General features: G+C 40.7%; 1 protein-coding gene and 1 pseudogene across 15 annotated transcripts; one reads left to right on the top strand and one right to left on the bottom strand.

The window, feature by feature from the left end:
- The first annotated feature begins 33446 nt into the window (after positions 1-33446).
- On the top strand, positions 33447-379464 carry LOC140467167 (ankyrin repeat and SAM domain-containing protein 1A-like). 15 transcript variants are annotated; one of them, XR_011955354.1, is made up of 27 exons: positions 33447-33690; positions 125232-125312; positions 127579-127735; positions 135591-135653; positions 148945-149241; positions 151550-151625; positions 153437-153538; positions 156210-156308; positions 157962-158119; positions 182752-182878; positions 216416-216489; positions 219104-219227; positions 233244-233818; positions 266228-266281; positions 266626-266698; positions 274829-274938; positions 313372-313470; positions 323296-323448; positions 334833-334940; positions 353544-353669; positions 354752-354823; positions 354912-354998; positions 356723-356860; positions 361510-361686; positions 363586-363687; positions 369372-369755; positions 376757-379464. XR_011955354.1 is itself a non-coding variant. In XM_072563308.1 (27 exons), exons 1-27 carry the CDS (start codon positions 33551-33553, stop codon positions 376758-376760), a joined length of 3468 nt encoding a protein of 1155 aa, XP_072419409.1. In that variant the 5' UTR covers positions 33447-33550; the 3' UTR covers positions 376761-379464. The 15 variants fall into 15 exon arrangements, 14 of the variants coding, with proteins under 14 accessions (XP_072419409.1, XP_072419406.1, XP_072419408.1 ...); XM_072563308.1 differs by having other exon boundaries at positions 369372-369463; XM_072563305.1 differs by having other exon boundaries at positions 266231-266281; positions 369372-379464.
- Positions 191959-201267, bottom strand: LOC140467054 (CWF19-like protein 1; annotated as a pseudogene).
- Positions 379465-452522: the final 73058 nt, after the last annotated feature.

The raw sequence follows: 452522 nt of genomic DNA, 5'->3' as shown, positions 1-452522 counted from the left end.
GACTGTATCTTCACGATTTTTTTCAAAAAGGAACTCTTTGCGGGTAGTAAAACATAGAACTACGCTCAAAGCTGTGGCGCTTATTTTGTTTAATTACTTTTTATGTACGATAAAGTTTTGTGTTTGTGGCTCTTTCAGTGATATGGTGTGTGCTCGGATTTCTTCTGAGAAATGTTCAGTCCCTGTTGGAATCGTGAAGCAAGAGTAAAAGCAACTCTTACAAATATATTCCTGAAAACAAAATGTAACATTGTGATCAGGGTTGAAAACAGAGATCGCTTCTAGAGGAGAGGAGGAAAAAGAGAGGTTGACCCAGGGCTGGTAGCTGGATGATGAATGTGACTGAAACAATCCAAACAAGCCATTGTGGCTGTCACAAGACAGATAAGTGTGACAGAGCACGACAGCAGATCTCCTGATAGCAGTAGCTCCAACAGAAAGCAAGGCACTATAATTATAAACAGGTTTGATAACCACTTTAACATGAAAATTGTGTCATTTTAAAAATTCAGATTCAGGAATTAATTTGAACTTTAGGAGGGGTGGATCGGAAAACTTTGCTGTTCAAGAGAAGAAGGAAACATGGATCACAGGTTACAAAGCCCAAATAGTCTACACGAACGCCTCACCCGCCCTTTCACGATGAATCTTTGTTATATTTTAGCCGCGCGGTTGTTTCGAGGTTGGCGATTTGCAGAGAGCATACAATCATTTTGTTGAAGAATTTCATCTGTGAGGCACAGGTCCGAAGGCAGAGATATTTAGATTTTTGTGAGGAAATGGAGTCAAAGATTTTCAGGGCTAGGTGGGAATGTGGATCAGCCACCATTTTATTGAATGGCGGAGCAGGTTCAAGGGGCCGAATGGCTGACCTACCCTCCGACTTTGTGTGACAGAAACAATGGTGGGCACCACTTTCGCTTGCATTTTGAGAGCCAGCATTAAAAGGTAAATTTCATACGCAAGCAGCAGCCACATGGGATTCATGCAATCATAGGGTGCAAGCAGGTAAGATGTGCCCAAACTCACCATCAGGTGAATAATTTGAAGCTCTAGGCTGTGTGTGAAAGAACCCCCTGGAAAAGCAGGCGGTCTCTGCTGGGAGTAAGAGAAAGTGAGGACTGCGGATGAGTGGTGCTGGAAAAGCACAGCGGGCCAGGCAGCATCCGAGGAGCAGGAGAGTCAACGTTTTGAGCATAAGTCCTTCATCAGGAGTGGGGAGAAGGGAGCTGAGAGATAAATAGGTAGGGTGGGGCTGGGACAAAGGTAGCTGGGAAAGAAATAGCATGCAGGTGGGAGGTAATTGTAATAGGTCAGTGGGGAGGATGGCGCAAATGGGTGTGAAGGAAGATGGACAGGTAGGACAGGTCAAAAAGGTGAAAAAATGAGGACTGCAGATGCTCGAGATCAGAGTCAAGATTAGAGTGGTGCTGGAAATGCACAGCAGGTCAGGCAGCATCCGAGGAGCAGGAAAACGACATTTCAGGTAAAAGCCCTTCATCAGGAATGATGATTCTCATTGCTGTTGAAGGGCTTTTGCCCGAAATGTCGATTTTCTTGCTCCTCTGATGCTGCCTGAACTGCTGTGCATTTCCAGCATCACTCTAATCAGGACAGGTCAAAAGGCCGGTGCCGAGTTGGAGGGTTGGATCTGGGATGAGGTGGGGAAGGGGAGATTTGGAAACTAATTAAGTTGACATTGATGCCATGGGGGCAAGTTGACGTAGGTCAAGTATAAGCTTAAAGCATGGCAGGATAGCTCAGCTAAATGGAATACGTGAACTGTGTGACATGGAGAGTTGTGGACCCTTCTCATGACCTGGACAAGTCTATCTACAGGAAATATCACAGGCTGCACAAGCTTGACTTTGGCTTTCACAGTTCCAAACAGGAGATCGGGACACTCTGGTGCATCGGCTACATGAGGCAGAAAAATTGATAGATAGAATATTCAGAAGGGTGCTCACACCACAAGTTAGGCTAACAGATAGAAAATAGATGGCTGTCGTGAAGGGCAAAACTGGATTGCCAATGCTTGTCCGAGTACACAGCAGTCTTTCAAAGATGGCATGGGCACAAGGGGTGTCAGAATATTTATTGAGTGGCAAGTGGCAATGGCACATGATGAGATGGGGTTGAATTAGATGGGAGAGATGCCAGTAGAGTGGGGTAAATCATTAATGCAACAAGTTTGGCAAGATACAGTGAGAAAACACACCAGGCCTCGCACTGGAAATCCCTCCAAAAAACACAACTTGAACTTCGCCAAAAGAATGTAAAATTCAGCCCACAATCTGTGCTCCTTAGTCAATAGGGGAAGTTACTGCTATGTATAGGTATGCTATAAAAAATTCAGTATGGGCCGTGAAATATATTTTTTATCATACTTGCCCTCCTATACATACCCTGTTGCCTTAAAATCTGCCAATGCAGGGCCATCTCAGATTAGTCCTTGTTCAGACAACCGCGTATCTTGTCTTTGTTTATTTTATCTTTCAATGTTACTGTCTATTGACTCAATCGTGCCTAGGTTTCTGGCTGTTCTGACATGTACTTCAAATATTTTTAAACTGTTGCAATATTACTATTTTGCTGCATGTAATGTGAAGGTGGTTTACTGAAGTCTTCCACCATGTTATTTCATGTATTTATTCATTCCTTCTGAGTTATGTGACTTATTGTGTGATTCAAAATTGTACAATTTTTTAAAATGATCTGCTTTTGTAGCTGCCACCAGTATACCTCAAGTGAGGCAGCATGAGGAAGTCGATGTTTTCGTCTCCAGTCCTGATGCTGCCTGATTTGCTGTGTTCTCCCAGCCTCCTGCTTGTCTACCTTGGATTCCAGCATCTGCATTTTTTTTGTCTCTAACCTGTACACTTCTCCAAACAATCCTGCATTGTTCCAGACCACTCTGCTGCAAACCCGGAAGACAGCAGAGAAAAAAAAATAAATAATTGATTTTTTTTCAGTTAAGCAAAAATATTTTTAATTTTCAATGGAAAAAATGCATTTGTATAGTGCCTTTCATAACCGCAGGATGTCTTGAAATACTTCACATCTCGTTAAGTAAATTTAGGAAGGATAGCAGACAACTTGCAGGCAGTGGAATCACACAAACAGCAATAAAAGTATTAATAATAAAATTATTTTTGTAATATTGCTTGAAAGGTTATTGCTAGCCAAAACAGGAGAAGAATTATCCAGCTCATTAATTGATGTTGAGGAATCTTTTATAGAATCAATTACTATAGAACGGTTACACCACAGGAGGAGGCCACTTGACATGATGTCCATGCCAACTCCCTGCAAAGCAGCTCAGTTTAATGCTCTACCTTTACACCACAGCCCTGATATTTTTTCTTCAAATACTTATCCCAATTCCTTTTTGAAAGCCACAGTTAAACCTGCTCCACTCTCTCATGTGTCGCAATCCAAATCCTAACCATTCATTGTGTAAAAAAAGGTTTTGGTTCTCAACCCTACTGCCAACAAGAGCGACAGCAATTCCCTGTCTATTCTGCCAGTCTCCTGCTGGATTTGAACAGCTTCTCTAAGACAAAGATTTCCAAACCTTGTGGTGAGGTTCTATTTGGGATCATGGAAAGAGCATGTGGCGTCAGGAACATCCGCTCCTCTGAGTCTACCCCCATCAAGCCCTGCCCATGCCCTATTCATTTCTTGTCACAGGACATTCTTTCTTCTCACCACTTCTCACCTTCAAAACAACTACCAAACTTTAAACAGACCATTGTTCACAGCAAACTACCAAACCTTCAGGACAACATCGACCACAATGCCATATAACCATGCCATGGTTACTTCTGCAAGACATGCCAAATCATAGACATGGATACTACCATTACATGTGGGAACACCACCCAGCATGTACGTGACAGATACTCATGTGACTCAACCAATATTGTCTACCTCAAACGCTGCAGGCAAGGATGTCCCGAGGCATGGTATATGGGCGAATCCATGCAGATGCTACAAAGACGGATGACTGGACACCACGCAATAATTGCCAGACAAGAGGTTTCTCTCCCACTTGAGGAACACTTCAGTAGTCAAGGACATTCAGCCTCCGTTCTTTGGGTAAGCATCCTCCAAGACAGTCTTTGAGGTACAAAGCAATGCAGAATTGCCAAGGAGAAACTGATAGCCAAGTTCCATACCTATGAAGATGGCCTCGACCATGATCTTGGGTTCATGTCATGCTATATGTGAACCTGTACAATATTCCTTATTGTCCTGATTTGACAGCATCACCTTGATAAATTGTTTTAAATTTTAAATTTAAAAAATATAAACCATAAGTACTGAGTTAGCCTGGAGCACTTTTTTATAAGAGCAAAAAGATGGTGCTGTTTTCTGGGTCTGTAGATTGTGAAGGAGCAAAGATGGCCTTTAGTAGAGTGATATGCTCTTCTTGGCGGATATGGGAGTTTAGGGAGAGTTTCCATGTTACTGAAGATTATTTCTACAGGAAGTGTCTTTGGTTATGAATCCTATCAGATCGAATGGATTGATTGGAGCGACAATTAGAGGCAATGAGGAATTTACCAGAGCCAGGGTGATGTGATAGATGGCAGTTATTGAAAGGGAGGAAAACCAAAGATACAGCCAGGTAGATGGGTCAAGTCCAAGAAAGATAGGAGAGGTAGGCAAGTAGTGCAGGAGTCTTCTACGGCTAGCCCCATTTCAAACAAGTATGCTGTTTTGGAAAATGTAGGGATTGATGGACTCTCAGGGGAATGTAGTATGAACAGCCAAGTTCCTGGTATTGAGGCTGGCTCTAATGCTATGAGGGGTATGTTGGGTTCCTAGTGATCAATTGTGAAAAGCAGTCAGAAGCACAGACAGACATTTCTGTGGCCAGTAGCAAAAAATCAAAATGGGTGTGTTGCCTTTCTGGTGCCAGGATCAAGGATGTCTCAGAGAGGGTGCCAAGTGTTCTCAAAGGGGAGAGAGACCAGTAGGCGGTCATTTTACACATTGGAACCAATAAAATAGGAAGGAAAAAGGATGAGATTCTGAAGGGAAAATATGGAAAGTTAGGCAGGAATTTAAAAAGGAGGTCCTCGAGGGTAGTAATATCTGGATTACTCCCAGTGCTACGAACTAGTGAGGGGAGGAATAGCAGGATAGAGCAGATGAATGCATGGTGGCTGAGGAGCTGGGATAAAGGTTCACATTTTTGGATCATTGGAATCTCTTCTAGGGTAGAAGTTACCTGTTCAAGAAGGATGGATTGCACCTGAATCGGAAGGGGACTAATATACTGGCAGGGAGATTTGCTAGAGCTGCTTGGGAGGATTTAAACTATTAAGGTGGTGGTGGTGGTGGTGGAGGGGGCAGGGAGATAGTGAGGAAAGAGATAAATCTGACAAAAACTTGGGAAATTGAGCAAGTCAAACAGTCAGAGCAGGCAGAGAACAAGGAAGGACTGATAAATTAAACTGCATTTACTTCGATGCAAGAGGCCTAACAGGGGAGGCTGATGAACTCAGGGCATGGTTAGGGACATGGGACTGGGATATCATAACAATTACAGAAACGTGGCTCAGGGATGGGCCAAGTGCCGGCAAATGGGACTAGATTAAGCTAGGATATTTGATCGGCATAGACGAGTTGGACTGAAGGGTCTGTTTCTGTGCTGTACATCACTAAGACTCTATATACTCAATCTCACACACACACTCTCTCTCAAGCGTGCGCGTACACATACACACACACATATACAGAATCTATGGGTGAATCATTTCATCCGAGATGTGGATTTTTTTTGCAGATACATTCTACTTTATTCAAAAAACACACAATTTGTCGTCACAGTCAGTCAATGTGGCATTTTATAAATTCCTGCTTTCGGAACAAGACCAGTGTGATTTAAAAAGCAAAACAGACTCTGATTACCTCACACCTACAATTCCGTCTATGACCTGACATGTCACGTTTTGTATCTCTGCCTGATTGAAGTTTGAAAAGTTAGGCAGACACTGATAAAACCTTTAGTTATCTCAGGGCAGTGACTTGTAACAGATTCTGAATTTGCATCTTAATCCATTGAAATATGCATTTCCTTTCTAACAGAGTTCTCCCTCAGCCATTTTAGGTTTGTTCACTACACTTACACCAATTGTCTGATCCTTTGATCTCTCTGCTTATAAAGTCTGTATATTTGTGCCCTCTTTCACTTCACTGATGAAGGAGAGTTCCTCAGAAAGCTTCTGTGATTTCAAATAAGAACAGTTGGACTGTAACCCGGTGTCGTGTGATTTTTGACCTTTTCTTCTCAAAAGCGTTTAACAATAGCTGCAGAATGGCAATGGTTTGGCTGGGGCTTTGAGTGTCAAACATTGTGTTCGGGTGGGCATGGGTGCTGATCACACTGTATGTGGGGGACAGAGAGGTTGATTATAGTTTGTATCTGGGGACGAGGAAGAAGGGCTGAATCCTGTCTGTGGAGGAAGGAGAAGCAGGAATGGGGTTTTAGTGAGTCAGTCTCTAGAGAATACAAACAGCTTGGTTGAAACTTCAGTGACAACTAATCATTGGACATCATGCTCACCAGCAGTTCAGAAACCCTCCAGTATCCTTATAAACCCAGCTCCAGATTGGGAGAAATATGACTCCACATTTAGTTAACTACTTGTGTTATGAATTTAATCTTTTTTTTTAGAAAGATTGAATTGTATGTAACAGAATCCACAGTAAAACTGTAACCTCTGGGACTATTAGAGTCATAGAGATGCACAGCATGGGAACTTGTTCATGCCGACCAGATATCCCAACCCCATCTAGTCCCATCTGCCAGCACCTGGTCCATATCCCTCCAAACCCTTCTTATTCATATACCCATCTGATGTCTTTTAAATGTTGCAATTGTACCAGCCTCCACCACTTCCTCTGGCAGCTCATTCCATACACATACCACCCTCTGCATGAAAAAGTTGTCCCTTAGGTCTCTTTTATATCATTCCCCTCTCACCCTAAACCTATGCCCTCTAATCTTGGACTCACCCCGTCCCAGAGAAAAGACTTTGTCTATTTATCCTATCCATGCCCCTCATGATTTTATAAGCCTCTATAAGGTCACTCCTCAGGCTCCGATGCTCCAGGGAAAACGCCCTAGCCTATTCAATCTATTCAAGCTCAAATCCTCCAACCCTGGCAACATCCTTGTAAATATTTTCTGAACCCTTTTAAGATTCAGAACATCATTCCGATAGGAAGGAAACTAGAATTGCACACAATATTCCAACAGTGGCCGAATCAATGTCCTGTATAGCCGCAACATGACCTCCCAACTCCTGTATTCAATACTCTGACCATTAAAGGAAAGCATATCAAACTCCTTCTTCACTATCCTATCTACCTGCAACTCTACTTTCAAGGAGCTATGAACCTGCACTCCAAGGTCTCTTTGTTCAGCAACACTCTCTAGGGCCTTACCATTAACTCCTGTTAAGATTTGCTTTCCCAAGATGCAGTACCTCGCATTTATCTAAATTAAACTCCATCTGCCACTTCTCAGCCCATTGGCCCATTTGATCAATATTCTGTTGTAATCTGAGGTAACCTTCTTCGCTGTCCACTAAGCCTCCAATTTTGGTGTCATCTGTAAACTTAATAACTAGACCTCTTGTGCTCACATCCAAATCATTTATATAAATGATGAAAAGTAGTGGACCCAGCTCCGATCCTTGTGGCACTCCAATGGTCACAGGCCTCCAGTCTGAAAAGCAACTCTCCACCACCACCCTCTGTCTTCTATGTTTGAGCCAGTTCTGTATCCAAATGGCTAGTTCTCCCTGTATTCCATAAGATCTAACCTTGCTCACCAGTCTCCCATGGGGAACTTTGTCGACTGCCTTACTGAAGTCTATATAGATCATATCCACTGCTCTGTCTTCATCAATCCTCTTTGTTACTTCTTCAAAAAAACCCAATCAAATTTGTGAGACATGGTTTCCCACACACAAAGACATGTTGACTATCCCAAATCAGTTCTTTTCTTTTTGTCTCAGAAAATTAAACGTATGTTGACTTTACTTATTGATATTAGTTTAGGGAATATTGCTATCATGTTGCTGTTGATCAGTAATGCTGAATGTAAATGTAACTGCCCATGTCATTAGTATCAGCTGCCTCTTGACTGAAGTCCATGAGCTGGAATAGTTCAGATGAACTAATGAACTGGTAAGTACGTATAATAATAACACTTTTACAAAGTAGTTTGTAAACACAGATTTTATATCATATAATATCACTATATGTGATCGACTATATACTCACTTTAATAATTATAGACTGAATATTATTAAGCTGCTTTATTTATGTTTTGTTATGATTGCTGTTTGTGATCATGTTAGTTTTCCTGTATTAAAATGGGGTCACATTAGAAAGTAGTTTGGCAAACACTGCTCTGGGGACAACAATTTGGGCCTTTGGAACCTACACACATAACTGAAGTTCCTAGTTCTCAAAAGTTCTCTAAAATCTTTTCTGCATCCCCTCTTAGCTCTTAGGGAAGATGCTAGTGCATGATGTTATTTTCTAACCTGGGGCCATCATTGCACATTGATTACCATGTGATCTCAGTACAGTGGGTTTTGGTCCAATATTAAGGGGACTATTTGTGAGACTTTAGGATGGTCTAAGCATTACTGTGTGTGCAAGTACATATGTAATCAGTGGGCAGGAAGAGACTGAAGTTGAAAGACCAGTCAAACCAGTAACCAGACACATGTTTAACAGGAAACTGAAATCATTCATTTGTTGTTAGGAGGAAGTAGAATTCCCCAAGATAAGGAAGGCAGAGCATCTGAATAATATTTTAATATCCTTTCTAACGGGTGGTGAACAGAATTAGATGTAATATTTCAATTGAGGCTGAACCCCCACTCCTATTGCCTTATCAAGGTTCATCACAATTTCCAAAATTCCAAATGAGACTGAACCTATGTCTTATCAAGATTCACCATGACTTCCTTGCTCTTACATTCTGCCTCTATTTATAAAGCTGAGGATCCTATATCCTTGTTAACCGCTCACTCAAATAGCATTGTTAACAACTTGTTTACATGCTGGGCCTGTGATCCTGCAGCCTTTAGAATTGTATCCTTTACTTAATATTACCTTTCTTCTTTCATCCAACCAAAATGTCTCACTTCATACTTTTAGATTAGATTAGATTACTTAGATTAGATTAGATTAGATTACTTACAGTGTGGAAACAGGTCCTTTGGCCCAACAAGTCCACACCGCCCCGCCGAAGCGTAACCCACCCATACCCCTACATCTATATCTACCCCTTACCTAACACTACGGGCAATTTAGCATGGCCAATTCACCTGACCTGCAGGTATTTGGACTGTGGGAGGAAACCGGAGCACCCGGAGGAAACCCACGCATACACGGGGAGAACGTGCAAACTCCACACAGTCAGTCGCCTGAGGCGGGAATTGAACCCGGGTCTCCGGCGCTGTGAGGCAGCAGTGCTAACCACTGTGCCACCGTGCCGCCCACACCACTGTGCCACCGTGCCGCCCACATCATCTGCCACTCATCCACATTCATTCCACCAGCCTATTTATGTCTTCCAGTTATCTATTCTCCTTATAGTTCACAATAGGCAACAGTCTTCGGGAAATAGGGGAAAAGATTCAATTTACAGATTGAAAACTAAAGATCAATGGTGCAGTGATTGTAATGAGGTCGGCCAGATGGGCTTCATAGAATATCAGTTCCCTGATTGGGGTTGTTAATCTGGTCAAATCAGGGAGCTCTATCTAACAGATAAGAACAGAAGTGTCAGACATCCTGTTCACTCTGAGAGTTGGCTCTGGAACAGTGTCATAATCCAAAATGGAGGATGGGAAAAAATTGTGGCTGTAAGCGCTGCTCCTTTTTTGAGGTATTTTAAATGTTGGAGGTGATTTCCTCGAATTCCAGGAGCAGCAATTACTGTTTTATATGCTGTTGCATTGTTTTGGAACTTTAGGGGAAACAAGATCAAAACAATGGCACTTTAAAAAGGAGGAAAACAGACGAAGCCAGTGACCACATGGTCAGAGAAAGAATCCTGTACTGCTGTCTGACACAGCAGTGAATCTGCACAATTACTGCCTTTGCTGTTTGACTTCAAATATCTGGACAACAGAGTGTATCTAGGAAAAATCAACAAACAGTGAAATTCATAGCTGACCTTGGAGAAATATGTATAGGAAAGCTCACAGCACAGGAAAAGATAAGTACATAGTTTCTAAATGAAACCTTGCTGTAAATCTACAGTACTGAGTGGGTTCTTTCTTGATAAGATGTTTAATTGAAATCTGTCTCTTGTTTTCAGACACAACCACCTGATGAAGGAGCAGCACTCTGAAAACTAGTGCTTCCAAATAAACCTGTTGGACTATAACCCGGTGTTGTGTGATTTTTAACTTTGTCTCTTGATTAAATTTGAAAAATATAAGACACAAGTATGAAGTTAGCCTGGAGCAGTGTTTTTTTAGAGCAATAAGATGGTGCTATTTTCTGGGTCTGTAGATTGTGAAGGAGCAAAGAGGGCCTTTACTAGAGTGATGTGCTCTTCTTGTCGGATATGGGAGTTTCTGGAGAGTTTCCATGTTACTGAGGATTATGTCTGCAGGAAGTGTCTTTGGTTGCAAATCCTATCACATTCCATGGATCGGTTGGAGCAGCAGTTAGAGGCAATAAGGAATTTACAGAAGCAACGGGGTGTGATGGATGGCAGTTATAGGAAGGGAGAAAAGCTGCAGATACAGTCAAATAGATAGGTTAACTCCAGGAAAGGTAGGAGGGGCAGGCAGGCAGTGCAGGAGATAGGGGGTGATGGACTCTCAGGGGGATGTATCAGGAACAGCCAAATTTCTGGCACCGAGAATAGCTCTAAAGTAATGAGAGCTATGTTGGGTTCCAAGCGATCGATTGTGATCGGACTCTCTCTAGTCAGAGGCACAGACAGACATTTCTGTGGCCAGCAGCAAAACATCAGAATGGTGTGTTGCCTCCTGGTGCCAGGATCAAGAGTATCTGGGAGAAGGTGCAGAATGTTCTCAAGGAGGAGAGGGAGCAGCAGGAGGTTGTTGTACACATTGGAACCAATGACATAGGAAGGGAAAAGGATGAGTTTCTGAAAGGAGAATATAGAAAGTTAGGCAGGAATTTAAAAAGGAGAACCTCGAGGGTAGTAATATCTGGATTACTCCCGGTGCCACGAGTTAGTGAGAGTAGGAATAGGAAGATAGAGCAGATGAATATGTGGCTGAGGAGTTGGTGCAGGGGAGAAGGGTTCACATTTTTGGATCATTGGAATCTTTTCTGTGGTAAAAGTGACCTATGCAAGAAGGACAGATTACACCTGAATTGGAAGGTGCGATATCAGAATTATAGACTGGAATACACTGGCAGGGATATTTGCGAGAGCAGCTTAAGAGGATTTCAACTAGTACGGTGGGAGGGGGTGGGACACAGGGAAATAATGAGGAAAGAGATCAATCCGAGACTGGGAAAGTTGGGAAAAGGAGCGAGTCACAGTGAGGGCAGGCAGGAACAAAGCAGAGAACAAGGTAGGACTAATGAAGTAAGTTGCATTTGTTTCAATGAAGAGGCCTAATAGGGAAGGCTGATTAACTCAAGGCATGGTTCGGAACATGGGACTGGTATATCATAGCAATTACAGAAACATGGCTCAGGGATGGACAGGACTGACAGTTTAATGTTCCAGGATATGAATCCTCTAGGAAGGACAGAAAGGGGGGCAAGAGAGGAGGGACAGTAATGTTTTTGATAAGGGATAGCATTACAACTGTACTGAGGGAGGATATTCATGGGAATACATCCAGGGAAGTTATTTGGGTGGAACTGAGAAATAAGAAAGGGATGATCACCTTATTGGGTCCGCAATGGTCAGTGGGAAATTGAGAAACAAATTTGTAAGGAAATCTGTTATCCGTAAGAATAATAGGGTGGTTATGGTAAGGGATTTTAACTTTCCAAACATAGACTGGGACTGCCAGTGTTAAGGGTTTAAATGGAGAGCAATTTGTTCAGTGTGTACAAGAAAGTTTTCTGATTCAGTATGTGGATGTACCTACTAGAGACGCTGCAAAATTTGACCTACTCTTGGGAAATAAGGCAGAGCAGGTGACTGAGATGTCAGTGGGGGTGCACTTTGGGGGCCAGCGACCATAATTCTATTAATTTTAAAATAGTGATGAAAAAGGATAGACTGGATCTAAAAGTTAAAGTTTTGACATTATTAGGCAAGAACTTTCAAAAGTTGATTTGGTGGCAGATGTTTGCAGGTAAAAGGACGGGTGGAAAATGGGAAGCCTTCAGAAATGAGATAATGTGAGTCCAGAAACAGTATATTCCTGTTAGGGTGAAAGGAAAGGCTGGTAGGTATAGGGAATGCTGGATGACTAGAGAAATTGAGGATTAATCTCGCCTGTTAGGTTAAAAACTAGAGGGCGAAAATTCCCAACATGAAAATCAGAGCAGGCACCTAGCACTTGGCATTTGTTCCTCCAAACTTTAGTCTTGGACAGTAGACATCAACATCTTAGGGCATGTATCATGGTCAGTGACCATCCACAACTCCCATCTCTATTGGCCTCTCCACATCATGACACATCTCTGACCCACTCACAATACTGCATAGTATTCCACTTGAATGCACATTTTGGAGTGCATCAGCACCTTTCATTGTAATGCTGCTGCCAGAACACTTTGTGCATAAGGAAACGATCCCATCTCATGGTTTGGACCAGGATGCATCTTAGTGCTCACTCACTTTGCCTTTAGTTGGATTCTCACAGGCTTTTCATGCTATGCTGCCTCATTCACACTTTAAAGGCTAACACTACTTCTGCCCTGCCTTGCTTTTTCATGCATCCACAGAACCAGGCAGCTTGTTGTAGTAAGTTTTCCTCCTCTCTCTACAAGAATCTCAGGGAGTCCCTCTTCCACTGCAACTCCCAGGTCATTTCCTCTGCTCTGAAGCTCTTCAACCATGTTGTGAAACAAACTCGGTACCACAGCCACATTTGCTTCCTCAGTGCATGCCTCCGTAACCAACTCATCCCACACGGACTCCAGACCACCTTTAAACCAGCAGAGTTCGGACCCGAACAGGACAAACAGTACAGACTACAGATTCAAAAACACCAGCAACAGTTCTCCTTCAGGATCCTCCACTCCACGCTTGCAGCAATGCGCCGTCACCTAACCTCTCTCCAGTCATCCCTGCCTCAGCTGAGGGCCACACTCTCTCAGAATTGCAAAGGACCCACTCTGTACTACATCCTCAGGAGAATTCATATTCTCAACAAACAGTATTTCAATTCCATCTCAAACATCAAAAACTGTAAGTACAACAAACTTTTTTCCACCCACCTCCATAACCAGCGCTCCTCAAACATTCCAGAAGATTCCCCTGGCCTCGGAAACGCCATTAGCCATGCGGCTGACGCAGCTACCACCCCCACGCTGAGTGATGATGTCACTTCCGCCCACATCATGGCCACTCCCACAGCCACTTCCAGCCCTCACATCATCGCTGATGCCACATGCTCAGTGACCTCCACCACCCCTACTGCCATGATCACCACCACTTCCACCCCCACCAGTGCCACTCACCTGCATTCTGCTGACACGCCCCCCACAGACCCCCCTGTCACTATACCCACACCCCAGAACCCCGAGGGCAACATTACCCCTGCTCATGCCTCCACCCCCATTCCCCCCACCATCACACCCACTCCAGGTACTGGCTCCAACCCCACTCCCAGCTCCACACCCACACCAGATCCCAGCTCCCGGCCCTGCCGAGTTTTCACCATCCCTCCAGACCTCCCACTCACTGAGGACGAATGATCAGTCCTCAGCAAAGGACTCACCTTCATCCCCCTCCGTCCACGCATCAATGAATTTAATACACGACGTGACATCGAACAATTCTTCCGTCGCCTCCGCCTCCGAGCTTACTTTCACAATCAGGACTCCCGCCCACCTTCCGAGGACCCCTTCGCCCACCTCCAACACACTGCATTCACCTGGACACCCCGCGCTGGCCTATTACCTGCCCTCGACCTCTTCATTTCCAACTGCCGCCGGGACATTAACCGCCTCAACCTGTCGTCCCCCCTCCCCCACTCCAACCTCTCACCCTCACAACGCGCAGCCCTCCAATCCCTCTGCTCCAATCCCAACCTCACCATCAAGCCAGCGGATAAAGGGGGCGCAGTGGTAGTCTGGCGCACTGACCTCTACACCGCTGAAGCCAAACGCCAACTCGAGGACACCTCTTCCTACTGCTCCCTCGACCATGACCCCACCCCCCATCACCAAACCATCATCTCCCAGACCATACAGAACCTCATCACCTCAGGAGATCTCCCACCCACAGCTTCCAACCTCATAGTCCGGGAACCCCGCACTGCCCGGTTCTACCTCCTTCCCAAGATCCACAAGCCTGACCACCCTGGCCGACCCATTGTCTCAGCATGCTCCTGCCCCACTGAACTCATCTCTACCTACCTTAACACTGTCCTATCCCCCCTAGTCCAGGAACTCCCCACATACGTTCGAGACACCACCCACGCCCTCCACCTCCTCCAAGACTTCCGTTTCCCTGGCCCCCAACGCCTTATCTTCACCATGGATATCCAATCCCTCTACACCTCCATTCGCTATGACCAGGGCCTCCAAGCCCTCCGTTTTTTCCTCTCCAGACGTCCCCAACAGTACCCTGACACTCTCATTCGTTTGGCCGAACTGGTCCTCACCCTTAACAATTTCTCCTTTGAATCCTCCCACTTCCTCCAGACCAAAGGTGTAGCCATGGGCACACGTATGGGCCCCAGCTATGCCTGTCTCTTTGTTGGCTATGTAGAACAGTTGATCTTCCGTAATTACACCGGCACCACTCCCCACCTCTTCCTCCGCTACATTGATGACTGCATTGGTGCCACCTCGTGCTCCCGTGAGGAGGTTGAGCAATTCATCAACTTCACCAACACATTCCACCCTGACCTGGACTATCTCTGACACCTCGCTCCCCTTCCTGGACCTCTCCATCTCCATTAGTGACGACCGACTTGACATGACATTTTTTACAAACCCACTGACTCCCATAGCTACCTGGATTACACCTCTTCCCACTCTATCTCTTGCAAAAATGCCATCCCGTATTCCCAATTTCTCCGCCTCCGCCGTATCTGCTCCCAGGAGGACAAGTTCCACCATAGGACACACCAGATGGCCTCCTTCTTTAGAGACCGCAATTTCCCTTCCCACGTGGTTAAAGATGCCCTCCAACGCATCTCGTCCACATCCCGCACCTCCGCCCTCAGACCCCACCCCTCCAACCGTAACAAGGACAGAACGCCCCTGGTGCTCACCTTCCACCCTACAAACCTTCGCATCAACCAAATCATCCGCCGACATTTCCGCCACCTCCAAAAAGACCCCACCACCAGGGATATATTTCCCTCCCCACCCCTTTCCGCCTTCCGCAAAGACCGTTCCCTCCGTGACTACCTGGTCAGGTCCACACCCCCCTAAGACCCACCCTCCCATTCTGGCACTTTTCCCTGCCACCGCAGGAACTGTAAAACCTGTGCCCACACCTCCTCCCTCACCTCTATCCAAGGCCCACCAATATCATTTATTGTATCCGTTGCTCCCGATGTGGTCTCCTCTACATTGGGGAGACTGGGCGCCTCCTAGCAGAGTGCTTTAGGGAACATCTCCGAGACACCCGCACCAATCAACCAAACCGCCCCGTGGTCCAACATTTCAACTCCCCCTCCCACTCTGCCGAGGACATGGAGGTCCTGGGCCTCCTTCACCGCCGCTCCCTCACCACCCGACGCCTGGAGGAAGAACGCCTCATCTTCCGCCTCGGAACACTTCAACCCCAGGGCATCAATGTGGACTTCAACAGCTTCCTCATTTCCCCTTCCCCCACCTCATCCTAGTTTCAAACTTCCAGCTCAGTTACTGTCTCCTTGACTTGTCCGACCTGCCTATCTTCTTTTCCACCTATTCACTCCACCCTCTCCTCCTTGACCTATCACCTTCATCTCCTCCCCAACTCACCCATTGTACTCTATGCTACTCTCTCCCCACCCCCACCCTCCTCTAGCTTATCTCTCCATACTTCAGGCTCACTGCCTTTATTCCTGATGAAGGGCTTTTGCCCGAAACATTGATTTCGCTGCTCGTTGGATGCTGCCTGAACTGCTGTGCTCTTCCAGCACCACTAATCCAGCTTGTTGTAGTTGTCAGCAGTAATCAGTCAAGTGGATGGACATGCTGCTAAACAGCAAGGTGCTATGTCATATACACCTACACCACGTGACAGCAGTTTATGTGGCAAATGCACTGCATGTGCTTCAACCAAATGGCCATTCTTCAATGGTTAAGAGGAGTTGTCCTCTGTAAAGGTCAAAGGTGTTAGCCTTCAGTTTGGGAGTTTCTCTGCAGTAATTCAAGGATCTTGTCGAATATCGGTGAAGGGAGTTGAACGTGGTCAGTCAGCTTGAAGCATCCAGAGTCACAGGCTCCGTACATCATAAGCCCAGGGAGTGGTTCATGGTCAGCCCTGCAGGCCCAGTTCAACAGGTCTGGAGATTCGCAATTGGAGAGTTTGGGATATCGATTAGGGTCTGTTCATTCACCAAGCAGAGCTGTCTCTCAAAGTCATTGAGAGGTTTTGGCCATGGTAGTCTGAGGGGTTTGCCCATCTCAAAGTTAAGGGGAGTTTTCGGGCTACCGTGGTAGGGTTTATTTGAAATACAGCCTTTTCACTTGGGTATAAACTGGTTTTATATTGTGTTTAATGTCTCTTTAAACATCCTCCAGTATTCTTCAATTGTTTTACCTATTAGCAGGTTTTCCCATTTCACTGTCAACATTCTCTGTTTTATTTTGTTAAAGTTAGCCTTACCTCAATTTAAACTCTCTTAGCTGATTCATGCCTTTTGTTTTCAACTGCTATATTGAAATAGATGATGTTATGATCACTATTCGATAAATGTTTACACACAATTAGGTTACTAATTAAATCCAGATCATTAGTCATTACTAAACCCAATGCTGCTTGCCCCTTGTTGCATCCTGGACATATTACTGTTGGAAACTATTCTGGATACACTCCAGAAATCAACTACCTTTCTGACAGGTACTTGTCTGCCTCTCCCAACCTATGTTTTACTTAAAATCCCCCATTAATACGACACTGGCTTTGCAACACACTTGCCTAATTTCTGCATTTACACAATTCAGCAGTTCAGAGCTGCTACCAAAGGATCTATAGGCAAAAGTGAGGACTGCAGGTGCTGGAAATCAGAGTCTAGATTAGAGTGGTGCTGGAAAAACACAGCAGGTCAGGCATTATCTGAGGAGCAGGAAAATCAACTTTTCGGGCAAAGCCCTTCATCGTTCCTGATGAAGGGCTTTTGCCCGAAATGTTGATTTTCCTGCTCCTTGGATGCTGCCTGACTTGCTTGCTTTTCCAGCACCACTCTAATCTAGACCAAGAGATTTATATACAACATTTAATACAGATTTAGATCCTTTACTGTTCCTTAGTTCTACCGATCTGGTCTCCACTGAATGCTTTGCCCTTATTATATCCTCTCTCATAGAGTCATAGAGTCACACAGCACGGAAACGGACCCTTCGGTCCAAATAGTCCATGTCAAACATAATCCCAAAGTAAACTATTCCCACCTGCCTGCTCCTGGACCACATCCCTTAAAACCTTTCCTATTGATGTATCTACCCAAATGTCTTTTAAGCATTGTAATTGTACCCACATCCACCACTTCCTCAGGAAGTTCATTCCACATGCGAACCACCCTCTGTATAAAACACTTGCATTATATCTCTCCTATCACCTTAAAAATTTGCCCTCTAGTCTTGAAATTTGCCATCTCAGGGAAAAGCCAACTACGATCAACTCTATCTATATGTCTCATTATTTTACCAATCTTCTATCAGGTGGCCTCTCAACTTCCTATGCTCCAGTGAAAAATGTCCCACCCTGTCCAGCCTTTCCTTATAACGCAAACCTTCCATACCAGGCAACATCCTGGTAAATCTCTTCTGAACTCTCTCCAGCTTGATAACATTTGTCCGATAACTGGGCGACCAGAATTTGACAGTATTCCAGAACAGGACTCACCAATGTCCTGTACAACCTCAACATAACGTCTCAACTCCCACACTCAAAGGACTGAGCAATGAAGGCAAGCATGCCAAATGTCTTTTTAAGCTGTCAATATGTGATTCCAACTTTAAAAAATTATGTATCTGCACCCCTAGGTCCCTCTGCATTGGAGTAATTTTGTTTCTACCCCATCTCCTCTGCCACTTCCCTGTTTGTTCTGTCAACCTTGGGAAATAACCTGGTGTATTTATTTCCCAATCCTGACCATCCTGCAGCTATGCCTGAATAATGGCCATTACATCATAACCTTCAATTTTAATTTGTGCTTGCCGCTCATCTGTTTTATTCCTTGCAAATGCATTCATATATAGAACTCTTATCTGGGTTATATACTGTAACCTGGCCCTCAGCTCTGATACTTTAATCATCTGTTTATTATTTCTCTCTTCCAGTTTATTCAATAGACTTTGTATTGTTTTATCATTATTTGCCATTCCTGAAGTAGGATTCCTGACTGTTGCCTTACTCTTGGTCATGTTACTTGATTTTGAAATTGTATTAACTTGTCCTGCATGCTCCACTCCCCCCACTCCGCCTCCACATTTGTAGTCCTTGTGACCACCCTATTTACACTAGGACACTGGTTCTAGATCGATTTTAGGTGGAGCCCATCCCAATGGTACAGGTCCTTTCTGTTCCAATATTGAAGCCAGGACCCCACAAAATGGCACCCCTTTTTCCCACACCAATCCTTGAGCCTGTTTGTTATTGAGGATATTCAAAACAGGAATCGATAGGTTTTTTTACTCTTAAGAGAATCAAAAGATATAGGAATCAGTTGAGAAGGCAAAGTTGAGGCTGGAGTTCCTGTAAGGGGCTGTAAATGATGATGTTGCATGGTATTCCTGCTTATCTTTTTTTATGCTCTAACCCAGGCCCATGACACCAAGGATCAATAATCAGAGTATCCTGCCTCACAAGAATAGATCATCTTATCATTCTCACATTGTTATGGAACGAGTCATTAACTCGTTTCTCACATTAAAATAACAACTACACTTCAGTAGTGCTTAATTAGCCGTGAAGCACTGCAGGACATCCTAAGATCATATGAGAAGAGTTGTATATATGCAAGATTTTTCTACATTAGCATTGTGGCCGTTTTCTGTTCTGTATCTAGCACTTCATGGCCTCCTTATTGCCTGACAATGAGAACCTGATACAGTCCTTAAAATGTGGTCTGACCACAGCAGCGTACAATTTGATCACAATTTTCTCTGACTTATGAATCCACTATTTTAGCTTTGAGGTTCAACAAGTTAATTGGTTATAATTTCACTTTGGTATTGTTAAAAATAGAATTTACTAAAACCTGAGATCACTTTTGACTTCAACCATAGCCGTTTCAAATAATTGAGTATGCATGTTTCCTATTTTGCCTTCTGTCGTGCAACACTACCACTTGTTTGCACTAAATTTCATCAACAATTTATATAATTTTCACAAATTTTGTCTAGCTAATATTATACAATAGTTTATACGCAGTCCGCTTCAAATTAACTGCCTTAGTTCAGTATTGCCCATAATAGAGTGGCATGTTGGCACAGTGATTAGCACTGCTGTCTCACAGCAGGGACCTAGGATTGATTTCACCCTCAGGTGACAGTCTGTGTGCAGTTTACACGTTCTCCCTGTGTCTGTGTGGGTTTTCTCCAGGTGCTCTGGTTTCCTCCCACAGTCCAAAGATGTAGGTTAGGTGGATTGGCCATGGTAAATATGGGGTTACAGAGATACCCTGTGGGGAGGGGGTGGTCTGGGAGGGATGCTCTTTGGTGGGTTACTGCACATTCAATGGCCAAATGGCTTTTGTCTGCACTGTTGGAATTCTAGGATTCTGCAGTTTAACCAAATATACTCTATTTACTTTAGTTCAAAGTGGCAGTTCGAACTTAAAGTGATGGCAGATGAATTGTAACAGCATTTTGTATTTGTCTTCACTACAGAAGATACAAGCAGCATCCCAGAAATATAAACGCAAGAGAGGTGGTACGAAGTAAGGTGTGGGCTGACAAGTCTTCATTTTTGATGGTTTTCATTATGAACAGACATGGCAAATGAGATAGTTGATACGTTGACTTAAATTTTCCAAAATTCCCTAGATTAATGAAAGTTCCATTAGAATCAGTCAATTTTGAATTGGCTGAAGACTGGTATCTGTGATATTGGAGATTTCTGGAGGAGGTTAAAATGAGCACTTGTGGCTGAAGTTTATTGCAAATGTCCAGCCAATGTGCTCTCCCATCATTAAGGATGGGAATATTTGTGGAGTCTTCTCTTGTAGTTTAATTGTCCACCACCATTGATGACAGGATGTGGTAGGATTCCAAAGCTCAGATCAATTTGTTGGCTGTGGGATTGCTTAACTCTATCTACCACTTGCTGCTTATGGTATTTGACATGCAAGTAGTCTTGTTTTGTAGCTTCACTAGATTGTCATTTCATTTTTAGGTATGCCTGGTATTCCTCCTGGCATATCCTTCTGCACTGTCCATTGAAGCAAGGTTGATCCCCTTGTTTAATGTTAGTAGTAGAGTGGCGGATATACTGGACCAAGAGGTTACAGATTGTGATGCAGTACAGTTCTGCTGCTGATGGCCCTCAGTGCCTCATGGGTGCCTTGAATTGTTCTAAATTCAAATTTAAGTCTGAGTTTTAAATTCCTGATCCACTATGAACATCTCGGCCTGTGGAACCACATAGCAACCTCATCCAAAAGCTATTGCTGGGCAACAAGCAGCACAGATCCATTTTAAGTAACTAAGGGTCATAAAAATCACATCTTTCTGAAAAGCTCCACTGGACTTCTTCCAAAATTTTACTTCCTTTCTCATTAATCAGCAAATAATCTTCAGTCCTCTTGGACATTGTGACTTTTTATTTTCAAGAAATCACATGATAGACATTTTTTAACACAGAAATGTCTGAACAGTTCCACATTCCAGTATCACAATGTTCATAAACATATATGTAGTCTGTAATTAAGTAGATTAAATGTCCTGTTTAAATGAAATGTAATGTCCTTACTTCCATATTCAAATCGCCTTACAATAAACAAAAACACCTGTTAATTTTCCCAATTACTTGCTGTACCTGCATTCTAACTCTTTATGCTTCACCCAATAGAACACTTAGATCTCACTGAAGCTCAGAGCTTTGCAATCTCTCACCATTTTGAAAACGTACTTCTTTTGGTTTATCCTACCAAAATGGAAAATTTTACATTTACTACATTGACCTGATCTTTGCCCTCTCAAATTAATTAATTTATATTCCCTTGTATCCCTTTGAGTCGTGACCAAATTTAGCAACTGTACCTTCTGTCCATTCAAACAATTCATTCATACAAATTGTAAGAAGTTCCAGGTCCAGAACTGATCCCTGAGGCACACCACTCGTCACCTCTAGACAACCAAACAATTGACCCATTTGTGCCTACTCTCTGTTTCCTGTTAGCTAGCCAGTATTCTAATAGATGTCAACATGTTACCCCTACACTAATAGCTTCCCTTTTCTGCAGTAACACTTGATGGAGCAGCTTGTCAGATATGTTCTGGAAATTTAAGTACCTTAGGTTCCCCTTTATCTACAGCATGTTACTTCCTCAAAGAACTCCAATGACGTGATAAATATGATTTTCCTTTTACAAAAGGAAATGAGGGAGACAGAAAGCATGATACTTCATGCGAGTTAGGTTAACATCTGTTATAAGAGAACTGTTAGAACCTGTTACTAGAGATGTTACAATAGGCACAACAGAAAAGTTCAAATTAATCAGGTAGAGTCAATATTTCTAAGTGCCTGCTGTAACATCTCTAGTAACAGGTTCCAGAGGTGACGAGTGGTGTGCCTCAGGGATCAGTTCTGGACCTGGAACTTCTTACAATTTGTATGAATGAATTGTTTGAATGGACAGAAGGTACAGTTGCTAAATTTGGTCACGACTCAAAGGGATACAAGGGAATATAAATTAATTAATTTGAGAGGGCAAAGATCCGGTCAATGGAGTAAATGTAAAATTTTCCATTTTGGTAGGATAAACCAAAAGAAGTACGTTTTCAAAATGGTGAGAGATTGCAAAGCTCTGAGCTTCAGTGAGATCTGAGTGTTCTATTGGGTGAAGCATAAAGAGTTAGAATGCAGGTACAGCAAGTAATTGGGAAAATTAACAGGTGTTTTTGTTTATTGTAAGGCGATTTGAATATGGAAGTAAGGACATTACATTTCATTTAAACAGGACATTTAATCTACTTAATTACAGACTACATATATGTTTATGAACATTGTGATACTGGAATGTGGAACTGTTCAGACATTTCTGTGTTAAAAAATGTCTATCATGTGATTTCTTGAAAATAAAAAGTCACAATGTCCAAGAGGACTGAAGATTATTTGCTGATTAATGAGAAAGGAAGTAAAATTTTGGAAGAAGTCCAGTGGAGCTTTTCAGAAAGATGTGATTTTTATGACCCTTAGTTACTTAAAATGGATCTGTGCTGCTTGTTGCCCAGCAATAGCTTTTGGATGAGGTTGCTATGTGGTTCCACAGGCCGAGATGTTCATAGTGGATCAGGAATTTAAAACTCAGACTTAAATTTGAATTTAGAACAATTCAAGGCACCCATGAGGCACTGAGGGCCATCAGCAGCAGAACTGTACTGCATCACAATCTGTAACCTCTTGGTCCAGTATATCCGCCACTCTACTACTAACAACAAACAAGGGATCAACCTTGCTTCAATGGACAGTGCAGAAGGATATGCCAGGAGGAATACCAGGCATACCTAAAAATGAAATGACAATCTAGTGAAGCTACAAAACAAGACTACTTGCATGTCAAATACCATAAGCAGCAAGTGGTAGATAGAGCTAAGCAATCCCACAGCCAACAAATTGATCTGAGCTTTGGAGTCCTACCACATCCTGTCATCAATGGTGGTGGACAATTAAACTACAAGAGAAGACTCCACAAATATTCCCATCCTTAATGATGGGAGAGCACATTGGCTGGACATTTGCAATAAACTTCAGCCACAAGTGCTCAGTGGATGATTCATTTTGACCTTCTCCAGAGATCCCCAGTATCACAGATGCCATTCGTCAACCAATTGAATTCACTCTACGTGATATCAAAAAAAATGACTGGAAGCACTGGATACTGCAAAGGCTATGAGTCCTCACAACACTCTGGCAACAGTCCTGAACACTTATGCTCCAGAATTTGCTATGCCTCTTATGAAATTGTCTAGTACAACTAGAACATGGGCATCTAACCAACAATGTGGAGAATTGCCGAAAATATCCTGCACTCAAAAAGCATGACAATCAGTACCCTATCAGTCTATTAGTAAAGTGATGGAAGATGTCATCAACACTGTCTTGTGAAGAAAATGTAAAACATTTTCATGATGATTTGGACAGGCTGAGCGATTGGACGTTCATGGTCCATGATCACTTGCATCTCAAAGGACAGTGGCAACATATAGATGGGAACACCAACCTATGCAAGCCACTAACCATCCTGACTTGGAAATACATTGCTGATACTTCACTGTCACTGGCTCCAAATCATGGACTTTAACAGCATTGTGTTTCTAACTATATTACATGGTCTGCAGCAGTTCAAGAATGCAACTCATTACTACCTTCTCAAGGACAAGTAGGAATGGGTAATAAATGAAAAACTGAAAAACTGTGGATGCTGGAAATTAGAAACAAATATCAAAACAGAAATTGCTGGAAAAGCTCAGCAAGTGTGGCAGCATCTCTGGACAAAAATCAGAGTTAATGTTTTGGGTCCAGTGACCCTTTTTCAGTTCTGTTCAAACGTGTTGTTGAAGTGTTCAATCAGCCATGATTATATTAAATAATGGAGGCAGGCTTGAATGGCTAAATGGCCTACTTCTCTTCCTATGTTCCTTTGTGCTTTCAAGTGGCATTTGCTCAACAATCTGTTGTTCACTGACACTCAGCTGGGGTTCCACCAGGGCAGCTCAGTTCATGACCTCATTACAGCCTTAATTTAAATATGGACAAATGAACTGAAATCTAGAGTGAGGTATAAGTAACTGCCCTTGACAACAAGGTCAAATTTGACTAAGTGTGATGTCAACAGCCCTCGCAAAACTACAACTGGTATGATTTAGGGGAAACCTCTCTTTGAGTCATTCCTGGCATTAAAGGAAAGTGGTTCAGGTGATGGAGGCCAATCACCTCAGCTCTAGGACATCTCTGCGGGAGGTTTTCAGGTTGTGTCCCAGGCCCAACCATCTTCAGCTGTTTTATCAGTGATCTTCCCACCATCAGGTTGAGTTGTGCACTGATGATTGCACAGTGTTCAGCATGATTTGTGACTCTTCAGTTAATGAAACATGTCCAAATGCGGCAAGATCTGGACAATATTCAGGTTTGGGCTGACAAGTGGCAAGTAACATTCGCATCACACAAATGCCTGGCAATGATCATTTATTTAACAAGACAAAATTTAACCATTGTCCCTGTGACATTCAATGGCATTGCCATCACTGAATCGCTGATTATCAACAGCCTGATGGTTATTATTATGGCTTCAAGTGCAGGTCAAAGCTTACGAATCCTGTAATGAGTAACTCACTTTCTGATTTTCAAACGTTTGACCATCTACAGGCGAAATCAAGATGTGGTTAAATACTCCCCATCAGCATTCCGCCTAATTTTTTTTCAAGTTGCCTCTGAGATTCCTGCGTGGTAGTGACATTCAGAATTGGAAGTGTGTTGATCCTAATTGCCATATGCAAAATATTGGAACGGCCACTCACAGCTAGGCAACTTATAGGAAACATTGTTCCACATTTGCCCGGATGAGTCCAGCTCCAGAAACACTCAGGAAGCTTGACACCATTCAGGACAAATACCACATTTGACTGACACCACATCCACAAATATTCAATCACTTCACCATTGACGTGTAGTAGAAACAGTGTGTACCACCTATGAGATGCAGTACAGGAATTCACAAAGTTCCTTATACAGCATCTTCACACCACTACCCTGTAGAAGGACAAGGGCAACAGATACATGGGAACACCACTACCTTCAAGTTCCCCACAAGCCACCCACCATCCCAAAATGGAAATAAACTGCCGTTCCTTCAGTGTAACTAGGTCAAGATCTTGGAATGCCCTCTCTAATTAAATAGTTGGTCTACCTCCATCAGTTGGCCTGCAGTGGTTCAAGAAGGCAGCTTTCCACCACGGTCATAAGGACAATTTACAATAGCAATAAATGCTGGCCTAGTCAGTGATGCCCACAACCCATGAATCATGTTAAAAAATTTTCTCAAGATCTTTAGGTGATTGTACACATAATTTACTTTGATCTCCATTTCTCACTGGATGTGAAACATGAAAGAATGCACCATTCACCTGTTTGTAGATATTTTCTGATCAATCTATTCAGGGATATTATGACAATACCCTCTGGAACAAATAGGATTTGAACCCAGGCTCCCTGACTAAGAGGCAGGAGCACTTCCACTGCACCACAAGAGTCTCTATTCCCCTGCTATGTTTATATGTTACGAACTTAAAAAACCTGTTGCCCAGTTAATTATGTACCTCCTGTTAATAAAATCATTAGAAGATTGAACAGCTTTTCTAAATCCTGACAATTTAGTGCAACCATAGCCAAATATAATGACTGTTTTGCAGTTTGATGAGCAACTGCTGATGACACAAAATTAAGTGGCATTATAGACAACGTAAATAACCAAGAGAGATTGACAGACTATGTGAATGCACAAAACTATGGCATATGGATTTCAATCTAAGCAAGTGTCAGGTTATCTATTTTTGACTGAAAAGGGATAGATCAGGGTACTTTCTAGATGTTATGAAATTAAACACAGTGGATACCCAATTGGGGTTACATTGCACAGATCTTTGAAATGACATGAACAGGTAGAGGAAATAATTAAGAAGGCTAACGGAATTCTGGCCTTTACATCTAGAAGACTGGAGTATAAGGATGTGGAAGTTATGCTGCAGTTATACAAAACCCTACTTTGATCTCATTTGGAGTGCAGATAGTTCTGCTATAACACTGTAATTGCATACCATCAAAACCTCATTTAATAGAAAATCGATTAATATAAATAATAGGGCCTTTGAGAAAAGTGGTGTTAGGGACAGATCTGCAAAAAATATCACTCACAATCGCTTAAAGATCACCCAAACGTCTAACACAAAGTGTAGCACAGCCTAAATGAAGGTATAAGTCATATTTATCTGTAAAACAAAAGTAAATTTAACACAGAAAATTTTGAAAATATTGTTCATGCAGGGACAGAAGGTCATCATGGTTCGTAAGGTAGACTCCCTCATTCCTGTTAAGCGAGCTATATCACATAGTCTCTCCTTATGCTCAAAATGCTTTCTCTTCTAGTGTTATAGCCTTTCTATTGCATTCACCACCCAAACTTTTATCAACAGGATGCTTCTTACTAACGTTCTTATCAATATGCCCCTCCATTTTTTTCAAGACAAGGGATAATCTAGGAGTAGTACATTTCACGGGAAGCTGCTCAATGTGTCTCTCTCAGAAAGCTGCTCTGTCAGCAGCTGGCATCAGCACATGCACAGAATGGCACGAAGACTGATGCTGACATCAGAGCATGCGCAGAATGGTGCAGAGACTTCAGTGTGGATTATGGCACATATGCAGACCGAAGCGTGCAAAACAATCACTGCTGGAATCGCGCCATTGCGAACAGAGGTAATCATTCTTGAAAATACCGTTTCTGAATTCCTCAGCAACGTTACAAGCAAACCGTGCTGCCGCAATGCACGTTATCTGAGAATTACCTGTACTATGAACAGATCTGGGCACCACTTTTTTGGAAGGATATATTGGCCCTGGAAGGAGTACAATATAGGTTTACAAGAATGATACCTGGACTTCAGTGCTCGAGAATTTGGAAGATTAAGGGGTGACCTGATGAAGTCGTCAAGATATTAATAGGAAATGACAGGGTAGATAGAGATAAATTATTTCCACTGATTGGAGATTCTAGAACTAGGGGGCATAGTTGTAAAGATTAGGGCCAGACCACTCAGAAGAGATGTTAGGAGGCAATTCCACACACAAAGGGTCGCAGTGGTTTGGAAATCTTTTCAACAAATGACAGGTATCTAGAGTTGGGCCATGGATTAGCAATATCTTATTGAAATGCAGAACATGCTTTCAGGGCTAAATTGCCTATCCCTGTTCCGATATGTTAACTAGAAAGCCATAATTCAATCTCACTCATTTTGCACTATTGCATGTCTGCCTGCTTTAATCTGCAACAGTTATTTTGCTTTGAAAACCTAACAGTATTTTGAAATGTTGCATTTGTCTTCCTTTGGGATTTTGACAACCATCCTCCACACTTGTTTTTATTTTTCCTTCATATTTTTGAAGGTAGTGCATTTAAATAAGGTATCTGGTTCCTGCTTTTGGGTACGATTTAGTACCAGACCATGCCATACTGTACTCACTTTCTCCGAAAGGAACATTTCCTGCAGGTTGGTTGGCTCAGTTACGGATATCAGTTCAAGATAAGCACTGTGACACAAGCTTTCTCTATGCACTGAGTCACCTCACAGTAAATCAACATTTACTGATTGAGAACATGAACCAGTTGCATTTTTCGCTGTTAAAATTAGTTGATCTTGTCACTCATTAACATAACATTCCTGTTCTCTCACTCTCTTCCTATGTTTTCATATCAAGTTATTCCATGTTGACCTGGTCCTTTATAGCAATTCTTTAATTACAATTTGGATTAATCACATTCAAATTTCCGACAAAATTAATTTTTCCTGTGGTTTCCCTCTCTCTTGATTGTTTTAATAGTTTCCAGTTCTCCATGACAGATATAATTCTTTCCACCGTTTCTATACTTGCTGAATACTCCATGTTCTTGGATTAAATTAATTTCTATCCTCTGTATTGCCATAATTCTGCTAATCCCAGCACATAAAGCTCTACTATCACAGCCACCCCAGTTCTATCAACAATTTTTCATAAGGCTGAAAGTGAAAGCTACCATTGTCCCTGAGGATCCAAAGGAAGACCAAAAAAGAGACAACTGGTGGTGAGCAAACTTGAGTCATCACTTCTCAGGCAATGGTGACCAAATGCTCATAGAATGCCTGCTTTATCATAATTCTGCATAGCAAACTGTCCATTTAGCAAACTGAACTAACCAACCCCATTCCAATGTGTCTAGAATCTTTTGGAGACATTCTAATGTAGATTTCATATTTTTATGCAACGAATCCTAAGTCATTTAAACATAATGAACTCTGGCAATTAGCCAAATACGGTCTAATACAGAGAAGCAATGTAAGTAGAAAGTGAGACAGCAGAATATTGACTTGAGAATCCCTTCTCTGCATTTAGGAAACTCTTCTTCGCTCTGCTGAAAGACTTCAGGATTAACATTTTGAGTCACCTGACAACACAAAATCCTGATCGCTCATTTTAGGGATTGATGATGACAAATGTCAGACAGTGCAATGGAGTGTATCCTCAGAATGAGGATGGGATGTTTTCACAAGTGTAAGTCATAGAGTCAGGTTGTCACTCTTACCAAAACAGTCATGGACAGATGCACCTGTGGCAGATAGATTGATGAGGATGAAGTCAAGTGGATTTTTTTCTGCTGTTTCTCACCTCAAACCACATGTCTGCTCCGACAGATAAATCCTTAAGTCAGAAGTTGTGTTAACGAGTCACTCTTGGTGATGATCATTGGAGTTCTCAGTCAGAGTAATTCTGCAGTTCAAGAAAGTGGCTCAGGAGCACTTTTCAAGGACAATTTGTAGTGTTCTATATAAATGCTATTCTTGTCAGTGATATCCATAGCCCATAAATGTACAAAAAGAAATTACTTTATGATGCCATCCATCAGAAAGCTTAGACACACATGAATGCTAAGGATTGAAACATGCATACATTTATTACTAAGTTTATCATAGCTTACCAGCAGCTATTGATAAAGTCTTGCTGCCTACCACTTTAAATCCATGCTGTTCAGGATTGTCCTCTGAAGAAGCCCATTCACTTCATCTAATCTGATTTATTGCATCCATTGTTCCCGATGTGGTCTCCTCTACATCAGAGAGACTGAACGCATACCCGGGAACCATTTCAAAGAACATGTGTGGTCCATATGCTCCAATCAACCCCATATTCCAGATGCCATTCATTTCAACTACCCCTCCCACTCCCCTGACATGTCCATCCTTGGCCTCATCCACTGTCAACACAAGGCAACGTGTAAACTGGAGGAAGAACACTTCATCTTCTCCCTTGCGAGCTTACATCCATAGAAACCTTAATATAGAATTCACCAGCTTCCAAATCTCTGCATCTGCCCCACCTCATCCCACGCCCAGTCCTTCCTTTCTAACCTGTCCCTTAACCTGTCTATCTTCCTTTCCACCTATCTGTTCCACCCACTGACCAATCACAACCTACCTTCCGTTCTTCCTTCCTTCCTTCCTAATGTAAGATTCTGACCTGAAATGTTGACTCCCCTGATGCTGCTTTACCAATTGTTCTTTATCCACTCTGACCCATGAGCATCTGGATTTCTCACTATCTCTTAAACTAAAATAAAGCCAATTCTGAAGATGTTTTCGACTTGAAATGTTAACTCTGCTTTCTCTTCACAGATGCTGCCAGATCACAGTCCAAAGATGTGCAGGTCAGGTGAATTAGCCATGCTAAATTGCCCTTAGTGTTAGGTGCATTAGTCAGAGGGGAATGGGTCTGGGTGAGTTACTCTTCAGAGGGTCAGTGTGGACTGGTTGGGCCGAAGGGCCTGTTTCCACACTGTGGGGAATCTAATCTAATCTGCTAAATTTCCCCAGCAATTTGTTTTTTTTTTCATATTAACTTTGTTTTTCTCCATGGATGCTGCGAGACCTGCTCCCTCATTTTCTTTTTTATTTGCTCAACACGCTTCTCAGGTTATTTGCAACTGAGTAGGACTTATTTCAAACTGAATGTCAGCAGTACTGCTCCAGAATTCTATCATCTAGCCATGGAGGGTTTAATTCAGTTCCAACCTTAAATTTCCAAGTATGTATGTGAGTATCAAAAACAGAAGAATACTGAGGAAGGCTCACAGGACCCGAAACATTAACTTTGATTTCTCTGCACAGATGCTGCCAGACCTATTAAGCTTTTCCAGCAACTTCAGTTTTTGTTCCTGATTTCCAGAATCCACGATTCTTTCAGTTTTTATTACATATGTTGTCAAGTCTGTGCTAGATCTTATTCTAGGGAATGAAGCTGATGAAATGGTTGAAGTTTCAGTGGGTGAGCATTTTGAGGATAATGAACATTACTATGTAAATTTCAAAGCCATTATGAAAACAGATAAGGATAGTAAGGAGATTGATTTAAGAAATTAAGCAAAATTGAGGGAAGACAATTTCAATATTATTAGGCAGGACCTGGTAAACATAGACTGGAATCAGCTACTTGCAGGTAAGACTATGGTGGATAAGTGGGGGTCTCTTAAAAGTAGTATAGAGAGAATTCAAGGCCAGCTTGTTCAAGAGTGAAGGGCAAGGGCTGCAAATCCAGGAAACGCTGGATATCAAGGGATACAAAGAGTTTGTTAAAGAAAAAGAGGTAAGCATATGTCAGGTATAATGCATTAAAAAGAGAAAACCTTTAAAAAATGTAGTGTGTAGGGGATTTCTTAAAAAAGAAATTGAGGGTAAAGAGAGGCCATGAAATATCTACTGCATATGGGAACAAAGAAAACCACAAGTACATTAAGAGTAAGAGGATTACCAAGGAAAGAATGGGACCTATTGGAAATTTGTGCATGGAGCCAGAGGACGTGGATGTAGCCTTAAATGAATACTTCTCATCTCTATTCATTGAGAAGAAAGCATTGTACCCATGGATTTCATTTGGAATGGAGAGATTCTAGAACATGTTAAGATTAGTAAGGTGGAGTTAATTGATATTTTACCAGGCACACAGGTGCATGAATCCCAGGTCTTGATTAGATGGATGCAAGGGAGAAGGTTGGTGGGGTCCTGGCAGAGATATTTAATACTTCACTGGCCACAGGTGAAGTGCCAGATGATTGGAGGGTAGCTAATGTGGTTCCTTTGTTCAAGAAGGGCAGCAAGGATAGGCCAGATAATGACATACCAGTTAGTCTGACCTTAGTGGTTGGGAAATTATTGGAACAAATTCTGAATGACAGGATTAATCAATATTTGGAAAGGCAGGGATTGATCAGGGATAGTAAACACAGGTTTGTTAGAGGAAAATGCTGTCTGACTAATTTGATTGAATATGTTTGAAAAGGTGGTTGAATAGATTGATGAAGGTGGTGCAGTTGATATGATTTACTGGACTTCAATTTGGCCTTTGACAAGGTCCCACATGGAAAGCTGGTCCAAAAGACCCCATGTGATCCAAGGCAAGTTGGCAAATGAATCCAAAATTGGCTTACAAATATGAGGGCACGATTGATGGTGAAGGGTTGTTTTGTAAATCGGAAGCCTGTGCCCAGCAGTGTACCACAGGGATGAGTGTTAGGACCTTGTTGTTTGATATACACATTAACAATTTGGGTGTGAATGTAGAAGATATAATTAGTATGTTTGTAGAAGATGCAAAAATTGGTGTTATCATTGATAATGAGGAAGATGGTGTCAGGCTAGAGACTGATGTTAATCAGTTGGTAAATTGGACAGAACAACATAGATGGAATTTAATCCTGCTAAGTGTGAGGCAATGCATTTTAGGAGGATAATAAGGGAAGGATATACACAATGAATTGTAGGTCCCTACGGAGTATTGAGGAACGGAGGATCCTTGATATTGAAGTCCATAGATTTTTGAAGGTGGGGGAGGTACAGAAGCTGAACACACACACCAAACAGTTCTACCCTACTTTGTTAGAATACTGAATGGACTCACAAACTCTTAACATTCGCCTGTGTTTTTGTTTTTGCCGCTGTTTACCTATTATTTACTTATCTATGCTACTTAATTATGTGATCTGCCTGTATTGCTTGCAAGACAAAGCTTTTCACTGTGCCTCAGTACACGTGACAATAAATTCAATTCAATTCATTCAGGCTATGCTACGCTTTGTGTTTGACTTTTGTGTGATATTTGATCATGAGTGAGTGAGATATGTTTTGCTAGTCTGCCCCAACCCCACTTTTCCTATAGGCCCCATAATATATATTAAGCAAATTTCTATTAAATGAGGTTTAGCTGGAATGCAACTAAGGCATTATAGGAGAACTACCTGTATACAAAATTATGAGAGGCATAAACGGAGTATATTGTGAGAATCTCTGCCCCTTCAACCAGAGCGCATTACTTTGAGTAAATGGTTTAGGGAAGGAGGATTTTTTTCCACCTCGAAGCTGGAAGATAGATGAAGAAGTGCTGCCTGAGAGGGTGGTGGAAGCAGGTCCTCTTGCAACATTTAACATGCATCTGGATAAATATTTAAAATGCTACGGCATAGCAAACTATGGAGGAGTGCAGGTAAGTGCGATTAGAGTTTTGTTTTTTGTTGGTTCGCACATGCACAGTGAGCTCAAGGGGCTATTTCTACGCTCTATGACATCTTTACACCAAATTAACATCTGCTTCTCTGGCCGCCAGCTGGAGAGTGGTTTGTTGATTAAGAATATTAAGTGCAGCCATTTGTACATGACGGTAAAAAGTTGCTGACTATAATTCGTTAGTTGTTGACCACCAAAAGGGTCATGAGCCGCGTTATATTAATTATATTCAAAAATATGTAATCTGTGACCTTAAACATTGTTTTCGATGTTGGTAGGCTTGGTAAGGATGAAGGAAGCTTTGCCAGTTTCTGTGATGAGTAAAGAATGAGGTTGGGTCCGGGAAGTCCTCGCTCGAGCGAACACCTCCCCAACGCTCACCTTGGTACCTGGTGACGTCATGAGGACAGAATGCCCTCACGCCGGAGGGAGGTTGCCTTTGGCTCGCGAGTGCGCATGTGCCCGGTTCCGTCTACCGTAATCGGCGAGGTTCCGGACAGTGCGCCTGCGCTTTCATCTGGAGGGCGAGCCGGGAAAGGGCCGACCACTGCGCATGCGCCTTACATTTTTTCTGGGGTGGGAGTGGGCAGTAAAGGGGAGAGGCAAGTCGTGCGCCTGCGCTGCATGCTCGCGGCGGGGAGAGCGGACCGGTTTGGTTCCTTTGGTGAATCTGAGGCGACCCCCGGGGGAGGGAGGGTGGCTACGAGCCATGGGTAAGGAGCAGGAGCTGCTCGAAGCGGCGAGGACTGGCAATGTAGCCGTGGTGGAGAAGCTGCTGAGCGGCAGGCATCGGCTGTCGGCAGGCAGCGGCGGAACGGTGTCTCTGCCCCAGCTTTCCAACCTTCTCAGGTGGGTCAGGCAGCAACTTGGGAATCGAGTAAGGATGAGGAGGGGGTACTTGGGCCCGGGGCTGGGATATCTGGGACAGGGTCGGCTGTGTGTTGGTGCTTCAGTGTCTTAGAGACACGTCCTGTGCTTAGTGACTGTGCGGCCAGTGTTGTGGCTGTTAGCACTTTAATTTTAGACACTTCTCAGTGGACCCATCGGCAGAGGGGAAAGGCTTTCAGCTTAATTACCGAGCTGCTGCTGTTGCAGAAGTGACTTATTTTTGAAGCCGTTTTATGTTTGAGGTTGATTCCTTGCGTTCTGAGTGTTGTGCAATCTACCGTGAGTAATAAATGTTGAAGGTCTTGTTAAAGGACTGAGGAAATGGTTTAAATCGTTGTGTTGCGTTTTGGTTGAAGAGTTTAACGTGCGTGCATGTTATATACGTTACAGTGGCCTAATAGGATGTTTGCTTTTTAACGATATCAAGATGCTTTCTTTATAGAGAACACTAGCAAGAATCGTTGGTTTTTAATTATGTAGTTCGCGACTTTTTGTTTACAATAGTTTTTTTGTGTATAAACAAAAACTAAGAACTGCGGGTGCTGTAAATCAGAAACCAAAAACAAATTGCTGGAAAAACTCAGTGGGCCTGGCAGCATCTGTGAAGACAAATCAAATTTGATGTTTCGGGTCCGCTGACCCTTGCTCAGAACTGTTAGGAAAATTTCAGATAACCTGTATTTGCAAAAGATGGGGTGGATGAGGGGGTAAGGAGTAAACACTAGGTAAAGGTCGAGCCTATAGCGAGAGAATAAACAGTTAACTTTGATAGTTTGCACAAACTTGGAGTGTGACGATTCAGATACATGAGACCGTAAAGCATAAGAGCAAAAGTAGGCCATTAGGGCCATCGAGTCTGCTGTGCAATTCATGACTGATTTGATAATCTTCAACTACTTTCCTGCTTTTTTTCCCCAAATTCTTCATTGGGGGGGGGGGGGGGGGGGAGTTCTGTCTCCCTCTTGGATATTCTTAATGACCCAATGACTTAATTGTGCTCCTGAAGTAAAAGATTCTATGTTCTGAGAAGAAAGAATTCCTTTGCATCTGTTCTAACTGGGTGACCCTCAAACAACCCTTAATGTGAGTTACTGATTAATGTACAGTTCTGCACATTGCCAGTTTGGGTGATTCCTCTAAATCAGCTACCTTATGTCACCAGTAATCTTTGTTAGAACAGAAATATATTTGAATTAATAAATGTGGTTATTTTCATTCTCAAACTTGAAGTGAAGCATTCAAGCAAACATAAGAATCATTAATTATTAGCATCCTAGAGTCATAGAGATGTACCATATGGAAACAGACACTTCAATCCAGCTCATCCATGCTGACCAGATGTCCTAACCTAATCTAGTGCCATTTGCTAACACTTGGCCCTTAACCCCCTCAACCCTTCTATTCATATACCAATCCAGATGTTTTTTTAAAAAATGTTGTTGTAATTGTATCAGCTGCCTCCACTTCCTCTGGCAGCTCATTCTGTACACTCACCACCCTCTGTGGAAAAAGTTGCCCCTTTAGAACCCTTTTAAATCTCTTTCTCTTCCCCTCTTCTCTTTCTTCCCCCCCCCCCCCCCCCCCCCCCATGCCCTCTAAGGTCTGGGCTTCCCACCCCAGGGGAAATACCTTGTCTACTTTTCCTGTATGTACCCCTCTCCGGAGAGAACAAGTCTTTCAGGCTGATCCTTAATTCAGAACTTCTGAGAAGAGCCCAGTCTGAAATGCAACTTTTGTCCATTTATGCTATGTTGCTCCCAATGATTTGACTTCATTATTAATGTTAGTGTTATAATGTGATTGTCAACTTGTATTTGCCAAAAGATTTCTCGTTTGCCAGCATGTTGAGAGAGACTTCATTATTTCCTTGTCCTTGTCATCCTTGATCCTAGAGACCATTGGTCCTATAACTCACTTTTCTGCCTCTTGTAATCTGCAATTTTACTTATGACTCAATTGAGCTCTCATCATTGAAGTGAAAGGACAACATCATAATACCTATTGTTCATTGGTATCATTTATTCCTTTTTTTCTTGAGAAATCAGGCTGAATGGAGCCTAGAGCTTTGACAATGTGGATGCTAGGTTCATATAATAAGTAGTGTTATGAGAAGATTTGTAGCTCAGATTGAGGTTTTGGATGTAGGTTTGCTCGCTGAGCAAACTCATACATATTCATAGAAAGCAGGAATTTTCAGCAGTGCTTTACCTGAGGCCCACTGAAGATGTTACATAGTAGGGTAATGAAATGTCTGGAAATGAACCTTGCAGCTCAGTGAGCAAACCTCCATCCATAATAAGTAGTTATGATTTGTTTGCTTTAATGGAAACTGTTAAGCAATTTGGTGTAAAGTTCTTGGCAAGAGGTGTGAAAAGGTAGTTTTGTACTCAAAAGATTTACTTGATGTAATGTTCTTTTTTTTGTGTATGGCCTGATACTGTATTTGATTTGTCTAGATAGCTAATAGTACTGTTCATCAGTCTTTGTTTTCTATTTATGCAAAACACTGTCACTTAATTTAGGATAATGCGATTACAACATGAGTCTTACTTTGCATCAAAGTGTCAATGTTTAAACAATTCTGTATTCTCCAATTATGGGCATTTAACAACCATTTCTGGTTACCAGTCAGTGGATGTCTTGAGTTTGTTTTTCCTTTCACAGCAAATGATACATGATCCAATGAATTAGTATCGTGTATACCTTATTTATTTTGCTGGCATCTGCATAATAATGACTTCCGAAAAGTATGTTGAGACTCCTTAAAGTGTGGCAATTGAAAGTGCATCACTCTTAATTGGGGATGCTGGAGTCTAGAATTTGAGCCTGGATATCTAGAAGGGTTAGGTGATTGGAGATAGGATGTGAAGCTACAGAAGGATTTGGAAACATGATGAAAATTTCAAAATGACGGTGTTGTTTGGCTGGGAGTCTTCGTAATTCAGCAAGCATGGAAGGTGATGTGAGCAGAATTAGTCAAAGTAATGGCAGTAGGGTTTTGGATGACCTCAAAATTTAGGAACAGCAGAATGTGGTAGACTATCCAGAGATATTTTGGAATAGTCAACTAGATTTAAGCAAGGAACATTGTGCCATTCTGGTCTCCCTCCTATCAGAAGGATATTTTGAAACTTGAAAGGGTTCAGAAAAGATTTAAGGATGATGGAGGGTTTGAGCTATAGGTAGAGCCTGAATAGGCTGAGGCTGCTTTCCCTGCAGTGTCAGAGGCTGAGGAGTGAGTATAGAGGTTTCTGAAATCGTGAGAGGCATGGATAGGAGAAGTAGACAGTCTTTTCCCTGGTTTGGGGGAGCCCAGAACTAGAGGGCATAGATTTAGGGTAAGAGGGGAAAGATACAAAAGGGACCTGAGAGGCAACCTTTTCACGCAGAGGGTGGTGCATGTACAGAATGGTAAGGTCCTAGGGAGTGTTGTTGAACAAAGAGACCTTGGAGTGCAGGTTCATAGCTCCTTGAAAGTGGAGTTGCAGGTAGATAGGATAGTGAAGGAGGTGTTTGGTATGCTTTCCTTTATTGGTCAGAGCATTGAGTACAGGAGTTGGGAGGTCATGTTGCGGGTGTACAGGACATTGGTTAGGCCACTGTTGGAATATTGCACACAATTCTGGTCGTCTTCCTATCGGAAAGATGTTATGAAACTTGAAAGGGTTCAGAAAAGATTTACAAGGATGTTGCCAGGGTTGGAGGATTTGAGCTATAGGGAGAGGCTGAACAGGCTGGGGATGCTTTCCCTGGAGACTGAGGGGTGACTGTAGAGGTTTCTGAAATCATGAGGCTTAGGATAAGTAGACAAAGTCTTTTCCTTGGTTTGGGGGAGCCCACCTCACAGTTATCTGAATTAAACACCATCTGCCACTTCTCTGCCCGTTGGTCCATCTGGTCAAGATCCTGTTGTAATCTGAGGTAACCCTCTTCGCTGTCCACTACACCTCCAATTTTGGTGTCATCTGCAAACTTACTAACTGTACCTCTTATGCTTGCATCCCAATCGTTTATGTAAATGACAAAAACTAGAGTTCTCGGCACCAATCCTTGTGGCACTCCACTGGTCACAGGCCTGCAGTCTGAAAAACAACCCTCCCACCACCACCCTCTGTCTTCTACTTTTGAGCCAGTTCTGTATCCAAATGGCTAGTTCTCCCTGTATTCTGTGAGATCTAACCTGAAGACAGGAAGTTGCAATATTATCACAGTAGAAATGGAAACTTTTTTTATTAATTCAGAGGCTCTGCATATTGTAGGTTAGGCCAGCATTTGTTGCCCACTCCTAGTTAACTTTGGAAAGTTAGTGAGCCGCTCTTTCTTCACTGTTATCCACTGTGTGTACACACCAATACTATTATAAAAGGAATTGCAGGGTTTTGACCCAGTAACAATGAATGAATAACCATGTAGCTGCAGGTCATGATGCTCACGTAGGAAACCTTGCCATTTGGTGGTGCTGCCATGTTTCTACTACCTTTGTGGTTCTCTGTTTTATATTGCAAGTTTGGAAGGTACTGTCGAGGAGCCTTGGGTTGTTGCAGTGCATGGAGTAGATGGTGCACATTGCCACTGTGGCATAGTGGAGCGAGTTTTGTCCTGGATGTTGTGCATGCAGTTACAGATTACTTGCCTGTGTTTTGACTTAATGCTGAGTGATTTTATGGGCTCCAGAGTCAATGCTGACGCCTTGTAGGGCAACTTTCTCTCCACTATATCACTGTGCAATCACCTCTCGTGAGTTTGTCATGTAACTATGATAGGAATAACCAGGGATGATGGTGCCTGGGATGTTGTTAGTAAAGTATAATTCCATGAGAAATACTGTCCATATTAGACTGATAGTTGACTGACCTGTGGGCAAATCCACAAATCTAATAAGGACTTTGCAGGATCTCTAATAATTTCTGATGTCTTGATCACGTTTCTGTTGTTCCATCTGATTATATTCCTTTTAATCGTGGTAATTAGCCAGAACTGAAGGGCTTGCAAAGTCATTTCAATAGGCATTTGTGAGAAATCCACATTGCTGTGGATCTCAAGTTATGTGTAAGCCAGACCTGCTGAGGAAGACAGATTTTTCTTTCCCTAAAGGATATTGTGAAACTTACAGGTACTAGCGAGTCAAGTGTTTGGCTTTTCCTGATTTTATTGGAGGAAGTCTTTGCTTATCCAGTACTCTATGTTGTACAAACAGTTAAAATAGCAAGGAAAAGTGGTACGAAGGTATACAAGGCTATCTAGTGTTTACCTTTGAATGGTTGGATATAAAAAAAGGCAAGTGGAGAAACACTGGCATGGTGGTTCGAGTACAGGAGAAGCAATTGTAATTGAGGGCCTGGATAGTAGATTCTGCAGATACTTGTGGAAAAGTCAATCTCGTAAAAATTCTTGATTTCTAGATTGAAACTCGATACAAAAAGAATCAACTGTCTGTGTTCAAAGCCTGAACGTTCAGAACTCCAGTATTACCTTGGATATGTTTGTAATTTGATTGCATTGTTAATGTACAAAATTTAATTTTTTTAACCAGTTAATAAATACTTGTGTTTACTGTTTCTCTTATTCAAATTAATGATCAGATCACAAATGAATTTTTTTGTGCTTTTGGTCTCTGGTCTGTCTTTGAATTTCACTTTTCTCTAATCAAGTTTGTGTTCACCCCTCAAACATTAACCATGTGAAAAAAACAAAACATCGCAGATGCTGGAAATCAGAAGCAAAGACAAATGGCTAGAAAAACTCAGCAAGTCTGGCATCATCTGTGGAGAGGAAGTGGAATTGATGTTTCAGATCCAGAAGATGATCACTGGACTCAAACATTAACTCTGCTTTCTTTCCACAGATGTTGCCAGACCTTCTGAGATTAACCATGGTAAAGTCAATCCTATGGCTTTTGCCATGAAAACCTAATTTTTTGACTTCTACATTCCTATACACAGTCAGAGTGAAACCAGGCAAGAGGAATCTGCCACAGTTGAATGACAGCGGGAAAAAGCCATGATGCTGTGTTCAACTGTCCTAAAGGCTACAGACCGATCAAGAGGATTTCCCTTTGTGATAGTCAGGGGATGTCATTTGTGACTGTGATTAGTGCCATCTGGTACTACATCAAAAGTGAAAACCTGATTAGAATTATGTTTGAAAACCTACCGTGACGATGGGTACAAATTTTGTGAACAACAAATTCAAGCACTTTGGAGTGGAAAGGGTGATGGGGAGATATTTGTTTTATTTATTGTCATTTGTACCAAAATACAGTGAAAAGCTTTGTTTATTAGCAGTATAGGCAGATCATAGTAAGCAAGAATGTAAAGAATAAAAGATTTAGACCAGCTTTCAGGCAACATTAGTGTGCAAGAGAGAGATCAATGTTAGCAAGATCAGCATCTTTTGAAGTTAAGAGTCCATTCATCAGTCTCATGACAGCTGGATAGAAGCTGTCCCTGAATCTGCTGGTGCGTGTGGTTCAGATTTCTGTATCTTCTACCTGATGGAAGTAGTTGTAGGAGTTCATGACTGGGATATCAAGGGTCTTTGGCAGCCTTTCTGCAGCAGTGGCCCATGTAAATGGAGCCCCTGGATGGAAGATTGGCTGCCATGATGGTCAGGGCTGGGAAAGGATGATTGCATACACAATGTTTTTTAAGAGCTGGGTGTTGGCACACTTAATGGAGAGAGGGGCAAGTTGGAGAGAAAACAACTAACAATGTTGATTTTATATGTAAAATCACCAGATTGGTAATTAGCATACTTTTTTTTTGCTTTTGTGTAAATAAATATTTAAGAAACCATTAAGAATATTTAACAGAAGGAGTGCATCTAAAATTAGTCAGGCTATTGAGAAAACAAACAAAGGAGAGATGGCAAAATGGACAGCCTGTCAGAATTGTTGTCAGTTGGTGAACAGATTGCTGCTTTTTACGGGAAATATTGCTGCCTTCTGTCATCATAGCTCCGTTATTGGGCTGATTTTTGAAATAGGAAATAAAGATAAAGGAGTATGAGGAATTTATAGCTTTATCTTGGAAACAGTTGCTTACCAGAGGAAGGGTTAGGTTCCAGAAGAGGTGTCAGGGACGTCTTTAATGTGTCAGAGGTTGAGAAGGCGATCTCGTAGACAGTGATCTTGTCCAGTGACAATATATTTACTGTCTGTGATGACAAGGAGATGAATTGCAGCGACGACAGTCACCATGCAGCTCAAGATACTGTAGCTCAGAAGGCTGTCTGGAGTTACAAGTTTAAGAACTGAAGAGAAATGTTGTAGTCCTAAGGAGCCTTTAGTTAGAGTGATAGTGTGTTGTCTGTATCAACAAACAGGAGTTCTAAATGATGTGCTACTGATCTTGAGGCAGCTGAGGAAGAAATCTGGCTGTAGACTGTCTGAATGCCCTAAGTAAGATTAGGGAAGCAATCATCTTAGGTGAGTTTCAGGAGTGAGGAATTAAATTAAAAGGCTGGAAGTACAGTCTGATCCCTGGATTGTCATTCGAGTAATAAATAAGGGAGGCAGATGAATTAACATGGTTAAAGGACTCTTGTGGATAAGAGGACTTCCTTTTCGTAGGAAGGTGGCTGTACAACTGGGATAGGAATAAGTTTTTTTGATATGATGGGCTTTGCTTCAACTAGATTGTATTCAGTGTCCAAGTGAATAGGGGGAACAAGGCAGTGGTGAAGGCTTTAATTACCTTTTTTTTTTACTAGTTAGGTGAAATAACAGCACTGGTGCATAATGTCCTTCTAAGACCAATAGCTGCCCTTGGCCTGGCTGACATGTGACTTTAGGCCCACGTAGTGTAGTTAACACTCATCTACCCTCTTGAAATAACTTAGCAAATCAGATAAAATTAATTACAAAAGGAGTCAAACAAGATTAACTACATGACATGATGCTGACCTAGGCACCCTGCAGACCTTGCAAAATCTACTTGCTGACCTCTGGGAGCTAGTGCCGAATGTGGGAGTGCTGCCTCAGAAGTCAAACAGTCTAATGTAGACACATTTGCTGAATCATACCTTACACACTATGACCTAGATGACACCAACACCACACCGGAGTATTCCCTGTCTCACTGGCCGAGAACCGTTAGCAGAGATTGTGGCATAGTGGTATCTAGTTGGAAATACCTCTGGGTCCTCGACATTGACTGTGGACCCAAAGAAGTCTCGTGACATCAGGTTTAAAATAGCCAAGAAAACCTGATTTACTGCCTCCTGCCTGTCTTCAACTGATACTTCGGTATCTTTTTTTTAATATACTGGAATAGCACTCTGAAAAAGCACTGACAAGGGCGAAAAAGGGACTGTAGGTAGGGATGTTTATGTCCATCACTAAGAGTAATAGTGAGCCAGCAGCACCATTAATGTCCAAGCCGTTTAAATCTGAAAGGACAGAGTTGCTAAACTAGGTCTGTGCCATATGGTGAAGGAACCAATGGGGTACAGGGAGAGTAGACTTAACCTCATCCTCACCGATTCACTTGCTGCAAATGCGTTTCACCATGATAGTACTGCTAAAAATGACCACGAAACAGTCTTTGAGAAATTCTTGTGGAATCCAATTTTCATGTTGAGGATATCATTGATAGTGTTGCGCAGCACAATGATTTGTGTTGCGCAACACTAAATGGGATAGACTGAACAGTTCTAGCAATTCCAGACTGGGCATCCATGAGGTGCTGTGGGCCATCAATAGCAGAATGTTCTTGAACATAATTTGCAAGCTGCTGTATCTCCCACTGTCCCATTGCCACCAAGCTAGGGTCTCAACTCTGGTACAAATGAAGAGTGCAGTAGGATGTGCCAGGTGCAGCAGCACCACTAAAAGTGAAGTTTAAACCTGATCACGCTACAGACCAGGGCTACTTGGTGGTTATGCTGTGTGATTTGTAAGTGATTATACAACCAGATTAAATCAAAGCTCTGCAGCCTTGCAGCATCCAACCGTGAATAGTGGTAGGAAATGAGAATCACTTGCTGGAGGAGCATACTCCACTTTCCAAGTGATGGGGAAACCTAGCATATCCTTACAAAAAGTAAGGCTGGAGCATTTGAAATGAACTTCATCCAGAAGTACCAAGTGGATTATCCATCTTGGCCTGTTCAAGAGTACCCAGCATCACAGATGTCTGTCGTCAGCCAATTTGATTCACTTCACACAATATCAAAAAATGGCTGGAGGCATCAAATACTGCCAAGGGTCTGGACACTGACAACATTCCAGCAACAATATCAAGATATATGTTACAGACCTTGCAGTGCTCCCAGTCTAGCTATTCTAATACAGGTACAACAAGACACCTATCCAACAATATAGAAATTTGCCCAGGTATGTTGTGTATAGCAGGATAAATCCAACCTGGTTATTTATTGCATAAAGTGTAAACTTGACCATAAGCAAAGTGGTGACCACCTTCACATGACACACCATTATGATATTTTCCAAGTGGATCAATTGCAACTTAAGCCATGCAGGCTGAGAAAGTTGCCAATTTATGATTGGCCTCTGCCTAGTCAGGGAAACTTTTGCCACAATTACTGCTCCTCTTGGCTTTCTTAGTGACCTCTATTTTGAAACTGAGTTTGAAAGCTGTCTTGCTTGAGTAATGATTCAAATTGCTTTGCTGTGGAATGAAAGTCAGACATTCTTTACAAGCAATCATTTCTCAATGAGGATAGATGATTAAAGTGGTGATAAAGAACAGTGATAATTTAGTAATGAATGTGAAAGCGCCAAAGGGTTTCACCAAACTCTTTAGACAGCACCTTCCAAATCAAAAACCACAAACATCTAGAAAGATGAAGGCAGGTATACATGGAAACCCAACCTGAGGTTCCTTTCCTAACCAGTCGCCATCTTGACTTGGTATTATTCTCACTGTTCTTTTCATTGCTGGGTAAACATCCTGTAACTCTCCTCTAACAGCATTATAAGTATATCTAGAGCAAATGGACTACAGCAATTCAAGAAAGCAGCTTGCCACTATGTTACCAAGGGCGATTAAGGATGGGTAATAAATTCTGGCCCAGCTAACAAAACTTCTACCCATAAATTTTAAAGAAAAGAGATTGCTTGCACTTTTTACAACTATATGTGGTAGTGTGTGGTAAAACTCCCAGACACTAATGTCCCAAGGTGTTTCACAAGAGCATAAGCTGACAAAAATGACACTTGTTGCGAAAGAGCATTTGAGGTGGTTGACCAAAAGCCTGGTGGAAGCTGATTTTGAACAGACATGAGAGGAAAGTGGAGAGGGTTTTGGGAAGAAATTCCAGCTGTTGAGTCCGAGGCACTGAAGACTTATTAAGCTGGAGAGTGTTCAGAAGAGGCTTTCCAGGATGTTGCTGGAACTGGAAGGTTTTGAGTTATTAGGAAAGGGTAGATAGGTTGGGACTCTTTCACTGGAGTGTAGGAAGTTAAGTGACCTTAGAGGTTTAGTAAGTAATTAAGGTGAATGGCAGGTGTGTTTCCCCAGGGTAGGGGATTTTAAGACTAGTGGGCATATTTTAAAGATAAGAGGAGAAAGATTTTATGGAAAAATTTTAAGTGGTTCGTGTGTGAAATGGGTTTCCAGAGGAAATGCTGGAAATGGGTATGGTTACAACATTTCAAAGACATTTGGATAAGTACATGAATAAGAAATGTTTGGAGGGATGTGGCCCTTGTGCAGGTAGTGGGACTAAATTTGTTTGTGATTATGGTCAGCATGGACTGGTTGGATGAAGGATCTGTTTTTGTGCTGAGACTCCAAGAAGCCGTGTTGGCAATAGTGTCATGAAAGGCAATTGCAAATTTGGAGGTTGAATTAAAGAAACTGTGTCATTTTTATCAACTTAAAATCCTAAGATTTGGCAAAGAGACTACCAAGTTACTTTTGAAAAGAAGTATGAGAATTTTTAAACTTGACTTTGTTGGACTAGGATTCCAAGTAGGTCAGAAGTAACAGATGATTTAGCATTTTGATGTAAGTTAGGGAATAGGCAGTCGTGTTTCAGCCATTAGTGTTCTTGTTCACCTGACTTTGTTTTTAAATTCTCCCATTTGCCATTTTCGACTATCTTGATGGGCTAGTTTGGTAGAATTTGAGATCAACAAACTGTCATGACCATTCAAATTATTCCAAATATTTGTGACCAGTGCAAACATTTTCAAGGCAGGCATGCTGTATGTCAACTGACAAATCAAACATGACTTCTGTGGAATTGTTTCACATGACCACTATGTTCCTCAATGTCGAAGAAGTTTACTTGTGTAACTACGCCAATTTTTGGCAGGTGGATAAAAGGCAAGGGCTTTTATTTCCCTCATTATGAAATCATTGTAAATACTAATGTAGAAACATGCATACTGGTATTTGTGTCCCTCCTGAGCATCCTCCAAATTTTCGTCTAACCTGGACAACCTATTCTTCTATCCCTTTCTCTCTCGTATTTATTTATCTTTCCTTTCAATGCATCTGTTGTTTGCTTTAACTACTCCAGTTGGTGCTGAGTTTCACATTCAAACTTCCTCTGAATTCTGTATTTTTTTTCTTCTTAATGATGCTAATAGCAAGTGCCTTTGGTGTCACCTGCAGGTGGTTACATCTCTCAACCCTGTGAAACTCATTTCATAAAGACCGGGCCTCCCATCTCAAACTTTGCTCTTTTCTCTGGAAAAAAAACAGTTTGATCTCTTCCAATCGTATGTCCATTCTAAATCATGTGGGTATGTGGCAATTTAAGTTATCAAACAGTGCAATAAACTGTGTGCAGAACCAAAAAAGAAACTGGAGATTATTGGTTATAACTTCTAAGTTCTGATATTTTACCAAATGTCCTTTTAACCTGCTCTCGTGCACCCCTTTTCCCATTTTATTATGAGAAGAAAATAATGCTTGTTGAACAGCTACACAAATGATGCATGGTACATAACTGCAATCCAACATACATTGTTTTGAGCTTCTTAGTTTAAGAAGGTGTTTAGCACACTACAGTTATTGCTCAAACCCTTGAATGTAGAGGTTGTTGGTGAGACCTCTTCTAGGAAACTGTCCAATTCTGGTCTCCCTGTTGAAGGAAGGATATTATTAAGCTGAAGAGATTTCCCAGGATGTTGACAGTTACAGGGAGAGGTTGGATAGGCTTGGGATTTTTTACACTGGAATGTAGGAGGTTGAGGGGTGACCTTTTTAAATAGATTTGTAAATCTTGAGGGTTGTAGATAGGGAAAAGACATCTGCCATTTGCCTTCTGGTGGGAGATTTCAAGACCAGGGGCATATTTTTAAAAGTGAGATTTTTCAAAAAAGTGACTGTTTAACAAAAGTCAGTGGTTTGTGTGTGCAATGAATAATTACGTGAATAAGAAATGTTTGGAGGGATGTGGGACAAGTTTGGGATTATGGTTCAAATGGACTGAGTGGACTGAAGGTCTGTTTCTGTATTGTATGACTCTATAACACCCTCTGCAAAGCTCATGGAAACATGAGTTCTAGCTACTATCCTTATTAGAGCAACTTCGACAAATACATTGTTTTTGTGAATTGAGCAGTTGTCTCACTGAAAGGATTCTCTTTTTTTGCTAAAGATGAGTTTTGATTCAATACTAGCTTCTCATTTGGGATTAACTCCCCATACATCTACAGCCTAACCAGATAATGGCCCAACTTTTTCAGTCTGTTGAAACCTGTTTTTAACTACCAGACAGAGAGCCAACTTGGGGAGAGGGAGGCAATGACCTTGTGGTATTATCATTAGCCTATTTAATCCAGAGACCCAGGTAATGTTTTAGGGAAGCTAGGTTTAAATCCCACTGTGGCAGATGTGGAATTTTGAATTCAATAAAAATTTGCAATTAAGAGTCCAGTGAAGACCATGGGAAAAATCCAACTGGTTCATCAATGTCCTTTAGGGAAGGAAATTGCTATCCTTGCTTGGTCTGGTTTATATGTGACTCTGGACCCACAACAATTAGGGATGGGCAATAAATGTTGACTCAGCCAACAATATCCACATCCTGGGGTGGGGTGATGGAAATTAAAAACATCTAACCTGCTTGTAGTTTCTGTCCAAATGTTTGGTGGCGGATCATGAATCACACCTCTGCAAGAAACTTTGAGAGCAGTGAGAAAATCTGTGCTGAAGCTACACCCCATTTTGACTGTACTAACTGTCCTATTCTGTGAAGTGCTCAAAAGTCCCAAACTTCTGAGAATCATAGAATCCCTATGGTGTGGAAACAGGCCCTTCGGCCCAGCAAGTCTACACCGACTTTCCAAAGAGTCACCCACCCCAGACCCATTCCCTTATTACTCTGCATTGCCCCACACTAATGCACCTAACCTACACATCCCTGAACACTATAGGAAATTTAGCATGGCCAGTTCACCTAACCTGCACATCTTTGGATTATGGGAGGAAACCGAAGCATCTGGAGGTAAACGTGGGGAGAATGTGCAAACTTCACAGTTGCCAGAAGCAGGAGTTTGAACCCAGGACCCTGTTGCTACGAGGCAGCAGTGCTAACCGCTGAACCACCGTGTCACCTGATGATGTGTAAGTTAATGGCTGTGACAAGAGGGTAGAATAAGTGAAACAAGAGACTGGAGTAGTGATAGCTAGTAATTAGTTTGGGTGGAGAGTCATAAGTGATTGCTCACAAAAAAAATTGTGAAGACTAGAGATTTTCATGTTCACAGTGCCAAATATGCAAATAATGTGTTATATTGTTGGTATAGTTATAAACACCAAAAGACAAGGTCATCATGGTTCCAGAGGACCATTGGGGTGCTCTCCATTAGAAAGAAATGATTGGTGGTGGTTGTCATCTCAGCTTGGGCAAGGGACAAGATCAAGAAAGTGGGACCTTCATGGTGACCTCAACCATGATGGGAATTGGAGCTGCTCTGCTGAGGTCACTCAGTTACAAACTAGTTGAAAAGCCAGCTGAGTTAACCAACCCCAAAGACAGTATGTAGGCTTTGAAGTCAATGCTACATTATAGTATTGCTAAAGTATTTTAGAGTAAAAATTGCTTTAAGAAGCTTGTAAAATTAATATAAATGCAATCCTTTTGCAACACAGGAAAAAACTCATTCAGCAAGTGACTGAGAAGCAATTTAAGTTTGCCAGTTTTTGCCAAACTGAAATTTGAATGACAGATTGCAGTATTTAATTGATGAATCTGAGATAAGCTTGTCTCTGTGCATCTGATCAGATTATTCACATGCAGTCTGTAGGGGCCCTATGGACTTAGATTTGAAGCCATCACAGTTTTGAACTTATGTGCTCTGACATTTTAACTTTCAATTTTTATTTCTTTTACTACATTGTTTCTGTAGCGAAGTGGAGGCTCATCTTGAAAAATTGTTTCATTTACTGTGCTATTTTTGTAAACAGATTAAATATTCAAGCTCAAACAATGCTTTCACTTCTGAAAAGAATAATAGATCTGACAGTAAACACAAATAATGAAGAAGTAATTTTGTCTTGCAGAAAATATCAGCCATTTCACATTGCATGGCTTTTTAAACTCCGGTTATGTTTCCTGTCCATCAGCACTGAGTAATATTTTGAGAAATAAAGAATACCTTTAATTCCATGACTGTTTAACTACCTGACAATCCTGACCTAAGTTTTGTCTTATGGTATGTGGGAGAAATTAATATTTTAATCTTGGATTTCTTTGCATAACGGAGTGCACCTTTTGGGGTGGTGAGTATAATGTCCTAGGATGATTTTAATAAGGATTAAATGAACTACTTAAAATATCATCTATCTTCCTTGTAACCATTTACCTCAATTACTGACCTAAAGCATGAGAAAGCGTTTGCAACAGGAAAGACTGCTAATGCTGTTTGAAGTCTGAAATTAATGTGTTCTGTTACTTTTAATAGGCAGTGAAAACATTTACTCTGGATAAATATTGAGGTATCATAGTGGTGAAATAAACATTTAGTATCTTGTTGTAATTGCCTTATCAGTGGTTTTGTGACTTGAATGGGGGGCTATTTTAAGTGAAACATTAGTGTATCACTGTTCAGCTGAAGGAATCAAACACTCCATTGGTTATTCAGTGTGAAGTTTCTGAAAATTGGCTTTCTTTTGTCATTAATTGCAGAATATGAAATTTCTGATGGTTGAAAGTATCTTCCTAATTATATTGTTTTTGTTCAGAATTAAATAGTTAAACTGTTGATTTTGCCTTAGTGAAAATAGGCTGTGGTTGATAAGTTTGAACCTTCAGCTGTTTAAGCTTTGAATTAGTGACTGTACCAAATGGGGTGTCTTGATCAGCAATTGGCCTTGAAGGGAACAAAGAAGTGGTTTTTTTTTGCTGAATACGAATTAGAGAGAAGAGTATAATTCACATCAAGTTGCTTAATACGTTAAAGTTTGGTTTGGATGACTGAAGTAAATTGTAACGGGGAGGGGGGAGGGGGAGATGGTGGAGAAATCACTTCAACCATGCCTTAATAAAGCTCCCTTGCACAATTTACCTGCTTAAGCATATATTGCTCAGATGATATGCACTGGAAGCAAAGTACTCAACACTTTTTTTTTTGCACTCTTAGCTCACTTTTCTCATGCGATTATCTGTGAATTATGTGCATGAATATTAATCACTGGCAGAATGAGGAGAATCAGGCTTTGAATTCAACAGTAGGCCCAAAAGATCTAGTACAAATATGCACAATGCTGGAGAAACTCAGCAAGTCTAGTGGCATCTATGGAGAGAAACAGCGTTAATGTTTCAAGTTTAATATGATTTCAGAGTGCTCTTTGAGAGCTGTTTATTAGCAAGGTGTTAACTTTGTTCATCTTTCTGCAGATGCTGCCAACCCCACTGAATTTCTCTAGCATTTTGTTTCCTTCTACAGATCAAGTATTTGTTTATTTCATAACTTTTTCTGTGGTCCTGAGCCAAGATAATTTAATGATTAAATACTCCAATAAAAATTGGATAATTGATTTATGACTGTAGTAAATTATAGAATGGTGTATACTCACCTGTTCTACATTTGTGTCAAAAATCAAAATATATTTTTTTCAGTCCAATTAGAAATTGACCAGCCTTTGTGTAAATTGAAATATGTAACCTAGATGACACAGTGGCCTTTAAATCAACATGAGATACTCTTAAACACTTGAGCTTGTGGAAGTCTTAAAAGGCTGAGTAACCTCTGCAGATAAGACAAGAATCCAAATGAGAGATGACAACCAAGGTTATACAAGTCTCAGGTGGCCTTTTTTTTAAGGTTCAGCACTGGAATTTTTTTAGGTGATTCAATGCACGAGTGGTTCATTTATCACAACAGGCAAAACTAATGTAGTGTGAATTATCTTTTTTAAAAAAAATTACATTTAGACAAATGATTTGTCAACAATATAACTGCTCAGTTCTCAAATTTCAGTTAGGTACCTTTGAAACCTGATAATGGGTTTCTTGCTTTTTTTAAAAATGCAAATAAAACTGTGAATTTAATGCAAAAAGTTAACCTATGTTGTTTGTGCATGGAAAAGGCTTAATAATTTACCTACTTAAGAGTTAATTTTGTCACGGGAAAGATACATGTTTTAAAACATGTAGATTCCTAAAGTGAATGAAGCAAAAGTCCATAAAATTCATTCATTTCATGGTTAATGTCATGCCCATCACCAAAGGAAAGCAGTTGTTGTAGGAACCCAATCACGTTGGTCCAAGGATCTTGTTACAGGAGTGTCTCTTGAGTAACATCTGAAGCCCAACCATCTTCAAGTACTTCAGTGACCTTTCTTCTACCATGTGGTTGAAAGTGGGGATACTTGTTTATGATTCAACAATGTTCAGCATCATTTGTCACTCCTCAGATGCTGAAGCAGTCTCTGCCTGTATGCAAGCACAACTTGGACACCATTCAGGCTTGAACTGATGGAGTGGCATCTCACACTTGTGCCAAAGTGGAAAAAAGGCAATGATCAACCATGAGAGAAGCTAATTATTTCCCCATGATGTTCGATGGTAGTATCATCACTGGGTCCCCAGCATCAATATCCTGGGGATTACCATTGATCAGAGATTGAACTAGACCACTGTACCAAATTTAGGCCACAGAGCAGATTCAGATACTTGGAATTTTATGCTATGTGACTCAGCTCTTGATACAGCACAGAAACATACCCTTTGGTCCAATCAGTCCACACTGCCCATAATCCCAAATTTAAACTAGTCCCACCTGTTTGCACTTGGTGGAAATGTATATTAGCAGTGGAGTAGACCCAAAGGACTGATTGGTCTAATTTTACACCTATCTTGTTTTAGAATCTCTTTCTGGCAGAGGAAAGTCATTTGGACAGATTTGTGGTTTCTTAAGTTTTTAAAAACATGAAATGCCCTGAAGCTCGGTATCAACAGTTCCTCTCTGCAGAACTGTTATTTAAAACTAATGGTTTTAACTTTTCTCCCTTTTCTAATGCAGGAAAGTTGAGGCAAGTAGTAGTGCCCCAGATAGTCTTTTGATGGGCTATGGAATGGACACCTGTTCTATGGTTCACCCTCACATTGCCAACAGGTAGTGACAGAGGTAAACATTACTCCAACCTTGCCACCTTTTGCCCAACTCCAACGCTTCTTCATCACTTACAACTATTTTAGAACCTACGAAAAGCGTGCTTACGCTTCTTGCAGTTTTTCTCCCTGTTTTTGATAATGGGTGCTATTGCTTCAATCAAAACATGGTCTAGTTCTCTTCTAAAGGCTTGGACCATTAATTAGAAAACAAAATAACTAATGTGCCCATTCCTGTTTAGAGATTCAAAATATCCCATCCATTTCTGGAAGCAAACCAAGGGGACCTTGGAGTCTCAAAAACCTGATAGCACAGGGTAGGAGACTTTTGAATCAATTTTACGTGCTTCAGATGGCCTCCAATTCATGATCTAAGAATGACAATTCACTGGGGTGCGACAGGTGTCAAAATGTTTTTTTTTTGAAAGGTAATTTTAGCTGTCCATGTACATAGATCCCTGAAAGTTGCCACTCTGGTTGATTAGTGTTGTTAAGAAGGCATATGATGTGTTAATTTTTATTGATTAGAGGGATTGAGTTTTGGAACCATGAGGTAATGTTGCATCTTTACAAAACTCTGGTGTGGCTGCACTTGGAGTATTGCGTACGGTTCTGGTCACCGCATTATAGGAAGGATGTGGAAGGTTTAGAAAGAGTTAAGAGGAGATTTATTAGGATGTTGCCTGGTATGGAGAGAAGGCCTGACAAGGAAAGGCTGAGGGATTTGAGGCTGTTTTCATTAGAGAAGATTGAAAGGTGACTTAATTGAGACATCAAATAATGGTTAAATAGGGTGAACAGTGAGATCCTTTTTCTTTGGATGGTGATGGTTAGCACAAGGGAACATAACTTTAAATTGAGGAGTGATCGATACAGGACAGATGTCAGAAGTAGTTTCTTTATTCCGTAGTACGGGTGTGGAACGCTCTGCCTGCAACAGTCGTAGACTCTCCAACTTTAAGGGCATTTAAATGGTCATTCCATAAACATGTGGATCAAAATGGGATAGTTTAGGATATTTGGGCTCCAGGTCGGTGCAACATTAGAGGGCCTAAGAGCTCGTGTTGCGCTGTAATGTTCTATGTTCTAATCCATCAACAGCTGATGAAGCTGTTGGGGTCACTAGCTAAAGGTTAGAGATTTCCAACTCTGGGGCAAAAGTGACTATATGGTCTCTTTTTTTTTTAGAAACGTGCAGCCTTCTTTTAAGAAGGTATGACCTAACTGACTAATCCTTGAAGTTTATTTGCTCTCTTGCAAAGTTCATTGGGTTTTTTAGAAACTTTACATTAGAATCACCTCACTGTCATATTTGTCTCACCCAAAGATTTTTACTGTTTTTGTTCCTAATGGTGTTTTGTTTTTCTTTTGAACCTCAAACAGAGGAGGCTGAGAGATGACATTATAGAGGTTTATAAAACCATGAGGGGCATGGACAGGGTGAATAGTCAGGTCTTTTCCCCAGGGTAGGGCACTTCAAAACTAGAGGGCGTAGGTTTAAGGTGAGAGGGGAAAGATGTAAAAGGGACCTTTTTTTTGGGGGGGACACCTTTTTTTGGAGGGTGGTGCATGTATGGAATAAGCTGCCACAGGAAAGGTATCAGGATAAGTACATGAACTGGAAGGGATATTGAATACAAGACTAGATTTAAATAGGACATCTGGTTGGTATGGATGTGTTTGACCAAAGGGTCTGTTTCTGTACTGTACCTGTCTGCAACACGTCTATGAATAGTGTATAACCCTTGCTGCTTTATACCAGGGCTTTACAAAGTGCAGTTGTGTTCCTAAATGGGTCCTGCCCACTCTGTTTTCATATCTACTACTTTCTCAGGTCTACCCTATCACCTTTTAATGCTCTTTCAGTTCACATTCGGCGTTAAGACAAATTTGGAGCTTTGAAATTAGGTCCTGGTGGGAAAATGTTTTGGGAATCCCTGCTGTATAGCATGTCTGCAGTTTTGGATTCAGATGAGAACTGCCCCTTTTGATTATAATTTTCCCTTGATACAGAAACCAGAACTGCAGTAATTCTGTGTTATGTCTCATAGTTACAATGAAAATACATGTTCGTGATGTTATTACTAGATCAGGGTATGTGACCAGAGGGTGTAAAGGTCTCAGACACTGTCTTAACACGTGGCATGCTGATCCAAGTGTACTACTATTTGTAAACAAGTATTCATGCAGATGTTGGCTATGTGCAATCAATGTAGATACCAGGAACTGTCACAAATGTCTGTTGAATCTCTAAATATTACTTTAGCCATATCTTGTTCATATGTTAGGGGACCTAATAGGAGCTTTGGTGCATCAGGTATGAATGTCCTGGAAGCAAAGTCTACACCATGCTGGTAGTTCAGGTTTTTAATTTCTTTGATTTAGCTCACTCGCCTGACTGTTGGAAGAAATATTGAGCTGTCATTATTCATCACTTGTATGAAATTATTCATTAACCAAGCTTGTCTTATTTTCTCTCTCGCTTGTTATCTCCCAGCAACATTCATTCACTGTGATTTAAATGGTGCTATTCACCCTCTGATATCTTCACTGAACAGTTAATATTTTGGGGAAGTTTTGCAAGCTGTTGGGTCACGTTGGCCTTCACGACCATCAACAGAAGGAGAATTGACTGGTTCATGATCAGGTCCTAATGTGGCTGTTTTCCCTTCTGTCTCTTATCTCTGGATTAGAAGCTGTAGTGGTCCTTCTATTTTAGTTGATCAGGGAGACCCAAATCAAACTTAGAACCTTCTGACTTATTATGGCTGCGATGCTTACTGGATTAACTTCTAGTTCAATTTGTCAAATGCCTTCTGGCAGTAATTTCATTCTGGTTGCATCTATTTCTGAACTTAGCTTTGTGAGCATCGAAGCTTGGTTAGATGTGGCAGTTGGGGTGGATAATACACAAAATGTTGTGGCTCAGAGCAATAAGGTCCTTGATTCAATCTTGTTTTTTTTGTTGAATTTGCTGGAATGCAGTATATCAGTTGGTTATAGAACCCTTGGGTTAAAGAGGGGAGTGTTGAAAGATTTTGGAGATTGAGCTTTGTGCAGAGAACAACAAATGCAGACAGCATCAAGATGAGTTGGACTAAAGAACTCCAATATTGGAAAGCCTTGCAGTTCTACTAGTAAAAATTAACAAAAATAATGCTGATGGTGACTGCTATCATCTATCCCAGTTGGTAAATCATTCATCCAGGGAAGGGATGTAGGAAAATTTGGAGGATTAATTCATATTAATGAGCTGACTTGGTAGGATATGCAATTGATGTGACAAGTGATCATTGTGACCCTAGGTTTCAGAATTGCATTGATTCTGTCCAATTCTAACCAGTCCTGATGCTAACGTAGTTTTTGGTGGATAGCAAAGGGCAGTTATCAAAGTTATGATGCACTCTTTTCTAAAATTAGAGCAGATTGCTTGAAATTCTGAGTACCATATTTACCGTTTTTGTATTGATTGCATTATTTGTGTTAGATATTGGATTAATTTTAAGTACAAAAGAACACTGATTTCAATTAACAAACCCATTAATTTACTGTATCAGTTTTTGTTTGGGAGCAAACCTCAGGAGCACAGTGACTTCTGCATTTAATAATTTGGGCAATTGCTTTTCCTTTTACTTTTAAAACTTGGCAGATAATAGAATTCAATCTGCCGTATGGATCTACAAACTTGACAATTTAATTCTTTTGAGTGTTTTTAACTACCAGAAGTATTTGACTAAAGCAAACATTTTAAGTAATGAAAAATGCTTAATCCTATTGCAATATACAAATGTCATGATGTATGTTATTTATGAACATATTGTAAAATTATCTGAATACACTGAAATATCATTTATGATTGGTAGAAATTTTAATTTTTTCAAAGCAGACCTGTATCTACATCAGTGTTTCTGACTTGGTGTTCTCACCTGGTTCTGCTTCTGTTGCAGAAGCTTTATCTTTATTAATGTTGGCAGACATGATGCATACCAGAAACTTGGAGTCTTCACTGTTGAATTTTCTGTTCTTGGTTTATTGTTTCCCTTTGGAGAGCTTGGAGACCTGACGGGAACTGCTTCTTCAAGCAGTTCAGCCTGTTATTAGCCTGTATAGGCCAACCGTAAGGGCTTGTTGGTTTTTTACCTTTGGTAACTATTTCCTGTCATGAGAGAAGTTGTTGTGGACTATAACAACCAATTGTGTATGATGTAATCATCCTGTGAAAGTGTGTAGAATTTAAATTGTGCATGAATGATTTGGATGTGAACATAGGCGGTATAGTTAGTAAATTTGCAGATGACACCAAAATTGGAGGTGTAGTGGCGAGCCAAGAAGGTTACCTCCGATAATAACAGGATCTTGATCAGATGGGCTAATGGGCTGAGGAGTGGCAGATGGAGTTTAATTTAGATAAATGCGAGGTGCTGCATTTTGGGAAAGCAAATCTTAGCAGGACTTATACACTTAATGGTAAGGTCCTAGGGAGTGTTGCTGAACAAAGAGACCTTGGAGTGCAGGTTCATAGTTCCTTGAAAGTGGAGTCGCATGTAGATAGGATAGTGAAGGTGGTGTTTGGTATGCTTTCCTTTATTGGTCAGTGCATTGAGTCTAGGAGTTGGGAGGTAGTGTTGCATCTGTACAGGACATTGGTTAGACCACTTCTGGAATATTGCATGCAATTCTGGTTTCCCTCCAAACGGAATGATGTTGTGAATCTTGAAAGGGTTCAGAAAAGATTTGCAAGGATTGTGCCAGAGTTGGAGAGTTTGAATAAGCTGTTTTCTCTGGTGTGTTAGAGCCTGAGGGGTGACCTCATATAGGTTTATAAAATTGAGGGGCATGGATGGGATAAATAGGCAAAGTCTTTTCCCTCTGGTGGGGGGAGTCCAGAACTAGAGGGCATAAGTTTGGGGTGAGAGGGGAAAGATATAAAAGAGGCCAAGGGGCAATGTTTTCACGCAGAGGGTGGCACGTGTATGGAATGAGCTGCCAGGGGAAGTGGTGGAGGCTAATAAAACTGCAACATTTAAAAAGCATCTGGATGGGTATATGAATAGGAAGGGTTTGGTGGGATATGGGCCAGGTGCTGGCAGATGGGACTAGATTGGGTTGGGACATCTGGTCGGCATGGATGAGTTGGACTGAAGGGTCTGTTTCCGTGCTGTACATCTGACTCTAGACTGCTTTTTTTTTCAGTTCTGGAAAAGCAGAATTTTTTTTTTCCCCCTAGTCCCAAAAAAAATTAGGTGCAAGGCCAGTGTGATTAATTTTGTACCTACTGATAAGCATGACTCAAATGATGGATAACTTGTATTTCATTTTTCCTAATTGATGTGGTTCCTGGACTGTTGCGTAAACTTGGCCATATTTAGCTTTGAACCAGATTAGCAGTTAAAGTCTAAAGAGGACACAATCTGTATACCTTTTGTAGCTACCTTAAGAGAGTGGAGTAAAATGTGGCGAATGAACTAAAATGTATGTAAAAAATTGATTTCTTGGACTGCTTAGTTCGATGCAATTGGCACATCATGGCTTCCTTTGGCTGTTTCACCACTGGCTTTAGGGGTTTAGAGTTGAAATACAAAGAAGTTGTACAGGGTATTGCTGAGGCTGCATATGCAATACTGTGTCCAATGCTAGTCGTCTTAATTGAGAAAGGTTGTCCTGGCATTGGATTTCAAGAGGTTCATGGAACATAGGACATGGAACATTACAGTGCAGTACAGGCCCTTTGGCCCTCTATGTTGCACTGACCTGTCATTACCAATCTGAAGCCCATCTAACCTACACTATTCCATGTGCTTGTCCAATGACGACTTAAATGTACTTAAAGTTGGCGAATCTACTACCGTTGCAGGCAAAGCATTCCATACCCTTACTTCTGAGTAAAGAAACTACCTCTGAAATCTGCCCTATATCCATCACCCCTGAATTTAAAGCTATGCCCCCTCGTGCTCGCCGTCGCCATTCTTGGAAAAAGGCTCTCCCTGTCCACCCGATCTAACCCTCTGGTTATCTTAGATGTCTCTATTAAGTCACCTCTCAACCTTCTCTCTAACAAAAACAACCTCCAGTCCGTCAGCCTTTCCTCGTAAGAACTTCCCTCCATACCAGGCAACATCCTAGTAAATCTCCTCTGCACCTTTTCCAAAGCTTCCACATTCTTCTTATAATGCGGTGACCAAAACTGTACACAATACTCCAAGTGTGGCCGCACTAGAGTTTTGTACAGCTGTAGCATAACCTTATGGTTCCGGAACTCGATCCCTCTATTAAGAAAAGCTAAACACTGTATGCCTTCTCGACAACCCTGTCAACCTGGGTGGCAACTTTCAAGGATCTGTGTACCTGGACACCGAGATCTCTCTGCTCATTTACACTACCAAAAATCTTACCATTAGCCCAGTACTTTGCATTCCGGTTACTCCGACCAAAGTGAATCACCTCACATTTGTCTGCATTAAACTCCATCTTCCACCTCTCGGCCCAGCTCTGCAGCTTATCAATGTCTCTCTGTAACCTACCACATCCTTCGTCACTATCCACAACTCCACCGACCTTAGTGTCGTCTGCAAATTTACTAATCCACCTTTCTATGCCCTCATCCAGGTGGTTTATAAAAATGACGAACAGCAGCGGACCCAACACCGACCCTTGCGGTACACCACTGGTAACTGGACTCCAGGATGAACATTTCCCATCAACCAGCACCCTCTGTCATCCTTCAGCAAGCCAATTACTGATCCAAACTGCTATATTTCCCACAATCCCATTCCTCTGCATTTTGTACAGTAACCAACTGTGGGGAACCTTATCGAACGCCTTGCTGAAATCCATATACACATCAACTGGTTTACTCTCTCCTACCTGTTTAGTCACCTTCTCAAAGAACTCAATAAGGTTTGAGGCACGACCTACCCTTCACAAAACTGTGCTGAGTATTCCTAATCAAATTATTCTTTTCTAGATAATTATAAATCCTCTCTCTTATAACCTTTTCCAACACTTTACCAACTGGACTGATTCCTGGGATGCAGGAGTTGACTTATCAAGAAGGGTTAAACAGAAAACGTTGTCTTTTGTCAGAGTTCAGAAGGATGAAGGGTGGTTTACTTGAGACATACATGTTTCTAGGGTGTTAGTTAGGTAGATGTTGATGTTTCCAAAAGTGGAGGAGTCTCCAGTTAGGGGATAAAGCTACAAAATAAGAGGACACTTCCTTAAAAAGGAAAGCAAAGTAGTCATGTCTCCTTCATCACTATCTGATGATTGCAGTAGAAAGGTATGAATGGAATGTGAGGGTATGATCTGGCTTGGCTGTGATTTACCTTATTGACCTTTAACCCAAAAGTGCTGAGAATATGGAACTTGCTACCACGAGGAGGAGTTAGTGCAAATTGTATACACTCATTTAAAGGGAAGCTAAATAAGTATAGCTTATTTAGCTTCCCTATAAGTATAAATAAATCAAGGAAAAGGAAATTGAGGGTTAGAGAAGATGGAAGGGGATCTGTATGGACTTCAGTAAGGTATTCAACAAGGTTGCTCATGATAGACTGGTTAGCAAGGTTAGCTTAGATGTAATACAGGGAGGACCCGCTATTTGGATACAGAACTGGCTCGAAGATAGACCAGGATGTGTTGGTGGGTTGCTTTTCAGACTAGAGGCCTATGACCAGTGGTGTGCCACAAGGATCCGTGCAGGGTCCACTGCTTTTCGTTTATACAAAACTATTTGGATGTGAACATACTTACAGATGGTAAGTTCGCAGATTATACCAATGGGCCTCAGTGGCAGACTGAGTTAAATTTTAGGTAAATGGGAGGTACTGCATTTTGAGAAGGCAGATCTTAGCAGGACCTATATACCTAATGGTAAGGTCTTGAGTGTTGTTTTTCTAAGAGACGTTGGAGTGCAAGTTCATACTCCTTGAAAATGGAGTTGCAGGCAGGTAGGATAGTGAAGGAGGTGTTTATGCTTTTACTTTGGTAAGAGCACTGAGTCACGTTGTGGCTGCACAAGACATTGGTTAGGTGCCTTGTGGAATATTGTGTGCAGTTCTGGTCTCCTTTTCTATAGGAAGGATGTTTTGAAATCTGAAAAGGTTCAAAAGATTTACAAGGACGTTGTCAGGATTGGAGGGTTAGAGCTATTGGGGGAGGCTGAATAGGCTGTGGCTGTTTTTCTGTGGAGCATCAGAAACTGAGGGGTGACCTTACAGAGAGAGAGAAAATCATGAGGGGCATTAATAGGGTAAATAGGCAAGTCTTTTCCCTGGGATTGGGGACACCCGGGGTGGGGGGGGAAGAAGGGGGAGAAGAGTGAGTCCAGCACCAGAGGGCATAGGTTTAGGGCAGGAGGAGAAAAGATATAAAAGGGATCTAAGGGGCAACGGTTTGACACAGAGGGTGGTGCGTGAATGGAATGAACTGCCAGAGGAAGTGGTGGAGGCTGGTACAAATGCAACAGTTAAGAGGCATTTGGATGGGTATATGAATAGGAAGGGTTTGGAAGGATATGGGCCAGTGCTGACAAATGCAACTCGATTAGGTTGGGCTATCTGATTGGTATGGGTGACTTGGACCCAAAAGATCTGTTTTTGTGCTGTACCTCTCTAGACTGAGCCTTGAGGGGAACAAGCTGGCATGTATCAGTTGTGCTGAAATAGCCTGAATCTGTTTTGTCAGTGGCAACTGATTTGTGAGCTCCCATAAAATAGAGGGTTATTTGGTTCCTGTATGAGAGGGTAGCTGGTAAAGTAAGAGAATGTATAGGGGCTTGGTTATGTGCTCGTGCAGTTTTTAAGTTACTCTGAAGTCATAAATGTTCTTGTACTCTTGGTTGATCCTATCCCTGGGATGGGTGTGTCATACTAAATATCATCTGAGATGTTGCATTCTCCCCAGTCCTGTATTCTCAATACTGTGTTTGGAAATCTTTAAAGGGGAAAAGATGACAAATATGAATTACCTGCTATTTTACAAAATTAGTAAGCCATAAATGTTGTCAGATTTCAAAGCAGATGTGTCCATATGCAGCAAAACATGGACATGCCCAGGTGTGACAAGAGCATTCACCTGTGCAAGTGCCAGGCAGTTACCATTTCCAACAAGATCCATCCATGACCCTTAACATTCAGTGGATTACTGTTGTTAAATCCTCCACAATTAACATACTGGTGATACCATTGAAGAGAAATTGAACAGGATGGGCAATGGCTACCAGAGCACCCAAATTCTCCAGTGAATAACTTGTCTTCTCCAAGGCTGTCAACCATCTGCAAAGCACAAGTTAGGAGTGTGATGGAATATTCTTCATACGCCTGGATGGTGCAGCTGCAGCACCCAAGCAACTTGACATCTTCCAGGACAAAACCCTTCCATCTGAATAATTCACTCACCTCTTTGTCACTGCACAGTGGTAGTCATTTGTGCCATTTACAAGATACACTGCAGTGAATCACCAATTTGCCTTCATCTTTCAAATCCTGCAACTTCTACCAGCCCTGAAGACTAAGGGCAGCAGATGTCTCAGGGTGCCACCATGTGTAAGTTCCCTTCTAAGCTATCAGACATGGACCTACATTGCTGTTCCTTCACAAAGGCACAGTGGTCTTTGTATAGTCCCAAGATTGGAGCAGTTCAAGAGGCACCTCGCCACCTTCTCCAGGCCACCTCCTGATGAGCAATAAATGCTGGTCAAGCCGGTGCATCCTTCATTACCTTGAAAGAATTTCTTTTAAAAAAACTGGATATGTGTGTTCAGTCTGGACAGACTTGTAAATGAACATGCTTATTAAAAGCAGTCTGATTATTGCAATTCTTTGTTTATGAAATACTCCTGCCCAGGCTTTAAGAATTTTTGATAGTGCAATGACAATAAGTGCAGAAGTGTATTCTTCAGTACGGTTTATTTTGGACTTGAATATTCCTCTTCAGATTTTATTACAAACTGCAGATCTTGAAAGAACACCACAGAGGCTTCTATCCTGAAACCAAGTCACCCTTATTTATACATGAACAGCAGGCTGACCTTGTTACAACACTATAGAGCTGAGTTTTTATTATAGCTTGTTAAAATGTGATCGGGTTCTGATAAAATTTGGTATTTTTGCTGAGATGAACTAAAACAGTTTTATACTTCTAAATATCTTGGGAAAACTAGAACACAGCTGTTAACTGTGGGAAGAATTGGAACATGCCAGATATCTGGAGAAATTGGCCTTTTGAACTGCAAAGGAAACAACTTGTATCACGTACAGGAGAGAGCATCACATTGTGCTGGGTTGATTTGGTGAGAAACTGTTCTAGAATCTCTTGCACATCCAGTCTCCGCACTTAATTCTTGAGGTCACTTGCCAGTTAGTTCCATGGTGGTTATTTGTGTACTTCATTTTACACATGACCAAATTGAACAGAGGTAAACTAACTTTTTAAAAAATGGGTGTTTTGCAATATATGAAAATAGCTTACTCCTATACTCATTGAAATTCTTTCCATTAGAAAGTAGTGTGATTTTTAAAATTCTTTTGTAAATCTTAAATTGCATTTCATAGAAAATTTCAATTTTTCATACTGCTTTTGCTTGGACATTCCTCTGTCAACAAGAATTAAATTCTGAAAGAGCACTGATTGAAATAATGCAGTGCTTAAATCTTTAAACGGCTATTTTTCAAAATTTTATGTCAGGACAATAGGATGTTGATCAGGTGGGCTGATTGAGCAAGGAAATGCAGATGGAGTTTAATTTAGCTTAAATGTGACATGTTGCACTTGGGTAATACAAATTCAGGCAGGACCTGTACACTTAATGGAAGGGTCTTGGAGTGTTGCCAAAGACCGACCTTTGGGTGCAGGTGCATAGTTCCTTAAATGGAGTTGTGAGTAAACAGGGTAGTGAAGATGGCATACTTAGTCAGTGCATTGCATATAGGAGTTGGGAGATCATGTTGTGCATGTACAGGACATTGGTTAGGCCACTTTTGAAATACTGTGTGCAATTCTGGTCTCCCTGTTGCAGGAAAAATGTTGTGAAACTTGTAAGGATTCAACGTTTTGAGAAGATTTGTAGCTCGGGTGCTCATTATAAACCACTATAAATGCCGGAGGAAAGATCACAGAGGCGCTTCACAGGAGGCTCCCAAGCACTGAGGATGTCACCTAGACGGGACGAAACGTCTGCAACACCAATTCCCAGCTCGGTGAACAGAACCACGACAACTTGTAATTTTTTGAACCCTTACAAGGATGTTGCTGGGTTGGAGGGTTTGAGCAAGAGGTTGAATAGGTTGGGGGCCACGTTCCCTAGAGGCTGAGCTGACCTTGTAAAAGTGTATAAAATCCTGAGGTGGATAGATCAGGTGAATAGCTGTGTTTTTTTTTTTGCCCATGATGGGGGAGTCCAAAACCAGCGGACATAAGGTGAGGGGGAAAAAGATCTAAGGGGCAACTTTTTCATGCAGAGCATAGTGAGTGTATGGAATGAGCCTAGTCCAATTACAGCATTTAAAAAGCATCTGGATGGGTATATAAATTGGGAATGGTATAGAGGGATATAGGCCAAATGCTGGCAAATGGGACCAGATATATTTAGGATATCTGGTCAGCATGGACAATTTGGACCAAAGGGTCTGATTCCATGCTGTATGACTCTCTAAAAGGTTTATAGTTTTAAGCAACATTTCAAATAAAAGTACAGGTAGTTTTTTCCACAATGCGATGGTTGTGTTATTATACAACCCCACATTATAGAAAAATCATGCTTTTAGAAAAGTACCTAGTGTTGGCTGTACAGCCAACACACGTTTTGAAAGTTTGTGCTTTAGAAACTGTGAGATTCTAATTTGGCAATCACATTACAGTGAATTTGTGTGAATGAAATGTGCATTATAGCAAAATGATCTGTACTTCATTGCCCTGTGTCATGCTTTGATCTGCATGATCCAATAATGTACAGTAACCATTTTTTCTATGTTCTTTTGTCATGGTGTTTCTCAAATTTTTCTGTGAATGTGGACTTGCCTGTCATTTGCTTGATTATGTTCTCAATTCAGTTTATATTATGGCCTATAATATATATTGATTGACAGTTAATATTTCAAAAAGGCCTGACCACAGACTTTTAATCCTGCTTGGATAATGGCATTATGCCAGTAGAATATAAAATTACTGATGTCACATTTGTTCAAAAACAAAAGGAGCAATGCATCTAATGACTACAGGCCAATAAGACCAACTTCAGTGATAGGGAAACTATTAGAGATGATTGTGAGGATTATAATTGCCCTCCTGAGCCATATTGAAGCCAACAATGTAGCTAGAATCAGGAGGGATGAGGTGTGTTTTGGGAGAATGTCACAGCTAAACATGCAAGCTATCGACCTATCGATCGCCACTGGTACTGAGAAGGAGGAATTGAGGCCTACTATTTGAGCACCTTCCACTTGGTACAGAGCATAACAAAATACGTATTCAAGACTAAAGTGATATTAGGTAAAAATATCAGAACTGCAGAGTTGAAGGCATTATTTGTGCATTGTCACTGGAAACAACAAGTGAATTAATGGTGATGACCTAGATGGTTGTGGAGTTAGTCATCAAGTTGTCCAGCATGGAAACAGACCCTTTGATCCAACTTGTCCATGCTAATCAGATATGCTAAATTTAATCTACTCCTATTTGCCAGCGTTTGACCCCAAACCCTCTTAAAACCTTCATTTTAAGTCTTGTAATTGTACCAGCCTTCACACTTCCTCTGGCAGCTCATTCTATACATGCAATGTCCTCTGCATGAAAAAATTGCCCGTCTGATCCCTTTTAATCTTTCCCCTCTCAGCTTAAACATAGGTAGCATGCTGGCTCAGTGGTTAGCACAGCTGCCTCCATGCCAGGGACCTGGGTTCCATTCCAGACTCTGTGCAAACTCTACACAGACATTCTCCCCATATCTGCGTAGGTTTTGTCTGGATGCACCAGTTCACTCCTGCAATCCAAAGATGTGCAGGTTAGATGAATTGGCCATGCTCAATTGTCCATGGTGTGCGGGGGAGTGTGACAGCTAGGTGCATTAGCCAGGGGTAAATATAGGGCAATAGAAGAATGGGTCTGGGTCGGATACTGTTCGGAGGGTCAATCTGGACTTGTGCCAAATCCCCCCCACTTCCGGAAATTAGATTTTGGCTATTCACCCTGTCTAGGACTGTCACGACCCTTATAAATGTCACCAAGGTCATCCCTCAACCTCAATGCTCCAGGGAAAATGGCCTCAGCCAATTCGGCCTCTCCCTATAGCTCAAACCCTCCAACCCGGCAACATCCTTGTAAATCTTTCCTGAACCCTTTTTAAGTTTAATGGCATCTTTCTAATTAGCAAGGAGACTAGAATTGCACACAGTATTCCAAAAGTGGCCTAACCGGTGTCCTGTGCAGCCATAAAATAAAATCAAGATCTATGTAACCAATTTGTGTAGACAAAAATTATCAAAGGGTGGAAAAACTTGCGGGAATAATTTATAGGCTCTCTGTCATTAGTTGTGGTGTCAAGCAGAATGTAAGTCGCAAGTCCGTAGTTCATGCTCTCTGAGCAGAGGGCTTTGAGATGGTGAGAGTCCATAGCCAGCTATTGTGGTATTGGTTTTAAAGGGCTTTCGGATATCACTGAATTTAACTTTTAAAAGGTCAGTGTACAGGAATTTGAATGAGTAGATAGTTTGGGGAACTTTAAGCAGAGAAACAAAAATGCTGGCTCTGTAAAATCAATTGCAGTTGAAATCCATAGGAATGTTGTCTCTAATCTGACTGAAATTTGTTTAGTTTGGCTAAAGGAAACAATCTCAAATTTTTCCTTGTTCATGAAACTTGATATTAGGATTAGAAATTACCATTAGCAAAGGAAAAGTGGCAAAGAAATCCTGCTGGAGCGAAGATTTACTTTTATGAAAGAAGTTCACTTAAACAGTGTAAACTACAACTTTTTGTTATTCTTACAAGTTAGGTAAGGCAACTCTCTGGTTTGAGAATGTCTATAATGTCATTAATGAGCTTTCAGGTTTTTTAAACAGCAAGTATTTAACGTGAAATCCAGGCATATGATTCTAGTCACTAGAAATTTGAATATATTTCTTTAAGTCATTAGTCTCCATGGGGAAATTAATATTGTAAATACAGAGAAACCTCTATTATCCAAACGAGGTAGGTAGGTGGGCACTGTTTTATTTGGATGATTCGATTATTCGGTTAATTGATTTCAGTGCCTTTCCTCTGGGACTCCGTTTTCTGTAAAGTCTGCTCCCTGTTCAGGAGATAAGACAGCATCATGGTGTGTGTGAGGCGCCCCCCTGCCCTGCCCCCTCTCTGGGGCAGCCAGACTTGACACCAACAACAATGCTGCAGCTGCTGCTGCTACTACATTTTTGGGGATGAGTCTCCAAATAGCATGTGCACAATATTTACTCCAACGTTTTGACAGGTTCCACCTTTGCCCTGTACAGGACAATGTTGGCGAGATTATCGGGGGGGGGGGGTTAGGCTACATGTCTGTGTAGCACTCCAGGGACAGTGTGGGAAGAGAGGGAAGGTGGAAGATCAGTCATTTAGAGATGGTGCCTGCACTCCCATCAGTCCAGGACTGTTCTCGACAACCGTTTTAGTCACTATAAACAAAAGACACGATCAGTGTTGGACGCATGTCTTTGTGATGTTTCTGTTGGGGCCTCTATCTCCTTTTTGGATAATCCGATTTTCGGATAATTAGTGTTTGGTTAATCGAGGTTCCTCTGTATATGGGACCCATGAGTTGTCATTGTATTGGAAAGCTGTCTTATGGACGTTGCGGTCCTTGCTGTTAGAGGCAGCTTTTTGCGGTAGTTGTCTGTGCTGTGGGTATGTCCTGATGAGGATGGCCCATTTCTTTGACCAATCTTTTTTGCCATTTTCCTAACAATAGTTCTATGTGACTGTCTCTCAATTTGGTTTGGAGTACCTCTTGGGATGTTAAAGGAGAGGGCAAAAAAATGTATTTGAACTGTGCTTTTCATTACCACTCAACCTTTTCAAGTACTTTATAACCAGTTTACGTACTTTGAGGTGTAGTCACTGTTGTAATATAGGAATTGGGACAGTGAAGTTTTACATCAAACTTCCACAAGGAATGTGATAATGACCAGATTATCTGTTTTGCAATCTTGTTTATTCATTCAGGGAAATGAGCTTTGTAGGCTGGCCCAACATCTCATTCTCAAGATAGTGGTGAGTTGCTTTCTTGCTACAGTTTAGGTAACAAGCATAGTTAAGGAGGGAATTCCAGGATGTTGAGTCAGTCACAATGAAAGGAAAACCATATTAATGGGTAAATAATAAATATTAATCAATATTATCCTGGATTTCCTCATGTTCTTTTGAGATTAGTAGCATGGAATCTTGTTTTAACATCTCAATCGAAAGGTATTATCTGTACCTCCCATAGAATGCTCCCTCAGCACTGCACTTGTGTTAACCTAGAGATTTGTCCTGAAACTCTGAAGTGGTATTTGAACCCAGAATTCTTTTGAGGTATTAGTGCTACCAGTTGAGCCATGGCTGAAACATTTTAGATGCTATGTAAATATAACTTGTTAATCTAACCGGTGACTTATTAGAATTGGCATCATGATATGTAGTCCAGAAAGTTGAACAAAAACTTGGCTACTTTTCATGAAAATTATTTTGCTAAGTAATTTTTCCAAATAGGCAGCTTGCCAAAATAGTGTATTTGGATGAAAACCTAGCCACTGGCAATAGATAAATGAAATAAGTCATAAAAATCTTTGGTAGAAACACTGCTAGAACTTTTACATATTTAAAATTCTACCCCCTCATGGTGGTTGCTCCCCTCTTGTCAGGACCTGCAGTATCCAAAGTATTTGGAATGGAAGCTACATGTCACTGCTTGCACATCAGAATCCCAATGCTACTGTTTCTTCTTGCTTACAGTTGCAGGTTGAATAGGCCAAAGATAATAAAGGGTGAAAGTTTATTTCCCTCCACGTGGTGAGAGAAATTCTGGCAAATTCCAGACAAGTGATGGCAGTAAAACAACTTGTTGCATTGTTACTGAATGTGTCATTTGTCATGACTTTTGAGTTCTATTTTGTTTTTGATTTTTATTAGGGCTGGTTCAGGATTTCGACAACGTTTAGAGCCTAGTATATTGTCTGGAATTGGGAGTGTAAGAATAAGAGACCATGGAATAGACCAAATGCTGCATCCACAAAAGACTTTGTTCAACATGGCAGCAGCTTGATTTCTTTAATTCCAATTATTTGTCTTTCTCCACATTTTTTTGATAAAGATTGACCTGAAGTCACACTAGCTTTAAACTGTTTGCTGATAAATCAACCAATCCTCTTGCTCTTAAGCGTGATTTGGGAAAGCTGCTAAGGAATATTCAGTGTTGAAGGTGAGGAAAGCTGCCTGTTCCATTTAACGTTTTATGATCAATTTTAATTGAATTGGATGGCAGATTCTTTTTTAACTCGTTGCTGATGTCCTTGGAACAGTACTTTATTAGCTTTTAGAAATTTTTTATTTCATGATAAAACTTCAAAAAAATTACTAGTCATATCTCAACTGGGCTTGGGTGCGCAATTCTGGGCCCTACAATTTAGGAAGGATGTAAAGGCCTTTTGAGAGTTGATTAATATGTGCAAAATATGGGGTTAAGGACTTCAGTTTTGTGTAGAAACTGAAAGCATGAACTGGGTGGGGGGGGGCAGGGGCGGAGAAAGGGTAGAAGAAAATGTAATATAATTGTACAAAATTGGGATGATATGGAGGGAGTTCATGCCATCTTTTGCCGGATAATCTAGTCTTTGCTTGGTCAAACCTGTCTAAAGCTGCCATGATCTTCCACAGTATTATCAAATCTCCTCTCATTTATTGAAGGAGAATAATCATAGTTTCTCCAGCTTGACTTTGTAACTAAAATTTCTAGCTCTGGAACCAGTAAGTCTCTTCTGCATCCTTCCTTGGGTATGGTGACCGGAACTGCATACTGTACTTTTGTTAGTTTTCTCACAAGTGTTTGTAACAGTTCAGAATGCTTTCCTGCTTTTGTTCTGTAACTATTTATGAACACGAAAATCTTATATGCTTAGCAAACTAGTCTTTCAGTGTGTCTGAATATCTTCGCATGTAACCTTCATTTTCAAGCCACTGCGCGCACTGTAAGTTGGTGTATTAAGTTTTAAAAGGATAAATGAGCGAAAACTGCCATTGGCAGGAAGGCTTATATTCAAGCTGCACGGTTTAAGATGGAGCTAGAAATTAAATTTTTATTCAAACTCCAAGTTGTGATCTGGTGTACGTTGCCAGAAAGGATAGTCAAAGTACATCATTAATTTTGAAAAGGAACTTTGCAATGTAATTTGAAAAGGAAATGTTTGTGTTGTTGAAGTGTTCCCAAGTATAGGATCAGTTGTACAATTTTTAGAATGATCTGGCACAGATTTGAGCTAAGTGGTGACTTTCTATACTTCAAGGTTTTGATTTTTCTTACCCGTGAGGGATGTGCCACATGATGTATGTTAATTACTAATCACAATAGTCTCTTGTTTCCTTGTGTTCAAACCAGAAAATCTGTGATCCACATTTTGCATGTGTGGATGACTGGTGAATTACTGACTCAGCTGCCTCACCATCACCCACAGCAAATCACTGTACCACTGACATCCTGAAAATTGTTGGCAAACTAGCAACAGAAATGAGTTGTTTGCAATGTTCTAGTTTCTAGCTGAAATAGCTTTGAAGACAACACTGTGCTAGTTTGTATCACTAGAATCAGCTTTATTTAAGAACAACTTGTGTGGATGCTTGTACTCTCTGGCAAAATACTTTAATTCCAGTCTTTTGAGCTTTGTCAACCATTGTGCAAATGATAGGACATAATTGTGGTCACAGATTGTAATTTAATTACATGTGGTTTTATTGTGGAGCAGGATTTAAAGCTACTTGATATGAATGGGTAGAATCTACGGCTGTAGAAGCTACAGCTGGTGTTGTGGGACCACTTCAGGAAGCAATTCGACAATGTGAATGTTTCCTTAGCTGGGGCATTAGATTAGACTGAATTTACACTGCCTTTCCTCTAGTCTTTGACCAGAATTGACCTTTAGTTTTCAGAGCGACTAGCTTGGTTGTGTTGAGTGAAGCTGTTCTAAGCTGAATCCTTGCTATTTATCTGGCTGTACAAGCCTGTGGTAGGTTTGATTCAACTGTTTGCGTTCTGGGTGGAGTCTGTTTGGTCTATTGTAATGAAAGAAAACCACTTTGTCTTCTAATGAGAGGAAGCCCACATCTTAAGGAAGATGTGGATTTTACATGCTAACAACAAGGTCCATGTTACAGGTAATTCTGGGATAATGTGCTTTTTGGTAGTGCAATTTGGCTATAACTTCACTGAAGAATTGGGGAATAGTGTTTTGGAGAATGCTTACCTCTGGCAATAGTGCAAGTCCAGCTCGGACCAGTTCACTTGCTTTGTTCCGCGCATGTGCCACTGAAATATCTGTGCTGTTTTGCACATGCACTGATGTTCTTACTGTTCTGCGCATGGCCTAGTGTCCACACATGCACGATGCTGGTGCCAGTTTCCGTGCTGTTCTGAGCATGCTCCATAGTCTCCCCACGGTTCTGCGCATACATAATGTCCACCATGAAGTCTGTGCTGCTGAAGTGAGATGTCAACTACCGACAGAGCAGCTTTGAGAGATACTATACAGGGAAGCTTTCTTGCATTTCTTAATGTACTGTTAAATTTACTTTGTTTCATTAATGATGGTTGAAATCATATTTATTAATGCTATCCTGTACTTTGCGTTAGACTTTTGAGAATTTTTGAGCGATTGTGTTTTTTTCTCCTTTTGCTGGTCTGCCCCTAATCTCTCTTCCTATAGGCCTCATAAGCAATTTTCTGTCAGTGATGTTTTGCTGTAACGCGTGGCATTATAGGAGAACTACCTGTATGTAATATGAAATTTGACATCTCAGAAACTAGGGAAATCCTAAATAATACAGTTTTGTATTACTGTCCTAGTTCACTTCCCACTTCATTCCTTTGGAAAACTGATTAAAAGTATTAAAATTCATTCTTGTCAGTTTTTAAAGTTCCACATTCCAGTCCTCTGTCCAGTTCACACTCTGTTGGTATCATAGTTTCTGGCATGTTAAATTCCTAGCAATTTTGTTGCATTTTATATCTTTGCTGCTGTACCTAATCTTTTTTAAGCTAGTGTCTTGAGATTCTGCACAGCTTAAAATATTTGACTGCAGGACTAATTTCCAGCTAGTCAACTTCATTCTCAGCCATTTGTTCAATTGTTATGTTTTTTTCCTTTTGATGTTCCTTAGGAATTCTCTCTACTTTTATTTTTATTGACACAAGTGGAACAAGTTAAGAATAGAAGAACATAACCTCATTGGATCTTAAGTAGACAGTAGAACTCTTAAACGTTTCCAGCACAGAAAGAGGCCATTTGGTCGATTGTGTCTGTGCCAGTGATCTAAGGTCTGGCTGCACTAAGAGAAAGTGAGGACTGCAGATGCTAGAGATGGGAGGTGAAAAACGTGTTGCTGGAAAAGCACAGCAGGTCTGGCAGCAAAGGAGCAGGAGAATCGACGTTTCGGGCATAAGCCCTTCTTCAGGAAAGGGTCCTGAAGAAGGGCTTATGCCCGAAACGTCGATTCTCCTGCTCCTTTGCTGCCAGACCTGTTGCGCTTTTCCAGCAACACATTTTTTTGGCTGCACTAACCCCATTTTCCAGCTTTTGGCCCATTGTCCTGGAGACCAAGTCAAGCGTTGGACAGAGTGAGGGCTATTCCATCAGCATGTGGCTGATAACGTGTGCAGCATATCCACAGTTTCATGGAGGAATAGCACAATGCACCCAACACTTTGACCAAAACAATCAAGTCGATCATTGGGCTGTTGAAAGATGCACTCTTGCTGCTTGACTTGTGCACGGGATCATTACAGTACACTTCACTCATTTGCAGTACAGAAGGAATCCCAATTTTCAGTTTTGATTTATAGTCTTGGAGGCTATGGCAAGTGAATTTCTAAATAATACTTGCATGTTACCAGAATTTCTGATTGAAGCACACTTTTTCAGCTGGTGAGTTCTGATTCCCACTATCATTTTCCCTTCAAATCTCCTCTTAGCCTTCTATAATTAACTGAAGTTTACGCCCCCTTGTATTGGAAAATATTGCTCTAATATTGGAAAATACCTTCTATCCACCCCGTCTATGGTCCTCATTATCTTAGACACTTCAAGTTAGGTGCCCTCTCAACTGAGGAAATTCTAAGGGCATCAGTCACAGCCTAACCAATCTTAGCTCAGATTCTTCAGCACAGGTGACATTCTAACAAGCTTACTCTGCACCCTTTTTAGTGCAGTCACACCCTCTCCATGTTGTGGGGATCTGAATTGCATACAGTATTTCTGTTTTGACCTAACCAGCCTTTCATATAGTTCCATCATAAATTTCGTGCCCTTGTATTCTGTGTATTTACTTAAAAAAAGCAGGTATCCCCAATGCCTGCTTACTCACCTTTATTTTCATGCCCTTTTCTATTAAGGGATCTGTGGATATGCACACTAATGTCCCTCCAATTTTCTGTACTTTGCAGTGTTTGACTTGGGCAAAGCAGGATGCATATTGTATAAAGTTTAAAGATCACACAACACCAGGTTATAGTCCAACAGGTTTAATTGGAAGCACACTAGCTTTCGGAGCATCGCTCCTTCATCAGGTAGTAGTGGACACTAGGTGGCACTACCACCTGCTAGAGTGACGCTCCGAAGGCTAGTGTGCTTCTAATTAAGCCTGTTGGACTATAACCTGGTGTTGTGATTTTTAACTTTGTCCACCCCAATCCAACACCAGCATCTCCAAATCATGCATATTGTATAAGTAGATAGAGAAATGAAATGCTGCTTTTGGGAGTAATTCAATCTTGCATTTGTAAATTCAGCAGTTCTGCAAACTGGCTATGTTGGCCAGCTTAGTGTGATCATGAAGCCATTGGGAGGGAAGATCTTCTGTATTGCTTCCATTCAAGTTGGCCATTGAATTTCCTTCCTATGTCACCTGTTTGATTCATGTCGCTAGATAAAAGTTCAGCAGTGATCAAAATGTCTCTAGTTGCATTCCATTTCCAGAAAATGTGTGCATAATGTCCATGATTTTATTCCTCCTAAGTTGTTTTTGTTTGCCATTATAGTTGTCATTTAAGTTACACTAGTTATGTGCACATCGCTATGCATGTCTACAGAAAACTCTTAAAAGAAAAAGCCTCCTTCAACTGAGTAATTGCATTCTTCCTTCTTGTGCTGTCGTCTTTTGTTCCATCTTACTTCCATATGTTGTGCTTTTAGTTGTCACTCCCCCCTTCCTAATCCTGAGGTGTAGTTTGTAACTGTATTATTTGTCCCTTTTTTTTCCCTTGTTATTATTAGCTGTCATTGGCACACCTTGTAAAGCCCTGTCTGCTCATTGTGAGCTGAAGGTAAAAGTTTTTTTTTGTAAATTGTCTTTTATTTCTCTGAAAGCCCATTTATAATTTGAACTCTGCAATGACCCATATTGTACAACTAGGAAAAGCAGATATGAAATGGTCAGAGGGAACAAATCCTATTGATGGTGCATATGAAGCCAACAAAATATTGCAGGGACAACAAATCTGTTTCAGCTAGACTGATTTGTATTGTGTGAAGAAGTTCATTACAAATCCTAGAAGGATGATTTGTGTGCTGGGTTAAGGATAAATTTTGTGTCATTGTGATAAAACCCAAGTGCATTTGGACAGTTTGTCTGCATTCATCCACTGTTTTCCAAAACAAAGCAGGGAAGCAATAATTTATCAATGTGCTTCACTCCTTTGCTCCTTGGTTGCAAATGGTGTTTTCGACCATTTTGACGAGCAAGGTTGCGAGTGCACCACATTTAGTAATGAACCTGCCATAGTAAGCTTGAAGTATTTTCCATGTTGTCTTGCAATTGGAACCAAGTACTGAGCTCTGAGGACCATTAGACACCTTAGTGAGCAATTGCATAATGGTCTGTTAAGTGGTATCTTTTATGTTTCTCGGATCAAGTAATATCCACCTCTTTACTGTAAAGCCTTTGTATTGAAGTCTCAATGTGCTCATTAACTTGAATTTCTTCACCTGTTAGAACTTGTATAGTTGAGGAACAAAACTAGGCTGAGTTTAAATTCAGATCCAGATCCCCCCCAATATTTAAATTGATTGATCTAATATTACTTTTCAAACATATGGAACAATTGACCTCAACATCACTTTCAGTTGCCAAGGTATATTAATGCAGGTTGCTGAAACTGAAAGGTTTCCTACTTTCTAGCTCATCTATTCTGACATGATGACAGGCAGTTTCCTACACTTTTCATCACACCTGTTATGTTTTGTTTCATGTCTGTTATTTTCACAAGTTTATGCTGATCACTGATCTTTCTACTCTGCACAGATGTGGGTATCTTGTTGAGATTGGGTTTTATTAATCTTCGCTGATTCAGTTTAGATTTGACATTGGCTAGCAGGGAGAAAGTGAGGACTGCAGATGCTGGAGATGAGAGTGGGATGCTGGAAAAGCACAGCATGTCGAGTAGTATCTGAGGAGTAGGAGAGTTGACATTTTGGGCAAAAGTCCTTTGTCAGGGATAGCAGAGCACTGACTAGCAGTGCAACAGCATCATGTTGAAAAGAGTACCATTATTTGTAGATTTTAAAAGCCATATAATCTCCTTCATAAGGGGCCTTTAGCATCTCCTGTCTAAATTACAGGTCAAATGTTTTGAGTATTCCCAAATCAAAAGGTTTACCTCTACAACTAACATGGCTTTCGGTACGCTCACAGCACTTAATAAATTTGTTAGAAAAAAAATTTTTGAGATGAACTAACCGTTCAGTGTTTTTTCAATCAACAGTAGTCTCCCCTTTTGGTTTGGGGGAGGTGGTGTGGTTGGGTTGGGAATCTCCATGCAAAGCTGATTAGTTGTTTTCAGACTGTTTTATAACTTTGTTACTCAGCTGCTTGGTTTCTCATGGATGATGCATCTTTGATCAGAAGCACACTAGATCCAGACCTATGAAAATGTTTTCATCAGAATCTGCTTTTTTAAACTGTTCTAATGTGGAGTTATCCTTGTCTGACATCTTTCCAATTTGTGCCCCTTGGGGTCAACTGGTAAAGTGGCAGAATAACACGTGCTCAAGTTCACCAATCAGCTCTAAAATGTAAACAAGTGTGAAAATCATTGGGTGCCTTACATGTTACGTTGGAGCAAATGTGACTTTTTGCGGGCTTTGATTGCATCCTAATATTGATACTACTGACTTTTCAGTATCAAACCTGTCTTAATGTGGTTGCTTTGTACAGCTACAAAATCTGTAGCACTTTTTGACCTAAAAATGAGCTAAATTGTAATAAAAATGCATGATTCATTTTGTTTTCCTTCCCCACTAAATACTTGTGTAATAACTCTTAATGCTGAGATCAAATAATTAAGGACGCCTATTAAAATATTTTGAGAAAATGAAGCATTTTTTTAAGTTATAGATGTGAAAATGTTAGATACTTAACCATGAATGTGTACTTCCAATATGCCATGAAGTTGTTGTTCACCAAAGTTACCATTTTTACCAGTTGATCACAACTGGATCGGTAAGATTTTCTAATCACCTTGTTCAGATGTTATGCAAATCTGCAGCAGATAGGACTTGAACCTGTGTCATGTGGTTCAGAGATAGGGACACTACCACCACACCAGAAGAGCGCTTAATTGGATCAGTAAGAGCTAATTTCCAGTACAATTGGTTCTGCTATAATACTTGTTTTCTCAGTGCGAATTGGCTTTAACACAATTGAAGAACTTAGTTATTTGTAGAACGTGAACTGTTCTTACCTGTATTAATGTTAGCATGATTTCGGCCCAGTTAGTTTACATGGAGTGGCTATTGCACTATTTTCTAGTAATACAAGGTCGTATGAGAATGAAACTATCTATTTAGTTATTATCAGAACTAACTGTATTTAATATCTGCTTATCCACAAATTGCAATTAATACCTTTTTGACTATTTGAATTGTTTTACTACTTTGACACCATTTGAAGTTCTCAGTTTGTCCTGTCCCCAACTCCGTGTGACAGACCTGAAGAGCATTATATCTTACATATCACTTTCCTAAAACTCTTCACAGGTGTATCATAAAACAGATTGTGATGTTGAGCAGAATGAGGTATTAAAACTGGTGACCAAAAGCTCAAGTTAGATTCTGAGGGGAAAGTGAGGCTCACACCTCTAGCATGGACTTCCCAACTTAAGGTTTGGGAAACCAAAGTTGTGGCCACCAAAGAGGAGCCATTGTACTCAGGAAACATCCTGCACACATTGAATAAAAACTGATCCACGTCAAGCACTTGAATGATAGTACTCCTTGTCGATATTTGGAAAGTTAAATTTCCCCCATGACAACTGCCCTGTCACTCTCGCTCCTATCAAGGATCACCTTTGTTTTGCTATCCTATCCTCTACATTTCTGGAACTATTTGGAGGCCTATAGAAAACTCCCAACAGGGTAACCTCTCCTTTTCTGGTTTCTAATCTGTCCATTCTACATCAGTAGGTGAGTCCTCAAACATCCTTTTTGCAACCATAATACTGTCCTTGACTAACAGTGCCGTGCCACACCACCTTCTCTCTTCTTACTGAAACATCTAAATCCTGGAACCTACAATAATCATTCCTGTCTCTGCTCTATCCAGGTCTCTGAAATGGCCACAACACTAAAATCCCAGGTACCAACCCATGCTGCAAGTTCACCCATCTTATTCCAGATGCTCCTGGTGTTGAAGCAGACACATTTCAAACCAACTACTTACTTGCTGGTGTCTTCTTGTGATCTTTAATGTTGGTTCTGATTTCACTACTCTCCAACTTCCCATATACTTTAACTACCATTTTTTGGTTCCCATCCTCCTGCTGAATTAGTTTAAACCCACCCAAGAGTATTCACAAGTTTCCCCACCAGGATGTTGGTACCCCTGTGGTTCAGGTGAAGACCGTCCTGTTTGTAGAAGTCCCAATTATCCAGGAATCCAAAACCATCCATCCTGCACCATCCCAAAACAGATGCAACAAGATTTCAGTGTCTCTGTAGAAAAGTGAGTTTTCCCTTCTTTTTTGTTGCTTCAAGGTCTTTTGCCAATTACCTTCAATCTCTGTACCTGGCTGCTCACCTTTTCTTAATACATATGTTTTAATCATTACCTTACTGAAATCCATATGCACCATATCAACTGCTTTACCCTCATCCACCTGTTTGGTCACCTTCTTAAAGGTTTGTGAGGCATGAACTACCCTTCACAAAACCTTAAAGATGAGATGTGATGGCTCAGATAGGATTTTTGAGAGTTACAAGTTAGCCAGGAGAGACTAAGAGAGCTAGGAAGGGCCATGAGAAGTTGGTGGATAGGATCAAGGGAAACCCTAAGGCTTTCTATAGGTACATCCATCATAAAAGAATGACTAGAGTAACGTTAGGGCCAATCAAGTATAGTAGTGGGACATTGTGGGTGGCATCAGTGGAGATAGGGGAAGTGCTAAATTAATACTTTTCATTAGGATTCACACTAGAAAAAGACAATGGTCAAGGAGAATAGTGAGATGCAGGCTACTAGATTTAAATGGGATTGAGGTGCATAAGGAGGAGGTGTTAGCAATTCTGGAAAGTACAAAAATAGAAGTCCCTGGGCCAGGTGGGATTTATCCTGGGCTTCTCTTGAAGCCATGGAGGAGATTGCTAAGCCTTTGGCTTTGATTTTTGTCGTCATTGGTCTATAGGAAAAGTGTCAGAAGACTGGAAGAGAGGAAATGTTCCCTCCAAGAGGGGGAGTAGAGACAACTCTGGAAATTATAGACCTATGAGCCATACTTTTGGTTGTAGGTAAAGAATTGGAATGGGTTATAAGAGATGGATTTATAACCATTTCAATAGGAATAAGTTGATTAGGAGTAGTCAACAGTTTTGTGAAGGGTAGGTCATGCCTCACAAACCTTTAGTGAGTTCTTTTGAGAAGGTGACCAAACAGTTGGATGAGGGTAAAGCAGTTGATGTGGTGCATATGGACTTCAGTAAGGCATTTGATAAGGTTCCCCATGGGTAGGCCATTGCACAAAATGCAGAGGTATGGGATTAAGGGTGATTTAGCGGTTTGGATGAGAAATTCTCTATCTGAAAGAAGAGGGTGGTGGTTGATGGGAAATATTCATTCTGGAGTCCAGTTACTCGTGGTGTACCACACATGTTTTGGGGCCACTCTGTCGTCATCCAGGTCATTTATAAAAATGACATGAACGGATGAGTTCGTAAATTTGCAGATAACACTAACATCGGTAGAGATGTGGATAGTGACGAAGGATGTTGTAGATTTACAGAGAAACATAGATAAGCTGAAGAGCTGGGCTGAGAGGTGGCAAATGGAGTTTAATGCAGAAAAGTGAGAGGTGTTTCACTTTGGAAGAAGCAATAGGAATGCAGAGTACTGGGCTAATAGTAAGATTCTTGGTGGTGTAGATGAGCAGAGAGACAGACCTCTGTGTCCAGGGTACGTAAATCCTTGAAACTTGCCAAACAGGTTGAAAGGGTTGTTAAGGCAGCATATGGTGCGTTAACTTTTTTTTGGTAGAGGGATTGAGTTTTGAAGCCACGAGGTCATGCTGCAGTTGTACAAAACTCTGGTGTGGCCACACTTAGAGTATTGTGGACAGTTTCTGGTCACCACATTTATAGAAGGATGTGGAAGCTTTAGAAAGGGTTCAGAGGCAATTTACTAGGATGTTGCCTGGTATGGAGGGAAGGTCTTGCGAAGAAAGATTGAGGGATTTGAGGCCGTTTTTCATCCGAGAGAAGGTGGTTGCGAGGTGACTTAATTGAGATGCGATCAGGAGGTTAGATAGGGTGGACAGTGAGAGCCTTTTCCTCTGGTGATGGCGAATAAGAGGGAATATAGCTTTAAATTGAGGGGTGATAGATATAGGTCAGAGGTGGTTTATTTACTCAGGGGTGTGGAATGCGCTGCCTGCAATGGTAGACTCGCCAATTTTAAGGGCATTTAAATGGTCGTTGGATAAATATATGGATGAGAATGGAGGTGGAGGTTAAATGGACTTAAGATTGTTGTGATGACCTGTGGAACCGTTCCATGTTCTACGTTCTACTCTGATATGCAGAGGTACAGAATTGAGTGGAAATAACTTGGAGGATTGTGGTGCTGAAACAGATCAGAAGTGGGGAAAGGTGAGCCACAGTGATTTGAAAACAAGGTGAGAAAGTTTAAAAACAACACAGTTCTGAAGGGTCACTGGACCCAAAACATGAATTTGGACTTTTCTCCATAGATGCTGCCGAACCTGATATTTTTTATTTTTTATTTGATTTCCAGCATCTGCGGTTTGTCTTTTTCGCGAACATTTAAATTCACACTTGCTTGGCTTGGTGAAAGCAGTGGTTGTGCAAGTGAAAATGGAGGCAGTGGCTATTTGTATGACTCCCAGATAAGAGGATAGACTTTGTGAAACCAGGCAGGAGTGCATTGAAATAGGCAAAATCCAGATGTGGTGAATGAGGGTTTCAGCAGCAGATGCATGCAATATACAGAATTATCAACAGTATAAAACGTTCAAACTGTATAAACGTTTGGAAGTCATTGCAAGGAATATGCCTGTTTTGAAATAGGTCTTAAGTGATACAGTGAATAGAACTGCTTTTATCCACAATTGTTGTTTTTCTTTGAAAACTCATTAAGCTTTCAATGTGGAGATTTTATCTGGGACTCATTCAAATATTTTGAATTTGGTGCCTATTTACGCATATTTTCCAGACTGACCAGTAGATTGTAAATTTATGAATTAAAAACTTTGGTTCCTAGGTTACAAATTTTCTAATTTCCATTCTGTACGTAAGATATGGAATTCTAACATTCAGAGATTAAATCTGTCCTTTTAATGCCTGAGCAACCTATATCATCAATTTCTAATCAATTTGCAATAAACAATTTTGATTTGTATCTATTCCTTTCCTGTCCTGTGGTACAAGAATTTTGGTAGCATTCTCTTATTGCTGTAGTTTTGTCGTTAAAATTATTGATGGTAGTGGTAAGATAATCAAATTTATTTTTGTTAGTGTGAGCTTTTTCAAACTTCAGGGCTGAGAATTTAAGACTTGGATTGAAATTTAGATTCCTGACTTAATTTTACATTTTAATGGGCATGCGCCAAGTAGTGTGAACAATCAAGTCTTCAAAGGATACAGAAATTAACCTGGCCTTTAACAGTCATTTGAATTTTGATATTTATTCTTTTTCCCCTCCAAATACTCTTGTAAAAGCCCTTTAAGATAAAGACTTTAAATAATTATGGACTCATGAAAATGAAACAATGCTTCAGCTTCTAAAGGTAATGATATCAAGATCATACTTTTTTTTGCAATTCACGTAGACTTTGGTTAGTGTCTAGCTGCAGTCAGTATTCATGTTAAGTCAGAATTTGTGGTGACGTTACTGGTGCTCACTAATTATTGATGCAACAATGTAAGGTAAAAGAGGACTAATTGAACACTCATTCAGGTGAGGCAGATGCCAGTGCCATGCTCAGTGACGCAAAGCACAGCAAAATCAATTGGCCACAGGTGATACATTCTGCTTTGGGACTTAATCATCTGTGGCATTTCCTGTGTTGAAATGAGACACCTTTTCCATTCCATAGTTTTGCTGGATTTCCCAAAGTTTAGGGGCTTACTGATGCTGACCATATACCTGTAATTATCCGATTATTGTCAAAAGGAAAGCATGAAACCTAATGGAATGAGGGAACAGATGGTCTATTTATTGGGTTAATTGGGTTTAACATATTTGTATAAATATGGGAAACTAGTACTCAGTGGAGTGAGTTTTTTGGAATGTGACTAACTGAAATAAAGCTTATCAATGTGGATTTGATTATTTGCAATTATGAACATTATTGCAGGTCACTGGGTAATTGCTCTTAGTACCTTCATCTTTGGGACTCTGATTTGCATATTTCCTTCCATAGCAAAATTCTGGATGGAATCTTGGGTGACTGGGCCTATCCACTAAAGGCTTGGCATCTGACTAAAAGACTGTTAATACAGTAAGGATATAACTGTGGATAGGTGCATGCACCAAGTAGTGTAGAAGACAACAGGAGTGTAAAAACAATTCTTCTGATATGTGTTTGGTGATATTACTTAATTATTTTAGTTATTAATGAAAATGGCAATAAGCTTCCTTCCCTCTGTCTCCCTAGGAAACCACAGAGGGATGTCAAAAACTGAAATACAACAAAGTTTTACCAGGCTGGTTGAGGGGATGCTGAAATTGACACAAGTGTGACTAGATAAGATAGTTTTCACTGGAGTTCAGATGAATGGGGGGGGGGGGGTGGAATCTCACGGAGATTCTTAATTCTAACAGGACTAGACAGGGTAGATGCAGGGAGAATATTTCTGATGGGTGTGTCCAGAGCCACGGGTCACAGCCTGAGGTTTTGGGGTAGACTGTTTAAGACTGAGATGAGGAAACATTCTTCACCCAAAATGTGGTGAGCCTGTAAGACCATAAGACCATAAGACATAGGAGTGGAAGTAAGGCCATTCGGCCCATCGAGTCCACTCCGCCATTCAATCATGGCTGATGCGCATTTCAGCTCCACTTGCCAGCGTTCTCCCCGTAGCCCTTAATTCCTCTAGACAACAAGAACCTATCAATCTCGGCCTTGAAGACATTTAGCGTCCCGGCTTCCACTGCACTCCGTGGCAATGAATTCCACAGGCCCACCACTCTCTGGCTGAAGAAATGTCTCCGCATTTCCGTTCTGAAATGACCCCCTCTAATTCTAAGGCTGTGTCCACGGGTCCTAGTCTCCTCGCCTAACAGAAACAATTTTCTAGCATCCACCTTTTCAAAGCCATGTATTATTTTGTACGTCTCTATTAGATCTCCCCTTAATCTTCTAAACTCCAACGAATACAACCCCAGTATCCTCAGCCGTTCCTCATATGCTAGACCTGTCATTCCAGGGATCATCCGTGTGAATCTCCGCTGGACACGTTCCAGTGCCAGTATGTCCTTCCTGAGGTGTGGGGACCAAAACTGGACACAGTACTCCAAATGGGGCCTAACCAGAGCTTTATAAAGTCTTAGTAGTACATCTCTGCTTTTATATTCCAACCCTCTTGAGATAAGAGACAACATTGCATTCGCTTTCTTAATCACAGACTCAACCTGCATGTTTACCTTTAGAGAATCCTCGACTAGCACTCCCAGATCCCTTTGTGCTTTGGCTTTATTAAGTTTCTCACCATTTAGAAAGTAGTCCATTCCTATATTCTTTTTGCCAAAGTGCAAGACCTCGCACTTGCTCACGTTAAATTCCATCAGCCATTTCCTGGACCACACTCCCAACCTGTCTAGATCCTTCTGTAGTCTCCCCACTTCCTCAGTACTACCTGCCTGTCTACCTAACTTTGTATCATCGGCAAACTTCGCTAGAATGCCCCCGGTTCCCTCATCCAAATCATTAATATATAATGCGAACAGCTGTGGCCCCAGCACCGAACCCTGCGGGACACCGCTCGTCACCGGCTGCCATTCTGAAAAAGAACCTTTTATCCCAACTCTCTGCCTTCTGTTAGATAGCCAATCCTCAATCCATCCCAGCAGCTCACCTCGAACACCATGGGCCCTCACCTTGCTCAGCAGTCTCCCGTGTGGCACCTTATCAAAGGCCTTTTGAAAGTCCAGATAGACCACATCCACTGGGTTCCCCTGGTCTAACCTACTTGTTACCTCTTCAAAAAATTCCAACAGGTTTGTCAGGCATGACCTCCCTTTACTAAATTGATTACCACAAAAAGTAGTTGATGCCAAAATGTTAATTGTATTCAAGTTGTAGATAGATATAGCACTTGGGGCGAATGGGATCAAAGGTTTTGGAGACAAAGGTTATTGAGTTAGATGATCAGCCATGATCGTGATGAATGGTGGAGCAGGCTCAAAGGGCTGAATGTCTGTCTCCTGCTCCTATTTTGTATGTTTCTATGAATGTTTATTTGCAGCAATATAGATATTTTGATGTTTAGTGGCAAACTTTAAACATTCAAGTAGTTAGCACTGAAGTTTAAATGGTTAAGGTACTTAGTCTTTTTCTGCTTTGGGAGCCATTTGGGCTATTGGCATCATGATTATAAATACATTTTAGAATTTCAAATAATCTCTGACTTCATTATTTAAGAGTAACCGATCATAATACATTCACAAACAACAAGACCAATCCAATGTGTCAAATCACTACTCCATCATTCTACTGCATCAGTCTATTCTCAATCACCAAGAATTTATGGAAGGTATTATCTCATAAGGCATCATCAAGCATCATTTATTTGCCAATAATCTATTTACAGATGTGTAGCTTAAGTTCTGCCAGAGCTACATGACTCCAGGCATTATTACCACAGAGGAGCTGAATTCCAGAGGTGAGGGGGACTGTCCTTGATCAGTCAGCATTTGGCCACCAATGATATTAAGGAGCTCTAGTGAAAATTTTAAGTCAACGGAAATTGAAGTAGAAACTTTACATTGGTTGAAATCATACAACACACAAAGGAAGATAACTAAAACAAATTTGTTGGAAAAACTGAGCAGGTCTGGCAGTATGTGGAGAGAAATCCAAGTTAACGTTTTGGGTCCAGTGATCCTTCCTCAGAGCTCTGTTAATGGATCCAAAATGTTAACTTTGATTTCTCTCTACCGATTCTGCCAGACCTGCTCAGCTTTTCCATCAGTTTATGGTTTTTCTTTGATATCCAGCATCCACAGTTCAGTTTTTACAAAGGAAGGTAACTGTAATTGTTGAAAACCTATCCACTTAGCTACAAGGTATTGTTGCGAGTGTTCTTCAGGGCAGTGCGTTTTGAGCTGCTTAATCAATAACCTTTATGTCATGAGGTCAGAAGCAGAGAGGGAAGGAGATTATTTCACTGTGTTCAGTTTATACCCAACTCTGCAGGTATTGGATGCAAAAACTCTTGGACAACATGCAAGTCTGCATTTGAGCTGCTCCTATTTCTTGGCTTGTCACTTGGACGATCTCCAAGAGTAAATCGATCCACCTCCCCTTGAGATTCACTCGCGTTATCATTGCCAAATCTACTGTCGTTGTCATTGTCATATTGAGGGTTATCATTGATTAATCTTAACTGAATTAGCCATGTGAATATTGTTCATAGACTGGTCAGAGGCTTGGAATTCTGCAATGAATAACTCTCCTTCAAAGGCTGACCATCTACAGAACTTGACTCAAGTCTTAGTATCAAGGCAGTAAGAGTATACTTGAAAGAAATCAGGAGGGTATAGAGGGAACATGAGATAGCTTTGGCACATAGAGTTAAGGAGAATCCGAAGGGCTTTTACAAATACAGGGGAACCTCGATTATCCAAATGTGATGGGCATGCACTATTTCATTCGGATAATCGATTTTATTCGGCTAATTGATTTTTAAATGCCTCTCCTCTGGGGCTCAGTTTTTAAAGTCTGCTCCCACTGCAGCAGCGCACAGCATGTGAGACCCTGCCTCCACCGCGCCTTCGTCTGCTCCCGACTGACACAGTGCGCCCTGCGTCCCCCCCGTGCAACATCTCCCCTCGCCCCCGACACCACCCCTCTGCCCCTGACCCCGTTCAGCATTGCCCTCGTCCCGACACTGCCCCTCTGCAACTTCTCTTATACTAATTTTGAAGGTTAAAGCTGAATCAATTAATTTTACTCCTCTTGGCATCGCATCAATGGGCATATCCTCAATGTTTAATGGAATTGGGTCAGATGCTCTGCAGGAGGCCCATAATAAGAAATGAAAAGTAGAAATAGGAGCAAGAACACTAAATGAACTTCTTGACCTTACTCCTCCACTCAAAATGGTCATGGCTCAAATCCATTTTCCTATCTGCTGTCCATATGTCTTAGATTCTTCTGATCTCAGAGAACCCATGTATCTCCGCTTGAAGTAAGTCAACAATTTGTGAAGGGTAGGTCTTGCCTTACAAGTCTTTATTGAATTCTTCGAGGAGGTGACCAAGCATGTGGATGAGGGTAGAGCAGTGGATGTAGTGTACATGGATTTTAGTAAGGCATTTGATAAGGTTCCCCATGGTAGGCTTATGCGGAAAGTCAGGAGGCATGGGATAGAGGGAAATTTGGCCAATTGGATAGAAAACTGGCTAACCGGTCGAAGGCAGAGAGTGGTGGTAGATGGTAAATATTCAGCCTGGAGCCCAGTTACAAGTGGAGTTCCGCAGGGATCAGTTCTGGGTCCTCTGCTGTTTGTAATTTTTATTAATGACTTAGATGAGGGAGTCGAAGGGCGGGTCAGTAAATTTGCAGATGATACGAAGATAGGTGGAGTTGTGGACAGTGAGGAGGGCTGTTGTCGGCTGCAGAGGGACTTAGATATGATGCAGAGCTGGGCTGAGGAGTGGCAGATGGAGTTCAACCCTGCCAAGTGTGAGGTTGTCCATTTTGGAAGAACAAATAAGAATGCGGAATACAGGGTTAATGGTAGGGTTCTTGGTCAGGTGGAGGAACAGAGGGATCTTGGGGTCTATGTACATAGATCTTTGAAGGTTGCCACTCAGGTGGATAGAGTTTGTAAGAAGGTCTATGGAGTATTATCGTTCATTCGCAGAGGGATTGAATTCAAGAGTCGTGAAGTGATGTTGCAGCTGTACAGGACTTTGGTTAGGCCACAGTTGGAGTACTGTGTGCAGTTCTGGTCGCCTCACTTTAGGAAAGATGTGGAAGCTTTGGAGAGGGTGCAGAGAAGATTTACCAGGATGTTGCCTGGAATGGAGAGTAGGTCGTACGAGGATAGGTTGAGAGTTCTCGGCCTTTTCTCGTTGGAACGGCGAAGGATGAGGGGTAACTTGATAGAGGTTTATAAGATGATCAGAGGAATAGATAGAGTAGACAGTCAGAAACTTTTTCCCCGGGTACAACAGAGTGTTACAAGGGGACATAAATTTAAGGTGAAGGGTGGAAGGTATAGGGGAGATGTCAGGGGTGGGTTCTTTACCCAGAGAGTGGTGGGGGCATGGAATGCGCTGCCCGTGGGAGTGGTAGAGTCAGAATCATTGGCGACCTTTAAGCAGCATTTGGATAGGTACATGGATGGGTGCTTAATCTAGGATAGAAGTTCGGCACAACATGTGGGCCGAAGGGCCTGTTCTGTGCTGTATTGTTCTATGTTCTAATAAAGCATCCACAGCTCTTTGCGGTATAGAATTCCAAAGCCTTTGAGTGAAGACACTTCCCTGTGACTTGCTCCTAAATCATCAATCATTTTATCCTGAGACACTATCCCTGTGTTCTCGGTCCCTCAGTTGAGGAAACAACTGTTGCCTGCACTGTTTAATTCCCTCAAGAATCCTGTATGCTTTGATAAGATGGTGCCTCATTTTTCTACATGCCAGGCATTTAGACCAAACTTCTCATCAGAACTGCTCTGTTTCTCCAGGAACTAATTTATGATCTTTCATTGTATCCCACTGTCGATGTATACTTTCCTTCAAATAGACAGAACAAAGCTGCACAATATACCACAAACCATGATGTCTTGGAAGTACAGTACTATTCCTTCAATGTCACTGGGTCAAAATCCTGGATCTCATTCACAGCACTGAATGTGGCCCTACACCCAAGCACTGTCGTGGTTCAAGAAGAAAGCTTGTCAATCTTTTATTCATTTTGTGGGATGTGGGCGTTGCTGTGCGCAGCATTTATTGACCACCTCTAGGTTAACCCACAATGTCATTAGGGAGGGAATGACAGGATTTTGACCCAACGACAGTGAAGGAATGGCTATCAATTTTCAAGTCCGGATGGTGAGTGACTTGAAACAGAACTGAAGATGGTTGTGTTTCCATATATCTGCTGCCCTTGTCCTTCTAGGTGGAAGTGGTCATGGGTTTTGTTGCTCTGAGGATCTTGGGTGGATTTCTGCAGTGTATCTTGTAGAGAGTAATGGCAGCAGTGTGGCCTGAGCATTGGTGATGGGAGGGAGTGGATGCTTGTGGATGTGGAACCAATCAAGCAGGCTTCTTTGTCCTGGATGGTGTCAAGCTTCTTGAGTGTTGGGACTATGCCCATTCACATGGTGGACAGGCTTTCGGGAGTCAGGAGGAGTGTTACTTGCCTGCAATATTCCTAGCCTCTGATCTGTTTTTGTAGCCACTGTTTATGTGGTGAGTCCAGCTGAGTTTCTAATAACTCCCAGCATGATAGTGAGGGATTCAGTGACAGTCATGCCATTGAATGTCAAGGGATGGTGGTTACATTCTCTTATTGGTGATGGCCATAGTCTAGCATTTGTGTGGCATGAATGTTACTTACCACTTACCAGCCCAGCCTGGATATTGTTCAGATCTTATTGCATTTGGGCATGGCCTGCATCAATGTCTAAGTTGCTACTAATGGTGCTTAACATTGTGCAGTGATAATGAACATCTCCCCTTCTGACCTTATGATTGAGGAGGGTTGAGGGGTGGAAGAAGGTCATTGAAGCATCTGAAGATGATTGAGCATAGGACACTACCCTGAAGAACTTGTGCAGAGCTGTCCTGGAGCTGAGATGACTGACCTTCAACCATGACCACCTTCCCATATGTCAGTGATGCCCTTGATACCCATTGATGCCAGTTTTGCTAAGCTGCTTTGCTGTACTCTATTGAATGCAGCCCTGAGGTCAAAGGCTGTAATGAGATTAGGAGCTGAGTGGCTCTGGTGGAACCCAAACTGAAAGCACTATTGATGACACCTTCCATCACTTTACTGATGATCGACAGTAGACTGGGGCAGTAATTGGCTGGGTTGGATTTGTCCTGCTTTTCATGTACAGGGCAATTTTCTACATTGGGAGAAAGTGAGGTCTGCAGATGCTGTGGATCAGAGCTCAGAAATATGTTGCTGGAAAAGCTCAGCAGGTCAGGCAGCATCAAAGGAGAAGGAGAATCGATGTTCCGGGCATATGCCCATCAGGAATGAGGAGGGTGTGCCAAGTAGGCTAAGATAAAAGGTAGGGGGGAGGGGCATGTGTAAGGAGGTTAAAGTGAGGGTGATAGGCTGGGGGGGGGGGGGGGGGGGGGGGCAGAGACGTCGGGAAGAAGGCGGTGCTGAGTCTGAGGGTTGGGTCTGAGAAAAGGTGGGGGTAGGGGAAATGAGGAAGCTGGAGAAATCTGTATTGTGGTTGGAGGGTTCCTAGGCGGGAGATGAGGCGCTCTTCCTCCAGGCGTCGTGTTGCCATGTTCTGGCGATGGAGGCGGCCAAGGACCTGCATGTCCTTTGGCGGAGTGGGAGGGGGAATTAGTGTTCAGCCACAGGGCGGTTGGGTTGGTTGGTGCGGGTGTCCCATAGGTGTTCTGTGAAACGTTCCGCAAGTAGGCGGCCTGTCTCCCCAATGTATAGGAGGCCACATCTGGTGCAGCGGATGCAGTAAATGTGTGTGGAGGTGCAGGTGAATTTCTGATGGATATTGAAGGATACCTTGGGGCCTTGGAGGGAGGTGTGGGCGCAAGTTTTGCATTTTTTGCGGTTGCAGGGGAAGGTGCCGGGACTGGAGGTTGGGTTGGTGGGGGGGTGCGGATCTGACGAAGGAGTGGTCTTTCGGGAACGCTGATAGGGGTGGGGTCCGTTTGGAGGTGGTGGAAATGACGAAGGATGATCTGACGTATCTGGAGGTTGGTGGGGTGGTAGGTGAGGACGAGTGGGGTTCTGTCCTGGTGGCAATTGGAGGGGCGGGGTTCAAGGGCAGAGGAGTGGGAAGTGGAGGAGATGCAGTGGAGAGCATCGTCAATCACGTCTGAGGGGAAATTGCAGTCTTTGAAGAAGGAGGCCATCTGGGTTGTTTGGTATTGGAATTGGTCCTCCTGGGAGTGGATGTTGCGAAGGAATTGGGAATATGGGATGGTGTTTTTACAGGGGTCAGGATGGGAAGAGGTGTAATCTAGGTAGCTGTGGGAGTCGGTCAGTTTATTGTATACGTCCCTGTTGAGTCGGTCGTCCGAGAGAGAGCGATGGAGAGGTCTGGGAAGGGGAGGGAGGAGTCTGAGACAGTCCAGGTAAATTTGAGGTCGGGGTGGAAGATGTTAGTAAAGTGGATGAACTGTTCAACCTCCTCGTGGGAGCACGAAGTAGCACCAATACAGTCATCGATGTAGCAGAGGAAAAGGTGGGGGATGGTGCCAGTGTAGCTGCGGAAGATGGACTGTTCCACATATCCTACAAAGAGGCAGGCATAGCTGGGGCCCATGCAGGTGCCCATGGCTACTCCTTTGGTTTGGAGGAAGTGGGAGGATTGGAAAGAGAAGTTGTTCAGGGTGAGGACCAGTTCAGTCAGTCGAAGGAGGGCGTCAGTGGAAGGGTACTGGTTGGTACGGCGGGAAAGGAAGAAGCGGAGGGCTTTGAGGCCTTCGTGATGGGGGATGGAGGTGTATAGGGACTGGATGTCCATGGTGAAGATAAGGCGTTGGGGGCCAGGGAAGTGAAAATCATGGAGGAGGTGGAGGGCGTGGGTGGTGTCCCGAAGGTAGGTGGGGAGTTCTTGGACTAAGGGCGACAGGACCGTGTCAAGGTATGCAGAAATGAGTTTGATGGGGCAGGAGCAGGCTGAGACAATGGGTCGGCCGGGGCAGTCAGATTTGTGGATTTTGGGCAGGAGGTAGAAACGGGCGGTACGGGGTTGTGGGACTGAGGTTGGAGGTGGTGGATGGGAGATCCCCTGAGGTGGTGAGGTTATGGATGGTCTGGGAGATGATGGTTTGGTGGTGGAAGGTGGGGTCATGGTCAAGGGGGCAATAGGAGGAGGTGCCTGCGAGCTGGCGTTTAGCTTCAGCAATATAAAGATTGGTGTGCCAAACTACCACCACGCCTCCCTTGTCTGCCGGTTTGATGGTGAGGTTGGGGTTGGAGTGGAGGGAGTGGAAGGCTGCATGTTCTGAGGTGGAGAGGTAGAAGCTGGTTTTGTGACTGTACTGGAACAGCTTGGCGAGTGGCAAGTTCTACAGTATAAGTCTTCAGTACGATTGCCAGAATGTTGTCAGGGCCCATAGCCTTTGCAGTATCCAGTGTCTCCAACCATTTCTTGATATCACATGGAGTGAATTGAATTGATTTGACTGAAGACTGGTATCTGTAATGCTGGAGATTACTGGAGGAGGCAGAGATGGATCATCCACCTGGCACATCAGGCTGAAGATTATTGTGAAAGCTTCAACCTTTTGTATTAATGTACCGAGTTCATCTGTCATTGTAGAGCTGCTGCCTCCAGTGAGTTGTCTAATCATCCTCCACCATTCATGTCTAGGTATGGCATGACTGTGGGGCTTAAATCTAAACTGTTGGTTGTGGGGTCACTTTCTGATTATGCTGTTTGGCATGCAAGTAGTCCTGTTTGACACCACATTTTCAAGAATGCCTTGTTACTCCTGGCCTGCCCTCCTACACACTTCATTGAACCAAGGTTAACCACCTGATGAAGGAGCGGTGCTCCTAAAACTAGTGCTTCCAATTAAACCTGTTGGACTATAACCTGGTGTTGTGATTTTTTTAAAACTCTGGTAATGGTTGAGCCACGATATGCCAGGCCATGAGGCTACAGATTGTGTGCTGGAGTATAATTCTGCTGCTGTTGGCCTACAGCATCTCCTGAATGCCCAGTCTTCATTTGCTAGATCTGTTTTGAAGTCTGTCCCATTTAGCATGGTGATAACTTCCATCACGTGTGGCACTATTTTCAACATGAAGGTGCGACTTCACCTCAAGGACTGTCGTGGTCGCTCTTAGTGATTCTCTTATGGAGAGATGCATTTGCAGTTGTCACATTGGTAAGGATGAGGTCAAATAATTTGTCCTCATGCTGATTCCCTCACCACCTGCTGTAGACCCAGTCTAACTGTTGCCCTTTCGGATCCAACCTGCTTGATCAGTCGTGCTGCTGCCGAGCCACTCTTGGACGTGGAAATCCCTCACCCAGAGTACATTTTGTGCCCCTGCCACTTTTCAGTGCTCCCTCTGTGTTCAACATGGAGTACTCATTCATCAGCTGAGGGAGGATGTTATGTGGTAATCAGCAGGAGGTTTCTTTGCCCTTATTTAGCCTGAAGCCATGAGACTTCATGGGGTCCGGAGTCAATGTAGAGGGCTCTCAGAGCAACGCTCTCCCAATTGTGTATCATTGTAATGGCACACCTGGGTTTTGTCCTGGTGAGGCAGGACATATCTAGGGATGGTGATGGTGGTATCTTGGACATTGTCTGTAAGGTATGATTCTGTGATTATGACCTATGTTTGACGAGTCTGCTTGACAGCTCTCCTGCTTTTGGCAGTAGTCTCTAGATTTTGGTGAGGAGGACTTTGCAGGGTTGACAGGGCTGTTTCTGCCATCTTTTCTAATGCCTAGGTAGGCGTCAGATGATCCGTCTGGTTTCGTTTCTTTGAGGCTTTGTAGTGATTGATAGAACTGAATGGCTTGCGAGGTCATTTCAGAGGGCAAGTGAGAGTCAAATCACATTGCGAAGGGTCTGGAGTCACATAGGGCAGACCAGGTGAGGATGGCAGATTCCTTTACCTGATGGTCATTAGTGAATCAAATGGGTGTTTCTGACAATCGAGGCTTGATTATCAGCACATTTGTCTGATCACAGTGGTAACAGTACTCTTTAAAAGCACTGTTGAGACATCTAATAGATGTTCCAAAGTTATGAAAGTATTTCAAAATTGGGTATAGCTTTGACAAAATAAATACTGAAAGATGTTTTCTTTAGTTCAGTTGATAAGTAGATATAATTCAGGGTTACGACCTAAAAATACGTTGTATTGGCCAACTCACCATTGTTCCTTTGAGCCAGTTTCTGAAGGATCCATATTGCACGTTTTAAGTGAATCTTTTACAAGACTTATGATCAAAAACATCCACAAGATAAATTGGTTCTTCTGAGACAAAAGGGCAATTTAAAAATTATAAATTTGTTAATTGCTCTGATATATTGGTTTTACTGCTTTCATCAACCCCCTAGAACAGAAGTACCTGGTCTAAACTCCAAGCTGAGAATGGCTATACTAGTCATGACATATCTAAATGATGCAGGAACTCGGGCTTAAGTTTTGGTTGAATTTTCACTCCATGTTAGCCCAGTCATGCAAATCCTGTACTTTGTTTCAGCTCCCCACACAAACATTTTTCTTGCAACTGTACTGATTTTTAAAATTTAAAACAACCTATTGAGAATATAGTATGTTTGGTGATTTGTGTGCATGAGACCAAGTCTAGATCAACTCATGATCCCTGGAAGCAGTTAAAACGTCATTATTTGGCAAGAATGTTTCAACCAATGTCAAATCATTTTTAATAAAACATTTGTTTTAATTTTGTACATTTTAGTGTCCAGGGGTTCTGCTGAGCCTTTGGTTGAGATGTGATTCCATCCAGTCTCCTTTTGAACCTGGGAAATCCGTATTGGAAAGCCATTTTATCAGGAGGTGTCACAACCAACAGATCCTGCCCTGGCTTGATGGGCGCTTTTGCACGCTTTGAACTTGTCATTTGAGTTGCAATGATGAGGATGTTTTGGTTTTTAAAAAAAATACCAGGAACTTGCAATTCTAATACCCCCTAATACAGTTTGAATTAGTCCAGTTAACTCTCTCTTTAGTCTGAGGTTAATTGTGTGTGCAAATAATGACAGCATGAAGATCATTCAGTTTAATCATTTTCAAAACTCATTTTAAAGATATAATTGAGTATCTGGGCAGTAGTGTGGGAACCTGTCAGGACCTACACTGTGCTGATTATACAGCCATGGTATTAGTGAGGACTTTTTTTTTTGAAGAGAGCAGTTGCTCAGACACAAATTAATTTCCTGTGTGTAATCAAAAAGAAAACTTGTGGCTTATACAAGTAATTGAAATGGGTATTGAGTTTTGAGAGATTCCTAGCATCAGTAAGACATCCACTCCAAGATGAACAGGTTGGACTGAGATAAATGCAAGCTTAACCGGGCTGACTTTGTACAAATGACCAGGCAGACAGAACACTGTCAGGTTTTCCTATTGATTTGTACACTGACATATCTCCAAAGGTATATAAAGGGTCTCTTAATCATATGAAATTGGAACAGGGATGCCTTGAAATGCATGAATACCAATGTTTTCATCCATAATTCAAACATTTTTCTATTTTGTCAGGCATTGTAAACTTCGCTTTGGCAGCTGTTTTCAGTTTGAGCCTCAAGACCCAGGCATGGGCCCTCCCTTTTAAACAAAGTTATGAATAAGAAACCGCAAAGGGAAGAAATCAATTGTGAGAATAGTGTAAAGGCCTCCTAAGTAAAAGCACTAAAGTGAGAGTACATAGGAAGAAATAATGCCTAATTATGAGAAAGCTAAGGTGGTACTCCATGGAGCAGCAGATTCTAGAGACATTTGGAAAATACGTGAATCAGCTGGAGTGTGTGATGCCTGAGTGCAATAGGGACATGTGCCCAATTCTCCCCTTCCTTCTGCAAAACCCTATTCACAAAATAGCCTAACGGAAGAATTTTGCCAAGGCTAGCTTGGAGTATCTGTAATTGGAGGTTAAACCCAAGTCCTTGGCTCGGACCTGGACCCCACCCCCATTTTTTCCCGTGGTGGCTAGGATTTGGGGCTTAATCTGTCTCTCTGTAACCGTGCTTTTTAAAGTAAAAAACTCACACAGCAGAATGCTTTGAACTGCTTATCTGAAGTTCACACTTACTGTTATGCTAACCATTTTATTTCTGAAACGCTCTCAGTTAACAGGAAATTGAAGTGTGCTCCCTAATATGAAGAGGTTGGACAACAATATACTAGAAAGCATTACTAAGAGCTTAGAAGAACACTTTTAAAAAAAAAATAATGCAGTTGTTAGTCAGTATGATTTTGTGAAAGGGAATTCTTGTTTGACTAATTTCAGATTTTGAGCAAGTAATAATTAACCTGAATGAACTGAGCCTGTAGACATGGGATACCTGTGTTTGCAAAAGATGGTTAAGGAGACTACACAATATTAGAGCCTTTTAGAAGCCATTCAGAAAATGTTCCCTTGCCTAATGTTTGGGTAGGAACCTAATAGTTTGTGAGGAAAGGTTGGACTTGTACCCATTGGAGTTTAGAGGAATGACTGTTAACCTTTTTGAAAAATCTAAAATCCCATGGAGACTTGACAGGATGGATGCTGACAAGATGGGGAATAATTCAAGTACTGCAGATGCTGGAAATCTGAAATAAAACCAGAAAGTTCTGGAGGAACTCAGCACACCTGTTAGCATCTGAGGGGAGAAATTGGAGTTAATTTGAGTTCACTGCGAGTCTCTTCCCTTAACATCTAGAAGTAAAGGATGTAGTGTGAAAGGAAGATGCCTCCCATTTGAGAATCAGTGGACTGAGGATTATTTTCCCTGAGAGCCCTGCAGGAATCAAAACAGTAAACCATTCAGCTGATGAACCTGTTTCTTCATTTAGTTGATCATGGCCGATCATCTGTCTCAGTGCAAGAAAAATGGTACTTTCTCCATAATCTCTTGATGCTGTTCTTCGGAAAACTCTTGATTTTGTCTTATAGTTTAATCATTGAGCAATTCCACAGGATAGAAAAATCCAAAAATACACCGCCCTTTTTCTTTTGAGTGAAGCATTTCTTGTTCATGTCAGTATTAATCAGCCTTCCCTATATTTTGAGATTTTCCCTTGGTTTTAGACTCACCAACTATTGGAAATATCAAATCTACATCAACCCTCTCATGCCCAGTAAGGTTTTAGTAAGATTACTCTCATCCTTCAAATCTCTGGGGAGTACAGACCCAGCCTCCCTGCAGGATAAGTCATTTAGGACTGAGAAGTAGAAATTTCACCCAACGAGTGGCAAGCCTGGAATTTTCTGCCATACAAAGCAGTTAGGGCCAACTATGAATGTTTTCAAGAAGAGTAAAATATATTTCATAGGATGAAAGAGATCCAAGAGTACCAGACAAAACATGCATAGGGAATTGCATAGGATGATTAGCAATAATCATATTGAATGATGGAACAGGCTTAAAGGGCTGAATGGTTTACTTATGTTTCCATTTCCTGTTAGTCAAAACCAGGTCTGGTATAGTCTGCTATCTGGTGCTATAACATGCTGACTTAAGAAATTGTCATGAAAATATTCCATGAATTCCTTGTCTAGAGACTACTTTCTCATCTTTTCCTCCCAGTATATATGGAGGTAAAAATCTCCCACAAGAATTGCTGTACCAATTTGACAAACTCACATTATTTTCTGTTACCTGACCTGTGTTTATGTTAGGGCGCCTGTTCACAACTCCCTGAAGTGACTTGACTTTACCATTCCTCATCTCTACCCAGACCAATTTCTGTGTCATGGTTTTCTAAATGGAGGTCATTCCCCTCCTCTGTGCTGATATCATCTTGATCAGAGCTACTTTCCTAAATTTGACATACTCTTCAATATTCAGATCCCAATCCAGGTCACCCTGCAGCCACCTTTGTTTCACATGCTACGTGCATTCAAATTCCGTGCCTTAAGGTTTTTTATTTCTGTCCTTTTTTAAATTAATTTTGTAACTTCCAGTTTGGGAGATGATTTGCTCTCCAATCTGTATTCTCTAACACTTCCTGTAATTGCATGCTTATTGTTTCCTTCATTAATTCCTTCCTCTTGCATTTTCTCCACTCTTTGCACCACGCATTCCCAAATTTTAACCCTTGCCCCCACTCTACTTCCTTAGTTAAGTAGTTCATAAGAACACTTTACTCTCGTGTGGTTCAGGAGTAGACCATCCCGATGGTAAGATCCCACTTTCTGCAGTATTGGTGCCAGTGCCCATCAAACTGGAACCCACCTCACTAGTCTTTTCAGCCACACACTTATTTCTCTAACTCTATTTTACTCTATGCCAATTTGCATGTGGCTCAGGTGATAATTCAGATTATTGGTGTCTCAACAAATTGGGAAATAATTGCCATTGATCAACATATCCAATTCATTTAGATGATGAACAGCTGTGGGCTTAGCACTGATCCTTGTAGTACACCATTAATAATAGCCTGCTTTCCTGAAAATGATCCATTTATTCCAGCTTCGTCTATTAACCAGTTTTCAATCTGAACTCCTATTTCCACCAATCCCATATGGTCTAATTTTATTTATTGGCTTTCTTTGGATCTTATCAAACACTTGCCATAAATTCAAATATGCCACATCCATTTGTTCTCCTGCATCAGTGCTATAGTAATATCCTGAAGAAACTAAATTTGTTAAATATGGTTTCCCTTTCATAAATTCATGCTGAATACCTAATTTTACTATTCTTTTCTAAATGTTCAGTTATATCCTTTTGTAATTAATGCAATCATGTTCTCTATTACTGAAGGTAAAGTAGCAGGTTTGTACATCTTTAATTTCTCTCCTCCTCACTAAGTAGTGATATTTGCTTTGTGATTCTGTGGTTTGCATGAACCTTTCAAGACACAAGTTTTAAAAAAATACCCACCAATTCCTCTCATTGGCAATAACTCACCACTGAATATGATTCTCCACTTAAATTCTGTCACTGGTCATGGGTTCAGAGGACTCTTGATTAGCTGAAGAGCCTGATCCTAGAGCTAATCATGAAACACATGTTTGATAGGTGTGTCCGAAAGGTGAAATTTGTCCTTTGCCTTGAAATTACTGATATTCCTTTCTCTGATTACTTTTCCATATTTCCTCTTGCTGACAGGTGTTCTTGTAGAATTGTGTCCCTTCATAAGGGAGTTCTCTCCAAGTCAATTTCTTCTGAATGAGGGTCTTCCAACTATTGACATCCATTTTGCATTTCTTGAGCTAAGTCTTCAGGGAGAAAGAAGGGCAAACAGTGTTTCTAAGACTCCCAAAAGATAATTCCTCTAGAACTCTAGCCATTTCCTTCCACACTGGGATGTAGCCTGTTACCAAACTTACTTCAGTTAAGTGCTGCTGCTAATTTACTAATACTCATTCAGTTTTCTGCGTTCCTTTGTAACCTCGTGTCTGGGAGATGCAGGTAGATCTGAAGTAACGGTTTAGTTTCTTCACCATTTCTGTTTGCCCCAAGAAATTTCCTGTCCCTGTCTGGAATGGTCCACAATTGTCTTGTTTTATGGACCAGACCAAACACGCTCAAAATTTATTAAAAGGTACCTAAGTCTTCCCTCTTCCCTCTTTTGTTCTGTTCTTAGTGTAGGTGTTGCATTCGGGGTGCAATTTGATTGGTTAATCTACTCAATGTTATGTAAAATACAATTTATCCATACACTATCATTTAAAATACAATAGAAAGAAAGAGTTTGCTTATTGTAACTATTGGAAAACCTAACAAAATAAGACATTACCAATTAACTTCCAATAAACACCTAGTAACACCCCATAAACATGACCTTGGCACAAAAGCCATAAAATTGTCTCATGTGCAATTCTAGCAGCTCAGAGGGAAAAACATTAGGGTAAAACTGAGTATGGCAGGGATAAATGTACAGCAGCAACAGCTGCTGCTGAAGTAGTAAAATGAAAAATCCTGGTTCTGAGAGAGCTTGGTCACACCCATTTTAGGCTGCTTCTATTGTTCCAACGTTGTCTTAAAATGAACCAAGGTCTCACGAGGTGTTTGAGTTTTCAGTAGACCTCTGAAAACCTTTTTTTTAAAAAAAGGATAAAATTGACCTCTTAAAGCCACAGTATTGTCACACTTGGCTTATCTTTTTTTCTTTCCATAGCACCAAAGGAGCTTTTGTGGCACATTTCTATGTTTCTTGCTAGTTTGTATTCATATTCCAACTTCCCTTTCTTCAGTTTTTTGTTACTCTGCAGACTTCCAAATTGCTAACCATCCTCAGATATTGTACTCTTTCTTCATAACTGTTTCCTTTGATGTAATGTTTTCGAACTTTCTGATATCTAATACAACCTAACTTCCTTTTGTTAATCGCAGTTGAGTTAGTCTTCACCTTTGGGTGATTGTGTCTTTGTTTTTCTGTAGACTGCATAATACCTTTTCAATACTGTCTACCATCAAATCTTATTATCTTCCCATTTCACCATAACTTGCTCCCCATAAACTTCAATTTCCTTTTTGCATATTTAAGATCTTGGTTTCAGAATTAGGTGATCACATTCAAACTTTTAACATTATGTTGAATGTCCAAACAGTTCCTTCACAGCAAGGTTACTGATTAGCTCCATCTCATTACACAGCATTGAATCTAAAATAGTTAGGTCACTTCTTAGTTCCTCATTGCACTACTTCAGAAAACTTATGCACAATCCATCCAGGAAATCATCCTCTGGAGCATTAGTACTGACTTTGTTAACCCAATCTATATAAATTAAAATCTGTATTACTGTTTTATGTATATTATATGCAGTTCTTGTTTCCTGATTTATACCATGCCCAATGTTGTCGCTATGGTTTGGTGGCCTTTAAATAACTCCCAATGTTTCCTGTCCTTTCTTGTTTCTTAGCTCCACCCTATCTGATTTTACATCTTGATCCTTCGAGCTAAGAACGAGGACCTGCATCAATCCCTTTTTTCCTTTTTGCCTCTTCCTTCCAAATGCCGAAAGCCATTGTACAATCCTTCAAGGACTGAGATGGGTTTATTCTTAAAACAGTTGACAATTGTTTCGAGGTCTTTGTTACTGAGCTCGTAAGCTTTCAAAGTGCTGCCCCTTTGTCAGGTGAAGTGAAGAGAAGCAGTTAGGAACAGAATTTATAATCTGAGAGATCAAAAGATCATTCATTTTGTTTGAGTGAAGTATCGACAGGGTGAATAATAGATCTCTGCAAGTGATCAAGAGTATCAGATAGTGAGAGTCGATAGCTGAATAACAGGTGAAAAGTTCACCTTTTAATTTGATTAATTGAGGTAGAGAGATAATTACAATTAAAATAAGCTAGTGCTGGAGCCAACCAGATGACTGGTAAGGGCAGCGCTCCAAAGCTTATGATTTCAAATAAACCTGTTGGACTTCTGGTGTCATGTGACTTCTGACATTGTCCACCCCAGTCCAACACCAGAACCTCCACATCATTGTTACTGAGACTAATTTTCAATTCCAAACTTAATTAGGTAAATTTAAATTCTACCAACTCCCTTGGATTTGAACCCAGATGATTTGCATGCACCTTTTGGTTTAGTCCCGTTACATTGCCACAATATTGTTTCTACTGAAGCCTTATGACTCAGGTGGTGATGAGAGGCAATTAACCTTGTGAATCTGCTTTCTAGTTTAATGTTTTTAGCACTGGTTATGGTCCTCTGCAGAAGAGCCTTTTTTTTTTAAATTTTACCCATGTTATTGGTATATATGTAGATAATCTCAACTGGATCTTTTCTCTCCCACTCCAAGTTCCACTCCAGTCCTCATGGGATCACCTTCACCTTGGCATCAGCCAGGTGAGTGTTCAAAGCCTAGCAACTCTGCAGCAGAGAACAGAATCTATTCCTTAAATATACTGCCCTCTAACCACGAGTAGATTCCTTTTTCTTCTATTTCTCGCCCCCCCCCCCCCCCCCCCCCCCCACCGCCTCCATTAAATGCCCACCTCTACCACAGTGCTATGGTCAATTTACTGATCTTCTTAGCATTTCTTGCTCTTGTTTAGAAATGTTACAACAGTGTCCTACTTGTTGGACAGGTGAAAGATCTGAGACTCTCTTTTATATGCCCTTTCGGATTTCCATATGCTTGTTGTTGTCACATTCTCCTGTCCTGTAATGAACCTCCGAGTCCTTCCTGGATCAGAATTTCCAGGTAAGTTTGTCCTTTCCTGTTGCGTTTGTGTCTAAAGCTCAAACTTCACATCAATTCTGAGTTGTAGTTCCATGATCTGTTCACATTTATTACAGATATGATTGTTGAAGATCACAATAGTGTCCACCAACTCCCACGTCACCTGATTTTTAAAAAAAAAATCGTCGTTTTCATTTTCAAAGTATCACTTAATTGTCAACTTAGTTTCTCATCTGGATAACAACATTTATTAAATTTAGTCAAGTTCCAGGCCTTTCCTTATTAGTAATTTAGGGTTTAATTGGAACTGTAGTTTCTGTTCTTTCCTATCTCAATTAGAACCTCTTTTTCCTTCATATCCCCGAATTCCCACGTTTCAGGTCTCTTTTACTGTGGTGAAATCTGCACAGTTGTTCTGTTAATAATCGGAAAATGTTAAAGTGACTTCATATTAAATTAAGTATTCTTTGATCAGCTCAGTTGGCTGGAATGAAGAGTAATGCCAACAGCAAGGGTTCCTTTCCTGCCTTTTCACTGCCCCCCCCAGTCCGCTCCCAACCTCCTTCCTGAAGCACGGGAACCCTCAGGTTAAAGTTGTTACCAGTTGTCTCCTTCAAATGAGAAACAGCTATAGCTTGTTCACATATCATTGTTCACCTTCACTATTTAAAATAGGTTAATAAATTAGTGCTTTTTTTAAATAAAAAGTGGAATGAACAGCATCTTGGAGTGTGGGTACAAGCTGTGATCATAATTTCATTACCCTTTTTTTTTAAATTAACCAGATCATAAGTATTTGAATGTGCCTCTAAACAGATGGGAGTTGACCCCAGACCTCCTAGCTTAGTGGTATAATAGTGATTGCACCACAAACACCCCTCTTTCCTATCTTATGCTGAATCATCTTGGTTTTTTTTTTGCATCTCTGACCAACTTATTACACACATTTTTAGTACTCAAGATGAGAATCTGCATTTACCCCTCTTCTTGTCTTTCTACACCTTTCACCTTCTCCAATTTGAATTTGGAACTGGGAAACACATTGCATTCCATCTGCCACTTCTTTGCTCAATATCTGAACTTGTAGAAGTTCATGTGCAGTCTTCTCACTGCCTTAACACCACCTGCACCTCCACTTGTCTTGCATCCGCAGACTTAGCAACATTGCCTTCTGCTCTTTCATCCAAATGTTTCATGTACAACATCAATACTGACCTCTGTGGAACTGACCACTACCATAAACTTTGCTTTCCCCCCCACGGTTGCTATCAGATGAGAATTTTTTCCAGCAATTTCTGATTTTGTTTTCAATTTCCAGCAGTTCTTCAGTTTTTCCTTTTATCCCTAATGTGCCTTCTGTCAGTCAGCTAATCCCCTCTATCCATGGACAGCACGGTAGCACAGTGGTTAGCACTGCTGCCTCACAGTGCCAGAGACCTGGGTTCAATTCCTGCCTTGGGCAACTGTCTGTGTGGAGTTTGCACATTCTCCCCGTGTCCCGTGTCTGCGTGGGTTTCCTCTGGGTGCTCCGGTTTCCTCCCACAGTCCAAAAATGTACAGGTTAGGTGAATTGGCCATGCTAAATTGCCCTTAGTTAGGTGAAGGGGTAAATGTACGGGAATGGGTCTGGGTGGGTTGCTCTTCGGAGGGCCGAAGGGCCTGTTTCCACACTAAGTAATATAATCTAATACCATGCCCATAACAATGTGGGCTCTTATTTAGCAGCATCCTGTATGACACCTTGTCAAAAGCCTGTGGACATCCAAATAGAGTAAGTCTACTGGCTCTCCTTTGTCTAGCTTGCACATTACTTCCTCAATTCTATCACACAAGTCAGGTGTGATCTTGCCTTGACAAAGCTGTGCTGACTCAGCAATCTCATCCTTAATAATGGTCTCTCAAATCTTATCAGCTACTCAGGTCAGGCTAACTGGTCTTTAGTTTCCTGTCTTCTGCCTCCTTCCCTCCTTAAACAAGGGTGTTAAATTAGCTGTTGTTCAGTCCTTTGTAACCCCCCCCCCCCCCCTTAACTGCAATGTTTCCTGAAATATTACCACTGCCTCCACAATTTTACAGCCATCTCCATCAGAACCCTGGGGTGTAGTCCATCCACTCTGGGTGATTTATCTATCTTCAGACATTTGTTTCCCTAGCATTTTTGCCATCGTGACTGCCATTACGTTCCTCCCTGCCTCCTAACTGTCTTGAAATTCTGGTATGCGTCTAACTGGGAAGATTGATGCAAAGTACCTATTCTGTTTGCCATTTCTTTGTTCCTTTATTATAACTTCTCCAGTCTCCATTTTCAGCAGTTCGATGTTCAGTCTTGCCTCTGTCTTTAGATATCTTAACTTTTTTGCAATCTTTTTATATTACGAGCCGACGTACCCTCATCTCCTAATCTCCTCTCTTCTCTTCCCCCACCCCCTCCTTTAGTTTTACGATTATCTTCTGTTTTTTAAAGGTTTCCCATTGATCTTCACCACATTGTATGCTTTTTTTTTTGCTTTAGTGCATTCCTTGAACTTGTCAGCTGTGGTTGCCTTGTTCTCCCCTTCGTCTCCTCTTGAGATGAATTTGTGTTGCGCCTCACAAATTACCTACAGAAATTCCTGCTATTGCTGCTCCACAGCCTTCCCTGCTAGGCTCCCCTCCAGTTAACTGGCCAGCTCCTTGCTCAGTCTTTGTAGTTACCTTTTATTCAATTGTAATACTGTTACATCTGATTCAAACTTTTCTCTTCAAACTGCAAGGTGAATTCCATCATATTATGGTCATTGCCCTACAGGAGGTTCCTTTACCTTAAGCCTTGATGTGGAGGTGCTGGTGTTAGACTGGGGTGGACAAAGTTTAAAAATCACAACATTGTGTTGTGATTTTTAACTTAAGCCTAATTAACTTCACCCCAATTAAGTCTGCCTTTTTTTCATCAAATCCAAAATTGCCTGTTCCTCTAGCTGCTCTTTTTAAAAAAAACTGTGGACTTTCCACAATTTTTTTTCTTGGAATCTGCTACCAACTTGCTTTTCCCAGTCCACCTGCAAATTGAAGCCTTTTTTCCGTGCCTTTTGTATCACCTGATTTATTTTGTACCTCTCCTCATGACTAATGCCAGGAGGCCTGTACTCAACTCCCATCAGGGTCTTTTTGTTTTTCCTTAATCTCCCTTCACTGCTACTCAACTCGACCCACACAGGTTCTACCTTCTCCTTTTACCTTTTTGATTTTACAATTTTCCATGGAACTCCCACAAAGGGGTTCACCAGCTCCCATATTATTAAAGTACAATGCGTTCTCTGGTCCTACACCTTTGTATTTACTTGGTTCTTAATTTTGTGTTTTAAATTTCCTATTGATCTTTTAATTTTGTAATCTGCAAATATTTTTTGCATTTACCTTCAATCTGTCAAACTAGCAGCTACGATCAAACCAATGAATTTGAGGTTTTCCTGTGACTATGTTCAGCACTGATCCTAGACTTCAACACTGATCCTGGTTTTGTAAAAAAAAAACTTTACAAAATTTCAATAACATAAAACCATAGGAACAGAAATTAGGCCTTTCAGCCCATTGAGTCTGCTTTGCCATTCAATCATGGATGAGAAGTTTCTCAATCCCAATCTACTGCTTTTGCCCTGTAATTCTTAGATGCTATGTTTCATCAGCATTTTGCCTTTATTTCAGATTTCCAACATTTGCAGTATTTTGCTTTCATTTGGTTATGGATGATCCCTGACTGTTTTTAGATGACCACAGTTCCTTTCACAATTTTTCTCTCTTCACTTTCATCGCTTTCTTTCTGGCTCTTGTACTATTGTAACTGATGAGCCTTTAATCGGTTCTTAACCATGTCATCTGGAAACAGACCCAGTTTGTTTTCACTGGTACTGATTTCAATCTTCCCACAGTCTTGACAACTCCACCATCTTTGAAATAATTGCATGCTGACATCCTATTAATCAGTAGTAATTTCCTGAAACTAAACATTAAAAGATTGAAGCGATTTATCTTTGATCTCTGCTAACCACAGTCTGTATTAATAAAATAAAACAGAGGTTGATGCTGTAGATCTGAAACCAAACAAATTTCTGGAGGAACTCAGTGGGTCTGGCAGCATTTGTGGAAAGCAAACAGTTCACGTTTTGACTCCTGTACCTCTGCCAGACTGAGTTTCTCCAGCAATGTCTTATTTGTCTGACAACAGCATGAAACTAAAAAGTTTGCGGTCTTGAGGTGTGTTTCATAGTGAGATGAACATCAGGCCATGTACATATGGCATTACTGAGATGACTGAACCTTTCCATCTCTAACTTGGGCTTAGTGCTGTTGCATTAGCTAATTTGCTGAAATCTGTTGCCACCTTAATCATTCCAGTGCATTCCTGGCTTGTCTTCTGTCTTCAAGCTTGAGAACATCCAAAAGTCTGTTGCACAAAGAAATGTACATCCATCATGCATGTTTCAGGTAGATAGGATAGTGAAGAAAGCATTTAGTATGCTTTCCTTTGTTGGTTAGAGCATTGAGTTTAGGAATTGGGAGGTCATGTTGTGGCTATACAGGACGTTGGTTAGGCCACTTTTGGAATATTGTGTGAAATTCTGGTCTCCCTCCTTTCGGAAGGATGTTGTGAAATTTGAAAGGGTTCAGGAAAGATTTACTAGGATGTTACCAGGGTTTGAGCTGTAGGGAGAGACTATTTAGGCTGGGGTTGTTTTCCCTGGAGTGTCAGAGCTGAGGGGTGACCTTTTGAGGTTTATAAAATTGAGGGGCATGGATAGGATAAATAGACTCCCCTGGGGTGGGGGAATCCGGAACTAGAGGCGTAGGCTTAGAGTGAGAGGGGAAAGATATAAAAGAGACCGAAGGGGCAATATTTTAATGCAGATGGTGGTGTGTGTATGGAATGAGCTTCCAGAGGGAATGGTGGAGGCTGGTACAACTACAAATTTTTAAAAGGCATATGGATGGGTATGTGAATAGGAAGTGTTTAGAGATAGGGACCAAGTGCTAAGAAATGAGACTAGATTAATTTAGGATATCTGGTTGGCATGAATGAGTTGGACCGAAGGGTCTGATACCATGCTGAACACCTCCATGACTGTGCTTGATCACACTGTCTCCCAGTTAAACAGTGCTTTGACTTGAATACTGTTCTACTTGTTTTGAAATCCTTTCATGATTTTCCTCCACCTCTTTACAAATACTTTCAGTCCTACAAACCACTGATATATGACTACCTGCTAATTATAAATTCTAATCATTTCACCACTGGTGGTTGAATCTTCAGCTACCAAGATGTAGCAAACTTGGTTTGAACAGGCACTTAAATGGGCAAACATTATACTCAAATCTTGAATATTTACTGTATCATCGTGATCTCCATAATATCGGAGTAGTCAGTGGAGGGTGCGAGTGAGAAGTTTCTCTGCTGCTAAGTCTTTATTTATGAAGAAGTACCAGTATTACACCAGAGCCCCAACACCAACCAGGACAGAATAGTCTGTGATCGGCACTCCATCCATCATCTTGCACATTCAAACATCACGTCTGAGTGAAAGCAGTAAAGCAAGGTGCACTGCAACAACTTCCTGTAGCTCCTTCAATGACACCTCTTAAAGCAAAGTTGCTTTATTATTCGTGATTTATGCTGTAATTACAATATAATGTGCATACTCCCTGCATTACATTTCTATTAGTGTGTTTTTTACATTGACTATGTGGACACTGTGATTAACAAGGATATTTGAACTGATACACTCCCAATCCTACAGGTGCTGGTTAATAAAATGTTAGCTGCACAAAGTTGTGAAATTTCTTTCTTAAGTATTCCTCTTCCCTTTTTTTTAAAGTATATGTGGTTATAGTGGTGAGTGTTATTGGAAACTTGAGTTTTCTTCTCTTCCTTTTTTATATTGGGCTAAAAGTATCTTTGAAGTTTTCAATAGAAATATTTCAGAAACATACCTCCAGTCTTCAGAAAATAAGCAGATTATACCCACTGTTTAATTTTTTTTTGCTTTTGTTAGGACTAATCAATTTAAATTCTGATCTCTCACCATATTGTAGTTGAAAATGCATCATTCTTTTCTGCAATTGGAATCAAATTCTTTTCTGTTTTTCTTGGAAATCAGTATTGCAAGTGTGCATCGGTCAATTTGTACCTCATTTTTCTTTTAAAAAGGTGATGGGACAGTTACATTCTTGCAGTTTGGAGTAGACCTATAAAGAACTGTTTTTCATCCCTCTGGGAATTAATTCCAGATAAAAATTGACTTTTTATTCGTTCATAAAATAAAGGTGATGACAGCTTTTCTTGTTCCTAAGTTGGTACTGAGCTGCTTTTGAGCCTCTGCCGTTGGGCTAGTTATACTCCGTGCTATTAGGAAAGGAAATCAGTGAATTTGACCCTGTGATAGAGAAGAATCAGCAATATTCTGAAATCGTGGTGTGTGGTGTGAAGGTGAACTTGCATGGGAGTGCCATCACCTGCATTTGTTCACCTCTCACTTCTAAGTGGTAGAGCTCATTGGTTTGAGATGCTGTTGAAGGCACTGTGGGAAGTTGTTGCATGCACCTTGCTTTACTTCCATTCAGTTGAGGTGCATGTGAATGGGCAAGGTGGTAGATGGGGTACCAATCACACAGGCTGTTCAGTCCTGATTGGTGGTGAGCTTCTAGTGCAATGTTGAACTTCATTCTTTCAGTCACATGGTGACATTTCATCAAATTCTTGACTCTTCATTTGTGTATGGTGGTCAGGCATTGGGGTTAAGAGGTGAGTTACTTAGAAACTTATAAAATAGGAACAGTAGTCAGTCTTTTGCCCTTTCAAGCCTGCTACTATTCAGTATGATCATGGCTGATCAGTACTCTATGTTCCTGCTTTTCCGTCATACACTTTATCCCTTTACCCCTAAGAACTATGTCTGAATCCTTGCTGCAGAATTGCTTGCCTTTTGGTTTTTATAGTAGCCACAGTATGTATATAGCTGGACCTGTTCACTTTGTGGTTAATGGTGACCTATGATGTTCATAATGGAGTTTAGTGATGGTTACGTCATTGAATGTCAAGGACCAATGTTTAGATACACACTCTCTCTCGTTTGAATTGGCCATTGCCAGGCCATTTCTGTGGTGCCAATGTTATTTGGATGTTGTCCAGCACTTACTGAATATGGATACAGACTGCTCCTGTGTTTGAAGAGTCACAAAGGATGCTGACTGTTGGGAAATCATTGGTGACCATCCCCACCTTAGAATGGAGGGAAATTCCTTGAAGCATCTGAAGATGATAGAGCCTAGGGCACTTACCCTGAGGAATTCTCTGATATCCTCGAGCCAAGCTGACTGGCTTTCAGCAACCAAAATCCTCTTCCCTTGTGCGAGGCATAATTCCAATCAGTGGAGAGTCTCTTCCTGATTCCCATTGTTATGGACCAGACCAAGCCCCTTCAAACTACATTAAGAAGGTAGCTCAGACCCCAACCTTATTTTTAAAGAAAGTTGTAAGGTAATATGTTCCAGATGCAATTCGATTAGTCAAACTATGAAGCTTGAAGCAAAACATACTTTATTTTTGCACAGTATAGTTAAAATACAAACTAGAAGAATTAGTATAACTTCAACTTTATAGAATAACAGATTATTTAATAAAGTTTTCTAACTGCTAAACAGCAGCTGTTTCAATATGATAGTATCCCATAGGCATACCCTTGTCAAAGGCTGATTTAGTAAAATAGATTCTCTTATGCATTTCTCCAGTCCAGGAGGAAAGAACATCAAGAGAAAAGAGAACTCCAGCATCTTGCTGTAGAAGGGAAAGATGTACAGCAACTCCCAAGCCCCAAAAACAGCTACTGAAGTTAAATGAAAATCCTGGTTCTGTGGGAGCTTGACCCAACCCCTTCATACTGTTCCTATTGTTCCAACTGAAAAAAACAAGCCCTCTAAAGCAGTTTGCTTTGTATGCTTGGAACATATATTTGTCTCCACTTCTCTTCATAATGAAAACAAAGGACAAAAACACTTAAAGCCATGGTATCCTCGCACTATTGACTCCGGTTTTGTCAAATGCTGCCTTGTCATAAAGTGCAATCAATTGCCAGACCTCTGGCCTTCTGCTTCTTTTGTCCTTCTTTGCACTAAGGCTATAGTGAGAACAGGAGCTGAGTGGTCAAACCGAACCCAGTCTGAGGGTCAGATCACTGTTGACCAAGTACTTCCTGATTGTTGATGACTGCTTCCGTGATGCTGTTGATTTGAAAGTTTGCAGATCAGGGTGAGGGTGGGGTCATTAATTAGGTTGGATTTATCTATCTGTGGATTAGACATGACTATGGAAGTATTCTATATTGTCAGATGCCAGTGTTGTAGCATGGATAGAGATATGGCTTGCTCTGGAGCATAGGTTTCCGATACCTTTTGCTAACGTGTTGTCAGGGCCCATAACTTGGAATGTCCAGAATCTTTTGCTATTTCTAAACATCACTGATTTTGAAATGTTGAAGACCAGCATTTGTGGGATTGCTTAACTCTAGAACTTTGCATGCACTAGATACTTTTGTAGTTTCACCAGGCTGCCGACTCATTTTTTAGGTATACCAGGTTAGACCATCAAAGGACATATTCGAAATTATTTTAGAAATTGCATGTTAATTTCCATCAATAGTGACCCAAAAATAGGAAAGCACAGTCACCTGCGTGCCCCGTGATGTATGGAAAATTTGTGTCCAACAGGAAATTAAGCAAGCAAATTACCATAGTGCGCTCCAACTTTGCAACAATCTCTAGTCATCCTGTTCCATAACAGATATTTAAGGTTTTACCTAATAATTTATATCTGTTAATACTTTTTTGGCTTCAGAGTTTAAAATCTGGTTTATTTAACAAATAACATAACTATTGTTTTACTTTATAACTATTTAATCAAGAACGATGCATAGCTGATTAACACACAAGGTGGCTCAGTGGTTAGCACTGCTGCCTCTCGGCACCAGGGTCCCAGGTTTGATTCCAGCCTCTGGTGACTGTCTGTGTGGAGTTTGCACATTCTCCCTGTGTCTGTGTGGGTTCCTCCAGGTACTCCAGTTTCCTCCCACAATCGAAAGATGTGCAGGTTAGGTGAATTGGCCATGCTAAATTGCCCATAGTGTTAGGTGCATTAGTCAGGGAAATAGGTCTGGATGGGTTACTCTTCGGAGGGTTGGTGTGCACTGGTTGTGCCAAAGGGCCTGTTTCCACACTGTGGGGCATCTAATCTAATTTGAAATATGAAAGCATAACTCTATGCCCATCTAAATAATCCAACATATGCACTCTTAAAGGAAAACTTAAGCCTTCTCTGCAGAAATGAACTTTGAAGTTGAACCTTTGCCAAATAATTCACTAATTTTGGCTGAGAACAATACAAGATATCAAATGTTCTAAACTGGTTGCAGCCTTGATGTCCTTGCGCATGCACACTAGACACACTTGTAATGGGATCTTGAAAAGAGCAGTACATTTAAGAGATGTGATTAGAAGATGTGAAGAGGCAGTCTTCTAGAAGTCTTGGTGAGAATATTTGTTTTGTCAACTCGTGGGGATCCTTGAGGCTTTCCCCGAAAGGTGGCAAAGGCTGAGTTTGTAGGTCTTAGCCCTTTGTTATGAAGATGTGATTGTACTGTACCTTTTCAGAGTTAAAAGCTAGCAAAAACTAGCTGACAAGCACCAAGTGTTTTGAAAAAAGATACAATGTAACATGTGCTCCAGCTTCTGGGGTAGCTGGTTGACTGGAAAAGACAAAACATACTCTAATTAGGCCAATCAATTTAGATTATACCCCGAAAAGATCAAACTCCAATCTAGTTTGAATTTAGTATATTGACCATTTTAAAAGCCAGTGACACAATTCAATGCTTTGGGGGCTTTGGTCTGGGATTTGAACTGGTTTAACAGATTTGAATAAATTTAGGGGTAAAAAATTCCCAGCAGATTTGAACGCTTGTAGGTTAGTGTCCAAGATCTTTTAGTAAAACATGTGAGACAATTTGTTTACTTTCGGTGACTTGCAATTGAGTAAATTAAAAGTGAGAGAAATGGCTCTTTAAAATTCCAAAAGAACTTCTGGGATTTGAAGATGATTCTCAAATTTGCCAAAAGGTTTAGAAGGAAAGAGTCCAGCCATACTTTCAGAATTAGTAAATAAGAATTAGTAAATAAGAATTCACATGGAGGAACAAAGTTCAGGAAGTGACCAGGGCAGCCATAAGACCAGCTTCTGGCCAGAATTTTGTCCTATGAGAGAGAGAAGTTGGGAGAAGGGGAGATCCTACAGTATGAAACAGTGGAGAGCACTGGTAATTTACCACAGGATAAAAAAGAAGCCCAAGAGGGTGGAACGGAGGTGAAAGGCCTCTGGTGTTTCCACTGTAGTAAAGTGGGACACGTAAAGTCACTGCTGGTTGTTAAAGAACGGCGATGTGGTAAAAGAAGCTAAACCCAGTGGCGTTAGTGAAGGTAGTAAAGGAAACCCCAAGAATAGCAAAGGAGCGGCAGGAGACTGCACCGCCTAGGCAGGGGCTGGGTATGGAGTTAGTACCTGATCTCTACAAAGAATTCTCCTTTTGTGGGTAAAGTTTACTCAGAAGACAGTGAGAAGGACAAGTTAAAATTTTGAGATACAGCATCTAACCAGTCACTGATTAGTAAGAGATAAATGAATATGCACTCTTTCTGATCTGTTACCTGAGTGTGGTAATTTGTAGGATAGATGGACAGAGATTTAGCGTTTTTTTTCCCCCATGTAAGATCAGTTTGGAGTGTCAACTCCAAACAGAAAAGTAAGTGGGAGTGATTGGAGTGTCAGTTCCAGAAATTCAGTTTGTTTTGGGGAATAATTTTGGAAGGGCCCAAGGTGGGAGTGATACCCCTTGTGGTGGAGTAGCCCAAGGAAAGCCAAGAAACTGAAGCGTTAAAACAGAAATATCCCAGTATTTTCCCATTCTGTTTTGTAACCAGATCCCACTTTCATAAGTCACAGCACAAAGCAAACGATAAAGAGAAAGATGGAGGAGTTGAGGTTCAGTTAATGGATACCCTGTTTGATGTAATGGTGCAGAAAGTCTGAACAGGCAGAGGGTCAGACAGAAGTCCTGAAAGGCTAAGTAACTTGCAACAGCAAGACAAGATAATAAAAGATACGTGGATGCGCATCTCTAAGGAGGTGGAGAATATTCCGAAGGATTCTATCTTTCAGAACAATACTAAGACGGAAATGAAGACCACAGCAGGTTAGTGCAGAGGAGAAATGGGCTGAGGTGCACCAGGTTGTGTTGCTGGTGGCATACAGACAGGAGATATTACGGGTAGCACATGAACTACCTGTAGGAGGTCACCTAGGGTTACAAAAGACTCAGATTAAGGTACAAAAACACTTTTATTGGCCTGGAATGCACAAGGATGTGGTTAACTTTTGCTGAACATGTCATAGATGCTAAATGGTAGGTAAGCCACAAGTGGTAATAAAACCAGCACCTTTGCCAATTCCTGCATTTTGAAGGACCTTCCATGTGGATTATAATTGATTTTAAGTCCCTTCCAGAGAACTAAAAGTGGGAATCTGTACTTGTTAAAAATAATGGATGTGTCTACCAGATTTCTGGAGGCAGTTCAATTACGGAGTATCAAGGCAAAAAGGGTAGTAGAGGAATTAGTAACTTTCTTCACACAGTATGGGCTACTCCAATTCAGTCAGACCAAAGGTCACATTTACTGCGAGGCTGTTTTAAGGAGGTTATGGTAGCTTAAGTGTACAGCACTTTAAACGCAGTGCGTATCATCCTGAATCCCATGGAGCTTTAGAAAGGTGGCATCAGACTTTGAAGACCATGTCAAGAGCATACTGTCAGGATTACCTGAATGATTGCAATAAAGGTATTCCATTTGTATTGTTTATCATTAGAGATGCCCCAAATGAATCTACTCCGCTCACTCCCTTTTGAGTTAATTTGAGCATGAAGTGAGACACCCTTGAAGTTAAAGAAACATTTGACAGGACCAAAGTCTGAGATCTCACATTCTGATTATGTATCAGAGGTGAGGGAGATATTAAATAAAGTAGATGAGTTAGCTAAACTGCACCTAAAGAGAGCACAGTGTAGAAGGAAGTAGGTGGCACATAAAAGCTGAGATTTGGATGTTTTCCTGAGGGGATGATGTGTTAGTACTGTCACCACTGATAGGGACCACTAAACCTGGCTTTGAAAGGATCTCCTATCAAATTGAGAAAAAGTGGTGTCAGGTGAAATATTCGGTAAAGATGCCAGATAAGAGAAAAGGTATCATGTATGTCTCGTGAACATGTTGAAACTATTATACTAGAGAGAGAATTGGACAACAGGTGTTGGTTACTGCCTGCAAAATCAAATCCAGATGTAGATTTTGAGGTGCCTTAATCTGTTTTATTAAAAAATTTGTCCTTGAGTGAGAGGTTAGAAAGCTATCTGTCTCGGGAGCATAAAACGCAGTTGAGATTTGTTACTGCAATGTAAGGACATATGTAAGAACCAGATGGGGAGGGCTAATGGATTTCTACATTAAGTAGATGTTGGGAATACTGCTCTGATAGGGGCGTTGTTTTATCGGCTCAATCCTTTCAAAGCCAGACAGGTCCAGATGGAGGTAGAGGCCAGGCTCGACAAGGAAATCATCTAACCAAGTCAGAACGAGTGGAGTTTGCCAATTTTGTCTTTGTTCTCAAACCGGACCGGAGTCTATGATTCTGCATGGATTATCAGAAGATCAATTCCATTACAAAATCTGACTCTTATCCAGTTCCTAGATTGGAGGACTGTATTGTGAAAATCAGACAAACTGGTAACATCAAGTTGGACTTAATGCGTTGTTAATGGCAGGTACCTTTTTTTTCTTTTCTTTGAGCAGAGAAAGCAAAAGAGATTTCTGCACTTGTAACCTCAAATACGCTATATCAGCTTAAAGTGATGCACTTTGGAATGAAGAACACACCTGCCACATTCTAAAGAGTCATTAACAGAGTTGTGGTTGTGTTAACCAACTCTACAGTCTAAGTCCTGGAAAGATCACGTGATCCTGTTGGCAGAGCTCTTTGTATGACTACAAGAAGCAAAGCTGGTAAACTTTAAACAAAACTGAATTTGTCAATTCAGAGATAACATTCTTGAAACTTCATCAGCTACGGAAGGTTGACCCCATGGAATGCAAAGACTAAAACCGTTGAAGAATTTCTGTGGCCAACCTTTAAGAAAGAGGTACTTGGAATCTGCTGAGTCTTGAGAATCGATCAGAAGTTTGTTCCAAAACGCAGCAGTGTCGTGGTACCTTTTAACTAATTTTTGCTGAAGAACACAGTTTTGGTGGACAGAACAATGGCAGGAGGCATTCAACCATTTGACAAAATTATTAGCAGCCAAACCAGTTTTAGCTACACCAAAGTTTTCAAAATCTTTTAAAGTTGCCATTGATGCTAGTGACATAGGAGTACAGCTCCAACTCCTATAGGGAGATGAGGATGGGATTAAACTGCCATTTGGTTACTTTTCGAAGATCAGCATCTACCAGAAGAAATACTCCAATTTTCAAAAAGGAACTATTGAGTTTGGTACTGGCCTTACAACAATGTGTCTGAGATGGTTGCGTACAGAGATCACAATCTGCTTACATTCTTAGAATGCTTTAAAGACAAGAATATGAAACTATTTCATTGGAGTCTTATGTTACAGACTTTAAATTTAAAAATCATACCTGTTGTGGGACGTAATGCATCTGTGATTACATTATCATGGATTTAACTGAGTTTAAATTATATTTATATTTATTGAATGTTAAGATGAACTTTAAAGTTATCTGTATGTTAGAGTAATGATCTTTTTTGAAAAAAATAAAGCCATCTTTTCATTTGTTCACTTTTTTTTCTGTGGGGGTGTGGGGCGAGGTGTTATGAAGATGTGTGTTCTGAAAAAATGATATAATGTGACATGGGCTCCAGCTACTGGGGTAGCAAGGGTAGCTGGTTGCCTGGAAATGAAAAAACAGATGTGAATTAGGTCAGTCAGTTTATACCTCAAAAAATACCAAACTCCAATCCAGTTTGAATTTAGTATATTGACAATCTTAAAAGCCAATGCCACAATCTGATGCTTTGGAGGTATAAGACTGGGGAAAATTGAACAGTTGGGAGGAGAACTGTCAAGCCACCAGCATGTAAAACAACTGCCTGAAGAATAGCTTCTTTAAAGGTACATTTATCGATCAGTAAGCTATGAAGCAGATATCCCTAAGAAGAAGAAAAGATGATTTGACATTTGGCTGGTTTTTGAAAAGTTGAATTTTGGTAAATCTTAATGGGAGGGGGGTTAATTGGACTAGTATTATAGAAGGGAAAGTGATGTAAATAGTTAGTTAAATATTGTTATACTTTTTTAAAAAAAATTGTTACTTTTACTTTAACTAGTTCTTGGCCTATCAGATTTTCACACATTACTCTGTGGGATAAATTTGTGATGCTGTTTTAAATTAAGCAGGGGCATTTACCCCATGTCTTAACACCTCAGACTACATCCACATGAACTCTTTCAAAATCAAAATAGCTACAACTCCTGAAAGCCTGGTTCTTTGAACAAGTTTGAACAGCTAGCTTAGGGTGGGAGTCTTCCAGTAAGTGTCTTTGAAAAGAGTGTGTCCCACGGTGTCCTTTATTGAATTTTAAAAAAACGGTGCAGTTATTGCCTGAATACTTCAAATGAACCAATTTTCACAGCCCTCTTTTAATATGAATTGTCAACAAAATAGTGGAAGTACCTTTGTAATCCCATGGAAAAGAATATTTGGCTAAGAGCACAAGAAACAAGGATGGAGTTGAAGTCCACCAGTACCTCCTTAGAACAAATCAGCATTGTTTCTAAATGTGACTTTGCCAGCTTCTCCATGTCCCCAGATGAATGGGGTGTAGTAGTATCATAGTATCAAAGCAGGCTTTTCAGCCCACTATGTCTATGGTGATTAATAAACACCAAGCTATAAATTCACCACCACACCAGAAGGATGTGGGTGGTACCAGCATGTTGTCTGGTTGGAGGGTATTAACTATGAGGGAGATGGGACAGACCTGGTTTGTTTTCAATTGAACATTGAAGGATGAGGAATGTGTTGATCGAAGTTTACAAAATTGAGGCATGGGTAGAGTGGATAGTTAGTCTTGCTCCCAGGATAGTAATGTCAATTACTAGGGAGTGTAGGTTTAAGGCAAAAGGGGGAAGGTTTTAAAGGAGATGTGAAAAGCAGAGTTTAATTAAAGGGTGGTGTCTGGAATGCACTGCCAGAGGAGATAGAAGTAGTAGATTCATTGGAATGTTTAAAAGGCAATTTGATAGATACATAGAGGCAGGGAATAGAGAGATATGGAGGAAAAGGGTTTTTAGTTTAGAAAGACAATGTGTTGGTGCAGGCTTGGTGGGCCAAAGGGCCTTGATCCTATATTGTACTGATCTTTGTTCTACACTAATTCCATTTATCTGCACTTGGTCCATAGCCCAGTACACCTGGCGTTTTAAGTGGTCATCCAGATGCTTCTTAAATGTTATGAGAGTACTTGCTTCCACCACCCTGTCAGGCAGCACAGTTTATATTCTTACCACTCTCTGGGTGAAAAATAAATTTCTCTTTAATCCCCTGTAAACCACTTGCTCCTCACTTTAAGCTCATACTCTCTGGTTTTGGACATGTCTGCCATGGGGAAGAACCTCTCACAATCTACCCTGTCGATGTCTCTCATAATTCTGTATATTAGATTCCCCACAGTGTGGAAACAGGCCCTTCACCCCAACAAGTCCATACCGATCTTCGGAAGAGTAATCCATCCAGACTCCTTTCCCTTTGACTAACACACCTAAACTATGGGCATTTTAGCATGGCCAATTCAACTGGTCTGCACATTTTGGACTGTGGGAGGAAACCCACGCAGACACTGGGAGACTGTGCAAACTCCACACAGACAGTCGCCTGAGACTGGAATCGAACCTGGGACTCTGGTGCTTTGAGGCAGCAGTGCTAACCACAGATTTACCCCATCAATCTCCTCTTCTCCATGGAAAACTTACTGAATGTGTGCAAGCTCTCCTCATAACAAAATGGACTTTTCATCCCAGACAACCTCCTGGTGAATCCTCACCTTCTAAACTACCTTCCTTTCAACCACCCTCCTATTTTTCTCTCAGCCCCTATGGCCTCCACATTCCTGATAAAGGGTTTATGCCCAAAACGTCAACTCTCCTGATCCTTGGATGCTGCCTGACCTGCTATGCTTTTCCTGTGCCACACTTTGATCCTCGTGAATCTCCTCTGCATCCTCTCCAGTGTAATCATTTTTCCAACAGTTTGGCGATGAGAACTGTGCACAGTATTCCTTCTGTGGCATGACCAATATTGTGTAAAGTTATGGAACATCAGAGCACAGTACAGGTCTTTTGGCCCTGTGTTGCATCAATCTGTGGAACCAATCTGAAGCCCATCTGATCTATACTATTCCGTCTTCCAATGACCATTTAAATGCCTTAAAGTTGGTGAGTCTACAAATGTTGTTGGCAGGGCATTCCATGCCCCTACTACTCAGGCTTGGAGGGCCGAAGGGCCTGTTCCTGGGATGTAAATTTTCTTTGTACTGAGAAAAGAAACTACTTCTGACATCTGTGCTATATCTATTGCCCATCAATTTAAAGCTATGTTCCCTCATGCTAGCCAATACCATCTGAGAATAAAGGCTCTCGCTGTCACCCTATATAATCTTCTGATTATATGTCTCAATTAAGTCACCTCTCAACCACCTTACAAAAACAGTCTCAAGTGCCTCAGTCTTTCCTTGGAAGACCTTCCCACCATATCAGCCAACATCTGAGTAAATCTCCTCTGCACCTTTTTCAAAGCTTCCACATCCTTCCTATAATGTGGTCACTAGAACTATATGCAATACTCCAAGTGCGGCCACACCAAAGTTTTGTACAGCTGCAAACATGACCTCATGGCTCTGAAATTCAATCCCTCTATCAATAAAAGCTAACACTATGCCTTCTTAATAACCCTATCAACCTGGGTGGCAACTTTCGGGGATCTATGTACGTGGATACGGATCTCTCTGCTCAACCACACTACCAAGAATCTCCCCATTAGACCATACTCTCTTTACTCCTGTTACTTCTTCCACAGTGAATCATCTCACTTTTCCATTTGCCACCTCTCAGCCCAGATCTGCAGCTTATCTATGTCACTGTATAACCTGCAACATTCTTCAGCATTATCCACAACTCCTCTCTCTTTAGTGTAGTCTGCAAATTTACTAACCCACCCTTCTACGCCTATATCTAGGTCATTTTAAAAAATGACAAACACCAGTGGCCCCAAAACACATCCTTGCGGTACACCACTAGTAACTGAACTCCAGGATGAACATTTCCCATCAACTACCACCCTCTGCCTTCTTTCAGTGAGCCAATTTCTGATCCAAACCGCTAAATCACCCTCAATCCCATACGTATCTATTTTGTGCAATAGCTTATCGTGGGGAACCTTATCCAACGGTTTACTGAAATCCATGTACACCACATCAACCAATTTATCCTCCCCACCCCCCCGCCCCCCTCCTGTTTGGTCACTTTTTCAAAGTACTCTGTAAGGTTTGAGAGGCACGACCTACCCTACACAAAAACCGTGTTGAATCAACTTATTCCTTTCTCGATGATTATAAATCCTGTTTCTTATAACCTTTTCTAACACTCTACCTACAACCGAAGTAATGTTCACTGGTGTGTAATTACCAGGGTTGTCTCTACTCCCCTTCTTGAACAAGATGTCCTTGTTCCTAATTTCTACACCATAGCTAATGAAGGCAAGCATCCTGTATCCCTCATACACCACCTTGTCTACCTCTGCTGACACCATCAGGGATCAGGAGAATGTGGGGGCTGGCGATCAGCCGAAAAAGCAATAAACTTGTCCAACTCCTGTTTGTTCCTCTATACTCCCTAGAAGCCTATCATTCATTTTGTATATCCTTCCCTTATTCGATCTCTCAAAATGCATCACCTTGCACTTAGCAGGGTTAAATTCCATTGGGCCATTATTCTGCCCAATTTACCAGTTGATTTAGTATCAGAATGTAGCTGGAGACCATTGTCCTCCCTGTCAACAATTTTCATGTTCTCTGCAAATTTATATTGTCTACGTTTGATTCCAGTTTGTTCATGTACATAATTAACAGCAAGGATGCCAGCACCAATCCCTGTGCTACACTGCTGGTCACAGGCTTATAGTTGCAAAGACATTCCTCCACCATCACTCTTAGCTTCATATTTTTAGGCCAGTTTTAGATTCAGTTTGCTAACTTGCCTTTGATTCCATAGACTTCTCCCTTTTGGACCAGCCTTCCATGTGGTACCTTCCCATGTAAACCATGTCAACTGCACTACCCTCAACAATATATTTAATTGCTTTTTTTAAATAAAGATAACTAAGTTAATCAGTCAAATCTGTGCTGCTTATCCTGGCTAAATCCCTGGCTGTCCAAGTGTTGATGAGCTCTATCGTTGAGTTTATTCTAATAATTTCCCTACCACTCAGTCAGACTAAATCCTATGTAAATACCTGGCCTGTGTGAAACTTGAAAGGGTTCAGAAAAGATTTACAAGGATGTTGCCAGGGTTGGAGAATTTGAGCTACAGGGAGAGGTTGAATAGGCCAAGGCTGTTTTCCCTGGAGTGTCGGAGGCTGAGCAGTGACCTTATAGAGGTTTACAAAGTTATGAGAGGCATGGATAGGATAAATAGACCAACTATTTTCTCTGGGGTGGGAGAGCCCAGAACAAGAGGGCATAGGTTTAGAGTGTGAGGGGAAAGATATAAAAGAGACCTGAGGGGCAATTTTTTCATGCAGATGGTGGTACGTGTTTGGAATGAGCTGCCAGAGAAAGTGGTGGAGGCTGGTACAATTGCAACATTTGAAAGGCATCTGGATGGGTATATGAATAGGAAAGGTTTGGAGGGATATGGGCCAAGTGCTGGCAGGTAGAACTAGAACGAGTTGGATATCTGGTTGGCATGGACCGAAGGGTCTGTTTCCCTGCTGTATATCTCTATGACTCTATGAAGGAGCAGTGCTACGACAGCTTGTACTACTAAATAAACCTGTTGGATTATAACTTGGTGTTGTGTGATTTTAAATTTGTCCACTCCAGTCCAACACCAGCACCTCCGCATCCTAGGTTGCTGAGAGAGGTCAGGGAGCAAATTGTTGAGCCATTGACAGACGCTTTGCAGGCCTGTCTGGAGACAGGATTAGTCCTAGGTGACTGGAGGATTGCAAGTATGACACTGTTATTTAAGAAAGGGGCAAAGGATAACTCCAGATAATGCAAACCTGTCATTTTTAAAATTTATTTATTTTGTGAGATAGGGGTGTCGCTGGCTTGCCAGGATTTATTGTCCATCCCTAGTCCTTGAGAAAGCGGTGGTGAGCTGCCTCTTTGAACTGCTGCACTCCACCTGCTGTGGGTTGACCCACGATGCTGTTAGGGAGGGAATGTGTACACTTCTGGGTTGCCACATTACAAAAAGGATGTGGACGCTTGGAGAGGGTGCAGAGAAAGTTTACAAGGATTTTGCCTGGTATGGAAGGTGCTAGCTATGAAGAGAGGTTGAGTAGGTTAGGATTGTTTTCATTAGAAAAAAGGAGATTGAAGGGGGACCTGATTGAGGTCTACAAAATCATGAAGGGTATAGATGGGGTGGATAGAGATGTGCTTTTTCCTAGGGTGAGGGATTCAGTAACGAGAGGTCACAAATTCAAGGTGAGAGGTGAAAAGTGTATGGGGGATAGATGTGGCAAGTACTTTACACAGAGGGTGGTAGGTGCCTGGAACGCATTGCAAGCAGAGGTAGTAGAGGCAGGCATGGTAGATTCATTTAAGGTGCATGTGGATAGATGCACGAGTAGGTGGGGAGTAGAGATACAGATGCTTAGGATCGATCGGCACAGGCTTGAAGGGCTGAAGGGCCTGTTCTTGGGCTGTAAATTTTGTTTGTTCTTCTAATTTTCAGAATTTTGACCCAGTGACAGTGAAGGAATGGCAATCTATTTCCAAATCAGTGTGGTGGCTGGCTTGGAGGGGAAGTTGCAAATGGTTTTCCCATATATCTGCTGCTCTTGTCCTTCTAGATGGAAATGGTTGTGAGTTTTTTTAGAAGGTGTTGTCTGAGGAACTTTGATGAATGTCTGCAGTGTGTCTTGTAGATAGTACACTCTGCTGCTACTGAGTGTCAGTGGTGGAGGGAGTGGATGCTTGTCGATGCGGTGCCAATCGAGCAGGCTGCTTTGTCCTAGATAGAGTCCTGCTTCTTGAGTGGTTTTGGGACTGCACTCATCTAGGCAAGTTGGTGTGTAATCCATTGCACTCCTGACTTGTGCCTTGTGGATGGTGGGCAGGCTTTTGGGAATCAGGAGGTGAGTTACTCACCGCAATGTTCCGAGCCTCTGAACTGCTGTTGTAGCCACTATGTTTATGTGGTAAGTCCAGTTGATTTTCTGATCAATGATAACTCCCATTATATTGATAGTGGGTGATTCAGTGATGGTAACTCTATTGAATGTCCAGGGGCAATAATTAGTTTGTCTCCTGTTGGTGATGATCATAGTCTGGTATTTGTGTAGCGCAAATGTTAGCCAGGCCTGGGTGTTGTCTAGATTTTGTTGCATTTGGATACAGACTGCTTTAATATCTGAGCAATTGTGAATAGTGCTGAACATTGTGCAGTCATCAAGGAACATCCCCGCTTCTGATCTTATGATGGAGGGAATGCCAATGATGAAACAGCTGAAGATGGTTTGGCTGAGGACGCTACCCTGAGGAACTCCAGAGATGTCCTGGAGCTGAAATGATTGACCGTCAACAGCCACAACCATTTTCCTATGTGTTAGGTCTGCCTCTAACCACCAGTGAGGGTGGCCCCTGCTACCCAGTTTTGCTAGGACTCTTTGCCACACTTGTTCGAATACAGCCTTGATGTCAAGGGCTGTCACTCTCACCTCACCTCTGGATTTCAGCTCTTTTGCCTGTATTTGAACAAAGGCGGTATGAGATCAGGAACCGAGTGGCCCTGGCGGAACCCAAACTGGGCATCACTGAGCAGGTTACTGCCGAGCAAGGGCTGTTTAATAGCACTGTTGATGACACCTTCCATCATGGTAAAAGTTGACTCAGGGATATGCCAGGCCATGAGGTTACAGATTGTGCTTGAGTATAATGCTGCTGTTGATGGCCCGCAGCATCTCGTGGATGCCAGTCTTATGTTGCTAGATCTGTTTGAAGTCCATCCCATTTAGCGTGGTGATAGTGCCTATGGAGGCTATTTTCAATGTGAAGGTGGTGGTTGCCTCCACAAGGACTGTGCAGTGGTTGCTTTTACCAACGTGTCTGACCTTGACAGTTTTTGCAGCTGGCAGATTGGTAAGGATGAGGTAAAGTATGTTTTTCCCTCGTGTTGGTTCCCTCACCACCTACCATAGGCCCAGTTTAGCAGTTGTATCCTTTAGGTCCCAACCAGCTCGATCAGTAGTACTACTGCTGAGCCATTCTTGGTTGTGCACATTGAAATCCCCCACCCAGAGTATATTTTGTGCCCATGCCATCCTCAGTGCATCCTCTAAGTGTTGTTCAACATGGAGGAGTACTGATTTCATCAACTGAGGGAGGACAGTACATGATAATCAGCAAGAGGTTTCCTTGCCTATGTTTAACCTGAAACCATAAGACTTCATGGGGTCCTGAGTCAATATAGAGGAGTCCCATGGGAACTTCCTCCCAACTGTGTACCACTGTGCCGGCACTTCTGCTGGATCTGTCCTGTCAGTGAGACAGGACATATCCAAGGATGGTGATGCTGGGACATTGTTATACTCATGGAATCATTCCTTACAATGTCAGGCTGTTGCTTAACTAGTCTGTTTGACAGCTCTCCCCATTTTGGCACTAGCCCCCAAATGTTAATGAAGATGACTTTGCAGGATTGTTAGGGCTGTTTTTGCCATTGTCTTTTCCGGGGCCTAGGTCGATGGCAGGTGATTGATCTGGTCTCATTTCTTTGAGACTTTGTCGCAATTGGTACAATTGAATGGCTTGCTAGACCATTTCAGAGGGGAATTGAAAGCCAACCACATTGCTCTGAGTCTGGAGTCACATGTAGGCCAGACCAGGTGAGGATGGCAGATTTCTGACCATTGACAATGATTTCATGGTCATCTGTAGCTTGACGTCAGTGGTCAGAAACCTGATGAAAGCCATAATACAGGATGTACACTTAAAGAAAAGTAAATGAATATTTGACAGCCAACATGGCTATGTCAGGACAGGTTGTTCTGTCTAATTTGATTGAGTTCTTTTGAGGTGACACAAGCAGTGAATGAGGATTGTGCTGTGGATGTAGTGTATTTGGACTTGCAGAATTTATTTCATATGGAGCCACATAACAGGTTGGTTGGAAATTTCAAAATTGGAAGTAATGGGTCCTTGGCAGCATGGATGAGAATTTGGCTGAAAGATAGGAAACAGAGAGTCGGTTTCGATGGGCATTTCTCAGATTGGAGACTAGTTGAAAGTAGTATTCCATGGGATCAGTGTTGGGACCCTTGCTGCTTCTGATTTATATAAACAATTTGGAGATGAGTTCAGAGGGCAAAATCTCGAAATTTACAGACAATAATGAATTCTGAGGATGGTGCTGAGTGACCAGAGAGACATTAACAAGTTGACTAAATGGGCAGGTTTCTGGCAGATGAATTTCAATGGAGAGAAATGTGAGGTCATGCATTTTTGGTAGAAGAAAAATGGAGAGACAATACAGGCTGAATGCTCCTGTACTCCCCTGAAAGTTGTACCAAAGGCACCATAGCATTCAGGCGCATAATTTTCTGAAGGTGACCAGTCAAGGTGAAATCGTTGTTATGAGGGCTTGTGGGGTCGTTGAGTTTATAAATAGAGGCATAGAATATAAAAGCAAGAAACTGATGCTACACACCTACAAATCATTGGTCAGACCATATTTGGAGTACTGTGTTCAGTTCTGGGTACCTTATTTCAGGAATGATGTTAAAGCCCTGGCGAGAGTGCAAAGGAATTTTACTGGAATGATACCAGGAATAAGGGATTTTAGATACAAGGCAAGATTAGAGTAATTGAGCTTATTTTCTTGGGAGCACACTTATTGAGGTGTTCAATATGCTGAATAATTTTGACAGTTTAAAGAAGGATATTTTGATTCCAATAGTTGGTATGTCATAACTTGGACTCTCAATTTCAGGATAGTTTGCAAGAGAGCTAGGAGTGAGAGGAGGAGAAACTGCTTTACTTAGAATTGTTAAGATTTGGAATGCACTGCCTCAGAGAGTGGTGGAGACTAACTTCATACAAGGTTTCAAAAGAGAGCTGGATATATATTTAATAGCAGGGAAAATGCTAGAATCTATACTGAAGGATGGTATAAATAGACACCTGGTTGATAATGCTCTGATTGGGCAAAGTCAGCATGGATTTATGAATGGGAAATCATGTTTGAAAAACTTGGGAGGCTTTTTTTCGAAGATGTTACTAACAAAATTGAAAAGGATAGCCAATGGCATTGTGCAAATGCTTAGATTTTAGACGGCTTTTGATGAAGTCCCCCACAGGAAGCTGTTTAGAAAAATCAAGCTAAAAGTATATCGGATAGCAGTTGAAAATGTGTTGCTGGAAAAGCGCAGCAGGTCAGGCAGCATCCAAGGAACAGGAGAATCGACGTTTCAGGCATAAGCCCTTCTTCAGGAATGAGGAAAGTGTGTCCAGCAGGCTAAGATAAAAGGTAGGGAGGAGGGACTTGGGGGAGGGGCGTTGGAAATGCGATAGGTTGAAGGAGGTCAAGGTGAGGGTGATAGGCCGGAGTGGGGTGGGGGCGGAGAGGTCAGGAAGAAGATTGCAGGTTAGGAAGGTGGTGCTGAGTTCGAGGGATTTGACTGAGACAAGGTGGGGGGGAGGGGAAATGAGGATAGCAGGCAATGTATGAGCATGGATTAATGATTGGAGAACTGGCAGAAAACAGTAGGAGTAAATGAGTCACTCTCCTTTTGGCAGGCTATAATTAATGGGATATCACAAGAATCAGGACTGGAGCCCCAGCTGTGCTTAATATACATCAATAATTTAAAGTTGGTGTCAACTGCAATACAGTGAACATTTTATTAACCAGCACCTATGGGACCACGAGTGTACAGGTTGACCAATGTCAAGAGGTCCACATATTTAATGTGTGTTTTTACATTGATTAATAGAAACGAAATGCAGGAGGTATACATACAGCTGTTATGCTTTATTAACAGTATAAATCACTTTAGTTTTACTTCATAAATGCTGGTTAAAGCTAAATTGGCTGTATTTCCAAATTGCAGATGATGCAAAGTCAAGTGGGAATGTGTGCCGTGAGGAATATGTAAAGTTGGTTCAGGAAGATTTTGATGGGTTTAGTGAATGGACAACAGAGCAGATGGAAAATGTGAAAAATGAGAAGTTATCCATGTTAGTAAGAGAAGCGGGTGTGCAAATTAATTTTTAAATACTAAGAAATTGAAAGGTTAGATAGAAATATAGAATCATTGATTTTTACAGTAGAGAAAGGCCATTTGACCCATTGTGTCTGTACTGGCCACTGAAAGAGTTACCCAGCTAGTCCCATTCTCAAGCCTCATCTACACAGCCCTCCAAATTCATCGCTTTCAAATATATATCCAGCTCTCTTTTGAAACCTTGTATGAAGTTAGTCTCCACCACTATCCGAGGCAGAGCATTCCAAATCTTAACAATTCTAAGTAAAGCAGTTTCTCCTCATCTCACTCCTAGCTCTCTTGCAAACTATCCTGAAATTGAGAGTCCAAGTTATGACATACCAACTATTGGAATCAAAATATCCTTCTTTAAACTGTCAAAATTGTTCAGCATATTGAACACCTCAATAAGTGTGCTCCCAAGAAAATAAGCTCAATTACTCTAATCTTGCCTTGTATCTAAAATCCCTTATTCCTGGTATCATTCCAGTAAAATTCCTTTGCACTCTCGCCAGGGCTTTAACATCATTCCTGAAATAAAGTACCCAGAACTGAACACAGTACTCCAAATATGGTCTGACCAATAATTTGTAGGTGTGTAGCATCAGTTTCTTGCTTTTATATTCTATGCCTCTATTTATAAACTCAAAGACCCCACAAGCCCTCATAACAACGATTTCACCATGACTGGTCACCTTCAGAAAATTATGCGCCTGAATGCTATGGTGCCTTTGCTCCTGTACTCCCCTGAAGGTTGTACCATTCAGCCTGTATTGTCTCTCCATTTTTCTGTCCAAACAAAGGAAGAGAACAATACCTGACTCCCCTTCTTGGACGTCATAGTAGAATGAAAAGCTAATGCAGAACTGCAGACCAGCATTTACAGGAAAGTCACGCATACTGACCAGATACTCAACTATAGAAGCAACCCTCCCAATACCCACAAACTGAGCTGCATCAGCAAACTTTTAAATGAGCCACACATACGCTGCAGCAGCCCAAAACTAAGAGAAGCTGAGGAGAAATACCTATACAACGTATTCAGGAACAATGGTTACCCAATAAGTGCAGTCCATCGATTTCAGCACAATGGGCATAAATAAGAAGACACAACATGCCCAGAGACTCTAGTCACTCTACCATAATCAAAGACATTTCAGAGATGACCACCAGATAACTCTGGCCCTAAGGCATCATGGTAGCCCACAAACCTACTACCATACTAAAACAACTCCTGATGAATTTAAAGGACCCTGTACCCACAGCCAGCAAAATAAACGTAGTATACAAAATACCCTGCAAGGACTGAGGATTGAGGATTATTTTAATTTTTGGAACGGGATAGAATCAGAATAATACTTGTGAGAAAATATTAATTGCTTTTATATTTTTCAGCATTTGGAGAGGACCAAATGTCAACTGTGTCGACACCTCAGGTTATACTCCACTGCACCACGCTGCTCTTAATGGACAAAAGTGAGTGAGATGCTTCATTTCATTGGGAGTGGCAACCTGCTGTCTTAGGCCAGACTTGTGTTTGCATTTTCTTTGAGATTATTATCCTTAGGAACTGAGATTCTTAACAGTAAAGGATATGAGAAATTTAGATGCGAGTTTGTATTTCACTGAAAACATGCAAAAATAATGACTAATATAATTTTGTCCTTTATCTCAAGAGCGCTGGAATGCATTTGCATCTAGTCTTGATCAGGTCCCATCTGGAAGTCTGCATTTCATTTTGGACAAAAGAAACAAAAATATTAAAATATGAAGTATTGTTAACATTTAGATAGACAGCATCTGTTGAGAGAGAAGTTATTTTAGGTTGTTGATCTTCCAACAAAACTGAGTGGAATACCAGGAATGATATGTTGACCTTGAAGGAAAAATGTGCAGATTCACTCAAATGATTTTGAGATTTAAAATGGTTAAATTACGAGAGCAGGTTGTGTAATTTTTGATTTGTACTCCCAGGCATAAAGGAGTTTTGGGTATAATGAATTTCGAGGGATGACATAATTGAGTTCTTTAAAATTAAAGAAACATTCAAGAGATTACATAAGATAAACTATTTTCTTCTTGAATAAGGGGGCAAGATATAGTATACTGTCAGTTTTGAATGCTCAGATAAATTATAGTAACAAGGAAGGACAAGATCAGGAACCCAGCACAACATGAAATTAGTAATGGTTATGGGAGCATCTTAAGAAGATAGAGAGAAATGAGTGAAATAGTATCATCATCTCTGGGAGGAGAAAGAAAATGTAGTGAAGTTAATGATAAAGGTGGCACTTCCATGAAATACGAGCATAGGTGGATCAAAGACCAGATGTCAAGATGTGGTTTCAAAGACTGGATTGAAAGAGAAATGTATGACTGACCAAAGAATGTGGAGAAGGATGGTCAACCAAGGTTTTGGCAATCATAGGCATAAAGGGTAAGCTGAAAGAAGAACTGCAATGAGGAAGATTTAGAACTAACATGAGGAAGATTGCTTTTCTCACAAATGGTAATGGAAATGTGGAATTTATTTGTTCATGAAGCCAGGGATACTGGATCAATTGGAATTATTCAGAGTGAGGATGCTTGCAGGAAAGTGGAACTGAAATACAGATTAGCTGTGTTTCTGGGTGGGTTACTGTTCGGAGGGTTAGTGTGGACTTATTGGTCTGAAGGGCCTGTTTCCACACTGTAGGGAATCTAATCTAATCAAATGGTAGGATAGGCTTGATGGGTTACTTTGTCTACTTCTGCCAAGTTGGATAAATTAATTATTACAAATGTTTCAGGCCCAGGAGATTGTGTTGCAGATTACAGAATGTTTACAGTATAGATGGAGATCATTTGACCTGTCATGTCTGCACTGGTCCTATGAAGGATTAGTTAAGTTAGTGCCATTAGCTGGCCTTCTTCCTCTTGCCCTTCTTATGTCATTTTTAGATAATAATCCAATTTTTTCATAAATGTCTTGAGTGAACCTGCTTCCACCACACACACTTGTCTACTTTCCAGATCCTTAAGTAGCCTGTACAGACCCCTCATGATTTTTGTGTACCTTTTTATCCTGTCTTCATCTAATCTATGTAACTGAAGTTTCTGAATGCTGGTACCATTGCTACTTAGTCCTCCTTCCACCCTCTTTAAGGCTTTCACATCTTTCCTAAAGAGTGGCATTCGGAACTGGTGGTGAACCAATGTTCCATGCAAGTTTAAGACAACCTAATTTCATTTAGAATCTATACGCCTATTAAGAAAGCTCAGGATGCTATGTTATTAACTGCTGTGTTAACCTATCTGGCCATTAGTCACTTCTACAAAAATGCACCCAGGATCCTCTGGTCATGTACTTCCTTAAGAGTTATACTGTTTATATTATCTATCCATGTTCTTCCCACCAAAATGAATCCTGTCTCAGTTCTGATAGATAAACTTTAACAGGTCTTACTCTAGGATTTTTTTTGTTTTACCTCCTGTGGATAATCTAGTCATGGTTAATGATTTCACCCACCTTCTTGCCAGTGGATAATGCACACTGATTTCAATAAAAGTAAATTATTTGAAGCTTGACATATATTTAACAGAAATTACTATGGATGTGCAGTAAACATTTAAATTATGGTGATTTAAGAATGTTTGTTTGTAAATCCGGCACTCTGTAATGATTTAGACTATTTCAACAGTTGCTAGAGGATTTTATATTTTTACTTAAGACTTGTTTTTATGTATCTATTTTTGTTCATAGGGAAGTTGTTGAAATGCTACTGAAGAATGAAGCTTCCACTAACATTGCAGATAACAAGGGGTGTTATCCACTTCATCTTGCTGCTTGGAAAGGGGACTCACATATAGTCAGGCTTCTTATTCATCAAGGACCATCCCATGCAAAAGTCAACGAACAGGTCTGAAGTCTAAGAAGGATTAGTGAAAAGCAGTTTTGGAGGATATATATCTAATATCTCTTAATGATGGAATACATCTTGATTTCACACTTCCTTTTGTTGCTATTCAGGCACTATCAAAAATTCTAGAAAGGGATGGGGACCCGAAAAGTAGATCTTTTCTTTAGGGATTTATTTTTGTGTGGTCCAAATTCATCTGTTCACAGTTTGCCAGAGGCTATATGATGCTAGGTTTATGTTAATTTCATGCAGGGAGGTTTTACAGTAATTGCAGTATCAGTAATCAAACTCTAAATGTCTCCCAATTCCCTTTGTGCTTCAGTGCTATTTACAGTAGGCTTCTCATGTTTCTTGGATTGAATAATAACTTTCGTATGCTTTTTAGTAATCTCTTGGATTAAGCATATCCTGAGCAATATTCAACCTACAATCTCAGTTGATAGTAAGATTTGCTCATAAACATGGAAATTTTAATAAGTACCATCAGAGGCCATTGTTCGCTGGCAGCTAATGTTTTCCCAACAATCCTCATGCTGCAGCAGTCTGATCTAACATCAGTCATCTGAACCTGGTACGAATAAGAATGTGAAGTTGCCACTGAAGGTTTTATCAGGAGAAATCAACCATTTTGTGACATGTTTTTAACACTCAGCAATTTAGAGCAACAAAACATGACTATTTTCAGTTTGTGGACAGTGAATGACTTAACAATTGTTTTTTCCTTCGGAGTTGGATGAAACACAAGGACCTTGACATCTTCAACTTTTTCAATGAAATCTTTCCAAATTCGCCCAATTTCAAGAAATGCTTGTGCATTTTGCAATAGCATAAGACGGATGTTTTCCTCTATACCAGTTTAACCTTTTATATTACCTGGTACATAGCTGAAAAGTGGCGTACTGAATTTTCCCATAATAAACAAAAAATGCTCTCAATACTTGGCAGGTCAGGTAGTATCTATGGAGAGAGAAACTGACAGCCTGAAGTATCATCTACTGAAAATACTGAAGTCTCACTGTTTGGGGGCCATGAATAATAATTCCTATTGGGTTTCCTTACAAGGTTTTAAACTTTGTGGTGACTCATGGCACTGCTGTTTTGATTTAAGTATTGAGTGCATCAAAACTATTTGTCCCAAAATAGAGTCATAGAGATGTACAGCATGGAAATAGACCCTTTGGTCCAATCCGTCCATGCCGACCAGATATCCCAACCTAATCTAGCCCCACCTGCCAGCACCCAGCCCATATCCCTCCAAAACCTTCCTATTCATATACCCATCCAAACGTCTTTTAAATGTTGCAATTGTACCAGCCTCTACCACTTCCTCTGGTAGCTCATTCCATACATGTACCTCCCACTGTGTGAAAAAGTTGCCCCTTAGGACTCTTTTATATCTTTCCCATCTCACCCTAAACCTATGCCCTATAGTTCTGGACTTCCCCACCTCAGGGAAAAGACTGCCTATTTATCCTATCCATGCTCCTCATAATTTTGTAAACCTCTATGAGGTCACCCCTCAGCCTCCGACACTCCAGGGAAAATAGCCCCAGCCTGTTCAGCTTCTCCTATAGCTCAAATCCTCCAACCCTGGCAACATCCTTGTAAATTTTTCTGAACCTTTTCAAGTTTCACAACATCTTTCCGATAGGAAGGAGACCAAATTGCACACAATGTTCCAACAGTGGCTTGACCAATGTCCTGTATAGCCGCAACATGACCTCCCAACTCCTGTACTCAATATTCTGACTGATAAAGGAAAGCATACCAAACACCGCCTTCACTTTCCTATCTACCTGCAACTCCACTCTCAAGGAGCTATGATCCTGTACTCCAAGGTCTCTTTGTTCAGCAACACTCCCTAGGACCTTACCATTAAGTGTATAAATCCGGCTAAGATTTGCTTTCCCAAAATGCAGCATCTCACATTTATCTGAATTAAACTCCATCTGTCACTTCTCCGCCCAATGGCCCATCTGATCAAGATCCTGTTGTAATCTGAGGTTACCTTCTTCGCTGTCCACTACATCTCCAATTTTGGTGTCATCTGCAAACTTACTAACTATACCCTCTTATGCTCACATCCAAACCGTTTATATAAATGACGAAAAGCAGAGGACCCAGCATTGTGGCACTCCACTGGTCACAGGCCTCTGAAAAACAACCCTCCACCACCACCCTCTGTCTTCTACCTTTGAGCCAGTTTTGCATTCAAATGGCTAGTTCTCCCTGTATTCTGTGAGATCGAACCTTGCTAACTAGTCTCCCATGTGGAATCTTGTTGAGCGCCTTACTGAAGTCCATATAGATCACATCTACTGCTCTGCCGTCATCAATCATCTTTGTTACTTCTTCAAAAAAACTAAATCAAGTTTGCGAGACATGATTTCCCACACACAAAGCCATGTTGACTATCCCTAATCAGTCTTTACCTTTCCAAATACATGTACAGCCTGTCCTTCAGGATTCCCTCCAACAACTTGCCCACCACCAATGTCAGTCTCACTGGTCTAGAGTTCCCTGGCTTGTCCTTATCACCCTTCTTAAACAGTGGCACCACGTTAGCCAACCTCCAGTCTTCCAGCACCTCACCTGTGACTATCGATGATACAAATATCTCGGCAAGAGGCCCAGCAATCACTTCCCTAACTTCCCACAGAGTCCACAGTACATGTGATTAGGTCCTGGGGATTTATCCACCTTTATGCATTTCAAGGCATCCAACACTTCCTCCTCTGTAATATGGACATTTTTCAAGATGTCACCATCTATTTCCCTATATTCTATATCTTCCATGTTCTTTTCCACAGTAAATACTGATGCAAAATACTCGTTTAGTATCTCCCCCATTTTCTGCGGCTCCACACAAAGTCCCCTAACACAATTGATCTCTTGGAACCCGACATACTCTTGATTGCATTAGAGCCAGTCTCAATACCAGAAACTTGGCTGCTCATGCTAGGTTCCCCTATGAATTGATCACACCCTACATTTTCCAAAACCGCATACTTGTTTGAAATGGGGATAGCCACAGAAGACTCCTGCACTAGCTGCCTACCTCTCTTACCTTTCCTGGAGTTAACCCATCAATGTGACTGTATCTGAGACTTCCACCTTCCTATAACTGCCATCCTTCACATACCATTGATGTTGCAAATTCCTCATTGCTTCTAACCGTTTCTCCAAATTATCCATTCGATCCAATAGGATTCACAACCAACAGCACTTATTGCAGATATAATTCGCAATAACCCTCAAACTCTCTTTAAATTCCCACATCTGACAAGAAGCGCATAACACTCTACTAAAGGCCATGTTTGCTCCTTCACAATCTACAGACCCAGAAAATAATAGTCTTATTCCTCTATAAAACACTGCCCCAGGTTAAATTAGTAGTTATGGCTTCTGTTTTAAGTTTGGAGATATGTCTCTTCATTAAAATGTATAATCAAGAGAGAACCCACCCTTCTCACTATTGCAGACTTTCTGTAGGCCACACTTAAAAGCAATTCACTGATCTATTGTTGTGGTTCTGTTTACTGAGCTGGGAATATGTGTTGCAGACAGATTCAAATCAATAAGCACATCGACCTGGACCCAATATACCGACCACTGCAGCAGACAGCTGGAACTGACAACCGGAAGCGGCAGATTCAAACCACTACAAATGCCAGAAGAAAGATCACAGAAGCGCTTCACCAGGAGGCTCCCAAGCACTGAGGATGTCACCTAGACAGGGGACGAAACATCTGCAACACAAATTCCCAGCTCGGCGAACAGAACCACAACCATGAACACCCAAGCTACAAATCTTCTCACAAACTTTGAATTCACTTATCTGTTTCTCTGCTGTAACTTCACCCAGTCAATTCCTCCAAGATCAGTTGTGAATTTCACTGTTTGTTAATTTTCCTAGATGCACTCTGATGTCCAGCGATACATGAGTTCAAACAGCAAAGGCAGTGTCAGTTTCTTTTTCTCTCCCTCTCCCTCACCCTCCATGTTGGATTACCCAGAATCCTAATGGTTTGAATGACTTCATTTTTCTTTTGTTTGAAATTTACAAGCTCGAAATTAGACATTAAGAGTTTACTTGTAATCAAAGTGATCTGTCCGTTTTTTTTTCTGGGAGAGTGGACTTTAATTGAATTTCTGTAGGTGAAAATCATTGGTTCCATTGTGTTAATATGTCCATGTACAGGGCACTCTTGATTATCCAAATGACCTGGGTGGGGAGTATTTTGTTCGGATAATCAAATGTTCGGATAATTGAATTTTTGGATAACACAGTTCACCCATGCATTAGGACCTTGGGATCTTGTTTAGATAATCCAAAATTTGAATGTTCAAAGTTCAGGTAATTGAGGTTGTACTGTACTGGTTTTAAAATCACAATAATAAAACAAAGAATTGCAGATGCTGGAGATCTGTAACAAAAACAGAAATCGCCGGAGAAACTTAAGAGTCCGGTGATTCTTCATCAGAGCTCATGACTCTTCTGATGAAGAGTCACCGGGCTTGAAACAGTAATTCTGTTTTCTTCCCACAGATCCTGCCAGACTTGCTGACTTTCTCAGCAATTTCTATTTTTGTTTTATATCACTATACATCAGTATGTAGACTAAAAAATATCGACTTGTAGTTTGCTTTGATACAAACATTGCAGAGTGACACATGTGTGCACAACAGCACTTGGGATTCTCAGCACATTTAACATCAGTCCTGTGTAATATCTTTAGAAGTTAATTGCTTAGTTTTCTTTTTGCACATTGTGGAGTGCTGCATCTGGGAATGTGGAATATGTTTTGCACAATGTCTACCCTCTGATTACATGAAGATTCCTGTCAGATGTAATAACCTTCCTTGTGTCTATCCCATCTGTGGACCTGAATCCTTAACACTGTTGGATACACCTTAAAACCTAAGAATTCTTCTTTGTTGTTTAACAGGGGCATATTAGAATCATGAAACTTTGCATCAATTTCTATTTTTAGATGGGTTTCATTTAAAAAAAAAATGAAATTTGCATGGATTTTGGGGTTCATCAGAGTTTAACATTAAAATGAAGTTGAAATTGTACATACTGAATCATAAGGCTTGAAATTGAAGAACACTGACCCCAGACATTTGACGATGTTCATTTTGAACCTAGCAGCACCCCGCCCCCAAAACAAAACAGACACTCATGCGTGGTAGCAGCTGAAGTATTAATTTCCATTTGAATTACTTTTGATGTATTGTGTGTAAGATGCACAATTAGGTAGTGTGTTGTTCCCATGAGATGAGGTAAATATACTTACAAAGTTAATCGCCACTGAATAGTTTTATAACCAAGCATAGGATTTTCTTAAGTTAAAAAATATGTTGATATTTTATTAGCAAAAAGGAAATATTTCTAAATCGATAAGGATGAAATTTAATCTTTTTCTCGTTGCTTACTGAAAGAATTGACAAAAATTAATTCTGCAGTTACATTTTGCTATTAAACAAGTTTTATTGAAGCATGGATTATGTAGAGGTTTGGCCATAAGTACTTGATAATATTGATTATAAAGTAATTTTAAATTATTTTTGTTGATGAGGAAAACAGGAATCCTTCGATTTCCCATTAGTACCAAAATTGCACTATCCATTGTTGCCATTTACTCTATCTTCAATTGTCCACGTATTCTGGATATTGTCTCAGCATTAAGAGTTTGACCAAACTTGATATTGCTCTGACAGGAATCATCCAGTTCCAGTCTTCCATAGATTTTCTTTGATACTGCCATTTGTTAGTGCTACTTCACCTGGCAATGAATCTGCTGTGTTTCTTAACTGCAGTACATTAAATTTTACAAAAAGGGTTAACAGATTATTTGTGCAATTAAAAAAAAGTAATAACTATGTCAAGTTTCAGAAAATTTAAAAAATATCAAAAGCTTGCTGTGAAAATATCTTTGATGGGAAATTTGTAATCGCTGAGTAAAAGCCTCTTTTAAATTGAATTCGCTTACTTTTCAATTGATTTTGAGTTTAACAGCTGATTGAAGAAGTGATTTTTACTGTGGAAAAAGCAAGTCAATATAGAAAAAAAAAGTTGTTCCAAAGCTAGAGTTCAAGGGTGTTTGCATTGCTTAATCATAACTGCAATCTTGTCTAAAACCTAAAATTTGTAATAAATTATGCCTAAATTGTTTGATGTTGGATAACCATTTCTATAGACTGCTTTCATCCCCTGAAATGCACCCTCCAATTTCATTTTTACAATGGTGTGCGCCAGCCTGTTCTCAAAATTGCCATCTTAATAACTTTTGGATCAATTTGACAGCTTAATTATCAATGAGACCTTTTGTTTAAAAAAAAAGTCATACTAGTCATCAAATAATGGTTCATTTGATGCATTTCTAAAGATGAGCGACATGCTTTAAAAGCCGATTATTTTGTGAAAATCGGAAAAATGTAGGCCATTGTAAGAGTAAAAAGTAGAGAAACTATTGTGCAGGCAAAACAGTGGAAATGCCTCCTCTTTCAAATACTCACTGATCTGCTTACATCTTTATCAGGTATAATAAAAACCATTTAAACAAAACCACAGTGCTCAACTGGAATTTTATGCAACAGTGCAGCATGCTGATGACTTTGCCACACCAAGTGCTGTATGTGCTGTGCATGCATGTAGTTTCCTTTGTTTGTTGCTTTGTTGTCTTTATAAACATGCTTTGCTACTTTGCAAATCAGGGAATTAGGATGGGAAGAAATCAGATGAATCCAATATTTTTCAGGTCAAGTTTGAACCTCAGTTGGGATTTTTACCTTAATCTGTTTAGCCAATCCAATTAGAAAAGCTGATGGAGTGTAAATTGATTTTGTTTAGTTCCAGAAGTGTACTATATTTTAAAAAAATCTATGTAGCAGTTTTGCAATTCTTTTAGGTATGGTAAACTAGTAAGCTTGCAAGATAATCTTCTTTCACTTGGGAAGTTGATCTTCCCTCAGTGTTTTGATGTTGGTGGTTGAGAAAAATGAGAAAAGTAAGCTGTATTTTTTATCTCAGGGATGTGAATTAGAGGCCGCAGCAGCTCATTTAAGTGTAGATGCTTCATTTTGGGCGGCACAGTGGCACAGTGGTTAGGACTGCTGCCTCACAGCGCCAGAGATCCGGGTTCAATTCCAGCCTCGGGCGACTAACTGTGTGGAGTTTGCACGTTCTCCCCGTGTCTGCGTGGGTTTCCTCCGGGTGCTCCGGTTTCCTCCCACAGTCCAAAGATGTGCAGGTCAGGTGAATTGGCCATGCTAAATTGCCTGTAGTGTTAGGTAAGGGGTAGATGTAGATGTAGGGGTATGGGTGGGTTGCGCTTCGGTGGGTCGGTGTGGACTTGTTGGGCCGAAGGGCCTGTTTCCACACTGTAATGTAATATAATCTAATCTAATTTTTTTTAAAAAGCCTGTGTTAATGCAAAAAAAATCACTATCCTGATGCAGAAGCAGTTTCTTTCATTATTTTGTTTACTTAACGGAACAGTGGCCTTACTCCTAAGCATTGTAACTGAAATGCTCTTGTTAATGTGGGAACTGGAATAGTTCTGATTACTTAGAGTTCTGGGACCAATCTATGGGGAAAATATTTTGTGATGTACTGTTCTCATTTTGATAACTTGTATGTATTCCTGGTTTTGTATTTTATTTTTGTTCCAACTATTTTTCACATTTTTAATAGAAGCATTTTAAATTGAGTTTGCTTTAAGTACTATTTAAATACTGATTATCTGCAACCTTTTAACTTGTCATTACATTTTATCATAGTGCATTCATCTTTATTTTCTCAGAATATAATCTTATTTCATCATTTGCATTTTCTTTCCTTCCCTCATAGAATGCTATTGAGAGCAAAGACCTCAAAAAGTATGGCCCTTTTGACCCTTATATCAATGCCAAGGTGTGTAGACTGATGTTGCTGTTTCACATCTCCTTATTTTAGTAACCCCACGTTCAGTTGAATTTTCCTGTCATCTGTGTTACTGTCTCTTAATCTGTGCCTAGTATTTTTTTGGTCATGTTCATGTCCTATTTGTTGTCAGCTTGAGTTTGAAACAATTCTAGGATTTTTTTGTTTAAGATTACAAATGTGTGTTCACAGAGACCACTGATCGCCAACAGTGCAAATTCAGATTCCTTTAAATGATTGTGGACTTATTTCAGTTTGAATGCAAACACCACTGTTTATTCTACAAATAACAGATTAATGTCACAGCAGCTGTGGAGATGAGCCAGCATATACTAACTGACTAACATAATGTGCTATGTCAACAGTAACAGCAAGTCAAATTATATAGGTTGATTCATAACTGTGTTCTTCAGCTGATTTTAAAGTTTGGTTAATTGTTAGTTTGTAATGAAGTCGATAACCAATATTGAATGACATTAATAATTTTTGGCAGTGAACATACAATCCAAGCTACAATTTGTCTTTCTCAAAATGTTTTTCCTCCACATTTTGCACTAAAAAGTTGAATGGCTGGTTGAGAAACTTCCCACATGGCTTCCATTGTGGGAAAGGAGAAGAGGCTTAAGATATTGTAAGATGATCTTACCTATTACATCACTCCCTTTGAAGGATTTCCTCAATTATTGGATTTTCTGTTCTGATCCTCTTCCTGCAACTCGAAATAATTCTTTTAAAATCTCCTTCACTTATGAATGCAATCAAATATATTTAATGTCATAATGTGGGTAATCTCTAATAATTTCAAAATCTTGGTTCTGTGCTCTCCTTCTGTTCATGCAAAGGTTGACAGTATAACCTGCTCAGATATGTTATGACACAACGCAGAAGCAAGTGAGACTTGAACATGGACTTTCTGGATCAGAAGTAGGGGCACTACGACTGCACACACAATCACCCTGACTCTAGGAGTGCATTATTACTGAAGACCCTGTCCAATTATTGCTCGTTTTAAAGCAGAATGTTGCTACATGTCATCCATCATCATTGCTACTGTGATGCTGGAGATCATCGACAGCTTCACATATCGAGGTTCCACAAACATCATTTTGCGGCATGAAGTCAGCACACTTTGTAAAAATTGCAACTGTTACATCCAAGCTGACTAAACATGTGAAGCAACAGCGTCATAATTGAGATCATCAAATTGAGTCTACGAAACCTGCATCCTCAATGCGTTGCTGTACAGTCCTCAAATCTGGACAATATATGCCACTCAAGAGAACAAGCTTAAGGTTTCTACCTTCACTATCGCAGGCATATCCTTACAATCTCAAAAGCGAAATACTACAGATGCTGGATATCTGTTAGAAGCATCAAATGTTGAAGAAACTCAGCAGGTCAACAACTGATTCTGAAGTACTGTCATACCAGATTCGAACGTCCATTCTGTTTATACATCCACAGATACTGTCGGATGTGCTTATATTCTCCAGCATTCTGTGTTTCTGACAGATATCCCTCCATCTCATGCCAGAGCAAGTTCTTGAAGAATGCTAATTCCATCAACATTCCTCATTGTTAAGCCAATGACACCTGAACTGGCAAGCATCATCCATCCAAAGACTTGCTGAATGGTGATTTGGCCAATGGAGATTAACCCTCATGACCCACTTTAGTTATACCTATAAGACAGTATGATGTAGGAGCAAAAGTAGGTCATTCAGCCCATCAAGTCTGCTCTGACATTCGATGAGATCATGGTCTGATCTGATAACCTGGTAACTATTTATTTGGTAATCTACAACTCCACTTGGCTGCCTTAACCCCATAACCCTTGATTCGCTAATTGATGAGAAATCTGTCTATCCCAGCCTTGACTATGCTTACTCCAACTGTGAACCTGTATATGGAATATAAGGCAGATATTGAAAGTGAAAACTGGGAGACGTTTTCTAGTTTCTATGAAGTGTTGAGTCTGACTTTTTTGAAGGGTGTTGGAAGATAGAAAAATACAGCACAGCCCTCTAAACCTGTGCCAATGCATCTCTTCTATCCAAATTTGCCACCTGTTTTCTAAGGATCTGTATCCCTTTGCTCCCTGCCCATTCATGTATCTGTCTAAATACATCTTAAATTACATTATCGTTCCCGCCCCTACCACCTCTGCTGGCAGTGCATTCCAGGCACCCATCACCCTCTGCATTGAAGAATCGTTCCATGTATGTCTCCCTTAAACTTTTCCTCTTTCATTTTGAACTCATGACCCCTAGTAAATGAGTCTTCCACCCTGTCTACACTTCTTGTGATTTTGTAGGCCTCAATCAAGTCCCCCCTTAACCTCATTCTTTCCAATGAAAATAATCCTAATCTATTTAGCCTCTTCTCACAGCTAGCACCCTCCATACCAGGCAACATCCTGGTGAAACTCCTCTGCAAAAGCATCCACATCCTTTTGGTAAAATGGCAACCTGAACTGTACGCAGTATTCCAAATGTGGCCAAACCAAAGACTTATGATCTGCCAACTCTTGTATTCAATACCCCGTCCGACCACTCTATTGACCTGTGTTCCCATCTTCAGGGAATAATGGATTGGAACACTCAGATCTCTCTGTACCTCAATTTTCCCCAGGACTTTTCTATTTACTGTATAGTTTGCTCTGGAATTGCATCTTCCAAAATGCATTACCTCACATTTGTCGGGATTGAGCTCTTTCTGGCATTTCCCTACCCAGCTCTCCAATCAATCTATATTGTGCTGTATTCTCTGACAGTGCCCTTCACTATCTGCTACTCCACCAATCTTAGGTGTAAGCAAAAATGAAATGTTCAGCTAGCTAAGGAGGCCCAGAGTAAGCAGTGATTTGTGGATTATGCACTTTCTCAGTGTCCTGTCGTTGTCTTCAGCATATGTAACACAGCATATCATATTGATTTGGAGCTTCTGAACTGCAGTTGATACAGCTTATTAAGAATATAGCACCATGGTGCAAACCAAGCCATAGGAAATGGAAGGTTTCCTCAAATACGCACAAATCCTAGAGTCTGTTGTTTCCCTGCCCCACCCCTCCCCCTATCCTGCCATGAAATGTACAATTTTATTTGAAAAATAGTCCCAGCTGTGTTATATTTGGTATTGAATGGATTTGATTTGATTTTTGACTCAGCATATTGGTGCTATTTGCTAATTTTTGGCGGCCACACCATGGATAAAATGTTCCATGTAAATAAGCATTAGCTCCAAGTTTAGCCAATTGTAGTAATTCTTGCCATTGCTGTGTATGAGAGCCTTTTATTAAAAAAAAAACTGGCTGGTTTTCGTATTATCAAGAATTTTTAATTGGCTTGTATCCCTATTGTGATGAGTTTCCCAGTATGCTGCCTTGTATCTTTGAGTGAAATTATTATTTTAGCATTTAATCTACAATACCTAATATCCTCCACTCGGCCATTACAGTGTGCCTTCATAACAAGGGAATTTGAGTGTAGGACTAAAGATGTCTTGCTACATCTGAATAAAATCTTAGTTGGTCCTCAATAAAAACAAATTGCTGGTGAAACTCAGCAGGTCTGGCACCATCTGTGCAGAGAGAAATGGTGTGAATGTTTCAAATTGAGGAGGACTGAGTTGCCAAACCTGTTGAGTTTCACCAGTACTTCTATTTTTATTTTCGATTGCCAACATCCACAGTCTCTAGCTTTTGCTTGGTGAAACTTCGCATGGAATATTGTGTACAGTTCTAGTCCCCTTAGCTAAGGAGGACTATATATGCTTGAGAAGAAGTGCAATAGACATCAGATTAATAACTGTAACATTGGATCCGTCTTATAAGGAGAGGTTGAGGAAATTAGGTTTGTATTTCCAGAGTTGCGAAAAGTGAAGGGTGATCTCATTGAAACTTAGAACAGTGTGTGATCGGGTGGCAACGGACAGCATGATTCTAGTGAGTCTAAAAACTGGAAATAAAATGCTTAGGTAAGAGTAGACCATTTAAGATTGAAATAAGGTAGAACATCTTTGATCAGTGCGGTGAATCTTTAGAATCCTCTACTTTAAAGGACTATAAAAGCTCCGTCATGGAACATGATTGTTACCGAACTTGGAAGATTTTTGGGGACTAATGACATCAAGGGATTTGTAGACAGTATGCGGAATTGATGTTGAGGAAGGTGATCGGTGATCTGATTGAATGGCATGTACGTTTGATCGGCTATTTAGCAGCTTCCTGTACCTCGATCATTATAAGCAGACTTTTAGAACAGCTGTATAAATTTTGTGAAGCTGACTGATCCATTCAGCTTATCTTTGCCAATACAAATAATGAAAATTATACTTTTGCACGTCATTGAATTACCTTGTTAGATGAGGTAATTGCTAACTATTGAACTGCATGCTAAATAAATTTGCACGTTTTGACTATGCTTAAAATCCCAGCATTCAAATATGACTTTATCCTAAAATTCATTTTGTGGAATTCTGTTCAAAAAGTCCTGTGATTATCATATTTAGATCTAGGAACACATTTTCTGCCTTTTTTCTTTGATGCAGAATCAGTCTTTGTGCCATGAAGGTCCTTGAGGCTTTCTAATAAAACAACAATTGTATATTTGTTGTCCGATATATCACACTCCTGCTGTAATTGACAGGCATAGGATACCATAAGATAACTTGCCTACAGCTGACTAGCACTTACACAAATGTATTCAATTTCTTTGGCTAAAATAATCCCTTTTGGAATATATAGAAAATGTGCCTTTTCTTAAAGTAGTAGTATTAATAAAAATAATAAATTCATGACTTCAAAAGGTGAGTTCCAAAAAGCCAGGTCATGTTCACTTTTAGCCTCAGAGCAATTGAACTTTGACCTTATCTGTACAGTTCTAATATCTTATGACTTGCAAAATTGAGTAAACAATGTAAACAACATGGAAAAGTGTGATTCTGATTTTCTGGCCAGTGGTAAAGCATTTGCCATTGCATCAGAATAAATGTTGGAGACATGAAGTGATTTGTCTGCCAGGAATTTCATCTCACTCACCGCCCCCTCCCCGCTCCCCCCCACCTCCACCTCCCCCTCCCCAGTGCTGTGATCTTTAATCTTGTGCAGTAACCTTTGGTACCACGCTTTATCAGTGCCATTCGGGAACTAAATGCACTGCATGTCCTGGTCTCCTTTATCTATCTTGCTTATTATATCTTCAAAGAACTCTAACAGACATGTCAAACTCGGACAATGGGATTCAGTGCAGCATAATAATTGAAGCGGTGTGAAGGTCGAGATAGATTTTGAAGCAAGTATTTGTGATGGTGATTTTGAAGGAAGGATAAATGCTGGGTGCTGGAAGGGTGTTCAATTAACAAAAATCTCTAGGGCAAGGTTGTGTAACAGAGTGGTTGGGATCAGAGATCAATAGTTTACCGCATACTTGGAATAGCTGAATTAGCAATAAAAATACAAAAAAAAACTTTACATAGAACATAGAAAAATACAGCGCAGTACAGGCCCTTCGGCCCTCGATGTTGCGCCGACCGAAGCCTACCTAACCTACACTAGCCCAATAACCTCCATATGCTTGTCCAATGCCCGCTTAAATGACCATAAAGAGGGAGAGTCCACCACTGCTACTGGCAGGGCATTCCATGAACTCACAACCCGCTGAGTAAATAATCTACCCCTAACATCTGTCCTATACCTACCACCCTTTAATTTAAAGTTGTGTTCCCTAGTAACGGCTGACTTCATTAGCGGAAAAAGGTTCTCACCGTCAACCCTATCTAAACCTCTAATCATCTTGTACACCTCTATCAAATCTCCCCTAAACCTTCTTTTCTCCAATGAGAAAAGCCCCAAGTGCCTCGGCCTTTCCTTATACGATCTTCCTACCATGCCAGGCAACATCCTGATAAACCTCCTCTGCACTTGTTCCAATGCCTCCACATCCTTCCTACAGTATGGCGACCAAAACTGCACACAATACTCCAGATGAGGCCGCACCAGAGTCTTATACAACTGCAACATGACCTCAGGACTCCGGAACCCAATTCCTCTACCAATAAAGCCCAGTACACCATATGCCGCCTTCACAGCACTATTTACCTGGGTGGCAACTTTCAAAGATCTGTGTACATGGACACCAAGATCCCTCTGCTCATCCACACTACCAAGTAGTCTACCATTAGCCCAGTAATCCATCTTCTTGTTACTCCTACCAAAGTGAATGACTTCACACTTAGCTACATTGAATTCCATTTGCCACCTTACTGCCCAGCTCTGCAACTTATCTATATCGCACTGTAACCTGCCACATCCTTCTTCGCTGTCCACAACTCCACCGACTTTGGTGTCATCCGCAAACTTGCTCACCCAGCCTTCAAGCCCCTCCTCCAGGTCATTTATAAAAATGACAAACAGCAATGGTCCCAAAACAGATCCTTGTGGAACACCGCTAGTAACTGCGCTCCAAGATGAACCTATACCATCAACTACTACCCTCTGTCTCCTTCCAGCCAGCCAATTCCTAATCCAAACCTCTAATGCACCCTCAATGCCATACCTCCGTAGTTTTTGCATTAGCCTGCCATGCGGTACCTTATCGAACACCTTGCTAAAATCCATATACACCACATCTACTGCTTTACCCTCGTCCACTTCCTTGGTCACCTTCTCAAAAATTCAATAAGGTTTGTGAGGCACGACCTGCCCTTCACAAAACCATGCTGACTATCCTTGATCACATTATTCCTATCCAGATGTTCATAAATCCTATCCCTTACAATTCTCTCTAAGACTTTGCCCACAACAGAAGTGAGACTCACTGGCCTATAGTTACTCGGGCTATCCCTGCTCCCCTTCTTGAACAAGAGGACCACATTCACTATCCTCCAGTCTTCTGGCACTATTCCCGTAGACAACGACGACATAAAAATCGAGGCCAATGGCTCCGCTATCTCTTCCCTAGCTTCCCAGAGGATCCTAGGATAAATGCCATCAGGCCCAGGGGACTTATCTATTTTCATTCTTTCCAGAATTTCCAACACCTCTTCCCTACATACCTCAAAGCCATCCATTCTAATTAATTGTGACTCAGTATTCACATCGGCAACAATGTCCTGTTCCTGAGTGAATACTGACGAAAAGTATTGACTTAGTGTCTCACCGATCTCCTCCGCCTCCACACACAACTTCCCACTACTATCCTTGACTGGACCGATACCTACCCTCATCATCCTTTTCTTCCTGACATACCTATAGAAAGCCTTTGGGTTTTCCCTAATCCTACCAACTAAGGACTTTTCATGTCCCCTTCTCGCTCCTCTTAGCTCTCTCTTTAGATCCTTCCTGGCTACCTTATAACTCTCAATCGCCCCAACTGAACCTTCACGCCTCATCTTTACATAGGCTGCCCTCTTCCCTTTCACAAGGGATTCCAATTCCTTGTTAAACCACGGCTCCCTCACAAGACCCTTTACTCCCTGCCTGACTGGTACATACTTATCAAGGACACCCATTAGCTGTTCCTTGAACAATCTCCACATATCATTTGTGTTCTTCCCTTGAAGCCTATTTTTCCAATCCACGCATCCTAAGTCATTCCTCACCACATCATAATTTCCCTGCCCCCAGCTATAACTGTTGCCCTGCAATGCACACTTATCCCTCTCCATCACAAGAGTAAAAGTCATCGAGTTGTGGTCACTGCCCCCGAAGTGCTCACCTACCTCCAAGTCTAACACCTGGCCTGGTTCATTACCTAGAACCAAATCCAGTATGGCCTCACCTCTTGTTGGCCTGTCTACATATTGTGTCAGGAAACCCTCCTGCACACATTGGACAAACACCGACCCATCTAATGAACTCGAGCTATAGCTTTCCCAGTCAATATCTGGGAAGTTAAAGTCCCCCATAACAACCACCCTGCTACTTTCACTCTTCTCCTGAATCATCCTCGCAATACTTTCCTCTACTTCTCTCGGACTATTAGGAGGCCTGTAGAAAACTCCTAACAGGGTGACCTCACCTTTCCTATTTTTAACCTCCGCCCAAAATACCTCAGATGGCAAGTCTTCCTCCATCACCCTTTCTACTGCTGTAATACTATCCTTGACAAGCAATGCCATACCTCCCCTTCTTTTACTCCCACCTCTGACCCTACTAAAACATTTAAACCCTGGAACCTGCAACAGCCATTCCTGTCCCTGTTCTACCCACGTCTCTGTAATGGCCACAACATTGAAGTCCCAGGTACCAACCCATGCTGCAAGCTCACCTATCTTATTTCTTACACTTCTGGCATTGAAGTATACACACTTCAAGCCACCTTCCTGTTTACAGGCACCCTCCTTCGAGATCGATGCCATGTTCTTAACCTCCCTACACTCAAGGTCCTGTACCCTAAAGCTACACTCCAGGTTCCCATGCCCCTGCAGAGTTAGTTTAAACCCTCCAAAAGAGTACTAGCCAACCTCCCCCCAAGGATACTGGTGCCCCTCAGGTTCAGGTGTAGACCATCCTGTTTATAGAGGTCCCACCTTCCCCAGAAAGAACCCCAGTTATCCAAATACCGGAATCCCTCCCTCCTGCACCACCCCTGTAGCCACGCATTTAACTCCTCTCTCTCCCTATTCCTCGACTCTCTATCACGTGGCACGGGTAACAAACCAGAGACAACAACTCTGTTCGTTCTAGCTCTGAGCTTCCAACCTAGCTCCCTGAAAGCCTGTCTAACATCCTCACCCCTCTTCCTACCTATGTCGTTGGTGCCAACGTAAACCACGATCTGGGGCTGCTCCCCCTCCCCCTTAAGGACCCGGAAAACACGATCAGAGACATCACGTACCCTTGCACCTGGGAGGCAACACACCAAACGTGAGTCTCTGTCGCCCACGCAAAACCGCTTATCTGTGCCCCATACTATTGAGTCCCCAATAACTATCGCTCTACCTTTCACCATCCTTCCCTTCTGAGCAACGGGGACAGGCTCCGTGCCAGAGGCCTGAACCTCGTTTACGTACAAGATATGATTTAGTAAGCCTTGTTTAGGACATGTACAAGCGTATAAAACTTCTGGCCAAGGATGTCCGTTTGAACAATTTCAAATTTTCATTTGTTGACACTTGGCACTGCAATTGACTTTTAACAGTCTGAGGGATTTTTTTTCCCTAGAAGTGGTTCAAGATAAATTTAGCAAAGCTGTGTTTTAACTTTTGTATTTTGGTGATGACTAAATGTTAATAAGTGGGTTTGTTTTTTTGCAAAGCATGCCTGAGGTAACTGTGGCTGCATTTATTTATTACTTCATGCCTACTGGGAGATTTTCACATTATGATTATTTGAATATAGAAAGAGGAAAGTTGTATGAAGTGAACTTTAACTGCCTTTTGCACGTAAAGAATTATCCACTAAAGTCCATATTAACAACTTGCAATAAAATAATTAAATGTCTGTTTAAATAGAATACAAAATGAGGTCTAACTCATTCATTATATTCCCTAAATGTCAAAGACACAGAAAATTGGTCAGTCTGTAGTTTTCTGTTCTATGATCTTCACCCTGTTTCATGAATAAACACACTAATAATTGCACATTCATGGTGACTCAGAATTACAAAGCAGCTTCTAATGTGTTAATTCAAAACTAAAGAAGTTACTTTTTTTGAAATGGTCCCAGGAATGAAAAGCATAACATATGAGGAACATTTGAGGACTTTGGGTCTATACTCGATGGCGTTTGTGGGGGAGGGGATCGGTGAGGATCTACTTGAATACTGAATGGCTTGAACAGACTATATGTTGGGAAAATGTTTCCATTGGTAGGAGTGACGAGAACCTGAGTCACAGCCTTAGAGTAAAGGGAAGACCTTTCAGAATGGAGCGAAGGAGAAAATTATTCGGCCAGAGAGTAGTGAATCTATTCTATTCATTTCCACAGAAGGCTGTGGAAGCCAGATCATTGAGTATATTTAGGACTGAGTTAGATAGGTTCTTGACTATCAAGGGGATCAAGGGTTATGGGGAGAAAGTAGGAGAATGGGGTTGAGAAACTTATCAGCCATGATAATGGAATGGCAGCAGAGACTCAATGGGCTGAATGGCCTAATTTCTGCTCCTGTCTTATGGTCTTATAGAAATACACATTCTGAATTTGGTTAGCTCGTGTTATAGAAAATGACATGTCGTCTTGCATTCTGAGACCAAAAAACAATGTATACTGATTTTTTTACCACCATAGAATACATCAAACTCCTATTAATGTCAATACATGTGAAAAATTGCCTTTGACTCCCAGTTTATTGAATGGTAATGTTACAGAACTGTTGTACATTAGTTGTACTTTGGATCAATTACTTGGTTCAATTCTTTGCTATCTAATAATTGCCATTTATCACTGGAACTACCTTCTATTCTGGCTTCCACACTCTTATCTATCCTATGTGGTACACCTTGGTAAAATCATTTGAAAACACACATTTAGCTTTCACATGTAAGCTAAGGACAGCCAGCTCTATTGCATTACTGTTCTGCCTTTGTTACTTTACTGTTGGTTTAACTATCAGATTGTTTCTCCAACATCTAGTACAAGATGAACACTATGTTTTTCCCCAACTAATATTTGGAAGACAAACAACCATGGACTTTGGACCATGCCAGAAACTCTGTTCCCTTCCTACCAACTCCATGCCTCCTCTTAGCTGACGCTGAGTCAGAGTGCTCACAATTTTGATGTTATGTGATAGTGAGATGAACTTCTAACCACCTATTCATGCCATTACTGGCTCGTTCCCAGCTTTAATTCATTGCTGTTGAAACCCTCATCCATGTCTTCACTCGTTCTGGTGTTGATTATTCCACCCAGGTCTTGCCTGACCTTTCATATACTACACTTTCTAAGCTTGAGGACATCCAAAATCCTGCCCATGTTCTTTTGCGCTAAGCCACACTTTCTCTTTGTCACTGTACTTACTGATCTACTTCTGCTCTTTGTTAAACAGCACCTTGATTTAAAAATTTCCATCCTAATTTTCAAGTTCTCCCATGTTCTGCCCTTATACTCTATACCTATGGCTTCCTTGATATTAGCTTTCATCTGATTTTGTTGTCTTGCGAATTCTTGATTTTAATTCCTGCAACATTGGTGGCCCTCCATTTCGCTGTCTTAAAGCATTGTAATTCTATTTCTGAACCCCTCCATCTTTATCTTTGTTTGACTTCATTTACACCACTACTTAGGACCTAATTCTTTTGACTAAATTTTATGTTGTCAGTTGGCCTTATGTGGTTAGTGTGTGCTTTATAATCCTCCTGTGAAGCACCTGAGAACATTTTATGGTGGCATAACTTCAATATGACTATTAGTTGCTTTAGATGTTTAAAGTGCTTTCATAGGGAGGCCAGGATTCTTGGATTGAGGAAAGCATTGCATGGTGAAGTTAGAGGTTGATCAGTGCATTTTATGTTAGAATTTTTTTGACCTTAACAGTTAAACTACAAGATACATTGAAGAAAATGATAATATAAATGAATTAAATTACTGATTTAATTCATTGATTTGTATTTTATTAATTTATTTTGCTTTGTAATTTATTACAGCAATTTTTGTTTTAATATGCATTGATAGTATAATAATTTTATGCCAAGTTTTCTGTTCTTTTTGTGTTAATGTTAAATGTCTGTGTTAGTGTGCATAATTTTTATTTACATTTGTTTATGTGACTATACCTTCCTTTATGTATGGCTGTTTTAAAGGTTACTTCATGCCTTACTTATTCTTAAATTTTATAAATCTTTTGAGATCAGTATTCATGCAAAGCATTATGATGCCATTGTTTGAAAAAAAACTTTAAAGTGCAAATTGAGTTTTGTATCTTGGATAACTAATTTGTCAGTTAAACAGTCTTCAAGCAATTGTTGGGTTTTCTTGGATACCACAAAAAATGTAAACTGATATTCAGCTTGAGTTTATCCAAAACCTTGCTGGCTGGTTCCTAATTTGCATCAAGTCTCTTTCAGCTGTCTTCTTTCTCCGTTTGGGCCTACACTGGCTTGCTATCCAAATCTAAAATTCCCATCCTTGCTTTCAAATACCTTCATGGCTTCACCAACTGTGCACACAGATGCAAACCAAACTCTGGCCTCTGTAATTGTATCTTACAATTGTATCTTACCTGGTAAGATGTTTTGCCACTTTTGGCCCCTTGCGCATCCACAATTTCAATCGGTTCATCATTGGAGGCTGTGTCTTCAAATGCTCAGTCTATATATAAATGCAAGTTGGGTTGTTTCTGTGTTCAAGATAATTTAACCAGAAAACACAAAATTTAATAACCTGAATGCTTCTTTAAATCAAGATCTAAATTGTATCATTACCCTGAGCTTTTTCAGTTTTGGTCCATCCTTTGCATGCAGAAGGAAACAGCACAAACTAAAATACTTAGGATTATGGAAACATTAGTTTTTATCAATTCGCTTAAGTCCTGCGCTCTAACCTGATTTGATGCTCACTTTTAACACTTGGTACAATTTTCCACATTGCTGCCTTCACTGTTCAACTGTAAATTTCAATTCACTTGGTACTTTTGAATGTGGAAATGAGAATTTTACACCTTTTATAAAATTATACAATACTACTTTCACCGACTTCTCTTGTACTAAATTTCTAAATCTTGATTCCTTGGAAAAGCTTGATGTAGATGGGATATTTTATAACTTCGATCATCATAGTTTGTGCAAGTACAGTGTATTTGAATTTTTGTTTGGTTTCTTTCTGTCTGTGGAGATTTTACAGAATCAATGCTGGCTTCTGCTCTGGAGCTTGCTACTAAACCTGAATAGAAATTTATCCTTTTGCTTTTAATTTGTTTGAAGGAAAATTATTTTAATCACTTTTAAATATTAAAATCTTGAAGACTTGTAAGCACACCACTTTTAAACTTGTGCTTTCCTCATAACAATTCAAACTTGATCAACTCAAAGTCAAGTATTTACCTTTTTTTTGGAAGAAATTGGAATCCAGATAACAATGTCATTTGATGAGCTGAATCTGAGACAATAACCTCATTATTAAAGTCATAATTTTATAGCTAAGCACTGAAGTAACTGGAAAGCTTGAATACCTTTTGGTTATAGATTATAATTATATAAATAGAATAATTTGTTGCAAATTGTCATAGGCTAATTTGAAGGACATAACGGGAACGTAGGTACAAAACATATAATTGACTTAATCTAATTAATCTTTTGAGCTTCTTAATCATTTTTGTGCACTTTGTTCATTCCTTTGTAACAGAACAATGACAATGAGACAGCCTTGCACTGTGCAGCACAGTATGGTCACTCAGATGTTGTAAAAGTTCTTCTTGAGGAGCTCACTGATCCTACAATGAGAAACAATAAATTTGAAACACCGTTGGACTTGGCTGCATTATATGGGAGGCTTGAGGTGGTGAAAATGCTGTTAAATGCCCACCCAAACCTATTAAGCTGTAACACCAAGAAGCACACACCACTTCACTTGGCAGCAAGAAATGGGCAAAAGGCAGTAGTAGAAGTCCTTTTGGAAGCAGGCATGGATATCAACTATCAGGTAATGGCTAGATGTTTTGTATTGTGGGGTATGTAATACCAGCGGTCTCTTAACTTTCCCTTCACAGTGGTACCTTGCAGAAATCAATAATTTATTAACCTGAAGTGGAAAATGCATATTAATGAATGTCTAGGCTATGGGTGCAATTAAAAGTTAAAGTTAATCGTGCTCTTGCTTGATGGCTGCAATACACTGTAACAGGATTCATTTGTGCTAATGAGAAGATGCACTTCTTGCCAACTTTGTTTTCGTATTTGATCATCAAGGAATGTTGTGAAAACAATCTGGTAACTACATACCCCCAGGCAGTATCTTCAGATGCTTTCTGCTTAGCTTTATCAGGTAGGAATTCATCATAATTGGACATTGACTCTCTCTCCTCTTGTTTTGTGCATCTTCAAACTTCTTTAATGCACAGTGTAGTGTGTAATATGATGTTTTGCTGACTTTTGATATTTGAGCTTGCTATGGTGAAATAGTAGATATTAGTGTGAAGTCTGGTAAGCGGAAGAAGCTGTGTGCTACATCAGTTGTGTTTTAAATGTGACTTCACTGAACAATGTGTTTCTTTCGAATGAGCAGAAAAGTGAACAGAGGCAGAAAAGAACATGAAAGCGAGTGGATTGAGTCTTTCATGCTTGTGAAGAGAATATGATGGCTGTAAGTTTTAGGTATTTAAGGCTGCGGATGAGTGGAAGAAAAAATTTAGCAACTAAGCTTGGATCATTTAATACACAAAATATGGTGGAGACCGGCAAAATTATGTTAAGCTAAGGAGCAAAACAAACTCAAGGAATGTGGAGATGGTGGACAAAATTTAAATCTGACTATCTGATATATCTGAATGTTAATTCTGATTTTGATTGAGACCATTTTGCATTTTAAGAAGGGTAATAAAATATTAACAATGGGGTAGACTATTTGTTATTTAAAACAAGGGAAACGGTTAGGGGTAGCACATCTAGGTGAATGGCAATGAAGACTGGAGAGGTCTTAAAAAATGGAAGACCTGGTGGGTGCACAGAAACAAAATAGATGGGAGAAGGCAAGAAGAAGTTAGTAAGCAATATTGAACGAAAGCTGCAAGATATGTTTTGGGAAAGCAAGGGAAGGTTGCGGCACCAGCTTGGGAGGGTAGGAGAAAAGGTAATTGAAGTTGGGAGGGACAGATAGTGTGGGGACAGTTCAGAACAAGAGTAATGCAGGAGAGTTGACAGATTTCCCATAGAGAGCAGCAGGAATCCAGAAGTGTTTAGGAACAGAGCTAGGATACACTTAATTGTTAAGTATATAATCAAAAGAATTCTAAATGTCAATATAAAACTTATCTGTGGAGAAGGCAATATCAGATAGAAAAAATTGGATGATTTTTATCAGGAAGTTTTGCAAATGCTATGGAGCAAAAAGTATGACAATAATTTTAACCAGATTTTATTGCGTTATAAATAAAATATCAAAAGTCAGCAAAACACAATATTAATACTGTATTGTACAGTAGAGAAGGTTGAAGATGCATAAAACAAGAGGTTCAGTGCCTAATTACATCATAATGTCAAAAGTGCAGCTTTTTATATTAATCTAAAAACTTTAACATTCTCTTTGAATGTGTTGAAAGATGATTGTTAGCTATGATTACATATGCTCAAAATTAGTGTGATCAAGCATATGCACTTTTCATAACATGGAGTAGCAATTAAAATATAATAACAGTATAAAGATAGACTAGTAGAAAAATGAGTACACCAAAGACTCTGATTATGCTTTCTTTTTTGATGGGGAGCAACTTCTGGTATTGTCAGTGTCCCAATGGGTAATGGAAATAATTCTCAGCAACACAATCCAGCGTGATCCTAATTTTAATCTCTCTTCAGATGTCACTTGAGACATTGTATGGTTTTACAGATTGTCATCTCTGGTTGTTGGGGAAATAAAAATTGTGACCAGTTTTTCCCTCAAAAGCTATTAAATAACGCAGTTGATATTTGTGTCGATGTTGGGTGAGGATTAGATTGTATTTGGTTGAATTAGACATCTGTTGGGAATGCGCTGACCATTCTGTATTCCCATGTGAAGAATGACCACTTAAGCAAATTGAGAATGAATCTGAAATATTTCTGACTAGTACAAAAGAAGTTTGTCCACAATCATTGCATCTATAGTGGACCCTGAAGAGGAACAATAACAGTAATTGTAAATGCAGGCTCACTTGAGCTTCCAACTTAAACTTTCTAAAAAGTACAGGTTGTGAGCAGCAATTAGTATCTGAGTTACATTTCTTTCTCTCTTTCCCTTTTTCCTCAATTTCTAGACAGAGAAAGGCAGTGCACTTCATGAGGCTGCCTTGTTTGGGAAGACTGATGTGGTCCAGATACTCTTGGCATCTGGTAAGTTGTTTGATATCTGGTTGCTTAAGCCCAAGGTATCAACCATAAATGTTCTAGCCTATTATGTCTAATGTTTTGCATGCACCTAAATAGTGTTAGACCTTCATGTCAGTGATTTTAAACACATACATTCTGAACTTTTTTACTTTTTATTTTGCTCTATTTATTTATTTATGCACACCATAGGTACTTGATTCTCAGATGGTTACAACATAGCCTGAGGAAAAGAACTTTTGGTTCTTTTTAATTTCCATCTTCCTCCGGGGAAAGCTGTACTTTCTAATCAGTCATGACTCTAGATATTTTTAAAATAAATGTAATGTTCCTCCTTCTACCATTTTCTTGCAATATTTCAGCTTTGTACGGAAAGGTTTTGTAATATCTGCAGTAAGGAAGTAGCAAGCCATTGCAGCTGTCTTGATTTTTCTTGCCAGTACATTTTTAGCAAGTTTTCTTCTGCCATTATACATTGTTGTAATTATCCATATAATGGCCAGTTTCTCACTTAAAATGTGACATATGCTATCTGCAAGCATGTGAGTCAAAAATCTCATGTTTAGTTCTTGTTCTTCATCAGTCTAAGATTGCTTTCTTCTGCAAATATTTGAAATATAATTAGATAATTCTCTGATCTGCCAGCATGTACCTTGGTTAACCAAATTCAAGTCCAAACTGTGCGACTACACTTCAACCAGACACAAGCAAGTCACTTGGCAATAATGGTGCCTACCCACAGCCGAGGGATTTGCATGCTACAGTTTTTTTATCTTTGCCTTAAGCACTCCCGCCACCACCACCACACTTGAGGGACACATTCATTATCCAAAATTGAAGTCATAGTTTGGATGTCATTGTTAGCCAAAATATGTGACTACACATACATATTAAACATTTATTTAATCTTCATTCATGTGTGACTCAGTTCCTACAGTCAGCAACATAAATATAGCAATCAAAACACTATGTTACATTGCTGCTATTGCATAACTGTACCAATGAAGTATAGTGATTATCTTTATTTTGAGAGCTACATTGACTTTGGTCTGTCTTTTCTGGAGTACTTTTAGTTTTATGTCTCGATCTTTGCTGCCTTTTATGTTCTCACTGCTGTATAGTAACCCTTTTCAACCTTGGTTTGTTTCCAATTTTTGTTATGAAGTTTACCACATTAGTCTGAACCTTTGCAATTGTTACTGCTAAATATCAATTATCATTGATCCAGCAGTAATATTCCCTTTCTAACGGCTGTTGACTTTTAGAAACCACTTTATTTATGTACATTTCTCAGCATTTTCCAATGAATATTTCAAAACTATCTTATTATGTTCCTACAGATTACTTGCTTATATAATGTTGAGCTATTTCAAAATGTTATGGTCTAGAGCTATACTGCTGTGTACAATTTCTGCACAGCACTGTTGCTAAGTTTCATTTGTGGTGAGCTGTTGGTTAATGTTGTTCGTTTCCCAGTTTAGAAGGATTACAGACTTCCTGCAGTTTGTAACTATTTCAAAAAGTTGTTTTTTGTGCAAGGATGTACCTTGCATTGTAATTAGCATGTTGCTAGGTTTGTTTGACAGACAAAAAAAAGGTTCGTAATTCACAGATGTGAGACTCAGTAAACAGAGTTGTCTATATATTTTGCCCCGCTAATAAAGCAGTTCCCCCAGCATGATGATAATTATACTTTCTATTAGTTGACATTTATTTTAATGCTTGGCTGTTTAGATAGCTGACACTGACTTATCATTAAGATATTAAGCATTCCTGACGAGATTAATATATGTCATCGCAACTTTTTTTTTTGACAGAAATTGATGTTAACATTAAAGATATCCAAGGAAAGTCTGCACTAGAAATTGTACGAGAGCATCCAGCTCAGAAAAGCAAAGAGATAGCAACTCTTATTCAAGGTACAAAACCTTTGCTCTTGATAGCATCTTAAACATTTTTCATTTAATTGAAGGAAGATCTTTTTGACTTCATCTCAAGAAACTCACCTTTTCCTTGTGGGAGGGCTAACTGAGGGATGTGAGTTGGGTGGCAGCAGCTGATCTCTACTTCAGCACCTGTTGTCCATCCTTTTTGGTGCTAGGTGGTGACAGAGATTGGGTCAAGGTTGTCATGTTCTCCTTAAATTTTTTATTGTTTTGTGGAAAAATCTCTAAATCAATTCAGCCCATTAGTGGCATGATTGATCTCAAAGAATTTTCTTTTGACAATTTTAACATGACAAATTAGTGTGCATTCCTATTAACTTGTCTACAAGCTTACAGCTATAATGTCTCTTCATGGTGTTGAAAGAACACTTTACAGCTCTGACATAAACATTAAAGTTCATTTCTATTCAAGTGATTTTGCACATTTAAAAAAAACCTGTATGAAAGTTTGTGTGCTTCCTCTGACTTTTAATTGCTGCACCATCAGTGGTCATATGTTTATTTGCTTAGGCATGAAGCTCTGGAATTTTCTCCTGAAACCCTTCTGACTTTAAGATGTTGCTTTTGGCCTCTTTTGTCACACTTCAGGTTTCTGCCTTTGTTTGTCGTTGTGTGATTTGGCTTTCTTATTTACAGTGTAGATTTGTTGCCAGTGTAAATACTGAAGTTGGCAGCAATTCTGCACCATATATTTGCAGTGTATTGAGAACTGAAGGCAATAACTCACCCGAGGGAGTTTGCAAGGTCGGTGCTGCCTGTTTCTGAGGAGCACCAGTTGACAAACTGCATTGCAAGTAGAATATGAGATTGAGAGAAGTAAAAGACACATCCAAAGGAACCTTGATTATCCAAATGACACAGGCGGGGAGTATTTTGTTTGGATAATTGAATGCCAGATAACACAGCTTAGCCAAGCTTTGGGACCTTGTGATCTTGTTCAGAGAATGTGAAATTTGGATAATCAAGGTTCCTCTGTACTCTAGTCAGCTACAACTTCCCTTCTGTTTCCATTTGAACAACATGTGGATTGTTGCTCAGCTGTTTTTCGTGAGCCAGTATCTGTGGTTACTGCTATTTTGCATGAAAAGATGTAGATAACTGTTGCAGATGGCAAGGGAAACAAAAATGACTTCATTTTATGTGTAAAATTTGTGAGGGGAAAGTCTGATATCAAGTGTAACAACAAGGAAAATCTTTTGGTAGCTATTCAGCATTATTGGTAATGTCCAATGTTATGGTAGTTAAGTTGTTGGGTTTGCTTTTGTCAGAGCTGAAAAGCTGTCCAGATTTATTTATTTGACCATATACCATATTGGGGCATTTAGCACAAAAGTTTCATAATCTAACATGATTTTTTTTTTAGGATTCAGAACTCCCAAGTTGTTTTAGGTGTGCTGCATTTTTGAAATATTCCTGCCAAAATAGCATAAGAACTCAGAGCAATTTAAAAACCAACTTGCTGTAAAACCTTCAAAGTAAACCGTTAAAAATAAATTCGGAGTAAAAGGTGGCCATTCAGCCCTTAAAGGTTGCTCTGGTATTCAGTACAATCATAGCTCATCTGTTTGTGTTCCAAATTCCATGTACCCATCTACCCACGATCACCTGAGATTCACTTGACCAACAAGTAATGAGACTGAATATTAAATGACCCACCTCCACTGTAGAAGGCAGAGTAAGCACGGTTAGTGAATGTTTTTAAGACAGAAATAGATCCTTGTTTAGCAAGGGAATCCAAAGGTATCGGGGATAGATGGGAATGTGGAACACCAAGTCTCACAAACTTCTGAGAAAATATTTCACTTATTTCTGTTAATAAGAGGGCAGCTTCTAATTTTAAACACTGTCTCTTAGTTTTAAGCTTTTAAGTTTCCAACAAAGCACCCCTTGTTCCTATGAACTTCATTAAAAACAAGCTCGGGCTCTCCAAGCTGTCCAGGTGTCAATCTGGTAAACCTTGTCTGAATTCCCATCAATGTATTTACAGTCTTCCTTTAATAAAATGACCAATACTGCACACAGCATTTGAGATGTGCTCGTTAATACCATGTTTTGCTAAAGCATGTATCTCTTGTGTTTTATTTCTCTCACTTTAAGGCTGGCATCCCATTGGTCACCTTGATTATGTGCTGTGCCTGCATGCTAACCTTTTGTGACTTGTGCTAGAACACTAAGATTCCTCTGCACTTAGAAATATGCAATTGATATCCATTTAAATAATACCCTGCTTTTTCTTTTATCCTGTCTAAGTGAGCAACTTCATCTACACATTTTTACCCACTCACAATATTGGTCTGAATTTTTTGTAATGTCATAAAAATGACTTTTCTGTCATCCACAAATTTACTCGTCGTGCATTCAATCCTCTCATCTCATCGTCGATATAAATTGTAAAACGTTAAGGACCCAAAACAGGTTCCTGCAGGATCCCTGTTGTTACATGTTGCCAATCTGCATGCTTTGCTTTCCACCATACAATCACTGTTCTATCCTTGATAGTATGTCACCCCTATACCATCACCAAGGAAAAATGAGGTTGATCTCATAAAATGGAATAGCTCGAGGTGTGTTATGATTAACAGAGTTTTAATGAAAGCCTACTCATTGTTTCCTTTAATTCTCCTGTTCATCATTCTCTGTGCAGATCATATGGCAGGAAAAGACATCCTGAAGAATACAAGTCCAGTTGCAGTGTCCAAACTACCACAAATTTCTATTGCTGAGTGTAATCAAAAATCTAAGGGTAAGGACAAAGGTTTTTATTGAAACTTTGTAACCAATTCTCCTTTCGCCTTTGATGGAATTACATTTAGTGCATAGCTTTACTTTGTTAAATTTATATATTTGATATCGCTGAAGGCCACTTACCATCCCTGTTTTTATTTTATTCGTGACAGAAACAACTCAAAGAAGCAAATCTTTACTGTTTTGACTTTATTAGGCAATTATAATGAAAGAAAAAAATGAACTAGAATGAAGTTGAACATTAGTGATATAGTATAATTATTTTTTCAAGAATGCTGTATACTTTTGACTATTTCAATAGCTATTGATATTGTATGGCTCAGGCCATGAAGAACCTGGATGACACTAGTGTCAATATTAGTTCTGTGTTGAGATGGATGAAGTGGCAGTGTCAAAGTACAATTTACCTCTGTGTATTTGAGCTTGAAATTCTCCTTATCGTTTTACAAACCATTCTTCAAAAGGGCATTGGCAATGGTGAACTTGGTATATGATTATCCTTGCTAAAACACTGCAGTGACTTCTTTCTGCCTTTTGCAGAATAGCTGTCAAGGAAACTGTCCCACTGTTATCTGCTTTTGGGTGTATTGAAAGCATTTGCAGACTAATATCCAGCCTGTTCACTCTTGTTAAGAATGCACCTTCCCTGGCCATCAAGTCCTGAAGTGTTACTTGAACCTAACATTTCTGGCCCAAAGGTAGAGATGCTGCCACTGTGCCAGAAAGCTACCTGAAATAGAAATTTAGGGAAAGAAATCAGATTACTTTTGTGAAATCAGGTCATCTAAGTGCATGATGGATGTTGAGCTTGTTTGTAATTTAACCCTCCAGACTCTCAAACATCTGGTGGTGATCACTGTTTCATTCATATGCAAAGATTAAGCACTTGGACAAATAACCAGAAGGGCACATGATGCAAAAGAATTGTTCAAGAAAATTGGGTGTTGGGGGTGGCTGCTGGGAATAACTATTGCAAATGCGCTTAATATTTATATATTTTTAAAATGTACGGTAGTAAAATCAAGGGAAAGAAACCATAATTATGCCTGGGTAAGTTTTACTTTATTTTAGCAGAGGTACAAGGAGATATAAGCCTCTTGTGAAGCTAGTTCCACCAGATGTTGTACATAGTTCAATGACGATTTGATTGAATGTTTGAAAGACTAGTATAACTATCAACTTTGCAAGAATCTGCTTGTTAATTCAGAAGATAAAAACACATTCTGTTCATGATACCATGTTACTTTTAAACTAGAACACAGTGGATGTGCATTGTTTTTGCCAATGATAATAGTTAGGTGCTGATGCATGATCATTAATTGATAATTGTTTGAGAATTTTTCTCATCTGTATTACCTTCCATTACAGATTTAAATTAAATCTGTAAAATATTACATTGGTTGAAGCTAACAATATTCAAGATGAATAAAACTATTAATAGTAAGACTCGTGTTGACTGTATAATATCTCTGGTGTCACTTTGTCCTTTCGATGCAAGTGATGAAAAGTAAAGTTATTTACTGTGTGTGATAACCATGTTCATTGGGGCAAGTTCTTAGCTTTCATATCTTTAGTGGAAATTTAGATCGTCTGGATAAATTTGACTGCAATTCCAACTTATCATGTTTCTGTTACTTCCCCCAATTTAAAGGTGAAGAACAAATGGAATTAACAAAACTTATTACAGAATTTGAAAGCCAGCCAGCTGACGAATGTCCATACGAAGCTTTGTGCAATGCAACTTCACGCTCTATAGAAAGTTTGAAAGCATCTGACAAAGAAACAAGTTCAAGTCAAGAACTAGTCAAGGTGAGTGTTAAAGGAATTTGCAATTCGAAGTTGAATTGCAGCTAAGTATCTAATATAAAATCAAATACTGCAGATGTGAAGTAAAAACACACAATACTGGAAAAAAATTAGTCTGGCAGCATCTGTGGAGAGAGGAGTAGAGTTCATGTTTTGAGTCCAAGATGAATTTTCTTTTGATCTTGAACTTGATGTTAACTTTCTTTGAGTTTTTGGTCTCTTGCAAAACTAATTTGTTTTGAAATAGTTTCTAACTTTAAGCTCTGAGATGAGTGGATAGGAACTGGTTGGATAACACATTTTGAATTTTGTGTTGGCGGGATGAATGTCAAGCAGAATTAACATTTCAATATCTGTATAAAGCTTAATTGATTGTCATAGTGCTGGCAGTGATTAAGCATTATTAAAGGGTTATTATAATGAAAGTCTGCTGTCATCTTAGTAATGATCAAAACATTTTAAAATGTGACAATAAAGGATGTTCTATTCTATCGCTTAGAAGCCAGTCACAGTTTTAAGTATTGTGGCAATTGCTAAAACAAACCTAGGGAATTACTGTGCCAATGCCATATTGTCAGTTTTGATTAGAAATATAGACTGATCATTTTGCATCATAGCTGTTTGGCCCGTCATGCCTGCATTGGCTCTATTATTATTATTATTAGTATTATTCATATGCTTGTCGAGCTTCACCTTAAATGCATCCAAACTATCTGGTTCATCCACTCCATGTGAGAAAGCACCATGTGCTTGCCACTCTGAGTAAAGAAGCTTTATCTTAATTCTCTATTGGATTTAGACTCATAGAGATGTACAGCATGGAAACAGACCCTTCGGTCCAACCCGTCCATGCCGACCAGATATCCCAACCCAATCTAGTCCCACCTGCCAGCACGCGGCCTAAATTATTCTCCTATTAATGGCATCTAATGATTACTTTTCCCACAAACTGCATAATATCTGGGTGGGATGCTGTTTGGAGGCTCGGTGCAGACTCAATGGGCTGAATCCCCACACAATACTAGGGATTCTTTGAGCAGTTCAGCAGAATAACAGGAAAGCTTTGAAAGGAATAGCTCAGCATTATCTTCACTCAAATCAAAAAGTGGACATCCTGAGATGATGTCAGGATTCAACATTGATAAATGGCAAGTGGAAGCTATTGATTGGATTAGTACAGATGGTGAGTATTTATACTACAATTATTACTTCTAGTAAGTTTTCCTTCCCTAAAGGACATTAGTGAACCAGATGAGTTTTTCTGGCAATCAATAATGGACTCATAGTCATCATTTAGCTTCCTAATTCCAGATTTCTTTTGAAATTGAATTCAAATTTCACCATCTGTCTTGGGGGGAGTTTGAACCCGGTTCTCCAGAACATTTCCTTGATCACTGGCTTAACAGTCCACCGATAATAGAAGTTGGCAATTGCCTCTCGGCCTCCCAGCCTGAAGAACACAGGGACTAGGAGTCCTAGTTCAGGTTAACCTACAGTTAGGAAGGCAAATGCAACATGAGTTTTCATTTCGAGAGGGCTAGAATACAAGAGCAGAGATATAATGCTGAGGCTGTATGAGGCTCTGGTTAGACTACATTTAGAATATTGTGCACTGGTTTGGGGCCCATATCTCAAGAAGGATGTGGTGGCCTAGTAGCAGTTCCAGAAAAGGTTTACAGAAATGATCAAAACTTGCAGAATACTGAGAAGCTTGTGTTGAGTGGATGTGGAGAAGATGTTTCCACGAGTAGGAGAAGCTTGAACTCAAGGGCACAGCCTCAGCATGAAGGGATGATCTTTTAGAATTGAGATGAGAAGGAATTTCTTCAACGAGAAGTGATTAATCTGTAGAATTTTGTCGCAGAAAGCTGTGAAGGCCAAGCTATTGAGTGCATTTCAGACAGAAATAGGTTATTGATTATTAAGGGGATCAAAGGCTATCAGGTGAAGGCAAGGAAATGGGATTGAGAAACATGTCAGCCATGATCGAATGGTGGAGCAGACTCGATGGGCCAAATGGCCTAAATCTGTTCCTACATCTTATGGTTTTATGATACTTTGTGACCTGATCAATATTCCAGGGGAATTAAAAAAATTGAGAATGCCATGGTTATAAATTTGAACATATTAAGAGACATACAGGCGACTTGGGGAATTTGCATGGCCATGGGATGGGAGTCCACCTCTGGCTGGAGGCACTGTCTGATCACATGCCCATGCCCCAAGTCAAAGGCAGCATTTGGATCCTAATTCTCTATGAAGTTCTGACTAAAATTCAGCCGAGTGTCACTGATGCACATATGAGTGAGATACAAACCAGGTCCAGACATGTAGAGTCATATGTTGTTTCTCTGGTGACAACTATTTTGAAAGACGATCTCAGACAGTTTCAGTTGACTGACATGGATATCAGTAGACTCCCATCAACTCAGTGCTAGCTGATGGTCATAGAGTTATATGACACGGAAACAGACCCTTCAGTTCAGCTCATCTGTGATATCCAAAACGGATCTAGTCCCATTTGCCAGCATTTGGCCCATTATCCCTCTATCCTTTCTATTCATGTACCCATCCAGATGCCTTTTAAATGTCATAAATGTACCTGCCCCCACCACTTTTTCTGGCAGCTCATTCCATGCACGCAGCATCCTCTGTGCAAAAAGGTGCCACTCAGTTTCCTTTTAAATCTTTCCCCTCTCACCTTAAATCAATGCCCTCTGGTTTCAGTCTCCCCCATCCTAGGCAAAAGACTTTGGCTATCCATGCCCCTCATGATTTTATAAACCTCTATAAGGTTGCCCCTCGGCCACCAAGGCTCCAGGGGAAAAAGCCTCAATTTATTCACTCCTCCCTATAGCTTAAACCTTCCAATCCTGGCAACATCCTTGTAAATCTTGTCTGAGCCCATACAAATTTAATAACCTCTTTCCTATAGCAGGGAGAATAGAATTGAACACATTATTCTAAAAGTGTCCGACACATCTCCTATACGTGACGCCCCAACTCCTATATGCAGTGCACTGACCAATAAAGGCTAGCGTGCCAAATGCCTGTTTACCTGTGACTGCACTTTCAATGAACAATGCACTTGTAGCCCTTGGTCTCTTTATTTGGCAACACTCCCCAGGACCCTACCACTAACCACATGAGTCTTACCTTGGTTTGCCTTACCAAAATGCAACATGTCACATTTGTCTAAGTTAAACTCCATCTACCTCTCCTCGATCCATTGGTCCATCTGACCAAGGTCTCATTGTATCCTGAGATAAGTTTCTTCACTGTTCACCATACCGCCAGTTTGTTGTCATCTGCGGACTTACTAAGCATAGCTACATTCCTATCCAAATCATTTATATAAATAATGAAAAACAGTGCAATAATGAAAATCAATAATGAGAAATCCTTGTAGCACACCACTGGTCACAGTCCTCCAGTCTGAAAAACAGCCCTCTACCATTACCCTCTGTCTCCTACCTTCAAGTCAATTTTGTATTCAGTTGGCTAGCTCCCCGGATTCCATGTGATCCAACCTTGCTAACCAGTCTACCATGCAGAACCTTGTTGAAATGTAGACATCTGCTGTTCTGCCTTTTATCAATCGTTTTTGTCACTTCAAAAAAAAATTCCAAGTCAATGAGACAATTTTTGAAGGTTTCACAATTTCCAACCATCCCTTTTATCTCTGAAAGCCTCTCCAAATCAACTTTTGAAAGTTCCTGCCTAATCCCATTAAAATTGGCCTTTCTCCAATTTAGAACTTTAACTTTTAGAACTTTAACTATTTTAAAACAAATAGAACTATGGTCACTAGCCCCAGAATGCTCCCCACTGACACCTCAGTTTCTTGCCCTGCCTTTCTTTCCAATCGGAGGTCAGGTTTTGCACCTTCTCTAGTAGGCACTTCCATAGATTGAGTGAGAACATTTTCTTGTACACATTTAACTTCCTCTCCATATAAGCTGTTAATACAATGACAGCCCCAGCCTATGTCTGGAAAGTTAAAATCCCCTTCCATTACAACCCTACTATTAGAGATTTCTGAGATCGCCTTATATATTTGCTTCTCAATTTTCCGCTGACTATTGGGGGCCTATAGTACAATTCTAATAAGGTAATCATCCCTTTCTTATTTCTCAGTTCCACACATCTATCTTCACTGGACTATCCCAGGAATATCCTCCCCAAATACAGCTGTAATGCTATCCTTAACAAGAAAAGTCACTCCCCATCTCTCTTGAATCCCTTTCTATCCTTTGTATAGCATCCATACCCTCAAACATTAAGCTGCCAGTCCTACCTTCCCTGAGCCACATTTCTGTAATAACTATGATATCCCAGTCCCATATTCACAATCATGCCCTGAGTTCATCTGGCTTACCTGTCAGGCCTCTTGCATTGAAATAAGTGCAGTTTAATTTATCAGTCTCACCTTGTTCTCTGCCTTGTGTCTGTCTTGACACTTTACCTTGCTCCTCTTCTCTAGCGTAACAGCCTCAGACTTGTCTTTTCTCTCTCTCCCTCTCTCTTTGGGTCTCCCCACCCCCAACCACCAACACTAGTTTAAAGTAGCACTAATCTCTCTGCAAGGATATTGGTCGTCTTCCAGTTCCGTTACAGGTCACTTTTACCCCAGAAGAGATCTCACTGATCCAAAAGTGTGAATCCCTGCCCCCTACTGCAGTTCCTCAGCCATGCATTCATCTGCCCTATCCTCCTCTCACTAGTACTCAGCACCAGGAGTAATCCAGATATTACTACACTTTACCTACTTTTAGATCTCCTGGCTAATTTCCTTTGTTTTCTGTATAGGGCATCTTATGTCATTGGTGCCAGCATGTACGAACTTCTACTGGTCATTCTCCCCTTTGAGAATATTCTGCTCTCTCTAGGAGGCATCCTTGACCCTGCTACCAGGGAGGCAACACAGCATTCTGATGTCTCGCTGTTGGCTGCAGAGATGTCTCTCTGTGCCCCTGACTAGAGATTACTTGGAACCTAACATGCCCCGCTAACAGAGCCAGTCCTGGTATCAGAAACCTGGCTGCCAGTGCTGTATTCTCCCGAGAGGCCATCACCCCCTAAATATCCAAAACAACATTCTTGTCTGAGATGGGGATAGCCACAGGAGACTCCTGCACTTTCTACCTATCTTTCAAGTTTCTTAGTGGTAACCCTTCCACCTTCCTGAAATTGCCATCCATCACATTCTCAGTTCCTGTAAATTCCTTTTTGCCTCTTACTTCTGCTCCAGCTGATCGGTGCAATCAGATAGGATTCGCATTTAAGCACACTTCCTGCAGACATAATTTCCAAGAATGTTGAAATTCTCCCTGATATCCCACATCTGACAGGACGAGCACATCACTCTACTAAAAGCCAACTCTGCCCCTTAAACAATCTACAGACCCAGAATTTACCCCGAAAAACAGTTTTACTACACAAAAGCACTGCTCTAGGATAACATAATGTCTTTCTTCTATATTAAAAATATATTCAAGGGACAGATCTCAGTAAAACGTTTAAAAAATTACCTATCGTACTCACCATTATAGGTTTACAGAAAAAAATAACAGATTGATGAGGGACTCCAAAGTAGCATGAAAACTGGTGAGGTGCGAGAAAAGAATCAGCAAGAAGGATGGAGTCACCATCGGCTATTAAATGAAGCAACTCATCCTTTCTGATGGCCTCACTCAAATGATGATAGCCTCTCCAAATCAACTTTTGAAAGTTCCTGCCTAATCCTATTAAAATTAGCCTTCCTCCAATTTAGAACTTTAACTACTTTAAAACAAATAGAATTATGGTCGTTAGCCCCAAACTGCTCCTCACTGACACCTCAGACACTTGCCCTGCCTTTCTTTCCAAGCATAGATCAGGCACCTTCTCTAGTAGGTACATCCACAGATTGAATAACAGATTGATGAGGGAGTCCAAAGTAGCATGGAAACTAGTGAAGTGCAAGAAGAGAATCAGCAAGAAGGATGGAGCCTTTGTTGTGGAAACATCACTCCATGTTCTTTAAAAAAAAAATCACCAGGAGATGCAGAAAATCCTTCACAAAATTAAACTTTAATCTTGCAAAATCAAAGCTGTGGGAGCCAGCAAAATGGCTTTCTGGCTCCCCTCAATTTCTTTGTTCTCCTCCAGTTTATACACTTTGTAGGTCCTGCGCTTATCGGACAACATTAACATAGCCAGTCACGCTGGCTTGCTTTCTCTTTCTAAACTAAGCATCGTCTGCCATACTGGTTCCTTCCATCACACTTAATCTATAACATTACAACACCAACATCTTCAGCATTAGCTCATCTCCCAGTGATTTAACTAACCTAACACAATGTACTACCATTATCTGTTACTGGAGCCCTGTAACATGATCCCAGGCATACATTCCAATACTAAGTTAACTACATTACTGCCGTAATAACTTCCATGAGAAAGCGAGGACTGCAGATGCTGGAGATCAGAGCTGAAAATGTGTTGCTGGAAAAGCGCAGCAGGTCAGGCAGCATCCAAGGAGCAGGAGAATCGACGTTTCAGGCATGAGCCCTTCTTCAGGAATGAGGAAAGTGTGCCAAGCAGGCTAATATAAAAGGTAGGGAGGAGGGACTTGGGGGAGGGGCATTGGAAATGCGATAGGTGGAAGGAGGTTAAGGTGAGGGTGATGGGCCGGAGTGGGGTGGGGGCGGAGAGATCAGGAAGAAGATTGCAGGTTAGGAAAGTGGTGCTGAGTTCGAGGGTTGGAACTGAGACAAGGTGGGAGGAGGGGAAATGAGGAAACTGGAGAAATCGGAGTTCATCCCTTGTGGTTGGAGGGTTCCTAGGCGGAAGATGAGGCGCTCTTCCTCCAACCGTCGTGTTGCCATGGTCTGGCGATGGAGGAGTCCAAGGAGCTGCATGTCCTTGGTGGAGTGGGAGAGGGAGTTGAAGTGTTGAGCCACGGGGTGGTTGGGTTGGCTGGTCCGGGTGTCCCAGAGGTGTTCTCTGAAACGTTCCGCAAGTAGGCGGCCTGTCTCCCCAATATAGAGGAGGCCACATTGGGTGCAGCGGATGCAGTAAAAGATGTGTGGGGAGGTGCAGGTGAATTTATGGCGGATATGGAAAGATTCCTTGGGGCCTTGGAGGGAAGTAAGGAGGGGGAGGTGTGGGCGTAAGTTTTGCATTTTTTGCGGTAGCAGGGGAAGGTGCCGGCAGTGGAGGTTGGGTTGGTGGGGGGTGTGGACCTGACGAGGGAGTCACGGACAGAGTGGTCTTTTCGGAACGCTGATAGGGGAGGGGAGGGAAATATATCCCTGGTGGTGGGGTCCATTTGGAGGTGGCGGAAATGACAAAGGATGATACGCTGGACATGGAGGTTGGTGAGTAATAACTTCCATACCTTGTGTAGTTGCTTGGACAGCAAATTTCAATTGAAGATGTGTGTAATGTTTCCTCCAGCAGCAAGTGGTGAGTACCATGGAGGGCACAGCAATTTTCTAGAACCACTTCAAGATATTCTAGATTTATTTAATGAATTTAAATTCCACCAGCTGTGATGGTGAATTTGAATGCTCGTTCACAGTTCATGATTGAACAGAACACTCGGTGATGGAAAAGTAGACTGCCCTGATCAGAGAGCGATGTTACCAGCCTGAAATGGCTACTGATGTTGCTGACTACTGTTGTAAATGGGAGATGTATTTTGGCTGAATCAGGGAAGTGATGCACAACCGCATGTGATCTCTTGTCACTAAGTGACGTCTAGAGGTACCTGCAATCAATTTTCCAGCCCATGACCCCTGTAAAAACAGGACAGAGCACATTCTCGTACTGGCGGTTGTCTGTACCAAGTTCACGCAGGCTGTTCCCACCTTCAACAGTGGCCAAACTGTTAGTGCGGCTTTGGTCTGTTCCATGTCAGATTCACATTAATCAGGGTTGCATTTCTATGGTACTGTGAACGGTGCGAATGAGTCACTTCCATTACCATTTCCATATATTTACTCCAGAGAGTGAACAAAAGTAGCATGAGTATTTTCTGGAACTGCTTTACACTTCTAATAGCACCTCACATCTATCCAAGAGTCATTCTCTGTGCTTTTGCTTTTTTGGCTGAGACATCATTCTTCCTGTGGACTATTTCTTTGGGCCCACCACATCATCTGATGAGATTGGCCAGGTCAATTAGGGGATAGCCAAACATCACACAAAGCTAAGCCATCCATTTGATATGGCATTCAGGAGTACAGTGAGAGAAGCGCTAAGAAGAGAAACATTGGCCAATTGCGAAGCTGACAGAATAAAAGCAAATTACTGCGGATGGTGGAATCTGAAACCAAAAGAAAAAATGCTGGAAAATCTCAGCAGGTCTGGCAGCATCTGTAAGGAGAGAAAAGAGCTGACGTTTCGAGTCTAACTGACCCTATGTCAAAGCTAAAAAAATGCGAGAAATAGGGAGGTATTTATCCTAGGCTCCAGACCTGCTGAGATTTTCCAACGTTTTCTCTTTTGGTTGCGAAGCTGACAGGGCTGACCTTGTAATCTGTGCAAAGGTATTCCTTCAAAGCCAGAATATCATGGGTAGGAATAAGACTCAGGATGTGAGAGTCCTGGAGTGACCTATGTTGTGAATCCAGGAGGTATATTCAGTTTAGAGGCCTCCTCTGGCCAAGAAAATGACACATGGAGGAAATGCTGGGAGGCAGAAACTGAAGCAAAAGGTGCCACTGATCATACAACTTCGGGAGCTACATTGACTGAAAGTAGAATGTGGGTGAACCAAACACGGAGCATTTAATTTCTCTTGAAGGTACCAGTACAGATAAGAAGCTGAGAAGGACTTCTTGAGCAAATGCTTCATGTCACCGTAATGCTTACCATTTGTCTTTATTAGTGGTTCAAGAAGAGAGTGCTCCTGTTCATGTGGCCTCAACCATTTTAGCTATCATGATTACAACTCTTCAGCATATGGCCACTGTGCGCTATGTGTAGTTGCTTAGACAGCAAATTTCAGTTGAGGATGTGTGTAATGTTTCCTCCAGCAGCAGGTGGCGAAAACCATGGAGGGTGTTGAGCAAGGGTTTTGAGTAATTCTGTAGAACCACTCCAGGATATTCCAGATTTATTTAATGAATTTAAATTCCACCAGCTGTGGTGGTGAATTTGAATGCTTATTCCCAGTCCCTTTTGATTACTAGTCTCGTGACATTACCAGTACTCCTTTGCACCCAAACAGTTAATTTGTTCAGAAGTCACATGACACCAGGTTATAGTCGAACAGGTCAATTTGAATTCACAATCATTTGGAGGCTGCTCCTTCGTCAGATGAAGTGAAGAAAAGTACATCTGTAATTTCTTGCAAAAATATTTGCTCACGATTACTTATACAATCTTAAAAGGATTAAGCCTTTAAATTATACATTTATGCAGTGTTGATCACTGCGAAATTTGGCAGAGGCTCAACATTGACAGAAATCACAAGATAGATGATTTAAATGTTTAACAAATTTTATCACATACAAAAGTATTATATCAACTGAATATTACTTAAAAGTAACTTTGCATTTCACAACGAAAACTCATTAAACTTTGTAGAATTCAGAAATGAGTTAGTTCATATTAATTTGTTTAATCTGCACATCAGTTTTTTCTGTTGCCTTATATAATATAGTAAACTTAAAGGTCCAGCAGAGGGTGCAGTAACCTTAAATACAATTCAGACACAGGCAATCCAGTATAGGGATAGATTTTGGTAATGTTAAGGAATACTATAAAATTTGTTCTTCCTACCAAAGTGGTTCACCTCAGTTTTTCTGTGTTACATTCCATGTGCCATGTTTTTGCCCGCTCACCAAGTCTGTCCAAATTCTTTTGAAGCAACTTTACATCATCATCACAGCACACTTTCCCTCTTTGTTTTGTGCCCTCCATGAACTTGGAAATATTATATGTAGTCCCCACATCTGTGGCATGGTGGCTTAGTGGTTAGCACTGCTGCCTCACAGCACTAGGGACCTGGGTTCAATTCCAACCTCTGGTGACTGTCTGTGTGAAGTTTGCACATGTCTGCGTGGGTTTCCTCCCACAATCCAAAGATGTGTAGGTTAGGTGAATTGGCCATGCTAAATTATCCATACTGTTCATGGATGTTTAGGCTAGGTGCATTAGTCAGGGGTAAATATAGGACAATAGGGTCGGAGAATGGTCTGGGTGGGTTACTCTTCGGAGGTTTGGTGTGGACTTGTTGGGTCGAAGGGCCTTTTTCCACAATGTAGGGATTCTATGATTCTATGAATGACCTTGGTGACAACTTCACTAGAACTCTTTTATTGTCTTGTGGGATGTGACTGAAACTGACTGGCCAGCATTTATTGCTGTTACCTAGCTGCCCTTGAGAAGGTGGTGTGGACCTGCCTTCTTGAACCACTGCTGTCCATATGTTGTGGGTAGACTGAAAATGCCCTTAAAGGGAATTCCAGGATTTTGACCCATTGAGAGTGAAGGAATGGCAATATATATTTCAAAATCGGTATAGTCAGATCTATGCCATTGCGTGATAGAGCTAAGAATCATCTTAGAGCAGGGGCCTAAAGATGAAGAATGACAATAAGAATAAGAAATGAGTTAATGACAAGTGGAAATGTAGAGGCATGTCTGAAGATGATACCTTAAATTGGGTACCTGAGGGTTCTGTAACAAAAATCTTTATAATAAAGTAAGATATAAATTCTTAACACTCTTTGCAGAGGTTACTAATAGGGCATGTTAACCATGTCATTTGTGAAAATAAACTTGTTGCCAGCTGTCCTTGAGTACTTGGAAGTGTCAATGATGTGGAACCGTTTTTATATTTGTTCCTGTCATGGGTTAGGCCAACACTTAGCCCATACTTAATTGCCCATGAGAAGGTGCAGTACAAAGGAAGTGGTGTTGCTGAAGGACTGTAATTCATTTTCCATGAAGTGAAACTTTATTTTAGTTTTGTTATTTGTTAAATTCAAGGAGTTCTTGAACAAATAAAATTTAACACAGCTGTACACAAAAATTATCATGGTTATTGGGTTCTGTCATTGAACTGCGTTATTGCAATTTGGTGACAAAAGGTGTATAATTTATATTAAAAGAAAATGGAATTTCAATTTCAGAATGGAAATGAAAGGGTGCTAGTTACTTCTGTAAAAGGTTTTTTAAGTTTTAAAAAAGGCAGTCATAGAGATGTGCAACTTGAAAAAGGATCCTTCAGTCCAACTTGTCCGTGCTGATCAGGTATCCTAAATTAATCTAGCCCCATTTGCAAGCATATGGCCCACATTCCTCTAAACCCTTCCTATTCATATACCCATCCCAGACACTTTGCTGCAAATGTTGTAATTATACCAGCCTCCTCCACTTCCTCTGACAGCATATTCCACGCACAAACCACCCTCTGTGAAAAAGTTGCCCCTTAGGTCCCTTTTGTATCTTAAACCTATGCCTGCTAGTTTTTCTCCCCCACCCCAGAGAAAAGACCTTAGTTATCTAGCCTGTCCATGCCCCTCCATCATTTTACAAACCTCTACAGTCACCTGTCGGCCTCCAATGCTCCAGGGAAAATAGCCTCAGCCTATTGTGCCTATCCCTAAAGCTCAAACCCTCCAGCCCTGGCAACATCCTTGTAAATCTTTTCTGAACCCTTTCAAGTTTCACGACATCCTCTTCGTAGCAGGGAGACCAGAATTGCATGCAGTATAGTCAGTTCTGATATAATGTGATAGTTCCGTACCCGTGTGATCTCCTGTTATAAGAAAATCGTGCAATAGATGCTCCATTTAGACTGATGGGGCTGGAACACGTTATAGCCAATATAGGTCAGCAAAGTTTGCATTCTAAAATAAATCTGAATTCTTCAACCGCATTAAAGCCAATTGGCATTGAATAACATGCATTATAGCAGAACAGACTGTATTCCAAAAGTGGCCTAACGAATACCCTGGACAGGTGCAACATGACCTCCGAACTCCTATACTCAATGCACTGACCAATAAAGGCAAGCATGTCAGACATTGCCTTCACTATCCTATCTACCTGCGACTCCACTTTCAAGGCACTATGAACCTGCTCTCCAAGGTCCCTTTGTTCAGCAACATGCCCCAGGACCTTACCATTAAGTGTATAACTCCTGCCCTGATTTGCCTTTCCAAAATGCAGCACCTTGCATTTATCTAAATTAAACTTCAGCTGCCACTTCTCAGCCCATTGGCCCATCTGATCAAGCTCCCATTGTAATGTAAGGTAACCTTCTTCATTGTCCACAACACATCCAATTTTGGTGTCATCTGCAAACTTATTCACCACACCTCCTATGTTTACATCCAAATCATTTCTATAAATGATGAAAATCAGTGGAGTATAAAAGTAGGGAGTTCATAATGTGTCGGTGCTGGAGTTCTATGAGCAGTGTTGATCCCTTACCTAAGGAAAGATACCATTTAATTGAAGGCAGCTCAGAGAATGTTCCCTGAGATGATCCACATTATGGACAAACTGTCTTATGAACAAACAAGTTGAGATTCTTCTCATTGGAAGTTAGGAGAATAAGAAGTGATCTCATTGAAATATAAAGAATTGTTAACAGGCTTCACAGGATAAATGTTGGGAGGATGTATTCCCTCATCGGAGAGTCTAGGACCAGAGGGCATCGTCTCCTGGGAGATCTGGAGGAATTTCTCCTCTGAGATTTGGGAGTTTTTGGAATTTCTTGCTACAGGGAGCTATGGGACAGAGTTTTTGTATATATTTAAGCCTGAGAGAGAAGGCTCAGGAGGGGAATCAAGGGCTATGGGGAAAACGCAGGAAAGTGGATATTAGGAATGTTGGATCAGCCATGATCCTACTAAATGGCAAAGTAAGTTTGATAGGCTGAATATCATTCTCCTGTTCCTCATCGTATGGTTTTATGGCTGTGGAATCTTGTAGTGTTAATGGAAACATGGAATACTGTTGTCTGACCTATACTGTTGGGAATTTGACAGGGAGGTAATACATATAAGAGCATGAGCTGCCTTTTTAGCTTGAAAGATAAATATGTTTTTGTTTCAGTTCACAAGACACCAGGGTTGAGAAGGGGAGCAAGGGAAGTTGGGGGGGACAAGGTACCACAAGAGAAGGCATTAATCAATTAAATTTCCAAACCAGGAAACTTTGGTTAGAAATCTTAAGTTATCAGAATGAAGAAAATTTCGGTGCTCAGATTTGTCAAAAGGTTCAAATTAGTAGATTTAGGAAATTGCCAAATTTGTCAAATCGTCAAATTGTCTCCACAGTCCACGGCAAAGACAGTGTTAGGAGTCAGTTAAATGGAATCCTCCAGTCGTGAGCCTGGGATTAATTTCTCAGGACTTTGTAATGGACAGTGTTGTGAAACAAGTTGAGAATTTATTTTGCTACGTGTTTTAAGATCAATATATTTGAATAGCTTTTTGAAACTTTTTTATGTAATAAAATTCTGTTTAGTTGTTAAAGAATGTCTGCAGCCTTGTATGAATATATTTGTGATTAACCACCCACTTTAAACAAAAGAAAAACTATTAGGCCAGTAATTGCCATAAAGCAGGAACTGCAGACTCCTATGCTGTTAAGGGAAAGATATTTTCGTGTATGATTTATATCAGGGAGGATAAACATGAAAGATGATTAGTTTTGTTTTTATTTCAGAAGAATATTGGATGAGCAAAGTTTTTTGTTTGTTTTGTATTCTGTTCAGAAGACATCAAACCTGAGTTTAGAAGCAAGTTTCATTCTGGGATCTGACTTCTCCAGCAGGGCCATTAACTGGGATCAAACCCATTGGAAACCATTTTTATGTGGATAGGAGGATTGATTCTATTAATGATTTCATATAGATTATTGCAAGATTATATTTGATAATTTGGATTTTCTACTACATCGGAAACTTTAGTTCTTGAAATCCATATTTGAGATGTTTAGTATACAAGCAATTGTTTGGTATTTTGATTACGTTAGTAACAAGAGAGATAATATTAGGTTTATTTCTCTTCAATAAAGTTTTTGCAAATAAATGGCGTAACTGAAAATAATACAACTGGGATGCAAGCTACAAATAGCAAAAGTGAAGGAAAGCCATTGAGATTTTGTGAACACATGACCAATCTGCCCAGATTGGGTCCAGAGAACATTAGTTGAGAAGTAAATCTGGAATGTGAGGGCAACTAAATAGCTGGAATTTGCATTGAATGACTTTCATTTTGAATATGTACGCATCTTGAAACTAAATGAGATCTGTTCACTTGAGCATAATTAGAACATATATATCCAACGGAATTCACTATTCTTTCATGAAATTGTACACATTTAGCCTGAGAGACCCAGAAGAATATCATAACAAGAGGTGTTTGTGTGTCTCCTAGTTCTAAAGATCAGATTTAGCTTTTGCCACTCTAGATGTAGAAGAATATTGATGCCAAGAACTCATTCTCCCAGAAGCATTTGGGTTGGAAGGTTGCGGGACCAGGAATCATGTTTTGGATGCGTTGAACTTTGTTGTCGGTAAGGGACAAGAGACCAGCCAGAAGAATGTTGGAAAAGCAGAATCTGGACATCACAAATATGGTTGGGGATGTCAGTAGTGGGAGGGCTAAGGCACACTTTTTAAAGAATTCTGTTATGTGATATGGGCATCATGAGCAATGCCAGGATTGTTGTCACTGATTTCCATTGGGAATTAGGTAGCTGGTAATAGTGAACCACTTCAAACTGCTTCAGTCCAATTGGCGCACCTACAGTACTGAAGGGATGGGAGTTCCAGCAGTTTGATTCTATGACAGTGTTTGACTGGCAATATAGTTCTAAGTCAGGTTAGTTTTTGGCTTGGAGGGGAACTTGCACGTGGTGGTTTTGCCATGCATCTGTGTCCTGGTCCTCCTAGGTAATTGAGACCGTGGATGTGGAAGATGCTTTTGAAAGAACCTTGGTCAGTTACTGTATTGCATCAAGCATATGAGACACAATGCAGCTATTCTGCATTGGTGGCAGAAGGAGTGAATGTTACATTTGGTGGATGGTGGACTGATTTAGCAGGATGGATGGTGTTGAACTTCCTGTGTGTTACCATCTTAATCAAGACCCAGTACCTTTTTTGAAAACAAATACGCTATTATTTACTGAAAAAGTGAAGTCACAAAATTCCACTATTTCAAATAGATTCTACATAAGTCAAACAAAATAAACACTAAATCCCATCTGAATTAATAAGGATATTGTGATTAATTATAAACTATAAATTGCACATTAAATGGCATATATAACTAAGTCAAATCTTACCTAATTGGCTCATCCATTTGACATATCATCAATCTCAATCATAGCATCCTTCAGAACTGTATTCCTCTCAGAATTTCAGTTCAACCTTTTCTAGGGTTTAACTGATATCCAGCTGACAGCAGAGTACAACCACTGAGTTCAGTGGGCATTGTCTTCAACAAAAATGGTAAAAATCTCCATCACCCGCTTAATTCCATCTGGTAATGTAAATTCACAAGTGTTCATTTCAATTAACAAACAATTGCAGCATCTATATTTATCTTATTCTTAGCTTTTGGGTGTTGATGTTGTCTTCCTCAGCCGACCTGTGCTGCACCATTGGACTCCACATTTCTGAGCTCCTTTTATGATTTCAGCCAGGTTCAGCCTTCCTATAGGTTTTGGTGTCCGATGTTATTGTAAACCTTAATCATTGTATAAACTGGTAGGGGTGGTTTCTTTCTCCTATTAACATCTGTCTGAAAAATGCAAGCTTTGAAGATGTTATAAATTCGATCTCAAATGTTGTTGGAGCTTCACTCAAGCCAGGCAATTGGGGAGTGTTCCATTGCTACCCTGACTTGTGCCTTGGAGATGGTGGGCAGGATTTGGACAGTCAGGAAATAGTTCCTTGCCTCAGAATTGCTCACCTCTGACCTCTTGTAGCCACAGCATTAAAATGGCTGGTTTAGTTCAGTTTCTGGTCATTGGTAACCTGCAGGATGTAGACAGTGGGGATTCAATAATAGTAATGCCATTGAATGTCAAGAGGCAGTGGTTAAATTGCCTTTTGTTGGAGATAGTCATGACTGGGACTTGTGCAGCTCAAATATTCATTCCTCTCATAAGGCCAAGCTGAGGTATAGTCCAATTATTGCTGCATTTTAGCAGACTACTGTAGTTCTGAGAAGTTATCAATGGGACCAAAGATTTTGCAGTCATCAGTGAGCATTCCTACTTTCAGCCTTATGATGGAAGGAAAGTTACTGCTGAAGGTAGCTGAGCTCCAGACCCTAGTCTGAGGAGTTCCTAAAGCAATGACCTAGAACCGAGTAGTTGGTATCTAACAACCACAATTTGCTTTGTGTTAGATATTACTCCATTTAGTAATAACTATATTTCCCCTTGTTTCTGTATTCGCATTGAAGCTGAAATGAGGTGTATAGGTGTAACTCAGTTTTAGTGAGCCAACTATTGTTGATCAGGCATCACCGATGGAGTTGTTGATGGTACCTTCTATCACTGCTGATAATTTCAAATAAGAGAAAGTGGGGACTGCAGACGCTGAAGAGTCAGTTGAAAAGTGGTGCTGGAAAAGCACAGTAGGTGAGATAGCATCTGAGGAGTAGGAGGGTCAATGTTACGGGCATAAGCCCTTCATCAGGAATCCCTGATGGAATGTCCGAAATGTGGACTGCCCTGCTCCTCGGATACTGCCTGACCTGTTGTGCTTTCCCAGCATCACACTTTTCGACTCATAATTTTGAATGTACTGATACAGTACATATTGGTCAAATTGGATTTATCCTTTTTTTGTGATCAGGACAAATCTGGGAAATTTTCCATATTGGTTGAATACCAGTGTTACAGATGTGCTGAAACAGCTTGAGTGAGATTATGGCTAGCTGGAGCATATGCATTCAGTACTTAAGGCGGCATGGTGGCTCAGTTATTAGCACTGCTCCCTCACAGCACCAGGGACCTGGGTTCAATTCCAGCTTCAGTTTGCACATTCTCCCCGTGTCTGTGTGGGTTTCCTCCCACAATCCAAAGATGAGCAGGTTAGGTGAATTGACCATGCTATATTGCCCATAATGTTCATAGTGTGGTTCAGAGTAATTTCCCATAATGTAGGTTAGGTGCATTAGTCAGGGGTAAATATAGAATGGCAGGGAAATGGGTCTGGGTGGGTTGTTCTTCAGAGGGTCGGTATGGACTTGTTGGGCCGAAGGGCCTGCTTCCACACTGTAGGGATTCTATGCTTCTACTAACAGTAAAGGTGTTCTCATGGCTCACAGTTGATGCTATATCCGTAACTTACCATGTTATAAATTGCATCCAAAATGACTGACAAAGAAAAACTTTCTCTCCTTTTCCTGTCAGCAGCATTTGACATACTTCATCAGACTACTCCACTCCCAAAACCGCAATACTACTAAATAAAAATTGAAAACACTGCAGATTCTATAAATCAAACAAAAATAGTTTGAAAAGTTCAGGTTTGTCAGCATCTGTGGAGAGAAATCAGAGTTCATGTTTTAAGTCTGGTGACCCATCCTCAAAGTCCCCCATTCTGAGGAAGGGTCACCGGACCCGAAATGTTAACTCTGATTTCTCTTCACAGATGGAACCAGACCTGCTAAGCTTTCCCAGCAATTTCTGTTTTTGTACTTCAACACTGCTTTCAGCTTAGTCATTCTTAAATTAACTAAACAAAGCCAGAAATCACTTGCAGTTTATTTCACTTTCTACTCCCGAATCATTACCTCTTGTGTTCCCGGCAGATCCAACTTTGGCCCCTTTCTAATTAACATGCTTCCCTGTGGCGATATAGTCCAAAAACACAGCATTAGTGTTCATGTGCGTGCTGACAAGACCCTGCTTTACGCTGCCACGCCTAGCCTTTAATGGAGATGTATAGTTCAATCTTCTCATGTTAATAGTAGCTATATAACAAAGTAACTATTGGTACTAAAATAATTATTGTTTGAAACATGGAAGCCTCAATACAATAAAGACATAGCTTGCAACCGACAGAAATTTAGTAACATGGACCAGGTAACATGTAATTAAAAGTTAAAAGAGTGTCACAAGCCACCCCGCAGAACAATGGAAGTAAAATACTGGAAACATTGCACCTTTTACATAATCAAAAATTTTCTCCATTAAGCAGAATAAGACCATAAGACATAGGAATGGAAGTAAGGCCATTCGGCCCAAGAGTCCACTCTGCCATTTAATCATTTCATCTCCACTTACCTGCACTCTCCACGTAGTCCTTAAATTCTTGCAAGATCAAGAAATTATCAATCTAAATAATAAGAATAATGTATATTGACATCAGCTACATTAGTAAAGTGGAAGAAGTCAGCCATCAACAGACAATGTCGTTTCCTGAAAGAATTATTCACAGGTCTAGAAAAACCTGAGGCAGAATACAGCATCATATTGAGGTAAAGTCAAAACCTATATGTCTTTTTATGCTGAGAAAAATAATATGCCCACTCGTAAAAAATGTCTCATTTCAACTTGAAGGGATGACTAGGATGGAAGTAATTTCTCCAGTCTTGAAGCCAATGGAATAGTTATTGGGAATTATCCTAGTTCCTAACATTGCAATTTGGATTTGTACAAGATTGAATTCAACTCAATAAAACTGTAGCAAGAGAAATATATCTGATCTCCTCAATAGATAAAGGTTTCACAATGTTGTCCAAAGAAAACATGTTCACAAAACTGAATGCAAACCTTGATTTTTGGTAGGTCCCACTGAATGAGAAGTCAAGTTATTGACAACTTGCATTACAAATTTGGAAGATTTTGTTTAATTGATAACCATTTGGTATAGCATCAGCTGCAGAAAGTTTCCTGAAAAAATGACCAGCGTTCTGCAAACTCTTCATGGAGTAGTGTGCCATATGGAGACATCTTAATACACAATGAAACATTTGATCAAAAGATTCAAGAGTGTTGAATCACTTACAGCAAGAAAGTCTGATGCTTAATGAGATGTATGACGTTTCAAAAATCTCTACTTCTTAATTATGTCACGTTGTATGTAGCAAAAACATACTGGCAGATCCACAAACAGCAAGCCATTCATGAATATCTAACTCCTACCTTGGTCCAACTGTTCAATGTTTTCTTGAAACAGTCAATCAACTAGCAAAGTTCTTAACCTATTTTGATGCAAGTTACCAAGCTCCTAAAAGCCAGCTTTGAAGGAAGCGGAAACGTGGTGTTTGAACATGTACCAAGAATAGGAATCTGTACCAGGAACAGGCATTTAAAAAGATCAAGAAAGTGCAATCTTTGCCAACCACTGTGGCAATATATGATCCCGCTTTACCAACCATAATTTCAGCAGTTTCATTTTTATGAAAGGATGTGGGCTTTGCTGGTCAGTGAACCATTTATTGCTAATTTCAAATTGTCCCAGAGATGGCGGTGGTGAACTGCTTCTTTGAAGAGCTCAAGACCCAGATTCTTGTGTGCTGTGGAGGAGTGCTAGTCCTCTAAAACACATTCCTCCAAAAGCCTGTTTGAGGCAGGGTCAATTGAAAATATCAAAGTTGAAATTTATTGACTAACTTTGTTAGTTGTAGGTATTTGGGTGTATGTAACTGGTTACAGCAAAAGAGCTTCCACCACCTAATTGAATCATGGCTTGGTATCGCTCCTGGCACCGGAAAGATTTTTACTGTTTGGGATACCTGCTGGGTCTCCCTTTCTGGAGCATCACAGCAGCCAGTCCGACCAGGCTGTTCAACTGTTACAGTGAAACATTAGAGTGGAATAAAAGAAACATCTTTAACTCTCCAACTGAGCTGATTTCAGTGGAGCAGAATCTCTGAAAGACTTAAAATAAGTCATTTTGGTTAAACAGAGAGAGCCCAGACATGGTCTTCCCCAACAGCCGAAGATGGCCCGAAGGAAAACTGACTAGTTTAATGAGAGACTGATTATCATAGGAACTATGAAATGAATTTAAGCTGATGTGACTTGGATGCAAGCATGAGTATTATGTCCTTAGGGCACAGAAGACTGTATGGTGAATTGTTTAGTTTATTCAGAGGACTTTTGAACAGCATAGCATTTGTATGCAGAGGAACATTCAGTTGCAATAGAGGAAATGCTACATTGTTGCACATAATTTTGTAAATGTGCTTGGAAAACAACAGATGGCAGTTTTCAACCAGTTCAATTCATTGCATGTGATATCAAGAAATAACTAATGACACTGAATGCTGCAAAGACAATATACCTGACAGAACTTCAGTGTGATATTTTAAAGTTCATAACTTAGTGGATTGAAAGACTCAGCAATCACTCTTTATGGAATATTCTTTCTTGAGATGAAAGGGATGAGGAGAAACTGTTATAGAGGAATTAACAGTGACATGCTGATTTAACCATCCCTGGAAAGAAGTGACATAAACAAGCTGTTTCCTGGGAGAGGAGAGAGAGAAGATAAGCCTGCCTGATAATCTGCTGCCTCATGACAAACAGGCAATTAAGTCTGCCTGCAGAAGGAATGTTTTGATATAAAGGGGGTTAATTGCAGTAAAAGCCGTGTTTTAAACAAATAGCTAACTCTGAATGTCACAAGGAACAGAGGAGCTACTTCTGAGAAGGCAAACTACAGATTTGAAGTCTCCAAAGACTATCCATGTTGGGAATGAAGAATCTATTGAATTATTCATAATGTTACACCATAAACTTAAAACAGAGGAAATTGTATAAGAATCCAATATCAGAACAATTCCGTCGCAAAACCTCGAAGAAGAACACTGCAGAAGGATTGAACCCTGGACACTTGCAGAGGCAGAAACTGTTGGTCAAAATTTAGCTAAATTCCACCATTAGCCGAATAATAGATTGAGTTGTGAGATATACTTAGAGTCTTATTTTGATTGCTAGATACATAAATCAGTGTTTCAGTATTTCATTGTGAAATTTCTTAATAAGCTGACAAGTTAAAAGTAACTGGTGGTGATTTACCCACAACACCAACAATAGTTATTATCCTCCAGAAGTAACTGTGTTCCGTGGCCAACCTGTTCCAGTGCAGCTACAATAGGTTATGTCCTATGCACAAGAAGAAAGACAGACATAACCCTGCCAATTACCACCCTATCAATTGACCTTCGATCACCAGTCAAGGGATAGAATGGAAAGTCAATGGTGCTGTCAAGGCAGTAATAGAGAGCAATAACCTGCTCATTGGTGTTCAATTTGGGATACACAGTGTGACCTTGTTCCTGACTTCATTGAAGTCATGGTTTAAACTTGGACAAAAGGGCTGAACTCCAGAGGTGAGAGTGACTAGCTTTGACATCAGGGCTGCATTTGACAAGAGTATAATGAGTTTAATGAGCCCAAGCAAATCTTGAGTCATTGGGAATTGAAAATTCTCCATTGCTTGGAGTCACCTCTAGCACAAAAGAAGATAGAACCAGTTGCTTTAGATCAATTAGTTCGTCCCCAGGACATCACTGCACAAATTCTTTAGGGTTGTGAACTCGCCCAACCAACCTTCAACTGCTTCATTAATGACCTTACGCTCATCATAAGGTTGGAAGTGGGAATGTTTGCTGATGATTACCCAATGTTCCAACACCATTCACACTGCCTCAGACACTGAAGTAGCCATGTGCAGTGAGAACTTGATAACGTCCATTCAATAAATGTTGGCCCAGCAAAACCATATCAACATGCCATGTATGAATAAAAAAGTTCTTGAAAATGTTTACAATGGAGCAATTGCGTCAAGATCAAGTGCATGTAGTTCAATTCTGTATTCCTACAAACCAATCTATTGTGTACCATTTCTCTATTATTTTTCTGTTTAATTCAGTTACAAAATCCATGGTAAATGTAGCTTTGAATCTCAGCCAGCAGTGATGTGTCAATACCGTGTCTAATGTGAGTTTATAATTTTCTTACTCCTCTGTACATCCAGGATTGAGATGACAAATGGCAAATAACATTTGCATTACACAAGTGCCAGATCACCAGCAAGAGAGAATCTCATTGTTTACCTGAATCCCCTATGTAACATCCAAGGAGCTATTATTGACCAATCAACTGAACTGGACCAGCTGTATAAATATTGCGGTTACAAGGACAGATCAGAGGCTAGAAAATCTGGTATAAATGTCTTATCTCTTGACTCCCCAGTGCCTGTCCATCATCTTCAAATACTCTCCAGTTCACCTCCAAGAACACTTAGGAAGCTCATTACAATTCAAGACAAAGCAGGCTGATTATTGGCACTCCATCCATCCTCCTCAACGTTCAGTCCCTTCACCACAGATGCACAAATGTGTACAATCTACAAGATGAACTGCAGTAACCAACCAAAGATTGATTCAGTGATAGCACTTTCCAAGTGTCTAGATTAGAGTGGTGCTGGAAAAGCACAGCATCCAACTTTCCAAGTACATGACCATAACTACATAGGGCAAAGGTAGTAGATATGTGGAAACAGCACCACCTGCAAGCATATCAGACCGTCTTGAACCTAATACTACATTCTCCACTCTTGCTTTGTAAAAATGCGGCAGATTGCTTCCTAACAACACTGCAGGTGTACCTAAACTTGAAGGACTGCAATCATTCAAGAAAGCTGCTCACCATCACCTCAAGGGCATTTGGGGATGAACAATAAATGTGAACCTAGCAAGCATCATCAAATGAATGCATATAAGATGAATGCATATAAGATGCTTAAACAGATTTACAAAGCAGCAACTGTATCAAGGTCAAGTACACATAGTTCATTTTTGAAATCTTAACTGTTGTGTTCCACTTTTCCATTCCCTTTGTTTAATTCAATTACATAACCCATGGCAAATATTGGCTCAGACTCAGCCAGCAGTGTGGCATGTCAATGACTGTCTATTGTGAGTTTATAGTTTTTAATTCATTTTTTACAAATGATGTGATCCAGTAGAAGAGAAGCTGGGAGTTTGACCTGCCTAGGATTGTTAACGTTATTAGTGGTTTGTTGAAAGTGACCTCCTGTGAACTGATTTTATGCATCTGGAATTCAGTAGAACTGTTCTGGCTGAAATTCAAAAGCTTCTGTGAATGAAGAATCTATGAAGTTGGTAAATAAATCCAAGACTCTACAAGTCTTCAAATGTATAAACATCTGATGACCTTTGTTAAAGAATAGTGATCAAATTAACAGTTATTTCTAGAGGTGTGAAATGTGGACAAATCACCTTATCCTTGCTGCTTTCACAGCTGTTATTCTACACACTGCTTCATTAATGTTCATTTTTTCGGAGCATTTGGTCGATTGAGAGTACGATTATGACATTTAGATGAAATGACATGTAAACCAATCCCGTTTGTATTCCTGTTATACAAATGAATATCATTGGAATTCTTAGTTTTATGAAATAGCCAAGGGCATTTTACTTTTGATTTGAGTTGACTGCCAAAAGCAGCTAATAGCAAAACAGTGGCATTATTCTTCCAAGCAGTACTAATATTGTAACTTCCTGCTCGGTGGGGAGGGAGAAATGCATTTGACTTTGCATTTACAGTCATTTTCATATTCATGTTTACCTGCCTTGCCTGTTTATTCAATTTTTTTTCTGAAAATCATCGTTTTCACAGTAGGAGCCATGTAATAGATCTTTTCCAAAGAAGTGATCCATAATTTTGACACTGTGTCCCTCCAAGCTTGCAAATGCCTTGTGATGTTTCTCACTTTTCTCCTTTCACAATTGGAACAGTTCTAGCTCATCTATTTAATGACACTGAATTATTTATCATGCTCGTAACAAAAGATCCCTCTTTTATCTTAAGCTGTAACTAAGTCTTCATATTTTATTTTGCTGTCTTTCCTCCTAAAGTTTCACAGTCTTGAAATCAAAGCATTTCTGATTCCAAGTCACTATTTCTCAGGACTTTACGAATAAGGGATACATCACCTTACATAGTTCCTCTTTTCCTGTAGTAGTCAGCCTCTTTGGAAGGTACTATTTACTTCAATTGGTTTGATTATTTTCTCCACATCTTTCTAGCCCTGATAGCTTGTTTGCAAGTAATCGTTATGGATTTCTTTTAGTTGCAGCTATATCATATTTGCTTAAAACTGCTAAATGCAATTTAAAGTAATGTTAGTCAGGTTAAGAAATATAAGATGCCCAGAGTTTAAAAATCGCACAACACCACGTTATAGTCCATCAGGGTTATTTGGAAGCACTAGCTTTCGGAGTGCTGCTCCTTCATCAGGTGGACAACCACCTGAGGAAAGAGCAGTGCTCCGAAAGCTAGTGCTTCCGAATAAACCTGTTGGACTATAACCTGGTGTTGTGTGATTTTTAACTTTGTCCACCCCAGTCCAACACCAGCACCTCCAAGTCAAGATGCCCAGACTAATTGAACCCTTAGATTGGGAAGTGAGGAAAGCGGTTAACTAAAATCATAACTTTGCATGCATCCCATTTTGCTTACAGTTGATCTGCAGTTGAACATTCATTTATTGGTGTATTTCAGAATTAAGTGTTTTGTGGCAATAACCATGTGTGAAACACATTTTGACCTCCTTTTATGTTGGCTTGACCCTTGCTGCTGTTTTTGGTCTTGAGCTTGATATGAGAATAATTGATTCTTCTCAGGATTCTGATGTGAAGCAGACTCCAGAAAAGTTTGAGGAAGATGAGAATCCCTATGAGCTTCTCCTGACTGCAGAAACAAAGAAGTTAACAACTTTGGATGTATCCCAACATGAAGCAGAAAGTACAGGTATGGCATTGGTATTAAACAGTAGTTAAAGCAAAAAAAAAGTACTTCATAGCCTTTAAGTGTCATTTCTGAAATGAACTAGGGCATTCAGTGTGTTTAGTTTTCTGAAGGTTGCTTTGAACTTTGATAGGCAGAGCTGAGGATATCTTCACAGAAACTCTGGCTCCTGTTTGTTTTTGCTTTCTGAATTTTTAAAACCTTAATGGGTATTAGGATAGACACCATGTTCTCTTCATTTCTGTAGATGATTAATTTCCATCCTCCTTCTATTTATGAGGAAAATTTCCTGAATATTCCAGGAATTACCAAAAGTTTGGAAAATATGTTCGGATTATGCCAACTCCCAATAGAATGCTGATTATCAATGTGCACACGATGTATATTTGTACTGAGTTTTGTTTTTAATCTGGAGATTAATTTACTTTTATAAATGACAGTAGGTAAATCAGTTAGTAAGTTTGCAGATGACACCAAAATTGGAGGTGTAGTGGACAGTGAAGAGGGTTACCTCAGATTACAACAGGATCTGGACCAGATGGGCCAATGGGTTGAGAAGTGGCAGATGGAATTTAATTCAGATAAATGCAAGGTGCTGCATTTTGGGAAAGAAAATCTTAACAGGACTTATGCACTTAATGGTAAGGTCCTAGGGAGTGTTGCTGAACAAAGAGACCTTGGAGTGCAGGTTCATAGCTCCTTGAAAGTGGAGTCGCAGGTAGATAGGATAGTGAAGAAGGCATTTGATATGCTTTCCTTTATTGGTCAGAGTATCGAGTACAGGAGTTGGGAGGTCATGTTGCAGCTGTACAGGATATTGGTTAGGCCACTGTTAGAATATTGCGTGCAATTCTCGTCGTCTTCCTATCGGAAAGATGTTGTGAAACTTGAAAGGGTTCAGAAAAGATTTACAAGGATGTTGCCAGGGTTGGAGGATCTGAGCTACAGGGAGAGGCTGAACAGGCTGGGGCTGTTTTCCCTGGAGCGTCAGGGGCTGAGGGGTTTACCTTATAGACGTTTGCAAAATTATGAGGGGCATGGATAGGATAAATAGACAAAGTCTTTTCCCTGGGGTCAGGGAGTCCAGAACTAGAGGGCATAGGTTTAGGGTGAGAGGGCAACCTTTTCATGCAGAGGGTGGTACATGTATGGAATGAGCTGCCAGAGGATGTGGTGGAGGCTGGTACAATTGCAACATTTAAGAAGCATTTGGATGGATATATGAATAAGAAGCGTTTGGAGGGATATGGGCCGGGTGCTGGTAGGTGGGACTAGAGTGGGTTGGGATATCTGGTCGGCGTGGACGGGTTGGACCGAAGGATCTGTTTCCGTGCTGTACATGTCTATGACTCTATGATCAATGTTTGATGATAGTTATAGAAATAAAATATGTTTTCCATTTAAAAGCAAAATATCGTAATGCTGGAAGTAATAACAGAAAAAAACTGGATTAACCCAGTAGTCAGCCAGCATCTGAGAGAGAGGAAGGGTTAACATTTCAGATAGATAAACTTCCATCAGAACTGAAAAAGTTAAGTGAAGAGAACAAAGGGAACAGTCTGTGAATAGGCAGTAGTCAAGGCAGATGACTTAAATATAAGGTTACAAATGTGATATGATGGAATAAAATTTTGTTCCAGTGTTTGATGATGTGTTTCAGTAGAGATTAACTGGCAAATGGATGTAAATTAAACTATTCTGTTAGAGATGTGGATAAATTCTGTTCGTCATGTAATCTAGCACCAGCATTAATTTGCATACTAAATTAAGTAGATCACTGACCCGTAACTGGCTGATGTCTTGTTGTTTAACATAATGATGTATTGTGTTGTCAGCTTTTCTTCTCCTCATACCAGATGTTGCCTTTTCCTCTAGTCACCACAAATGTGTGGCTTTGCATTTAGTCAGTATTTAGATAAAAATTACATCTGCCATCATGAATTTCAACATATAATTTTGCTTCAAAATGTGAGAAATTAAGTGAATTGTTGAATGTTAAGATACAGCATTCAGCTGCATTAGCATAACATCACAGTGACACGAAATTGTAAATCTGTTATAAAATTGCTTTAAGTATGTGTTTCACAGAAAAGGTCAACTCTTCATTCTTTGTAACATTTTAACATTAGGTATTTGTTTCTGTAGATTTGTGACAAACGTCTTGTGCGCAGCACACTCCTCACATTATAACAGCAAACAAAAGTGAAGTTGCACTTTCGGTTGGATCAGTAACTTAGACATTCTCCTTTGCTCATAAGTTTCTTAAAGGTGCAGTAAAATAGCTCGTTTGAAGAAGGGATATTGTAATGATACAGCAAGTTCTGCATCCTACCCTATCACATTTTCTCCACCTCAGTCAACTCATGGTGCAACACGTGAAATTCGAAGAGAGATAAATTCCCTCTAACTACACAGTCATGCAGAGATTCTGCACATTCTGATCAGCATAATCACTGCATCAAAGCATTAACTGCTAGTTTTGAAAGTTGCTAACATACACTCCTTGACCAAGAAGAAAAAGAGTTGGAAGGAATATTGAAAGTGGGAGAGATGTTTCCCTTGGATGGGGAGTCTGGAACCAAGGTTCAAAGTCTCAGGATATGGAGTAGGCCTTTTAGGACTGAGATGAGGAAACCTTTCTTCATGGAGGGTGATGTAACCAACAGACAAAAAACATAAGAAGAATTCAAGCATGTTTTTGCATAATACAAAAGCAGGATAAACTCTTAAAAAGGCAGAACTCTACTTGTACAGTTAAACAACTGTGGTCAACTAAGAAAAAAAATGTTTAAACAAATATAAAGAAAGTAGAGCCCATAATGACCTCAGCCACATTCAATCACCCATTGCCATGATTTATTTTTGCAAAAACCTCATGGGACCTCAGGTGAGAGTGTGTCAATGAAGAGGTTGCATGCTCAAAAAGGGGAATTATGTTCTGCCCTTTTTAATCATGCACCCAAATTATCAGCTGAGATTTCCAGCCAAGGCTTGGAATAGAACCCTTCAAACCCCAAATGAGAGAGAGATATTCTTATCATTTATAGGATATCATACTGTCCCAGCACATGCTTTCTAAAATCTGCCAGTCAACAATAGTGCATACACCTACCACAGTCGGTTTACATAAATCAGAATCTTTCAGAAACCTGTCACCCGAGTGGATCCATCAACTTTAAAAGTAAACCTATCCTTGAGGTTACATAGTAGTGTTCTTGATGTAGCGTATGCATGAAGACTAGCATTGTCTAGTGCTGGCTTTCATTAATTCAGCAAAAGAATTTTTAAAAACTGAAATCTTTCACTGTACCTTCACCTCTTCTAATCTATCTGGTAAAGGTGCAGGCAGAGCTGAGGATATCTTCTTCACAGAAACTCTGGCTTCTGTTTGTTCTGCAGCTGTTTGTGAAGACATAAACATTGCCATAATTTGTCAAGTTCGCCTGTCTTTCATCTGCGCGAGAGTGAAATGGAGTGGGATTGGATTTCCCCAGTGAAATACAACAAGTGGAGGCTTCTTTTGTTCTATTCACACCTCTCCTCCATTTTCCCAGTTCCAATTCTTTGCTGAATTTACTAGTGTCCTACCTCCATATCAAGGTACTGTCTATCAATAAGGCTCTCAAACAGCTGAAACATTTTTCTTTGTTGGTTTCCTGATTTCAAAATGTTTTTACAGAAACCAAGAACAGGAAGTAGGTTGATAGGGTCTTTTGAGCCGCCTCTGCATTTCAACATGAGCACAGCCCATCGTCCTTCTCAACACCATAGCCATGTTTTATCTCCATGCCCCTTGATACCTTTACTATCTAATAACTTATCATGATTTGGAGTTCGAGCAAGATGACTTCTCTATGCAGGACCTCCAACCAACACTACACAGCAGGTGTAGGTGAAGGCATTTTCTTCCTCTGGACTCATGACGAGGAGTCACTGAAAAGACTACACAGTGATATCAACAAGTTTCATCCCACCATCAAACTCAACATGGACTACTCTCATTCTTAGACACATGTATCTCCATCAAGGATGGGCACCTCAGCACCTCACTGTACCGTGAATCCACGGATAACCTCATGATGCTACACTCCTCTAGCTTCCACCCGAAACATATTAAATCAGCCATCCCCTATGGACAAGCCCTATGCATACACAGGATCTGCTCAGATGAGGAGGAACATGACGAGCACCTGGAAGTATTCAAGGATGTCCTCATAAGAATGGGGTATGATGCTCAACTCATTAGCCGCCAGTTCCAACGGTGCCACAGCGAGGAACTGTATTGACCTCAGGAGACAGACACGCGCTGCAGCCGATAGGGTACCCTTCATTGTCCAGTACTTCCTAGGAGCTGAAAAACTACGCCATGTTCTTCGCAGCCTGCAACACGTTATCAATGAGGATGAGCATCTTGCCAAGATCTTCCCCACACCTCCACTTCTCGCCTTTAAAAAAACCACCAAACTTCAAACAGATCATTGTTCGTAGCAAACTGCCCAGCTTTCACAACAATACCATACAGCCTTGTCACAGTAGGCACTGCAAGACGTGTCATAATGTCAACATAGATACCACCATTGTGTGGGAACACCTCCTACCATGTACATGGCAGGTACTCATGTGACTCAGCCAATGTTGTCTACCTTATACGCAGCAGGCAAGGGTGCCCCAAGGCATGATACATTGACGAGAGCAAGCAGAGACTACGGCAACAGATGAATGGACACTGCACAACAATCAACAGGCAGGAGTGTTCCTTCCCAATCTCAGAACACTTCAGCGTTTCGGGACATTTGACTTCGGACCTTTGAGTCCTCCAAGGTGGACTTTGGGACAGGCAACAACGAAAAGTGGCTGAGCAGAGGCTGATAGCCACATTCGGTACCCATGGGGATGGCATCAACCGGGACCTTGGGTTCATGTCACACTACAGGTGACCCATTGCACAATACACACAGACAGTCGGATGTGCACAGGCACATGCGCACACACACAGACACTCCTACGCACGTGCACATGCACACTCTCCTACAGACCCATACACTCACGCAGCCCCTCTCTCATATGCTGGCACATACACTCCTACACTCTCACACACTTGTACCCCTTTTAGACTCTCACTCACACACACATACACACACACTCACAGACACTCATAACCACCCCTTCCCAACACACACCCACATGCGCGCACACACACACACATACATATAAGTCTGTGGGGTGAAGTTGTGCTTGCAGAATTACATTTTACTTTGCTCAAAAACTGGATGAATCCAGTATTCTGTAAATCCGTTTTTTTGGATTAGAATCAGTCTGACCATTGCGACACAGACAGTCTCACACTGGGCAGCTCACCCCTTCAGTGCATTAACATGACACCAATTGTTCAAGTTCACTTGAGAATGTAACTTTTAAGAAAGTTTTGCGATTTACATATGAAAGAACTGAAACCAACATGGTCATTCTAAAAAAATGACAGACTTAACAAATAATCCAGGTCGTTTTCAATATATAATTTCAGTTACATCACACTGTGAACTTTTGCTATAAATTCCGTGTCTTACAATATTATACTCCACAACCACCTGATAAAGGAGTAGCGATCCGAAAGCTAGTGCTTCCAAATAAATCTGTTGGACTTCTCCCTGGTATTGTGTGATTTTTAACTTAATAACTTACCAATCTCTTTCTTGGGTATACTCAGTGACCCCATTTTCACAGACTTTTGTGGCAGTGAATACCACAGATTGATCACCCTCTGTGAAGAAAGATTTCCTCATCTCAGTCCTAAAAGGCCTATTCTCATATCCTGAGAGTTTGATCCTTGGTTCCAGACTCCCCATCCAAGGGAAACATCTTTCCCGCTTTCAATATTACTTCCAACTCTTTTTTTCTTCTTGGTCAAGGAGTGTATGTTAGCAACTTCCAAAGCTAGCAGTTAATGCTTTGATGCAGTGATTATGCTGATCAGAATGTGCAGATTCTCTGCATGACTGTGTAGTTAGAGGGAGTATGGCGTGCATTTAGCTCTGTTAGATGTTTGTGTTGCAGTCACACCCTGAATTGATTGAGGTGGAGAAAATGGGATAGGGTAGGATGCAGAACTTGCTGTATCATTACAATTACCATTCTTCAAACGAATTGTTTTACTGCGTCTTTAAGAAATTTATGAGCAAATGAGAATGTCTAAGTTACTTAGCCAACTGAAAATGCGACTTTACTTTTGTTTACTGTTGTAATGTGCAGAGTGTGCTGTGGTTTGGTCCAGTTAACTGCAGTTAAATTTTACCCATGCCTCTCATGCTTGCCTTAAACCAATTTTAAAGCTTGATTTAGATTAGATTCCCTACAATGTGGAAACAGGCCCTTCTGCCCAACCAATCCACATCAACCCTCCGAAGAGTAACCCACCCAGACCCATTTCCCTCTGACCAATGCACCCAACACTATGGACAATTTAATATGGCCAATTCACCTGACCTGCACATGTTTGGACTGTGGGAGGAAACCGGAGCACCCAGAGGAAACCCACGCAGACACGAGGAGAATGTGCAAACTCCACACAGACAGTCACCCAAGGCTGGAATCTAACCTGGGACCCTGGCACTGTGAGGTAGTAGTGCTAACCACTGTGCCACCGTGCTGCCCATTTTTTTTTTTAACATTCAGTAAAGCTTTAATTCATTATCAGGAACAGAAAAGTAAATGAGTCTTAAGTGGTTGTTTCTGACCATTACAGTTACATATATCCCATGAAATATACTAAAATAGATCTTACAAACAAAGACTTTGCACTGAACCGTGTAACAAAATACCTAAAATGGATTGTTTCATTAAAATCACAATACTTATGAACTGGGAAAATGTATCAGACTGCACACCATTTTCCTAAAAACACAAATCCATACAATTTAATTTAAATTGTAGTAAAAAAACATGGAAACAGACCCTTCGGTCCAACCCATCCATGCCGACCAGATATCCCAACCCAATCTAGTCCCACCTGCCAGCGCCCAGCCCATATCTCTCCAAACCCTTCCTATTCATCTACCCATCCAAATACCTCTTAAATGTTGCAATTGTACCAGCCTCCACCACATCCTCTGGCAGCTCATTCCAAACATGTACCACCCTCTGCGTGAAAAGGTTGTCCCTTAGGTCTCTTTTATATCTTTCCCCTCTCACCCTAAACCTATGCCCTCTAGTTCTGGACTCCCTGACCCCAGGGAAAAGACTTTGTCTATTTATCCTATCCATGCCCCTCATAATTTTATAAACCTCTATAAGGTCACTCCTCAGCCTCTGACGCTCCAGGGAAAACAGCCCCAGCCTGTTCAGCCTCTCCCTGTAGCTCAGATCCTCCAACCCTGGCAACATCCTTGTAAATCTTTTCTGAACCCTTTCAAGTTTCACAACATCTTTCCGATAGGAAGGAGACCAGAATTCCACCAATATTCCAACAGTGGCCTAACCAATGTCCTGTACAGCCACAACATGACCTCCCACCTCCTGTACTCAATACTCTGACCAATAAAGGACAGCATACCAAACGCCTTCTTCACTATCCTATCTAGTTGCGACTCTACTTTCAAGGAGCTATGAACCTGCACTCCAAGGTCTCTTTGTTCAGCAACACTCCCTTGGACCTTACCATTAAGTGTATAAGTCCTGCTAAGATTTGCTTTCCCAAAATGCAGCACCTCACATTTATCTGAATTAAATTCCATTGGCCCATCTGGTCCAGATCGTGTTGTAATCTGAGGTAACCCTCTTCGCTGTCCACTACACCTCCAATTTTGGTGTCATCTGCAAACTTACTAACTGTACCTCTTATGCTCGCATCCAAATCATTTTAGAAAGTAGAGGGCCCAGAACCGATCCTTGTGGCACTCCACTGGTCACAGGCCTCCAGTCTGAAAAGCAACCCTCCACCACCACCATCTGTCTTCTACCTTTGAGCCAGTTCTGTATCCAAATGGCTAGTTCTTCCTGTATTCCATGAGGTCTAATCTTGATAATCAGTCTCCCATGTGGAACCTTGTCGAACGCCTTACTGAAGTCCAAAGAGATCACATCTACCTGCTCTGCCCTCATCAATCTTCTTTGTTACTTCTTCAAAAAACTCAATCAAGTTTGTCAGACGTGATTTCCCATGCACAAAGCCATGTTGACTATCCCAAATCAGTCCTTGCCTTTCCAAATACATGTACATCCTGTCCCTCAGGATTCCCTCCAACAACTTGCCTACCACCGAGGTCAGGCTCACCAGTCTATAGTTCCATGGCTTGTCTTTACTGCCCTTTTTAAACAGTGGCACCACATTTGCCAACCTCCAGTCTTCCGGCACTTCACCTGTGACTATCGATGATACAAATATCTCAGCAAGAGGCCTAGCAATCACTTCTCTGGCTTCCCACAGAGTTCTCGGGTACATCTGATCAGGTCCTGGGGATTTATCCACCTTTAACCGTTTCAAGACATCTAGCACTTCCTACTCTGTAATTTGGACATTTTGCAAGATGTCACCATCTATTTCCCTACAGTCTATATCTTCCATATCCTTTTCCTCAGTAATTACTGATGCAAAATATTCATTTAGTATCTCCCCATTTTCTGTGGCTCCACACAAAGATCGCCTTGCTGATCTTTGAGGGGCCCTATTCTCCCTAGTTAACCTTTTGTCCTTAATATATTTGTAAAATCCCTTTGGATTCTCCTTAATTCTATTTGCCAAAGCTGTCTCATGTCCCCGTTTGGCCCTCCTGATTTCCCTCTTAAGTATGCTCCTACTTTCTTTATACTCTTCTATCTCACTCCAATAAGTAAACATTGCAATTTCCAGAATTACTTTGAGCCACCACATTCCAATAGCAACTTTTTAAAAAATGTTCTCATTGAGTCAATATATTTACATTTGTGGAAGGAGAGGAACTAAATTTTAAAATATCAGATTAATTTTGCTGTGTGAGTTTAATTAGAAAACAATTATATATGTTATTTTCTAATGTCCAGTGAATGTTCACAACTGCAATTCTGTTGATGAAAATAGATATCTGTATCAAAGTAAGCACCTAAAACAATTCTGAGATTACATCAACCTGTGCTATTGAAAGCATTCAAAATAATTTAAATGCAGTATAGTCTTAAGTTAGTCAAGTAATGAAAAATCATATGGTTGAAAACCATTCCTGAAAACCTTAGCAAATTCTTCTTTTTCTCGGCTGTATTTACATTCCTTCCAGTTGGCTTTATGTGGCATTTTTAGGACAGCCTCACTTGCCAAAGCCCCTCTTCCAAATTGTAAAGGAAAGTGTCTCTTGATTCGGTGCAACAATTTTTCTCCACTGTCCAGCTCAACATAGAAATATGCTGATCCAGGCTGAATTATTTGTTTGAGATCCTAATGTTCAGGGATCTCCATTAGCCCCATCTGCTGTTCCTCTGCTTGTACAATAAAAACTTCTTTAATGTCCTCAGTTGTACAACACTGAATAGGTGCAGGAACCACCTGCAATTGTGGGTGCAGACTCCTGTAGTTTCTTTCAAACATTACAAATCTTTTCCCAATGCTCTTTTAAAACTTTTTCAAAGCCAGTTTATACTTCTTCTATGGCTTCTGAAAGAAGCTCTACCACTGACTTATGGTGCCCAATAGGCAAAATGAGTTTATGATTAGGGATTAAGCTACCTTTTGCAAGGACAATATAACAATGTGTACCACTACTGACAAGTACTTTTCTACTTCGGAACTAGCAAGGCAGAACCAGCAAGGACCTGAGGGCTGAGGTGTTTGATTGATGAGGTGAAGGTCTTCCTCATTCAGACAATCTCTTTCCTTTTTTACTTAAGTCAAAGAAGAACTCATTCTCTCCTGTTGCAGTTTCCTCTGTTTTTTGTTTTTTGAAATTCCTTCATCATTTTCCTATATGGACTTTCGGTTACGTCCAGTGACTGTTTTGCAAGTTCAGTTGGATCCATAGCACAAAGGGGAATTATGATAAATGTGTACAAGTACTTTTTCTTACTAGAATTGCTGAGGTTTGACAGTGCTATGAACTGTTGACGTGCTGTGCACTTTCCTGTAGTATCATATGGTTTCTGTAAGGTAACCTTTTGTAATTGGCACCTTCTAATGCAGCAAAATGATATCGTGGCTTTAGGGCAAAAGAAAGGTGAGAGACAGAGATGGAACCATATGATTTTGTATCAATACCTTCCAGATTAATCCCATATTGCCACACTCCTTTTGGCTGCTGTGATGTCAGCAGAATGTCCACACCCTTGAATTGGGAATTGGCGGTTAGTGCGCTCTTGAGTGCAATTTGTGACTCTTGTTTCTCTCTCTCAAACCTAATATCAAATAATGATATTTTGCATTTCCCATTAGCAGAACAGTCCCTCAAGCAGTAAGTACTGCAGTACAAACACGTTGTTTAATAGTCCCTAACTCGCCCTTGCACCTTGAAGTAGGGGCCACATTTCTGTCTGAACCTACAGGGTAAGCTGTTCAGCTGTTGACAATTGTGTATGCATCAGAAATCCTCGGTGGAATTGAGAAAACGTCTGACCACCATGAACAGCTTTCATAGCTACCTCCTGAGCAGTGTAACATTTCATATTCATCACAGGCTTACAGACATTAATCTTACATTCCCCTAACACTCCATTGAAGTTGTTGCAGAGACCTAGAGACATATCCTTTCTGCTTGATGAATTCATTAGGTATTACTGCTAATGGTACATTCTATGGACATTACACCAAAACATTCCAGCCTGCTACCGCAAAGTGGTATAAGGGAAAGGCACTCTCGTCCTCCTCTCCCTTTGAACTCATATTTTTCCAGATGATCGTTTCTGGTACCTTGTTGTATTTGCCAACTTTGTTAGTATGTGGTACAGGCCAAGGGTTGTTCATGGTGACCAATCATCCTTTGTTTTTGCATTAAATTGTACCTAGCTGGGTATTAGTGATTGATTTACACCATCATAGCATATTGCAGCAGGGTACTGATCTTGGGTAACAAGGTTTATTGCTTGAAATAAGAAAATAAGAAGTACAAATAAATTTGGTCAAATTTCTAGGACCTTACAGAGCTGCTACAGATTCATCTGCTCCCTTTGAAGCTTGAGTAAAACTCCTTGTTTTCTCACACAATATGTGATTGAGTGGTGCTATTGTGACATTAGCATTAATTCCTGCAAAAACATCCACTTCAGAACATAAGAAATAGGGGTTAAAATGCCTTCTCAAGTCTGACCCACCATTTATTAAGATGTAGCTACTCTGTGTCAGATCTCGACTCTTCTTTCATTTCAGTTCCTCATAGTCCTCAACTCCACAATATTTCAAAATATTTCCTCAACCTCCTCTTTGAAAACTTTCAATCATCTAGCCTCCGTAATTGTATGGGGGTAGAGATTTCAGTTACTTACCATGTCTGGGAAAAAAAATTCCCTTACAGCTCAGTTTAAAATGAGTATGCCGTTATTCTGTAACTATGGCCTTAGTTTGAGTGTCTCCCTGCCGCCGCGCCCCCCCCCCCCCCCCACAAATGAATGTAAATGCCACCTCTACTCTGTCAAGCCTTCTAAGAATCTTGTATGCTTCAGTAACATCCTCCCTCATTGTTCTAAAATCTACTAAATGAAGGCCTAACCTGTTTTCTGGAGAAGTCAGTCGCTTCATCCCAGAAAGCAGTATAAATAAAGCTCTCTTGAATAGTCTCCAATGCCAGTCCTTCGTTTCTTCAATATGGGGACCGAAACTGTGCATAATATTCCAGGTGGGTCCTCACCAACACTAACAATTGTAACAAGACTAGCCTGTTTTTTAAATTCGAACTCCAAACAATAAAGACCAAAATTTCAGTTGCCTTCTTAATTATTTGTTACACCCATTTTGCTAACATTTTGTGCTTCGTGCACAACAGCATTCAGACCACTCTGTGCTGCACTTTTTTTGGAGTTTCTCTTTATCTAAACAGAAGTCTACATGCTGATTCTTCCTACCAAAGTGTATGTCCTCAAACTTTCGGATGTTAACTCCAATTGCCAAGGTTTTGACTCTCTATCTGCATCCCTTTAAAGATATGTTATGACCTTGTTACAACATGCTCTCCCATGGATTTGTGCATCATCAGCAAATCAAATGACACTCTGCCCCCACTGTCCCGGCTCCAAATTATTAATGTCGATAACAAATAGTTGAGGCCCTAAGATTGATCCTTGTGGCACTTCAATAATTACGTCTTTCCAACCTGAAAAAGATCTTTTCATCCTGACTTGGCCTGCTGTGTGAATCCTCTATCCACATTAATACATTATTTTAATGCCATGAACTCAAATCATGTGGAATAACCTTTTTTTTTAGATTAGATTAGATTACTTACAGTGTGGAAACAGGCCCTCCTTGATGTGTTACCTTTATTGAATGCTTTCTAGAAATCCAAATACACCACAGCTCCTTGTTCCCCTTATCAACTTTGCTTGTTTTTTCAAGGAACTCCAGAAGATTCATCAAGCATGATTTCCCTTTCATAAAACCATGTTGCCTCTGGTTCCGTTATTTTTCTAAATGTCCTGCTAATTCTTTCTTAATAGTGGACTTTTTCCAGCAAATGAAGTTCGGGTAACCGGCCTGAAGTATACTGCTTTCAGTCTCCCTTCTTTAATGATTGGAGGTGTGTCATTTGTGGTTTCCAACATGCTTGAACCTTCCAGAATCCAGAGAGTTCTGGAATATTTTGACCAGTGTCTCCACTATTTCTAATGAAGTCCTTTAATCCTTCAATGCAGGCTGTCAGATCCTGGCGGCTTGTTTGCCTTCAGTCCCATTAGCTTTTCAAAACTTTGTCCCTCGTGATAAACACTGTTACACGATCATTCCTCACATTAGGATCTTGCGTATTTGTTATTTTTGTGATATTCATTGTGTCCTTCATTGTGAATACTACAAAATATCAGTTTAAATTATCTGCCATTTTCTGTTTCCCATTATTAATTCCCCAGTTGCATCTTCTAAGAATCACACATTTACGTTAGCTACTCTTTTACATGTCAGTGGAATCTTTTCTGTTAGTATATTTTTTGCTAGATTATTTTCATAATCAAGTGTCTCCCTCATTTGCATTTTAGTCATCCGCTGTTGGTTACTAAAGAAAATTGGCAATCTTTTGGCCTATCACTGATTTTTTTCCCACTTTGCCATAGTTTTTGATTAGATATGATCCTTGACCTTTTTTAACTAAACTTGTTAAGTTTGTCAGCCTCCTGTAGGACCTTACTGAAGGAGATCAGGAGAGCGAAAGAGGGAACGAGATAACCTTGGATGAGAAGATTACGGTGAATCTAAAGAGATTCTTTAAGTATATTAAAGGATAAAGAATAACTAGAGAGAGAATAGGGCCTGTTGATGACCAAAGTTGACATGTATGTGTACAACCACAGGAGATGGGCAAGGTTCTCAATGAATATTCCTCCTCTGTGTTTACCATGGAGAAAGACATGGAGACGACTTGGAAACTTGGGGAAGTTAGTGGTGATATCTTGGGGATAGTCCATATCACAGTAGAGGATGTGTTGGATGTATAAAATGTATGAAGGTGGATAAATCTCCTGGTCCTGAGAAATATCCAAGAACACTGCAAGAGGCTAGAGAATAAATTGTAGGGGTCCTGGCTGATATTTTTAAATCATTGTTGGCCACAGGTGAGGTCCCACAAGACTGGAGGGTAGCAAATGTTGTGATATTATTCAAGAAGGGCTGCAAAGAAAAGCCAGGAACTGTAGACCAGTAAGCTTAATATCTGTGGTGGTTAAGTTACTTGATAAGGTTCTGAGAGATAAGATACACATGAATTGGAAAGACAAAGTTTGATCATCATGGCTTTGTGAGTGGGAGATCATCCCTCTCGAATTTGTTAGAGTTCTTTGAAGTGACCAGGAAAGTTGATGAGGGGAGGGCGATAGTTGTAATTTATATGGATTTCGGTAAGGCCTTTGATAAGGTTCCACATGGTAGGCTGCTCTGGAAGGTTAGATTGCATGGAATCCAGGGTGAGCTGGCAAATTGGATACAAAATTAGCTTGATGGTAGGAAGCAGAGGGTCATCGTGAAAGGATACTTGTTGGACCAGAAGCCTGTGACTAGTGGAGTGCCTTAGGGGTTGGTACTGGGCCCATTACTATTTATTATCTTTATCAATGATTTGGATGAGAGCATACAAAACATGTTTAGTAAGTTTGCAGAGGACACTAAAATAGGCTGTATTGCACACAGTGGTGCAGTGAAAAATTGTTGCAGGACCTTGATCAGCTGGGCCAAGAATTGCCATATGGCGTTTAATATCAATAACTGGTGAAGTGTTGTATTTTGGAAAGTCAAGTCAAGGTAGGAGTTTCATGATGAATGGTAGTGCCTTAAGGTGTGTAGTGGAACAGGAGGATCTTGGGGTTCAGGTTCACAGTTCTCTGAAAGTGGAGTTGCAGGTAGATAGGACAGTGAAGAAGGCTTTTGGCACATTGACTTTCATCAGTCAGGGTATTGAGTATAAAAGTTGGGAAGTTATGTTGCAGTTATACAGGATGTTGGTGAGGCTGAACTAGGAATATTGTGTTCCTAGTTCCAGTAATTCCATTTTGAATTTGAGTTTCTGATTCTTTCTCTGGTGATCCTGTATGATGAGATTACTAGATAACTCCATTTCATTACTAAAGACTAGATGTAAAATACAGCTTTCCTGGTTGGATCCACTGCATATTGTTCTGGGAAACTTTCTCAAATCCATTCCAGACTGCTTCTGCCTATTTGATATAACTAGGTTTTTTAAAAATTATTCGCCATAGTTATCGCATCACCTTTGTATAAACCCATCTTTCTTCTTGATTAGTGCCGTATTCAACTGGATAATTACTGTCCCAACTGTTTTCTGATGCTTGCTATTCCTAATCTCCACCCATGCTAATCCTAATTTCTGCTCTCCTAAACCAAGATCTTTCCTACCACTGGTACTCGCATCATCTTGCGCTATCAAGGCTATCCCCATCCCTTCAACCAAGACACTCGCCCACCCTCTGACGACCCCTTCTCCCGCCTCCAACACACCCCATCCACCTGGACACCCCGTGCTGGCCTCTTACCCGCCCTCGATCTCTTCATAGCCAACTGCCGCCACGACATTAACCGCCTCAACCTCTCCACCCCTCTCACCCACTCCAACCTCTCACCCTGGGAATGTGCAGCCCTCCACTCCCTCCGTTCTAACCCCAACCTCACTATCAAACCAGCAGACAAGGGAGGCGCGGTAGTAGTTTGGCGCACCGACCTTTACACTGCTGAGGCTAAACGCCAGCTCGCGGACACCTCCTCCTACTGCCCCCTTGACCATGACCCCACCTCCCACCACCAAACCATCATCTCCCAGACCATCCATAACCTCATCACCTCAGGGGATCTCCCATCCACCGCCTCCACCCTCATAGTCCCACAACCCCGCACCGCCCATTTCTACCTCCTGCCCAAAATCCACAAACCTGACTGCCCCGGCCGACCCATTGTCTCAGCCTGCTCCTGCCCCACCGAACTTATCTCTGCATACCTCGACACGGTCCTGTCCCCCTTAGTCCAAGAACTCCCCACCTACATTCAGGACACCGCCCACGCTCTCCACCTCCTCCATGATTTTCACTTCCCCAGTCCCCAACGCCTTATCTTCACCATGGACATCCAGTCCCTGTACACCTCCATCCCCCATCATGAAGGACTCAAAGCCCTCCGCTTCTTCCTTTCCCGCCGTACCAACCAGTACCCTTCCACTGACACCCTCCTTCGACTGACTGAACTAGTCCTCACCCTGAACAACTTCTCTTTCCAATCCTCCCACTTCCTCCAAACCAAAGGAGTAGCCATGGGCACCCGCATGGGCCCCAGCGATGCCTGCCTCTTCGTGGGATATGTAGAACAATCCATCTTCTGCAGCTACACTGGCACCACCCCCCACCTTTTCCTCCGCTACATCGATTAGATTAGATTACTTACAGTGTGGAAACAGGCCCTTCAGCCCAACAAGTCCACACCGTCCCGCCGAAGCGCAACCCACCCCTACCCCTACGTCTACCCCTTACCTACGCTACGGACAATTTAGGATGGCCAATTCACCCGACCTGCACATTTTTGGACTGTGGGAGGAAACCGGAGCACCCGGAGGAAACCCACGCAGACACGGGGAGAACGTGCAAACTCCACACAGTCAGTTGCCTGAGGCGGGAATTGAACCCAGGTCTCTGGCGCTGTGAGGCAGCAGTGCTAACCACTGTGCCACCGTGCCGCACCGTATCGGCGCTGCCTCGTGCTCCCACAAGGAGATTGAACAGTTCATCCACTTTACCATCACCTTCCACCTCGACCTCAAATTCACCTGGACCATCTCAGACTCCTCCCTCCCCTTCCTAGACCTTTCCATTTCTATCTCGGGCGACCGAATCAACACCGACATTTACTATAAACCGGCCGACTCTCACAGCTACCTAGACTACACCTCCTCCCAACCTGCCCCCTGTAAAAACGCCATCCCATATTCCCAATTCCTTCATCTCCGCCGCATCTGCTCCCAGGAGGACCAGTTCCAAAACCGTACAACCCAGATGGCCTCCTTCTTCAAGGACCGCAATTTCCCCCCAGACGTGGTCGACGATGCCCTCCACCGCATCTCTTCCACTTCCTGCTCCTCAGCCCTTGAGCCCCACCCCTCCAACCACCACCAGGACAGAACCCCACTGGTCCTCACCTACCACCCCACCAACCTCCATGTACAGCGTATCATCCACCGTCATTTCCGCCACCTCCAAACAGACCCCACCATCAGGGATATATTTCCCTTCCCTCCCCTATCAGCGTTCCGAAAAGACCACTCCCTCCGTGACTCCCTCGTCAGGTCCACACCCCCCACCAACCCAACCTCCACTCCCGACACCTTCCCCCTGCAACCGCAAGAAATGCAAAACTTGCGCCCACACCTCCCCCCTTACTTCCCTCCAAGACCCCAAGGGATACTTCCATATCCGCCACAAATTTACCTGCACCTCCACACACATCATCTATTGCATCCGCTGCACCCGATGTGGCCTCCTCTATATTGGGGAGACAGGCCGCCTACTTGCGGAACGTTTCAGAGAACACCTCTGGGACACCCGGACCAACCAATCCAACCACTCCGTAGCTCAACACTTCAACTTCCCCTCCCACTCCACCAAGGACATGCAGGTCCTTGGACTCCTCCATCGCCAGACCATAGCAACATGACGGTTGGAGGAAGAGCGCCTCATCTTCCGCCTAGGAACCCTCCAACCACAAGGGATGAACTCAGATTTCTCCAGTTTCCTCATTTCCCCTCCCCCAACCTTGTCTCAGTCAAATCCCTCGAACTCAGCACCGCCTTCCTAACCTGCAATCTTCTTCCTGACCTCTCCGCCCCCACCCCACTCCGGCCTATCACCCTCACCTTGACCTCCTTCCACCTCTCGCATTTCAAATGCCCCTCCCCCAAGTCCCTCCTCCCTACCTTTTATCTTAGCCTGCTGGACACACTTTCCTCATTCCTGAGGAAGGGCTTATGCCTGAAACATCGATTCTCCTGTTCCTTGGATGCTGCCTGACCTGCGCTTTTCCAGCAACACATTTTCAGCTCTGATCTCCAGCATCTGCAGTCCTCACTTTCTCCTCCTTTTATCCCCACCCCTTTTCAATTTTTTTTGAATCAAGTACCTTAGAATATTTCACTTCCAGTTTTGGTCACCACAAAATCGTGTCTTAATGGTCATTAGATAAAACCCAATTATCTCTATCTGGATACTTCCTGTATTTCAAAAAAAGGTTTATTTTTATTTTTATTTTAACTTTTTGACAAATTTCCCCAGTTGACCGTAACCAGACATGGTAGTACCATTAAATATTGTATCTTTCCTGTCACATAGTCTCTTTATCTTTGCCTAGATTGCTACACTGTTCTGTGACCTTGACTTTTCTCTTTAGATTCATAAGCTTCCTCTTGAATTATCTCTTTCCCTTTGACTTCCCCCTTTTTAGATGAACATTGTAACTGCAATCCTCATTACACAATTTACAAGGCCAATTATCCAACCCAATTTAGATGCAACCTGTCCCAGTGGAACAACTCCTTCTTAGCCAAGTACAAATGTTAGTGTCCAATGAGTTGAATATCCTGTTTTTCACACCACTTTTTCAGCCATCCATTTACCTCTCTGAACTGTTCAATCCTATGCCAATTTACATGTTACTCTGGTATAATCCCGAATTTATTACCTTTACAATTCTGCTTAGTTTGCAGTTTCATTTCGTTCTCAAACACCCTCAACAGTTCTTTATTCCTCATTTTACCTTTGTAATTGGTTCTTTCATGGAGGTCGGGTAACCATCTGATTATCATAGCTCAAATTATTCTCAGCTGCACAAGACAATATCTATCCCATAACTATGGTACTACATTCCTATGGTATTTCTTTTCACTCTCCAAACTTGAATGGCCTCTTGTACCATGATGCCACGGCCAGTTTCTCTTAAATTGTGAATAATTTGCTCTCACCTAGAGAGGCAGTTTTGTTATGAACAGAGGCAGAGGCTCCTCCAGAACTGCATTTGGGTTGCCCTTAACCTACCTGAGTTGCAGTTACACCCTTCAGGTCATAACCACGAAACAGACCACTCTCCAACCTGGGGGTGTGACTGGCCTCCTGGATTAAAATGTTCAGGTAACTTTCCCCATGCCTGATGCCTATGTTGTTTATGTTTTTGAGTTGCACTTCAATAATTCGGAGGTGACGCTGTTTGAGATGCAGGCATTTACTGTAAATGTAATTGTCCAGAATTGCAGTGCTGTATGTAGCCTTTCCTATGGCTGCAGTTGTGGCATGTCAACTTCTTATGGCATGTGAATGTATGTATACAATATTGTCTCATTCCATTTTAATTATAGTGTATATATTTAACTTGAAATAAATATTCACTGTGATTCGGACAACCACAAGTACTGAAAGCAAAAAAGCAGCACCTTCTTCCCCATTTGCACCCAATTCCTACTTAAACCAAATTTCACTACTTTACAACTACTGAGATAACCATTTGCCAAGACTTTTCAGGAAGGGGTAAAAAGGGGTTTTTCAATTAGCAACTCTGGTTATGGATTTGTGAAGGTTGCATGTAAAATAAAATTAATTTATAATTCTTTGGAATGATCAAGTAAATATCATAATTTTTACATAATTGACACATGACTCAAACAGAGAGAATCACCAGATTGTGATGAAGTACATCATATAAGTTAGTATGATTTGGAAGAATGGGTTCCAAAATGGACAGAACTATATGTAGCTTTAAGTTTAATTTGTATTGTGTATTAAGAAGGGAAGAATTGGTTTTAGTTTAATATTTTAGTTCTATAAGAGGTGTGTAGGATTATGTGAAAAGCTGCTTATGTGCATTTGAATGAGGCTTTTAAAAAAAAACTTGATGAGTCGAAACACGGAGAAACAAATTGGTTATTGCCAAGGTGTCCCTTGACTGCAGAACTGACAGTCCCAATGCCAGCAATAATTCAGAGTTAATGCAACTGCACAATGCATGTCTGACTCAGACTCTGCCTGCTTCACAATACTTTTCTCAGTATCATTGGGTCATTCAGCACTGAAAACCCTATGGAATTGCTGGTGTAACCCTATAAGCCAGTTATTGTTAAATCATAACATTGTAAAACATTCCAGAGTACTTTGCAAGAATGTTATAAGACAACATTTGGTACAGAAGAAAATACTAAGATAGGTGTCGAAAAGATTTGCTCTCGTAACTACAATAATTATGTGGCTGGACCAGTTCAAGTTGTGGTCAGGACCTTGGTAGTGCAGGATTCAATAACACTCGTGCCTGTGAAAGTCAGTGGAATGGCTCAGATTCTCACTTATTTGACATGCTCACTTCCAATCACTCCTGTGAATTCCACATTGCACTAACTACTTATTAGACCAAATCTGTATGTAAACCAGGTCTCATTGCATGAGGATTGCTTCAGTATTTTAAGAGTTGTGAATGAAACAGACCCACTTTGCGTAATCACCACTGTACATCATCCCCGTGCTAACCTTACGCTGGAAGAAATTTTGTTGAAACAGCTGAACACTGTTGGTCTTAAAACACTGCCCTCAATAACTCAAGCAAGTGTCCTCATGCTAAGTTGATTGGTGTACAGCAGCCATCACCATTTTCATTTGATGAAGGTATGGGTTGAAACAGTGCAGACTTTTCTCTCCTGATTCACAATGATTCAATTTTATTGGGAGGACTTGGATTAAATATTGCCTTGTAAAGACTGGTTTTATTTTTCTGTATTTTTATTGTCGACTGAAATAGGAAAAGACAGGTTTTAAAGCTACAAATTGCTGAAGGGAATATTTCATGTTTTAGAAAGTAAGTAACTTGGTGCTCATTTTAAGTACTGTTCCCACAGCTGCTGATTCAAGTAGTAGTAAAAAGAAAAGGTACAGGTGTATATCCACATACAGATTCAGCCAGCTGTCACAAAGCTGGTCGTCTTTTCTGAAAGCTGTTCCTTTTCTCAAGGATAGTGTGTCCTTGATTTTCTTCAGAGGGTTCATAAATACGCCGGGCTTCAATTAGACTAGTTTGGAACAGAGATTAAAAGGTATCGAGAGGCCGTTTTGTTTATATGTAAACAGATGAGACTTCAGGCCAAAGTGGTCATGTTTTAGAAGTGACCTGTATTTCAGTCCAGAGCAAGTTAGGAGTTCAACAGTGAGCTGTGTGGAATCTCTCTCTCTCTCTCTCTCTCTCTCTCTCTCTCTCTCTCTCTCTCTCTCTCTCTCTCTCTCTCTACCCTTTTATAAGTATGAACTTTTACCTCCTGCAAACCAATGAAAGCATCTGGCGAATGAAGACTGAGAAGCAATGTTCTGATCAGCATAAGAACCATCCCAACAAGTCCTATGAATGAGAAATACAGAAATGAAATCAAAGATTGCTGGAAAAGCTCACAGGTTTAACAGCATCTGTTGAGAGAAAACAGTAACATTTCAGGTCCAGTGACGACTCTTTAGAACATGCACTTAGCCTTTCTCGTTAAAGGTTGTTGCAAATGCTTCAACCTTGTCTTTGCACTCATGAGAGGACTCCTCCATCATTGAAGATTGGAATGTTTGTGGACTTGTCTTTTGTTAGTTAGTCAATTGCCCACCACCATTTTGATTTAGATACAGCAGTGCTGCAGAGTGTTGCTGTGATCTGTTGGTTGTTGGATTGCTTTGTTATATTTATGATTTTCTACTTCTGTTTATCATTTCTATGGTCCTGTGCTGTGATTCACCAGATTGATGCCTCATTTTCAAGTATGCCTGGTGTAGCTCTTGCTATATTTGTTATTGAACCAATGGCTTAATGTTAATGATAGTGGATATGTAAGATTGTGAGGTGATAAGTTGTGGTGGAATACAATTCACTTTTACTGAAGGCCTCATGGGTGCTTTGTTTGCATTGCTAGATCTGTTCTGAATCAATCCATTTAGCATGATGATAACTAGCTGTTACAATCAACCCCTACTGTGAAGATTAGACTTTGTTTTGAGAACGATTAGCATTTGTCATTTTACCAACCATGTCATAGACACATGCATTCATGAAAGGTTGTTTTAGTGAAGATGAGGTCAAGTAGGTTTTCATCTCAATTTGGTTTCCACCTGTGACAACGCTGTGTGTCAGCTGTATTCTTCTGTCCTCAACCTGCTGAGTTCTACCAAATCACTTTTGGCAACCGATATTGAGATTGCACGGCCAGAGAACATTCTATGACCAGCAACACTCAGTGCTTCTTCAAAGTGGTGTTTGGCATGGATCTTGACTGAGGGAAGGTGGTAGATGATAATCATTTGGACATTTTCTTGCCCATGTGGACCTAATGCCTTTATGTGGTTCTGGTGTTGTTAATGCTTCAGGTTTGTCAGAAACATCTGTCCTAGTTGTGTTATGACCTCTTCACCAGCTCTGTTGAGTCCATCCTGCCAATACCTATGTAACGATAAGGTTAGGGCTCCATCAGCTGGATGGCTGGTATGTGATGTAGAGAGACAGCTGCTGTGTGGGTTGTATCCCTGCACTGCCTGAGGATCAATCCTGCCCTGGGCAGGGAATAACCTGGAATGGTGGTGGAGAAGTCTGGGACATCAGGAGTTGATTCTTGGAATTTAAGAATGTAAATCTCTTGTTTTACTAGCCTGTGGGAGGAAAACTTGTTCAATTTTGGCAGTGATCTCCATGAGTAGGAATTGCAGGGTGAACTAGGCTAAGTGTGCATTTGTTGTGCCTAAGTTGGTTTTTGGAACAGTTTAGATACAACTGAATTGCTGGCTAGAGCATTTCAGAGAGCAGTGGGAAAATCAACATTGTTCTGAATTTCTTGAGTCGTCACTGGACTTGAAACATTACTGTTTTCTTTCCACAGACACTGTCAAACCTGCTGAGTTTTTCCAGCAATTTTTGATTTTGTTTTGCCCAAAACATCCATTCTTCTGCTCCTCAGATGCTGTCTGACCTGCTGTGCTTTTCCAGCACCAATCTAATCTTGACTGTGATCTCTAGCACCTGCAGTCCTCATTTCGCCCATTTCGGAGAGCAGTTAAGTCAACAATATTACAATAGGCCTGGAGTAACACACAGCATAGACTTGAAAAGATGACCAGAATTGCTCATCTAAAGGGCATTAGGAACTCACTGAATTTTTTTATGGAACTCTGGTAGTTTTGTGGTGAACATTATCGAAGACTAGCTTTTTAACTCAGATTTATTTCTTTAAATGAATTTCAATTCCCGGTTGACATGGTGGGATTTGAACTGATATTGATTTTTTTGTCATTTAAATCCCCTTTACAATGCAAACTAAGCTGTGTTTTCTGCCATTCCTTATAGAAAACTAATTACATATACAGGTACTTATCATTGTTTGCTGAAATGACCTGACTGAATGAGCTTGTTTCTTGTACAGTAATTGATCATCATACAGATAGGTTTCTTAAAATAGTTAAGTCCTTGGGGCTATTTTGGCAGCAAAACAGATTATATTCCTGCCCTTCCATATTTTTTAAATTAAACAAATTTACCTTGGAGGTGATCATAAAATTCTAGAGTGTAATAGCACTGAAGGTAGCTGTTCTGTCCATTGTACCTCTTTTAAAAGAAGTATCCAATTAGTCCAACACTCTGGCTTTGACTCCAGACAACTGCAATTTTTCACTTTTTATTTGCTCCTTTTGGAAAGTTGCAACTAAATTGGCTTCCACTACCTTTTGAGTAGTGCATTCCTGATGATAACCATTGGAATTTTAAAATAAAAAGCCTATGAGGTTTTGCTAGTCATAGAGACGTACAGCATGGAAACAGACCCTTCGGTCCAACCTGTCCATGCCGACCAGATATCCCATCCCAAATGTAGTCCCACCTGCCAGCATCCGGCCCATATCCCTCCAAACCCTTCCTATTCATATACCCATCCAAATACCTCTCAAATGTTGCAATTGTACCAGCCTCCACCACTTTCTCTGGCAACTCATTCGATATGCATACCACCCTCTGTGTGAAAAGGTTGCACCTTAGGCCTCTTTTATATCTTTCCCCTCTCACCCTAAACCTATGCCCTCTAGTTCTGGACTCCCCAACCCCAGGCAAAAGACTTTGTGTATTTACCCTATCCTTGCCCCTCATATTTTGTAAACCTCTTGGTCACCCCTTGGCCTCTGACGCTCCATAGAAAACAGCCCCGGCCTGTTCAGCCTCTCCCTTTAGCTCAAATCCTCCAACCCTGGCATCATCCTTGTAAATCTTTTCTGAACCCTTTCAAGATTCACAACATCTTTCCGATAGGAAGGAGACCAGAATTGCACGCAATATTCCAACAGTGGTTTAACCAATGTCCTGTACAGCCACAACATGACCTCCCAGCTCCTGCACTCAATACTTTGACCTATAAATGAAAGCATACCAAACGCCAGCTTCACTATCCTATCTATCTGCGACTCCACTTTCAAGGAGCTATGAACCTGCACTCCAAGGTCTCTTTGTTCAACAACACTCCCTAGGACCTTGCCATTAAGTGTATAAGTCCTGCTAAGATTTGCTTTCCCAAAATGCAGCACCTCACATTTATCTGAATTAAACTCCATCTGCCACTTCTCAGCCCATTGGCCCATCTGGTCAATGTCCTGTTGTAATCTGAGGTAACCCTCTTTGCTGTCCACTACACCTCCAATTTTGGTGTCATCTGCAAACTTACGAACTGTACCTCTTATGCTCGTGTCCAAATCATTTATGTAAATGACAAAAAGTAGATCCTTGTGGCACTCCACTGGTCACAGGCCTCCAGTCTGAAAAACTATCCTCCACCACCTCCCTCTGTCTTCTACCTTTGAGCCAGTTCAGTATTCAAATGGCTAGTTTCCCTGTATTCTGTGAGATCTAACCTTGCTAATCAATCCCCCATGGGGAAACGTGTCGAACACCTTTCTGAAATCCATAAAGATCACATCTGCCGCTCTACCCTCATCAATCCTCTTTATTACTTCCTCAAAAAACTCAATCAAGTTTGTGAGACATGATTTCCCATGCACAATCCCTAATCAGTCCTTGTCTTTCCAAATACCCTAATCAGTCTAGTTGCTTTGATTTGATTTATGTTGACTGGCCCTTTTGCCTTTGGAAACAATGTAACTTCATTTATTCGCTCAAAATAATTCACTATTTTGAACACCTCTGTCTCCTCTTAACCATCTCTGCTCTGGGATCAACTACACCAAATTCCTCAATCACCTTACATAACTGAAGTTCCCCATATTTCTGGTGCCATTCTGATAAATTTCTTGTGCAGTTTTTCCAAGGCCTCACTATTTTTTTCTAAAGTTTGCTGCCCATAACTCAACACTTCAGCTAAGGCCTAACCAATGGTATGAAGTTTTAGAGAATATCCATGGTTTGTACTCTAATATTAAAGGCCATAAACATTTTTAACGACCTCAATATGTTGCTATGAAAGATTTGAATGCATACATCCCCAGGTCATACTATTTTCTCATCACCTTGAAATTTGTACTGTTGACTTTGTATCCTCCTCCTTTATATGAAAACGAACCATCTCACACTTCTCTGCGTGATAAATTAAAATCAACACGTTGATCTGTTTAATTATGTCTGTTCATCTCCTTATGAGATCTTGTCACTATTCTCCTCATTGTTTACTACATTTCAGCATTTTATGAACTTTGAAATGATGTCCTGTCTGCTTAATTCAAACTGCAGGGTCACAAATCTGTACTTCCCTACTATTGTTAGAATACTGAATGGACTCTCAAACTCTTAATATTCGCCTTTGTTTTTGCCACTGTTATTATTACTATTATTTACTATCTATAAAGTAGTTGTAAATTTGCATCTGTGAAGCCCCATTCCAGCCATGAAAATTTAAAGTTTACAGAGAGCTCAACAGAGATGACAGTATTCCTACAGTGGTGATCAGATCCTTTTCTGCGTTGAGATGGAGGACAGAGCATTCGAGAGTTAATGGCTGACACATTAAAAATTAATCATCTCAGCTCAAAAGAATGAGCTGCCAGAGGGTGTGGTGGAGGCTGGTACAATTGCAACATTTAAGAGGCATTTGGATGGGTATATGAATAGGAAGGGTTTGGAGGGATATGGGCTGGGTGCTGGCAGGTGGGACTAGATTGGGTTGGGATATCTGGTCAGCATGGACAGGTTGGTCCAAAGGGTCTGTTCCCATGCTGTACATCTCTGACTCTATAAATGTTGCTAATGGGACATTATTAGATTAGATTAGATTAGATTACTTACAGTGTGGAAACAGGCCCTTCGGCCCAACAAGTCCACACCGCCCCGCCGAAGCGTAACCCACCCATACCCCTACATCTACATCTACATCTACCCCTTACCTAACACTACGGGCAATTTAGCATGGCCAATTCACCTGACCTGCACATCTTTGGACTGTGGGAGGAAACCGGAGCACCCGGAGGAAACCCACGCAGACACGGGGAGAACGTGCAAACTCCACACAGTAAGTCGCCTGAGGCGGGAATTGAACCCGGGTCTCTGGCGCTGTGAGGCAGCAGTGCTAACCACTGTGCCACCTGTGCCACTGTGTCAGACGTGAGCTGGTTGACTATCTTTTAGAATATGCAACCAATGTTATACAAAGATAGTGGCTGGATTGATGAGCACCTGTGACCGGTTCAAAGTAGCCTCAGGAGCCAAGGTAAGAATAGACGATGTTCTTTGGGAACTGGATTGACCAATCCTTTATCCCTTCACAGTTAGGTCAGACTATTTGAAGATGCTACGTATGTGGTTCGGAGGGACTGGGGCATGTGCCAAAATTCAGGATGAATGTATTACCAAGGTGAGATGGAATCTGGGCAGATGAGAGCACCGTGCCCTCTGCATTGCAGATAAAAATCTAGTCATCAGGTGTGAGTAACTCTCATTGCTGCTGTGTGTGGCACAGGTCTAGCCTATTCCCTAAGCCTGCGCCACTGCGGTGACCTGAGCCATCTTCCACTTCATCTGGAGATCAAAGATGGACTGTGTCAGAAGGGATACCATGATAATGGAGGAGGAAATGAACGTGCCCAACACAGCCCTCATTTGGATGGCCACCTTTCTCTGTCCTTGCATCAAGCTGTGCGTAGACTCTCCATGTGCAAACTGAGTGTCTCTGCATACTGAATTTCTATCTGTCCTTACAAAGAATGGGCCTGGCCAAATAGCAGCAAAATGGTCTTAGTAGTGTATCATCTGTGCCTCATGGAAAAATTTGTAAAGAAAATCACCTTTGACCACAAGTCCAACAGGCAATGTCAGTGTGTAGCATCCTCAAACCCCTCCAGGAAAAGGAGAGAGTTGATCCCTTCCCAGAGTCATTTGTCAGAATGCCTCATTGTAGTGCTTTCCAACAAGTACCACGATGTTGCTTGGCTGGTGGTGAGAAGGGCACTACCTGTGAGATCTTTCATGTACACCGAGACTGTCTCCATCCTGACATGCTGCCCTCGAAGCAACTGCAGGCATGAAGAGACTGGCACACATCTCCTTCTGGAATGTGTATTTGCAAAGAAAGTCTGGAGAGGGATGCAGTGGTTTGTCAATGTCCATCTATGATACATGACTCTGTGCTCTACTGTCTGCTCCCCTGAAGGACCATCAATTCAGTGAAAGACACTTTGGTCTGTTCAAAACTTGTTAGTCTTTCAGAGTAAGGAGTTGACTTCCACTGAGTGTTGCGACTGGCACATTCCAGGCCCAGGACTACGTGCTGCGGTTGAGGCAGCTGCTGTGAAGGCTGAATGAGGAAAGACCACTGATTCTCTGCTCAAGTACGATCGGAATCTGTTCAGTTATCAGACACACCCCCCTCCCCCCCCCCCCCCCCCACCGGTTTCCTAACTGTATTTAAATGCTGTCCTGCATAAGTAAGAAATGCCTTGGGATCTTTTGCAAATACAGGGAATTCCAAATTCCAATGTTTGTTTATTTTGTGTGCAAAGACTTTACAGCACTGCCTTAGTAACTATGTATGTACAAAAAGATTTTTCATGAATAAATTATATATTTGCAATAAAAGAAACGTGACTGGTCCAGCCTCTCCTATATGCTGTTGTCTCAGACCTCCATGATAGAGGACAGGAATAACTTGCTGTATGACTGCGGGCTTCATGTCATACAGCCTGGCATAAAAGGATTTACTAATCCTCAGGATGTCAGGTTAAGGTGACTTTACTGAGCCATCTACTCCTTCAGGCTTCAGGTCACACAGCTCTCACTATGCACCTTTTGAAAGAAGAAACTAGAGCACGTCTCAGTCCAGCTCTAGGCTATTGACCCTGGACCAGAAGATTATCTTGGAGGCCTCTGAGGCAAAGAGCGAGACTTGTTGGCTGTTCACTTCCTGGAGATCCTCCTTAACGTCAATCTAGTACCTGCAGCAGGAGTAGGTTCTGCAATCTTTCTGGACTTTGGACAACTCTCTCTGTCTGTCTGTCTGTCTCTCTCTCTCTCTCTCCCTCTCTCTCTCTCTCTCTCTCTCTCTCTCTCTCTCTCTCTCTTTCTCTGTCTGTCTGTCTGTCCATCTGTCTCTGTCACACTCTCACTCTCTCACTTCCTTGACTGTTCCCCACCAGACCCAGACTTTCATTCTCCCTTTTGAACTCCTCCAACTGTTCTGGGCTTACCAGTTTCACATTCAGATTCCATGTCCCCTTGCCAGTTTGTTAGGCATCCTGTAGGTGACAATCAGCCAGCAGGAGGTCACAGAGATGAGCACTGTCTTGACGTTCGTGGATCTGACCGAGAATGCTTGGAACACACTGGAAACTTATCCTTGAGTGGAAACACCATCGCTAGGTATATCTACACAGTGCCCAGTCTGCAGGAGTTCTGATAACTTCATAAGTTTGACATTGTTAACCATTTCAGTTGGGAATCTGGAAGTGATTTCCAGTTTGCTGTTCAGCGTCTCCAGATTGTCAAGATGCAGTTGAAGTCAGAAGCTCTGGGACTACGTGGTGACAGACTTAGTAAAGAGTGGGCTGAGACTACTATCTTAAAAGTCTTCCTGTCAAAATACAGAACCTCTTTTTGCCTCAATGGATGTAAATCGTGTTCTGCATGAGTAGGAAGTAAACCTTTTTTCATAACTGTAAGGCATGCCAGTTCCTGATCTTTGTATGTTCTTAAAATGCAGAGACTGTACAGAATTGCTTTAGTTTCTATGTATGTACAATAAGTTTTTTCTGAGTAAAGAATATTTTTGCACTTCAAATAAGAAGTGTGAAAGACTACTGTCTAAGATATTTCTGCTAAAGTACAAGAGGGTCTATTCAGTTTTCAGACCCACTGTTTTCCTCAAATGTATGTAAATACTGCCCTCCTTGAAGAGAATTCCTTTGGTTTTGCAACTGCAGGGAATGGCAAATTGATTTTTTTTCTTAATATGCAAAGACTGAACAGAACAGCTTTAGTACCTTCTTATGTACATCTCTGATTTTATGAATAAAATATGTCTTTGCAAGAAAAGTGAAAAAGGAATAAAGCTGATGTAATACATGACTAGGTAATGTGATTCAATGATATGTGGAAAGGTTTGATTTTCGATCTGGGCAGAGAACATGCAAGCTTGTTGGAATGGACATCTTTCTATATGACACCACCTAAACTTTTACTTTGTTTTGATGAGAATGAAAAGAACGCATTCTTGGAGCAGACAATCTGAGAAGCGATGCTTTCCAAGAAGCTGACATGCTAGCCTCCACTTCAGCTGAAGAAAGGGGGCTTGCAGATATGAGTGGATCCTTATTGAGTTCTTTTAAAAAAAAATCTGCATTTCTGATCTAGACAAGTTATCTGATACTCTTAAAAACTTGTGGTTTTCTGTAATGTTGAGTGTGTGACTGTTAGTGAGAAGGAGGACACATTTGTATGTGTTAGCAATTTGTAATATTTTCCCACCTGAGTGGGTTTTATCAATAAAACTTACTCTTAACATATTTAATAATGAAAGTTCTCTGGCTTAATTCTAGCCAACTATCTAATGAATTGGCAATATAGCATCCTATTGTTAAATTCAAAACCTTTTGCTGTCAAACAAGGAGTGTGAAAACGGAAAATTTAGCTCCCCTCTTCTCACTGGTTATAATGTTAAACTTTTTTAGACTGGGGAATCTTGAGGGTAATCTACGCTGTGCCAGTCATTTTGGTTAGAAAGGAAAAAGAAGCAAGTCATTGGGAGTTAAGAATGGTGGTTTCTCAAGAACTAAGTGCCCACTTAAAGGACCAAATAACGTATAATTGTTTAGGGTATTTTTGTACAGCTCTGATTAAGAGTCGTACTGAACTTGCAATGTTATCTCTGTTTCTGTCTCTCCCATGCTACCAAACTGACTGAGTTTTTCCAGCATTCTGTGTTTGTTTTGTATTTCCAGCAGCTGTAGTATTTTGCTTTTAATATTCTAGGGGATTTTCCTTCTGATTTAAAACACAGTTGATGTTTTCTGTAGTTTAGAATATAATGTTTCAAGACCTATACTATAATAAGCAAACTAAAAGCAACATTGTCTAAGCATTATTCAATCTTTCTAAGAGGAGTGATTTTGGATTCGAACTGTTAACTCTACCTTTTTCTTCACAGATGCTGCAAGACCTGCTGAATTTCTCCATCACTTTTTGTTTTTATTTCAGAATAGTATTTTGATAATTAAAAGCAAAGAACTGTGGGTGCTAGAGATCTCAAAAACAAAAAGTGATGGAGAAATTCAGCAGGTCTTGCAGCATCTGTGAAGAGAAAGGTAGAGTTAACAGTTCGAGTCCAAAATTACTGCTGTTAGAAAGATTGAATAACGTTTAGACAATGTTGCTTTTAGTTTGTTTATTATAGTCTAGGACTTGAAATTTAAATCTGTGATTCTTTCTGTCAGCTTGCATGTTCTCTGCCCAGATCCAAAACCAGGAACATGAATATGTTTTGCAAACTTTTGGGTCTCTGTGGGGGTCATAATACACTGTGATTAGCCACGTTCCATTCCCCATGTTTCACATGCTGCCACGATTTTGAGTCTTGTGCCTATGAAGTAAAGTCACAAGCTTGAGGTAAGGATCCTATTGAGTTGGCAAACAAGCCCACAAGTACAGGATTTGAAATTACCGTTCACCATCTGAGCTCTGCTATGTGACATCCTCATTTTTCCTGCACTCAGTCAGTAACTGCTTTACACTTCCCTTGCTTCTGTCTACAGTAGGTCAGTGCACAGATATCCAGGCCTTAAATGGCACTTCAGCTTGAAGTGCTCCATATTGTTAAGGAGGCTTTGGGTTCACTGTGCATCCCTTTATTTTGCTTGGCATCAATCCAGTCTGCTCCACCAGTCTCATCTTCATAGTTACTATTGGTGCCATAGAGCAGAAGAAATCTGCTACTCCATCAAGCACCACTACAACAGACTTTGGGAACCCCTATTTTAGTATATTTTTCTTATGGTAATGGGTCTGGTCTGTCCCCACATTATCCTTTCTTTGCTCAATTTCTGTTTTACCTGCCCATTTTTTGATGTAAATTAACCACATCAGTTTGAATTCACTGAAATTAGCTTTCCTCCATGTAAATACTTAGAGCCTCAATTGTTCCTTATTTCATTGTACGGCTATTCTAAATCTTTTAATGTAATTACTGTTTCCAAAATGACCCCCAAGTGAAGCATCCTCAGTTTGTCCCACTTCTTTCCCCCCATAACATTGTAGCATTGCTGCACACATACAAAATGTATACAAATGGTTACTTGCTTGTGCTGTCAAGTTTATGGGTTAGTACCTGGTTGTCCTTTGCAATTTTCAGTTTCTTTGGAAGACCAAGATATCAGGGCATCAATATAGGATTACCACCCAGAACTCTGAAATCAGTGGAGACTTCTTTATGCATGAAGTGACAATTTGGGCGAGGGGCTTAAAACAACAAAAAGAACATGCTCAAGGGTACTTCCTGACGGAAAGAAAATCTTCTGCAAAATAACAGAAAATGTTGAAAAATGCAGCAGTGGGCCAAAGAATGGCAGATGGTGTTTAATTTAAATAAAAGTGAGGTGCTGCACCTTGGAAAGGCAAATCAGGGCAGGATTTATACATACATGGTAAGGTACTAGGGGTGTTACTGAGCAAAGATCTTGGAGTGCAGGTTCATAACTCCTTGAAAGTGGAGTCACAGGTAGATAGAATAGTGAAAAAGGCATTTGATATGCTTTCCTTTATTGGTCAGAGCATTGAGTATCAGAGATGGGAGGTCATGCTGTGGCTGTAGAGGACATTGGTTAGGCCACTTTTGGGATATTATGTGCACTTCTGGTCTCCCTCCTATAGAAAGGATATTGTGAAATTCGAAAGGGTTCAGAATATATTTGCAAGGATCTGGATGTAAGTTTGCTTGCTGAGCTGGAAGGTTTGTTTTCAGATGTTTCGTCACCATACTAGGCAACATCTTCAGTGAGTCTCCAAATGAAACACTGGTGGTGTAGCCCGATTTCTATTCATATGTTTGAGTTTCCTAGAGTTGGTGATGTCATTTCCTGTTCTTTTTCTCAGGAGGTGGTATATGGGGTTCAAGTTAATGTGTTTGTTGATAGAGTTCCGGTTGGAATGCCATGCTTCTAGGAATTCTCGTGCATATTTGTGTTTGGCTTGTCCTAGGATGGATGTGTTGTCCCAGTCAAAGTGATGTCCTTCCTCATCCGTACGTAAGGATACTAGTGAGACTGGGTCATGTTGATTTGTGGCTAGTTGATGTTAATGTATGCTGCCTGTTCTGCCTGGCAGAAAACTAGCCACCAGGATACATGAACATCAACTAGCCACAAAATGACATGACCCACTCTCACTCGTATCCTTACATACGGATGCAGAAGGACACCACTTTGACTGGGACAACACATCCATCCTAGGACAGGCCAAACAAAGACATACACTAGAATTCCTAGAAGCATGGCATCCCAACCGGAACTCTATCAACAAACACATTGACTTAGATCCCATTTACCACCCCCTGAAAAAAAACAGAAAGTGACATTACCATTGGAAATAGCATCACCACAGGAAATGACATCACCAACCCAAGGAAACTCAAACATATAAATAGAAAGTGGGCTACACCACCAGTGTTTCATTCGGAGGCTCATTGAAGATGTTGCCTAGCATGGTGACGAAACATCTGAAAACAAACCTTCCAGCTCACCAAGCAAACCTACATCCAGAACCTCAACCTGAGCTACACATCTTCTCAAAACTCTCTAATTTGTAAGGTTGTTGCCAGAGTTGGAGCATTTCAGCCAAAGGGATAGGCTGGGGCTGTTTTCCCTGGAGCATTGGAGGTTTATAAAAGCATGAGTGGCATGAGTAAGGAAGTTGGACAAGGTCTTTTCCCTGGGGTGTGGGAGTCCAGAACTAGAGGGCCCAGGTTTAGGGTGAGAAGAGAAAGATATAAAAGGGACCTCAGGGCCAACCTTTCACACAGTGGGTAGTGTGTGTATGGAATAAGCTGCCAGAGGAAGTGGTAGAGGCTGGTACAATTATAGCATTTAAAAGGCATCTGGATGGGTATAAAAATAGGAAGGGTTTGGAAAGATATGGCCAAATGCTAGCAAACAGGACTAGATTAATTTAGGATATCTGGTTGGCATTGACGTGCTGGACTGAAGGGTCTGTTTCCGTGCTGTAAATCTCTCAGACTCTCTGGCAAGCAGCATCTGTTTTTAAAAAACAGAAATAGCCTTAGTGTTTCAAAATGTTACTGCTGTTTCTCTCTCCACAGATGCTGCCTGTCCACTGAGAATTTTTAGTGTTTTCTGTTTTATTCCAGACTTCGAACTTTCATGTTATTTTGCCTTTTGAAAAGAAAATCTTTTTATCTGATTTGGTCCTTATAGGTGAGAAGGCTGGTCCTGATTCTATATCCTCTGAAGTGGTAACCAAACCTGTTCGGAACTTCACCTCATCTCAGGTTAGTGAAAAGGAATAGGGCGGTGCAAAGAGTTACTGTGACACATTAAAATTAGAATCACTTTACAAGGCAAACCTTTGTAATTCCTTTGGGAAGTATACACTGCACCATGAATTTAATGCAATACAATAAGCAGAATATTTTTATTTGTTCTCTAATTACCTGTGAGATTAGTTAAGAGTTGACCATGTTGTGGGAAGTCCATGTGACCCAGACCAGGCAAGGACAACAAATTTCCATTCCTGTAGGCCATCGTTCTGAGAATACTTTTCACTTCCATTTTTAAAAAAATTAGCTGTCATGATGGGATATGATCCTGCGCCCACCCCGCCCCGAGAATTTAACCCTTGACATTACTCGTCCAGTGACATTACTGTCATCCCTTATTCACTCTGTTAAGCTATGGGTTTCAAATAGATTAAGCAATTGAATTTTCATTTGTAAAACTTGATCTCCTTAGGAGTAAAATGTTGGTAGTTTTGTTTACTACAAAACCATATTCTTTGTTGACAGGTTGCCTTGAAGTCTGAAAACATCCTGAATATCTGTTTTGCTGACTTGCTATTTTTGGGACCATTCTTTTACTGACTACTTTCCTGGACATCCTTGATCTCTGAATAAATAATCCATTCATGGAGTTATACAGTATGGAAACAGACCCTTCAGGCCAACTCACCATGTCGAGCAAGTTTCCTTAACTAAGCTACACAACTGAGCTGAAAACTACACAACACCAGGTTATAATCCCACCAGTTTATTTGCAAGTGTTAGCTTCCAGAGCACTGCTCCTTCATCAGGTGGTACCTTCCTTCACCAGGAAGGAGCAGCGCTCCGAAATCTAGTGCTTCCAAATAAACCTGTTGCACAATAACCTGGTGTTGTCTGATTTTTAACTTTGTCCACCCCAGTCCTACACACAGCTCCTGCACATCATAAAATAAACTAATCCTACTTGATTGCATTTGCCGCATATCCCTTTAAACATTTCTTATTCATGTACCTATCCAAATGACTTTTAAGTATTATAATTTTATTTGCATCTGCCACTTCATCTGGCAGTTCATTCCACACATGAACCACCCTCTGTAAGATATAGTTGCTTCTCAGGTCCATTTTAAATCTTTCTCCTCTCGCCTTAATATGCCCCCTAGATTTGAACATACTCCCCTGGAGAAAAAAAACCTTTGCTATGCACCTTATCTATGCCCCTCAGGATTTTATAAACCTCTATAGGATCACCCCGCAAAAAAGAACTGGCTTATCCAGCCTATCCTTATAACTGAAACCACCTAGTCCCAGCGACAATCTTTTCCCAGCAAATCTTTTCTGAACCCTCTCCAATTTAATAATATCCTTCATAAAGCAGGACAACCAGAACTGTTCACAGTACTCCAAAAGCAGCCTCACCAATATCGTCTACAACCCCAACATGATGTCCCAACTCCTATACTCAAAGATCTGAGCAATGAAGGCAAGCGTGTGCAACACCTTAGCTATTCTGTCTACTTGTGATGCAAACTTCAAAGAACTATGTACACAAACCCCTAGGTCTCTCTGTTCGACAACACTACCCAGAGAGAAAGTGAGGACTGCATATGCTGGAGAACAGTCGAAGAGTGTGGTGCTGGAAAAGCACAGCTGCTCAGGCCGCATCCGAGGAGTAGGAGAGCTCGAAACATTGACTCTCCTGCTTCTCTGATGCTGCCTGAGTGCGTATGCTTTTCCAGTACCACACTTTCCAATACTACACAAGACTACTATTATTGGTGTAAGCCCTGCCCTTGTTTGTTTTATCAAATACCTTGCATTTATTCAAATTAAACTCCATCTGACACTCATCAACCCATTGGACCAATTGATCAAGATCTCTTTGTAATCTTAGATAACCTTCTTTACTGTCGACCGCACCACCAATTTTGGTGTCATTCGCAAATTTACTAACCATGCCTCCTAAATTCTCATCCAAATGGTTTATATAATTGACATACAAAAGTGAATCCAGCGCTGATCCCTGCAGAACACCACTGGTGACAGGCCTCCAGTTTCAAAAACAGCCCTCCATCACTACCCCTGTCTTCTTCCATCAAGCCAATTGGTAAGCTGTCCTTGAATCCCACGTGATCTAACTAATTAGTCTACTTTGTCAGGTAGAGATGCGGAACCTTGTCAAAGGCTTTACTAAAGTCCATATAGGCAATGTTCACTGCTCTGCCCTCGTCAATCTTTTTGAATTTATCCTCAAAAAATGCAATTTCCCACGCACAAAGCCATGCTTTAGGTTACGAACAAATCTATATTAAGTCATGATTTTTATGTCTTTATAAAGATAATTTCTCCTTTGTTGGTCCATCCGGGCCATGCACCTTTTCTGGTTGAGAAGGAACGTCAAGCACCTTATTTCACATCCACATTCAACTAGCAAGTATGCTTAGACTGGTCATGTCACATCCTAACTTCTGTGGTACCTTGCTTTTTTAGCTTGCTTTGTACCCAGGTTCAGAACTATGGCAAAACTTTCTCTGTGTTCTCCTGTGCTATGCACATCATGTTAACTTAAATATGGAGCTATTCATTTGAGAATTAGAGAAAGAAAACTTTCTTTTTTCTATTGCAGATTCCGGATTTACTTGCACCTGGCAACATTCACTCAGATAGAAGTCAAGAGGCCAACTTGTCATGTAGCAATAAACCAAACCTTGCACTCAACCTTAAGTCGCCATCTATTATTGTTACCCAAGGTATGTTGATGCTTCGTACTTCTGAAAGATGAGGCAATTTGATAATGTTAAGAGCAGGGTTGTTATGAAAGCTTAATGGTGGGTCTGTGAAATTTCCATCTTGCATCTGCTTGAATTGTGAAAAATCTCAAATACACTTCCAGATTTGTCTTTTCAACCTTGAATTAAGTCTTTTAAAACTATGTATGATAGTTTTAACGGTCAGACTTCATCAGGAGCAGTAATTGTAATGGAATCTTGAGGTGATTACTTCAAAAGGATTGCACAAGAGTATTGCCACAATGAAGAAGTGTTGGTTTTTGCAGGACCTTTAGCTACAGTGTGCACATAAACAAAATGAAAATGATTCTGTTGTATATGGCTGTGTCTGTGCCCAAAGTAAAAAAAAACATGACAGCTTTATGACCAGTGCGATAACTATCATTAACCATGTGGTATAGAAATATACAAAGTCCAGCAACATTCCAATGTACCTGTAAAATTGAATATCATTTGATATCATTAAGGTGCATTTTCCACTTGCCGCAAAGGCTGATACTACTGCTTTTCCTCATTGCTTAGTAACTTTGTCAAAAGAATGGTAGAATCTCTTAAATCAAGACCTCAAGGTGGAGTTCTCAACATTCTCTTTAATGGCAAGCATCCACAGGAATTGGAATTGGAATCAGAATCAGAATCAGGAACAGAGAGATGCCAAAACTCTGGGAGGGGTGATGGTGGATTTACGGGTGTAAGACAGAGAGTGCAATACAAACTGCTGCAGGAAGCGGACAACACATTCTTTAAAAAGTTTGTTCATGGGCTGTAAGCAGGCTGCCTTCTTGAACTGTTGCAGTTCCTGTTAGGTGTGCCATGTGAGCAGTGCTATTATGACCTAATGACAATGAAGGAACATAATACAATTCCAGGTCAGATTGGTGTGTGGCATGGTTGGAGAGGGAGGGAACTTGTAGGAAGTGGTGGTCCCGTGCATCTGCTGTCTTTGTCCTTTTAGGTTGTATAGGTCATGGACTTGGAAGCTGCTTCGAAAGAGCTTTGGTACATTAGTGCAGTGCGTCCTGTGGATGATATGCACTGCTGCTACTGTGTCAATAGTGATGGAGGTGGATGTTGAATTTGGTGAATGAGGATGGATGATGTAAAGTTTTGAGTGTTTTTGGAGCTGCAGTCATCCAGGCAAGCAGGGTATACTCCATCACACACCTGACCTATAGATGGCGGACATGCATTGGGGAGACAGGAAGTGATCTACTCTCAGTAAAATTCCAAGCCTCTAACCTGATTTTGTAGCTTTTATATGGCTTGTCCAGTCCAGTTTTTAGTCTATGGTAATTTTCAGGATGTTGATAGTGGGGGAATCAATGATGGTAGTACTATTGAACGTAAAGGGACAATGGTTAGATTTTCTCTTTTTCGCAATGAACTTTGCCTTACATTGTGTGTTCTAAATGTTACTTATGACCATTCTTGGAATAGCAGGGCTTCATTTCTTGGGTGCTACTCAAGTGAGGCATAACAATTTAATATTCTAAAACAGCCCAAAGCAGTTCATAAACGTGATTGCTGAACAAAATCTGGCACCCAAACACAAGAGAGATTGGAACATGTGAAAGCACCTTAAAGAAAGGAGTGAGAGAGGAGTTACAAGGCATGGAAATTGAGGTAACCCATCAATGATTAAACAAAAAAGACATGCATGGGCAACACATTAGAATTAGAGGAACTCAATGTTTGGGGCAGGAAGAAATTGGCAAATGCATGAGTGATGATTGAACAGAAATTGGTGTGAATTAGAAAATGGCAAGTAAGATTTGGATGAATGCAAGAAGCTAACACAAACTGGAGGGAGGAAAGAAAATAAATGAGAATGAGAGAAACAACAACTTTAACGCTGGATCAAAATCCTGGAACTCCCTCCTGAATAGCAGTGTGTACGTCTGTCAGGTGGACCATGGTTTAAGAAGGCGATTCCCAAAAGTGTTCTCTCAGGAAATAATGGTTAGTCAATAAAGCTGGCCTTGCCAAAATCATGTGCCAAGAAGAAATTTGCTAAACAACTTCTAGTCATTACATTTTAACTCCCAAGATTCCAAAATCTCAATAATACCAAGATTCCTTGTAGTCAGTTTTATTTTATGCTTTCTGTTTTCAATCTCATTATGGCTGTTGTTCTCTCCATTGGCCTGACTGACCTTGGAATTGTAATGAGGCACAATTTGCTATAGTCTCGTTGGCTGTCCAGAGCTCTCTTAGATTCTCCTGTCACCACTTTGCCTTGACATGTTGGAAAAATGGCAGAAGATGATCCAAAAATTGGCTGGGTTTTTGATAGTGAAGAGGATGGTTGTCAAATGCAGGATGAAATCATAGTTTGGTTGAATGGCTATAAAAGTGGCAAATGGAAATCAATCCCAAAAGTGCAAGGTTTTACATTTGGGGAGAGAAAACAAAACCAGGAAATATGAAGAAGAGATGAAGTGAAATAACTAGATCTGGTTTGCACAAGAGAGGCAAACTTTGTTTAAAAAAAGTTAGGGCATAAATCAGTTTTTTGGATGATTAAGTTATTGATTAAAAAGAAAATTCTTTACTGCCTAGACGTCCTCAAGTTTTGCCCGAATGAACAGTAAGCAATAGATGCTGTTTGCCTTGGATGGTACTATGTAATTTGGACCAAATGCAATTAGTAGGTGACCCATTTATTCATGATGAATGAAACATTGTGCAGTATCTTATTTGGGATGTAGATGGCAAGGGAAAATACAAATTTAGTCTTTGTGCTGCTCTGTTGCTCAATTGTGCTTTTGACCTTTAAAAGATTCGTTTTTAGCTGCATAGCAATTGTTGGCAGTGGTGTCTGCATTCCACTTGCAGCTTGCTTATTCTGTTAAAGTTGGTTATACTATAAATTATTTTGTAGAACAAGCGAACATTGACAGTTGGAACTCCATGCATTGAACTGAGAAATATTACAGCAGGACTATCTCATAAGCAGTTCAAGTCTGCATTCACATAAGCTGGTAAACCTCAAAGGGTTATTACTGGATAATGAATAGTTGCACCAGAATGAAGAGACTGTTCCAGTGAAATTTGTTTTCCAGTATTCCAGCCAGCATTCATTTTAAGTCAAATTTCAGATGCAAACTTTAGATTTATTTCAGAAACTTACTACTTGGCATGGTTATTAGAACCTCCACTCAAAAAGCAATATACCAAATGCCCTCCATGCTTTTGAACACATTAGAGCTATTTTTTCCTTTGCCCCCTGCTTTTCCTCCAGTTACCCAGCACATTTGACAAGCTGTCCACTTGTTAAATACAGGTGATATTGTAACATTCAGATTTTTCTTTTTAATCTAGTGACTAATCAGAGCTCTGTCATAGTGCTAAGTTGAAAATGAAGATTTGTAAATGTATTGTTGAAGCACAAAACTATGAAACATGAAGAGTCTCCATTATTTTTGTGCATGTTGAACATCCATCATGTCTATATTTAGTAACTAGATGATAACTCCTTAACCTTCTCAGTGGGAGTGTGCAGTTTAGAATTTGTTGTATGCTGAGATGTGAGACTCATGGTTCAGATCATGAATTTAGCATCTAAATTCACATTTCAAGACATGAATATGAGGTTCAACATACACTATGCAGTCAAACCTAGTCGGGTCAGAATGCAAAAAGGAATGTAGCACTGGACTTGGAATACTTGAGAAATCATTGTAATGTTTTTCAGTTTTCACAGATTCTTTGACCATGACCCATATCCTATTTGGCATTTTGATGCAGGCTTGATCGTTAAAATTTCCTCTTCGAGGCTTATTCAGGGCCCTTCTGTATTCCAGAGCTGAAAAATGTGTTGCTGGAAAAGCGCAGCAGGTCAGGCAGCATCCCAGGAGCAGGAGGATCGACGTTTCGGGCATAAGCCCTTCTTCAGGAATGAGATGCCTGACCTGCTGCGCTTTTCCAGCAATACATTTTACGCTCTGAACTCCAGCATCTGCAGTCCTCACTTTCTCCTTCTGTATTCCATCTTTGCAACATATTGCTGCTTCAAATTGTGTTATGAATTGATACAGAGCACCATTATTTTGGATCTCTGCTATGGGTAGCCTAAGTGCATCATGGTATTAACATTTTAATTGATGAAATAAATTAGTAAAATTATTTAATCTGGAATGTATTATTATTTTTCTTGTCCTAATTTCAACTTTGAGCTTTTTTCAAGGGACATAGTTCTGAAATTGAGGTGGAATCTTTTTTTTAAAACAAAAAAAACTGTACAAGAGCAAAATAGGGCCAATGATCTGATTTGTATCCCTTTTGTAATTTTTCATTTTGTCTTCTATAAACTTTAGATTGCACCTTAGAGAAGGAGGAGGGAAATGGAGGGTTTTTGACAGAAAGAGGTTAACGGTGTGAGTTAGGGCATCTTCATTTAAGGCAACCTGAAGTCAACTGATTGTCTAGCATACGTTGTTGGCAGGTTTGATGAGATTGTGCTGACACCTATGAGATAAGTGATATAAATTAGACAATAACAAAATAAAAGAAGGGAAGACAGATGAGATGGACATATTACTTTGCTATTCTCATTTATTTTTTAAAAATTTAAATTAAATGTGAAAAACCGATCAGAAAAGGGTAGCGGTTAGGAGGAAAATTGGTTATGGACTCTTAAGACCTATCTTAAGCTAAGGAAGGGAGAATATTTAGGGATTGAGGGATAGTTGATACATGAAGAGAGTGGAGTATTAATGCTCAATTGTGTTGTGACCCCAGTTTTGTCTAGCTGTTAGTGGGCGAATCAGATCTCTGAAATCTGGCTTGATAATCATAAGCATTATTTTTTGCAGTTTGATTAGTCACCATCTGACTGACCACCAAAACAATGTTCTTTTAACAGAAGAAGAAAATTTTATTACACACAAGAAAAGAAAAGAGAGAGACTGAAGACAATTTAAAATCATGACATAAACAGCAAAAAGAAGTATTCACACTATTCCCAGCAATGTAATTTACAGACCCTTTACTCAACCCTACTGAAGTGTCCCTACATTCTAACTCTTAAATTTCTCACTGAACGGATGAGATTGCAACAATGTTCTTTACTTAATTTTTTGCACTCTGACAGTGAGTCACTCTGTTACTGACTATCCCAAGGTCCAGGCGCTGGCTACTTCACTGACCTTCTAACATTATTGAAAAACAAAGTCACATTTCACAGAACTGAAAAGTTAATCAACATCTGAAAGAGTGAATATAGCAAAATACTAGCATTTCCATTAATTAATCATTGCTTTCTGTTATGCAAGATATACAGGAATCAGTCATTTAGCAGCCGCCCCTTCCCCCCCACCCCAAGACCTTTTGTTTTACCATTTACTGAGACCTTGGCTGATCTGTGTACAGACATTGTTGACCTTCACCCCTTGATATTTTTGATTAATAGAAATCAATTGTTATTTCAGGAAGAGCATTTCAAACTTCTGCCAAGTTTGGTGTGTAGACCTGTTTCCTAACTTTACCTCTGACAGCTTAGTCTCTAATTTTACGGTGCAACCCAATGCCTAGCCTCCCTAACCAATGAAATTAGCTCCTTTTATCTCCTTTTATTCTTTCATGTGGAATGGGCATCACTGGCATGACCAGTATCATTGCTCATCCAAAAATGTCCTTGAACTGAGTGGCTTGTGAGGCCATTTCAGAGGGCGATCCAGGGCTAATCATGTCGCTTTGGATCTGGAGTTATGTGGAAGAAGCATGGACATCAGATAGACACATAGGAAATTAGAATAGTACTAGGCTATTCGGCTCTTCAAGCCTGCTTACCATTCAATACAATTATGATTGATCATCCAACTCAGTACCCTATTCCTGGTTTTGCCCCATACTCTTTGATCCTTTTAGTAGTAAGAACTATTATTTAACTTCTTGAAAACATTCAATGTTTTGGTCTCAAACATTTTATGTGGCAGAAAATTCCACAGGCTCATCACTCTGAGTGAAGCCATGTCTTCTCATTTCAGTCCTAAATATCTTACCCGATATCCTTAGACAGTGACCCTGGTTCTGGACTCTTTGGTCATCAGGGACATCCTTTTTGCAATAACCCTGTCTCGTTCTCTTGGACTGTTATAGGTTCCTTTGAGATCTTCTCCCTTATTCTTAGAAACTCCAGTGAATGTAGTCCTAATTGTTCCCGTTTCTCTTCATACATTCATCCTGCCATCCCAGGAATCAGTCTAGTAAACTATTGTTGCAATATGTCCCTAGCCAGAACATCCATCCTCACGTAAGGAGATTAAAACTGTGCATAGTTCTATAGATGTGGTCTCACTAAGGTCCTGTCCTGTTGCAGCAAGAAATCTTCGTTCCTGTAGTAAAATACTCTCATTATAAAGGCCAACCTACCACTTGTTTCCTTCATTGCTTGCTGCACCTGCATACTTACTTTCAGTGATTGCTGTACAAAGGCACCCAGGTCTCGTTGCATCTCCTCATTTCCCAATCTATCACCATTCAGATAGTAATCTATCTTTCTGTTTTTGCTACCAAAGTTGATAATCTCACATTTGTCCACATTGGGTCCAGGCACTGATTCCTGTAATACTCCACTATTCACTTGTTGCCACTCAGAAAATGATGAGTTTGTCCATGTGCTATTTCCAATCCCATGCAATTTAATCAAAAGCCTTGTTGAAGTTCAAGCAGTCAGTGTTGAATGCTTGCCCTCATACACACTTGGTTGCATCTTCCAAAAATGTAATTAAGTTAGCCAGACATGCCCCCCCCCACCTTAAAAAAGCCATACTGATACCTCTTGATTAATCCCTGCCTTTCCAACTCAGATGAATCTGCCCCTCAGAATTGCTTCCAATAGTTTCCCCACTACTGAACTTTGACTGACTGGGTTTATCCCTTGTTCCCTGCTTGAATAACGGTATCACACACTGGCTATCCTGCAGTCCTCTGGCACCTCTCCTGTGACTAGAGAGAAATTAGAAATTATTGCTCGCGTCCCTGCTATTTTCTCCTTTTGGACATTTATTCAGTACTGAATTAATACCTTGTTCCACTGTCCTGAGTTAACAATATATTTTTCTAATCTTCATAAATGTTTCAGAGTGCTCATAGTTTATCCTTCTAACACGATGATAAAATGTGATGCTTTCATTTCTCCATCCCCTAAAACCTGGAATATTCCTTACACTACATTACTTTAAGTGTTTAAACTGTGTGAGAAAGACATGTTTGTGATAGTACTCCTGAAAGAGGAAAGTTAATTGTGAAATCAAAATACGATGAGAAGCGTTTGGATTACGTGCATGTCAGAAATACATGACAAACCTGTATTCTAACTGCAAATCTAAGGCAAGTTAAATATGTTGGGCACATCTTTTCATATCATAATGTCTGTCTTCTACTTAACTTAATATTTGTTCTCATTACGTGCAACTTTGTTTTCCTTCCTAACACCACATGCAGGGTAAGCTTTTGACTCAGTTGGAAAGCTGTTAAGTAAATTCATATGATATAAATGAAACCTATCACAGATGTTTGGTAGCAAATGAACCAAATTGCACAATATTTACCTGTTTCGTGTGAGGAACAAAGAAATGTTCAGGATGCAAGGATATTATTCTTCATACAAAAATTGGAAAGATTGTTGCTTGTCCCTAATGTAAACAAAATGCAGTGTTTGTGCACCCTAAAACTAATGCTTTCTGATGAGCTTCAGCAAAGTTTGTTGGCTTTGTGCTAGACCCTTTTCCATGCTCAGCTTGTAGGCACTTTGGGAATAAGGCAGAATTGTAAAGACAATAATGGTTTACTTCATCATTCACATGTTTATTAAGCATTCAAGATTCTTTGAAAAAGGAATGATTTTGAAGGAATGTTTCTTTGTCACTGTGCTGTTGACTTAAAATGTGATGTCACTGTCCTGTAAAGCCTCTGCAATTCAAAGTAGTTTTCTTTGTAATGTTAATCTAGCAATATATGCCAATTTATTGTGTATCAATCATTTTTGTCACTTCCTCAACAAATTCAATGAAATTTTGATGTGGAGATGCCGGAGTTGGACTGAGGTGAACAGGGGCAAAAATCAAATGACACCAGGTTATAGTCCAAAAGGTTTATTTAAAATTGCAAGCTTTCGGAGCGCCATTCCTTCCTCAGGTGTGAGACAAGATCTCCCTTGCACAAAGCCATGCTAACTATCCCAAATAACTGTCCCTGGTGTTGTGATTTTTAACTTTGTCCACTCTCGTCCAAAACCAGGACCTCTACATCATCCCTAATAAGTCCAATCCTTTCCAAATGCGAGTAAATCCTGCCCCTGAGTACATTCTCCACTAATTTCCCTACATTTAATGTAAGGCTCGTTGGCCTATAATTTCCCGGTTTATCCTTGTTTCCCTTCTTAAACAATTGAACAACATTCTCCAGTCTTCTGGCTGAAGAGAATCCGAAGATTTCTGTAAAGGCCCAGCAATCTGCCACCTTGCCTTCCTCGGTATCCTGGGATAACTCCCATCAAGTCCTTCTCAACCTTAATGTTTTCGAGACATCCAACACTACCACTCTAATATCAACATGCTGCAGATTTTCAAGATATTAATTCCTAATATTACCATCATCTGAGCCTCTGTGATAGCCATTGCGAAGTACTCACTCAGGACCGTACTTATTTCCTGTGATTCCACACGTAAATTCCCCCCTTTGTCCTTGAGTGGACCTACCCTTTGCCTAGCTACCATCTTGGTTCCTCATATATGTATAAAATGCCTTGGGATTCTCCTTAATCATACTTGCCAAGACCATGTCATGGCCCCTTTTAGCCTTCCTAATTCTTTGTTCTTTCCTTCTTCCTTTGTATTCTTCAAGGGCCTTGTCTGATTTCAATTTTCTAAACTTTACATTTGCTTCAGTTTTCTTTTTGAATAAACTTTGTCTATCTCTTGTCATCCAGGGTTCCAAATCTCGCCAATTTTCTCTTTCATCCTCACAGTCACATGCTGGTCCTGAACTCTGATCAACTGTCCTTTAAAAGACTCCCACATGTCAGATGTGGATTTATCCTTAAACAGCTTCTCCAAATCTAGTTTGGGTATTTGCAGAGGCTGCTTGTCTCTCAAATAACCTTTCACTTCTAATAATATATCTTCATTGCACCTTAACATGACTGCTCTTGTGCAGTTTTCACTGTTGGCCCTGGCAATGTGTAAATGCCTCTTAAACGTTGCTACCGTATCTGCTTCTACCATCACCCCTGCCAGTGCCACCTTTTGTGTAAAATAAAACTTGGCTTACACATCTCTGCTAAACTTTATCCCTCACCCAAATCTATGCCCCCTACATTTTCACCCAGCAAAACAGAGTCTAACGATCCACCCTATCCATGTTGCTTCTAATTTTATATGTTTTGGCAGTAGCAGAACTTAAGTAATGTTAGTGGACTTCAAGCTTTCAATCCAAGTGTCATTGAGAAACCTGTTGCTGTACTTGTACGTGTGTCTATCTCTGCGTTTTGATAAAGTCATTAATGGTCAAGACCATTAGATATCTGCCTGGGCTGAGCAGCTGCCTAGTTTCTGACAGTGCTGTGAGTGTTTTTTGAGTCTATTTGAGGAAGAGTACCCATCAAGTTCAAAGTTTCTAAGGTGGTGTAAGGTGCAGTTGAAAGCCTTGCCTGTGCATACTTCAAGCATCGAGTCACTTCCGCCTTGAAAATCGAGGTAGAGGTGAAGGCATATTTGGTGCTGGCCTGTTCCTGGTGGAGGTTTACAGGATGCTGCATAAGAGAAAAAAGGTAGTTGTTTGAGAGAATAAAAACTTCTGCAGATAAAGGATGTATTACTGGTATTGAAAGAGCAGCACAGCACCATGTAACATATTGGTTTGGATGGCAATTGAGATCTCCCCATCCCCAACCTGCTGCTGCTTTCACACCCTGTCATCCAGCTGTTAGTCAATTTTTTCTGCGGTGACACAGGTGAAAGAATTCAGTTTGGTAAAAGTAGACAAAAGAGCATTTAGTGATGGCATGTAAGTGAGAACATGAGGGGTCTCCAGTGAGTGAGTGAAAGGCACAGTAAAAATTGTGAAGTTCATATGCCTATCCGATTGATAACTGTTCAAATTGTTTTTGTTAGTCAAACTTTTGCTCAGTTTTCTGCCTTATGGTGTCTTAACTTAGCTGGTTGGAATCTTGTTTTTCTTGAATCTTGGCAGCTACAAGAACCGTAAAGCAAGTTTACATGGAAGATGAAAAAATTCTCCTAAAAATGAAACATTTTTGGAAGGGTTAAAAAAAGTCATCTTGGTCAGCAATCTGTGAGGTAAACAGGAAAAATCATCAAATGCTTTGACAGACGAAGGAAATCCTGTTATACTGCCTCCTGTGGATACTTAACAAGGGCACCTTTCTGAGAATCTCGTGAATTCTGACTCCTTGGAAGCATATATTCTAACAAATCAGCTCTAAGTTGCTCTTCTGACATTTTTAGGGTTCAAATAATATCAACTGGTGGGAAGTCTGCAAGTGCACACTAAAGAGTCTTTGTTTCTATCAGAATGTACTTGAATTTTGCTATAAAATGGTAATCCTATTAGCCACTGCTATATTGTTGTTTTATTTTGTTGTAGTTTAAAGTTTGAAAAGTTCAATGGGAAATGATTGTAAAGGTTTGATATGATGAAGCAGCTGTGTAACAGATTTGGCATCATAGCTCCATGAAGTTTGGAAACAGCAATGTAGTGATATGTCATGAAACATTTGCAGCTTTGTGTTGGGGTTTGTTGTGTTTGTATAAATGCTGTTTATTAATTATAAGAGATACAATATCCCGTAGTAATTGGTATGTAACTTCGAACATATACTTGTGATGATATCCCTGCCTCCTTTTCTCACCAGTGTGCAAATCCTCTCAGGTTAACCATTTAGGATATTGGTATGTGGCCCCAAAGTTGTCGCTTTTGATCCTAAAACGTGCACAACGTACTCCAGTTTCTTGGATAGGCATGTAGATGGGAATGGAATAGTGTAGGTTAGGTGGGCTTTGGATTGGTTTCACAGGGTAGCGCAACATCAAGGGCCAAAGGGCCTGTCCTGCGCTGTAATGTTCTATGTTCTAATTTCCTGGAATGGTAAAGTATTTCAGTGGTTGGAGGAACAGGTGAAACTAGCTGTTTCACAAATGGTGTTCATCATTAACAGGATGCTGCTAATTTTGTCTTCATTGAACACCTATACACATGGACGTCCAGTGCATGTGTTTCTCCTAAAATTTCTAACTAGGTACTCACTGTGTAATTTGATGATTAATTTATATTAAATAATACTTCTATTTAGAAAATTATTTGATCTTCAATGTTGACCACAATTCTTTGACAGTTCTGATAAATAGTGATTTTGAACTGGAGGAAATTTGTGCTCTGCAGTTATAACCATGAGTAAATCCGTTGCTACTGCTGATTCTCATGTTACACAACTGACAGAGAGGAAACATTGCATGGTCTGACTTGAAGTAAAACTGCAATGTAGTAACTTCATTTATTATGCAGTTCCCTGGTAGCTTGAGACTCATTCTTTTCCTCTTATTTACCTCCATTATTGTCTTCCTCTTGCACTTTACATTGGTATAGCAGATTGAGTGACATGGCTGGTAAAATCTGAACTTAAGTTGATGGAACTGTACACGTTCTGAACTGATCTTGGCCCAAAGCAAACTCCTAATTTTGACTAGTTTCCATAGCAAGCCTTATTCAGAAGCAGTGCAGTGTAGTTTGACAGTGAAGATTCATTACTGAATTACACAGACATAATAGCGTGCTGGCTGTTTGAGTGCTTTTACATGCCACAAGAAAAATACATGTTGCTCTGGAGATAATCATCTAAGATCTGCATGCGTAAACATGGAACTTATTTCAGTCAGATATTGCAGATTACATATACATCACAGATTGTATAATTCTGAGTCTAAATTAGGTCATTGGGTTCCATGTCAAAAAGATACCAGAAGGAATTAAACTGGATTGCGATTGAAAGGGTGAAATGATCTTTTTTTAAAAAAAGACAAGAAAAAATACAACCTATTGTTAATCTTACATACAACCAAAATAATAAACGAGTTCACTGGAAGATTGTGTCTCTTGGTAATCCAATGCTCTGACTATTATTTCCAAACTGCTTCACGATGCATTTAAAAGAATCAGACTACAAACCAAAAATATAAAAGTGTGATTATTTTAGAAGGGTTATTAATTGACAATACCATCTCTCTCATATGTTTTGAATAATTCTGCCCCTCTTTCACAATTTTGTTAGCTGATCTTGATGTTAATGTTTTAATCTTTATATTATGACTCTTTAACAACAACATTAGTCACTTGCCTGAAAACTGCACAGGATTTGCAGGTGGTATGTTTTAACCCCTCTTTGTGAATTGCCTTAGCATATTCCACCAGTTCAGCCTTTCTATTACTGAAGGTATGCAATGTGTACTTATTTTTTTAAAATGATGCACCCGTTCCCCCTTTTTTGCAAATTTCCATAGGCTCAGTAGATGAGCCACTGAGAAATATTTAATATTTGTTGAGAAAACCAACTTTTCACTTGAATTTAGTGAAGCTATCTTATGTTCTAAATTAAATTGTTATTATGTAAGGTGATTTATCACAATAGTCTTACGTTATTATCACTTTTTCATATATTATGTAAATACTTCATGATAAAGGTGCATTTTTTTGGGGTAGCCTGGAAAGTAGGTTGACAGAGTAAATGTTAGAATAGGGAAGATGCAGTGACCAAAGGAAGTGCACAGTGACTTGAGTATAGTCAGCAGGGTCAGAAATATTTTGAGGTGCAATAGGCTTTGTGGCAGCCTAGCTCAGTCTGTAGAGCATGCGACTCTTACTTTTAAGATTGTAGATTCAGGCCCCATGTTAGACATTTTTAGGGATGGTCTTGTGGTACAGTGGTAGTTTCTCTACCTCTGGGCACAGAGACCTGGGTTTCAAGTCCCATCTGCTCCAGAGGTGTATAATAACATCTCTGAACAAGTTGATTAGAAAAATAGGTTTAAAAAAGTTCTGTTAATTTTTGACTGTGGTGTGATCATTCTAAATTTTATTTATCTTCTAGTTATCTGTGCTTTTAATGTAGTGATATTCCCAATTAAATTGGCAATTCTCATGACTTGCAACTGAATGAAAGGTAGTTGTCACACTGACCTTATTTTCCTTTGGATTCTGAAAGGCTGGTTCCCATATTTAACGAGTCTATTCAGGTCCATGTGAACCTGCAGTATACTTGTAGCAATATACAAGTCTGCACCCTGTGTCTTTGAGAAGAATGTAGCAATCCAGTTTGGCAGCAGAATAGTCTCCCTGCATCTGTTTAAAAAAAGGTCAATAAAAGTCTAATTTAAAACAAAAATGAATTCCCTTTTCTTGCACTGTGTTTGCTTAAATGTCAGCTATGTCAGGATTAATTTATATTGTGAAATTTATTGCAAATATACCCGATATATTTGAAAAAGCCTGTTGCAGTTTTATTCGTATATATAATATGGAGGAGTGAATTATGCAAGCAATGTACACTGACGTTAAACAAATAAAGAATTTCAAATTTACTTCTGTTTAACATAAAGTGTGGATGTTCATTAGAAACATTTAACAAGGATTGTTTTGTCTATAAATTAAGCAATCTTATACTGATTGCATTTTTTTAAACAGACTGTCTGTTTTGTACACCCTCTTCAATGCCTTTGATTGTATAGCTTACAATTTTATTTATAGAATTCTGTCCATATAAAATGAGTGTCTGCTGGTAATGTTAATAAAGACTAGACATTGACAGCATTGTCTTTGGCCAGGCTGAATAAATCAGTTTGGGATTGGAATTTAATAAATGTTGTGTAATTTTGTGTTCACAGAAATCTTTACAATCAGCTGTCTGTTGCAACTGTGTGGGCTGCATATTTATTAAACTGTTCCTTTTTTTTCCTCCTCAAGATCACATGAATAGTGAGGTTGAATCTCAGGATATCAACATTCCTGAGCAGTTTTCGGGACTTCTGCATGGGTCACCTCCAATCTCTGAGATTCAGAACGATCCAGTCACTCTACTAGCTGCTTTGAGCAAAGGGGGAGTGGAAGCTGAAGCGATGCAAAGCAGAGTCTTGCCAGAGAGGCAACACTGTGCAACAGGGCGGGCAGTGAACACTGACATTAAGAACTCTGCAGCAGATATTGCTGAGCAAAAAGGGGAGCAGGTAATCCATAATACCGTACGTGACATCCACATCAGCCAGACGGATCCTGCAAATTCTAAGTCTGTTCAACGTGATATTCCATTCAGCAAGGGAATAGAAAGACGGACATGTACTTCAGAAAGGGTACGACCTAGTGGAAAGGGTAAAGCCGACCTGAAATTTGCAAGAACTTTGTCAAAATCGGATTCAGAGCTCATTATATGTCCTCCATCTGAGGAAGATATGCTGGGAAGTCGTAGTGAGTCTCTTTCAAACTGCAGTTCTGTGAAGAAACGGTTAGAAAAATCGCCATCCTTTCAGTCAGAATGGGAGGAGGTATGTACAGTTCCTGTTGTTTATAATTGTTGTTTATGTCAGCCAGCCAAATAAGCTAGTTACTGGAATTAAATAATATATTCAGGAAACAGATTTTTTAACTCTAAAACTGTTACAGTTAAAGCTGAGCTAATCTATTTAAAGTAATATTGTTCTCTCCGCAGCATTCTTAATTGTGTAAAGCTACGTTTGCACTTGATACAGATTTACTAACCGATCATAAAACTAGTGTGCCTAATAAAATGCTATTCATGATCTTGATAGACATTCCTGCTTTTGAGGTTTTTGTAACACGTGTAAGCCATATATGACAGCGGGTATGAGTGGATTGATTTGAACTTATAGCCACTTACTCCTACAATGTAATGTGGTCTTGATATAAGGGACAGAAATACAGCACCTGCATCAGGAAATTGATTTAGGTTTGCTTTAAGAACAGTCAAGTTATAGAAAAAATGAAAAATTGCTATTAGTTCTGATCAACCCGAACTATTAATACTTCCACTATAAACACCCAAAATAGCATTGTTTTCTGGAACCATTAATGTTCATTGAAAATATTATTGTATTTTAAAGCCACACTTCATGGTTTCCTTGAAAGCTTTTGAATGGAGTACCGATCAATTATTAAATATTTCACGTCTTTTTTTTTCTAGTATGTATATCTAAATTATTCATACCAGCCCAGTTTGATTAGGTAATCCCATATAAACCAGAAGTATGGTAACACAGCAGGGCATCTAAGTAAATATGTGGGGCAAAAAAAAACTTGATAAATTCTGGTCAGTTGCTATATTCAAACCTACTGACTTGGTAGGCCTCATCATGTCCTCAATTTTTGCATGCATTGTGTGAGTTTTAAAAAAAAGGTAAAAATGCACAGCTCGAGTAGTACAACTGTCCATGATTCGTAATTTAGTTGCTGATTGTTTTAACATTCCAACAATTAAGATATTCAAAAGCATTGATAACATTGGTACAAATGCATCTGATTTTGATAGTTCAGTCCAGCCGTGCCATATCTATATTCTGAATTAAAATCAGATCTCAATAATTGTGTTCATATATTCTGTTTTTAAAAAAAACATTGTGCTTAGAAGCTAGAATGAGGATCAGAGTCTACTAAGTTTATTGACGTGTACCAATTCTAGATGCGCCTGACTGGATTACTGTACTTAATCAGGCATTAAATGAAGGAACTAAGTCAATATAAAAGCTTCAAGTATTTTGTTCCATTTATAACAACTTTCTGTTTTCTGTACTGATTAAGCTTTCTACCAGATACATCACTGTAAAACAGTTTTTATTGTAGGTGTCAGCCCTATTTCATGTCATATGTTTGGAATTTCTGTTGTCAAAGGAAAGTAAGTTTGTTTAGGAAAAGCTATTTTTCAAATAGCTGCCAAACTTTCAGAAATCTGCAGGGGTTCTTGATGAACCATAAACAATTGTAAATATAGCTATCATTTGCTATGTCTCTCATTTTGCCAAAGGGATCAGGCTTTTTTTTATTATTTCATGTGATGGAGGCATCACTAACAAGTCATGTCACTAGCAATTTATTGCCCATCTCTAATCGCTCTTGAACTGAGTGGCTTTTTAGGACGTTTCAGAGAGCATTTAAGAGTCAGCCACATTGTTGTTGGACTGGAGTCTCATGTAGACCAGACCAGGTAAGGGCAGTAGATTTCTATTCCGAAAAGACGCGAATGGAACAGATTGGTTTTTGGAATTGTCCCCAATTGTTACACAATTGTGATTAAACTAGCTTCTAATTCAAGATATTTCCACATCCCCAAATATTAAGCCTATGCCTTAGTTCACTTACCTAATGACATTACTGAAATGCAACTGCTTCATCCTAAAAAGCCCACTACAAACAACTTGAATATTTATATTTTACGTAAGAGCCACCATTTCTGGCAGAATGAAAGACAACTCGTTTCATTTTGTTCTGATAGTCTCAAATGTTTTCAGGGCTATATGTATCACCATCTTTCATTATTCCAAGATGTACTGAAGTTGCTTAGTTGGAAAGACAATGAAAATTACTGTGTGAGTAATTTTGTTCTTTGCCAAGTATCTCCCAGGGTAAGGTTCAAGGTCTAGAAAATTTGTTTTATGGATTTTGGGGAGTTTGAAGTTAGAAATTGCAGAACAAGGAAAAGCTACAAACATATTTGAACCTCCATAGATGCTACACTCCAGACTTCTCTGGTTTAAGACTTCAAGCAATTGGTTGTTGCAACTAAATGTAGAGCTTTTCTATGGCAGACATAATAAACAACTCTTGAGGAAGGGTCGCCAAACCCGCAGTGTTAACTTTGATTTCTCTTCATAGATGCTGCCAGCCCTGTTGAACTTTTCCAGCAACTTACCTGGATAATGTGTATTTAATGCAGTAAAATCTGACGTGGCACTTAATGAGAGATCTATCAATTTAAAAAAACTCAGTCACAAGGAGCAACTATCCATGAAAGGGAGCCTAAGATAGATCCTTATGGGACTTGTAATGGTGAGCAGTAGCTGGAGAAGAAACCATAGGTAATCTTGGGCCACATGTCAGTTGATTGGAATGGAACCAGTCAAGTACAGTTTTATCAGTTTCAAAGATGGTGAAATTGTCTTTGTGGAGGATGACAAGTTATTGTATTGAAGATTCCAGATAAGTTGAAAAGGATGAGGAGGAATAGTTACAGATCATCTGTCCTTGGTGTACTCATCTTATTTGTACAAATTTAGTCAGAAGTAAAAGGGAAAAAAGTTATGTAGTCATAGCTTGTGTCTCACTCGTTGAGTGTCTTGCATGCAGTTCAGTTAACAATTTGAAAAAAAACTTAATGAGAAAGAGCAACAGAATGGAATTGAAATATTTCATTCTTACTGGTGCATATATCTCTTGTAGTATAAGGGAGGGATAAGATTTCATAAAGGAATTTGATTAGGCTTTTAAATGAAAATGCTAACAGCTTTGTTATGAAGCATGTTTGAATAGAAGAAGATGATTAGAGATTGTGTTTTGTGAAGGTGGAAGGTAAATTTGGAAATTGCAATTCTAAAGGCATGCCTTGTTCAAATACATTCAGTGAAAATGTAACCAACTGAAAGGTTATGATTTGTTAACGTCACCACATGACAGTATTTGGCTCAATGCTGAGAACTTAAACAAATGTTTGAGAGCCTTGTTTCAGACCAAATATGGTAAATTTGAATGTGTTCAATCCAATCTACAAACAAGGGGATATGATCTTGAAAGTGATTTTACTGTTCGATTTTGTTAGTACAATTTAGTTTTAGTAATTTTAATCATTTCTTTACATTGGCATTGAGACGAAAGTGATTTGTAATGGCATTATTTGAAAATGGACATTATATTTCTTTTCAAGTGCTCTCTTCAGTTTATGTAAAAATATTTTGTGTTCGTCAGAATCTTGCTGGAAGCTTTTGCAGCTTGTTGGCATGAGTTCTGTTAAGATTTTCAGGCTAGTTAAGTCATTTTGCTACGAATTTATAAGGAGACATTTCCTATTAATAGTGTCTCTTGGGTAATCAGCAGCAGGAGTCACCTGACTTGTGTCTTTACACGAAAAACAGAATTGGTGACTTTACACAAATGGAATTTTAGATTTTGGTTCCTGCTTTATATTGGAAAATTGGGGAATTCTTGAGACCGAGAAAAGCACTTTTCCACTTTGCTAGCCCTAAAAGTGCACTGTTATAGTTTTCCAAAAGCCTTATGTTATCTGCTCGTTTGCCTGTTATTTTCCTGTTCATCAAAGCCTGTGAAATCATGGACTAGCAAGATCACAAATAAAACTCTGGCTATTTTGTCTGATATAAAATCACGTGACTTAGTCTAACCACCACCTCTAGGTGTTGATGTCAAAAAGATTATTTTAAAATAACTGAAATTATTTAGCACAAAGCAACATTTGAATAACAAGACTAAAGCTTGTGTGTTAACTTGCAATGTTTAAAAGACAATTAGCTTTGAAGGGTGTTACAGCACAGAAATGGAAAATTTTTGTTTTTCTCCAAATGCTCAACTTATTCACAAGCCACTATGCTGCTTATCCTTCAGAACTTTGGCTGAAGAGTGACACTATATCTGCTTCCTTTTTAATAAGATTCTATCCTGCACTAAGGCCTGTTTAAGTGTCCCTGAAAGCATACATGAGCTCCTGATCTATGGGCATCACAAATTTAAATTTCTGGACTTCTCCTTAAATCCTACATGAACTTTCTGCTCACTAGCTCCATAACTTCTACAACCATTAACTTTTATATTGAACTCTCTCTTTCCCTGACTACTGACTCTTATGTAGTTCCCCCCTTTTCCTTTTTTGCATGTTGACTATTAAAGTCATTGGAGAGAAAAATGGAGTGTAAAGCAAGCAATAAATCTTGTATCACTTGTTTTATGTTTCTCCTGAAATTAAATGTTCAGACATGTATCTTCAATGAACCCCCCACCCCCAAAATCCTCCTTCAGGTCTTTGTTTTACAAGTACCTGTATAAAGTAGATTAATCTTTTTGGACCTTCAAGACAATGCGTAAAATGCATTAGTTTACTTGTAGCCTTGGCTTCATAAAGGAAATGGATCATTCCAAATTTTTTTTCAGTTAAAGTTCCCTTTAATTATTTGTTATTGTCTACTTTTTGTGGCTGTTACAGATTGTTGTCTCAGCCAGTGGCAAAATAATATATACCTATTTAATTTTGAATGATGTCTTAAAATCTTGAAGACTTCATTCAGGTTCCACTTTAAAGTGAAGTATTTTGGATGGGGGAAGGGCAGTTGCAAAATTATTTGTAAACATCCAGTTGGTTAACATTTATTCATATTTTGACAGTAAAACAGCTAAACGTTGGAAAGATAAATAACTATCATATTCTGACACCAATAAAACATTTTCCTCTGACACAATCAACCACTTCTTCTATTAATGCAAGTGAAATCAAGCTGTTATTTTTGTGTTCTATTTAAATCTTTGCTGAACCTCAAATGTCATACCCACCTTTTTCAAAGACCAACTTCATAATTCCTGCCCATCTGCTGCTAAGCCTTTGTCCATTGTCACCTCCAGATTATGACTATGAATATAAAACACTGGAGGAGCTCAGCAGGTCTGGCAGCATCTGTGGGGAGAGAAAAAAGTTGGCGTTTCAAGTCCAATGTGCCTTCTTCAGAAGTGGAAGAAGCTGGAATATCATGGTTTTTGTGCTGTAAACAGAGGGGAATGCAGAGAAGGTGGAGCATGATGAAGGTACTCAGAGCAAAAGCCAACGGGTGGTAAAGGAATGGTAGAGATTATAGATTGAATGTAAATGATAGATGTTAGAAGAAGAAAATGGGTCTGCTCTGCTGAGAGGAAATCTAACAAGACATGAACAGGATATGGTCAATGGGCAAAGGTGGTGGTTGTAATCAAAATGGAAGTCAGAGATCATCCTCTAAGTTATTCAACTCTATAATGATTCATAGAAGGTATCAAGTGCCTAAATGGAAAGTACGGTGGTGTTCCTCCAGCTTGTGTTGATCTTCATTTAACACTAACAGGCTCAGGATGGAAATGTTAGCATAGCAGCAAGATGGTTTATTGAAATGGCAAGTAGTTGGAAGGTCAGGGTCATTCTTTTGGTTAGAGCAAAAGAGTTGTGTTTGGTTTCCCATTGTAAAGGAGGCAGCATTGTGAACCATGAGTAAAGTAGACTAAATTGCAAAAAAAGTGCAAATAAGGTGCTGCTTTACATGGAAGGTATGTTTTGGGGTCTTGGACAGCATGGAGGGCAAATGTTGCACTTTCTGGGACTGCATGGGACGATACTAAGGAAATAGTGGGGCATGGTAAGGAAGTGTTAAGACTGATGAAGGAATACAACAAGGCTTTGTGGAATACTGACAAGGGAGGAATAGAGCTGTTTGGTGATATCCTGATGGAGCATGATGTTTTGCATTGCAAAACTGATGAGCTCAAAAGAGAGGACAAGGGAACCCTGTTATTCTGGGAAGAAGGGGGAAGTGGCATGGACAGAAATGCGGGAAATGGGATAACCACGATTGAAAGGTTTGCTATCAGTGTTATGCGTGGAGATATGTTGAAATTCTTGGTGGAGGAAAAAAGGATGACATGTTGGAGGCACCCTGGTGAAAGGTGATCTCATAGATGCAACAGACAGATTTGGTAAAATAGAATGGAGTCCTTGCACGAAGCAGGCTGGGAGAAAGTGTAGTCAAGGTAACTCTGGGAGTTGGTGCATTTGTAGTGGACATTCACGGGCAGTCTATCCCCAGGAATGGAAACAGTAAAGTCAGAGAAGGGAATGGGAAAGTCACAGATCAACCAGGTAAAGGTGAGAGAAGGTTAGAAATTGGAAGGAAAACTCGAGATTTTTTTAAACTATTTTGAATGAGAGCATGAAGCAGCATGAATGACATCAGAGAAACAATTGAGTGGGCAATTGAGCGGGACTGGAATAAGAAATGTTCACATACACCACGAAGAAACAGAAATAACTGGGACCAATGTGGGTACCCATTGCCATATCTTTGGCATTGAGAAAGTGAGATGAGTTAAAGGAGAAGTTGTTCATAGTGCGAATGAGCTCAGCAGGCAAAGGAGGGTGATAGTGTACCAGGATTGATCAGTCTTTTGAGGGAGAAATGGAGAGTCTTAAGACCATCCTGATGGGTGAAAAAGAAAGTCACATCTGTGGTGACGAGAGCTGGCTAGGGCCAGAAAATCAGCAATTGCGGAACTGAAGCAAAGAGTCAAAAGAATGCAAGTGTGAGTGGAAAGAGACTGAATGAGTTTTGTGTGTGTGTGTGTGTGTGGTGGGGGGGGGGGGGGGTTGGGGGGGAGTGATGCGCATTTGAATCAATGACTGTACCAGCAGTGTTTCAACTGGCTATCCACCCTAAATGTCAGTTCTCATGCCGTCATCCTTCACGTTCTGTCCAATTATCACACCTACCATTTTCTGGTCTTAGACCGACTCACTTTTAAAATTTACATCCTGAATTTAAATTGCTTGAACTCCTTTTCTTCATTCATGGGATAAAGACATCACCAACTAGGCCACTACAGAGGAACCTCGATTATCCAGCATTCGATTAACTGAATTTTAGATTATCCGATCAAGATCGCAAGGTCCCAATGCTTGGATAATTGTAATCCAGCATTCAATTATCTGGCATTTGATTAGCCGGATGAAATACTCTGTGCCCGTGTCTTTCTGGTAATTGAGATTCCTCTGTCCATAGCTGAGGGTCTGGAGTCACATCTCAGCCAGATCAGGTCGGGATGGTAGTTTGCTTCGCTAAAGGACATGGCAAGATTCAAATCCGCATCCCCAGGAAATTTCCTGGGTCTCTGGATTAACAGTCCAGTGATAATACGACTAGACCATTGTCTACCCATTTGTCATCTCCCTCTTCCACAGAGTCTCAGAAATTTCATGTGGAGCTATGTTGTGATACAGAAAAAGGGTGAAATGATCTTGTGCGATTGTGAGAGTTAGAGTTTAGGAACATGATTGTGCTCTCTTTGAAAAAACATCACTGTCTATGCAAGATGACAGGTACACACTTGTGAGAGAGCCTGCACGGCAGCTTGATTATGTGAGAGAGCAAACAAAAATGTGGGATTGTGAAAGATAATGATTGGCAAACAACCTTTAAGGTAATTTGCAATGAAGAAATATAACTAACTTTAATATAGCAGTTTACTTTTTGAGCAAAAATAGAACATGAACTCCTTAAAGTTTTCTTTTTCAGTCTACCTCCGTAGAAGAAAATACTTTCTTTATGAAATGTAGAATACACTGATGGATAAAGACTCCTCTGTAATTATTACTCCCTAAAATCTGTGGAAAAATGGTCATAAAATTTTTAGAGTAGGTGGCCTCATTGACACTATTCTGTCAAGCCTTTTGCAATGTCTTTACTCATCATTATTCTTCTCTTAGATTCCATAAAAATTATGTCTCCTTGATCAGTTTGAAATATCCCAGTCCAACTTTGTCCTTTTGCATATTTTATAAACAATTAGAGTTACTCCTTCTGGATGCTTGCCAAAGGCAATTTTGTGTAGCTTTCTACAAATTGTCATTTCTGATTTTACTTTGTTCATTGATAGCTTCTAAGAGAGGTTGCTAGTTTGCTGCTTTTCTGCAATTTGATCTCAGTTTTGAAGCCGGGGCGAGTAGAAAGTGGTGTAGGTCTTATCAAAGGATAAAACAAATGCTGCAACCTGGATTTCTGTACAACCTGCAAGCTTATTCCTGTGACCTGAGACCTAGTAAAGAAATAGTGTTCCACTTCCGACTCAGGATTTTGCTTAAAGCTGAGTGGTTTGACCAGCTGCATCACACCTGGAATATCCACTTCACATCTGTCTTTAAAATAAGAAAAAGTTAGGGTCGAGGCTACCTTAAAATATTTTGAGGTCTGGCCTGGTCTATAACACTACGTATTAAAAGCCTTAAGTTTAGAACATGCCTGTCAATGGAGCCTTCAAAGGAGTTGCTGACATGCATATAGTAGATCATATACAATTGCTATTGGTCTGTCTATTGTGAAGGGAATGGACATTGAAGTTGTTTGATGGGGTGCTAATCAAAAGAACTGCTTTATACAGGATTGTGTTGAACTCCTTTAGTGTTGTTGGAGCTGCACACATCCATGCAAGTGAAGGATATTCAATCACAGTCCTGTCTTGTGCCTTTTCGATAGTAGACAGGCATGGAAGAGGCAGGAGATGAGTTATTCTGCAGAATTCTGAGCCTCTGACCAGCTTTTGTAGCCACAGTATTTATACGTATTTTCTAATCGACCTCTTTAGATGTCTTCTGACACATGGTCTGGAGCAGGTTGGAGTTGAACCAAGGCCTTCTGGCTATGATTAGTCATGTTCAATTTCTAATCAGTGTTAACCCTGAGTATGTTGCCAGTGAGGGATTCAACAATAGTCATTGCCAATGAATCACAGGGAGATGGTTTGATTCAATCATGTTGGAGAAGGCCATCGCCTCAAGTTAAATCTCAAATTGTTCGCATTTAAGTTTTTGTATTTAAATTACAATCATCTAGCATAGTTTTCTCATTTCACTTTAGCCATTTAATTGTGCTCACCGTTTATACACTATGCTTTTGGGCCATTAGCTGGAAAACCTTGGATCACTCATCATTATTCTGGGCATCTCTAAGACCTTTGGCTCTACTACAGCATACTTGCCAACAAATTAATATTGTATGGCTCCCTACTAGTAAAGTTGTTGCTATCTGAATTCCCTCACAAATCACTAGATCTGTTGTATTCTAAGTATACTATCCTCAGCTGTGATATGGAGTTCACTATGTCTTTCTCAAAAAAAGGTTAATAATTTTAATCCTATTTTCCTGTCATTTCATCTATATTAATATTCCCTCAGTACTCTCAACCTCAACTTGTAGTTGAGGGATTTCAAATTAATGAAATTAGTTTTGGCTTATGATATCAAAGGAGCCAGAATAGAAAATACAACATAAATTATACATTTGCATGATTATTTTCTATTGCACTTGCCAAATCGTGGCATCTTAATCTCCATTATGCCCTTCAGAAGGGCAGTGACAATATTATATTAAATTTATTGAATATGAGATTCTTTGTCATGTCTAAGCAGCAAACATTTCATTTTTTAAAAAATGTATTTTTCTTGTCTGTTGATTTCTATTCAAGGTGACAGGGAATAATAAGGCTCATCTTGCATCACTGTATTCTCTGCTAACAAAATGGATTTCCCACATCAACATTGCTAAAGGTGAATTTGTAGGAGGTGGTGCTCGTGTATCTGCTTCAGTAACAGTTTCTATTTTCATGCCAGTTCAAAATCCTTTACTCATTGTATAGCCACCTATGTCCATGCTGCAGTTATATTGCTTTTCTGCCTGGGAATGTTCTGTGAACGTTTCTTGTTTTTCACGGGATATCAGATTCACAGGAAAGGCCAGCATTTATTGTACAATGCTAATTATCCTTGGCAAGCTGGTGGTAAACTAGCTTCTTAAACTGCTGCAATCAGTGTGGCGTATGAACGCGCTCACAGTTCTGGGTAAGGAGAATGTTACAGGATTTTGACCCAGTGATAGTGAGGGAGGATCAGTATTGTTCCAAGACGGAATATGATGTGGTTTGTGTGTAAGGTGGACTTACATGACGGCATTCCTTGTATTTATTGTCCTTACCCTTCAAGATGATTGAGACCATAGGTTAAACAGGTACTGTTGAAGGAATCTTGATTAGTTGCTGCAAGATGTTATGGAGGTGGTGTACAAACTATGGATTAGATTAGATTACCAAAGGCCATTTCTATGTTTTTGGACTGGAATAAAAAAAATTAGAAAAGCTGCTTTTCAAGAGCATTCTTTACAGTAATGTTGTCGTGTTTAAAATGAGTTACTTGGAATTCATTGTGAGTTATATTTATAATATTGCTAAATTTGTAACATTTGGCAACAAATGTAGGAGGAGAATGCTGGACAGATTGGCTCCATTGGGGGCTGGTGGTCAGGACGGGCATGTGTGTTCATCGTTGTTTTGCTCATTTTTTTAATTGATTTTAAAAAAAAAGTTTGTGTGTGGGTTCAGGAGTGCTCAGCAGCTTAACAATCAGTTGGGTTGGTTCCTAGACAAGTGGGTGCAGTTATTGTATGTGGACAATAGAGGGGAAACAGATAACCTGCAAAGAGAAAGCACCTAAATCTCTGTCTGTTCCTCCTGTTTCGATAAGTAACTACAAATCCTCTGGTAGCTGAATCAGTGTGTCCACAACGTTCTGAACTCATCAGAGTTGGAAGGAATAAAAAAGACTGAAGGAATACAGCTCATCACCTGAAATTGAACTCATGCCAGAACAAGGCTGCTTTGAGTTTCCTGTTCCTTCTCCACCCATAATATTTGTGTTTTGTCTGTGTGGCTATTTGCATGTTATGCGAATTTCAAAAAGGGACAGAATGTAAGAATTAATAGTTAGCAATTCATGTTTCTTTTTGCCTTTTAGATAAAACAAAATTGGTCAAAATATAGTGATTTTCTTCTTGATGATAAAAACCTGGTATACATTTTTTTAAAACCTCAATTAATCAGGCAAAATTGGGCAATTCGGTGATGTAACCCAAATTTTGACACTTGACAATTCTGGGAATAGTGGGGGTTGATTCCCAGTGAGTTGTGTCATTACTGTATGCCAGCAAGGCCACCCGAGTGGGTTTTCTTTGTTCTGAATAACGTAGGCAATTTGAGAGCTGCTGGAACTGTACTTATCCAGGCAAGTGTATTTCATCACAGTCCAAACTTAATCATTGAGATAATGGACAAGCTTTCGGGAGTCCAGAGTAACTCCTCCTTTGAATGCCTTTTAGGATGGAGAAATCTCTTGGCAATTATCTCTCCACCATTATCTTCTTGAATCTAACCAGTATTGAGTCCAGAATACTGATAAAAGATATGGTTTATCTGGGGAGTGCAGCCGGAGCTAAGTCCACGCTGCAATGGGTCGCTCAGCTCTAGCGGGGGGTACAAAAAACACAGGAATCAAAAGAACTTTGCCTTTTGGGGGTGTTTACTTTTCTGAAGGACCAATTTTTAATTTTCAGGGGCTATTATTTCATTCTCATTTATCAGGTGATGCAGTCATGTAGTACCGTCCTTGTGTTGACATATGGTAAATTTGGACTCCTACTTGGGCAGAATTAGAAAAAAATCATCAATGTCCTCCATTAAACTTAAAGCCACAACACTCAAGGAAAGAATTGCTTTTCTAGGCAACATGCTATTTAAATTGGTACATTGCAACAGATATAAATTAACAATTTTCATGTTGCTTTCATCATAGCTAACGCATTTCACCTATCAAGGGTCCCTATAATCAGCTTTTCTTTCTCTCTTTCACCTACTATGTGCTCCTTACACTCCCCTTCCCTCCCCTCCCTCAACCCTGTCTTCAGCATATATACCAACCTTTCCCTAGCTACTGTCAGTTCTGAAAAGGGATCCCTTGACCCAAAAAGTTAACTGTCCTTTCTCTCCACAGATGCTGCCAGACTTGTTGAGTTTCTCCAGCAATTTATGTTTTATGTAAGTTAACAATAGTTTTTTTTTCAGGATAACTGGCAAAGTCTGCTACACGAAAAACTATCTCCCTACACACCATTTAAGTGACTCATTTGGTGACAGCTCATGTATTCCATTGTGCATACACAAAACTGGAATCTCTTAACTAGGCAGTAACAACCTTATTTGCTGTACTTAGGATCTCAATCTAAGATTTACATTTGATAATTGACAGTGTTTATTACAGTAGGATCCACTGTGTTTTCTCCATGTGTAGTTGTTCTTGACCTTATGGAGCCCCAAACAACACATTCTGCATAAATTTGCAAAAAGACAGTTACCTCAGTGAGTTCAAATTTCCTTGCATCACAGTTGAATGTTTCTTTGTTGACAGGTTTAAAACTGCTATATTTTGCAGAATCCTTCTATCCCCATACCCTTCTTGGAGTTTCTTTTCCAATCAATCCCCCGAAGCCAACAACTCCCCAGTGTACCTCATGAAGACTTCTCCATAACCCCAATTAAAACCTCCCAATCAATTCCAACCATTCCTGCAGTTGCCTCTTTCTCACACCCATGCATCCCACCCCACGGTCACCCTGCCGTGTTCTCCCAACCTGCCCTCACCCCAAAAACAAAGCAAAAAATTCCTAAAAATTAATCAAGTGAGAAAACTTAGAGTACAAGTAAAAGCTAGCCAGAAATCTGAAAACAGTTGAAATTTCTGTCAATTTTTTTAAAAAATTGAATAGTTAGGAAAGTGAATGTTAATCCTATAAAACATGAGTCTGGAGAATTAGTGATTTACAGTAAGGAGGTGGCAGATGAATTCAACAGTTACTTTTCATTAGTCTTCACTATAGGGGATATAGGTAAAATCCTCAGAGTAGATATGAATTGGTCGATGAAAGTGATGGAAAAACTGAGAGAAGTTATAATTAACCAAGAAGTTGTGCTGAGTAAATAAATGGACCTACAAGAGGTTCCCGGTTCCTGATGGATTTCATCCTGTGTATTAAAAGAAGTGGCTATTGAGATAATTAATACATTGTCCAAACTGTCTTTCATTTGGGGATGATTCACATTGATACTCTTATTTCCCCTTAGACTAGAAGGTAGCAACCATAATTCCTTCATTCCAAAAAGGACAGTGATTGAAAATAGAGAACTACAAATAATATCCAAATAATCATTCAACATCTTCCGGAATGCCTCTATTAAACCCGCCTTCAACACACTTGCAAACAGTGCATTCCATACCCAAACTACACTGTGATAAAAATTATCCTCACTTCATCCTGGTTTCTTTTGAAGGTTACTTGAACTTTTCTGAAGGACCAATAGCCTGTCAAACCTGGAGCCTTTTATCACCTAGGAGAATAGGGGCAGGAGTTGCATGGAACACTACCACCTGCAAGTTCCCCTCCAAACCATGACTTGAAACGATATTGCTTTTCATTCACTTTGCCTGGACCAAATCCTGGAACTCCCTCACTAACAGTACTGTGGGTATCCTTGTATCCCAAAGGCAGCTCACTAGCATTTTTGCCACAGAATTAGGGATGGACAATGAACATTGGCCTAGCCAGCGACATCTAATGTCCATGAAGAAATTTTTAAAATTACTTGCAGGTTAGTTGTTTGCTTATTTCCTCTAGCTATTACTGGGAATCTGTATGTTTTTGGTATTTTGACAAGTTTCAAACGTCATCAGGAAGTGGAGGCTGGTTTGCTCTTGAGTTCAATATTGATTCTTTCACTGTGAGACTAATACTACTTTGTGTTGTCTTATGTAAATTTAAATAGTGTTGTGTCTAAGAAATCCATGCTTTCTTTATTGTGGCTTCAAGGTTAGTGGAGAGTTGATCATTATTGAGGATATTGATGAGTTGATAAGACCTAGGAGCAGGATTTTAGACTATGTGGTCCTTTGAGGCTACAAGATGACAGTAATTGACCTAGTTGTGTCTCGACCCCACTTTCATGACTGCTGTTCAGACCCTTGACTCCCTTGTCTATCGAACATCTATATGGTTCTCTCTCAAATGAATTCAGTAATATAGCCTTCACTACTTTTGGGGAAGGTGATTTCTCAGACTGGCAACTCTAACGGAGAGCATTTGTCCTTATCTTCCTTTTGAAAGGAGACCCGTTATTCTTGAACTGTGTACCTTGATTATAGTCTCCCTTCTGGTATCCATTGTATTGAGTCTTCTCAGAATCGCCTCTTTTATTCTTCCTAATTTCAGTAGGCGCTTGACTCAGTCTGTCCATCCTTTCCTCTAAGGGTAACAGCCTTCCCCTCATCCAAGGAATACACCAAATTAACCTTGTCTGAACTGCATTTAAAGCAGTAATATCGGTTTTCAAATACTGTGGACAAAATTGAGTGCATTATATTTGTCGTCTTAATAGTTGGAGGCACCTGCACATTAGCTTTATGTGATTTATTTACCAGCGTAGCCAGATCCCTTTCCAGCAGAGTTCTGCCACCTCTGACCATTTCAGTGGTATACAGCTTTTCTATTCTTCCTGTCAAAGCTGACAAAAATCACATTTCCCTCATTGTAATCCATCTGCCGTTAGTTTTCCATTCAACCTGTCCCTATCCCTTTGCAGACTCTCTATTGCCTTTTGACAACTTAACTTTCCTCCTTGCAGTGGTGTTAACAAATTTAGCTACTATCCATTCAGCCTGTGCCTCCATTTCAATGATATAGATTATAAGTAATTGAGTTCCCAACACTGATCCTGGTTCCCAACTGACTCCATTAGTTATGAGCCATCAGCTGGAAAAGGTTTGTAGTCGTAAGAGCATAAGAACGAGGAGCAGGAGTAGGCAGGGCAATCTCTTGAGCCTGTTCCACCATTTGATGCCATCATGGCTGATCTCATCTCGCCTCAAATTCACTTTCCTATCTACTCTCCATAACCCTTCAACTGATTAATTAAAAGTCTATCTCCTTAAATTTGCACCATGACCCATTTCTCGGGGTAGTGAATTTCACTAATTCACAGCCCTTTTGAAAGATGTAATTTCTCCTCCTGTCAGTATTAAATCTGCTATTCTTCAGCCTAAAGCTATGACCTCTTACTCCAGATTGCTTCACATGAGAAAACGTCCTCTGTTTGTTTTGTCAATCCCTTTAAGCATGTTAAATACCTCAAATAGATCTCCTGTCATTCTTCAAAACTAAGGACAGTACAACCTGCTCAATCTTTCTTTGTAAGATGAATCCCTCATCTCTGAAATCAATCTGGTGAACCTTCTCTGAACTGCCTCCAATACAGCTGCATCTCCCTAAAGTAAAGGGACCAAAATTGTACGCAGCACTCCAGGTCTGACCTCACCAATGCTTTGTACAGTTGCAGCATCACTTTGCATAGTATACAGCATGGAAACAGATCCTTCGACCCAACCCATCCATGCCGACGAGATATCCCAAGCTTAACTAGCCCCATTTGCCTGTGTTTAGTCCATGTCCCTCTAAACCTTTCCTAATCATGTACTTGTCTAAATGTCTTTTAAATGTTGTAATTGTACCTGCCTCTACCACTTCCACTGGCATTCACACACATACCACCTTCTATATGATAAAGTTGCCCAGATACAATAGAACAGATTCTGAAATGCAATGTTCGCTGCACCCCTACCCTCCCAATTCTACCTGAGCAGCCTCCACACCATGGTATATCCCCATCCCTCAATTCCTCTTTCACCAGGCACTTGGGCATTCACTCCTGTCTGTTCCAATGCTTCAGATTCAAATTGGTCTCAATGTTAACTCTTCTTCTGTCTCCACAGATGCTGCCAGACCCGCTGAGTTTCTCCAGCGCACACTTTTTAATTCTCCCTCTCACCTTAGTTGCCCCACAAGCTGCTGAATGGCATTCAAAACATTACAAGGGATGAGTTCAGTAAAACAACAAAAATGTACTCCCCTACATTTATACTCTGTTCCTTTAGTAATAAATGCCAAGATTCCATTTGCCATTCATATTACCTGCTGTACCTGCATACTAGTTTTCTGCGATCTGAGCACTTTGAAGTTTCGCTTCATTTAGTTGATAGTTGACTTTCTATTCCTCCAAGCAAAAGGGATAACCTTACATTTATCCACTTTCGCTCCATAAATCCACGTCATTAATGTCGGTTGTAAATAGTTGAAGCCTGATGATCAGACTCTATAACACCCCAATAGTTATACCTTGCCAACCAGAACAAGACCCATTTATCCTGACTCTGCTTTCTATTGCTTAACCAAACCTCTTCCCAAGCTAATAGATTACCCCAATCCCATGTAATCTTATCTTGGGTGTTAATGTTTTGTGCAGTGCCTTATCAAATGCTGGAAGTCCAGATAAACACCTCATTATCGATATTGCCTGTTTTATTATCTTCAAAGATCTCGAGCAAATTAGTCAAAAAGCTTTACCCTGCATAAAACAATGTTGGCTCTGATGGATTGTATGTTGACTTGCCAAATATCCTGTTAATACTTCCTTAATGGATTCTAGCAATTTCCCAATGACACACGTTAAACTAATTGGTCTGTAGTTTCCTACCTTCTTCCTCCCTTCCTTTTGAATAAGCATGTTATAATGGCATTTTTCCAATCTGCAGAAACCATTCCCACATCCATGGAATTTTGGAATATTATAACTAATGGATCCATGGGCCCATCAGGCAGTGGGGACTTGTCTGCCTTCAATCCCAATCGTTTGCTCAGTATTTTTTCTCTATTGTTGATTGTTCTACATTTCTTCCCTTTCTAATACCTTTATATTACCTGTTACTAGTGGGATGGCACTAGTGTCCTCCATTGTGAAAGCTGAAGCAAAATATTGATTTAGTGACTCTGCTATTTCTGTCCTCCCCAGTATTAACTCCCTAGCCTCACCCTCCAAGGGGCCTACATTCAATTTTGCTACTCGCTTCCCTTTTATATTCTTATAAAATTCTTTTGCTGTCCACTTTTTTTTTCTAGTTGTCTGTCCTCTTTTACCTTTACTCTTTTTGACATTTTTAGTGATTTTTTTAAAGTCAAACTAATATGTTACCTTGATATAATGTGTTGTTATCTTAGATAGTAACCTTCGATGTGGCAACCCATCAAATGTCTTTTGGAAATCCATTGTTCCTCACAATTTATTCACTTTGTGTGATACTTCCTCAAAAAATTTAATTTCTTAAACATGATTTCATTTCACAATGCCATGTTAACTCTGCCTGATCACATTGTGTATGCTACTATAACCTCATTATTAATGGAGACGAGCATTTGCAATCTTCCTATAACAGATGTGAGGCTCATTGGCCTATAGTTTCCTCCTTTGTCTTCTCTTTTTTGAATATTGCTGTTAAACTGGCTGTTGTACAATCCACAGGGAGTCTTCTTGACAGTAAACACTGGTGGAGGATTATAATCAATGCATCGACTATTTGTTAATCACACAACATCAAGTTATAGTCCAGCAGGTTTATTTGGAAGCACTAGCTTTCAAGGTATTGTCTCTTCATCAGGAAAAGGACTATGAGACACAGAATATACAGCAAAAGCAGTGTCATGGAGCTGTAATGATATACTAAAGATCAAATCTTTAGATCAATGTAAATCCCAGAACTCCTTTTAAGTTACATTCTCAAGATAGCTTCAGCTTTTCTAACAATAGGTGCCATCTCAGCTCAGACAGTGCATTAAAGATGGGAGGTTAAGGTCTGTGTGTGTCCCAATGTTGAGTCAGACTAGTTCTGTATCTAAAGTGGAACTAACAGAATCTTACATGTATTTATGCAGTTTTTTAGCTAAATAAGGTGTAATTCTGCAAATACAAATTCCCTCCATAAACTTATGTGCATGTGCAGGAGAGACAGAGTGAGTGTGTGCATGTGAGTGAGTGCAGGTGAAAGTGTGTATAAGCTTGGTCAAGGATGTGTGTGTGTGAGAGATTGGGTATAAGTCTGTGAGAGGGTGCATGAATGGGTGAGAGTGTGGGGAGTGCATGTGTGTGCATATGAGAGAGGGTCTGTGTGAGTGTGTAGGTATGTGTGTGTGAGAGAGAATAGTGCAGCGTGTGCAGGAGAGACAGTCAGTGTGTGTGAGAGTGCATGTGAAAGAGTATGTATATATGTGTAAGCTTGGTCAAGTGTGTATGTGAGAGTGCAGGGATGGATGTCTGTATGTATGAGAGAAAGTCTGTGTGAGTATGTAGGGGTGTGTGTGTGAGAGAGAGAGTGTATAGTGCAGTGGGGTCACCTGTAGTGTGACATGAACCCAAGGTCTTAGTTGAGGCCATCCCCCATGGGTACTGAACTTGGCTATCAGCCTCTGCTCAGCCATTTTGCGTTGTTGCTTGTCGCGAAGTCTGCCTTGGAGGATGGTCAACTGAAGGTCTGAGGCTAAATGTCCCGGACCACTGAAGTGTTCCCCGACTGGGAGGGAACACTCTTGCCTGATGATCATTGCGCGATGTCAATTTATCCGTTGTCGTAGCGTCTGCTCAGTCTCACTAATGTACCATGCCTCAGGGCATCCCTGCCTGCAGTGACCATAATCCCAAACTAAACTAGGCCCACCTGCCTGCGCATGACCCATATTCCACCAAACATTTCTTATTCATGTATTTATCTCAATGTCTTTTAAATATTTTGACTCTAACCGCTTGCTCTGAAAGTTTATTCCAAGAACCACTGTGTTTTTTTTAAAAATTGCCCTTTTTTTTAAATTTGTCTCCTCTCACCTTAAAAAATATGTCCCCACATCTTGAAATCCCACAACCTAGGGAAAAGACATCTGCTAATTTCCCTTATCTATACCCCTCATTATTTTATAAATCTCTCTAAGTTCACCTCTGAACCTCCTATGCTCCAGTGAAAAATCCCAGCCTATTCGGCTTCTCCTTATAACTCAAATTCTCCATTCCTGGGAATATCCTAGTAAATCTCCACTGAACGCTCTCCAATGTAATAATATCCTCCCTATAGAACAATGACCAGAACTAGACACAATACTCCAGAAGCAGCCTCACCAATGTCCTATACATTCTCAGCATAACATCTTAATTCCAAAAGTCAAAGGTCTGAGCAATGAAGGCAAGCATGCTAAACACCTTCTTAACCACTCTATCTATATATAATGCAAACTTCAAAGAATTACGTAGCTGAACCCCAAGATCTCTCTGTTCTACAACACTATCCGGCAAGGTGGTTAGCACTGCAGCGCCAGAGACCTGGGTTCAATTCCCGCCTTGGTCGGCTGTCTGTGTGGAGTTAGCATATTCTCCCAGTGTCTGCGTGGGTTTCCTCTGGGTGCTCTGGTTTCTTCCAAAAGATGTGCAAGTTAGGTGAATTGGTCATGCTAAATAGCCCATAGTGTTAGTCAGGGGTAAATGTAGGGAAATGAGTCTGGGTGGGTTGCTCTTCAGAAGGTTGGTGTGACTTGAAGGGAATCTGAAAAAACTGCCCAAGCCCCTACTTTTAATTGTAAAAGTCTTGTCTTTGTTTTACCAAATTGCAATAACTTGCATGTATCCAAATTAAACTCCATCTGCCATTTTTCAGCCCATTGGCCCAATTGATCAACATCTCTTTGTAATCTTGGATAACCTATTCACTGTCCACTGTACCACAATCTTGGTGTCACCCACAAACTTACTAACCATGCTTTCTATATTCTCATCTAAATCACTTGTATAAATGACAATCAAAAATGGACCCAGCACCGATCGTTGGTTACAGGCTTCCAGTCACTAAAACAACTGTCCACCGTCATTCTGTCTCCTGCCGTTAAGCCAGTTTTGTGTCCAACTGACAAGTTATTCATGGACTGAACCAAAACTTGGAGCAATTTCTTTCAAGAACAAACCCGTGTCTTTCAATATCTATGATTGATTCACATATAGAAATACACTTGGGATAACTCAGGCCATTTAACATATCAAATATTTCTTTATTTATCAGGAGCCTGTTAAAGAATTACTTATTTACATATCACAATGAATCCCTAGAGGAAAGTTGGCTTGGTTTGTCTTGGTTGTAAATCAAAATGGTTAGACATTACAGTGTGAAATTTTGTATTGTTAAACTCCCTCATGCTGTTAGAAAAATAAAATCGATAATCTAATACAGGCAAAATTGCGTTTTGTGAAAAGCAGATTTAATGTGAATGACTTTCACAAATTGTGTGTAATGTCCCTGAAATTCTGCTGAGTTAGTGGATTTTGGGTGGGCTCTTATTGAGCAGTCTGCCTTGAGTTGTTTTTTGTGCATTTGATTGCATTTTCTTAATTGCTTTTTGTATCACTGATCCTCTGTTGTTGGTGTGGATGGTGAGGAGCCTGTATTGTCTCTGAATATGCTTACAGGTTTCTAACCTTTTACTTCCTGAACTATATTGATTATTGTTCTTCTGTTGTGCTGTGAGGCCTTTTGATTTTGCTTTCATCTAATTTTCTTGATATTTGATGAAAGATTTATAAAGATTTATATTTATGCATAAATTTACTGGTTAGGCTTAATTGTAATATATGTGCTTCTTGTTGTGCTTTTGATGCACTTATCAATAGATAAACTCATTTTTTGTTGTTATTTTCAGTTTTCATTTCAGTTGAAGGTCTGGCTGTCAGTTGTTGCTGTTCTTTATTAGCATCTCAGCATATTTCCAGTCTCAGATTCAAATGTGTCACTTCTATGATTTTTCCTTTTGCTGCAGTGGTTTCTCCACAATTTGAGGTGATTTCACTTAGATTACTTGTTCAAAAGCTTTCTTGATAACATTCGTCATTAATTTCTGGGAAGATTTCAGGTCGTACTTAGTTGAATTAGACATTGCAATGCATGGAATTTAGTGTTTGAGGCATGTTTTGAGATGTATTTTCTGTTTCGTTTTCATTGGTTTTGCTTGTTGCTATGGAAATGCAAGTAGACGAACTAACAGCCACGAGATGACATTACAAATTGTATATGATGGATAACGCAGTTAAATGTACAGTGTTGTAAGATGGAACTGTGTGGTCATACGTCTGAGGCATTGTTGAAAATGCTGCATGCGAATACTGGTATGTGTTTCGAATGATTACTTTGTTATGCTTTGCCAAGGTTATAGTCGCTGCAGATACTGCCGATTTAAATTTCTTTCTTGTTCTTTTCATAAACGTGAAAATTATTAAATCATATGGGGCATATTATGTGATACAAAAGTTAGCAGAGGATATACACAACTGAAATAGGAATAGTTGTTTTGATGGAGGCTTGGTTTTTTTCTTCCTCCTTTAGTCTACACCATTATAGACTTAAAAAGTAAATAAACTGGATCAGGGCTGAACAATTTTTTAAAATTGATCACAAGTATGCAAGAATCAGTTAAGTAAACATATCCATAATTTGATTTTTAAAAATTGATACTGAATTTTCAGACTCTGAGGGCATAAGGGTATTAGTCATAGAAAATAAGCCTGGATCTCTATATTTAAAGGTATTATTTCAAAGTGGGAGAAAGGCACGTTGAGCAGTGTACCTAATCTGTACATAATATCCCTTATTTTAAAACCCTTGATAGAAAAATAAAGCAATTGATATTCCTTTCCCCAGTATGATCTTTATTCTGAGCAATGGGAAGAACAGGGCAACAAATACGCTTATTTGGGATTTTTTTCAAATGACAATTCCTTTTTGTAGTTCATTACAATTTCTGTTCAGCCATTGCTTCGAAGGAATTGCTTGTCTTTATTTCAGTCAATTTTAGCACCCATAGTAGTAAATGCTTGTAGGCATTTTTTAATACATAGTCTTTTTCACAGAAATGAAAGGGGCCATATCCCTGGTTTAAACAAAAAGACGTTTCTCTGGGCAATGGTGCAAAAACATATCCACATACTTTTCTCCCACCATTTTCTTGACAGTTCTTGCAACCTTTACCCTTGAGCTCTAGTACTTGAATATTTTGCAAATCACATTGTAATAAAGAAAATTAAAGCAATTATAATGAACATAAGATGGGTTAGAGTGAAATATTTGTCAAAATGAAAAATAATCTATGATTTAAAGAGCTAAAGTAAATTTGTGGCAATTGAAATGTTCAAAAATTAATAATCAGAAATCTGTAGATAGTAAGTTTAGATCAAACCGCACCACATACCTTTGGTGAAATTAGAAAATTCCTCCTGTTGGGAGACGTTTAGCTGTCAACCTTATGATTTCAGACAAACAGAGTACTGTAAGTGCTGAAAATCACCTTCATCTTAATTCATTTGGAAAGAAACTGATAAATCTGTTTGATTTCAAACATAAGTCTAAAATAACTGATGTATTTTAAATTTTTGTGACCCAGCTTTGTTTTTCAGTACTGCTTACAAAATTTACTGTTTCTCATCTGAACTATTAAATCTGCTAAGGAAATTATAAATACATATTCCAGTTATTTTATCACTTGAAAACTGCAGCAGAATTTAGGTTGTTTAAACTGTTCAAATGTTTAACCGTGTGGCAGAACAACTCCTAATTTCAAAAAATCAGCTATTGCATTAGATTAGCATGAAGCCCTCTGAAATTTGAATGAGTGCTTTTTAACTTTATTTTGGCAGTTTTTCACATTCTCTGTTTTGAGAAAAGTATGGCAAAGTGAAGGGATTAATCTGATAAACAGGCTGTGAACATGTCTTCCATAGCTGTAACAGTCTTTGTATCAACAGATAACGTTTTATCATCTTGTGTAGGGAAGGATTTATGGGCTCCCACAGCTTGGTGGATGATGATTGGCTACGGGCACCAACTGAACACAACAATCTTGCTTGATATCAACTTGAGATTCAGAGTCAGAGTTTGAGTTTACTCTCTCCAGCACTGTCTGGAGTACTCACCTACTTTAACGACAACACAAATCAGGTTTTTGGCACTGATCAATCAGTGTTTTGAGGAATTTGCAAACAATAAACTATGATGGTTCTTGTCAATGATTCATGATGGCAAGAGTACAGACCTATTTGATTGACTTTTGTCCCACTCGTAAAGCTGCTTTCTTTTTTCCAGGTCACTCATCACTAATATTTGAGTGAAAATGAACAATGATTGATTGTAAAGATCATTAGCGCAGAGGGTGGAACATAAATTCTGGCCATCATTGTCAAGATTATTCATTACTAATCTTTTTACATAATTTAGTCAAACCATTCATAGTTATAACGGATTAATCATGTCTTGCCTAATCCAATTCAATAGGGATGCCAGCCATGCTGAATTTCTCCAGCAAGTTGTTCTTTTGTTTCTGTGGGTGTAGTTCCTGGCAAGCAACAAATATGTCAGTTACAAAAATTAAGGCAGGCATATTCCAAGTTGAAATTTAAATTCATTTTTTCCTCTCAACATGATTTAGCATATGTATTAGATTTTTGCCTAGTGAATTTCAGCAGTTCTTTGCTAAAATGCTCAATGCAAGATTTTGTATTTATCCAGTTCTCTATTTTGGGAAAGATGTAGATAAGTCAGTATTTATTTTATTTCAGTTGCAGCCCAGTGGTTGCTGATGGAGGTAATGTGCTGCAGTTTGAAGAGTAATTAAAATAATTGGATATTTTGGTGTTAGTTTGAATTCTTAGGCAGATGCTTCTCTGTCTGCCTGTTAAACCTGACAACTACCTTGAGAGCAATGGCAGTAACATAACTTCATGCCCTTCTATGATTAATTTTGGGAAGGAAAGACGTTTTTATTTAAAAGGCATACTGATGTAACAGTTGAGGAAGAAATACTATTTTTATATTGCAGTATTTTAATAGGCGTTAAAGAACCATAAAGATTGAGAATATAAGAGAAGGCCACTTGGACTGTTGCATCTGCATTACCTATTTGTTGATGTAATCCCAAGTTAATCCTTCTGTGCTCTGCACAGAGACCTGCAGCTTTGTCTATTTCAAATATTTATTTCCCTTTGAAAGATGAAATGATCTTGGCCTCAGCCACTACTTGTGACCGGGCATTCCTGCTTCATCATCACTGTGTAAATAGGTTTGTCCTTGGTTCTTTCCTTTACATAATGTCTTTTCAATCGATGGTTCCCTCATTATTGGCTTCCCAATCAGAAAAAAAACGTTATTTTATACAACTCCTTTTCAACTTTAATGTGTGCCCAGCCACTTCACAGTTAATTCAGAGCGTTTGTATTTTAGTCACTCTTCTGATGTAGACAGCTATCGGAAACATTTTGGGCACAATGGTGAGTTGTATAACCAGATACTCTGCTCTAAAATAGAGGAAATAGCCTTTGGTTACAACTTATTTCAAACCATTCAGAATTTTTAAAACCTTTGTTAAGTCTAAGTCTATTAAAAAATCCAAATTATGATTGCCCATTTTCAAATATAATTTTAGCCACCTGCATTCAAACTTTCAGGATATTACTTGTTTCAATCTTCAGATATCGCTGTTATTCCCCACACGTCATTATTTTTCTATTAAATATATATTAATATTCCTTGTTTTTTATTTTTAAAAGTCATTACTCTTCACACAACTGCACTAAATGCACCTGTGACCTGTCTGCCTACTCCACTTTAATTGACCTCCTCAGTTTGTCAAACCACATGTTAGTGTCAGCAATTTTAAGATTGAACATGTGTCCAAATTCAAAGTTGACTAAGTTTTGATTTCTCAGATGCATCTTATCCAACCCTATCCATTTGAGCAGTGCCTGTTTGTCCCTGTTGCTTTATTTCATCATACCATAGACCTGATTTTTTTTTAAGACTCTTGTGAAAAACTTTATCTTCCGATTAGTTTATAGTACAGTATAGCATTTTTGGGGATAATGTGGGCATGAACGATGATGCAGAATTGGAAGATGGTTATTTTGTCACTTCTGGGATTAGTTCAAATAGTTGTTTCATATTCTTCTTAAGAACAGCTAACTTCAAGAGGATTCCATTAAAGAAAATGTGAAAAGATTGAATTGATATCTCCGCTACCTCCCCCCATGGTTCAAATGCTTCTTTCATTTTCAGCAGCGTTACCTGCCTTTGTACTCAAACTTTTGCATATTTCTTAAAACCTTCTGATTCCCTCCTTCCTCACCCAGTACATTTTTCAGTTTTTCCCATAGTTTCTTTTCAATATTGTCAATTAAACTTGAAGTGTACTTCACATTTGGAATTTTTATTTGGTTTCAGTCTCGTTGCTCCAGGGGCACCCCACTTTCTGCTTTACAAATAGATCGTTACTTGAATAGCATTTCTCTTGTAGATTTTCCATGGATTTTCTGTCAACCTGTTGGCTAACTCTCTTGGTCAAATTGTTCACCCTAACTAGCCCATGTTGGTATCTGCCCTGTACATGGTAGCTGCTATAATCTAATTTGCCTGTTCTGTTTCCATGTTTCTTTATCTTCCTTTACATCAACTCCCTATTGACATAATCATTAAATATTTGCACTTGGGTTCTTGTGGCGCAATGGACGATTCCCTTCCTTTGAGCTTGGAGGCCTCGATTCAAATCCCAACTGCTCCAGAGATGTGGTTGGAGCTCTCTTAAAAATGTTGACTGTCTCTCTGGTTCAGTCCCTTAACCCAAATGAAATCCAGAGCCTCAAGTTCCTCTATGCTTTCTTTTAAACAAAGGCTCTTCCTACTGTCTTGCATTTATTCTAGTTGAGTCACTTGGTGAATTCTCATGGTGTACCATGCCATAGGACAAGTTACATACCTTTCAGTAGTGCAGATAATATTTCATTACACTAGCTGAGAACATGGTTTTTAAATTTGAAATTATCGAATCTCAGTTGGTGTTTCTGTTGAATTAAGTTTTGCATGCCAGTTTAAAAAACTTAAGATACTGTATGTTTAGGTATAATTTTACTTTCCTACTAATATTCCTGACGTGTTATAACACACACTTTGATAGTTTTCAAAACCACTGCCTGTTCCTCATTGGGCAATCTGGATCCTAGATATAGTTCTAGTGCAGATGGTTACATTTGGTAATTTCATGCAGTGCAAATTTTTCATTTACAAGTAAAAATGTTTTATTTACACACATTTGTAAGTGCGTGCTCTAATCATGTGTTGGCCTCCTTTAGTAAAGGTGTTCTGTTTGAAGCCTGATATTTATCAGCCACTCTTTTTAAAATTATAAAATGGTTAAGTTCTAGAATTATTGTATTTTGATGCAGTTCCTTTGAAAATGGAATCTGAACAAATATGTTCAAGGTTTATTGTTAAAAATCACATAGCACCAGGTTATATCCAACAGGTTTATTTGGAAGCACTAACTTTCAGAGTGCCACTCCTTCATCAGGTTTATTGTTATTTGACTTAAATGCCCACCGTGACTAAAACAGTGAATGTGAAACCCAATGTGTCATTCTACCATTCAGCGACTCCATGTTAAGTTCCTGCTGTATGCTTGCTTAGCTGATGCAATTGGCCTCCCAAGGAGGGAGCACCATATAAGGGGGTTCCACTGCTGACTATACTTGATTATCTCGGATGGAAAGAGCAATGATGTGAATGTGAGGACTATTGGAACGGTGTGTGTTTGTTTCCAGACTGGAATGGCCAAATATCCTATCTAGGCTGGTGTAAAGAATGCCCACTTGAGTGAGCTAGTGGCTTCCATTATGGCCTTTTGTTCCCTTCTCTTCCTCCCTCTTATTCTTCTTCCACTTTTCCACCACCCTCCTCACATTGTCTGCTCCTTTTCCTGTCATGGCTGAAACAACTTAAATTTTTTTTAAAATTCATTCATGGGATATGTGTGTTGCTGATTGGGCCAGCATTTATTGCTTATTTCTAGTTGCCCATAAGGAGATGGTGATGAGCTGCCTTCTCGAACCTCTGCAGTCCATGTGTTGTGGATAGACCAAAATTGTGTGTGTGTGTGTGTGTGTGTGTGTGTGTGTGTGTGTGTGTGTGTGGGGTGGGGGAGGAATTCCAGGATTTGACCCAGCAGTACTTGGAATGGTGATACATTTCCAAGTCAGAATGGTGAGTGCCTTTGAGGGGACCTTACAGATGGTGATCTTCTCATGTATCTGTAGTCCTTCCTTAAAGAAATATTCTAAAGGAAGAGCTAAGCTTAAAGTGTATTTCAAGGGAGGTGAAGAGGAAAGAGAATCCAAATATCTTCTCTGGCCCACACATTATACCTCAATCTCCTTTGGAGTGGATTTTGAAACTTGAGTCTGTTTCTTCTTTTTCCACATTTTATCAATAGAATATTCACATGCAAAGTTGATCTACTTATGGAAAAAATTCCAAAATCAGTTTGTTCCATTACTGGCAAGGACCAACATCACAATGCTGTTGTGCTTACTTTTCCCACCAGAATTTGCAAAAACTGTCCGAGAGTTCCGTTTTCTTAAAATACCCCATTGAGTCAGAGCATCTTTTTGCCCAGAATAATACAAAATTTCTATTAACATCAAATTGAATTTTATAATATTTTATGTTTCAAATTTTATTCCTATATACAAATTGTGAGTGGATTGTTTCAGTCGTTTGCTGCTCTGCATCTTTTTCTTTTTTGAGAAGTACTAACTAGTAGTTAGAATTGTAACACCTCTTCCAATGCTCCGTGGGATCCTCTCTGTTTTAGGCCGCAGAAATCCAGCCATAGAACTGAATTTGTACCTGGGATACTGCACGTGGTTGGGCATCACTAATTTATTTTCACCTTGTCCATGTTTGGCATTTATGTTGTCAATAGAAGGTTTTCAAAAAAAATGCTGAGGAACCATCAGCCTAACTGAGTGTGTATCGTATAATCCTATAGCGTAACACCAGTTGGATTGTGATCCTCCGAATGCAAGATTGTGGCTACATTCAGGATAGAATTGTTAAAGCATTCCTAACACTGTGTAATCTCTACTCTTCATAAATAATGTGTCCACAGAAATGGTCAGGAAATCCCAATTTTAAAAAAAAGTATTTTAGGACCTACCAAAACTGTAATCACTGCAGAAAGGAATTTTAACATTAACTGGCTTTGCAATTTCACTGTATGGGTGGTGGGTAATTCTAGGCAGGTTACTCAGGAATGTTTTCACGTTAATAAACTATTCACTGCAAGGACTTCTTTCAAAATCCACTATCAATTTTCTTCTCGAAAATGGATTTTACAAAGTCTGTGACAATTTACCATCTTTTATAAACAGTGCACAGTGGGCTTACACCCTATTCATTTCCAACATCAGTTTGGCTTTTACAGCTTCTGAGAGGAACTACGCGCTACTGGCTTCCTGTATAGATAATGGTAAGGTTTATAACGCAGACTTTTTGATGATTAATAGTCTTGTTTAACATGTGGGTCACTGAAAGAGTCAATGAACTCTCATAGACCCTGAAGCAAATTTCACACAGTAGAAATTTTATTTATTTCTTATGTTGAAAACCTCTAAACTGTTGTGGCAGTTATTGGGCTGATAATAAATGAAAAGGATCTATTTCCTATCTGAACCAAGTGCACCCAATCCACTCTGAAAAACCCAATGCAAAACTAATGACCAAGCAGAGAACTTCTAAATGGGTGGTCAATATATTTGGCACTGCTCAACTTTGCAGTTTAGCACACAGAGGAACAAGCGTAGGGCATTCCATGGTTTGGCATCAGAAATGCGGTTTGTATTATCTGCATAAACTTTGCATGTGGAGAAGGAATTACAGACTTAACTGTTTGTTTCAGTCGGACCATGATGTTTTATCATCTCTGCAGATATCTCCATCTTCTGAATCAGATTACTTTGTGGATTAACCATAGAAAATAGAAGCAGAAGTAGGCCATTTGGTCCTTCAAGCCTGCTCTACTGTTCAATATTAATATGGCTTATCATCCAACTCCGTGTCAAATTCCAGCAGTCCACCCATGCACTTTGATACCTTTCTTAAAAACATTCAGTGTTTTAGCCTCAACAACTAAATTAGGTTGGGATATCTGGTCCGTATGGATGGTCTCTTTCTGTGCTGTACATCTCTATGACTCAATGACTGTACTTTTGTGGGAGAGAATTCCACAGTCTCTCAGCTGACTGGGTGAAATTTCTTCTCAGACTTAAATGGCTTACCTGGTATCTGTAAACTGTGACCCCTGGTTCTGGACTCGCCAGTCATTGGGAACTTTCTTCCTGTGTATACCCAGTCTAGTCCATTTTGAATTTTGAAGGTTTCTGTAAGAATCCTCCCCATTTTTCAAACTCCAGTGAAAACAGTCCTAACCAATTCAGTCATTCTTCACATGTCAGCCCTGCCATCCCAGGAATCAGTCTGGTAAACCTTTGTGGCACCCACTTCACAGCCAGACCATCTTTCCTCTCATAAGGAAACCAAAACGGTACGCAGTACTCCAGGTGTCGTCATCAAGGCACTGTAATATTGCAGCAAGACATCCCTGCTCCTCTACTTGAATTCTGTCACTATAGCTTGTGTGCTTCACTGTGGAGAAAGTGAGGACTAGAGATACTGGAGATCAGAGTCAAGAGTGTATTGCTGGGAAAGCACAGCAGGTCAAGCAGCATCCGAGGAGTAGGAGAATCAATGTTTTAGGCATAAGCCCTTCATCAGGAAACACAGTGCTTCACTGTGGCATTGAGTGCTTACTTTTAGAGATTGGTGTACAAGGACACCCAACTCTAGGAGATCGCAGAGCACTTGGAAATCAGTTACAGGATTGGTTGGATTGGTCACAACTATATTTAATGGTGTTTGAAGAAAAATCTCACATTTATCCACATTCTATTTCATCTGCCATGCATTTGCCCACTCAGTGAACCTGTCCAAATCACTGCAGTATCTCTGCATCCTTCTCATCATTCACTTTCTCACCACACTTTGTGTCATCTGCAAACTTGGAGATATTCCATTTAGTTCCCTCACCGAAATCTTTAATATGTATTGTAAATAGTTGGAGTCCAACTATTGAGTCCTATAATACCCAAGGGAAATGAATTGTTTATCCCTACTTTGTTTCCTATCTACCAATCAGATCTGTGTCCATGTCAATATGCCATTTCCATTCCATGCACTTGAATTTTAGGTGCTGATCCCTTACGTAGAACTTTATTGAAAGTCTTCTGAAGATTCAAGTAAACCATTTCCACATATCAACTCTGTTAGTTATATGCTCTCAAAATGTCAGTAGCTTTGTCAAGTATGATACTCTTACATAAATACTTGCTGACTATCCAATCCTTCGCTTTGACTGTTTTCCAACTGCTTTACTATTAAATCTTTTATAATGGACTCTAGCATTTTCACTGCTACCAATGTCAGGCTACCCGGTCTGAATTTTCCCTACGACTGAAGTCTGGCAAACTGCCCTAACTTATTTTCTCTTGATTTTTTTTAAATAGTGGGGTTGCAAGAGCTACGCTCCAATCTGTAGGAACTGTTCCAGAATCTTGAAAGATGACCACTATTTCTTGGGCCACTTCCTTAACTAAAATAAAGGAAGGTTACCTGTCTAATGGCCATTTTTATGACCAGACTTCAGTCGTAGGGAAAATTCAGACCGGGTAGCCTGACATTGGTAGCAGTGAAAATGCTAGAGTCCATTATAAAAGATTTAATAGTAAAGCAGTTGGAAAACAGTCAAAGCGAAGGATTGGATAGTCAGCAAGTATTTATGTAAGAGTATCATACTTGACAAAGCTCCTGACATTTTAAGAGCATATAACTAACAGAGTTGATATGTGGAAATGGTTTACTTAAATCTTCAGAAGACTTTCAATAAAGTCCTCTTTAGTGATATTTCCAACCAACCTATTGGTCCCTGCAGTATGGTAGTTTCTTTTGGGTAATGAAATATGAGCTGGGCATTGCATGTTAGCTGCACTATAAATTTGCTTTGAAATGAATTCACATTGTGGTAAAAGATTGCATAAAACTGAGATAATACCTATCTGAAGTATTATAACATGTTTTAGAACAAGATCATTATTGTCGAAGAATGAAGCAGATTTTACCAAGTTACATGATTTTGCTTTGCTTTACCCTGTTCTATAAAGATCAGTGTGCTTAATTTGCTTTTGTTGATTATTTAGTGTTTTCTCAACCTTTGCTGAAGAATCGACTGACTGAGTCTGGGATATCAAAGATTTTTGAGAAATTTTAACTGAATTAAGATTAGCGCTTGGTTTAGATTAGCTTAGACTAGATTCCCTACAGTGTGGAAACAGACCCTTCGGCCCAAACAATCCACACCAACCCTCCGAAGAGGGACTCACCCAGACCCGTTTCACTCTGCCTAATGCACCTAACACAATGCGCAATTAGCATGGCCAATTCACCTGACCTACACATCTTTGTGACTGTGGGAGGAAACCGGAGTACCTGGAGGAAACCCATGCATGCATTGGGAGAATGTGCAAACTCCACACAGACAGTTGCCCAAGGCTGGAATCGAACCTGGGCCTTTGCATAAAATAAATTATACCAAGCTGTTTTGAACCTTTGTCTTAGTGTACTCAAGATTATTTGTGTTACAGAGTTGAGTTTGTCTCACACAGATGATAGGCCACGTTTCTTTCTGATTGGAACACCGTTAACAAAACAAACTCTCAAGTGCATTATACAAGACGATATAAAGACATACCATGAATGTTAGAAAATAGAGTATCACCAATTTATTTCATAAAAAGTATGAATTACAGTACGGATTTCTTTTTCTTGTAACTAATATGTCTATTTATTCATACAGAAGTATGCTGAGAATGTTTGTTTGGTGTGTTTATTAAAATATAATTACAGTTGTCATTCTGGTAGAGTTCTTAATCATTTAATCAGTCTCTGTAATCATTTTTCCCCTCCGTTATGTCTTTTTTTTAACCACTGTGAAGTCAAGTAATATAGATTTTTGATGATGATTCAAGCTTAATCATTCCTTTTTGTGATTGCCTGAATTTTCTTCATTTCAGCATATGCAGATAAATTTTTTGTTGTTGGTTCTCAAAATGAGTTAAAACAACTTAAACCAACCTAATAAGAATTGGTGCTTGTGCACAGTAAAATATTGAATCTCCAATGGTTTATACGTATAGAATGTCAAATTGAGAAATGTCATCTTGAAAGTGTCTGAAACTCACTGAGAGAACTGGTGTGATATGCAAATGTCCTTATTCACACTTGGATTTGCTAGTTAATCTTTGAATTCAGCAGCTTAATAATATTTGACCTTGCATATAGCATTTTTCCTGTTGTTCGCAGCTTATTTGTGGAGAACGAAGATGTGTGATAAATGAGTTAGATTATGAAGTCAAGGTTATATTTGCAATATGATAACTTGTCTTCTGTGATTGCGGTTTACTTCATTACAGTGCATTTATTTCATCTCCCACAGCAGAAACCTGTACTTCCAGTATCTAATCCTCACAGATCTAAGTCTGTGTGCAGTGTAAGATTTTCTTTATTGTGAATTTACTTGTAGAATGGTGTGAGGGATTTTGAACCTTTGTAAACAAGGAAACGATATGCCTGTCAATGCTAATCAACACTTGCTGCTAGACTGGTCTGCATCTTTTTCTATCATTCGTGAATGTGCATGTATGTGTGTTTTTCAATGGTGGTCTGTTGAAGCAAATCTATCAGTAAGGTTGAATTGGGCTTTAACTGGTGCCGTGACTTGCTTAAATTTGGCTTGCGCTTGATGTTGGTGTTCACTTGAAAGAACCAAGATGAGCAAAGAGATGCACCGTTGTCAAAACAATCAGTATCCTAACCGTTCGTTTTTTTCCCTAGATTGAAAAGATAATGAGTTCCATTGGTGCAGGGATTGACAGTGACTTCAGAAAAGAACGACAGAATGCTTCAGGTAATCAGAGTTTAGAAACATATTATCTATATGGATGAATAAATTGAAATTTGCATAGAAATCATTTTATGTTATACTGGTTGTCTTTAAAACCAAATTAGATATCTTGTAAGGTAACTAGTGAATATGCTTCATGATTAAAGAAAAAAAATCACATTGCTGGTATAAAATAGCTGACATTTTGTAAAGAAGCAACTGAATGTGCCTGTGGCCATAACAGTACTGAACAAAACATTTAGATCCTGTAGGGAGATTTGGTGCAATACAAACAGGCTTTATCTTGATTTGAGAGTCAATATAAAGCTTGTGGAAAGTTCATTTTTAATCCAAAATACATCATTCTAGAACATAAGTTGAAAAGCTATGATTGAATGTAAATCTCTACTCAACCAAGAAACAAAAGTTAGAAATGATTGCGGAGATTATTTATCTTTGAGCTTGTGTTTAACTCTTATGAATAAGAAGGATATCCATAACTACTGATTTGGAACAAGAAATGTGAGGTTTTGTGATAAAATAATGAAAGAATTTTGTGTTGCTATTGGGGAGTGGAAAGGATTTTTAATAACCTTAAATGCACCTTTACTGGCTTTAAGATTACCAGCTTGTCATTGGTGCGTCTAGGATTCACAAGCCAGTAGGAAAAATATACCCTTGAATCCTGTACTTCATCCCAAAAGATATGTGACAGAAGTATTGAGTTCATCTTTACATTATATAGTATAGCCATTGGAGTCCAACCAACGACTGCCAAAAGAAAAACATTAAATATACATGGTTTTAATTTGCCTAATGTAAGCTCAGTTCAGTCTTCTGATGTGTAAGTGTGTGCAGTTTATTTGGTACTAAAATTAATATTCTGTTCTATATTAATGCAATAGTCCTTGCTACCTGTGCGTCTTCTCCCCCCCCCCCCCCCCCCCGCCTCCCTGTTCTTCCCCTCCCCGCTCCCTGTTCTTCCGCTCCCCGCTCCCTGTTCTTCCCCTTCTCCTCTCCCCCCCCCCCCCCCCTCCCCCCGCTCCCTGATCGACCCCTCCCCCCGCTCCCTGATCGACCCCTCCCCCCGCTCCCTGATCGACCCCTCCCCCCGCTCCCTGATCGACCCCTCCCGGACCTCTGTTTGCCCCGCCCTCCCCGCTCCCTGTTCGCCCCTCCCCGCTTCCTTTTTTCCCCCCCCCCCCCGGCTCCCTGTTTGCCCCCCCCCGGCTCCCTGTTTGCCCTCTCCCTGTTCGCTGCCCCTCCCTGTTTGCCCCCCTCATCACTCCCTGTTCATCCCCCCCTGTCGCCTGTTCACCCCACTCCCTGTTCGGCCCCCTCCCCGCTCCCTGTTCGCCCTCCCCCTCCCCACTCCCTGTTCGCCCCCCACTCCCTAATCGACCCCTCCCTGCTTGCTGACCGCTCCCGGTCCCTGTTCACTCCCCCTCACTGCTCCCTGTTTGCCCAGCTCCCCCTCCCTGTTTGCCCCCCTCATCGCTCCCTGTGCATCCCCCCCCCCGTCGCCTGTTCGCTCCGCTACCTGTTCGCTCTGCTCCCTGTTCACCCCCCGCACCCTGATCGACCCCTCCCTGCTCCCTGTTCGCCCCCCGCACCCTGATCGACCCCTCCCTGCTCGCTGATCGCGCCCCCTCCCCACTCCCTGTTCGCTCCCCACTCCCTGTTCGCTCCCCCTCACTGCTCCCTGTTTGCCCAGCTCCCCTCTCCCTGTTTGACCCCCTCATCGCTCATTGTGCATCCCCCCCCCGCCCCGTCGTCGCCTGTTTGCCCTGCTCGATGTTCGCGCGCCCCCCCTTCACTGTTTGCTCCTGCTCCCTGTTCGCTCCATCCCCCTCGCTCCCTGTGTATCCCCCCTCCCTGTTCTTCACACCCCCATTCCCTGTGTATCCCCCTACCGGCTACTTGTTCGCCCCATCACCTCACTCCCTGTTCGCCCCGCTCCCTGTTCAGCCCCCACCCCGCTCACTGTTCGCCCCCCACCCCGCTCCCTGTTTGCCGCCACTCCCCGCTCCCTGTTCTTCTTCCCCTCCCGGCTCCCTGTTTGCCCCTGTTCACCCCCCGCTCCCTGATCGACCCCTCCCTGCTTGCAGTTCGCACCCCCCGCTCCCTGTTCGCCCCCCCTCCCCGCTCCCTGTTTGCCCAGCTCCCCTCTCCCTGTTTGTCCCCCTCATCCCTCCCTGTTCGCCCTCCTCCCTGCCCCCTGTTCTTCTCTCCCTCCTGGCTCCCTGTGTGTGCCACCCGCTTCATGTTCGCACCCCCCTCCCTGCTCCCTGTGCATACCCCCCTTGCCAGACTGCGCCCCCACCCCCCCACCCCCCCCCACCCCCCCCCCGCCTTCGCCACCCTCCCCCTCACTGTTCGCTCCTGCTCCCTGTTCTCTTCCCGCCCCCCACCCCCGGCTCCCTGTTTGCCCCGCTCCCTGGACTCCCCCCTCCCTGTTCTTCACACCCCTGCTCCCTGTGTATCCCCTTCCCGGCTCCCTGTGCATGCCCACCGCTCCATGTTCTTCTCCCCCTCCCGGTTCCTTGTTCGCTCCATCAGCTTGCTCTCTGTTCGACCCCCCCCCCCCCCGGCTCCCTGTCTGCCCCCCCTCCCGGCTCCCTGTCTGGCCCCCCCCTCCCGGCTCCCTGTCTGCCCCCCCCCTCCCGGCTCCCTGTCCGCCCCCTCCTCCCCGCTCCCTGTTCGACCCCCCCCACTCCCTGTTCCCCCTCCCTCCCCGCTCCCTGTTTGTCCCCCCTCCCTATTCGCACCCCCCTCCCTGTTCGCCCCCTCCCTCCCCGCTCCCTGTTCTTCTCCCCCTCTCCGCTCACTGTTCCTCTCCCCCTCTCCGCTCACTGTTCCTCTCCCCCTCTCCGCTCACTGTTCCTCTCCCCCTCTCCGCTCACTGTTCCTCTCCCCCTCTCCGCTCACTGTTCCTCTCCCCCTCTCCGCTCACTGTTCCTCTCCCCCTCTCCGCTCACTGTTCCTCTCCCCCTCTCCGCTCACTGTTCCTCTCCCCCTCTCCGCTCACTGTTCCTCTCCCCCTCTCCGCTCACTGTTGTTCTTCCCCTCCCTGCTCCCTGTTCTTCCCCTCCCTGCTCCCTGTTCTTCCCCTCCCTGCTCCCTGTTCTTCGCCTCCCCCCTCCCTGTTCGTCCCCGCTCCCTGTTCTCCACGTTCTTCCCCTCCTGGCTCCCTGTTCGCCACCTCCTCCCGGCTCCTTGTTCGCCCCCTCCTCCCCGCTCCCTGTTCACCCCCTCCTCCCGGCTCCTTGTTCGCCCCCTCCTCCCGCTTCCTGTTCGCCCCCTCCTCCCCGCTCCCTGTTCGCCCCCTCCTCCCCGTTCCCTGTTCACTCCCCCTCACTGCTCCCTGTTTGCCCAGCTCCCCCTCCCTGTTTGCCCCCCTCATCGCTCCCTGTGCATTCCCCCCACCCCCCCCCCCCCCCCCCCCCGTCGCCTGTTCGCCCGCTCCCTATTCAGCCCGCTCCCTGTTCGCCCTCCCCCTCCCCACTCCCTGTTCGCCCTCCCCGATCCCTGTGCATCCCCCCCATCGCCTGTTCGGCCCGTTCCCTGTTCGCCCCCATGCCCCGCTCCCTGTTCACCCCCCCTGCTCCCTAATCGACCCCTCCCTGCTTGCTGATCGCGCTCCCTCCCTGTTCGCTCCCCCTCACTGCTCCCTGTTTGCCCAGCTCCCCTCTCCCTGTTTGACCCCCTCATTGCTCACTGTGCATCCCCCCCCGCCGCCGTCGCCTGTTTGCCCTCGCGCGCACCCCCCGCTCACTGTTCGCTCCTGCTCCCTGTTCGCTCCATCCCCCTCGCTCTCTGTGTATCCCCCCTCCCTGTTCTTCACACCCCCACTCCCTGTGTATCCCCCTACCGGCTCCTTGTTCGCCCCATCACCTCGCTCATTGTTCGCACCCCTCCCCGCTCCCTGTTCTTCCCTGTTCAGCCCCCACCCCGCTCACTGTTCGCCCCCCACCCCGCTCCCTGTTTGCCACCTCTCCTGGCTCCCTGTTTTACCCCCACCCCGCTCCCTGTTTGCCACCTCTCCCGGCTCCCTGTTTGCCCCCCTCCCGGCTCCCTGTTTGCCCCCCTCCCTGCTCCCCGTTAGCCCACCTCCCCGCTCCCTGTTCGCCCACCCCGCTCCCTGATCGACCCCTCCCTGCTTGCAGTTCGCATCCCCTGCTCCCTGTTCGCCCCGCTCCCTGATCGACCCCTCCCTGCTTGCAGTTAGCACCCCCCGCTCCCTGTTCGCCTTCCTCCCTGCCCCTGTTCTTCTCCCCCTCCCGGCTCCCTATGCGCGCCACCTGCTCCCTGTTGGCCCCCCCTCCCTGCTCCCTGTGCATCCCCCCCGTCGCCTGTCTGCGCCCCCCCCCGCTCCCTCTTTGCCACCCTCCCCCTCACTGTTCGCTCCTGCTCCCTGTTCTCCCCGCCCCCCCCTCCCGGCTCCCTGTTTGCCCCGCTCCCTGCTCTCCCACTCCCTGTTCTTCACACCCCCACTCCCTGTGTATCCCCCTCCCGGCTCCTTGTTTGCCCCATCACCTCGCTCCTTGTTCGCACCCCTCCCCGCTGCCTGTTCGCCCTCCTCCCTGTTCGTGCCCCGCCCTGCTCCCTGTTCGCCCCCCCTGCCCTGCTCCCTGTTTGCCCCCCTCCGCGCTCCCTGTTCGCCCCCCCAGCCCTGCTCCCTGTTTGCCACCCCCTCCCTGTTCGCCCCCCTCCCTGTTCGGCCCCCCGCTCCCTGTTCGCCCCCTTCCCCGCTCGCCCCACTCCCTGTTCCCCCCCCTCCCTGCGCCCTGTTCGCCCCCCCCCCCCGCCCCCCCGTTCGCCCCCCCCCCGTTCGCCGCTCCCTGTTCGCCCCCTTCCCCGCTCGACCCACTCCCCCCCCCCCCCCCCTCCCCACTCCCTGTTCGCCTCCCTGCCCTGCTTCCTGTTTGCCCCGCTCCCTGTTGGCCCCCCCGCTCCCTGTTCGCCCCCACCCCCCGCTCCCTGTTCGCCCCCACCCCCCGCTCCCTGTTCGCCCCCACCCCCACGCTCCCTGTTCGCTCCCCCCAACCCTGCTCCCTGTTTGCCCTCCCTGTTTCCCCCCCGCTCCCTGTTCTCCCTGCTCCCTGTTTGCCCCCCCTGCTCCCTGTTTCCCCCCCCCGCTCCCTGTTCTCCCTGCTCCCTGTTCGCCCCTCCTCTCTGCTCCCTGATCGCCCCCCCCCGCTCCCTGTTCTTCCCCCGCCCACTTCCTGTGCGTTTGCCCTCCCCTCTCCCTGTGCGTCCCCCTCTCCACTCCCTGTTCTCCAGCTCTCGCTGCTCCCCCATACCTTTGTTCCCCCCCTTACAGCCTCACTGTTTTCCCCCCTTCCTGTTTCCCCCCTGCCCCCTTCCTGTTTCCCCCCGCTCCCTGCCTGTTTCCCCCGTTACTGCCTTCCTTGTTCTCCCCCTTACCCCCTTCCCAATCCCTCTTTCCTCCCTTAACCCCTCCCTGTTCCCCCCTTACAACCTCCCTGTTTCACCGCTTACCCCCATCTCCCTGATCCCCCTTATCCCCATCCACCCTCCCAACCCGACTCACCCCCCCCAACCCCACACTCTCCACCCTTTCTCTGCCCTGTCCCTCACTCTCCCGTCCCTTCCCCCTTCTCTCGCCCCCATTTCTCCCCCGCCCCCCTCCCCCGCTTCCCCTTCTCCCCTGCCCCCCTTCTCCCCTTCCCCCGTTCTCCCCTGCCCCCGCACCTCCCCCGCCCCCCCACCTCCCCCTTCTCCCCTTCCCTCACCCTCACCCTATCCCGCTGCACGCTCTCCACCCCCTTTTGCGTGCTCCCCCCCTTTTGCGCGCTCCCTCTTTTCGCGCTGCCCCCTTTTGGCACTCTTCCCCCCTTTTCTCTCTCCCTCCCTGTCTCCACTCGTAATCTTCTCCCCCAGCCCCTTTCTTCCTCCCACTCTTCTCTGCCTAGAGTGCCTTCTGTCGCAAAGTTTCTGGATAAGCTCCCCCCCACCCCGATGCATTGCAGTGCCATTAGTTCATAAACTCTGAGCCGAAGCTATTATCTGTAAGAAGTGTTTGAATAGCTGTGTTTATGTTTGCCCACGTCAAAATGTTATCCTTGAACTACCACATAACTCAGCTTTGACCCACTGCTTGTGCTAACATCCTTGATGAGATTTTAGTTAATTATTTAGGTATTTTATTCATTTTATTTGTAAATAAAATTTGTTTGTATGTGCCCTGTATTAACCTTACCGCTCGTATGTCTACTACAGTAAAACTTGTAAACGCAATAAGAAGGGACCGACCATTCAGCTCTTAATTTTGTGCTGCGGTCACTTTTTTCCGCCATTTTGAATTCTGATGGGGTTCCTGTTGAAGTTTAGCTGTTGCTGCAACTGAGCTCGAGCTTTTATCAGGAAGCTCCATTGCTGTCATTCACTGAGGTTTTCTCTGCTCCCCTCCCATTGCTTCTGTGGCTGAGCTTCCATCACCACCTCTCTTTGACCCAACCTTCCACCACTCACTCTAGCTCCCTTTATCTGACCTTCCCTTCCTGACTTCTTCCTCCTCTACAACATTCCCATCAGTTTGCTCCCTCTCAACTACAACCTCCCTTATTCTTTCCTCCCAACCTGTCCACCCAATCATCCCTTGCACCGTTCCTCCTTCCTTTTTCCTACCCCTCCATTCTTGTATGCTGCCTCCGACCTACCCACTTCTCCCAACCACCCTCTGACCCTTCCCACTCTCACTATCCATTAATACATCCTTTCCACTCCTTCCCCACTCCACTCAACTCCAACTCTACAAGAATTCCCATGTCCCACATCTCTCAGCCCCTTCTTTTTCCTTGCAGAACCACATGCCCCACTTTCGCTGCCATCTAGTTCCTTTCCTGTCACCCTATTCTCCATCAGTTTGCACCCTTCAGTGCCTCCCGTGCTCCCCACATCTCATTCCTTTCTTCCTCTGCTCCCGTAACACCTTTCTAACCCCCCCATCATTTCTCTTATCCCTATATCTCCTCTTCCCTCCTTTATCTGCTGTGTTGCTCCTATTTTCTGCTGACCATCTTTAGCTGTCCCTTTCTTCTCACTCTTGTTCCCCACTCCTCCTCTACTGCACCCCACTGCATTATATTTGAAGTCCTAGTCCAGTCAAAAAAAATCTGACTTAGTGAGCTTTGTAGCTGATTTTGCAAATATGTCATCCTTTGTCAGTTTAGCAAAGATAAGCAAATTCATTGCAGTCACGCATTCATTTACTTTAATTTGTATTCCTGAGTTGTTGCACTTCCTTAGTGGAAAGCAATTATATTCAAATAAATCAATCAGGTCGGGACATCAGGCAATGGGATGGAAGGAAACATTTCGGAGGAAACAACACAGATTTTGATTTTAATTTTCTCTTGCAAAACCCCTTGTTTCTTGCTGAAGTCCACGTTTCATGTTCCCAGCAGTTAAGAATTATGTTTAAAAAAATGCACTTTGCAGCAATAAACAACCAGAGTTTGAGCTTTTTTTTCATTCCTTCTGAAGTTGCCTCATTTCTCCTGACACAGTCCTAAGCTGCTCATGCTATTGAATGGTTGATGGTGTATTCTAATCAGTGCTAGGAGCTCAGAGGGGGAGGAGGGAGGATAGGGTGATAATAGTGTGAAGGGACCGAGCAAGGAGCTCAGCTGGCAGACAATGAGCACTGCTGCAGCATGAAGAGCTGATCATTAGGAATGAATTGGAAGCTCAGTTCCCTGCTGTATTATTAACATCGGAATAGAGGCAGCGAGTGCAGCTGCTTTACTTGGCTCGAGTGCAGAAGCAGCAGCTCTCATATGCTGCATACTGTATACTTAATTCAAATAAGTTAACTAGTGGGGACATAAGAGACTTTGGGTTATTTGATAACCCTTCCGCATGGCTATCATTCTGGATTACAAAGATCTATACAAAGTTGGAAAAATTGGTATCCCTGAAGTCTGATTATTAATTCAGGCTTTTAAATATTTCTTGAATTTGGATCAACACCTGTGAGGGGCTACATTTAAGGGCATTTTGCTTGGATTAGTTGCCCCAGCACATTGTGAGGGATAATGATGTGGCAGTGTCATATCTCGTCCTCGGAGTGCCGCTGTTACCGCCTGAATGGTTTTTCCTTGCTCAAGCGTTTGCCGATCAATCTCTCAGCAGGTTCAAGGATGCTGGAGCAGAGTGTCGGGCAGTGGCTTGAATCGATTGGGATGCAACAGTATGAAAGTAAACTGGTGCTGAATGGGTTTGATGATGTGCGCTTCATGGTAAGTGCACCCATCTATGCTTTTTAGTTAATTGTAATTTATATCTTTATTCTTTTGCTCAATTTACATTTGTGATACATTCCCATCAAGCATTCAATTAATGGTTTGGAAATAAAGGTTGAAATTGATTCTCTAGTTTATAATCTTATCCCCTGGAAGACTGCAGTAGTACTTCTGTACTGCGTTCAAAAGTAATTAAACCAAGATTTTAAAAGTCACGGTGAAGCAATAAAGTGGTTGTCATTAACTTTTGCCAGCATCCCCAGGTATCTTTGCTTTTTCTGATAATGATGGAATATCTATTTATTCCTGAAGAGAGCTTGGTTAAAAATAAGATGGTGTTAACCAGATTTATTCTATAAAGTTAAACTTTCTCCATTGTCTGGAGAGATTAAACACATGTACATTCATGTTTCACAAACAAAAGCAAAAATTGGAAAAGTTCAGCAGGTCTGCAACCATCTGTGGAGAGAAATCCGTTATCATTTCGGGTCCAGTGACTCTTCCTCAGAATAAATTCATACTTCACTCTCACTGTCCTGCTAATATGGTTCTCTTCCCTCCTCAAGAACACAATCATTTGGAAAAAAATTGCTATTTCTCTATTTCTCACTAAGTCACTATTTCTCACCATGCATTATATACATGATTTTAGATGACTCAGAGATGTGAAGTCTTTCACAAATGTATGTTCCAGGCTTTCTTTGTTTTAAACTGGTCATAGGTTTTCCTTTATAAAAATATCTGGATCTAAGCTTTCAAAGGAGAACTGATGTCTTCATGGTAGTTACTTAGGAACACACCAGTTCTCAAACACAACATATCCTGAAGAAAGGGCAAAATCTCAGGTTTTGTTTGAAAGATGGTGATCTGATTTTAGACTAATAAACATCAAATCCTAAATAAAAACTGAAAGAACTGGGGATGCTGTAAATCAGAAACAAAACAGAAGTTGCTGGAAAAGCTCAGCAGGTCTGGCAGCATCTGTGGAGAGAAATCAGAGCTAACGTTCTGAAGAAGGGTCACTCAATTGGAAATATTACCTTTGATTTCTCTCCACAGATGCTGCCAGACTTGCTGAGGTTTTCCAGCAATTTCTATTTTTGTTTAAGTATGCAGAGCCCCCTACTGATTTTTCTCTCCATATTAATAATTAGTGATGGCTAAATGTTTTGTAAAAAGTTCATTGTTTTTCTGTTTGATGCACAATAACTTAAACAATTGCAGCAGCACTAATAAGTTAACAGTAAAGGATTTACTTCAGCTTTCTGGGAGAAGTATTAGGAGATTGTTTTACAACATTGGCTGTACAAAAATAAGTTGATATCTAATATCAAGCTGTGCATTGCAGCATTCACATTCCCATTTTGTGAAAGTCAAGAAAAACCATTACTATCTTTATCTGATCTTTGCACTAGTTAAGCCAAATTGAGAGATGTTGATCAGAAAGTAAAATGTTCTTCATTCCGAGAAAAGTACATTTTCAGTGCAATCTGTGAAAGGTATAACCTCTACATCAATAGTTTCTGGTGTTTTTTTAAGATTAAGCTGAGTAAAGGGAGTAAATTCAGTTGCCTTTCCAGATCAGACAAATCCTCTTGCTGCAAGTTTCAGTGAGCAATAGGCATTAAATTGTCTGCCACTTTAGTGGTCCTCCTGTTACATATTTAGCTACTGTTTCATACATTCGAAAGATAAATGTGGCTGAAAAATTCACAAGCATTTTTTGTAAACAAAAGAAATTCTTAAGTCAGCAAATCTGTTGCTTTCCTCCATGTCCTAGAACAAGGAGTTGGAAGTCTGCATTTTACCATTGGTTTTGAAAATGTTGCTGCCATTTTTTTTTAGTGAATTTTTAAATCTAATAACAAACTAGGCTTTGAAATTTGAGGCAATAAAACTACTAATACTTAGTAAGGAAGTTACAACTTGGATTGAATTTTAACATTTAAACCTAGTCTTTCATGATTTGGAATTTGAAACAAATCTCAACAAATTTGGTGTACATTACTGTGTTACATCTGAGCTATGTGCACTTGTCTGGTGAGATCGACTATAAACCTAGATCTGCATGTAGTATCACGGCAATACAATATTCAGCACTGAATTATTAAAGCTTCTGTGACATCATCTGTTTCATCAAACTTTAATTTATGAAAGTTGTGCTTATGTGTAAGTGACATTCCGATTTTAACTCAGCAAGCATTTACTTCATACTACATTATTCCTTTCTTCTTCTTCTTCTTGAATATACTACTGTAAGAGGGACATGTGGGTACTCCAGCATTGGCAGCATTTCTGTAACTCACATATTACCTCATAGGAATTGGGCCACAAAGTTAAAACCCATTCCTACACAGTTGCCTTTGGTGTCCCTTGAGCATTTTACCTTAGATGCACCCATTTTTCATCTGACATGCTGAAATCATTGATGACATCATCTGAAAATACATAATTTCTACATGTCTACTGCTGACACCCTGCATATGATCACATTTGTACTTTTACTTGACAATATGAATCATAGAATCCCTACAGAGTGGAAACAGGCCCTTCAGCCCAATAAGTCCACACCGACAGTACAAAGAGTAACCCACTCAGACCCATTCCCCATCCTATGTTTATCCCTGACTAATGTACCTATCCTATGCATCCCTGAGCACTATGGACAATTTAGCACTACCAATTCACCTAACCCTGCACTTCTTTGGACTGTGGGAGGAAACCACAGCACCCGGGGGAAACCCACAGACTTGGAGGCTGGAATCGAACCTGGGTTCCTGGCGCTGTGAGGCAGCAGTCTAACCACTGAGCCACTATGCCGTCCCAAATATGCTGAAGTTATTTGCAACCTCAAGGTCATACTTGACATTGAGATGAGCTGTCAATTACATATCTGTGTGGTCACATATTTCCCTTTCCATGACTTTGCCAATTTCTACTCCTGCCTCAGCTTTTCTGCTGAAACCTTCATTGATGCCTTTGTTATATCCAGACCTGACTATTCTCATGCAATTTAGCCAGCCTTTCCCCAAATACTCTACATAAAATTGAGTTCCAAGCTCTGTTGGCTAGACCCTAACTCGTCAAATTCATCTATTACCCTTGTGTTCACTGCCCTATATTAATTCATGGTTAAATATTGCCTTAATTTTAATAAAAGCCGAAAGAACTGCAGATACTGTAAATCAGAAACAGAAATAGTGGAAAAGCTCAGCAGGTCTGGCAGCATCTGTGGAGAGAAGTCTGTTAATGCTTGGGGTCTAGTGACCCTTCCTCAGAATGGCAACTTAATATTCTCATTCTTGTTATCAAATTTCTATCACCTCCAGTTATCATACCCTCCAAATTTGAAACAAATCTCAACAAATTTGGTGTACATTACTGTGTTACATCTGAGCTATGTGCACTTGTCTGGTGAGATCGACTATAAACCTAGATCTGCATGTGTCTTTAATTGAGGCTTTTGAACATCTCTAATTTTAATTAGTCTGTCATTGGTTTTTTGTGCCTTCAGCTGCCTTGGCTCTAATCTCTAGGATTCTCTGTCTATCTCTAATTTTTTTTCCCAGGAGCCTCCTTTAAACCTACCTCTTGGCTTGGAGTTTTTATAGTTTGTTATAAAGCCTTTAGAAATCATCTTAGCATACTTTTATTAAGACAAATATACAATATAAATGCATATTATTACATTGTATGGTTTACCATCTTGGTAAGAGAATATCTGCTTGTTCTTTTTGTAAACTTAGGTTCTATTCTGATCCCATGACAATATTTACTCCAATGCTTGTCTTGCTTTGATGCATTCTGGAGTGATGCTACATAAGAGTATAGCTGAATCATTTCAGATTATAATTCCAAAATAAACTATTTGTGCATTCAGAGTCAAGATGTGATGCTGGAAAAGCGCAGCAGGAGCAGGAGAATCGACATTTCAGGGTGAAGGGCTTTTGCCCGAAACATCCATTCTCCTGCTCCTCGGATGCTGTCCGACTGGCTGCACTTTTCCAGCACCAAACTCTCTTGACTCTGATCTCCAGCAGTTACAGTCCTCACTTTCTCCTATTTGTGCATTCAGTCTACTATAAGTTCATAAATAGTGATTAAATGTCACTTCCATTAACAATCCATCTTCCCACACCTTTCTGCTCTGTCAAGTTTGTGTTTTAGTGATGAATGTTGTTCCAAGACCTGCAGCATTGATGTGTAATGGAAGAGTATATAGTTCATATGTTACAAGCTTGCCAGTTATGATTCAATATCTGTAAAACTTTGTTTAAATTTTGTTCAAGTTCTGTCACAGAGGTCAAATTAATATACGAAGCATTAGGTGCAGTTTAACCTAGGAGTCATTGCAGCATGCAAAGCATGAGTCACCAATAGCAATCCCAGTAATTTTTGTGCATATTTTTAACTAATATTAAACTTGTTCAGGTATGCATAATTTAAGCTGTTGCTATATAAGAGGTGAACTGCTGATAGAAAGTGGCACTGTTGAAATTTTTTCACGTTCAGGTTGCAAAGGATGATGTTTGAGCTGTCCAAGGTTTCCCGAGTGAATGGTTGGAAAAAACACATGGTTGAACTTTCAGTAAGGCAGCTTGTAGAATATAAAGGAATCTTGCTGGGGTTGATGTTTATCCAGACATTTGTCTATAGTAAGATATAACAAAACTTTTACTTCCATTTAGACATATAAACATAAAAAATTGGAGCAAAAGTAGACTATTTGACCCCTCCGGCCCTGTTCTATCACTCAGTAAGATTATGGCTGATCTGTTTGTATTTGGAATTCACATTTTCATGTACCCGCAATGACCTTGAATTCATGTTAGATAAGGAAATCAATCTACCTATGCTTTAAAAGCATTATGAATCGCTGTCTTCTGAGACACTGACAAACTGTCGCACAACCCTCAGGGGAAAAAACAATTCTCCTCGTCTGTGTCTTACAAGGATGACTCTTGATTTTAACATTGTGCCCTAGTTCTGGACTGACTCAGCAGAGAAAACGTCCTTTCCACCTCTACCTGTCAAGACCATTCAGGATATTACACTACTTGAAAATGGCTAGAGCAGAGCTTTGAGTACAGGACTAGTATTTGTGGCGAATTCTGTGGTTTTTCTTTGGTGCCATCATAGAGCCATTTAAAAAAAACCAAAGGTCACAGTTTATGGATTTGATTTTGTAACATTGAAACAATACAGACTCTTCCTTTATGTGTTTGTCAGATAATAAATTATTTTGAACTGCTATGAATCCACAACCATTTGATGAAGGAGCAGCGCTCTGAAAGCTAGTGCTTCCAAATAAACCGGTTGGACTATAACCTGGTGTTGTGTGATTTTTAACTTTGTCCACCCCAGTCCAAACACCAGCACCTCCACATCATTTAATCAAGTATAGCAACTATTTTGCGCACACAGCTGCACTCCACAAACAACAATAAGTTCAATGATCAGCTGGTATACTGATGAGTTTTAGTTATTGAGGGAGGTTTGTCAGTCTGACCATTGGGAAAGCATCAGTAGAAACTGAGGGTTTTTAAAAAAAATAATGCCAATATTCCAGTCAAGAGTTAAATTGGATAAAAATTTCGGATTCATAGTATGTAACTCAGACTCAAACTTCTAAGCCAGAACAAGACCACAATGTTTCTAATCCATAGTGACTTTTGTTCATGCTTAGAAATTTGTGAGCAGATTAAAATACATAATTTACATTCTAAACCTGACTTTGCATAATTGAAAAATGATCGCTTTAAAAAATTGCAAAAGTAATCTAACCAGAGCTGTAAAGAGAACAACACAAAAAGATCATATTTCTAATTTTTTTTCCAATGCGTGTATATATGTATGAGAGAGCGAGACAGTCGCATAGTAAATTACCAGATAGATGGAAGCAGAATGTATGTCATGCAAATTATTCAGCCAGTCCTGGTGAGTGAACATGAATTGGATCTTAACAGGTATAATGCTGAATGCTACTACCAGGAATGTCATTGGGAAAGAGTATCATCAAACATTCACTATTATATGTGCTTTTCAGAATAAATTGCTGAGGACGTTGTTCAGATTTTCCATTCCTGGCAATGCCGAAAACCTGAAGAGTTTTAATTGGGGTATTGATAATTTTATGGCCCGATGTATAATGGAAAGACCCATTTCTGTTCTTGGAGAGACCAATAACCAGGGGATTTTTTTTTTAAGTAATTGGTAGAAGGATTAGACAGAGTTGAGAAAAACCTCATTGCATTTTTTTGTTTCAAAACTTGGATATGCTAACATAAGAGTAAGTCATTCAAGCCCAGTCCAGCATTCAATGAGATTGTAGCTCATCGCATTCAGTGTCATTTTCCTGCATTATCCTTGATGTGAGGTTGTTGACTTGATTTTGAATACCTTGAAATTTTTAATGTATAAGAAATTATCAATCTCTGTCTTGAACATACTCAGTGATTGCTCCAGAAAGTAATGGAGGCAGAGAATTCTAAAAATTTCACTCACTTCTGAGTGAAGTAATTAAGCCTAATTTCATTCCTGAATTGCCTGCCTCCATTTTGAAACTTTGTTGCCTGGTTCTAGATCCTAGCCAGAGGAAACGTTCTTCCTATGTCTAATCTCTAAGAATTTTCAATATTTGGATGGAATCATCTCTTCCAAATGCCAGCCAAGTATAGACCCAGTTTATTTCACTTCTGTTCATAAGAAAATTTCTCCGTCCCGGGGATTAGAACCTATTGGATTCCCTCTATGGCAAGTATGTATTTGTAAGGATATATATAGGTAAGGAACAAAAACTGCACACAGCATGATCTCATCAAGGTTCTATATAATTGCAGTGAGAAATCTTCATTTCCATATTTGAATCCTTATATAATAAAGGCTAACATACAATTTGCCTTCTTAATTGCTAGCTGTACCTGCATGTTAACTTTTAGTGACTCACAAACAAGGGCCCATGACCCTTTTGTTCCAACACGGGGTAAACTCTCCTGCTTAATTTAAAACCAGCAAAACATAAACGATTTATCCTGTGCAGTAATCTGTAAAAGTTCAAGTGGCCAAGAACTATTTAAAGTAAAAGTTAACAACTTTATTTCTTAAAGTATAACAGAGAAGAATTAACTAACAACTATTCACAAGTCCTTACTCGAACCTATCTTTTACCTTCCCTTTGATAAGACTAGTCTGCTTAAACTCTCAATTAAGATTTACAAAACCACACTTATCTCAAAACTAGGCAGCTTTTGGTTCTTACATTTGGATCTTCCTGTGTTGTCTTTTCTTCTTAGGGATTCTGATTTACAGGTTACTGATTGAAAAAGGTACTTTTAAGAGAGCTATTTTTCAGACAGTCTTTTACCCCCGGGGCTTGGCAGTTCTCCTTCCAACTGTTTAATTTTTTTCCCCTGGTCTTATACCCCAGACCATTGGATTGTGTCATTGGCTTTTAAGATCGTCAATATTCTCAATTCAAACTGGATGGGAAGTTGGTATTTTTTGGGGGGAATAATTTAAACCGATTGGCCTAATTCAAATATGTTTTTTGATGTTTCCAGGCAACCAGCTACAGTAGCTGGAGCACATGTTATATTGTGTCTTATTGAGAACACTTGGTGCTGTCACTGCCAGCTTTTAACTTTTAAAAGATATAGTTCACCCACATCTTCATAAGTGTGTTGAAGTTCAACACACCTCAGCCTCTTACCATTTAAGAAATACTTTTGTACTAAATTGGATAACTATACATTTCTTCATCTGACAATTTTTGTTTTCTCACTTGCTTGGCCTTTTCAAATCTGCCAGCAGTGTCTTTGCTACATCCTCACAAGTTGCCAACCTGAGAATAATCCATTTATTTATACTCTTCAGCCTGTTAACCAGTTTTTAATCCATGTCAGTATAAACTCCTAATACAAAGTGCTCTATTTTGTTTGGGATCTTATTGAAGGCTTTCTGAAAAGCTAAATATACCGCATTTCCTGGCTCCTCTCTACATATTCTACGAGTTAACATCCTCAAAGTTGTGATTTTCTTTTATAACCCATGCTGACCTCGAAACCTGTAATTACTTTCCTAAATTCCTGTCACATCACTTAGTATAAAATCCAGCATTTTAACTGCAACTGATGTTAGGCTACTGGATTACCAGTTCCCTATTTTCTCTCTCCATAGTAGGGTTATAGTTGTCACCTTCAGATCTTCAGGGACCATTACAGAGTTTATCGAATTTTGAGAGGTGATGGCCAGTGTCCTGCGTCCAGTTTTCTTTAACACTTGAGGATATGATATGGTTGCGATTACAGAGACATGGCTGCATGGGTTACCAAGGATTGGAAATGAATTTCCAGGGGTACTGATTACTTAGGAAAGGCAGACAAAAATGGAAAGGAGAAAATTGATGCAGTAGTGTAGAAGGATGTTAGATCAGAAAATAATCATGTGGAATCTGTATGTGTGGAGATGAGAAACACCAAGTGGCAGAAACCATTGCAGGGGATGTCTGTTGGCCCCCAAACAAGAGTAGATATAAAAGGAAAGGCATTAAACAAGAAATCAGAGATACATGTGATAAGAGTACAACTTATGAGTGATGTTAATTTACATATAAATTGGACAAACCAAAATAGCAGTGGTATTGTGGAGGAGGATTTTCTGGAGTATGTACATGACTGTATTGATCTAAAATGACTGAGAAATCAAGCAGAGAACCAGTTATGCTAGACAAGGTAGTGTGCAATGAGAAAGAATTAATTAACACTTTTCTTGCGCAGGGTCCATTGGGGGAGTAGCTATCATTAAACTTGAACTAATGTAAGATGGGAAGTGAAGTAGTTTAATCTGAAACGAGTGTTTTGAATCTAAACATTGGAACTAAGAGTATGTGGCATAAATTGGCAAGGATGGATTGGGAAACCTTGTTAGAGGTTGATGATGAGAAGGCAGTGGTTCACATTTAAAGAACGTGTAGATGAATCACAACAATTATTCATTCCTGTCTGATACAGAAAAAGAGGAAATGTGGCTCAACCTTGGCTCACAAAAGAACTTGGGGATGTTATTTGATCCAAAGAGGAGACATTCTGAAATTGCCAGGAAAAACAACAAGTCTACGAGTTGAGTGTATTTTAAAATTTAGCAAACCAGGGCAAAACATTTGAGCATTGAGGAAAATAAAGTATGAGAGCAAAATTACAGGGAGCATAGAAACTGATCATAACACTTCTACAAGTATGTGAAGAGGAAAAGGATTAATACAAATGTGTGTCTCCTCCACTCAGAAGCTGAGGAAATTATGATGGGGTTCAAAGAAATGACAGAAGAATTGAACATACTTTGTGCCTTCTTTAGTGAAGACAGAACTAAGTAACCTTCCCCAGAAATTTAAGGTAACTAAGGAAATCAGTTTTAGTAAGAAAATGGTGCTGGGAAAATTAATGGTGTTTAAAGTGGACACGTCAGCAGGACCTGATCATCTATAATCCCCGAGTGTTAAAGGAAATGGCCCTGAAAACGTTGGATGCATAAATGGTTTGGAGATATTCCTATAGATGAAGAGTGGCAAATGTAACCTCTAGAAATCATGGATGCATTGGTGATCATTTTCCAATGTTCTATAGATTCAGGAGCAGTTCCTGCAGATTTGAGGGTGGCTAATGTTGTCCCACTTTTTAAGAAAGGCGGGAGAGAGACAACAGAGAATTATAGACCAGTTAGTCTGACCTCAGTGGTGGGAAAAATGCTGGAGTCAATTATAAAGGACGAAATTACGACACATCTGGATAGCAATAACAGGATAGATCAGAGTCAGCATGGATTTATGAAGGGGAAATCATGCTTGACTAATGTTCTGGAATTTTTTGAGGATGTGACTCTGAAGATGGACAAGGGAGATCCAGTGGATGTAGTATACCTGGACTTTCAGAAAGCCTTTGATAAAGTCCCACATAGTGAGCAAAATTAGGGCACATGGTATTAGGTGCAAAATATTGACATGGATTGAAAATTGGTTGGCTGACAGGAAACAAAGAGTAGTGATAAACTGCTCGCTTTCGGAATGGCAGGCGGTGACCGGTGGTGTGCCGCAGAGATCAGTGCTGGGACCGCAGCTTTTTACAATGTACATTAATGATATAGATGAAGGTATTAAAAGTAATATTAGCAAATTTGCTGATGACACAAAGCTGGGTGGCAGAGTGAAATGTGAGGAGGATTAGATTAGATTAGATTACTTAGTGTGGAAACAGGCCCTTCAGCCCAACAAGTCCACACCAACCTGCAACCCACCCAGACCCATTCCCCTACATTTACCCCTTCACCTAACACTATGGGCAATTTAGCATGGCCAATTCACCTAACCTGCACTTTTTTGGATTGTGGGAGAAAATCAGAGCACCCAGAGGAAACCCACGCAGAGAATGTGCAAACTCCACAGAAAGAGTCGCCTGAGGCGGGAATTGAACCTGGCTCTCTGGCGCTGTGAGGCAGCAGTGCTAACCACTGTGCCATCGTGCCACCTATTAGGAGAATACAGGGTGACCTGGACAGGCTAGGTGAGTGGACGGATGCATGGCAGATGCAGTTTAATGTGGATAAATGTGTGGTTATCCACTTTGGTGGCAAGAACAGGAAGGCAGATTACTACCTTAATGGAGTCAAGTTAGGTAAGGGAGCAGTACAACGAGATCTAGGTGTTCTTGTACATCAGTCAATGAAAGCAACCATGCAGGTACAGCAGGCATTGAAGAAAGCTAATAACATGCTGGCCTTCATTTCAAGAGGGATTGAGCATAGAAGCAAAGAGGTCCTTCTGCAGCTGTACAGGGCCCTGGTGAGACCGCACCTGGAATATTGTGCGCAGTTTTGGTCTTCAAATTTGAGGAAAGACATTCTGGCTATTGAGGGAATGCAGCGTAGGTTCACAATGTCAGTTCCTGGAATGGCAGGGCTATCTTACGCTGAAAGATTGGAGCGACTGGGCTTGTATACACTTGAGTTTAGAAGGCTGAGAGTGGATCTGATTGAGACTTATAAGATTATTAAAGATTGGACACTGTGGAGGCAGGAAGCATGTTTCCGCTGATGGGTGAGTCCCAAACCAGAGGACACAGTTTAAAAATAAAGGATAGGCCACTTAGAACAGAGCTGAGGAGAAACTTCTTCGCCCAGAGAGTGGTGGGTGTATGGAATGCTCTGCCCCAGAAGACTGTGGAGGCCAAGTCTCTGGATACTTTCAAGAAAGAATTGGATAGACCTCTTAAGGATAGTGGAATCAAGGGTTATGGGGATAAGGCAGGAACAGGATACTGATTGAGGATGATCAGCCATGATCATAATGAATGGTGGTGCTGGCTCGAAGGGCAGAATGGCCTAATCCAGCAGCTATTGTCTATTATTTAAAATGAAGGGAAAGACAAAGAACAGAATTCTACACCAGTTAACCTAATATTAGGCTCTAGCATTTTGGCCACTTCTGTCATATAAGTTGTGATATCAGAACATTTGGACAGCATGGACGAGATTAGACATGAGTTTATGAAAGGTGACCATGCTGATCAAATCTGCTGGAGTTTCTGAAAATGTAAATAGTAAAACAGATGAAGGAGAACTGTATGTGATGTATTTGGATTTTCAGAAGGCTTTTGATAAGGAGTGGACAGAGTTAAAGCATATGGCTTCAGGGAAAAATATTGACATGGATTGAGAATTAGTTGGCAGACAGGAAAGAATGGAGATTACTGGGTCTTTTTCTGAGTGGCAGTGACTCGTGGTTATCACAAGGATCGGTGCTTGGTACCTGGCCGTTCATATATGTAATTGATCTGGGGAACAAAATGCAATATTCCCAAGTTTGCTGATGAGACAAACTGGGTGAGGTTTTGAGAAGAATGCAAGGAGACTTCAAGATGATTTAGACAAATTGTGTTAATGGGGGTACACATGGCAGATGCAGTAAACATGGCCAAGCCACTGAATGTATTCAAGAAAGGTACACACTCAACGGACTGAGTGGCCTACTCCTGCTCCTAATTACTATGTTTATCTGGAATGTAGATCATCAGGTCCAGGGGATCTATCTATATTAAGCTCCATTAATCTTTCTAATACTACTCATACTGTTTCTCGCACTGCCAATTCCTTATTACTATGATAAACTAAAACTTCATTTCAGAATCTGGAATGTATGAACTGTCATAGGTAACAAGCGAGACAATTATCCAGAATGAAGAATTTCCCTATTGGTCATGAACTCAGGCATTTTAACACTGGAAATCACGAAAGTGATAAAGAAAGGGAAACGTGAAAGTGAATGCAGAAAACGTAAAGGTGAATTGGAAAATTTTCTTCAGGTGTGTGAAAAAGAAAATGTAGGCCTATTATAGGTGAAGACACATGAACTTATAATGGAGAATAAGGTAAATTAAACAAAGAGCTTATGTCTGCTTTCAAGAAGGAAGATACTGAATACCTCCCAGAAATACTTGGCACCCAGGGGACTTAGGAAACTGAAGAATCAATAGAAACTAGTATTAATAAAGAGGGAATATTTGAAAAGTTTACCTGCTTGTAAATCTTATGGAGCATATGAGCTACCCAGAAGTTTGACGGAGATGGGTGTAGAGGTAATGGATGCATTTGTGGCTATCTTTCAAACATCTGTAAATTCTGGAAAGTTCCTGCAGATTGGAAAGTATTAAATGTAACCCCACTATTTGAGAAGGGAAGAGGAAAAATAGAGAACTACATTTGAGGTTTAGTTGAGGTCAGAAGTAGGGAAAACGTTAAAATCTATTATAAAGGATTTGATAATTGTATTGTTAAATATTAGTAAAATCGAGCAGAATCAGCATCGTTTTATGAAAGGCAAACCATGTTTGACAAATCTGATGGAGTTTTTTGAATATGTAATTTGTAACATGAGATCCAGGGGATGTGGCATATTTGAATAGGATTATGGAAGCAAGAGTAGACCAACTCAGCTCCTTAAGCCTGCTCTGCCATTCAGTGAGATTATAACTGATCTGATTGCTCCATATTCCTGTCATAACTTGTTACGCCATTGCTTATCAAGATGAATCAACCTCTGTTTCGGTGTTGGGCAGTTAGCTCAGTTACTGGATGGCTGATTTTTTATGCAACATGAAGCATGGGTTCAATTCCCACACCAGCAGAGGTTACCATGAAGGACTATCCTTCTCAACTTATTCCCCTCATCTGGCATGGACGAGTTGGACCCAAAGGATCTGTTTCTGTGCTATATGTCTCTCTCACTATGACTATGACACTAACATTTTTTTTTCAGAACGATTTTGGCAAGACTTTTTGAAAAGGTAACCATCAGGTTAGACCACCACCAGTCATGTCTCTTTAATGAGAGAGTAGCCCTATGGTCTGATTAGATTAGATTAGATTAGATTACTTAAAGTGTGGAAACAGGCCCTTCGGCCCAACAAGTCCACACCGACCCGCCACCCACCTGGACCCATTCCCCTACATTTACCTCTTCACCTAACACTACGGGCAATTTAGCACGGCCAATTCACATAACCTGCACATTTTTTGGATTGTGGGAGGAAACCGGAGCACCCGGAGGAAACCCACACAGACACTGGGAGAATGTGCAAACTCCACAGAGAGTCGCCAGAGGTGGGAATTGAACCCAGGTCTCTGGCACTGTGAGGCAGCAGTGCTAACCACTGTGCCACCGTGCCGTTCCCGTCTGGTTGGTCTATGCTTTTTTTTTTGCCTTTTAACGTATGCAAATACTTTGCTTCTACTTTTCAGGAAGAGCATTCCATAGGTCTTTCAGCATTTTGAGAGAGAAAAATATCCTTGACTCTGTCTTAATTGACTGACTCCTTATTTTTAAACTAGTTCTAAAATCTCCCACAAGAGGAAACACTCTTTGTGCATAAACACTGTCAAGATCCCTCAGGGTCTTTCTTATTTTCAATCAAGTCACCTCTTGCTCTTCCAGAATACATTTTAACCAACCTGGTCAGAAATGTTATGACATACCTCTGAAGCAAATGGAACTTGAAACCAGGCCTTCTGGCTCAGAGGTAGGGAAGCTACCATTGTGCCATTGGAACCCTAATCTCTTACTCTTCTATATGTTTCATCCTGTTAGAATGTTAGAAGCTTCCATAAGATTTCTCCCCCCACCCCATTCTCCTAACTCCAACAATTATAGTTCTAACTAAACTAGTCTCCTTTTGTATGCCGGTCCTGATATGACAGGAATCAATTAGTAAACCTTTGCTGCTCTCCCTCCATGGCCAGAACATCCATACTGCAATAAGGAGACCAAAACTGGGCACAGTTCTCCAGGTATGGTCTCACCAATGTTCTATACAGTTGCAACAAGACATCTGTTGTGGGTAAATTGCTACAAGCTACCTCTAATTTGGCTAATTAAGAAATCACACAATCAAATACTGAAACAATTACTTAACTTTATTTCGTGTAGCAGCCAAAATAAGACCTTTCAAGTAAGCAAGCTAAACCTCACAACCCAACTCAGGTATTACCTGATTATGGTGGAATTTAAACGCTATTTCAACTAACAGCAGACTGCCTCTTGGTGTCACAGTTCGAATCTTGCGTAGTGTTGTTCTCAGGAGTTCTGCTGAAGAATCTCAAAGTTGAATTATTATAAGATTTTCTGTCTTTAACGAATGATGTGCCAGCATTGTGGTGTGATGTTATTTATATCACCTTTGAAGTCTCCAAGTCTGCAGCTTGCTTTCTTCTCAGGAGTACTCTCAGCCTAATTTCTCTGTTCCTTGTTACATTCATTGTTAGCTGTCCATTTGAAACACAGCCTTTCTTGCTATTAGTTTCTTAAATGATTCTGCAGGGCAGTCATTTGTCCTCGTGGCATAAGGCAGCCAGTTATCAAATAGTTGTTAAAGCAGTTTGTTTGTGTGGTTTCAGTGAGTCCTTTTCCCAGGTCCGGCTAATTGGTGTATTGCTTTTAATTTCTTTTTCCTTAACCTCGGGAAAACGTTTATTCTAGAAAGTTATTGTTGATTTTATTTTTTCAATCCATCAACAGTTATTAAAGCTTTGAAGTTTATATTGTCACATATCCCTCCCTCCCATATTTGAATCCTCTCACTACGAAGACCAAAATGTCATTTTCCTTTTTCATTTCCTGTGGGACCTGCATGCATACTTTCAGCAACTGGTGTACAGTGATACCAGGGTCTCATTGCACTTTCCCTTTTCCAACTTGTCGTCATTCAAATAATACTCATCTTTCCTGTTTTTTTGTACCGAAATGGATAACCTGATATTTATCCACATTGTACTTCATCCGCTATGCCTTCATCCACTCAACTTGTCCAAATCACACTGAAGCCTCTCTGCATTCTCCTCATTGTTCATATTCCTACCCAACTTTGTGTCATCTGCAAATGTGGAGATGTTATATTTTGTTCCTTCTCCTGATTCATTAATGTATATTGAGACTAGTTCACAGTTCTTTTCCTATCTGGCATGGACGAGATGGCCCCAAACGATCTGTTTCTGTGCTATATGTCTCTATGACTATGAGTAACATTTTTTTCAGAACAATTTTGGCAAGTCTTTTTAAAAAGTACCACACAAAGTAAATAAACCAAACTAGAATATGTGGGGTTAGAGTAATATGCTAGTATTGAGAATTGGTTAGCAGAAAAAAATGTAGAAATAAATGGGACATTCTCAGAATGGAAATATGTACCATAAGGATTAGTGTTCTAGCTAATCACAATCTATGTCAATAATTTGGATGTGGGGACCAATTGTAATTTTCAAAATTTGATGACACAAAACCAGGCCATAAACCATGCTGCACAGAACCGACCCTTCGGTCCAACTTGCAAATGCTGACCAGACATCCCAATTTGACCTATTTGCCAATATTTGGCCCGTATCCCTCTAAACCCTTCCTATTCATATACCCAACCAGGTGCCTTTTGAACATTACAACTATATCCGCCTCCACCACATCCTTTGGCAGCTCATTTCATGTATGCACCACTCTCTGCATGAAAAAGTTACCCCTATCGCCTTACACTAAAATTCTCCCACCCTATGAAAGACCCTGGCTGTTCATACTGTCCATGCCCCTCCTGATTTTGTAAACTTCAAAGCTCCAGGGAAAATGGCCCCCACCTATTCAGTCTCTCCCTATAATTCAAACTCTACAATCCCAGCAACATCCTTATAAATCTTTTCTGCACCCTCTCAGGTTTAATAGCATCCTTTCTATAAAAGGGTGATCAGAATTGTACACAGTATTCCAAATGTGGCATCACCAATGTCCTGTACAGCTGCAATATAACGTTCCAACTCCTGTAAGTGTTTCTGAACAGTGAAAACAAGCATCCAAAAGTCATCTTCACCCTGGGATTCAACTTTCAAGGAACTATGCACCCCTAGGTCTCTTTGTTTGGTAACCATCCACAGTACAGTACTATACAATTCCTGCCCTGGTTTGCCTTTCCAAAATGCAATACCTGACATTTATCTAAATTAAACTCCATTGGCCCATCTGATAAAGGCCCTGTTGTACTCTGCAATAATCTTCTTCACTGTCCACGACCATCACCAATTTTGGTGTCCTCTGCAAACTTACCAAGCATGGGAATTTAATATTTGAGGAGGAAGCAAAGAGGCTTCAGGGAGATTTGGCCAGGCTAAATCAATGGGGGGCGGGGGGAGGAAGCTTTGCAGATGAAATAAAATGTGAATAACTGTGAAGTTATCTACTTTGTTTTAAAAAAAATATTAACAGATCAGTTTCACACTGTTGCTCCACTATGATGAGTTTACTTGCTGTTTTGCCACTGTGCAGCCTAAAATATATGATCTGAGATTTTTTAGACACCGTGAACCCTTTTAAATCTCCTGAATTGTTTTTAAAATCCATGGAATGGGAAATATTCATATCCAAAAATACTAGTATGTCCTTGTTCATGATTCACAAAAAGAGAGCATGCGGATGAAACAATCATTAAGAAAGGCCACTAGTTTGTTGGCATTCATCTCAAGAAGAAGTATCAGATAAAGATATTTTGCTGCAGTTGTATATTGCCTTGGTGAGACTTCACCTGGAGTTTGGTCCAGTTTGGTTTCCTTCGTTAAAAAGGATTATACTTGCCTTAGAGGGAGTGAAATGGGGATCCACCAGACTAATCCCTAGAATGGCCCTATTTTCTTATGAGGTGAAAGTCAGAAAACTAGTCCTTAAATTTGGAGATTTTTGAAGATTAAGAGGCGCTGTCATTGAAACATGAAGAATTCGTCCAGAGTGTTACCAGGTGGATTAGTTAGGTCATATCTGCTGGCCGATGAGTTGAGAACCAGGGGACATAATCTCAGAATTAGGTAGGCCATTTAAGACTGAGCTGAGGAACAGTTTCTTCACTTAGATGGCGGTTAATCTTTTGAATTCTCTGACCCAGATGGCCAAGAAAGTTCAAACATTAGACATGTTCCAAGACAGAAATGGATAGATATCAAGCAATATGGTCATAACATGGGCAAGTGGCATTGAGAGATGATCAACCTCTGATTGGCACAGAAGGCTCTGAATGGCCGACTTTTGTTCCTGTGTTCCTGATGTAAACTAGAAACAGCTTCTTAGACTATTTGTCAGTCTTGTTTCATGCCATTATGGTGAAATAAATCTGCAAGTAAGGTTTAGACAGGGAATGTTTGACAAGTTATTGTGATAACTGTTTCGTTTGCGCTCTTCTCCCTCAGCAATTATTCCTACTGAGGAGGGCAGAAAATTGAGAAATTAGCTATCGCAACGTTTATGTAGAGTTTTTAACATTGTATGGAGTGCAGATACACTATGATATGGAGATTGTGTTTGAACTCCTGAACTGTTGTTCAGTTTGTCAATCAGTTGTGATGAGTTTGATTAGTTCTCAGTCTACCTGTCAAGTTGAGTGCAGAGTTGATGTATTTTTGATACTTCACATTTGTGAACAAAATTTTACTTTTAAAAACTCAGTTCCTGCAAGCTCTTACTTTATGGAAGAGACTACAATCAAATCTGGACAGCGATCCATAATAAGTGGAGAAGTCAGTGTTTCTGATAAATTCAGCCAGAGAAGTTTATGCTTTTTTTTCCATGGTTTTAAAGATTTGAATTTCCTGTTGCATATCTTTAGCTATCTTCACTGCTGTGCAGGTATTGGTATTGGTGTTCAGTCAAGCGGAATGAAAAGTTAAATTTCTCCAAATAACCTTAAACATATTATTTGTGACTGTTATTTGTTATGGTTGAAATTGTATCTGTAATTTGTTTGCATAATGATTTTCTATTTGTTTTCAGCTGAATTTTGGGCAAAGAAAGTATATGCATGATTTCATTTAATTCTTTAATGTTTGAAACAAAGTGAGTGATGATGTTAATTGGTATACGTCACTTATTTTTCTGGGCAGTAGGATTGCATATTTTTATTAACTCATAGACATAATGTCTCTGGCTGGGCCAGCATTTATTGCTCATGAGGTGGTGATGATGTGCTGTCTTCTTGAACTGCTACAATCCATAATAACCACAATGCAATTATGGAGGGAATTCCAGGATTTTGGCCCAGTGACAATGAAGGAACAGTGAATTATTTCTAAGTCAGAATAGTGAGTGAGTTGAAGGGAACTTGCATGTGGTGCTGCTGCCATGTCCTTCTCGTTGGTTGTGGTTGTAGGTTTGGAGGTGCAGACTAAGGATCTTTGATCTCATAAAGATCCTCTCTAGGAGGTTAGATAGGGTTGACAGTGAGAACCTTTTTCCACGTATGGAGTCAGCTATTACAAGGGGGCATAGCTTTAAATTAAGGGGAGGTAGATATAGGACTGATGTTAGGGGTAGGTTCTTCACTCAGCGAGTCGTAAGTTCATGGAATGCCCTGCCAGTAGCAGTGGTGGACTCTCCCTCTTTATGGGTATTTAAGCGGGCATTGGATAGGTATATGGAGGATAGTGGGTTAGTGTAGGTTAGGTGGGCTTTGATCGGCGCAATATCGAGGGCCGAAGGGCCTGTACTGCGCTGTATTCTTCTATGTTCTATGTATTTACTCCAGAATGAATTTGGAGCGGATGAGACACCGATATATATTGTTTCCATGAATAATTCTCCAAATTTACTACTTATGTTGCTGACCAAGTGATAGAAATGTGGGCATTGTTAGCCTGACTAAATCAACAACAACTAGTGTCAATTCAAGTGGAGCAAGTTAATTGAATGTTGGTTGATGTGGAATTGCTAACCTGGGCTGGACATATTTAGGGAGATATTGGCAAAATCTAGTGGCACGGCACAAGGGTGAATTACTTCAGTGTCCGTACCATTTACAGAACCTGGAACTGTTCAGCACACCACATGAATCTATAAACAGCATGACTGAACTGTTTCACATTGCTATTGCTGTGATGGGCTTGCTGCTGCTGTGAAACCTCAAATGTTGCCCATATTTATAGATCTGAGATTTTCTAAACACCAAGCGAATCGTTTGCCTTTCAAAATCTTCAGGTAGACCATGGTAGATTTTTATTGTTAAATGAAACACTGGCATTCAGGAAGTGTTGGTAACCATTACCTGATCAGAGTTAAATTTTTCTTGCTTAGCATGAATTACAGAAGTGTGGTTCATGGGCACCTCTGATAAATAGGCACTGTTTGTATTATATCTTTACTCCAGAGTTTTTCCTGCATGAAGGCTTTGCCTGAATTATGTATTCAATCCACAGTACCATACTGGAATGAAATTCAAGTACAGTTTCAAGCTGTGTTTCGGCTGACCAGTTCTAAATTGTAGAGCAGCTTTAAAAAGCTGCTGATGTGCAGAGAAATTTTAAACACAACATGGCCAGAGATTTTCACTTTAGAGCATTGCATGGATCATAGTTGATTTCTGACCTTCGTTCCTTGAGGATGATATTCGGAAGCTGACATCTTTCCTCTTTGATCTATCCCACACTTCCTGCTGCACAAATCCGTTATTTATTTTATCATTCACATTTTTATTCCTGACAAAATGATTGATTCTCAGATATTTTAGTTGTGAAATTCTCTTTTCATGTACCATGTGCAATAACCAACTATGATAAGAATGCCTGATGCAACAAGGGTAATTTTATATCTTCCGACTATCATGAAGTTGGTGTTTAAAATTGTGAAATGAATTGAAAAGCAGTGCACGGTCCCTTTTTAAGAGATTATGCTTTGTCTGTGCTTGGCACTTTGCAAGCATTGTGCAGAGACACTCAAAACTGAAACAAGTATATGAAAATACTTTGCAGTTAGCAGGCCCAAGCAGCATTTTCACCCAGACAACAGTTGAAATCCAGCCAATTAATTTAGAAAGGCACTTGGAGACTAAGGACCATTTAAATTCAAATCTGTTGGTTTTGACTACCTTGAACCAATCCAATTGTATAGAAATTAACATGAAATCACGGGTATAAAAGATGTGGAAATTTGAAAATTAGATGGAGAGTCAGCTGCCATCTGAACAGAGAGCAAATCCACCATTGGAGAAATACAAATCTGGCTCTCATACAAAATCTCCACGCTCTCGAAGAGAAAACACCATCTATCTATCTATTCATAAATGGTAGAATGTTGCGTTCAGCTAACATTCCAGACACCAGAATTCAGCAGACTGAGAAGCTGTTTCGATCAGAGGAAGACAGCAGGAGAGAGAGAGAGAGAGAGCAGAAAGGCTGGAGAGGACAGAAGAATATTCCGAAAGACAAATCCAGCATGAACTTTGAGAGATTAAGTTTTAATTCATTGTTTTGTTACTGCCAGGCGACTGACTGTGTGGAGTTTGCACATTCTCCCCGTGTCTGCGTGGGTTTCTTCCAGGTGCTCCAGTTTCCTCCCACAGTCCAAAATGTGCAGGTTAGGTGAATTGGCCATGCTAAATTGCCCATAGTGTTAGGTGAATGGGGTAAATGTAGGGGAATGGGTCTGGGTGGGTTGCGCTTCAGCGGGTCAGTGTGGACTTGTTGGGCCGAAGGGCCTGTTTCCACACTGTATATAATCTAAGTAATCTAATCTAAAAATAAGTGGGACCTGTATTTATTCGAATAGCATCCTATTTGAATCTTGTTTTATTCAGGAATAGGTAGCTAGAGAGAAATTGGTCAGTTTGTTAGTGGTTTTGTTAATTTGTTCATTGTTGGAGCTAGATAAATAGATTGTTACTTGTTAATTATAAAATGGGTGAAAGGATTCCATTTCATTTAACCATTCCTTGATAACAGATTGGGGGTAAGAGGTAGGTTTTACCACTTTTCACACCTATCAGGTTATGAGGCAAGGCAATCTTTTCTGGGTGTTTCAGTTTTAATTATCAGAGGGGTGTCAACTTCACCTTCGTAACACAACAAATATCTGTTTATGCTCAACAAACTGTGTTCTTTGCAGTGTTTAAAATAGATTCACTTTATCCCTTCATCCCATTTCAACCTAAACGCTGTATTTAAAATACATTTGTCATATGTTATCAATTTGTCCTTAAGGAAACTTTTACCTCAGGAGTGATTTCAAATTGATGTTCATTTACTGAACCTTGTGATTTTTATTTGTCTAATTAACAACACATGAGATAATTAAGTGGAATTTTTGCCAGCCATTTATTTGATGTATGTAGAATCATATTATGGTGTGGCATAAAAGAAGGTCATTCAGTTCATCGTGAAAGCAATCTAATTAGTGTCTCTTTTTAAACATCGGTGGAGTCTAAGTTGCTTTCACTGTGCAAGTTGTGTCTCAGCTGCAAGGTAAACACTTGAACATTGGGGCATTCTTTGACCACATGACCCATGACTGATTTGTGATCCATTTACATGCACATAAAAAACATATGATAAAGATCTGTGCTTTTTAAAAATACAGTGTGGCCAAGCATTTCTTGCCCATTCAACCCTTAGAAGATTTTAGTGACATGTCTTCCTGAACTGTTTCAGTTCTTGAGGTATAGGTACATCCAAGAAGCTGCCGCAGAGTTCCAGGAGTTTGGCCCATTGATGCTGAAGGAATGGCAATATGGTAGCAGGGTGGGATAGTGTATTTCTTCAAAGGGAATTTGCATATGGTATGTTCCCATGTACCTGCTGCCTTTGACCTTCTAAGAAGAAGACGTTGCAGGTTTGGAAGAGGCTGTTGAAGGAGCCTTGGTGAGTTGTTGCCGTGCGCTTTGTAGATTGCACTGACTGATGTTATCATACACCAATGACGGAGGATGCTAATCAAGTGAGCTTATTTGCCCTGGACAGTGTTGGGTTTCTTATGTCGTAGACAAGTGGAGTGTATTTCATCACACACCAGTTTATACTTTATAGATTGTAGGTAGGCTTTGGGAAGACAGGAGGTGAGTTACTTGCCTCAGAATTCCTAGCTTTGGCCTGTTTTTGTAGCTAACTGTATTTGTTTTTGGCTGGTTCAGTTCAATTTCTGGTAACTGATAATCCCTGGGATGTTGACCGAGTGAGCCTCTGTGATCATTCAACATTGAGGAAAGATGATCATTGTACAGCACTTGTGAGATACAGATCTTACCTTCCATTCATCAGACTAAGTTTGATGTTCTGCTGCAATAAGTAGGAACAGAATTAGAATCACTCTCTTTCAAGCCTACTCCCTCATTCAGTAAGACATGGCTGATCTTGTTGTAGCCTCAATCCCACTTGTCTCCATCTCATAATGGTTGACTCGCATGGCTATGAAAAGTCTACCTAATCTGATGAATGGTTAGTGAAGAAAATTCCACTGAAGACTCTGAGAACAGAAAAGGAGACCTAATTCTTAAACTGTGTCACTTGGTTCAAGGCTGGGAGACGGAAGCCTAATATGTAACTTACCAAGTCTTTTCAAGATCTTTTATGTTTCAATAAGATCACCTTTCATTCTTTTTAACTGTTGTGGCGACAGACTCAGCCTTGTCTTAAGACAGACTTGTCATTCCAAGAATGAGTCAAGTGAATATTATTTTAATATAAGTATATCCTTTTTTTCCAATAAGGGGGTTAAAACTCTGTACAGTACTTCAAATGGTGTCACTGAAGGTCCTGTGCAGCTTTGGTAAAATTTCCCAACTTGTACGTTCTGTTGCATTTGCAATAAATTCCATTCCATTTGCCTTCCTAATAATGTGTACCTGCAAACTAATTTGTTATGATTTATACATCAGGACACCCAAATCTTTGTGCATCTCAAAGTCCTGCAAACTCTCTCCATTCAATTAATTACTATTTTTTATTCTTTTTACCAAAGTAAATACACTCACATTTTTGCACGGTATAGTCTATCTGCCAAATCTTTGCCTAGTCACTTATCTATAAACCTTTGCAGTCACATTTTATCTCCTCTTGACAACTTATTTTCAGACCTGTTTTAGTAAAATTGGTAAGTTTAAGTGCCATACATTCAGTCCCTGCATCCACCTCAGTGATATATAATGTAAACAATTTAGTTCCCATCCCAGATACATTTGGAACTCCAGTAGTTTGTAGCCTGTGAACTCAATAAGACTCCATTATTCTCCTTGCTACTTCCTATTTGTTAACCAAATCTGTGTCCAGGCTTGTATGTTATTCTCCATATGCTCTTATCCAGTGCCTTCAGTTATTTCTTGGAGTACTTTGAATTGGTTGAAGACTGGCATCTGTACGCTAGGTACAAGAGGAGGCTGATCACTCACTTTGTACTTCTGGCTGAAGATGCTTGAAAATGAGCAAAAAAGGGATTCAACATGGAACTCAAATTGAAGCAGAATGAATCTCTGAGTTCAAGTCTGAAGTTTGAGTACAGAACGCTGTTAAGTGCCTAATCAGAAGATAAAAAGAACATCTCCAGTAAATTGAACCAATTCAATAACCGATGAATGAAACAAATCTTAACATTGCTTGCATTCTGGTCACCTTACTGTGAAGGTATGTCAACAAGGTGAGAGAGCTGAAGGGATTAACTGTGAACATCTAAAATAGGTTAAAGAGTTCAGATTGTGTATATTGGAGGGAAGTAGTTGGATGGTGATATTGTGTAAAAGAACTTTAGGGCGGCATGGTGGCACAGTGGTTAGCACTGCTGCCTCACAGCGCCAGAGACCTGGGTTCAATTCCCGCCTCAGGCAACTGTGTGTGTGGAGTTTGCACATTCTCCCAGTGTCTGCGTGGGTTTCCTCCGGGTGCTCCGGTTTCCTCCCACAGTCCAAAGATGTGCAGGTCAGGTGAATTGGCCATGCTAAATTGTCCGTAGTGTTAGGTAAGGGGTAAATGTAGGGGTATGGGTGGGTTGCGCTTCGGCAGGGCGGTATGGACTTGTTGGGCCAAAGGGCCTGTTTCCACGCTGTAAGTAATCTAATCTAATCTAAACTTGCTGCATGCAGATTAAGTTAGCATAATGGTATGGAGAGTATTTTTACCCTAAGAATTTAGCAGCGAATCATTGGCTTTCAGAATATTACAAGATGCAGAATGTTGCTTTTAAAGTTAAGTTTATTCTCTAAGTGTGGGCTGGGGTGTTGTGGAAGAGTATGGAAAGGTTAAGACTAAGTGGTTCGTTTAGCACCAGAGACTGATGATATCACGTGACGTTGTGGGAAGAACAGCTTACAGTCTCTTAGGACTAAGACTTGACATCCAGGTCCTCCTCATACAAATAGGTGTATTGCTATCACATCAATGTAACCTTTCACCAGTTACTAACGTGTAATAAATCGCTACTTATTCAGTACAAGAGCTTCTCAAGTTAGACCACTTTGTGGTCTTCCTCTGTCACACCACACCAAACCAAGCTTCTTGTGTATAGATCCCTATACTCAAGAATGGTGGCAGAAAACTTGCCCCAGGTGAGGTGCAGGCCATTTTTAGCTGCATGTATAACACACTAAGCAGCATATTGATTTCATTTAGCTGCTTTGTATAACTTGTTGGCAGCAGTGGAAGTCTGAAACTTCCAATATTTTTAAACTATGCTTTAAGTTTTCTGCTCATGCAATCAGTAGCAGGAAAGAAATTAATATTTGAGAACAATTATGGAAGAAATCCACGTGGCAAGACTTAATATAGAAAAAAAACTACAGTGATAAAAGCATTTTTGGCCTGGTAAATAATGCAATGCAGCAGCTAAGTTAGGGACTCCCTGGAGAATAACAATTAGTTACTCCAAAGCATGTACAAACTGCTTCAGGTGACTTGGTGTTCACCTGGGGAGTGAATGCACATAGTTGGCTTTGAAAGTGAAGTTAAAATCCCTGCAGGGTGAGTGATTTTTTTAAAAGATGATAAAATGTTACAGTTTGGGAAAACTAAAAACAAGAAATATTTAGAGCTGAGATTGAGCACCACCAGCATGGTGGAAGGGCATCATAACAGCAAGAAAAATAAGGGCACAAAGGCAATTTCAACTGAGGTTGTAAACACAGGGATTGTTACAAAGCCAGAATTAAAGTGACAAAGTGATAGATTAAGACCTTAAGCAGTCCTAGTCTAACAAAAGAAAAAGATTGGGAGATTTTATTGAAGGCACACAAAAGGTAAGAGCTCCTTCATTAAAACCACAACAGAGACAGGGAGCATTTATTTAAACCATGAGGAATAAACCAGGGAGAGGCGGGTGGAGAAATTCTCTTAAAGCATGGATGATCTTTGAGGCTGCAGGAATCATTCAGAAAATCCATTAAAGAAGTGGGATACATCTGTTCAAACCACTAGTAGTAGGGGTCATTTAATAAAAGTAGGCATTGTTTATTAAAGCCAGCACTGTTTATCAATGGAACAGTCAATGGGAATCATTTAAAGAACTGCAGAAAAACTAGGAATCATCTATTTTGAATGTAAGTTTGCTCACTGAGCTGGAATGTTTGTTTTCAGACGTTTTGTCACCATACTAGGTAATATTATCAGTGAGCCTCTGGTGAAGCACTGGTGTTATGTCCCACCTTTTCTATTTATGCGTTTAGGTTTCCTTGTGTTGATGTCATTCCCTGTGTTGATATCATTTCACTGTGTTCAAACCAGCATCTGCAGGAAAATAGCACATCTGGACCAAATACTGAACTACAGAAGCATTCATCCCAACACCCACAAATGAAGCTTCATTAGAACATTATTTCAATACATACATGCAGCATAGAGGAACAGAGCAGAGAAAAAGCACCTATACAGCGTATTCAAAAAGAACAAGTACGCAATGAACACAATCCACCAACTTCTTAGCAACAAACCCAAAAAAGCTGACAAAATGTACCCAGAAACCCTAGCCACTTTCCCCGACAAAGACATCTCAGAAATGACTGCCAGACTACTCCGTCCCCTTGGCATCTTGGTAGCCCAGAAACCCACCAACACACTAAAACAGCAGCTAATGAGCATGGAAGACCCAATACGGACAACAAGCAAAATTAATGTCATTTACAAAATACCTTGCAAGAACTATAACAAACACTACATTGGACAAACAGGCAGAAAACTAGCCACCAGGATACATGAACATCAACTAGCCACAAAAAGAGAAGACCCACTCTCACTAGTATCCTTGCATACAGATGAGGAAGGAACTACTTTGACTGGGACAACACATCCATCCTAGGAGAAGTCAAACAGAGACACTGACAAGAATTTATGGAAGCATAGCATTCCAACCGGAACTGTATCAACAAACACATTGACTTGGACCCCATCTACTACCCTTTGAGATAAAGAATAGGAAATGACACCAACACAGGAAATGGCATCACCGACCCAAGGTAACCCAAACACACAAATAGAAAGCGGGACATAACACCAGCGCTTCACCGGAGGCTCACTGATGATGTTACCTAGTATGGTGACGAAAGGTCTGAAAATGAACCTTCCAGCTCAGCAAGCAAACTTACTTCCAGAACCTCAACTTGAGCTACAACGCTTCTCAAAACTCACTAACATCTATTTTAGCCACAAAAGGGACGTATTCTCCATTTTAGATGCAAGAAGGTGGGAATCCTCCATTTGAAGTACAAACCTTGGGAAAACCCTTTAGCGTAGTAGCACAGAATTGCAGCACTGCTTTTAGCACAAAGTAAAAGCATTTTGAGCAAGTAAGATGAGCAATAACAATATCAGGCGAAGAGTGGTCCATTAGTCTACTCTCAATCATTAGTAAAATTGTACAAGGTGTCATCAACACTGCTGCCTCCTTGAACTACTGCAGTCCATATGCTGTAGGTTGACCCACAATGCCCTTAGGGAGGGAGTTCCACAAATTTGGCCTAGTGACCGTGAAAGATTAGTGATTTATATCGAAGTGGCTTGGAGTTGAACGTGCAGCTGGTGGTGTTCCTATATATCTGCTGTCCTTGTTCTTCGAAATGGAAATGGCTGTGGGTTTGGCAGGTGCTGTCAAAGGATCTTTGGTGAATTCACTACTGAAGCATTGATGGTGAAGAGCATTTGTGGAGCAATGCCACTTTAGTAGTGCTGACAGTGACCAGCAATTACAAGTGAATGCTCTATCTGAAAGACTTTAAGAAAATATGCTGAAGTGGGACACAGTGACAGGAAAGCAAGAAGTCACATAGCTACCCACAGGAGATAGAAAAGTCTATAATAGAAGAAAAAAGGTGAAGTATTCTTAGAAATGGATGATCCAGACCTGGCTTCCTGGCAATAGATATTTATGTCAGTGGTCATCTGACAAATTTCAAATGCTGGCAAAAGTATTGCTATATTATCAGATTGTGAGCCATGATTGCAAAAACACTGAATACATCTGACAAAAATGCACATAGCTCAAGAGGTATAGTGGCAATTTGATTTGATTTATTCTTGTCACATGTACCGAGATACAGTGAAACGAATTGTAACGTGTGCTAACCAGACAAGTAAAAGAACAGTTTGCAGAACATAATGTTACAGCTACAGAGAAGATGCAGAGAAAGATCAGTTCTAACATATGAGAGGTCCATTCATAAGTCTGATAACAGTGGGGAAGAAACTGTTCTTCAATTTGTTAGTATGTGTTTTCAAACCTTCTGCTCCATGGAAGATAGTATAACCGGGGTAGGAGGGTCTTTGATTATGTTGGTTACAATCCCAAGGTAATGGGAAGTGTAGATGGAGTCATTGGAAGGAAGGCAAGTTTTCGTGATTGATTGGGCAGCATTCACAATTCTTATTTTCATGCCATATCAAGCTGTAATGCATTCAGATAGGATACTTTCTATAGTGCATCTATAAAAATTAGTATGAGTCATTAAGGATATGACAAATTTCCTTAGTCTTCTGAGGAAGTAGAGGTGTTTGTGTGCTTCCTTAACTGTAATGTTGATGTGAATGGACATTTGTTGGTGATATTAATTCTTAGAAACTTGAAGCTCTCGATCACCTCCACCTCAGCACCATTGATACAGACAAAGTTAAAAATCACACAACACCAGGTTATAGTCCAACAGATTTTATTGGAAGCACTAGCTTTCAGAGCGCCGCTCCTTCATCAGGTGGTTGTAGTGGACACAATTGTAAGACACAGAAGTTATAGGCTATAAACACATCTCCACTATACATGTAAGCTCTGCAGCTGCTTCTTTTAAAACCATAGGGTGTAGGTCATTAGATCTAGGGGGTTCTGTTGCAAAGTTTTGCAGAGTACTCTAATTCATGTGTCAGGAATATTAGTTAAGAGTGCCATAGTACCCTTTAGATATTGCTTAATCAGAGAGCTTAAGGATTTCTCTGAGAGCCAGATATTTATTCTTCAGATGGCAGTTTGTTCACACCCTGATTTTCAAAAACCCACTTCTTATTTACTGTTGATTACCTATTAGTTTCTTTGCAATTGGATTGGTTCTAGGTGTTAAATATATCCGATTTAAATTTAATTTGGTTTTAGTATCTCAGGCCTGGTTTAAATTAATTGGCTAATAGTCAAGCCGGTTGCTTTAACATGAAAACAAGCCTAGGTTGCCAATCAAACAGGCAATGGATGCATATGTTTCAATTTCAGAACTAACTGTGTATCTACAACAGCTTGCAAATTTTTTTTTGTTTAATTCTCTAAGCTTTGAAAATCACATCACCTCTTAAAGGGACCACACAGACTTTCCCACATCATTTTTACAAAGTCTAACTTCCTGCTTTCCAATTCACAAATATCTATGCAACTTCACAACAATTCATTTCCCTTGACTTCTATTAGATATCCTCGCACTTTTTCTACTATGATCGTGATATTTTATCAGGTGTGCATGATATTGGTGAATTTGCAGAAAGAAACAGAGACTCAGTGTCCTGTATTATACACTAAAACAAATAAAAGCTAGCTATTAATATATTCTCAGAAAAATGCACTTGTAATTTCTACTAGTTTCAACAATGAAGTACAAACTAAACTGTGGGGCATTTGTAGAAGTTGCTGCAGTTGTCATGAAACTCTTATCTGTAAGCAATTATTTTCTTGTGTTCATGTCTTATCATGGATCCCATAAAGATGAATGGTTTGTGAGTCTCCCTTGACTTTGTTTATTTTTCTTTTGTATCATCTAAATTTTACAATAGGTGTACAGGACATCCTTGACTGATTGCTTTATGAAAAAAAGTGTACCGTCAAGCTCAGAATTTAATGGAGAAACTTCTGGTTACAGATTGATCCTAATTTATATTGAACTTTGACAGTTGCTTGCTCTGGTTGATCCGCATGAACATTGTGAGCATCAGTGTTATGCAATAACCAAAATTTAAAGGAAACTCTTAACACGTTAATTTTAGTGAAACCATTCTATAGTTGTCCTCCATATTTGAAATAAAGGAAGAATTCACATCTATCTTCTGCCTTTCATGTGTTTTGGAATTTGACAATTTTTATGGACTATAAGTTGCATGTGCATCTAGTTTTTGTTTGCATTTGTGCATGCAGCCATTTTTACCAGTAATTGTATGTTAATTATTTAATTTATGATGCTGCAAGAGGCAAAAATTCTTGGATACTCTCATTTCTACTAATGCAAGATATGCAGGGGTAGTTGCAAGAGGTTCTTGAAAGTAGCCTTGAGATTTTTCCTGTTGATATCAGAAATGGTCCTATATTTTTGAATTTGAGGCCATGATGACCTTCACTTTTTGGGGCATAGTAGATGGCCATATTTGAAGTTGAGACATGCACTTTCTGCCATGACTGCATAGTATAGAAAATTGATTGAGTTCCTGTTTATTCATCTTAACAATTGTAAATTTAAGAAATTTACACTATATGAGAAGGCCCGAACCAAAATCTTCCTCTCTTTCTATTTGCTACAAATCACAAAGCTAAGAATGTTTAAGTGGAAATCCAAGTACTTATTCAAATGTAATAAGGGTTCTGCCTCCACTATCCATTTAAGTTTCAGAACTCCATCACCTTAAGTTCCTTCCATTCCTATTATCAAGCAATTTAAATCCATGCCCCTAGTTATTAACCTCTAAGATAAAGGAGGTGAGTACCTCCTATTTATTCCATCAAAGTCTTTTATTAATTTTTCTATAGTATAATTTTGTCCATTTAACACCCAGCCTATCCCATATTTTGTCATACCAAAATTATTCATTTCTGGCAACATCTTGAGAAATCTCCTCTGTTACCCCTCCAGTGTGATTGTGGCCTCTACAATGCAATGACTATAATTGTATGCAGTATTCTATCTGTGGCCAACTGATGTTTCATATAGTTCGAGCTTTTCCTCCCTGCTCTGAGACACCTTAAGTCTTGTGTGAAAAGAAAAAGATAATTTTTAACCACCTTATCTACTTATCTTGTTAGATTTGGGTATCTGTTGACATGCATATCAAGGTCACTACTTTTCTCATAAGTATCTACATAGGATATTCTCTTGCCTTGTTTCCTTTCACAAATGAACTCAAATTTGTTATGTGAAACACTAATCATCTCATGCAAATAAAAGGAAAATATCTCAGATGCTGGAACTTTTAAATTGAAAACAAAAAATACAAGAGAAACTCAGCAAGCCTGGCAGCATCTGCGGAAGAAGAAACAGTTGAGTTTAAAGTCCACTATGATTTGTCTTCAGCAGTAAGTTAGTCAAGTTCACATATTTATAATTAGTCATCACTGATATTTAATAAATGTTCAGGATATTTAGTCTCAGCATCTGTATTCACATGCTGATTATTTTTCAAATTACATTCAAATCTAATGAAATAAAAAAATCGTTTATTGCGCTGGAAAGGAAATCGCTTAGTAAGGAAATTATGCAAATGATGCAGAATGCACATTTTAAATGTATTGCTGTAAAATATTTAAATTAGCTGCATGTTATGCAAATGAAAAATTTACTGAGCTGCCAATATCTGTCAACAACTGAGCCATATTTAAATATGACAGGCTGCTGGTAAATCAAAACCATTTTTCTCATATCCTCTTGCAACATTGAAACAAGCTGTTATATGCTGCTAGCTAATTGTCCCATGTGCATTATTCCCTCTCAACCTGCAAACTAAATTAATTTTTAGGCTGTTTCTGTGATTTCTTGGTTTTCAGATGTACTTGAGAAATTGTACTACTTTGTGAAATTTCCTGCATTTCTCTCAAACTGAAAAGAATTATATCAACATTATAACCTTACAAATCTTCTGTGCCACCTCCAAACATTTACAATCCATCTCCAGGTCACTTTGTGTAAAACAGGAACATAATCTGGGAAATTTATGATCTTTAAGACTGTTACTCCACTGACAAAAATCATGTAATTGATTTCAGTATGAAAATTGATGATACAGAGAATTAAATGTGGAACACAACTTCTGCATGAGGACTTTCCACTTCAGGAGTTAACCAATGTGTTTACTTAAGAATTCAGAATTGTTTAATCACCCTCCCACCTACATCCAAAATGTCTGTAGAAATTCAGATAATGATATTTACTTTGCTTAATTGCTTATAGCTTATAGATTTTGTAGACCTACAAAACAATATCAACTCCACTTCAAAATAATTTATAAGCTATGGAATATGGGAGAATATGAAAAATACTATAAAACTGTAAAGTTAAGCTTTGGATTCATTTTGACAGTACAGAAACTGAATTTGTTTGGTTTCATATTATTAAATATTCCACAAAGCTTTACTTCTGGCAAAATTACACTGCATCAGGCCCTCATAAATCAGCCTTTGTAAGGGTTAGATAGAGCTTCTATTAACATATATTGTAATTGCCTTGCAGAAAGCAGGCAGAACTTCATTAAGTAAAGCAATGACAATGAAATAATTCCAGTTTCTTATCTCTAAAGCTGTTGTGCCTATATAATAAAGGTATTCAGAATTGTTCTGTCATGATAATGCTGAAGATGTAATCGTAATCAGGCATTCTTTTTTTATTTCCTGTGAATCTGCAGCAAAATTTTGGATGTTTCATTGTTTTTTCTTGTTTTTGGTATACTTCACTTTGTGGTAATGGGTTTGGCAGTATCAATTTTCTGGTGTAATTTGAAATGCCAGCATGCATATTCTAGTAGGAAATCCTCTGTGATTTGTTAGTTGTTGGAGGGTCAAAAAAGGAAAGCTCAGTGGATGAATTTGTAACAGTGGTATTTTTGCTTCCTTTGTTATTTGCATTGAACTTATGGTTATTGACTAGGCACACACACATCTGGATTTAACGAAGAATAAATGTTTCTTTAAACAGGTACCTTAGGGATTCTGCAACTTGCTGCAGTTCAGCTTACAATTAAACCTCCACTTCACCTATAGCCCTTTCAGTCATTGAAGCTGAGCTTTGTTACAGACCTATGGTTATGGATTTTAACAGGGTGCCACAGATGAGTGTCACCGAAATCAACAATGCAGTTGTGTAGATATCTCTCATGAATTGCCCATAGACAAACAGCAGCAATATGAGAAGGTGGATGTTGGAATTAAAGTCCAAAATGTCATGGACAGCATGTGTCCATACCATTGTTAAAAATATGTTCTTCTTTTCCATTGACAGCTATATTCAAGAACAAACAATAATGTTTGTCAATTTCAAGTTCAATGGCAGGAATCACAATACTTTTATCTGAAGCCAAACTATGCTATTACTTGTATTAGACAGATTAGTTGCTAAACAACCAGGATTATCCTGTGGAGATGTGACTTATGGCACTCATACAGTTACGGAATACAAATACAGAGAGGTTATAGAACACATTGTAGGCAGTGGACTACTAAAGATGATTGATAGTTCCAATACAGTACAACAAATCTCTTGCAACTCATTGTCATCTATATCTGCTATAAGACTGAACCTGCAGTGGTACCAAGTTAGAGCAATTTAGACCAACACCTGAAGAAGTCAGCAAAAGATTTGAAGAGGTTTTTAGGAATTAGATGTGTTGAAATAAATAGTCATATTGGTCTCCAATCCATTCCTTCAAGTAGACATTGGTAAGTTAGCTCTCAAATTCCATCAGGTGTTTGCTTTAGGAACTAATGGAGTCACAGAGATGTACAGCACGGAAACAGACCCTTCAGTCCAACTTGTCCATGCCGACCAGATATCCCAACCTGCCAGCACCTGGCCCATTTCCCACCAAACCTTTCCTATTCATATACCCATCCAGATGCCTTTTAAATGTTGAAATTGTACCAGCCTCCACCATTTCCTCTGGCAGCTTATTCCATACACATACCGCCCTCTACGAGAAAAAGTTGCTTCTTAGGTCTCTTTTATATCTTGCCCCTTGCACCCTAAACCTATGCCCTCTAGTTCTGGACTCCCAACCCCAGGGAAAAGACTTTGTCTATTTATCCTATCCATGCCCTCATGATTTAATAAACCTCTATAAGGTCACCTCTCAGCCTCCAATACTCCAGAAAAATAGCATTAGCCTATTCAACCTCTCCCTTCCTCAAATCCTCCAACCCTGGCAACAGCCTTGTAAATTTTTTCTGAACCCTTGATTGCTATGCAAAATGATAGCTAAATGATAGAGGGACAGCGATTTTTGGGGACCCATGAAGAGAATAAAATACCCATCCATGTCTACCTGTGCTTTTTAAATGAAAACTTACTTGGATTTCACATTGGAGAGAGAGAGCATTCTCCGAAAAGAAGATAATAAAGTCCAAATCCCGCACCCACTTCACCGATACCAATTTCATGGACTGTATATGATTAATAGGCTTGAAGTACAAGTCAGACTCAAAGACACTGGCAAATAATATACAGTAACACGTATCAAACTTGATTGTATAGATGACAGAATTAATTTATGATTGGGTTTAGTTTTTTTCCTTGGTATATAAATCTACTTATTCCATCTTTTCTTTGGGCTAAATCTTGGGTTACATTTAAATTCAAAATGTGATCTTGTGCCGAAAAGGATTAGAGACCACTGATTTAGAAGATACAGAAGCAGCACATGCCACTGTTAAGATTGTCAAACAGCAGAAATCCTTTAAAATCACTAAATTGTAGACTGTATAAACATCCTGAAATATTGGATTTTTACCTTGAGTTTTGCAATAATTTTAATTAGCTAATTAATTACTTCAGTTATGTCAGTTGAGCACTGGCTTTGTTGTACATTACATCAAAACCCCTCAACTGAATTACAGGTATCTTGTACAATATTCTGTCTATTCTTTCTTTGGTGCTTATTGAAATGAGTAAAAATCTATTTGACACAACCACCAGGTTAAGACTGATGGTTTTGGTGCACATCGCTAACCATGTGGAAAGCAACTAAAATGCTAAAGACATAAATTTGAAAGGTCACACTGATGAAGACGCACATATAAACTTTGGTTGTATTGCAGGTTAAGTTACAGTCTTCATACAATTATTTAATGCTGTCAAGTAAAACGGAGTCAAGCCTAGGAAGTAGATTCTTGTCTATTTAGAAATTGTCCTATAATTTGGCCCAAAGATTCTAAAATAATACACCTTTTATGTAATTAGAAATCCTTCTATATTATCCCTCAAAAGTTGTCATTATTATTTTATTTGGCTCAAAGCATTTTAAGTAGTAACATCGTTTCAGAATCTCTTATAGAAGATAATTAATGGGCTGGTTAAAAATCAAATCTCAGACGTATTTAAACACAATAATCTTTGTTTGTTTTTTGTGGATTTTCTTTAACATACAAGCTAAATTTCCAAACTGAACATTTTTTAATGGTGTGAAGGTACAATTTCTAATTTCCACGGTGTGAGACAATAACATCATCTGAATTTATTAATTTGCATACATGTTTGCCTAACAGGCCAAATTGATTTATTATCTCAATATAATTAGCATTGTTTTTCCTTTTTCAACAAAATTAGCTTCTTCCGTCTTTGTGTTTGCAGTCTTGGAAGTGTGCATATCTTCTGACATATTTATCATTGTACTGCAGCATCAATCCTTTATTATTAATTAGATATCCTATAGTAAATATTTTTTGCAGAAACAACCAGTGTTTGCGTTAACAGCTAATAATTGTGTATTTCTAAATTACTTTTTTAGTAGTGATATGTTTGAGCTTTGTGTAAAATACATATGCTGAGCCAAAGAATGACGGAAGAGAGTTAGACAAAAAGTCATGCTTCTGATTGGGGGAGGGAGATGGAGATTTGGAGAATTTTGGCTGGAAATTCCAGAGAATGGGATCTAACTAGCTGAAGGCATGAGTGCTGATGTTGTCGTGAAGAGTGAGATAAGACTATGGAAGAATTTCAACTCAAAGATGAGCATGTTAAGTTTAAATTGTCAGAGAACTGTGCACCAATGTGATCAGCACAGTGATTCAGTGGGACCTGGCAGGGGGTAGTGTATGGGGAACAATGTTTGAGACAAACTTGAGGCTTTTGGAAGGTGTCAGACAATAAGGTATTAGTTAACCGAATCTTGACTTGTTTTTAATTTCTGAACATATGGAGGTTGTAGGAATAACTAGAATGTATTACCAAATTCTAATTTCTTTTGAGAGCCTGTCTGGACCTGACCTAATCATATTTTCTGTTCTTCTTTCCCCTTTTTTGTTGTGACTCCTACTAAATAACAACTGTTCTAATCTAGTAACATCCCATAAACACACCCTTGGCATAGGCAAATTCAGTAAAATGAGATTATCTCACATGCGGTGTTTCTCCAGTCCCAGAGGAAAGGACACCAAGAGAAAATTCTGGCAGAGAGAAAGAAAGATGTACAAGGTTCCACATGGTTAGTGATGTGCACCAAAACCATCAGTCTTAGACCAGTGGTTGTGTCAAACAGATCTTCACTCATTTCAATAACCACCAAAAAAAGAATAACAGAATATTGTACGCGAGAGAGAGAACTTCAAAGCCCCAGTAACTGAAAACCAAACTAAATCCCTGGTTCTGTGGGAGTCTGACTCCACTTGTTCATGCTGCTTCTATTGTTTTAATTTTTATATGAAAAAAAACCAGGGCCCCTCAAACTGTTTTACTTTATTGGCTTGGAAGAGATGATTCACCACCTTTTGTCTGAACACCTCTCTTCAAAAAAAAACCCAGCATGCAATACACCTCTCAAAGCCATTGTATCACCACAGCTGAATACAAAAGGCATCATTGGAAAGGCAAATCAGAGCAGAACTTATGCACTTAATGGTAAGTTTCTGGGGAGTGTTGCTGAACAAAGAGGCCTTTGAGTGCAAGTTCATAGTTCCTTGAAAGTGGAGTCTCAAGTAAATAGGATAGGGAAGAAAGTGTTTAGTATGCTTTCCTTTATTGGTCAAAGCATTGAGTACAGGAGTTGGGAGGTCATGTTTCAGCTGTATAGGACATTGATTAGGCCACTTTTGGAATATTGTGCGCAATTCTCGTCTCCTTCCTATAGGAAGGATGATGTGAAACTTGAAACAGTTAATAAAAGATTTACGAGGATGTTGCCAGGGTTGAGCTGTACGGACAAGCTGAATCGGCTGGAGCTGTTTTCCCTAGAACGTTGGAGGCTGAGGGGTAACCATATAAAGCATGGATAGGGTAAATAGACATGGCCTTTCCCCTGGGTTGGGTGAGTCCAGAAGTAGAGGGCATAGGTTTAGGTGAGAGGGGAAAGATTTAAAAGGGCCCTAAGGGGCAACTTTTTCTCACAAATGTTAGTGTGTATATGGATTGAACTGCCAGAGGAAGTGATGGAGTCTGGTATGGCTACAACATTTTAAAAGGCATCTGGATGGGTATATGAATAGGAAGGCTTTAGGGGGATATGGGTCAAGTATTGGCAAATGGGACTAGATTAATTTGGGATATCTGGTCTGCATGGACGAGTTGGACCAAATGGTCTGTTTCCGTGCTGTACATCTCTATGACTCTATCTGATTTGCCACTCACCTTTGAGCAAATAATATGCTTTTTCCTTAAGTTTTATCTTTGCTTAACTTTTTATTTAACCAAGGAAAAATTAGATCCTCCACTTGGAATTTTTCTTTATGATAGGAATGTACTTAGTGTGTGCAGATTGAAATGCCCTCTAATGTCTGATGTTGCTTCTTGAAGTTGGCCTATTGAGTTCACTCTGCTATTCGATAATGGCTGATATGTTTCTCAACCCCATTGTCCTGCCTTCTCCCCATAACCATCGATCCCCTTACTAATCAAGAACCTACCTTTCCCTGTCTTAAGTATACCCAATGACTTGGTCTCCACAACTTCTGCAGTAATATGTTCCACAGACTTCCACCCTGAGGCTGTGCCCTCAGGTCCAAGTCTCTGTCAGTGGAAACTGCAGTCTGCTTCATGTCCACTCTATCCAGGCCTCTCAGGATCCTGTAAGTTTTAATCAAATCCTCCCCTAATTCTTCCAAACTCCATTGAGTACAGATCTAAGGGGCAAGAACAATAGACAAGCAGGAATATCATCAGCTGCAATTTCCCCTCCAAGCCACAAACCATCCCAACTTGGAAATATATCACCGTTCATTCACTATCGAGGTATCAAAATCCCAAACATTTCCTTCCTAATAGTATTGCACAAGATTGCAGTGGTTTAAGGAGACCATTCACCACAACTCCTCCAGGCAATTTGGGATGGTCAATAGAAGCTGCCACAGCCAGTGATGCCCACATTCTGCGATCAAATAGTGAGAAAAAGAAAGGTCCTCTCCAGTTCAAACTGAGCTCGAGGGCCTGGTATTTCCCAAGTTAGAAGCATTGAACACTTTGTGTTACAAAACAAATTATTCTCCCAGAACAAAACCCTGAAGTAGTTTTTAATAGTAACTTCTGCATTTCTTCTGGAATAACTGATGAGCTTTAACTGAATTCTTTAGAGTATATGGAAATTCCAGAAGTTTTCAGCCTCACAATGCATCTCAAATTCTTTAGGCCATGACACTCAGTCTTTTCCAGTGCAAACAATGCTGCATACCAGCAGTTTGAAAGGAAGCATAGAATAGCATGGCTCTCCACTGCTGATCAGAACTGAGGCCTTCAGTTTTTTTAATTTTGTCTGTTTCCCTAGGGGGCTAACATAATGGAAGAACAGGACTTGCGAGAACTTGGAATTCATGAAGCAACACATCGGCGCAAGATTCTTCAAGCTGCACGTTCACTACCGAAGGTAAAACTTCAGATTAACATTTTGTATGCTCTCTTCTTCTTGGCCTGTCCAGTATACTCTCTTTGGATGCGCATAAGAAAAAACTTTTTAATATCCTTACTTTTGTGCAAGAAAGCATATTATGCATTGTTGGGTGTCTGAGAATCCCCTGGATTTGTTGTGCTGGAGTAAGATAGTTATTGAGCATATCCCTTTGGATTTTCTTACAAGTATGGTGCACCATAAATCTAAGATGTGTGGACCTTTTTGGACTACCTGGACACAGATTTGTCTGCCACATTAATAAAGACTTTTATATAGCCATAATGATTATGTCTTATGAATCAAATATCCAGGGAGGAAGAATTACGAACATATTCTTATATTTAAATTATCGCTCTTGATGGTTGAGAGCTAGTGTTTTGTTTTGCTGAGCCATGTTATCATTAGTTAGGTGTTAAGTGTTAGTTGTTATTATTTATTTGTGTATTTAGTTTTCTCTATATAGGTATTTGTACATAAGTGAGGTTTAGTTTTTTTTCTTTTTTGCTCTTTGCCTGTACTGCTTTGAATTGTATGGTTTTGTACTGTTTGTAATATTAAAAATCTCTTTTTCAATAAAAATATATATGATAAAAAACATGTATGCTAGCTAGCCAATATGAAATAAGAATTCCATAATTTACAATGAATAACAAATTATTAACATGTTGGATGTGATTATTATTGAATGGATTGGTTTATTCCAGACAGTCCCAATAAATAATATAGAAATGCACATCAGGTGACCATGTGTGGAAGAATATTGATGATATTCCACTTTATTAACCAAATAAAATTGGATTCTCCTGATTAAGCTAATTAGAAAAGATTGTGACTTGGAAGTATTTTTAAAAGAAAAGGAAACAGTTTTTAAGAAAAACATTTCATGGAAAGAACAAAAAAAGATCATTGAGGACCCATTTAAGATTAGAGATTACACAAGTGTATGAGTGAATAAGGTAAATTGCATACTTCTACATTGAAGTTTCATTTATTCATAACAATTGTGCAGTGATGCCAAATGCAGACTAGCCATAAAACTAGCTAATCAGTTGGTGGTGTCCAATCAGTTTAAAAGCAATTCTCATTTATCAGAAATTGAGTGTTTAGGAAGAACTAGTAGCACTTGTGTTGTAATGAATTGAAGACCTTACTGCCCAACTCAGTCTCTTGTGAAAATGACCAGAATCTTATGAATGTAGGAGCAGCGATAATTTTGATCACTCAGTGGAGTATTTTGCAATGACTGAAATCAGTGCTTATACTAACAAATCAATCTTAATGATAAAAATTCAGAAAATAAAAACTGTTTCTCAACATCTTTGTTTACAGTATCTAATAACAAATAATATTATGGCTGTAGTTTGAAATAAGACTTGCATGTTAGAATTTTCAGCAGAGGATTACACTTTGAAATTTACTGCTACTGCAAATATCATAATAGATTTGATCTTCTTTTGTTATCTTTTATTTACACGACTAAAGCTAGCCCACTGTTTAAAGTGAGATTAATTATTAGATTTTGTGAAACACTTAATGTTTGGAACAAAAGATATTTAAAACTTAAAGCTTCTTAAACTCTGCTCCCTTAAATTCATTCATTTCGTTAGTGTAAAATTATAAATTCCCTAAATGATATATCCACATGTATTTCTTAACTCAAAGCTTATGAAATGTAAGCTTACTTGAGATTGGGTGCAAGATGCAGTCACAGTTATCATGTGTACTACATGCAAACCCCCTCAGATTCAAATATATTGAGCTGGATTTTGAGGCAGACAGTTCACAAGCTAGTGAAGGACACCTGTCTGTTTTGTTGAAGCAGTCCAATGGAATCAGTGCCCTTTAGGCACTGTAAATGGCCACCAATAGGTCACCGGTGGCAGGCGTCATCCCAGCTAGTCAAAGTTTGGTAGGTAGTTTTCATGATGACCGCACTGCCAGACATTGCACCCACCTAAAGACCCAGACAGCTGTTGGATCTAAGAGTGAAGGCAGGAAAGGGGGAAGAGAGAGGGAGTAGGAGGTTGGCTTTCAGCAGTCCAAACTACCTCATCCTGGATCTCCGATCAGGCAAAGATAACAAGAGCCACTCCAAGAAGCCTTGGAAAACTGATATTTGTTCGGGTGACTTTCAGAAAACGCAGGCTAAATTTACAAGGCCCTTCTAAAATGCAGAATGGCCGTGGATGATGCTCATTAATGAGAACCAGAAGTTCTGGTCTGCCCCTTCCAGACTCTGGCTTAATCACGGGTGATTTAAACACTGCCAGGAGACTGCTGTGGGGCCTATCTCATGATTAAGACCATTCAGCATCCTTGGTTCCTGCCTTAATGAGCCACATTGATACCAGTCTACAATGCGGCTTAAAGTAATGTTAGTTCATATTGAAAAAGTATTAGTCGGAGATTGTGGCATTCTGTGGTGCTGTTTCTGTTGTTAAAACCCTTTGCAAAGCAGCTAAATGATAGCTAGCAAGTCTGCAAATGCTGAACTTCTATTCTGCAGGATGTTGGAATTAAATGTGTAAACAGCACAGGTATTATAAGACATAGTTTTGTTTTAAAGAAAATAACGTGCCAACTTCATCAATTTATTTGAGGAGGGAATAAGCTAATGAATGTGGGTAACAGAAACCTGACTAGTGTGGCCATATAAACACTGGCTTTCAGAACAGGCCAGCAGCGAAAATCTGTAGTATATAACTTCCCACTGTCTCTCAAAGACACTTTGTTATCTATAATAGACAAGTCAGGGATGTAATAGAATGGTGTGCACTAGCCTAGATGGGTGCAACTCCAACAACACTCAAGCTTGGCACCATCCAGGACTCAACAGCCTGTTTGATTGCTACCCCATCCACCACCTTCAACACTTAGTTCCTCAAATGCCAATGCAATTGGCAGCAGTGTGTAACATCTACAAGAATGTACCACAGCAACTCACCAAGGAATCTTTGGCAGCACCTTTCAAACCAGTAACCTCTATCAGGTAGCAGAGTGAGGATAACAGGTGCACATGAATATCACCACCCTAAAAACTTATCTGGAAGTCAGAAATTACCATCCTGACTTAGAATTATATTGCTTTTTTTTCACTGGCATTGAATCCGAGTCCTAGAACTCTCTAACAGCACTATGAGTGTACTTGCGCAACATGGACTGCAGTTCAGAAAAGTTGATTACCACCATCTTCTTGAGGGACATTGAGGATAGGCAATAAAATATGGCCTTGCCAGCCATGCCCACATCCTGTCATAGAATAAACTTGAAACATCTAGTAAATGTAAACTCTGCTACACAGCTTCATGTATATTTTCAAAAACTTAAAATGAAATGCTTAAGTAATTTTCTGATCAGACTGGGAAGAATCTTAGCAGAATTGGAATGAGATAAATGGAAATTTTTTTCACTGGGAAAATGTAACCATTGGTATACTGCAATTAGCTGTTCAAGAGTTCTGGCTATTCACAGCAATTGTCGATAATTTAAACCGTTGACTGCAGAAGTTTTTTTTTGTTGCCCACAGTTCCATAGGTAAATGAATTGTCTTAGACATGTAAGATTACTTATGTAATAACCTGAGATGCAGAAAATGTTCTTTGATATGGACAAACATAAGGTAATACAAGTCAAAATATATTCAGCCAAACATATCTGGGAATGACCTGTAGTCTGACTCTAAGCACTTGGCCAATATATCTTCATCTAATGCCTCTGAAATGTTTTCCCACTGTGACCCCATCTTGAAATTTGGAAACTGTTGTAATCTCTTCGTGATAACTGGAAGTTGGGAGGGGAAGTTGCTGCTAGTGGGACTTGACCAGTGAGCTTGGGATTTGGGGAGGCGATGGATATAGATCTCTGTGGCAACCATTGCTGCCGTGGAACTCATGACTGCCATTTGGAGTCTTGACTCCCACTTTGGGACTCCCACTTTGAGCCCTTCCTGAAGAAGGGCTCGTGCCCGAAACGTCGATTCTCCTGCTCCTTGGATGCTGCCTGACCTGCTGCACTTTTCCAGCAACACATTTTCAGCTCTGATCTACAGCATCTGCAGTCCTCACTTTCTCCCACTTTGGGAAGCCCTGACTTAATCACTAATATGAGTATTGAGATTTGGAGAACTTTTGCTAAGTGTTAGGAACAGTTTACTTCATTTGAGGTCCTTATCTGTCCAAAATAATTTTAAAAATCCCCAATAAAGCTGAAGAAGTGTACTATTGAACCATGAATGCAGAACTGGTCACAAGTCCAAAGTTCACATTCCTCAAGCTAGGTTAGGGGTTATATTGGCCACCAACCATCAGAATGTAATGGATCTTTTAATAGACCCAATAAAAGTTGCTTCATTTGGAACAAGATGGTATCTTTCAAAGAAGTAGGATCAGTATTGGATGGTCAAGTAGCTTTAAGGTTGAAAAGCTTTTATTAAAATTCTAGAACTACTGAGCAGGATAGCCAGTACCTATGGAGGGAGAAATAGAGTTAACATTCTTAGGTTGTTGAACTTTAATGAGAACTGGCAAAACAGAGATGTTAACAGATTTTAAGGAATAACAGGAGGAGAGAAAAAGTGGGGGAGAGGAAAAGATAAGAGGGATAGTGTGTGATGGGGTGGAAAGCAAGTGAGTTTAAGTAAAAGAAGAGATGACCAGGTGAGGCAAACAAAAGTGGCAGTAAAAGAAGTAAAGAAATAGAGAAGGTAGAAATAGGAATAGCAGGTTGATTGCTGGTCAGATTCGGAATCCTTCTGGTTGTTACAGGATATGTGTGGAAAATATCAGTCTGCAATTTGGAATGAGGTATGCACTCTTCTATGTATCGGTGCTGACCAAGGCATGACCTGGAGTTTGATGTGCATGAATTTAGTCACTTCTCTAATGATAATAATACTTAATTTGAATTACTCCATTGCTCTTTCATAGGGAGTATTGAATAAAGTTGAAGAAACAAGCCAAGTACTTACCTTGTATCCAAAAGTGCATATGGAATACTGAGTACAGTACTGGTCTCCGTACTTATGAAAGCTAGGCCTGTATTGTCTAGCGTTTAGAAGAGTCAGACTTAATTGAAAGATTTGAGATCCTAAGAGGACTTGACTGGGTATTGACACAGTATTTCATCTTGCGCGAGAATATTGAAATACAGCTCATAGTTTAAAAATAAGGGGTGCCCATTTAAAACCTAGATGAGGAAACTTTTTCTCTAAGGGTTGAAAGTCTTTGGAATTTCTTGCCTCAGAAGGCAACGAATGCAGAATCTTTAAATATTTAAATATTTTTAAGGCGGTGGTAGATAGATTCTTGATTACCAAGGGGAAGAGTTATCAGAAATATGCAGGAATGTAGAGTTTGGTAAAAGCAGATCAGCCATGATCTTCTTGAATGGCGAAGCAGGGTCGAAAGACCGAGTGGCCTACTCTTGTTCCTTATTCATAAGTATACAATAGAAAAAGAAATCTAAAGATATACTGAAAGGTAGGGTGAGGTACAAGGAAGGAGACGTGGAAAATAAACATCACACACTCATTGGACCTGATATCCTGTTGCATATCTTTTATTTATATTAAGAAGCAAATCCACACACCATATGGGAAAAGGAAATCTAGAACGGTCATGTATAAAACTTTCAAAAGCTGTCTAGCTATTTTAAAATGTTACAGAAATAAATTATGAAAGAAGAAAGCAGTTGTGAATAAGTTTGGAAGTGTAGACTTGTTGATCTTTTCTTACTCCTGATTTTCATATAAGATATTCACATTGCTGCTGTAAAGTTTTTGTACTGTTCAGAATTTTGTTTTATTCCAAACCAATTTTGGATTTGCCAGAATGTGATTTTTTTTTGTTTGCTGCACTCTGTAAGAATCACATTTTTATTATTTTGTTTTGTTTTAGAAAGCTGTAGACTGAAATAAAAGGAGTTAAAACCAGTGTTTGCAAGGGGGACTGTATGTTTTGATATCAAGTAACCTGACACCCGTTTCAAGCATTATGGGAACAACTGTTTGAACAAGCAGCAAATGAAGTTTGAGTTGCAGACAGTTTTGATCTGAGGGCTTGTACAAGTGCAACTTTTGGCTTTAAAAATTGATTGCTATATGGACTAGTGCTCAGTTATTGATGACAGAAGCCTTTTGCCTGCCAACAACTGTGAGATTGGTTCTCAGGTTTCTGAACAGCTTGAAGCTAGAGACAAGAAACATGCTCTGTTCTTCTCCATCTCAAGAGCAATCCCTCTGCTCTCTGCCATTTAAAATCTAAAGGTTAAACCTGAAGCATACTGGTTTATCTTTCCTGCAACAGTTATTGTTAGCTGTGACTTTTAACTGATAAATCAGAGACTGTTTATGTGATTGGTCACCTTTGTTCTCTTACCAACCATTGGAAGCAAACAGAGAAAGATGACTGAAGCAACATTCTGACCAGCAGAAGTGTCAAAAGGATTATCTTGATAACAGAACCTGGGAACAAGGATGACTGACCTGCCTTTCCAATTCTCCCCCTCTGCCATAAAGTATTTTACTCTGTTTATTTTTATGTCTATGTATGTAAGGAGATTAGCATTTTAACTAGTGATATCGCATGCCAAAGATTTACAATTGTTCACCTGTAGCTAGAGTCTAATTACTTATTATTATTCTTGTTCATGCTTTCTGTCAGACAGGATCTGAAAGTCAAGTAAATCAGGGAACGTTGCATACCTTGTGAAATCTTCTAATTTTTGTGATGACTCTGGGAATAATGGGATTCAATTTCCAGTGTGCTATTCCAGTGAATTGTAACAATTCTATACTTGGTATTAAAGTAGCCTAATCTATAATAGTAAAGATCATCATCCAATTTCCCACTCAGTTGTCTTGATCCTCTCCTAACAAATATTGAAATTGTTGCGGTTCTTAGGTTTGCAAATAGTCTTTTGGTAGTACAGAATTTGAATATTGCTGGGAAATATTATTTGTCAAAGCTTTTCATCTTGCACTCATGAAGAAAATTCACAATATCAATTTGCAGGAAAACCAATACTTATAATGAATGAGAGGAGAATCCTGTTTAGTTGCCAATTGGACTCTGGTAGTGGTATCACCATGGATAGTATACCAGATAATGTTGATGGACAGTTAACTGTCAGCCTTTGTTTACATTTTAACCCAGATATGTTGATTCTGATTCTCCTGAGAAGTTAACCCCAGTCATGGGCACTTAGGGACAGGTGATAAATGCTGGTCAGCCAGTAATACCCATGTCCCACAAGTGAAGATAATAAAAGAATGGCTGCCATTTATCTTGTTGAATTGAAACCGGTGCAGTTCATGTACATGCAGCAAGTAACACACTACCTGTACCCAACAATTCTGCTCATTGCAAACCCACAACAAGCTACTGAAGCAATGAAAAAAAACATTCACATTTCCAAAGCCATTCAAATGTCCAAAATTGGATGCAATTCCTCAGTTGGATAACACTTGCTGGATAGTCCTTAGTGCACAAAGAATTGACAACCATCTGTCAATTGCAGGTTCTGTCTTCACTTTTTTTCATTTGAATGACATTGGAAATTTGAATGTTGTTTTCATTGCTTTAGTAGCTTGTTCTGCTTTATTGGAATTCATTCATTTTTTACTCTGAGCAACAACAAGAATTTGATGTACTTGTTTCCCATGCGACAATATTTAGTACAAAAATTATCCTTTCAATTAAATGTTTATGGATAAATGTAACTATTACACTAAAATTAGAAATTTCTGGATAAATTACTCTTATACCCTTTGAACTTCGAAGGTTTACATCAACAGTTCCATTTGAGAGTAGTCAATACCACTGTTTCTCGTGCCAGAACCTCCCTTAAATCTGTAGCTTCATTTCAATTTATAGCTCCATTGGAATGAGTGACAAGACATAGAGTTGTACTCATGTGTTTGCGGTTAAATCAAAAGCATAATGTTGGGTTTTCAATCTAAATTCCAAAATAATTGTATGCTACCGGAGATTAAAAACCACCTCAAAACTGGGTTCTCAAGTTGATCTACTGACTCTCCTGAATTATATACTAGGTTTGCAAAGAGAAAAGAAATCAAAAAGGAGCTTTTAATCTCTGTTATGATTCTGAGGGCAAAATGAGCTGAAAAGATTCCCATTTAAATTCAGAAATTAGAATTTAATGCATTTGTATTGCTAACTCAGATGTATATATTTTTGGATGGGTGGAGTTGAGTAGGAAAAATAGTATGAAGGGGATACTGTTCTCTAAAGAGTTTAGCAACTCTGATTATGAAATGAATATAATTAGCTTCTCACTTGTGAGAGAAAATATTTTGGATTTGATTTCAAAATGCTAATTGAAGACTGCATTTTGCGAAGTTTTATCTTACCTTTTAGCTTTTCCTATGATCAATAAATTGTGAAAAGCTCAGCACTTAATGGTTTCAGCCTTGCATTGATTGTGCTGAGCAGAAAACTATAGCCTGGGAGAATGCAGATGTTTTAGGCCTTCATCCCTTGATAACACATCGCATTCAGCTTTTCAAAAGACATATTAAAGGACATATTAAAGAATTCCTGAACAAGGAAGAAAAAGAAAGATGATGTGGTGAATAACATTATTGGTTAAATCCCAAATATTTGCAATTCTCAATGCTCTGTAAATTATTGGTACTCATTTGAGGTTCATTGAAGTAGATTGCACTGTATATTTTAAAGTTAATTGGTGTTGATATGAATAATTATATTAGGTCATCACATGAATCATTGTGTTAGTGACAGTTCTATGAAGGCTCACAATTTGGTAGGGGAATAAATAGATTCCCCCCCCCCCCCCACCAGCTGTAGCCACGGGGGATATGTTCCAAGACCTACTCCGGAAGACTGAAACTGCGGATAGTAGTGAACCCATTCGTATAAATGGGAAACGTACTTCTCCGGCACCCCCGGTCCCTGGTTCTGGAATGTTCTATGTAATATGTTCGGGCTATGGGTAACTGAAACTGACTCCGCCGATTTGGGGTTTTGCCTTGTACTTAGCAGTTGTACAAAAATAAATCTGCCGTGATATTAGTACCCCAGAACTTTGCACATACAACTCATGTCATTTTTAAAAATCCAAGCATTTTCTTTATTTGCTGGTCTGGGGAAGTGCAAGTAACAAAAAGTTTATTTTCTATTTAGTGACTGAGTACTTAAACTGCAACAAGCACTTAGCATTTCACACCTTGCTACACTTTCATAAACTGACCCAACTCGGACAATTTTTGATGTAGGATCACAAAAAGCTGAAGGCATTAAAATGAGGTCACATCAGGAAAACACTTGGGAAGATGGTTTTAACCCATCATGAGTCTTTACTTAATTCTTCATTAATGAAGTCAGTTGTTCTTTGGTTCTTGAAGAGCCTGGTACTCATTGCCAGCCTATTCAGAAAGGGAAATGTGACTGAAGTTAAGGATCTTGGATGATATGCATGCCAATGAAACTGTAAAACCAAGTAAACTGTGTTCCAGTTGATCAATCGGCAAATGCATGATGGAATCTGTAGGAGCTAAAATTCATTGCATTGTAAGAAACCATTGTTTTATCATAGGGTTAAGCACTTTACCACTGAGAAATAAATGAATTATAAAATTCATGGGGCAGCCGGCCTCTGGACCATCTAGCCAGATTTCAGAGCATTTTCCCAAAGTTCTTATGCTTTTATTTTTAATAATTAAAAACAGATGAACATCATTGTTATCTTTTGTCAGCTAAGACAACTTTGATTGAAAAAGCTGCTGAGCTGAAAATAAATTCTGATTATTGATTTTGTTTGCAGATTAAACCATTTGGTTTTGATGGAAACAGCAATACTTCAATCGTAGCATGGTTAGAATCACTTGGACTACAGGATTACAGTCAGACGTTTTTGTCCAGTGGATACAATTCAATGGATAGTGTGAAAAACCTCTGGGAACTGGAAATTGTAAACGTAAGCTAAATACATGTTTTAGCTTTCTTATGAGGAGTTAGTGAAAATACTGCTTTTGTCAGACTTAAACTCTTATGAAAAATTACATACTCAGATGATTATCTTTTATTCCTATTTCATCATGAACTAAGTTATAGAACTCTCTTCCCTTGTTTCTTTTCCCCATCTCTCTCTCTCTATCTATCTCTTGATTCTTTCCCACGGTCTCTGTTTTGCCCACTCTCTGTCTCGCCTTCCTTTAAGAGATTGTTAAAATCAAACTGTTTAACCAAGGTTTTGGTCACTTGACCTAATATCATTGCTTCAATTTTCATCTGTCCCCTGTGAAATGTTTTGGAACACACTATTGCATAAGTGTTGATGTGCGAATGCAATTTGTTGTATTTATTCTGAATGACAGTGAGTCTTGTGGTTTAAAATGTTAAATTATACATAATTGTTTTCAAGAGAATACCTTTTACAGAAAAAAGCTCTTCAAATAATTGAAACTGTCGCATATATTGTTGAATATATAGTTGATTTAATAGGCAAGGGAAATAGAGTAGAAAGAACGTGGATTTATATCTTGCTTTTAAGACCTTTGGACATTGCAAAGCACTTTACAACAGATCAAATACTTTCACAACATCCTTCCTATAGGAGGGAGACCAGAATTGCACGCAATACTTCAAAAGTGGCCTCACCAATATTCTGTAGAGCTCCAACATGATTTCTCCAACTCCCATACTCAATACACTGACAAAATAAAGGCAAGCAGACCTGATGTCTCCTTCGCTATCTTATCTCCTTGCGACTGCACTTTCAAAGAACTATGAACCTGCACTCCAAGGTGTCTCTGTTCAGCAACACTCTCCAAGACCTTACCATTGTGTGTACAAGTCCTGCCCTGATTTGCCTTTCCAAAATGCAAAACCTCACATTTATCTAAATTAAATCTCCATCTGCCATTCTTTGGCCCATTGGCCCATCTGATCAAGATCCCATTACACTCCGAGGTAACATTCTTTGCTGCCCACTACACCTCCAATTTTGGTGTCATCTGCAAAGTTACTAACTATACCTTCTATGTTCACATCCAGGTCATTTATATAAATAACAAAAAGTAGTGGACCCAGTATCGATCCTTGTGGCACTCCACTGGTCACAGGCCTCCAGTCTGAAAAACAACCCTCCACCACCACCCTCTGTCTTCTACCTTTTGAGTCAGTTCTATATCCGAACAGCTAGTTCTCCCCGTATTCCGTGTGATCTCATCTTTCTAACCAGTCTACCATGAGGAACCTTGTCGAATGCCTTACTGAAATCCTTATAGAACACACCCACCACTCTGCCCTCATCAATCCTCTTCGTTACTTCTTCTGGAAATTCAGTCAAGTCAGTGAGACATGATTTTCCATGCTCAAAGCCGTGTTAACTATCCCTTAATCAGTCCTTGCCTTTCCATGTACATGTAAATCCTGTCCCTCCGGATTCTTTCCAACATGTTGCCCATCACCAATGTCAGGTTCACTGGTCTATAGTTCCCTGACTTTTCCTTAGCACCTTTCTTAATCATTGGCACAATGTTGGCCAACCTCCAGTCTTCCGGCACCTCACCTAGCAGAATGATAGAAGGACAACAATGGATAGGATATTAGCAATGGATAATCAAAAGTGTGCAGAAATTCAGCATACTTAGAGTTAAGAAAGGTGTTGTATGGGAAGGCAAGAGAATGTCATCTTGAACAGGGGGTTATGGTTAAGGTTATTGTCTGATTAAACTGAACTAATTAGAGTCACAGGTTGAGTGTTAAGGTGGATAAATTGCAACAGGATTGGGTGGAAGGTGTAGATTTGTTCGATCGTTTTGAGAGAACCTGAAAGCTTGGAAGATAATGAATGTATCTCTATGAAAAGATGAGAAGTGGGATAGAATTCCGTGTCTAGGTAGTCCAGGAAGAGTAGTGACTCTGTCAGCATGTCTGGTGGTGGTGAATGTATAAGAGTACCTATTAAACTAAATTATGGGTGAGTGATGATCTAGTTGACTGTTCAAAATGTAAAAGTGATTTAGCTTTTCTCTCAAGGTTAGTCACGAATTAAAAAAACTAAAATTTGAAATGTATGCGTTCTGACTTTTCCAAGGCTGTTTGTTTCAGACTCCTTCCTAGAAATACCTTTCATTTTTGTGCCTTCTTCATTTTTCTGCAATACAGATGATCAAACATTGTGAAATCCTGTAGCTTGTTACACTACTAGTGAGCCGCTTGTTTTCATATATTCAGCTTATAATAGGAAATGTTTTTTGAGTTGTGAACCTAGTGGGGACTGTCAACGTTTTGGAGCTATTTGTCAGCTTTAGCTAGTTTGCTCAGTTGGCATGTATGTGAAATGAAACAATGTCTTGAGAGTATTCCACTGAGTTGTTAAATGTTTTTTCCGTCAAGTGCCTATAAACTTGATAGTGTAAGATTTTTTTTGCTGGACAGAAACATAGAGAATCTGGGATCAGGCAAAGTTATCCGGCTGAAGAATTCAGAAGAAAAAGTCAGCCATTATGCTGGCAAAATGCATGGAACCATATTTATATATTACTCAATCCAATACGGTTTGAATTTGTTCTGCAATTGACTGCATTAATTCATTCAGATTTCAGGAGAAGCAGCTGGCTAATTGTTTGATGTGATGCAACATCAAAGTTAAGAGAAGAAGGCCGGGGAATGTTTATCACACTGAGGGTGATGGATGCCTGGAATACACTGCCAGTGGAGGTTGGGGGAAGCAGGCATGTTAGCAATTTTTAAAGCATATCTTGATAGACACATGAACAGGAGGCAAGCAGTGGGATAGAAATCATGCATGAGCAAGAAGTGCTGGTCCTTAATAAGGATTAGGAGTCTATGGAGGCTTGGGCCAAAGGGCGTGTCCCTATGCTATATTGAATTATATTGTAATGTAACTGTATAACAATGAGTGGAGCCAATCTGTATTTCTCAAAATTAATTCTAAAACTATTAGTTTTCCTAATGTTGAAAATGTTGAACAAGAGATGCCAAAATCTGTTCTTCCACATCTATCCTTCCACATCTATCCTTCCACATCTATCAGCATTTCATTCAGATTGGTATCAGGTGGGGGGGAAGGGGGGAAGGGAAACTACATGTGACCAACTTGCCACCTCCTATTGATATCAAAGTCAAGAGTATGGTGCTGGAAAAGCACAGCACATCAGACAGCATCAGAGAAGCAAGAAAATCGACGTTTTGGGCAAAAGCCCTTCATAATGCCTGACCTGCTGTGCTTTTCCAGCACCACACTCTTGACTCTGATTTCGAGCGTCTGCATTTCTCACTTTCGCCTAGTTGATTTTAATCTCCTATCGATATGCTGTCCTTACCTTAATATGCTAATTGTATGCAAACAGTAGAAAGAAACATCGCAAAAGTCAGAGCTGGACAAACAAATAGCTTTAAGTGGCTTGACTGAACTTGATCATAAAATGTAATCACTTCTGATGATGATAAGTTTAAATTGAACTGCTGGGTCATGGATAAATGTTGATATATTACATTCAAACAATATTTTATAGTAACCACAGGTCTTTTATTCAAATTATGGTATGTAACTGTTTACATACCAACTTGAGCATTTTTTAGGAGAATAATCTATTCAAGTTCTGTTTCTCTTTGGAAAAAATACATCTATTTTGCACAAAGGTTTATTTAAGTAGCAATTGACTTATTTTTGATTATTTGGCAATAAAGCATTGGTAAAGAAACAAGGACATTTCTGAGGTGTGAGAGAGAACATTCAGTTAGTTTCTGAAAGAAAGCAAATCTGGTGTGACTAACAAAGCAGCAAGATCACATTTATGTGAAGAGCAGATTGTTCGTTGTTTGAGTGTTTCTGAATAATATTTGTTATCAATCGATCTATGTACCGTAGGTATAAGTGTGCAAAGTATTGGTTTATCTGCAACCTCTACTTCATTCACCGTGACTTCAAGTGACTTTATCTAAAAAGTGTGTTCAGGCACCAAAAATGCTCAAATAATATGAATGTGACAATGATGAAGGGTTTCCTTGTTCTTCTGAACATGTTTACAGCTCCTTCCAAAGCCTGTTCATTGTCCAGCTGGGTGAAACTGTATGCATTTGGTTGCTTCCTTAACTATCTAAGTGTATCCAGAGATTCTTATGCAATGGCTTCTCATCCTCCTCCAGCATCATTACTTCTAGGGGCTCCTAAAGGAATTTTTCTACATAGGACCATAAAAATTAGGGACACTGGTAGGCTTTTCAACCCATCAAGCCAGCTCTACTATTCAGTAGGATCACGACTGATCTGCCTGCCCTTTCCCCATAACCATTGACTCCCCGACTGATCAAGAATCTATCTATCTCAGCCTTGAATATATACAAGGTCTCTTGCTCTCCACCGCAGCCCTCTGTGATGAGAAGTTCCAAAGACTCTTAACCCTCTCCGTCCTAGGTTGATGCCTCTTTATTCTGAGACTATTCCTTATAGTCCTCGACTGTTTCCCCTCCTGGGACATCCTCTCAGCATTTAGTCCGTCAAGCCCCTTAAGAATTCTAAATGTTTCTCATTTTTCTAAATTTCTGTGAGTAGACTCCCAACCTGTTTAACCCTTGTTCCTAAGACGATCCCTCCAAACATCCAAATGAACCTTCTTTGAACTTGCTTTACTGAAACAATCTCCCCCTAAATAAAGGGACTAAAACTGCTCACAGTACTCCGGAGTTCCCTACCCTTATATTCCAAATATCTTGAAATAAAGGTCAGCATTCTATTAGCCTTCCTGATTACCTGCTGCATCAGTGTCTGGCTTTGTGTTTTGTGCACAGGTACCCCTAAGTTCCTTTGTGCCATTTTTGTTTCTCCATTTAAATAATATTTTGTTCTTTTGCTCTTCATTTCAAACTCAATTCATCTCCTGTCTTCTTTAGTTTTAATGGAACATTCAAAGTATCTTTCACCATAAAGATTGATGCAAACTATCTGTTTAATTTCTCTGCCATTTCCTTGTTCCCTAACACTGTCCACCTGTTTTCTAAGATTCATTTTCTAAGGTGCTTCTGTTCATTTTAACCTCTCTTTCTTCCTTGTATATTTAAATAAGCTCTTATTGGCTTCTTTTATCCCTTTTGAATTTGCCCTCATAATTTATTTTCTGTATTTATTATCTTATTTGTGCTTCTTTGCTGAATTCTGAATTTATCCCAGTCTTCAGGACTGTCATGATTTTAGCATTTTTACATTCTTTTTCTTACAACATAACACTCTCCTTAACTTCCCTGATTGGCCATGTTTGGTTTGTCCCTCTCTCAGAATCTTTCCTCCTACTGAGATGTATTTTTGTTGGGAGTAATGAACTGCCTCCTTCAGAATCTGCCACTGCTTTCTTACTGTCATTCATGCTCATCCATTTGCCCTGTTCACTTTAGCTAACAGTACCCTCATTTCATTGTAATTCCCTTTATTTAAGTTAAATATGGTTGTTTCTGATTCAAGTTCCTCACTGTCTAATTGAATATTAAATTCTATCATTTTATGATCACTACTTCCTACAGAGTCTTTTACTCTGAGGTCATTTATTAAAACCTGCCTCATTACCATTATCAGATCCAAGATACTATGTTCCCTGGTTGGGTCCCTGAAATATTGTTCTAAAAAACCCCTAATGCACTCTATGAATTTATTGTTATAGCTACCCTTTCTAATTTGATTAACTCAATCAACAGGAAGATTAAAGCCATCCACAATACATGTCCCTATTATTTATTAATTTATAACCTTTCCCGCAATACTGTATTGGGTCTGCCCACAGCTACCAATGCCTTCTATCCCTTGCTCTCTTATACCTCCAGCCAAATGGACTCTACATTTTCTGAACTCATCTGTCATAACTGTCCTCATTTCATTTCTTGTTAACAGTGCTACCCCATTACCTTTTACATCCCTTCTGCCTTTCCAAAAGGTCAAACATCAATGAATGTTAAATTCCCAGTTTTGATTTCCTGGTAACCATGTTTCCATAATGACAGAGATTGTATTTATTTACCTCAATTTGCGTAGTCAATTCATCTATTTTATTCTGAATGCTTTGTGGATTAAGATAGAAAGCCTTTAATTTTTGTTCTATTGTCAAATTTCTTTACACTTCTCTGATTCCTTGGTACAATATGAATTTCACACATTCTGTCCCTTCCTTTTATTTTCTGCTAACAATCATCCCATCACTAACCTGTAATTCTACCTTCTTTTTTTACCTTTAATTTCATAATTTCCATTCAATTCCACCCAAACCCCACTATTAAGTTTAAAGTCCTATATATATCTCATCCACGTGCTGCCATGAACTGCATCATTTTCATCACCCTAGATAAAGTTTCTTCTGAATTTCTTTTGGGTTGGTGACTGTTATAATGATGACCTTTAATTATGCTTTTCCCCTATGAACGGAAACAATCTCTTATCTATTCAACACCAAAACACTTCATAATTTTAACTACCACTATTAAGTTACTGCTCAATGTTAGCTGACTTCACTCCTGCTTCAGATCTTCTGCTGAAATCCTTACACACAACCTGATTTGAGGGCATTCTTGGTTGGCCTCCAAAGTTCTGCACTGTCAAGTTGAGGTCAATCAAATCTGTGCTGCCCATGTCCAAAAGTGCTACACCACCGCCACTCCAAACAGGCTCATTTACAACAGCTCCAAGTTATGCTGTACTTAGGTTTTTGACTTTTATTCTTTATTCTTAATGAGTTTTATAGCTTCACCCCTTCATAGCTGTCTCATATGTGATCCAGCTATGCAACATCTGAGATATGATTTTTGCTGCAAAAGGACATGTTTTGTCTTAGCTTTTCATAGAGTCATACAACACGGAAACATTCCCTTTAGTCCAACCAGTCCATGTCGAACATAAACACAAATTAAACTAGTCTGACCTGCCTGCTCCTGGCCCATATGCCTTCAAACCTTTCCTATTCATGCATCTATCCAAATGTCTTTTAAATGTTGTAATTGGACCCACATCCACCACTTTCTCAGGAAGTTCATTTACCCTCTGTGTTAAAAATTTTGTCTCATGTCTTTTTCAAATCTCTCCCCTCTCACCTCAGAAATGTGCCCTGTACACTTGAAATCCCCCATCCTAGGGAAAAGTCAACTATCATTAACTCATCTTGCACTTCTCAGGATATTTGGCAAGAATACAAACTCTAGGAGAAACCTAACATTTATACTGCATGCAAGGAGTCTATTCATTGGTTAGCAAATGGACTCTAATTGATAAAGCAGTTTCCATGGAGAACATGCCTATTAATATTGATTGGTAATTAACAACCAGACTTTGTTTAAATTTGAAATCAAACAGGTTGACTCAGATTAGTGAGCGCATTGCCTTCAGAAATGAACAAGCAAAGTTCTGATGAAATGTCACTGGATACAAAATGTTGATTTCTTTCTCTGCATCAATGTTGCCAGATTTGTTAAGCTGTTCAACAACTTCTCTTTTAGTTTTGGATTCCCAGCGACTGAGGTTCTTAGTTTTATATGATGGTACAGTCAGTACTTTGCTTGTAGTGATCAGTTAAAGGGACATGCTGTTTGAAGTTATCCACTCTGCTTTAAGATGCAGACATACCTAGCGCACATCAACACTGAAAATCGTATAAGACTATCTGACATAGGAGCAGAAATTAGGCCATTCAGTCCATCGAATCTGTTCTGCCAATCGATCATGACCAATAGGTTTTTCAACCCCATTTTCCTGTTTTTTCCCCATAACTTTTGATCCCCTAGGCAATCCCCTTACCTATCTCTTTTAAATGACCTGGCCACCACAATCTTCTGTGGCAATGAATTCCACAGATTCACCACTCTCTTGCTAAAGAAGTTTCTCCTTCTGTCCAGTCTAAAGGATTTCCCTTTACTCTAAGGCTGTACCCTCCAGTCCTGGGCTGTCCTGCCAATGGAAACATTTTCCCAACATCCACTCTGTCCAGGCCATTCAGTTAGATTCCCCCCTCTCATCCTTCAAACCCCATCAAGTACTGTCCCAGAGTCCACAAACATTCCTCTTTTGTTAAACCTTTCATTCCAGGGATCATTCTCGTGAAATTTTTCCGGACCCACTCCAGGGCCAGTACATCCTTCCTGAGATATGGGGCCCAAATTTGCTCAATACTCTGAATGTGGTCTGACCAGAGCCTTGTAAAGCCTCAGAAGTATGTACCTGCTTTTATATTCTAGTCCTCTTGAGATGAATGACAACATTGTATTTGCCTTCCTAACTACCGACTGAACCTGCAAGTTTACCTTAAGGGAAACCTAGACTAGGACTCCCAAGCTCCTTTGCACTTCACATTTTGAATTTTCTCCCCATTTAGATAATAGTTTGTGCCTTTATTCTTCCTACCAAAGTGCATGGCCTCACATTTTCTCACGTTGTATGTCCACTTCTTTGCCCGCTCTCCTAACCTGTCTAAATCTTTCTTCAGCCTTCCTGTCTCCTCAGTACTATCTGCACCTGTACCTATCTTTGTATCACCTTCAAATTTAGCCAGAATATCCTTAGTTCCTTCATCCAGATCAATATTGTATACAGTGAAAAGTTGTAGTGCCAACACTGAACGTTGTGGAACACAACTAGTCACCAGATTCCATCCTGAGAAGGAGCCGTTTATCCCCCACTCTCTGCCTTCTGCCAGACAGTCAGTCTTCTATCCCCCCATGCTAGTACCCTTGTCTGTAATGGGCCCCTATCTTACTCAGCAGCACCCTGTGCGGCACTTTATCAAAAGCCTCCTGAAAATCCAGATAGATAACATCCATTGGCTGTCTTTGGTCTAACCTACTTGTTACCTCCTCAAAGAATTCAAATTTGTCAGGCATAACTTCCCCTTGATGAAATCATGCAGACTTTGTCCTATTTTACCGTACACTTGCAAGTATTCAGAAATCTCATCCTTCACAAATGACTCCAAAATCTTACCAACAACTGAGGTCAGGCTAATCAGCTTATAATTTCCAGTCTTTTGCCTTACTCCCTTTTTAAACCGGGAAGTTACATTGGTGATTTTCCAGTCCTTTGTGTCCCTCCCTGTCTCCAGTGTTTCCTGAAATATCACCACCAACACTTCCACTATCCCTTCAGCTATCTCTTTCAGAACTCTGGGGTGTAGCCCAACTAGTCCAGAAGATTTATTCACTTTGAGACCTTTCATTTTTGGCATATTACTCTGATCTTCCACTGTGAAGACTTGACACAAAGTATTTATTCAGTTCCTCGGCTATTTCTTTGTTCCCCATTACTACTTTTCCAGTATCATTCTCACATTCCTGATGAAGGGCTTATGCCCAAAACATTGACTTTCCTCCTCAAATGCTGCCTGACCTTCTGTGCTTTTTCCAGTGCCGCCTTTTCAACAATGTCCACTTTTGTCTCTCTTTTGCCCTTTGTATATCGAAATAAATATATATTTCACACTCTTTAAAATTTTTTCCAATATTACTGGCTAGCTTACCCTCATATTTATTCTTCTCCCTCCTTATTTCTTTGTTCGATATCCTCTGTTGGTCTTTATAGGCTTCCCAATCCTCTGGATTCCCACTGCCCTTCGCCACGTTATGTGCTTTCTCTTTTGCTTTTATGCTCTCCCTGACTTTCCTGATCAACCATGGTTTCCTCATCCTCTCTTTAGTATGCTTCGTTTTCCTTGGGATGATTTTTTGCTGTGTCTCCTGAATTACTCCCAGAAACTCCTGCCATTACTGTTCCACTGTCTTTCCTGTTAGGCATGATGTGGAGGTGCCGTTGTTGGGGTGGACAAAGTTTTAAAAATCATGCAACACCAGGCTATAGTCCCTCAGGATTTATTTGGAAGCACTAGCTTTTGGAGCACTGCTCCTTCAGGTAGCTATGGAGCAGAATCATAAGTCACAGAATTTATAGCAAAAGATCTGTCATGCAACTGAAACGATATATTGAACATTCAATATATTGTTTTGGTTGCATGACACTGAGATCTTTTGCTATAAAATCTGTGAGTTATGATCCTGCTCCACGGTTACTGGATGAAGGACCAGTGCTTTGAAAGCTAGTGCTTCCAAATAAACCCTGAGGGACTATAGCCTGGTGTGCGATTTTTAACTTTCTCCTGTTAGACTCCTCATCCAGTCAATTTTGGTCAGCTCTTCCTTCATGCCCTTGTAGTTGCCTTTATGCAACTGAAAAACTGTTACATCTGATTACACCTTCTCCCTCTCAAATTCTATCGTGTTATGGTCACTGCCTCAGAACTGTTCCTTCACTTTACTCTTCCTTCTCAAATCTGCCTCATTGCACAACACTAAATCCAGAATTGCCTGTTTTGTAGAAGGCTCCATTACAAGCTCCTCCAAAAAGCCATCTTGTAGACATTTCACAAATTCCTTTACTTGTGATCCACCACCAATCTGATTTTCCAAGTCCAGCTGCATATTGAAATCCCACATTGTCACTGTTACCTTGCCTTTCTTACACACCTTTCTATCTCTTGGTGTATCATGTGCCCCACAGACTACTGTTTGGAGGCCTGTACATAAATCCCACTATGGTTTTTGTTTAATCTTTGCAGTTCCCTCAACTCTACCCACACAGATTCTACATCATCTGACCCTATTTCATTTATTACTATTGATTTAATTTTATTTCTTACTAATAAGAGTCATGCGATCTTGTTGCAGCTCTATAAAACTTTGGTTAGACCACACTTGGAATACTGCGTCCAGTTCTGGTCGCCCTATTATAGGAAAGATGTGGGTGCTTTGGAGAGGGTTCAGAGGAGGTTTACCAGGATGCTGCCTGGACTGGAGGGCTTATCTTATGAAGAGAGGTTGACTGAGCTTGGACTTTTTTCATTGGAGAAAAGGAGGAGGAGAGGGGACCTAAATGAGGTATACAAGGTAATGAGAGGCATAGATAGAGTCGATAGCCAGAGACTATTTCCCAGGGCAGAAATGGCTAACACAAGGGGTCATAGTTTTACGCTGGTTGGAGGAAAGTATAGAGGAGATGTCAGAGGCGGGTTCTTTACACAGAGTTGAGAGAGCATGGTATGCGTTGCCAGCAGCAGTTGTGGAAGCAAGGTCATTGGGGACATTTAAGAGACTGCTGGACATGCATATGGTCACAGAAATTTGAGGGTGCATACATGAGGATCAGTGGTCAGCACAACATCGTGGGCTGAAGGGCCTGTTCTGTGCTGTACTGTTCTATGTTCTATGGGCAAAAATACAAACACAGTTTGTTGAAGTGGGACAAATTACTTTCTGTATTATTATTTCATTTTTCCTAATTCAGTTTAATGCTAAGTTAGTTTTCTGTTACTTTAGGTACTGAAAATAGCCTTACTTGGTCATCGGAAGCGAATCTTAGTATCTCTTGGAGACCGACCTTATGAAGAACCACCTCAAAAACCACCGCGGTTGTCCCAACTAAAGGTTAGATGAATCTCTTGTTGCTGCACAATGTCTAGTAGTAATCTTAAAATTCTAACAACTGTATTAGTTGTAGCACAGAGGCTGATAACATAATGTAAGTGCACAAATCAATACCTGAACAAGAATATTCAGGAAAAGACAAATGTATAATCTGTTACTTTAACACCTCATCAAAGAACAAGCTGTTATTTACTACACAGTTAATGTCTAGGAGTAGATAACATCTAAATTGGATCAACAAACTGTCTTTCCGTTTAGTTCAGATTATATAGGCATTGATACCATCAATCTGCCATCACTGTCCACACAAGCAGTTATGTGAATGAATTATGTCTGTTCTGTCAGTTATTAACATAGTCACAGAGCCAAGTTATGGACTAACAGCTGTCTATTAAACATATTTATCAATCATAGTTACTAATATTTAAACTTAGATATTGAGTATAGGAATAAATAACTTGGTTTACCTTGATGAAATATACAGCAAGGTATGTTGAATGGTTTAATAAGTCCGGGTAACTAATCATTAACAACTTGCTGCTGACCATGTCTGAGTTATCACAACCTTGTCCATAAATCTCAAGTTAGTGGTATTAGATTGTCAGTCATTTGTTGGATTTATTGAAGTCTATATGCTTATCAAAGAGGGCTGTTTAGTTCGGCTCCGTGGTCGTGTCCATATCTCTGAATCAGAAGATCCAGATTCAAGTCACACCTGCCCTAGATATATGTCATAACATATCCGAGCATATTGATAAAAAAAATCCAAATGCCTATCACTTTCCAAAATTTATATGACCTAATTTCTATGAGCTGAAGTGAAACTGGTTTAATCATACTCCTCTGATTAGATGGCATTAGCATTCTGAGACTGAACTCATGAGCTTCCATTTGCCAAGCTGCTACTCATTATTCCCTCAGCCTCTGCTCCTGGGCCAATTCATCTTCTAAACCAGTAGCTGCTTTCATCTGGACTTTGATCTGGACTTCCTCAGTCTGGAGAAAACTTTCAAATCTTAAGTGATGGATATACAGACTCATAAATGCTGACAGCACAGAAGGAGGCTGGTCAGTCCATTATGTTTGCATCGGCCAACAAAGATCTGACTACACTAATTCGTAGCTCAGGTTGAAGTTCTGGATGTAGGTTTGCTCGCTGAGCTGGAAGGTTCATTTTCATATGTTTGTCACCATACTAGGTAACATTATCAGTGAGCCTCCGGTGAAGCACTGGTGTTAGTGACCCGCTTTCTTTATATTTGAAACGTAAACACACAGAAATTGGGTCACTAACATCAGTGCTTCACCGGAGGCTCACTGTTGATGTTACCTAGTATGGTGATGAAACATCTGAAAATGAACCTTCCAGCTCCGTGAGCAAACCTACATCCTACATGAATTCCATTATCCAGCTCTTGGCCTATTGCTCTGGGGGCTAAGGCAATACAAGTGACTATCTAAACACTGCTGAAATGTTTTGAGAGTTTCTAACTCAACCACTCTTTCAGGCAGAGAGTTAGAGACGTCTACCGACCTCTGGATGAAAACTTTTTCCCCAACTTTCCCCTTAGCCTTCTTTCCCTTTCCCTAAATCTATGCACCCTTGTTATTGAACCCACTACTAGTGGAAAAAAGTGACTTCCTATCACCTTATCTATGCCCCTCAGCGTTATATACCTCCAGCAGGTCTTTCTGAAACTTCTTTGCTCCAAAGTAAATAACCATAGCCTATTCAATCTTCCCTCCTAGCTTAGACACACCCAGCCCAGGGGATTTCTTAGTAAATCTCCTCAGTACCGTCTCTAATGCATTCATATCCTTTTTATAATGTGGTAACCAGAATTGCTCCCAGTACTCCAGTTGTGGCCCAGCCAGCAGTTTGCAGATGAGATGCATTCACTCGATTCCTCATCATTTCACTGACCTGATTTTGTCACTCATTCCCTCCCAGCCTGTACTTCCTTAAACTATGGGGTCACCAAATGCTGAAGAGTACCTTTCAGGCTTGTAGTACATCATAATGTATCATTGTGCCCTCAGGTGCTGCTTGAACTGCAGAATAGAATGTGGACCTTTGCATTGAATCTGATTTCTTGTCTGTGCAACTGACTAGGAAGTGAGAAAATGGACCAGCAAAGTATACCCAGTGTGTAGTTCAACTACATTACAGGTTGTTTGGTGTCTTCATTATGGTTACTATACATAGAAATAAACTTCTAGACACTATAAAAGCCTGATACATTTGATAAACCTTGGATGGTTGCAGATGCAGAATTTAATTTTAATTTTTATGACTCCCCAAAATAGGTCTAACTTATTTTCATTGGGATTCTGAGGAGTATCTTTGTATTTGTGAGTATGATGAGCTGTGAAAATTCTCTGCAATCTTAGGGATATTACTTTAGCTACAGCTGAGTGTATCTTTCTGAACTACAGGTACTAGATGATCTATAGAACCTATAAAGTTCTAACCAGACCAGAAGAGGTAAACACTGGATGGATGCTTCCAATAATTCTTGAGGGACACAATTTCTGTTCCCACATGGGTTACTAGCATCAATAGCAATTTAGTTTGTGATTTGTGGTAGATTAGCCAATCTTCACTGAGAGACCACTCTTCAAGAGCTGCAATTCACTTCAGAGTCATACCGGTGGGGACTTATGAAGGCTGGCTGGGATTCTTTATCCGAGGAAGCCAAAATAGTTGAAAATTCTCTCAATGTCTGTTCCAAACTGTCAGGTCCATATCATTTTGAAGTTTAATTCTAGATAAAATAAATTTTAATTAAGCTTTTGCAACCTTTCGGCATCTTGGATTACTAAATGGCAATGATAAGTCATTAAGATTTATCCTGGTAGTTTGTTGTTGATAGCACAGCTATTAAGATCCATAACGTACAAAGGTCACTAATACATGAAAACTAGGCATCATACTGGGGAATGGTGTTCTAACATCATTCCCAAAGTTAAATCTTTTTATTCAAATAATGCTTTGTGGTTTTGTATGTTTCATTATCATCAACCATATTGCTGGCATTTTATTGAATTTTATTTTTAAAGGGAAAAATTCAAAGGTCTGTCTTGTGACACGCTGCCTTATTTTAAAATAAATGACACATCACATTTTCAACAACTTGCAAGAACAGTTCTGACTGCCAATTTCAAATCATGACTGGCTAACCTCTCAACTTTCTTTCCTCATCCTTTTGTTGGGAAAGTTCACTGAACAAAACTTGCTAAGTTTATCTGAAGTTAGACTGGAAATGTTGTAAGGTTTCAGTTTGTAATCCGTCAAAATGTCAATTCATCTGAATGTGCCAGGAATAATTTGTCAAGATAAAACATAAGAACTAGCAGCAGGAATAGGCAATTCACCTCCTTGAGCCTGCTACACCATTTAATGCGATTTTGGCTGATCTGATCTCAACCTCAACTCCACTTCCTGGCCTGTTCTCCATAACCTTCCAACTCATAACTCTGTTTCCTTAAAGTTATTCAATGTTCCAGTGTCCACCAAACTCTAGGTTAGTGAATTCCACAAATTTTCATTACCATTTTTAGAGAAGTAATTTCTCCTCATCTCTGTTTTAAATCTGCTACACCTTATCCTAAAACTATGACCCCTCATTCATGAGAAGACATCCTCTCCATCTACCTTGTCAAACCCCTTCAGCATCTTTTATACCTCAGTTAGATCTCATCTCAATCTTGTAAACTTCAGTGTGTACAGTCCTGAATTGCTCAATCTCTCTTAATAAGATCAGCCCCTCATCTCAAATTAATGTTGTGCACCCCCTCTGAAATACCTGCAATGCAATTACATCCTTCCTCAAGCAAGGGAACTGAAATTGTACGCCAGGTACGGTCTCACTCACGAATTGTGTTGCAGCAACATTTCCTTATTTGTATAGTTTTTTTTAGTAATTAATTCCAAAATTCCATTTACCTTCATTATTCATGCTGTACCTGAAAACTAGTTTTCTTGATTCATGTACAAAGAACTGAATTATTCGTGCTTTATTCACATGGAGTAGTTTTGTAAGATAAACTTTCACTTTTATACCATTATTCTGGAGCTTCGTGTGTGAACTACAACTTCATTTGATGTGGCTCTTCAGGGGTGTTGATGTTTCTCTGGAAGATTTTTGGCAGTTTCCTTTTGAACTGAGCAATTAATCATTTGAAATCAGTTTGAAACTATTGACATTAGGGTCAAATTTCTGAAGGTTCCAAGAAAAGCTCTGACTGTTTGGGATTGATTTACTATCTCATGACCAGCACTTGAGAAGGGCGCGAATAGGAATGTAGGTTACTTGACAGCTATAAGCCATATCTTGCATCAAATGTTAGAATATTTTGGTTTAGAGTTAGACTACTGTATTAAATTGCAAGTGTTTATTCTAAATACTTGATTACAGAAGAGATTGCAGCGATCTGAATTCCCAATCTTACAAATATGAGTGCTTATTAAAGATTTTTCTCTTAATAAAATTTCTTTTTAGGTTGTGGCATAACACTGTTTGCACAATACAAATATTTCACTGTTTCGGGTACATGTTGGAAAGGGTGTCACCGATGTGGGCATGTACCAAAGCAAATAATGTATTACTAATAAGTTAAAAGTGGATGTGACAACAATTATGGAATTCTAAATTTTTTTGTGAAATATATTATTGCTGCACAAGCAATGGATTTTGCACCAGTAATGACAATGAAACTGATAGTGTCAGTCATCATTGCTCCCCTGAAATAAACAGCAGTATCTGGAGTCTGTGCATGCGCGGTTAACAGAAATCTGGAAGCTACTGTCAGTGCTTCTCTCATATGCACTAAAGATCCCTCTTTCTTATAATACAGTCAATGAAAAATCACTGAGCGATTGAAAGCTTCCATGCCATTAGTCTCACTGTAAAGACACTTAGATCATGTGCTTTGTTGAATGAGTTAGAACTGAGGTTTTAGCAGCATATTTTCACAGTGACTGTGAAGCCGCTTCATTGATGCTCAAAGTAAGTAAATTACCTTGTTGGTTTTCAGCTTTCACCATCAAATATTCCACGTTTTAAAACTAGTTTGATATTTTAGCTTCTACCTTTATTTTACATGTATGTCCCAAGATTTAAAATGAAAAGAGGATGTTTTTGGCCATTTTAATTTGCTTCTGTCCCTGAGATTGGCTGCTTAACCTGTGTTAGTAACATCACTATTGCTGGTTGCTTGGAGATTGTTGACTTGGTGCCACATACACAGGTGTTGAGAAATGGGAAATTCATGCCATTGAGATTCCCAGATCACAGGGCATCTTCAGGATTAGCAGGATACACTCATGTCTCTTTAAGTATTTTTCTTTGTTTCTCCCTTCCTTACCTTTTGCTTGTCCAACCCCTCCTTTCCCAGCAGGATAAATTACTCACTGATTTTCTTCTTGTTTTATTTCCCTCTACCTGTATTTTTGCTTTTGTTTTGAAGCTTCCCATAAAGCTAGAAATTTGAATTGCTTGTCATTGACTGCAATGTAAGCTTATCATTAGAGGACACTTTTTCACTTCGAGAAGCAGTGGAGACTTATTCTCTAGTGCATAAATAATAGTTCATGCAATTTAATATATAAATAAATACCTGCTCCTAGCAGACAAAAATGTCAAAGTCTTCATTTATAAGACACAAGCTTGCATGGGGGATAATTAGCTTGGGTTTTTATGACACTGCCTGAAATTCTATAGTGCCTGTATTGTAGGAAAATGCATCAGGTGTTTCACAGGAACATTATCAAACAAAATCTAGACTGAGCCACCTGATTTATTGGAACAAATGACCACACGCTTCGAGGAGGTTTTAAGAAGGGCCTTGAAGAGGAGAAAAGTAGAAAAGCAGAGTGTGTTAGGGAGGGAATTCCAGAGCTGAGGTCACAGACAAAAACCGCCAATGAGCCGTATCAGCAAAGTTTCAGAGGACAGAATTAAAGGAGTAAGATCATAAAGCCTTAGGAGGATCAGATGATATCACAGAAGTAGGGAGAGACAATATCACAGATGAATTTGAAAACAGTGGCAACGTTTTTGAAATTGAGTCATTGCTTTATCAGTGGCCAGTGTTGATCTATGAACAGATAGTTGATGGGTGAACTGAACATAGTGAGATACAAGCAGCACGTTTTGGGTGAGTATAAGTTTATCTTGGTGGAAAATAGAAGGCCAGATACGAAAGCACTGTAATTATCAATCCATAGGTGATAAAGCCATGGATGAGAGTTCAACAGCTGGTGAGTTGAGGCAGGGCAGAGACCAGCAATGTGGAAGTGAGTGGCCTCACTGGAGCAGTGGATCTGTGGCCAGAGTTTCATCACTGGATCAAACATGATACCAAGGTTGCAAACAAATTTGCTTCAACCTCAAGCATTTATCAGGGAAAGGGATAGAGTTGGTTACCAGGGAACTGAGTTTTTTGAAAGGGACTTCAGACCTTCCAATATTCAATTGGAGGAAATTTTTCCTCGTCCATTACTGGATGTTGGAAAAGCAGCATTTGTAGATGATGTCACTGAGAAGGTTAACTATTAGAATGAGAAGGATAGGTCTTTGGGGGCTCCAGAGCCAAATGTATGGGAGCAGTAAGAGAACCACTTTGAACTTAGAATCCCTACAGTGTGAAAGCAGGCCACTCAGCTCATCGAATCTGTAACGACCTCCAAAGAGCATCCCACCCAGATCAACTCCCTATACCCGTAACCACCATAGCCAACCCATCCAACCTACACCCCTAGACACTACGTGCAATTTAGCATGGCAAATGCACCTAACATCTTTGGACTGTGGGAGGAAATCGGAGCACCCGGAGGAAACCCACGCAGACAGGGAGAACATGCAACTCCACACAGGCAGTCACATGAGGGTGCAGTTGAACACCTGGTGCTATGAAGCAGCAAAATTACAATTGCAGGTAATTCTGTTTGATTGGATGGTTCTGAGGGTTTTTCCACATAAGTTGATGTCAGAATAGAAGCATTGTGTGATGATGGCAAACTTTAAATAAGGAGTTGGTTTAGATTCTATCAAGAATTCTATCAAGATTTCTCCGAAGCAGAAGAAAGGTAAGACAATGAAAATTAAAGGACCCTAGCTGACAAAAAAGATATAGCATAATGAAGCAAAAAATTATTTCAGATTTAAGCTTGACAATACAAATAAACTAAGCTGAATATAGTGTGTTCAGAGGTGAAAGACAAAGGGGACTTCAGAGAGTCAAAGAGGAAATATGAGAAGAGACTAACTACTCAAAAAAGATGAGGTTTTGTTTTTAGAACCACATAAGTAATTAATGAATTGTAGGATGAGGGTGCTGTATTTGGGACCGGAAAGGGATTCTGTGCATGAATGTGGAGGGCCTTGCTCTGATACTAAATGAGATTAAATACAGTGTGGAAACAGGCCCTTCAGCCCAACAAGTCCATACCGACCTGCCGAAGAGCAGCTACCCAGACCCATTCCCCTACATTTACCCCTGCACCTAACACTACGGGCAATTTAGCATGGCCAATTCACCTAACCTGCACATTTTTGGACTGTGGGAGGAAACCAGAGAACCAGGAGGAAACCCACGCAGACACTGGGAGAATGTGCAAACTCCACACAGTCAGGAATTGAACCCGGGTCTCTGGCGCTGTGAGGCAGCAGTGCTAACCACTGCGCCACCGTGCCGCCCATGTATGAGCTGTATCAGTTTTGTCAAGGAAGAAGATAATGCCAAAGTAATGGTGTAAATAGGAGATAATTAAGAATTTGAATGAGCTAAAATGTAATGCAGAGATGGTTTTAGAAAATCTGGTTGCTCATTAGGTTGGTAACTCATAATAACTGGATGAGATGCATCTGAGGATACTGAGACAAATCAGGGTGAATCATAGAATCCCTACCGTGTAGAAACAAAGCTGCGTAGGTACTAGCCATAATCTTTCAATTTCTCTTCGGTATAGGGTTAATGCTGGAAAAGTGCGGCCCCAATTCCATCATAATTTGAAAAAAAAGTATAATCAAACTCGGCAACAACACACCCAGCAGTTTAATCTCAGTAGTGGAAAATATTTGAAGACAATAATCTTTGATGTTTTAGTAGATTAATTCAGAAAAGCCAACATCACATTTAGCTAACTGAATTCCGTTTTTTTTTGATGAAGCAACAGAAGTGGTTGATGAGGGTAATAGGGTTGATGTGGTGTACATGGACTTCTAAAAGGTATTTCATAAAATACCACATTACAGCATAAAGTGTCACATTATAGAATTGCCAGCAATGCTGAAGCTCATGGAATATAAGAGGCAATTGAAGCAATGCTACAAAGTTGGCTGAGTGACAGGAAACAAAGTAATGGTAAATGGTTGTATTTTTGGAAAGGAGGGGGTGGGGGAAGGCATACAGTGGGACTTGAGATGGTTTGATATCAGTGCCACAGCTTTCCTTGACTGATGTTAGAAATCTAGACCTTGGTGTGTAAAGAACACTTTCAAAGTTTACAGCTAATATAAAATTTGCAAGTATTGTGAAATATTAATTTGTGCTTGGATAACTTTTGGGAGAAGAGGCAAAGGACACAATTTTAAAGCAGATTTAGGAATATTGAAATCTACAGTATATGTGGTGAAGCTGGCAGGTTTGATTAAGAAAGTGTTGTCGTGTTGTTGATATCAGTTTATGTTTATTTTTCTCTGCTTAAACTAGCTGTTGCTATTGGTCCATTTGTGTACTTCTGAATCTGTTCCCTTGTTTTTCCAGTTGACAGCATTGATGCCCAGTATTGTGCCAGTACAAATTAAACAGGAGATGCAAATTTTCTTGACGCTGATTCAGTTGGCTGATTTTAGTTTATGGATAACAGTATTTCAGTGCAGCTGGTTAGTTTATTCCATGTGGGTTCCTTGCCTCCATCTGTGATTTGGCGATCACAGCAGCCTCCTTAAGTCAGCACTTTTCCTCTTCAGAAATCACTTTTACACCATGAAGGTTTTGGACGTTAAAATCAAAGACGGAAGTTGAAAACCAATTGCCCATGTTTACCGTTATCAAAATGAGATACAAGTTCTGTCACAACTGACTCCCAAGTGTGGTAATTGATGTCTCGGGCTTTCGTGATTTTTTTTTTCCAGAAATCATGCAGAGTTCTACTCTGCTGGTAGTGTTGAGTATCTTAGTGAGATCTATGAACGTAGGCTAAAGAGTTAAACCTTGTTTCCTACACTTCTCTTGCAAGTGACTGCTGGAGAAAATCATTTCCACAATAGTTTTGGCTGTATGGAATCTACACTGTGTTTTCAGATACATTTGGTTTGCAAATGGATGGAGTCTTTTAAATATAACCCTGCAAAGACCTTCCCCATAATGCTCATAAGTGAGATGCCCTTGTAGTTGTTGTTGTCTTCTCTGTTGCCTCTGCTTTTGTTTAGTGTGATGGGTTTTACATTGCATTACCAGAACAAAGCTTAGGGTTTGCAGCAGAGAAGAAAAGTGTCACAGAAGTGTGTCAATAACTGTGATTTTTTTCACTTGAGCAGTTTTACTGGCATTCCATCCTTGCTGGGTGTCCCTCTGTTTTCTAAACTGCATATGGACGATTTGAGCACAAAAGAAGAAGACTTAGAGATGTACAGCATGGAAACAGACCCTTCGGTCCAACCCGTCCATCCGAGCAGATATCCCAACCCAATCTAGTCCCACCTGCCAGCGCCCAGCCCATATCCCTCCAAACCCATCCTATTCAAATACCCATCCAAATGACTTCTCATCCAACTCATTGTCTACCAAACATTTTCCTCTTTTGACCCCATTTTGAAGTTTCAATATTGTTGTGACCTCTGTGAGAATAATGAAAACGTGGGGTGGGGGGATGGGGTGTAGGGATATTGAAAGACTTGGAGCACAGCTGTAATGTCTTGCCCAGAACTTCACGGCAGCCTTTGATGCCTTCAAGGCTGCCAACCCAAATTTTCAGCTGGCAACCTTCCTTAGTTTCCTGACTCCTGCCTTGAAAAATCTTGATCTACCTCATCCATGACAGAACTTTACAAACATTGTCAAGTATGGTTTAAGAGATGTTCTCACTGTAGTATTCATCCCAGTGACACATCTCTTTACTTCAGTCAGTGAGTATTTAACCATCTGCTGGTGCTAGACCAAGGGCCCTCTTTATCCCTTCACAGAAAGCTCATCAATTCCCATTGTCACAGGAAGTTTGAATTTCACAACCTAATTTAATACGGTATTTATTTATACATAAAAAGTTGAAGTCACCATAGTCTTATCAGACCATAAGGCTGCTCTCTCACTCAAGAGAGATGACTGGTAATGGCTTACCTTGAGAGTTACCTCACCTTAGGTGAAGGAACATTTGAGAAGTACATTCCTTCATGGTAACCTCGGCTGTTGGCTTCACACTGCATCACAAACCAGCTGTCCAGCCACCTGACCTAACAGTCCCTCTGTGACCCACAAATATGAAAGTTCAAATCACAAAGCTAGCCACTCAGTTTATTTTGTGCAACATCTTTTGAATGGTTGTCTTAGTTACTTTCAGTGTTTATGCTTATTTTGTGCATTGCATAGGCTTTGGATAGGATAGGATAACCGTTATTTCACGTCAATGACAGTTATCATCTCAAATGAGTAGGTCTGAAACCATTCCTCCTTTCAGATTCACCTGTACCAAATGGTGTTTCTAATCCTTTGTAGATGATTGAAGCTCAGAAGTCACTGAGGTCATCAATATCATCAGTGGTGCTTCTCAGTTAAACCTTGGTGGTTTGGAGTCCTTGTGGTGATTATGTACAGTGACAAGGGCAGAAATCTGAAATTCAACATGAGATATCGAAAATTAAGAACAGCTTTGAGATGTGACAGCTAATAAAAGACTTTGAAGAGGAAATAGATTAAGATAACAGCTTTTTTTAGTTAAACGTTTGCCCTTGGTTGCCTGCATTAAATTTAAAAACGGTTGTCATTGATGCTTGTCACAGAGTCATGGCAAATTCACTCTCTCACACACATGTACACTGCCTGACAGGAATGAAGGCACAGAATTGGGTGATATGATGCTGTTGCTTGTGTTCTGTTTATTCATTTTACATCTATGGCTTGGGCACTTCACAATCTGCTTAATGATTTCCAGAGCAGTAGGCTAAAATAGTCCTTTGAAAGAAAACTGCAAATGTGATGCTAAAATCATTTAGCTGGCTACTTGAACTGTTTAATGTACCCTGCTTTCAATATCTTCCTAATGATCTACTCATGCATAGATAAAATTCAAAAATGCAGCATGAACGCTTCATGATAAAGGTACAGAAATTAAAAAAAAGACTCATGGCCATAGACCTATAGAGGATTAAGTGGTTTTATTGCAGTGATCATTTTTCATTCTGTCCTTGACAAAGGTTGTTGAATAACCTGGAGATGCCGTTAATCATCAGGTGAAATGTGCTTCATAAATTATAAATGTCAAATCGTGTTGGTAAATCAACGCTAAATTTAAAGAGATAGCATCCTTTATTCAACACAGTACCTGGATAGTGATTGAGTTGGTTTAATTATTCTTTAGGAGGTTTATGCAGTACCCTTAAATTTCACCAAAGCTTTCAATGACCAGTAATCTTTGATTTGACATTTCTTAGCTTTGTTTATTTGACCAGGTTTATATGCAACAAAGCAAAAATGACACTATTTTAATTTTTCAATCCTTAGCTTGAAAGTTTCATGACCTCAAAATACTTGTTTGTCTTAAAACCATATAAGTATTTGCAAGAGACATTACAAAAATTGAGAAATTGGAAATCATTCTATACAAGTATATCTATAGTGTTTTTGAAGTTCATTTAACATTAATGTCACATCCTTTATTTCTTTGTTAGGTCTTTGTTTTATACTTATACAATACAGTAAATGTTGGTAATTCATGGAAATGAGCTTACAGTGGAGTATGATGAAGCTAAATTGCCATCAGTAAACAGTGCTCTTTGTTAAATGTTACTTATAAATAAGTGGTTATTTTAACTTTATTTATTCAGCTCCTTCATTAGATGTAATGGTATACTTTAGCATTTGGTTACATCCCATAAATAGTTACAATTAAAAAGTAATCCAGGTATAATATAGCCAGACATTAATTACAGTAAATTTCTCAGTGCACATCAGGGAGGATTGTTCTTATTTCTATGCTGGTGAAAGCCTGTTGATCAGGTAAATATAGAATCACTTTGCTGTTCATGCATTTGCTGGCATCTATACAACATAGATTGAAAGGAAAGATCATTGAAAACCTCATAACTCTTAATAAACATATATTCCATTGAGATAGAAAGATGCCACTTGAAAGATACATATCTCATAGCCAACTTATGAAGGATGGTATCAAATTGAAAGAAAAGAGATACCATGCTGCAAAGATTAGTTGTAGTTCATAAGTTTGGAGGAAAATTTAGACACCAGCAAAGGATGACTTGTTTAAAAAGAGAGAATTTGAAGTGTGAGAAACAACGAGCAAGAAATATAAAAATAAGCAGCAAAGGTTTCTAGCTTATAAAGAGGAAGAGAGTGGTTCAATGAAACATTAGTCTTTTAAAGGCGAAACAGATGTTGTGAAACTTGAAAGGGTTCAGAAAAGATTTACAAGGATGTTGCCAGGGTTGGAGGATCTGAGCTACAGGGAGAGGCTGAACAGGCTTGGGCTGTTTTCCCTGGAGCGTCGGAGGCTAAGGGGTGACCTTCTAGAGGTTTACAAAATTATGAGGGGCATGGATAGGATAAATAGGCAAAGTCTTTTCCCTGGGGTCAGGGAGTCCAGAACTAGAGAGCATAAGTTTAGGGTGAGAGGGGAAAGATATAAAAGAGACCTAAGAGGCAACGTTTTCACACCGAGGATAGTACGTGTATGGAATGAGCTGCCAGAGGAAGTGGTGGAGGCTGGTACAATTGCAACATTTAAAGGGCATTTGGATGGATATATGAATAGGAAGGGTTTGGAGAGATATGGGCCGGGTGCTGGCAGGTGGAACTAGATTGGGTTGGGATATCTGGTCGGCATGGACAGGTTGGACCGAAGGGCCTGTTTCCATGCTGTACTTATCTATGACTCTATGACGATGAATTTAATAATGGAAAAAGAGGAAATGGTAGAGACGTTAAATCATAACTTTGTATGTCTTCGTATTGAACACGCAAAGTATCTGAAGGATAGCAGAAGTCAAGTGGCAAAATTCAGGAACTGAAAACAATCCTAATCATGATGTAAAAAGGTAAACTAATGGAACTGAAGTTATTTTCCAATTAGCCCCTCCAGAAGTATTATGATACTTCTTTGGAGCAGATGGGAACTGAACCTGGGCCTCCTGGCTCAGAGACAGGGACACTCCCACTGCCCCTCCCACAGTGCTATTCACTAAAGGAACGAAAAGCTGGCAAATTCGCTGGACTACTGGCATTGTAGTGTCTTAAAATAAATAGCTCCAGTACCTTCAACTAGTTGTTGAATGTATTGGCTGCAATCTTCCAAAATTCTCTAGATTCTGCAATGGTCCAAAGGCCTTAGATAAGTGCAAATGTGAAACCACTATCCAGTAGACTACATGCTCTAACATCTACCATTGGAAAAAGGCTTGAATCTATTACTAAGGAGACAGTAGCAGGATATTTTAAAAATTGTAACACAATCAGATGATTTTATGAAAATAAATGTTTGATACATTTATTTAGAGGTCTTTGAACATGTAGCAAGCTAGTTGAATAAACTGAGTCCAATACATAAAATGTGGAGCTGGAAAAACACAGCAAGTCAAACAGCATTGGACAAGCAGTCAATGTTTCTGGTCAGGACCCTTCATCAAGGATGTCCAAAAGACATTTAATAAGATATCACATTAAAAAGTTGCTGCACAAAATTATAGCTCAATGATATATTCGCATGGAATTAACAGGAAAGAGTCCAAATAAATTGGTTATTTTTACATGGCAAAATTGTTGAGTGCCACAGGGATCAGTGCTTGGGGCCTCAACTATTTATGATCAATGTTAATGACTGATGAAGACACAGTCTGTATTGTAGCCAGAATTGCTGCTAATATTAAAATAGTAAGGAAATGAATGTGTGAGGAGGATGTGAAGAATCTGTAAATGGATATGGATCAGTTGGAAAATGAAGTTTAATGTGGGAAAATATGTTGCTGTCTATTTTGATTAGAAGAATACAAAAGCAGAATATTGTGTAATAATTAAATTTATTAAATAAAATAATATTAAATAGAGAAAGCTGCTGAATACTCCAGCATTGAGCGATCTGGGAGTTTTGTGCATACATTGCAGAAGATTAGCTTGCAGGTACAGCTAGTAGTTAGGACTGAAGGGTCTGTTTCCATGTTGTACATCTCTATGACTATGATTTGGGGAGTCCAAAAGGAACTAACAGAGGAACCAGTTATAAGGCAGCAAAATATCTCTCTCCCTTTCTCCTGATTAAAATTTGGGCACCTGATAAAGTCCATACCTCAGTATTTTGACTACCTTGCAAACCATGAATCTGATAATTTGTTTAAAAGATTTTCCATTGTTATATGGCTGTCAGCAATTTGATTCAGCAAAATGATCAGTGAGTTGCAAAAATTATCCATGTTTTTGCTTTGTTTTACAGACCTTTGGTCAATACATGGATTTTGTTCCCTATTTGTGGTGATTTTTAAAAAATAATTATTTCTGCAGTCATTATTTTTGTGTAGAGGGGTTGGTTGGACTTAAAATGGGATAGAGTTCCAGTTCTGGATTATAGTTCATATATTAACCAGCTTTGTCACTTGTTTTTGGTTTCTTCCAAAAAAAATGCTCGGTTCTGGTTAGCAGTAAAAAATGAAACAGTTGTGCATTTTGATGATTGCATGTAAACATTTGAATCCATGGTGCAATTTATGGTGTAGTTGGGCTTGATTATCAGCGCGTTCCTGCATTCACAATTGCACCATCTTACTTTGGAATATGATCAGAGAAGGCTCACCCAGCTGATTTATGAATTGACGGGATTTTTTTATGAGAAAGGGTTGAGCAAGTTGGATGTTTGTTGTGGAACATTGAAAAACAATGATGATCTGACTGAAGCACACTGTTCTGAGTGAGCTTGACAAGATGGTTATTAGGAGGATCTTTCCTTTCTCTGGGGAATAGGGGGCCCAGTTTAAAAATAAAGGAGGACAGAAATGAGAATTTCTTCACTGAGCAGGTTATTAGTGTTCGGGATTTTCTTCCCAGAAAACAGTGAAGACTGGTGCCATTAAATATATTCAGAACTTGAGTTAGATTTTTGATTGACATAGGAATTACAGGAGCAGGCAAGAAAGCGTATTTAAGGCCACAATCTGATCAACCACAAACCATTTTAAAGTCGGCCACAATCTTGTTGTTCGGCAGAATAGTCTTGAATGACTGGTTGTTACTTTTCTTATAATCTTACGAACACTGTTCCATCAGTTCCTCCCACATGAAACATATCCTGTATGCATAATTAAGTTATATGCACCACTCATTAGTATAATTAGTGTTCTTTTGTAAGGCTTTTACTTCCAACAAACATTTTTCCTCCCATGAGTTGTGGTACTGTTTTCATTTCAATCCTCACAATTGTAAGAATCACACTAATTTGTTGCTGCAGGAAGACTGGAGTGATGTCACGCAATTGAGAAAGCATGGAAGTCTACAAAAGCTGTATTTATAGGCAGAGGCAAATTAAGTGAGCTTCTTTAAGGAATGGTATTTGTCGAGAATTCACATTACATTAATTCTGTTATTGCATGATGATTGGCAAAAGAAGCAGCAAGAGCATGGAAATCTTTGGCTTCACTTTCCAGTGAGGCATCACCATTGGAATTGATAGTGCCATCAAAGTAACAGTGAGGCAATATGATGTTGTCCATTATTTAGATGTAAATGGTATAACTGTTATTTTGGAAAGGGAAAGATGAGTATTTAAATATAAATATCAAAGTATTGCACTGCTTCACCGTCACTCAAATTTTTTTACACTGGTTAAGGAAGAATGCATTCCTTTATCCTGCACTTTCAGGTCAAAGATGGGCAGAGATAATGTACATGGAAAAATAGAATTTCAGACTGGATGCAGGAACAGCAAGACCAGGGCTTTACATACTCAAATTTTTTAAAATGAAGAGAATGTGGAAAAGGCTGTTGAAAAAGGATTAGAGACCTTTGGGTTCATAACCAGAGTTTTAAAGTTGAAAGCAAACAAGTCCTGCTTAGGCACCAGCTGGAATGTTAAGTTGAATTCTGGCCATACGTTTTAGGAAAGAACTCAAGGTCTTAGGATGAAGAGGAAATTTATAAGAATGGCACCACGAATGAAAGAACATGCTGAAAGTGGGACAGCTAGGTTAGTGCTTCTTGGTGCAGAGCTGAATCAAGAGAAATTAAGTATGTATTCATTTTATTGAGTAAATCAGGTGATTCAGTTGTAAAAGAGCTCGCACCCAAAGAATCAGATTTAAGGTAAATGGCAAAGGAACCACAAGCAAGTTGAGGAAAATTATTTTTGCACAGCAAGGCAATCTGGAAAGCGCTGTCTGAAAGAACAGTGGAACCTGATTCAGTGATGACTTACAAAAGGGAGTTGGATGAATGAAGAAATTTTGTCGGGGTTGGATGGGAAGCTTTTCAAAGAGACAGCATGCACACTATGAAACAAATGGTATCGTTCTATGATTATAAAATTTCAGCTTCTTTTGTCAGAGAAGAATGGCTTGCTGCATAATGTTGCATTGCTGCAGTTTCCAAAATATTGAACTCCTTAAAGGCAACGAGCAGGTTTTGCATTTTTCCCATGATACATGTCTTACTTGTTTCTTCTCAGAGGTGTTCCTTGTGTCACCTTCACTCACTACCTTCCAGATTTGTTAATGGTGTTGTTGCTTGTTGTTATAGTAGCATCAGCTGAGCCATCTGTTGGATAGGTTAGATATGGTGCAGTGACTGGTCCTTCCTTTTCATTTTTGAAAGTTTGCATGTAGTAAGGACAGTGACACGCATAATAATTTTCCAAAAAAAAATCAAGACAACTCTAAATATCGAGGTGCTGTTTTAAAGATCTTAATCTAAATGCCATGCCTTCATAAAAAGTGCGTTTTTCAAGTGAGTATTTTTTTCTCAGTACCAGAGAAATCAATGTGGCATTTCTAACTGGAAAGACACTTTCCAAGAGATAATTAATAAATGTATTAAAGTCTATTAATGCTGCATAATTTATACAAGATAATGTATTCCTGTATAGTATTTCATATAAAGAAGCCTACGTAATAAAGGGTAAATACGAGTACATGATTTGAAAGAATAATTCAACTGATCACAGCTAAATTGTTACATAAATATAATTTTAAAATTTGATTTTGCCCTGTTGTTTGGGGAAGTGAATCAAATGTAATGTTTGGAGAAATTTATCAGCGTAATCCTCTACTTTTTAAAAGATTTTCTGTTCAATGCCATTTATATTCTTGTCCCAGCTACAGCTGGTTCTTCCTGAAACCACATAGGCGATAGTTTTTTGATGACAATGGATTCTCTCTCTTTTTATTGCTTTGTTATTGGTGTTTTAGCTGTAATTTACAGCAGGGCTTTTATTACAGGCTTAAATAATTCTTCAGTTTTCGATACTTAATTATTCATCAGATACTTGCCATAATTTACAAATGTTATAAGCTGTACTACTCAATCTGCAAGTCTAAAACTCTGCCGTGAAAAATCAGTGGTTCAGTAAGTCATGTTGCCTGTAAAAGAAAGAAACTGTTTCATATCTCAATATCTTTTAATCTGTATATTTCATCAAAATGCACATTTGACTGTCCACACTTGCTGATAATTTTTTCATTTTTGAGGGGAGAGTAAAGTCCGTGCACTCTTCTGTAACTTTTTATTACTATGTTACACAAATCTTGCAACATCTTTTATTTTACTGTTTTCACTTGGAGTATTGACAGATTGTATGCCAAAATAGTAAAAGCTGGAGAGATGTAGAAGAAAATTTATTTGACCTAGATTACTGTCGCTTCATACAACCATGCATCAAAGCAACAGGAGACCTATCTTTTGAGATTTGGTTATTTAAAACTGACAGATTCACCAAGAATATAGCTAAAATTTTGTTAAGTGGATTTTGAGTATGATCTAATGACAATATTGATTAAGTACAATAATTGGTAGGAGTTCAAGGATATATTTTGTAAAGGTGGCTGGCACTATACAAGATTAATCAAGTAAGCTTGCTTGACCATTTAAGGTCACAAACTTGAATGACTATAAATAAACATTTTCAGTGGATTAAGTAGCTGCCAGTCTTTGTTAGGCATATCCTAAAGTGATCTCAAGGCTGATTTGTGTGCAGGTTGGCAGAAATAAGCAGTGAATGGCTTTTTTTCCCCCCTAAAGATTTATTGGCATCTGTAGCTCTTAATGCAACATAAGTGTGAAAGTTTTATTTAATTACATCAGCACTTTTGATAACAATATAGGTACTGTCAATAACCTTCAGGTGATGGCGGAAATTTTGTAATGATGAGTTTTATCATATCATTTGGCCAGGACGACCAGCGTGAGTCGAGATTAACGCTTCGTCCACCAAGTTTAGCAACGCCATATGCGCCTGTTCAGAACTGGCAGCACCAACCAGAGAAGCTTATCTTTGAATCTTGTGGCTATGAGGCTAACGTGAGTATGTAGTCCTTGAATTCACAGTTTGCTTTGTTCAGTGCTATTCTCCATAAACAGAATGTTTATGAGTTTTGGATTGCAAGTTTGATACTCATTTCAGCCATTAGTCCTTTATAAAATTGTGATCTGAAGCATTATTGGAGTCAGATACCCACTGGGTATTGATGTTACTGTTTCCATTGACTTCACCATGTTCTTCATTAGGCTAACCTCTTTACAAAGTGACTATACAGCCTAAGATGAGTAGCATGCTTCCTTTGTGAATAGTCATACTGTGGATATTATTGCCATCAAAACTCTTAATAAAGTACGTAAACCAGCAAACCTGTTCCAAATTCAACCATTAGTTTACGCACAAATATATACAGTAGTTCCCCTTGAATTACTTGTTGCTGACCTGGTGCAAATGCAGTTTTTAATTCAGAGGATTAAACACACAGTACTAACGGGTCTTCTGTGACATCATTTGAGTATCTTAAGTCTACAGTGTGCTGTGATCTTGCTGTAGGCGAAAGTGAGGACTGCAGATGCTGGAGATTAGAGACAAGATTAGATTACTTAGTGTGGAAACAGGCCCTTCGGCCCAACAAGTCCACACCGAGCCGCCGAAGCGCACCCACCCATACCCATTCCCCTACATCTAACACTACGGGCAATTTAGCATGGCCAATTCATCTAACCTGCACTTTTTTGATCTGTGGGAGGAAACCGGAGCACCCGGAGGAAACCCACGCAGACACGGGGAGAATGTGCAAACTCCACACTCCACATTCCTGATGAAGGGCTCCTGCCCAAAATGTCGATTTTCCTGTTCCTCAGATGCTGCCTGACTTGTGCATTTCCAGCACCACTGTAATCTTGACTGTGACCTTACAGTGCTGACCACTACTTAGGAAATTTACTTTGGATATGTATTCTTACAAAGTCACATTTTGGGTTTGGAAACTTCCCTAGTTTGTTAGCTGCTGGACATTTCTGCAGTCTTAGCTTTACAGCTATAAATTTTTAATAAGCTTATGACTTCTTATTGACTCATCTTCTAAAAGAAATATTGTGAATTGCTTTTTCATTTGTTGCAGTATTTGGGTTCCATGCTGATTAAAGAACTAAAGGGGACTGAATCAACACAAGATGCTTGTGCAAAGATGAGGGTTTGTATCTGTTGGTCACAAATTGGGGCAGTATTTTGGAATAAAGTATGATTGAATGTTTTAACATTTCTTTTGTTCTGTTGTCTAGAAATCGACTGAACAAATGAAAAAGATCCCAACTATTTTCCTCTCCATCACATATAAGGGTGTAAAATTCATTGATGCCTTCAACAAGGTAATTGGACAATTAGTAAATATCATTACTTTCATTGTATCTTATGTTTCCAGTCTTTAATGTTTTCTTTCTCTTAGATTTGTGGAGTGCAGAAAAATAAATATTGGACTTCACGTTTGATTTAGATCTACAATACATCTATTTCACCTTGAATGCAGTAACATGCAACGTTTCTTTTAAAGATTGTTCCTATTTCACTTTACAAATGTAAATCCAATGCTTAGAAACATGATTTTTGAGCTGTCATACCCTCTAAAATATTTGTTTCTTATTTCTTACTGAGTCTTAATCTGCTATGGGTTTGTTCAATTCCTCATCTGTCCTGTTGACATTTATTGGCATTGTTATGTTCACCAGTTCACTTATTGAATGCCTATTTCAAACTTGATGGCTCATGATTCATTATCTTTTAACATTTAATTTTTGTACTGTAAGTTATTATGGACTGAAATCATACATCTAAGATCTAGAAATTGCTCTGTTGTCTTTGGACTCACTGTCCATTAATCATTATATATTTTGTATGGAACACAGATTATTCCAAATGTGAGCAGTTCTGTCTCCAGATTGCCATGACATTTCCTTGTGCGCTTAACTGTCTGTAATTATGAAACATTTGAGTCTTCTGCATTGGCAGTTTTATTTTTTTTAATTCTTGGATACACTCTTATAAAATATGTACTTATTAATATATTTGTGTCTATGTATGCACTCACTGTCAAAAATATCTCCTGACTTGACGTAGGAAACAGATTTCCAGTCCCTGCCGATTTTTTTATATATATATATATATTGTTTCAAATGTTTTTGCAACTCTCATGGTCCAAACTATCTTTTATTTATCAGGCTTCCAGTTGAGGTTTGTCATTATATCACCCCCATTTGTTCTGTTCCTTCCAGTGCTACTGCACACTGCTGCTGACAGTGTAAAATTTTCCATTCTCTGCCAATGTAACAAATTCATATTGATAGCAGAGACCCATTGTAGATAGGTCATTTATGTAGCCTTAAATGCTTTGTAGCAAAGAGAAATTGAGCAGCAAGCAAAGCCTTGATACAGGGAAATGTTGCCCTTAAATTGGCCTTGCACTTTGTACAGGAAAAATCAAAATCCATGACGGCCATACTCAACATTCCACAGCAATACAAAACTACTGTTGTCCTGTTGTATGTTGTCCAGTGCAGTGGTGCAGCCAGCTAGTCTATCCTATTTATCTTGTACAATGATAATTCACAAGTTACTCGATCAACATCTTTCCCTGCCAAGAGGAGAACAGGCAAAAAGTGGAAGTATCAAAAGCAATACCTCTCCCAGGCGTCCCAGAAGGTGGTTAAAAGTGACACTGATTTAACTTGGAGAAGTCCTAGCCTGTTATGCAGGTGGTGCACTATAGATCAAAGTGGCTGCTTTTGTAGGAGGCAATGTACCTACCAGAGAGAAGACCGTTGGTTAATAGTTTTAATTAAATCCTTTGATTTGTGATAGTAGGAGCAACTCAGTTAAATTACTAACGCTTTACCTTGCTGTCAGCCATCCTTGATGTATTTTTATATGATATGACCGGCAAGTTGAAAGTGACTTTTTCTGACAAAGTGTTGCACAAAGTAAATATATTTGGCATTTCTCCATAACACCACTGCCCCACCACCACCCAAACCAGGCTTTGAATTTCATTTATCAACTTTCTGACCTATTTAATCATGTTAATTTGTTTCTTTCACAGAATATTATTGCTGAGCACGAAATCCGCAATATTTCCTGTGCAGCCCAGGATCCTGAAGATCTCTGTACTTTTGCTTACATCACTAAAGACCTGCAGACAAATCACCACTATTGTCATGTTTTCAGCACACTTGATGTAGTATGTAATTATTATTTATTTTTTAAAAATGAGTAATTAAGAGATGTTCATTTTGTTTCTCAGGATGGCATGACAATAGCTTTCAGTTCTTGGGCAATTGCTTCCCAGTGGCCAAATTGGACTCAGGTTGAATCATAGAATCCCTACAATATGGAAGCAGGCCATTTGGCCCATCGAGTCTACACCAACCCTGAGAAAAGCATCCCCTCCAGATCCACCCTTGCACCATATCCCTGTGACCCTGCATTTCCCATGGCTAATCCACCTAGCCTGCACATTCCTGGGCACTATGGGCAATTTAATATGGCCATCCCACATAACCTGCACATTTTTGGACTGTGGGAGGAAACTGGAGCACTCGGAGGGAACCCACGCAGACACGGGTAGAACGTGCAAACTCAGCCAAACGAGTCTGTTCCACCATTCCATCATGGCTGATAAGTTTCTCAACCCCATTCTCCCCGTAACCCTTGATTCTCTTTACAGTCAAGAATGTACCTATCTCTGTTTTAAATATACTCAATGACTTGGCCTCTACAGCCTTTTGTGCCAGTGAATTCTATAGATTCACCACTCTCTGGCTGAAGAACTTCTCCTCATCTCCATTCTAAAAGATCTTCCGTTTACTCTAAGGCTGTGCCCTCGGGTCCTTGTGTCTCCTACCAATGGAAGCATCTTCTCAAATCCATTCTGTCCAGGCCATTCAGTATTCTGTAAGTTTCAAGTAGATCCCCCTCATCTTTCTAAACTCCGTCGAGTATGGACCCAGAGTCCTCAAACATTCCTCATATGTTAAACTGCTCATTTCTGGAACTATTCTCATGAAGCTCCTTTGAACACGCTCCAGGGCCAGTACATCCTTCCTGAGATATGGAGCCCAAAACTGCACACAATTACTCCAAATGGTATCTGACCGGAGCCTTCTAGATTGTCATGTACATCCCTGCTTTTATATTCAGGTCCGCAAAATAAATGTCATTATTGTAAGTGCCTTCTTAACTACTGACTCAACCTGCAAGTTTACCTTGAGAGAATCCTGGACTAGAACTCCCAAGTCTCTTTGCACTTCAGAATTCTGAATTTTTACCCCATTTAGAAAATAATCAATGCCTCTATTCTTCCTACCAAGGTGCATGATCTCACACTTTCCCACATTGTACTCCATCTGCCACTTCTTTGCCCACTCTCCTAACCTATCCATATCCTTCTGCAGCCCCCTGCCTCCTCAATGCTACCTGTCCATCTACCTATCTTTGTATCATCTGCAAGCTTAGCCAAAATACCCTCAGTTCCTTCATCTCGATCGTTGATGTATAAAAGTGAAAGGTTGGTGGTTCCAACACTGAGCCTTGTGGTGCACCACTTGTCATGGGCTGCCATCCTGAGAAGGACCCTTTTATCTCCACTCTGTTTTCTGCCTGACAGCCTAGCTTCTATCCATGTTAGTACTTTGCCTGTAACACCATGGGCTTTTATCTTACTCAGTAGCCTCCTGTGTGACACCTTGTCAAAGGCCTTCTTGAAGTCCAGGTAGACAACATCCATTGGCTTTCTTGGGTCTAACCTGCAGATTTTGTCGGGCATGACCAACCCATGATGAAACCATGCTAAATTTGCCTTATTTTGCCAACCCTTCTAAGTATTCAGAAATTTCATCCTTCATGATGGATTCTAGGACCTTACCCAAGACTGAGGTTAGGCTAATTGGTCTGTAATTTTCCATTTTCTGCCTTACTCCCTTTTTAAACAGGGGTGTTACATTTGCAATTTTCCAGCCCTCTGGCACCCTCCCTGGCTCTAGTGATTCCTGAAATATCACTATTGATGTCTCCACTATCTCTTTAGTTATCTCCCTTAGAACTCTGGGTGCTGTCCATCTGGTCCAGGTCATTTATCCACCATCAGGCCATTGTTTCTCAAGCACCTGTTTCTTGGTGATGGCCACCATACTCAACTCTGTCCCCTCATTCTCCCAAATCTTTGTTAAATTACTTGTATCTTCCACTGTGAGGTTCTCCACTACCTATGCCCTCACTTAAAAAAGGAATGCTCATCTAAAGTGTTCACAAGTAGTCGCAGGTTGTTTTTCATTTAAAAAAAGTTCACCATGAGCTCATTGTTCTATTGATTGGAGGAACCACCATCAGTGTTTTTCAAGGCTCTCGACTCTTGCTATTCGCTGAAAACATTGAACAATTGAATAAGAATTGAGAAAATGCAGCATGTTTTCTCAGTTAGTGGTAGTAATGAGCAAAAATGGTGAACTTGACTGAGAGATCTATGGCAGATTCTTGTCTTTTTCTAAAAGGATCTTTTTGAAGCCTCTTCAGGATTTAGTTACTGTAGTGTCTTATCCAGTATGGTCCCGAATGTAAAACTTTATCACATTTCAGATTCACTCAAAATTAATTAACACTACTGTTGTGATTTTTTTACAACCTGAATTCAATTTGGTACAGTCTTTGGTGACTAATTGTTTGACATAAATGTCCTTGCATCGAGTCCAGGGCTTACTATGACAGTGAATAATTGCATTAAGCCCGTTTGTGTTCACCTTGACTTTTATACAGTGGTGATGATAATTCACCATGTTATTTGATGAAAGGTCATCCACATCCTCATTGTGAGTATAACACAGTAGGAAGGATTGTACTCTGACTTAACATAAAAAGCATATAAAGTAGGAGCAGGAGTAGGGCATTTGACCACTTGAGCTTGCTCTGCCATTCAATTTGATTTGTTTAGCCCTTGAACTTTATCTAACTTCTTCTTGAAAACATTTAATGTTTTGGCTATGCGCATTTTCTATGGCAGAGAATTCTATAGGCTCATCATTCTCCAGATGTAGAAATTTCTCCTCATCTCAGTCCTAAATGACCTATCTGATATCTTCAGACTATGACTCCTGGTTCTGAACTTGGTCAACAGAACATTCTTCCTGCGTTTAATATGCCTAGTCATATTATAATTTTATAGGTTTCTATGCGATACCCTCTTCATTCTTCTAAACTCAAGTGAATGTAGTCCCCAACAATCCTGTCTCTCATTCATCAGCCCTGCTATCTATGCAGTCAGTCTGGTAAATTTTGGTGTATTCCCTCCATATCCAGAACATCCTTTCTTAGATAAGGCAATCAAAACTGCACAATATTCCAGTTGGGGTCTCACGAGGGCCCTGTACAATTTTCAGCATGATATCCCTACTCCTGTACCCGATTCTTCTCATTATGAAGGCCAACATACCATTTGGTATCTTCACTGCCTGCTGCAACTGCATGTTTACTTTCTGTGACTGGTGACACCCAGGTCTCCCTCTTTCCCAATCCATCACCATTCAGAAAATTATCTGCCTTCCTGATTTTGCTGCAAAAGTAGATAACCTCACATTTATATACTTTATTCTGACTTGCATTTACTCACTCACTCAACCTGTCCAAATCACACTGAAACATCTCTGCATTCACCTCACAATTCACCCTCCACCCAACTGTGTCATCTGTAAACTGGGAGATATTACATTTAGTTCCGTCATCTCAATCACTAATATATGTCGTAAATAGCTGCGTTCCAAGCACTGTTCCCTATGGTACCCCACTAGTCACTTATCTATTCATAATCTTTGTACTCTGTCTGCTAACCAGTTGTCTATCCACATCAGTACACCATCCCTAATCACATGTAATTTACTTTATCATGCTAATCTCTGAGGATTATTAAACCTTGAGGATTATTTGCCTTTAATCTTAGTAATTTCCCCAACACCATTTCCCAGCTAATACTGATTTTCTTCGGTTTAACTCTTTCACTGGACCTTGTGTTCCCCAGTATTTTTTTTGGAATGTTATTTGTGTCCTCTTTTGTGAAGACAGATCCAAAACATGAAATAATTGGCCTACTGTCTCACTGTTCTCCACTTTAACATCCCTGTTTCTCCCAGCAAGGAATCTACATTGTCTTCACTAATCTTTTTCTCCTCACAAGCTTCAATAACCACTTTGTATGTTCCTGGCAAGCTTATTCTCACACTCCCTTTTCCCCCTCTTAATCAATCCCTTTGTTCTCCTTTGCTGAAATATAAACTGCTCCCAACTGGGTGGTCTGCTTTGTTTGGCCAGTTTGTCTGCCCCCTCTTTGGACCTAATGCTATCCTTAATTTACCTTATTAGCCTTGGTGAGGCCACCTTCCCAGTTTTCTTTTTGTGTCTGAGTGGAATGAATAACTGTTGTATTTCCTCCAAGTGCTCTTTCACTGTTTGGTATCTTAACAAAAAATTCTGTCATATTGTGGTCACTCTTTCCCAAGTGGCACCACACAATCCTCTTGCCAATTGTTCCTTTCTCATTACACAACACCAGACTAGGAGGTCGTTCTCTAGTTGGTTCCTCACCATATTGATCTATTTCATCCTATACACATTCCTGGAATTTCTCTTATACAGTTGTGTTGCTGATTTGATTTGACCATGGGAATTAACGGTTTGGGCACTTCACTACAATAGAATTGTTTTTCAATTTGATTAGTAAGAGTTTGGTTTGTTGGCATAATAAAATTAGTAAGAACAATGCAAGTTACTGTAGTATATGGCATTGCAACTTGAAATAAAAGCTAAAGTAATAACTCACTCGTTATTTTCTGTTCTCTTTCCCAGAATTTAACGTATGAAATCATCCTTACACTAGGACAGGCATTTGAAGTGGCATACCAGCTTGCATTGCAAGCCCAGAAACCTGCTCAGAAGTCCTTTCTCACAGCTGAGCCAGAGTCAGAGGAAATGAGGTCATCTAAACCAGTTCCTAAACCACGATCCAGCATGAGAAAATCTACTGTAAGTACCCATAAATCCTTGTGTGTTCAGGATGGAGTTCAGCCTTTTGTACATTGAATACATACAGTATGAAAGTTGACTGAACATTTTCGTTGAGAGCCGTGACATTGAGGAAAACAAATTTATGGTTACACTTTTTAACCGTTCAGCAGCATACCCTGAATGACTGAAACAGATAAAACAGTGTATTTTTCAAATTCATTCAGGAGATGTAGGCTTCACTGGCTTTGCCAGCTCTTTCTGCTAGTCTCTAATTGCCCTGGAGAAGATGGTGATGTGTGCTGTCTTCTTGAACTGCTGTTGTTCATAGGGTATAGGTATGTCTACAATGCTGTTTGGAAGATAATTCCATGATGTTGACCCAGCAACAGGAATGGCAATTTTTTTTCCAAGTCAGGATTGCGAGCCGCTTAGAGGAGAATTTGCATGGGATAGTGCACGGTGTATTTGCTGCCCTTGACCTTGCATTTGGTCGTGGTCATGGTTGCGGGTTTGGAAGTTCTGTCTGTGATGTCATTACGAACTTCTGTAGTGTGTCTTGTGAATAGTACACACTGCTGCTACTGAATGTCAATGATGAAGTGGACATGGTACCAGTCAAACAAACTGATTGTCCTGGAAGGTGTCAAGCTTCTGAAGAGTTGTTGGAGGTGTACTTATCCAGGCAAATGGAGAATATTCCATCACACTCTTGACTTGTGCCTTGTAGGTGGTGGATAGGCTTTGGGTAGTAAAGTGAATTGCTCACTGCACAATTCCCAGCCTCTCAACTGCTCTTTGTGCCACAGCTGCTGAGTTTCTCCAGCAGTTTCAATTTTTGTTTCCAATCTCCAGCATCCACAAGTTCTTTATTTAATTCTGGTTAAATTCTATCTTGTTTGAGATGGTGATTGCCTGGCACTTGCATGTCACAACTATGGTTTCTGAGTAAGGCGAGCCAGATGACAAAGATGAGAATGTTGCAGTCTTGGGGGAGAGTGTGGTGGTACAGGATCACCATAGTCTGTCACACGTTAGAACCTTAAATACACCATAAAATACCTGAACTATAAGATGACTTAACAAAGTTGGTGAAATTGAGAATTGCTGAAGAAGAATATTACATTAAAAATATTACTTCAAGTTTTAAATCGAGTTAGATTCTCACCAATGACCTTGTAGTATGATTTTCTTTAATATTAGTAAAGAGCAATATAATTTTCTAAACACACAAGATGTCAGCAAAATGTTTCTGTACAGTGGCAATTCTTCCTGGTTTGTTGGGATGAAAGTTGACACCACTCAGTAGTTATTGTTTTAAACCAGAAATAGAGGTAGAGTAGTTTAGAACCTCAACATTTGTTTGTTGTAAGGTGCCTTTGATAGAAGATAAAACGTCTGCTTGTAGACTGTGCCAAGTAACAGCTAGTCAAAGTTCCAGACTTGAAATAAGATATTTTACAAGAATCACATCTCTCATCTTAATTTATAGAAATCTTTTCCACAGATATAATGAAATGGCTTCAGTTATTTTTTTAGAAAGTGAGCAGATTCTGAAAAACGTGAGCACGCTTAAAATATCTGTCATAACATTGAATGAATGATTTATTGTCATGTGTCTTACGACAAGAAGAACATTAAAATATAACGAAAAGCTTTTCCAATTTTGCCATGATCTGGCGCCACTTCGAACAATTTGAGAGTACGGTGGAAGAAAAAAAGCAAAGGTAAAGCTTGGAGAGAGTTCTGTGCTGTTATTTGTATAATGCATTATGGTGGGCAGTATTTGGATTAATGAATCAATAAGTTCAACAAATGTATTTTTCTGCTGATCTGAAAGTGGTGACCTGGCTGACTTTTACAGAATACTGTAACTGGTTCACTAATGACTCTGCTGTCGTTTCTTACCAAATGAACTAGGTGCAGCCACCTAACAGCAGATGCTATTACTGTCACACGTGCACTACTCACAGGCCTTCGCATCCGCTTCTCCCGCTTCATTCGTTCAGCCAAGGAGTCCAGGTTTTTCTCTCTCTATATATTTGTATATCTATTGCTGTTTCTATCTAGTGTTCGTTCTTACATTCTCATTCATTCATGGCTGCCACCCACATTAAAGTATGCATCAAAAATTTTCATTACTACGAGATACATTTCCATAGTCTGTACTCTCTAATGTACGTCTTAACAGTTCTGAAAATAAATATATTTATTACGAAATACTGTTTGTATCTGTGGTGTTCAATTTGGAGCATTTATGTTTGGAGACAAAGCAAACTAAAACAGAATATCAAGATTTGAATGTGTGCTTGAATCATTTCAAAATTTAACTGCAGTCTTTCCCAAATGAAGGCATGGAAATTCTTTGTGATTAGAAGAATTAAATTATGTAGCCTTAGAAATTAGAGCACTGAAGGAGTTCAGCATGCTGGGGCTGGTTCTTCAACCACAGCTTCTTCCGACATCTCTTTTAATTCTTCCTTTTCAATTTAAGTAATCATTCCACGTGGCATTTCAGAGCCAAGGTTAATTTCCTCATTTTCAGTCTGCATTCCTATAGTGAAACTTTAGTTCAAATAGATCAGAATTCTAGTTGCCAGCAACACAAAAGAATAAGATGATTTTCATGAAAGGTTAGTCCACATGTAACTTAGCGATACTGTTTATACATTTTAAAAGTAACTTTTAGGGGGTCTTGGAAGCAGGCATTGTGTTTTGGAACTGTTTTAAATCTAAAGTAAATTCTGTGAAATTTATTTATGAACATCTAATTATTGAAACACAAGAATAGTGAAAAGCACATAGACTCATGTGGTTTTATGAATTTTCATTTACATCTATGACCAATGGAAAAATAATAAAATATGTGCAACAATTCTTTTAAAACTATTTAACCATACTTACCAAATGCTTCGAACTCCCTACTCAGTACTTGCATGCCTTTTAAGTGTCCAGCTAGACCCATGGTTTTGGGGCAATTAGTCCTTAGGACTGCAAGCAAATCCTTGTCTCTGTGTTGATTTGAATATGACAGGTGAATCAGCGTGCTTCTGAATTTGATCGATCTTTGATTTTTCAGGGGATGTTCATTGGTTAGGTCGCTGTTGGAATATTGCGTGCAATTCTGGTCTCCTTCCTATCAGAAAGATATTGTGAAACTTGAAATGGTTCAGAAAAGATTTACAAGGATGTTTCCAGGGTTGGAGGATTTGCACTATGGGGAGAGGCTGAACAGGCTGGGGCTGTTTTCCCTGGAGCGTCAGAGGCTGAGGAGTGACCTTATAGGGGTTTACAAAATTATGAGGGGCATGGATAGGATAAATAGACAAAGTACTTTCCCTGGGGTGAGGGAGTCCAGAACTAGAGGGCATAAGTTTAGGGTGAGAGGAGAAAGATATAAAAGAGACCTAAGGGGCAACTGTTTCACACACAGGGTGGTTACTGTATGGAATGAGCTGCCAGAGGAAGTGGTGGAGGCTGGTACAATTGCGACATTTAAGAGGCATTTGGATGGGTATATGAATAGGAAGGGTTTGGAGGGATATGGGCCAGGTGCTGGCAGGTGGGACTAGATTGGATTGGGATATCTGGTCAGCATGGACGGGTTGGACCGAAGGGTCTGTTTCCATGCTGTACATCTCTGTGACTCTATGATAGATCCTCTAAAGTAAAAGTAAGCTACTGTAACAAACATCTACAGAAGCGCTTTTACTACTTTGGTGCAGTTCTTTGCAAACACTGGCTGGTCTTTGATTCTACTGAAACTAGAAATTAATCATTACCAGGACTTACTTCAATGTTCACAATCTAAGTGGTAGTAGACAGTGTTGTTGTTCCTTGCACTCATTACCCACCAATAAGGGCATGGGTGTGACTAACTTGAGCTATGATATATCTAGCCACTTCCATATGGAATAACTTCTATTAACAGAGTTTGATTCCCCAGTATTTGACACAATACTTAAATAACTGTACAGGCGTGTTAATATATTTCTATCCAACTGTCATAACTTCCTAAATTGAACTTAAATAGCCAAACCACAAAAACCCTCTCTGATGTCACTCAGAGTTAATCTGGGAAGGGAGGGTTCAATGGGAAATGGATTTTGTGACTTGTCTTTATCAGAACCAAAGAAAAATGGCTGTTACATTAATTTCAAATTAGTTTTTGTTCCACACAAAAGAAAATCAAATGCTGCGACCTATCCCTCATATGCCAAGAGCATTTTTTGGCTTTTAAAGATTCAGTGGACCCTGGGGAGGGGGGGTATATTTGTATACCAATGACCCTTTGTAGCCAGCACTAGATATCAGTCTCACAAGCTTTAAATAAACATTGTAAAATTGATGGAGACAACTGTAGCTGAACCTTTGTTTGAAGTTTGTCTCTCAGTCCAAGGGATTTTAATCTATTGGTCAATTCACAGGTGTTGAAGCGTAAGTGTACTTTAAATGGGTTATCCTTAAAAATCTGCACTATCGATTGTGGAAAATAGCATTCTATTCTCATACACTCTTTCTTTTTGCCAGCTGTAATTTCCTCTTCAAACCCCCTCAACTTACTGTATTTAATCTGGTTCTCATTTGAAGGATTCATCTGACATGCGTTATTAAACGCTCGTTTTTTGGTTCATCAAAATTTCCCTCTCACTCCTCACCCAAGAGGCTCAAAATTTGGCTCCGTTACATTTTGCCTTATTTATAAATATCTAACCTGTGCCTCAAACATTTTTTTCTTAAAGATCATCTATTGTTTGACTATAGTTTTTCCTAAAAGTCTCTGGTTCTATTTTACCGTGTCTATTTTACCTATCTCATCATATTAAAATTAATCTTCTAATTTGGAAATTATATGCTGTCTCATTCCTTGGTCTTTTCCATAACTTTTTTTTAATCTTTGCATGGGATTATTCTTACATGGGCATCACTGACAAGGCTGGTATTTGTTGTCCATCTCTATTTGCCACTGAACTGATTGAGTCCCTTGGACAAATCAGACAGCAGTCCAGAGTCAAAGACATTTCTGTGGAAATGGAATCTCATGTAGGTCAGACCAGGTAAGGATGATAGATTTTCTTCCCTAAAAGGATGTTACTGAACCAGGTGGGTTTTACAATAATGGGCAATGATTATATGGTCACTATTAGACTAGCTTTTTTAATGCTAGATGCTATTGAATTCAGACTTAACCATCTGCCTTGCTAGGATTTGAACTGATGTCTGAAGATATTAGCTCAGAGTTCTTGATTTGCCAGTCCCGTGATACTACCACTCTGCCACTGTCCTTCCATAATCTAAAGCCTAAATCTTATGCACTTCAATCAAATCACTCCTCATCCTTCTAAACGTAAGTGGAAGCCAGCCCAAAGTCACACAACCCATTAAGAGAAAAATATTCTCCTCATCTCTAAAGGGTGACACCTAATTTTAAAGCTATACCCTGGTTCTGGATTAACCCATGAAGAAAACACCCTTTCCATAACTACATGGTCAGGATCATTCAGATTCTTGTGCACTTCAATCTAATTACCCCTCACTCTTCTAAACGTAGGTGGAAGCCAGCCCAACTTGTCCAAACTATCCTCATAAGACAACCTATTCACTCCAGATATCAATCTAGTCACCTTTTTTAAGAGAATTGAAAGCAGTTCAGAGAAGGTTTAATAGATGAGCACCTGGAATAAAGAGGTTATTGCTGAAGTCTGTGATTTGCTTGAAACGTACAAGATCCTGAGCATCTTGAGAGAATAGAATCAAGAACTAGGGAATCACTGTTTAAAAATCAGGAATCATCCAATTAAAACATAAATAAGGCAAAAACAAAGTCCTCAGAATTGTGAATCTCTTCCTATAAAGTTGATGTAAATAAAATTCTTGAATATTTTTATTATAGAATTGGATACATTCTTGGTGAAAGAATAGAACTAGTAGAGTTGATTGGGGTAACCAGTGGATGTAGTTTATTTGGATTTCAGAAGGTTTTCAACAGAGTCACACATAAGTGATTACTGTATAAAATTAAAGCACGTGGAATTGGGGGCAATGATTGAGATGGATAAAAAATTGTTTAGCAGACAGGAAACAGTAGGAATAAATGAGTCATTTTCTGAATGGCAGACAGTGAATAGTGGGATACCACAGGGATCAGTAGTAGAACCCCAGCTATTCACAATGTATATTCATAATTTAGTTAAGGGAGCTATCTACAATATCTCAAAATTTGCAGGTGACGCAAAGCTGGGTAGAAGGGTGAGCTGTGAGGAGGATGCAATGATGTTGCAATCTGATTTGGATAGGCTGAGTGAGTAGGCAAATGCATGGCAGATGCAGTACAACACAGTGGATAAATGTGATATTATCCACTTAAATGGCAAAAACAGGAGAGCAGAGTATTATTTGGCTATAAATTGAGGGGAATGTTCAATGAGACCTTGTGTACCCGTTGCTGAAAGTAGGTATGCAGGAGGCAGTGAAGAAGGCAAATTATTGTATATTCTTCATAGATAGAAAATCTGAATAGAGGAACAAGAATATCTTATTGCAGTTGTACAGAGCATCGGTGAGGCCACACCTAGAATATTGTGCCATTTGAGTCTCCTTACGTGAGGAAGGATGTTCTTGGTACAGAGGGCATGCAGTGAAGGTTTACCAACTACATTCCTGGGATTGCAGGACTGGTGTATGAGGAGAAGGTGAGTTTATTAGGATTGTCTTCACTGGAATTTAGAAGAAATGGGGAAATCTATCAGGCCCAGACAGCTTAGATGTAGGAAGGATATTCCCGAAGGTTGGAGAGTTCAAACCAGGGCCATAGTTTAAGGATAAGGGGTAAACATTTTAGGACTGAGATGAAGAGAAATTTCTTAACTTAGAGAACAGTGAGCCTGTGGAATTTATTACCACAGAAAGTGATTGAGGCCAAAGCTTGTAATTTTAAGGAGGACACAGGTATAATTCTTGAGGCTGAAGGTTCCAAGTGATAATGGGGGGAAGGTGGCAGTCGGGTTATTGAGCTCGACGATCAGCCATGATCTTATTGAATGATGGAGCAAGATCCAAGGAGTCGAGTGGTCTAATCCTGTTCCTTGTTTGTAAATACCACCTGCTCTGTTCAGACAACAGTTCCGAAGGGGAATCAGAACAAGTACGCTGCACTAAAGCATTGTGGTGTTTGTAGTTCCTTCTCAGAACCATATTCTACAATATATTTTTCAGTATTGTAGTTCATTTTGATAAAGGAAAACTATATCTACAGAATTCAGTTCTCATTTTTGGGGAAAAGTCCCATATGGAGTTGTAATCATTGCATTCCAACAGACAACTAAGTCTGCAGAAATTGCCTCAAGTGTTGCACAGAATAGTCTTGAAACACTTTAGTCTTCAACTATGTGTTTCTAAGCTTTTCATGTATATCTACTCCATATAGTAATGTACTGAAGGGATGTTGTTCATTATATATATTTTAATCACATTCAGTGCTGCTTTCCTATTGGTCATCTGTGAAAGTCTCAACTGGCAAATGGGACAACACCTACAGAAAGTCAGTCCCCAAATCTGTAGTTTGAAGAAGCCCTAATTTAAAACCGTATACGTTGCCAGCATGTCTCATTAGATTTGGATTGCTTGTTATTTGCACATCACAGAAACATTCTGCATTCCAGTATATTTTCATTTTCTCTCACATTTGTCTTGTCTTGCTTTTCTAGATTGACTCTATTGAGCAAGATGCTCAATCACATGGCAGTGTGGCATGGATATCAGACTCTAAGCAGGACTCCAAGAGGACAATCAGTACAAAGTATGAAACCACCATATTCTGACCACCTTCTGCTCCGACTTCTACTCCGTGCCTTTGCACTATGAATCTGTTCCACCTCTCCGCTTCCTAATGCGGTACTCAAAAGCTGCTTTCACTCTCTTACCCAGAAGGAAACTTGTACTTGTGTTTCCTGTGCCGTACTGTATTATTCAACAATAGCTGCCTTCAGACATCCTGGGGATCTTCAGCTACTTAAAAAAAGAAGCTCTGAAATTTACTTGGAAATCTTATTCCATGCCTGAACTTTGAAATAGTCTAACTTCCCAACACTGTGAGCTATTGCACTGTTAATTAATCCACCCAAATGCTACTAAAAGGCATATGTAAATGTTGCATGCATTATTACTTGGACTTGTTGCATCTTCTTCCAGAACCACAGATCTCAGTAGATACTAATGATTGGATGTTTCTACTGATGGATCTAATGTGCTTTTTTAACACATTGCATTTCTTTTAACTTTGTTTCTTAAACACTGATTTAAGCAATTTTTTAACTCGTGCCTCATCTGAGCTATCTTGCTGTTTGGTTAATTCCAAACTGATTAAAGAAGGATGGAGTTATGGTTTAGCCAAATTGGCTTAAATTAATATAAAGGAAATTTCATTTGTGTTGTAATTTTTTAAGAGTTTCTACCACACAAAAAGAATCAAGATTTCTCTAGTTTGTTTTATTGACCAAGAAAGGCTAAATGACTGCAACCAGATTGGCCGCACAATTTTTAAAAATAATTTTTACTTCAGAATGCAGCACGTCTAAAAGAATTGATGTTTTTAGGAAGGTTACTTTGACACATGTTTAGACATGTGCCATTTAGCATTTTTAAGTAATCAAATTAGAGCGTTTCTCTACTTTTTCAGTCCAGAATGATCAAATATATTGCCATTTCAGAGATTACATTGAGATTAACTATTTAACTCTAGTCTGTTTGTAACAGTTGCATTTTTGACGTCTATTGAATACTCTTTTTAATTCAGAGTTGTTTTATTCAAATTATGGATTTTTTTGGGCTAAGTTTCTACCTTATCATTTATGTGCTAAATTTAGGTTGTTGAATCATTCAGATTTTATGAAACACAAAAAAAACTTTGAAACATCTGTACCATTAGGATCATCTGCATTGGTTATTTTAGTAGAGCTTCTGTTCACTATTTACGTATACTGTGGACCTATGCAATTGCATGCTATCCATCAGTGTGTGGAATTATTGATTTTTCTTTACCATACTTTGTTTACCTTTTCTCAGAATTATTGCACGTGATATTTTATAACGTCAAACTTTTCAATTGTATTCTTGCCTTTCCACTTTTTATTGTGCTTAGAGGGCTTTACTTATCAAATGAACTGTGTTCTTTCATGGTCTGTAAATGAGGCTCTTAACAGCAATATTTCTTGCCTGCAGAGATTCCAAAACCTTCAAACTAATAACAAATCAGTCAAGATCTATACAGGAAGTAGATAACAACATATTTGTGCTGATGGAATGTCTGCATCTAAAATACTAATTTATGTTCTCAATAGTGATTATGACGATTTTAGTGCTTCCAGCAATTCCAGTTTTTGCTCGATTTGCACCATCTTCACTGTCTTATTTTTCTTTATCTAATGAAATGTTGGGTAAATCGAAAGATAAAGTGATATTGCATTTCAGGATTTGAGAAATGCTGACCATTGTAACAGCATTTTGAAAATATTCTTTGCACCAGCTATGAATTTCTAATGGCAAGTTGATTTTTAAAAGAGATTCGGTAACTTTTAGCAGGCTGTTATGATAATAGCTTAATAACAGTTGCAGTTTGCAATAAGCTTAATGTAATTATCTTATTACAATAGTACCTTTCTATAAATATAGTGTCCACAAGCTTTTGCATAAATATTAAGAGTGTACAGGAACATCACCTACTGGATGCTATTAGATATGGCTATGCATTCATGTTATCTAAATGATGGATGGCTATTGAATAGAAAATTTTCCAATGTGATGTTCTGTTTTGTACCCAGAAATAACACATTTGGTAATGTTGCATTTACAAAATATGTTGGAATCTTTTGCAGCAGAGGCAGAGCAAAGAAGCCTCTTGAACGATTTCTAACCTGCCTTTAGCACTAAGAGCAACCTAGTCAGGTGCCAGCAACACCCTTTTTAATTTGTGGTTCACTGCCTCTCATTGATCTCTGCAGCTGTCAAGAATGCTAACTGCTCCATTTTTCCCTATCCTTTCTTTCATAACATTATGACTCCTTTGCAGGTGACTTAAATGATTTCTGTTCCTATGTCCAAAATGTGCGGTGAATAGGTATGCCTCAGACTCTCTTACGATCAGTTACACAGCAATATAAATGTACAACCTTTTTGATAACATTATTATTCTGCTGTCATGGTTGATTCAAAGTCTACAGCTTTCCTTTCTGACTGGTGACTTAATAATATCTGCATAACCAAAGTCATCTCACCATCAGCAAAATATTAGCAATTCATATTGGATTTTGCCAGCTATAGCTTTCATACTGAACCCAGCTATTTGTTCAGGCTGAATCTGGTATCCAAACTGGGGTTGGCCAGCATGATCTGTTGCATCATCATCCTCTGATTTGTTAATTTGGTAATTATTGTCTTCACTGACATATTTCCATACATCCAAATCCCATCCTTAAAAAAGAAAATAAATCCATAACTCTAAGATCCCTAGCCTTTCTAGCAAAATATTCCATGAACCACTCATGTCAGGATGCTTATAATCCAGATTATTTTCTCGGTCCTCTTTCTACTTTGAATTTAATTTAGTCTTGTTGCATCCTTTGAGTGATTTTCTCCAGCCATATTTTAAAACCACTGGTTTATTTTCCTTGATTCTAGATTATGGCTAATCAGAAAATAATTTTTCATTCACCTTGATTCTGGTCTCTAGATTTCCAAATCTCCCTGCATCAGAAGCTACTTAGTTCCGTCACTGTACATTTGGTTCTGACTTCAACCAATCTGTGCTCATTGCTCACCTCTCTGCTTTGTAAAATACTTTGAGATGTTCTTTTGTTTGAGTGGAGATATAAATGTTATACCTGTAAATATTTTGCTACATCAATGTTTTGGCATCTACGATTCATTCAAACTTCTGTTGGATCCCTGAAAATTGAATATTGAATTCTGACTGGATTATGGTGTGTCAGAAATTTAACCTTGAATTACCTCAGCAAGGGCGTCAAATACAATTTGTCAAATAATCGAACAGTGCTTTTCTATTGGAGGATATCTCCAAGTATTGTACAGATCAGGATTTATCAAATGTTTGAATTCAATAATATCCATACTAAATAACCAATTTGTATAATGTTACCATAAAATTAACTAGTTGGAGTTAGGTTGATCAGAACATAAAGATAGTCGTAAGAACTGAAAAAAAACTGTGGTTGATGTAAATCAGTAACAAAATTAGAAATTGCTGGAAAATTTCAGCAGGTCTAGCAGTATCTATGGAGAAAAATAAGAGTTCTGAGAAAGGGTCACTTGACCTGAAATGTCAATTCTGATTTCTGTCCACATGTGATGCCAGGCCTGTTGAGCTTTTCCAGCAATTTCTGTTTTTGTTGTTGTTTGTATTCAGTTACTTATCCATGTAAAAACAGAAGAGGAACTGAGTGGTCCACTGCTGCTCCAAATTTGTATTTTCAAGAGTAATCACATGCATCACCTTATAATCAATCCCTGCTTGATTTGATTAGGTTGTTTTAAGCTTAAACTGATTTGTTACATCACTGTGACTTAACGTCTAATGTTAGAGTAGAACAAGAGAAACTTAAGCTATAGGATTTAGTACATGACGAGTAAAGATCATTCAGAATAGGTAGACTGAAGCTCTTGTTGGACTTGAGTAGATTTTTGTAATTAAAAGTCATCAGATACATAGTTAGAAAGGAAAGATGAAGAGTGCAAAATCTACTGAAAAGCTAATTTCAAATTCACACTAGTTACCAGATGCGCAATGTTGAACTATTATTTGTTTTTTATTTTCCTTAAGGAATGAGAGGCTAGTTCCAGCATACTGTGTGAAAATGGATTTGGTGTCAAATAGTGTCTTGCCTAATGAGATATTTTATATATGCAGATCCAGTAGCAGGAATAGTGAACGAGGCTAATAGCTAATTTAAATTCATCAAAGAGAATTCAAGGTTTAAAAAAATTACCTTAAAAAATAATTACATTAAAACATTGTAAGAACATTTATTACTACTGTATAATCATTAAGTTTGCAACTGCCTGAAGTAATGGGGAGACTTTATAAAAACGTTGCTATATTTTCAGGTAATTTTTTGCTTTAAAATAATTGGTTATACTATGCAAACTAAAGATGTGTACAAGTATATCTTTAGTTCCTCTGTTGAAATGCTTTTTAAAAGTTTTTCATTTCAGATTAAAAGCAAGATACCATTCCTGTACATAAAGGTAAAACTGTGGGGAAGAATATTTATTTATTATAAATCATATTGAAAAATAATAGATACATTATGAAAAAATTCCAAAGACCTGCAGATGCTAGGAATAGAAATAAAAACAGAAATTTCTGGAAAAGCCCAGCAGGTCTGGCAGCATCTGCAGAGAGAAAGGACATCTGAAGAAGAGTCACTCGACCCGAAACACTAACTTCCTGCTTTTTCTCCACAGATGCTGCCAGATCTGCTGGGTTTTTCCAGAAATTTCTGTTTTTGTTTCTAGATTCTAGTTTCTGTAAGTCTTTGGAACATTTTTCATAAAGTATCTATTACGTTAGCAGAATAGCTTTACACATGTTATCTGCTTGCAAGAGCAGAAATTGCTGGAAAAACTCAGCAGGTCTGCCAGTATCTGCAAAGAGAAAGGACATCTGAAGAAGAGTCACTCACTAACTTCCTGCTTTCTCTCCACAGATGCTGCCAGACCTGCTGAGTTTTTCCAGCAATTTCTGTTCTTGCAAGCAGATATCATGTGTAAAGCTATTTTGTGAACATTGGAAGTAAGATTTCGCGCTTGCAAGAAAGGGTAATAAGAAACAGAGCTGTGTGTGTGTCATTCATATATGCTATTTATAATAAAAAGTGCTTTGTTAGGGTCAGTTATTCACCAGTGAAATTTTGACATCTACAGATATTTTTAGCCTTTTCAACCTTAATATTATAAGTTTCATTCTAATTCAACCCCTTTAGTGGTGATAGTCAATCAAAGTAGTTTTATGCAAACTAGAACAATTATTAAATAGAAAACAAGTGACATCTAGACAGTTTTATTCTTTGAATTATTCAATTAGAAAGCCAGCCTTTTTTGTTATTGCTTCTTGGGATTGCAGCTTGTTTTCTAGCTCAAAGTACATTGCAAAGCCTAAATGATGAGGATCTAGGTGTTTCATCCATGAACTAATATTCACTATATCTGGATGATTCAATGCAAATCAGTAAGTAGAGCTTCAGTCTTGGTTTAGGTTAATGCTTGGGTATTGTGCAGTTTCATATTTATTACCCATCCTTGCTATAGTTGAATGACTTGCTAAACTCCTTAGAGGCCAATTAATTATCAGCTATAAAAGTGTTACACATAAACTTGATTTTTTTAAAAATTCTCACTTAAATTGCTTTGTGGGCTGTCATGGAGCTGATGCAACTTGGTATCCCTGGAATTGTCATCTGGTCAGAAATGTGAAGTGAAGACTTTTCCACTTGCTGCCCTTTCTTTGGCTCATCCCCTTCTCTCCGTACAGAGTGTAGCAGTTGTGTGAGCAGGTGCAAATACTGGACCATTGCACGCATGCATTCTTCAAATACATTTACCAGAGCTGAAAGGTTAATATTTAATAAACAGTTTGTTTTTCAGTTTGATTTTCTTGCATTGTATTAGTGTGTTACTGAAAATAGAATGAACTGAACTTGTGATCTTTATTACTTTGTTAAAAAAAAGTATCCAAAAACTAAAATTTAGTTTTTCACTGATGAAGCATGATTAAATACTAACTAATGACCAATAATAGGCAGTAATTAGATGTAAGGTAACATTTGACTCCAACCAGAACTGAAATTAGAAAGATGATGAGAGATAATTGTCCTTTGCCCTTTGAGTTGAGATTTCTTCGTGATACAGTGTCACCAATTCTTGGGTTGCAATGTCACTTAGAGGGAGTTTAAATTGGCAACCATTGTTTAAATTTGAAGGGAAGCTACCTACCTACTTTGAGAATACACTTGAGAATAAGCATTTGGAATTGAGTGTTTGTATAAGTATGTATATTACATAGCTATAGAGTCCATATCTCTCTCACTTTTGTAACTTAAGTTCATATTTTGAGTTAATTTGTCATGTTATTTTTCTTAAATTATCTACAAACATTTCTTGCAAAGCTTGTGCACATATGCTTGACTATTATGTCATTCTAATAACGATGTATGTTTTGTTAGTACATTTCTATACATAGTTTTTACTGATTCATGCACAGCTGGAAGCATTTGTTTCGTAAGGGAAGCTGAAGCTAAATTTCATTGAACTAAAGCTGGCATCCAAAACATAATTGAACTCTTGCACAAATATACTTAGTAACAACCTCTGTGTAATGCTGTAAAGCAGCAATACCTGGACTCTGAAATAACACAGTTTATTTACTTCTGACTTATTCAAGAAACTTGTTCTTGTCTATACGCAACAAAAATCTTATTTGAATCCTATTTGCAGCTGCACGTCATCATGTAGACCATGGATGTGTTCTGTTTAAATGTATATTTTAACATACAACTAACTTATAATTATTAATAGTTGCAGACTGGATTGTAAATTTTTAACTGTATAGGAGTGTGCTGCATTTTAATCATGGTATATTTGAAATTTGGAACTGTTTAATTTCTCCTGTTTCATGAAAATATTAATTGTCTGTGTTCCACTTTTATTTTCCCCTCTTCATTTAGTTGAGTCCCCCTCTTTGTGTAGTTATCCCATTTTTGCAGTTGAGGTAGTGGAATAATCTGCCTAGTTGTTACATGAATTAGCTTTATTTCTGCCCCTGTTTCTTGGCTTCCATTTATTCTTCTAATACCCCTTTATAATTGATATTACATGTTGGCTTAAAACCTTTTCATATATACTCTGAGTTGTTTAAAAATGCAGCAAAAGCATTCAAGCCTAAAAAGGGTCGTTTTCTCACCTTGCTTCTATGGAAACCAGTGTATTGTATTGATTATCTTAAATCTTCAACAACTTTTTTTGTGTACATTTTAAGTTTAACATCATCTCCATTTTATCTCTTTATTTTGACTCTATGTAGCTGAAACTCTGGGGTGAATGTATGTTTACTGGAAATGTGACAATGGGTGCCCCAGATCAACATGAGGGAGTGTTAAAACCATCCGAAAAACAGCATCCCATACCGATGGGAACATGGAACTGAAGTTCGCTTGTGTAGCAGTGGTTTCCACTTTCCTTGTAGAAGCACAACATCATAAAAGCATTTCTGGGACTTCTTCCTCAACAAGTGCTTAGATATGATCAAGAAATGTAGTTACTTAATCAAAGAAGGATCATTATGAACTTCGCTAATTTACCCTTTGTGAGGATGATGAAGTGGAGCAATCATCTTTAATCTGGCCGATAGCACTTCATCTTATGCAGCGGGAACCAATGATGTGCTCTGTCCCCAAAGCTTTAGTACATAAACTGTGACAAAAAGGATGCTTATGTTGGAACGTATTTTCATTAAATCATAGGTTTTTCACCTGTGCATTTTTCCTTCAACCCTTCAGCAAAACAATAGTAATTATGATCATTGGATTATTGGATTCCACAATGGCTGCTGTAGTATGGTTTTAGTGTGTTTGTCTAAGCTGCAGTGTTAACCTCCTTTTGGAAATGTGGTTATCAATCATTTTAATCTGCTAACATCTCAACTATTTTTTTTGTGTTCAAATTACTGTAATGTGCCAGCATTATTGCTACTTTTTTCGCATGGAAGAAGCTGTGGGATCAGAATCTTAAGTGTCTGGAAGCAGTGCTTTTTGCTTCAAGTAGCATCGTATTTTAAACTATGAACCTACATTCGAGTGAAGCCAAATGACACCAGAAGATACTTAGTTAAGCTATGAATGACTGGAAAGGATTTAAAGCAGTGCTTCTGTTCCACAGTAGGATGGTGTCCTTATCAGCCTATGCAAGATCAATTTACAAATGTGAAGAAAACATGTTTTCATGTGAGTTTTGGAGTTAAAGTTCAAGTAGTTTTAAGATATTCTGTTGAACATAAGATTCTGAACGGTACTTTGGGGTTAAGATTATGAATATGAAAGTGTCAGAATGCTGTTTTGTTTTCACAGGATAGCAGTAACAGGAAGAACAAGGCATTTTAATAAAGTAAATGAGGGGAATTAAACAATGCCATTTTTCTGTTGGAATTGTGGAATGGCACAAAAGGGATGAAATTCTATCTATTTATAATTTCATTGTGAGATTTAAAATATTATAAAACTGACTCACCCCCATATTTGTGGCCATTGTGTACAAATGTAAATTTAAGCATTTATGGAATTTTCATTCCGCTTCCCTGGGCCACTCCTTTGACTTGAGTATTTGAGTTGAACTAAAATGAATTCCAAATGGTTAAAACCAATCTCTGCTTTCATACTTGTGTCAACTTTTTAAAACTCCTTAGTTGCCACTATGCAACCTTCTACAGCCAAAAGAACAAAATTATATGATGGACAGCATGTTTTGTGACCGTGATCCCTATAGTTCTATGATTTCCTGATACAAAATTGATTTTGGAAAAGCACAGCCAGTCAGGCAGCATCTGAGGAACAGGAGAATCAACATTTCGAGCATAAGCTCTTCATCAGGATTTCTGATGACGGGCTTATGCTCGAAATGTCGATTCTCCTCTCAGATGCTCCCTGACCAGCTTTGTTATTCAGCAGCACACTCTTCAACTCTGATCTCCAGCCTCTGCAGTCCTCACTTTCTCTAGCAAAATTGATTTTGCAAAGGAGGCCGTTAGCAACCAACTGCCTCAGTGGTGAAATGTTCCATCATGCAGTATGCAAGATATATCCATATCAAGCCCCCACAACTTTTGCTTCCAAGCAAGTAAATGAGCTTGAATAAGTGGCAGCTCTGCACTGTAATCAGCACACAATGTTCATGTAATTTACTACTAGGATGTGCCAACCTATTTTGGGATACTTTGAGAAATTTGATTGCTGCCATTTTATGTAACAGCAAAATTGTTGGACAGTTATATTTCATTCAGCAAACAAATTTAATTGCTAATTCACACTGAGCAAGATATCATGCCATAAGATGGCATTTGATACAAAAGAGTGGCTCAGTGAAGTGGTTTTTCTGAGTATTCGAAAGATGTACAAATAACTAAGCAGTAGTATTTTTAATCTAACTTGGCTGCTTAAATAACTTGAGGGATTTAAAGATTGACAAACTGCTAAACTATTTTGTAGGGTTTTTTTAAAAGTTCTTTGTGACGGCTTGATTCTGTTTTGACTAATAATCTCATTAAAAGTGCACTAATGGGCAGGGGGTTTAGCTGCTTCACCTAATTTACAATCTGAGTATTATTTTACTGTTGTAAAATTAAATTTAAAAAGAAGATATTTTACTCTGGGTTGGGGCTGTGAATGCTGTGTAGACACTAAGCAGGGCTTATTGGTGTATATCTTGTTCCACATTTTCGACATTTCTGATGGTTAGCGTTGGATCTAATATGTACTGATGGGTGTTTATTACTTTACCAGTTCTGTATTGAAGTACTTGAAAGACATATTTCTCTGTGTATAAAGTTGTAGAGTCATGATCAGGTGTTGAAACTGGACATTTCATGGTACCAAACACTAGGATTGTTGTGCAAAAACTAGACTGACCTCATAACAATACAAGTTTGTAAATATACTTGGGCTTCCAGTCTGTTTTTGTTACTTCTTTTTACCATTATTTGTACAATTGGAAATCAGTGAATAAACAAACCTGAGAAAATGTTTGAATAAGTGTTTCATTTGGATCAAAATTAATAGATTTTTCTTTCCAGCATTGTCGTCATTTGTAATAAAGTTTAGAATTACTTTGTCCCATTTCAGAAGCCACAATTTTGAGATTAAGTCAGGTTGGTTTGCATTTTTCCATATAAGAAAGAACTAAATATCTCATAATGATTAGTAACCCCAATTTTCAGACCAGAATGCAACAAACGCAGATTTGGTCATCACTGTTACCAAAAATGTTGAAAGTTTAGCAAAGGTGAAGTTGTGTTCCAAGTGTATCAGTCTGAAATAATTTATGGATGCAAGGATCAAAACTATTTGAAGTCTATTAGTAGCCTACTTCAGCATTAGTTTTGGAAAAACTGTGAAAATAATCCAACTCTATTACATGATCCCAAACACACATTGAAAAATCAAGTGTTGCAGAGTGCAATACTTTTACAATGAGTTACATTTGTAGTGCACAAAGGAATTGATAGTGGATCTCCTCATGTGAAAAGAGAGATAGTGGTGCTATATCAATTACCCATTTGAATCTTTTAAGCCAATGAGCATGGGACAGCTTCCCAATGTGTCAGGTTGGCCATTGTCCCCTTGCAAGCCTCCATCTGAGGATTGTCATTCTTTCTAAGAACAAAACTTCTATTTCCCTAAGCACTAGCTTGATAATCGAGTGCACATGGTGCTGTGTAGTTTGTTCACTCACTCATTGGAAAATCGTGACATATGTGATCCAGGTGATCCTTATACCTTTTTGTTTTTACTTACCATAAATCTAGAAAGCTAGTTCCTGTAGCAACCATTATATTAGATCTCCTGCTGCGTAGGAAGTACTAGAAAAATTCAGTTTTGAGGAGACCCCAATTTCCTACAGTACCTCATTGAGAAGGAAATATCCTATTGACTTCTTGCAACTAATTCTTAAGTAACCTAATTTGTTTATAACGTACAAATTTGGCTCCTTTTTTCTTGATTTTAGATCACATAACGTATTAGATCTATTTGAAATGTTTAAATCAAATTTTGGGTGACTGCTAAACAGCCAACATTCTCAACCAAGAGGCTTGACTGACTATATACTAGGTCACATCAGTTGTGTTCTGCTAGCTTTTGAATTTCTTTTTTATTTCTTTATTCTGCTGGACCACTTTAACCAGACATTTTCCAAAGTGCTGGTCCTATCTAGGTTTGATAAAATGTTTAGCGATAATGAGGGATTTGGATAACCAAACTGAACATTGTTCAGCATGGAGATACATATTCTGTCTTCTATGATGTTTTGTCTTGATGTAGGTAGTAAAAAAAACTTCCCATCACAGATGTTTCAGTAGGTTAAATAAATTTCCAAATGGAGGAACTTTCTCCCCCATGTTTCATTATCTTAGCATTAGTTATGATGCAACACATCCCCATCTAAGTGATTCTGGATCCGGGTTGAAGCTACAGGCCCCGTAGCTCCATTTCAAGGATCATATCAGCACAAATAACCCCCTCTTTCTGAGCAAAATACAGCTTAACTGGAACTCATTCATATTTTCTACTGTATAATCATTTGTGACCATGGGTGATGACTAATCCATTTGCAGGTCCCTTCTCCAATTTTGGGTACTTTCTGAAATGACTTTTTTTCCCCAATTAACTCCCATTCTTTGTGCTTTCCTTTCTCCTGATATCTAGTTATTGGATTTCACCCCCTGTTTCTGGTTCTATATTGAAACTATCCTATGATCCTCTGGGGACTTTGACTCGTCTCTGGTTACAGTATGGACATATTCAGCAAGAGGTGATGCGTTGACCTAGAAGATTCTCCAGTTGTCCCTTCACCTGGAACCTATCTTGTGGGTATTTCTTTCTCTCTCCCTCAAACCACATCCCACCCCGAGCCTTTAATTCTCTTAACTAAATTTTTAAAAATTTAATCTTTACCTCCACACACAGGTACCACTGTTTGCAAGTCATTTTCTCTAAAGATTAGTATCTTTGTGGGATGTTATCTTGCTCTTCAGGTCATAATGACAATTTATCAAGTGCGTGTATATGTCTGAAACCTATTCTTTGCACTTTCTCTGTGCATTTCCTTCATGTTTATTACCTCAAATGTAACAAATCAGTTTTGTGTGCTTACCAGTCTCATCATGTAATGCTTCGTGTTCTTGCTTTTTCAGATGGCCTTATTGAAAGGAGGCACTTTCTTTCCTTCCTTGGTTCCAACGTGTCAGGTTTTGGCCAAATGCAAATCCAAATCCATTTATAATCCAGCATAAAAAAAGGTTCATGAGCAAGGTGTGCATATCTCCAAGAGAAAGATGTCAATTAATTTGTTTCATCTATGCTTTCATTTGGTCCATTCCATTTAGTGAGTGTAGTGATTGTAACAAGGTCAGCCAGGTGGCCCTCAATGTGTTCCCTGATTGGGGCTGTTAACCTGATCCAATCAGGGAGCCCTGCCTGCTGTTCGATCTGAGAACTGGCTCTGAGAGAGCTGGATCAGTGTCAAGGACTCTCTGCATGTAAGCAAAGGGTGACTTGACGATGGGATACTGGCCTCTGTGAAAATGTTTCAGTGGCAACGAGAGAAAAGTACACTCCTGAAGAAATTTGCTCACAATCGCCATCTTTGAGTTAGGGTAAGCTTTTCTGTCAGCATGCCTTTATTTAGGAAACTGCACTCATTCGCTCCTGCCATCGAAGATTGGGCCCAGTATGTGGAAAGAAAATATTTTTTCTGGGCTAATGACATTGATGAAAAGCAACAAGTAATTTTCTTGACAGCTGTGGACCCACACTTTTTTTAGTATTTAGGAGCCTAACTTTCCCTGAGGCACCAGATACTAAAACCTTTTAAGATTTGACAGATTTAGTTAAGGAATATGCTGACCCTATCGGTTTTACTTGGCAGTTTCAGAACCAGGGGAATCATTATCGGGATTTTTGACTAGATTAAGATGACTGACAGAGGCATCTGACTTTTGTTTAATAGTTAATGAGACGGTTTGGTATGTGGGATTAATGATGTAACATTGCAAAAGGACATACCAGCTGAAGCCCAACTGGACTTCAAACAGGCACTGCAACTGGCTTTATCATTGGAAAATGCAGCAAGTTGCAGGGTATTCCAATGGAAATGTTTTGAAATATTCCAATGGAAGTGCACACCTTCACTAGTCCAACTGAGGTGGGGAACACTAGTGGGGTGAAGGCAATTACATAGCTTCACTCAGGGCATATCCTAAACAGAGGGACTCTAGGTTAGCCCATAGCAAAACCCCAAAACAAAACTAATCGACGGTCAAAGGGTTACAATTTTCTTCAGGATCTGGGCTGGCAAGCCATTGTAGTTGCTGCCAGTGAGCTGATGTAAGACAGCAAAAGGGTCCCACTAGACCTAAGTGGAGAAAGAGAACTTCTAGGCCACTATCCAGGAGACTACACACCCTAGAAACTCCACTTGCAACTGGTTTGGAACAGTTCAATTTCTTGGCAACATCCAAATCAGAACCAATCAAAATGGGCATCTGGTGAAATGGTCACCTGGTTCTAATGGAGGTTGACATCGGTGCAGTAGTTTAAGTGATTGCGGAACCAAACTTTAACAGAATTCACTCTGGACTCCATTAAGTTTGGCCTTGACCTTGACTGAACTGGGGAATTTCTGCAGATTAAGGGCACAATTCCAGTTCCAGTCTCTTATGGAAAGCAGCTAGTTCAGTTCCCACTGATGGTAGTAAAAGATTCCGGTCCAAGCTTGATGGGGTGAAATTGGTTGAGAAAGTTTCACCTAGATTCACTCAACATTTTACAATTAGAAAGTGGCTGCCTGACTGAAATCTTAGTTAAATATCCAGATGTTTTTCAGGAAGGTCTCGGAGCTATCCAATGAGCCAAGGCCACCCTGCATGTTGAGCAGGAAGCAATTCCACACGACTGCAAGGGCCTGCCTAGCGCCATTCCTGATGAAGGGCTTACACCCTGCTGTGCTTTTCCAGCACCAAGCTCTTGACTCTGATCTCCAGCATCTGCGGTCCTCACTTTCTCCTAGTGCCAATTGACATAGAGGCAAACATAGGGGCAGAAATCAGAATGCTGGAAAGCAAAGAAAGAATCAAACCAGTCCAGTTTGCAGAATGGGCAGCACTGGTTGTACTGATTGTGAAGCACAATGGGTCGGTTTGTTTTGTAGGGATTTTAAACAAACAGTAAATTGCTGGATAAATACCTAATCCCTTGCACAGAGGATTTTTATGCAAAGCTGACAGGGATGTTCTTTACTGGATTAGTGGTGCTGGAAGAGCACAGCAGTTCAGGCAGCATCCAACGAGCAGCGAAATCGACGTTTCGGGCAAAAGCCCTTCATCAGGAATAAAGGCAGTGAGCCTGAAGCGTGGAGAGATAAGCTAGAGGAGGGTGGGGGTGGGGAGAAAGTAGCATAGAGTACAATGGGTGAGTGGGGGAGGAGATGAAGGTGATAGGTCAAGGAGGAGAGGGTGGAGTGGATAGGTGGAAAAGAAGATAGGCAGGTCGGACAAGTCCGGAATTTCAGCATCTGCAGTCATTGTTTTTATCTAGGGGGTGTTCTTTGTCAAGCTGGATATGAGCCATGCATATTGCAATTGCGGACAGATTAGGATTCACAGAAGTATGCTACAATTAATACCATGAGGGTTTGTACTAATATACGAGATTGCCATCTGGGATATCATCGGCCTATGTAATTTTCAGTGGATCGCAGAGAACATTTTACAAGGACTACCCCATGGCACCATTTGTCTAAATGACATACTAATAACAGAAGACCAATAAGGAGCAGTTGGAGAACTTGAGCATAGTCCTTAGACGTTTCTCCCAGGCAGGTATACATCTTAGGAAAAATGTGTGTTCCAGGCCCCCCAAGTAATCTACTTGAACTACAGAGTCAACAAGACCAGATTACACCTGTTGGAGCATAAAGTGAGGGCAATCAAAGGTGTCCTGACTCCTACGTCTGTACTGGAGCTTGGGTCTTTTCTTGGGCTGGTGAATTATTACAGAAAGTCCATACATAACCTGGCCTTCATCCTGGCAGCTTTGCATCAACCCTTTTTAAAAAAAAAAGGTCAGCCTTGAAAATAGTCGTGTAGCTGAGCCATAGCTTTCAGGGAAGCGAAGAAACAGCTGTCATCCTCTAAAGTGTTGGCACATTGTGATCCCAAGCAAGATAGGGCAGCACGGTGGCTCAGTGGTTAGCACTGCTGCTTCACAGCTCCAGGGTCCCAGGTTCGATTCCACCCTCAGGTGACTGTCTGTGTGAAGTTTGCACATTCTCCCCGTGTCTGCGTGGGTTCCCTCCGGGTGCCCCGGTTTCCTCCCACAGTCCAAAGGTGTGCAGGTTAGGCGAATTGGCCATGCTGAATTGCCCATTGTGTTACATGCATGAGTCAGAGGGAAATGGGACTGGGTGGGTTACTCTTCGGAGGGTTAGTGTGGACTTGTTGGGCCGAAGGGCCTGGTTCCATGCTGTTGGGCATCTAATCTAACCAGATCTAATCTGGTATTGACATGCAATGCCTCTCTGTATGACATCCGTGTAGTATTAGTTCATAGGTGGGCTCAATGGAGAAGAACACCCAATTGCATATCCATCCAGGAATTTGGATAATGCAGAGCATAAATACATCCAGAAAGCGAAGAAAGGTTGGTGGTCATTTTTGGAGTCGGGAAGTTCCACCAATCCCGACGTAAATTTGTAAAAGTAACAGATTACAAACCCCTGCTAGGTCTACTGAAAGGACAAGGCAGTGCCACCCATAACTTCAAGCCAAATTCCATGGTGGGCTCTATTACTAAGTGCATATAATATCAAGTTGGGACATCAGGAAGGCTAAGTAGCAAATGCAAATGCAATGAGCACCCCCGCCCCCCCAACACTAGCAGATAGACCACTGGTGGTCCTGCCACTGAAAAAGTCTAATGGTTTTAAATTTTCTGGACACACTTGCAGTCACAGCTGACAATATCACACTCTGGACACAGAAAGATGTGGTCCTGGAAAAATTGAAATAGCTGGTGGTGATGGGGCAAAGCAAAGAGCCACCGTAACCAGAATTGCAACCATTTTGAGCCTGGAGGACCACAGTAGAGGATGGCATATTATTACGGGGAGCAAGCGTGATTGTCCTAACCAAAGGTCACCACCAGATCTTGGCTGATCTCCCTTGGGTCAGCCAGGGGTTTCCAAAATTAAGATGTCAGTGAAATGTTATGTCTAGTGGCCACGATTGGATGCAGACATGGCCATGTTGTCGGGGCAGTACCCACTGCCAACAAGGACAAAAATTACCACATTCATGGGAGTCACTGGATAAACTGTTGACTGTTACACATCGATTATGCGGGTCCTTTCAATGTTCTTGTGGATGCCAATCAGAAGTTGGACGTACATAGAGTTCACTCATCAAACACTGGGATGATGATTTTTAAAAAGCTGTTAGAGCTTTTGCAATACACAGACTCTCAGAAGTGTCGGCAGCAGAAATGGGTTATTGTTTACTAGTGGGGGATTTGAACATTTCCTGAAGTCGAATGACATTTGTCATATAAGGTCAGCTTCATACCATCCATCATCCAATGGTCTGGTAGAAACAACAGGTTTAAAGGAACAGCCTGCAGCTTCACACAATACCAAACTCTCCCAGTTCCTATTTGATTACAGGACCACTCCTCATGCAGCTACAGGGATAGCTCTAGCAGTGTTGCTAATAGGGAGAGGATGTACCAGGTTACATCTGATCTTCCCGAACCTGGAGCCACATCAGGAAACCACATCAGGAACATTAATGCTGGACACAAGATTCTGAGAAGCAAGAGTGTTTACTTCAGGGGACAAAGTTTGGTGTAGGAATACCCCTGCGCATGTAAGAGGCATGGTCAATGCCAGTGACATATAAAGTTTGGGTAAGTGCAACAGTCCTGAATAAGCACGTGGACCATGTGAAAGCTGCAAACTCACGTACAGCACGGGAGCAAAATGTGCCTTGACACCCTTTCCAAATGTTCTGGAACCCATAGGTTTTCCCTCTCCCTCAAGCGTTGAAGATACCTCAGAATCTGGGAGGGACATGGTGGATGTTGCCAACTCGATGCCTCTGATGCCTGAAGAAGAGAATGAATTTCTTCTGAAATACTCTGGGTGCAAGCATGCATTACACGCCCTCTTATCAGAGGCAGAGTGGAGGAACCTTACCCTGTGCTAAAACACCCCAGGAGGAGCTACATAAAAAAAGACCTGGCCTGTGTCCTCAGACTCAGAGGAGGATGGATATAGTGATGGTAACAAGATCTGCCAGTTCGACCTTATAGAATATCATTTCCCCGATTGTGCCTGTTAATCTTGTCCGATCAGGGAGTCCTGGCTGACAGTTACAAACAAGAGTGTTAAGACATCCTGTTGGGTCTGAGGGAATTGGATCAGTGTGAAGGAGTCTCCACATGTAGTTGCGTGACTTGGTGATGGAATACTGTCCTTTGTGGAGTTATTTCAGTAAGCTATTCCTAGTTTGTGTCATTTCCCTGTTGCTATCTTTTATACTAAATGGAACAGATCAAGAAAGTAGCTCATTACTATCTTGACAGGAAATTAGGCATTGGCATAACACACTGGTCAATCCAGTGACATCCACTTCCCATGAATGAATAAACAAAACTCGGAAGAGAGACAAAAGACATAAGAACTAGGAGCAGGAGTAGGCCGTCTGGTCCTTCAAGCCTGCCTTACCATTCAATAACATCATGGCTGATCTTTTTGTGCACTGAACTCACTTCCGGTTTCCTCCCACAGTCCAAAGATGTGCAGGTCAGGTGAATTGGCCGTGTTAAATTGCACATAGTGTTAGGTGCGTTAGTCAGAGGGAAATGGGTCTGGGTGAATTACTCTTCAGAGGGTCGGTGTGGACTTGTTGGGCCGAAGGGCCTGTTTCCCCACTGTAGGAAATCTAATCTAACCCACCCTCTCACCAGATCCCTTAGTTCCTTTCTTGTTCAAAAAAAATCTATCTCAGCTATAAAAACTTTTACTGAAGGAGCATCAACTATTTCACTGGGCAAGGAATTCCATAGATTTACAACCCTCTGGGTGAAGAAGTTCCTTCACAATTCACCCTAAATCTGCTCCCCCTAATCTTGAGGCTATGCCCTCTTGTCTGAATTTCCCCTATCAATGGAAACATCCTCTCTACTTCTATCTTATGTATTCCCTTCATAATTTTATACGTTTCTATAATGTCCCCCTCATTCTTCTAAATTCCAATGAACATAATCCCATTCTACTCCGTCTCTCCTCATAAACCAACCCCCTCAACTCTGGAATCAAGGTAGTGAACCTCCTCTTTACCCCCTCTATGCCAGTACATCCTTTCTCAAGTAAGGAGACCAAAACTCCAACCAGTACTCCAGGTGTGGCTTCACCAGCACCCTCTACAACTGCAACATAACCTCCCTGCTTTTAAACCTTTAGCAATGAAAGACAAAATTCCATTTACTTTCCTAATTACTTGTACCTGCAGAAACCAAACCTCTGTGATTAATGCACAAGGACACCCAGGGGTCCCTCTGCATAGCAGCATGCTGTAATTTTTTACCATTCAAGTAATAATCCTTTTTACTGTTACTCCTACCAAAATGGATGAATTCCCATATTTACCAACATTGTTTTCCATCTGCCAGACCTTTGCCCACTCACTTCAAGCATCTATGTTCCTCTGCAAAGTTTCACAGTTCTCTGCACACTTTGTTCTGCCACTCATCTTAGTGTCATCTGCAAACTTTAACACACTGCACGTGATCTCCAACTCCAAATCATCTGTATAAATTGTGAATAATTGCAACCCTAACACTGATTCCTGAGGCACATCACTAGTTGCTGATTGCCAACCAGAAAAACACTCATTTACTCCCACTCTTTGCTTTCTGTTAATCAACTAATCCTCTATCCATGCTAATACTTTACCTGTAATGCTATGCATCTTTATCTTATGCAGCGACCTCTTGTACGGCACCTTGTCAAAGGCCTTTTGGAAATCTAGATACACCTCATCTACTGGGTCCCCATTGTCTACCTTGCTCGTACTGAATTCATAGAATTCCAGAAGGTTAGTTAAGCATTACCTGCCCTAGATGAACCTATGCTGGTCTGTCCAATGGGACAATTTCTATCTAGATGCCTTTCTAGTTCTTTCTTGATAATAGACTAAAGCGTCTTCCCCACTGCAGAGGTTAAGCTGACCGATTTATAATTCCCCATCTTTTGTCTACCTCCCTTTTTAAACTGTGGAGTCATATTTGCTGCTTTCCAATCTGCTAGAACTGCCCCAGAGTCCAGTGAATTTTGTAAAATCACCACAAGTGCACTTGCTATTTCTCCCTTTTAGTACCTTGGGATGCATTACATCAAGGCCAGGAGGCTTGTTTATCCTTCACTCAATTAACTTGCCCAACACTATTCTTCTATGATAATGATTGTTTCCAGGTCCTCACCTACCTTCGTCTCTTTATCAATTACTGGCATGTTATTAGTGTCTTCCATTGTGAAGACCAACACAAAATACCTTTTCATCATATCCCATAACTAAATGCCCCTTCTCGTCCTCTAAAGGACGAGTCTTTTTTGTTTTGTATATTTAGACAAACGTTTGCTGTCTGTCTTTATATTCTGTGCTAGTTTTTTCTCATGCTGTATCTTGTTTTTCTTTAAAGCTCTTTTTGTGGCTTTCTGTTGACCTTAAAAGTTTTCCCAATCTTCTAGTTTCCCGCTGTTCTTAGCTACTTTGTATGCTTTCTCTTTCAATTTGACAGCCTCCCTTATTTCCTTAGACATGCATGGCAGATTACTCCTTTCTTATAGTCCTTCCTTTTTAAGGAGTCATAGAGATGTACAACATGGAAACAGATACTTCGGTCCAACACGTCCATGTCAACCAGATATCCCAACCCAATCTAGTCCCACCTGCCAGCACCCGGCCCATATCCCTCCAAACCCTTCCTATTCATATACCCATCCAGATGCCTTTTAAATGATGCAACTGTACTGGCCTCCATCACTTCGTCTGACAGGTCATTCCATACGTGTACCACCCTTTTACTGGAATGTACTTTTGCTGAGCACTTCAAAAAATTGCTTTGAAAGACCTCCACTATGAGTCAACTATCCACCATATAGTCTTTGTTTCCTGTCTACTTTAACCAACTCCTTCCTCATCCTATTGCAGTCTCCCTTGTTTATGCACAGGACCCTGGTATTAGATTTTATCTTCACACTTTGTCTGTATTCTAAATTCAACCAGACTGTGATCACTCCTTCCAAGAGGATCCCTAACTATGCGGTCATTAATTATTCCTGTCTCATTACACAGGAACAGGTCTAGGATAGCTTGCTCCCTCGTCGGTTCTGTTACATACTTGTTCAAGAACGCTACCATGGATACACTCAACAAACTCCTCCTCAAAGCTATCCTGACCGAACTGGTTCAACCAATCGACATAAAATCCCCCATGATAATTGCCGTACCAGTTTTATGGGCATTAGTTATTTATTTGTTTATTGCCTGCCCAATGTGATGTTGTGGCCTATAGACCAAGCCTATCAGTGACTTTTTCTTCTTAGAATTTCTAATTTCTACCCAAATGAATTCAACATTATTCTCCATAGAATCTATATCATCTCTCAGCACCACCTTGATGTCGTCCTTGAATATCAGAGCTATACACCTCCCTTACCTTCCTGTCTGACTTCTGAATCATCTGATACCCCTGGATATTTAACAGTTGTGACCATCCTGTAACCATGTTTCCAGAATGGCTACTAAATCATATTCATTTGCAATGATTTGTGCTGTTAACTCATCAACCTTGTTAAAAATGTTGTGAACATTCAGGTAAAGTGTCATTATGGTAGTTTTCATACCCTCAGAATTTCCAACTCTAATAATATCTCCTGGGTTATCCTTCCTTTTTGCTTCTTTCATAGTCTGCCTTGAACTTAAATCCTCCCGCACACATGCTAAACTGTTGCTTACCTTTTAATTTACCATCATACTTTGTGTCATTTTCCCTTTCCCTTCCCCCAACTCTCTAGTTTAAAGTCCTAGGGACCACCCTATTTGTCCTTTTCACTAGAACACTGGTTCCAGATCGGTTCAGGTGGAAACAGTCCCATCGGTACAGATCACCCCAGTTCCAAAACTGATGCCAATGCCCCATGAAATGGGACCCCTTCTTTCCCACACCACTCCCTTAGCTCTGATTAGCCTCTGCATTTGCAGTCAAAGCACTGTTAAATAGTGCAATAGTGTGAAGAGGAACAGTGCTTAGTCTTGTAATCCTATGTGTGTACAAAAATCCCAGTAATGGAAATGAACCACTTATTATTTCAGCATCCCATAGTTCAAGTTAAGAGTTAATTTTTTTCAATGTTCTGGTACACGCATCAGTCAAATCGACTTGTTTTGTGCAGCTAAGCTGGCAGTAATGTTTGTAGTGTAATGTGTTCAGTGAAGAAGAAGCGACAGAACTACTAATGAATTAAATCCACTCATTTAATGACCAGAGACAAAAAAGAATAGGTACTGACTATACTAAATTTCGAACTATTGTGAATGGAGCAATAGAACGAATGCGAAGGGACAAAGACGACACTTGGCACATGCAGCCAGTTCTGTGCGACTTCATTGTTATTCTACTGCACGCTTCTTTCGTTTACCAACTATTGATCCACCCTGTGTAAGCAAATCAGTGTTCCTAAATGCAGGATTCATTTTTCTAATACGTAAAGGCTTACTATTTGTGAAGAGCTACTTGTTCTTAAACCAGATTTGTGGATGACTTAAATGCCCTTCATCTGCTGGTGCAGTTTAAGGTTTGATTAAGTAGATTTTTCTATGCAAGATTGCAATGTATAGGTTGTAGTGTTTTTGTCATCCATATTTTTGACTTTAGCATGACCTGCTTGCAGGATGTAGCAAGTCACTTTGCTAATAAGGTTATTGTTTATTAGGCAACCTATTTAGTAAAATCTTTTTACCATCGCTGTATCACTGTTTTTGAATAACAGAAGTTGTGCAGAGGTCCATTGAAACTTCTCCAAATTTCTCCACAGACATCACTAGTTATTCCTCCAATGACCAGAACTTTGTTTATTTTTCCTTTGTACATAAGTAGGATACAGTGCTGTGTTTAACAAGATAAGAAAGTAATGTTTGCTGATTTTGAACCTTAAAAGCTGCTGATGAATATTTGGAGAAGAACCCACATCTCGTGAAACAGGCCATATGTCAAACATCTAGATTTATCAGGCAGAGCTGATGTTAGCAATGCTGAACATTAGATGCACGGAAAATAAATTGTGGGGTGGGGAAAGAAAGGTTATAAACAAAAGAATAAAAGGATGGAGAGGGATGGGAAGCAATAATTCAATACTTCAAATTTCAAGAACTTGCTTATGCGAATCCAAAATACTTGATTTCAGGAATTGATGCAAGATATATTATGAAATGAAAAATTATTGGTTCCTATATTAAAACTGTATACATAAAGTCTGTGGTTCTCTGTATTCAGTTTTTTGAGCTTTGGGCACCAGTCAATCAGAAGTAGGTTTGATGCATTTATTGCCTTTCATTGGAACCATAGTTCACAGTTAACTATCGAAAAGAAATCGGATCTGTGCTCAACATCGAAACAACTACAATGGACAGTGCTAAGAGTTTATACATATAACAAACTTGTACCTCACATCACAAAATCTCCAGCAATGTCTTCAGTTGGAATCTGTTTTACATCAGGTCTGATGTTTTAATTTCATTGATTTTCTTGAAATTGATAATTGTTAATTTGGTGACAATTCTGTAAAATTATATTGTATAATTATAAGAGGCAAAAATAATGTAAGGGATAATGTAGAAAGTACTGAAAAACAGTGTATAGCTTCTTTCATGTCATTAAATGCCTGAAGGTGCTTTACAAGATTATAATTGACATGAGAAACTAGGTCAGATGAATAAAATCTTGATCAAAAAGGTGGATCTTAAAGGCGAGAGACAGGGACTATGATCTTTCAAGAAAATTTCACAATTCTATGCCAAAATAATTGAAGGCACTGCCATCACCGTGGCCAGAGGGAGAAGAAGGTGGATGAGAGCTCCAAGTTGGAGTAAAACAGACTTTTTACATGATTTTGAGTCGGAGGAGGTCCCAGAGAAAGGAAGGTTGAGGACATTGTAGAGGTGTGAATGAGATCATAGAGTTATACAACACGGAAATGGACCTTCCATCCAACTCGTCCTACTGACCAGATACCCTAAACTGACCTAATCCTGTTTGCCAGCATTTGGCCCATAGCTCTCTAAACCATTTCCAATCATATATCCTTCTAGATTCCTTTTAAATCTGTAAATTAAATGCCTGTAATTGTCGGTGGAAAATAGGCGGCCAGATGGGAAAACATTGAAATAATTGGGTGTGACGGTATTATCGGTATAGATGTGGATATCGGCGTTAAACAAGTTGAACCAGAGTGAGGTTTACAGCAATAGAATTGTTTGATTTTAGCTTTATTGCCACGTGTACAGGAGCACAGTGAAAAATGTACATGTCCCCACACGGCGCCATCTCAGCTACAGTGGTACCAGGGTACAAAACTTAGGTACAAGTAGTCACAGAGAGAAACCAAGTTAAAAGTTAAAGCATTACCATTGTTCTTAGTATAAGTAGAAAAATAAAGAAATAAATTTAAAAGCTAACATTACAATTATTCCTAGTATTAAGAGGAAAATAAGAGGAATTGAGGTAAAGGTTTAACAGTGTTTCTTAAGGGCAGTCCCTGTAAAGGTTTGGTCTCCTCCTCCTTCACTCTCTGGGAAACCACGGGCTTCCTGCTCTCAACACTGCAGATGCCGGGGACCTCCCTCACTGACAGTTCAGTCTCACTCTAACCATGTTAGGTTCAAGCCCACAGCTGCTTCCCCACAGACTGGGCCCACAGGTAACAATGTCCAGGGCCCACAGCCGCTTCCTCACACACCGGAACCACAGCCGACACCATTCCGGGCCCACAGCCCCTTTCCCCCCACACCTGGCCCACACCAACATTGGGCCAGGCCCACAGCCTCTTCCCCACACACCAGACCCACACCGACACTGCCTTGGGCCCCCAGCCCCTTCCCCCCCACACTGGGCTCACAGCTGACACTGCTCCGGGCCCACAATCCCTTCCCCCTCCCCCCCACACACTGGGCCGACACAGCCTTGGGCCCACACCAACACTGCCTTGGGCTCATAGTCGCTTCCCCACATACTGGACCCACAGCTGACACTGCCCTGTCCCCACAGCCCCTTCCCCCCACACTGGGCTCACACCGATGCTGCCCTGGACCAACAGTCCCTTCCCCACACACCGGGACCACACCAACACTGCCTTGGGCCCACAGTCATTTCCCCTCACACTGGGCCGGCACTGACACTGCCTTGGGTCCACAGTCGCTTCCCCTCACACCAGGTCCACAGCTGACACTGCTCCGGGCCTCCAGCAACACAGCCTTGGGCCTTACAGCTGACACTGCCCCGTGTTCACAGCCAACGCTGCTCCAGACACACAGCCCGACACTGCCCCAGGCCCACAGCCAATACTTCTCCAGACCCACAGCCACTTCCCCACACGCTGGGCCTCTGGCTGACACTATCCCAGGCCCACAGCCACTGCCAGGCTCTCCACAATGCAGCAGATACACGTCAATCTTGGCTCAACTAAATAGGACATTAAGGCTGTGCACATGTCTGTTTAGATGTGAGGCATTGGCTTGGGAAGGTTTGAAATTGGTTGCAGACCAACACATTTTTTGACGGCCAAAGACAATGCCTTGTTCTTCTCAAAATTTAATGGGAAAAAATTGCAGTTCATCAGGACGGTGCGTCAGAGAGGGGTTGCACTCTGAGTGTCTGTAATGTGTGTGTGTGTGTGTGTGTGGAATCGAAAGTCACGCCTTGTCATTGATGTGGAGAAATAAGTAGTGGAAGTTGATAGATTATTTCGAACATGATAGTGTTGTTGCACGGGTGGAATGCATGAGACCTCTGGGTACAACTGGAAAGCTAAGAGCCCATCAAGGTGATAACAGTCCCATTCTGATGGACGACAAAGGAAATATTTTGGAGAAGGTTGGCTTCTTTTTTTAACTCCCTACAGTGTGGAAACAGGCCCTTCACACCGACCCTCTGAAGAGCAACCCACCCAGATCCATGTTATGCCTAAAACTATGGGCAATTTAGCATGGCCAATTCACTGACCTGCACATCTTTGGACTGTGGGAGGAAACCGGAGCACCCGGAGGAAATCCACGCAGACACGGGGAGAATGTGCAAACTCCCCACAGTCAGTTGCCCAAGGCAGGAATTGAACCCTGGTCCCTGGCACTGTGAGGCAGCAGTGCTAACCACTGAGCCACCGTGCCACCTATAAACAGTTCAGGAAGGAATATACATCATGGTCATATTTGCAGAGGAAATACCCCATGGCTTTTCTTCAGTACTGTGACAAGTGACACCTGATTGAAATGTTCAAGCAATTTCCGAAAAGATGTAACAAAAACAGAAATTGTTGGAAAGTCTCAGCAAGTCTAACAGCATGTGTGGAGAGAAATCGGAGTTAATGTTTCAGGTCCAGTGACCCTTCCTCAGAATTGATGGTAACTCAGAAAAGGATGGCTTTTATACAGAAGATTGTGTGAGGGACGGAGGGGAAAATAAACAGTAGGTGGAGAAAGAGCCCAAAGAGAGAGAAAAACAACAGTATTGTCAAAGGAGTGGTTACAGGTCAGTCCAGGAGAATGCACAGCTGTTAATGGCGGCTTTTAGTGACTAACAATGAATAGTGGGTGATAGCAGCCCATGTGATGACATGGCCTGGTGTGTTGGGGTTAGGAGAAAGCATGGGGAAAGGTGCTCATACCCTAACATTGACTTCAATATTAAGTCCAAAAGGCTGCAGAGTCCCCGAGTGGAAAATGAGGTCCTGTTCGTCCATCTTGCGCTGAGCTTTGCTGGGAAACTGCAGCAAGCCTGAGGCAGAGATGTTGGCCAGAGACACACGGCGGTGTGTTGAAGTGACAAGCTACTGGAAACTCCAGGTATTTTTAGTGGACAGAATCTTGGTGAAATGCGAAGCAGTCACCCAAACTGCACTTCATTTCCCCAATGTATAGGAGACCACCTTCAGAAAAGACTAACATGGTTTTGGGGATTTGTTCTTGATTGATAAAAAAGATCAAGGGTTTACGAGAAGACAGGAGAATATGGTTGAGAAACATATTGTCATGATCGAATGGCAGAGCAGACTCAATGGGTTGAATGGCCAGTTCTACTCCTATATTTTACGGGAGCTTACATTATGGGAAGCCAGGAGTGGTGATGGTTGTAGATGGAGCAGTAGTTTGCAAGGATTGAAGGGTGTCATAAGATTAAATAATTGGCCAGAATGTATGTGTCCCAAACATCTAGCTTGAACACTTAACTAATAATCACTCCTGTAAGATTTGATCTTCACTTCCACTGATGACTAACATCTCCTTCCTTTTAAAATATTACACCTTTCAAAAACAATGGCATTGGTGGCTCAGTGGTTAGCACTGCTGCCTCACAGTACCAGGGACCCAGGTTCGATTCCAACCTCTGGCAACTGTCTGTGTGGAGTTTGTACGTTCTCCCTGCGTCTGCGTGGGTTTCCTCTGGCTGCTCGGGTTTCCTCACACTGTCCAAAAGATGTGCAGGTTCGGTGAATTGGCCATGCTAAATTGCCCATAATGTTAGGTGCATTAGTCAGAGGGAAACGAGCCTGGGTGGGTTACTCTTCGGAGGGTCGGTGTGGACTTGTTGGGCCGAAGGGCCCGTTTCCACACTGTAGGGAATTTAATCTAAATGTGGATCTAATGTAACAGCTACAGTGGCAGGTTGTATTGGAACACTGAAATTCTCTACAATCAAAGTTCCTAGTTTCTTCCTGGGCTGTGAGAGTGGCTATATAGAGAATGTCAGTCTAAAGTATTGTCCCTTCTTGGGGCTCACTCAAGCAAGAAGACTGTGAGCAGGTTCCCTCTGGAATAGTCATAAGGGAAAATTTTGAAAAATGGTGTAATCTTGTATCTGTCAGTGCCTTTCTTCACTCAAATTTCAATCATAAACGATAAGATTATTTACACCCGCTTGAGAAATAACTTGCAGCTTATTACAAGACAAGCCTAAGGTCAGCAAGTATGGCTGGATAAGAACATCTTAGGTTTTCAGTGTGTTTTTTCAATGTAGTTTGTAGATTTTGCTTTTATGTGTGTCTACAATTGATGTGTAGGAAAAGGCTCAAGGGGAAATCATCAGATAGTGTTGTTGAAGAAAAGTCTCATCTAGCAATATTGAAAATAGAGAATTGAACAAGAGTTTACACTTGCCATGAAGTTTCTGGAGAATTTATATTAAAGGCGAGTATTGTTTTTAAGCTTAATGGTCTATTAATAGTATTTATTCAGAGGCATATGTGTTTAACAAATAAATAGTTTGGTTTGTTTGTTCCCACTGGGAGTGAATTCTGTCTGTCTCTCTCTGTAATGAACCAATTCTTTTAAAGTCCCTGGGGATGGTTTATATTTTTCACTTCAGCAAATTACCACATAATAGACTCATCTGCTGCAAAACACTCTTAACGCTCCATCAGCATCTACCCTACAGCACTGTCAGATATTGCATTCTCACCTGAATGTCATGACTCCTACATGCTGCTTTTGATCTGTTGGTCTTTTGCACTCTTAAAACCATAATGCTAAAGCTACAGTTCTTGGGAACCTCTGTGTTGTCGATTTTACTGAGTCTCAAAACCTGTGCAAATATTGGAAAATGTAATCAATTGTCCAGTTACCAATCTTATGGCACCATTTAGGAAGCAGCGGTATATTGATGGAGTATATTGAGCTGTAGTTGAGTAAAATATAGTTAGCCCTGTACTTCACATTGGCTTGGTTCGAGGGACCTGTAAACAATGGTTGATGTCCTTCCATCTGTGAAAGAAATTGGGAATACAGCTACAGAACAGGTCAGATGAGATGCAGTGCGTGTATATTTCTTTTCATGACTGAACAAGCTGAATCTAGCAAAATTTGCCATGGGTTAACAATAATTTGAAAAGATAGTAGTTAATGAGGCCTACTTTTCAGAGGACTGGAGAAAAATTAGATCAGGAAGACTTATTTAAGAGAAGGATTTTATAGTTTATGCAAGTAGGCTATTTTTGCAAGTAGTCAATTTTGAAAGAATTGGGGATTAGATATACCACAAGATATCATCCATGTCTTATACATTTCATGTGGAAAACAAAATGCTGTAAAGGAGCATGGTTTTTTTAACAGTTTGTCAAAGTGCTTGAAAGATAGAATCAAAGCCATAAAGCCACATTTTGTCCACAGTATAGACCAATCATCAATTCTGAATGTAAGTATACTCTTGTGTTCACTGAAAGAGTCATTGTCTGTCATTGAAGAAAAGAAGTTGACAATCAGTTGAATGTTAACAGCCTGTCTGCAAGGCAAGGAAGAGGCATTTAGTAGTCTAAATACTTGGAACAGGGTCACCAATAAAATTCTCCCAGAATCCAGCTGTCCTAGCGTTTTGAAAGTAGCTTTATTCATCTTTCCTTGCCTTTAATTATTTAATTCCATTTCCTTACAGCCAAATGCCAAATAATTAGGAGGCAGATGAAAATAAATTTCCAAGTTTTGGAAGATTTTGTCTCAAACTATTTGAAATAATGTTTACTTTCTCAAACAGCAGTACCTTGGATTAGCAGTTAAACTGTGTTTGGTGGTGAAGGAAGAATGTTGGTGTGGACATGGGGAGAATGTTATCCTCTTCTTTTCCCAATGCTATATACTATACTAAAGAGCTAAGCACCACCTAGACAGCACAGCATTGGAACACTAGCCGAGATTTCAAGCTGAAGTTCTGAAGTGAGACTTTCATGTCCTGTTTCCTGATTTGAGAGACAGTCAGAGAGAGCTGCACATTGTGCAGTTGTCAATGGGCTAAGTATTCATAAATGTTTTGCAATGTAATAAGTATATTATTGTTGAACTATAAATCTGAAGTCAAGTATTTAGAAAACAGTTTTTGATTGTATCATTCATGAATGATAAAATATTTATATAATCAAATGTAATTTGTTCTATTAAAAATGATTTAAATTGTCTAAAGTATGAACTCCACATGGCAATGATGTTGCTGTACAATGCAATTCTTTATAATATTTAGCATTGCAGATTGACATCTCTTACATTTTAGATGCATCACCAATTGTTAATCCATCAGTTAGTAAAAAGGCAAGGTCCAAATGGATGAGGATGATGAAGTTTACCTTTGCAACAGTCACTTGTGACTTTACTCAGGATTATTACATTACAGTGTCAGGGCTGAAACCTGATTGGACAAATTGAAACATGGAATTATGGGAAAGATGGACATACATTTTGGAGGGACAGGAAGGCAGGAGATGGGTAGTAGATTGCAAGGGCAGTGGAGTTGGGTATTGATATTTTTTGAGAAAACTTGTAATGACAGATTTGTAGGGCAGGAGGCCGGGAACGGAAGAGAGGGATGCATTTACAATATCCATTGAGGTGGGTGGGAGTGGGAGGGGATGCTGGGTTGCCAGCAGTTTGATGGTAGTGGAATTGTGGAACAGGTGGTGAGTCTCTCAGATAAGATGAATTGTGAGTGAGCAAGATAGAAGAGAAACTAAAAGAAGAAACAAAATTAGGGTTAGCGCAGGGGAGAAGCTTCGGGGATGGTTATCCTGAAGGGTGAGAAGAGGCCAGGGGAGTGGTAAATTTGAGGCAACCGAATGCATGGAGGTGAATCTTACAGAGGGGCATACTTCAGACCTGGAAAGAAATCAGCCAACAAGGGTGCCCTACAGCAATAAGACACTGCAGAAGGCCTTCAGTAGGTTAGAGTGGAATTCAATGGGTAAACGTGCCTCCCTCGAGACCAGTCGGTCAACTTGATTGCCCAGCAGTTTGGGTAGTACCCGAACTCAGTAATGGGCACTGCTTGGATTGCAATCAGTCTGCGCAATAATGTAGCCATGGTGCCTTGACCCAGGTTTTAGACAGGGAAGGATCAGGAGGGTGAGTTTTGGTAGCCAAGCTGGAAGTGACAAAGAAGGGGTAGTTTCATGGGGAATGTCCTCATTGTGCACAGAGCATCTCCTGAAGAAACTGCACCCCCAGCCACTTTTCATTCACGACTTTAACCAGTTTTCTGTCTGCCTGCCCACCTATGCCATCTATATTATGATGTGGGCAACAGAATATTTATTTCAATTGGCTTGGTACAAGATCAATTGCCTGACCATTATCTTTCTAAAAATGGTGCCAACCCACCCCAGTCAAGAAAAACACACTGGATGGGGGACATGAAATCTCAGTTTCAATCTGGGTGACAAAGAAGTCCTTGACTTGTTGGTGAGATAGGGGAGGCATGGGTTTGGGGTTTAAACAATTAGTTCATAGCAGAGAAAGGCAGGAGAAATCTTTCTATTCCAGGTCGATCCTGGAGTAGTGAACTGTTTTAACAGAGCTGTGCAAGTTTAAATTTCAGGATGCTTTCCAAAACATAGAGAATATTTGCTTGGATACCATGATGCGGTGAGGCATGACTTAGGATGCGTGGCTTGGAAAAGTAGGCTTCAAGGGAGGGGCGCAATTGATATGTGGAGCTTGTTCAAGGAGCAACTATTGAGTGTCCTTGATAAGTATGTACCTGTCAGGCAGGGAGGAAAGGGTTGTGTGAGGGAGCCGTGGTTTAATAAGGAATTGGAATCCCTTGTTAAAGGGAAGAGGGCGGCCTATGTAAAGATGAGGCGTGAAGGTTCAATTGGGGCGATTGAGAGTTATAAGGTAGCCAGGAAGGATCTGAAGAGAGAGCTAAGAGCAGCAAGGAGGGGACATGAAAAGTCCTTAGTTGGTATTCTATAGGTATGTCAGGAATAAAAGAATGACTAGGGTAGGAATAGGTCCAGTCAAGGATAGTGGGAAGTTGCGTGTGGAGGCTGAAGAAACTGGGGAGACGCTGAATGAATACTTTTCGTCAGTATTCACTCAGGAACAGGACATTGTTGCCGATGTGAATATTGAGTCACAATTAATTAGAATGGACGGCTTTGAGGTATGTAGGGAAGAGGTGTTGGAAATTCTGGAAAGGGTGAAAATAGATAAGTCCCCTGGGCCTGATGGCATTTATCCTAGGATTCTCTGGGAAGCAAGGGAGGAGATTGCAGAGCCATTGGCCTTGATTTTTATGTTCTCGTTGTCTACAGGAATAGTGCCAGAAGACTGGAGGATAGCAAATGTGGTTCCCTTGTTCAAGAAGGGGAGTAGGGATAACCCTAGTAACTATAGGCCGGTGAGTCTCACTTCTGTTGTGGGCAAAGGTTTAGAGAGAATTGTAAGGGATAGGATTTATGAACATCTGGATAGTCAGCATGGTTTTGTGAAGGGCAGATCATGCCTCACAAACCTTATTGAATTCTTTGAGAAAGTGACTAAGGAGGTGGACGAGGGTAAAGCAGTAGATGTGGTATATATGGATTTTAGTAAGGCATTTGATAAGGTTCCCCATGGTAGGCTACTGCAAAAAATACGGAGGTATGGCATTGAGGGTGAGTTGGAGGTTTGGATTAGGAATTGGCTGGCTGGAAGAAGACAGAGGGTAGTAGTTGATGGTAAAAGTTCATCTTGGAGTGCAGTTACTAGCGGTGTTCCGCAAGGATCTGTTTTGGGCCCATTGCTGTTTGTCATTTTTATAAATGACCTGGTGGAAGGGCTAGAAGGTTGGGTGAGCAAGTTTGCGAATGATATGAAAGTTGGTGGAGTTGTTGACAGTGAGGAAGGATGTGGCAGGTTACAGCGGGATATAGATAAGCTGCAGAGCTTGGCAGAAAGGTGGCAAATGGAGTTCAATGTAGGTAAGTGTGAAGTGATTCACTTTAGTAAGAGTAACAAGAAGATGGGGTACTGGGATAATGATCGGATACTTGGTAGCATGGATGAGCAGAGGGATCTTGGTGTCCATGTACACAGATCTCTGAAAGTTGCCACCCAGTTAAATAGTGCTGTGAAGAAGGCATATGGCGTACTGGCTTTTATTGGTAGAGGAACTGAGTTCCGGAGTCCTGAGGTCATGTTGCTGTTGTATAAGACTCTGGTGCGGCCGCATCTGGAGTATTGTGTGCAGTTTTGGTCGCCATACTATAGGAAGGATGTGGAGGCACTGGAACGGGTGCAGAGGAGGTTTACCAGGATGTTGCCTGGTATTGTAGGAAGATTCTATGAGGAAAGGCTGAGGCACTTGGGGCTGTTTTCATTGGAGAAAAGAAGGTTTAGGGGTGACTTGATAGAGGTGTACAAGATGATTAGGGGTTTAGATAGGGTTGACCATGAGAACCTTTTTCCACGTATGGAGTCAACTATTACAAGGGGGCATAGCTTTAAATTAAGGGGGGGTAGGTATAGGACAGATGTTAGGGGTAGATTCTTTACTCAGCAAGTCGTGAGTTCATGGAATGCCCTGCCAGTAGCAGTGGTGGACTCTCCCTCTTTATGGGCATTTAAACGGGCATTGGATAGACATATGGAGGATAGTGGGCTAGTGTAGGTTAGGTGGGCTTGGATCGTCGCAACATCGAGGGCCAAAGAGCCTGTACTGCGCTGTATTTTTCTATATTCTATGTTCTAAATCCTCGTTTTAATACCACAGGACTCAGAGCCACACAGCACAGAACTGGATTCAATCTAACTAGTCCATACTGACCAAGCTTCCCAACCTAAACTGGTCCCATTTGCCTGTTTTTGGCCCATATCCCTCTAAACCTTTCCTGTTCAAATACCTGTCCAAATGTCTTGTAAATGTTGCATCTACTACTTCCTCTGGCAGTTCGTTGCACACACGAGACACTTTTATGAAAACATTGCCCCTCAGTTCCCTTTAAATTTTTCTCCTCTCACCTTAAAAATATGCCCCTGGTTTTGAAGTCATCCACTTGTCATTCACTTTATCCGCGCCCCTTGTGATTTTATAAACCTCTAAGCTCACCTCTCAACCTCCTATGTTTATTACTCAAACCCTTCAATCATGGCAACATCCTGGTGAACCATTTCTGAATCCTCTCCAACTTAATAATATCCTTCCTATAGCAGAGGGACCAGAGCTATAGACAATACTCCAGAAATGGCCTCACCAATCTACTGTACAACCCCAACTTGATGTTCCAACTCTTATACTCCAAGGTCTGAGCAATGGAGGCAAGCATGCTGAACACCTTCTTAACCAGCCTGTCTGCCTTTATGCAGCTTTCAAAGGGTCATGTACTTGAACCCCTAGGTCTCTCTGGTCGACAACACTACCCAGGCCCCTGCTATTAACTGTATATGTCCTGCCCGTCACAAATCTGTAATGTTGCTCATCAATATACTTTTCTATCTCTGGGGAAATGTATGCTGAAATTCCAAATTTGAAGAACAATCAGAAATGTGGTTTCCTTCCTAATCAGTCTTTAACGTTGTACATTCATTGGTGCATTGTGAGTAACATACAGCTTTATTCAGAAAGTGACTCCTCTAGTGCCATGTGGAGCGATGGGAAGCAAATCTCCGTCACCAGGGCCCATCCAACTCCATCTTTTTTTCCTCCAGCCTGTGTTGGATCACTCTCTTAAAGGGCCTCCAGAACTGTACTTTTCCAGACTTTCTTTGGCCAGTCGGATTTTCCATTTCAGTCTGGAGGTGGATACTTGGGTCTCACTGTGTAGCCTGTTGAAATACACCTGCTGCCAATGTCAGTCATCTCGACATCACATTGTCCTTCAGAGGTGTCTCTGACCAGGCCCCACGGCACCTGTTCATTACAGAAGCTGTCTCTGTGTCTGATGCCTGGGATCTGATGCTGCCTGGTTTGCTGTGTTCCCCCAGCCTCCTGCTTGTCCACATGGGATCTTATTTTGGCAGTGGGAAGATGTCCAATCTACTTTACACTGTTGCTGTTCTCTTCCATGTCTCAGGCAAAAAGATGATGGTTGGTCCTAGTATGGACATGTAGAATCATAGTTTGGTGGCAAGTTTAATGATGTTGGATTCCACCTTTCCCCCCCCCCCGTCCCACCCACCCACCACCACCCCCACCCCCCGCTCTTTTGAGAGGTTGGAAGACTGATATTCCTTGACTGATTTTTATGTGGGAATCGATATCCTATTGCTTCCAAGGCAGGGCAAGTGGGCAACTGCCGTAATGTTCTTTTTCCTGATCGTGATGAAAGCAGAAGTAGCCAGTAACTTTTGTGAAGAACAGGCAGGTTGGCAGGTCAAGCTGTCAGGAGCCCTTTCTGCTCACTGGGGTAGTGGGTTAGAAAACAAGTCCCACAGAGTTCACGGAGTTTCCACAATAGCTAAATAGTTTTTTTTTAAAATGTGCAAAATTCTTCGGTTTATCTGTCATTTAGACTCAAGTTGACAGAAAGCACAGACCAGTTTTCTGTATTTAACAAGATTAATAGTTATTACAAATGTATAGATTCTGTCTAGAGATAAACAATTCCAATCCATTGACATGTAGCTCTGCACATTAAAGCTTTAACCCTCTTATGAAACACACAGGGATAGAGATGGAAACGGACACAAGACAAAAAACATGGAGTCATGGGGAGAGGGAAAGACTGTGAAAACTGGGCTCATTGAGGTGATCCTTTTGGCTTCTCAGGCCATGCTGCTCCTCAATCTTCCTTCTCCGGGTCTGATATTATTGGTTGTGACCCACAGTTTACAGTGAAGGGAAATAAATCAGTTTTCTTCAGGCCTGAGAGATTATTTAAACTGCAGACAAAGGACGGACGCTTCCTTTCCAGAGGTCTGATGGCTTCTGCCTCAGCAATCGCACCCAAGAGGTGCTCAGGTGTCTGAGAGCCAATCACATATTGTTGAAAAGCCAAGGGCCTTTGTCATTGACAGTTAGTCATCACTCCATAGACCAATAACTACCAGCCAAATCTCCGCTGGTTGTCACCCCTTGACTCCAACTCATGCAAAACTAAATGACCAGAGATGGTTGAACAAACAGAGTGCCAGGGAACATGCTTTTAAAACAGGCAGTCATGCTTTCTATCATCATTGGTTTTTAAAGCTGACCTTCTGTCATTTCAGTTACAATTATAAAAATGCAGAAAAGAAATACATACTGTCTTTACATCAAGAGCATAAAGGAGCAGAGCCTAGATTATTATTTAATCATTAGGAAGGTGAGCTTGGATGCAGAATATGGCTGCCCATGGCAGCTCCATGGTTCATGGACCTGGATTTTGCAGATGACATCTGTAATGATGCTCTGGCCAAGCAATGCTTCGGCCAGTGTATCAGAGTCACAGCCACCAGTCTTGACAGTCAACAAAGCAGCTACGGGGCGATGAGAAAGTTTTGATATGGCAGAGTTGGAACCATCCATTGTACAGTAAGCTTTCTTAAGGCTGTCTCCTTCACCTCACTTTCGAGACGTGTGTACATTACAATCACTTCCCTGTATCTCACTTGGAAACAAAGGCATAATCTGAAGGAATGATTTTTTTTATCTTTGAATAATAAACATTGGTGTTAAGTACTATTTGTGGGTGAAAATGGAACCAGAGTTGTCTTATTTCCAGTAAATTGTCTAATAAAAATCTTCTGTCTAATTCCTTCAGTCTGTCTGCAATGTAGACACCGGTCACAATGTTGGCCAAAGTCACACAAGTGATCCTTTCACATGTGTTATCCTACTGTTGTAGCTGTGCTGTAAGTGAAGTGCTTAGTGAATACAGCAAATGGAAGCAGGTATTAACTGCAGTAGCTTGGTCATCTTGTTCACATCAGCAGTTGCTGTCTCTTGGCCACTTGCAACGTGTACATGACGATAGATGATAACAACAACCTAGCTGCAATGCAGTGATCCGCTGGGACAGAGAAAGCTGCTGGCAGAATTGACCCAGCTCCAATACTGAACAACAAATTACTTTAATCAATGGAAAACAGTTTCATCATCTAGCCATGTCAAACATTTAGATCACTTGAATGTTTCCCAGCAGGAATGTATATACTGTTATCTTGAATGTTCCTCTGCCAAGCTATTTTTTGATGTTGACTGTGCTTTGATCTGAAAGGTGCACAAGCCTCTCATTATAACGCTGCCTCATTACAACATTCCCTGATGGTTAGGCTTGATACAAGAATGTTGATTTTCTGTCATTTTTCAAATTCTTCAGAAAAACCTGCTGAACAAATTATCCTTTCACCTTGTGAACCTATTATCAATTCAGTCCCGAAGATCAAAGAAGACTTAACTTCCAGCTATTAGATTCTTAGATGAAAAGAACTTTTGACACATTAAGCTGAGTTCCTTCCCAGTTTTAAAACACGACAATAAAAGCTGCTTGTAACTTAGCTACAAATTGATGCTAAATTGGCAGTGTTAGGTTGTAGCAACAATCATTTGTATTTATGAAGCAATTTATGACAGAAAAATATCGCAATGTATATTAAAGTAAGAAAAAGTGATTAGGATGGAGATGGAAAAGTTATTAAGGGAAGACATTTTTAAAGGAAGCAAAGTCAAACAAAAGGCAGGATTTGAAAGCGAAGAAACATCTCAGACCTAGAAAAACAATTTATTTAAATGAAGAGAAATTGTAGAAATCTGAGTTATCGTAGGGTCTGGGGATCCTGGTATCTGAACTCTCAAAGCTAGCACTCAGGCACAGGAGTTACTGGAAGGGTGATTGCGATATTGTTTTTTGTGAGGGGAATGAAATGTAAAAGTTGGCACGTTTTGCTGCAGCTGCACAGTTTGTTAAGAAGTAGGAATAGGAGTGAACCATTCGGCCCCTTGAGTCTGCTGCTTCATTTAATAGGATCATGGCTGATCCGACATTTTTCATATCCACTTTTCTGCCCTTTCTCCAGAACCCTTGATGCCTTCCTGATCAAGAATCTATCTATCTCTGCTGTCTGTGGCAAGAAGCTCCAAAGACTTTCAATCCTCTGAAAAAAAGAAATTCTTCCTTGTTTCCATCTTAAATTTGGTGCCCCTTTATTCTGAGATGATTTCCTCTGGTCCTTGTCTCTCCCATGAGGAGAAACATCCTCTCAGTATTTACCCTGCCAAATCCCTTAAGAAACTCCTTAAGAATCCTATATGTTTCAAGGAGATCACCTGTCATAATTCTAAATTCCAGTGAGTAGAGTCCCAATCTATTTAACCTTTGCCTATAAGGCAGGCCCTCCTGGTGAGCACATATCAGAACTATGTGGACTGTTTTATTCTCATTGTTGCACAACGAGTGTAAATGAGTAGAAACACTTCTGGGAAGGTTTACTCCACTGATACCTGGAATGGGAGTTATCTCTTGAAGAAAGATTGGACAAGGCCAGGCCCTGTCTTGATGGGAGTTAAGACGAATTAGATGATCGTATTAAGAAACACAAGATCCTCAATGGAGTTGAGGGGATGGATGCTGAAAGGATGCTTCCACATGGAAGAGTGTACAACTAGGGGATACAATTGAAAAATAAATTGTTTTCCATTTAAGACACAGATGAGAATTGTTTTTCTTTGACAGTTGCTACTCTTTGGAACTCTCTACCCCAGAGACCAGTGGAGACAAAGTCATGGTATGTCTTTACAGCAGAGGTAGATAGATTCTTGATTAACAAGGAAGTCCACAGTTATCTAGGCTGGCAAGAATGTGGTGGTGAGGCTACATTCAGAACATCATGATCTTACTGAATAGCAGAGCAGGCTCCAAGGAGTGAAGGCCATAAGCCTGCTCTTCAATTGCATGTTTGTATGTATGTGGGATTTCAATCACCTGTGGTTGGATCACGGAGAGTTCAAGAAAGGTTACAGGAAGTTATGGAGATCACGAGAGATGGGGCTATCAAGGCAGTTTAACATTGAGCATTTATGCCTTGAACGCAAGGCATTTATGAAACTGTGGACAATGTAGACTTTTAAGAACAGGGATTGTCTGAGATCTAGCTACATAAGCAGCTCTTCAGCTTGCTTGGCTGACTTTTCATTACAAGCACTATTCTAATCCTTAATGTCATCACTCATGTTTGGTCAATAGAACACTTCCCTTATTTTTCTCAGTCTGACTCAGTTCCTTGGCAGCTTGCATAGATGTGCTTCTCATCTCCTTCTGTGTCCTTTTGAATGGTACACGATCGACCTTGGGCTATCACTTCATCTCTGCATGCCCAATATTCTCTTCTAGCAACACGTGCATCCTTAATACGCTCAGGCCATTCAAAGTGTCAGCTCAAAACCTGCTAAAAATCTGCAATCTGGCTTCTCTGTTCCTATGTGAGATTTGGACTGTTCCTGTATGAGATCTAGACTGCATTGCAGCCTGTGGTTTTTTGGCCCCAGCACTGATAACTGTGTTGCTACTCTTATTTGATCAAGTTTTTCAACCACTTCTGTTACAATTTGATAGTTTTTTTTACCAAGAGTTTAAAAAATTCCAATTCTGTCACATATCCCTGTTTATTTCCAAAACAGCAGGAAGAAGAAAATGTGAAGCTGTTATGACTCAGCACATAGTTCAAAGTTGCAGAGTGTTGTCTACACGTTTTCAACTGGATATTCTTACTGCCTTTTCCACAGTATCTCTCTCTCTCTCTCTCTCTCTCTTTCTCTGTCTCTCTCTCTCTCTCTCGTTTTTCTCTCTCTTCTCTGGTTTTTCTCTCTCTTCTCTGGTTTTTCTTTTTTTCTCTCTCACTTACTCTCTGTGTCTCTCTCAGTTCTTATAAAGCTGACAAGTCTACAGCATGCCAACCAGACCACTGGGGTAAATTGTATTTCTACAAACAGATCTAGACTCTGAAATTCTCTACCTGAACCTCTTCTCCTTTAAAGATACTCCTTAAAAACCTCTCTCATGACTAATTTGTTATAATTAACTCACTCTGTAGTTTAGTGTCTAAACTTGTGTGACAGCATTCTTGTGCTTTCAGACCTTTTGCCATCTTTAAGTATGCTATAAATGGTATTCTGTGATTTTGTAAATGTAAGTTGTTATTATAGATGCCTGAAGGCAAATGTGGGCAGATGCACGAGTCTAGTAGACAAGGGACCGGTCCTGGGCCTCCTTCACCGCTGCTCCCTCACCACCAGACACCTGGAGGAAGAACGCCTCATCTTCCGTCTCGGAACACTTCAACCCCAGGGCATCAATGTGGACTTCAACAGTTTCGTCATTTCCCCTTCCCCCACCTCACCCTAGTTCCAAACTTCCAAATCAGCACTGTCCCCATGACTTGTCCTACCTGCCTATCTTCTTTTCCACCTATCCACTTCACCCTCACCCGTCCCCGACCTATCGCCTTCATCCCCTCCCCCACTCCTCTATGCTACTTTCTCCCCACCCCCACCCTCCTCTAGCTTATCTCTTCACGCTTCAGGCTTTCTGCCTTTATTCCTGATGAAGGGATTTTGCCCGAAACGTCGATTTTACTGCTCCTCGGATGCTGCCTGAACTGCTGTGCTCTTCCAGCACCACTAATCCAGAATCTGGTTTCCAGCATCTGCAGTCATTGTTTTTACCTAGGGACCAATTTGTACATACCATCACGAGTCTGGTTCAAGTGAGCAGTTATTTTACAGGCCAGAAACCTCCTGGTTTGTATGGCACTGTTGATTGTTGCTCTTACCAGTTAACCCATTAGGAGACCTTTTAATGTTTTTTGACAAGCTAAGATGTAGACCAACTATTCTTACCATAATTTGCAGCTTTGGTAATTTCATTCCCTGGAAGGAAAATGCTAAAATCTTTTACATATGAATAAACAGAAAAACTGGGACGGCCAAGGGGATAAGCCGTTCAGTTTGAACGTAGAACATAGAAAAGTACAGCACAGAACAGGCCCTTCGGCCTACGATATTGGTGCCAAGCATTAATTCTAATGTAAAATAAAATAATCTTACCTATGCACCCCTCAATTCACTGCTGTCCATGTGCATGTCCAGCAAGCGCTTAAATGTTCCCAATGACTCTGCTTCCACCACCACCGTCACTGGCAACACATTCCATATATTCATAACTCTCTGCGTAAAGAACCTACCTCTGACATCTTCTCTAGACCTTCCTCCTAATATCTTAAAACTATGGCCCCGCATCCCAGTCAACCCTGCCCTGGAGAAAAAGAGATTTGAAATAAATCATGGGTCACCTTTTTAAAACAAATGTCTAATGAATAAAGCACATCTGAATAGGCATAAAATTTTTAAAATTAAATTTGTCTGTATAGTTTTGGAATCAGTGACCATATGTTTGTAATTTTCTGGTGAGACTGAACATTTCTATGTAGAACTGAAAGCTACTGAATTTAGTTGAGCAATGCTCTCCATTTCGAGAGAATCAATAAATATGATAAGTTCAATAGGACAACCACTCAATGTTTATCATAAATGGCTGATGCAAGATGAATAATCAATTGTTGTAGTTCTGCAATGGGGATTCATACTAGATAGCTTTAATCAATAGTGACATAGTATTAAATTTTACAGCCTCTAGGATCTTTACTTTGGGTTTCGCAGACGCTGGCATCTTATTTAACCTCCTCACTCCTCCTTTGGTGCTTTTTTGTGCAAGTGATAATCTGACAGCTGCCATTTTTATCTTTGTTTCTGAAGGAATTGCACAAGTGGGGTGCTAATTCTGTAGGCAAGCTGATGAATCTGGTAAAAACAATGACTGCAGATGCTGGAAACCAGATTCTGGATTAGTGGTGCTGGAAGAGCACAGCAGTTCAGGCAGCATCCGAGGAGCAGTAAAATCACCGTTTCGGGCAAAAGCCCTTCATCAGGAATAAAGGCAGAGAGCCTGAAGCGTGGAGAGATAAGCTAGAGGAGGGTGGGGCTGGGGGGAAAGTAGCATAGAGTACAATGGGTGAGTGGAGAGGGGATGAAGGTGATAGGTCAGGGGGGGAGAGTGGAATGGATAGGTGGAAAAGAAGATAGGCAGGTCGGACAAGTCATGGAGACAGTGCTGAGCTAGAAGCCCGGAACTGGGACGAGGCGGGGAAAGGGGAAATGAGGAAACCACCGAAGTCCACACCGATGCCCCGGGGGCAAAGCGCCCCGAGGCAGAAGATGAGGCGCTCCCTCGCCACCAGGTGCCTGGTGGTGAGGGAACGACGGTGAAGGAGGCCCAGGACCTCCACATCCTCGGCAGAGTGGGAGGAGGAGCTGAAATGTTGGGCCACAGGGCCGACCGTATGGGTGTCCCAGAGATGCCCCCCAAAGCGCTCCGCTAGGAGGCGTCCAACCACCCCCCCCCACCCCCCGCCAATGTAGAGGAGACCGCATCGGGAGCAACGGACACAACAAACGGCATTGGTGGATGTGCAGGCAAAACATTGATGAATGCGGAAGGCTCCTCCAGGGCTTCGGATGGAGGTGAGGGAGGAGGTGTGAGCGCAGGCCCTGCAACTCCCGCGGCAGCAGGGGAAGGTGCTAGGATAGGAGGGCAGGCTGCAGGGGGGCGTGGACCCGACCAGGCAGCCACGGAGGGAACGGTCCCCGCAGAAGGCGGAAAGGGGTGGGGAGGGAAATACATCCCTGGTGGTGGGGTCCGCCCGGAGGTAGCGGAAACGTCGGCAGACAACCCGGTCCACGCGAAGGTTGGTAGGGTAGAAGGCAAGCACCAGGGGTCTGCGGGCTCACTGCCTTTATTCCTGATGAAGGCCTTTTGCCCGAAATGTCGATTTTCCTGCTCCTCGGATGCTCCCTGAACTGCTGTGCTCTTCCAGCACCACTAATCCAGAAGCTGATGAATTTGTTCATATAGGATTTTTCAGTTGTAAGGACCCGAACTTTTCTGATGAGGATATTAGTTTATCTCTGTTGTTGCCATTTTCTCATTTTATTTCTCTGTTGTTTCTTATTGGTTCATATGAACTTAACTTCCCTCAGGTTTCCATGACATCTCATTTCCTGTTGGTTATAGAAGTATTATGAATTCATAATGACTTCAGATTTCCTACATAATTTCCTACACAATCCAAAGATGTGCAGGTCAAGTGAATTGGCCATGCTCAATGACCCATAGTATTAGGTGCATTGGTCAGAGGGAAATGGGTCTGGGTGGGTTACTCTTTGGAGGGTTAGTGTGGACGTATTGGGCCAAATGGTCTCTTTCCACACTGTCAGGAATCTAGTCACCATATAGTGAAATCTACAATCCTGTTCCAGCCAATGTCTCTTGGTGCTCATTTAGAATGTCTAATACAGGTAACAACATTGCAAGTTACAATAATGAATCTGGAAAGATTGCAAGGTTTGAATTTTTTGTGTTTGGGAATGTGTGTCTTTAGAAGCCACTGAGGGTTTAAAACTGGAGAAATTGACAAATGTCCACAACCATTTCAACCCAACAGCTTCCTCAGTTTACTGCAAGACATTTCTCTTTGTGTGACTAGTCCCCTACAAGAGACAGGTTCTCGATTTTGATATGTTATTTATTCAGTTGAATTGCAAAAGCCATGTTAAATAAATAATTAGAAAAGTGCAGTCTTGTCCATTGGTTTCTCATTGATGTGCTTTAGTAAATACAGTTGTTTTAATTTGTTGGTCTCCATGGGTTACACCATTCCCAAGGCTCCACAATCATGGGCAGCTGAACAGATCCTGGAAGGTTCTGTGACCTCCAGCATGCCCTAGCTCATTGTGATGTGAAAATTGTCAGGTGAAAACCAATCTATTGGCCTCACTGACGCCCCCCCCTCCTCCCCCACCTCGACATGAGAGAGACTAAGCCACTGTGTGGTCCATGTGAGTCCGGTGATAATGTATCCATTGAGGAATAAAGGTCATCTGTGAAAATATCTTCCTTCTCCTGGCGTAGCTGCTGTTGAATGCTCGGAGGCTCTCTCGGAGAGTAAAGATGTAAATCAAAACAGCCAGTGGAGTTATGATGCACTTGTTGCTGTCATCCAGTCGATGTAAGTATCCATGCCCGATGTCACTGGCTGATACATCACTCTGTTAGTAGGCAGCTGGGAGGCTCCTCCTGTCCAAAAGCCAGGTCCATTGATCTCCAGGGCCTCTGCCCCTGCAGCTGTCATTTGAGACATGCCTTCATAGTCATCTCTGGACTCCGGCTCCCCCTGGAGTCCTGAGCTCTCCCCTACAAGAAGAGGATGAAAAATCTGTCAAACAGTTGGATACACTTGTTGAGGGTGAGGTATGAGGAAAAGCCTAAAAATTAGAGCCCTTTGGGGATGGAAAGGTGCATTGACAGAGACGATCGGTCAAACAAGGTATGTTGAGGTGTGGATGATGTGCTGGGATAAGCTTGAGAATGCAGGTTTGGGTGAATGAACACATCAGGGTGTGGCTTATTGTTCCCATCCTCTCCTTTGGAGTCCGGCTTAGGTTATTAAACTGTATTCAATGCATTGAATCCACAATCTTGACAGCACAGTCCTCAGGAATCTTTCTGATATCTTATTGAAAACGATTTCCTGTTTCTTCATATTGAATTCCCATTGCAGCCCAGCAGCAGTGTGTGACTGAGTAAATTGTCTCTTTTCTGAACAATCGTGGAAAACCTATAGTATCTATGCAGCCCATCGAAATCACACTGACCCTCTGAAAAGTATCCCATCCCCAACCCTATCCCTGTGACCCTGCATTTCCCACGGCTAATCCACTAAATCTGGACAATTTAGCATGCTTAGTCCACCTAACCTGCACATCTTTGGACTGTGGGATGAAACTAGAGCACTTGGAGGAAAGACAGAGCACCTGGAGGAAACCCATGCAAACTTCACACAGACAGATTAGACTGGCGTCTTTCAGATTTCTGTATTCCTGTCGCTCAGTGTGTGTGCAGTCTTCCTTGGCTTTGTAATCAATGTGCTTGCGTGAGAAGGGTCATGGATTACATTCAGTACTTTTTCTCAATGTTTAAATGATAGCCACTTCTTCTCTGATCAAAACTGAGTGTGAAATGCATCTTAGTCACTAATACTTTTTATGTTGTACTTTCTTTGAGATTCCTCTGCACAGTTTGAAGATATTAGATGCATGTGCCATTGCTTGTAATGTGACCAGACTGGAGTTAACTGTGCCTAAAAAAGGCTGTGGTATCTGTTGGTAACCTTTAATTACAATGTCTTAAATCATCAATATACCTTCTACATCCCTGTATCTACATCACATTCAGGATCCTCACATACCTCAAATGATTCCAGATTTGCAAGTGTCAGATTTGCAAAAGAGGTTTGTGGGGTAGTGGTAGTGCCCCTGCCTTTGGAGCCAGAAGGTCCAATTTCAAGTCCTACCTGCCCTGAAGGTGAGTAATAACATGCCAAAGAGGCTGATTAAGAAAGTTTTTTTAAAAAACTTCAGCAATCTGATACCATTTTAATAAGCATAGCAATAACACTTAAATCTGACATCATTCAGACCAATATCCTGCACAAATTCAAGATGGCTGGAGGGCAACTGCATTTTGTTTTTAAATAGGACATTGTGGGAGGATGTATATAGGGCATATTTTCAATTCTCTTCACCACCCCAGGGTGATACAGTGGTTATCAGAGTGCCAGAGATCCTGTTCGATTACAACCCCAGGCAGCTGTCCTTGTGGAATTAGATTTCGAATTTCTACAGTGTGGAAACAGGCCCTTCAGCTCAACAAGTTCACACTGACCCTCTGGAGACTATCCCACCCAGACCCGTTCCCCTACATTTGCCCCTGACTCATGCACCTAACCTACACATCCCTGAACACGATGGGCAATTTAGCCTGGCCAATTCACCTGACCAATTCATCTTTGGATTGTGGGAGGAAACCCACGCAGACACAGAGAGAATGTGCAAACTCCACACAGATGGACAGTCACCTTAGCCTGGCATCGAACCCGGGTCCCTGGCAATGCGAGGTAATAGTGCTAACCACTAAGCCACCATGCCATTCTCCACATGTCTTTGTGGGTTTCCTCCAGGTACTCTGGTTTCCTCCCACAGTCCAAAGATGTGCAAACTAGCTGAATTGCCCATGATGTTAAGGGATGTGTAGGTTAGGTGCATTAGTTAGGGGTAAATATGGGGAAGGGGATGGATTACTCTTTTGATGGTCAGTGTGAACTTGTTGGGCCAAACGGCCTGTTTCCACACTGTATGAATTCTATGATATCAGTGCATGCAGATGGTACAATGTAGTGCAGGCCAGTTTTTAAGTAGTAGGAGCAATATCAGATCCCCTTTTGATGTTTGCAGCCAACAACCAGTATGACCAGTGCTGGCCAGATATCAGGGTCCAGACTAGTACCTGAGGCTGCCATTGAATCAGTCCTTCAGCAACCCCTTAGCCAAAGCTATCCATTGGATTTGACTGAGATTTGCCGATGACCACGACAAGCTTCCCTTGGTATGTGCTAAATGACTAATCAAGCAGCACCAAGCTAGTGTTCACACTAAACAGAGACAAAAAAAAACTGCAGATGCTGGAATCTGAAGTAGACAGGCAGGAGGCTGGAAGAACATAGCAAACCAGGCAACTTCAGGAGGTGCAAAAATCGAGGTATTGTTTGTGGATCCAAAGAAGTGTTACATCCGAAACATCGACTTCTGCACCATCTGCCTGGCTTACTGTGTTCATACTGAACATGCAGGGCTTAATCTCACATCATGGACCCCACTGTAACTTCTCTATACCACTAAAATGTAAGATGATCCTTTGAGATTCACAGTTTTCTGCTAATTGTTCTTCATCCAGCAATAAATAGCCAGCATTGTTTATACTCCCCATCACTCAGTATTTACCACAATAGTGTAATAAGAAAATGCAGACTATTTAAAGCATCGAGTCACTATCCAACATGGTTCAAACTAACTTACTTTTCATTTCTGAAAATTAACTGCTAACATCAAATAAATTTATGCAAAACAACGATTTAAAGCAAGCAAATCATACAACATGTGATCAGTTTGAAGATACACAGGGCTGAATCCTGCGTTTTTTGGCAGTTGCATTGAGTTTTTTTGGAAGGCTTTTCACTAAAAGGTCAAATAAGTTTCCTCAACAAATCTTATCAAATTTACCTCATTAACTACCTACCCTGCCTCTATAACATCCCTCATGTCTGATTCCAGACCTATCTTACCAGTTTCATTCCCAGAATAACTTGCAACTCAGCGGATATCCTGGAATTCGCCAGCATCTGCGCCATCTTGAAAATTCCATAACGCACCAGGGTAAACTCTGTCCAACTGGAGCTGCCCTATAAAATTCCTGACATTTGCCATGGACCTGGCAGACAGGGAAACCTGATGCCCTAGTTTGTAAGCAATGTTCTGGCGGTCCTGCTGAGCAATACAGGACTTCCCATTCCCCAGGACCACCAATGAAGCCTACGCCAGCCTGGTCTGAGGATTCCACTTGAAGTAAAACCATCTGAAGGAAATCCCAGCACTGTAGGAAGGTGGTCAATAGCCTTCTCCATGCCACCAGTCTAAGTGTCACCACCTTCTTTCAGAGACCTCATGCACACACTATCTCTGGTCCTGCACCTACCTCCCTCCAAGACTCAGACTCTGTCATTCTCACTATTGTGTGTAATATCTTCCCTCATGCGCTTGTTATGACATGGGGCAAACCCTTCTGCTAATTTGAACCAGACCCACATAAAAGCTCACCTCACCTCTTAATCTGTTAAAGTATGAGTGACCAAGAACTACAAAAATCCTTCCATGTAAAGAAAAAATGTTTGAATGATTTATTCTTTAACTCTGAGAAATGCAAGAACATTAAACAACAACTATCTACACAGTAATCCGCCTTTGTCTGATCGATATATCTACCTCCCACTCTACAATAACATACTGATCCGATAACCCCGCCCCCCCCGCCCGATTAAGTTTACAAAGAAAATCAAATTTCAAAACCAGCATTTGTTGCTGTTCCCTTGGTATCTTTGTCTGTACTTTCCAGGGTCTTTTCTTTGGTCTTCTGCTTCAAAAATGTTATATGAAAAGAGGCTCTGCAGGCCGTATTTTCGTTTGTGCTCTTTGCCACTCACCCCAACTCATCAAAATGCCTGATTTTATATCCCCCGAAACATCAGACTGTTTCATTGGTTTGATGTCATCGAAACATTACAATTTAAATTCAATTGGATTTTGGTATCTTGGGGTATAATTTAAACTGATTGGTCGAATTCAAATTTGTTGTCTATCATGGCAACACAACTCCAGCTATTTGTTTCACAACCAAATGTTACATTTTTAAATTGGTCTGTGCTTTCAGTCAGTCTTGCCAGCTTTAACACTCTCTTAAAGGTACAATACACACCGACACCTTCCGAACATACCCTCCTCTACCCCAACACCACTAACCCTGCTTATGCTCAAACATCAATTCTCCTGCTTCTCAGATGCTGCCTGACCTGCTGTGCTTTTCCAGCGCCACACTTTTCAATGCTGCCTACTCAACTGATCAAGTTACCTCCACACTTGCATTAAAAGTGATAGCTTTTCCATCCCCTCTCATCTCCTGTAATACTTGCCTCATTCTCATTCCAGGAGCGAAACATCCCCCAAGAGGTTAGAAAGAGCCCAGACAGCTGGTCTGCTCCCATCATTCAGCTTCTCACCCGATATGACTCTGACCATCCCAAGGAGGGTCTGGACTGGTACCGGAGTCTGCCCTTGAATGAGGACATTGGCAACTCCTGAGCAAAAGCTATCCATTGGACTTGACTGAGATTTGTTGACGACCATGACAAGCTTCCTTTGGTATATGCTAAATGACTAATCAGGTTTGAATATTATGAGCTTGGTATTCCTGGCTGAGGGGCCAGGACTGAGGACTGCATACCAAGGAAGTCAATCCAGGTGTTGCCCAACAGGAAACCCTGGAAGAATCAGGACACACAGAACCTGCTAAAAACCAGGCGTGAGGCCTTCAGATCAGGAGACCCACTCAAATATAAGGAATTCAAGTATGATCTTCACAGAGCCATTAAGACAGCCAAGGACCAATACCAATCCAAACTAGAGACCCAGATAGGCATCCAGCAACTATGGCAAGGATGGAATGACATCACACATTCTAAAAAGAGACGGGGCAAGGTAGCAGATGATGATGCATCCCTCCCAGATCATCTCACTGCCTACTATGCTCGCTTTAAGCAGAATTTCTGTGGAGAGGTAACACCTATTCGGACAAGTCCTGACAAACCTATCCCAACAGTCACTGCATCAGAGGTCAAATCAGGTTTCCTTCATGTGAATCCAAGGAAAGCTACGGGACCAGACGGAATACAAGGCCGTGCACTCAGAGCATACACAGATCAACTGCAGAGGTCTGCTCGGACATCTTCAACCTCTCCCTGCAGCAGGCCACAGTCCCTGAGTATTTCAAGAGGGTCAACATCATCCCTGTGCCTAAGAAGGCTCACGCAGCATGTCTCAATGACGACCGCCCAATGGCTCTAACTTCGGTGGTCGTAAAGTGCTTTGAAAGGCTGGTCATGGCATTAATCAACTCCAACCTCCCCACTACTCTTGACCCACTCCTATTGGACCAACAGGTCGACGTCAGATGCCACATCACTTGCCCTTCACTCCTCCCTAGTACATCTTGACACCAAGAACAGCTGCGTAAGAATCCTACTCATTGACTATAGTTCAGCCTTCAATATTATTATCCCCTTGAGACTGATTACTAAACTTAGTGATCTCAGACTAAGCGCCACTCCCTACAACTGGATCCTCAGTTTCCTGACCCACAGGCCACAATCAGTGAAGATTGGGGACAATATTTCATCCTCACTCATGTTCAACACTGGAGCCCCCAGGGGTGCATACTCATCCCCCTACTGTACTCACTGTATACCCATGACTGCATCACCAAATACCAGATTAATGCCATTTACAAGTTTACTGATGACACCACCATAGTGGTCGAATCTCAGATGGCAATGAAACAGACTACAGACGGGAAGTAGAAGACCTGGAAAAATGGTGCACTGAGAACATCCTAGCTCTCAATTCCAATAAAACCAAGGAACTCATTAGTGACTTTCGACAGGATATTACTCATGGTCCCCTACACATTAACAGCACAGAGGTGGAACGAGTGGAGAGTGTCAAGCTTCTGGGAGGGGTCATCTACAACAAGCTTTCTCGGACTCTTCATGTGGACGCACTGGTTACAAAGGCCCAACAACATCTCTTCTTCCTCAGGCAGCTGAGAAAATTTGGCATGATGGCGAATACCCTTGCCAACATTTATAGGTACGCCATCGAGACCATTCTGTCTGGATGTATCACTACCTGGTATGGTAATTGTACCATTCAAGATGAGAGATGGTTACAGAGAGTGGTGAACTCGGCCCAGACAATCACAAAGGCCAACCTCCCATCTATAGATTCCATCTACCAGGCCCGCAGTCAAGGAAAGGCCTCCAGTGTTCTCAAAGATCCATCCCACCCTGGCAATGTTTTTCTACAATCGCTACCATTGGGGAGAGGGTACAGAAGCCTGAACACACACACCAGCCAGTTTCAAAAGAGTTTCTACCCTACTGTTGTTAGAATACGGAATGAACTCATACATTCTTAACACTTGCCTGTACCTGTGTTTTTGTTTTTACCTATTATTTACTTATTTATGCTACTTAACTCTGTGATCTGCTTGTATTGCTTGCAAGACAAAGCTTTTCACTGTGCTTTGGTAAACGTGACAATAAATTCAATTCAATTCAATATGCACAAAGGCATTACGAGGCATCGATGTGTAAGTATCCAGTTAAGCTCAGAGTGAGTAAGTGCTATAATGGTGAGCAAAGAGCCTGGAGCTGCAGCCCTGGTCCAGTCCAGGAGCTGGGTGTGTGTCCCTGAGAGCACAGTGTCCTTGCTGCAGCATTACAATAACAGTTACCAGGGCAGTATTATAGTACAGAAGCATCCTAGAAGGAGATTGGAGATTTGCCATAAGGGTTATTAGATGCTGGCATGTATTAGGTGCCAATGTCTGTGTACGTGCAGTGTGTTTGTGTGTGTATGGTGTGGGCACATGGAGCGTGAAATGTTGTTATCTGGTATCTAACATAGAGGTGGTTTGCTGGAAGCGATGAGCTAAATCCACCAGGTCCTTGCTCTGATTTCAATACCAAGTTTTTTTGGTATGTTTGATAAGATAGCAAGCTGAACATTACTGAGGACCATCAAGAAGATATTTAACAGGCAATAAGCTCTTATTTGGCAAGTCACCACTGCCTAATGTGAGAAATTCCTATTAGTGACAAATTAATAGTGAGAGATTTACCTCATTGCTTATGAAAAGCAGAAAAATGTCACAATCAGCTGCTAACACCATGACCAGTCATGTTAGAATCCCCATCTAAATCTGCCACAGATCTCACCACAGGCCAGATCACTCAGATGTCTGTAATAGTCCACCCACAGAAATTGATACATGGCAGCAGATCAATGAACATGAGGACAGAATGCAAACAGACTGATGATGACTGTTTTTTGAAAATGCCCCTTTAAAAAGGGCAAGAAGAATACCTGCTGATGCAGCATGACACAGTCAGCCAATCAATTATTTAAATCTCAATTTGATCCAAATTTAATTAACCTAGCGGTTCAATGCCAAGTACAGTAAATAATGAATAATGAATAAGCAAGGTATCATTTCAGCAAAACTTGCTGTAGTTTTTCAGTTCAGAAACTGAATTTACAGAATAGATACAGGCCTGCTCCAGCAGATTACTATCAGCCCGTCATTTCATCTCATCAGCACACCCTTCTTCTTTTCCCTTCTTTCTCCAATGTACTTGTCTAACTTCTCCTCAAATTCTTGCAAAATAGATATCTCAAATCCTCTGGGTAACTTCATATTGTAACCATTCTTTGGGTAAAGAAGTCTCTTCTGAGTTCCTAATCCTATTTATTACCATCTGTCTTATATTTTATCCGTAATGGTGTGAATTTACACCCGACATTGTTTTTATCTGATGCAGCAATGTTTATACCATCTGCCCCAAGATATGAAACTGGGTTGGTATTTTGTGGTGTTGAAGAATCCAAAAAACATTTATTCCACCTAATTATAATGTATAAATATATTCCTCAGCCACATAATTGTCTTGACTTTCAGTAGCATGTGCTTTCAGTGGTCTGAGTTAAGATGGAGCATGAGGCCTTTATACCCTCAGGTCACATGCTACGTCGCAGCAATGATGTCATGAGCATGCCCCTTCAATATATATAATTGAAAATCACACACCACCAGGTTATAGTCCAACAGGTTTAATTGGAAGCACTAGCTTTCGGAGTGTCGCTCCTTCATCAGGTGGTTGTGGAGGACACAATTATAAGGCACAGGATTTATAGCAAAAAATTACAGTGTGATGTAACTGAAATTATATATTGAAAAATACCGAGATTATCTGTTGAGTCTTCGAACAGATAAAAGACTCAACAGACAATCAAGGTATTTTTCAATGTATAACTTCAGTTACATCACACTGTAAACCTAAATGGTCATTAATTTGCCACTTAATTGCCTCACTTGGCAGCCAGTCAGGAAGAATAAACATTGGGCCTTCCCACACTGAACATTAGTGGAAAAGTTACAGGGTTCAGGTGCACCAGCATCTCAACAATTCAATGTTCCTCTTCCAATCCCAACTGATGATATTATTCAGTAAAGAATTAAACCTGACCTGATGGAACATGGTTTGTTTCTTTGTAATTTAACGTGGCATTTTTTCACCGAAACAAAGGTATGCAAGGTTGTCAATCTTTGGTTTTAACATTTTAACTACACAAAATAAACAAAAATAATGTAAGAGAGAACAATCAAGCTAAATGTGACACAATTTGAAATACATCAAAACATATGGTAAGAAAAATCTACCTCCCCAGCACCAACACTTTACAGATAATCAAATTCAGAGAAAATTCGCTTCCTGTGCAAACTGTCAGGTTGACTTCACAGTTCACAGGACCAAAGCTGAGAAGAAGCAGTTAAGTCTTTATCCTTGAATGCTGTCACAACCGAGAGCTTAAGATTCCTCAGTTTGAAACATTTGCAGAGTTTTATCTGAAATACATCTGGTCTGCAAGTTTCACAAGCTACATCCTTTGACTGAGGTAACTTGTTTTCCTAACTGCTCTGAACACTCTTGTTTTCTCAGACAGGGTGTAGACCAGATTCATTAACATGCTACTGGGGATGAGTAATTTGGGTTACAAGGTAAAAACAATGACTGCAGATGCTGGAAACCAGATTCTGGATTAGTGGTGCTGGAAGAGCACAGCAGTTCAGGCAGCATCTAAGTGGGCTTTTGCCTGAAATGTCGATTTCAAAGCTACTTGGATGCTGCCTGAACTGCTGTGCTCTTCCAGCACCACTAATCCAGAATTTGAGTTACAAGCAAAGTTACAGAAATGAACATATGGCTAGGCTGAAACAGCCAAAGTGCTGAGTGGATGTTCCACCTTGACCTGCTCCTGAGGTATTCAGCAACATGGATGTCAGCTGTTAGTCAATTTAATTCCTTCCTTCAACATCATTTCAAGAAAATGGCTCAAGGCCATCAATACTGCCAGAATGGTGGCCCTGACAGCATTCTGGAAATAGTCTTGTTCCAGAACTAGCCATGGCCCAAAGCACGCAGTTCTACCACAGCTACAACACTGACTTCTACCCGATAACGTGGAAAGTTGCATGATTATGTCCTTAAAGAGCAGTACAAGTCCAACCCATCAATTACCACCCCATCGGTCTCCCCTCCCTTGTCAGTAAAGTGATGGAATGTGTCAATGACTGTGCTATCAAGCAGCACTGACTCTGCGATTCTTTGCTCATTGTTCAGTTCCCAGATCCTCACCAACTTCCAACCTCAGCCCAAACCTTGACCAAAGATCTGAACTCAAGAAAGGAAGTTATAGTGACTGCCCTTGACATCAAAGCTGCACTTGACTGAATGTGACATCAAGGACCCTGAGCTAAACTGAGTCAATGGAAATCAGGAAGAAAATTCTCTGCTGGTTGGAATTGTACCTCGCACAGAGTAAAAATGGTAGTTGGAGAGCAATCACCTCAATCACAAGGCATGTCTACAGGAGTTCCTCAGGATAGTGTCCTAGGCCCAACCAATTTCAATTGTTGCATCAATTACTTTTCCTGCTTCTTAAGGTCAGAAGTGGGAATATTTGCTGAAGATTGCACAATGTTCAGCACCATTCATGACTCCTCAAATACTGAAGCAGTCCATGTCCATTTGCAGCAAGACCTGGACAAGTGGCAAGCAACATTCCCACCACACAAGTGACAGGCAATGACCAAGTTCAAAAAGAGAAGACCATTTGACTTTCAGTGACATCACCTCACAGAATCCTTGGCTATCAACATCTTTGAGGGGGAATCCCAGGACCTGAAATGAACTAGCTTTATAAATAACAAGGCTACAAGATCTGGAGAGAGGCTTGGAATTCTGCAGTGAGTAACTCACCTCCTGAATCCTCGAAGGCTATCTACCATCTACAATGCACAAGTGATGAGTGTGATGGAATACTTCTCACTTGCCTGAATGGGTGCAACTCCAACAACGCTCAAAGCTCAATATCGTTGTCATATATCAGTGTAGCAGCGTGCTGGAAATCAATCTTTCTGCTCTTCCCAGAGTTGCCACAAAGGTTAAGGAGAATATGTCAGAGGCACTCCAGTGCAAGGTGACAAAACTGGGAGAATGGTATCCTTGCAGGAAGCAGGGCATGAGAAGATGTAGTCAAGGTAACTGGGCTAATAATGGATATTGTATGGGCATCCTAACCCCAGAAATAGAAACACAGAAGTTAAGGAAGTGATGGAGTCAGGCATAGACCTGGTGAAGATGTGAGAGTGCTAGAAATTGGAAGAAGAACTAGTTTCATTTTTCTATTCCAGATGAGAGCAAAAAGCAGCACCCATAACATCATCAATGTACTGGGGAGAGTGTAGGTTGGGGCCCAGTGGATTGGAACAAGGAATGTTCCAGTTAGTTCACAAAAGAACAGGCACAGCTGGCACCCACGCAACTACCTATAGCCACAGCATTTGACTTGGAGGAAGTGAGATGTGTTAAAGGAGAGGTTATTTGGAGGGAAAACAAACTTGGCGAGGTGAAGATGAATGAATGATTTTTATTAGCGTGTTTTTTTTATTGTCACGCATGAAATACAACAAAATACAGTGAAAGGCTTTCATTCATTACCATGATATGGTGCCCTTATGATAGTTTTAACTATAAGAGGAAATGAAAGGATTTAGCTTAAAGAGAACTCCATCTATGTTTGAGCTCTAAGCTGGCTCAGAGCCACCAGCACAGACCCACCGACAGTAGGGTCACTGTCATCTCTCACTGCAGCCATCTCATTGATGTTGCCGTGATGCCCTTCTGCCACCGCCCCATGCCAGCGCCAGATCCAACCCACCAATGAAGTCGCCCATCTCATGGCACCATCTTTCACCAACATCACCTTGGCCAGTGGTGTAGCTGCTGATTCCTGGGTCCCCATGCCTGTCCTTGAAAAGTAAGCCCAGAGAGAGAGAACAATGCTCAGCCGGATAAGGGGATGGGTAAAAGTCAGTCTTGGGAATCAATAGCTGCGAATGGGGACTGTTAGTGGCAGACAATGGGTTGTTTGTGGCAGCAGCCCATGTGATGACAGGGGATGGTGTGTGGGGGTTGGCAGAAGGATATGGGAGAAGATGCTCAGGCACTAAAATTGTTAAACTCGATATTGAGAACAGATGGCTGTATAGAGCCCAAACGGAAAATGAGGTGCTGGAAGAACAGCAAGAGAGAAAGTGACGGCTACAGACGCTGGAGAGCAGAGTCGAAGAGTGTGGTGCTGGAAAAGCACAGCAGGTCAGGCAGCATCCAAGGAGCAGGAGAGTTGACATTTCAATCATAGGCTCTTCATTCGAACTGCTCCTCAGATCCTGCCTGACCGGCTGTGCTTTTCCAGCACCACACTCTCGACTCTGATCTCCAGCGTCTGTAGCCGTCACTTTCTCTCTTGCCGTTCTTCCAGCTGGCACTGAGCTTTGCTGGCACACTGCAGCAAGCCTGAGGCAGGGACGTTCACCAGGGAACAGGCTGGGGTGTTGAAGTGGGAGGCAACAGGAAGCTCAGGATCATTTTTGTGGACAGAATGTAAGTGTTCTACAAAGTGGTCACCCAGTCTGCCTTTCGTCTCCCCAAAGTAGAGGAAACCACATCGTGAGCAGGGAATGCAGGAGACTAGATTGAGTGAAGTGCAATCATTGCTTCACCTGGAAGGTGTGTCTGGGACCTTGGAGAGTGCGAATAGAGGAAGTAAAACGACAGATGCTGCATCTTCTGCGATTCCATGGGAATGTGCTGTGGGGCTGTGGTGAGGTGTGCCGAAGGAGTAGACCAAGGTGTCCTGGAGGGAATAATCCCTGTGGAATGCTGACAAGAGAGGGGAGGAGAGGAGAATATGTGTCTGCTGGTGGCATCCTGCTGGAGGTGGTGGCTGAGATCCGATGGACGTGGGTGCTGGTGGGATGATAGGTGAGTACAAGGGCAACCTTATCGCTATTGGAGGAGGGAAGAGGGGGGTGAGAGCTGAAGTACGGGGGATGATCAGACCCTTCTCAACCATGGGGTGGGGAATCCTTGGTTCAGGAAGAAGGTGGACATTTTGGAGGCCCCCTTGTTGAAGGTGACATCATCAGAACAGACCTGACAGAGAAGAAGAAACTGGGAGAATGGAATAGAGTCTCTATGGAAGCAGGGTGAGAAGATGTATAGTTAAGCAGAGATGCCAAGGAAAGAAAGGGTGGAGTCAGAGATGGACTGTGTGAAGGTGAGAGGGGGGTGGAAATTAGAAGTGAAGTTGCTAAATGTTTCCAATTCAGGATGAAAGAGCGAAGGGGCACTGATGATACACCACAGAAAGAGTTGTGGATGGGGGCCCAAGAAATGTTCCACATCCTCTACAAAGGTACAGGTGTGACGGGGGCCCACGTGGGTACCCATGATGATCTGAAGAAAGTCGGAGGAGTTAAAAGAGAAGCTGCTCAGGGTGAGGACGAGGCGGAGGAGGCTGGTGGTGGATGGGAATGGTTCAGGCCTCCATTCCAGGAAGAAGCAGAGAGCCCTGAGACCACCCGGAGGGGGATGGCCATGTTAAGGGATTCCATGGTGAAAGAGGAAGCGGCTGGAGCCCACAAACTGGAAATTCTGAAGCCGGCCTAAAGCATGAGAAGAATTGCAGATCTTAGTGGGAAGGGACTGGACAAGGGGAGAAAAGGTTGAGTTGAGGTAGGTAGAGATACTGGGGGCTGGAGCAGACAGGATTGGGATGGAGGTAGAAGCAGGTTGTGCAGGGTTTGGAGACTTTCAGCTTAGAGGCTGTTCAGAGGAGAGAAACCCCAAATGAAATGGAATTAGTGACTGTTGTGGACACAATAACCTGATGTTCCATGGTGGGGTGATGGTCCAGGGGAAGATAGGAGGGGGGTACCTGAGAGCTGGCACTCAGCCTCTGCAACATGGAGGTCAATCCACCAGACAACAATAGCAGCACTCTTATCAACAGGTTTAATGACAGCACCAAGGTTGGATCGGAGAGCGTGGAGTGCAGTCAGTTTCTGGGTGGATAGGTTGGAAAGAGTGAGGGTGGCAGAGAAATTGAGGCGAGCAGTGTCCCATCAACAGTTCTTGATGAACGGGTTGAGAGCAGGTAACAGGCAAGAGGGAGGAGCCTAGGTAGAGGGAGAGTGTTGGAGGTGGGCAGAGGGATTTGTGGGATGGAGAGAGGACTCTCATCTAAACACGAGGGCATGGAGACAAAGGCAATGGAGGAAGAGTTCAATGTCATGTCATGCCCACAATTCATTGAGGTGGGAGTGCGGGGGATAAAAATGTGACCTTTACTGAGTACAGAACGCTCAGCATCCGAGAGCAGAAGGTAATGAGATATAATAAACACCTGACAGGAGGTGGGTTTGGGAGAGGGGATGGAGTCAGAGGGAAGAGGAGGGGAGGAGGGGCAAAATGCAACAACGTATCTCTTAGTTGTTGCATCTTGCCTGAAATGCCTGAAAGGAAAATAAAAGGTTTCTTGTCAGTGTCGAATAAGCTGGAGGATGAAGTGAAACTAGGGTTGGTGATAGAGAGACAAATGGTGATGATTTCTCTCTCTGGGCTCTATCTCCACCTATTTTTTACTCCTCTCCCCTCCCCTCCTCCCACCCCATCTTTGGCGTTTTCCTAGCTTTGAAGAAGGGTCACTGGACCTGAAACACTAACCCTGCTTTCTCTCCACAGATGCTGCCAGATTTCCTGAGTTTCTCTAGCAATTCCTGCTTTTGTTTCTGATTTCCAGCATCTGCAGTTCTTTGGGGATTTTTTTAGTTAATAGATGGAATAACAGAGAACCTGAGCTAGTTGTGTGATCACAATTCAACCATTATACCAGGTCATGCTGATTGAAGCCAAGTTGAAAGTAAAGTAGCAATTGAACTACATATAGGAACCTTAAGAAAAAGCTCCAATTGCAAAACAGTCTCTATCTATTGGCAGTAAGACAGTGTTACAAATGCTGGGAGTAGAAGTCAGGAGCATTTCCAAAGTTTTTTTTATAATATATTTTTATTACAAAAAAATAGATTTTTAAATATTACAACAAATACAAAACAATGCAATTCAAAACCGTACAAAAATAATACAAAACTAAACCCAAATAATAAAAAAGAATTCCCCAACCCACCCTCCTATACGAATGTATAAACATATATAGAGAAGTATAATACAGAAAAAACCTAAACTAGCTATTTAACTAAGTAAATAAATACCTAACAACAAACAAATAAATAGTAATAACTCAGCCCAGCCAAACAAAACACACATACGTTCACAGTTCCTCCTCCCTGGATATTGGACTCATGAAACACAATCGTTACAGCTATATAAAAGCCCTTGTTGGTGTGGCAGATAAATCTGTGTCCAGGTATTTCAAAAAGGGTTGCCATGTCTTGTAAAAATTCTCAGTTTTGTGTTGTACCATATTTGTGAGAGAATCCAGGGGAATATGCTCCATAACAATCTTCCGCCAACCCAACAGGCCTGGGGGGGTTTTCTGATATCCAACCTAGCAAGATATTCTTCCTTGCACAGAATGTATGAATATTGAAAAGTTTTTCCTGATATGAGTCTGCAGGAAATACAATGGGTAGGCCCAAAAGGAGAGAAATAGGGTCCTTCTCCACCCCTACACCCAAAATACACTCCATTGCACCCACCACAACGCTCCAATATGTTTAAAGCCTGTCACAAGACCAAAGACAATGGATAAGAGTACCCATGCAAACCTTGCACTTGGGACATGCTGAAGATACCCCTGGTTTATATTTTGACAAACAGTCTGGGGCTAAGTGGACCCTGTGGAGAATCTTCAACTGTAAAACATGGGTCCAATCGCAAATTGATATCTTCCTTGCATTCTCCCAAATATCCTCCCATGCCTCTGAAGAAACTTTAACACCCAGCTCTCTTTCCCACATCTTGCAGAGTCGATCAGACTCATCTGAAGTGGCACCCCCCAATTGGTGATATAGAGTACTGACAGAGAGTATACTCTTAGCCCTTAGTACCCCTTTTCTATGTCAGATTTGTAGGGATCAGTCAAAAATGTGGTCTTTTTTGAATAAAATCCCTAACTTGAAAAAACGAAAGAGGTCTCTATTAGGTAACTCATACTTCCGTACTAACTGATTGAAGGATATCATTACATCTCCCTCAAATAAATCACCCATGCAAGATATACCCCTAGCTGCCCAATGTTTAAATCCTGAATCTATCATACCCGGTTGAAAACCCGGCATACCCACTAAAGGTGTAAACAAAGATGTTTTGCCAATATTACCTTCCCTCTGCCAAATTGCCCTCCTTGCTTTAACAGTATTGATGACTATTGGGTTATGGCAATATTCCCCAACTGTCCTCACTTTGTCCAAAAACAGCAAACTGGTAAGGGGGCACCTTGCCTGGGAGACTTCGATATCTAGCCATATTGAAAGAGGGTCCCCACAAACCCAATCACTTACATAGGTCAAAAGTGAGCTTAATTGGTCATTTTTAATGAGCGGAAGGTCTCCTCCCCCAATCTGTGAGGCAACTGCAGTTTGGCTAATTTAATGGGGAGCCGTTTACAGTGCCAGATAAAGGAGCTGAACCAACTGTTCAGTCTCCTGAGTGTTTGTTTATTGAAAATCAGGGGGAGCATCTGTATAGGGTACAGCAAATGAGGGAGAATATTCATCTTAATAAGCGCTATTCGACCCAACCATGAGACTGGAAGTGCCTCCCATCTTTGGAGATCTTGTTTAATTTTTTCAAATAATTGAGTAAAATTGGATTTGAACAGCCAATCCAGAACTGGAGTAATGAATATACCCAAATACACAAACCGCACTGCCCCCCCCCTCACCCTGTGACTACCTAAATGGAATCTATAGTCACTCTCAAGAGTCAACTCTTTCATAAGACCACCCATAGGCATAGCCTCTGATTTAGCAAAATTAATCTTATACCCTGAAAAAGCAACAAAACGCGTGAATGCATTGTATCAGACAAGGCACTGAGACTGCTGGATTTGTCAAGAAAATTAGAAAATTGTCTGCACACAGCGAGATCTTACGTAATTTTGACCCCACTTCTGGAGCTGATATATTGAGATCCCCATGAATGGTCTCTGCCAACAGTTCAATCACCAACGTAAAAAAGTAATGGTGAAAGGGGACAGCCCTGCCGGCTGCCCCTAGAATTATTAAAATTGCTTGATCGTACCCTGTTGGTAATGACCGCAGTGAGAGGTACACTGTAGAGAACCTTTACCCATCTTATGAAAACTTCGCCCAGACCAAACCGGTCTAGAGTATAGAAAAGTACGGCCGATCAACTCAATCAAATGCCTTCTATGCATCTAAAGAAATCACCAATCCCTGTATTGACTGCTGTTGGCATGCTTGAATTACGTTAAGCAGCCTCCTAACATTATTGGAGGATCTGCGACCCTTTATGAAGCCTGTCTGATCCTCTTTAATAATAGAGGGTAACACAGTCTCCAGCCTTAACGTGAGAGCCTTAGAGAGGATCTTAAAAGTCCACATTTAAGAGCGAGATGGGCCTATATAAAGCACAGTCTTCCGGATCCTTCCCTTTTTTAAGGATAAGTGAAATATTGGCCTCACTCAGAGATGGTGGGAGACAAAGATGACTGTATGAATCATTAAACATATTCAGCATCAGGCCTGACAGTATACTTATAAATTCCTTATAGAATTCACTGGGAAATCCATCAGGATCGGGCGTCTTTCCACTCTGAAGCTGCCTCACAGCTTCCGGCACTTCTTGCTCTGATAATGGGGCATTGAGAAAGGACTGTTGTTCGGGAGTCACACCCAGGAGCTTCAGATCTCTAAAAAAGGATTCCATTTTGGCCTGCCCCTCCTCACAATTCTCAGACTGATATAACTTAGAGAAGGGTCTCTGGAACGCCACATTAATCTTTTTAGAATCATATGTTAGGTTCCTAGACCCTTCCTTAATCGCTGTAATGGTTTGTGGGGCACTTCTCTTTCTGGCAAGGTATGCTAAGTATTTGCCTGGCTTGTCACCATGCTCGTATAACCTTTGCTTTGCAAAAACCAGCTCCTTCTTTGCCGTCTGCGTGAGCATGGAATTTCGTGCAGACCGCAGTGCCGTAATCCTCTGTAGTTTGACCAACGAGGGTCTGTCAAAATAGGCCTTCTTGGCTGTCTTCAACCGTGCTTCAAGGAGACGTTGCTGCTTACCCTTCTGCCGCTTCCTACTTGTGGAATATGAAATAACTAACCCCCTGGCATAAGCTTTGGCAGTTTCCCAGAGAACAGATGAGCTATCAACCCAGCCTATGTTGATGTCTAGGAATGCCCGAAATTCCCTAGAGAAATACTCTACAAACTTACTGTCCATGAGAATAAAGGGGTCCATTCACCAGTATTTCGAATCCATTGTAACATCCTTAATATTAACCATGAGGTACACTGAAGTATGGTCAGAGATGGCAACATTACCAATCGTACAGGATTCCACCAGATCCAGAGTTACCGCAGGGGTCAGAAAAAAATCAATCCTCGTGTAACATCTATGCGGATTGGAGAAAAATGTGAAATCCCTACCGGTAGGGAAGAGACACCTCCAGACGTCCATCAACCCTAATTCCCCACAATAACTGTTTAGTTTGTGCAGAGGGTATCAAGGGACCTTTAGGCAACCTGTCTACTGTGGAGTCCATGAGGCAGTTAAAATCTCCCCCTATAATGATGTGCCGAGATTTGAGACTTATCAGTTTAGAAAAAGCATCTACCAAGAATTTAAGAGGATGAGCTGGGGGACAATAAACATTTAAAATACCATATTCTTCCCCATTTATCAACGTTTTAAGAATTACAAACCTCCCGTATGTGTCTTTAACACATTCCAACAATTTAAATGAGAGATTTTTCCTTACCAATATAGCCACTCCCCTCCTTTTGGTATTAAATGATGAAAAATAAACTCGGTCAAAGCCATTCTGCTGTAATTTCAGATGCTCCTTGTCATCCAAATGTGTCTCCTGTAACAAAGCAATATCCACCTTCTCCTTTCTAAGACTCAAGAGTACCTTCTTCCTCTTAATTGGTGAATGACTTCCCTTGATATTCCAAGTACACCATTTAATCAAATCACTAGCCATAATAGAACATAGAACATCGAACAGTACAGCACAGAACAGGCCCTTCAGTCCACAATGTTGTGCTGACCACTGATCCTCATGTATGCACCCTCAAATTTCTGTGACCATATGCATGTCCAGCAGTCTCTTAAATGTCCCCAATGACCTTGCTTCCACAACCACTGCTTTCAATGCATTCCATGCTCTCACAACTCTCTGTGTAAAGAACCTGCCTCTGCCATCCCCTCTATCCTTTCCTCCATCCAGTTTAAAACTATGACCCCTCATGTTAGCCATTTCTGCCCTGGGAAATAGTCTCTGGCTATCGACTCTATCTATGCCTCTCATTATCATGTATACCTCTTGTATATAATCTTCTGCAATTACATTTAAATTCCAGAGAGGAGGAACCCAAACCACAAATTGCTGAGCCTTAGTGTCGCATGGTCCACCAAATATAAAAACTACATAAACTAAAACCACTACATTTAACAAACATACAAAATTATTAAAAATAAAAAAACAACAAAAACCAGAAAACAAAACCGACATATAAAGCGCCAATAGCGCTGAGTAGGGGAACTCACCCCCTGCCCGGAGGGGGCAACTACCCGTCCCTGACTGCCCATAAATAGGCATCTAACCATCTCAAGCACCTTCACTTCTCCCAGCTAGAGCCACATCGCAAGCACAAGCTAAAAAGAATAAACACCCCACAGAATATCAATATGAATAAAAAAACATTCTTCTATAAAAAATAAAGGGGAATAAATACCCCACCCATCTTTTGGTATGTCCTAATTTAGAAATTTAAAATGTACATCTTAACCACCACCAGACATAGTTTGAACCAAATTATTATCAATAGAGGAAAAAAAAGGGGAAAAACAAAGCTCCAACCGGATTTCCTCCATTTCTTTTACAGAATGATAAACGCATACCCAAGCAACAATATTTGTACATACTACAATTGTTTAAATTAGGTTAGTTTGTCCACAAAGTCTCTTGCCTCCTCCGATGTGTCAAAGAGATGCATGGATCCATCTAAGGTGATCCGAAGCACTGCCGGATATCTCAGGGAGTACTGAATCCCAAGCTCCTTCAATTTTCTCTTGCCACCGTCATATGATTTTCGTTTCTGGACCACCGCTGCTGAAAAGTCCTGAAAAAACATGATCTTAGATCCCTCATAAATTAGGGCCTTTGGATCCTTTCACTGGAGTCTGGAAGCCTCCATGACTCTCTCCTTATCCCGGTAATGATGGAACCGCACCAGGAAAGGACGCGGGCTTTGACCCAGACCCGACCTCCGTGCTGCGACCCGGTAAGCCCTCTCTATCTTCAATCCTCTCATGCTAGTCTCCAAGTCAAGGAATTTCGGAAGCCAATCTTCAACAAATTCCGCAGGCCACTCACCTTCCTTACCCTCAGGCAGACCGATGATCCGAATGTTTTTTTCTCTTGCCCTTGTTTTCAAGATCATCCACTTGGTCACGCAAATTACGAACCTGCGTCTTCAGGGCTTGGATCTCTTCCTTGAATGAACTGGCATCAGCTTCCACCACTGTGACCCTGTGCTCCACCTCATCCGTCCTCTGCTCCAGGTCTCCCAGCTGTTGCTCATGCTTCAGCAGCATGAGAGAGACTGGAGCCAGCTTCTCTTCAATCTGTCTCCCCAACATCTTGTGAGATTTCGAGAGCCGGTTCACCAGGTCCTGGAGAATAATTGGCTCCAAGGCTGCTGCAGGCTGAGCTGCAGGCCCGACCTCAGATGCTCCTCCTCCCTTTTTAGGCTTTTTTGGACAGCTGAAAATACAGGTAAGTCAATTTTTAAATGTTTCTTGGGACTCCACAATCTTTCCAACACCCCAAGAAATCCCGATGGCCTGGGTTGGATGGGTTAAAGAACCGTCCTGCTCCTGCTGCGATGCGAAGCTCTGCGGTGTGATCTTCTCAGATCGCCGCCATCTTAGATCCCCTCCAAAGTTTTTTAGTTTTGATTTTAGATTGCCAGCATCTGCAATATTTTTCCAGTAATGGGAACAGGGTTTCGATCAGTTCTAATCCCATGGGAGCAAAAGTCCAGCCAAAGAATTAAATTGCATTGGATTGAATTAACTCCAGCTTGTTAAAAGTGGAATGTTTTTCTGGGAATGGGGTCAGTGATTATATAGAATTATTCCACAGGGAGGTAATATAATTATTCCTTTGGAATATACAATACAATGCAACACAATGCAGCACAGGAACAGGCCCTTCGGCCCACCCGGCCTGCACCAATTCCTAGTCCTTATTTAAACCCATTCCTTATTGCTCATTTGCAGTTTCTATCCCTCTCTTTGTTTCCCCCACCTCCACTGGCAGTGCGTTCCAGGCACCCACCACCCTCTGTGTGAAATATTTTCCCCACACTTCTCCCCTAAACTTTCCCCCTGTCACCTTGAAACCGTGCCCTCTTGTAGTTGACCTTTCCATCCTGGGAAAAGGCCTCATCACTATCTACCCTACCTATGTCTTTCATAATTTTTGTAGACCTCTATCAGGTCTCTTCTCAACCTCCATCTTTCCAATGAAAACAATCTTGAGTTTATCCAAACTCTCCTTATGACTAAGATCCTCCAGACCAGGCGACATCCTGGTAAATCTTCTCTGCACCCTCTCCGAATCATCCTCATTCTTCTGGTACTGTGGCAACCACAAACGTTAACTCTGACGTCTCAGATGCTGCCAGACCTGCTGAGCTTTTCCAGCATTTTTCTATATTTGTGTTTGATTCACAGCATCCACAGTCCTTTCAGTTGTTATCAATGATTGGTTAGATTGTATGCAATCAAATGGAGGAATGGGTCATTAGATTAAGTAACCTTTTCCTGGTCTGCATTTCCTCATATTCTTGTGGGTTTAGATTGAAGCACTTTTTTGTTGAGCAAGTGCATGTTTTCTGTTTTATTTGCTCTCTAATTTGTGATGTTTACTATGAATTGCAATTAAATAATTTTAGTGAAAACAGAAGTGTTAAAAGCTTTGTCTTATAGAACTTGAATATTGCTGAAAGAAGTCACAGTTTGTTAAAGATTTTTGTATTGTAGTTATTAGGACACTTTGCAAGAATATCACTTTGAGGGGAAAATGGACATTCCTACAACATGACAGTTGATGACTGCCAGGCTTTGTTTAACTTTTAAACCAGACAGATTGACTCTGATTGGTCAGGACATTGACCTGAGAAATAAATCTGCAAAAAGCTGTTGTGAGTTCTGTTGTGTTGAAGTGGGCTGTTTGCATTCATATTGTTACTGTTTGCAAAGACAGAGCCCTGTGTGTTAGTGCATGTAGCTTCCAGTACACTGAGGCCAACTGACATGACAACCTGCTCGTTTAAAATGTAAACAAAGTCTGGCAGTTAATTGTCAATCATCATTAATTGGTGCACTCTCCATGGCAATGACTCTACCAGTCAGAGTCCACTTGCCAACCAATAAACACTTTCTTCTCATGTGCTATAAGCATTGATATTCCCCAAATTGGTATTGTCCTGAGGAGTGTAAGACAAAGATCTCTGGCAAAACAGGTCTTAAGCCAGCAATAAAAAAAGACCTGCATTTAAATAGTATTTTCATAATCACCAAATACCTCACTCTATGGCCAATGAACGACCTTCTCTTTCCTGATGTAGCACATAGAATATAGACCTGTACAGTACAGGAACGGGCCTTTTGGCCCACAAGTGTTGTGTTGAATATGACGCCAAATTAAACTAATCTGTTCTGCCTGCCCTTGGTTCATATCCCTCCATTCACTGCATATTTATGTGCTTATCTAAAAGTCCCTGAAACACCCCTGTTGTGTATGTCTCCACATAACCTCTGGCAGAACGTTCCAAACTCCTACCTCTCTCTGTGTAAAAAAAAATCTTCCCCTCCTCACCTTAAATGCATGTCCCCTAATATTATTTCAATTCTGGCAAAAGGATTCTGACAGTCAATCCTATCTACGCATCTCATAATTTTATAGACCTCTAACAAGTCCTCCCTTAGCCTTCGCTGCTCCAGAGAAAACAACCCCAGCTTTTCTAGTCTCTCTTTATAGCTCTTGCTGTAATCAATTTGTACTCTACAATCTTCACACTGAGTAACATGATAACACCCAGGTAATCTGTTTTGTGACGATGATTGATCCCCTGGGTACCAAGTGGAACTCCCCGGCTAGTCTTCAAAACATGCTAAGTTTTTTTTTAAACTGCAACTTGAGCAGATTGATGGGCTTTTGGTTTAGCTTCACATCTGAAAAGCTGACTCTACAATAGTGCACTGCCCCTGCATCTTGCACAAAAATGTTTGCCTTTCGCTTCATCACTGAATGTGAACCTAGAACCTGATGGACTGGAGGTAAGAGTGATGCCAATTGACCCACAGCTGACCATAGATCATTTTTCATTGTCTCTTAATGAATTCAAAGGAAGAAGACACAGTTGTCGAGGAGAATACTGAGATCCAGGTTATTAGACTAGACGGGATTGAGGTTTATAAGGAGGAGGTGTTAGCAATTCTGGAAAGTGTGAAAATTGATAAGACCCCTGGGCCAGATGGGATTTATCCTCTGATTCACTGGGAATCTAGGGAGGAGATTGCAAAGCCTTTGGCTTTGATCTTTATGTCATCACTGTCTACAGGAATAGTGCCTGAAGACTGGAGGATAGCAAATGTTCAAGAAGGGCAGTAGAGACAACCCTGGTAATTATAGACTTACTTCTGTTGTGGGCAACGTTTTGGAAAGGACTATAAAAGATAGGATTTATAATCATCTCGAGGGGAATAATTTGAAGAAGGCTACGTCGTGCCTCACAAACTTTATTGAAGTCTTTGAGAAGGTGACCAAACAGGTGGATGAAGGTAAAGTGGTTAATGTGGTGTACATGGATGTCAGTAAAGCATTTGATAAGGTTCCCCACAGTAGGCTATTGCAGTAAATACGGAGGCATGGCATTGTGGGTGATTTAGTGGTTTGGAACAGAAATTGGCTAGCTGAAAGAAGACAGAGGGTGGTGGTTGATGGGAAAAGTTCATCCTGGAGTTCAGTTACTAGTGGTGTACTGCAAGGATCTGTTTGGCACCATGACTGTTTGTCATTTTTATAAACAACCTGGATAAGGGCATAGAAGGATAGGTTAGTAAATTTGCGGATGACACTAAAATCGGTGGAGTTGCAAACAGTGAGGAAGGATGTTGCAAGTTACAGCGGACATAGATAAGCTGCAGAGCTGCACTGAGAAGTGGCAAATGGAGTTTAATGCAGAAAAGTGTGAGGTGATTCACATTGAAAAGAGTAACAGGAATACAGAGTACTGGGCGAATGGTAAGATTTGTGGTAATGTGGATGTGTAGAGAGATCTTGGTGTCCAGGTACATAGATCCCTGAAAGTTGCCACCCTGATTGATAGGGTTGTTAACAAGGCATATGGCGTGTTAGTTTTTATTGGTAGAGGGATTGAGTTTTGGAGCCATGAGGTCGTGCTGCAGCTGTACAAATCTCTGGTGCGACCACATTTGGAGAATTGAGTACAGTTCTGGTCACCGCGTGATAGGAAGGATGTGGAAGCTTTGGAGAGGGTTTAGAGGAGATTTATCGGGTTGTCTGGTATGGAGGGAAGGTCTTATGAGGAAAGGCTGAGGGACTTGAGGCTGTATTCATTAGAGAGAAGAAGGTTAAGAAGTGACTTAATAGAGGCGTTCAAGATGATCAGAGGATTAGATAGGGTGGACAGTGAGAGCTTTTTTCCTTGGATAGATATAGGACAGATGTCAGAGGTAGGCTCTTCACTCAGTGAGTAGTAAGCTTGTGGAATGCCCTGCCTACAACAGTAGTGGACTCGCCAATATTATGGGCATTTAAATGGTTATTGGATAAACATATGGATGAGAATGGAATAGTGTATGTTAGATGGGCTTTAGATTAGTATGACAGGTCGGCGCAACATCAAGCGCCGAAGGGCCTGTACTGCATTGTAATGTTCTATGTTCTATGAAAGAGAAAGGAAGTTGAAGGCAAGTACTGGGAAACGTCAGATGAAGATTCTATGCATATTTGTGCTTATTCATGCTGTCCTAATAGCTCTGTACATTTGTGACGTATTACTGAGTAGTACACAGTAGTGAATTCCAAACCCAGTTTGTCAGGTATACTGCAAGCTAGTCTCACTAGGGACTCTGATGGAAGAACTATAATTAAACTCTCGTGGCCTTGGGCGAAGATACAAAAAGGGAAATTAATCTCAGGTCTTGAGTTATTTTAGGTGAGGACAGGAATAGTTAGAATATTTGCTGAATTCTCACTGATGAGTTTACACATCAAGCGATTCCCACCTGTAGTGTATTGGCACCCCCACAGCATTCTTCAGAGAGGGTGGGGAAAGAGAGAACACCCAGAGACTGTAAATACTAATGGACCCTGAGCAATCATTCTCTCATTGAAATAAACCCACGGTTTATATATCAGCTCTGACAAAAAGATGTCTACCTTCGTTTAGCAAAATCTCCAGTGTTTTAATACAAAGAAGCATAAAAACTCCAAATGGATAATTTTACATGTGCATGTGTAGCCACTACCTGGTCAGGTCCACGCTCCCCTACAACCCTCCAATCCTGGCACCTTCCCCTGCCACTGCAGGAACTGTAAAACCTGCGCCCACACCTCCTCCCTCACCTCTATCCAAGGCCCTAAAGGAGCCTTCCACATTCATCAAAGTTTCACCTGCACATCCACTAATATCATTTATTATATCCGTTGCTCCCGATGCGGTCTCCTCTACATTGGGGAGACTGGGCGCCTCCTAGCAGAGCGCTTTAGGGAACATCTCCGGGACACCCGCACCAATCAACCACACCACCCCGTGGCCCAACATTTCAACTCCCCCTCCCACTCTGCCGAGGACATGGAGGTCCTGGGCCTCCTTCACCGCCGCTCCCTCACCACCAGACGCCTGGAGGAAGAACACCTCATCTTCCGCCTCGGAACACTTCAACCCCAGGGCATCAATGTGGACTTCAACAGTTTCCTCATTTCCCCTTCCCCCACCTCACCCTAGTTCTAAACTTCCAGCTCAGCACTGTCCCCATGACTTGTCCGGACTTGTCCTACCTGCCAATCTCCTTTACCACCTATCCACTCCACCCTCTCCTCCCTGACCTATCACCTTCATCCCCTCCTCTACTCACCCATTGTACTCTATGCTACTTTCTCCCCACCACCCCACCCCCCCTCCTCTAGCTTATCTCTCCACGCTTCAGGCTCACTGCCTTTATTCCTGATGAAGGGCTTTTGCCCAAAATGTCGATTTCGAAGCTACTTGGATGCTGCCTGAACTGCTGTGCTCTTCCAGTACCACGAATCCAGATCCTGTGTATAGGTCAGGATGTGGAGTTTTAGAATGGAGGCTGTTTTCTAAGGATTTTTTGCATCGGTCCTTTCAAGAGATGTAGTTTTAAGCTAATGTCAAGAAGCACAACTGACCATGGAACAAAAGTCACCTTAGAACCTTAAAATACGGCTTTTGCTTTGCATATGTTCTTACAGAGGGAGAATGGGGTGGGATGAGAGTAGAATGTGCTGGCTAACTTGCTGAAGTTACTTATGCATTACAATACAGTTCATAAATCTAATCGTTGGAACTGGAGCATTAACTTCATTTCTCCTCTTCCTTGAGTTCCAATGAATACTGATGAGACTAAAGAGCAAGGGGGGTGGTGGTGGATTGAAAGTCCTTCTCTGTGTTCTTACATGAAGTTATTTACTTTTCTCCCCTGTTCAGTGTGTTATTTTCTCCCATTGTCATCAATGATTCAGCTGCTGGAGAGCCTTTCTAACAGAGAGGAAGGCTGAATTGCTGTAAATAACCATCGATTCTGCTGCAGGGAAGGACTTCACCCAGCTTTTACTTTCAGATTTTTGCTCTGTCTCTCTTCTTTTTTCTGCTGTGTCCGATTCCCCAAGTGGATTTGACCCAAGAGGTTAATCACAATGTTTGTGAAATCTGGTCAAGTTCATGAACTGTGGAGGCGTTGCAGGTAAATCCAGTTCCCTCTCTCCCTATATCAGGGATGTGCACCTTCCTATATGATTCATGAAGATACCCGTACCAATCAACCACATCATACCAGGGCATTGAAGTCAGTTGAGATCTGTGCAAAATGGAGGACTGTGTGTTAGTATATCCCTGTTTGGATCACTCAACCAATTGCTGAGTAAATTTGCTGTGATGTTTTATCATTCTTTGCTCCTTCACTCTGTCATAAAAGCACCGTGTCTCTGCAGTGACACATCATTGATGGTCCACTGTGAACATCCAGATGACCATAGGCTGCTCTCATTACAGAAAGGTGACTGCTGGTGAGTTTAACCTGAGGGCCAGCATGTCTCAGATCCACCCTTGGCAGCACTGAGAAATCACCATGGTGCTGACTTCAGCTGGAATGGGAATTGAACCCACATTCTTGGCATCACCCTGTACAGCAAAGCAATCATCTCGGTGAATCATTAGATAGCAGTGTTGGAGCCTGTTCCTTGGCAGTAATGCTGGAATGTGAACCAAGTGATATAACTGCCTGTGAAAGTGCATAGATTAATTCTCGTTTCCCTGTGTTTTTGATAAAACAGTTTTGAATGAAAACCATGTTGACTCGCTACTGACCAGCACCCAGGAAACATAAAGTATCAGTTCTAGGTGCTTTCTTCACAATCCTGCCCTTCCCTCACTGGAAACTAATGTAGAGATGGTCAGAGATCCAGAGGAATGGCAGTCACCCCAAACCTACTTCTCCATACCATTTAATCATGGCTGTTTGCTATTTCAACTCAATATTTCTGTCTTTTGTCCGCATCAATTGATAATTATGATGCTAATGTTGATTGTCTTGGAGGAGGTTGTGTGCATTACATTATGATAGAGAAGTTACTGGTGGCTGAGATCTCTTCAAAGTTATTATTTATTCATATTGTACTAAATATGTTTACTGAGACTTAACACAAGGTCCAGATTCTTGCTTCTCTCTTCGGTCTTTTGTGTGATCTGTTAAGTTTTCATTGACATAGGTTTCCTATTTACACAGTCACATGTTAACCCTTTGCCTGCAATCTCAGCCGTGAAAGATCCAATTCATTCCCAGCCAATCACAGTCCTTTGAAGCAGAAAGTTCGAGATTTTGAGATCACTTTACGCCAATGATTCTTGATTTTTTTTTCTGAAAGATTTAGCTCTAATTGTGAAATGATGTTCTCTTCTTAATGAAATCTCTTTCTCTTTCAAGAGCAGTTTACCCAAAAGCTCTCAAACATCCCGATCAGATCATCCCTCAAAGCCCTAAAAAAGTTTCTTCTGTTCTCAACTCTGTTTGATAGTTCAAATTTGTTGACTTTCAGGATGTTGAGTAACTTCGTTCAGCTGTTTCAAATTAAATTTGTCCTAGCTTATAAATGCAAAAAAAATTGTTTTTAAATCAAATGCTAAATCCTAAATATTTAATATGATGCAAATGAAGTCTGATTGTAACTTTGTGAACTATGCAATAGGTTTCTCTCAGTACAGGCACCTCAAAGTAAAATGGGACCATCCATAGATGCAAGTGATTTCTTCTCATGCGAATAAGTTTCAATTGAAACCGAACTGTGGCAATGTGCATTGTCTCAGTGAAGCTCAGCAATGTCTGGGAGAAAATGACTTTTCTGTCCCTCAGACACAGCATCAATAACATAGATACAATGAGGTGCTGTGACCTTATTAGTCAGTTCAAAGGTCTCTGATAGAAGGTTGGAACTTTTGAAGCTCGGATGTAAGGAGCTCTGCTGCCTTATCATCATATATATATTATTAATAAACAATGTGTAGAAGAAATGGTAGGAGTCTGGCTTGAGTTTGTATGGAGAACAGAAAAAGCCATTCTAAAATGATGAGTTCAAATAGAAGCTACTGTCTGCTTAAACTCTGCATTTGTAGCACCATGTAAGCTCCTTTTAAGGCAAAAGAAAACTACTGAAGTGGATTGAGACAGTAAGAAGACTGCAAATCTCACGTGGAAGATACTTATTGAAAGTAAAAATGTTGGCAACCTGAATGTGGCAGGAGTAACTCCTGCTCAGTGCAGAACTGTTGCTGGTTCTGAATGACAAAGTAATGAGTTTGCTCAATTTTTATTTACAAACCTGTGTGATATATGGTGCGTTTCAATAAGACCATAAGACCATAAGACATAGGAGTGGAAGTAAGGCCATTTGGCCCATCGAGTCCACTCCTCAATTCAATCATTCAATAAATACTGGTATATAGGTGGATGGAAGGTGACATTCTGATCTCAGATTCTCCATTCAGAGTCAAGGACAGACATTCTTGTTAACTGGATTTCTGTCCATTTCTAGCTAATTTCTCTGAGAAGGGTTAATTGTTTAAACAAACATCTCTGTATCGCTCCTTAGAAATGTAGATTGAGAACAAAGAACAAGGACCCATTGTTAACTATTTAATTTTAATCTTATTTTGATGCTGTTCCTGTATTAGTTGATGTAATTAAGCTGTCATGTAGAAGCTCCCCAGTTTCTCTGAAATGTTAAATGCAATTGGGGTGATGTAGTTGGTGGCTGCACAGAATAAAAATTGAACTGCACGGTGGCTCAGTGGTTAGCACTGCAACCTCACAGCGCCAAGGACTCTGGTTCAATTTCATCCTTGTCGAATTTGCATGTTCTCCCCGTGTCTACGTGGGTTTCCTCCCACAGTCTGGAGATGTGCATTTTGGGTGCATTGTCCAGGGATGTGCAGGCTGAGTGGGTGAGTCGTGGGAAATGCAAGGCTACAGAGATAGAGTAGGGGGATGGGTATGGGTGGGCTGCTCTTCAGAAAGTGGGTGTGGGCTCAATGGGCCGAATGGCCTGCTTCCACACTGTCAGGATTCTATGATCTTTCTGCATATTGACATTCGAAGGGATAAGATTGGAAGGTCACATGCTGAGTCAATCTCTAATTAGAGCAGGGAGAAATAATGTAACCTCTGCCAGAAAAATATGCAAGATAAACATTTTTTCTCCTCTTATCCTCTGCTGGTTTCAGTGCTAGAACATGAAGGGAGGAATTAAAATAAAGATGATGATGAATGACACTGAATCTCTAATGGAGCCTCAAAGAAGCACTGGATAATATTACAGTTAATACAGGATATAGTGCAGTGGGCAAAAGAAGGCTCAATTCTGAACAAAGGTGAGGAGCCTCCTAAAAGCAAATGATGTAACAAAAATTTCTGTCAGCTGACCTTCCTCTCATTCACATTTTCCCGTGGATGTGAAACAATGGTTGACCAGAATAATTAAGTAAATCCAGTTCTGCGAAGTCTTTACATTTTCCAATTTAAACAAAAAGTCATTTGTCCCAACAATTGGGGTCCCTTCAATTAAAGGATAAAACCTTATCATTATGAATGATGTCCTTTATCTTGAACTCGGCTTTTTTAAAAAAAAAATCTGATTTAGTTAGGGCAGCTTGTTAAACAACTGGAGGTGTTCTGTTCCTCAGTTTTTCTCCCAGAAATAGGTTTGAATTTCATGATGGTTACAAACATATTGTGGGTGTAATTTACTTTTACTCTTGTGGAAAATTAAGCCCACATGAACCTAGTTAGTGCTTGATGATCTGTGTTATCAATCACTCGGACTCTGTGTTTACTCTCTTGAAATCTGGCACTAAAATGTTCAGTTTTATTTTGACATGTAGAGGTGTGTAGAATGAAAGCATTGAGAGTACCAAGGCTTCTATTAATAGAATCCTATGACCAGGGGAATTACTGGCAGAAGATTCTGAATAGACAAGCTTATAGATAACTACAGCACACTCTGGTGTTCTTTGCAAATATCTATCAATGGTCTGTCCCTACTGGATCATTGCTAAGTCCTGTACTTTGAAGAAAGGGTCTAAATATTAAAATGCTGTGATTAATTGAAATCTAGTTGTTGCTGTAGTTAAGTATTGCTCTTGAATATTTGTTGTTTGGTTAATTTCCTTGGGAAAAGGTCAGGATATCTGAAAGCAAAATCGACAAGAAATAATGAGCTTATTATTGATGCGCAGAGAATTCAAGATGGTGGCGACCCAGGAGGTCTGCACCAGAACCCAGACAAAGTGGTTCACGCATCCTCCCTTTATTACCCAATGTGGTAGAAATAGTTACTTTTTTGACCCCCAGAATTGTTCAGTGTTTAAAATAGTTAGAAAAATGACTAAGGGGAAGAGACCGCGAGGATTGCAGCACACAGGGCACTCCCCTGCAACAACAGATATGCCCATGGCTGCTGCATTGGCCCCTGCAAGCACCTCAGGGGACTTACACACAGAGCAGAGCCTGGTCTCGGAGTTTGTGAAATTCTGAGAGAAGATCGATTCAGCAATGGAGGAGACCCAGGCCAGGCTGAAACTGATCTCGGTCATGCTGCAGAAGCATGACCAGGAGATCCAGTGTCTCGGGCGGCCGTGTTATGGAGGTGGAGCAGAGGACAACCGCCTCCGAAACCGTGGTAGAATCCTCAGCAGGTCGGGTCCATGCCCTGGAACGGCGAACATGGGCCTTGGAGGACCAGGTCGACGACCTTGAAATTCAAGGCCGTTGGAAGAACAACCGTCTGGTGGGGCTTCCTGAATGGGAGGAAGAAGGCCAGGTCATCAGCTTCTTGGAGCAATGGCTCTCACAGTTTTTGAAGCTGGAAGTTGAGGCAGGCTGGGTGCGGGTCAGATATCAATTGAGTTCCCTATTATCCTGTGTGGCTGACTGCGCCCACCAGGACCCGTGGTCAATCTGGTTGGACGTGGAGGCCTCCCAGGTAAAATGTCCTCTCATCAATTTGTTGTTTATGGACAAGATGAGGACTGTTATGGGACCATTGCAGAAGCCTGATCGTCCTTAACATGGTTAAAGCATGGAGAATGAAGCAACAAGGTGAAGGCAACTTACAAAAAACTTCCCCTCCCATTCCCATAGTGCGAACGTTAGGACTCCGGCTGCAGTCAATGGACTCTGGCTTTAAGCTCTGGGAATCTAGAGGAGTCCCCTCTTTAGGAGATTTACTTAGTGGGGAGGTCATAATGTCTTTTGAGCAGCTGAGTCAGAAATAATGAGCTCAGGATTCCCATTTCCTGGCTTGTCTTAGCGTCTCTCACCTGTAGGTGTTCAATGTTTGGGAGAAGATTTGTAGCTCGGGTGCTCGTTGTTGTGGTTCTGTTTGCCGAGCTGGGAATTTGTGTTGCAAACGTTTCGTCCCCTATCTAGGTGGCATCCTTAGTGCTTCAAAATGAAGGCTTCATAAGAGGCTCCCAAGCACTGAGGATGTCACCTAGACAGGGGACGAAACGTTTGCAACACAAATTCCCAGCTCGGCGAACAGAACCACAACAACAGAAATATGAGCTATTGGACCTATTTCATTACTTTCAGGTTCGGGACTTTATCAGAAAAAGACGATGTTGATGGTTAGTCCCTAGAAGTCAGGTATGGACAGGAGAGTGCTTCGGTCTATGGGCGCTCTCTCGGTCAGCACCCTCTATCACTTGTTAGGAGCTAACATTTCGAAGGACATTGAGTGGCTATATGGAATCTGGACTCAGGAATTGGGGGGTTGAAATCTCCTCAGCAGCATGGGAGGATATTTGAGAAAATGTAAGGAAGATTTCTGTTTATAATAGGGCGCAGGCTGTGCAATTGAAGGGACTCCACGGGGCTCATTTGGCACCGGACTGGCTTGCGAAATTTAAGATAGGAGCGTCCCGAATGTGCCCCAAATGTAAAACAAGTATTGGCATGACCACAAGCTTCATCAGTATTGGGGTGCCATAGCGAGTGTTTTGGAAGGGGTCTTGGGAACTGAGGTTAAGGTGGATCCGGTGTCCCTCCTTTTGGGCTTCCCAAATCTCCCTTGTTTGGACGTACATGGCAAGAAGCTGTTTAATATTCTTTCACTCTGTGCAAGGAAGAACATTCTAATGAGCTGGGTATTGGAGAATCTCCCAGGACTCTTGGGGTGGCGTAGATTAGTTATGGAGCACATTCCCCTGGACTTCCTTATGAGTATGGTGCACCTGAAAACGGAACTGTTTTATGGAACGTGGCAGCCCTTTCTGAATTATATAGAAACAAGAATTGTCGGATATATTGGCTAGGGCCTATGTGTAGTCATGAGGGCGATGTCTGGCAGTTCGGGGCCCCTGGGGGAAGAATCCTGAATAAATACGGATTTGCCGATTGATGCTCCCGGTGATGGGGAGCTTTGGTGGGATTGCGTTGAGTGCAGTAACTTAACTGAATGTAATTTAACTTACCTTGGTTTAACCTGGTTTGATTTAGTTTTTTTGTAATTTTGTAAAAAAGTTAAAATCTTATTTCTCAATAAAAATATTTACCAAACAAAGTATGAATGAGCAAGCTGTGATATTTTCACAGTACTGTATTTCTAATGAGGCGCTGTTCTATGAAGCCAGGAGTGTTATAATAGTTAGCAATTTGTGTCCACGTGCAGCGAAACCTGAATAGTATCCCAACTGGGGCTGAAAAGTAAGGAGGTGGTGGGCGGGCGCCTCCTCGTCACTGATGTCACACACTGAGACTGATTAATGTGTATGCCCCAGTGGGTTAGAGTGAACGGTTGGCCGTCCAGGTTGGTCATTCTGCTCGGAGACTTCAACTGTATCATTGATGCAGATGGACGATCCGGCGGCGGGGGTGGGGGGGGACAGTAAACTGGACGCTACGTCCAGAGTCCTGATGGAAACGGTAAAAGATGCCAAGCTGCATAACGTCTTCAGCACCCCTGCAGACAGACCGCAGCGTAGATACACCTGGTCACGGGCGGACGGGTCTATCTGCTCAAGGATGGATTACCTGTTTGTGTCCCGAATGCTCTCGGTCAGATCCACCAGCGTCAAGCCGGTGTACTACTCTGACCACTGCCTCCTGCTGGCCGACTGTCACCTACAGGATGAGCAGCGGGCTGGTAAGGGAATGTGGAAGCTGAACACAAAGCTGTTGACCCCGGGAAACATTGAGGAGCTCAGAGGGACTATGCAGGTTGGAGAACTGTGAAGCCCCTCTTTGAGTCTCCAGCGGACTGGTGGGAAACAGTAAAAGGGAACATCAAGAGGTTCTTCATCCTCAAAAGTGTTCAGGAGGAGAGAGAGAGGCGGGGAAAACTGTCCCAGCTCCAGGAAAGTATGCAGAACCTGCTCCTGCTGCAGACGATGGGGGTCGATGTCACGGAGGACGTCCAGGAGGTGAATGGGCCAGCAAGTCTCGCTCTTTGCCTCGGAGGCCTCCAAGATAATCTTCCGGTCCAGGGTCCGCTCAGTGGAGCAGGACGAGAAGTGCTCACGTTTCTTCTTCCAGAAGGTGCACAAAGAGAGCTCCGTGCTCAGCAGCCTGAAGGAAGAAGATGGCTCGATAGCGTCATCTCAGGCTGACGTCATGAGGATCAGTAAATCCTTCTATGCCAGTCTGTATGTCACGAAGCCAACCTACAGCGCAGCCTCCCAGTCGTTCCTGTCCTCTATCACGGACGTCTTAGATGACAGAACACAGGAGAGGCTGAACCAGCCGCTATCTCTGAATGAATTGACCAAGGCCCTCAAGTCCTTCAAAAAGAATAAAACTCCCGGAAGCAATGGCTTACCGGTCGAGCTCTATTCTGCTTTGTGGGACTTGATTGGCCAGGACCTGCTGGATGTGTATGTTAGTATGCTTCTGGCAGGTACCATGAGTGAATCTATAAGGAAAGGCACCATCACCCACAAGGGGGAGAGGGAGGAACTCAGAAATTGGAGACCAATCTCATTATTGAATGTGGATTACAAAATTCTGTCAAAGGTTATCACCAACTGGGTCAGGTCTGCTCTGGGATCGGTGATTCACCCTGACCAAACCTGTGCTGTACCAGGCAGGAAAATCGCTGAGAGTCTCGCACTCCTCAGGGATACAATCGCCTACATGCAGGACAGATGGTTGGACATCCGCCTGATCAGCCTGGACCAGGAGAAAGCCTTTGACAGGATATCATACACGTATCTGAGAAATGTTCTCTCCAAAATGGACTTTGGGGAGGGAATCTGCAATTGGATCCAACCGTTACATCAACATTGTTAGTGCAGTCTCAATCAATGGGTGGGAATCAGATAGCTTCCCAGTCCGATCTGGAGTCAGGCAGGGCTGCCCTCTCTCTCCTGCCTTGTTTGTGTGCTGCATAAAGTAATTTGCCGAGTCCATCAGGAAGGATGTGAGCCTGTGAGAGGTGACTATTCCTGGCAGTGGGGGCCTGCAGGTTAAGGCCTCCCTGTACATTGATGACATCGCTGTTTTCTGCTCGGATCTGCTGTTCGTGCACAGACTGATGTGCATATGTGACCAGTTTGAATGGGCCTCGGGGGGCCAAGGTAAACCGAGGCAAGAGCGGGGCCATGTTCTTTGGGAACTGGGCCGACCAGTCCTCGATCCCCTTCACTGTCAGGACCGACCACCTGAAGGTGCTGGGTATTTGGTTCGGGGGGGCTGGGGCGTGCGCCAAGTCTTGGGAGGAGTGTATCAGCAAAGTGAGGCAGAAACTGGGCAGATGGAAACTACGGTTGCTCTCCATCGCGGGAAAACCCCTGGTCATCAAGTGTGAGGCACTGTCATTGCTGTTCTACGTGGCACAGGTCTGGCCTATTCCCAGAACCTGTGTCGCTGCAGTCATCCGGGCCACCTTCCAATTTGTATGGAGATCAAAGATGGACCGGGTTCGAAGGGACTCGACGTATAAAGATCTGGGCAACGGGGGAGAAAACACACCCAATGCCACCCTCACCCTGATGGCCACCTTTGTGTGTGGCTGCATCAAGCTGTGCGTGGATCCCCAGTACGCACACACCAAGTGTCACTACATACTGAGGTTCTACCTGTCCCCGGAGTTGTGGAAGGATGGGCCTGGCCTCGTTGCCACAGAACGCTCCGAGTAGTTGGACCATTCTGTATCACCTGTCCTTCGTGGAGACATTTATGAAGAAAAACACCTTTGACCACAAGTCCATCAGGAAGTGGTCAGCATGTGCTGTCCTTGAGACCCTTCGGGAAAAGGAGAGGGTGGATCCTATCGAGCGGTTCCCTGAGCAGACTGCCAAAGCCATTTGGCAGAATGCCTCATCGCCAGAACTTTCCAACAAGCACCAAGACATGGCTTGGCTGGTGGTGAGAAGGGTTCTGTCTGTGAGATCCTTTATGCATGTCCAGACTCTCAGCCGCACCGCACACGGCCCTCGAAGCGGCTGTGGGGGGGACGAGACTGTCACACACCTCCTTCTGGAATGTACCTACGCAGAAGAAGTCTGGAAAGGAATGCAGTGGTGTTTGTCAAGATTCGTCCCGAGCAGCTCAGTGACACGGGACTCTGTGCTCTACGGTCTGTTCCTCAGGACGCACTCCAAGACGAACATCAACTGTGCCTGGAGGATCATCAACTCGGTGAAGGACACTCTCTGGGCGGTCTGACACCTGTTGATCTTCCAGCTGAAGGAGTTGACCCCGACTGAGTGTTGCAGACTGGCACATTCCAAGGTCCAGGACTACATGTTGAGGGACGCGCTGAAGCTCGGGGCAGCTGCCGCCAAGGCGCGGTTGGGAAAGACCACCGTGTAACATCTGCCTGCGTAAGAAGAACAGGGGGCCCACCCAGTCATTTGGGCTCTGCTGACGCCTCAGCTAAATATATGGACATATGATTGATAAACATACAGACCTGTACATACAAAAGATAAATTCTGATCTCTGTATGCAAAGAAATGGAATGTTTCCGTATGTATGGCTTGACAAACTGTACAGACCAACAAAATAATATATGCATAAAGTTTATTTTTGAAAATAAAACTGGGGCTGAAAAGTAGCAATGTGTGCTACACGGGGACCAGAAAAAGACCATCTCCAACAAGAGAGTCAACAGCCATCACCGCTTGAAGTTCAGTGACATTAATATATTTGAAATCCCCCACTCACAATATCCTGTGGGTTACAACTGACCAGGAACCGAACTGGACTAGCCAAAAAATACTGTGCTATAACAGTAGCTCAAAAGCTCGGAATCCTGTGAGGAGTCACTCACTTCCTAACTCCCCAAATTCTACAAAGTACAGGAAAGGAGTACATTGGAGTACACTCACTTGCCTGAATGAGAATAGCTCCAACAATATATATAGGTTTCCTATAACCCGAGACAAAGCTGCCTGCTTGATTTGTACCCCATCTGCCCGCTCTCTTCACCATCATGTAAATGGTGCTCTCCAGTGACCTCAACAAGGCTCCTTAAACAGCGGCCTCCAGATCCATTCCCTACAAGGATAAAGGTGGCAAATGTACGGGAACGCCACCACATTCCCATCCAAGTCACAAACCATCCTGACTTGTGCCATATCACCGTTCTGTCACTGTCGCTGGGTCAAAATTCTGGAACTGCCTTCCCAGCAGCACAGTGGGTGTCCCTACACCCCAAGGACCGCAGCTCACCACAACCTTCTCAAAGGCAATTAGAAATGGGCAATACATATTGGCCCAGACAATGACATCCTTTAAATGATTAACAAAGACTTTAATACACAGTGTGTAATAAGATAGCATGATGTTTCCCTAAATCCGCAACACTGCGTTATCCTAGTTATCTCCATTAACCTAGAAAAACTTAGGTTAATTATTTGGTGGTTGAGCTTCCGAGAAGACAGTTTTTCAGTGAATTTCAGATTCCAGTGACCAGTAGTTTTCTTTGTAATATTTAGAAATATATTTTATTCATTGTTACTGAGATTCAGTTGGACAAGTAGCTTTTATCTGTAACCATGACCGAAACTGAAGCAAAGTTTCTCAATAAAATCAGGTTTCTTACCTCCAGTGAAATGCAGTCAATGGAGGATAGTTACATAATACACATTCTGAGTGTAAAGCTAATCCCAGTCACTTATGACAATGTGGGCTTCAGGTCTGATAAACTCTTCTTTGAAATCATCTTGGACTCAAAATTTGATTTGATGTATTACTACCATGTGTACCGAGGTAGAGTGAAAAATGTTCTCTTACGTGCTATTCAGACAGATTTGTACTACACGAGTGCATCAGGGTAACAGAACAGAATGCAGGATACACAGTTACAGCCGCTGAGAAATTACAGAGAGAGAGAGAGAGAGAGAGAGAGAGATCAACATTAACATTAAAGAAGTCTATTCAATAGTCTGATAACAGTGGGGAAGAAGCTGATCTTCAATCTGTTCGTAAGTGTATACAAACATTTTTGTATAATGCTCAGGACAAGGATAAATGGGTTACAGTTAGGGGGAGGAAAGGGGACAGTCAGACAGTGCAGTGATCCCCTGTGGACATTCCCCTCTGCAATAAGTATACCGTTTTGGATACTGCTGGGGGGGATGACCTACCAGAGGAAAGCCATAGCAGTCAGTTCTCTGGCACTGAGCCTGACACTGTGGCTAAGAAGGGAGGGGGGCAGAATAGAAAAGTACTCGTGGTAGGGGACTCGATAGTTAGGGGAATCGACAGGAGATTTTGTGGTCAGGATCGGGATTCCCGGAAGGTATGTTGCCTCCCTAGTGCCAGGGTCCGGGATGTCTCCGATCGGGTGTATAAGGTTCTAAAAGGGGAGGGCAAACAGCCAGAAATCTTGTTACATATTGGCACTAATGATACAGCCAGGAAAAGGGTCGAAGATATAAAAAGTGATTTCAGGGAGTTAGGATGGAAGCTGCAAAGCAGGATGAACAGAGTAGTGTTCTTTAGTTTACTACCGTTGCCACGAGATAGCGAGGCGAGGAACAGGGAGCGGGCGCAGCTTAACATGTGGCTGCGCAGCTGGTGTAGGAGGGAGGGCTTCAGATATGTAGATAATTGGGATGCCTTCTGGGGAAGGTGGGACCTGTACATGAAGGACGGGTTACATCTGAACTGGAAGGGGACCAATGTCCTGGGTGGAAGGTTTGCTCAAGTAGTTCGAGAGGGTTTAAACTAGTATGGCAGGGGGGTGGGAACCTGAGCTGTATACCGGAGGTGAGAGTTGATGCAGATGAGGCAATAGCAAGAGATAGACCAGCTAGTGGGAAGGATTTTCCTGGGAAGGAACCAAGGTAACAGTTAAAGTGTGTTTGCTTTAACGCAAGGAGTATCAGGAATAAAAGTGATGAACTTAGAGCATGGATCAGTACCTGGTGCTATGATGTTGTGGCCATAATAGAGACATGGGTTTCTCAGGGGCAGGAATGGTTGCTGGATGTTCCAGGGTTTAGAGCATTTAAAAAGAATAGGGAGGGGGGAAAAGAGGAGGGAGTGTAGCACTACTAATCAGAGAGGGTATCACAGCTACAGATGCTTCCATTGTCGAGGAAGATCTGCCTACCGAGTCAGTATGGGTGGAAATTAGGAACAGCAAGGGAGCAGTCACCTCTTTAGGGGTTTACTACAGGCCCCCCAATAGCAGCAGGGAGATGGAAGAAAGCATAGGTCGGCAGGTTTTGGAAAAGTGTGGACGTAGTAGGGTTGTTGTAATGGGTGACTTTAACTTTCCCAATATTGATTGGAACCTCCTTCGAGCAGAAGATTTGAATGGAGCCATTTTTGTAAGGTGTGTTCAGGAGGGTTTCCTAACTCAGTACGTTGACAGGCCGACGAGGGGAGAGGCCATTCTAGACTTGGTGCTCGGCAATGAGCCAGGGCAGGTATCAGATCTTGTGGTGGGAGAGCATTTTGGTGATAGTGACCACAACTGCCTCACATTCTACATAGCTATGGAGAAGGAGAAGATTAGGCAAAATGGGAGGATATTTAATTGGGGAAGAGGAAACTATGATGCAATTAGACATGAGTTAGGAAGCATGGATTGGGAGCAATTGTTCCATGGTAAAGGCAATATAGACATGTGGAGACTGTTTAAGGAACAGTTGTTGCAAATGATGAATAAATATGTCCCTCTGAGACAGGCAAGAAGTGGTAAGATAAAGGAACCTTGGATAACGAGAGCGGTAGAGCTTCTCGTCAAAAGGAAAAAGGTAGCTTACATAAGGTGGAGGAAGATAGGGTCAAGCTCAGCTCTACAGGATTACAGGCAGGCGACGAATGAGCTCAAAAATGGTCTGAGGAGAGCCAGGAGGGGGCA

This window comes from Chiloscyllium punctatum, chromosome 45 (genome assembly GCF_047496795.1).
Source record: "Chiloscyllium punctatum isolate Juve2018m chromosome 45, sChiPun1.3, whole genome shotgun sequence".
Classification (NCBI taxonomy): Eukaryota; Metazoa; Chordata; class Chondrichthyes; order Orectolobiformes; family Hemiscylliidae; genus Chiloscyllium; species Chiloscyllium punctatum.
Note: the sequence above shows the minus strand (reverse complement) of the source record. Positions and strands in the feature narration are given on the sequence as shown.

Excerpts from the sequence above, each read along its gene's own strand:
- LOC140467167 (XM_072563304.1), top strand. The coding sequence starts at position 33,551 with ATGGGTAAGGAGCAGGAGCTGCTCGAAGCGGCGAGGACTGGCAATGTA. Across the intron at positions 135,654-148,944 it reads ACCCTTATATCAATGCCAAG|AACAATGACAATGAGACAGC; the intron begins GTGTGTAGACTG and ends CCTTTGTAACAG. Across the intron at positions 153,539-156,209 it reads GATAGCAACTCTTATTCAAG|ATCATATGGCAGGAAAAGAC; the intron begins GTACAAAACCTT and ends TTCTCTGTGCAG.